Raw genomic sequence first — 453,189 nt, forward strand, 5'->3', positions numbered from 1 at the left:
CTCTCACTGATGTGTGTCGGACTTGGAAGGAGCCCTGCCTCACCTTAGGGGCGAGGCTTTGGTACTGATCTCCTTTCTCACCTTCGCAGCCTCCTGCCGTGAGTTCCCAAAAGTGGTTTCTACCCAGATGAGCTTCAGAGAGCTTTGTCTGATGACGGAGATAAGATCTATGGCCACACTAATGTGTTTTTTATAGTATGTCAATTGTCAAGAGAACAAGGTTCTGTAATATCCCAGGCAGCTTGGTTTTGGTCCTACGGGATTTGAATAAGTGAAAAAGAGTGAGTGCATTGTTGGCAGGAAGCAAAGCTTCATCGAGAGTCAGGGACAGGAATGTGCCTCATGAATTCTTGGACAACGGGTAGACTGGTTTGCTAAAAATACTTATCAAGCACCTTCCATATGCAAGGCACATGGCAGACACAAAGTGAGGGCATCCAGCGCTCTTCCTCTCAGAACGTCCATAGACCAGACCATGAAATGTCCCCAGCACAGCAGAGAAGGCCTGGGAGACATCGAAGCTGGAGGCAAGGACAGGGGCTGTCAGCTTCCCCAGCACAGGACTCAGATGACATAATCTTAGTGAAGCCGCAGATTATGTTTAAAGCAAACATTTACACAGAGGATTGGCGTGAGGAATGTGCAGAGCTTCCATGGCTGCAATAGGCTTGCTAGCACAGTGGAGAGAGGTCAGGGTCAAGCACAAACGCATCTTAGTAACAGGCCTTCCAGCCCAGGCCGACGCTGCTGACGCTGCTGTGCCCATCGTCTTAGTGACCCCGGCAGCCATCTTACAAGCCCAGGGAATCTTCCAGGTTGGTAGATTCTTTGGCTTTTTGAACTTGTCCCAAAACATTGCTTTGGCTTTCCTCTCCCTCATTACAGAGGAATGTCTGTGATCCCTCAAATGAAGTAACAATTAACAGACTCTGTGTGTGTTTTATTTTTTGCATGAAAAAAGTTATTGATGAGACAGATATTTTGGTTCTGTTTTTCTTTACTGAGTATGGCTAAATTCTAGAGGCTTCTCTAAGGGAACTTAATTAGATTTATAGAAAAGCTGGTAAATAATCACTTAAGATGTAAGTTTAAGGCTGGCCAGGCAGGTGGGTGGCACACACCTTTGATCCCAGTACTTGAGAAGCAAAGGCAGAGTCAGGCAGAGGTCAACCTGGTTTCCATAGAGATGTCCAGGCCAGCCCAAGCAACACAGTTAAAAAAAAAAATGGTGTAAAATAAGAACATAAAGTTCCAACAAGGAACATTCATTCAGATATTTTTGTCCTGTGTTCAAATCACTCTCTGCTAGCTGTGATTTATAAGCTTATGAAACCTCTCATACGTCAGTGCTCACTGTTAGAACACTGCACAGTTGAATCAGTCCAGATGCTCTTCTTTTTTTTAAATTTATTTATTTATTTATTTTTTAAATTACACTCATGATATTAATCACATTTGTGGTATTCATAGATTACATTCAAAGTATTCATTCAATTATATATATATACATGTATATATATTTAATTTTAAATGTCGAATGTCATTTCTTGAAGGGGGTAGGAGGTCTTAATTACAGGCTTACAGCACAATGGGAGGACCAGGGAGGGCAGAAGTTGCAGATGCTCTTCTAATAGGAAGGTGGAATGTCCATGTGATGGACAGCTGTTGATGAGGGAACTGATTCTTCAGTAGCTTCTGGTAGACATTTGGCCATAGGCTCCAGCCTCGTTCTCCTGAGGACTTCATGAGGCTATCATGCAGGGATCCGAGCAGACCAAGAGAAGTAGGAGAATGATGTCCAGGGTTTTGTGATGTCCACACAAAATCCAGTGTGGATTCGTCCTGCAAGGGAGTTAGACTGGCTTACCTCTGATGAACTGCACTTCTCTCTACAACAAAGAGGGAAACTCAGTCTGGTTTGACCCAGGCCCTAGTGATTTCACCTGACTAGCCTGCTGAGCATGTTCTCCAGAACTGGTATGGGGGATGCAGGAAACAGGATTTGAGGGCTAGGCACCTGGAGTGGACCTAGTCCTGCGAGGTTCAGGAGGCCCTATGGAGAACTGTCTGTGGGATGTGGGCTTGTCATCCTTCTTGTCCTCCTGTAAGAACCAGGTGCAGCCAGCGGAGGAGGGACTGCCACGGGGCTGCCAGAGCATGGGCTTCCTGAGACTGGACCCAGCTACGGCAAGTTTGCTTCTGAATTGCCAGAAACATAGGGGTCTCCACTGCAGCTGCCCTGCCCCCGCTCCGCCACACACACAGGGGTTTCTACCAGTGTGAATCCTTTGTTACAACACTTCCAGGCCAGCGAGAGCAGAGAGCCTCTTGCCTCTCGCCTCATTCTGGGAGGTGCTGTGATTCGCAGAGAGAGTCAGGTGATCTTTCTACCTCAGTTTCTCCTGCTTATAAAAACAAGAGGATACTTGCCTGTTGCAGATCACAAGGCTGTGGGAAAGTAACTTAATGAGAATAAAGACTATTTACTCTCGAGACTCTGAGCACAGCAGTATTTGGGCCTGAACATGTACTATGGGAGACACCACTCAGCCTGACAAATCTTGCCCAGTGAAACCCAACTAATAGTTTCAGTCAATATCTTGTTTCTTTCTGCTTCTAAATCATTTTCTGTAACAATTGCTTTTATATGGTAATTTATTTTATCTAATACTATTTATTAGCAGCTCTCCTGTGTCACTTTCATTTTATTATTTATGGGCATGAATGTTTTGCCTGTGTGTATGGATGTGCACCACACGCATGCCTGGTGCCTGCCGAGGTCAGAAGAGGACGCTGGATCCCCTGGAAACGAAGTTACAGATGGTAGTAAACCAGTAAGCCACCCCGTGGGAGCTTGGAACTAAGCCTGTGTTCTCTAAGAGCAACAAAAATTCTTAACTGCTGAGCCATCTCTCCAGTCCCTGTCTTGAATTCTTAACTATGTAAGATTGGTTCTCACTTGTGGAAACTGAGGGTCAGGGGTATAGTCAGCCTAATAAGTGAGAGAGTTGGGATTATAAATTGGGTTTACCTGGCTTCAAAATTATCCCTTTCTACTTAGCCCCGTGGGCCCCGGGCTTCACTCCTGAAATCTCTGAGGGCACTGAGGGCAAACAAATGCAGTGCCCTGAGAATGCGGCTTCTAGCAGAAAACACTCCAGCAGAGGTGTGTCTGGACGGACGGCTGCACAAAGCAAGGTGTCCCCTTTCTCTGCCTTGGGCTGAAGCATCATCTGAAACTGAACCCCGTGTCTGTGTAGAAGATGACATGTTTCCAGCCCCAAGGATGACAGCAGAGCTCAGGAAATGAAATGGGCTGTGTGAGACCCACTTGTCCCAACAAGGTCCTTCTCCCCTCTCACACTCCAGGATGCGGCAAGTCCCTCTTACAACCCTGTCTGACCAAAATTTGGAGAGAAAGCAGGGTGGTTTGGTTTCACAGCATGTGGGTTGCATTTCCTCCCAACTGAGTCCAGGAGGCCCTGTAGATGTAACCAACCGTCTTATTAAATAAGAAACACAGAAACAATGTAAAAGAGAAAGCCAAGAAGTCAGAGCTCAGAGCTAAAATCTCACCCTTCCTCCTGCTGTCCCAGCTTCGCGAAAAGAGACCTACTTCCTGTCGGTTCGTATTTTTAAAGTATGTTGTTCTGCCTTCTCATTGGTTGTAAACCCAAACACATGACTGCCTCGTCACTGTCTGAATGTACAGCCCCCTAGGTCTTAAAGGCATATGTCTCCAATGCTGGCTGTATCCCTGAACACACAGAGATCTTATGGGATTAAAGGCGTGTGCCACCACCGCCACACTCTTGCTATGGCTCTAATAGCTCTGACCCTGAACACACAGTTATCTATGGGATTAAAGGCGTGTGCCACCACCGCCACACTCTTGCTATGGCTCTAATAGCTCTGACCCCCAGACAACTTTATTTATTAACATACAATCAAATTAATATTTCAGTACAAATCAAAATAATATTTCAATACAATTAGATTACCACCACATTTCCCCTTTTCTATTTTAATAAAAAGAAAAAAAGCAAAAGGTTATGACTAACAAAAGAAAAACTATATACAAAAGTACAATAACTATATACAATATATACAAGTAATAAATACCTAAACAGGTATTTGACGAATCAGAGAAAATAATTCCATTATCTATCCTATTTTGATAATTCCAAGATGTATCTAATGTACTTTCTATCCTAATTAATTTTCAACTATAACTAACTAATCTTCAACCATAACTAACTAATCTTCAACTCCCTCAGAGACCCAAGAAGGGAATAATATTAGCTAACAAAAATAAAAACAGGAAGTGCATGCAAGCAACTTCCAAAAAAATTTTGTGAGTTGACAGAAACAGCCAGCTGCCTGGGCAGTCACCTGAGGTTTCTCCGCAGTGTTGGGGCATCATCTTCAGCCTATAGGCTTAGTGTATCTGACAGACTCATTTGTGAAGTAGGATGTACACAAGGTCAACAGTTCAACCTCACATTGGGTGAGAGCAGTCCACGTACCAGAAACACCTGAATTCCACTAGTGTCCTGTCATGATTCAGGATTTTAAATTCTGGAAATTGTTGACAGTTTTTTAATTCAGCTGTCCATTCTTCTTGGCTGTGTATATATGGCTTCATCTCAGCATCCCCTTCTTCTCCACATCCCTCTATTAAATGCCAGTCTACTTTTGAGAGGCATGAGCTTTCAGCTGCTGTTCCATTGTACAACAGAATCCATCGGCCCTCTGCCTGTTAAGCTGCCTTCGAAGAAAAGGGCACCGTACCTTTTCCGGATGCGAAGGCCACTTCAGGGATGGGGCCATATTGTCCTGGCCTCAGAAGATGCCTTTTGATAAAGCCATAACCACACTTGTTTTGGCAAGAACCAGTAGTCCCTTGTTTCGTGATCTGTCTGTCCATTTTGTCCTGTTGATTCGAGGATACTTTGTTGTCCAGTGGCTAACTTTTGCCAGAATGAAAGTTGACTCCATATGCAGTTTCTTCAATGCCCATATTTTCTCTAAAGTAGATTGGTACTGCCAGGAGCCGACATGTCTCAAAAAAGAAAAATTTTCTAAGTTATTAAAACATTTTAAATGCCATATTCTGTAGATCTCTGAAGGGTTTGAAGATGACCTGTCTAAAACATCTCTGCTCAATTTTTAAAACATATCTAATATGACTACAAGTTCTATGATAATGTCTAACTACTAGCTTTCATTTCTTTATATCCTAATAGTTGATAATAATAACATTCAAGGATCAGAAATTTGCATTACATTGTTAAATGGATGGAATAAATACAATTAGAAATATACATATAGCATTTTCTAACAATATCAGTTTCAAATTTGTGTACAATATAAAACAATTCAATCCAATGTAAAGTATTTAAAACTAGTAATTGTCTTTTTCTTTTCTTTCTTTCTCTTTTTTTTTTTTTTTTTTTTTTTAAACAAGAACTTTAAATCTAATCTCCTTTGCTTAGCCTTTTTCCTAACCCTTGACAATAACTTGTAACCAACCCCCCTAAATACTGAAAATTATCCCAGACCCAAAACCCATTAAAAAGACCAAAAAACCACCCGCCCCACACCACCTCTTTGGGAATGTGGGCGTCGTATTCTTAAAATTGCTTCCTGCTGGGTATGGGCGAAGTTTTCTTTATCCTGAAAGAAAAATTTTAGGTTAATTGTCAAATTCTAGGAGAGGTAACTATATCCTTCATTATCCAGTCTGTGTATAATGCCAAAGTTGAGGGTTTATCTCAAGTCCTTATTCAAGTAGTCTTTGAGACTGGATCATCTCAGCTAGTCATCTCAAATTTGCTCTGAGCACCTTGTAGTTCAAAGCTGATCTGTGGATGATGTTTGTCAGCTTAATGATATTATTATTGTCCACGTGGAATTGTTGTTGTTGTGGGGCCCCATCTTCTTTCTGGAGACTTCAGTTGATGTTAGGCCAGGCCGTGATTTCCTGCAGAAAACTGATAAGAGACTCGAACACAAAAACATATATATGCAGCTAGCCTTTTTTCTAGAATTAGTTAGTACTCTATGTGACCATTCATATCTTAACAAAGTTTAAAATGTATATATATATATTAATCTTGTAAATTTTGATATAAAATTTATACTTTGAGAACAGTTTAAAGAATCAGAATAGAATCAAAGAGTTGAGATTAGTAATAGAATAGTCCCTTAATTAATTTTGCTTTTGTCCTGTACCATAGCAGAAATGGCTCTTATTCTGGCATGATACAGGGAGTTTGCATTTTCCTTTTAACAATATGCTTGATTTTAAAGAAGGAGAGAGCCATTCTCCAACTCCAAAGTCAGCTTTAAATTTTAATTGAACTGGGACTGTTAGAAGACCAATAGTGTTAAATCTTTAGAGAAAAGCAGAAACAAACATTTAGGAAGACATAAAATTTTTTTAGATAATATATACCCATACACCGTTTCACTCTGTTTCTTGGGATAGATGATTTGTCCCTTTTCTTCAGTTGTCTCATTTGTCCAGTGTTCTTCAGATTCCTTAACCTTCATTCTCCTAAAAGACAAAAACAAAAACCTTTCCCCAAGACTAATTTTGGGGATGTTCCTTTTTGGCAAGTTATTATCTGATGAAATGAAAAGGCATGTTTTATTGATACAAGTTAGTTTAAATTGGATGTTCATGCTGGTTGATGAACTATCACCTCCTCTAATTAAGAGGTCTCTCTTGTTCAAATCGAACCTTTATCAATTTTGATGGTACCCACAGCTTATCTTCTCCTGTAGAAACAAAAGCAAAACCACGTCCCCAATGTAATACATACCCTGGTTTCCATTCTGAGGTCAGCACATCCTTAAAGTATATAGGCTGATTTAATTCTGTAGTTTTTTCTATTATCCAATGTCTCTCTGCAGCTGTTGTTCCTTTCTCATTGGCATTCAGAAAATTCAAAGTTAGAAGAGCATTATGCAGTCTATTTCTGGGGGTTTTTGTTACCCATTTCTGTTTATTTAGCATATCCTTTAGAGTTCTGTTTGATCTTTCTATAACTGCTTGACCTGTAGGATTATGTGGTATGCCTGTAATATGCTTTATATTGTAATAAGCAAAAAACTGTTTCATTTTAACAGAGACATATGATGGAGCATTGTCAGTTTTGATTTGTGCAGGTATACCCATGATGGCCATAACTTCTAGCAAATGAGTGATTACAGAATCAGCTTTTTCAGAACTCAAAGCAGTTGCCCATTGAAATCCTGAATAAGTATCGATAGTGTGGTGTACATATTTCAATTTTCCAAATTCTGCAAAGTGAAACACGTCCATCTGCCAGATTTCATTTCTCTGAGTACCCTTTGGGTTACATCCTGCTGGTAATGGCATCTGATTGTAGAAGGAACAAGTAGGACATTTCTTTATTATTTCTTTGGCTTGTTGCCAGGTTATGGAAAAATCCTTTTTTAAACCTTTACTATTAACGTGATGTTTTTTATGAAATTCTGAGGCCTCCAGCACATTTCCTATCAATAATTTATCAATCTCTTCATTGCCTTGTGCTAGAGGGCCTGGCAGACCAGTATGGGATCGAATGTGAGTTATATATAAAGGATGATTCCTTTTCCTGATTGTATCTTGTAATTGAATAAATAGTGAAGTTAATTCTGAAGCATCAGGGATAAATTCTGCAGTCTCAATATGTAACACCACTCTTTCAGCATACTGAGAGTCAGTTACTATGTTGAGAGGTTCTGAAAAACCCATTAATACCAACAGAATAGCATACAATTCTGATTTTTGCACTGAATTATACGGACTTTGAACCACTTTACTTAAATTTTCTGATTTGTAACCTGCCTTTCCTTCTTTGTTGGCATCTGTATAAAATGTACGAACTCCAGATATGGGTTTTTGCCGTACAATTCGAGGCAAGATCCATTCAGCTCTCTTTATAAGATCAATTCTATTGCTTTTGGGATATTTGCTGTTAATTTCTCCCAAAAAATTACTGCAAGCTCTTTGCCAAGGTTCACTTTCTGTCCATAATTTTTCAATGTCCTCCTTAGTTAATGGTACGACAATTTCTGCTGGGTCTATGCCTGCTAATTGACGAAGTCTCAATTTTCCTTTGTAAATCAAGTCAGAGATTTTTTCCACATAAGTTTTTAATTTTTTATTTGGTTTATTTGGTAAAAATATCCATTCCAATATAATATCTTCCCTCTGCATTAATATTCCAGTAGGAGAACGCCTAGAAGGTAAGATAACCAAAATGCAATCCAGCTTTGGATCAATACGATTCACGTGTCCTTCATGCACTTTCTTTTCTACCAAGGCTAATTCTTTCTCAGCTTCAGGTGATAATTCTCTTGGACTATTTAAGTCCTTGTCACCTTCTAAGGTTTTGAACAAATTAGTCAGTTCATCACTTTTTACCCCAACAATAGTTCGTAGATGAGAAATATCTCCAAATAATCTTTGAAAGTCATTAAGAGTCTGTAGTCTATCTCTCCGAATTTGCACCTTTTGGGGTCTAATTTTTTGTAGCTCTATTTTATATCCTAAATAATTAATAGAATCTCCTCTTTGTATCTTTTCAGGAGCAATTTGTAATCCCCAGCGAGGCAAAATTTTCTTTACTTCTTCAAACATTATTTCTAAAGTATCTGCATTTGAGTCAGCTAGTAAAATATCGTCCATATAATGATAAATTATAGATTTAGGAAATTTTTTACGTATCACTTCCAATGGCTGTTGTACAAAATATTGGCACAGAGTTGGGCTATTCAACATTCCCTGTGGGAGGACCCTCCATTGAAATCTTTTAACCGGTTGAGAATTATTATAAGTAGGCACTGTAAAAGCAAATCTTTCTCTGTCTTTTTCTTGTAAGGGTATTGAAAAGAAACAGTCTTTTAAATCAATAACTATGAGAGGCCATCCTTTTGGTAACAGAGTAGGCAAAGGCATCCCAGATTGTAGAGAACCCATTGGCTGAATTACTTTGTTAATTGCCCTAAGGTCTGTTACCATTCTCCATTTACCAGATTTCTTTTTAATAACAAATATAGGAGAATTCCAAGGGCTGGTTGATTCTTCAATATGCTGAGCATTTAACTGTTCTTCTACCAGCTCTTCTAAAGCCTGGAGTTTCTCTGTTGTTAAAGGCCATTGCTGGACCCATACAGGCTTGTCTGTTAACCATTTTAAAGGTAGAGCTGTTGGTGTCTTTGGAAGATCATCAGTTATTGTGCCCTGTTCTTGTATAATATGGATGGCTGGTGACCACTCATTAGAACAATATCTTCTAATATTTCTCTCAGTAACATGTGCTAGTTTATGATTTGTTTCTGAGATTGGAGGGATGTTAATCTGAGTATTCCATTGTTGCAACAAGTCTCGACCCCACAGGTTCATAGTTATGTTAGCCACATATGGTTTTAATTTTCCTCTCTGTCCTTCTGGACCTATACATTCGAGCCATCTTGCACTCTGTTTCACCTGAGATAATGTCCCAATTCCTAACAGTTGAACGTTTACCTCCTGAAGAGGCCAAGTTGGATGCCAAAATTCTGGTGCAATTATGGTAACGTCCGCACCTGTGTCTACCAGACCAGACAACAAAACACCATTTATTTTTATCGTTAATTTTGGTCTTTGTTCATTAATAGAAGTTTGCCAAAAAATTTTCTTTATGTTTTCTCCTGAATTTTCTATTCTCTCTGTTTCATCATTCTGACCAGCATGATTTATTCCAATAGGCATTTGGTTATTTAATCGCTCTCCAGAGCAGGCATTTCCTCTATGGCTGCCGGAAAGGTTTGAACTGGATTTGCACTGGGGGCCTGCCTGAGGCCCCTCTGGGAGTTTCCCGAAGACTGAGGCAAAGGATTACCCTGTCTGTCCTTTGTTGATCTACATTCGTTGGTCCAGTGTTTTCCCTTACCACACCTTCTGCATACTCCAGAAGGAAGGGGCATTCTGTTGCCATTGTTCCTTGAAGAAACATTGTTTCTGGAAATGACCTGTCTACAGTCCCTTTTCAAATGTCCTTGCTTTCCACATCCAAAACATCTAACACTCCTCAAACCTTTTGAAATTACTTCTCCTACCCATGTATCATCATGCTCATCAGCTTCAACATTAATTGTTTCTCTAATCCAATCTTCCATAGGTGCAGATCTTGCCCTTAATGGCCTGATTATTCTTTTGCATGCTGCATTCGCATTCTCAAAGGCCAAAGATTCAATTATTGCCTTACCAGCTTCTGAATCCGAGACCGTTCTCTTTACTGCTGAAGCCAGTCTTTGTAAAAAATCTGTAAAAGACTCTTTTGGGCCTTGCTTCACCTTTGTAAATGACTCAGATTTTTTTCCTGGTTCCTCAACTTTGTCCCATGCATTCAAGGCTGCCGTTCGACATAAAATTAGGGTTTGGACATCATATAAACATGTGCTTGTGCTGAAGCATATTGGCCTTCGCCCATAAGCTGATCCTGGCAAACTTGTACTCCTTTATCCCTCCATTGTTTTTCTATGTTTTTAGCCTCCTCCTTAAACCAAGTCAGAAATTGAAGTCTCTGGCTGGGTTCCAGAACACCTTGTGCGAGGTCCCGCCAGTCCTGTGGTACTATCCTATTATATGTTGACCAAGTGTTTAACATTTGCTTTACATATGGGGAATGCATGCCATAAGATACTATTGCCTCCTTAAACCTTTTTAAATCCAACATTTCAATTGGAGCCCAAGTATTTTGTGTAGCCATTTGATCAGGCATCTGCTGTACTGTTACAGGATAAATTAAGGGTGACTGTGTGAAAACAGGCTTTCTTTCTGCAACCTTATGATCCCGACTTGAAACAACTTCACTGTTAATTTCTTCTGTCTGAATTTTTACAGGTTTAACAAGTTCTTCTAAAGCTGTTATCCTGGCACTTAAATTGACTATCTTTTTAAATATTAAAATGTGGATTATTATAGTGATGAGGTGCATAATTCCACCAATACTAATATTATATAGTTGTTCCATTGCCAGACTGCCTAAAATTTCGAACAAAAACCAATTTTCTTCCAATGTACACATAAAACCCATTTGTTTTTTAATGTGGAAAAAAATTCTCTTTTAGATAGTTTCCTTTAAAATATCTGATATATTATGACTTACCAAATCTGCGTAGAACAGTAGAAATCCGAGGGGATTTTCAAAGCAGCCACCTAGTGTCCCAGGTGTAACTTAACACTTTAGAAGTGTTATTACTTGCTTAATGTAGCAGCTTGCAAAACAGTTTCCATGGCTCTCAGCATAGCCAGGCCTGCATTGCCCTACATCTGCTCCTGCAAAGGTTTGCCATTCAGAAACGTAAGCATTTGGCTCAGGCAAATGCTAACCCAACAAAATTATCTGGTGTCCCCTATCACTGGCAGGCGATTCTAGATTCTATCAAGTTGGTAATACACACTAAACATCACACTTGCTCGTTGGACTGAAATCATGCATTAAAGCTCCAGAAGAAGTCTCCAGTCACTTAGGCAACACCATTGCCAGGATCAGTACTGATCTGGGTAGTTCTTTAGTTGCCGAGCTGCTGGCAACCCCTTTAGTGGTCATAGCCTCTCTGGGAACTGGAGAGTAACTGCTGGTGTTATTGATGCATGCCAGAATCAGAATGCCCCAGGGCCTATCATTAGCTCTTTAGAAAAAATTTTCTATACAACATCCAAATAGTTGTGAAATTCTGTGTCATGTGATCATCAATAATACTGCCTATGTAAGGACAGCCCCATTCACCTATTTATGGCAATCACCACCCTGGTGGTTGTTTAATATAAACTTGTTTTTAGTGAGAGCAACATTTCATGGTGCATTTCTGATCATCACAGCATCACAGGTTGGCTACTGGCTATCTTAGTCTCTCTGATAAAATACTCTAACAGAAGCAACTTAAGGGAGTAGGGGTTGCTTTGCCTCACAGGTCAGGTGCTGCTGCTGTCCCTCACTGCAGGAAGTCAAGGCCACAGGAGCTTGGAGCAGCTGTTCGTTATGCGGCCACAATTAAGATGCAGACAGGAATGAATGCATGCATGTTCAGCTTGCTTTCTCCGCTTTTTACAGTTCGGGATCCCCTGTTTGGGAATTGGTCTCACCCATAATTACGATGGCCTTCCACATAATTAACAGTCAAGGAAACCCCTCTAGGCATGGCCAGAATGATTCTCCAACTCCCAGGTCTTCTAGATTCTGGCAAGTTGACAATTCACACTAACCATCACACTTGCTCATTGGACTGAAGTCATTAAGATCCAGAAAGACTCTCAGATCAGTCTTGTGATGAAAAATGCAGATTTCGTCACACTAAAACCTTTCTTTGGGTGCAAACATCTGGTTGGAAGTCTATCTCTGCCCAGTGCCTTTTCTTTCAGGATGCTCTGATAAAGCATCCGTGAAGAGTCTTTCACACAGAATCTGATGACTAACTGTTCTCTTAGTGCCATGGGTGTCAGGCCCTTTGCTGACACCAAGGCTGTAGTGAGAAGACACATGGTCCACAGTTTCCCGGAGCTCATAGCCCTTTGTGGAAGACGGGCATTGAATAAGTAATTGTCACAAGGGCTGCCAACAGGTTCTCAGTGTCGAGCAGTCTGAGACGTAACTCTAGGGCAGCCAGTCTCTGCAGTAGTATCGTCTCAGTATCTCTTTCCCACCTAAGATGAAGCAGGTTGTAGCCTAGGTGGGGAGGCAGCAGTGACCCCAGAGGTGAGGTATCCGAAGTGTTTGAGAGTCGTGTAAGATTCAGGGAGGACATAATCAACCACACTGCATGAAGAACCAGGAATCAAAGACTTTCAGGTTTTGCCCTTGTTTTCCCAAACTGATGTGTAGAAACAAGATCAGGTGGGGGGGGCAGATAAAATCAAAGGGCGGTGGCTAAGGAGTCCACACAGGATACATGTAATAATTGAACAAGGGGAGTAAACAGAGTTATGGTATTGAGTAAAGAGAAGATGTCATGGGTGAGCTGAGTATGACATTGACCAACCGCAGTCATTCAAATAGGGAGAGTCATCTTTCTTCCTTGGAAAACCCTTTATGTGATGGATAGTGTCCCCCCTAAAAAGAACTGTTTTATTTCTAGTTATATGCCTATGTGTGTGTATACCACATGCATGAGGGTGCCCAAGGAGGCCAGAGGAGGGCATTGGATACCCAGGAACTAGAGTATCAAGCGGTTGTGAGCTGCTTCACATGGATGCCGTGAAATCAGGTCCTCTGGAACATCATTCCTCCTAACCACTGAGCCACCTCTCCAGCCCTTGGGACTTGTATCTCTCAGTAATGCTGATGAGGACATAAGGACTGGACTTGCTCTTTCATTCTAGTTATATGAAATCTTAGTCCTCAGAGGGCAAGGATGGAGGTAAATGCTGATGGCACTAGATGGTAAACTAGCATGGGTTAAGTGAAAACCAGCTGTCCAAGGCAGATGGTGCCATGACCTCTGCTCAGGACACTCTTTTAGTGACGTAGAATCACTGCGCATCAGCTATGATGGAGGTCATATCAATAAATGTGTACAACTTACCACCTCACCACATGACGATATTCCATCCCAGGGGACAAATTCAGGACAAGAACTCAGGGCCTCTTGCAAAGGCATCAATTCTACAGTACAGCCTAGAGATGGTATTCTCCAGCTAGATTAAGTTAAGACTCTAGAAATTTTATTGAGGGACACATGCCACAGAGAGAAACAAACGGGAGCTGGAGAGATGGCTCGGTGGTTAAGAGCACTGGCTGCTCTTCCGGAGGACCCGGAGTTCAGTTCCCAGTACCCATGATACTTCCAGGCTCTTTTGTCCGAAACAATTTCCTCTTCCCTACCTACCCTGTACCTTCCTGCTCAGTTATTTGACTGAAACATTTGACTGTTTTAAATACTGACATACATGCTTCTGACGAGGGATGTTTTCATGTTTATTGGGAGCAGAGATGATTGCCTCTAGTTATTCACGCGCTCACAAGTCACCCTGATAGAACCCAACAAGACCTGCAGGGTTTCTTCAGGGGACTGTTTACAAACAGCCTCTAATCTGCACCCAGGTTAACTATCATTTGCACAATGTCTCCCTTCCGTGAGCCTCCGAAGCTAAGCCTTGTGATAGGAGGTTCAGTCCAGACCTGGTGGGAATACAGGATATAAACTCCAACACTACTGATGTGAGTAATGACAACCCTGGTAATTATTATCTCTCGCAGTATCTTGCCCTCCAGGCCCAGTGCATCCTGAGGATGAAAAGCACATTCTAATATTTTAAGTTCTGGAAAACTCTGGTAGGTTCATAAACAGTGTATACATTGAATACACAGTGTTCTTCTTAAAAATAATTTTAATTTATTGTTTGATAACTGCATTACATATGTAGTATATTTTGATAACGCCTCCCAATTCTCCTCTTTTATTTCCTCCCCGTTCTTCTGAAACCCTTCCCAACATCTCCTACTCTCATGACTTAAAAACAACAACCTACTCTGTTTAACTACAGCTGTCTGCATGTGCATAGTAGGCATCGGTATTTACTGAGTCCTGTGTAGCTCGCCTGGGCTACACTCCCCCAGCAGCTTCTCAGGCAGGAGTCGGGAATCCTTTGTCCCTCTGCCATCTATGACGGGGTGCTGATGAGCTCACCATTGTGTCAGGTATCACATCGGCTTGTGAGTTCATGAGTGCTCACTATTGTGTCAGGTGTCACAGCAGCTTGTGGGTTCGTGAGTGCTCACCATTGTGTCAGGTGTCACATCAGCTTGTGAGTTCCTGAGTGCTCACCATTGTGTCAGGTATCACATCGGCTTGTGAGTTCCTGAGTGCTCACCATTGTGTCAGGTGTCACATCGGCTTGTGAGTTCGTGAGTGCTCACCATTGTGTCAGGTATCACATCGGCTTGTGAGTTCCTGAGTGCTCACCATTGTGTCAGGTGTCACATCAGCTTGTGGGTTCGTGAGTACAATGGCCATGCTGTGTTCACAAGAGGGTATTTTACAGCACTCCTCCAGGTGTCCGATCTTACTTCATTTCTGCCTCCTCTTCTGAAATAATCTCTGAGCCTCGGGGTGAGGTGTGATGGAGATGACCTGTTTAGGACTGAGCACTCGACACTGGTAAGTGCACAGTGTTCTAATCCCTCCTTCAGAATTCTCTGTGACAAAATGACAGCCTCCATTGCGAGGACTTGAAGGAAATTTGAAGTGAAAATCCTAACCTCACTTGGTCTCTACAGTGGAATGATCAAAACAGTGTCTGTCAATATAAACACATTATCTTCAAGGTGTTACTCAGATCGGTCTGGTGCTATCTGGAGTCAGAAGCCTATGTTGGAGTTCATGTTAGCACTGACTAGTTTTGCAGTTGTGGGGAACCTTGGATTATAATAACAAATAAATAATGATTGTCATCCTTGCTCTTTGAAAAAGCTGTTATGAAGGTCAGTCCTCTTGTAGATGGCAAAGGTTAGCATAAATGTCAATATTATTAATTAATAATTAATTAATGGGACTAGAGAGTGAACCCAGAGTCTTGCCTTAACTAGGAAAGTTCTCCACCATTGAACTATATTCCCAGACCTCTTTTTGACTTTTATTTGGAGCAAAGTCTCCCCATATTGATCTGCAGAGTTGAGCTAGTCTGCATTAGAAACCCAGCCCACAGCATCTCTGACGAATCCCATACTCTTTGGATACATCTAGAGTTACATGAGCTCAGCAGCTCAGCAGCTCATTTGCTGTTAAATTGCTGCATCTGTCTATCAACTTCTGAGCCCAAACCAGCTTCCACTCTCACCGGCAAGCTGCTCTTCTCTCTCAGCCCTTCTCACTTATTCTTAAACTCAAAATATTTATTTTTACTACTTTTATTTTGGTGCATGCGTATGCATGTGGGTATATGCACATGAATCAGGTGCCCTCGGAGGCCAGAGGTGTCAGATCCCCCAGAACCAGAGTTATAGGTGGTTCTGAGTCACCCAACAAGGGTGCTTGGAACTGAACTCAGGTCCTCCTCCGCAACAGTATTTGTCTGTAATCACTAAGTGGTCTCTCTGCCCAAAGGGAAGCTGTAGAAACAGACACTGTCAATATGGGTGCAATAACCAAACTTGTATCGTTTAGAAGAGACCATGTTTAATAGCTAAGCTATCTTTCCAGAACCCCCCTTTCTTTACGTTTATCTCTCCCTCTACTTCCCCTGGTGTGTGTGTGTGTGTGTGTGTGTGTGTGTGTGTGTGTGTGTGTGTGTGTGTGTGCGCGCGCGCGTGTGTCCCACAGTGCGTGTATAAATGTATAAAGGTCAGAGGACAACTTGTAGGGGTCAGTTCTCTCTTCCCACCATGTGCATTCTGGCAATATAGCTTAAGTCATCAGGTTCATGAGCAAGCTAATCCTTTAACTACTAAGGCATCTTGCTGATATGAGATTATCTATAGCCAATGGGAAAATGTCCTTGTAAGAATAAGGCTGGGGGCTGGGCATGGTGGCACATACTTTTAATCCTAGTACCTGGGAGGCAGAGGCAAGCAGACCACTGCGAGTTTGAGGCTAGCTTGGTCTACACAGAGAGTTCCAGGACAGCCAGGGCTACATAGAAAGACCCTGTCTCAAAATTCAAACAAACAAAGAACATGCTTAGTGCAGCTGGAGTTCCCTGCCCGGCCCACAGTCAGGACAAATCTCTGTCACCCGCCAGTCCCACAGCCGCTCAGACCCAACCAAGTAAACACAGAGACTTATATTGCTTACAAACTGTATGGCCGTGGCAGGCTTCTTGCTAACTGTTCTTCTAGCTTAAATTAATCCATTTCCCTAAATCTATACCTTGCCACATGGCTCGTGGCTTACCGGCATCTTCACATGCTGCTTGTCATGGTGGCGGCTGGCAGTGACTCCTTCTGCCTTCCTGTTCTTTTTTTTCTCCTCTCTGTTAGTCCTGCCTATACTTCCTGCCTAGCCACTGGCCAATCAGTGTTTTATTTATTGACCAATCAGAGCAACCCATTTGCCATACAGAACATCCCACAGCAGCTTAGCATATGCCAAGGCCCTAGGTTTCCCATTTATTAATGGGAATTCTCATTAATTGACTTAGCAGTTCTGGCCTCCATCAAGTGTCAGAGAATGAATGGTTCAGTTGTTTTAAACCACCTGGATTGTGGGTAATTTGAGAGGGCAGCTCAGGAACTGATACAGTGCTGACATGAGTGAACTTTGAAAAGACCAGTAGGATCATAGCACATCGACTCACTGCATTATCCCTCTAGAGTGTTGTCTAGTTTGGTACTGCTGGGGCTGGGAGGCTCTGAGGAAAACAGTGCTGGGTCACACGCTCCCAGCTATCAGCCCTGGGATTCCTCTCCCTGAAGCTTGGGAATTGTTCACAGCAGATACCACCTTATTCTTACAAGCAGAGAGAGATGGTAAGACCTCCACACAGCTCAGGGAGCACTGTGCTGGATGCAGAAGGTGAAGCAGAGACCTCCCCATCAGTTTCCTCTCCCTTATCTGCCTTTATGCTTAGCACATAGGCAGAAAAGTAACCATATTCCTGTGTAAACGCCTATGCTCAGTTACTGGGCCTCAAGGAATTAAACATGGCCAGTCAGAGGAGCCACAGCAAGACTGCAGCTGTGACAATTTTATGGAGAGCAGTCAAACTTTTTATACTTTTATCAGAAACAGAATATAGTGGCAGTTGCCAGGATCAATACAGCTGTAGTTGCCAGGAGACAATGATGTTTGCAAATTATACTTGGGATTGCAAGATTACTTGTGTGCTTGGGTACTCAGACCAATTGTCCTGTCAAGCTTCCATGCTACCTTGACTTCCGGGGGAGCATACAGAGAAGCACACAGCAGCCTGGATGCTGCACTGACTAAGGGAGTGTGTCTGTCTCTCAGGAACTGGAAGGCACATTATGCTCTAGGAGCCACCGACACTAACCTGAAAGACCTAGGATGCATGCCTGTCAAGGCAGCTAGGCCAGGCCAACTCCATGGTTCCCCACATTCCTATGTACATCTCAGCCACACATTCACCCACAGAGAGTGCATTCTGTCAGTGACAGGAGCTTCCCCAAAGGAGATGAGCAGCGTCACACTCACACTTATGGAGAGAAAAGAAACCCCTCATTTTTTTTTGTCTTACCCTCTTCTGGCCTCCAACTCTTTCACCTGACAACTGATCAGTATGGCTGCAAGTATAAAGAAGGTGAAAGAGAGGGAGGCCACCAGGCACGTGCAAGTGAGATACTTTGGGGAACCACTGAGAGCCAAGCTAGAGCATGATTTCCTTTAGATCTTTTGGTTTTCATAATTTATGAGTGGCAGAAGCTCACATTGGTGTTTATATGCAAGAATCTCAGTCTGTTCTGTTAATTAAAAAGCTGACTCACTCAGCAATAAAGAGGGGAAGTTTATTTATTTATTTATTTAATTAGCATCCCAACTGAAGTTTTCCCTCCCCTCCTCTCCTTCCCTTCCCCCACCACTCACCACCAAAAGAAATCCATGGAGTCTGCTTCAAGGACAAAGGAATTTATTAGGGAAGGAAAATTCACTGGACAGAACAGAGGAATTGTCTCAGGATCCTGGAAGGATGAGGCACTGTCCCATGCTGTTTTTCCACTTGAGATCATCCCAGCATGCAAGTCCCACAAGGGAGCGCTGAGGGCCATGTATGCGCATCCCAGGTCTTAAGGACCCCGAGTGGCCATGCCCCAGGGGCAGGCACTTCAAGGGCATAGGCAGGTGTAACAGCTACCTGTTACCTCACTAGGGGTGATACTTCAAGGTCATAGCTAGATCAGCTACCCACTACAAAAGGGAAAGTTTTAATGGCCACTAAGTGTTCTATTGCAGTAGTCTCGGTGAAGACCTCTCTGCCAATACGTGTATGTAACTATATATGCGTAGTTACTTTCCTGTGCATCTCCCTGTAGCCATTGAGAAGAGGAGCCAAGGCCTACAATGGAGGCACAGCGCTCATGGGTGGGCAGGGAAGGAGGAGCAGGAATTCCAGACACAGAGAGGAGTAAAGGATGGAAGGAAGACAAGTGTGAGGAGCTGGAATGGTGCCAGCATCCTCATGGCCAGGAAGCAGCTGTGGGGTGCAGGGAGACAATGCTGAGGAGAATCAATAGCTCCTTCAGAGGCAGGCAAAGTGTCTACCCAACAGAATGGTAAAGACAAGCCCTGTGGACTGTGAAGAAAGGTTCCCACCTGGAGCCTGAACATTCAGCAAGAGGTGGGTTTTGAAGAAACCGTGTCTTTCCCGGCTGCCCAGGACAACAGGGCTCCGTAGTTAGGCACCGAATGAGCTGTCGCCTGCAGTGTAGCATGGACGCTGCTTCTCTCATACTCGGTGCCCCTGCACGGCGGCCCGCTGGGCCAGTGGAGCACCGTGTGCACAACAGCGTTTGGGAGCTGGTTCTCGGGCACCGGGCAGCCTGGGTTTGTGGATGTAACCGCTGGGTTGTTAGCCTGGCGCTTCTGCAGAAGGCCTGTTCTCAGCTGATCTGACACACTACATTTGCTTTTTGATTTGCACACACAAAATGAATCTCTCTCACTCCCCTCTCCCCCAGAGCCTCATCAATTAGAACTGCTTTGTTCTCTGCATTCTTTTGTTGAGCAGTTTGGGAATTAGTTAGCAGGGAAAAGAAAGGCAAGTTGTCTTTGTGGGCCGTGGTGCTGGAGGGCTGGCTGCTAATGAAGGCTTCCTGAATGGTGTGATTGTGCTGCTGTTTATATAGTTTTGATTTTAATTTGCACCCGTACCAGGCTCCGATCCCAAGAGCCATTCAGCCGTATTTGGAGCTCACTGGCCTGTAGGAAACTGAGGCGGGTCTCCCCTCCTCCACTTTTATCATGTGCTGTTAATTGTTTATAGCTCATGGGGAGGAAGAAAGACGCACAGAACCAGAGAAAGCTCTCTCCTCACATGGCTGGATCACATGATGGCTGGATCACATGAGATGCAGCTTTTCTGTTGAAAGGCGTTCCAGAGAAAAAGGTCTGTGACTGAGGTTAGGGAAGGGAGACAGTCTCAAAGAGCCCAGGTAAGTGGGTTCCCTGCAGGCGGAAGAGAACTCTGCTCTGTTTTAGTTTCTCCTCCTGTGGGTGCTTATTCCTTATTTTCTGTTTCCCTGAAACATGCCTGCAGACTTGGACTCAAGAACCAATCCCAGCCCACTATTATAAATTAATTTTCTTTATAAATTAATCGCAACTAGTACCTAAGGCCCCACATAATGCAATCATTTGGTTCTTGCTGGTTGCTGGTGGCATTCTCAGGTTCCTGCCCAGTGTTTCCACCACTGTGAGCTAACTGTGCTCCATACTTCTGCTCAATCTAGGACTCCACCTGAAATGACCCCTCCTGCTTGTCCCGCACCCCTCTTGCCTGTCCAATGCTTATCTTCACATCTCAGCCCTCCTGAATGCTCCAGCTCACATTGTCCTCAATACGCACTCCTTCAGAAGGGATTCCACAAACAGTCTGAGATGATTAAGGAGTTAGTGCAATTTTTGTTGTTGTTGTTGTTTTGATTTTTCAAGACAGGGTTTCTCTGTGTAGCCCTGGCTGTCCTGGAACTCTTTGTAGACAAGGCTGGCCTCAGACTGAGAGATCCGCCTGCCTCTGCACTACCTGGTGGAGCTAGTGCAATTTAATCCATGGCATATGCTACCAGAGCCAAAGAAGTCTCCAGAAAGAAGCAAGACAACAACCAAGGAACAAATACAAAGCTTTGTTTTCCTAAGCGAGGTCCAGAGGAGGGAAGCAATGATGTCTGCTGCAAATGAGCCCCAGGCTTGAAACTGAACGTGCAGCTTGCAAAGGAACTGACTGGCAAAGGAGAGTCTCGTAGGCGTGGTGAACGTGGACTTTGCCTCATTCTGGCTGCTTAGATGCTCTGGGAAAGTCTCCTAAACAGACTGCAGATGGTCATGTCAGGAGCGGGAGTCTCCATCTAAGGAAGAAAATGAAGCTGAAGCGGGGGATAAAACAAAAAACAAACCCTAAACTCCAGGAGAGCAGGCAACAGAGCAATCTGAAGAAATAGGAGATTTCTCTAGTGGGTTTTAAAGTTTGCAGCTTATGTGGTGGGAGATAAGATTCCTAATATGTAGTATAACTTACAAAAATATCTCAATAAAATCTCTGAAATAAGAAAAATATTAGAGTCCCAGACTGGAAGCCACATTCAGGAACATAGAAAAATGATAGTATCTTGTACTCAACTCCAGACCTACTGAGTCAAAATTTGCATTTGAATAAAATTTCTGAGTGAGTAGAGTGAAGTGTGGGAAGCCCTGTTCCAGACGCCTCTCCCACTTGTCATTTGATCTCCTCCATCAGTCCACTTCATCCCAGAGTGTGCCCTCACCTGGCTCTAGCTTCACCTAGAGACAAGAAGAGGCCACTTTGCTACTCACTGTGTCTCTCCTCGATGACTAGACAGAGTTCGTGGTGAGGACGCAGCGAATCCTTGGTTAATTTCATGCACATTTGCCTTTTACGTTGCCTTCCTTTGTTGCTCCTTGCAAATGTTTTGATGCCTCTCTGCCTGCTTGTTCTGTCTGAATTATTGATGCGATAAGGGCAGAAATCTCCTGCTATGTTTTTCTTACCGCCGTGTGGCTTTCCCCTCGTGACACAAGTCTTCCTCAGGACTTTCAGAGTCTATCTAGAAAAACCATTTGACCTTCTCACATCATGTGGCCAGAAGTCTTGGAGTGCCTAGGTATTTGCCTTCAGGGCTGTTCATTCATCTACCAGGGCTTCTGCCATCGAATTACTCATCTCTTTGCCTCCACCTCCTGTAATTACAGTTTCCTTGGCTGGAAGGAATTTGTAAAGGGTGATGGTGTCTGTGTCTCAGGGGAAGGAGCCTGTGGGTTCAAGGCCCCAGAGAGAGCTCCCCAAGAAGAAACCTCCAAGCTAGTTCTAGAAGGGAAGAGGTTTTGTGCTTGGTCTAGTTTGAGGAGCGGGACTCAACACACAGGCTGAGAACATGGAGACAGAGGCCCTATGTGCTACAGCATTCCACGTGTGTGCCACAGGGCCAATCAGCAGAGCTGCTGAAGTGTGCTGGGCTGGCAGGTCAGGCTGCAAAGGCCTGCTGTGAGCCCATGTACCAAGGCTCTGTGACCATGTGAGGGAGGTAAGATCTCATTTCAGAGTGGGTGGAGACCCACTTGGGAAACTGACCTAGTATGAGAATTCAAGTCTCCCTGTGCCAACAGTGGAGCAGGTAGTCTGGCCAGTGTAAAGGGAGACCTACCTGGGGATCACTGTAGACAAGAAGAAAGGAAAGAAAGAAAAGCACCCTGCCTAGGAACAGCAGCCCTGACAGCCCAGGGCTCTTTGTTTCTACACCTCCCATCTATTAGTTACCCTTTTCTGCTCATGCAGCTTCTGAAGGCCCCAGTCTGCAGCCCCCATGTCCACACCACTATGGGGTGCCTCCTCGTCGCTCTAGCACTATCCTAGAGTACAGTTGTGATCTCCCTCTCTCCTAGTTCTGCAGGGTCCCGATCTAGAGGATAATGTCCCCTCCTTTAGCATGGTATGTGTACTGGCTTGTTTGATGTCAACAACTAGAGTCATCAGAGAGAAGGGAGCCTTAATTAAGGCTCCCATGTCTCCATGGGATCCAGCTGTAGGGCATTTTCTTGATTAGTGATTAATGTGGGAGAGCCCAGCCCATTGTGGGTGAGGCCACCCCTGGGCTGGTGGTCCTGGGTTCTGTGAGAAAACAGGCTGAGCAAGCCATGACAAGCAAGCCAGTAAACAGCACTAAGGCAGGGCCTCTGCATCAGCCCCTGCCTCCTGGTTCCTGCCCTGTGTGAGTTCCTGTCCTCACTGTTTTGTTGATGAACTGTATCTTAGTTCGGGTCTCTATTGCTGTGAAGAGACACCATGACCACAGCAACTCTTATAAAGGAAAACATTTCATTGGGGTGGCTTAAAGTTTTGGAGGTTTAGTCCATTATCATCATGCTGCGACATGGTGGCATGCAGGCAGACATGGTGCTGGAGAAGTAGTTGAGTGTCCTACATCTTGGCATGTAGGCAACAGGAAGTGATCTGAGACAAGTGGTATCTTGAGCATAGGAGACCTCAAAGCCTGCCTCCATAGTGATACACTTCCTCCAACAAGGCCACACCTACTCCAATAAAGCCACACCTCCTAATAGTGCCATTCTCTTTGGGGGCCATTTTCTTTCAAACCACCACAAACTGTTATATGGAACCATGAGCAAAATAAATCTTTTCCTCCCCACTTGCTTCTGGTCATGGGGTTTCATCACAGCTATAGTAACCCCAGCTGGGACAGTATGGCGTGCCCTTGTTTAGTGAGGCCTCAGGAAACCCCTCTCCAGCCTGTACTACCAGCATTCCATCTCACACCCGCCTCTCTGCAGTTCTGGACTGGAACCTGCTTGCCACAGGGCACCTCTGTGCTTTCTCCAGCTCTTAGAAAGCCCTTCCTCCACTGGCTCAGTGAATTCTCATCCTCCAGCCCCAATACAAGTTACATCTCTGGGAGTGCTTCCTAAGCTCCCCAGACAATAAGTGCTTCTTCCTCTGTCTCTGCAGAGCCCTTTGTGGATCTCTGGCTTCTCTTGAGTTCTAGGGACTGTTTACATAGCTGCCCTACTGCCCGACTACCAGTTGTTACGGCCGTGCCCAGCAAAGGCTGGAGCCTTGGGGCAGAAATGAAGGCTACATTCAGTGTTTTCCCTCTCCGGGCCCTTCACCCCTGTAGCCACAGTGCTCGGTTACGTACTGGGCCCAGGGTCCCAGTGGATTGAATAAAATCATGTTGGCAAGCCACTGGACACAGAAAAGTAGAAGATCTAGATTCTGCTGGCTGATAGAAATGTGAACTGCCTGGGATAGCTCACACCTAGAACCCTGCACTTGGGAGGGTGAGGCAGGAGTGCTCCAAATTCAAGGCCAGCCTGGGCTACAAAGTGAGACTCAGTTTCCAGAAAAAAAGGAATTATTACCACAATATGAGCCACATTTTAGATTTTTCAAGTAGCCACCTTTAAAGTTAGAGGTAAATACATGTTCACACGGATTTACAGTGGTCTCAAACTGGACAAAAATGCCATTGCTCCCTAGGCAGGGAGTACTCACAGAACCCTCAAGGACACAAGAACAGAAGAAGGTAGCAGCCTCCCAGACCTCTGGTCTTTTAAGGGACTAGATGACAGTCGGCTGCTGAGGCCTTACCGGGCAGCAACTCCAGAAAGCAGGGAGGGAGAAGGGAGCCCCGGTGTCCACACCCCTTTCTCGGCTGCCCTTCCTGCAGTGAGAAGGCCTGAGCCCTCTGAAGTCATCGTGTCTTAGAATTATACATCTGGGTCATTTAAAGCTCACAGGACCTGGGGTGACCCAAGGGACTGACGGGCTCTAGGGACAGGTGGCCCCTGCTCTTGTGGAAGTGAGAAGGCTGTTCGGAGCTGGAGGTAAAGCTGAGTGAGAACAAAAGAAACGGGTCAAACAGCCGAAGGGTGGGGCCCAGGAAAGACACCTACAACAGAGTGGCAGCTGGCCTGACCCTCCCTCTGCCTCAGCTGACCAGGCGTCTGGCAGGAAACCGGCAGTTGCATTTGGGAGAGAGCAGACTAAAACGCTGGCAGGTAGTCTTCCCCGTAAGTCTTTGTAAGTCCCCCAGAAGGACTACACCACAATTAGTAGTTATTAATGTGCTCTTTCTATTTTTAATCCACACCATGTCTCAAGAGTAAGGATCAAATTAAACATTGACATCAATAAGTTAAAATGCTCTGGTTGGGTATTCTTTGCTCACTTAAACATTTAAAAATTATTTTATACAGTTACAGGATACAAAAGGTCCTATCATTCTTACTATGACACAGTAACACACTGGTGTCCCCACCACCTAGGTTAAAGAGCATTGTATTACACGTACAAACTGAAGCCCAGCTCCTTCCTAGCTGACTATCCTGCTTCTCCATCCTATTTCCCCCTTTTGCTGTGCTGGAGGTCAAAGCCAGGACTCAGGTATGTCAGGTAGCATCCCACCACTGAGCTATGGTCCCATCTCATCCCACCACTGAGCTATGGTCCTATCTCATCCCACCACTGAGCTATGGTCCCATCTCATCCCACCACTGAGCTATGGTCCCATCTCATCCCACCACTGAGCTATGGTCCCATCTCATCCCACCACTGAGCTATGGTCCCATCTCATCCCACCACTGAGCTATGGTCCCATCCCTTGTTTGAGACAGTGCCTTAGTGTGTATCTCTTAGGCTGTCCCTGAACTTCCTTAAATGCCCAGGCTGCCTCAGCCTACCAAGTGGTAGATCACTGGAGTGTACCACCACATCTGACCTCTTCTTAACTAGTTTTACTATAACTAGTTAGATTATAGTGATACTAGCTTGTATTAAAAACACATATTCAGCTGTGTTAGTACAATGGTGTGGTGGTGTGTGACTTTCTGTGTTCTGGCTGCCTTTTTTATTTCCTTACTAGCCATTTTCCTCCTTGGTGGTTTTAGAACCAGCCAGACAGGGACTGAAGCCTTTCTATATTACTTGGTAACTCTGTGAATTCAAGTAAATTACCCATCGAAATCTGTTTCCTCATCTGTGAAACAAATAATATTTGGAATTAGTACTCACCTCAGAGTGTGAGGTTTGTTTATTTGTGTTAGTGTGCATGTTAACAGATGCATTCACCTGGGTGGGCAAGTGTGGAGGCCGGAAGCTGATGTCACGATGTCTTCTCTCGGTCATTTCTCCACCTGATTCTTTTGGGAGAGGGTCTCTCATTGAATCTGTAGCTTGCCTTGTAGGCTAGCCTGGCTGGCTAGTGGGCCCATGGGACCCTGCTGTTCTACCCCAAAGTTCTTGGGTCACACATGCATACTGCACCTGGCTTGTAAGAACTGGGTCCTGGGGATATAACTCGGCGTCTTTTGATTCTGGATCGTGTACTTTACCCACTAAACTGGCACCCTAGCCCGGGTGTGAGATTTAAAGGAGACAAAGCATGTTAGGGTCCTGAGTCCAGGACCTACCAGACAGTAAGAATTTGATAAAGGGAGGATTTTTGGAGTACTATGCTCTTGGAATTCCTCCTTAACTTTGAAACCTTAAAGCTACCAGATTCTTTTGTCTTTTCTCCCAACCACGAAAATTTAGAATTGCCAAATAGAAATATTAGGTCTAAACAAAATTTGTATTTGTAAGAGTTCTTCAGAAACGAGTGACCAATTGAATCTAGACAGACAGACAGACTAGGAGCTCATTTATAAACCCTACCGCCAATATTTTTCCCGTAAGTTTGAAGTGGGCATGAAGCAAAGGGGAAGTTCCTGCTTTTTCTGCCTCTTTGTATTCAGTGTGGGGTCAGGCAATGCTTGCTGGCACCGAGGAGGCTCGGCTTTACCTGCACTGCTTCAGATGCCGTGTCATCCCAAAACACACCCACAGGCACGCCCAGATGTGGGGCTTCACCTAACATCCTCCAACCCTTAAACTAGATTCTCACTAGCTGACTTTGAGTTTATGGTTCACCTGCCTCAACTGGAGGCTAGTCATGCCTCACTATCACATGCAGGTTTTCTCAGAGTTCCTGGGAGAGTAATTTCTTTGTGAAGGGGAATAGCATAAGAATAAACATTTCTATTCTTGTAACCAGTGGATCATTCTGGGCTCAGTATTCAGGATGATGACAGTCAATAGCCCTCTATGGAATGTGGACCTAATGCAGAGAAGCTAAATGAAACAGAATGACAGGACAGGAATGGAAAGTGCCACTAGGCTTTATTAGACACCTGAGATGTTATCAGCAGCGTAGGCTTGGTCTTCTCATTTCTACCTTTCAAACAATGAACCTGATTTACTGTAATCAGGTTCTTTATGGATAGGCAACTTAAAATGGGATAATTACCTTGGCATTTAAGAACAAAGCATAGCTGCTTGTGGTTAAAACATTTTCCTCCTCAATAACTAAGAATTTCCCTCCATCAAATAGAGCATTGTGAATCCCATAGAGGGAGCTGAGTAGGCAGACCAGGTGGAAGGCCTGCGTCTGGCTGTTTAGGTCCTTGCTTCCCTATTGACTGACTCCCAGGATATACCCAAAAACCTTACAATGTCTTGGACTGTGAACAGAGACCTGACCTCATGCTTGTTCATGATTTCCACTTCTCTACACGTGAACGCTTACCTGTGTCCAGATTCATCTGCACATGGAGTGCTTTCCCCAGCTCCCTTCAGGACCAAAGGCCTTCATTGGCCTGCTGCCACCATGTTGGCAATTAGTGATAGCCACAGCCATGTCTCTCCCAGGATGGTCCCTCAGCAGAAGTCCAGACAGCCAAAGTTACAGCCTTTTCCCAGAGTAAAACGACAGGTCCATGTGGAGGTTCCCAGGACCACATCCTTTCCTTGTCTAGGGGAGTTTCTGAAGGGTCCTTTCAGGTCCAGAGCTCCTGTAGAATTCCCATGGCAGCATCACAGCCCAGCTTCTCTCTCTGCTCAATGTCTTCACAATGGCTAATGTCTGAGAGGCCTCAGAGTCTCATTTTCCTCCGGAAGCCTCACCCGAAGAACATCTATCATTTATTCTTGGAACTTACTAGAAAAATCATGGTGCACCTGTGACCAACTCAGTTACAAGGAGACAAAAGAAAAATGACCCTATTCAAACAAACAGAATCAGGAAATGAGTTTGTTTGTTTGTTTTTTTTTCCAGCAAAACTCCAGACTGAAGGGAGAGATGCACATCTGGGGGAGGAGTTTGTCGTCTTTCTGGCCTGTGCAGTCCCCACCAGCCCAGCTTCTTAGACCACTGAGGAGAACAGCCACAAAGCCCCTTTTCACGTTAAAATTGTATAAATGCCAGCCAATGGCTAAGAGCATTGCTTCTCTTACAGAGGACCCTGATCCTGTTCTTAGTAACTACAAAGCAACTCACAAACTCTGTACCCCAGTTCCAAGGCATCGGATGCCACTTTCTGCCTACCCTGGACAGCAGCAACACATGTGGTACCCATACACATGTGCAGACAGCACATTCATACACGTGAAATAAAATAATTAACATATTTTTATAAAAGCACACACATTTTAAAACTTGACATGCTCTAATTGCCCTCCAAACAAACTCCTAGGTCATGCCAACCCCATGAACAGACAATCTTTAATACTTAATTGTATTTCTCTATTTATAGTGAGATTTTCCTTACTTTTTTCTGTTAGTCATTTATATTTCCATCATTATGGCATTTCCTTAGGTACTCTGCCTCCCATTTCTTATTCTTTCTGCCCCCTTTCTCTGATGTTCCCTGAGCCTTGGAGTGGTGGGGTTGGTACAGATGCCTCATTTAGGGACACAATAGTCACTTAGTACTTAGACTGATGCTGAGTGTAAACTTGACTGTAGTAATGATTGATGCACTAGCATTTCAAAATTTTATTTGTTTTTGAAGTTTGTTTATTGTGTGTTTTATTATTCTGAATTTTGGATTACTATATTGCTTGGTTTTTAGTGTTTTTCTTCATAGCTTCTGGGGCTTTATGCTCTTTTTTCCCTATTTTACTTTATTTTGACTTTTTGAGACAGGATTTCTCTGTGTAACGACTCTGACTGTCCTGGAACTCACTTTGTAGACCAGGAGGACCTCCATATTTTATTTTTTTTTAGAGCAGTTCTAAACTGCTTTGCCATTTCACACATGTATACAATGTACCTTGGTCATTACCTCCAGCTTCTCCCTCCCACTTCCCCAAGCCACCCCAACACTTCCCTCTCTCACACTTACGCCATCATCTACTCCTCTTCCTCCTTCCTTTTCTCTAGTAGCCAACTGAGAACAATTTGTGCAGTCTGCATGCACATGGGTGTGTGGCCATCCACAGAAGCATAAGCGACCTACCATCAGCCATAGTCCATGAAGGACCTAAGCAGCCATTGGCTAATATCTCCTCAGTTAGGATGGAGCCTCACGACCCCGCCCCGATCCACACCGGAGTGCTGACCGACCTGATTGGGTGCCAGTAGCCATAGCTACGAGTCGATGCTGCAATGGCCATGCTATGTCCAGAAGACAGCATTTATAGTGCCCCTCCCCACCTGGTGAGGCTCTTCCATCCTTTCTGCCCCCTCCCTTTTCTTTGATGTGACTGAGCCTTGAAAGGGTGGGGACTGGTGTAGATGTCTCATCTAGGGATGAGCACTCAATTGGCACTTACTCTCAGCCCTTAGACTGATACTTATTGCAAAATGAAGCTTCTCTCACCAAAGCTGAGAGTTCACCCCAACATACCCATTTAGAAAAATAACAGAAGCTGGGCGGTGGTGGCGGCGGCGCACGCCTTTAATCCCAGCACTAAGGAGGCAGAGGCAGGCAGATCTCTGTGAGTTCAAGGCCAGCCTGGGCTACCAAGTGAGTTCCAGGAAAGGTGCAAAGCTACACAAGAGAAACCCTGTCTCGAAAAAAACCAAAAAAAAAAAAAAAAAACCCAAAACAAAAAAAGAAAAATAACAGTAGCAGGTCCACCCCTATATCCGATGACCTCCTGGGCTTTTCAACAGGTTTATAACAGCAGACATGAATTCCCTCCTGTGAAGCAGGCCTCAAGTCCAATCACACAGTAGTTGGTTATGGAAGAGTCATGCCGCTGTTGTACCAGTAGGCACATCTTGCCTGTCAGTGTTGTAGAATGCAAAGTCCACTAGTGGGTAATACCGTTGATAACTTTCCTCCTCCCACAGCTTACGCAGCACCTTCTGGCACTATGAAAGCTTAGGCAACAGTGTCTGAGTGTGTATGGGGGGTTGTTTCCAGGTCAGTTCTAGTGTGCTGGGACCAAAGTGTGCTGTGTCTTCAGTAACAGGGTCTTATTACCTTGATACAGTAAGCACCAAGAGCAATGGCCATAACCTGTGTTTTTGTTGATGATGATGCTTTGGGGGAAGGGTCTGGGGCCTCACTGACCAATCATCCCAAAGGCTGGAATCTGGTTGACCTTTGGATTGAGGAAAGAAGCTTGAGTCTGGTGAAAAATGTCCTGGGGCTTAGGATACCATATTCTCTGAGATTCAGAAGGCAGAAACCACATGCAGAATGGGTGATTCCAGAGTGAATTTCTGCCATTTCAGAGTTGGTGCCCTAAATGGAGGTGAGTAGAATGGACTCACAGGTTTCTGGTTGGGTTCCAACTCTGCCTGTTAGCAGCTGTGGAACTGTCAGTGACCTTTCTGAGCCTTCAGTCTCCTCTGTAAAATGGGAATTATCATGGCTTGATGGGTTATTGTGAGGACAGATGACATAATGGATGGGAAATGAGGCTGTAAGTGCTCAGGTACTATTGTTGTTCTTGGTGTTGGGAGGATGCAGGAAGAAGAGGATTCAGTTTGTGTTCAAGGAGCTCTTGATAACCACACAGAAACAGAAAATGGTACAGGAAACGATCCAGCTGTCAAACTGTATGGTAGGACAAATTGGAGAAGGATTTAGTGGTAGGTGATGTGAATACAATCTATTTGTATTTTTATGAAAGTTGCTAAGGATATGGAATGAAATGAAACTATCTAGTCTTGTTTCTCTGGCCCTGCTTGTTCTGCTTTGTTCTGAAATCAACAGATCTCAACACTTGGGCAGCTTTGGTCCCCTAGCTCCCAGCTCTGACACTGTCTTCCCTTTGATTAATCCTCATATACCTACAGGATTTTTATTCATTGCCAAGATCCTGACAGCTTTGACACATTAGCCCCGAGGCATCAGATCAGGAATCACCACACAGGGTTCAGGTTGTTTGAGTCTCAGTGTGTCCTGTCCTGGGTCCCCTCCTTGAGAATTCAGTCTTTGTCTGTGGTATATCTCCAAGGGAGTGCAGATATGGACAAAGACAGGGTCTAGAGTGATCCTCTCTGCCAAGACTCTGCAGAGTCATCTTAAAGGCAGGCAGCTCCACTGAGGTCATGATGGAGACCCGAGACCAGCCTTCTGTGTTGGTTTTGCCTTTGCTCGGCTGTGGGTGGGTACAGTGAGTATACCAAGTCCATCTCTGAATGAGCCCTTTACTAAGACCAGCTGCCTTGTGGATGCCTGATCTTCTTTGCAAACGGAGCGTGACAGCTGGGCCACCTCTGGAAAACAGTAGAGAGTGAGGCCTAGCTCCGTAATTTGCAGGGCCCAGCACAAAATGAAAATGGGCCATTGTTCAAATATTAGGGAAGAAAATTTCAGCTAAAGGTATCATCTCTACAAAAAAAAATCTTATTTTAAAATGTAATAAGAATAATGTTATATGAGTAGAATATACTTAGAAAAGCAAAAACTTAATCACATAACTTATAAGAATGTGTTATCTTGATTATCAGGCTTTTCTGGCTTGCTTTTTTTAAAAATTCACTTATGTCATAATTTTTATTTTAGCAGCTTTCTTTTCAATTGACATAATTGAAAGTGATATTAGTCACTCCTGACAAAGGCAAGATCTCAAATGACTTTTTTGGCAATTTTTAAGAAGGATCTGTCTGTTGATAGAGCCATGGCTGGAACTGTCAAGTTTCAAGGCTGGGGAGTGTCGTTTGACTGAATTGCTGATAAATTATTTCAAAATAAAAATTTTAGTTCACCTAGAGCTAGTGATTAGGTACATGGAAATCTGAGTTTAATTTTAATTATAAATGTATGAGATGGAGTTTTCATATTTTTTCTGGTATTTCTTATAAGAAATACAGGAGAATGGCTGGCTGTGGTGGCTCACACCTTTAAATTGTGAGTGCAAATCCAGTCTAGGCTACCGAGTGAGACCATGGCATACTGAGTTCATGTATGATGTTTTGCAAAACAGAGAGAAAGAAAGAAAAAAGGATTCATGATTCATATATAATTAAAGATGCCTGCTTATGCACAATTGCTTTATCTTCTGTGACATAAGATTAATTTTAGTTTTATTTTTAGGCAGGGTCTCACTATGTTGTCAGTGTCCGCCTTGAGCTCACGGTTCTTTTTCCTGAGGCTGCCATTGCCCTGGCTTTTAGATATTTCTTGCTAAATTTGCTCATGTTAAGCTTCATATGATAATAATGTTCTTTAACTTCCCTTTCTAAGCCTATGGATATTAGCAATATGATGCTGTACCAGTTGCAGTTTGTTCTGAGACAGGTCTTACTCTGTAGTGCATGCTGGCCTCAAATCTATGATCCTAGGCTAGGATTTCAGTAGTATGTGAGCACTCCCAGCTCTCTGCAGTTAATTTGGCCAGGTCTCCTGTGAGGTTAGGTGGCTGCTTCTAAGTGTGCTGTGGATTGTACTTCTTCCCTACTGCTATTTATGTTTTATTATTTTAGGAAGCCTGGGTACTTTTAAAATTTGAAGCCTTTTGGAGGCACATGGCAGGTGTACAGTGTGTTGGATAGAGGCACTCAGGAAGATGAGTACAGCCCAGAGAAGACAAGGGTTGCGTCAGGCCGCTGCTGTCAGGGATGCAAACACAGCCACGGTCTGTGAGAGAGTGAGGGCGTGGGTGAATGGAGACAGAATGGGACCTATGAGCACTCTGAGGAGAGAGGAGTCACAGTGTGCTGCATGACCGAGTCAATGAGCCACAGTAAGCCAGGAGAGCCTAAAAGCAGAGGGAGTTAGAGAATGAGGAGCTGGCCCTTTGGGACCTTGTGAGCAACTGTGAGAAGCTGTTTGGGTTCGGATAAATAGAGTGGGAACATTGTGATCAGAAGACAATGTCATCAGACCTGCAGTGTGTGGTTGCCACACTGACAGAGAAGCTGGCAGAACTTTTCAACCTTCTATTAATTAAAAAAAAAATTACATTTACCTTCTGGGCATGGTATGCACAACTTTAGTCCCAGTAGGCAGATCTCTGGGAGTTCAAGGCCAACCTGATCTACACAGTGAATTGCAGGGCAGTCAGGGCTGCATAGTGAGACCCTGTTTTAAAAAATAACACTTATTTAGTGTATTTGTGTGCATGTACCATGGTGTCAAGGGAAAGACAAGGTCTCCCTAAGGTTCTCAAACTGGCCCTGAACTTGCAATCTTCCTGCCTCAACTTCCCTAGTATCTGGAATTGCAATCAGGCTTGTGCCAGCAGGCCTAGCCCATCGTTTATTCTACCCAGATGTTGTAGAATGATACCCACTAAGCGTAACAGCCATCACCTGAATAGCTGCAGAAACTGTTATTGGGTCTTGTCTGGGCATCCATCCGTCCCCACCTATACATCCTACCAGCTGAATGCAGTTCTGTCCCATCCACGCTTGTTTTTGGAAGGTGCTAGAGAGCTAAATGAAGATCCCATCTATGCAGCTCTGGAGAAGTAGCCATCCTTGCTGCAGGGAGATTTTTAAGTAGTGTGGGTGCTCTGGGTGGGGTGGGAGGAGGGTAAGTAACCCCTTACCTGTGCTCTGTGAGAGCCAAATAAACTCATTGGTTTCCCAAGCTGAACTTTTGGGAGAAACTGTACTTTGGCACATACATCATCAGTGCCCTTTCTGAGGGGGAAAGACATGTTTGAGTGTCCTCAGGAAAAAGTTTATGGAGTGCTAGGGGTTGAGAGTGCCTAACCAAACCCCTGTTGATATAACTGTCAGAGAGGGCTGGACCTCCGTGAGAAGAGACTCCTGGTGAAGATCATTGTCAAGGGAAGAGTCAAGCTAAGTGTAGACAGCCAAATCGAAATTATAATGGTCTCAGTGCATGAAGGGGTCTACCACACGTCCCAAAGTATTCTGGGTATTTTGATGGGTATTCTCTGATTATAATAATTTTTCCCCGGACTTTTCTGTTCCAGAGACTGAAAGTGAAATAAAACATGAGCCAGAAAGAGCAGTTGTTAAGTAAAGATTTAATTAACTGAAAGGAAAAAGCCATGATGGCCTTAGGCAGACATCTTTTGAGATCCTAATAGCATGAACTCCACAGTATCTCTCAGTGGCAGTTCACTGCCAGGCAGTAAACTCCATTGTTTTAGATTTTTTTGTGTGCATGGCACCTGGAACTTTCCCTAACACTTGTGACATTGCAATTAACTTTTCTGTGAACTCCATGAAAGCTGGGGTCAGGACTGTTTTGGTGGCTGCCTCGTTACCAGCCCCCCGCTAGGGGTTTTCAGGATGTGTTTGGTGAGTGATTAAAGTGTTGGACGTGACGAGCACTCGTGTGGTATTTGCAGCTGGTTCTGGTGCTCAGCTCCATCTGTTGGAGTGGGCATTCTATGCTATGCTGTTATATTGGGAGTGTGAGGTTGTCTGGCCCCCTGGGAAGCTGCCCAGCTGTCGGAGGCCTCCTGTGTTTTTGTGTTGGTTTAGTCATCCCTGGTGAAGACCCTGCTTTGCCGCACCCTCTGAGCAGCAGCCAGTCTGCAGTGAGGCGGGTGTGATCTGGAGGCCCAGCCTGCCTTAATCTCTGATCCCGGCTGCTGACGATAAACAAGCTTCCCTCCCGGCAGCTGTTGACAGTTGCCTCCCACGCGGCCCACCCCAGCCCTGCCCAGAGATGGCATGACTCCCTCTCTGTAGCTCTAATAATAACAACAACACTATATTCTTAGCCATGCTTGAGTGTTTCATGCAGACATTTTCCCCTCGACTTTGGAATGAGAGTCAGAAAGCAGAATTGTACAAAGTTTATTTGGACATTTCTCTAACCATGTCCACATCAATCTGGTCAGGTTCACGTTTCCTAACAGGCCCTGCTGATCTTCTAGAGGACAAGGAGGAGAACCCCGGGCAGGAGGGAGGCTGGCACAGCCAGAGCCTGGGCTCTAGTTTCTAGCGGCAGCCCATAGTTTCTTCCCATTTGTGCACACCTTGGGCTGGGAGAAAGCCTGTTGGGGAAGCAGCTTGGAAGACCTGAGTACAAAGAGCGGGGAGGTTGCTTGTCTTCTGAGAACCACTGCTCTTTCCCTGGGTGAGCTGGGCTGCTCTTTCCCTGGGTACTGCACTCCTCAGGTGCTGCAGGGTGGGGATCTGAACAATCAACGGATCTGGGAATCATTTATCACTCCCATTGCAGGAGCCATAGACTAGTCCAGGAGGCACATGGCCCACACCAAAGCCTAAGTTTGCTTTTAACAGCTACATTCGATGACCGAGAACAAAGACATGCTTTGGGACTCCCATGTGCTCCTTCCTGCATTGGAAGAGTGAGTGGCTGGGAGGAGAAGAATAAGAAGCTGTGGTGGTAATCTAATTGTATTGAAATATTATTTTGATTTGTACTGAAATATTAATTTGATTGTATGTTAATAAATAAAGTTGTCTGGGGGTCAGAGCTATTAGAGCCATAGCAAGAGTGTGGCGGTGGTGGCACACGCCTTTAATCCCATAGATATCTGTGTGCTCAGGGTCAGAGCTATTAGAGCCATAGCAAGAGTGTGGCGGTGGTGGCATACGCCTTTAATCCCATAAGATCTCTGTGTGTTCAGGGATACAGTCAGCATTGGAGACATATGCCTTTAAGACCTAGGGGGCTGTACATTCAGACAGTGACGAGGCAGTCATGTGTTTGGGTTTACAACCAATGAGAAGGCAGAACAACATACTTTAAAAAAACGAACCGACAGGAGGTAGGTCTCTTTTCGCGAAGCTGGGACAGCAGGAGGAAGGGTGAGATTTTAGCTCTGAGCTCTGACCTCTCGGCTTTCTCTTTTACATTGTTTCTGTGTTTCTTATTTAATAAGACGGTTGGTTACATCTACATCTGGCGCCCAACGTGACAAGAATCCATTAAAAACTGCTTGGCTTGGCGGCAGGTCTGCTTTCCCGCAAGGGCGGCAGGCGGCCCGCGGCGGCGGCGGCGGCAGCGGCGGCACACGGCGGCCGGCGGCGATCGGCTTCTTAGTCCGAGCTGCTGGCGTCCTAGTCCGGGTAGCAACTTCTAGCCCGGGCCTAGGTCTGTGAGCAGCTTGCCTAAAGCCGGTGCTACAAACAACTCAGACCTGCCCTGCCGAACAAGGCCCTGCCTGTAAAGCCAACGCACGTGATCGGAGCTTAAGGAAGCCAGACCCAAGCCTTGACTCGGCACAAGAGGGAACACGTGGCTGCATTTAAGCTTTAGCCGGCTACGCTTTCTTGTGCGTTCTCTCTTTCCTCTCTCTCTCTCTCTCTCTCTCTCTCTCTGGATTTACACCTGGGACACTAGGTGGCTGCTTTGAAAATCCCCTCGGATTTCTACTGTTCTACGCAGATTTGGTAAGTCATAATATATCAGATATTTTAAAGGAAACTATCTAAAAGAGAATTTTTTTCCACATTAAAAAACAAATGGGTTTTATGTGTACATTGGAAGAAAATTGGTTTTTGTTTGAAATTTTAGGCAGTCTGGCAATGGAACAACTATATAATATTAGTATTGGTGGAATTATGCACCTCATCACTATAATAATCCACATTTTAATATTTAAAAAGATAGTCAATTTAAGTGCCAGGATAACAGCGTTAGAAGAACTTGTTAAACCTGTAAAAATTCAGACAGAAGAAATTAACAGTGAAGTTGTTTCAAGTCAGGATTATAAGGTTGCAGAAAGAAAGCCTGTTTTCACACAGTCACCCTTAATTTATCCTGTAACAATACAGCAGATGCCTGATCAAATGGCTACACAAAATACTTGGGCTCCAATTGAAATGTTGGATTTAAAAAGGTTTAAGGAGGCAATAGTATCTTATGGCATGCATTCCCCATATGTAAAGCAAATGTTAAACACTTGGTCAACATATAATAGGATAGTACCACAGGACTGGCGGGACCTCGCACAAGGTGTTCTGGAACCCAGCCAGAGACTTCAATTTCTGACTTGGTTTAAGGAGGAGGCTAAAAACATAGAAAAACAATGGAGGGATAAAGGAGTACAAGTTTGCCAGGATCAGCTTATGGGCGAAGGCCAATATGCTTCAGCACAAGCACAATGTTTATATGATGTCCAAACCCTAATTTTATGTCGAACGGCAGCCTTGAATGCATGGGACAAAGTTGAGGAACCAGGAAAAAAATCTGAGTCATTTACAAAGGTGAAGCAAGGCCCAAAAGAGTCTTTTACAGATTTTTTACAAAGACTGGCTTCAGCAGTAAACAGAATGGTCTCAGGATCAGAAGCTAGTAAGGCAATAATTGAAGCTTTGGCCTTTGAGAATGCGAATGCAGCATGCAAAAGAATAATCAGGCCATTAAGGGCAAGATCTGCACCTATGGAAGATTGGATTAGAGAAACAATTAATGTTGAAGCTGATGAGCATGATGATACATGGGTAGGAGAAGTAATTTCAAAAGGTTTGAGGAGTGTTAGATGTTTTGGATGTGGAAAGCAAGGACATTTGAAAAGGGACTGTAGACAGGTCATTTCCAGAAACAATGTTTCTTCAAGGAACAATGGCAACAGAATGCCCCTTCCTTATGGAGTATGCAGAAGGTGTGGTAAGGGAAAACACTGGACCAACGAATGTAGATCAACAAAGGACAGACAGGGTAATCCTTTGCCTCAGTCTTCGGGAAACTCCCAGAGGGGCCTCAGGCAGGCCCCCAGTGCAAATCCAGTTCAAACCTTTCCGGCAGCCATAGAGGAAATGCCTGCTCTGGAGAGCGATTAAATAACCAAATGCCTATTGGAATAAATCATGCTGGTCAGAATGATGAAACAGAGAGAATAGAAAATTCAGGAGAAAACATAAAGAAAATTTTTTGGCAAACTTCTATTAATGAACAAAGACCAAAATTAACGATAAAAATAAATGGTGTTTTGTTGTCTGGTCTGGTAGACACAGGTGCGGACGTTACCATAATTGCACCAGAATTTTGGCATCCAACTTGGCCTCTTCAGGAGGTAAACGTTCAACTGTTAGGAATTGGGACATTATCTCAGGTGAAACAGAGTGCAAGATGGCTCGAATGTATAGGTCCAGAAGGACAGAGAGGAAAATTAAAACCATATGTGGCTAACATAACTATGAACCTGTGGGGTCGAGACTTGTTGCAACAATGGAATACTCAGATTAACATCCCTCCAATCTCAGAAACAAATCATAAACTAGCACATGTTACTGAGAGAAATATTAGAAGATATTGTTCTAATGAGTGGTCACCAGCCATCCATATTATACAAGAACAGGGCACAATAACTGATGATCTTCCAAAGACACCAACAGCTCTACCTTTAAAATGGTTAACAGACAAGCCTGTATGGGTCCAGCAATGGCCTTTAACAACAGAGAAACTCCAGGCTTTAGAAGAGCTGGTAGAAGAACAGTTAAATGCTCAGCATATTGAAGAATCAACCAGCCCTTGGAATTCTCCTGTATTTGTTATTAAAAAGAAATCTGGTAAATGGAGAATGGTAACAGACCTTAGAGCAATTAACAAAGTAATTCAGCCAATGGGCTCTCTACAATCTGGGATGCCTTTGCCTACTCTGTTACCAAAAGGATGGCCTCTCATAGTTATTGATTTAAAAGACTGTTTCTTTTCAATACCCTTACAAGAAAAAGACAAAGAAAGATTTGCTTTTACAGTGCCTACTTATAATAATTCTCAACCGGTTAAAAGATTTCAATGGAGGGTCCTCCCACAGGGAATGTTGAATAGCCCAACTCTGTGCCAATATTTTGTACAACAGCCATTGGAAGTGATACGTAAAAAATTTCCTAAATCTATAATTTATCATTATATGGACGATATTTTACTAGCTGACTCAAATGCAGATACTTTAGAAATAATGTTTGAAGAAGTAAAGAAAATTTTGCCTCGCTGGGGATTACAAATTGCTCCTGAAAAGATACAAAGAGGAGATTCTATTAATTATTTAGGATATAAAATAGAGCTACAAAAAATTAGACCCCAAAAGGTGCAAATTCGGAGAGATAGACTACAGACTCTTAATGACTTTCAAAGATTATTTGGAGATATTTCTCATCTACGAACTATTGTTGGGGTAAAAAATGATGAACTGACTAATTTGTTCAAAACCTTAGAAGGTGACAAGGACTTAAATAGTCCAAGAGAATTATCACCTGAAGCTGAGAAAGAATTAGCCTTGGTAGAAAAGAAAGTGCATGAAGGACACGTGAATCGTATTGATCCAAAGCTGGATTGCATTTTGGTTATCTTACCTTCTAGGCGTTCTCCTACTGGAATATTAATGCAGAGGGAAGATATTATATTGGAATGGATATTTTTACCAAATAAACCAAATAAAAAATTAAAAACTTATGTGGAAAAAATCTCTGACTTGATTTACAAAGGAAAAATGAGACTTCGTCAATTAGCAGGCATAGACCCAGCAGAAATTGTCGTACCATTAACTAAGGAGGACATTGAAAAATTATGGACAGAAAGTGAACCTTGGCAAAGAGCTTGCAGTAATTTTTTGGGAGAAATTAACAGCAAATATCCCAAAAGCAATAGAATTGATCTTATAAAGAGAGCTGAATGGATCTTGCCTCGAATTGTACGGCAAAAACCCATATCTGGAGTTCGTACATTTTATACAGATGCCAACAAAGAAGGAAAGGCAGGTTACAAATCAGAAAATTTAAGTAAAGTGGTTCAAAGTCCGTATAATTCAGTGCAAAAATCAGAATTGTATGCTATTCTGTTGGTATTAATGGATTTTTCAGAACCTCTCAACATAGTAACTGACTCTCAGTATGCTGAAAGAGTGGTGTTACATATTGAGACTGCAGAATTTATCCCTGATGCTTCAGAATTAACTTCACTATTTATTCAATTACAAGATACAATCAGGAAAAGGAATCATCCTTTATATATAACTCACATTCGATCCCATACTGGTCTGCCAGGCCCTCTAGCACAAGGCAATGAAGAGATTGATAAATTATTGATAGGAAATGTGCTGGAGGCCTCAGAATTTCATAAAAAACATCACGTTAATAGTAAAGGTTTAAAAAAGGATTTTTCCATAACCTGGCAACAAGCCAAAGAAATAATAAAGAAATGTCCTACTTGTTCCTTCTACAATCAGACGCCATTACCAGCAGGATGTAACCCAAAGGGTACTCAGAGAAATGAAATCTGGCAGATGGACGTGTTTCACTTTGCAGAATTTGGAAAATTGAAATATGTACACCACACTATCGATACTTATTCAGGATTTCAATGGGCAACTGCTTTGAGTTCTGAAAAAGCTGATTCTGTAATCACTCATTTGCTAGAAGTTATGGCCATCATGGGTATACCTGCACAAATCAAAACTGACAATGCTCCATCATATGTCTCTGTTAAAATGAAACAGTTTTTTGCTTATTACAATATAAAGCATATTACAGGCATACCACATAATCCTACAGGTCAAGCAGTTATAGAAAGATCAAACAGAACTCTAAAGGATATGCTAAATAAACAGAAATGGGTAACAAAAACCCCCAGAAATAGACTGTATAATGCTCTTCTAACTTTGAATTTTCTGAATGCCAATGAGAAAGGAACAACAGCTGCAGAGAGACATTGGATAATAGAAAAAACTACAGAATTAAATCAGCCTATATACTTTAAGGATGTGCTGACCTCAGAATGGAAACCAGGGTATGTATTACATTGGGGACGTGGTTTTGCTTTTGTTTCTACAGGAGAAGATAAGCTGTGGGTACCATCAAAATTGATAAAGGTTCGATTTGAACAAGAGAGACCTCTTAATTAGAGGAGGTGATAGTTCATCAACCAGCATGAACATCCAATTTAAACTAACTTGTATCAATAACACATGCCTTTTCATTTAATCAGATAATAACTTGTCAAAAGGAAACATCCCCAAAATTAGTCTTGGGGAAAGGTTTTTGTTTTTGTCTTTTAGGAGAATGAAGGTTAAGGAATCTGAAGAACACTGGACAAATGAGACAACTGAAGAAAAGGGACAAATCATCTATCCCAAGAAACAGAGTGAAACGGTGTATGGGTATATATTATCTAAAAAAATTTTATGTCTTCCTAAATGTTTGTTTCTGCTTTTCTCTAAAGATTTAACACTATTGGTCTTCTAACAGTCCCAGTTCAATTAAAATTTAAAGCTGACTTTGGAGTTGGAGAATGGCTCTCTCCTTCTTTAAAATCAAGCATGTTGTTAAAAGGAAAATGCAAACTCCCTGTATCATGCCAGAATAAGAGCCATTTCTGCTATGGTACAGGACAAAAGCAAAATTAATTAAGGGACTATTCTATTACTAATCTCAACTCTTTGATTCTATTCTGATTCTTTAAACTGTTCTCAAAGTATAAATTTTATATCAAAATTTACAAGATTAATATATATATATACATTTTAAACTTTGTTAAGATATGAATGGTCACATAGAGTACTAACTAATTCTAGAAAAAAGGCTAGCTGCATATATATGTTTTTGTGTTCGAGTCTCTTATCAGTTTTCTGCAGGAAATCACGGCCAGGCCTAACATCAACTGAAGTCTCCAGAAAGAAGATGGGGCCCCACAACAACAACAATTCCACGTGGACAATAATAATATCATTAAGCTGACAAACATCATCCACAGATCAGCTTTGAACTACAAGGTGCTCAGAGCAAATTTGAGATGACTAGCTGAGATGATCCAGTCTCAAAGACTACTTGAATAAGGACTTGCGATAAACCCTCAACTTTGGCATTATACATAGACTGGATAATGAAGGATATAGTTACCTCTCCTAGAATTTGACAATTAACCTAAAATTTTTCTTTCAGGATAAAGAAAACTTCGCCCATACCCAGCAGGAAGCAATTTTAAGAATACGACGCCCACATTCCCAAAGAGGTGGTGTGGGGCGGGTGGTTTTTTGGTCTTTTTAATGGGTTTTGGGTCTGGGATAATTTTCAGTATTTAGGGGGGTTGGTTACAAGTTATTGTCAAGGGTTAGGAAAAAGGCTAAGCAAAGGAGATTAGATTTAAAGTTCTTGTTTAAAAAAAAAAAAGAAAGAAAGAAAAGAAAAAGACAATTACTAGTTTTAAATACTTTACATTGGATTGAATTGTTTTATATTGTACACAAATTTGAAACTGATATTGTTAGAAAATGCTATATGTATATTTCTAATTGTATTTATTCCATCCATTTAACAATGTAATGCAAATTTCTGATCCTTGAATGTTATTATTATCAACTATTAGGATATAAAGAAATGAAAGCTAGTAGTTAGACATTATCATAGAACTTGTAGTCATATTAGATATGTTTTAAAAATTGAGCAGAGATGTTTTAGACAGGTCATCTTCAAACCCTTCAGAGATCTACAGAATATGGCATTTAAAATGTTTTAATAACTTAGAAAATTTTTCTTTTTTGAGACATGTCGGCTCCTGGCAGTACCAATCTACTTTAGAGAAAATATGGGCATTGAAGAAACTGCATATGGAGTCAACTTTCATTCTGGCAAAAGTTAGCCACTGGACAACAAAGTATCCTCGAATCAACAGGACAAAATGGACAGACAGATCACGAAACAAGGGACTACTGATTCTTGCCAAAACAAGTGTGGTTATGGCTTTATCAAAAGGCATCTTCTGAGGCCAGGACAATATGGCCCCATCCCTGAAGTGGCCTTCGCATCCGGAAAAGGTACGGTGCCCTTTTCTTCGAAGGCAGCTTAACAGGCAGAGGGCCGATGGATTCTGTTGTACAATGGAACAGCAGCTGAAAGCTCATGCCTCTCAAAAGTAGACTGGCATTTAATAGAGGGATGTGGAGAAGAAGGGGATGCTGAGATGAAGCCATATATACACAGCCAAGAAGAATGGACAGCTGAATTAAAAAACTGTCAACAATTTCCAGAATTTAAAATCCTGAATCATGACAGGACACTAGTGGAATTCAGGTGTTTCTGGTACGTGGACTGCTCTCACCCAATGTGAGGTTGAACTGTTGACCTTGTGTACATCCTACTTCACAAATGAGTCTGTCAGATACACTAAGCCTATAGGCTGAAGATGATGCCCCAACACTACGGAGAAACCTCAGGTGACTGCCCAGGCAGCTGGCTGTTTCTGTCAACTCAAAAAATTTTTTGGAAGTTGCTTGCATGCACTTCCTGTTTTTATTTTTGTTAGCTAATATTATTCCCTTCTTGGGTCTCTGAGGGAGTTGAAGATTAGTTAGTTATGGTTGAAGATTAGTTAGTTATAGTTGAACATTAATTAGGATAGAAAGTACATTAGATACATCTTGGAATTACCAAAATAGGATAGATAATGGAATTATTTTCTCTGATTCGTCAAATACCTGTTTAGGTATTTATTACTTGTATATATTGTATATAGTTATTGTACTTTTGTATATAGTTTTCTTTTGTTAGTCATAACCTTTTGCTTTTTTTCTTTTTATTAAAATAGAAAAGGGGAAATGTGGTGGTAATCTAATTGTATTGAAATATTATTTTGATTTGTACTGAAATATTAATTTGATTGTATGTTAATAAATAAAGTTGTCTGGGGGTCAGAGCTATTAGAGCCATAGCAAGAGTGTGGCGGTGGTGGCACACGCCTTTAATCCCATAGATATCTGTGTGCTCAGGGTCAGAGCTATTAGAGCCATAGCAAGAGTGTGGCGGTGGTGGCATACGCCTTTAATCCCATAAGATCTCTGTGTGTTCAGGGATACAGTCAGCATTGGAGACATATGCCTTTAAGACCTAGGGGGCTGTACATTCAGACAGTGACGAGGCAGTCATGTGTTTGGGTTTACAACCAATGAGAAGGCAGAACAACATACTTTAAAAAAACGAACCGACAGGAGGTAGGTCTCTTTTCGCGAAGCTGGGACAGCAGGAGGAAGGGTGAGATTTTAGCTCTGAGCTCTGACCTCTCGGCTTTCTCTTTTACATTGTTTCTGTGTTTCTTATTTAATAAGACGGTTGGTTACATCTACAAGAAGCCTACCAGGGCTGTGAATGTAGAACACTCGTCCAGTGTTCCTAGTCAGTGTCTGTCGCTGTGAAGAGACACCATGACTACAGCTGCTCTTATAAAAGAAAACATTTAATTGGGGCCAGCTTACAGGTTCAGAGGTTTAATCCATTATCATTCTGGCAGGACAAAGTGGCATGCAGGCAAACATGTGCTGAAGAAGGAGCTGGAGTTCTACATCTGGATCTGCAGGCAGCGGAAAGAGTGACACTGGGCCTCGCTTGAGCTTCTGAAACCTCAAAGCCCTGTGACACAATTCCTCCAACAAGGCCACACCTACTCCAACGAGGTCACACCTCCAATAATGGCACTCTGAGTCTAAGAGGCCATTTTTATTCAGACTTCCACACCTAGCATGTTCAAAGTCCTGGATTCAATCTCCACACCACCAGAAAGAAGATGTCAACTGGTCAGGACCTGCATGTCTGTAAATTGTGGTTTGGCCACACAGTCAATCTCACTTTCTCAATAGCCCCTATGACAGGAGGGAGGGAGGGAGGAGGTAGCTGTTAAAACCACATGTGTCCTTGACCTCAGTGACGCTCCGCTCGCTTACCAGCAAGGCTGCCCTGAGAGACAGCTACGTATTTCTCTCAGTAGATTTTCAGTGTTGGTTGCCATTGCCTGTAATACTTGCTCAGCCATAATGAAATGTTTGCATGGTTCCAACTTGCATGGTTCCAACTTGCCCAGAGAGAAAACAAGTTTTGTGAGGAAAATGCCCTATAAATCCCAGGCATTATTACATTTACTCCTTCTATAAGGCTTTACACTCACATCCAGTAAACCTGAAGGATGGGCCAGCCTGCTGTCACGAGCTCCTTGATCTTAAACAGACTCAACACTTTGTCCACAGGTTTCAGATGTATTCATGTAAATCGCAGCTTACCTCCCCTTTGACGGTCCCTGTCAGCCGGCTGTGCAGAGACCAAGACTGACTCTCGAGGCTGAAAACCAAACTCTTCCTTGGATAATTGTAAGAAACTTGACTGCATTTCACAAAGACTGTGCTGTGATGAGTAAGGGCGGGGGGAGCTTTTAAGGAACAAAAACATCACACGGATACCCTGAAAGTATAACACTGGCTAGTCTGCAGCTGCCCGCCGGGCCCTCCTCTTTACATGCTGTTTGGACAGCTCTGAGCCCATCCTTCCTCACCACATTGTCTGCCTTCTCCACACAAGGGAGCCTTGTCAGCACCTTGGTTTTTAATGTTAGCTGCTGTTTTGCATTTTGCGTAGCATCTTGGGAAATACAAATGTAGAATTCAGACTGCAGAGGAGCCAGGCAGTTTTTGGGATCTGTGATTGGTGGGTGAGAGAGAGGTTGATTAACAAGCATCAGAACCATCATGCTCTCAGAGTCCCTGAGCTGGAACCTCTTCGTCCACTTCCCTCTGTGATGATGGCTTCAGAAACCATTAAACTCATCCTGACTTGGCAGAAGTTCAACTTGATACAGATCAGCGGTTTTCAACCTTCTTAACCTGCGAGCCTTTAATATAGTTTCTCATGTTGTGATGACTCCCAACCACAAATTATTTTTGTTGCTACTTCATAACTTGGCTATTGTTGTGAATCATTATGTAAATATTTTTGGAGATAGAGGTTTGCCAAAGGGGTTGGGACCCATTGACTGAGAACCACTGGTATAGATACTTGATAATGTTGAAGTGTGTGTGTGTGTGTGTGTGTGTGTGTGTGTGTGTGTGTGTGTGTAGAGATGGGGAGGACTCCATACATAATCCTGAACTAGGTTCAGTAATCTGTCCAAACTAGAAGTGAGGCAGAAGCCCATAGCCTAAGTCACATGGAATGTCTCCTCAGGAGTCTCTTAAGGCCAGAGCAACACTGTGGGGACTGATTAGATCTGGGCTAGTCCAGGCATGGAAGCTTGTGAGAAACAAAATGATAGTAGCAATACCTTTGTTCTTATGAAATACAACACACGGAAAAGTGCATAGATTGCATAAGAGGAATCTTAAAGACCTGAATGAGTTACAGTGAAAGGGACTGTCTCAGTTGGGGTTTCATTGCTGTGAAGGACACCAGGACCACAGCAGTTCTTGTAAAGGAAACATTTAATTGGGGTTGGCTTACAGTTCAGAGGTTTAGTCCCATGGTGAAGCACGGTGGCGTGCCGGCGGTCATGGTGTAGGAGAAGGAGTCAAGACGCTATATCTGGATCCCCAAGCCTCAGGAGAGAAACCAGTACTGGACCTGGCTTGAGCTTCTGGAACCTTAAGCCCACCCCAGTGACACACTCCCCCAACAAGGCCACACCTCCTAACAGTGCCCCTCCCTGTGAGTCTATGGGGCCATTTTCATTCAAACCAGCACAGGAACCCTGTTCCATTCCCACCTAGGTCAAGGAATCTGGAATATTGCCAGTATCCCAGGAAATCCCTTCCCAGTAGAATTTAACCCTCTTCTTCACCCTAGAAGTAACTGACTTCCATAGTAATCAATTTTTTTTCTTTTCCATTCCATTTTTATTATCTAAAAACACATCCCTACATAGCACTGGGTAGTTTTGCTTGTGCTGTTTAGTTTTTATGTTATCTAAATGAAATTGCCAAGGCTCTATGGTTCCATGCTGGTTTCTTTTTAAAATTTGGATTAAACCTAGGACCTCATGCATGCTAGGATATTTCTGCACCCCCTCACTTTTTGTTTTAATGTAGAGGGTCTGACTAAGCTACTCAGGTCAGCCGTGAACTTCAAGCCTTCTTGCCTTACAGGCCTAGGCCACCAGATGAGCTGTATCTGTTGTTGATTTGGTTTTTGTCAATATTTTGTCTGTGAGGGTTCATTAAGTTTTCGACACAGCAATTCTTGCCTTTTGTAGAGTTGCTACATCCCCTCACTTTCTAGATCTGCAGCTACACCTCAGAGAAGTATAATTTTCTCCTTTAAATTACAGCAAATGGAAGTCAACTTGGTTAGTGAAGACTTTGCAGTGCTCCTTGAGCCAGCCCCTCTCTCTGGATGCTGCTGAGTCAGGCCTGGGGACTGGGGTTACTGCTCCTGGCTCCAGCTGTGTTTCCTGTGCCCTCTTATGAGGCCATGGGTCAGGGGGACCCTTCATAGGTATGTGTGTATGTGCTTGGTTGAAGAAAATGCTCAGAGTCACAAAACTAACGTTCAACTAACATGCCACCTTGGATGAGGCCTGGGAAAAGCCAGGTCTCTTCCAAGGTGTGGGGGTTTAAAAGAAAATGGCCCCCCTAGGAAGCGGCACTATTAGGAGGGGCCTTTGTTGGCATAGATGTGGCCTTGCTGGAGGAAGTGTGTCACTGTGGGGGTGGGCTTTGAGGTCTCCCTATGCTCAAGTCATGCCCAGTGTGATACAGAGTTGCTTCTGCTGCCTGTGGATCAAGATGTAGAATTCCCAGCTCCTTCTCCAGCATCACATCTGCCTGCACACCATCACATCTGCCTGCACACCATCACATCTGCCTGCGCACCATCACATCTGCCTGCGCACCATCATATCTGCCTGCACACCATCACATCTGCCTGCACACCATCACATCTGCCTGCACACTGCCATGCTTCCTGCCATGACCATAGATAATGGACTAAACCTCTGAAACTGTAAACCAGCCCCAATTAAATGTTTCCTTTATAAGAGTTGCTGTGGTCATGGTGTGTCTTCACAGCAATAGAAACCCTAAGACAGAAGGTGACGTATATGTCTCATATTCATTTCATTGGGGTTTTCTGGTGCCTTATTGTATTGTAGTGTCAGATGTTCAGCTTCATGAAGGTCTGTGGAAGAAGCAGGGTCATTCTTAAAATGAATTTTAACTTTTTCAACCTCAGGCGAGTCAGCTTCTGGTGAACTGACTGATTGTAGCTTCGCAAAAGGCTTTTTTATTATACAATTTACACCTTCGCAAGTCAGTTTCCAAATACCGAAACCTCTTATCTGAAGCTCCCCAAAGAGACAAATGCCAAAGCAATTTCCAGTCACAGGACATCTCAATTTCCTGAGTCCTCCCACAACCAAGTTTTGTATAGGCTTTAAACCTTTTAAGAACACTCAGATAAGATTTACATGCTTCAAACAGAAAGTAGCAAACACAGAAAGGAACACTTCACAAAAGGCCTATCAAAGGCCTAGGTGCTAACACTCCAGAATCAGGCCAGCTGCAATGCTCTGCGGGATCTCCAGTTACACTTTATACAAGCAATAGCAACATAGAAAGCAAAGACTAGAAAGTGTACATGAGATGGGACATTTAGACTCAATTATGGTTGTTCTTTTTCCAAGCTGCTTATTCCCTACTGTCTTAGTCAAGGTTTCTATTGCTGCAGTGAAACACCATTGTAAATAGAGGCAGAGATTTTTATCCCAACTGCCTGGTCCCAAATAAACACACAGAAGCTTATATTAATTATAAATGCTTGACCAATGGCTCAGGCTTATTACTAACTAGCTCTTAACATTTAAATGAACCCATTTCTTAATTTATTTATTGCCGCATGGTCATGGCTTTACTGGTCCTCTGGCATCTTGCTTTTATGGTGGCTGGCTCTCATCTTCCCCGACTCTGCCTCTCCTCATCTGAGTCCTCAGTTTGATTGTTCCGCCTAACCTTATCCTGCCTCACCATTGGCCAAACAGCTTTATTATCAACCAATAAGAGCAACACACATTTACAGCATACAGAAGGATCATCCCACAGCACTTCCCCTTTTCTGTTTAATCAAAAAAGAAGGTTTCAATTTTAACATAGTAAAGTTATATATAACAAAACAGTTATCAAGGAAGAATTACAGTTACAATATCTAGTCTATTTGTATTTGACAAAATCAGAGAAAACACTCTATTATCCAACTTATCTTAGTGAATCTAAAGTTTCATATATTATTTACCTTTTATCATAACTAAGGAAAGCTATAACTATCTAGTCTTCAACTCTATCAAAGACCTGAGAAGGAAATAATATTACCTGGGTAAGCAGGAAGTACAGGCAAGTGACTTCCAAAGAATGAAAAATGATAGAAACAGTTGACTGCCTAGAGAGTCACCCAAAGTTTCCCTGTAACACTGGAGCATCCAACTTTGGCTCATAGGCCTAGCATATCTGACAGACTTTCCTGTGAAGCAGGGAATTTTGAAGGACTGTCCTACCTTGTTCAGCAGTTGCTTTTCTTGCATCCTGCTGGTCCAGTTTGGGCAGTAACTGTCAGCAATTGAGACAAGGGCCATTTCTTTGCCCACATGGCTGGTTTTTGCCATAAAGAAAACAAGCTCCATACGGAATTTCTTCCATGCCTATCATATTTTCTGGAGTATATTGGTGCTGCCAGAAGCAGACATGTCTCACTGTCATGAAAAATCTAAGTTATTAAAACATTTTAAATACCATATTCTATAGGTCTTTGAAGTGTTTGAAGATTACCTTTCTGAAATATATCTTTGTATACCTAGAAAACCTAACTAATATGACTATAAGTTTGACTATTATATGTGACTATTAATATGTATTTCTTAATTATACATTATATTTTTAATTGAGCTGCATAAACATAATACCTTAAACAAGAGTGAAAATATACATACAGTTCAACAAAATTAACTTTAAATTTTTATCAATAAATTAAAATCCATATCAATGTAAAAATATGTAAGATTAACAGTTGTTTTTTAGAGTAAAGTAGATTCAATAATCTACCCTTTTTTTCCATTGTTTCTATATCATAATCTCCCTTTCTTCTTTTTTAAAGAGATTGACTATGACCAATAGCAATTTGTAACCAACTGCCCTTAAATGAAAAAAATATTTATAACCATTATTTTGGGAACATGGGTGTAGTTTTATAAACTACTTCCTGCTGATTGGGGGTGCTGGTAATCTTTGAGAGACCATGAGAAAATCAAGATAATTGTTAAGTCTTGACTGGAGTATTCTTTGAGGCTGGACCATCTCAGTCAGCAGTCTTGAAGCTGTTCTGGATGCTGGATTGCCTGGGCCATCTGTTTTCATTGGTGTCTAGTACCCTTGTTCTGAAAATATATAAACTTTTAAAGGAAACATACATATCTGTATTAACAAAAATATAAACTGTATTATATACAAGCCAGCCAAAGATAATTTTTTGTTTTATGTTTGAGCAGGTAAAATATATGTTACATGGCTTGTAGTTACTTTAGGTTTATTTTCCATGTTTGTAGTCAGAATTTCAGGTCTTCCTCAATCAGATCTGATTTTCCTTAACCTGTACTGAATCCATAGCCTCTTATTTCCTGTAGAAACAAAAACATAACCTCTCCCACAAAGTTACATACTGTTTGACTTAAATTTTGGAGTTAAGATATTTTTAAAATATATAGGTTGGTTTGATCTAGCAGCTTTTATAATCAAATGTCTCATAGCAGTCAAAAAATTTAAAGAAACATAGTAATATATGTAATCCAGACTCTCTGTGTATTTTCCATCTTTATGTGGATTATTTTCTTTATATTACTTTACTCCCCATTTTAAGGACTTTATTTTATTATTTTAAATCTATTTTTAATCTAAGATTATATATACTCTTTCTCTTCTCTCTCCCAAGCTTATGCACATTTTTTCAAACACACCGTGACCTGTTTAGAGGCCTTTTTGTCTGAATCTGTTCTTACTGTGTATCTCTGACCCTGTTTGTCTGTATGAGAAAAAAAACCTTAAATCTGCCGCACAGCAAGCTTATACTGCAACTCATGTGAGACTGTGGGAATCCACTGTGCTGCACTCAAGTATGCTGGAAACAACATAGGTGCCCATCAACCAAAGAATGGATAAAGGCAATGTGGTACATTTACACAATGGAGTATTACTCAGCTGTTAAAAACAATGACATCATGAAATTTAAAGGCAGATGGATGGAACTAGAAAAAAAAATCATCCTGGGTGAGGTAACCCAGACCCAGAAAGACAAACTATCCACTCCTAAGTGGATAGTAGCTCTAAAGGATAACCAGGGTACAATCCACAGACCCAGAGGAAGCTAAGTAACCAGGAGGGCTCAAGTGGGGAATGAATGGCTCTCCCTGGGAAGGGGAAATAGACTGGATATCATGGGTGGAGAGGGGGTGAGGTGCCAGGGGTGCATACCACAATAGGAACAGGAGGGATCAGACTGGGGGAGGATGGAGGGTACTAGGAGAGTCAACTGGAATTGGGGGGCATCTCAGGGAGAAGCTGAAAACCTAGTGCAATGGAAACTCCCAGGAATCTACAAGGGTGACTAGTGAAGACTCCTAGTAATGGGAAATATGGAGCCTGAACCAGCCATCTTCTGTAACCAGGAAAGGCTTCCAGTGGTGGAAATGGGACACCAACACAGGCATACATCCTTCAACCTACAATTTGTCCTGCTTGAAAAATGTGCTGGGGTAATGGTGGAGCAGAAATTGTGGGAGTGGCCACCCAATGACTGGTCCAGCTTGAGACTCATACCATGAGAGGGAAACCTACTCCTGACACTGCCTGGAGGGCCAAGAACCAGAGGCTGGATAGCCCAGAGATCTAGGACAGAACCAAACATGACTGGCAAAACAAAAACAAAACAAACAACAATAAAAAGCTCAATGAAATGATTCCTAATGATGTTCTGCTATACTCATAGATTGGTGCCTACCATAGTTGTCTTCAGAGAAACTTTACCCAGCAACTAAAGGGAGGAGATGCAGAGACCCAGAGCCAAACTTCAGGTGGATCTCAGGGAATCCTACTAAAGAGAGGGGAGAAGTATTTTAGGAGCCAGAGAGATCAAGGGCACCACAAGAAAATCCACAAAATCAACTAATCTTGGCTCACAGGAGCTCATAGAACTGAACTGACAACTGGGGAGCCTGTGTCGTACTGATCTAGGCTCTCTGCATCTGTGTGCCAGTTGTGTAGCTTAGTCTACATGTAGAATCCTAATAGAGGGAGCAGGGGCTGCCTCTGACTCTTTTGCTGACTTTTGGAACCCTTTTTGCCTGCTGGTGGCCTTGCCAAGTCTTAGTACATGGGGAGGTACCTAGTCTTACTGCAACTTGATATACCATGTTGGGTTGATAATCATGGAAGGCCTGCCCTTTTCTGAAGAGAAAGGGAAGAGGAATGGATGGGGGAAAGGTGGGGAAAGGGACTGGGGGAGAGAAAGGAGGGGAAACTGTGGTCAGGGGGTAGTGTGTGTGTGTGGGGGGGCGTGCGTGCGTGCGTGCGTGCGTGCGTGTGAAGAATAAATACAATTATTTTTTTAAAAAGAAAGAAATGGAATCTCTAACGCTAGTATTCACCTCCTGGGCTGGGATGACTAAAGAAATGCTTCAAAAATACTTAGCATGGCATCTAATAAGAATCCTAGTTAACAGTGAGCAAAAACTTCCAGTGTGCAAGATGATGGAATTCTCTATGATTTAGTCTATCGCTACCCTCAACCTCATGAGAGGGAACTGTGGCTCAGAGATGCTGAATTGCCCAAGACCTGATGGCTTGTAGTGGCAGAGACAATGAACCTTCCTGACCACTTTGTTGATGTGTTCCTCTAATTTGCTTCTCTAAAATTGTGTGTAGGGTGGGGTTCAGGGGAAAGCTCTATGGAGTCAGTGTTCTCTCTGTCTTGAGCTGGGTCCCAGGGTCAAGCTCAGGCTGCAGGCTGCAGAGCAAGCTCTTCTGTCTGCTGGGCCACCTCGCCAGCCCCTCCTCTTTGCTCCTCCCTCTCATGTAGCTTCTGGTGTAGCCAGGGTCTTAGCAACTATTTGTTTCACCTAATTAGAAATGCAGCTAGTTTCTGGTCGGTGGTGGTGCAAGTCTTTAATCCCAGAACTCAGGAGGCTGAGGCAGGCAATGAGCTCGAGGCCATCTTGGTCTATAGAGTGAGTTCCAGGATAGCCAGAGCTATACAAAGAAACCCTGTCTCAAAAACAAAAAACAAAACAAAACAAAACAAAACAAAAACTCAAAAAGCAAACAAAAAAAAAAGAAAAAAGAAGAAATGAAGCTGACTTGCAGGGTGTGGTGGCCTGTCACCCCACCACATGTGAGGCTGAAGAAGGAGGATTGTTTGGGGTTGAGGCCAACCTGGGTTACATAGGTCTAGGACAGCTCAGGCTTAATTGCAAAACAAAAACAACAACAAAGTTAAAAAACAAAAACAAAATGAGGTCTAGAGGTCAAGGAAAGCCTCGCTTTCTCAAAGTCAAAAAGACAAGTAAATGGACTGCCCACCTGCCACGAGGAGCAGAGCCCTGCTGACATCTTGATTTTAACTTACACCATGTTAGATTTCTAAAAACACATTTCTATTTATTTACTTAATAGGTATGTGTGTGAGTACAGTGCATATCTAGAGATCAGAGGACGAATTTGGGAAGTCCAATTTTCTCCTACTATGTGCCTCTGAGGATCAAACTCAGGTCGTCAAACTTGACGGCCATTACCTTTGCTCACTGAGTCATCTTGCCTGCCCCATGGTATGTGTGTGACAGGTAAAGTCATTGCAATCACAACTCGTGTGTGTGTGTGTGTGTGTGTGTGTGTGTGTGTGTGTGTGTGTGTGTTAAGTGATCAATTTGTAGTTACAAAAGTCATAGAAAACTACTATGCATAGTATAACCAATATGGTAAAAATATAATTGGATGGTTTTTTTTTCTTCTGAAAACCAGATAAGCCATTTTAACTTCAATTTTTACAAAATAAACAAAGCATACTGTGACATAAAATATATCATGTAATTGTTTTAAATTTAAACAAGAATATAATTAGGAAAATCAAATAGACTATGGGGGAATCTTCTTTTCTCTCCCATCCTTGATATCTATATTCCAAGTACATGGAAGTCCATGTGTACATGCTACTGCAGGATAAGGAGTGGGGAAGACATTGGACATCCCTGTCTTTAGCCATCCTTTATGCTAGCTAACAGATGTCACCCTCCCATGTCACTGAGATTGACAGGAGGTGAGTAGGGACTGCTACCCTTCACGCTATGACCATTCCTCAGCCTTTGCACCTAGGGAGGCTTCAGAGGAGACACACAGTAGGGTTGTTTTTCATAGGTAGCCTACATGGGTGTGCTGTCTTCCTGTGGTTCTCTGATTGCCTCTATCGTGGACACCAATTATTCCCTGGACTTGGAGCCTCCTTGTGCCCCTCTAGCTCTAGCCCTGTCTAGAAGAACAATTTTTCTCCACAGACTGACTCACCCCAAGCTGCGAGGTGAAGAAGCTGCACACTAATTTGCAACACAGGCAATGTTCTGTCACCCACAGACTATACCTCCCTCACAGCAAGCCTGGTGCTTCACCAGCTTCCTGGCGTCACTGTGTGGCCAGGGCTTCCCACGTCTGTAAATATCAGACACTACTTCTTCTCCTCTTCCTTTTCTTCTTCTAGTTTTAACTGTGTTATAACTCCAGTTGAGGGTTAGCAGAACAAGTAAAACAGAGAAGCCAGAACTGTAGTGAATTATCTTGCAGAGAACTTGGCTTCTGTTATCTAATGAGAGCTGAGGATTATGTTATTTTCATTATCTTTGCCACTCGACCATTAATTATTTGGTTATAGGAGTGCAGGCCTGAACCATCCGGGTTTATCCATTTGGAAACTTGTTTTCATTAAGGTAACTTAAGCTACAAGACTGAGCCAGGAACATGTGGCAGCCTGGATGCAGGGCATTGCAGAGTCAGTCTTCAGAGGAGCTACTGAGAGTTGCTGCAAATGTAGCTGGGACAACCTGGCTCCAGGTTTGCAGGACGGGCAGTGTCTGGGGAGAGCTGCTCTATATGAAGTGCAAAGATTGCCGGGTGGTGGTGGCACAGGCCTTTAGTCCCAGCACTCGGGAGGCAGAGCCAAGCAGATCCCTGTGAGTTCGAGGCCAGTCTGGGCTACAGAGTGAGATTCAGGACAGGCACCAAAACTACACAGAGAAAACCTGTCTCGAAAAACCAAAAAAAAAAAAAAAAAAAAAAAAAAAGTGCAGAGCTCAGAGCTGTACACCCCTTAGATTCGGAAGAACACCAGCACAGGAAGCACAGCATTCTGTAAAGTTAGGACCCCTCACCCACAGTCTGGACTCACATCTTTTTTTAATCAACACAATTTTTTTTATTGATTCTTTAGGAATTTTACATCATGCACCCCAATCCCGTTCATTTCCCAGTCCTTCTGTGTCCGCCCTCCACCCTTATAGCACACCCTCCACATCTTTGTTAGGGTTTCTATTGCTGAGAAGAGACACCACGACCATGGCAACTCGTATAAAAAAAGTTTTAACTGGGGTGGCTTACAGTTCAGAGGTTTGGTCCATTGTCATCATGGTGGGACACAATGGCATGCAGGTATACCAGTGCTGGAGAAGCAGCTGAGAATTCTGCATCTTTTATCCAAAGGCAATGGGAAGTGAACTGAGACACTGGGTGTGGCTTGAGGATAGGAGACCTCAAAGCCACAGTGACGCCCTTCCTCCAGCAAGGCCACACCTACTTAACAAGGCCACACCTCCTGCTAAGCTCACTATGTGCTTGGGGGGGTGGTGGCGGGGGGGGGGTGGCAGGGAGGAAATTACATTCAAAACAAAAACATTCGCTCCTCCATCTTTCCCACCTCTCCATCACATATATTCATTTGTTGTAGTGGCCTTGGGAACTACAGTTTGTCATGCAATATACCCTCTAGTCCAAACAGCTTTATTTGCAAATGTTCATTGCAATGAGTTATTGGTCTGGTTCAAGAGGCCTCTGGCCTCTGGCACACCATCATCACTGGACCCTCATTGAAACTTTTCTTGGTTATCCTGGTATTGCCTGGAGTCATGGAAATCCCGAGGCTATGGTTCTGCAGGACCAGTCCCTTCACATGCTCCAGCAGGTCATAGGTGGGGTAGATGTTAGGGTGGACCTACTCAAGGATGCAGGCCTGAGTAGTAGCTGAGTTGGTCAGTCTAGGCCTCCACCAGGACTGCCCTCCTCAGGTAAGGGTCAGGGCCAGCTCTCCAGTGAGCATGGTGGGGGTGGGGCCAGCCCTCCCATGCCCCCTCCTGGTAGAAACACAGACCACGGAGGTCCCTGCTATGGGGGACAAAGGGGGAGCACATACCAAGAGCTCAGCACCTGAGGATGGGGTCATAAAACCTTCCTCAGCAGTGTTATTTGCTGTTGTTGCCTTCATTGTCACAGACTGGAAAGTGGACCTGAACTAATTCTAAGCAAACTTACCCAAAAGGGAGAGCCTCTGGGGGTTACAGTGGGACACACCTGAGGTCGCAGGACTTGGAAGGCTGTTTGTTAGGAGGATTGTGACTTCAAGGTTAGCCTGAAGCTCATAGTGAGAACACATCTTCAAAAACAAACTAGTAAGAGCCACTGAGCTCTTCACAAGGCTATGTCCTGCTCTGGTGGGCTCCAGCAGCAGAAGGCTCTGTCCTCCTGGTCACGCCTTTTGAGTGTCAGCACTGCAGCAGGGCCCTGGAGGCTCATTGCAATCAGCTGATTCCAGCGGTCAAGGCAGGTCTCACAGCCCCGCGTGCCCACAGAGCTGGATTCAAGCCTGCTGAGTCATACTGCAGGGTCTGATGGTAGAGCCCTTCACCGGGGCAGGCAGCAGACAGCAGGACCTACAGCCACAAAGTGCAGAATATTTGCTGAAGGCTTCTTGGTGAATACTGCCTCAGTGTGTCGGGGTAAAGGGAAGGAGGGTGATGCTAATGTTTCCTAAGCACCAGCTGACAGCTTTGATTTTGTTGGATCCCACTCACAATTCTCAGAGGTGATTCATTCCCTCACCCTGCTACAGACACCACAGCCCAGTGAGTGAGTCTTTGAAATAGTTTTCTGGCTCTCAGAAAGGTGAGAGGCATCTATGAGAAAGCCTCTCTTGTGCTTCTGGTTAGGGGAATGCTCTTTCCCCACTGCACCCCAAAACACTGTAGGATGAAGTTATGGGATTGCTTGTTTCCTCCAAAGTTGAGTGAGGTGTCACAAAAGGGAGGGTTCACAGAGTATGCCATAGATCTGTTCTCCATATGGGCGTAGGACCTGAGGGTGCCACACCCCAAAGGCTTCATCAGCCATCTCTGGACAGTGCTGTAAGATCTTTGAAGAGTGAGTTCAAGTGAAGAAGTTCCTTATCATGGACATTTTAAAATTCCCTCATAACTTATTGGAAAAGAAGATTTTAGAAAACAGAAAATGAGTTTGGAAAGTCCCCAAGGTCAGCAGGCAAGTGGGTAAAAAGAAAGAAGGTATGTGAACTTCAGGTCTGTCTACACTGATCCAGGTTGCTTTTTGCGTTTTATTTTTGGAGTGAATGGCTTTGGATCTATTTAAAGAATGCTAAACGAATTTCAAACGATCCAGATGGATGAATAGCCTGCTGAGATAAGTTGACATCCATCTACATTATTGATAAGGAGTCAGGAAATGCTGCTTGGGAACACTCGTTCTCATCAGAGATTTTTTTTTGAGTCTTTATTGACTGGTATTTCACAGAGTGTAACCGATGGCTCCGTTTTGAACTTACTGTGACCCTGAGTGAATACCCACCACCGTAGGAACACAGGAAGTGAGAAGGGACACTGCAGTCACCTAGATAAGTCTCTTTTTTTTGTGCAGAAACCATTGTTCTTTGTATTGATGAGATGTGTGGTGGTATTGTGTTCCCCAAAATATTGTGCACCCTAATAAACTTATCTGGGGTCAGAGACAGAACAGCCACTAGATACAGAGGCTAGAAAATGGTGGCACTCACACCTTTAATCCTAGCATTCCAGAGGCAGAAATCCCTCTGGATCCCTGTGAGTTCAAGGCCACATTGGAAACAGCCAGACATGGTGACACATGCCTTTAATCCCAAGAGTGAGCCTTTAATCCTAGGGAGTCAGATAGCAGAAAGGTTTATAAGGCATGAAGACCAGGAACTAGAAGCATTTGGCTGGTTAAGCTTTCAGGCTTTCGAGCAGCACAGTTTAGCTGAGATTCATTCTGGATGAGGACTCAGAGGCTTCCAGTCTGAGGAAACAGGATCAGCTGAGGAATTGACAAGGTGAGGTGGCTGTGGCTTGTTCTGCTTCTCTGATCTTCCAGCATTCACCCCAATAACTGGCCTCAGGTTTGATTTTATTAATAAGACCTTCTAAGATTCCTGCTACAGAGATGTTTGAGATGGAGACCTCAGAAATTTTTCTCTTGTCCCACTGTTTTGTATCTTTCCTTTAACTGAGAGCAGTTAATCAACAATATCCCTCTATGAGCCCAAGACTTCCCACCTCCTCATTTCAGAGCTGTGGGGCTGTGTGGACTCGCGCGCGCGTGCTGCATGTGGAAGGTGGGAAGTGGCTTTGTCACCTTTATCGTGGGCTGCTTTTTTTTTTTTTTTCTGGATGAGCCCCTACAGGGCTGGCACAGTCAAATGCTTTTGCTCCAAAGCACAGCTGCAAACTAACTATCCTGTCCAAGGGCTTCCTTTTCTAGATGTCCAAGTGGAGTGGTTGAGGAATAGCCAGTAAATATTTTTAGTATTTTCAGACGACAGAATTCCAGCAATGAACATTCTCATCAAAACTGAGTTATGCCTTTCCCACTGGAGACCCATGCAGCCCTGGCACTGAACTTGTCTGTCTCTCTCTAGAGTGTGAGGAATGGGAGACATTTGCTTTCTTTGAGCACGGTTCATGCCAGAGGTAGTCAATGCAATAAAACTGCGCTTGAGTCCCCTCAGTAGTTTGCTGTGGGTAGTGACGTTTCCTTAACTTCGCGTCAGTTATGGCTGTGCAGGGCCTTCATGCTCCGCAGGCCTCTGCGTGTTGAGGTGGTTTTCACTGTGGCTAAGACTCTGGATAACTAGAGTATTTAAAAAGGACTCTAATATGCTTTTAATATATAGCTTTTTAATTTTTTTATGGTTTCAGGATCTTATAGTTTATCAATCTTTGAAGATGGTGGTTGGAATATTTGACAAGGGAGTTCATATGTTTAGCGCAGACTTACTTCCTCTAACTCAGAAATCTAACTTGGAGCAATCATCAGCTGAGCCGGTGCTCACTGGCTCTCTGTGGTCCATGGCCCTGAGAAAGCTCCCAGCTGACCTCTTTACCATAGGGCTTTCTTTGGGAACATGTGAGGTAGAGGGCTCGTCAGAGTCTGCAGACCGTCGACTTGTACTAGTTCCTGGGGTTTTAGTCATTGGCATTGGTCTACTGCTTCTCTGTGCCACTTAGGGAGAGAATGAGAAGCAGAAGACAAGTGTTGCCTGGTGAGTATTTCTAACTCCAGTTCCACCAGCTTTGATTGGCTCTTCCCTCTGCCTTTTCCACTGGAGTTGCTCCCAGAGGCTCAACCTTTCAAAACGCTGTTAAAAACTAAACTAAACTAAAAACTCTACTGTGGCTAGCAAGGGATGTCACATCCGACAGTTGGTTCACAATATATTGTTTACCTTTGGTAGAACTCTGGGCATACCCTCCATGATGGAGTCCCTTCCACTCTGCCCCTCCCCTACCTGACAGGAGTCAGGCATCCAGGTTACTAAGGGCTCTCTAACTTAGGAGTTGAGGACTTCACTGAAATATATCAGTTGAAAAATTGCCAATTTATACATAATTGCCATTTTCAGTGCACATAATTCAAATTTTATTAAAGTACAGTTATGTCCATTTGTCTTTGTATAGTCTATGGCTACTTTTGCCCTACAACAACAGTGTTGAGTCATTTTGACAGACTGCACAACCCACAAAGCCAAAAACAGTTTTACTATCTGGCCCCCAGCAAAGGGCAAAGGTCTGCTGACTTCAAGCCTGAAGAACAGTGGGTGTGATATGCTCAGAGAAGCTCAGGTCTACGTGGTCACACTCAGCTGCATTTCACTCTGTATGATGTTGGTCTTCCCCACCTTTCTCCCACATCTTCACCTGTCTCATAAAACTACACATATGATTTGGATTGGATATTAATGATTTTAAAATTCTGGCTTGTTAGCTTTGTAAGTCAGAATAAAAATAGAGGATATTTTTATGACTTTAGAACTCAGATGTCACCTCTACAACTGGAATACCAGTAGGAAACAAGGCTTCATTTGTGTTCATTTTTACTTTAGAGATATCGAGACATATGAGAAAAATTCCTACAGTGAGTGACTTGTGAAATTTGAATATGGGGGTGAAATATATAATCTTTTCAAACATTTATCTCTTATCAAATGAAAAAATCCAGAGGCAGGTGGATCTCTGTGAGTTCAAGGCCAGCCTGATCTAAAGATGAGTTCCAGGATAGCCAGCGCTACACAGTGAAACCCTGTCTCAAAAAAAAAAAAAATTACCTTAGCAATAAAAATTTCAATAGAAGTCTAATTAATTTGCATATAACTTATTCTTGCAACATAATCCTGTAGTAAATTGTTAATGTGCTCCAGAACGTTCTCAGCACTGGTTCATAACATAAGATGGGAACAGAAACCGAGTTTATTCTTTCCGTTGTTGTTGAGCTCGTGCTCCATTCTAAGAACATCACCTGGGACATACAAGGTAGCAAATCTATTTTATCAGATTATAATATTACACAAGTTGCCCAAAAAGCAACCATAAAAAAAACTCTTTAAAATTGTTATTACAATAAGTAATCTGTGTTCTGAACAAGTTATAACAGTAATGATTTCCAAAAAAATTTTGACTGAAAGAGTAATCCACATTCAGAAGAAGTTTAGAGGCCCTAGAAACCCATAGGAAAGTGGCCTATGACAGCTTCTCTCTGAAGATCCTTACTCCTATAGCCCCATAGGCTGTCTGCTGTCACAACTCTCCAGACAGTCTAGCATGCATGACAATTACATGACTAAAATACAATCTTACTCCGCATAATGTTTAGACATTTTTTTCTGTAAAAAACAAGTTTGTCAATGCCCAAAGTCTACTTTGTTATTTTTAGTAATTGAACAGTACCCATTATGAATATCCATTCATTTCTTCTGTTACAAATATTTAGATTACAATTACATTTTAAAGTGCTTTAAATGCCAAGCAATCTTACTGACAAATAGTTACACTGAGTGATGTCAAGAGGGGAAAAGTAAAGAAAAAAGACAGAGAAAGACGAAGCAAGCCGTGTTCTGTTTAGGAACTAAGAGGCCTCTGTGCTTCTGGGAGTTTCTAGCCAGCAAACTGCAGACAACTTGGCGTGGCTGATGCAATGACAGCACAATTATATGTCAGTGAGGCAAGAACGTGCAATTGCCAACAAATGCCTCTGTTACAGAGGCCTGCAGAGCCCCAGGTTTAGAGAAGTGCCTTGGGGCTTTCTTGAGACCTGATGGATCACATGAGCACGCTCCAGCTGGGCTGATAGATTCCTCTCACTGCCGTCACTCTGAGGTACCTTTTAAGTCCTCAAACTTGCAGAAAGAATTGAATGGCAAAGGCTCCAGATTTCATAACATCAAAGGTTTCCAGACAGGACTGGTGGTGGGGTTTGTGGGTCAGGGACATCTGCAGCCCTGCCTGTCTGACTCGAGAGGGAGCAGGATGGCTTGGAGCAGGGGACTCTTGAAGCTCTCTGTGTGTATGTAACCAGGGAAGAAAAAAACAGATGTGGCTTGGCAAAGACTCTAGCTCAATGGGAACCCTAACTTCTCGGTTGGTTCAGTCCCTGCCCAGTTCCTGTCAATTTACCCTTTTCCAGACAAGAATAAAAGGCAAGAAATATCCTGGTACTTGTGACATTCTAAATACTTCCAGTTTTTTAAAGCTTGGATCCCTTCACAGGAAATGCTCTAATATGGGTGTGTGTTGAGTCATCGTAGAGCAACATGTTATTAGGATAGATGCTGTAGATAGAACTCTAGAATAGCTTTATTAAAATAAACCACTGTGTCACTGGGTATGAATAAAATGCATTCTTTGCTGTGTGTCAGATGACCCACAGTATGAGCAAGCACAGTGACAAGGCTGGATGAGGCTACAATGAGAACAGTGATAACTGTCTTACACAGAGCTAAGTGACAGGCCCTGTTCTAAGTTCTTTGTGTTACCTTATTTAAGCCTCACCAGAATCCTGCAGATTCAGCAACAAGTATTCACATTTCACAGATAATGGAAACTGTAGTACAGATAAGTCAATAAACAGACTCGGTGTGATGTACTTAATAGGTGGTAAAAGAAGTGCTTCAGACATGGACATCTGTCCCAGGAGCCTCTGAGGTTAGCCACAAATGAGAAACCCACAACTTCAAAGTCAACATCTGGCCAACACAGAAGCGGTGAGTACCCTTCCACTCCAGGTCAAAGTTTGGAAATGATTATCTTCCATCAAAAGGAGCCACGCTACTCAATGAAGTGGTAATTCACGGTCTGAAGCAGCAAATGGAGAAAAGGAGCCAGGAGTGCCTATCAGGCATGGTGAGGAAGCTATCAGAGATGCTAGGGCCATTTCAAAGGACTCCAGGACCACCTTACAGAGGCCAAAGATGTGATCATTTGACTATTAGTACAACGGTAGAATGGAACACATCAAATATGTTTAAATCTGTGAGTTCGTAGTACTAAAAATAATAGTCATGTTCAGAGGATGATGGATAAGCAATTTATTACTCAGCTGGAAACTGGTGAATAAATGCTACCTTTTTTTGTTGCCTGCCTTGTGTGGACTGAGTCCCTAAGTAACTATTAGTACATGAGATAAGACAGAGTGGGAGTAGCCTGGAGGTGGTGGTGGTGCATGCCTTTAATCCCAGCACTCAGGAGGCAGAGCCAGGCGGATCTCTGTGAGTTCAGGACCAGCCTGGGGTACAGAGCGAGATCCAGGACAGGCACAATGCTACACAGAGAAACCTTGTCTAAAAAAAAAAAAAAAAAAAAAAAAAAAAAAAAAAAGATAGAGTGGGAGTGTAGGCCAAGTATCTCTTGTCTGAAATACTCTGAGATGTTACATGAGTCAGGTGTGGAATTTTCCATTTGCATCATGTTGGTGTTCAGAAAGTTTAAGACTTTAAAGCATCCTGGATTTCTGATTAAGATGCTGAACCTGGATTGTCTTTCTACAAGCACTAAAGGACCAGTGTCTCTAGGCTTTGGAAAGAACTGATTGCTAACACAAGAAAACTACAGACGACCAAGCAGTCTGTGCCTCCTGATGGCCAAAAAAGAACATACCCTCACTCATGAAGAATTGCCTAAAATAAGCAAATAATCTGAATAGCACAAAGCTTTTCATTCCAACTTACAGTTTTAGAAAATTTACAGGAACGAGGAACATCTCATACCATGCTGGTGGCATGCAAACAGAGAACCAAACAGAGAAACGCAGCAAGTGGCCTGATCTCTTCAGTAAAGAACTCCCAGCACAGAAGAAGATATGCAGATCAAACAAGATCTTAAAGACAGACTAACCAACTGCAACATCGAGAACCAAACATGAAATTGTAAATAAAAATGGACTGCTTGAATAGCAATTATGCATTTGATGATATTAAAGACTTGTTAACTTTTTGGGCCTCATAATGTGGTTATTTTAAAAAGTACCTTTAAAAATGTAAGTGTGTGTGTGTGTGTGTGTGTGTGTGTGTGTGTGTGTGTCTGTCTGTCTGTCTGTCTGTCTGTCTGTGTCTGTGTCTGTGTACACTTGCAGAGGCCAGAGGTGTCAGATTCCTTGGAGCTCTAGTTACAAGTGGTTGTGAGCCACCTGACATGGGTGCTGGGAATCAAACTTGGGTCCTCTGCAAGAGCAGTATATGCTCTTAAAATCTGACAAAATGTGGTTTTGAAAGCTTTTAGAAAGCTTTTCCTCTACTGATAAAATTATGTTTCCTAAGATTTGCTTTAGATAAGATGCTGTGTGGTAGGAGGTGGGGATGGACTAGATTGTCCCTGGTTGATCATGACTGATGTTGGGTGACGGTGCACAGAGGTTGTCACTTCTTTTTCCACACTGTCATGTTGGGTTGATAATTGTCATGTACGTTCTTATTAAATGCTGACATTTGTGTTGTACAAAGTATACACTGATCCCGGCCTACAAATTCATGGGTTAATTTGGTCCAAAATACTTAGAAAAAGATTGATTATACTATAATATTTTTTCTTTTCTGACTATTTTTGCATTTTTCAGCAAAGTCTTATTCTGTAGCACTGGATGGCCTGGAACTTGCTATGTAGAATAGACTGGCTTCAAACTTATAGCAATCTTTCTGCCTCTGCCTCTGCTTCCCAAGTATTGAGATCACAGACACTTGCCACCACATCCAGCCTATCGCCTTTTTATATCACCCACTGCATATAGTTATATTCTTTACAGGTATCCAGAGGCATGGTAAAGACAGCTTTGAGCAGCTATTACTAAAATAAACTATTACAATCTTGATTAAAAAATAGGAAGACAAAGCCAGAGTACTATGTCAAGAAATGTCAGCAATAATTTGTAACGAGTCATTAGATATTGTTTGTATAGATTCATTTACACTGGTAAGTACAAATTGGTAAATTCTCCTTAAATATTCACCAGTGTCACAAACATCTACTGAATGTCTACTCTGTGCTAAGTGTTAGGAGCCATACCAGGAGATGTGATACAGGAAATGATGAAGATGGGCTGTGGCTCCATGCTGAGATTAATATGTCTGGGATGGTGCGGCTGGGGGTTGTTCTTTGACAAGATGTGTTGGGGAAAGAGATTAGAGGAAGGGCCTCTCACAAAAGAAGAGGACGAAGCACAAGGTGGGTGAGAGGCAGCACCTCATGCTCCTACTTGTCAGATTGGGCCCATGTTGCTGGGGACTCTCATTTTCATGGTCAAACTTACTGAGAAGGATTCAGAAATTCTGCTCTGGCTGCTACCTGTGTTCCAGAATGCACCCAGATGTTCCTCTGCATTATGGATCATGTCTCAAATTGAGCATGTCAAAAACCGATCTCATTTTCTCTTCTCAAAACCTATTCCTTCTCTCACATTCCCAATGGCCACAGAAATGTCCAAGAGCCAAGTCCTCAAGGCCCTGCTGCTCTGGCCTTGGCTCAACCCTTGTCAAGAGAGAGCAGCAGCAACATGCAGTCTGTTCTTCCCACCTCTAGCTTCTCGCTCCCTATTTTCTCTCTTGCTGTCAGAGTACTGGGCTCTAAAGATCCCCTCAGACATGTCCTCAGTGCTCATCACAAATGCCAAATTTCCTGGGAAATTCTGATTTCTTGAGTCTTGGATGAGATCAGGGAATTTATGTTTTAAGAAGGACCCTGCTTTATTATCTTTGGGAAGTGTGAAAAGCACCGTTTTGAAACGTATCCCTGCTACATGACCTTGCACCACCACCATGTAGCAGTGTGTTGTACAAGTTTACATTGCAAATCCAGGCACACACACTTATGTGTGCATTAAAAGAAACACAATGTCCACAAAACATTTCTGAGCTGGGCAATGGTGGTGCACACCTTTAATCCTAGCACTCAGGAGGCAGAGGCAGGCAGATCTCTGAGTTCAAGGCCAGCCTGATCTACAGATTGAGTTCCTGAACAGTCAGGATTACAAAGAGAAGCCTTGTCTTGATAAACTAAAATAAATAGATAGATAGATAGATAGATAGATAGATAGATAGATAGATAGATAGATAGATGATAGATAGATAGATAGATAGATGATAGATAGATAGATAGATAGATAGATAGATAGATAGATAGATAGATAGATAGATAGATAGATAAACATTTCTGTTTCATTTTAGAACAATCAGAGTTGGAACTCACTGAATTGAGTTCAAGTCCCTCAGGCTGAGAACAACTGTTCTTTGGGTCAAAGTGCAAGCTTTCTTCCTGTTGTCACAGCATGGCTCTTAAACCTCTGTTGAAAATCTTCCATACTGGCTGGGGTTGTAGTTCAATGGTATTTCCTAGCATGTGGAAGGTTCTAGGTTTAATTTTCATAAATGTAAATGAAACAAAACAAAAAAATTCCATGAGCTGGAAAGATGTCTCAACAGTGAAGAGAACCTGAGTTCAGTCCCCAGACCCTACATCACACAGCTCACAGCTCCCTGTGACTCCAGATCCAGGAGACTCATCCCACTTCCATACTTCTCATGTGCATGCACCCACACACAGATACACACACATAAGCACAATTAAAAATAAAATCTTTTAAATTCTCTACACTAACTCGCTTGTAACTGTGCCTAATTCTTTGTGTGCTGTGTCCTCTGCTGCTCAGCAGCCTTTTATCTTTCCTCAAGTGTTTGCTCAGATAACACTTTCTGTCCGTTCCCCCCTAAGTGCTGAGGCCACAATGAGTCCTTGGTTTTAACTTCTCTGCAACTTGTGTAGGCTTGAGCTAATGCTTCATGCCTACCTCACAATCCTGCACTTATCACTCCAACTACACCATACTTGTTAAGAGCACAAAGGAAGCTCTTTCTTAGTCTTTGCATTCTTGTTCTTAGGAAGACAATGAAGGAAAAGCTTGGTAACCACTGACTCATGGTGGAATGAGTGAGGGATGTGAATGGGGAGTGCTACAACATGCTCAGAGTTAAGGGCAGGAGAAGACACTAGAAAAAAGCTTATATTAAGATTGAGAAAAAGATCCAGTAGCAATACAATAAAGCTCCAGCCTTTCCTTCCAACTAAGACAATGGTTCAGTTCCCAAATGGGGCTATTTGGCTAGATAGAGGATATGGTTATAGCTTTATTTTTCAAAAGACAGCCTTCACAGTGTAGTGGGGATACTGAAGGGGATACTGTGAAGAGGAATGGAGCTAGGAAAGAATAAGTGAGACTTGATGTAGAAGGTCATGGACAAGAGAAAATGATGAATGTAATGACTTGGACCCTCTGCCAATGTAACACCAATAATGATAGATTATGTTGTTAGCATATATGATGAGTGTGAGATGTATATGATAAGAGTCACACTTCTGTAGACTCCCATGAACCCACATCTGAAGTTTAGTTATGATTTAGAAAGCATAGAAATTCCAATCAAAGGATGTGCTACAAAAGTCCTAACCCCACTGGTTCAATAATCTCCAAATTGTAAAGGTTAGCAAAAACGGGTAAGTTTTATGAACTCATGTAGCCACAAGAAACCTAAGGAAATATGACTGCAGGCAATGTGGTATCCTGGATGGGACCCTGAAAGAAAAGAAATCTGAATCAAATGTGGTCTTGGGTTAATGCTGTATCAGCATTGGCCCATTAATTATAACAAAGTTACACTAATGTGAGATGTTAATTTTAAAAATGAACACATTAAGCTGGGCAGTGGTGGCACACGCCTTTAATCCCAGCACTCGGGAGGCAGAGGCAGAAGGATCTGTGAGTTCGAAGCCAGCCTGGTTAACAGAGCGAGTTGTTCCAGGACAGGCTCCAAAGCTACACAGAGAAATCCTGTCTTGAAAAATAAACAAACAAACAAACAACAACAACAAATGAACACATTAAATTGCTGATGTGCTTCACTTCATGATGTCACACGGATGTTGCATGATAGTGGGCGGCAGTACAGGGAAGGGCATGGGGAGTCTTGCATGAAGAGTGGTCCCTCTGAAGCCATCATTATCTTACTGTTATCCAGAAGCGACTCTTCTGAATTGTCTTGCTATCCAGCCCTCACATCCATATCTAGAGACTAATAGTCAATCTACGTTGCATTTACTTCATTCTTTGCTGACATAACTCAGCAGTAACTGTTTCACACCTTACATAGGTACAATGTTGACAGCTTACTTCCCAGGCTTGAGATGTTCTCCCTCTAGACTGTCTTCCACTTGCTTTCCTTGCTACTGGACTCACATACTCCCTCTTCAGAGAGCATCCTTCGCTAATGTTTGCTTGATAGCTTGCTTGCTTATGGTCTGTGGCAGATTTCTCCCAACAGAATCAAAATCCTATGAAAATCAAACCTCATCTGGCTTATTGCTGCTTTATCTACAACTGCAGAGAAACGTGTAGAGGGTGGGATGTGCCCGGGAGTACTTGGGTGGCTGATCTGCAGGGTCCCCCAGCTGTGCTGCTGGGATGAGGTGCTGTAGCTTGGGTGACTTCAGTAGACATTTACTCTTCAGTGTTCTGGAGGCTGAACTGCTGGAAGATTCTGTTCCTGGGGAGGGTTCTGCTCCTAGTTGGCAGATGTCCATCCTGCTGTTGTCCTCACATGGTACAGGGAGGGATTCTCTCGTTTCTCCTTATAGGACATTCATCCCATCACATGACCAAATTTAAATCTAATCATCTTCTAGAGGCTCCACTCCCTTTTAAGACATTAGGGGTGAGTCTTCACCATATGAATTATGGGGGAACACATACTTTAGTCCTAAATAAACACCACCATGGTCCTGCTTTGCTGTCACCTTGACACATTAGTTCGGGGGTTAGTGACTGGGAACAAAAGAATGACTTTTATATATCTACCCCCCTCACATTCTTTGTAAAAAGAACAACAGTAAGACCATTTTTCATTGTAATTTTCCTTGGTTCTTTTTCTCTCCTAACTCGAGTGAGGCATTCAGGAGCAGAAGCAAGCCCATCAAAATGCAACCACACTGCCCTTGCCAGACCCTTGCTACAGCCAGGGAAGGGAAGCATCAACCCCATTTACCCCTGTCTCTTCCCTTTCCTCGCCTCTCACTGTCTCCTAATCTGCCTGGCCTGACTAGGGGGAGATCAGTGAGAATGTTTACACTCCAAATTCTCACTAGAACTACAGGCAATGTATGGCTTGGGGCTTAATCCTAGAGAACTCTCCTATAAACGGTGCTGGAAAATCACTTAGAGATTATCATAAGGAACCCCTTCGACATAACACATATCTTTCTGGCCTCTTAGGAACATGTGTGTACAGGGTCATTGTTGCTTACTTATTCAAGATTAGTGCTTTAGAAGAGAGACTACCTCAAGAACTTCTGAATATCTCAGATTTAGGAAATATTTAGCAACAGAAGTGTTGAAGACAGTAGACATTGGTTGACAGTGTTTGCTTAGTTGAAGCAGAGTGTTTCTGTTCTTTAAACACGGCATTTTAAACACATTCAGATGGAGAAACAGCTTTTTCTGCAGTTGACATAGGCAGTTATGCAACTAATATAAGAAAGTGGCAACACTGGCCGGAGTCAGATGTGAGCAGAAAGCTGTAGCAGTGGACAGGCAGAAATTGCATCTTTTTTCTGTTTCTCTAGTCCTGTGCTTTTAGGAATTTCTGCTTTTCAGCAAATCAAAAAAATTTATTTTGCTTCTTCAAGCCTTTTGAAAAATATCTACGAGCTCTCATCTGTGAAAAATATGTACATTGCTAGTGCTACTAAATTCATGGGTGCTAGGTCACAGGCTCTGAAAGAAGGAGGTGGTTTTGAACACTAGACTGCAGTTAGGATCTATCAATCCTAAAGCAGTGATCTTGTTGGGACATGTGGCCCTGCCCTCACTGGGGGAACCTGGCCAGTTCTGCTTTCATCTTTATCACATATGAGCATGACCAAGCTTCCTGTTTTATTTTCTAGAAAATGAGGTATTGGGTTAGATGATTTCTAAGTTAACTTTTGACTTTGATTCCTTATTTTTCCATCCCCTTAGCACGTACTTGAAGGTTTTTGGCATGTTTTCCTCCACACTGTGATAAAATACTATAAAAGAGTGGGTTCTGACATGCTATTAGTCCAAGATGAAAACTGTTTGTCTTGAAGACATGTTATCAAATCACCTAACAGTTAATCCAAAAGGACATATGTGTGACTTGCATTTCAACAAATAAACTTTACTTGTGTTTCTAGATACATAAGAATAGAACAAGAGCACACACACACACACACATGTTAATTCCACCTTCTTTCCCTTCCTGCCCTACATCCTTGAATACTCATTGAGCCCAAATTGGCCTGGGTTCCAGACATGTAAAACTGTTCATAGACTGTGTCTCTTCCAATCCAGAAACCCATGTTCTAGCCGAGGAGACGATAACATAGCTGAGTACACATGAGATAATTTCCCTACCAGTTATTGCAACTACATACAAGGTGCTCTGGCCACATTCCTCTGCAGAGAGGCTCCAGACATTCTTGTGCATGGACAGGCAGGTTCTTGGGTCCTACTAAGATGAAGAACACCAAGATTACAGGACCACAGTTCTATGGAAACAGAGGTGAATCTGTTTTCCTGTTCATACATTCAGGTACTTTGCCAGGTGATGGTGGCCCATGCCTGTAGCTGGAAATTTTCCTGTGTCTCACCCAGCCTGCAGTCAGGACAAATCTCTCTCACTCGTGTCCCAAAGCTGCTTAGTCCCAAGTAAACACACAGAGGCTTATATTAATTACCAATTGCATGGTCTATGGCTCAAGCGTCTTGCTAGCTAGCTCTTATAACTTAACCCATTTCTATTAATCTATGAGTTGCCACATGGCCATGGCATTACCAGTCTCCTGGCATCTTGCTGCTCCTCCCATAGCAGTAGCTGGCATCTCCCCTGTTCTACTTTCTTCTCTCCGTATATCTGCTTAGATTTCCCACCTACCTCTAAGCTGCCTTGCCATAGGCCAATGCAGCTTTATTTATTAACCAATCAGAGTAATACATATTCACAGAATACAGAAAGACATTCCACAACACAGGCCTTTAATCCCAGCACTTAGGAGCCAGAGGCAGGTAAATCTCTATGACTCTGAGGCCAGCCTGGTCTACAGAGTGAGTTCCTCTGAGGACAGCCAGGGCTACACAGAGAAACCCTGTCTTGAAACATACAAAACAAAAAAGAATATTACATACTCATCTGATTGTCATTATGAAAATATAACCATACTAGTTGTTGGCAAGGCTCAGGAGTAATAGACACTGTCAGGATCCACCTTTAGTAAAGTAAGTTAGTACAACCATATCAGAAAGCAATTCTGAGCAGAGTTTGTTGACACACATCTATAATCCCAGATATTCTGGAGGCTGTGGTAATATTTGTATTACTGAGAAATTCTCACACATGAACCAAAGAGTAGCTACATCATTGTCTATAATAATGAAAAAAATCAATTTCACCTCAATGATTAACAATGGGATTCAGATTTCAGACATTGGAATGTTGTGTAGTGGTGAAGGACAAATTAAAACTATATATTTGAACATAAATAAATCTCAAAAAATCTTCAGCATGACAAAATTCCTATGAAGTTTTGAAAGACTTTACATTGTTATAGATTGACTTATGTAAAAGTATAACATTACACAGAGAACATTAATTAGAACTAATACATATGAGTGCAAGAGATCTCATCAATGACTAGAGGTTGTGTAAATTGGTACAGTCATGTTTGGAAGCTTTTTGGCAGTTTCTGGTAAAGCTGAATGTATGCATATGTATGGCCCAGCAGTTCATGTCCGTGTATTCAAGGATGCTCAGAACAGCATTATTCTCAGAACTCCCAAACTGGAAAACACTCAAATTGATGATTGGACAAGCAAATAAATAAATCATGTTTAATTTATACTGTTGGCTGCTACACAACATAAACAACTGAACAAACAAGTGAATTAATCTCATAAATATAATCATCTGCTCAGGATGTCATGTCCAAAATCCCACATGCAGTAGAAATCCATTTTCACAGAGTTGAAGACGAGGCAAGATGGGCCCTAGAGATCTGAGTGGTCTTCAGTTCACTTTATATGAAAGATGGTGACTAGGGTATGGGTGTGGGTGCAGGGGCTTCTGAGATGCCCATCGTGTCCCATCTCTTTGTGTTGATAAGTTACATTGAATAACTCATTCTCTGAGCTATAAACTTATTATGTAAACTGCTTCGAAAAGTCCCAGACACTGTTTGTGGACAGTGATTAATTCTGAACTTGCAAGCATGTGTAGATTGAGAAATAACAAGGTCTCTGCTGTCTTGGGTACCTGGTCCTTCTAGTCCCAGCACATACTTGAGCAATGGGGCTGAGGCAGAAGAGCTAACCCTTCTTGACTATCACAGGTTAACTCTACAGTCTTTAACCTCTGGTCAAATGAGACCTACTAAAATGGCTTGATGTGAAGATTATACAAGATAGACTCAAGAACATATTTTGCAGACCAGAAGAAGCTACAAATCCATCTTTTTTATTTTTTTACCATCAAACAAATGTTCAGTGAGATTATATCCATGTCTTATGAAATCTAGTGTTAAATGGGAGCTGAAGCCCTTAACAATGTGTGTCAAAGGATGAATTGAGCCTGAATGGACTCTGTGTGGGTTGAGGAAGGGTTAATGATAGTTAATTTTGTGTCTGGCAGGCCATGTGCCTGGTTGTTTGGTCAAACATACACAAATAGGGCTGTGAGGTATTTTTTAAGATGTGACTAACATTGAAATCAGTAGATTTGGGGGAGATTGGATTGCCCTTCACTCTGTCAGTGGGCATAAGCATTCAGAGGCCATCTTAATAGAAGAGCATGAGACGCTGTGAGGAGGAAGACATCTTCCAGCTCGAGACTGCAGTATTGGCTCTTCCTCATGTCTACAGATTGCCAAACTACCCTGTAGAGTTCATAATAAAAATGACCCCATGATGTGGTTGGTGTACTGGAGTGCAGGTCACAGGCTCAGCTGAGGCCCCAATGTTACCACTTACCAGTGAGGGAAACAGCTCTACTGATCTCTTTGTCTTTGAGGGAAAAAAAGATGTGTGCTATCTCTAAAAGTTTGTTTGTTTGTTTTTCCGTTCATAACATCTCATAATTTTCAATAGAGAGAATCACTGAATGTCCTTAGAAAGCCGTCGATGTAAGCAGATATGTGAGATTCCCTAAAATTGTGTTTAAGTGATACATAGTGGATCCCTGGAAGAACTGGAACAGCCTTGCAACTTCATATAAGTACAGTATATTAGCGTTTCTGTCATAATTCCAAAAATTATCTCCAAACAACGCTGGGCTGGTCATCACCCAGTCGCATGTGAAACCTGCTTGCTGTCAAAGTCCCTTTGATCTCTCTACTCTGATCCCAATGCACACGGCAGGTTGAACTGCTGCCATTACGGCCAACCAGGGCTGTGCTGCTGGACACCCAGGATTTTATCAGGCTGTTTGTAGACTGCTGTAAATAGTAAGGTAGGATGGGATGCACGGTGAACGATGGAATTAATACTTCTAGTTATTGGATAGGTATGGGAAGAAATAAATAATGGGATTGAGTTAAAGGTTTTGCCCTTCATCTAACAAAAAGGTCATTTGAGTTCATTCATTTAAGAAAAGTTTTAGTTATTTGTGTGTAGGGGAATGGGGGAGACCAGAACATGGGCATGTGTAGGTCAAAAGACAACTTGCAGGAGTTGGTTTTCTTTTTTCCACTATGTGGGTCACAGGGATTGAATTCGGGTCCTCAGACTTGGCAGCAAGTGCCTTTACCTGCTGAACCATTTTGGCAGCCTGAGTTTATTAATAAAATTGGTTTCAGTGAGAAACATAGCTTCTGTATTATTGTTTTACAGTATCTACAATACAGTTTTTTTTGGGGGGGCGGGGCATGGTTTATTTGTTTGGTCAGGTTTTTGGTTTTTTTGAGACAGGGTTTCTCTGTGTAGCCCTGGCTGTCCTGGAACTCGCTCTGTAGACCAGGCTGGCCTGGAACTTAAAGAGATCTGCCTGCCTCTGTTTCTCCCAAGTGCTGGGATTAAAGGCGTGCGCCGCCGCCGCCGCCGCCGCCGCCGCCGCCGCCGCCGCCGCCGCCGCCGCCGCCGCCGCCGCCGCCGCCGCCGCCGCCGCCGCCGCCGCCGCCGCCGCCGCCGCCACCCAGTTTTGTTTTGTTTTTTTACAATACAATTTTTATTTATAATTTACTCTAAAATATTTAAAACATGGGACTGATGAGATGGCTCAGGGAGCCTGATAGCCTGAGTTTGATCTCCCAGACTCACATGTGGAAAGAGAGAACCTAGTTCTTCTGCAGGCTGTCCTCTGACCTCCACACACACACAGAGACACACAAATAAATAAGTAAGTAAGATTAAAAACATTAAGAAGCCTACCTCCTTAATAGAATTGTCTAACAAAGCTGCAGAATGTTAATGGCTGGGAGGAGGGCAGCTGGAAGAGCCTTTGAGTAACAGGAAGAATAAGAACAGAGCCACCGGAAAAGCTTGCTTGGGTGTAAGTTACAGAAAGAGCATTTTAACAACTGCTTTGGTATTACCTAGTACACTCAGCGCATTAAAAGACGCATTGAGCACACAAGGCAAGCCTGAAAGAGAAGACACAGACCCACTGTAATTATGTCCTTCCTATTTAGAGACTCCACAAACTTAAGAACCTATACACATTTCTTCGGGAAATTTCAAAATTAGGATGTGTATCAATTTCCATTAGGTGTATGCTCAAGTGCTAAGTGGTAGAGTTATAAGTAACACACAAGATGTGCATTATAACTAAAGAGAAGCAATTGTTAAAAAAAAATGTCTAAAAAGCTTTAAAATGTAAAGTTCTTGATCAGACTTTACAATCCAGAATATATTGGAATGAAATATTGTTAGTTGTTTCTTTATTGTTACTTACTTGTTTCATTTATTAATTTTATTCTTAACATTTATTTATTATTTGTGTGTGTGTGTGTGTGTGTGTGTTTGTGTGTGCACTTGGCTGCGAGATGCTTATCATGTATGTGTATGTAGAGGCCAGAGGTTGTGTGTGTGTGTGTGTGTGTGTGTGTGTGTGTGTGTGTGTGTGTGTGTGTGTGATATGAGTCCTGGTATGCTCATTCAGCATGCATATGGAGGTCAAAGAACAACTTCTGGAAATCTATCTTCTTTTTCCACTGTGTGTTCCAGGGATCAAACTCATATTGTCAGGCTTGTGTGGTAAGTACTTTTATTTGCTGAGCCATCTTGCATCACTTAAGAAAGAAAGAAAATCTAGAAACAATTTATGTTTCTACCAATAAAATTATTCATAGAAACTGTAGCTAACTTGACTATGATGATCTTAATAAATTGAGTTTTGATGGAAACCATTTAGTACAGGAAGTAGAAAGAGGGAAATTATCAGCATTTTAACTTCCTTATGCTCTGGAAAAATTTCAAGTGATTGACATTTATCTTGGCAATCTTGTAATTTCCCTTTCCACTCTTCTCTCTCATGTCTTGGCATCTCTCTCCATGGGGTCCTAAAATCCTAAAGCTGATTCAGTTATTACAGCATCCATGCTCACACAGTTTGGATTCTTCCGTCCTAGGCTTTTTGTCCACGGAGCCTCTGACAAGGCTCTTGTTAGTTTCTCTTGACACCATCAAAGTCACTGCGGCCGCACGGGCTAAGAAGCGCGTCTGAATGTCTGAAGCCAGTGGCTGCAGGGAGCATCTTTTTAGAGGTCAGATCACATTTGTTCTTTGTTCAGCAATAGCAAATTGCTGGCATTTTTAGTGGAAAGTGATCCCACTCCTATACTAGCAAGATCTGTAGTTAAAAATAAGAGAGCACATGGAACACTTTAAAGTTGTTCATTCATTCTGTGATGTGATGTGCGTGTGCTCATGAGAGGACAGTCCTTCCAGGTGATTGACAGGTCACTCAATCAGGTCACATCCAACTCAAGTCATCAGGCTTGGCAGCAAGCACCTCTGCCCACTGAACCATCTTGACAACTCTGTTAATGTGCTATGGGTATTTTTTTCCTGTTTATTTTTTTTCCCAGACAGTGGTGACTTGTTAGTATTTTGTATGTTGTCTATTAGAACTGTCCTAGCTCTGTTGATCCTGTCCTCACAGGCAAATGTTTATAATGTGGGCGAGGTACAATTGCTCTCACTTGAAAAACAGTGAAACTGAGACACAAGGAGTTAATTGTAGGGTAGTAATAGGACCAAGACGATGGCTCTGAACCCTGTCTTGCAGATCATAGGCAGGATCCCTCACCCCATGTAGCTAGTAAATTATGACTATAGCAGCCAGGCAGACTTTGAAATCGTTCCAAAAACTCAGCCTGGGGTTTTGAAGTTCCATTTAAAAGAAATCAAAGCAGCTGTTTGTCCTTGAAAGGAGTGGAGAATTTTATATGCAAAGATTACTACATCCAGACAGTAGTGTTTAAGTAGGGATAATTTCACTTCCCAACCTGACATCTCAACTCTTGCTCCACGGGAATTTGGTAATGTGTAGAACCAATTGTGGTTGTTAGGAAAGGTAGCAAATACTGCTGCCCTTTGCTAGGCAGTAGCCATGGGTCCTGATAAGGCTCTGACTCATGACGGGCACAGAACTGATGTTAAGAAGCTAGCCTCAGCTGGGCATAGTGGTGCACTCAGTAGGTAGAAGCAGGTGAATCTCTGAGTTCGAAGTCAGCCTGGTCTACAAAGTGAATTTCAGGACAGCCAGGCCTACACAGAGATAAACTGTCTTGAAAACCAAAAGAAAACCAAAACAGAAGAGCCAGCCTCAGACTTCTGTCTGCCTGGAGTAAGGGTGACTGGCCACTCCCCACCTGTCACATGTACATTTCTGCCCTATCCTGGGCCAGAGTCCCAGTGAGAAAGCTGGGATCTGACTGTAGGTCTCCCGATTCAATCATGTCTTTATAATACTACTTTTAAAATAGGTTTAGAAACCGTTAGAAATTAACTAGTTTGTGGATAGTGCAAATATAAGCACATTTTAAGAGTTCATTAAATTATGTTTGGATAAAGGCATTAAACTCAAATACACATTGCATCACATTGGGCTTGAGTTATTCAGTATATGGTGACATATAGGTTATTTCAAATGCTGAATTAGTAATGGGTAAATAAATTTTTAATAACTTTTATCTTAATTTCAACTATCAATATTCTCCCAAATATTGTAAAATGATAATTTCATCTACTGCAGTGCTAAAATACAGAAAATAACAATGAAGCCTTATAAATTAGGTTAAAAATTAGAGTATTAAAAAGTATTATAAACTAAAAAAATAAGAATCCCTGTATAAACCCCAACCCTACACTCTAGTATATCCTTCCAAAAACTGTCCAAGCACATACAACCATCTGTATTATATGTGTATGTGTGTATCATATGTATATATATATATTTTACATAGTGAATCCCAGCTTCTTAAAATCTGAGCTGCTCCTCACATTAAATCATGTAACTGAATGTGGAGGTTGATAAAAATTTGGCAACTGTGAACGGCTTCTGAAGGCACAACCAAACATTAACCAAAGATAAAAGACATATGGATCTGAGATGTCTCTGGCAGTAGTAACTGGGTTTGTTGCATCTCACAGCCTCACACATGACATGTGCACTTTGCTGTCATGGCATGCACCACCAATGAGCTCTGCCTAGAAGCAGCAGCTCAGCAGTGAGGCTCTGTACTGAAGTGCAGTGCTCCCAGTGCCTATGGGAAGCTCTCTGTCCTTGCAGAGTCAGACGGCTGAATTGTGGGAGTGAGAAACTCTTCATACTCTCCTGTTGCCATTCCTCAGCATGGAAGACTCCAATTCGTCTGTCTTTGAATTGTATTGTGTTAGAATGTTTGATTTTGAAAGCTGCTTCTTTGAGTTTCTTTTTAAAAATTGTTCAATGAATTTTATCTTGAGATTAGGATGGAATTTCCAATTTCTGAAAGGTTCTAAACAACACACTTCTGTGTATTCTTATGAAATGGCTTTCTCAGCCTTAATGATTATAAAATCAAAATATTGGCCAATGATGACAGATGTTGAAGATGCTCTGTGTTCTGCAGTAGCAAATACTCTGCTAAAATTCAAGTCTTTATGTAAAAATAAACAAGTATGTTTACCTCGCTGGTATGTAGATTTGATTTCATCTTTAATAAATGGTAAGATAATATGTATATGAAAACATTAAAATAAATTTATGATTGGTATCAGTAAATGCTCCATTTGTATACTTACTTGATATGTCTGTATACCTGCAATGACATAAAAGTTTCTTGGATGAAAAGGGTTATGAGTGGAAAACGTTTAAGAAACCCTCTATGAAAAGTGTATACACACATACACACACACACACACACACACACACACACACACACACACACACCACACGCAGGATCACATTAACACAACTCTATACCATTTTCACTTAATTTATTTGGATGTATTCCATCTTTTACATGAGGAGTCATAAAGAAATATTTTTCACTCTAGATAGAGAGGCTCTGCCACCAAAGAAAGGAATCCATTCAAACCCAGCTTGGTGAACCACTGGATTTACTGGGTTATCTACAAGAGCCTGGGTGACCCAAAGGTAGCTACGTCACTGAGAGGTTCCCCAGACACTCTTTCGGACCCACTTGCTGTACAGACAATTCATGAAAAGTCACCCCACCGAAGAGTCCCCAGGCCAGTTATGCTGCCAAAGAGCACCTGCCCTACTCGGTTGTTTACCTCTGTAAGAATCCTAAGAAGGCTGGCGAGCCCTGTTGGCCCCTTTCTCTCCATGAGGGAATGTGCATAGGCCGAATCTCCAGGGGCTGTGGCCGAGGATCATGTGCAGCCTGGAGGAAGCAGCTGCACAGCCTCATGCAGAACGATTACCCCACAGGTGAATTACTTTGTGTGCTGATTTTTGAATTCCAGTAGAGCATGTTTCTAGCAGGACATTCTGACACTGTCACATTTGTAAACACAAATATGGCTTTGTTTATTTGTTGCTCAAAACCGTCTACATCAGTATACTAATAACAGCATTAAACTAATGTGTTCATGGTTAATAAGAAACGGGCATTCATAAAGTACCAAAATAATTACATATAGATGGACTTTTCCTTAAGTAGAAACAAAGTGGCTTTGCCATGGAGGAGTCAGGTGGTTATTTTACCCATTGCTCAAATAAAATTCTGTCTCGTGATGCCACATCGTATGAAGTTTGGAATACTGATGGTGTAATCTTGCCAAAAATGTTTGATTTGAGTCTAAAATAAGGCCCTTCTCAGTAATTTCCAGCTTTATGCTAACTGCAAAGGAAATATAAACAAACAATGCCTTGAAGGAACAGACAAATTGAAAAAACTGAGACATTCTATACAATTGTTCCTGTATTTCTTTAGTAACACTAGTATTTCTTTAGTAACACTAAAAATAGAACTATTTTTTATATTTTTAATTTATCTTAATTTTTTTGAGAATTTCATATCTAAGTACTCCTTTTACATCATTTCCACACATACCTCCCCAAGAACATAGCAATATGTAGTCCATGGCCCTGAATTGGATCACAGCTTCAACAAAGCTGCTGTAAAGGGTTCATGGGCAATGAGAGTAGTTTCAGCGTGTGGAGCTATATATAACATGATCGCGGAGTTTTTATCAACTGTGAAATTCTTTTGACTAGGTCTTAGGTTTTAAATATGCATATTAAGATTTAGGAGAAAATGCAATAACTGTTATTTAATTAAAATTTTCTAGTATAACACAGGGAATGTACTTCTGAAGAAGACAGCAGATTTAGGGGTCCACAAGAAGTATTTAGTTTGCTGCATGAGAGCAGTTACTGAGAGCACTCTGCTCCCCTCTGGAGCCAGTGCTAACACAGAGCCTCGTATGGAGTAGGGACTCCATGTACATTTGTTGAAGTAATGAATAATGAGGATGGGAAGAAATGTGGAAATTACCCATGATTCTCACTGATATTGAGAGCCCAGCCAGTGTCAATTCATGAGGTCTCAGTACCTAAAAGCAAGTGTACCTGGCACATTGCAACCATGTAATAATTAGGGCTAAAAAGCCAGGAAGGCTCTTAGAGGTGGTGTGTGGCTACAGTGCTTTCCTAGCAGGAAGCAATTGCAAAGACTGGAATTAAAACCAATGTAAACGCTGGATGGGTGTGGTGGCTGATTTGTAATTCCAGCTCTCTAGAGCAAGCTGGCCAGCTAGACTAGCTCAGGGGTCCTTTAGGAGACCTTGCTTTAATGAATAAAGTACAGAGAATTCAAGGAAGATTCCAGTTGTCAAATTTGTGTCTCCACATACATGTGCACACATGTGCACCTACACACACGTGTAATTAGAGGGGAGTTTCTATCCCACCAGCAATTCCCAAATACCCAGCAGCTGCTTCCCGAATTACCACACAGAAGCTTATAGTAATTATAAATGCTCTGCCAGTAGCTCAGGCTTATTACTGACTTGCTCTTACACTTAAATTAATCCATAATTCTTATCTATGTTTAGCCACATGGCTTAGTACCTTTTCTCAGTGCAACATTCTCATCTTGCTTCCTTTATATCTGGCTGGTGACTCCTAACTCTGCCCTGCTTCTTCCCATTGTTCTCAGTTTGGCTTTCCCGCCTACCTTCCTGCCCAGCTACTGGCCAATCAGCATCTTATAAAACCAATTCAAGTGACAAATCTTTACAGTGTACAAGAGGATTAATCCACAGTACACACATGCAAAGCACACACACACACACACACACACACACACACACACACGAAAAGGAAAAACTATGAAATTACAAAAAGTAAAATGCAAAGAAGAAAGCATTGAAATTCTAAAATGATTGGCAGAATAATGTTATTAATTTAATAGTCATTCAAAGTCCCATGTGTTGAAAACAGCTTTCTGTGGCAACAGAAAAATAATCGAATATTAAAAAGCTAAATTCTGGGTGTTTTTCCAGAGGTTGTTTTTTTTTTTTAGTAATATTAGATAACTCTGTTTTCTCCCCTCTCTACCTCCTGTCTTTCTCCTTCGACTGTTTTAGTAAGATAGTAAGACATGTTTGCTGACTTGCTGGCCAGTGTGTAGCTCAGTTGGTACAGTGCTTGCCTAGCACTCAGGGAGCCCTGGGTTCAAATCCCAGTTCTAAATAAACCGGTGTTGTCTACACACGTCTGTAATCCCAGCCTTCAGTAAGTAGAGGCAACGAGATCGGAAGTTCAAGGCCATCCTTGGCTACATGGCAGGTTGAAGGCACAGCTTAGGCTACATGAGACTCTTTCAAAAACAGAGAGAGAGAGAGAGAGAGAGAGAGAGAGAGAGAGAGAGAGAGAGAGAGAGAGAGAGAGAAAGTTTTTTTTTTTTAATTTAGAAGAACTTAAACATCACCTTATTTTTTCTTATATTTGCATTCACAAAGGGCTTTGGGAACAAACTTTCATTTATTCTAGAAATGAGATGTTACTGTAGGATGTAACATGGAAAAGCCCAAGTGTAGTGGGTAGCTGTTCCAGCTTTGACCTCAAAACACTGCCCCTAGAGTGACAGCAGGTAACTACCACACCTGCCTATGACCTGCTCCAGGGGTGTGGCCGAGAGGGAGCCCCTTAAGACTCGAGGTGCATATGTGCTTGCCCCTTCTGGATACCTCGTGGTCATGGAAGCTGAATGGGATACCAAGCCAGAGTTCTTTGCTGAATGGTACCTCATCTCTCCCAGATCCTGTAACCAACCCTCTATGGCTGTAAGTAAGTTATCCTAGAAATAAACTTCTCTTGATTAACAGATAAATTACATGGAATTGCCTCGTTAATTACAGTAATACCCAAGGATATAGATATTTGTGTTAGAGCATGCTTAAGGAACTGAGTTTTACTCCAGCATTGAGAAGATAGACTTTTTAAACTTAAAAAAACAAATACATGCATATAAATGTCTAAGGACAACGTACAGGCGTTAGTTCTCCCCTTCCACCATATGGGTCCTGGGTGTGGAACTCTGGGTGTCAGCTCTGACAGTAAGTGTCTTTACCCACTACGACATCCTGCCAGTCCTGCCCCGCCTTTTTAATAGTGAGTTGGTACATGCCTGTAATCACAGAATCCAGGAGGGTCTGTGGAGCACCAGCATCTGTAGATCATGGGATCACCAAGAGAGAACAAGTCTTCTATCAACTACAAGTCATGCTGAACATAGTAAGAGCATATTTGGGATATGCTACCAAACTTCTACTGGAATCCAATAGTTCAGAAATTATGAAGCGTAGGCCAGGCTGTAAGTGGCTAGTGGCTGGCATATATACCATGGAAATTCCATATGGGTAAAAAAATGGATCTGTGATTTTGTGTGGCATATTTAACATCATTACCACCTACACATTCAGTGTAAAGCTGTTCGTGGCTGAAGAGAAACCCCCTTTTCCCTCCTACATCACATCTCAGTTTAGCTTTGGTGTGATCCGTAGGTGGTTTCCTCTCTACCCAGAATAAATATGTGAGCAGTGCAGTGCTCATAGAATCCATACTAGAGAGTGGCTTAGTAGTATTTAATACATAATAGTGTGATATACTCAACAATATTTATGGTGCCTTCTTGTTTCTTTGCCATCTGTATATCACCAGTCCCCAAAGTCTCTCTTTAGCTCTGTGTGTGTGTGTGTGTGTGTGTGTGTGTGTGTGTGTGTGTGTGTGTGTGTGTTTAGCACATATTTTTGTGAAGATCAGAGGACAACTTGCTAGAGTTGGTTCTCTTCTTATACCATGTGGATCTTGGGGGATTGAACTCAGGTTACAAGGCTTAGTAAACAATATCACTGAGCCCTTTATTACAATTTTTAAAGTAAAATTTTTTATGGCAATGTATAATTTGAAGATCAAAATTGCATAGAAAGATTAAGCAGAGATGCATCATTCTCACTTGAATCCACAGGCAATTATCAACTAAAACTAATTGAGCAAGATGTGGTGGCACATGCCTGCAGAACTTGGGAGGCCAGCCTCAGCCATAGAGTGAGACCTTCAATCAAAACACAAACAAAAAGAACAGTCCAACAACCTAGATATTATATGACACCTGTTGCTTCATTAGTCAAGGTTCTTTTGGGTCAGGTAAAATAAATTTATTTCAAAACAGCATAAACAAAATGAAATTTAATTTTAAAATAATGTTCCAAGGAAGACAGAAAGTACCTGTTTTCACGGAAGATATGAACTAGTACTTGGGAAGGAACTCATCAAGAACATGAACAAAGACCTATTTTCGTCTTCTCTGCTCACTTGCCCACTGGTATTTGTGCCCCACCCACCCACCTCTGCTTTGCAGCTTAGATATGCCAAGGAAATACATGGCTTTGTCCTTGCTGCTGAGTCTACACAAACTCATTTCAAATCCCTAGTAGAATTCTTACATAAAACGAGACTGGCCTGCTGTGGGATGGTCTGTATGTCAAATTGCTCTGATTGGTCAATAAATAAAATACTGATTGGCCAGTGGCTAGGCAGGAAGTATAGGCAGGACTAACAGAGAGGAGAAAAGAAAGAACAGGAAAGCAGAAGGAGTCACTGCCAGCCGCCACCAGGACAAGCACAATGTGAAGATGCTGGTAAGCCACGAGCCACGTGGCAAGGTATAGATTTATGGAAATGGATTAATTTAAGCTATAAGAACAGTTAGCAAGAAGCCTGCCATGGCCATACAGTTTGTAAGCAATATAAGTCTCTGTGTTTACTTGGTTGGGTCTGAGCGGCTGTGGGACTGGCGGGTGACAGATTTGTCCTGACCGTGGGCCAGGCAGGAAAACTCCAGCTATACTGGCCTGACTGAGTTATGTGTACATCCTTGCTTAATCATCTCTGGACTGTGTGCAAGGAATAGTGGGTTCCAGGGCTTTGGTGCTATGTAGAGAAGTTTTTGATGAAAGGGCTGTGGACCAACACAATATCTCCCAAGCTGACTACCTGAGTTGTGCTAACCATATCAACTGGCTGTTTATTTATGGGCCTAACATCATCTTCAGCCCGGACAGGTAGTTGTTGCCAATGAGCCTGCTGGTGGCACAAAGCTAGCAGGACAGCTTTTGTTGACTCTGTATCCCTAAACTTTTTCTATTTTTAAAAATGTGTGTGTGTGTGTGTGTGTGTGTGTATGTGTGTGTGTGTGTGTGTGTGTGTGTGTGTGTGTGTGTGTGTGTGTGCGCGCACCATGTGAGTGGGGTTCTCTGGGAGACCAGAAGAGGGCAGAAGATATTTTGGAACAGTTGTTATAGATGGTTGTGAGCCATCCAGTGTGGGCTATCATGATCCTCTGGAAAAGCAGTAAGTGCTCTTAACCACTGAGCCATTTCTCAAGCCCCCAGTTTTTGTTATTAGCAGAATTTCTCATTTGAATGTTTCTGTCCTCCTAGGTGGTCAGTGCTGGATTGCAGCAGATTTCTAAAATAGAATTGATAACTAAGCTTGGGTGAGGCCTGATGCTGGGCCATAGCTTGAGGGGATTCTGGCTTTGAGGAGGCTTTGATCTGAATAACGGCAATGATTACAGTATCTTTGTAAAGCTCTAAAGAGTTAGTGTAACATGGTAAAGTTGACATCAGGAGAGATGGCCCAACAACGCCATGCTGAAACCAAATTATGACCCTGTAGTGCCTGTTGTAGCTGGAGTTTTCCTGCCTTGCCCACAGTCAGGACAAATCTGTCACCCACCAGTCCCACAGCCGCTCAGACCCAACCAAGTAAACACAAGAGGCTTATATTGCTTACAAACTGTATGGCCGTGGCAGGCTTCTTGCTAACTGTTCTTATATCTTAAATTAATCCATTTCCATAAATCTATACTTTGCCACGTGGCCCATGGCTTACCAGCATCTTCACACGCTGCTTGTCCTGGCGGTAGCTGGCAGTGACTCCTTCTGCCTTCCTGTTCTTTCTTTTCTCCTCTCTGTTAGTCCTGCCTATATCCTGCCTAGTCACTGGCCAATCAGTGTAATTTGACATACAGACCATCCCACAGCACTTCCCCTTTTCTTTTCTTTTCTTTTCTTCTTCTTTTTTTTTTTAAAGAGCAAGGTTTTAACTTTTACATATCTCCAAAGCCAGCTTGGTATATTTGGGAATTTGGGCATAGTTTCTCTTACTATTTCCTGCTGGAGGGGGGCACTGTATCTTATGGGGACACAAAGAAAATTTTAGGATTATGGAGTACTCCGTGAGGATGTATCATCTGCCTTGAAACAGTTCTGGATGTTGGATCATCTGGGCCTTGGTGTCATCGGAGACCTTTCAGGGGGTCTTGGCTGGTCAAACCTGATGTATCTTAATCTGGAACAAATCCATAGCCTCTGGCTTTCTGTGGAAACAAAAGCAGAGCCTCCTTTCCAAAGCAACATATCCTTACATCTAAATTTTGATGTCAAGGTACCTTTAAAATATACATTTTGACATAACTCAACAGCTTTTACAATCAAATGTTTTTCTTCAGTTACAAATATCAAAGAGAACATAATCCAGACTCTCTGTGTGGCAGCCATTTTTACGTGGCTTATTTTTTTTTATATTATCTTGAGCCTATTGCTTTAAACTGCAGCATTCTAAGACTGAAATGGTGCTGGAGCTTTGACTGCTGGCTCCGCCCACTTCAGCTTCCCAACATGGCGATGTTACGTTTTCTGCCAGCTCTGGGAGCCATCAACTCTCAGAAATAGTGGGTCTATGCTTCTGTCAAAGCAGTGTGTAGCCCAGAAACCTCTTTTTGTTTTATATTAGCTAAATCCATGACGCAGCTTAATGTGCCACTTACAGAGGCCTCATTCTCGCCAAACTGCAGGCCAGAAACCTGCCATAGTAGCTCAAACATGCAGGCTGCCACTAACTTGAGAGAAACAACTAGGAACTGTTTTTAGCTCCGTTTTAGAATCTTTTTTCTCAGGTTTTAGGTGGAAACTCTTGCCCCACGTTGGGTGCCAGCCTGTGGTTTACTGAAAGACACCTAATAAAATCATACAACATGGTTGACAGCCAGCATTAATGATGCACTTGAAATTACCAACCAGGAGTAGAAAGCCAGAGCAGGCAGTGCAGTGTGTTTGCAAAGGTCCATTACACTCTTGCCCAATGCCTTCATGTGCATGGTCTTATAAAAGTTTTGCATTTTGGTTTTATTACATAATTCTGAAATGTATTATTGCTATTAGGTTTCTATTTTGGAGACTCAAATAGCTTTATACTGACAAGTGCTGTGACTTGGCTACTTAGAAAGAGTTCTCGGGCAGGTATCCTCTGAGTCCTTACCTTCGAAGTTGGCCATTTGTGTCTCAAAGATGCCTCGCTTCTCCCTTGGGGAAAAAAAAAAACTTTGCCAGGAAACTAGAGAGGATCAGGTAGGGGGAGAGAAGGGGAAATAGAGGGAAAATAATGTAATGTACTATTAAAGTATGTATGATGACGGAGTTTTTCATATCACTTAGGCCTTTGTGGAACTTCTTCATTTTTTTCCATTGATAAAAGTTCTGCAGGAAATATTGCTTATATTTTGATTAATATCTATGATTAAGTCACTAACTTTACTACAGTTTTCATGAAAATATTTTCAAGTCTCCTCAGGTTTTCACAGTGTGCCTCTTGTTTTCCTGCTTTGAAATGTGTAAAAGGAAAATGTCTGCTTCTCAGACGCCTCAGAAGGCACATACAGAAGGGCTTCTGAGTCCTGTGGTAAACCTGCCAACTGCGCTCTAGTTTGGAGGAGTGCTGAAGTTTCTCCAGGGTGAAGTACATTTCTAAGCTGCTTGTCTCTCTTTTTGGTATTAGTAACAAAGAGAAATTAGATGTTAAAAATTGACTGACTAAAATAATCTTGAAGATAAATCCGACCGAGGGTGTTTAACCCCCTGGTATTATGGGTGAAATACAGAAGCCCAGAGGCACTGAAGGTCACTGACAAGGGCATGACAGAGCTCTTCCTCTGGCAATACACATCATCTGTGCTTCCAAATCTCATTAAAAATCTGCACAAATGATCAAGGCTGGCACTGGAGCCCATACTTTAATTGCATGAACTGTGTTATATGTAAATTATATTGCAATAAAGTTGTTTTAAAAGAAGTGTGACAGGATTTCAGAAGTACAGTAATGAAAATACAATAGGCCTAGAACACACTCACCTTAAATAATGGTTAATGTGTATTTTCATGATTAGTTTATGTTTTTGTTGTATAGAGTGTACAGTTCCCTGCAAACAGAATCTTATCCCAGTTTCTAAAGTCTAAATAACTCTTTTTTTATTAAGAATTTTTTTATTCATTTTACATACCAATCACAGATTCCCCTCTTCCCGCCTCCAGCCCCTCCAGCCTTCCCCCTCCACCCATCCCCCATTCCCTCCTACAAGAAGGTAAGGCCTCCCCTGGGGAGTCAGCAGAGCCTGGTACATCCAGTGGAGCCAGGTCCAAGCCCCTCCCCCTACATCAAGGCTGTGTGAGGTGTCCCATAATAGGTAGTGGGCTCCAAAAAGCCAGCTCATGTACCAGGGATGGATCCTGATTCTAGTGCCCTGAGGCCCCCTAAGCAGATCAAGCTACACAACTGTCTCACTTATGTAGAGGGCCTAGTCCAGTCCCATGGAGGCTCCACAGCTGTTGGTCTAAAGTTCATGAGTTCCCCTTACTTTGGTTTGTTTGTCTCTGTAGGTTTCCGCATCATGGTCTTGATGCACTTGCTCATGGAATCCCTCTTCTTTCTCTTCAGCTGGACTCCTGGAGCTCAGCCCGGTGTTGGCTGTGGGTCTCTGCATCTGCTCCCATTGAATACTGGAGAAAGGCTCTATGATGACAGGGTATTCACGGATCTGATTACTGGGGTAGGCCAGTTCAGGCACCCTCTCCACTATTGCTAGTAGTTTAAGCTGGGGTCATTCTTGTGGATTCCTGGGAACTTCCCTAGCCCCTGGTTTCTCCCTACCCCCATGATGTCTCCCTCTATCATGGTGTCTCTTTCATTGCTCTCCCACTCCATCCCTGTTCCATCTTGACCATCCCATTCTCTTACGTTCTCATTCTAAATAACTCTTAGGATAGTCTTATACTTCATTTACAGCACTATCAATTGCAGAGACAGTGGCTGCCATAGAGAAGAAAACTGGTTTAAGAAACAGTCTTTAAACACTTTTAGACACAAAATTTGCATGTGTTTATAAGGCTAAGTTAAAATGTAAGCTCTAGGCTAGTGAATGTGCTGCCATGGACACAGAGAACTGGATTAGCTGGAAACAGAGTTCCTGGTGCTTCCATTCTGAATTTATTGGTTCTGAGGCTTCCTGCCTGGCAATCTTCTGTAGTATACCTCTCTATAAGGCTGCTGTTGTTGTTAAATTGAGTTTATTATGAGAATTGACTCTTGTCCACTAAAATGAGTCATTTTAAGTGCACAGTTCAATGAGTTTGACTGTGTATATAACCATGTAGCCATCACCACAATCAGATACAAATTCCTCTCATTTCTACAAGTTCCCTTCTTGCCGGCCTACACCTTCCACAGGTCTGGCTGTTTTAGAATATCATATAAGCAGGACCATGCATTATCAGTCCTCTGTATCTGACTGCTTTAACATAGTCTATGGGAAAGTTTCTTTGTGGTGCTGTGTGCATTGGTTATCCATTCCTTTTTGCTGCTGCTGAGGATCCCAAAGCTCCAGTGTGTTTATTCATCTACCAGCTGAGGAACTCTAAGATTTCCTCCTGTTTCATTTCTCTTGGATGAATATGTCTGTGGAGAATTTCTGGGGTATATGATTAGAAACTTTTAACTTTATAGGAAACTGCTAAATATTTATACAGAGTGGTGGTATTGATCAGGCATGGTGGTGCATACTTTTAATCTTAGCACTTGGGAGGCAGATATCTGTGAATTCAATGCCAGCCTGGTCTATACCGTGAGTTACAGGCAGCCAGGACTACATAGTGAGACCCTGTCTAAAGAAAGCTGTAAAAACCACAAAGTAGTAGCACCATTTTATACTTACAGTAGTATTATGGTATGTCTCCTTGCATAAATTTCAAGTTTTCCTTAAGAGTGTTACGAATTTGACTATTTGTGGGAGCAGAGTGTGTGTTCATGCGGGGGGGGGGGGGGGGGGGGGGGTTTGCGCGCGCGCGCGCGCGCGCACACACACACACACACACACACACACACACACACACACACACGTGCCAGAGGTTGACTTTGGATATGTCTTTCTCAATCACTCTACATATTATTTTAAGAATAAGGTTTCTCACCAATGCGGTTGGATGACTGGCCGTCATGTCCCAGGGAGCCTCCTGTGTCTTCCTGCCCGTGTGGGGTTACAGACCTTCACAGCTGGCTGGCTTTTACATGGATTCTGGAGGTTGAACTGAGGTCCTTAACTTGCACAGACATCTTCCTAGCCTTGTGCTGTCTTTGTTGACTAGCTTTATCATAAATTTTGAAATCAGTTTCAATCCATCTGTATCCTTTCAGTGATATTTGTAGCTTTAAGTATAATGTATATATGTCATTAAGTGAATTCAATATTTCATCTGATGATGTTGTAGATGTACTTTACCTAAATTTTAAAAAAAGGTTTATTTATTTATTATGTATACAGTGTTCTGCCTGCATGTCAGAAGAGGGCACCAGATCTTATTACAGATGGTTGTGAGCCACCATGTGGGTGCTGGGAATTAAACTCAGGACCTCTGGAAGAGCAGCCAGTGCTCTTAACCTCTGAGCCATCTCTCTAGCCCCCTTAAAACTTGATTTTAAGCCTGGTAGTGGTGCACTCCTTTAATCCCAGCACTTGGGAGGCAGAGGCAGGCAGATCTCTGTGAGTTTGAGGCCAGCTTGGTCTACAGAGCGAGTTCCAGGACAGGCTCCAAAACTACACAGAGAAATTCTTTTTTTTAAACAAACAAACAAAAAACAGAAAACAAAAAACCCTCCAACAACAACAAAAAAACTGATTTAAAAATTTTCTCCGCATTGTGTTACAGCCCTGACAGAAAAGGTATCCTGGCAGTTGAAGCCAAGGAATACCTACAGCTCTGCAGGGAAAGGCATCCCAACAGAAGTGTTACAGTTCTGTTTTGGTGGGGGTGGGTTTCTCCAGCAAACTGTTACAGTCCTTCCTCCAGGAAAGGTTTCCTCGATGCAAGTGTAATAACTCTGCTCCAGCAGGGGTGGATCTCCCCAGTGAGATTGTTACAGCTCTGCTCTGCTCTACTCCTCTCTGCTCCAGAGAAATATTACATCTCTGCTCAGCTTCCCCAGAGTGTACCAATTCTGTTTCAGGAAGGGAAAAAAGTTTTCCTAGCCAAAGTGTTGTATTTCTGCTCTGCTTGGCTCCACTCTGGAAAGAGCTATTACAGCTCTGCTCTGCTCTGGTGTAAGGAAGTCCTTACAACAAATCTCACTCAAGAGATTTATTGGGAGAGAGAAATTCAGGATAGAGGCTACTTTTGCCAGGGTGGGAAAGGGCAGGCCCAAACTGAACAAGTACAGGTCTTATATAGGGTTTCTTAGGGGCAGAGCTTTCCAAGGTGGAAATGTTCAGGGTTGGGATTGGCAGAATCTCAGTTCCTGAGCTTGGGACAAGTTCAAAGATTGGTTGGATTTTGTGCTCACGGATTGGTTGGTTTTCATTCTCTTGGATTGGTTGGATTTCAGTTCCTGAGTTGGTTAAGGGCAGGGTATATTTCGTTGGCTCTGGTCTCAGAGCAGAGAGTGGAGGGGGGTTCTTTCACTGGCCCTTTTTACACTACACCCATTTCCACTTATTATGATATAGCTTTTTGTTCTTTTTTTTTTTTTGGTTTTTCGAGACATGGTTTCTCTGTGTAGCTTTGCGCCTTTCCTGGAACTCACTTGGTAGCCCAAGGCTGGCCTCGAACTCACAGAGATCCGCCTGGCTCTGCCTCCCGAGTGCTGGGATTAAAGGCGTGCGCCACCACCGCCCGGCCTTAGCTTTTTGTTCTTTTAAAGAAAAATACTTGTGGGCAGTGGTGGCGCACACCTTTAATCCCAGCACTCAGTAAGGCAGAGGTAGGTGGATCTCTATGAGTTCAAGACCAGCCTGGCCTACAAAGCAAGTTTCAGGACAGCCAGGACTGTTACACAGAGAAACTCTGCCTAAAAAAAAAAAAAAAAAAAAAAAAAAAAAAAGAAAGAAAGAAAGAAAGAAAAAAGAAAAAAGAAAGGAATAAAGAAAAAAGGAAAAGAAAAAAAAAGAAGAACATCCTTGGAGGTTCTTCAACTTTATCTTCTAATGTATCTATTAATTAAAAACATTGCAGCTAAAAATTTACTGTGGTATACTATACATGATATAAAATTTATCATTTTAGTCAGTACTTTTTTTTTTTCAGTGCTGGAATCAAAACCAGGGCAATGCTAGGCAATGCTCCACCACTGAGGTACATTTCTAGTCCCTGATTTCAACCATTCCTAAGAGTACAGTTCAGGGGCATTGGGTATATTCACATTGTTATATAGCCATCCCCACCATACAGCTCCAAAATTTTTTCATTACCTGTATTGAAACTGTGCTCATTAATAACTCTCCATTTCTCCCTTCCACCAGCCCCTAGTGCTCATTATTCTTCTTAAGTAGCTGTATGGGTAGAATGTGTAATTCCTGTCCTCTTGTGGCTTCTTTCACTTAGCATAGTGTCTCTGAGGTTCATCTGTGTTGTAACATGTACGAGCGTTTCATTCCTTTAAAGACTGGTTACTATTACATTGTACTTATATGCCATATTCTATTTTCCTAGCTATGTACTACTGATGAATATTTGGTGGTGTGAGTCTTTTGTCTATTGAGAAAAGGGTTGCTATGAAAATACAATTGGTTTTATTTTGTGAACTTGTCTCTGACTTTTAACTTTGTATTTGTTGCTTTTTTTGTTTCATGAAAGTAATAATCTCTTTAATTGTAGTTTTCTTTTCTTTTTGTCCATAAACTTCTTTGTCCATTTGTTTTAAATTCTAACTTTCATTTAAAGCTTTTGTCAAATGTCTCATGACATTACTTTTCATTTGTTTCATGTGTCAGTGTGCAAAACTAAAAAAAGAAAAAAGCCTGGCCTCCACGGAGAAAGAAGTAGAATTCGAGACTGAGCTGCGGAGCTAGTCAGCCTCAACCCTCAGGCACCACAGACGCTGCTCAACTAGAAACGCTTTCTGGAGCCAATTTTCTCCACATTGGAGTTATGCAGTTTCCCTGCTGAAGAATGGGTCATAGGGGAGCAGGGAAGCAGAGCTGTGTGACAGGAAGATGTCCAGGCCTCATCCAGGCTTTCTGAGAGCAGAAGGGTGGATGGCGTGGGGGTGGAGGGGAGGACAAGGACTGTCTTTCCTGTCTCTGTTGTTTTCTACACTGTCACTGCGAGAGCTGTTTTGTTTCTAGGTGCTATTGTTCCTTCAGAGATGATTTGAGCTGTGATTTTATCCACTCTGCCAAGTCAGTAATTCTCTTCAGTCCAAAGACTCACTGAACTGTTTATTCACTGTAGCGATTTTTCCTTGTCCTCTTTGTCTTTACACTGCCATCTGTATTGCTTTAATGACGTTTTGACAGTTTGGGCTGCCAAGGATGGAATGCATGATGTGCCATTAGAGTAACTAACATTTGCCATTTATAAGTGATTTGTGTGATTATACATTTCTTTTTTTTTCCTTTTTCCCCTTTTGATTTTTTTTTTTTTTTTGAGACAAAGTTTTTCTGCATTGCCTGGCTGTCCTGGAACTTGCTCTGTAGACCAGGCTGGCCTTGAACTCACAGACATCTGCCTGCCTCTGCCCAAGTGCTGGTATGAAAGGAGTGCACTACAGGTTATGACTTATATTTCTTTTACCACTTGAAAGGAAAAATTTCTACTCAGAATAATGAATAAAGGTCAGATAAAATTGAAATTCTAAATAAAAGCAACTTTTTCTTTTTAAAGATGTAAAAAAAATTATGAATATGAACATTTTGCTCATACCATGTGCTTAGTGTCCAAGGAGGTCAGAAGAGGGCAATGGATTCCCTGGAACTGGAGTTAAGGACAGTTGTCAACTGCCATGTGGGTGCTGGGAATCAAATCTGGGTCCTCTGCAAGAACTATAAGTACTCTTAGCCACTGAAACATCTCTCCAGCCCCACAATAACTTTTTAATAATTAAAGGAAAATGAGTTTGTTTGTTTGTTTGTTTTAAAAAGCCCCAGGTAGATGATACAACATTTCTGTGCCTAGATTTCCTGGGAAAGGTAGAAAACTGGCATTTGGAGAAATGTTAATTTACTGATTAAAAAAAAAATCTGGTGCCGGGCGGTGGTGGCGCACGCCTTTAATCCCAGCACTTGGGAGGCAGAGCCAGGTGGATCTCTGTGAGTTCGAGGCCAGCCTGGTCTACCAAGCGAGCTCCAGGAAAGGCGCAAAGCTACACAGAGAAACCCTGTCTCGAAAAACCAAAAAAAAAAAAAAAAAAAAATCTGGGCTGGAGGGAGGGCTCAATCATTAGGAGCATTGACTGCTCTTCTAGAGAATGAGGGTTTGATTCTCAGCACCCACAGGGTAGCTCACAACTATCCATAACTTCAGTTCCAGAGGATCTGATGTCTTCTTCTCAGTGGGCACCAGGCATGCATGTGGTGTATATATATACAAACAGACAAAACATTTATGCATAAAGTAAATCTAAAGTTTTGAACACCACTTTCCTTCTTCCTTTTTCTTTCTCCAGCCCCTCCCAAGTCTCCCCCCTCCAGTTCTTTCCATGCCTCCCCTCAAAATGATGGACTCTTTTTCCTGATCATTATTGTTACATATATACAATGTATGTATATCTATGCACAAATATGTAAATGCCACCTGCTGAGTCCATTTTTGTTGTTTATGTGTATATAGTTTCAGGGCTTGTCATTCAGTTGACCGACAAATGAGGGGCTCATTTCTGGGTAAGGTTAACTCTCCCTCTCTCAGTAATCATCAGTTGTCTGAAGTTTCTTGCCCAGGTGTGGGAAGGATCCCATGAGACTTTCCCCATTTTGTGTTAGCATATCTATTGATATTGCTATTGTTCAGGTCTGATTTATGGAGCCATTTCTAGGGGAGACTGTTTCACAGCAGACTTCCTGGCATTCTGGCTCTAATAATTTTGAGTCCTCTCTTCCTAGATGAGCCCTGAGCTATGGATGTATCAACTGAGGTTGGGAACCCCATGATCCATTGATCTCTGTATTGTATCCAGTTGTGGTTTTCTCTGATGTCTCCGTTTGCTGTAAAGAGAGGCTTCTTTGATGAGGGATGGAGGCTACTCTTCTCTGTGTGTGTGAGGACACGGTTTAGAATGTAGCAGGACTTGTGCTGGTCTAGAAAGTGACTGCAGTTGATTGTTTTCTAAGATCCATGACCTCACCAGCCTCAGGAAGCTGGCTGAATTTCCTGTATCAGGCATGTTTTCCCTCCTGTTAATCCCAACAGCAAGAATGTTATGATATATGCACGGGGGACCCTCGAGGGTATCCCACGTGTGCAGGGAAACATGCTGGCATGCTGGACAGATGCAGCTGCGGGCTGGTGGGTGACCCACGCCATGTGGGCATGGCAGAGGGGTGGCAGCGGCAGACAGTCATCCATGACACAGACACTGTATCTGTGCGGAAATGGTTTATTATAATAGAGAGACCAAGAGAAGACAGGAAAGAGGGAGAGAAGAGAGAGGAAGAGAGAGAGAGAGGGGTCGAGGGTACACACCTCATGGGAGGAAAAGCAGGAGAGAGAGAGAGAGAGAGAGAGAGAGAGAGAGAGAGAGAGAGAGAGAGAGAGAGAGAGAGAGAAAGGGGAGGGTTTTTTCTTAAAAATGAGGCTTTTATATCAGGACCCAGGGTGGTGCCAAGGAGCAGGCCAGAATACTAACATTGGTTTCCAAGGGGCAGGTCAGAATATTAAAAAAGAATAAGACCACCACCACAATTTGAGCCAAATATGAAGCAAGCTTGATTTTTATTGGGATGCACCCAAAAGCTGGCCAGTGACTGCCTCCTAAGTTGGGTTAAAGAGAGCAGCCCTGAATCCATCTCTCGGTCCTTTTTAAGGAGTAAAATCATGGTAGAATTACAGAAGGAAGACAATGGGGCGATAAGGAAACACAAAAAAACCCTAAAAAAACATCATGTGGTCACTCATCATGTGATTTGGAGGGGTCAGGGAGAGTAAGGGAGGGTCAGGGTCAGGGTGTTCTCAAAAACAAATCAAGGTCATGGGTGGGGAAGGTCAGGTTCCCTGAAACAGAGAGCAACTCAGCTCTCACAGTAATAGAAACTTATTTTTAAAAACACAGCATAATATCTCCTGCCTTCAAAATGGAGTCAGGCAGGTTCCTCACTGTTGAGGGGGCCTTAAATTCAATTAGACATCTGGTGGTTACTACCAGATGTTGAGTGCTTCTTTAAAATGTATATAAAAATATAATGTGTCATTTGTCTAGTTTTAAAATTTAATGGGGGCATTTCTATCATCCATTTCTTTTTGTGGGTGAGACTGCTGTGGTTTGAATGCAGGGCTGCTGTGTTAATTACTTTTCTGTTGCTGTGATAAAACACCATAACCAAAGGCAACTTACAGAAGAAAACAATTATTTGGGCGTACGTTTCCAGAGGGTAAGCCCATAATGGCAGAGAAGGTGTGCCGACAGGCAGCCGGAACAGGATGCTGAGACAGCACATTTTTTTTTTGAGACCGGTTTTCTCTGTGTAACAGTCCTGGCTGTCCTGGAACTCACTTTGTAGACCAGGTTGGCCTTGAACTCACTGAGATCCTCCTGTCTCTACCTTCAAGTGCTGGGGCTAAAGGCGTGCGCCGCCGCCGCCGCCGCCGCCGCCGCCGCCGCCGCCACCACCACCGCCTGTCAAGACAGCATGTCTTTAACCCCAAATATGCAACAGAGTCAGCAAACTGGAAGTCAGGGAAGGCTCAGTGACCTGCCCCAGTAAAGCACTTCCTCAAGCATGGCTGCACCCCACCACAACCTCCCCAAACAGTGCCACCAACTGTGGACCAAGTTCCTGATCCTATGGGGGACATTCTCATTTAAGCCATCACATTCTAATCTATGACCTCCGTAGGCTCATGGATATATTATCATGCAGAATGCATTTACTCCAAATTTAAAAGTCCCAGCCTTTCATAGTCTCATCACTGTTTGAAAGTCTAGAGTCTCTCTTGAGAATCAATCTGTTAACTTTAATCCCCTATAAATTAAAAAACTCAAATTATATTCTTCCAACATACAATGGCACACAGTATACATCCTCGTTCCCAAAGAGAGGAGTCAGAGTCTAGTGAGGAAATACTGAGCCAAAGTGTGACTGAAACCCAGCAGGGTAAATTCCAGATCCTGCAGCTCCATGTCCCGGACCACAGGGCTTGAGGGGCCCCGCCCCTTAAGATTTGCTGCTTACAATGTTGGTTGGTTGGTTTGTTTGTTTAGAGACAGGGTTTCTCTGTGAAGCTTTGAAGCCTGTCCTGGAACTCACTCTGCAGACCAGGCTGGCCTTGAACTCACAGAGATCCTCCTGCCTCTGCCTCCCGAGTGCTAGGATTAAAGGTGTGCGCCATCACCCCCTGGCTTGCTGCCTGCAATTTATAAATTGTGTGCAGCTCTCCTTGGCAGATGTCTTATGGTTCTGGCATCTCCAACATCTTGGCATCTCAGCCACAACCCTAGCTTCATTTTCACAGCTTTATAAATGGCCTCTCAGGGCCTTCTTTTCACACTGACTCTAGTGGTGCCTGGCATCAATAGCTCTCTGAAACTGTGGAGAAAGAATCCAGGAACTTCTCACTCTTGCATCTTCTCATGAGTCCGAACACAGTACCACACCGATGACATGCCAAGTTCAGCTGACAGCTAGGGAAGGGCTTTTGTCCCCTTGGATCTCACAGACAACAGCTTTTGCTTTTTGTTTTGTTTGTAATTGATTTCTTGGAGTTCTCCTTAGGTTCTCTTAGCTGGGAAGGGTCTCGCCCTTGGACGCCTTTCCCCTTGTTCCAGTTCAGAGTAGGAGGCCTCTCCTGAACAACTTTACACTTACCTTCTTAACTACAGCCTCCCTCTCAGCACATACTTTGGCTGTAACATTAACTCCTCCGACTGTGTATTTGTATTTCTCTCTATCCCACTTGCTCTTTTTCACTGTGAATTTGCATAAGCTATTAATAACAACCATACCCCAGGCTTAATATATTGTCTTGAGATTTCCTTTGCCAAAGAAATCAATCCATTTCTTTTTTTATTTAGCCTCAGGCAAGTTCTTAAGACATAAGCAGAAGACAGGCAGATTCTTTGCCAAACTGTCCCAGGGATGGCCTCTAGCCCTGATGCTGTGAAGTCCTCTCTTTGCTCTGAAACCTTGGCCTCCATGCTCTGCATCGCTGTCAGCACTCCAGTCTTACACTAGAACAGCCCTTGGGCTCTGCTTGTGGTATCCAACCACTTCTTCAGTCCAGAGTTCAGAAGCTTTCCACACTCCACCAACAGACAACGTGGTCAGATTCTTCACAGTAACAGCCTACTATTACAGTTTGTTTTTGTTGCTGTGATGAAACACTGGCCAAACCCAACTGTAGCTAGAGTTTTCCTGCCTTGCCCACAGTCAGGACAAATCTTTGTCACCCGCCAGTCCCACAGCCGCTCAGACCCAACCAAGTAAACACAGAGACTTATATTGCTTACAAACTGTATGGCTGTGGCAGGCTTCTTGCTAACTGTTCTTATAGCTTAAATTAATCCATTTCCATAAATCTATACCTTGCCACGTGGCTGGTGGCTTCTTCACACGCTGCTTGTCATGGCGGCGGCTGCAGTGTCTCTCCGCCTCAGCCTTCCGCTTCCCAGAATTCTCCTCTCTCCTTGTCCCACCTACTTCCTGCCTGGCCACTGGCCAACCAGTGTTTTATTTATTGACCAATCAGAGCAATTTGACATATAGACCGTCCCACAGCACCCAACTGGAGGAGAAAAAGGTTGGCTTACACATTCCAACTGTAGTCCATCATCAAGGAAGTTAGGGCAGGATCTCAAACAGGCAGAAACCCAGAAGCAGGAACTAAAACAGAGACCACTGGAAAATGTGACTTACTGGCGTACACACCCAGGATCACCTGCCCAGGCGCGGCATGACCATAGTGAGATGAGCCCTCCACAATGCAGCAATCCAGAAAATGCTCCCGCACATGCCCACGGGCCAGCGTGGTGAAAGCAATTCCTGAACTGAGGGTCACTCTTCGCAGGAGATTTTAGTCTTTGTCAAGTTAGCAAAAACTCACCAGTATAGCTAGGCCATCTCTACTGCTGAGCTCTACCTAGTCCTCTCAGCCATTTCTTTAGCATCTTCATAGTGGATGCTTATAGGAAGAAGCCAAAGTCCAGGTGGTTAACTCTACTTTTTGGCTAAGAAGTTGGAGCTACCACCTTACTGTGAGTTTAAGGGTTATCTGTAGGCTTGTTATTGGTGCTGTCCCTATGCGGTAGAGTGTAGTTACTTTTCTTTTTTTTTTTAACTCTTTGGGGGCCTGCCACCAGACTCCCAAATAAATACAGACTTATTCTTACTTATGAATGCCTGGACTTAGCTTGGCTTGTTTCTAGCCAGCTTTTGTAACTTAAATTATACTGTTTCTCTTTAACTATGTTTTGCCTCTGGGCTTTTTACCTTTCTTTATCCTATATATCTTTCTTTCTTTCTTACTCCATGGTTGGCTGTGTGACTGGGTGGCTGGGTGGCTGTGTGGCTGGCCCCTGATGTCCTCCTCTCCTCCTTTTCTCACTCCTTGATCTAGAATTTTCCTCCTATTTACTCTCTCTGCCTGGCAGCCCCACCTATCCCTCTTCTGTGTGGCTATTGGCCGTTCAGCTCTTCATTAGACCAATCAGTTATTTTAGGTAAATAACACAGCTTTACACATTTAAACAAATACAATATAAAAGAATGTAACACATCTTTGCATCATTAAGCAAATATTCCACAGCATAAACGAATGTAGCACATCTTAAAATATCCCGCAACAGTAGAGTACTTAGTATTAAATATACTGAGCACTTACTGAAATAATATTGCTTAGTTTTGAGTTTTATATTTAAGATAAATAAACTATTTCTTTAAGTACTGAACCTGTGGAAGGGAAACTTTTTTTTTTTTTTTTTTTGGTATATTTTGCTCAGAAAAGTAAAGATTAAAGTAACACTATAAGAATACATCCTGATGTTTTTGATCACTCCATTCTTGTCTGTTTTTCCTACAGGTAACAGAAAGTATCTATTAACCTACTTAGCCATCCTTCCTAAGCCAATATTTGTTTCTAAACTTTGATTCATGAAAACTAATTCACAGATTTAGGTACCTGCTTTCCAGAATAAACCCCTATACTAAATCTGATCTATTTTTAAATTGCTTTCTGGCCCATCCTTTCTCCCTTCTCTCCCCCTTCCCTCTCTTTCTTCTCTTTGGTGTGGATATGTGGTTATGCAGTGTGTGCCTGTGTGCACATTCAGAGCCCCACGGAGCACGTCAGGTGTCCTCCTCTATCACTTTCTCCTTACTCCCTTGAGATCGGACTGTTTGGGGACTAGACTAGAGGTCAGGAAGCTCAAGCAATCCCGCCTTCAGCACTGATTCCAAGGCAGGGCTGGGGTTACCCCTCGCTTTGTTCCCGGGTGCTGGGGATTCTGACTCAGGTCTTCTGCATGCACAGCAAGCACTCTTCCCCACCCAGCCACTGTTCTGCAGTCAACTCAAGTCGACTGCACCTGACGCTTAGAGCTCATTTTCTCTCCAGTGTGGCTCTGGATGCACCACCTCTCCTGACTTCCTATCTGGTCACCCAAGCATGAGTCTTAGAATCATCTATTCTATTAAACCTCCATTCTATTTGTCACAAAGTTCTGTGAATTCATCTTCTTAATTGTTTTTCAAATTCATCTCCTCTCATTTCCTATGTTATTAGGCTAGATTCTTACCAACTTTTGCCTGATGCATAAATGGTAATTATCTTTCACTTAAACCACAGCATCTATATAAAGACACAAGCAGAAGACAGGCAGATTCTTTGCCAAATTGTCACAGGGATGGCCTGTAGCCCCGATGCTGTGAAGTCCTCTCTTTGCTCTGAAACCTTGGCCTCCATGCTCTGCACTGCTGTCAGCACTCCAGTCTTACACTTACACTTATTCCAAGTATCACAACTGCATCTTTAATATCTGCTTCCTTACTCTAGCACCCACAATTCATCCTTTATCAGTGTTACTAAATTACAAACCAGCTCATTTTACCATTTTGCTTAAAGACCTTTGCAGCCCTTTAAAAATAATTCTTTCACTCTGTGTTACGGCATTTGAATCCCTTCTTTGACATCTGTCTCTCTCACCTGTACTAGCGAGCCATCTTCCTGTGCCTTGAAGTTTTGCTATAGTTTTACTCCTTCCTGCCATTGTAACTAATATTCCTTCTTCCTTAGATGTCTGTGTGCCCTTCTCTACCATAAAAGGTAGAGTATCTTTTATGTACCTCTCTTGAAATCCTGTTTTGTACACACACACACACACACACACACACACACACACACACACACACACACAGAGTAAATGATGTATTCTTTAACATTAAGAAAGGTTTTTATTAATTTGTTATAAAACAGAGCCTAGATCATAAATTTAGGTCGTGAGGTGTTAAGATAGATGTCTATGTAGCCCAGGCTGGCCTCTAACTCACTATGTAGTCAAGGATGACCTTGAACTCCTAATTGTCCTGCCTCTGTTGGAATCACAAGTATACAAAAGCACACCTTGCTACCCAACACACTGTTGAATAAATGAATATTTATCCTAAAGATAGTGAGAACTTGGCTCTATTTCTCTAAAACAACTTCAGATGTCAGGTATTAGGTGGCCAGGTTATATTCTTGAGTGAGTTATCTTGTGGATTCCTTCCTGTTTTCCTCCCCAACTTTCTCTTTTTTTGCTTTGTTTTCTGAGACTAATTCTCAACCTTTTTATCCTCCTGCCTCAGCCTCTCCTGTGCTAGGATTACAGCTGTATAACACCACACCCAGCTTTCACTCTTTCTTATGAAGACTCCTTTTTATTTGTCTAAAGTGGTATAGGTATATTTTAGTTTGAATTCATGTTGCTACATGAATTTTTTTGTGGGCTCCAACATAACTTTTTGTTAGATAAAAATACATTTCACAAGAGAAATAATGCATATTGAAACTGCGAGGAGATGCAGTAATAATGCTGAGAGGCCCCATGGAAATTAAGGGAAGAAGGTTATCTTTCTCCTTTCTCCCTTGGCTTTCCTTCTGTTTTCTCTGGTACAGGGTCTCTTGCCATCCAGGCTGGCTCTGAACTTTCTATGTAGCAGAGGATGACCTTCAAGTAATGATTTTCCTGTCTTCATTCTCCATTGCTGGGATTATAGCTGGGTGCCACCACCCCCAGTTCATGGAGTGGGAAGGCTAAAACCCAGGGCTCTGTGCAGGCGAGGAAGTACTCTCCCAACTGAACTATACCCCAGCCCTTAGATTCTGTTTTAATTATGATTTTTACTTGCTTGTTAGGAGCTTTATATTTTTACAGTTTTACAATTTTTTAGGTTAGCATACAAAGTACTAGTTTCACCATGGCATCTCCACACCTTTGTGTCATTATACTATGTTCTTGCTTGTTCCCTGCACCTCCTCCTCCATCCCAAGGAGGCTATCCTTCTTCTCTATTCTTATGTGTGTCCTATTGTCATTGCTTTTCCCACCTTCTTTAAGATCTCTTCCTCCCTTCATAAGTACTTTTATGACCAATAAATGTGCCTCAAACATGAATAGAACTTTGGACTTAGGTTCCATGTTTGAGAGAGAAGACACAATGTTTGTTTTCTAAGTCTGGCTTATTTCACTTAATATAACAATGTCCAGTTCCATCTGTTTCCCTGCAAGTGTCATAATTTCATTTTTCTTTACAGCTACATAAATTCCATTGTGTATATATGTCACATTTCTTTCTTTTTTTACACTGAAACAAAGACATATTTTGTTTATGAACAAATACATTTCCCAGGAATGACAGAAAGCTTTTAAAATGACAACTTCCCGTACAGCTAGTTCCTGTGTGTATGAAGAGGATGAGAGAGAGTTGTAGAGAAGAGGGGGGCCTTAGGGGATAAGAGAAAGAGGGGCAGGGAAGGGGAGGAGAGAAGGGAGAGTGAAAGAGGAAGCCTGGGGAGAAGGACAAATGAGAAACCGAGGAGTAAAGCCGGCGTCAGACCTGCGGGGGGACCATGACACATATCCGTAGGCGTCAACTGGTTCAGCTGAGCCTGCTTCAGAAGCCATGCAGCAAGAAATTGCTTTGCACTTTAAGTTGGTGTCAAGACCCTGCCCAGACAAGACAACAGGACACTGAGGGATCGATCGTCCCACTTTGCCAAATTAAGGTAGGACACTCTCCCCAAATTCCTACCCCACAGGAAAGTCTGTCAGACCTTCTAGGTTTGGCAGCTGGAGATGGTTACTGCCTCTGGGCCTTCTGTCCCCAGTGACCACAGAGAAACCTGCGATATCTGCCCTTGGTAGCTGGAAAGCTGTCGTACTTCTTACTTAGCCTCCTCAGATCCGATGGCATTTGGTGACTAGGGTACTTATAAACTGATAGAGCACTGACTACAGTTTTCAGAAGTTCTTTAATTTCTGTGGATTTTACTGGTCCCAGCTTTTAGAGACAAGTTAGCATTAGAGAAGGTATAGAAGCCTGCAAGCATGTTCAACTCTAACAAAGATTATGAGGGTCCTGCTCCTTGATAGTCCCCTCCCAGGGTCTGGGAAGAACCTACAACCAAGTGATGATAAGAAATGAATCTACGTACATGAAACTCCTTAGTCCATACACTTTATTATTCTGTGTCAGTTCTCTCTCTACACAGCTTCCATTCGGCTCTCATGCCTAACTCCTTTCTTGCCTGATACCTCTCTACAATTATCTGCTTACCCCTTCTATGTTCTATCTTAATTCTCTCATCTTAGTTCTGCCCCATCTGGGTTCTCATCCATCTAGTTCTTTTCCATCTTAGCTCCTCTCCCATCTCCTTCTCTCTCATCTGGGTCTTCCTCATCTTGTTCTTCCCCATCTGGCTCTTCCTCATCTTCCATCTTGTTCCTCTAGTACTCTCTTCTAGCCCTTCAATCTAATTCCTTCCTATCCTAGTTCATTACTTTCCAGTTCTTACCCATCTAGTTCTTCCATTCTCTTTTTTTCTTCTCTGTCTCATCTTCAAGTTCTCCCCCAAATCCTCCTCTATGTCTCCTTATACCTCTCAGCTCCCTCATCTCTCAGGTATTCAGTTATAAAACCAAGCAATAGCAATCCTCTGGCCAAGCAAGGTCACCAGGCTTGAATTCTTCCAGGGTCATAAAGGTAGATAAAGAGTTTTTGTAGTGGGTAGCCATTCCAGCTTGGTTCTGGAAGTTCCAACCCCCATTGAGACTCTGGCAACTGTCACGCCTACGAGGTGGGGCGAGGGGAGGCGCCTGGGGACCCGAGAGCTGGATGGGCCAGCGCTCGCTCTGGGTGCTCTCTCGGTGCCGGAACGCTGACCGGTGCAGATTGACTGTGCAGAGCTCCGGAGAACACCGCTGGACTGCATTACACCTTCCCCAGACCCTGCGACCTACCCATTACTTAATTTGTGAGTTACGCCATTAAATAAATATCCTTTTAACTACGTGGAGTGGCCAAAATAATTTCTCCAATAAGTTTTCCTCAAGGAGTGACCATCAGGCTTTCTTTTACAACCCAAAAAGGGAGTGGTAAAGGAGGAGGTCAACTGAGAGCTAATGATTGGTTGGTATATCAAGAAAAGGGGATTTATGTGCTTAGTCTATATTCCTAGAAGTAGTTAGGTAAGAAGTTAGGAGTCTATAAAGTTAGTAAGGTTGTATAAGAAAGGAGGGTCTCAGCTTAAATTGTACAAGAAATAAAGTTATTGCCTGACCTAAAAGACAGGCCTTGTTTCCATAAGGGTGTTACTTTAGTTCAGGAGATCATTTGGCCTTGGATGCTTGATAGCTATTTTACATAAATACACTGTTAGCAGTTCTTAGAAGCACACACAGTATACAAGAAAATCATTGTAAGAACCGGCTAATATAGATACAAAAGCTAAAATATCACCAAGACTTCTTAAGCCATCACTTGACCTTTTGGAAAAGTCCTTGATTTTTCCAAGTAGTAGCTTTTATGATAGTAGCTGAATTCCTTTACATTTTCCTGCTGCTTGCAGTACAACTCTGTTCCTCCCTCCTCCTCCTTCATTCACTCAACCACTTCCATTCAGTAAATTTCCTCTCAGTATAGACTTAAAGTTCTGTTCCATCAGGTTAAAACCAGGCCCTAGAAAAAATGTTCATGCCTTTTAATGCAAAACCATAGCCTCTTGCTATGACATCAAGATGTAAATCTGTTCCAGCTATTTTACAAACACCTGCAAGTTCCTGGGAAAGAGTTCTGATGGGGGATGTCTTTCTGTATGCTATGAATGTGTGTTGCTCTGATTGGTTGATAAATAAAGTTGCTTGGCCAATGGTGAGGCAGAACAGGGTTAGGTGGGACATTCTGACTGGAGAGAGGAAGTTGAAAGGAGAAGAGAGAGGACACTGCCAGCTGCCACCATGAGAAGCAAGATGTAAAGATTCCAGTAAGCCATGAGCCACATGGCTAAGTATAGATTTATAGAAATGGGTTAATTTAAGATTTAAGATCTAGCTAGCAAGACACCTGAGCCATTAGGCCATACAGTTTTAATTAATATAAGCCTCTGTGTGTTTATTTGGGTCTGAGTGGCTGTGGGCCCTGGCAGGACTGGAGAAAATTCCAGCTACAGAGTTCTACTACTGTATCAAGAAATCTGGATCAGTCCCTAGACAGGTACACCCCTCCTGCCAGACTTGTGCCAAGGCCAACCCTCAGGGAGCCCTCCAGATATGCCATCCCCTGCATTAACTTAGGACACTAACCAGGAGAGTACTGACAGGTTGATTTTACCCACATGCACACTCATGAAAAGTTTCATTATCTCCTGACTCTTGTTGACACTTTTACAGAATGGATAGAGGTATTTCCCACCTCTGGGGAAACAGCAGATGTGATGGGTCATGTACTTCTGAACACATCATTCCCCGATTTGGCATGCCATCCCCCCAAGATCCTGTAACATTAGTGCTGGTACCACCTCTCCAGACTCAAGGGCATATCTCCTCTTTTGTCTGGCTCACTCACTCTTGCCTCTTCTGTACAACCAGGGCACATTACCGTTCCATTCTTTTTCCCACAGCTAGCTCCTTTCATAGGGCCAGTATTAATAATCTATTTTTCTTCTAGCAATCTGCCTTCTCAACAAACAGGTTCCTGAGGTCTTCAGGATGGCAGCTAACCAAATGCTTCTTCATTCACACCTTCTGCTGTGTGTGACCTTATTGACTCCTGACTTCTCCCTCCCCACATCGTCCCTTACCAGCAGGAAGTAGCCAGACTTGAACCTGGGTCCATATATACCCCAAAAGGCTGGGATGTTGAGGGATCTCTCCTGAAGCAGCAGCTCCCTGGAGCTGCCCTCTCCAAACCTCACTGGGAAAGTCCCCCAAGCAGCAGCTCCATCCCTAAAGGGTATTTATGGTCTGGCCCATGGACTTTCCCTTATGGTTTTTGCTCATGGTTTCTCCTCTTCCCCTGGGACTACCCAGGAATGTTCTGCTCAGATTAAATCTGGATTTATTAATTTGACCTGATCCGATTTACTGCACTGGCAGAGAGGCTTAATATTGGGGTATGGAAACTTTTCAGGTGAGCTGTATTCAGGGCCCCCAGAAGGACCACAGAACCAGGAAGGCTTCTGCTCGGATCTGCACATAGCAACATGCCAAGATCAGCTGACTAAACTTCCCAGGATGCATATGGTGGCAGTACGACTAGTGTTGGAATCTTCTTCTCTTACTATCTGTAGACCATCTATAATATAACAAGGACCTGGCCTTCACTATCCAGAGCTGGGAGATCCTCTTTGCTGGACTCATCTGTGTTTCATAGCAACTGACATCCCCATTCTGCATGGCACACAGACCACTCAGACCTTCAGCAGCCGCTGCGGTAGTACTGCCCTGATAGCTGCTGGTGACACTGAAATAGTGGTTCCAGCCCTCAACAACAGCCAGGGCCACTGACAGTACACCACTGGGCACCCTGGTCTGCTGGAGACAGACAAAACAGTCATCCAGTCTGTCCAAAATGGGTCTGAGCGCCATGGGACAGTAGCTGTTTTCCTGGTTATCACACATAACACTGAGCACAGAGAAGTTTGCAAAGTAGCCACCTTCCTTGCTTGTCATAGAAGGTATTCTTCCACATTTTCTATTCATCTGTTGATAGATATGTAAGTTGGTTCCATTTTCTGGCTATTGTGAATGGTGGGATTCTTTTTCATGACTTAAAACTTTATTTTAGGTCCAACACTAATTGTCAGTGTGTGACTAATATGCAGAGTAAATTGAGCTCATGTTTCTGCTTTCATTCTGATTAGTGAATGAATGCAGTTTGAGTCAACAGTAACCAGGATCACAAAATGGCATTTCATAAAACGCTGTATTACATGGAGCCTAAAAACAGTGAAATAGTAGGGCAAACCATGAAGCAAGCTGTTAAAACTAAACTGTCAGTGGTTTTTGTTTTTTGTATTTTTCATTAGAAAGATTGATTGTAACTCAGTAGTATGCTTGAAGACAGGCCAGTCCTTTTTAGTGGGTGAAAGAGCTGGGGTGGAAAGCTCTTGAAACAGGTTTGTCAGGAATCCATCTCACATATTTCTTCTAGTATGGGCAAATCCACTCCAAAGTTCAGATCTTCCAGTATGTAGAGAAGAATATATCCATCAAGATCCATACATGCTACAAGGCAAACTTAGCCCTTCTACATGAGTTTAGGTATCAATTAAGCATTGTGCAACAGTAATTATTATTCTAGAACTGGAATGGCCTATTCCTCTGAGCAGTGACCCTTTAACTGGAAATGTATAAACACATTTTCTATGTGCTGTTTGGTGCTGATAAAGAGTACATACCCAGTGCATACTTCTTGTCTGAATCAATAAAACATAAAATGGAAACACAAAATGGATGTTTCAATTAACTTCTGCTGTGTAATGAATCATCTAAAAAGGCAATGGTTTAAAACAACAGTGACTCATTATTTCTCATTTACATTGGCTGTACACTCTGGGATGAACTTACATTTTGAGAGACCAGCACTATAGCTGGAATATCTCTCTTCTTCCAGAATGAATACTGCCAGATGGTTTTAAAAGAGTTATTTTATGTGCATGAATGTTATGCTGTGTGTATGTTTGTGTACCATGCAGGTGCCTGGCTCTTGAGGAAGTCAAAAGAGGGCTTTGGATATGCTGGAACTGGAGTTATAGACAGTTGGGAATAACCACGTGGGTGTTGAGACTTGAACTCAGGCCTTCTGCAAGAGCAATAAGTGCTCTTAACTAGCCATCTATCCAGCCCCATTAAATTTTTATGTTATCTTTAAAAGATTGTGTGTGTGTGTATGTGTGTGTGTGTGTGATATGTGTACAGGTTCCAGAGAAGGCCGTGAGAGGGTGAAGGAGACCCTGTAACTGAATTTACAGTGATTATGAGCTGCTTGGGTGCTGGGAACAGAACTCAGAACTCAGGTCCCATGAAAGTGTTGAAGGTGTTGCTAGGCCATTTCTCAAGCTCTTCCCCCCCAATTATTTTTCAATAATTAAATCTAGGGCAACATTAATTTGTTGGGACTAAGAATTTGCTTAAAGAACTAACCATTTCCCCATGACAATCACATTTCTTAATCATTAGACTATGCATTTAAGATTTCTACAAGCTGCTTCAAAAAGAATACAAGTGAATTTGATAATATATTGTACTCATCCCTATATATACAAAATATTATTAATGTCAACATAAAACCAATGTGAAGCAGAGATTATAACACTTCTTGTTATGAATTCTGGGGACGCAGTGTGTGTTTTATTCACACAGCATACCTCATTTCAGGCATTTCAGTGCTCAGTACCTAAAGCAGCCAGTCTCTAAAGTACTGGGCAGTGCACATGTAGACAGGAAAATCGGAATACAGGCAATCCTCTCCCCAGACCTCCAGAGTAGGCATGCAGCCACTATTTTTGAAAGGTGCACCAGAAAGTTAAAAGGGCTCTCTGAACCTCTGGGTGCTAATTCTATGTTCTTCAACCGTTTAAAGCGCTGGTTTGGAAGAAAGTGCATGGGGGGTGGGGTGGGGATGGGGCATGCTTTTCCAGCAAGTCAAGCCAGTGAGTGTAGGGCTTCCTAACTCCCGGAAGCCTGACTCATCTGAGATGTTGACTCATCAGCCTAAGGTGAAGGGTAGTCAACCAATTTTGCCTTCCAAGGCATCTATTTCTACGTTCCTCCCTCTGCCCCTTCTGGGTGACTCATTCTACTAGCACTTTAGAGTCCAGCAGCCCTCTTTGGAAGAAGAGCATTCTAACAGTGACTCCCAGAGCCCCAGGGAATCTTCCACAGCTGTTTTGCCTATCTCATTCCAGGCCTGCAGTTTAGAATGGGAGTGAGCTTGAAATTGTCAAAGCAGTGTTTTGTTTTTATCTTTTCCCTTTTGAAATGGCGGTAGTTATGAGTTGGGAGCTTGTCTGAAAATAAGCCTTTAATTTAAAAATCTGTAAGGCCTAATTCGGTCTTGTCAGTACCCTTCTCCACTGTTGTTTTCCTTTTCGGGGAGGAAACTTTCCACTCCTAGGTCCCCAGGATAACGCCCTTCCGCTGGCTGGTTGGAAAACTCTCCGAAGCCCCGGGCTGCAGCCCGCCCCCCTTTCGCAGTGCCCTAGACTGAAATCCAGCTGCAGGCAAGGCCAGGACCCCACCCCACTCCGCATCTACGCGAGGTGGGGGTGGATCCCAGCTCCGAAACCCGCCCTCCGAACGTCGCCCGCAGGAGAGGAAGTGCGGCAGGCCCCGCCCGCACCCGCCGGTCTTATTGGACGAGTCTGCTGTCCATCTTCTCTCCCCCGCAGTCCATTGGCTCTCCGTCTCCCGCGCCAGCCAGCCCTCCTCCCCGCCTGGAGGGTGAGTCACGCCAAACTGGGCGGAGAGTCTGCTGGCCTCTCTCCTTCGCTCGTCTGGGCGGCGGCGGCGGCTGCAACTGGGGACGGGGCGGGTGGCGCATCCCGGGCGCGGAGACAGGAGGAGAAGGCTCATTGTTCGCGGAGCTGTCGCCTCGCAGGTTCCTCGGCTCGGCCCGCCCGGCCCCTGTCAGGCCTGCCCAACCCCCACAACCGCCCGCGGCTCGGAGGCGAAGCGGCCCCGCGGCGGCAGCAGCTGCAGCATCCTCTCCGACCCGCCAGCCATGGAAGACCTAGACCAGTCGCCCCTGGTCTCCTCGTCCGCGGACAGCCCGCCCCGGCCTCCGCCCGCCTTCCAGTACCAGTTCGTGAGGGAGCCCGAGGACGAGGAGGACGAGGACGAGGAGGACGAGGAGGAGGAGGACGACGAGGACCTGGAGGAGCTGGAGGTGCTGGAGAGGAAGCCGGCGGCCGGGCTGTCTGCCGCCCCGGCGCCGCCCGCCGCCGCGCCGCTGCTGGACTTCGGGAGCGACTCGGTGCCCCCCGCGCCCCGCGGGCCGCTGCCGGCCGCGCCCCCCGCCGCCCCTGAGCGGCAGCCGTCCTGGGAGCGGAGCCCCGCGCCGCCCGCGCCGGCCCCTGCCGCAGTCCTGCCCTCCAAGCTCCCCGAGGACGACGAGCCTCCGGCGCGGCCCCCGCCCCCGCCGCCCGCCGGCGCGAGCCCCCTGGCGGAGCCCGCCGCGCCCCCTTCCACGCCGGCCGCGCCCAAGCGCAGGGGCTCGGGCTCAGTGGGTGAGTGTCACCCGCGCGCCGTCCGCGCGCCCCTCCCTCTTTTGTGTGTTGGCCCGGGGGGCGCGGGCAGGGCTGCCCGGGGACCCGAGGGGCTTTGTCTGCGAGCGGCAGGGCGATGGCGCCCCCGCAGGCGGGAGGCAGGCAGAAGGGTGGGGCGGCCACGGAGGCCCGGGTGGGTGCCTTCATTGTCTGTCCGGGTTCCGGGGAGCACGTGCACCCTGGCCAAGCCTCGGGTTCTGCCTTCTGCTCCCTGTTCCATCGCTCTTCCGAAGTTAGGCACAGCCGCTACCAGCTGTTAGGTGTGCATCGAGAACCGGGCTTGTGGATTCCTTGGGCTGGGCTGGCCTCGGCTGCGGGAATGGAAAGGCTGTCGCGCCCAACCCTTTTATTTAAAGGAGGGGCCTTTGCCCGCCACCCTACACAGTTTCTCTGAGGGCCTGCCTTCCTGCCAGGCGTCGGGGGACCCCTTGCACTAATCCCTTCCCCCTCTTACTGGTGGGGAACTGGCTGAGCTGCAGAGGTCTATTCTGTGATCCCACTGCAGTGAGGGAGAGCGCCTCCAGTGGCGTGGTTCCAGGAGAATTGGGTAGCAGAGACTTTTGGTGAAGTTCTGTCACCGCCCAGCTCATTTGTGTGTAATGTGGCGACTCCTCCACCAGACAAACCGAGCCAGGGAAACGAGATCTGGGCATTCGTGTTCCGATGGGGCGCAGCTCGCCAGGGCCTCAGTTGCATGGTAGAAGAAGTTGCCAAATGTTAAGGTGCATCTCTCAGCCTCTAAGTGTATCGCAATCGACTCTTAGAGAAAAGACAAAATGGTTGACCTTAAAAAAGGGGCGGGCGGTGGTGGCGCATGCCTTTAATCCCAGCACTCGGGAGGCAGAGCCAGGCGGCTCTCCGTGAGTTCGAGGCCAGCCTGGACTACAGAGTGAGTTCCAGGAAAAGGCGCAAAGCTACACAGAAAAACCCTGTCTCGAAAACCCAAAACCCAAACCAATTGGTTTTTGAACTTGTGGTAGATGTATCCTGATACATACTGAAATGTTTTGAGACAAATGTTTCATATGTTGGTTAGAAGTGTTAATTTTTGGAAGTATATGATTTAGATTGACAAAATACAGGTCTGTAGTTTCCAAGATACTGTACATTATGTTTTAATTTTTTAAGGAATATTGAACATGGTTTTACTGCCCTTTTGATTTTGGAAAATTACTTTGGTAAGGAAAAATCTCTCTGCTTTGGGACATAGTGTCTTGATAGCAGTAAGACCTTTCTTTGTAAGTTAAGGTAAAAAATTAAAGGCCTTTTAATTTAATTTAATTTATTAAGGTAATAAAATTGTAAGGCCTGCTGGGAAAATTTCACAACATTGCAAGATTTGGGAGGTGGTTCATTTCTAAAAACAACAACAACCCCCCGCCCCCCCCCCCAAAAAAAAAACCATCCTGAGCTCACACTGTCTTTTTTGTTACAATGAACTCTTTCACAATGGGTAAAATGAACCAATAGGGATGTTTCTGGGTAACAATTCATTATGAGCATACTCCAAGGCACTTTTTCCAAAAACAGTTAGTACAGTAAAGAATTTAGAAGGTGAAGGCTACCTTAGCTTTTCATTTTTCTTAACTTTTTTTCTTTTTTTTTTTAGGGAAACTAAAGTTGAAAAAAAAAGTGTTAAAATCTTAAACTGGAAATGTTTGACAAAACCACAATCCACAATTACCTTCTTTTCCTGCATGGAAGCAAGAGAATAGCACTGTCCTTTGAACAGTGGACTTTGAGGGGACTCAGGAAACAACATTTTCTTGAAATCTTGACTGTAAAATACTAAGACAAAGGAGAGAATATTGCCTACTTGGATTTTGTACTGGTTGTATTTATTTGGAAACTTCATTCCTTTTATTGACCAGTGAATGTGGTTCATTGATGAATAATCATTTCAGTGCATCTAGATTTCTTAATGCACTGGAGAGATTGTTCTTTGGCTAGTGCCATTACCGATCCCTATTATTGATTACCTAGGACGCTTTACCTTATTAAGCACTGTTCTAGGCATCTAAGATGTGGTGGTGAGCAAGGCCCTTGCTCCCCTTATGAGAGGAATACACATAATAAGCATATAAAAAAAAACTAAAAATGGTGATGTTATGAGGAGGGGACAACAGCTTTAAGCAATGAGAGTAACTGAAATATGTGAGGTCTTTTTAAATTTGCTTGGTGATAGGAAAAAGAACCTGAGGTTTGAGCTGCAGAGAAAAAAACTTCTAAATGATTCCTGGGGCAAAAAGACCTCTAGGCAGGAATGAGCCTGCCTATCAAGTACCATTAGTGAAGAAAATCTGGCAGAGTGCAGGAATGTGTTACATTCAGGTAATTAGGAGCCTCTCAGGCCATGGTAAAATGTATGCCTTAAAAATTAGTTACTTTAGGACTGTGCATTATGTTTTGATTTTGGAGCAAAAATGTAGTTTTGAAGGCTCAGAGATTAGTGAGAGTAAAGACAGGAGATGAGAAACAAAAATGAAGAGGGCCTACAGATCCCTAGCCCTGTGAGTGTAACTTTGCTATTACATTCATTTTTAATTAGCTCTGATTTCCTTTAATTAGTTGTAATTTTTCTGATTGCTATTGTGCACAGAGTATCTCCATTGTAATGTAACTGATACTGAGACCTGCACCTTTCACTTGGTGACCCTTTTTCTTGGAGAAGTGTGTGACATCCTGTTGGAAGAGTGGCTCATTGTTTCTAAGGAGACTGGCTAGAGACTGATTGAGAGAAGTGCAGACATCAGAAGATGACTAAGCTGATCCTAGACCTAGTGGTCATGTGAGTGCAGAAAGTGCGATAGATTGATTTGAATTCTGAAGGGTATTAAATGCAAATTAAGAGAATCTGGGTTTTATTATATCCTCCTCTAATTCATGTTTTGCCATCCAAAGCTGCTATTATGTCATGAAACTGAAATTGTTCTTCAAAAAAAGAAAGAAAAAGATTAGTGTGCGTGTGTGAGCGCCTGTGTGTGCCAGAGGTGAGAAGAGGGCATCTTTATTGTTGAGTATAGTCTTTTTGATGTTGGTACTCAGCTTGATAATGAGATGTTGTAAGGTGTCTAGTCTGTGCCGTTTAATTTAAGAAAAAGAGATTTGTTAAGCTTCTAGTTAAGGATGCATTGCCATTAGCTTGACTGTGGTAAAATCCTTACGGTAGGTGTTATTACAGTGGTGAGATCCCATACTGGAGGACCACAATTCCATGGTGGGACAGGAAGCAGCCTTTTATGACCATCATCTTGTAAGAACTCAGGTTCCACTAGAACTACTTCCTTCATCCTTCCTGGATGTAGTACTCCAAGTTAGAACCACTTCCCAGTAGGCTGGTCTCTTTGACACAGGTTATTCACTCTATGGCCTCATGTTCAATAATGAAGCCACTACTGAGCCATTCTCCAGCTTCCCCACTTATAATATTAATATAATAAATTAATTTATTGTGTGATTTGGGATCCTCCTGTCCCATCCCTTGAGTAGGTGGAATTTTACCGGGTTGGGCAGACAGGTCTCTAGCCGTGATCCTCACTTTCCTAAAGGTTCCATTATCTACTGACTTAGTCACATGGGAACCAAGCTTTTTACAGTATTTTTCTTTTTTAAAAGCTGTTTTTGGGGGCTGGAGAGATGGCTCAGAGGTTAAGAGTACCGACTGCTCTTCCAGAGGACCTGAGTTCAATTCCCAGCACCCACATGGTGGCTCACAACCATCTGTAATGAGATCTGGCGCCCTCTTCCATAAATCTTTAAAAAAAACAAACTGCCGGGCGGTGGTGGTGCACGCCTTTAATCCCAGCACTCGGGAAGCAGAGCCAGGTGGATCTCTGTGAGTTCGAGGCCAGCCTGGGCTACCAAGTGAGTTCCAGGAAAGGCGCAAAGCTACACAGAGAAACCCTGTCTCGAAAAACCAAAAAAAAAAAAAAAAAAAACCAAAAAAAAAAAAAACACCTGTTTTTGTATGAGTGAAATACGTATTTTTGTGTACACATACAAAATAATTGCAAACAGTACTAAAGTAATGACAAATATCTTTCCCCCAGCTTTTCTTTGCTATTGTTTTCCTCTTTGGAGTTGAGGACTGAACCCAGGGCCTTTCACTTGCTATGAAAAAGCTCTACCACTGAGTAAACCCCCAACCCCTTCACCAGCTTTTTTTAAGTTGAACTCTTGCAGATTGTACCTCTGTTAGAAGTTTCTTGGGTATCTGTCTAGACAATTGAGTTCTTCTATGGAAAAGCATTCATATGTGTGTTATCTTTTTGACTTTACCAAAGCATCTGCAGAGGTTCTGGGCACACGGCTCAGTTGTAGAGAATTGCCTCAAGGATACTAGGGCAGGGGTTTGGTTTCCAGCATTGAAAAAACAAACACCACTCTCCCACATCTCAGTAAAAAAGGCAATAGCTGCAGAGAATCCCATAGATAATACAGCACAGTAGTCCTTTCATCTCTTTTTTCATTTTTCATGAATTTAATTACTTGATGTCAAAAGTAGTAAATGGAAAGAGTCCATTATTTCAGTAATAACTCATGAGTTTTAAATTGTGTATTGATCTGATTAGGGTGATAAAATCTTGTGCCATCCCCTTCCTTCGCCAGGTATATCATTATCCCTTTGCCCAGCATATCTGTGCTGTGTGTGGTATCTCCCAGTTTGTCTCTTAGATGCCTCCTTAACTTAACAGGTAAACTAGTGGTTTCAAATGAGCTTGTGTTCAAATGCATCTTAAGTGAGATTGGCAAAGTTAAAAAATTGCTTCCCTTGATGAAAACATAAAAATTTACCGTAAGTGTATGTAGGGAAAATCAGTTTATTTAGAGTTTATACTGTCCTTTCAAGAGTCCACTGGTTATCTAGGTATATACTTTATGGTTGATGGAGAATTTATAACCCTCACTTCACTTAATAACAGCCCCAAGGTGCAAGAGTAGTGGTACTGGCATTTCTGGAAAGCGTAATTGTGAAAGCATCAAAAGATAATTGGAGAACAGCAGAGGCCACATTCATAGCTGTTACTAGTTATTGTCCATCTCTTTCCTTGCCTGATGTAGGTATAAAGTAAACTTCATCATATGTATAGATGTGGTGTAGGAAAAGAATAGTGTATATAGAGTTGAATACTATTGCACTCTCAGGTCCACTAGCATTAGTAACAGGAATCTTATGACTAAGGGACTGCTGTATTCCATCGCTTCTGTTCTGGTAGTTACGTAAATTAGCAAACAGGGTTGCTGTGAACACCTTTGCATATTATTTCCTCGGAGATAAATGCTGATGTATGCACTGTAGGGTTGTGGAATAAACCCATTCAAGTTAAATTTCCAGTTCAAAGGGGACTGGTACTTACAATGTTGGATGCTGATGAATTGCCCTACAGAGAGGTGTTAGCCTATGTTTCCAGCTGCATTGTGTTAAAGTACCAGTTTTTCCTTTTTTTTAGGTCAACATCTGAGATGTTTATTTGATAATTCCTAATATTGGGAACAAAATCAGATTTGGATTAAGCTTTTGTATGTAGAGGCCAGCCAGCATTTTTTTTTTCAATTTGCTATAGTCTTTTTTTTTTTTTCTTATTAAGAAATTTTCTATTCATTTTACATACTAATCACGGATCCCCCTCTCCTCCCTCCTCCCTCTCCTCCCGCCCCCTCAGCCTTCCTCCCCCAACCCACTCCCCCATTCCCACCTCCTCTAAGGCAAGGCCTCCCATGGGGAGTCAGCAGAGCCTGGAAAGTACCAGTTTTTTAGCTTTTATCAACACAGTACACTGGTAAACTGGTAAATGTTTTACCAAGTTATTAAAGTTTACATTTGTAAGTATTTTGTATAGGCTTAGGGTACCAAAATGTTTTTTTTTCTAACCACCGCCTTTTTTAGTTTGATTTTATGGGTGCAGGATCATTTGAGCTTATCATAGGGTAGCTTAAATTTTTTTACAAGGTTGTTATGTGTGTATTTGTATAACTTGGATATACAGAGGCCAGAAGAGGCTATGGGAGCCCTTGAAATTGGAGTTTAACAGACACTTGTGGGCTGCCATGTGGGTGCTGGGAATCAAATGCCTATATAGTCCTTTGAAAGAGCCACCAGTTAAGAAACTGCTGGGCCATTTCTTCATTTTTAAAAAAAAATATTTTGAGTCATAAAAGTCATTGAACTGTGCTATCTTTAGAAAATTTAGAATTTTTTTTACTGTTAGTGCTTTTATGATTTTATTTTAATATTTTTTAATTGGTTTGCTGCCTAGTGTGTTCTTGAGTGTGAAATAGTGATAGTTTTCATGATTGACCAACTCTATTCTTTGCATTATCTGTCTAAACTACTGTTAATGAAAATATCCTCTGTTCTGCTGTTTTTGCTATAAACAACAAAGTAGTTTTAATTACTGTAACTTTTAAACAAAATAGTCTGTGATAGGGTTTTTCCAGAACTTTTCTTGGATATTTTTGTATGTGTGATTTTTTTTTTTTACTGATTTAAAACATTTATAAATCTGGATGCTTCTGTTGTTAGATTTTTTACTAGGTTATATCATATTTATGTTTTAATCTTAGACAATTGATAATTTAGAATTGGTAATATGTATTTTTCCACAAACAAGGTTTTTATTAATGTGTAGATTTGTAAAATTAACTTTTTGTGATGTATGATTTTACTTTTTAAACTTTTATTCGTGTGTGTGTTTCCACTCTTTATTTTTAGTTTTTTTTTGAGACAGTTTTTTGTTGTTGTTTTTGTTTTTAGAGACAGGGTTTCTCTGTGTAGGTTTAGGTCTGTAGAACAGGCTGGCCTCAAACTCACAGAGATCCTCCTGCCTCTGCCTCTCAAGTGCTGGGATTAAAGGCGTGTGCCACCACTGCCCTGCTGAGACTGGGTTTCCTTGTGTAACCCTGGCTGTCCTTGAACCAGCTCTGTAGACTAGGCTGGGTTGGAACTCAGAGCTCCACTTGAGTGCAGGGATTAAAGGTGTTTGCCACCACAACCAGGCGACTTTCCATTCTTAAAATGTGTGAAATCCCAAGAAACCTGTAGAGAACTATTTCCTGACTGAATTAGTGAACATTGACATGTCAATTACAGGTTAGAAATTTAGTATATCTCTTGTTAGATTTGTGCCTAAGCATTTTAGGTCTCTCTTTTTTTTTAAAATTTTATTTCTTGTGCAATTTAGGGTGAAACCCACCTTTCTTATACATCCTTACTAATAGACCTCTAACTTCTTTTTTTATATAATTTATTTTATTTTATTTGCATTGGTGTTTTGCTGCATGTATGTCTGTGTGAAGATGTCAGATCGAGTTACTGTCAGTTGTGAGCTACCATGTGGGTGCTGGGACTTGAACCTAGGTCCTCTGGAAGAGCATTCAGTGCTCTTAATCACTGAGCCATCTTTCCAGCCCCGCATTTTAGGTCTTTATTGCTGTTATAAAATAGTACTTAATTTTTTCCCCCAAGCCAGGTATAACGGTGCTTTTAATCCTAGTACTCAGGAGGCAGAGACAGGCAGATCTCTGAGTTCAAGGCCAGCCTCGGCTACATCCTGAGTTCCAGGATAGCTAGAACTACATCATGAGACCCTGTCTCAAGTGGTTTTTTTTCCCCCCCTTTTGTGCCTAGAATGTGGAAATGCAGTTTGAATTTTGTGTGTGATCTTTGTATCTGTCTTGAATCCTTGGTAAGTTCACTGTCTTTCTAGAGTGTGTGCCCAGTTCTGAGTTGAGTTGTGTATTTTGTGTTGGAGTTTTCAGCATTGTCTGACCTACACAGTATTCTTTTAGGTGACTGACTCTGGACTACCCCTTGTTGAATTTTGTGCATGGGCAGTGTAGTCTTCACAGTAGTTTAAAGGGAACCCTAGGGCCTTCGCTGTGAAGCTTTTCCTTTGTATGTTAGCCTGCCCTTCTAGTGCAGAGAATCTTTGTGGCCTTCCTAATGGGGCAGGGCTGTGGTGTTCTTGAGTTCCTCCTGGAGTTGTGAGCCAGGGAGTGTTTTATAAGTGTCCCAAGATGGCCTGTTGTCCAGTGTCTTAAGACAGTTGCTTCATATATTTTGCCATATTTTACTTAAGTTATTGTAGTTACTCTCATAACTAGAGGTAGAAGCTATTTTATGATTTAAAATTAGTTTTATAATTAGATAAACTTTTAAAAAATATATCAATTATATTTTTGGCAAATCTTTAAAATGAGCATGTCAAAGGATGCTCAGTATTTGAGTTGTGTGGACATTGGTGAGATTGTAGTGAAACATTTTTAAATTAGATAACAAATTACAGGAATACATTAAACACTGACTTTTTACTTTTCAAAGTAATGGATTTAAAAAGCAAATCTCCTTAGTAGACTTCCATTGTGAAACTGATCTTGTGAGTGCACAGCATTCAGAAGGCACTAAGAAAACGTAAAGTCAAGTGACTGGTGTTTCTCTTTTCCAATTCCGTCTAGGGGTAGAGGGAAGTGAACGCTGATTGGAGTGACAGGTAATTAGGATTTCTGGCTGTGATTCAGGTTTCATGGTGCGACATTCAGATACACTAGGGAGAGTTCAGTTGGGCCAGCACAGGTGATCCTGGAAGAACTGGGGTAAATCAGGACCATTGTTTTGGGGTGTATGTATTACAGAGGATCTTGTCTTATGCAAGGGTTTGGTACACAGTGGACAACTGGAGCTTTTAAATGTTTTTAACCAAGAGAATATGTAACTTTTTTTTAGGAAAATTAATTTGATGGCAGTAGAATGGAAAGATTTACCAGAAAAGTTGTGGTTTTTCTCTTTAGCATATTTTAAAATAACATTTTTCATATGAATATAGTTGTCTTTATGTATAATAATCAGATACATGTATGTTGTGTTCACAGTAGCACAAATGAAATAAATGTTTTGAAATTTAATTTTTTTTAATTTAATTTTTTTGAGGTTAGAGCTTGCTCCTGCTCTCCTGGGATTACAGACTTACACACGAATGGTTAACGTTTGTTTCATTCAGTGAAGTTTGGCACTCTGAATAGTTTTCAAAAAAGGAGCTGTTTGCCCCTTTTTATAAGCTTAATTAGTGTATCTGTAAACTTCCTCAGAAATGCAGAGTGTTACATTTTTTTTTTTTTACTTAACATAGTCTCCCTAATTATAGTCATTCATTTGCAAAAGTGAGGATCTTTTACAGAAAATGACTAAGCTAACAACATCTGTTCCCTTCTACAGGAATTTGAGATAGACACTAATATGTTGTTTTACATGAGAAGGACTGATGAGGAAAGCTGGGAAAGAACCTCCCGGGCCACACATGGACATAGTAGACGTGAGATTTGAACACGTCGTCTCTACCCATAGTCCACCATTGCTTTAGTCGGAAACTGGCAGCCTGTTCTTGAAGACCCAAATGGTACCCCCTCCCTCCCACAAAGCATGTTTAAAAACACAAAACTTATTTTGTGATCAGTCCTGGATGAATTCCCACTTTGGACAATGAGGATTTTGTTTCCTTTTTAAAATTAATGATTTGAAATACCAACTTAAAAACCTTGGTTACTTGGCCAAATGCCAAGTTTTTCTTTGAGAAAGATTCTGGTACTAGATAAAAATAAGATGCATTTTAAGAAACCCTTGAAAAAATTTGGCATGATTTTAAATTAGTTTGTTTTGTCTCTAGTTTTAACAATAGTATATGTTAGCTCACTTTCCGAGTAGAGTAGCTTTTGAATCAGTGACTTTCAACTGTATTGTGTAGAAGGCACCATTTTGTTAAAACATTGTTCTTTTAAATTGTTCCATCTAAATGAATACTTTGGTTCTGTCCTTTGATCCCAAATCTGTTTTTTTAAAAACAGATTTACAAAGTATTGTCTTAGCTGAAAAATGAGAGATTACATAATTAACCTCTTATCACTGTGATGATATCCTTGTCATCTTGACACAACCTAGAGTCACCTGGCAAGAGAGCCTTAAGCAGGGCTCTCTACATTAGGTTGGGTTGTGGGTATGTCTGTACAGGACTGTCTTAGTTAACTGATGTGGGAGGGAGGACCTCTTGTAGGGTGCACTGTTGCCTAGAGTGGCAGAATGGAGCTGAGTGCAAGCAAGCATGTGCACATTCATCTCTTTGCTCTTGACTGGGTGTGGTGTGACTAGCTGTTTGAAATTCCTGCTGTGACTTTCCTACATTATGAACAGAAGAATGGATGAAAAAAATGTGGTACATATACACATTATGAACTACAACCTGGAATTGTAAGAGAAAATAAATCCCTTCTCCCCCAAGTTGCTTTCTCTCAGGGAATTTTATCATCAACAGAAATGAAACTAGGAGAGTCCCACAGCAAGCCAGCTCTGTGAAGTGTGTGCCTGTTGGCACTGCTGTCTTCCTGGTTTGAGTTAGTGTCCTGTGTTACGGGAGACTCTTAATTCACTGGTTTTCATTTGTTGTGACTATACTTTTGTTTGTGACCTGTGTCTAGCTGTTGAAGCTAATCTTGAACTTGTGAAATTAAGATTGTCCCGTGTCAAGGTACCTGAATAGGTGGGGATTGCCATGCCTGGCTTACGGAGACCCCTTTAAACCTATTTCCTCCCCCCCCCCCCACCATCTATTTCATCGAAGAAAACTTTTAAGTATGACATTGTGCCCTGTGGGGATTCAGTCACAATTTATTTGACATTATAAAGTTAGCTATCCCCTGTTTATCAAGGGGACTTGGAAGACAAGTCCGTATTCATGTTAGCTATATACATCTTTCTTACTTTTATCTGTTTTAATCAGCCTTGTCTCTTGTATTTCCTGGTAGAAGTATCTTTCCAAATTTGTTGGTTCCTCTTTACAGAAAAAAAGCTTTCCTGTTATGCCTTGAGTTATTCCAAGTAGTCCTGTGCTAGCTAAAGTCCTTCCTAGTATAAAACAGAAGATCTTCAATTTTCTGAACTTTCAAACCATAGGTACAAACTGGTATCATACATACAAGGTTAACATTCTAATATATAGTGTATTGTCTACTTAGTACAAAATGTAAAATGGGTAGCTTAAACAAGCATTTCTCACAATGCTTGAGACTGAGAAGATTCAGTTCAGTAGATTTTATTGTGAGGCAGCCTTTTTTTACTTGGTAGTTTCTGCCTCCTTGTGTGCATGCTTCTCTGGTATCTGGCAATAATCACATTGGACCAGAGCCTCACTTTTAGGACCTCATCTAACCTCCCCAAAGCTCTATCTGAACATCTAATGTAGGAGTTAAAAATTCAGTACAGGAATGTGGGAAGGGCACAAACATTGCTATATTTCATGTAGGAAACACTGGAGCTAAATTAAGTGTCTTATGCTAGTTATGAATACTTGAGTAAGTTTCTTTTTTGTTTAATTTTAATTTAAAAGGAATCTGTTACCACCATTATGACAATAGGGTTGTAAGTAAAGTGAGTTCTAGGGTATAAAGTACGTAAAACAAATGAGAACGTAACTAATGATAGTAAGAGGGGGGTTGATGAATTCGTTCCCGAGTGTCATTTGGAGAGTGGCTCATGACTGTCTTCAGCACAGTACAGTGACTGTACAGTTACCTTTAAGACTGTAAGAGAAGCCGGGCGGTGGTGGCGCACGCCTTTAATCCCAGCACTCGGGAGGCAGAGCCAGGTGGATCTCTGTGAGTTCGAGGCCAGCCTGGGCTACCAAGTGAGTCCCAGGAAAGGCGCAAAGCTACACAGAGAAACCCTGTCTCGAAAAACCAAAAAAAAAAAAAGACTGTAAGAGAAAATACATAATTTTCAGAAAGTGTTCTCGTAAATGGAACTTAGGCTGGGAACAAAGGATTAAATGAAATAGTTATTAATTTTTATCATACTTAATCTTTTTAACTTTTGATTGGAGTGGGACAAGACAATTTACCTAACTGCAAATGTAAATAAAAACCTTGGATGCAGTATTTTAAGTGATATTACTGTGTGGAAAACAACTTTGGTTAAAATTCAGTATAAACATGCTGTTATTGCCTCTTAAAAAATGGCTAACACTTAGTCATATGTGAGGGTTAGCTACTATTTCTAACTTCTTTTCTACCTTACTTAGCCTTTTCTCTAAAATACGGTTGACTCATCGTGAACTGCCCCTTGCTCAGTCTCTCCCCTCACTCCTCCAGCCTGCTTGTATCTCTGCTGAGGTCGTATTCTGTTTGTTTTTCAGATGAGACCCTCTTTGCTCTTCCTGCTGCATCTGAGCCTGTGATACCCTCCTCTACAGGCAAGTTCTTCCTGCCAGCCTTGGTCTCTTGTATAGCCTGTCACTCTAGTGTTAACAGAGTACTTTGGATTTACTGAAAATTAGCACCGGTCCAAGAACGTCATTTTTACTGAAAAACAAAACAAAATAAAACAAAAAACCCTAAATTTGCATTTTATATGCTACATCCAAGGGAGGCATGGGCAAGGTTTGATTCATAATCGGAATTATTTAAGGAATTCTTGGACCCTTGATTTATATTTACATAATAACGATTCATTTTCTTCAAATAGTTTGCCTTTGTATAGCCACAGGCTTTTATATAAAGGAATGCCTGTCTGTGGCCTTTGATAATCTTGTACCCTGTTGAGTATACAGCTGTTTACTCATTAAATCTTCTCTTTAAACTAGTTAAAAATAGCTTTTTTCAGTTAGTAACACCTGAAGTTTTTTTCAGATTTGATTTATGTCTCTGCATAGTAGGTAACTGCTTCTGAAACTGCATGTCTTTTTTTTTCTTTAGGTACTTTAAATTAATAACTTTATAGGGCACAGTGATTCAGTATACTCACTGTTGCATGGTCAGGTCAAGATGGTTAGTATATCCATCATCTTAGATGTTTTTCATGTTTTTGTAAGGAGAGTATTTAGAGTCCTCACTTGGCTGTTGTGTAATAGACAACATATTAACTGTGTTGTGCAATAGCCATGTACTTTTTAAAATTGACTATAGTTTCGTATTTTCAGTAATGATCCAAGTCTTCATGTATTTATTAACTAAATGCTATTAACATTTTACTTTAATAAATTTTAAATAACATTTTACTTTAGTAAAAGCCTTTACTAACATTTTTATGGCTCTGTCATAAAACTTACATTCTCTCCGAGAACACTGGCATTCTCTAATTTCCTTTTCTATCCATGGCCACAGAAAAAAGCATGGATTTGAAGGATCAGCCAGGTGACACTGTTCCGTCTGCTCAAGAGGATTTCCCATCTGTCCCGCTTGAGTCTGCTGGCTTTCTTCCTTCTCTGTCTCCTTTTTCAACTGTTTCTTTTAAAGAACATGAATACCTTGGTAATTTATCAGCAGTGTCATCTGCAGAAGGAACAATTGAAGAAACTTCAAATGAAGCTTCTAAAGAGTTGCCAGAGAGGGCAACAAATCCATTTGTAGATAGAGATTTAACAGAGTTTTCAGAATTAGAATATTCAGAAATGGGATCATCATTCACTGGCTGTCCGAAAGCAGAGTCACCCATACTAGTAGAAAACACTAAGGAAGAAGTAACCGTGAGGAGTAAAGATAAAGAGGATTTAGTTAGCAATGCAGCCCTTCATAATCCACAGGAGTCACCTATGACCCTTACAAAAGTGGTTAAAGAAGACAGAGTTATGGCTCCAGAAAAGACAAAGGACATTTTTAATGAAATGCAAATGTCAGTGGTAGCACCTCTGAGGGAAGAGTATGCAGACTTTAAGCCATTTGAGCAAGCGTGGGAAGTGAAAGATACCTATGAGGGGACTAGGGATGTGCTGGCTGCTAGAGGTAATTCGGAAAATAGAATGGATAAAAATTACTTTGAAGATAACCTGGAGCAAAAAAGTCATGGAAAAGATAGTGAAAGTAGTAATGATGACGCTTCTTTCCCCAGTACACCAGAGCCTGTGAGGGATGGCTCCAGAGCATACATCACATGTGCTCCCTTTACCTCAGCATCTGATAGCATTGCAGCAAACAGTTTTCCTTTGTTAGAAGATCACACTTCAGAAAATAAAACGGATGAAAAAAAAATAGAAGAAAGGAAGGCCCAAATTATAACAGAGAAGACTAGCCCCAAAACATCAAACCCATTCCTTATAGCAACACAGGACTCTGAGGCCGATTATGTCACAACAGATAATTTATCAAAGGTGACTGAGGTAGAAGTGGCAAACATGGCTGAAGGTCTAACCCCAGATTTAGTACAGGAAGCATGTGAGAGTGAACTGAATGAAGCTACAGGTACGAAGATGGCTTATGAAACAAAAATGGACTTGGTCCAGACATCAGAAGCTATACAAGAATCACTTTACCCCACAGCACAGCTTTGCCCATCCTTTGAAGACTCTGAAGCAACTCCTTCACCAGTTTTGCCTGATATTGTTATGGAAGCACCGTTAAATTCCCTCCTTCCAAATGCTGGTGCTTCTCTAGTGCAGCCCAGCGTGTCCCCACTAGAAGCACCTCCGTCAGTTAGTTATGACAGCATAAAGCTTGAGCCTGAAAATCCTCCACCATATGAAGAAGCCGTGAATGTAGCACTAAAAGCTTCTGGAGCAAAGGAAGAAATGAAAGAGACTGCAAGTATTAATGCAGCTGCTGTTCAGGAAACAGAAGCTCCTTATATATCCATTGCATGTGATTTAATTAAAGAAACAAAGCTCTCCACTGAACCAAGTCCAGATTTCTCTAATTATTCAGAAATAGCAAAATTTGAGAAATTGGTGCCTGACCACTCTGAGCTAGTGGAGGATTCCTCACCTGATTCTGAACCAGTTGACTTATTTAGTGATGATTCAATTCCTGAAGTCCCACAAACACAAGAGGAGGCTGTGATGCTCATGACGGAGAGTCTCACTGAAGTGTCTGAGACAGCAGCACAACACAAACACAAGGAAAGACTTAGTGTTTCACTCCAGGAGGCAGGAAAGCCATATTTAGAGTCTTTTCAGCCCAATTTACATATTACAAAAGATGCTGCACCTAATGAAATTCCAACATTGACCAAAAAGGAGAAAATTCCTTTGCAGATGGAAGAGCTTAATACTTCAATTTATTCAGACGATGACTTGCTTACTTCTAAGGAAGACAAAATAAAAGAAAGTGAAACATTTTCAGATTCATCTCCAATTGAAATAATAGATGAATTTCCCACATTTGTCAGTTCTAAAACCGATTCTTCTTCTAAATTAGCCAAGGAATACACTGACCTAGAAGCATCCAACAAAAGTGAAATTGCTAATGTCCAGAGTGGGGCTGGGTCGTTGCCTTGCTCCGAATTGCTCAGTGACCTTTCTTTCAAGAATATACACCCTGAAGATGAAGTCCATGTTTCAGATGAATTCTCCAAAGATAGGTCCAGTGTGTCTAAGGTGTCCTTATTGTCTTCAGATGCTTCTGCTTTGGGACCTCAAACAGAAATGGGCAGCATAGTTAAACCCAAAGTACTTATAAAAGAAGCAGAGAGAAAACGTCCTTCTGATACAGAGAAAGAGGACAAATCACTGCCGGCTGTGTTTTCATCAGAGCTGAGTAAAACCTCAGGTAATCAATCTGTGCACTGGCTCACTAACTTTTTGGCAGATAACATTTGTGACATAGTGTCTGATATATCATGTTGATTAGAATCTTTTTCACTAATTCAGTTAAAAGTTTACTAGACATATGATGCAGACATACATGCAGGTGAAACACTCATACACATACAACATTAATAAAAATCTAAAAAGGAAAATGATTAAGGAAAGTTTTATTTAATTCTAGCCAAGTATGGTGATATAATACCTATAATCCACACTGTACCCTGAAGGCTAGACAGGAAGATCACTGTGAATTTGTCTCAAAAACAAGAATACAAAGAAGTGTTGAGTACTGTTTTTACTTCTCCTCAGCACTCACCCTTGCTGTTAACATTGCATCATGGAACCAGGAAAAAAAATTAGTAAAATTATCTTACATGATGTAATTTTTTTCTTTAGTATTTCCTGATAACACGACAAGCAAGGGCTATTAAAACAGTCTTTTCATGCTGGGCGGTGGTGGCGCACGCCTTTAATCCCAGCACTCGGGAGGCAGAGGCAGGAGGATCTCTGTGAGTTCGAGGCCAGCCTGGGCTACAGAGTGAGCTCCAGGAAAGGCGCAAAGCTACACAGAGAAACCCGGTCTCGAAAAACAAAACAAAACAAAAAAACCCAGTCTTTTCAGATGTGTTTATTTTTGTCTTAGAAATGATTTAATATCAAATTTGAAGCATGACCATTTCTGTATCGTGCTTTTATATTTAAATAGACATTTTTTTCTAGTGAGAGATATGAGGCTATTTATGATATGAGATATCTTTAATATCTATATTAAATATAGATATTTTTCAGGAAAGTAATTATTGAAGCATGCTCTCATTTTATGAAAAGCTCAGATTATCCACTTACACTTTTTTTTTTTTTTTTTTTTTTGTGGTTTTCAAGACAAGGTTTCTCTGTGTAGCTTTGTGCCTTTCCTGGATCTCGCTCTGTAGACCAGGCTGGCCTCGAACTCACAAAGATCCTCCTGACTCTGCTTCCTGACTGCTGGGATTAAAGGCCTGTGCCACCACCGCCCGGCCCCACTTACACCTTTTATTTTCCCCCCAGAGCTGAGGACCGAACCCAAGACCTTGCACTTGCTAGGCAAGCGCTCTACCACCGAGCTAAATCCCCAACTTCCCCACTTATACTTTTAACACAACATTTACCGTGCTTGTTTTGCACACATTTATTTATTCTTTCATATATTGCATCCCTACCACAGTTTCCCCTCCCTCCTCTCTCCCCACTCCTTCCCCCCTCCGCTAGACCCACCTCTCCTCCCTTTACCTTCTGGAAAAGGCAGGTATCCCAGGAATATCAGCCAAACATGGCATATCAAGTTACAATAAGTCTAGGTGCATCCTCTCATATTAAGGCTGGATGAGGCAACCTGGTGTGAGGAATAGGTTCCCTAAAGCAGGCAAAAGAGTAAGAGACAGCCCCGGCTCCCACTCTTAGAAATCCCACAAGAACACCAAGCTACACAACCATAACATAAGGTCAAATCCATACAGGCTCCCTTATTGTTGGTTCAGTCTCTGTGAGCCCTGGTTAGTTGATTCTGTAGGTTTTCTTGTGGTGTCCTTGACCCCTCTGGCTTCTACAAAACTTCTCCCACTTCAACAGGATTCCCATAGCTCCTCCTAAAGTTTCAGTTGCTAGATGAAGCCTCTCTGAGGACCATTATGCTAGGCTTTGGTCTATGAATATAGAAGAATATCATTAGGAGATGAGCTATGAGTGTGAAATTACATGGATGAATCCCAGCAAAAAAAAAATTTTTTTTAATTGGCATTCTGTTAGCTGTGTTTTCTACTTAAATTTATAGCGATTATGTTGTATTTACTAAATGCACCTACATTTTAGAGATGGCTAGCACTGGCTAGCATCAGACCAGTGTAGAAATTAATTCTCTGTTAGAGGAGATTCTGAATGTTCAGATAATGAATTGAGCAGGGAGATTTTCTGTAGCGGTTATCTAATTATTCTTTATCAATAAAAACTCGGTCAGATATGGGGAAGAACCTGAATGATCAGAGAAGCAGTAGAGAAGCAACCAGGGACCTCCTCTCTCATTCCTCCATCCAAAAAGGCCGAGACTTTAAGCCCCACCCTACTACTTCCTGTGTCTCTATCTCTCTTCAGTCCTCCAAAACCTCTGTGACTAATTTTGGTTGGTTACTAGCTAGCTCCGCCCTCTGATTCAAAGCAAACTTTATTGGCAGTATTGGGAGTGTCAGAATACTAACAAAATATCCCACAACAATTTCCTGTTTGATGGAGAGCAAAGACAATGCCAAGATTCTGGGTTCCTGCTGTGTGTATATGAGTTAACAACATGAAAAATGGAGGTGGGGGACATGAGAAAATAACAAGAGTTTGGGAGAAGATAAATGCAGTTTGAATATGTTAGTGTTGAGGTAAAGAAATTATTGATACCATATATAAAAAGACTTTGAAACAGCTTGGCTGGCTATCATATGTGTATATTTGCCATTAACTTGGAGCTAAAAATTAAAGCCACAGAGAGAAACAAGGGGAAACCAAAAGGCAAATTAAATGGTTAACACACAAGAGTTAAGGATTGAAAAAAGAGGAAAGGTGCCTGATAAGTACAATTGATGTAAGTGGGTGGACCAGGACCCATACAGACTAAACATGGATAACAGATTGGCAACAAGAAGAAAAATGCTAGCCATCAGGGGAATGGAGTTGAAGGGATTCTCCCCATCCCCCTTTTAGGGTTGGAACAGTTGATCATAGATGTTGGGATGGACTCCAGAGTTGAGGTGAAGGGATTGGCTTTGTAGAAGAAGGGATACTGTTGTATGTAGTGAGTAGAAAGGAATGTGTGGATGGGTGTTTATTGCTAGGGTTTTTGTGTCAGAAACTGAAGGACTTGTTTGATAGTAATGGTAAAGCAGTACGTGAGGTATTTGCTGAGAATGAGCTGAAACATACGTGGCAAAGCAAGTATGTTTCATACTTTGCAACTGGAGGATGCAAAGGCAGTGTGTTGCTTAATCATTGATGTGTGGTACATTGACTTTTACTCAGGGCCCTGTACATGCTAGGCAAGTGCTTTATTATTGAGTTATACACTCTGCCTAGCAACTTTCAATGTGCTAAGTAGCCTGGATATGGGATTAGAGAAGGCAAGTGATTGTTTTATTTGAGGTTGTTCTGTTTTGCTACATGGGCCAGTAGAAGGGCAGTGAGCCAAGGGATAAAATAGTTTGCAGTCCTTGAAATAATGGGCTGGCCTCCAGGTTGAAGTGAATAGGAAGTGGATAGAGAGTACTAGATAAAGTGAATTCTAGGTCCAAATTAGGTTTAAGTACCGAAAGTGGTAGGAATGAAAATGTGACTCTTAGAATGTTATGGGGGAAAATAGTGAGATGTATGTGTTGGATATTGAGTTTAAAATTTTAGAGCAAAAGCAGTTCAGGTTGATAAGTGACCGAGATTTGGCCATGAAGAAAGAAAGTTGCTGAGGCCAAGAGGTTGAAATGCATTGCATATGCATTAAAGTCACTTAGGATAGTGACAAATAGAGATTATGGTAAGGGACAGGGACTGGGGAGATGGCTCAGTGGATAAAGCACTTGATATAAGCATGTGGCCAGAGTTCAGATCCCCAGCATCTACATAAAAGTTTTCAGGCACAGTGGCCCACCTGTAATCCCAGTGCACTAGAGACAGAAAGTGGAATCCCCCAGAAAGCCTGACTAGCTAGATTACCTGAGTCAGCAATCTCAAGGTTCAGGGAGAGACCCTGTCTCAGTAAACAATCTGATCTCTGTGTGATGTACTTAAATGAACACTCACGTACCACCAGCCCCCGCCCTCCAAAAAACCCACAACAACAACAACAACAACAACACCCAAGAGTCTTTGGTAAAAGGTACTTGGGGTAACTGACAGGGAAAATCTACAGGGGCAGTAAGATAGAGTGTGACCTGGCCAGACTTCTAAAATGATAGTGTGGATCTGGAAGCAGCAATAGTTAGCAGAGTTCTTGACAAACCCTGTCTCCAGCTGTGCAAAGTACAGGAGAGGAAGCAGCCTTGATTCAGAAGCACCACAGGGAGCCACTGTTCAGGAAGAGCCAGGCCTTAGTGGAAAGGAGGTGAAAGGAGGAATGCTTAGGGAGGAAAAGGGGATCTAGAAGAGGAGGCTCACAGTGCAGTAGGAGGTTTCAAGCAGCACAGTAAAATGGCTTTGGGGGAACAGTAGGCTGACAGTGAAGCACAGAGCAGCATGGTAGAAGAAGGCATGCGAGCAGCATTGGAACACTGTGAGGTCACTTCCTACCTTCATGCTACCTCTCAAAACTTAAGCTAGTTTCCTTCATATGTTTCTTAGGTTGGTTTTGGTAAAACTAAGGATCTGTAGCCCTACTATGGAATTAAAAGGATAAAGAGCATGGGGTGGTGGCAGCAGCGGTGAAGGCCTTTAATCCTAGCACTTGGGAGGCAGAGTCAGGTGAATCTCTGAGTTTGAGGCCAGCCTGGTCTACAAAGTGAGTTCCAGGACAGCCAGGACTACACAGAGAAACTGTCTAAAAAACAAAAACAAAACAAAAAACCCAAATGTATATATTCCATAAAAGTCACAGGAAGTAGATACAGTGTGTGTATAAACAATTTGAATGATATGAGATGTTGGCTTTTTTTTCTATAAAAAGAATGAGAGATTAGGTTTTTCAGCTTGATGATTTTCTTAATTACAATAACTATCTTGAAAGCAGGTACTTATAATTGCTTTGGCATGGTTACTTGAAGTGCTATACGGTATTTATTTGGGGGGGGAGACAAATCCTTTGTTCTCATGTAACTTACTCCCCTGTGTGTGCTTTGTGCGCGCGCGCGCACACAGACACACACACACACACACACACACACACACACACGATTTTGTTAGAATAGCTTACAGGCTGTGTGTGGTCCAAATGTTCCAACCATGGTTATCTCTTGACAGAAAGTCCAAGGATCTGGTATAGCTGTTCAGTCTACATGACCATAAGTCTCAGCCCTCCCAGATAATTCCTTGAGAGCTGCTGGTCTTCATTCTATTTTGGAACCTCATAGAAGTAGGTAGATTCTAACACCAGTTAAAGATTCCTTAGTAGCAGGACAGGTGAACTTGCAGTGAGGTAAGTAGGCAAAAAGCAAAACCTTCTTTCATGTCCTTTGATCTGGGCTGGCTCCACCCTCACTTGATTCAGATTTAAGGTGGATCTTCCCAGCTCAAATGATCATATCAAACTTACCTACAGGTGTGCCCATCTGCTTGGGTTTTATTTAGTTGATTCCAGATGTAGTCAAGTTGACTACTAATATTAGTTGCATAGGTCCACCCCTTGTCAACTTGACACAAAATCACATTCTGCTTAATTTCAAAATCAAAACAATAACCTTTTAGCTACTCTAAATAGAGCTGCAAGGATTTTCAGATTCTCTTTTGATGGATATTACAGTCAGAATGTAAACCTACTTGAGATGGATGTGATAGTTTATCCTGTAATCCCAACACCGAGAGATGGGGGCAGGAGGATCACAATTTCAGGGTCATTTTGGCTGCAATTCCGGTTTAAGATCAGCCTCAAAAAAGTTACCTTTGTGTGTGTGTGTGTGTGTGTGTGTGTGTGTGTCTAGGCTGGTAGCCAGGAAGCTGTAGCAATCCTCTTGTCTCTACCCTTCACTGTTGTGAGGATAAAAGGCACACACAAGACCATATCCAGCTTCTTAGGTGGGTGATGGGATTTGAACCAAAGTTCTTGTAGTTGCTTTGCAAGTGCTCCTAACCACTCAGCCATCTCTCCAGCCCAGTATTAGAATACTTCCTTTATATCACTGTAATCAGGTTGGCTTATGTAGCCAAGAATGACCATTATATGGCTAGTGAGATGGCTTAGTGGTTAAGAGCACTTGCTCTTGAAGAAGACTGGAATTTGGGTTCTAACACCATGTGGTAGCTCACAACCATTTGACAGCCTCTCTGACCCTCTAGGGCACCAGGCATGCATGTAGTACTCATATATATACACAGGGAAAACATACAAATAAAATAATACTAAAAAAGAATGACCACCTACTTCTGACTGTTTCCACCTTGCAAATATTGGGATTGCAGGCACTACCACTTCATGCAGTGCTGGTATTCAAACCAAGGTTTCATTCATACTACATAAGTACTAGCAGCTGAGCTATACTGTACACGATACAGTGTGTTAAATAAGTACTTAAAAATATCTTGTGTGTGAGTATTTTGCCTGTGTGTGTAGGGTGTGGTGTCTGGAGTCCAGAAGAAGGCTTCTGATCCCTGACAATGGAGTTGTAGAAGGTTGGGAGCCGCCATGTGGGTGCTGGGAATGGAAACCTGATCCTTTGCAAGAGCAGCAAGTGCTCCCGATGGTAGAGCTATCTTTCCAGCCCCAAGCAAGTGCATTTCATAGAAATGACCAGACAGACTCCCGCCTTCCTCCTTTACTCTTCCCTTTCTCCCATCACCATCAGTGCCCTTTGTTCCCCTAGAAAGTTTTCACGTCTACTTTCATGTCTCATATACGTACATAATGATATCATGTACAAGAATCACATACAGTCTTTCTGAGGCTGACTTAATTTACCTACCACAATTAACTTCAGTTACATCCATATTTTTGCAAATGACGTAACTTCATTGTTTATGGCTGGAAAAAAATGCCATTGTGTATATGTATTGCATTTTCTTTATCCCTCTCTTGGTTGCGGGACATTAGGTAGGTTCCATGGTGGCTACTGTGAATGGTGCAAGTCTCTGTAATGTGCTGACTTGGAGCCCTCTGGGAAATACATACCCAAGAGTGGTACATCTGGATCATGTGTTAATTTTTTTTAAAGATTTGTTTACTTTTATTGTATTTGTATGAGTGTTTGCCTGCATTTATGTATGTACACTGTATACATGCATGGTGCCTATGGAGGCCAAAAGAGGGTGCCAGATCCCCGTGAACTGGAGATTCAGATGATTGTAAGTCATCATGTGGGTGCTGGGAACTGAGCCTAGGTCCTGCAAGAACACCAGGTGCTTTTAACCACTGACCCACATCTCTGGCCCCTATCATTAGTTTTTTGTTTTGTTGTTTTTTTGAGGAACCTTCGTACTGAATTCCGTCATGGCTGGATTCATTTACACTTCAATCAGCAATGTGTTAAGTCTAAAACCTTCCTAGCATTTGTTGTTAACTGACTTTAAAAAACCCTTTATTACATGTATCTATTATTTTCTGTGTGCATGGTCATGCTTGTGCCTGATGTGGCTTCTGTGTGGAGGTCAGAGCACAACTGTGAGTAATCAGTTCTCTCTTTTCTACCGTGTTGGACCTGGAGGGGTCACACTCAAGCTGTCAGGCTTGGCAGACTAGTGTCTTTACTGGATGAGCCACCTCACTAGCCTGTTATGTTTGCTTAATAACTGCTGTTGTGACTAGTATGGGATGGTCTCTCCATTAGTTCTAATTTGCATTTCTCTGACTACTAGTCAAGTTGAATGGTTTTTCGTGTGTTTATTGGGCATTGTATTTCATCTCTTGAGAACTTCCATTAGTCCATTTTTGAGTTCTTTGTAGATATTAATCTTCTTGTCAGATAGTTTTTTTCTCCCATTCTATAGGCTGTCTACTATGCAGAGCTTAAGTTTTTGAGATCTTGTTTATCATTGTTGCAATTGTTGAGCAATTGAAATCTTGTTGAAAGTTCTTGCCTATGCCTGTTTTGAAGTATTTCTTCTCTAAGAGTTTGAGAGTTTGGGTTATTACATTAAGATCTTTGATCCATTTGTAGTTGACTTTTGTATAGGTAGAGAGATAATCCAGTGTCATACTTTTATATGTGGATACCCAGTTTTCTTAGTATCATTTGCTAAAGATAAAGAGGCTGCCTTTTCTCCAGCATTAGTCAAGCGGCTGTCATTGTGTAGTTTTACCTGGGCCTTTTGGATGTGCGCTTGCTCTTGTGCCAGTACCTTGTTACTTCGTTCTTGCCCAGTAGTACAACTTCATCCAACACAGTAATCTCTCCAGCATTAATTCTTTTTGCTCAGGATAGCTTTGGCTGTCTGAGGTCTTCTGGGTTTCTTTTTGAAACAAAAGCAAAAGATTGTTTTTTCTGTTTCTGTAGAGAATGTCATTAGAATTTTGATGAAGATTGCATTAAATCTGTAGATGGCTTTTGGTTGTATAGTCATTTTTATAATACTTTGCCTAGTCAGGATTGTGGGATATCGTTTTTGACTTCCTTATTTTTTTTTCAGATTTGTTTTATGTGCAGGAGTGTTTTCCTACATGTATGTATGTGCTTGGTGCCCAGGGAGGTCAGAAGAGGGTGGTGAATCTCCTGGAACTGAAGTTAAAGATGTTTGTGAGCTACCATATTCATTTTGAGAATGTTATTATGGTCCAACAAGTGTTAACCATTGAGCTGTCTCTCCAGCCACATCTTCAATTTTATTCTTTAGTGTCTTAAAAGGTTTTCATGGTAGAAGTCTTTAACTTCCTTTGTTAGTTTATTTCAAGGGTTTTACAATTTGAAACAGGTTTCTCTGTGCAGCCTAGAACCTGAAACTCTCCCTATCTATAGACCAGACTGGCCTTGAGCTTAAATGAGTTCCTGCCTCTGCCTCCTGAGTGCTGGGATTAAATGCTCTCCACTTCTCCCCACTTCACATTGTTGTTTGTTTGTTTATTTTTATTTTGAGGCAACTATGAAGAGGGTTTTGTCCCTGCTTTGTTCAATGGTGTGCACTTTGTTGTTAATATAAACAGCTACTGGTGTCTTTTTTAATGTTAATCTTGAATCCTAACCATTTTGTAGAGAGCGTTTATCAGGTTATGAGCCTTGTGGAGTCTTTAGGGTTTCTGATGTATAGAATTGTAACATCTGAAAATAGGATTTTTAAAATTTCTTCCTTTCTTGCGGCTTGCAGCAATTTGCCAAAACTAGGATTTCATATATTGGCCATTTGTGCTTTAGTTTTTATGAATTGTTTGTCCAACCTTTGCTCATTTTAAAGTTTCAATATTCTATTTATGATTTCATGTTCCTTATATGCAGGCTGAAAATTCTTCTGTTACAATATTTGCTCCATTTTCTAGAGATTATTACTTGTCATTTCATTCTTAATTTTTTTTTTTTTTGGTTTTTCGAGACAGGGTTTCTCTGTGTAGTTTTGTGCCTTTCCTGGATCTCGCTCTGTAGACCAGGCTGGCCTCGAACTCACAAAGATCCTCCTGCCTCTAATTCTGATTTATTTATAATTGTCTAGATTCTAGCAGAGTTATTTTCCCCATCATATTCTGATCCAGCTTCCTGGTGCCAGGCAACCATCCTAACTGAAGTGCTGGAAGATTTGAGTGGCCTTTGCTAGATTGCCAGTGGTCCTTTAGGCAATCAAATCCAGACTGGAATGTTGGCGCCACCTAGTGTTGGCAATGGAAAACCAGTCCTATGATTAAATGTCGTTGGTCACACAATTTTAGTGAACTGTAGGTAATCTATTTCACACTTGCTAATGATTTTAAAAACAAGTTTAGCCGGGCGCTGGTGGCACACGCCTTTAATCCTAGCACGCGGGAGGCAGAGCCAGGAGGGTCTCTGAGAGTTCGAGGCCGGCCTGGGCTACCAAGTGAGTCCCAGGAAAGGCGCAAAGCTACGCAGAGAAGAAACCCTGTCTCCAAAAACAAAAACAAACAAACAAACAAACAAAAAAAGCATATAAAAACAAGTTTATAAACAATTTTGACATTTTATACAGAATTAAATGTTTGAGTCATGCTGTTAGAAGCATTTTGAAATGACCTTGAAGATTCCCCTAAAGTGTTTTCATTAAAGTAAAACGTTTACTTAACTTTAAAATTTTAAGTCTAGAAATTAGAAATAAATGTGTGTGTGTTTTCTCATTGAACAACATTTTCATTTTCTCTGGATTTTAATATTCACTTATTGAAATTGCTATGTGAAGTTGTTAAGAGACTTTGAAAATGCTCTTTTTTGCATTTTATTTTATTTTTTTATTAAGAAATTTTCTACTCATTTTGCATATTAACCACAGATTCCCCTCTCCTCCATCTTCCTTCCCCCTACCTTCCCAACCCCCCCCCCCATTCCCACCTCCTCCAAGGCAAGGTCTCCCATGGGGAGTTAGCAGAACCTGGTACATAGAGTTGAGGCAGGTCCAACCCCCCCCCACACACACACACACACACACCAGGGTGTCTCACCATAGGCATTGGGCTCCAAAAAGCTGGTTCATTCACCAGGGATGGATCCCTATCCCACTGCCTGGGGACCCCCCTAAACAGTTTAAACTAAACAACTGTCTCGTCTATCCAGAGGGTCCTAGTCCAGTACCATGGGGGCTCCATAGCTATTGGTCCACAGTTCATGCATTTCCACTAGTTTGGCTGTCTGTCTCTGTATGTTTTCCCATCATGATCTCGATGTCCCTTGCTCATAGAATCCCTCCCTCTTATCAGTTGGACTCCTGGAGCGCAGTCGTGGATCTCTGCATCTGCTTCCATCAGTCACTGGAAGAGGGCTCTATGATGGCAGTTAGGGTATTCACCCATCTGATTACCAGAGTAGGCCAGTTCAGGCACCCTCTTGACTATTGCCAGTAGTCTAAGGTGGGGTCATCCTTGTGGATTCCTGGGAACTTCCCTAGCACTCTGTTTCTCCCTATTCCCATGATGTCTTCATTTATCATGGTATCTCTTTCCTTGCTCTCCCACTCCGTCCCTGTTCCAGCTCAAATCTCCCGTTCCCCTATGTTCTCATTTCCCATCCCTTGCCCTCCATTACCCCCCCTCACTCTCAGTTTGCTCATGTAGATCTCATCTATTTCTCCTTCGCTGGGGAATCCATGCATCCCTCCTAGGGTCCACCCTGCTAGTTAGCCTCCCTGGAGCTGTGGGTTGCAGTCTGGTTATCCTTTGCTTTACATCTAGTATCCACTTATGAGTGAGTCCATACCATGTTTGTCCTTCTGAGTCTGGGTTACCTCACTCAGGATGATCTTTTCTAGTTCCATTCACTTGCCTGAAAATTTCACATGATACCATTGTTTTTAACATAGGAGTAATACTTCTTTGTGTAAATGTACCACATTCATATCCATATCACGAGTCTTTCTCCATTTCTGAAGTTGAGTTCAGCAGTGTTGAAGTACTGACTTTTAGTCCATAGAGGGCATTAGATTACAGGGTGTGGTAGGGTTTGTAATTAATGTCTCTCCATAATAAAACATCTAGTTTTTTACCTTTGTGTTTCTCAGAATTCTGAAATTAGTTTCAAGACTACTGTGTAACTGTCACTGTTTGATACCAGAAAAAGATTCTGGTTTTCCATAGTTAGTAGAAATAAGAATTATAGTTTCCCCAAACAGTATACAAGCAATGTCTTAATCGCATTTTCAAACAAATGACTGTTTGTTTTTTTTCCTTCTTATTTCCTTGTATCTCTGAACATTGTAAAGAAAACAAACAAGCCAAAGGTTTTGCTGGCTTCAAAGGTAGTAGAAAGAATTGGGAAACTTCCCTTGAGAGAGCTGGATGAGGTGGAATGAGTAGACAGCAGTGTGGTCTTACTGCCCTCGGTTCTTTTGTTTCTTTTTTGAAACAAAAACTACATAGCCTTGCTATGGAGTGCTGGCTGCCCCGAGCTCAGAGAGCGCTGCCTGCCTGCCACCCATGCTGGCTGTCACATGAGATGGTCTGAGACGGTCCCTTCTGCTTGACATCCTTCCTAGTAGATACAGGTTTGACCAAAAAAAAAAAAATATGGCTCACACATGCTACTTTGTTTTATTTTTTATGAACACTTTCAGATTTTTTATTAGGAGCTTATTTAATAATATTTTTCTTAGTTAAGTGCGCATAGTAACAAACTTAGTGTTTTGACTGAGCTATGGGAAGAGAGACAGTGTTTTGGAGCAAAGTACTTTTCAGAAATTAGTTGGGGGATCTTTGTAGGTTTTTGCTGTTATTGTTTAGCATTACACATAAAAGCTTGATTTGTGTGTGACTCCTCCTTTGGTATTCTGTACTTTTAAGAGAAAACTAGAGTACTACTCCAAATCATCAAAATATCATTTTGCAAGTTGGGTTTTGTGTCTATTATTTGAGAATTATACTTGAAAGAAATTCATATGAAACTCACCAAGATGAGGTTTGATATGAAAATATGACCCATAAATTACATATTCATAAATTTTGCTTTGTTGGCTTTTCAGATTAAAGTATTTTGCGTAGCTAACTTAAACAACTGCAGTTTTAAGACTGAGAGAGAAGTGTGTAAAAATGTCTTGATACCTGTTAGCTAGCTAATTTTCTCTATACTTAGCAGGAATTGTAATAACTGAAATTAAAGAATTACGTATCATTCTGCAAGATTGAATACTTACTGAACTTAAAAGCTTCCAGTTTGCTTTCTTAAATATAAGTTCACAGTTCTAAAAGTGCATTAATAATTCATATGAGTGTATTATTGCATTCTTGGCACTTTAAACAAGTGAAGTACTACAAATGTGTGAGTTCTATAAATGCCGACTCCTTTTACTTTAGGAACTATGTAACCCAAAGGTAGTGTGCGAATGCTTTACTCTCTTAACTATTTCTTAGTCTTCTGGTTCTTGTTCTGTTGGAGCTCAGGTTAGAACCCCAAACCATGAGCCTGCTAGGCTTATGCTTACCAGTCAACTGCATTCCTTGTCCTTGTTTGTCAGCTTTGGTTTTGTTTTGTTTGTTGAGACAGGGTTTCTCTGTGTAGCCCTGGCTGTCCTGGAACTCACTCTGTAGACCAGGCCTTGAACTCCCAGAGATCCATCACCTCCTGGTAAGGTGAACTGTCTGTCAGTTTTAAAGAGCTCATTTAAAAATGCCATTCTGGGAGTATTTTGTATTTGTTGAATAGTTTTGGATGCTAGACTTAAGTGAAGAGGCCACACATTTTCATCCTTGATGTGGTCTGATGACAGTGTTCCCAAATAATTGCATTATATAATGGCTTAGCAAGTAATGTTAAATATTAGGTTTTTTTTTTTTTTTTTTTTGGTTTTTTCGAGACAGGGTTTCTCTTGTGTAGCTTTGCGCCTTTCCTGGAACTCACTTGGTAGCCCAGGCTGGCCTCGAACTCACAGAGATCCCCCTGGCTCTGCCTCTCGAGTGCTGGGATTAAAGGCGTGCGCCACCACCGCCCAGCTAAATATTAGTTTTTGAACTGAAAATACTTTAAAAATTCTTTTAAAATTGCTTTCTTTTATTTGTAATAGAGCAAGAGAGACAGATAATTGGGGGTTGGGGATTTAGCTCAGTGATAGAGCGCTAAGGCCCTGGGTTCGGTCCTCAACGCTGAAAAAAAATTGAATCATTGGCATTCTGACCATCGAAAGACTTTGCAGTCCACACACTCAGAGCAAGTTTCAGAAAAAATGCCCCATTTCAGTGCAGTAACAGTCCTGAGATACATGGACCTCTATGCATAGATTATATATATTATATTTTGGCATGCCATGTATTTAAAAATATTTCAGCTGGTTGAATTGCCACTCTCATTTCCTTTTTTGCTTATGCAAATGTTAGTATCAGGTAAGCCAGTTGTAGAACATTAAAAAGACATTCTGCACTAGAATGAGTGCAAGTTTAATAAACTTTGAAAAAATTAGAAATACTGTATTCATTTTTATGCTTATTAAATCATGCCATTTTCATAGGAGAAATGATACAATTAGCATATGACTATTTCCCCCAGCCAAGATCTATTAATAGTGTCTGCAGTACTAGGTAGTTATTATTAAAAGATTGAATTGAAGCAGGTGATGATTCAGTATATCTGGTAGAATCTAGATTTCCAAAAACATGAAGAAAAAAAGCTTAGATGGCTAAAATTGAAAATTTCTCCACTGAAGTTATTTATTTAATAAACATAAATAACTAAATTGATTTTTTTCTGATTATACCTTCCAGGATAAGTGCTTTATAAGCCTTAGTAAACCCAGAAGAAAGGGCAATTCCCAACCTTGAAATTGGTTATTAACTCACTTGGATCAGTCCATTTCTATCTTGTGGGTTAACTGTTGATGTTAGAGTTTCAAGTGAAACTTAAGAAAAAAAAAAAAAAGAGGCAACAGAATTGAACTACCCCTCAAAAAGAAAAGAGAAATCACAGTTCTGTGTCCGTCTCGGGTGTGTTTAGTGGTTGGCTCTGTTGGAAGTCTTTCCCCTTTCTCTTGGTAGCTGCCCCTTGCCCTGCAAAGGCAGCTCCATTTGGTATGAGCAGCGAGCAAATGGCTCGGACACTAAACAGATAGAAGGGGAAGCATTAATGTCTGAGTATTAGTAGCCTAGTTACAGATTGTACTGCGTCAGCCTGCTCCACACCCCGAAGACGTCAGGTGACTCCAGTCCTGCAGCAGCTGTGCAGCGGGGAGACTGCAGACTTAGGCTGAGGAAGCAGGGATTTCATGTCTCAGGGAGAATTTCGCAGTTCACAGCTTTTCTGTTGGTATGCATAATTTGTAATTGCTGCTGGAGGGCAGATCGTGACAAGAAATGGACGGTCAGAAGAAACACTGGAAGGACAAGGGTATATCTTTTAATTATTCATTCGTTTTTATGTAACCAGTAAGACTTCCGTGGGTAAGCTTTGCAGTTTAGATAATCTTAGGGCTGAAAGTGAAGGCTGTGAGCATGTAATGCCAAAGATGAAACAAACAGCTGCCTTTTTCTGTGTTTTCACAGTTGATCATAGGCAGGAAAGAAGTCAATATTCTGTTCAGTCCTGTTTGTCAGGTTCCTTTCTAATCTTGCATGTTGAAATTTGTATGGGATTAACATCTCATTTGCTGGTCACTTTGGTGTGGAAAATGTATAATTATTTCTGTAGTCGGTGATGGCATTTCTGTGACGACTTTAAATAAATGCCAGTTGGTGTGCTTGAAATCTATCTGTAGGTTTGTAGATAGCAGAATTGCATTGCAAGAGGCCTTTTTTGAAAATTGAATATGAACCTTTGAAGCTCTTACTTGAATGCTTTTAAATTTTTATGTATCTTGAAATTATTCAGATGTATACATAGTTTTAAATGCATATCTAAATTTAAAGTACTAGCCTTTGTCCTTGTAATAACCAATCATTGATCTTGATCCCCCTCCTCCCCCTTGAAAGCTTAGATCCTTTTGAATCTTAGTGGATCACTGTTTAAGAATTTAAGCCTCCAAAGTGTAAAATGTTGACTATTGAATATTTTAACAGCATTTTATTATGTAGCTTGTCAACTGCTGTTTAATGAGAGAAAGAGAGGGCTGTGTGTCTGAACACTTAGAATAAGTTGTCCTAAAAATTATTAGAACTGTTTTTAATAGGCTAAAAATAAACATTTTACTCAAAGAAGGTTTTTTGTTCTGTTTTCCTGGCTACTTTCACATTTTATAATTCTTTTAAAATGTTATTTCCTTCTAGATTAAGATAGGAATATGTTAAAAGCATTTCTAGAGCTGAGTAACTACTGCTTTAAAAAAAAAAAAACCACCACAAACAAAAACTGCTCAGTAAAAAAAAGTGGGGGAAAGGTGAATTTAACATTGAATTTACATGAGACTCTGTTAAGGGTCTTTTATTCAACATAAAGAGGAGGAAAATAACTGTGAACATTTCACATATGAGCTTAATAAAAAGGATTTCTCCTTATCTTAGCTATAGTGTTGAAAATGAAAAGTGAACCAATACACTAGTTTTTTGACAAGCTAAAATGATACCAATGATACTATAATAGATACTGAAAAGCCACAGTAGGGCCACTTTTGCAACTTTCCTCTGTATGAATGATTTAAATTGTAGACTGCTTAATAAAATGTTAAGCTTTTACTTAAGGTTAAGGTAATGTAAAGATATACAGACAAGAAACTATGATGCAGTAGAATCCATCTTTTATCGAAGATTTGTTTAGTTATTTAAAGGCCCTTAAACATAAACACAGATTCACTCTTGTTTGAGTACCTCTACAGAGGCTTGTCTTATTTATCTGTAAGCCTGATGGCCTGGCGCTTGTTAGTGCCTTTTGTTTTTAGTGCTTGTTTGAGTGAGTCGGACCAACCTAACTATGTTTTTTCCTTATTCAGGGGTTGTTAATTAATGTTTTAGTGTTACAGATCATAGAGTAAAATTTAAATGGGAAATCACTGAGGTATGAGAGAGAAATGAGTTTTGCCTCACAAGTGAGGAACCTAGAAGCAGGAGTCCAGCTGAGGAGTCTAGGTAAACTTAAAATATGTATACTTACATCTGCTCCTCATTCCTGTACTCTTGTACCCCAGATTCCCAAATCTAATAGAAGTAACACATGCTCTGATTTAAGGGTGACTTTTTTTTGTTTGGTTGGTTCTTTGTTTTTAGGGGTTTTTTTTGTTTTGTTTTGTTTTTTGGTGAAGTTTTAAATGTGTTGGCTATTTGGGTGATTTTGTTTTTTCTTATTAGATATTTAATCTTTTAGGCTAAAACCAGCATCATGATTGGAAACCTGAGCGTTCTTTTTCAGATACCTCCACTGAATTATAACTGGGTCCTTGACAACACAACAGGAAAGAATTTCAGGACCAGACAGTAGGAAGAAGAATTGGTGCATTATTAAAAGAAATTCTAATACAAGCACAAAGGTTAAGACGTGCCCCCAGAAGAAAATACATTACCATGAGCACAAAGTGTGGGCTTCTCAAAGAATTGGAATTAGCAGTAGGCATTATGCGTTTTGGTGGCACTCAAGGTACATCTCAAAGGATTACTAAGAAACTTTCTATAAATGAGATGATAGAATATGTCTGATGGTTCCTTGGGTGGGGTCAAAGTCTGATAAGTAAAATCAGGAGCCACTAGGGTTGACACAAGGGAATTAGGACTTTTCTGCCTCCCTCCCACCCCCTTTTTCGTTTGGTAAGTGCAGCTTCTGATGAGATTCCTAGAAAACTGCAAATGTTAATTATATTGGAATTCTTGATTCTTAGTTGGTAAAAGGCTTCACCAGGGTGAGGGGCTCCTTTCCCTTCCCATCCCCATAATTTTTCCTGACTTCCTAACCACACCTGCTTCATAATCACTAAAAAGATATAATCAAGACAGTGACTAGGATTTTCTGGATAGATAGGACAATAGCTGAAAGATAGATTGGGATCAAAGATGATGGAAAGTTAGAAGATCTGGGTCAGATTTCCTCAGACTAATGTCTGGTTCATAAAAAAGATAGCTGTGATTCTAATTGATCAAAGCAAGTCCTACAGGGCCTGGCAATCTGGTATCATTCATTTTATAATTGGGCAGATTTGAAAAAACAGCAATCTAGGATTTCAAGCCTCAGTTTTAGTATATTTTGATTTTGTCAGATAAGAAACTTATTCTAAGATTTTTAAGTTTGTTCTATTGTATGATTTATAGGGGTCCAGTTTTGAAGTTCTTTGTTTTTTTATGGCAAGATGCCCTAGAAGACACTTGGTTTATAAGAAAATAAAGAACTTTTTGGTGTTTTAAAGTAGGGAATAATAAATGATAGCAAGTTCATAAGGTTGGTTTGTGGTGTTGTGTAAGTTGGAGAAGAACCTAAAGGCCTGTGTTTGGGATGACTGTGGCTATGCCCAGATAAAAGACCATCCTGAACCTCATCAGAAATAGGAATGAAAAACAAGTAACAGATTTGTGGAAACTTGGTGACATTTATGATAGATTGTAGGACTACGTGAAGTTGCAACCAGAATGAAACTACTATGTTTAGCAGATACAAGGTTTTGGTTTTTTGTTTTTTGTGTTTTGTTTTGTTTTGTTTTTTTAAACAAAACAAAACACCAAATTGAGTTCCAGACACTTTGAATTTGAAGTGATGGAAATGCCAAGAAATGATAAGGAATGAGAAACAAATGCAGAGTGAAGAAAAGTATCTTTTTGAAAAACTGAAGATAGGGAAGGAAAGCTAATAGCACCTACATTATGGAGCACCTGGAAAAGTTGACTCTCACAGCAGTAGAAGGAGCAGGATAGTGTAGTTGGAAGTTTTCCTGTGTGACCCCAGTAAGCACATAGAGGCTTATATTAATTATGAACTCGATGGCCACTAGCTCAGACTTATTACTGACTAGCTCTTACATTTAAATTAACCCATAATTCTTATTTATGTTTAGCCATGTGGCTTGGTACCTTTTCTCAGCTCTGCCTTGTCATCTGCTTCCTCTGTGGCTGGTGACTCCAGACTCCCCCTTCCTCTTCCCAGAATTCTCCTCTCTGCTTGTGCCGCCTATATTTCCTGCCTGGCTACTGGCCAGTCAGCGTTGTTGTTGTTTTTTTTTTTAATCAACCAATCAGAGCAACACATATTCACAGCATACAAAACGACATTCCACAGCAGGATAGTGTTTTTCACCAACACAGAGGACTAGAGATTTCAAGGAGGACTGGCTGTAGAGAAGCTGTTTACTCTTATGCTTTTTCTTCCAATTTTTATTTTGACCATGTAGTATTTAAGGCCTTATTTTTCCCAGATAGATGTGATTTCAGCCTTCTTTAAACTCATTTTTTGATTGTCAGTTTGTGTCTTCTATTACCATTACGAATGGGCTCTTTTTCCTGTAAATTCCTTGAAAGCAAAAAACTGGTTTCTTCACTGGTCCTCATTGACACTCAGCAACTTTTCTATAAAATGACAGAGCTTTAACAGTTTACTCCTGGCCTTGAGAAAATACTAATTGGTTTTTTTTTTTGGATTGGGGATTTAGGATTCCCCTTTTCCCTTTTCTTAAAGGAGTGATGGAGCAACTAATAAATTAAGAATTTTAGGGGACCAGAGAGATGGCTCAGCAGATATGAGAAATGGCTTCTCTTCTAGAGGACCTGGGTTTGATTCCCAGCACCCACATGGCAGCTCACAACCATCTGTAACTCCAGTTCCATGGGATCTGATGTCCTCTTCTGCCCTCCATGGGTGACAGGGACACACATGTTGCACAGACATAAATGCAGGCAAAATACTCCTACATGCAAAAGTAAATACTTTTTAAAGAGGTGTTTTTGTTTTTTGTTTTTCCAGACAAGGTTTCTCTGTGTTACAGCTCTGTGTAACACTAGAACTCTGTTTGTAGACCAAGCTGGCCTCAAACTCACTGCCTCTGCCTTTCCCCAAATGCTGCGATTAAAGTTGTGGGCCACCACTCCCAAGGAATCTTGTCATTTACATTTATTCTAACCATATAGTTTTGTAGATAGGAAAACCAAAGATACTGAATTATTTGCATAGGACCATAAAGCTGTATCCTGAGGCCTTTATTTTGTAGTTTGTATGTGAACAACAAAAGAGCGATGGGAAAAAAGCTAATGACCATGTGTTGATATTTTACCCATGCATAGTCTCTTTGTGGCAGCTTTTTGTATGTGGTATACCATTTACCATTTTTTTTTATGTGATTGCTCTTCAGTAAGAGAGGAGTAGTCTGTTACGCCAACTGTGGAAAAAGGTAGGTGTGGTTAGTAGGTTAATATTCTTAAAAAGATTAAGTCTACTGAGACCTCCACTGGGCCTGGGATATAATTTCTAAGGACTGGTTTACATATTTGAATGTAGGAAGAACACTTAAGCAGTGAATACAAATTCTCTCCCTCTCTCTTTTTTTTTTTTTTTTAACTTGGTCTCATCTGTTGCTAGGATTTGGGCTTCAGGGTGTTGAATTTTATTTAGCCAGTGTTGTTTGAGAGCTGTGTTCTGAGACCAAACTACTCCACTTTATCATAGCCAAGGTGACTTATACTACTGGGTAAATGCGTGTATGTATGGACGGACATATATTTCATTAATCTATTCAATGATTTTCACATTTACTTCTTATGTATGTGTGAGGTGTTGGCTTTTCTCTATATCACCACCATCTTATTTATTTTGTATAAATACAAACCAACTGAAAGATGAAAAGCCATGAAGTGTTAACAGTCACCTCGCATGTCGGTAGGTGAGAGTTGAACATTGAAATGGATTTGAGGATGTCTCCTTTCAGACTACAGACTTGCAAAATTGTGATTTTCTTTAAGAATGTGAGCAATCAAAGCTATTGTGTATACTCTTTCTATGTATGCAGTCTTTTATAACTAAAAATTATCAAGTTTTGGGCAAGTAAAGAGAGTTAGGTGGGAGTAGATATGATGTGACATATTAACGAGAATATATTTAGTTTTAACTTAAAATGGTATTCAATCTGTGGATTTTCATATGAATGAGAAATTATACCATGGTTTAGAAAAACTAGAAATGTGAAGTTAGGGGTATTTTCTGCTTTGTTTTTGTGTTGATTTCCCCCCCCCCCCCATTTACAATATTACTTATTTGTGTGTATAAGTGTGTGGACACCTCATGCACCAAAGTGGGAGAGGAGAATTTCCCGAGTTAGTTCTCTCCCATGATGGGTCTTGGGCATCAGACTCACCTGAGTCTGAGTCTGGCTTGGCTTTGTGGCAGGTGCCTTTACCCCCTTGGTCATCTTGCCAGCCTTTTTTAAATTGGAAGCTGTATGAAGTAAATCAATAAATCAGTGGTTTTAATTACTAGTGAGTTGAGTGTGGTGATGTGGTCACTATTTTCTGTTTTTTTTTAAAGGCATTTTTAGAAATAGGGCTTTAAAATAGAAACCTGGCTTGAGGCTAACTTTAGTGTGAACTTGATCTAAGGCAAATGGAATAGGATGACTTGTGCATGTACAGCAGTTGGTCTGGCACTATTTTTAGTGATAGCAGATGACACTCTGTGATTACCAAATGTATGCAGCTCTTCTTACTTTGCATTGAGCCATCGAAAGAAAGACTTGAGTTCCTTAGCATTTCAATTTTAGTTAAAGTACATTATACAAAATAATCAAAAGTTTTCTAGTTTTTCAGAAAATTTTGAAAAACAAAAATAAGACTGCAGGGAATAAGTCCTCCCCCCCCCCCAAATTACAGGTATTTATTTAAATTGATTGGCATACATGTTTTCCACAGTTGTGAGGGGGAAATTGCTGTTCAGTTCATCTTGGATCTTTAAAAAGGGTGTTCCATGAATATTTTATGTAAGAGTTAAAAGGTTCTTTATAAAAATAAGTCCTTTATCTGATACTTTTTAAAAATAAAATTTATGCATATGAATGTCTTGCCTGATGTATGTCTGGTATACATGTACCTGGTGCCATAGAGCTTCCCTCCTTCCTAAACTTGTATGCATGTGTAGGAGTGTGTGTGTGTGTGTGTGTGTGTGTGTGTGTGTGTGTGTGTGTGTGTGTGTGATCCTGGTTCTATAAGAAACTAGGCTGAGTAAGCCATGAGGAGCAAGCCAGTAAGCAGCACTCCTCCATGGCCTGTGTATCAACTCCTGCTTCCAGATTCCTGCCCTATTTGAGTTCCTGTCCTTCCTCCCCAATTTTCTTTTGGTCATGGTGTTTCACCATAGCAATAGAAACCCTAACTAGGACAGTATCCCATATCTTTTTAATTTTACGTATTCTCCTTGGCCTTTGTGATTCATTTCACATGCAATGATTCTTTGCCTATATCCTGCCCATTCATCAAGCGTGCAGATGTGCAGCATTTTTTTTTGGCTATACTTAGTTTTATCTTTTCTAAAAAATCTTGTATAAAACAAGTGTCTGTTCAAATATAGGTTACTTTTCAAGGACATGCAGAAAATGCGAAAATAATTAAATTTAGTAGAAAGGAAATGTGAAAACTGCCTGGCAGTGACGGTAACATGATATGAATCACACTGCAACATTTTGAAGAACTTGAATGTGCTGACCTTTCCGTTTGTACCGTGCAGAGTACTTTAACACTCTGTCTCGTTATATCCATGACCTGCCACTTCTAAAGTGTAAGAAAACTTTTTAGAATTTTTTAATTTTTTTCTCATTATTACAATTATGTAGTTTATAATTGCTTGAAAAGTAATAGGATTATGCACTTAATGATTCCATAAAGTTTATGCTTGGCACATAATAAAATGTTTCTAGGAAGGTTCAATTTTAAACCATTTAAGCTTTCTTCTACCCACAGAAACCTAGATCTTAAAAGAAGAGGGAATGTTTTAAAGTTGCATAGGCACAGGCTAGTGGTGATAGTAGAAGTTCATTGATTAGGCCACTAATGGGAACTTGAGTGTAGGACTGATGCATGACTTTGTGCTAGATATGAGTCATGTTAGCTTCTGAAGGGAAAAGAAATGATAGAGGCTGGAGTTTGATCTAAAGTAGACAGTTGCAAACCTAGTACTAGGAGGTGGGCCTCTGAAGCCCTGGCCTTGGCCTTTTCTTTCTGCTACATTCATTAATATATAAAACAGGTTAATTATAACCTTACCTAATCTAATCATTAAAACTCTTTGAATATCTCTGCTGTTACACACACACACACACACACACACACACACACACACACACACACACACTCTGCAAGTCTAGTTGTAATAGTCATTGGATGCTCTTAATAATGAAGCATAGTGAGTACACTTGCATTTACTCCTGCGTTTGGCCATCTTCCCATTAATGATACTAGAGACTAATAAATGCTTTTGAGTGCTTTGAGAACCAGACATTTTTATAAAAGAGCATTTTTATATGAGTTTAAAATGATTTGATATTAAATGAAGGAAAAAAATCTACTGATCTGTTGTCAATTGGCATTATCTTAAAATATTATTGTGTGTATTTGGGCATGTGTGTGTGGAGGTCAGAGGTCAACTTGGAAGTGTGCTCTTCACTTTTACTTGGGTTCTGAGGAATTATCAGCAAGCACCTTACCCATTGAGACATCTAAGTTTTGTTTTTGTTTGCTTGTTTGTTTTTTGAGACCGGGTTTCTTTGTATAACAGTTTTGGCTGCCTTACAGACCAGGCTGGCCTCAACCTCACTGAAATCCGCCTGCCTTTGCCTCCCAAGTGCTGGGATTAAAGGCGTGTGCCACCACTGCCTGGCTGGACATCTAAGTTTTAAAATTCTTTTTTTCTTTTCTGTGTGGTTTACAGTGTGGCATTGTAGTTCAGGTTAATTAACTTAATCATAATGATATAAATTTCTTTTTCTCTTTATGTCTTTACTACTTAAATATGTGGATAATAAAGGTGGTGATTTTTGTGGCAATATTAATATCAACACAAGTATCAATCCTGAGTTTACTAGTTTATTATGCTTAGTTCTGTATAAAGTGTTTTATATTAATCATCTTATTGATGGAAAATCTTGATTCATTTTCCTCATGTAATGAATCACATCTCAGTGAGACAATTCCTATTTTTATACACAGTTTAATGGTGAAGCTCTAAGTGTGGAGGGGTTTAGTGACTTGCCTGGGGTTACATCGCTAGCAATTTAGCACTGCTGATGGAGTCTAGGTCACCCAGCTCTAGAGCCTGGAGTCTGGTCTTACATAAGACACTGTTGTAGGACACAGGGGCGCCTCACAGGAATTGCTCTGCCATTGCTGTCAGTGTCATGTCACTGCCTTCCTTGCGCTCCCAGGAGGGGACAGTGACATTATTAGCTTTTGGAAGATGTTAGGTCCTGCACCTTTATGTTTCCTGGCTTCTTAATGACAGCTGGATTCCTCATTTCAGAGTGTTTTTGAATTTCTTTCAGCTTCTTTGTCCCATTCTTGAGTTCTCTTACAGTGTAATATTTACTTTAAAACTTTGTTGACTTGACTCCATAAGTTGTGTAGCCCTAGGAAAGATAATTGAGCAATTGAAAAGAGCCTTAAAAGTATATTTCTCATTTTCAGGCTTCCTATTCATTTCACTAGGTTGTCTTTCTGTTTTTGAGTTATGACCATGTTATGTATACCTAGCTGGCCTGGCACTTGCTGTTTTTAGTCTGGTTAGCTTCGAACTTACAACCACCGGTGCCTCTGCCTTCCAGGTGCTAGAATGCCACCATCGTGCCTTAGCCTAGATTGAATTTCAGTGTTTGCTCAATGTCAGAAAACTATTGACATTGCTGTGATCTCTTTATTGACTGATATTGTTCATGGTGTCATTTTGACTGCACAGATTGAATGTTTCAAGGTCTGGTCAGTCTTCAAATGCATTTGTAGGAACAAGTTGCATGCATCAGAACTGATGTAGTTATTATAGGTGGAAGGCTTAAAATCGCAGTCTGAAAATAAGCAACAAAAGGGGCTGTGAATATATATGGAATGGAGATCCAGCTCAGGACTATGCACATGCTAGGCATATGCTCTACTGCTAAGCTACACTTCAAGCCTCACTTACTGAATGCTTAAGATACGTACTCAGGGGGATTAAGGGCTTTGTAATAATGCTTAGCTCACATACATATTTTCCCCTACAAAAGTACCTCTGATGATAAATAGAAACCCTGCATATTTAGGAGTTCTGGGGATCAAAACTAAAGCAGCCCCTTAAATTGTGACTTTTAAAAATGTTACCTTCTGAAAATTAGCAAAAATTAAAAATTCTACTTGAGTATTAACACACTTGTTCTACTATAAAATGTATGAAGTATTTGTTTTACTCTTCCTAGTTCACCATCTTGTGGCCTGTCAAAGAGCACTTGGTACACTTCAGAGTTCTACTTGGGTTGAGTACAGTCTGATCTTGAGACAACAAGCCTGTGGGTAGTTGAGCTTGCAACAGCCCTGTTTCCAGTGGCCCAAACCTGACTGCCTCTGTTGGCTTTGTCTGACTCCACACCACGTGTTATGGAATATTATAGTGTGTAGAGTTGAGATGTTTTTTTTTTTTTTTTTTGACCACTACAATATTTCTGACATTTTCTTCCCTTGAAGGAAATTAGTTTTTGAGATGTCTAAATGCTGTTTCCCCTCTGCCTTTTACTGTAGGTAACTTCTGTTAGTGCCAGGCTAAGATACCATTTTAGAATTTTCAAAGAGCTTCTAAAAGCCAACCTGTAAATCTCAGATTTTCAGCTGTTAGTTTCAATTTTTAACATTTTAAAAAATTTAATTGTATATACTTAATTTCAATAGCCTTTTTAGTTGATATTATTTTCTCTGTAATTTAAATATCGTGAATAGTATGAAGAAGAAATGTGTCAAGATGATGACAAGGGACCTCGGCCTGAGACGTTTAAGAGTAATGTGTAGCTAGAATAATTTGGTCACGTTGGTGGGAGGTTGGCACGAAAGAAGGTGTGTGGTAAAAAGTGCAAATGTAGCGTTACACCGACAGGCAGCTTACAATGAGTTTAATGACCTAGGCTTGCGTCCTCTGTATGTAGAGCAAATGCAAATGTGCTGGATCCAACTGGTTAAAATCATATTCTAATTTCAGACTTCTTTGCATTTTTAGTTGTTGACCTCCTCTACTGGAGAGACATTAAGAAGACTGGAGTGGTGTTTGGTGCCAGCTTGTTCCTGCTACTGTCTCTGACAGTGTTCAGCATTGTGAGTGTAACGGCCTACATTGCCTTGGCCCTGCTCTCTGTGACTATCAGCTTTAGAATATATAAGGGTGTGATCCAAGCTATCCAGAAATCAGATGAAGGCCACCCATTCAGGTGAGATGTCTAAAAAACGACAACAGTGTGAACAGGGTTAGTAGAGACTTCAGTCTCCTATCTGTAGAATTATAGGCATGTGCTTTCTTGGTTGCTTAGAGATAATTATATAGGAAGCTCTATCAAGAGCATCTGCCTTTGAGATTTCTTGTGGTAGAAAAGACTGGACTCATTTATTAGTAGATACTGGTTATCATAATGGATTTAGTTCTGTTGTCTTCACTGTTTATATTTGTTTGCTCCCTTGTTGATACCTTAAACACTATCTGATACTATACACCTTTTCCATTGCCCTCCACAGTGTATATTCTTACCTACACTTTACTGCCGTTTTTCAGGGCATTGCATGGAGAGGGGAAGAAACAAGGTTTTAAATGGAGCTTCAAAATATCAAAGTCATGCCACAAACCATGAACAAGTATGATTTCAGAGCAGTTTTAATGAAATGTATGAAAATGTCATAACGATATAACTTCTAAATTATTCACAGTATTAGTTTTATATATCATTTAGTTTAAAGTGTTTTTTTTTTTAAAGACTACAGTTTTTTATTTTTATATTTCTCTTTAAACATACCTTTTTTATAAAGGCATTTTATAGTCTTGTATAAATTCAGCTGACGTGCCAGTTTAAGTTTGTTGAACAGTTTTCCAGTTGCCTAGTAGCACTGGTGCAGGTGAAATTGTAGTTCATTTCCCTGTGTAAGTGGGAACAGTGGTGAGCAGTGTGTTACTCGCTCATATAAATGCCTGCCAGTGGCACTGATGCAGGATGCTGCAGCAGCAGAAGCAACAGCAGTAGTACAAAGAACAGAGTTCTAAAGTTTCTTCAGCCAAATCTGTATTTCTAAGAATTATATGGTAAGACTGCTTGTTGTGAAAACAGGTGGGCCCAAGTTCTGACCTCTAGCACCTACATAAAAACTGGTCACTGCTGTGGATACTTGTAACCCAGTTGTTGGGGGCCAGAAACGAGTGGATCCTGGGAGCTTGCAGGCCAGCCTAGGCAAATAGTGAGCTTCAGATTCTGCCTCAAAGGTTTGAGGAAGACACCAGACACCTCCTCACTGCCACATGTAACCACATACACACATGCACATATACCACATACACTTATTTCATAAATAAATTACTGCTGCCTTAAAAATTGATGGAAAACTTTGAATATTTTAATTTGATATTTATTATTGACAGTGGTATACCACTGTTTTACAGTGTTGTACTAGTAAAGAAATATTCTTGATTCCAAATAGTCTGTTTAAGTAGGGAAAATATGTCTGTATTCAGAGCTGGATATGGTTGATAATAGTAGAAGAAAACATTGTTTTGAGGTATGAAAGAGTGGTAGATTACATTGGGGTATTAGGGACTCATATCTGATATGGCTTCATGTCTGGGTGGAATCTGAGGTGAGGCTAGTTTATGGTACAAGTTGTCACCAGAGACAAGAAATGAACTTTAGGAAAATAGCCTGCTGACTAAGGCATTATGGCTTAAAAAATGTTTTAAAACGACTTGTTTCTGGTTTCAAGATCGGGAACAGTGGGAAGGTTAACAAAAGCAGGTGGGCTCTCTGGTTGAAAAGTTGAAATGGAAGTGATTTGAAAACATCTCTTTATCTAATATATATAGTTGGAAACTTGACCCAGAGAATTTAAATGCTTATTTAGCTAGCATTATTTAGCTAGCAAGTAGCTAATCTTCTAATGCCTTCAACCTAGACTCTTGTTATTTTAGGGCACTTAGGTAAGGCATTGACTAAGAGAATAGATTAATCAGAAACAGGTTTGTATACTGATCGAATATTTCAGTGTGCAAATAACAGGCACTTAACAAGAGGAGACATTTGGGGCATATTGCAAAGGCAGGTAGGAGGCAGGGTTGTCTCAGAGGACACATATGTGGAGACATAGGATTAGTTTGGGTGTTGTGCTTCAGATAGGAGAATAGTTTAGCTAACATGTCATCTTTGAAATATTGACCACTCCCAAATTTATACCTTCTTAAATTTAACGTGTCTACCCACTACAGCATACATGAGGGTATGAAAATAGGAAGTTTTATTGGTGTTGCCACTGTACTTTTAGCAGCTACTTTACAGTTTAGTATTTAACATTTTTGACAGTGAAATAAGTGGGACCTTTGATAGAGGACTTAATAGATAGTGTAATTTCTGAGGGCTTTGGAGCCCCAGCTGTGTTAATAACACTCTACTCATTAAATCCTCATAACCTCCATTTTAAATGAGGAAGCAGGTTTAGAAGATTAAGTTTGCAAAGTTAGGTGACTAAGAAAATGATAACACTTAAAATTTAAACTCAGATCAGCCTGCCTTTAAAACGGGCTTCTATTTCTGTTTCAGTTGACAGTGCATACCATTAAAAGTACCTTGGGAATTTGGATTTTGTTTATTTTGTTTGAGATAGTTTCATTCTGTAGCTCAAGTTGGTCTTGAACTAGCAGCAATTTTCTTGTCTTAGCCTCTCAAGTGCTGGGATTATAAGCATGAGCTACCACAGCCAGTTTACTTGGGTGTTTTTTTTTTTGGTTTTTTTTTTTTTATAGTAGGCCTTTGTAGTAGATTGTTGTAGACTGTTAATCTCTTTTATAGATATGTAATTACTGATTGACATTTGGGGATCAGTGGCAATTATGGTCGGTTTTGTTTTCTTAGGGCATATTTGGAATCTGAAGTTGCTGTATCAGAGGAATTGGTTCAGAAATACAGTAATTCTGCTCTTGGCCATGTGAACAGCACAATAAAAGAACTCAGGCGCCTCTTCTTAGTTGATGATTTAGTTGATTCCCTGAAGGTAAGTTTATTTTACTTTTCACTTTGCTATATATAGAATTTAATATCAGAAAGGCTAGTTATATATAATTCTATTTTTCTATACTCAAATAAATCATGAAGATGGAATGAAATCATGTGAATGTAAATTTAGGTTTTAAAATTCAGTGTCCTGTGTTTAGATTTGTATGAGAACTAGTTTGCCATTTTTCTTAAGAAAAAATGCTTTTAGAAAGAGAAATTGAGAGGAAAAGTGGGTTGGTGACTTCTTCAGATGGAAGTTCATTTAGGGCTCCATAAAATGACGCTGTTTCATCCTGTCAGCACACAGAGTACCCCTGCGTAGCAGGGAGAGAATGGCAGTGTCTTCTTTAAAGGTGATGGATATCAAAGCCGCCGTCATTCAGTCGCACACTCTATAGGGAAGGGTCTTTTTGGGTAAACTGTGTGGTTGATTGGTAAATGGCACTGGTGGTGGCACTGGTTACCGGCGGAAAAGTCGTGAGCCACTCCCAGAGTTACAGAGAGCTTTATTAGAAGGACGGAGGGGAGAGGAGAGAGGAGAGCCAGGCCTGGAGAGAGAGAAAGATGACGGGAACAGAGCAGAGCAGGGAACAGAGAGAGAGAGAGAGAGAGAGAGAGAGAGAGGGTGGGGTCCCCATCAGGCTTTTTTTAAGGCGCAGATTGTGTGACCACACCGCACGCTGTACGGAGTCGCTAGTCGCCAGTGCCCTTGATGACGTAAGACGCAAGACCCTAGCTGCTCATGGACAGGAGTAAGGGCAGGATCCTAACAGTGGTTCTACATGAGAATTTGCTTTCTGCATATTACTGTATATGGGTAGCACAGAGTCCATCGGTTTATTTCCACTGTGTAAGTAAGTATACTTCATCCAGTATACTTCATCCAGTATATTTTTTCTTAGTGAAAAAACTTGATTTAAAAACTAAAAACTTAAGACTCAGGTGGCTATGGGCCAGGCATGGTGACACATGACTTTAATCTCACAATGCAGGAGGTAGAGGCAGGAGACTCTATGAGGTCAAGGACTAGCCTGGTATTCAGAGAGAGTTCTAGGCTGCCCAGGGCTACATAGTAAGTCCCTCCCCCTCCCACCCCCCTCCAAAAAATAAATAAAATTACATTATAGCACTCAAGAGTCTGAGGTAGGAGGATCAAGTTTTAGAGACAGCATTGCCTTTCTAAAGAGAGTTGCTGTGTGTTAGCTTTATGTGTGTGGTCCTGTTTGTCCATTGTAGTTTTTGATTCCATGGAAATGCAAGATTTTCTGCTGGAGTCCAACTCCAGTGGGGTTCAGGTCCCAGAGAGGAGGTGTGGAGTCGGTGAAGGGGAGGAAGAGACTGACAGGATCTGAGGGTGAATCGGGATGCTTGCCACTTTATTGGGGGTGGGGGGACCTACACCTTTATAGTCTATAATTGCACAGTAGTTTAGCCACAAGCAAGATTGAGAGCAGACTCAATGATTCAGGGAAGAAAGCGGCCATCAACTTTATCATGACATTTTTCCTGAGACAAAAGTAAGTTCAGGAAGTATCTAAAAGCCTGTTGTTCTTTAAGGTTTAGTAACTTCCCCTGGCACCCTTTTAATCTTCCTCCTGAGCAGTCTCAGCCTTCTTGGTCAGGAGGTGTCAACCAAAATATCTGCTTTGGGGGTGAAAAGGGAATATTTATTCCAAACTGCCAGGGCTGTCTCTGGGGAAGCAAGGAAGAGCTCTGATGGGGCCTGTGAGCAGGAATTGAAGGAGTCTAGAGGTTAGTATTGACCTTGACAAGTTAATAGGCACCACAGTCATAGTCAATGGAAGGGCCAGAAGTTCCTCCTGCCAGAGATAAGGAGAACGATTGCCTTTTAGCAAGCAGAACTTTCCTCAAGCCCCTGAGGGAGTGGGGGCCCACTACCAAAGCCTGACCTTGGGAAAAGAACCAGACACTCCACTACAAATAAGAGCAATTTCTTTTCTTGAGGGGCTGGGTGCAGTCTTTGCACCATGTAGAATAAATAAGCACTGAGCTGTTGCCTAGTTGCATTCCTTTGTGTCTTAGTCTTACCATATGGGCTTGTTCCCCTCCTACACTCCCAAAGGGAAGGCCTTACTCTCTTTCTATTATACCATACCATTCTGATTCCTCTATATTTATTAACTGAACTCTTGCCCTTAATGGCTTCAGGCTCTGGATCTGGGCCCATTGTTTCTCTGACTGTCAGATGTGCCCAGTTAGTAAATCTTTAACTTCTGTTCTGGGTGTAGTCAGGGGGTTACACTTGGTGTAATGGGGATTTCTGTGTGCAGAGTCATCATGCTGTATGGTTCCACAGTGGCAGGGATTTTTCCCAAAGAAGTATTTTGTTTAAAGAGATTGCCATTGTATACATTTTCATCCTTCATCAAACCCACACAAAATTCCCCAAAGGAAGAAACATAAGGAACTCCTATAACACACAGCGAGAGTCGTTAAAATGAGTGGAGAGTTGTGATTGCAGTGTTGAAGTGCTGGAATTGATCAAGCAGCAGTGCTCGCCATGTGGAAAACTTCCTTCTGAGAATGGACTCCTAAAAAAATTTTTTTTTAATCTCAGCACTCAAGAGGCAGAGGCAGGCAGATCTGAGGCCAGCCTGGTCTACAGGGGGAGTTCCAGGACAGGCTCCAAAGCTACACATAGAAACCCTATCTTGGGGTGTGTGTGTGTGTGTGCGCGTGTGCGTGTGCGTGTGCGCGCGCCCCCCTATCAGTTTTTGATTGGAATTACTTTAATGTTAGTCATTATGCGGGGCTGTGCTATTCATTAAATGATGCTGTTTACCGTGTGAGAAAGCCAGGAGGCACAAACAAAGCCCACTGTAAGAGTTTATTAGGGGAAGAGGAAGAGAGAGGATGTGCTTAGGCCTATGGAAGATTGTGCAGGGAGAGAGGAGGGAGGGGTCTGTGACCCACTTTTTATGGACTCCCCCCCCCCCCCACATGCACATATGGGCCAACATAGCTTCGCCATGCATGTGCATAGATTACGCGGTCATGCAGTACTCAGGATGTAAGGCCCTGGAATGACTAAGCATCTTGCCAGTGCATGCACGGTCATGGGGGGTGGGCAAGGAATTCTATCAGTTAATACAGTAGAAATATTTTAATTTCAAGAAAACAAACTCATTTTATAATAGACAAGCTCTGTAGCTTTGATAGAACAGCTTTTAAAGGAACACTTGAAAATAATTTATCTAATTCCCTGTCTTCATAAGAGTCAGCTGTCTTTGGTGTCCTCAGATGATAGAATGTACACTTTTAGATTCTAGGTCATAATTAATTACTTGTATTTGAAACCTTCCTCCAAAATTGAAAAATTTAGAGCCACTCTTGCAAACACATGACAACACCCCCTCTCCGTTTTCCACTTCCTTTAAATTCCTTTTCTCCCTTTCCTCCAGTTTGAGGGAAGAGTTGATTTCAGCTGTCATCAAAGAAATGATCAAATTCCAGGGCACTGAAGTCAGCACCTGAGATGAACTGGCAACCTAAGTGTGCCTGGTCAACTCTAGGTATTGACTTGGTCAGAAAGAAATAGGGCATGTTGTTACAGATTCCTCTCTTTAACTTCGTGCCTGATTGTTCCATTCATTCTACTCCTGAAATAATAAGCTTTTTAATCCTAGACAATACTTCCAGGTACCCACAAAATGATCAATAATCCAGTTTCAGGTCAAAGAGTATGGGCTAAATCACTGTAGAAATACTTCCTAATCCATTCGTAATGTAGCTCAGACATAAGCATTTTAAGCCTTACTCATTTTTAAACAATGGGTTTTACACTGCTTTAGTGTTGCCCAGGCTAGGCTGCCTCTGAGCTTCTGTTTCTGCTGCTAGAGCCAGAGATGGGTGTTAGAGGTGTGTATCACCTGGTACTGTGACAGTGGTGTTCTTATCCAGTTAAGGGTTAGTTCAATTTTTGTGATTAGGAGCTTTGGGGAGAGCTTTTGTTTTAAAAGTTATATTTTATATAAATTTACCCGGGAAGGTGAAGGAGCTGGAGTTTTCATTCCCTGAAGTTCTGATTAATTTCTCTGGGAACACTGAATGGAGGATGGCTGTTTAGAAAGTTGTGCTATAAAACCCTGTTTGTCCCTACCTCCAGTTTTAAAAGAAAAGTATATCATACCTGCTGGTGTATGTCATCTTTGGCCCCCTAGAGGGAAGCTTGACAAGGTTCCTGTCTTATAAGCCAGGCATGTGCATGTGGGTGTGCATGTGTGCGTGTGTGGTGTGCATGTCTTCGTGTGCCATGTAGTGGTCAAAGGACAATCTGGTGTTGGTTCTTACCTTCTATTGTTAATCCCACCAGTTGAGAATAAGACCACCACCACAGTTAAAAGCCAAGTTTGAAGCAAGCTTTAATCAAATTCTGGCCAGGTCCATGCCTGTGTTCCCAGGAAATGACCCCAAGTCATGTTTTGCAAGGGCTTAAAAAGGAAGAACCCATAATGCACCACATTTCCCATGAGATCCAGTTGGGAGCAATATATCCTGATGTACTTCCTGTTCACATACCTCCCACCCACATGGGATCAAGCACATGCAGATGGGTCAAACGTGTTTAGGGGAGTGAACACATGTGGCTTGTTACCCCCCATAAACAACAGCCTCCAGCATTTCAGGAACTATCTGTCTTTGGGCAAGGGGCTTGCAGATCAAAGGCATTTTTGTTTCATGGGTCTTTTAGGCACAGTAATTAAAACTTAAAATGTAACTTTGGCTTTCACACTACCTCATTTTATTTTATTGCCGTTTGCTGTGTGCACTGAGTTACTGACTCAGAAGCTCTGGGGTTCTGGATCCTGAAAAGGAGGATGAGGTCAGAGAACCACCTGATCTCGAACAAGGGAATCCCTTTGACACACCAAATCCAAGAGATTGTTGTTTAGTAGGGACTAAGAGCGGGCATTTTCAGTGGGCTCTTACATGTGTCTGTAGCATGGCTACAGGGAAAGATGTGGGGGACAGTGATGAATGAAAATAGTTCTGTGGCTCTACTGTAAACTTGCTCAAGTGCACAAGTTATATTTAGTTTCTGGAAGCTATAAAGCTGTGAAAGGGGAAAGATGTGCTAGTAGAGTCATCCTTCAAACCTTTCTACCAGAAGTTCTGCAACCGTGGCTAAAAATGGGAAGAATTTCAAACTTTAATTTCAGTTATGAGTGCCTGACATTTTCTACTTGGAGATTAGAGTGTTGTTCTTTGTAGAATTAATGGTGGTTTTAGGCATTGAAAAGATCTTTTAATCTGTAGTAAGTGTGCTTATGAGAATTTGATTACCACTCCTTTTGTTGAGTGAGTACATGGAAAAAGATATTCTTTAGATCAAGAGTAGGGAACTAGCAGTAAAAGAGGCACGGTGTGGTTTTCAGTTTGCCATGCCTACCAAGAATATATCTGACCCATGGAGGCCCAACCAAGTACTGAGCTATAAGCCTAGGCTAAGCGAGTGTAACCCGATGCTGGAATCTGCTCTGCATGAGGCATAATCTTGAGCACTACAGCCTCGTGTGTAAGCTGAAGTGGTTGGTGTGCTTGGGTTACTGTCTACTGCGCCTTCCTTTGTCGGCTTCTGCCAACTTCTGGAGCTCGGAGGACATTAAGCACATGATGAGTAGCTTCCTGCTCGCAATCTGCAGTGGAGACGTCATTTGCAGAATCCTCTGCCTGTGACTCCCTCATGGTGATGTCACCTAGAGGGCTTGGGTCCTGGACTCCAGCCCACCTTCTCTTGGCCTAACCCTTGGCTGCCTCTATCCTGCCCTCAGCTGTTGTCTTAAATTTGCCTGAATGTGGTCACTGGGCTCCCAGCAGGATGGAGGGAAGCTGGTCCTCTCGATGGGGTTCTGCTTCTGCTTTGACGAAGGGGAGGAAACTGCAGGCTTCCCTTTCACCCCTTCTCCCCGGCCACTGTTAGGCCACTGTTCATGTTTGTAAGTGCAGGTACTCATTTTCTGTTGAAACCAGTTGACAGAAAAATTTTCACTGCCTGGGATCCAAGAGTGGTGGTGTCCATTTTTAAAAAGTTCAAAACAGCAAGCAAAAAACAATATGAGATGGATACCTTATGGGCCCCATAAACCCATTATTATTATGTGGTTCTGTGAAAAGTTGCCAATTCCAGCTTTAGTTCATGGAGGAGCTTACTAACTTTACTCTTTTCATCAATACTGTTGTTACATATACATAAATCGTCACCATAGGGGCTGGAGAGCTGGCTCACTGGCTAAGGGCACTCGCAGAGGACCTAAGTTCAGTTTCCAGCACCCTTATGGCACCTAACAACTGTCTGTAACTCCAGTTACAGGGGGATCTGACATCCTCCATGGGCACCAGAAGGCCTCACATGGACATAACATGAGCAAAACCCTCACACACATAAATTTTTTTTAAAAGTCCCCATAGATGGTGGTATCATGGTAATATGTTTGTCGTCTCCTAAATCAGTCACAACAGCTGCGGGACACAGCAGAAAGCTTTGCATTAGGGAGTGTAACAACTCAGGGGTTTTCCTCTTTATGATGTAAACAAGTGGCCAGGGATGTATTACCTGCAGGAGTTAAAGTGGATGGGAACGTCTGGGCATGCTCCAGAAGTGTGATTTCCCACCATGAAGTGTAAGCCAACAACAGAGGGAAGGATACATCCTTTCTTATATCCTGTATTATTATTAATATATTAATACAGAAATGTATCCCTGAAGGTGCCCACCTTTCTTTGTGGTTACCAAAAGTGATGATCATGAATGCTGAATAAAATTTAGACTAGCTTAGTGCCTGGCTTGAAGAACTGCTTTAAACATGTCAGTGAGCTGTATGATATTGCAAGTTTTAGAAATGAAAGAAAACTTTACAATCTTGTCAAGCCATTCATGAATAAAGTGTGTGTGTGTGTGTGTGTGTGTGTGTGTGTGTGTGTGTGTGTGTAAAATAGTTATCAAAATGAAATTGTGTTTTAGCAGCAAAGCCTTTACAGACGATTTCATTTGCTGTTTTATTTTTTAAATCTCAAATGAGCCAGATTATTTTTAAAAAGTACAGTTTAGTTTATTATAACCTCTGGCCCCTGGAGGAAACAGTGAAACCTATATTGCTGTAGTTGGACACTAGGCAACTTAGTAACCTTTCTGTGCTTCAGTGTCTAAGTGCTGAGGTGATAAACAGATGAAGTTAAGAGGGATAAATGAGTTTGTTGCCAGCACCTTAATGTTTGGTAAGTAAAGGCAGTTAAGGGAATAGTGATCAATTACATTAATTAAATGTTTAAGTCAGTTACATTAGATAGTAGTATAAAAGTTTGAGATGCCCCTTCCCCCTAGGTTAACTGTGGTCCTCAAACACCTGAAACTTAGCACTCCTTGCTCCATTGCTTATCACATGCCTGCTATTTTGGTGTCTGAATTACTTACTTAGTTTGTGTATTTTCTCAAGCATCTTCAGCATGTCAGTCAGTAGTTAATGTTCAGAGTGCTTTGTTGTTGTTCCTATTGAAAAGCTAGACAGTGACTAGAGCTGGAGGGATGAGCAGGGTGTCCCTGTCCCATGGTTTCTGGTGTTGAAGAAAACAGTTCTTCTCTTAGCATGTATTCCAGTCAAATCCAAATTCTGGTCTAATTAGGATTCTGAATTAAGACTGGTAACAACCTAAGTGAATATTTGTATGACTTGGTTTTCAAGGTCTATGCCTTGTTAGATTGGCATTTAGATGGATAATTTTTTGGGGAACGTTTACTTGAATTTTGCTTATCATGGGCTCTTTTGTTTGCTTACAGTTCGCAGTGTTGATGTGGGTGTTTACTTACGTTGGTGCCTTGTTCAATGGTCTGACACTGCTGATTTTAGGTAAGTCTACAAAAAGATTGAAAAGCACTTAGAGATATTTTGGTAGAAATTATCCTTATTGGAAGAAAAAAGAATATAAATTTGAGGTTGTGAGGTCTTTAAGTAGCTGATACTGATTGATACTGTTTTATTGAAATGCTATGTTCCTGAAGACTATTCCAGCTAACAGTGACAGACCCACCTTACCTGATGGTACACTCCTGAGTTTAAATGGGATACATGTATTCTATAAGGTTTGTGAGATGTGATTTGAAGCTAAGCATAGTTCCTCAACTGCGCTCCTGTCCTCCACACCTGCAGGAGAATGTGAACACATACACAGGCCTTAGGAGCACTACCTAATTGTCTTGATTACTGTTGGCTTGATTGTTTGATGTTTACTCCCAGGATGATACCAGTCTTTTTTTTTTAAGTTGTGTATTTGCTTTTTCAGCTCTGATTTCACTCTTCAGTATTCCTGTTATTTATGAACGACATCAGGTAATTTCTTAACTATCACTTGCAGAACATAAAGCTCACCCTTACTATGTAGGACTTACAAAAGAGCTAGTTTCCAAACCTGGTCTTAAGCCTTTAATTTTTTGGTATGTAGTAGTGTTTGATGTTCTATGGCAGTGGTAACTTTGTAATGATTTATTCTCTTTCTTAGGCGCAGATAGATCATTATCTAGGACTTGCAAATAAGAGTGTTAAAGAGGCCATGGCCAAGTAAGTACACCCTGTGACTTCTTTACCAAGGGCGAGGGCAGCATTCTCCTGCACACCTGAGTCAGTTCAGCATTGACAGAATGCTCTTCCTAAGTGCCAGCATTAATTCTACATTTGCCTTTTTTTAAAAAAATACATTGTTGATACCTACATTGTGAGGCAAAGGTGGAAAAATATATTTTGTATTTTGGTAGCTTTAGGATTCTCTAAATAATACACCACATAGCATGTTTTAAATAAGCAGAAAACAAACAAAAATTGACATTTTCCTTTATTTATAGAATCCAAGCAAAAATCCCTGGATTGAAGCGCAAAGCAGAATGAAAACACCCCAGACAGCAGGAGTTCATCTTTCAAGGGACACTCATTTGATGGTGGGCGGGGGAGGGTCAGGGCGAGCCTTGGCGGCGGTGCAGCTTCAGCTCTTTATTTTTAGCAGTGCACTGTTTGAGGAAAAATTACCTGTCTTGACTTCCTGTGTTTATCATCTTAGGTATTGTAAGCTGCTATGTATGGATTTAAATTGTAATCATACTTGTTTTTCCTGTATGAAGCACTGGTGAATAAAGTGGGCTGAGAAGGCGATACATTACGTTTTATTGCAAGTAGTCTTGCTGTATTTGGGAAGTTACAAGAAGGTGAAGCTGAAAAAAAAAAAACTTCACAGTGTACTGTGTTTGGTTGGTGTAAATTGATTTTTCACTGAAATGTTTAGACAAGATCATACTGCTAAAGCAGGAATGAAAACGCTGTCTTTATGGTATGTTCTAGGTGTATTGTGAACTTACTGTTATATTGCCAATATAAGTAAATAGAAACATAATCTATATATAGTGTTTCACAAGCTTAGATCTTTACCTTCCAGCTGCCCCACAGTGCTTGACCTCTGAGTCAGTGATAGTGTAGTCTCAAGCACATAAACTAGGAAGAGAATGTATTTCTAGGAGCACTACCATCTGTTTTCAAGAAAACAACACAGAACTCCAGCATAACATCATTGCAAAGACTTACTGTAGAGTTAATTCTGTCACAGATTCTGATTCTGTGGACTGAATTAATGCTTCCAAATGTTTGCAGTTATCAAACATTGTTATGCAAGAAATCATAAAATGAAGACTTACACCATTGTGGTTTAAGCTGTACTGAATTATCTGTGGAATGCATTGTGAATTGTAAAAGCAAAGTATCAATAAAGCTTATTATAGACTTCATGTGTTTAGTGTTTGGGTTTTATGAATGTGCACCAAGACACAGTGGTAGGCTATTTAGAGTGAATGATATGCTTTTAGAAAGGTTTCAGTTCATGAAACAGTAAAGAACAAAGAACATTTACATAGTGAAATTTATTTGACCCATAACAAAAGGTTTTAAATTCTTTTATACTTTGACTGAAAATAAACTCATGCACCAATATTTTAACAATACAGTGCAAGATTTATGAGTATACATAAAATCACACCACATAAGCTTTACAAATGAGACTTTCAGAAGTCTTTATAACACACACTATTGCTCTTCAAATATAGTCTTCAAATATACATGTACATATATCACTGATGAATCTGGTGTCCATCCACATGGTTATTTAAATGCAAGATCTGGTCAGAATGAAAAGTCAGTAGTGCAAGATAGGCAGACACGGTCATCACTCAGCATCACCAGTTACAGGAAACAGAATTAGGACTGCATAAGGACTCTACTGGGGGCCCAACAACCTACTAGTGGATTACTGTAAGGCATTAATAAATTGGCATGTAAAATAGCTTAATGAGTAGTCTAATCCTTTTAGAATGTTGAAGTGCTTCTGTGGTAAATGTTAATAATCTATTCTTTAACTGAAAATGTTTCATTTCACTCTTGCTCTAAATTGACAACTGCAGATAGCTAGTAACTCAATGTCCAGAATTTTAGAGACTAGAAGAACTCTGTGGCATGTGTACTCAGTGATCTCATCCCATACCAGCCTTTTCCAGTGATTGCCCTCTGTGTAACAGAACTGAGGGACTTGCAGTTAATATTGTCCAAGTCATATTCTGTCCTACAACTGACTGAAGAAATTTAAGTACTCCTTGAAATTGGGAATTTGTTGAAGAGATTTTTTTTTTTAAATCTAGATTTAGTCTGCATTGATTATCTGAAACAAAAGGAGCCAAGCCATCCCTACCCAAGGGTATAAACCAAATGCAGCTCACTCACTTGGACATACTGGAGATCCCCCACTTGCCCTTTTACATCTTGTAGAAGTTGTTTTGTTGGAAGGATATAGGTTAGGTTGTGTATTTGGCACTAACATAAAATCCAGACTACTTCCCACAGAATTGGAGTTCCTCTGCTGCTCACCTTCCTTATAATCACTTTCTCTGAGCAGGTAACTGATGCCTTTAGAAACTCTAGACATATACACAGGACAAGTGACGGAGTCTGCTAATCCCGTAGCCCTCCTCAGTTTTGAAGTTTTAGCACCATGTGTAGACAGGAGACGACGTGGGAGGTGAGGCAGCAGCCCACACAACTGGGAACTTTCAAGGCACTTAATGGATATAAAACTGCAAATGAAACTTTAAAAAAATTTGTTTTTAAACTTGTTTATACATGGCTCATTTGGTTTTGAAAGCTAAATGTGGCAAACAGGCTATCTATTTCTGTACTTAAGTGCTTCCAACTTATACTGTCATGTCCAGTGAACATTCTTGAAATATATAGAAAAAGAATAGCAAAACACCTTTGTAAAAGTCTTAATGCAAATTAAAAGCTACATATTGGTTAGGGTAACTGAGGCTGTAAATTTCATGGGCTACATTATCAGGATTTCTTTGTTAGTGTAGTTACTTAATAAGTATAGGTTTTAGTCTCCAGAACAAAGGCAAACAGTCTTAATATTGTAGGACTTGACTTTCCTTCTTGACATCCCCATCTTGCAAAGTCCAAATTGTGAGACAGTCCTACAACCTCACTGGCATCCAGAGCTTGTGTGTCCCACAGCAGTTGGTATTGAGGAGGCACCTCTGCACGGCCCAGGGAGAAGCAGTGTAGTGCACGAAGTTCTGGCGGTCACAGACATCGCCATACAAATACACTGGAAAGCAGACGAGACATTTTTGTGTGCTGTAATTTTGCCAGGTGTCCAAACACAGTCTTGCCAAGTGCTTGAGATTTCAAACTGTAAGCCAGGGTCTCGCCACCTACCGTAGTCTCCTCCTTCCAGTTACCATGTTTATTTATTTTTTCAGATTTGTTTTGGGGACAGGGTTTCACTCTGTAGTCTGAGGATTAGAGGTGTGAGCACCATGTCTAGCTTACAGCTCTTTTAGAGTTCTCTGATGTATCTGCTTTTGTCCCTTTTGCTGCTGTAAGCATTTGTGCAGAATGAAGTCACTGGGGACTTTGGCAGACTTCACACTATCTGTCCTGTTGATACTGAAGAGGTTTTATCAGTGCCATTTAAATGAAGCCCCTTTTATATGGTATACAAACCTTATGTTTAGTAAACAAGTCACCTTGTATTTCCTGCACTGGGGTGGCCAGCTCATTTAGGTCTTGTAGTCCCAGCTTGTTCTGTTTGGCCAGTATTGTTTTGAATGGGTATTAATAGTCCAAAGGAACTGGTGTCAGTACTATCCCAAGCATTAGGAGTACCTACAATAGCTGTCACAGTGAGCTCGAAATGACTCTGTAGGCCATCACAATGCACTGTGCTCTTATAGTTACCTCTTAATTTAGTGCATGTGCGTGCACATGTGTAAGCACTGCAGCATGAGTGTGGAAGTCAGGACAATTTTCAGGGGTGGATTCTCTGCATCTGGATCACTGAGGTTGAACTCGGGTCATCAGACTATGCAGCAAACACCTTTATCTTGCCAGCCATGTTTTGCTTCTTTATCCCCTCCCCCTGAGCTTTTATTAAAAACCATATTTGTAATAAAGCCTTTCAATATGTCAAAATTGAATTATGATAGGATGACCTGGTCCTGTCCCTCCATATGCCACAAAACTCTATTCTACTTCAGAAACGAGAGGCTCCAGACCCGTGGGTCAGGTTGGAAAGGGTTTCTTCCAAAACAGTAGCTTCCTAGCCATGCTTCATGTAGAATAACCTGCCCGCTTCACCATGAAGTCAAAAGCTGCCTTGGCTGTCCATCCAAACAGCTTGTTGGAGTTGTGCTACTGACTGGGCCTAGACCTAGTCACCTTCCGTTCCTCTGTCAACTGAAGGCCAGCACTTGCCTCAGTTGTTTCTTAGTGTCACTAATATTTTTAATGTCTCTTGGCTATAGTGATACATCTAAAAGGTATTAGCACAGACTAAAGGACACATGGATGAAGGTTGATTTTTAAATTGATTCTCAGTGATTGTTTCTACTGAAGTTAGCCATTCTAGATTTCTTACCTTTTTGGCTCCTTACTCCCAACAGTGTTCAGAATAGTTATCACATGACCTGAGCTCAACAATCCCAGGACAGTACTAATGGGGACACAGGTCTGTCAAAATGTGTTGAGAACCCCAACAACAGCCTATAATAAGGTCTTCTAAGAACTCACAGAATTTCCTTTTTACTGCCCTACATCAGACCCTTCCTATGTCCCTGGCAGAGCCTGACCCATAGGACACCTGAACTAGACAGAGACAATCAGGCCCGAGGAGCCAATCAAATTAATTGGGGTACTACCTGCAGTCGTCTCCTCCAGTGCTGACCACATACTTGTCATCATAAGAGAAACGGATGTTTGTCACATGAGCTGAGTGACCAAAGTAACGTTTATGCTTGGCCTGTGAGAAAAAGCAAATGGAGTGCCTGTTATTTCCAATAACTTGTCAAGTTACAGATCCATCAGGTTCCCTACTCCCAGAAACCCCTGCAGCTCTGTCTGGACAAAGAGTTGATGGGAAGAGTACCTGCTGTGGCCTTGCAGTGTCCCTTCCTCTTAGGGCTACAGATTCTGCTCTTGATACCCAAGCTCAAGAAATTCTAACTGCAACCACAGCACTTCCAGGGTACATCTGCCAGCCAGCCTTTTGCTGATTTCCCTGCCTCATTCTTTCCTTCATGGCCTTTTTGTCCACCCACCATCTATCTAGTTTCTAGGGCTATATCTCCAGAGGGACATTAAAACACCAGCCAAATCTCCACAGGGCTGGATCCATGATAATTCTGATGGCCATTAATATGTTCAGATTCTTTAGACTACAGGGGCTACTCAGGAAGACTCACGAATTTTTCTGTGCATGGAAAATCAAAGAGCTTCACTAGCCCAAAATCGTCTCCTGTGACAATGTTCAAGCCGGCATGGGTCACACAAGCACAGTTGACATCGGCCTTGTCTGCATTTCGTGGCCAGATTCCAATGACTTCATCTCCTAGAACACTGTTCCAAGAGGGAAAGGTGTTAGGAAGATGTGACAGAATTCCCTAGGGTCGTTGTCCCCTCCTAGGGTAAGAAGTAGGAATTCTACACGATTTGGCCGTGTGGCAGCCATGGCTGTCATGAGCAGCCATCCCCAGCCCTGGCGCATTTTCGCCACCTTGCGCTGCTCCTTCTCAGTCCCCATCCCCTACACTCGAGAAAGAAAAGTTTATCCCCATCTTTGATTTTTTTCTTCTTCTTTCTCTATAGTCCTACTGAATATATGTATGCTGGCAAGGGCAGGACTCCTGACTGGACTGTTGTCCCTTGTCCTGAATAGAGCAGGCATTGTTTCTTTGCTCAACAACAGTTCTAGTCCCCAGCCCCTACCCTTGTGCATTCCTTCTCCAGTTACTAGAAGCTTCATTGTTACCAGGCTTGGTCAGAACATTTGAACTTTCTGAGTGGAGCTTGGGGTTGGTATGAATGATTAGACAAGAAGAATTGATGGCAAAGCACCGATCAGATAAAGCCATATCCTAAGCCAGTGTCCATCAGCTCTCATGGTCACCCCCAGCCCCAAGAAAAGACAGTTTCATCTCAGCTCTTCCTATCATGGCCATCACAAAACCAGAGGCAGAGGTAGGACTTCTTCCTCAAGTAGAATTCTCTTCAGTCACCTTGTCCAGGAAGCCCAGGTGATCTTCTCAATGACCATGGCTTCAGTTACCTGCTTCCCCAGGGGAACCTCATGCACCTGGCGCTTATAGGCTCCTGTTGACACCTGCAAGTGGAGAGGGACCACATTCATCTGCTTCCTCAGTCCCACAAGACCCCTTTGGCTGTCTTCCTGAACACTAGTTCAGCCCCAACATTGAAACCCAAACTCCGGGCTACAAAGCCTGGATGCTCACTGCCCATGCTAAAGTTCATAGGGTAAGATATCTTCTACCACCCCCCCACCCCCCACCCCACCCCCGTTTCCCAAAGTCCTGACACATTGGTCCTCCAAATGTGACTGCATATCAGTAACCTGGAAACTTGTTGGAAACACGAATTTTTGGCCCAGCTTGTCAAATCAAATCAAACCCTATGAGGGTGGGCCAAGCAGTTTTTTAACAGCCTCCAGGTGATTCCAACACACACAAAGTCCCTGTTCTTGGAGAATGAAGGCACAAAAGGCAAATTTTATTGTAGGCAGTGTCTGACAGACCTGCCCTAGAGGAAACTGGCCACTGTTTTTCACATTAAAGGACATTTGCCAGCGTCTTTGGCTCCTCTCTTATTTAGAGGATGCCTCTAAATAAGCCACCCAGGTTTTTCTTCTGTTCTCCGAATGAGCCTAAGTCTTTCTCACCTCAGGGTTTCAATGCAGATGGCTTGGAACAGAAATCCCACCCCCTAACTCCCACACAACATACAGACTTGACCTAAGCAGGACCTAACTGACACCTCTTCAGGGGCTGCTGGCACCCTTCACTTGCCTCTTCAGCACAGAAGCATGACATTTATGATTTAATATTTGCCTTCTCTGAGGAAGTGCGAGCTCCAGGAGACGTAATAAACACATTGTATCCATCCCAAAGCCCACCTAGCCTAATGCTTTGTTTGATAAGTTTGAAAAGTGACTGCATTCCTCTCTCCTTTCATAGTGAATATCCAACTCTAGGCCCCCAAATGCTGAATACTGAAGGCACTTTTGTTTTCAGCCAAAAGTTCCAAAGGTAGGACCTCTTGGTCTTGCCTTACTGGTCAGCTGTGCTGGGCTGTCCAGCCCACTCCAGTATGCAGCAGCATAAACAATAACAAGCTCAGTGCAGCCCTAGAGAACTAGAAATTAGAAAGGTTTTTAAAAATTAATATTGTTTATGAATACATGTGTGCATGTGTGTACATGCATGCACATGCCTGCTGTGGTGCATGTATGTAGGTCAGAGGGCAAATTGTGGGAATCAAGTATCTCCTTCCATCACGTGGGACAGGAGAGGGTTTGAGCTTGGTTGTCAGGCTTAGCTGCAGGCATCTACCTAGCCTCAAAAATTAGGAAATTTTGTTCAAGGGCTGGTGAAAGTAGGTTAAAGATGACTAGGGATATGTTCCCTGCTATGCATTTTTTTGTTTTTGTTTCTTACTAAAGAATGGTTACATATATAAGGTACATACATATATATGTATATATGTACACACACACACACACACACAAATTATCCAAGCCTCTGTTTCTACATTTATAAAACAGGGAGAAAGGAACAGCTCTTGGAAATTGCCTGTGATGGATAAATTAGTATGTTGCCCAGCACTCTAATCACAGGAGCACTGTTTTTGTTGCTCTTCTTGGTTGCCCCTGAAACAATTAGCCGGAAGCATACCTGAATGAATTTGCTGTCTGCAGAAAAGTCCATCTGAATAACAAAGCTTGGGATGTCTTTGCAGTAGCCAATGCGGTTCAAACTTGTTCCCTGAGTGAGGTCATAGAAGTCAACTGTGTGCTCAGAAGAGCCCACAGCTAAGAATCTGTTGTCTGGGCTGATTCTAGGGAAAAACAAAAATCAAGAGCATGGTCCATGAGGAGGCTCTTTGGGGCTGCTGAGGCACAAGACAGATCTGGACACACAAAGACGGGGTCAACATTGTCCCAAGCCCAAAGATGAGATGAGCCTCCCAACCCACATGTGGCTGACGTCTCCCCAGGTTCTGTGAAATTACACATTTTCTGAACCTAATCCCACAGGGGGAAAATGGTGGTATGCAGCCTATTGTAAAATGGCAGGTCCTTTTACCATCTTATGTCAAAATGACCCTCGTATAGCTGGCTGTGGAAGCAACCCTTTCAACTCAGTTCAGTGTATCTATGCCCCCCTCACACCACCACCAAAAGGACCCTTCTGGCTCGGACCACTCACGTATATACCTGATATCTTGGATGGCAGATTTCCGGTCTCGTTTTTTCCCCCAAACTTTTAGGCTGTTCACCAGCAAGATGACAAATTCTCCATTCTTCATGCCAATGGCCACCATCTCCCCGTCCGGGCTATAGGCTGCACACCTAGCTGCATGGCCCAGGCTCACCTTGTTTAGCAGTTTCTGCATGGATATAAAGAATCATCTGAGCCCTCAGCACCTGTTACGTCATCATAACTTTACATTGAGCACTGTAGTTCTGTGTTCTAATTACCCAGCTTTGTCATGCCAACTACAGACAGCAGATGATGAGTGGCTTCACCTACTGAAACAGGCCGGACCCAGCCCTTAGGCTTTGTCAGGGAAAGAATGTGAACTTCAGCATGTGAGCTCAGCTCTTGAAATGGGTTCTCACTTTCCAGTTGGGTATGCTTGTGTACATTGCTGCCCATACAGAAGTGACACTGACATCAGTCTTGGAAAAACTTTCTAAGTGTTAACAATAGCATACAGGAAGCATCTAGTAGATAGTAGGTTTTCAGTGAGTGAAAGCTGCTTTTGGTACCTTAAATAGCTTAAAAACTAAATGAGTATAAATGCATGTCTGCTCTTTGACCTTACACTAAAGATGCGACCAAACATTTCTTAGCCATTTTGAAACAGAATTTTGGTGTTCTGGGTTGGATAAACCTCAGTAACCTTTTTCTTGATATTTTACATTTTCACCCCAGATGAACTTGAAAGTTGCTTTCCCAACCTTCCTGGGACCTGATGGGAACATTTGACATTCTCAAATATTTCTCTTCCCTTCTCTCCCTCTCCCTTTTCCTGTCATAAAAAGATAGCAATTCTCAATTCGATTATTCCAGAATATCAACATCTAGGGCTCAGTAGAGTGCTTGCCTAATATCCATGAAACCTTGGTTTGAGCCCCAGAACTGCATCACAGTGCATACCTGCATTCCCAGCACTGGAAAAGTGGAGGCAGGAGAGTCAGGAGGGTCAGTGTCTTCTCTACTACATACTGAGTTCAAGGCCAGCCTGTGCTATGAGACACCATCTCAACACAAGTGTATCTAGACAGATGAACAGCTGAAAGGGCAGATGAGATATGGGGGGGGGGACTTTTATTAGTAGACTTTCTAACAGTGCTGATCCAGCATACCCCTATCTCTGGCTTTGCACAGGCCCTCTCTGCTCTAACCACTATAGACACATGAGCCAGACAGAGTTGTTGTGGAATAATCTTTTTGTACACTGTGAAAATGTGTCTTTGCCAAGGTGCTTTCTTTTTGGTTTAATAAAAAGCTAAATGGCCATTAGCTAGGCAGGAGGTATAGGTGGGACAGCCAGACACAGAGGCACTGGGGAGAAGAAAGGTAGGGTCACCAGGAGACACAGGGAGCAAGACATGCTAGAGGACAGGTAAAGCCATGAGCCATGAGGCAATACATAAATAAACAGAAACAGGTTAATTTAAGTTGTAAGAGCTAGTTAGTAACAAGCCTAAGCTATGGCTGAGCTTTTATAATTAATAAGTCTCCATGCCATTATTGGGGAGCCGATGGTATCAATGAAAAACATCAACTACACAGAGTAGGCAGGCCCCTTACCTTGTCAGCCAGGTCCCAGATCCTTGCTGTGCCATCATTGCTGGCTGAGATGAAGATGTCCTTAGACGGGTGTGTGGCTAGGCCCCAGATCTCCCCCTCCATATGTCCATCAATCAAGATGTTTGAAGCAGCATTTTTTTCACCAACTTCAATTATTTCACCATCTTTGGTTCCTACTAAAATTTTTCCCTGTTATAATAAAATACTATTAGAAAAAGAACTGTATGAGCCCACTCATTTGAGGTACTCAAAATGACCCAATTCACAGGACACAAAGGGGCAGGAGGGAGGGTGAAGGGGTGGTGGTGTTTAATAAAAAATTAAAGAGGTAGGTTTTAATAAGAATATTTGAAGGCAACAGTATAAATGTGTTTAATGTCTATGCATTGTACATAAAATGGTTAAAATGGTAAGTTTTATGTGTTTTGCCACAGTTTAAAAAATAATTAAGCCAGGAGGTGGTGGCCCACACCTTTAATCCCAGCACTTGGGAGGCAGAGGCAGGCAGATCTCTGAGTTTGAGGCCAGCCTGGCCTACAGAGTGAGATCCAGGACAGCCAGGGCTACACAGAGAAACCCTGTCTTGAAAAACCACACACACAAAATGATGATGATGATGATGATGATAAATTCAAAAGCACTGTTAGTGGAACTCTATGTTGGAATTAAAATCGAAAGAGCTGAGAGGTGACTTTTTAAGGACTAACCACCTATTAGCAGTCTCCTCTCCCTTTTCACTTTGCCTTTTCTAGCAGCTACATTGGGTATGAGCTTTAGCAGCGGCCTCTGTTGGCCTCTGTTGGCCTCTGCTAGAACATCCCAAGGGCCATAAGCTCCCTATAGAGTGAGGCAGCCAATACTAGTTCTTAGACAACTCCAACTTTTTTAAAATTTTTTTTTCATATAATATATTTTGGTCATATTCTTTCCCCTTCCCCAACTCCTTCCAGATCCCCATTCCCTACTCACCCAACTTCACTTTTCTCTCTCAAAAAAACCTAACCCAAAACAACACAAAAATACCACAAAACATACACACAGAACCAAAACCAAAGCCAAAATCCCAAACTACAAAATCTGTTGTGTGTTGGCCAACTACTCCTGAGCATGTGACCTGCCCTGGGGTGTGGATGACATACCCAGTGTCTCTTCAGTGAAGAAAGGTTCTCCCAGCGGCTACCAGGGTCAATTTCTTTCTTCCACTGAACAGAGATGTAAGCTGGACAAATATCCTGCCCACACCTCACATCATCGTGCTTCCAAATGATTGTCACTTAGCTCTTAAGAACATGGGGTTTGCAGTTAGGGTTGCCTTTCTTACTGAGAATGTCTTAGAAAGCAGATCCTTAAGCTGAGGAGCAGCTCAGAGATGAACATGGGAAATTAAACAGTGAGGAGGCTCCTTTTCAGGCATCCAGGTGGAATTTTAAATACATTAAAAAGGAAAACACTGGGTGTGGCCACGCCTCCTGACATTCTCATTCTGCAGCTCAACCAAATGAGCTGAGAATTAATGACCTTGAAGCAGATGGTTCAGTGGCCCTGATTCCCTTCCGGTATCAGAACCCTATGCGTGTGATTTGGCATCATTCAGCTTATGAGAATGAATGGTGTTTGTAGTGACTGTGGCTGACTTCCTGTCAGGTGGACAGAAAATACCCTCATCTATGGAACACGAAGCCCTCTCAATCCTCCTGGTGCAGGTTCTGGACACAGGTTCAGAGACACCCCTAGCCTTCCCGGACTCCTGAGCAGAGTATAATTTACACCTTGGGGTTTAAGGCTTGAACAAACACTGGAAGAAGGAAAGCCTGCTGGGAACACCACTCCCACCCCTGTCTTTTCTCAGCTCAGCCTGGAGGTGTCACTCCCACAGGGCCAGCCATACTCACTTTGCCGCGGCACACAGAACGCACACACTCCACCAGCTGCCCTGTCTCCAACTGGAAAGCCCGACAGCGCTTCATCTCCTGGTCCCACAACTTTACAGCTCCTCCTTCTTTAGTCCTAAAAAAGGCATAAAGAGGCATTCACCCATTCCCTCAAGACTTCCCTTCCTGGCCCCCTCAGCACCAGCCACTGATGGCATGGCCACCCAGGCCCAGCAGGATGGACCCTCCATGATCGCCCCCCCCTTAGGCCCTGCAGATGTCCTAAATGGCCGTCAGATGCGGGTCTCTGGAGGAAAGCCAGCCATGTTTTCATTAGCCTACTAACAGTGTCTCGCAGGTCCTGCCCTCTCGCTGCCATCCTCTTCCTCCCTACTATAAGAAGAGCTCCTGTGGTGGCACCAGCAAGAGCAGAGTCACCACAGCTTTCTGAGAAGGACCTCCCAAGCTTTAGCCGCTATTGGCCTTCCCTGCTTCCCTCTGGAAGACCTTGGCTCTCTTGCAGAGATGGCAGTCTGATCTAACACAGAAAAGATAGGACACCACAAAATGACAGATGCTTCTGTCATTTTGCCCCAAGATAGTAGCAAACAAGTCCCCAAGATGGACCTTTACTTACGGCCGTTCTTTTCCGCCTGTCACAATGAGCCCATCCCGGAGGGTGGTGTACATTGTGAAAACAGGGCCTGTGTGAGCCTTGGCCACTAGCCGGATGAGGAAGTGCTCCTTCCACACGTAGACATCTCCATTGATGGCACCAGTGAAAGTGAGGTTGTTCTGTAAAACAAAGGGACACCTTGGGAACCAGGAACATGCTTAAGGGTCCCTTCTCAGCCGCTGGCTCCTTTTTTTGTTTAAAATTATTTTTTATTATTTTTAATTATACGTGTGTGTGTGTGTGTGTGTGTGTGTGTGTGTGTGTGTGTGTGTGTGTCCATGCATATGAGTATAGGTACTCACAGAGGCCAGAGGCATTGGATGCCATAGAGCCAGAGTTATAGGCAGTCATGGGATACTCAAGTCGGGTGCCGGAAATCGAACTCAGGTCCTCTGGAAGAGCAGTGAATGCTCTTAGCCACTGAAGGATCTCTCCAGCTAGACTGGCTCCTTTGCTGAGAGGACTAGCCATGCATTGTCAGTCTGACCTGCATTAAGCTAAACATTTGCAGAGAACCGGAAGAACACGAGAGGTCACCTGGCTTTGCAATTTACTTGCTAACTGGTTTGAACATCTTTGTATTCCTTCTGTGTGCACCTCTGCAGCATCAGCACAAGAGAGGCCACAGTCGGGGAAGGGCCAACCCCAGCCATGGAGGAAACTTGCCTGGGGTTCACCTGGGGAGTGGACACATTGCACTGGAGCTGCCTTACCTGGGCCAGATGAAGTTTGCATTGGCTGGGGGATTTGTGGAGCAGGAGGGCCAGGGAGAAAAAGACTACTCCCTGAGGGTGGAAAGTATTCCCAGCATTCTCAGCGGTTGCTTAAGCAGGGTCTGCTCTGGTGTCACCTGCCCTGGGTAGTAACCTACACCTTGATGGTTAATCACTGTCAGTTTGGATGGATTAAAATTTGTTATGAAAATCTACTTTCCATGTGTCTATTTCTAGAAAGGGCAACTGCAAAGGGAAAGGTTGGATGTGGGTGGCACTATCCCAATTTCTGGGGACCAGCATCGTCTCTGCCTCCTGACCATGGGCGCCATGTAACAGCTGTCTCAGCTCTATCGTGTCGCTGCTGTCATGATGATCTGATCTTAACCCACGAGCCAAAATAAATCCTTGCTTAACTTGCTCTCCTCAGCTATTTTTTCATGGCAATGAGAAAAGTAACTAATACTTTTTGACTCAACATTTGAGAACAAAAAAAATGGGTAAAAATGTAGTCAAATGAGGGACTGAGGAGATAGTTCAGTCAGTAAGCACTTGCCTTGCAAGAATGAGGGCCTGGGTTCAAGCCCCTGAACCTACACTTTAAAAAGCCTGGTGTACCAATCTGTGCTCATAACCTCAGTGTTGGAGACAGGAGACAGGAGACAGGCAGATCCCTGAGGATCACTGGCCACCTGATCTAGCCTAATTAGCATGGTTCAGGTTCAGTGACAGATTGCCTCAAAGGTGGTAACTGGTTCCTAATGAACAACACCCAAGGCTGACCTTTGGTATCCACACATCCACCAGCATACTGACAAACACATGCACACAGTGCAGTCCACCCCTTATGGATGCTAAGGATGGGGACACTGATTACTAAGGAGCCACTTAGTAAGGGACAATGTGGAAGTGGCTTTCTTGTTGACTTGGGCTTCTTGGTCAACCCCCACCCCCCACCCCCCATGCCCTTCAGGGCCCTCTCTGAGAAAGCATCTGCTTGAACTTACAGCACCAAAAGCCACGGACAACATTGTCTGCATCTTGGCAGCTTCCATGGATCCGATGACCCCTTTCTTGTACAGCAGAGCACTTCCAGCCAGGGTCCAGAACTTCATGTGTTTGACCCCAACAGATACAAACTGTGTGTCTGAGTCAGGGCGAAATTCTACCACAAATATCCGCTCTAGGTGACCCCCTCGGCTGGCAACCTTGGTACCTGTGTGGGTGACAGAGTCCAGTGAGGCTTTAGTCTTGAGTCTTTCTGCCATGCATGGGGAGAGCAGGCATGACAGCCTATAGGTCAGCTTTCCATCACTCAGAACGCAGGTCAGAATTCCTTCTTTAACCGCATCCCTCTCAGACACCACCCCAAGAAGGGCATACACGTGTGTCTGGGAATTTTCCAGAGAAAATTAACAGAACCCCCACCCCAAAGTCCATGACAAGAGGAAATGACTGTGGCCCATTATATGGAAGCTTCCAGATTCCAGAAAAATGTAGAATTGATCTACCTTCCTACTATATCTTCCTTCTCCCAAATCAGCACCATTTACCCCCAGGATGCTCTGTCCTCCCAGGGTCACTGGAAGCTGAGATTCTTCAGACACCTTTTATTTTCTTATTTCTATCCATGATTCCTGCATTCATTTTCTTTAACCTCAATATCCTTTTTCAGTTCATGCATTTTATGTTTAAATTTTTACTTTTTATATTTAGTTTCTAGCTTTTCTTATATTCTAAATGCCTCCCGTGTCTCACTTAGCCTTCGTCTTGAGTCTCGATTCCATTTGTAGAGCGTCTTTGAACATCTTCACCTCTGCTCTGCCCTCAGGTTCCTCGCTGTAATCGGTATAACAATCATTATAGCCACGAAGGTGCTTCGAGAAGCCAGAGAATTGGTGCAGGTGGGAAGTGTGTGGCCATACTCCACACTCAGAACTAATTTTGGATCTTTTTAAAACCTTTTGTTTCTATTCCTTCTGCCTACATTTTAAGACTCTTCTTACTCTTTTAAACTTTTTAAGTTTAAATTTTTATTTTAAATTTGTTACTTTTTCTTTAAGGCTCTTCCTACATCCTCTCAGTTTTGGTTCCAGTTTCTTCTCCCCCTTTATTATTTATCCAGATCCTTTTCTTTTCCTCTCTGTGCATTTGCTCATCTGTTTTTCATGTGGCTCTACAGGAGAGTGGTGGTTGTGGTGGTGGTGGGTTTTGAAGGAAGCTGGCCCTGTAGCTCCAGACACTCCACAAGGAAAGCTTTTTCCAGGGAGGCTGCATCAGGAGAGCCCTCTACCCCACATGCTGACCAAACGCTCTGTGCAACCAAACCTTCACAGTAGTAAGGGATCTCATTACCTGGGACTTTAAAACCATGGACACCCAGACCATAAACTACGTCTGACAGCAAAAAACGGGAGGGGAGAAGAGTGTTTGCAACTCTTGCGAGAGTCGGGGTGAGCATTAAATAAAGGCCAATGTATCATCGTAAGCAGACACTCCTGTCTCCAGTCAACAGGTGGACGATAGAAGCAGCAGTGTACGTGACCAACAAGAGATGCAAAGATCAACCTCACCAGCTTTGGAGGAAATGCAAAATTGTAACGAGAGTCATATTCAAGCCACTGGGTTTCTTCTCTTATTTTAATCTCATGGGTATTTTTCCACTGTGGAGACACTGAATTGGCTTCTAGTCTGTTCAGAACAAGTTACATAGTCATATATAGGATCTGAAATATGCATTGTATATAGTAAGTCCCCTTGAAATCCCATCTTATTATTCATATACATGCTCTCCAAAATGATCCACTAACCATACAGGAATGCACAATGTGCTCTTCAGTGATAATACAAATGTATATAAACCTCCCTCAATATGTGCTATTTATATGAAGTCAGGACTTGAAGAAGAAAAAAAGCCCAACACACTAGAGAAAGGAAGAGTCTAGTCAACCATGAAGAGGGCATCTGCTTAGAACCCTCCATGCAGGCTGGTTCCAGCTAACACAAGGAGAGGACACTCCACACTTCTCTCCTCCGGGGAGCTAGTTTAAAGAGGAGACTATTTGGGAGCTAGTGGAAAGCAGTGACTTTCTAGTCCTTGCTGCCTTGGGAGGTCAGAAGAGCAGGCTCTGCCTGGAAGGACAATCGGGGAGGTGAGGAGGGAGCATGAGCTTGAAGACAAGAGACTGGGTAGGAGCCATGGGTTCACTCTTCTCTCAGGACCTGGGACTAGAGTCAACAGCTTGAGAAAAAAGGGCACCCTGGAACACAACTCTGCCCCAGAAAGAGAGAACTCTAGGAAAGAGCTAACAGTCATGGGCTTCTTGGGAAGTGACAGGCTGTGTCCTTGGAGATCTCCATGCAGATGGAAGGAAGCCCGCTGGGAAAGCACTGGAGGACTTCTGTGGGATGGACCTGGATGGCTAGAAGATGTCCCTAGCCCTTCCAATTCTGGGATGCGTTGAGGCTGCAAGGTATGATGTTCCATTTCTCATCTGTACCATCTAGTTGATCCACTGACCACCCGGTATCATAAGCAACTGATTGCATCCCAGAGAGATGGGTTGTGGGGACTTGGACACAGTGAACTGTAAACAATATGACAGTGTGGTTTTCTAGAAACACTGTGGGTCTAGCTGGCTCCCAGTGCAGTGTAAGGAGACTTTGCTCTTAACATTTGTCTTAACATTGGCCACTCTTAACTGGGGCTCAGGAAAGATGGGAACATTTCTCAAAATGTATACACCTCTTTAAAGTTATGCTTCACACCCCTTCCATGAGAAGATGAGGAGACAATGGGACTCTAGAGTCCTAGACTGGAGAACTGCCACTTCTCTAGTTGCCAGCTCAGTGTGTCCCAGATACCAGCTGCAGATAGACCTCATTAATGCCCTTACTAATTGGATCTACTTTTGCCAAGGCTGACCTGAGCATATACTCAGAAAATGGCATATTTTTAATTGTAAGACAATTACAAATTTAGTAGCAGCTGGTGTGCATGTGTGTGTGAGTGCGTGTGTGCATGCATTAGGGGTAGATAAGAAAGAAATTCATTAACTATACTATAAGCCAGTGGTTGTCAACCTTCCTAATGCCTTAACCCTTTAATGCAGTTCCAAATGTTGTGGTGACTCCCAACCATAAAGTTATTTTCATTGCTACTTCGTAACTGTAATTTTGTTACTGTTGTGAATCATAATGTAAGTATCTGTGTTTCCCGGTGGTCTTAGGTGACCCCCGTGAAAGGGCTGAGACCGACAGGTTGAGAACTGCTGCTATAAACAGTGATTAAGGTGACTTCTCATTTCAGAAGCATTAAAGCCCAAAATTACTTTAACAGCTGGAATTTGCTTTCAGTGACCATGGTTCAGTGACCATTAGACTCCAGCTCTAATAACAAGGTGGCCAGATAAAACAGCTGGAGCAGAATCCAGAGGCCAAAAGGAACCATGAAGACAAGGGGGTCTGGGGAGGAAGGTGGTGAAGGCAGAGAGGGGACAGTCCTGTCTCTGTGGCCAGTGTTAGCACTTTCCCAGCATACCCACAGGCCCTACACTAGCTACCATGGTTCCGGAGCAGCCTCCAGCTGGCCATGGCACAGGGAACAGACTGAGATCCGAGAGGGCTTGTCTGGAAGCCACTCCACAGGGCGGCCCTGGAGAAGGAACACGCAGCCCAGCTTGTTACCTTCTTGCCACCGCCAGACAGTGATGGTGTGCTCTGGATCCACGCCCACAGACACCAGGAGCTTCCCGGTTGCGCTGAAGTTGACATAGTTCACCCCCTTGGAGTGGAAGCACCGCAGCATGGAGAGGGTGTGTTTGGTCACGGCGTCCCAGACGTGAACCGAGGGTGTTGTCCCTGAGTGCGGGAGAAAGGACAGAGACGGTGGCGCCTCAGTGTTCAGGGCCTCAGCTACTGGGCATAAGAGACGTCTAGCATGGCCTGGCCAAAGAAAGGCATTAAGAAACTTGCTGCTAAAGGCAGAGCATTCGGACGTTTACATCTGACACACTTGAGGAAGATTTTATTCAAAGGAAACTGGTGAGGATGGATTTGTATCTGCAGCACAACCAGACACAACCAGCAAGTGATACACTGACATGACCTTGCTGTGCAGATCTGAACGATTGGCAGTTGGGACAGCCTCACTTGTGTTTTCCATGGTGTCACCTGCAATAGTGGGCAGTGGCGGTGAGTCATGTTTTTAAGAGTGCCGCACTCAACCCCAGTGAAGCAGACTCCAAATGGACATGCTTTGATGAAAACAAGCAAGGGACTTTGTAAGAAACGCCCCTGACAGTTCCTTGACAAAGTAAGAACAAATATAAGGATAAGTTTTCACAACTGTGGCTGGCGGCTTCTCAGGGAACCGAAGAGCCAGGCACACACGCTGAACCACAGTCTTGCCAAGCACTCATCAGGCTCCAAGACATGGGACTCACTTACACCTGGGGTCCAGTCCACACGGAATAGGATCATCTGTTTATTTAACTATCAGGCCTTGGTCTGCTTTTATGGTCCCTCGGAATCTCTAGTCAATACATGTGTCAACTCAAGTTACACAGACATATTTGAAGACTCAGAAGGAAAAAAAAAACTCCAAACAAAACAAACAATTGAGATATCAGCCAGAAAGGGTCTCAGTCACCCCCTCTCTAGAAAGTGCTAGTGTTGGTAGGCCAGTGCCCTTGTACAGCCGCAAGAGCCAGTGGGGAGCCCTACCTATCTGGCTGGTAGCCACCACATTTCTGTATTTTGGGTGCTGGTTCACTGTGAGGCAGAGGATGTCATCTGTGTGCTCCAGGTAGAAGCTCTGGCTGCCTAGGAGAGAGGAATCATGGAAGGTGAGTAGTGGGATCTAAGGCTTTCCACAGCTATCACAAAGCTGAATAGGGAATCTGGAAATGCCTTAGAAAAGATTATGTTTTTAGAAAACCCAAATTATCATTTTCAGAATTGTCCTTGGGGATGGGGGGACCTTTTTAAAAAGTTCACATGTTCTGATGTGGATCTGGAAGGACAAACCACACCCATCCCTAATAGAACCACAGTCTATCTCAGCCTTTCCCACTGCCTGTGCAGATACAGCACACGGATCAAGCACACGTGCTTTCAGAGACTAAAATGATGAAGTTCAAGTTCCCTCCTCCCCATGGCACAGGAGCAGTGTTTTCTCAGCATCCACCTCTGACCTGAAAGACATGCTGCAAACAATGATGCCGACGGTAATGCTGCAGTGAGCAGTGGCACCAGAGAAAGTGCCCGTGGGGTCGCTGCTAATAGGAACCTGCCCACCTGGGAGCCTGCATGGCACAGCCCAGCTTTATCCCCAAGTCAACATGTTTCACAGGAAGTGGAAGGAGGGGTAGGAAATACTTCACCATCTACTGCAGTAAATGGGTTTCCTGACTTTCCAAAGAGCCTTTTAAAATCCACTCAAATGCCTAGGGACAGATTGGGGAGTGGTAGCGTTGATAAATATGGGAATATAGCATAGTGCTCTTAAAAAGATGGCATGTATCTAAAAAAAATTGAGAAAACACGCAGTCTCAAAGCCAAAGGGAGAAAAATAAAAATAACCCATTGATAGTACTCTCCAAACATGAACTACACGGACCGAACAAGGAACATGCTGTATGAAGCCAGTAAGATACAGTGCGATACATCTGATCTGGTAGTGAGGATATGAATGTGGTCTGTTGCACATTTTCTGTCTGAAATGTTTCCTTTTAAAGCTTTATTTCTTGATTGAATTCACGGCTAGAGAGCACTGAGTAGTATCTCTGCTAATAACACACTCTGTGTGAATATTGCCGAGCCAAGCAAGCTGGACCCTGTGGTGCACACCGCTAATTCTAACACTCAGGACCACCATGATGTGTTTGAGAGCTGGAAAATGGTTCCCTCTGCTTTGCTCTTAATTTTGGTCTCTGCCTTGTTCCTCATTTCTCCGCTTCCACCCCCTCTTCTCCCCAGCCTGTCTTCCCTCTCACCACAGAGGGGCTGACAGAAGCACAGGTAGCTCCCCTCCAGTGCCTACACCATGGTCAAACCAGGCTGAGGCCAGAGAGGCAGGAGGCCTGGACCCAAGAGCTGAGTGAGCACTCTGAGGACTGAAGGACACCAGCCTGGATGGGGGTAGAATGGCTCTAAGGGAAGAGGTTTTGGGGCATCAAACGGGTGGGAAAATAGGCAGACAGGTGTGCACTGTGGCTTCTCCCAAAGCTACCTGTGGAGAGGTTCTGTACAATGCCAGCAGCCGCAGTGTGGAAAATGATGTCGGCACCATCATTAAGGTAATGCAGGTTGTTCCGGCAGTCAAAGCCTCTGTAGCCAAACACATGGTCCAGAGCCAGCTCCTGCATGCACACACACAGAGTAAGTCCACTCTTAGCAGCTAACAGCAGAGGAACAATCCCACACTGCACATTGCATGAATAGCCACACATGTCACAGGAACACTATGTGAGGCAGATGCCATTCACGGAATTCTCTGGACTAGCTGAGGATGGAACACAGCCCTTTATTTAGTCCCCTGAAAGGTTAGGTGACAGTGACTTCCCTAAGTAAACCAAAGCAACTTCTTGGTTCTTCAGGTGAGTCAAAATGTACATGCTGGATGGCCTCCAATGGTCACCTACAAGTGCCACATTTATTCACTGGCAGATATTCACTCCTTAGCTCAGATGAACAGTGGTTCAGAGGCTGCCAGGAAATGGTCCCAGAGGCAGCTGTGACTGGCTGCTGCTGCTGGGTGAGCGGAGGCCATGCCCGATGTGTTGGTTATAATCTGTCCCATGAAGTTCCTGTGCATTTGCATTTTCCCAAGCAACTACACACTACTCTGGATTCACATTTTTATCTTTTGTCTTGTCCTCTATGACAAAGAGCAGTGGCTGATTGAGACCAATTTTTTATTCCATTCAACACACTTGTGCTGGGTTCCTCCACGCTTGGCCTTGTGTTAGTGCATGGGATATAAAGTTTATAGTGTGTGGGTCCCACTTCTCCAGTTTCCCTGATTCTGGTGTTTCTGAAGCTTGCCAATTGCAAACATCAGATTAACTCTCCTAAAATGCCACAGTGTTTCTTTACTGAAAAGCATTCATTGCCTTTCGCCGCCTCTAGGATAAACCCCAAACTCCTTGAGTTGGCACAGCAAGCCTTACACACCCAACCACCCTCTGAGCATCCTGGGCAAGCTGACTGGCACTTAGCCCATTTGCCATAAGCTTTCCGGTGTTACAGCTTTGTTCCCTAACATACCTCTTACCTGGAAGGTCCTTCTCCTTCCAACTAAATGAGTCTCTTCTCATCCCTGATTCCCTCAAAATGTTCCCCAGGAATGCATTTAATATGGGACTGTTGTTTTAACTTTGGCACAGTGGCTGTGCCTTAATTTACTGTTTCAGGCAGCAATTGTGACTCCACAGTTACCAGCTTGCTTCTCTGGCAGTGGCCTAGCCACTCAGGCTGAAGCCTGGCAGGAATTCTGTTGCCGTAGGCACTGGCTCTGCTGCTGCCATTAAAGGTAGCTTTAACTAAATCTATCATTCTATTTATAAATAAAGCTCGAGACTCAAAGGCTGGGGTGAAAACCTGCTAGCTCAGAGAAGTTGAGTAGCACCTAGGTAATTTTCTCTCCTTGCTGGTGTCTCCCAAAAAGCCCATCCTTCTCTCTGTCAAAACAGAAAAAGACATGCCACTCAAAATCCCTCCCTACTACTTCCCGTGCATCTCTCTACCTCTCCCAGATGCCATTTGATGCTCTATGATTACTTTCTGTGAACTAGTTGCTAATTCAGCCTCCTGACCCAAGGTTAGTTTTATTTAATTAATGCAAATGCAAACTCGGGGTTCACAGTGATCAAATATCCCCCAACATGGGGCTTTGCCCTGAATACAGTTGTCAGTTGACCCAAGTGTGGCTAATCAGACAGTCTCCTGGAAATTTAGAGTAGACATTGGTAGGCTCAGTAGTTTAACCACCTGAGGAGCTGTAGACTCAGGGGCTAAGAAGCCCACACTAGCATTGTGTTTAAGACAGTAGTTCAAGAAGTTTTTAAAGAAAAACATTTCAGGCCCCCATGAGCGCTTGCTTGACAGAAGATTGGCACCATTCTGGCTTATGATGGCCCTTCTAGAAGCTGTTGGATCCTGTCTTTCCTGAAACTAAGCTGCATTTCCTGACCTGAGCTATCTTCCAAAATAAATATCTCAAAAACAGTTCCTTTCCAGAAAAAAAAAAAAAAAAAAAGATATTCTGGCACCAGTGTGGGTTTAGAATCTAACAGCAGAGGTAGACAATGTATGAGTGTGTGCTGAGGCCTGAGGACATGGATGTGGTGGAGCTGGGTAGGAGGGGTCAGGATGAGGGACACCATAAATGAAGGTCCTACACAGATATCTGATCCCAGAGAAAGGCCTGGAAGAACTGCAGTGTGGGGAACTGAGGAACTGAAACACAGGACCTCAAAGTCTAAGACCATTTGAGAGGATGAGTTCAGGGTTGGAGATTTGAGTTGCAAGGGAATTGTAAGTCATGAGCTAGGAAGGTCTCTCTGGTTGAGGTTTTTCAGACTGTAACCATGACTCTCACTGGCAATGTGGGAATATTTTTGGGTATTAAAGCCAGCATAAGGTATGAAAGATCTGAGCTTTGAAGAGAGGACTCTGGGGTGGTGGGTCTGTGAAAACAGCAGGTTCACTGAAGCTGATCCTCAAGGTTCAACCTTAAGCCCAGATCTTCCTCCATCACTGGACTGATGACCTTAGGAATAGGTCCTTATTATCCCGGAACCATAGAGGCCTCATTTGCAAATGAAAGTAACAGTCCCCAGCTTACATGTGAGAACTGGATGAAAGGCTCCAGAAGAAAGAAAGTGAGGTGAAAAGCACTATGGCTTACGTGCCGCCCACTTCTTTCTGAAGTCCAGGGAGTCGAGTGTATAGGGCAACAGAGTCATGTTTAAGGGACACATGCATTTTAGAGTAGGTAATGGCTGATAAGGCTTAGTGACAGGGCTGAGGGAGAAGGAATGTGACCTGGTAGGTGTAATGTTGGTCCTGGAGATGGGGCAGGGGGAACAATGCCATACAGAATGGAGATAGGGACACAGGGAGCCAATAGACCAACCCCATCTGGGTTCATTTGATGGGGTCTCTAGGTTGGTCGAAGGAAGGTATGATATCTGCCAGTGTAGAGCATCATTAACTAGGTAAAAACATGATCATGTGACCACCTCACCTCAACCAGCTTTTTCTTTTTAGAGATGTTGTTCTTCTGGAGTTTCTCTGGCTGGGGAGCTGCCCGGCTTACGGGTGGTCTGAAACAGAAGTCAGAGAAAGCACAGAATTGAATAAAAAGCTGCTTGTGCAGCAGCTAGCTAAAGCCAGAGCCAGGGAAGGTCCTCAGAGGACATTCCCCTTGGGGCTGTTGTATCTGGCTTTCCTCTCTCCCATTAGAAGCAGTGACTTGGAATCTGACCTGTTGAACTGCAGGTGTGGGTTGGGCTCACAGGGCAGAGTTGGGTTTCCATATGCTATAGCACCTTCGTAGCATCAGTCCCATTTCCCCAGTTCCCAACAACATCCTGGGGTTTAAGAAGAACCCCTGGCTAGAGAGACGCACTTTAGAACTAAGGATGAGTAAATGCATGAGAAAGAAAAGGTCATGTTTCCTGACTCCACTGGCCATTTCCCAACAGGAATATGCCAGTGTTACTGAGAATCAGGTGGTCAAGAGCCGGGCTGCTGTGCGTCAGGACTCGGAAGCCAAGCTTTGGAACAGGCCCTGAGGCTATGTGCAAAGTACCCAGCTGGTCTGGCCATAGACAAGGGCAAGAAGGAAGAAAGGACTGAGAACTCATGCCTCCCACTCTGCCTCAAAACTCAGGGTCATGATCCAAGTTAAGCTGCTATCACTACACCAAAGTTTGCTTCTCCCTTCTTAACTTTGGGGAGTGACACTCCCAAACTTAGCTAAGAGATTTTACTTGGAGGAAAAAGGACTCCTGTCAGTGGCATTGGGTTCTTTTTGGTCAGACTTCTGTAATCTTAGGGAAATCAGGGATGGCAGGAGGGATCCCACCCCAAGTCCTGCCTCAAGTCCCATACCGCCAGTCAGTGTTCTAAAGAAACACAAAGAGAAAGAATTACCTCGATCCCCTTGGAAGCAGAAAACAAAATAAAAGTGAGAACTCAGTACAGGTTAGAGCAGTGTCAGCAAGCACCTCACTCATGCACAAGCATTTCCCACGTGAACAAACATTCCAGTGTGGCACAAACCATGCTCCTCCAACATGCCAACCAAGAACTAAAACAGAAATGAAAGAGTGCACCAGGCTACACACTCAGAGAGTCATACCCTGGCGTCTCTGGGCAAAGTGCACTAAGTGCCTGGAGGGTGGAGAGAAAGGAGGCTTGTGAAAGCTTCCTGCAGCTCACGGCTCCATGCCTGGACTCTGCTTATTTACAGTGTGTGGGAGAGACGCGTTGTCAGGAAAAACAACGGCAGCCTCTTGAATGTCTTGGGGAGCTGGGCACAATGGATTGCTTTGTTCCCAAATTAATTTTGACTCATAATTTAGCCTAATAATCCTCAGGTTTTCCGTAGGTCAGCTCCGGCTGGGATAGTTAACAGGGAAACAAGGCACCTTTATTTCCTCAGAACTCCTTCCATCCAAACATGTTACGTAATCATGAGTGATAATTGGAACAAATGGAACTAAAGTGGGGAGAGGGCATATTTGCAGATGACACCCCCAGCTGACATTATTTCCATCGAACCGAGCAAAATCTTGGGATAGGGCATGCCAGTTCCCACAACAGACACTTCCTGTACATTCATTATCACTTCCCAGGACATCTGCTCTTTCTTCTGTTTTAGTGGGACTTTCAGATCAAATCTGTGGGTTTCTTCTTTTACCTAAGAATGTTTAAGTGTGTGACCAAGCGAGCCGGGGAGGCTGCAATGGGAGCAAGAGTGTGCTAGAACTGTCGCACGGCATAACTTACGACTCAACACAGAGCTGGGTTCCAGGGTACACACAGGCTGTATAATATACAATGTATTATACAGTATGCATACAAGCGCAGATACTGTTTATATATACATGAGCTTGTATATATACACAGAAAGGCAATCTGATGCTTTTTTCATCCTTATTTTTTTTTCAGCTAAAAAGAAAAAAAAAAGAAGAAGAGAAAAAAGACCCTGAAAACTTGAGCGGTAAAGCAGTCTCAGAGTGTGTCGTTCTTAGTGTACAAGCACAGGCTACAGCTGTCACTTCAGACGGAAGAGAGGAAGGGGCAGCGGGAGAGGCCTGCATGGGCAGAGCAGCCGGCCCCAGCACGGAGCCGCCCCCAGCACGGAGCCGCCCCCAGCACGGAGCCTCTGTGCTCGATGCTGACACTGAGCACCAGGCCTCACTCAACACCAGAGCTTTTCCAGAGTGCTGCACATACTTACTTGACAATTCCCTGCCTCCAAAGGAAAGCAAGTTAAAACACAATACAAGCATTAAAAGCTTCTTTCCAAGCATCTATAAACAGTGTTTGAAATATCAGATGTGGGAGGAACTGCCAAAAACTTAAAGCACAGCTGAATGCTGGCGGGTTAGAATTTTTTCAGCACTTCTAAATCCTTCCAGATTTAGATCCCACTGGAAATGTCACTCTGAGAAACTCTGCTGAGGTGGGAATGAACAGAGGACATGAGAACATTCACTGAAGGTTTGGTCCAATATACTTTTTATCGTTGGTTGTTTCTTTTGGCTCAGGCTGGGAAAGCCGGGAGGGCAGTGAGCACTCCTGGAGTTTGGTAAGGGACCTAACAGATTTAAGGAAACTGCAGAGGTGGGGAGACTGCCAGGATGTGGGGGTAATGTGGGCAGGAGGAACCCAGACACAAGAGAAAGGAGGGCTTCGAAATGGCTCGGAAAGGGAACTTCTATGGCGATATTTCATTTGTGTACCCCAATAAAGTTTATCTGAGGATCAGAGGAAAAAGCCAGCCACTGCACTAAACATAGAGGTCAGGCAGCGGTAGCACACGCCTTTAATCCTATCAGGGATCTGTCTGGATCTCTGTGAGTCCAAGGCCACACTGGGAACAGAGCCAGGTGTGGTGGCACACGCCTTAAATCCCAACACTAGTTAACCATAAAGGTCTGGAGGTCTGTATAGACAGACAGAAAGTGACGGAGCTGGGCAGGAAGAGGAAGTGATATAGCTGGACAGAGAGAGCAAATGAGATAGCAGAACAGAAAGGTATATAGGCATAGGTATACAGGAAGCAGGTCTCGTTGGAAGCTGAGGGTCAGTAAGGTGAGGTTGGCTATGGCTTTTCCTATTCCTCTGATCTCTCAGGTTTTAACCCAATATCTGGCTCCAGGTTTTTTAATTTAATAAGAGCGTTTAGCAATTCGTCTACAAACTTCCATCACAGGAGAGATGCTGAGGAAAGGAGCTGGACAAGAAAGAGGGGTAATCCTGAGAGGATGGCTGACAGGAGACCCTAGTAGAGGCCATGTGACTATTGTGACCTGTTGAGGAATGCAGCAGCCTTATGCTTGGACCCAGTGCTGGGGGAGGGAGACAGGCTGCTGAAGATCTATCTTATACTGTGGTACAACCTGTGAACAGTGACCAGAGGAAGCCAGTGCTGGGGGAGGGAGACAGGCTGCTGAAGATCTATCTTACACTGTGGTACAACCTGTGAACAGTGACCAGAGGAAGCCAGTGCTGGGGCAGGGAGACAGGCTGCTGAAGATCTATCTTACACTGTGGTACAACCTGTGAACAGTGACCACAGGAAGCCAGTGCCCAGCATGTTTTAGCTTTTAGCTGGACAATGTTTAATGTTGAAAGTGTTCTTAGAGGAAACATAAATTGGTTTGGATTCCAAAATGGGCCATAAAATGCTCCAAGAATTTTCAAAACATCTTAGAAAATCCAGCCACGTTTATCACTTGGACCTGAAGTCCATTTTATAACTGATCTCTTACAAGGTCACTCCATGAATAGGATTCTGGGATTCAATAAACCCTAGGCACAAGACAGTATTTATGAATGTGTGTGAAAGGAGGCACATTTCAGAGAGGGGGGTAGAGGGGGGAAGGAGGGAGATAGATAGATAGATAGATAGATAGATAGATAGATAGATAGATAGATAGATAGATAGACAGATAGATAATATTTCTCTACTATACTCTCAATGTTTCAAGATTAACTCAGGTTTAGAGAAAGTCTCCAAAGCTGTGGGAACTATATGTTATTAAAACATTCTATTAGGTCTGTCCCTATGACTTCTAGAACCATCTAGAGCAGTGGTTCTTAACCTTCCTAATGCTGTGACTCTTTAATACAGTTTCTTATGTTGTGGTGATCTCAATCCTAAAATTATTTTTTGTTGCTACTTCATAACTATAATTTTGCTACTGTTATGGATCATAATGTAAATATCTGATATGCAGGATATCCATTGTGCAACCTCTGTGAAAGGGTCATTTGACACAAAGGGGTCATGACCCACAGGTTGAGAACCACTGATCTACAGGGTTGATCAGTGGTGACGTGGAATAAAGGGCAAAGAATCAGGTAGAGAATCATGGGATGTTCTAAAAAAGCCTGACATCTTGAAAATGCTCTTGCCTGAAGCCTAGGACAATGCACCTGCTCCCCAGAGTATCACGGGCTCAGATGAATGGCTGAAGGTCAAAAGGACAGTGAGGAGGCCCAAGTACTAACTAAGGACTAAGTAACACTGGGCAGATTGTCAAGAGGCCTCTGTACTGATGCCAGGATGATGATGAACACCTTGACTGGAGCCGTGACTGAGGAGAAAGAAAAGGTCGAGGTGGAAATAACGGTTCAGCAGGCTTCACTGAGCTCTGGAACTGACTGGCTTTCTGGGATGGAGCAAGAGACATAACCCCAGCAGATTTCTGAGCAGGAGTCCGTCTGTCGGGGGTGATGGCACCACCGATGAAGGGGAGGGCTGTGAGGGGAAATCAACTTCAGAATTGACAAGTTGAGCACTGGACAACTCCCATTGGAGTCAGAGATGTGATGCTGGGAATTCCAGGCAATGGATGAGACCCACAGGATTAACCAGGGAGAAGGTAGAGGGTAGAGACAAGGCAGCCAAAGATGATGGAGAGCTAACAGTAGCTGGGGAATGAAAAGGGAGGGTAAAAAAGGAAAGTCGAGGCCAGCCTGGGCTACCAAGTGAGCTCCAGGAAAGGTGCAAAGCTACACAGAGAAACCCTGTCTCGAAAAACCAAAAAAAAAAAAAAAAAAAAGGAAAGTCATTTAAAAACAAACAAACAAAAAACAAAAGCAAGTGAGAGAGCTATGTCTAAAATCGTCCTGCCTATCATGGTGGCTACTGAGTACTTGAACTGTGACTACACCAAATTAAGATGTGCTATGAGTGTAAAACATACATCAAGACTTTAAGACCTAGCAAAACAGGAACTTTTTTTTTTCTGTTTGTATAGCCAAGCCTAGTTTTGAATTCTAAATCCTTCTGCCTCTGTAGCCCCAATGCAGGGGTTACAGGTGCACATTACCAAGCTCAGATGTAAAATAATTTTTAAAAAATGTAAACTCATTGACACTAATTATGGTTTGAGATAATGTTTTTCATATATGGGTTAAATAATATATATATAAAATAATGTCAACCGGGCAGCAGTGGCGCACGCCTTTAATCCCAGCACTCAGGAGGCAGAGGTAGGCAGATCTCTGTGAGTTTGAGGCCAGCATGGTCTACAGAGCGAGATCCAGGACAGTCACCAAAACTACACAGAGAAACCCTGTCTCGAAAAACCACACACACACACACACACACACACACACACACACACACACACACACATACACACACGTCACCCTTTCAGCACCTTTTACGTGTGAATTCTAGAGAAATCAATCGTATGTGGATCACACATTTCTGTCACCCAAGGCTACTCTGGAAGAAACAAAACAAAGATAGATGTGGAGTTCTAAGGGCCTGGAAAGGATGTCCTCACGTTACAACAGTCAGGAAAGAAGACACATGAGAAGGGACAGAGAGTAAAAGAACGATGATGTGAAACCTGGATGAGAGGGGAAAAGGAGGGAAGAAGAAAAAACTGTAAGAGCAAAGGATCTGCCTTCCTCAGAAGGGAGTTAGACGTGGGCAGAAAAGGCTGGGACATCTTTGTTGGCTGAAAATGTGGCTCCAGCTATGGGACAAAGGGAGAAGAAATGAGGAACATGGATGGACAGGAATTCAGCGCCCAAGCTCCAAATGAAGGTCCAGTTGGAACAGGAAAAGGGACTCACTTCCTCTGAGAAGGAAGGAGGTAAGTGGTTAGGAGGAAGGACAGTCAAGACCGAGCTGTACTCATGGCTCCTGTGCTGTCAGTGACAGAGCAGAGCAAAGCCAAGAAGACTGCAGGGCAGCAGCGGACTGGTGGACGAGGAGAAGCTGGAGAGGGGGCAGCACAGAGAGCCTGAGTGCAGCTGACAATGTGAAGTTTCTGGGTGTGGCACCGCATTGGTAGGAGATTTTCTAGCCAGGAAAGAGGAGAGGTAGGTGTAGGAAAAATATGCGGGGATGGCCAATGGGCCCAGGGTAGGGGCATTTGAGTAGAAGAGTGGGCCAAGAGGGGTGGTAAGATTAGAAAGGAGGTGTGAGGGGGATGTCTAAACACTGGACACGTAGGAAAGGTCAGCTTACTGGTGACATGGTGTCAACAGAAGGGAGCAGGTGAAGCTGCAATGGGAAAAGTTGTAGTTGACGACGCCACCATGGCATGGCAGTGGTACAGTTAGCCGGGTGACCATCGGCCAAACTCCTCAGACACAGGTAGCGTCAGGAGCAGAGGCAGCGCGGTAGGCTGGGAGAAGGGGTGTGTGCAGATGACAGAGTCTGGCACTAACTTGCAAGGAGCGGATGGCACAGAGCAGATCTGCATGCTGTCAGCCCACTCTCGGGAGCATCCTGCTCCCCACGCTGCACGCCCACTCATGATGGCAAAGATCTCCTCAGTCACCACATTTTCACCACAGAGCACACGAGAGAGAACCCGTCCCTGATGTCACCTAATCCCTTCAAATGGAGTCTCTGAGATAGCACAGGAAGACTCGAACCCAACCCCGTCACAGCCTTGGAGAGCTGCTACCCTTTTGACAGAGGAGAGCTTGCTTAGTTTTGATGTTTTTATTTTTCAGTCTCTGAGAGTAAGTTTCTTACAACTAATTAAGAGTAAGTTTCTTTCAACTAATTACATGGGAGGGTTTCCTGGGCACATGTTAAAACCGCACACTAAGGCCGGGCGTTGGTGGCGCACACCTTTAATCCCAGCACTCGGGAGGCAGAGCCAGGCGGATCTCTGTGAGTTCGAGGCCAGCCTGGGCTACCAAGTGAGCTCCAGGAAAGGCGCAAAGCTACACAGAGAAACCCTGTCTCGAAAAACCAAAAAAAAAAAAAAAAACAAAAAACCGCACACTAGCACTTTACCTCAGGGTTTTTACACCTTACCACTCTAGAAAAGGCAGGCTGCTCTAAAATGTGTGGCAGTTTTAAGTTTATAAATTATCAGTTATATATAGAAACCACTGCTTTGCTTCAAACCAACATTTTTTAAAAAAAGCCAAGGGGTTTGCAGAAAGAAAAGCATTTATGAAAATAGCATTACATTCACTTAAAAGTCAACTATTCAGCTTTTTGGTGATTATCTACCTAAACATAGGCCTTGGAAATGATTGATTCTAGCATTTCAGGGCTTAGTAGATACTTTAATTTTAGTTTATTCCATCCACCTTTATAAAAAACAAGAATCTGGCTACATTCTACTTGCTCAGAGTAGTTACGAGGGCAGATTTTTCACAGGATCTGGGGTAGAGTGAGGAAGGAGAACTGAGCCCACAAAGTCTCTGGGAATCGGAGGCCTGCTTACGCCCGGCCACTCTCCCACCAGAAGGGTTGGGCTAGCTCTTATGCAAAGCAAGCAGCCACAGGCCTCCACAGGAGCAAGCTCTTGAATACCCCCTCTTCACCAGTGGTCTGGGAATGCTGGACTAAAGGACCGACCCTCCCAGTGGGGCAGAGCCAGATCTCAGTGCTCAATGGAGGATTTAGCAGTGTTGGGGTCTCATATGGCCTATTCTGCAGCACTTGCTTAAAAAGACTGTCAATTCTTAGCAACCACACAAGATTTCAGAGCAGCCACTGACCAAGCAGGACAAAGGGCTTTTGTGAAGCCTGTGGAGCAGGAGGCTGTTCACTCACAGTTGACAGGATCATGGAGGAAAAGCTTGTCCTGCTTCATCCTGTCTTTGGCAAGCTTGAAATTCCCACACAGCTACTCATTAAAAACAAAGCATTTTATCAAAATTGGGGGCAGGTTCTCCCAGGAGATTTTCTTCTCCAAACATAGCATAAAAGGTTAGGAAAAAAACTGGGATTGCCTATATATGGTAATTTGCTTTAACGCAGGGAAACGTGTCTAACTTTCCTATATTTTTATCACTGCCAATCATGAACATGTTCTGGCATGCTCTTTGTTCCATCACAAATTGGCTGACAGGGCATCTTGGTGTGTAAAGCAGATTGATGGCTACGGTAACACATATATGTTTATTTTCAGTTCCCTTTGCCTTTTGTGACATAGATTTACCTGCTGTGTGCAAGGCGCTGGGCCAGCTACCCACACAGTGGTAGTAGCTCTATGTTCAGTAACCTTCAGGGAGCCAAGAGTCCCACAGCAAAGTCTGCTTCCAATATAACTTAAAATATGTCTCAATGTTACAGACCAACACAATAAGGAATTACAGGAGGCAATTGAGGCTGAAACAAGGAAAAAACCAGGGCCTAAGAGACAGCTCAGTGGTTACTAGTGAGTTCCTCCAGTACAGAGTACGGCTTGATTCCCAGCACCCACATCTGACAGCCCACACTGCCTGAAACTATAACTCCAGAGGGTCCAATACCTCTAGTCACCAAGGGAACCTGCACTCAGGTGTCATACTCATACACAGACACGCATGATCCACCCCCCCAAACCTAACAAACAAAATCCCTATAACATTTCTTTATAGTACACATATTAGACAATTCTTTGAATAGGTTTGCCTTTTCTTATGTCCATAAGCATACTTAAAGTTAAAAATAAAATATTAGATTATATCCATTTAACCATAAGCAGTGTTGGTTGTTTGAAAGAAAATGGCCCCCAAAGGGAGTGGCACTATTAGGTGGTGTGGCTTTGTTGGAGTAGTGTGGCCTTGTTGGAGGAAGTGTGTCACTGTGGGAGTGGGCTTTGAGGTCTCCAATGCTCAAACTATGCTCAGTGTGGTAGACAGTTCACTTCCTGTTGCCTGCAGGTCAAGATGTAGAACTCTCAGCTCCCTCTCTAGAACCATGTCTGCCTGCACTCCGCCATGCACCACCATGACACGATAATAGACTAATCCTCTGAAACTGTAAGATGCCACCACAATTAAACATTTTCCTTTAAAGCGTTGCTGTGAGCCAGTCAGTGGTGGCACACACCTTTAATCCCAGCACTCGGGAGGCCAAGCCAGGCAGATCTCTGTGAGTTGGAGGCCAGCCTGGGCTACAGAATGAGTTCCAGGAAAGGCGCCAAAGCTACACAGGGAAAACCTGTCTCAGGAAAAACAAAAAATAAACAACAACAACAAAGAGTTGCTGTGTTTATGGTGTTTCTTCACAGCAATAGAAACCCTAACTATGACAGGCATGTTTAAAAAAGTTTGGAAAGCATTAATGCCACAGTGGAATTCTGAGGTTGTTTGCAGGTAGCACCTGTCAGTTAGCAGGTAAAGACACTGTCATTATAAAAGCTCACAGCCAGGGCTGGCGAGATGGCTTTCAACTCAACAGCCTGTGTTTGACCTCTGTACTCACACTGTGGACGAAGAGAAGCAGCACATGCCTCACGGTAACCTGCCCACATACATATAAACACACACAAACACATAAATAAATGCAAAAAAAAGTTTTCTGAGCTCAAAATCTGCTCTTTGTCTAGGGTTGGTAAAGGTTCTTGGCTTCCTCAGGAATATATACCATAGATTTAAGAGTGATTATATATCTAAAATATTAATATAAGAGAATACTTACAATTAATTCATTTTTCATAATCCCTGATAAGGACAATTCTTGCCCTGCTACCTCAATGTTGTTGAAATCACTCTTGGGTGAATGCAAGCTGGGCTTAGAAGAAGGATGCTGTTGTCTCTGAGGAGGGACCAAAGAACTAACCTTAAGCCCTAACTGCAATCTGTTTTAGGCTGCCATGACAGCACTCCAGAGAATTCATACTTGAACGAGCAGGCTCAGCCCGTGAGGAGTTTGACTCCTGGAGACTCGGATTTTCTTACACAGACAGTCTCAAGAAGAGACAATTCACACTCTGAAACTTATTCCTTGAAAAGTACTGCTATGTCCACCTTACCACCTGGATGTGAACCCCACACAGGCATTCTACCCAGTGAGACCTCACAGACAGGGCACGGTGACACTTGACACTGTCCACAAGAAGCTGACCCCACGGCAGCAGAGGCCCTCTCTACCGTCTGCCCACTTCAGCCCAAACTCCAAACTTCTGCCTTTTTCTCTTGGTAAATTCCTTCACTGCTCATGTGTCATGGCCTGTCGCTGCTGCTCTGCTGGCAAGTGTCTCCTCCCGGTGGTGCTGAGACCCATGGAGAGGGCAGTTTGTGAAATGACAACTTTTTTTCAGTCCCCACAAAGGAGAAAGGGAAGGAGAGCTCACTTGGAACATCCCCAAGTCTAGGGGTACCTAAACCACACAAAAACAAGGGTCCTGTCTCTTCCGTGAAAACTATCAGCCCCTCCTGTTGCTAGGGCAGGGTAGGGGAGATGGCGGAGCCCAGAGAGGGCACTGCAGAGTGCAGGGAGCAAGGATGACTGTTCAGGACCCCGACTTGGCTGCAGACCCACAGCTGGGGTTACTGACAGGTGAGAAACTGACAGCTGAGATCAACTCAGTGTGGGCAGTGCAAGGGCACTACTGTGGGTACTACCCGTGACAGGGCAGTGCAAGGGCACTACTGTGGGTACTACCCGTGACAGGGCAGTGCAAGGGCGCTACTGTGGGTACTACCCGTGACCCAGGGAAAGGAGCTTGACAGAGAAGAAGACGGTCTGGTCCCCAGGGTCTTCCCAGACACCCACTGTCACATTCCTCAACAACAGGAACAATGGCCAGTGCCACGGAGAGCCGCCTGGAGGCAAGGAGTCCTCCACTCCAAGGCACCTCTTCATTGCTTTAATTGCTAGCATCCCAGGTAAGAGGGACCTTACAGGAGGAACTACTTTTTGTTCTTTACTCTATTGAACTTTGCTCTAACTGGAAAGTTCATCCATTCTGCCAGAGCCACTGCTGATCCCTTTGCTGATAGGAACCTGCTTCTCTGAGCCTCCACCGGGGGCTGGACTTCAGTGACTCTCCAGTAAAGCTCCAGGCCCTCAGCACCAGGCTGTAAGTGTCTCCTCAGTGTGAGACGACCACTGTTGGTCTACTCTTACTGCATTGTGTAAGCCAATCTCCTAAGTTCCTTTTTAAATATATACTCATTCTTCCAGTTCTGTTCCTCTAGGGGACCCTGGCTAATGCAGCTGCTCCTGTCAGGGGCTTGCCAAACCATGAGTAATTAATATAAAATAGTTTAAAAGTCATTTTTAAATACTTGTAGGAAATTAGGAGGTTCTCTCTCTCTCTCTCTCTCTCTCTCTCTCTCTCTCTCTCTCTCTCTCTCTCTCTCTCTCTCTCTCCCCACCCCCACCCCCCACACCAGCTGAATATCTAGACCAAATATATTTACTTAGAGCCAGTGAGATGGCTCAGCAGGAGAGCTGCTGACCCCGAAGACCTGAATCTTAACTTCCAGAACCTACATGACAGAAGGAAAGAACTGCTTTTACAGGCTGCCCCCTGGCCTGCATGGTGGCACAAATGTACTCCCTCCATGCAATTAAATGAATAAATGTAGAAAACTAAATATATCTGATACATTAGTGACTAAAAGAAGCACCATAATTTTACAGTTATTCACAATTAATAAATAAAAGTGCATTAAACTGGTGCTAAGACAATGCAATTTAAAATTAAAAATTCTGCTACATAATTTATTTTTAGAAACCCCTTTTTGGGCAGAAACCAATCGAGAGAGGCCGGCAACAGCTCAAGACATTTCTGAGCAAAGAGTAACTGTGCCTCAGGTCAAGCGAGGTTTTGATTCGTGGCCACAGTTACGCAGCTTCTGGGATAAGAACACAAAGAAAGTTGGGTTGAACTTGTTTTAGTCACAGGTGAAACTGAAGCCCCGGATCCTTTTACTCATCAAAAGCTGAAGCCCCAGTGCTTACTATGGGGTTTGAAAACTGTGCAGGCGTCCAATACAGGTGCACAGAGAAAACTCCAACTTAAGTGAGTGGCTGTCCCTGTGCCAATTTCCATAAAGATAGCCCAGTTTGTGCTCACGCTGTGTCTTTACCTGGAAGGTAGGTTTCTGTCTGAATGTAGGTTCCAAGTGAATATAGTAAATTAAAATCTCTGTTATTACTGTCTTTCACAACAGTCTAGTTTTAAATTTTTATTACCTTTCAGTGTGTATGGGCATTTTGCCTGCGTGTATATAAGTCACTGCAGAGGCTGGAGGAGGGCGTCACATCCCCTGGAGCTGCAGTTACAGATGTTGTGAGCTGTCATGTGGGTGCTGGGAATCAAATCTGGGTCCTCTGCAAGAGTAGCACGTGCTCTTAGTCGCTGAGCATCTCTCCAGTCTCCTCACGCAGACGGTTAAGTTATTAGGAAACACTCATGTTAAACAGCAGGCGCTTGAAAATAAACGGCTGGCTGAGGAGATGGCTCAGTGGGTAAAGAGCTTGCTATGCGAGCACAAGGACCCGAGTTCGAATCTCCAGAACCCACGTGAAAGCTGTCAAGTTTCAGTCAGCAAAAGCAACACAGGGGGATGTAGTCAGCATTGTGTGCCCTTCCCACATCTCCAGCCCTTCTCCTCCTGCCAGCCTTAGAGAAACACCCACAGGTCTGTCCAGCCCTTCAGCTCCTGACTGGCCTCAGCAAACGGGAGGAACCCACAGAGCAGACTGTGGAAGGAGAACAACTGGGCAGGAATCACCCCACTCCTGGTCATGCATCCTGCACGGTTGCTGGGCAGCAGCTTCATCCAAGGTTGGGGCTGCCTGAAGGAGTCCAAGTGAAGGCATGGTAAGCTGAGGCAAAGCTGACACGTGATTGGCATATTTCACGTGTGCTAACTGCAGGCCAGCATTCTCTTCAGAGCAATTATTATTTTTTTCCTCACTTCCCAAAATATTGGAACTGAAGGTCATATGACTTATGAAGAATAAAAAGTCACAATATGTTAGAAGTTGTACAAGAAGGCATGATGTAGTCTCATAGCTATTTTAAAGTCAAGTATTTGAATCTAATTAGAAACAATCCATGGCTGTCTTTGGAATAAAAAATTTCAGTTGCTTCCAAATGATTGATGCAAAATGTCCTGTCCCGCACCCTATCACTCATTCTGATTTTTCCTGCCTGATGCTTCTCTCTTCTGTGCTTAGAACTGCCTCGTCCTATCTCTGAAGTCCAGAGTCCCCTAAAGTCACTGGCCAGGATGGGAGAGGCTGCTTGTCCTTGGCTCAGATTTGGACTTGCTCTCTACCTGCTAACTCGTTGCCCTGGCTAGCATGGGCACACTCTGCTCCCAGCATGCTGTGCAGCTGTCCCTGTGGGTAAAAGCCCTCTACAAACGGGCTGTCAAGCTTTTCTAAGTTATCAAGGAAATCGCTGTCTACAGAAAAGGCCTGATCCTTTCCCTGGACCTTTTACTTTTCTTAAAATGGTTTTCTTTACTATATGTTTTCTTCACTGCATTCAAGGGTAAATTATATTTTAAAGTTACAGTAGACAAATGCTTGCTTATAACTCTACAAAGAATTTTTTCACACTCAATTCAGTGTGCCCTAACATATAACAATTCTTCAATCTGAAAAAATAAAGAAAATAATATGTGTTAACAAGTTTTAATTTTGTTTTTGTTTTTGTTTTTGTTTTTCGAGACAGGGTTTCTCTGCGTAGCTTTGCGCCTTTCCTGGAGCTCACTTGGTAGCCCAGGCTGGCCTCGAACTCACAGAGATCCGCCTGGCTCTGCCTCCCGAGTGCTGGGATTAAAGGCGTGCACCACCATCGCCCGGCAACAAGTTTTAATTTTAAAATGGAAAACTGCTACCCTCCTCATTCCCCATCTCATACTAAATTGGACAGCATGGCTTTTTATAGAGCTGTGCAAAGAGGTAATAAGACAGGAAGTGGTTGTATGATATGTGATTTCACACCTGAAATCAAATGTGGAACCAGGAGTCAGGATGGTGGTATTTTAGTGATGGGTCTCATTTCCATGTGATCCACCACTGAGTGGTGTAGAACCCAGCTTAAACACCCTTCGAATAATGGGCAAGCCAATTCTACTCAGGATGGAATGTGAAGTTGGAGAGGCTGGATACTTTATTTTTTAAAAAGATTTAACTCAGACCAAATGCCTTTTCGGGTAGATCAATTAAGTGGCAGGCCTGTTCCTGCATTTGTGTGTACATGCTTCTTTGTTCAGTTCTTTAACATCATTTTCTCCTTGCAGTTACTTTAAGAAAAAGAAACTATACTTTTAAAATCATTTCAGAAAAATCCATTTTTTATGCAAAGGAAAATTTTCCCTTTGCACTGTAACATGCAATAAGGACTCAAGGGGAGAATTAACTTGTAACATGTAACAAGGACTCAAGAGGAGCATTAGGGTTTTCCTGCCTCATCATCCATCTCACCGATGGTACACCCACCACTCAGCAAGCTTACCCAAAGTCGGTCACTGAACTGAAGTGAGAGGTTGGATCTGAACCCACATCTGAGAGTAAGTGGGGAACATGTTTATCACATGGCTTCACTAGGCAGAAGGCTCTAACAAAAGCAAGACCTCGAATCTCAGCATACAGTGTTGTGTCGAGGTAACCCTGATCATCCAGCCTACCTCAAGGAAAAGAGCTCACGGAGAACTTTCCAGATGTTCATCAGTCTGGGCCAGATCACTGAGATTCTCTTCTGATTCCAGTTTTCAGTAAATATTTATGCTTCCCAATTAGGGACATAGTTAATTATGTAATTACAAGCTTTGCATTTTAAAATCATACAATGTTTGGCAATTTCTCTTGTCAAACTGAAGATCAGAAAGGTACAAGATAGCCCACTGCCTATACACAGCGTTCACAGGGGCAAAACAAATGGGTCATGTCTGGAAATGCAGCCCCTGCACAGAGCTGGGCAGATGAGGGCACAGTAATGGGAAGCACATCAAGTGACAGCGAATCACAGAAAGACTGGTTGGAACAGAAGGATTTCCACCACTCCGCCAACATCCCCCAGCCCACTTCAAAAGCCTGCCCTCCTGTCCTGCCGATCAGCAAGCTAAGACAGCATAAGTTAGTCATGCATTCAAGGGCCTTTGGGGCTCTCTTGCTCTCTCCCCTAGGTGAGCGAAGCCCAGTCCAGCCAAATTTCTTGCCTATCCAAGCCATACACCATAACCAATCTGCATAACTGCGAATGACTCTTGCCTTGTGCTGAGGGCATTGGGCAGTTTCCTCAACTTAAGTCTGTGCATAGGTTAAGACCCCATAGGCAGATAACAAAAGTCTCCCTTTGCTATAAATTCAAGGGCAAAGAAATGTACTCTAGTTCAAATAGGTTTGTTGTTAGGTACAAAAAAAAATGCAAACAGACCTTGCAAACACCATACCTTTCTTCCATGGACACCTCTTTTAGCTGCTGGTGCGGTTTGGTGCCTTCCATTTCCCTGATGCTCACAGCATAGATCTTGGTGGTGTAGTCAATGGCTTTCTCTCTAGCAACGTCACTATCATAGCCTCAAACAACAGAAAGAGATTGGGTTGTGAGCTGGTTTTCAGGTGTTCAAGGGGAGGGAACAGAGAGAAGGGTACCATTATAATGGAAGGGAGGGCCATGGCTGATGGGGACTCACCTCCATCTTCTTCTGCATCTGTATCTGACTCCTCACTATCAACCAGTTTGCTCTCCTGGGTCCCCACAAATTCCCTGGTCCAGATCATCAAGGCTGTGTCAGCACCTCCTACTGTGAGCAACACAGAGTCATTGTGCAGCCACCTCACGTTGGTGACGTGTGCGCTGTGCCCCACATACTTCTTGAATCTTGCATGCTGTCCCTGCAAATAAAGCCAGAAGCTGGCAGTTACCAGGCTCATTATTCCCATGGTTTTTACTGTTATCTGGGATGTAGCAAAACTGCTCAAAGCAGCAATTTTGCTAGTAGCATGAGAATGCATGCTCTGTGCAGGCAGGGCCGGTCTCTCCATAAGACAGTGCTTGGCCCACAATAGATCTCCAACATGTATTTTTGAGATGCATTTGGGAAGTAAGGAAATACAGTTTGTTTCTGTGTCTCTCTAACATCAAACGCATCAGGCCCAGAGGTGTTTAGTGCAAACTCCTGATTGACACTTCCAACCGGTCCCCATGGTGGCTTTTACGTCACAACCCAGGCAAGGACGGAAGGCAGCAAGGGACCTCAAGTAATGTCCAAAACAAATGCCACAGCAGTTTCTTCCATGGACAGTGGAAAGCAGAAACCACTCGAAGAACTGTTATAAAGACAAAGCAAGCTCTTTTCCACTAGACAAATCTAAATAAATAAAACCCAGTTTTCAAGTCATTACTGGAAGCTTTTGGAGTGGGGTACTCAGGCTGCACCACTGTATCAGCAGGTGTTGAGGGGTGGAGGGCGGGGTATGCCTCTGGCTGTCCCCAGGGCTGTCTTGACAAGTGCTAGGAAGCCAGCACTGGCACCAGAAGAGCTTCCATTCTGGGCTCATGAGACAGCCTGGCAGAAAGAGCTCTTGTGAGAGCCACTTAAAGAGGTGGTTTTTCCATCCTCTCAGTGGCTCCCAGGGAATACCTTATGCAATGTGAAGCCACATGAACTCCTGGGTCAGGAGCCAGCCATCGGTGTGCCAGAAGAAAATGTTAGCCCAGGGCTGACAAGAGGCTTCCCAAGGGCTTTGGATTGGCGTACCGGAAAGCCCAAAACAGTAGACACATGGCAGGAAACAGGGGCAAGAGCTTCTCTGGAGCTGCCGAGCCCTCCCTGTCACTTGGAAACTCCCCAGTTCTCAACAAAGCTCATTGAGTGGTAAGACCAGAGAAGCCAACAGGCGGGCAGTATTTCCAAGGCCTCTAGCGCTCTGTGTGCCAAGATCTAACGCCCCCTTCTGGCCTCTGAAGGCACCTACACATGATCATGTACACATACCCATCCACTCATATACATACATACACATATTTTTAAAAGTAGTAAAAATAAATCTTTAAAAAGGAAGAGAAAGAAACTAAAATTTAACAAGAGATCTGAACACACATTTCTGCAAAGAAGGACTGTGACTGTAAAGGTGAATACATGGGCTATGTTTGCCAAGTGAAGACAATGCCTGGAAGATGTACCTAGTAACTGGGGAAAGAGCAGGAGGTAAGGTGACCAAGAGGCCATTTTAAGATATGGTAGCTAACAAATGAAGTTTGCATTTTGGACACAGGAGAGTGTTGTGTGGCAGGAATAAGAACTCCATACATTGTCTCTCTGAAGCAAGGTTCATTCTATAGCCAGCCCAACCGCACACTTAAGGATACGTCCATGCCAGCCGATAGATAAGGTACCAGGATTGTAGACATGCATGGCCACACCTGGTTTTGCTGTGTGGTTATTTATTTATTTTGATTTTTCGAGACAGGGTTTCTCTGTGTAGCCCTGGCTGTCCTGGATCTCACTCTGTAGCCCAGGCTGGCTTCGAACTCACAGATATCCGCCTGCCCTCTGCTGGGATTAAAGGCGTGTGCCACCAGGCCTGGCTCTCATATCTCTTTTTATAACTCACTAACTCTGTTAGACCGGTGTTCCATGCTTATGAAATCACTCAGCTTTACTTCTGTATAGCTCCTCTTTCCACACACACTCACAGTGCAGTGATGTGTTAGGAGGACACACACTCATTCACAGTGCAGCTAGGGCTGTGATGTATTTAGTTAACAGTGAATTTGTTCAACAGACCCAGAGCAACTATACTCATAAGCATAATGTATACTAATTGGGTAAGGGAAGTGAGCTAGAAAAGCTAGATTAAAAACATAGGGAGAACTAAATATGGCTATACAGACCTGCAATGCCAATACTTGGAAGGCAGAAGCAGGAGGAACATAGTAAATTCAAGGCCAGCCTGATACATATGGGCAGTGCGGTGAGGTGGAGAGAAAGAAGGCTTAATAGTTAAGAGTGCCTCCTGCTCCTCCAGTAGACTGGAGTTTTATTCCTAACACCCATGTTAGCGGCTCAAACCACCTTTGACTCCAGTTCCTGGTCATCTAAGGCCCCTTTCTGGCCTCTGAGGGCACTTGTACTCATATACACACATAATTTTTAAAATAATAAAAATAAACCAGACAGACAGACACACACACACACACACACACACACACACAGAGAGAGAGAGAGAGAGAGAGAGAGAGAGAGAGAGAGAGAGAGAGAGAGAGAGAGAGAACAAAGGACCTGAACAGACATTTCTGCAAAAACAAAAACAAAACAAAAAAAACTGACATGGAAATGAGAAATAGGGGTATGAAAAGCCATTCAACTTCACTTATCTGGGGAATGCAAATTGAAACCATAGGAGATATCACCCCATATGTTAGGATAATTGGTACCCAAGAGACAAAAGAACAAGTGTTTGGGAGGGTGTGGAGAAAGGGGACACGGATGTAAACGCTAAGAAAATGTTGGTAAGAATGCAAATTGGTACAGCATTATGGAAACAGCATAAGGTTCCTCAAAAATTCACAAATATAAACCACTGGGTGCTATTTGCTACTTCTCCAGCCCCAATCTTTTTTTAGGTTGTGGAGACTAAATGCTGTACTTGCAAATGTCAGGCAAGCACTGTCCACTGATCCGGCCTTAGACCTGTGTACTGTGGAGCTGGCCGGGTTCCTTCTGTGTTTCAGTTACTAACCTTTATCAGACACTGTGAATGTCCTCTCACTTTGGTGGCTCATTTTTCACTTCTTTGATAATTTCCACTGTTGTGTACAGTGGTTTTAGTTTAGTAGTCTCACTTGCTTATTTCTGCCCTTGTTTGTTTTTGTTTTTGGTGTAATGTCTAAGATCCTGCCCTGGAACTCGGTAAGCCTGAAGGGCAGGCACAGCTTCAGATGACTGCCCCAGGCACCCCACCTGGAGAGCGTGGAGAAATGGATGACAAACCTCCTAGAGCAAGAGTAAGAAACAACAGTACCACAGGGTTTCAGCTAAGTATTTCCCAAACCTTGAGTCAAACCAAGGTATCACATTTTTTAAAAATTGTCCTAAAAGAAGTTTCATTTTAAAATGAAGAAGAGTGGAGGGCTGAAAAGATGGCTCAGTTAATAAATGCCTTCCACTCAAGCATGAGGACTTGAGTTTGTATCCCCAACTCCCATGTAAAAATCTGGGCAGATTCCTGGAGCTTCCTTGTTAGGAATCTAGCCAGTTGTTAAGCTCTAGGCTTAGGGAGTGACTCTGTCTCAAAAAACAAAGTAGAGAGCTGGAGAGATGACTCATCAGTTAAGAGCACTGGCTGCTCTTCCAAAGGACCCAGGTTTGATTCCCAGCACCCACATGGTGCCACAACACCTATAACTCTAATTCCTGGGACTGGATGCCTTCTCTGGCTTCCAAGGGTACAAGCACACTTGTGATGCACAGACATATATGCAGGCAAAACACCCCGGCGTGTAGTTTGTTTTTTTAATTGAAAAATAAGATAGAAAGTAATAGAGGAAGATATCCAACATGCACCTCTGGTCATCATATATAAGCATACACTCACATATGTATAACACACACACATACATATAAAAAAATAAAAGTAGAAGAATCAAGGAAAATGGCTGCTGAGAACTGAACTCTGACCAAATAGGCAAGGTGAGGGGAAGTAATGGATCACTGGGTGAAGGCTAATGAATGTGGGATGAACAGTAATGTCTGCACTGGACATGTCATTAGAAAAGGCTTCTGACAGTGATGGTGTGACCGGGTCTAACAAAAGAGAACAGAACCAAAAAACATCCAAAAGACCTGAGGAAACCTGTGTGCTTCATTTTAAATGTGTCAGCTTTGCAGGAACCAGAAAACCACAGTAAAAAAACAAGAAAAACAGAGGGAAGTTAAGAAGACTTCTTAGGATAGATGTTATAGTAACAGACAGAAAAATTACTTATTTCCTCTGCCAAAGAGAATGTCCTTCAAAAGAGGAAAGCCAGCCCATTTGTACGACTCCACGAACTATCAAATGTGACCACAAACAATGCTGCTACTACCTAGGAATTTAGGAACCGGAAGAGGAGGAACCAGACACAGGAAGGCCGTTCCACCCAACAGTGCAAACAAGCAGGCACTGGGAAACATTGACTCATGAGCCGAAGCAATCTGGGATGAGATGTTAGGTGTTCCACAAGGGATTTGGAGGGCAGGACCCATGATTGTGAACTGATTTTACTTCTTCTGTTGGGTGAGTCCTTAGGAGAAATTGGGGATGACAGAGACACAATAAGCATGACTTTTAGCTGTATGTTTACAATATTTTTTATTGTATGCTTGTTTTGAGACATATAGTCCTGGCTGGTCTCAAACTTGCTATGGTAGTCAATGCTGGCTGGAAGCCCCTTATCCTGTGTCTGTCTTTCAGGTGCTGGAATTATAGCATGTTCTTCCAGCTGGTTCATTTCATCAAGTATTTTAACGATGTCTTGGAGGAGGCTATAGTACTGTACAGTTAGAGAGTTTTAAATATCTGTTATCAGCTACAGTATTGAAATTAAATGTAGATTGATACATGGAATGGACACTGATGGGGGCATCTGGCACCGGTGTTTGACTGTTATCTCTTTCCATGATTTAGAAATAAGAATGTAAAACCAAGATGGCACGATGCTAGAACAGAGTGAGCAGTCCTGAAAGCATTTGAAAGATGTGGCTAGAATAGACAAGACAAGCAAGATAAAAGCTCTCTTGGTATAGACACAAAGCACTATAACCAGAGTTCAGAAACTCAATTCTGCAAGTACAGGGTAGGAACACGAACACTTCTGAGAAATGACAGCTACACATATAGTTCAGCTACGATCTCAACTCAACTGCTGACGTTTTAATTTTATTCAATGAAACTGTAAAGTCAAAACCAAGAAGCTAATAGTCTGGCTGTGCTGTGAGCTAGTCAGGTTCTATCTGAAGCACTGGTTCAGCTCCAGGCAGCTGGAAAAGGGACTGATGATGTCAGCATAGAGGGAGAGGCAGCTAGAACTCATGCCACATGGGAAATGGCCGGAGGAAGCTGAGAGCCCGGACAGGAGGATGTGAGCCTGCAGGGTACAATGCTCCTACATATAAAGGCTATGAGAGGGCTGGAAAGATGTCTCTGATCCAGAGGCAAGTGCAGGCCTCAAACAGGAGCTCAGCTCGGGGTCAAGTAATGCCTGTTAACAGCAGAAGCTGCTTAAAGACAATTGTGCTGCTTTCCGTGACAGCAAGTTCCCGGTCTCTGGAACTGGGCTAGAAAGGCGGAGTGTGAGATGTAAAGACGAGCCCACAGTTCATACCAGTAGGGTTGCAGGACCTCTGTGTCATGAGAATCTCACATAAGTCATTCACTTAAACATAGCACGAGGGAGGTTTCTACACAGCATTACAAAAGTAATAAATATTATTTCTCACTGCCCATGCATTTAAATAAAAAATATCCACTCAGGTGCAACAGATAGATTTAGGTCAACTAATGAAATAGATCAAATCTATAATAAGCATGCAATATTACCTTGACAGGATATGAAAAAAGCTTAACGAAACCAAAATCATCCCCAGTGGCTAAGAGGGAGCCATCTTTAGTAAGACTGGCAGCATTGACATCAGTCACGTCGCTGTGTGCTGGCCAGATTCCTTCACAGGTGGGCCCCAGGACACAGGTCCATGTGTCCCATTCTATCTTCTCAATCTGCAGGAGGATGAAAGAGTGTGATCATTTTGTATAGCCTTATTTCTTTTTGTTTTATTTAAGAGAAACGACTTTTCAAATGAGTAGTTGTAGATGACAAACTTTGGCTGTGGAGCCCCAATTCTTAACTGCCATTGTTATTGTTGTTCTTTTTTATGAGACAGGGTCTTAGTCTGTAGCCTATGCTGGCCTTGAACTCTCAGAAATCCTCCTGTCTCAGCCTCCCAAGTATTAACATTACTGGGCACAAGCATTGTATCCAGCAACTGAGTTGCATATTTAAAGTAGTATTGCCATTTCTCAATAAACCAATACTAAAATCAAATATACTCAAATATTTTTTCTAGATCAAAAGCATACTTTGGAATTTTGGAACTCTGACCACAATAAAGGTTTGTAAGGTTTTAACTAGATTTTTAATCACTGTATAATCCATGAACTAGATCAGCTATTTTCAGCCCCGGCACTGACACCTTATTCCAGATCATTCTTTGTTGTGTTATAATGGTCTATGCAGGTAGCCATGTTGAACAGCATGCCTGGCCTTCACCCCTTGGATGCCAGTATCACCCTTCAAATGTTCCTGGGGACAAATTACTCTGGCTAAGAATTATTGAGATAGTAGATTAAAACAAATCTTTCTTTAAAACTATTTCATGTGAGTCAGGGGTACTCATGCTACGTGTATATGGGGAGTCGGTACTCTCCTTCCACTTTCTGATTTCTTAGGATTGAACTTAGATTACCAGCATTAGCAGCAAGTACCAGACTATAAGTTTTTCACAGGCTTGATCTCAATTATTAAAAAATTACATGTGGAGCAAAGGGCATAGGGAAAACCCGGGGAAAAGAAAACAGTTTCTGTTTCAGAAAGTATTCCCATTATCATTAGGGATAATATTATTTATTACTACAAATAAACACAGAGAAAATATCTAGAAAATTACATTCATAGAAAGCATTGCACAAAATGGCATGAGGCATGGAAAAGGTAACGTGCCATTCAGTCCGTTAGCATGCTCATTGTCCTCAGGAAACAGTACTGAGCAGAATGCCATCACAATGTCAGCGACATAGTCATCCCTTGTCCTCAGAAATTAGGAAAACAGATTAATGGTTTAGATTTAAGAAATTAAAAAGTCTAAAGGTAGGCAACAACCTGTGTTCATAATTAAGATTGATAGGCTTGATTAGAATGCATATTTTCCAACAAAGGCAAAATACCTTTTTTAAAATATATAACTTATTTTTTTTTTATGTGCACTGGTGTTTTGCCTGCATGTATGTCTGTGTGACGGTGTCAGAAGGCTTGGAACTGGAGTTACAGACAGTTGTGAGCTGCCATGTGGGTGCTGGGAACTGAACCCAGGGCCTTTGGAAGAGCAGCCTGTACTCTGAACTGCTGAGCCATTTCTCCAGCCCCCAAATATCTTTTAAAATCTTTATGTAGGACTGTTACCTCTGAGGGCCTTATTATATGTCTTCTGCCTCTTGGAGCTTCAAAGAAAAGTTGTTCTTTGGCACCTGAATTAACTTGCAGCAATTTCCCTGTTATGTTAGAAATAAGAGAGTGAATTAAACTGTGCATTTACTATTTTGTTATAAAATGCAAAGCATGGCTGCCAGAATTTTATTCATTTTAATTTGTCTTATAAATTGAGTTAAGTGTATGTTATATTATTTCAAAAAGCACATAAATATCAACACACTACATGGATAATGCCCAAAGCTCTAATTTAACAAAATATGGCCCTTATAAATTTGACCTGAAGTGTCTGTCAGATAGCACAAGAACCCAGGCTGGTCTTTTGTTTGGCGGCACTGGAATGAGCTGGGATTTCCCAGCCCTGACAAAGTGGAACTTTCGCTCCTTCTCCCCACTGCTCCCTGACGTGTAGATGAAGAAAGGCAAACTGTTCTGGCATCGAACGTGAGGTTCTTGTGAGAATTACATTTGCTTCGTTCTAAATTCAAAATCTGCCTTTAAAGTAGAGATAAGAAAGACAAACAACGACCCCCTAACCTTGCCTTAGGGAAGACTTCAAAAGGAGAAAGAGGGGATCCTCAAACAAAACGCGGAGCGCTGAGCGAATGGCTTCTCAGCTACCCAGATTTGCAACTATGGTCTCATTCACTGTGACTGATGTTGAAAAAGATTCAACTTCTAAATTCTCCTCCTCCAAGGGCAGCAATCCTTCATGAATGGAAAGTGTCATGTGTTGGAGTATGGTATCTACTATTTTTTTGCAATGGTTTAGTTATGGAAAATTTCAGTCAGGCTTGGACATGAGAATAATTTGAGAACCATGAATGTCTAGCTTCCACAGCTAGGAACTCACTTGACTTAGGACCCTCTGTTGACTGCCTCTGCCCAGACAGCATGCATTTGATCTGTAAACAATTTACATAAAGTGCTGTTTCCCACCCTCCCCCCACCCCCCAACTCTTAGGAAAAATAATACCCAAAGATTCCTCTGTGCTTCGCATGCTATCTATAACATTTATTATTTGGTCTGAAACCTAAAGAAGGTTTCCAAGTGATGAACTAAGAAATGAGGCTCTCCAGACTCTTTACTGCTGATCTGATCTAATAGTTTCTAATTTGGTAAGGTATCACGTGACTGGGGGTGGGGCGGCCTAGACTCTGAGGATTAAAGGGATCTGAAAGGGGGCGCCTCTGAGATAGACATAATTTGTAGATTTTATGGCTAAACATGAGAAAATGGACAAAGAGAAAGAAAGAAATGAGGGGGATTTAATAAGTGAGTGCTCACTGTTCTGAAGAAGGACGAGAGCAATCATTGCTTTTCTAATGAACTAAATACATCTGCAAAGAAAGTATGTTATTAGGACTTTCAAAAGTGATTGTAAAATATGTGGGAAACAAATCTAAAAGTTTCAGGTAAGACATTTTCTGAATGCAGCCATTCCTTGATGACTCCTGAATTATAAGATATTAGAAAACTCAGGATTCTAAGTCCTACATCATCACAACTCTCTTTACTAACTACAGTTTTAAAGATCATACTTCACAATTAAACCTCCAAATACTGAGCTATCAAGGTGAGGAACAGACTGTAAGAGTGTTAGAGACTCAAGGCAGACACACACAAGAAGTGCCACACAATGCCAGACACCTGTGGGCATTCACCTGACCTTCCCTTCCTTGAGAACCATCTCAACTGAAGCAAGTTTAACTCTGGTGACAGACAATAAAAATTGTCTCTCCCCAAGAGTTGGCATTGAGTGGGGGTCCTGCGGGGAGGTGTGGGTTCTAGAGCCGAGAGTGACATTTGGGAGCAACTGAGACTGGACAGTGTGCAACTGAGTCAGGGAAGGTTTGTGTGTACAACAGGGGCAAAGTTACACAGGGGAGCCAGAGGAGCAGCGGGTGTGATCAGCTGCCCCGAGCAGGTTTATTTCTCAGAAGTTTCCATCTCATTCTTTTTGTTTGTTTGTTTGTTTTGTTTTTTCAAGACAGAATTTATCTATGTAGCCCTGGCTGTCCTGGAACTCACTTTGTAGACCAGGCTGGCCTCAAACTCAGAGATCCAACTGCCTCTGCCTCCTGAGTGCTGGGATTAAAGGCGTGCGCCACCATGGCTGGCTTACAGTTCATTCTTAAAGCAGTTCCTTAGGTATTGCTTCCTGCTCCTGGAGGCTATGGAGCACTCTACATCTTTCCAATAAACTCATTTCAGCTAGTTTGAGTGGGTTTCTGTTCCTTGAAAGACAGACTATGAATTAAAAACAACTACTTTCATGTTTAAGAAAGTCATAATTATGGGCATGTGTTTTCTCCCTTCTTTTAATAATTACATGGTAGAAATAGTTAGGTCACCATCTTTCCTCTCCCTCTGCCCACTGTGAACTCTCTTTCTTTGTTTTCTCTTCTTATCCCTGCCCCTAAGTGTGTGTGCTTGTGTGCGCGTGCACACATACACACACATACACACACACACACACACACACACACACACACAGAGAGAGAGAGAGAGAGAGAGAGAGAGAGAGAGAGAGAGAGAGAGAGAGAGAGAGAGAGAGAGATCCGAGGACAAGGAGCAGAAGCAAACACAAAAAAGTCTGTACCATCTATATATTATTGTCCCCAAATAATAGAAACTGAATTCTTTCAGAACTCACATTTTCATCATTAGAAAAGTCTTCTCATACAGAATAATAGGACAGAAAAAAAAATAAAACAAACAAACAAACAAAAACCTGTCCTCACAGATAAGGAGAGATAGCCAATCACACAGAGCAAAGCCACATGCATTAGCCCTGTTGCCACATATCTTACAAGTCAGGATAATTCCAGAACTGTACTACACAGATCAAACTTGCCAGGCCATTTGAAGTGAAAATAGAAAGAAAATGTCTTATGAAGATTCCAACTGTTGATTGGCTAAAGATCATACAGTCCTACTGTTTTCAGAAATGAACTTTTACTATCTACAGTACATTCTGTGCTTTGCCTCTCCCCATGTATTCTTTTCTCTAGTATTCCATGCATGAGCCTTCATTTGGGGAACTGATGTTCCTGCAAAAACAAATGAGCCTGCTGTTGCCATGGTCACGAAGGCTGCTGAGGCTGAGGCTGTGCCTGAGCCTGCACCTACGCCATCTCCACCCCTGCTGAGCCAGCTGGCTCTAGCAGATGCTTTCACTATTTCTGACAAACAAACCCCTGCATCTAAATTTTCGCTCTTTACCTTCCATGTTCAAGGCCTCTGCTATGAAAAGCATGGCACATTCCTGAGATGCAGCACTTTGGAACCCGGGATATCTGGATGACAGATAGTTGACAGCTGGTGGGGCTTAGTTAAACTACGCAAGCGGCCTGGGTGCACCTGCTCCCGTTCTCAAGATGGTTTAGACTCTAAAAACACAACTATTCTACTGTGCTCTCAAGCCATGGGGACCACTGGGTCTGACATCTTCTCCTTACTGAAGACCCTCTTGGAAAGGGTCTTCACACTCTGGCCTCTCCCTCCTCTCGCTCTGAGTGCCTCCCCAGTCCTAGGGTAAAATAGAGGACAGTAAGGTATTTCCCATCTCCCTCACCAAGTGATGGCTCCACTCTGAGTCACTTTACACAGACTCAACACCCTCACTACCCCTAGCAACAACCCGGTCATGGCTACAAAGATCTTGGTTTTTCCGTCCCAGCTTTTTCTTCTTCAGTCTCCAGCATGCGATATAAGGCCTACACACGTGCAAGAACAAAATCAACCCAATTCTCCAAATGTAAACCCAAACCACAGTATGGGATCAACTTGTGTCTGTTAAGAGACTTACTAGCCAAACAGAGAACATTCAAGTGTTAAGAAAGGTGTGAGTGACTGGAACCCTTGTTGCTGTTGCTGGCGAGAATGAAAAGGGGTACAGCTTCTGTGAAGAACAGCGCAAAGATTTCTCAGGAAATTGCCAACAGACCTAACTACCTCCATCACTGGGTATATACCCCAGGCATTGATAACAGGGGCTTGAAAGACACTTGAGCACCCAGGTTCACGACAACCTAGGTGTGCATCAACAGATAAGCACAAAAGCAGAAGGTGGAGTAGACACACAGTCAGCTATCACCTGCCTTAGGAAGGGAACTCTGGTACAGGCTGCAACATGGCGGTGTCCCTGAGGACACCACGTGGAGGGAGATGAGCGAGTAACAAAAAGACTGCTGTGGGGTTGTTACTAAGATGAGGTGAATCGAGAAGTCAATGTCAAAAGACAGGAAAGGAAGTTTCTAGGGACTGACGGGAGAGCTGTCGTTTGCTGGGTAAACAGTTCTGGTCCTACAAGATGAGTGAGTTCTGGAGGTGGATGATAATAATGGCCACACAACAGTGAGAGTATACTCCATGCTTGAGCTGGTATATTTAATAATGGTAAAATGTTTATGTATTTTCCATCTTCATGTATCCCATTTTTCTGTTGGTCCTTCACTTCCACAATAAAACTACTGGTGGGTTTTATTCCCTAACAGTGACGGCAGAAGGGAGATTTCACACCTCGTGTCAGGTGCTGTAGCTCTGTGTGTGGTCACTCTGAACAGTCATCTTATCCTAGCACACACAGGGAAGAAGGAACAGGGGCGACCATCGCCTTCTTGAGTTGTTAAAGCAATAGAACAGAGAATAGAAAAGAAGCAGGCAGTGAGAGGCGTTGTCCCACTTGCTCCTCGGCCTTCCCAGCTCTAGGGGACTCAAGTGGCCATGCACCTGCCTGACCACAAGCTCCACCCACGCCCTTGCCTCTCTGCCTGTCTGGCGTGGCCCTGACCTGAAAGCCAGAGCCTTTATCTGATTTCCATCTGCTCTCGTTGGGGCTGGCACCTCTTACAATAAGTCACATGTTTTCCTCTTGCAGGCCATAGAGCTCAAAGAAAGTTCAAATTCCAGTGCAGCAAATCCAGACACAGCTAAACAACTTCCTGGCTCAGTCCATGACTATCTACAAAAATACTTGAAATAAGGCATCCCAGAGTCTCTGCAGGAGCCTCTGCTCAGACCCTTGCCAGCTTTCTCTGGCTTTTATTAGTTGCTTTTGGGAATGCCCCACTCAAAATAACCTGGAGCTCCCCAATGCCCCCAGAATAGAATTCCCCATGAACTAGCATGGTGGAAAGGTCCCGTTGGCTCTGTCCAGGTCGGACTGGTCAGACTCCTTTCCTCCACTGCTCAGCCAAGTGTTACTCACCACTTCTTACCCAGCCCTGGCTCTCCCACCTTCTCAGCTCGGGACACCATGTTCCTTTGCTATCTGGTATGTTGGATTTCCCTTGGCACTCAGAACACACACCAGACTTTTCTACCACAGCAGGCTATGACTTCTTTGCAGATGAGGATCCTGCCCACACCTACATGCTTACTCCAGGCTAACATCAATCAGCTCTCCAGGATCCCACAGTAAAGCCCTGCATAGCACTTACAGTCCACCCCAATACTGACATGGCCCATCCCAAGTCTCCTCACTACTTCCTCTAGGACTCTCAGCTTCTCACTCCATGTCTGTATCGTCATACATCTATATTCTTTCAGAAAAAGCCCATCTCCCTTCCTAAATTATAACGTTCACAGAGACTAGATCTACATTGTCTGTCTTAAGACTTCACAAATGAGGCCAGGCAGTGGTGGCGCACGCCTTTAATCCCAGCACTTGGGAGGCAGAGGCAGGCAGATCTCTGTGAGTTTGAGGCCAAGCCTGGTCTACAGAGTGAGATCCAGGACAGGCTCCAAAACTACACAGAGAAACCCTGTCTCGAAAAACTAAAAAGAAAAGGAATACATAAGACTTCACAAATGGTAGATGCTAGATGTGTTACATAGACAAGTCTTCATGGTTTTGTGGAAGTAACTTGGAGGAGGCAAAGGGAGAATCTGGGAGTTTTGGAGAGCAAAGGTAAATTCTGATGAGTTGAACATAGGTTTCTGTCTCCACTGACAGATGAAAATTGCTTGAGACTTCAGGGACCAAACTCCTGGAGACAGAGTCTTGGCCAGGAAGGCTGAGTAGAAAGGCAAGGACAGATCACATGCAACCCAAGGCATGTATGGCAACTCAGGGCATCACATGTGTTCTTGGTCTTAAGCCCCAATGGATTCAATTAATGGCACCTTCACAGAACAGAAAAACATGTTAACAGCAGCTGCTCCTGGGCCATCAGGTTAGCCTCATATGCTGCCGTGGGCCTTTCTCTTCCTGTTTTCCTCTAAAACTCAACTGCCAATCTCTCTGGAAATGATGCATGAACAGACGTGGAATTTAAGTTTCATCTTAAAACCACAAACTGCTTTACCTCTAGAGTCCCAGTCAATGTGCGTGATGTAGCTAGAAGCTCCTTTACAGATGCCAACCCTCTTGCTCGTAAGTACGTTGTAAATATCCACAAAGTTATCATGGGATGCCACTGCAAGGTATTTTCCTGTATCTATAGAGACAAGTACACAGTAAACAGCAACACATATGATGTAGGAATTCACCTCCAGGACCTTAAGATTTTGAAGTGGGAGAAAGGTCAAAGAAACTTTTAGAACAGTCCATTCTTACAAAAAAAATTTGTCTCGAGATTGCTGTTTTTAAAAGTATCTACTGCCATCTTCACCTTTTGATTTTTTTTTTTTTTGAGACAGGGTTTCTCTGTGTAGCCCTGGCTATCCTGGAAATCATTCTGTAGACCAGGCTGGCCTCAAACTCACAGAGATCCGCCTGCCTCTGCCCCTGAGTGCTGGAATCAAAAGCATGTCCCACCACCGCCTGGCTCACCTTTTGAAAATTTAATGTCAGAGATCATTTCTTTTCTGTGATGGAAGGAGACCATGTCTTCCACAGTGTCAGCATTTACCACCAAGAAACTTCCATCATTCAAGCCAACTGCTAAGGCTTTCCCATCAGGGGAGAAGGCACAGCATCTTCCTCCTGCAAAAGGATCAGAGAAAATCATAATCCTGAGCACTTTGCTGTTGATCAAAGCAGATGGAGACATGGGAGAAAGCAGATATGTGCATCACACGCTTATGTGTGACTGGGCCTTTAACACTACCCAGGTGGGAATTCAAATTTCATCATTTGGGGACTAGTGAGACAGTTCTGTGGGTAAAACACTTTTTATACAAGCCTGACAACCTGAGTTTGAACCTGAGAACCCATGGCAGAAGGAGAGGACAAACTCCCAAGAGTTGTATCTAGTCTTCATGTATGTGTGTGCATATATAACATAATAAATACCCATTTTTAAATCTGTGAAAATTATCATATTTAAATACGTCTTCATCCCACACACTATCAAAACCACATTGTAAGAGCCCTCATTGCTCCTGCAGAGGCCTCCATTTGGTTCCCAGCACCCACACCAATTGACTTCAGGAGTCGGACACTTTCTCACGTGAGTGTCTGCGTGCACACACCTCCACACCCGTGCACAGATAACATAAGTAAAAAAGGTCAATCTTAAAAATAAACTTTAATTTCCATAAAGTTTATTCATTCATTTCCTTATCTTGGAGTATCTGGGCCTTTTAAGGTAGGTAGGCTGAGGGGCTGCAAGAGAGGGCTGGTGGATGACATCCTCTGAGAAAAGAGGAAATAGTCAAGAACATGAGTTCTCTAACAAAATGTCTAGAAACCATTTTTGAGATATCATGACTGGCATACACTTTTGTTTTATTTAGAAAACCCCTTATAATTTTAGCTTCTCTGCTTTGTGGATCATAAGGCACAATCAAGAGGTGGAAAATTCTGGTTGCCACAGTCCTAGCCATGTGGCCGTGTGCTGAGGCAGCTGAGTCTAGCTTCTGTGGGGACCCACGCCTCTGCTGACAAACGCTGGGAGCTGTGTTCATTCTGGTAACTTTGAATCGGTTTATGTAAGCGATATTCCCATTCATTTGTCCACTTACGCTTATTCCCTCCCGTGAGTCAGTCATGCTGCTGGAGCAACAATACAAAGACTAGCCAGCCCTGGGAGCATCATCAGGGTGGGGGAACCATAGTTACTGCACAAACTGGGCCATGTTTTAGGGCGAAAGGAGAGATGTTAACAATTACATCAGGGTAGCAGGGGAAGCCAGGCTGAACTATCATCTAAGGGCAATAGTGGCTCTCTTGACTAGTTTTTAACCCAGGGATTGAAGTCCATTGACTAGGGATTAAAGTCCATTGACTAGGGATTGAAGTCCATTGACTAGGGATTGAAGTCCATTGACTAGGGATTGAAGTCCATTGACTAGCTTCCACAACAAGGTCCCAGTTTCATCTCACCAATGCAAGTTAGTGGACGAGACAATTTGATTGTTCAAAGCATGGCTTGGACTTGGTCGAATCCTTGCTCCACCATGTAGGCATCCAGGGAAAAGTGAGGCAATGTGGGGAGAGGGTGACAACCAGGGCAAACAGGCTGCTCTGTGAGGCCACCATGCTGCAGTGTGCGTTCGGTTTCACTATTTATTAGTTAGATGACCTTGGACAAACTGCTGTAGAAACCTGTCTTCATTTCCTAATCTGTAAGCGATGAGAATGACGGCCTTGTTCACTGGGTCTCTGCATGTTAGGATACATTGCTGGCTGGTTAGTGGTCGCAGTCTGCCATGGCCTGGCAGCTTATCTCAAGAGCTCGGCAACATGGAGCTCCCTCCCCAACAAAGCTTCCTGCTCTCCACCTGCCCTTATCTGGAGAATGTCCCTGGGCCTGGAGGACTGATCTTATCTGAAAGCTGTCCCTAAAACCAGATGCCTGATTCATCTTTAGCTTGACCCTTGGCACAGATCCCTGCTGAGAAGACTTGCTCTAGGAGCTCTGCTATGGGACCCTACTGCACACACTAAGCCTTGTGGTAAGAGCGGGCGGGCCACTTAATGAAAATCAGGGTTTGTCCCCGGGCTCCCCAGGCCTATATATTCCTTATTCTCTGGATTAAAATCGAGCTGATTCACCGAAACCATCTCCTGGAGGGCTGTCGCCTTTGTGCTCAGGAGCTGCATTCAAAGCTTCTGTCGCCCTTCTGCCTCCTCCCCCTCTCGACCTGGTGGCCAACAGGCTGAGAGGGAAAGAGGACCCCCACGTTTACAGAGTAAGAGTCATGTGCTAGCAGGGTCTCTGACTCACAACTACCAGTTCTATGCTTTCATTTTGCATGGTTCCTTTAGATGCTCCCACGTCTGCAGAATGACTCAGCACAAATACTCAAGGGCCAGGACCCAAGCTCAGCCTTTCCTGCCTTAAGAATTTTTGTGACCACAAGACTCAGCTTCCCTGTTTCCTCCTCAGAAAGCAGTCCAGCTGGCCGGTCTGGGCTGAGCTTCCATGGCCCCTATTCCTACAGGATAGCCATTCTACCTCTCACCCATCTCTGCCTGTCTGTCTGCCTGAAGCTGGCCTGAGTGCACTGTGTCAGGAGCTCCCTGGCCTCTTGGTGCCTGGGTAGGTTTGATCAAGATGAAGCATGGCAAGACCGGAAAGTGGAGACTGGGAGGTCAGAGCCTTTGCTCCTCCAAAGCCACCATCTCATACATTTCGACTCCCCATTCCACCAACCATCCTTTTGTCTTTTCAAGCCCAGGCCTGGCAATGGCACCTGTGGCACTGGTGGCATAGCCTGGTCATTTCACCCCTACCCACCCCTTTACAAAGAGTCCTATTTTGGACTTCTCTCAGATTACCTGCTGCTGCTGGGACTCCTTTCAAATCTCATGGTCTCTGTGGGATCCTCAGGGCTTGACACATAGAGCCGCTCAAGAAGCATTTGCTGAACTGGCCCTCCTGGTGACCCGACTGTGTGCAGATGTCCAATATACATTTATGACATCAATTATTTTTTCCTATCAAACTGACCTTTTATTTTCCATGAATTCTGGGGACTGATACTCATAGAGATAGATAATGGTTTTCGTCATTTGTTTTATTTTACAAGCTGATGCATTTCAGCTCTCAAAGAGGAAGGACGCAGCCCCAGGCAGCCAGCGCCTGTATAGTACAGGCAGAGTGAATGGTGCAGAGGCGTCATGACCAACCTCTGGAAGGGCTCCATGTGCTCTTAGTTTAACTGCACGGTGGACTCTGAATTCCCTTGCTTAGGATATTTTGGGGTGTGTAACAGGCGCTCTCAGGCCACAGTAGTTGAGGAATGAAGGAATCAACACAGGAGATGCCGTGTACCTTTTCTCAGTTTCCGCACTGCCAGCATGCGGTGCTGGGAGGACAATTCCCAGATCCGAAGGGTTTTGTCATCGCTTACTGTTGCACAGATGGGCAGGAGAGGGTGTGCTGCCAGTCCCCACACTTCCCCTTCCATGTGTCCCTGTGGGAGAGGAAACGGGACCAAGTGAACCCAGGCTTTCCGGCTAGTCCTTCCCAGCTTGTGCTGCATTTCAGGCTGAGAGTACCTCTGAGGTTAAGACATGAAGAAACAGTCTCCATGAACCAAGATGACTGCATTAAGTTCTTTCTTTCTTTCTTTCTTTTTTTTCATTTTGTTTGGTATGATCTTTCTTTCTTTTCTCCATTTTTCCTTATTAAGAAATTTTCTACTCACTCTACATACCACCTACAGATCCCACCTCCTCCCTCTAGCATTAAGTCATTTCTTAAGTATGATTTTTAAGCTGGCTGTTTATGATACAAACCAGGTTTGTTTACAGCATGGAAGACATCTGCCCATATGGCAACAAATGTCCAGGTGAATTGTAAAATTCCCACCTCTCCCCCTTGTTACGTGTGTATGTGTGTGTGTGCATGATTACATAGTGTGTCTGTACTTTGTGTGTGGGGACCAGAGGTTAACATTGGGTGTGTTCTTTAATTGCTCTCCACTCTAACTTTTGAAAAGGGTCTCTCGGTGATTTAGCCAGGCTGGCTGCCCAGCCTCTGCCCAGCCCCAGCTCCAGCCCTGGAGTTACAGATGCATAGCACACTATACCCAGCTTCTTAATCGGTTACTGGGGATCCCCACTGAGGTCCTCATCCTTGCATAACAAGCACTTTACTGACGAGCATCTCCCTAGATCCTCATCCTGTTTTAACTGCAGAAACACACCATGTCAACACACTGTGGAGGAACAACTTGACCACACTGACACTGGTGACTGCCTTTGGTGGAACCAGACTACTCTAAGGTGTAGATGTCACTCATCTTTGTCACGGAACTGGCCAGCAACGTTCTTGTTTATACAGCTGTAGTCCTTCACATGTATTGGACTTGGCTCTCCTGCCCTCATACTTGGATTGAACCTAGGGCCTCATACATGCTACTTAAAGCATTCTGCCACTGAGCTATAGGATGCATTTGTCTGGCTGAAAAGAAGTAAATCTAAATTTTGACTTCAGAGTCATAGGTGCAGCTCAGATTTAATGTTTGTTCATAAACTGGTTTGCCCATGTGCCAACAGTAATCACCAGCAAGCTGAAAGGTGCTTGATAATACACACAGAGGCAATTCCATATGCCCTTATCTTATCACAAATAAACACTCTAACTAGCTTAGAAACAGTAACTGAGATAAAACAGGATTTTAAATATCAACACTTAGCTGGGTGATGGTGGCACATTCCTTTAATCCCAACACTCGGGACACAGAAGCAGGTGAATCTTTGTAAGTTTGAGGCTAGTCTGGTCTACATAGTGAGTTCCAGGAACTATACAGAGAAACCACGTCTCAAAACAAAACAAAATAATAACAACAACAACCACAAAAATCCAGTATTTTAAGTATAAACACTTAACATGAAGAAAACAGTAATTTATTTCTCAATGGAGCAGCATAGAGAAGAATTCCTGACATGCAGCAATAAGCAGACCATTAACTGAGCTGTCCAGATGCCCTGTTTAGAGCGGTAAGCAGGCAGGCCACACGCCCCAGGGCGGCTTGTAGTTGGAACGTTCTGGGGGAACAGCAGCTTCCAAAGAGAAATTGGATGATAGTTTATCCGGGAAGCTGTCTGAGCAAAACAGTGACTGGGCAGAAGTCCCTGGATAGTCATGTCTATGGGGGAAAGGTGGGCTGGGTGACAGGCTCCCTTCTTCATCCCTCAGGACCATGGTGCACTGCATTTGTATCCTCGGTGCTGGTCTCTTTAAAAGTCTTTTGCCTCAGAGGCACAAGCGATGGGTGACAGGGCATCTCCACTCTCTCTCGACTAACTGGTTCTGCCGAGCGCTTTCTGTGACTGAGTCTCTTTGCACATCAGGTTCTACATTCTTTGAAATCACTGTTTCAAATGGATTTCAAAACTGTTATTTTTCTCAAGCTGATCACTTTAAATCTCACATGTACAGGGACAGTGAGGAAGGCCAGAAGGACCCTGAATGACACAAGAATTGAGCCAAGTTCTGACTTTCCTCATCACTTAGGAAGCTGACCACAGCAGTGTAATGGACAGCTGGGTTATATTCCAAGTGTGCACAGTAGGGTTTTCAAACCCTGCTACATGCTGCTGGCTCCCCCAGCTCCCAAACCAGCTGCCCTTCTCTAAAACAACACCCCTTCTTCCAAGTGCATCAAACTGGAACAGAAGCTCTGGAACCTGCCCAGAGTAGGATAGAGGATGGTGGCTCCTGAACATTCTCCCAGCATGTTTTCCCTCAAAACATGACTATGGGTCCCGAGGGAGCAGCCAGCCCTTGTTCCTCCACAAAGCATAGGGAAGATCTCAGGAACTCCAAGGACTAACTGAGCACAAACCCTGAGTTTACCCAGGAAGGAACAACAAGTGAGCGGGGAGCAGCGCTGAGAAGGAAGGGTGCAGGAGCCACCAGGTCCTCATGCTCACAGATAAGCCCTGGAGAACGCAGGGATGTTCAGCTCACAGGCTTGTCTCTTCAACAGAAGGGTTTACACCTGCATTCCACCCAGAAGGCTACGAGTGGATGGAGCTAATAACCTGGTAATCTTTTGCTTTTCTATAAAGCCAGGCTTTGCCTCAATTTCCCAGACTCCTGAGCACTGTGTCTCAGTCAACAGAACCCACTTTTTATGAAAGAAGTCTCATGTACTTTGCAAAAAAGTCTACTATTATGCTCATTACAAATCCTTCTCCCTAGAACCCATCCTTACAGAAGAAATCACAGGTACTTTGCAAAGGAGTTTTGATGTAGTCATGCCTTAAGCTTTGTGTGATAACTGTCACAAGGAAACTTTTCCCAAAGTTGCACTGTGCTCAAATAAACTGCTAGTGGTCAGACTCTAGAAATTTGAACTAGCCCAGCTTACTAAGTGTTGAACCAGATTTCCTTCTTGCCTCTCACAGATCAGTTTCTGTCAGCCATAGCATTTGCAGGGACAGACTGGCTTCCACGGGAGGTGAGAGGATGGAGGAGGCTGACAGCCTGGGCTCAGGTGGAGCCCCAGTCAGGGGGTTGAACCTTCCTCACCTTCCTGCTGTAGCTGTCGGACAAGGGGGGCAGCCTAGAGTAGTGAAAATGGGGGTGGGTTGAGCTGCAGTTCTGGGGTTCTTAGCATATGGCTGTGGGAAATGTCGATGGCTTCAGTTCTTCACCTACTAAACGACTTTCCTAAATCTGTCCTGAAGATAAATGTTGTCCAATAACACTGCCTGACACACAGTAGGTACTCAACAGGCCACAGTAGAGATCATGTTCATTGTTAGAGCAATAGTAACAAACAGAAGAGAAGAGAAGGGTAAAAGCCAAAAGGTGAAAAGCCCCTATTATCATGTTCATAGCAGATTTAAGTAAAGTTGCCTCAACTATAACATTTTATAAAATTAGAAGTTTACACTGTAGGTTAAATTATAGCATAAAATTTTCAAAAACGCTTAGAAATCTAGCATTTATGGGAAAAATTTAATTTTGAAACATTTTCAAACTTTTGGGGGTTAAAATATGCTTTTTCATAATATTAAATAAGTTATGACCAGAAAAAGAGAAATTAGTTTAGAAGGGACCAAGAGAAGCAAAGACGACATCCAAGGGACTGGCTCCAGCATGGCTCCTGTGGGCCGCACCGTCAGATGTGGGGGTTTCAGGTGTGTTTTACCAGATTTTAAAAGAGGCTTTATTCTATCTGTCTGTCATCTATCTATCTATCTATCTATCTATCTATCTATCTATCTATCTATCTATCTATCTATCTATCTATCTCTACCTACCTATCATCTGTCTTTCTCGTTAGTTTTAATACACATACATCATTTTAAAACAGCCTTTGTTGATCTCCTTCCCTATCTCCTCTCCTTCTTTTGATTCCCCTTTGAACTTTTCACTTCCATTCAATTCCCCTCCTAGATCCATTTCCCTCCCATTCAATTCCCCTCCTAGATCCATTTCCCTCCCCTCCCCCGCTAGTGATCGCCTTACGTGTTTCATAGGTTACAGCCAGTTTCCATGCACACACACATACATGTGTGCTAGGATCTGTATGTGACAGTGAATATACATTTTTTGTGTTTCTGAGTCCAGGTTACTTCATTCAATATCCTTTCCAGTTTCATTCATTTTCCTGCAAACTTCATTATTAGAAATTTACAGCTGAATAAAATTTTGAGTAAATAACATTTTCTTTAACCACTCATCCACTAAAGAATGTCTAAGCAGATTCCATTCTTTGCTATCGTGAAAAAGGGCAGGATGAAACACACATGTGCAGGTGTCTCTGTTGGAAGGATACAGTTCTTGGGTGTATAGCTGGGTTATACAGAAGTTCTACTTTTAAGTTTTTTTTTTTTTTGGTTTTTCGAGACAGGGTTTCTCTGTGTAGCTTTGCGCCTTTCCTGGAACTCACTTGGTAGTCCAGGCTGGCCTCGAACTCACAGAGATCCGCCTGCCTCTGCCTCCCGAGTGCTGGGATTAAAGGCGTGCGCCACCACCGCCCAGCTACTTTTAAGTTTTTGAGAACCCTTTATATGTCTTTCCTAAATGACTGAACTGCTTTATACTGCCAGCAGCAGGGAATAAGGGTCCCTCCTCTTCCCCATATCTATGGGTTTCGGAATATTTGTTTAACTATGCAAGGATGTGTTGCATTTCTTTAACTATGTAAAGATGTGTTGCTGTTTTACCTTGCCTGCCTAAGGCATCTGATTGGTCTAATAAAAAGCTGAATGGCCAATACTAAGGGAGGAAGTATAGGTAGAACTTCCAGGCAGGGAAAGTAAGTAAGAGGAATTTAGGCTTGGAAAAGAAAGAAAAGGAGATGACAGGGAGATGCTAGGGGTCAGCCATCTAGACACAGAGGAAGCAAGAAAGTAGGACACACAGAATAAAAGAAATGTAAAAAGCCCCAAGGCAAAATGTAAATGAATAGAAACAGGTTAAATTAAATTAAAAGAGCTAGTGGGACAAGCCAAAGCTAAGGCTGAGCATTCATAATTAATAATAAATCTCTGTCATTATTTGGGAGCTGGTTGATGGGACAGGGAAAGACTCGTTTACACTCCTGCTAGCAGTTTTTTTATGGTAGCCATTTGAGATGGAATCTCAAAGTAGTTTAATTTGTATTTTCCTGATAAGTAATGGTGTTCAACACCTTTAAAAATACTTATTGTCTATTTATGTTTCTTCTTTTGAAAGCTATCTGTTCATTAACACATTTGTTGACTGACAAGGTTTCTCTTCATGTTTAACTTGCATTTAACATCAACAGTAACCCCGGTGAAGCAGTCCATCTCTTCACTACAGCTTCTGAACACATGGCTCACCACGCCTCTTCACCTGCAAGGGCAGTGTGTTGCCAGACCAGGCAGGACTCCTGCCCATTGAACATTTCTGTGCTGTTTGAATCTGATTCTACATAAGTTTGTATCCTGAGAGAAGCAGGGTTGGGAGAGCACAATTGTGGCTGTGTGAAGCAAGGCCTAAAGACGTGTGTGTGGGAACAGCGAAATTATCATCAGTTTTATGGACCAACAGATCACAGGAAGAAGAGATATCTAAGGTGTGCCACCCACACTTGGTTTGATTTGGATGATAAGATTCTGAACTTTGAGCATGTATTAGTAAGGGATAAGGCTCTTGGAGACTATAGAAACTGGTTTCACATGCGGCTGGGATAGCTGTAACTGGTGGACAGGGGTGGAATATGATAGGCAGGCTCCAAAGCCCTATGACCTCCCTGGCATAATCATTTCCTCTTGAGTGTAGCATGACCTGTGACTTGATTCTAACCAGTAGAATGTGACAAAGGTGACAGAAAGTTCCAGGGAATGTATGATATAACTAAGTTGCATAAGATCCTAGTGTCTTATTATTATTTGTTTTTTCTTGCTCTGACAAAAGTAAGTGTATGAGAGATCCTGTGTACCCCAATGAACTCTAGTGGATAGGTGACTGACAGGGTAGCCTCTGGGCAACAGTTAGCAAGAAAATAATGCCAGTCCTACAGCTGCTGGAAATAGGTCCTCCTAGCAGCCTACGAGCCCAAAGAGGCCTCCCCCCCGCCCCCCAGCCCCGGCCTTGAATAACACAATGGAGGAACCAGTTCAGCTGGGCTCAGACTCCCGGGCCACAGAGGTGGTGAGGTTGGAAGGAGCGTGGTTGCTGGTCTGTGAACACCGTGCTGGAGCACCCCAGGAAGCTCTGTGTAATCAATGCCCTTTGCCTCCTTTGCCCCACCGCATTCTCAGCCTTGACATGGTTTGCAACATGTACAAACGAGGTACCTGAACAAGCAGTGTCATTGGGCCACTCTTATCAATTTCTAGAATCTCTCCGTTTTTTGTCCCCACAAGAATGTGTCCATGCCCGAGGGTGATGGCACGAATGGAAGGGTTATCCTCCAAAAGCAGGCCTGAGGGGGAGAACGTTGAATTTAGTAAGCACCGGGAAGGTGGGTTAACATAGTGTCTTCTATTTCCAAAGTGCTAGATGCTAGGTGATCATCCTTGACATGCTTGCCAAGGACTGAGAGTTCTGATGGGAAGAAAGAAATCTGATTGGCTAAGAACCACTACTACAAGAATTTGCACCATTGCCCCATTCTTGTGAAGAGAATGCTTTCAATTGCATACTAAGGGTGGTACCTTTAGAGCTAGTTGACAGTGCAGCCCTTTTGATGGCATAGGTCTTCAAGCATCTTTCAAACATGTCATCCCAGAGTTCCACAATCCCATCTTTTCCACCTGTTACAAAGCCCTGTGAAGGTAAAAGATTATATATACACACTAAAAGCCCCGTGAAGGTAAAGGTTTTACACACACACACACACACACACACACACACACACACACACACACACACACATCAAAATGACTAATCTCTTTTCTAGCCGCATCAGGAGTTCTCTTAGGTCAGGCAGCTCCAGGTATATCTTCTAAATGAAAAAAAATTCAGTGATAGCGGTCTTTAAAAATTTTTTCATTATTGTATGTGTATGAGATTTTGCCTGCATGTGTATCTGTGCACCATGAGTGTGAAGTATCTGTGGAGGCCAGGAAAGGTATTGGGTCCCCAAGAACTGAAATTATAGATGATTATGAGCTACCATATGAGTGCTAGGAGTCAAACCTGGATCCTCCTAACTATTGAGCCAATTCTCCAGCCCATCAAAATTTTAATTTAGTACAGCTCAATTAATCTCACAAGGAGATTGTATTTTGAAGCTCATTATAGGAAATGCCCTTCTTTTTATTGTAGCTGCTCTCTGCATCTTTGGATTCTGCATTCACAGATGACAATATAAGGGGAGCACAGCACTGCATCTGTGGTGAACATTCGCAGGCATTTTTCTTAACATTAGTTTCCCAGTGCAGAACTACAGTGGCTCGTATAGCATTTATGTTGCACTAGCTGTTATAAGTAATCTACACAGGATTCAAAGTACACAGAGGAGTGTGCATAATTCTAAGTACATGGCGTGTGTGTGTGTGTGTGTGTGTGTGTGTGTGTGTGTGTGTGTGTATACACACGTGCGCATGTGCCTAGGATATAGGCAAATACTGTTTCATTTTTTATATGAGGAACCTGAGGACCTTTGGTTCTCGGTATTCCCTTAGGGTTCTAGAGACAATTTCAGTGGATACTGAGAACAGCTGGCTAGAACTGTAGCCAGGAGAGGCGCTCCTCAAATTAAATATAAACAGAGTATATTATATTGAACTATTCTTGCGTTTCATGGTGATTTTGCCGCTTAATTTCCTAAATAATAAAATCATTTGACTCAGTTATACCACACTGACTTTCAGGACTCCACACATTTTGCATTATGTTTTAATTTTTCCCCAATGTTTACAATTTAGTCAAAATCAAATTTGCCAGCAAAGAACAGCTCAACTACAAAAAGTATCATTACAACTGCACTTCCAACAAAGACCTACTTTCATTGTGGGCTCAACATATTTATTGATGTATTTTAAAACGTGATGTATTTTTTTAAATGTGTTGAGTAGTCAGAGAGCAGAGATGAACTGGCACTACCAGCCAATCAGAGCCGAATGAGAAGGTTGTCATTTCAGGCATTTTAACTGAAAGAACAAGCTCTCAACACACTGTTAAATGGTGTCTTTGTAAAGAACACCGTGAGGCAGACGGGTAGCCTGACGGATGAGGACAGTGACCTGCAGTGGGAACGCAGCCCATGCGCACACTTCACTTCTCCTGCTGACCACTCAGGAGCAAACCTGCTATGAACATAACCTGTGGTCACGACAAGCCAGCGTGGGGGCAATGAAGTCACCATTTGGTACTTCCAGGTCTTTGCATCCTGTGTCCTGAGACACCCCACGTGCAGTCTTCTGCTGTTGTGCGTCCATGTCTACCCCAGACTCCGGAAGAGACTCCTAGAGTGACAGCTGGAAGTCCAGGTGTGAGGAAATGGAGAAATAGTACATGGACAGCTACTAACAAAAGAAATTATAAAAATTGTGTGTTCTCTTCCTTTTTATCCTTTGGTTAGTCCTTTCTGACAACTACTTTCTAATTCAGATAGCACTATTTTAGATTCAGGCATCTCAGTGGTTCTTCTAAAGCTAATAAGGAAAAAGAACCTGACACACAGACCTACCTTGTCCAGCGCATACATAGCAAACACGGGCCCGTCATGAGCTTTCACTGTCTTCAGTAGCAGAACATCCTTCCAGATAAAAATATCTCCAGTGGCTGCCCCTGAGAACACTAGATCTTCCACTCGCCCATAAGAAACACACAGCATTGTTTCCAATTTCCCAGCACTTCCAAAAATTCCTCTTTTGGAGGTGAAGCCCCCACCTAGAGCAGAGCAACAGTACATATTACCCTAGAAAGTTGGAACTTCCTCAGAGCACATGGAAAGATGATCTTCAGTGAAAAAACTGCCTACATTATGGGTCAAAGTAATAAAAACAACAAGGGTATCATGATGCTCATGCCAGTATCTACAGTATTCTTATTTTCTGTCAGCCATGGTGCTCGATGCTAGCATATAATGTAAGGACAGAGCCCCTGCTTTAAGGAACCCAAATCTGATCAGATGGAGGACTTAATGTGCTACTAATCCAAGGCATACACACAACCTAAGTGTCAGCCTTCCTTCCTGCACCTGCTGAAGGAGAGAGTGGTTCAGGGAACAAGGAAGTCTCAAACTGAAGAAAAAAACACAGCCAGAATGGACGGCGTGTGTAAAATGTAAATGTTATACATGCTCTGTCTGCCTCAATCTTTTTCATGGTGATTCTGTGGTAAGATGGAACTGTTATATAGGAGATATAATATACAGGAACAAATCATCAGATTTGTGCCCTAGGTGTTTCCATTTTCTATACTCGCTGACCATCACTGATAACCCAGCTCCATTCAACACTTAATCCCGCTGGCTTCCTCATACAGAGGGTGCTACTCCTGTCCTTTAAAAGCAAGGAGGCATCAGAGCAGCAGCCCACACATGCTCATTGTGCTATTGGGCTCAGTACTGAAAATTCAGATATAATTGTAACAATCCTGCAAGTGAGAAAAGTCAGCTGCTTCCCATGTTTATTTATTCCTCTGTGGTGGTATTGTGTTCCCCAAAATATTGTGTACCCTAATAAACTTATCTGGGGTCAGAGAACAGAAAAGCCACTAGATACAGAGGATAGGCAGTGGTAGCACACGCCTTTAATCCTAGCATTCCAGAGCAGAAATCCATGTGTTCAAGGGATACAGCCAAGCATGGTGACACACGCCTTTAATCCCAGAAAGTGAGCCTTTAATCCCAGGGAGTGATGGTAGAAAGCAGAAAGATATATAAGGCATGAGGACCAGGAACTAGAAGCATTTGGCTGGTTAAGCATTTGGCTGGTTAAGCTTTTAGGTTTTGAGCAGCACAGTTCAGCTGAGAGCCATTCGGATATGAAGACACAGAGGCTTCCAGTCTGAGGAAACAAGACCAGCTGAGAAGTTGGCCAGGTGAGGTTAGCTGTGGCTTGTTCTGTCTCTCTGATCTTCCAGTGTTCACCCCAATACTTGGCTCAGGTTTGATTTTATTAATAAGACCTTCTATGATTCTAAGATTCATCTACATTCCTCACTCTTGTCAACATATAATCTAACAAATACTTATTTTGACCCCCTTCTATGTACAGAGTCAGGGTTTAATTCATCTGCCAAATTTGGCGATGTACTAATAAAAGAATCCTCAAAATATTGAAAACATTATTCACTCAACCAAAGTAATTACTTCCTACTCAGCACTACAGCATAATTACTGCTTTCAGTTCAGATGACTAAATATAAAAATCATTATTTTCACAGCAGAGTATTTTCAAAAGCTTTCTAGACACTGATGAATATGCATAGCATCATATAGGGGTTTTTAAGCTTCGCATTTTATGCAATAAATAGTCTAATGCAAAATTGGGAAAGAGTATTTATCAAGGAATTTGTAATTTCAGTTTGCAGAGAGACTGGCCACATAATGGCAATAGGACCCCTCATCCCAAGGCAAGGGTACAGCTCTTAGCTACATAAATGAGAAACCCAAATAACAATGTAACAGTACCTGCTTGTTGCCAGAATTTGATATGCTTAATCCCAACTGTAACCAGCTTGTCAACATGGTGTGGATTACACTTTACCACAAATATTTTATCTTTATGTCCTCTGTAAGAGACAAACAGGAAAAAATAGCCTCTAGTTTAGATGAATGTATTGATAGAGCTATATTAAAAACATGTATTTGGTTTAGTTTTCATTAAGTGTATCTAATAGGATAAACAAGCAACCAAGAAAATATTTAAAACACACAGGAGTCTACTATAAAGTAATAGTATTGGAGAGGGGGTACATGTTTGGGCCTGTTCTCTTATCCTAATGTCCCTATTTTATCTACATAGTTATGAATTAAAAGCATTTTAAATGTATCCAGATGTTTCTGTAAGATAAAATTAGTGACACCACCATAGGATTGCATGTAACTCTGAGATAGTGAGATCTTGGGCAAGAGAAGTAGAAGGAATGCCATTATTAATGAAAAGCTTCAAATGCACATTCTGTAGAAGGCACTAACTATATCAGCTTAAGATGATTTTTGGCTAGAAATGTATTCACTATAAATTGAGGCCCCTGACCCACAGCCATTGAGAGAGAAAGAATGTCACCTACTGATTCAGAACCCTTTAGGATGCTACACAATGCAAAATTTAGGTTTACTTCCAGGCAAGATGTGTATACCACTGGTATAACAGCAGCGTGGCGGTTATGGAGGTAACCAGTCACTTTCTCCTGTATGTGAGAATGACTCCATAGGAGGGAATGCGTGCCTTGTGCTGTAAACCCGGTCAAAGGCCTGTGGCTGGGGAGGGCATAGGCCACAATGGGGAAGCTACTGCTGTTTTGCTAAATGGACATGTTGTCTCTTGTTAAACTGTTTTTGAATGTTTTGTTTATGCTTATAGTTTAGTGCTATTGTCAGCCTGGGTTAGAGAAACTTCTGTAGTTGGTGGAAGTTATTGCAGAGGCTCATGACTGGTCAAAATGCAGAGAATAAGTGACTGTTGAGTACTCAGCCCTGTATAGGACATCTGTGTCACCCTTCTGAGCGAGGCTCAGGAAACATTGAAAGAAAAGGGTAGGAAACAGTGAAGAGCTGCCGGAAGGGTGTTGTATCCTCGATAACTGTGATTACATGCATAAGGCCGACCAAGAATGGGCCATCAACATTCCGTCCTGGAGGTGGGGGCAGGTCAGAGGCCTTGACCCTTTGTCATTTATAGGTGCTAATGATTGCTGGGGGAGGGAGAGACATCTTCAGCGGGCAGTCACCAGGAAATTCCCCACGCTCCTGTAAATAAGCCCTCACCTATACTTTCTCTCTCTCTCTCTCTCTCTCTCTCTCTCTCTCTCTCTCTCTCTCACACACACACACACACACACACACACACACACACCCCATGAAAACAGAAGTTGACTAGTTGGGAACAAGTGGGAGGGAAACAAGACAGGATAATGGGGAGTGAATAGAATCAAAATACATTATCTACATGTATGAAAACATTATAATGAAACCCATTATTATGTAAAATTAATGTGCTACTACAAAGCTTAAAAATAAAGTAGGTATACCAACAATTTCTTTTAAAAATTGAAAGAAATTTAGTTTTGTAACCATATCTAAAAATATATTTAGATAAACATATATCTAAAAATTCCACTGTAAATAGGTAGCTGAAATCATTCATGAAATTAGCAATGGTACAAATACATCCAAACAGAGGGTCTCAAATCTCAATGGAGACCTTACAAGACCCCATTTGGCAATTCTGAATGTGTCTATTTTCCTGAGCTGATAATGAGCAGATTCACGTAACACACCTTCATAAATGAAGGGCAATCCCAAGAGTGCAGTGTGGTGCAGATGGTACATGTGGACTCTGGGTATCTCACTACCCACTGTGTGCCCCATCCCTAAGGGGTCATTCTCATCCCAGGTAACCACGTGTTGTGGGGTAATTGTCATGCCAGAACAGGATAGCGGTCAGGCTTTGTTCAAAGCAAGGCTGGCAATGACTGAGACTCCTCAGGGCGAAGCTAGGGGTGGCACGTAGCCCCTCTGCAGCAATTACTCAGAAGCTAAGAGGGTTCTGCAAGCCAGGATGGGGCCACTCCATACAGCATGATTTCTCTGTCACCTGGTTTTAGATTTTTACCTATTACAGTGCATCATTCAAGGCCATACTACATTCTTTTTTATTTAACTAGTTGGTTATTTATATATTTGTGCAAATAGCATTAATACTATGTAAATATTTATATTCATTTAGTAATTAAAAAATCTAGTATTCTCCCACAGAGTTTTACTGGTCCCTAACCTTCTACTTGGGAAAAAGTACTCATTAGTGCCATCATTACAAAAAAAAAAAAAAATACTTTTAGAGGGCAATCCTTTTTGCAGGTTTCCTGTGTTTGGAATGGGACTTAATCCTGGGGAACAATTTGGAATAAAAACTGTGTTACTAACATGACAACATTAGCTTGCTTTGTGCTAATTAAACAGAAGTAAAATATCCTTTTTAATACTAAGATGTACTCCTTCTATTCCTCATAGTGTCTCCGACATGCAACCGTGAGTCACCCACAGCTGCAGAGGAGATCTTGAGTTTTCAATGTTGACACAGAGTTTTCTGGAGATAATGTGCATGCAGAGAGTACCTTATCAGGAATACTAAACTAAAATTCAGTTTTCAGTCTGGAAGGGAAACAGAGCCTAGAGGGGAGTGGGGCTAGAGTGAGGGACACCAGGAAGTAAGAAGAGAAGAGAGAGCACACTCAGGTAGAGCTATGAGTGTCACTGCTGCCAAGAATTCCATTTCGACAACCATCTCAGAGCAACTCTTAAGGTCAGACGCAGTCCTCAGGGCTCCAGCTCTGCTCTGTCTCCAGCAATTTGCAGATCTTCATTCAATACAAACAACTTTTGTTCCCATGTAACACAGTAGTAGACAGTATTAACTTAAAAAGCAAACATTACAGTTCAAGTCCATTAACTTTGATATTGTGACACAGGATGTTGGTAATGTAGGTCACAACTAACTGAGAGGGTATGAGCCTGTGCCTGGGCAACAAGCTGCCTTCCTGGACTGTGGCTGCCAAGTCTTGACCTCTGACCGGGCCATGCACATGGCTGAGCTAGATGAGAGTAGACAGGCATGTTCGGACTTAGTGCTGATGAGGCAGAAAGGGAAGCTGGGGTAAGGGAGGACAGGTGGGCTATAAACAGCAGTCGGTCTGGAGAGTCTATTTATAGGGTGTGGAGATTAGGGAAACAATTTGCCTGCTCTGAAAGCAAGCGGCAGATGCACTCGATAGGACCTCCTTCCCAACAGGCCATGGCCTCATGACAAATCGTGCTTCTGACTCCAGTGACATTGACAGTCCTTCCCAGCCTCTAAGACAGGAAAAACAAGAAGCGAAGCACACATTTTTCTGCTGCTGGAAAAAAGCTTTCTAGATATAATGGAAGTATTACGGAAGGGGTGTGATGAAGAGTGGTCTGGGGAACATTCTAAATTTTCTTCCTTCCTTCCTTTCTTTCTTTCTTTTTTTTTTTTTTAAACAGGGTTTCTCTGTGCTGTCCTGGATCTCACTCTGTAAACCAGGCTGGCCTCAAACTCACAGAGATCCTCCTGGCTCTGCCTCCTGAGTGTTGGGATCAAAGGCGTGCTCCACCACTGCCCATCACATTCTAGAATTTTCTAATTTCTCATCAGACATTACTGCTGAACATCAGGCTTGGCACCATGAAAGGAAGTGATATGTGTTCACATAGGTGTTAAGTTTCCACTTGAATTTCATCTGAGTTTGAAGATAAGCACTAAACAAAAGGTGGAGACGGCTGAGCTTCACTGAGGTGAGCTAGCGGCAGTGTGTCCTGAGTGCTCTGTGCATCCTTACCTGGTTGTGGCTATCTTTTCTCCCTTTTTCCAGTCCCAAAACACAACACTGTGAAAATCGTCTAAACCAACCGACACCAGACATTTTCCATCAGCTGTATGAAAACAACACAAATGTCAAACAAGCCATTTCTTCGGTGAGAAGCTGAAACAGTTTATATACTGCAAAGAGGAACAGGAAATTCAACAGTACTCTTTAGACTCAAATACATTTGAAACAGTAAAATGTGTGACCACAATAGTCCAGTTTCTGAATGCACACCCTTGGCTAGTGAGCTCAGTCAGCCACTGACCACACTTCCAACCCAAGACAGAGTCAGTAGGGCCTCTCAAGGAAGCGACATGAGCCTTGTTCATTCTGTGACAGATAACTCTTCAGAACTTTACTGGGAGTAATTTGGTTCTGTGACTCTGGAGCTATTTTCAACTCTAGAAATATCTAAAAAGCCTAACCTTGGTTTAACTGTCAAGTTAAGAACATTATAGAAATAAAATGTAGCTTCAAACATTCTTACAAAAGATGACCTTCCAAATAAAAGTTCTTGATTTCTTATTTTTCCAGTTCAAATGAAATGTGCTCATTATAGACATTTAGAAAATATGTGTGAAGAAAGTTTTAAGCTGGGGAAGTGGCTCATTAGTGCAGAGCTTGCCTGACAGACACGTGGCCCTGTGTTTGAGCCCAAGGATCACACACATAAAAAAATTACATAATTGTACACACACACACACACACACACACACACACACACACACACACACACACACACTTGTTTTTCCAAATTTCTTGTAGTCTTACCCTTGATGTAAGCCTACTTGTCTTTTTCTCCACATAAATCTGTAGTTGGCATTTTCTTTGGACTGCCAACCAGCTCCCAAATAAAAACACAGAGGAAGCAGGAAAGCAGGATGAACAGTACGTAGATGAGGTAAATGTGCTTCAGGGAAGCATATAGATTAATAGAAATGGGTTAATTTAAGTTAAAAAAAAGCTAGCTAGAAACAAGCCTAAGTAAGGCCGAGCATTTTTAATTAATAATAAGTCTCCATGTCATGATTTGGGGCTGGTGGTTCAAGAAAGCCTGCTACATAAATCACTTTGAGAAACAAAAGCAAGGTCACCTTGACCAAGCTGTCAGCTAATCTTTTCTCACCTATTGTAATACATTATTGTTAATAATACTATTGTAATAACTTTATTATTAAATGTTTATACCATTATCAACTATTGGTACAATTTTTGATATTTAGGCTTTTTTTAAAGTTCTAAGTGTAATGAATATACAATTAAATTTGAAATAAATATAGTTAATGTGCATTTTCCCTGTAAGATGAAAGAGGAGGCACAAACAATAAGCATTTCCTTTGTGCCTCCTTACAAGGCTGGGTTCAAAGCATCAATGCCACAGGGCCAGGACCCCTTCCTCCCACCCTGCAGCTGCTAGGAGATTCTGCATCACCTTATCAGGGCTCCTCTCCTTCACACAGGACCGCCATTAAGGTAAAGACATACAAGGATATGAAAAGCTGTTTCCTTAGGTTGACTCATCCATTCAAGCTATCAACTCTTACTTTCAAATGCAGGCCAGAAATAGACCCCAAACTAGGGTAAAGTAGAGAACACCTTATATCAAACTGGAATTTCAGAGAAGCAATGAAAAATGTCTTCTATGTCTCATGCAGTATCTGAATTGGTGCTGCATATTTATATTTATATTACATGGAACTTACTTATGTCAAATAAATTCTTATTAGAAATTCAAATCTACTTGAGCCTCCTGAAAGGCCTCAGTTTACAAAAAAGTGCTGCTCAATTGAATAAGAGAATATAAATTCACTTTTTGCCAATGTTTAATGAAGTATCTTTGTTTCCTTTATAACAGTGGCGAAAATAGATTAATTTGTCCCCATTGTATAACTGTTTATGTGTTGCCTTGTTTTCACCCTGGCCTGCTTTATATGTCCAAGACAGCTTATTTTTCTAATAAAATACAAAGTACTACTGGCTGGTCCCCATGAGACCCCCACAAGGAGCTGAACCAGGTGACTGTTCTGAGGCACATAGCTGGGCCACCAACTACATAACTCTGGAGCATTACGTGAGCATTACAGCTGTGTGAACTGAGCCGCTTTCTTTCCAGAAGACACCATTACCTTTTTCCTATCCGGGTTAATATGTCATTCAGAGCAAGGTTCTCTGCTTGCAGGAGCCTGTTCCACGTGGTGGCCTTTTGGCACCACTTGCCCCTTCCCATTTGAACCTGAGGATGGGAGGAGCAGCTGAAGTTGCTGGGAGCTTCAGGGAGGAGGAGTAAGCAAGCATGCAGGGTGCTTCAGGGGACCCCAGCAGAGTCGCTGCGCCCGCCAAAATCAGGGACAGGCAACCATTTGTGGTAATGAATCACTCACAACAGATCTTAGAGAAAGTTCCTGAATGGCTCTCAGGTGCTTTCTCAAACCACCAACTACACTCCTTTCTAGCCACTTATACACCGACACTATACTTAACCCCAAAGACAAAATGCAGTTTCCCAGGGATCTTCATCAGCTATTGTTATCTGGGAAATGGGGACTATATTGTTAAAACTAAAATGCTTTTCACAAGCAGAAGTACTTCACACCCAAGAACTCATAAAACAAGTTGTCTTGGAAATACAAAGCAGGCTGGTGTGAAAACAAGAAAACACATACAGTTATAATAAAAGGGCTAAATTCATCTATTCTTGCCACTGTTCTAAAGGAAGCAAAGACATTTCTTTAAATATGGGCAGGGGATGAAGATCATTGACAGAATCATTTTCCCTAGCTACTCCTAGAGCATCTGGTTTCCTTACCCCATAATGGTACTTGAATGATTATTAAATTCTAGTTGTATTACTGTTTTATTTTATTATGCTAATGCACATTACATATTTTCACAGAAAATTGGTGATAGTTTATTTTTTTTGTTCAGCTTGAGAGATACTAATAGTTCACATGATTGATATTTTAAAGTACATTTTTTAATTAAATATGGCAAAATTGCTTGTTACAATTATTGAATCAATTTTCAATGTTACCAAAACCATAGATATATTGGAATCTCATAATCCTAAAAAATTCTAGGTTTTATTGTTTCACTATTGTAATAAGTGTCTTCCTAACCTTCCAGAGCATAGTTATTTATGTTTCCTCCATGGAAATCAGTGTGGATATTTCTGAAAAAGGAAAGCTAGAAGTAGATCTACTAGCTATGGCTCTCCTTTGTCTGTACCCAAAGGACTCGAAGCCCAACTGAGGTGTCCACAAGCAGAGGGATAGATAAGAAAACTTGTGGTGGTATTTTGTGTACGAGTTAATAAATAAAGCTGGTCTGAAGATCAGAGTGTGGAGCTAAGCCACTAGAGGCCAGGCCAGACACCTTTAAATGCCAGCACTCAAGAGAGGCAGATGGATCTCAGTGAGTTCAAGGCCACCCTGGGCTACACAAGATTGATCCAGTCTAAAAGAGAAACAGAGCCAGGCAGTGGTGGCACACACCTTTGATCCCAGCCCTTGGAGGCTCACACCAAAAAATCTCAGCACTAGGGAGGTGGAGACAGGAAGTGATATGGCTGGGCAGAGAGAGGAGTATAAGGTGGGAGGAGACAGGAGCTCAGCTCTCTTTTGGCTGAGGACTTCGTAGAGGTAAGAACTAGTGGCTGGCTGCTCTGCTTCTCTAATCTTTCAGCTTTCACCCTGATATCTGACTCTGGGTTTTTATTTTTAAGACCAATTAGAAATCATGCTACAAAAACTATAGTTTATAAATATCATGGAATTGTCTTCAGCAATAATGAAGAATGAAGTTATGTCTTCAGGAAAATGGATGCAACTGTAGATGATAATATTTAGAAAATTAAGCCAATCTCTAAAAGACAAATATCTTGTTTTCTCTCCTTTGTGGTTCTTAGAGTTTATAGAGATATTCATGTATTTATCTATTGTAATATATAATATATAAATACCCATGTGTGTATATATTAAGTGAAAACTGAAGTAAAATTATTTAGGTGAACAAAGAGGATAATGGGGAGGGACCTATGAGGGGAGGATGCAGAATGGGGCAGTGTTGTAGAATATTATTTTAACGTGTGTTACTTTTGTTTATGTTGAAGTTGTTTAACTCTGTGAAGCTGTGAAGTAGATGGGGCTGGCAGGCAGAGAGAATATAGAGGAGAAATCTGAGAAAAAGAGATGGAAGAAGGAGCTAGAGAAGGAGGAGGACGCGAGGGGCCAGCCACCCAGCTACACAGCCAGCAACAGAGTAAAAGGGAAAGATACAGAAATAGAAACAGGTAAAAGCCCAGAGCCAAAAGAAAGATGGGCTAATTTAAGTTAAGGAAAGCTGGCTAGAAACAAGCCAAGACAAGGCTGGGCATTTATAATTAAGACTAAGCCTGCATGTGTGATATTTGGGAGCTGGGTGGCAGGTCCCCAAAGAGCAAAAACAACAGGGCAGGGAGAATATGTTCAACATATAATATATGTACTACGTGTATATTTATATATATAACATATATATAATATATATGTGTAAGAAAAATTTTAAATAAAGTCTCTTAAAATTATTATAAAACAATGTCAATATATGCTTATGTGTAGCTGGATAAATCTTTCCCGTCTACTGGTGCCTAAATAAACAGTCAGAGGCTTAATAATAATTACAAACTGTCTGGTCAATGGCTCAGGCTTCTTGCTAGCTAGCTCTTTCAAATTAACTCACTTCTATCAATCTGTGTATATCAGGTGGCCGTGGCATTACTGGTCTGCTGGAATGTTGCTCCTTAGCTAGCAGGTTGGCATCTCCCTGACTCGCCCTCTTCTCCCTGTATCTCTCTTGGATTTCCTGCCTGGCTTTTATCCTGCCTTACCATAGGCCAAAAACAGCTTCTTTATTAACTAATAGTAGCAACACATATTCACAGCGTACAGAAAGACTTTTCCACAGCATTTATGTATCTGTAGGTAAAGTCAATTTTGAGATAAAGGCAGTTCAACTTTTGAGTAGTAGGCTATGGGTTAAAAAGAAAATAATGAGGAAATTCACTGGAGCCTTGGGATAGAGTCATACAGGAACTAACATTCTATTTATTTTAGATCTTGCAACTTTGTCAAGGACTTATGGCACACATTGTAAAACTGCACTACAATAAACTTCCTGATGCCTAAGATTTGCATGCACTGCATATTGCGATGGAATCTTAGCGTACAATGTGCAGGTGGGCTGCTGGGAACTCTCTCCCTCAGTATGAATGCCTCTTCCTGCCACACAGGCCTACTAGCTTAAGAATAAACTGTCGACCCTCGTTTCTACTAATTCAACAACCACAGGAGCTTGTGGAAAACTCTTAGTAATGCCATAGCAACTCATATTTGTGTAGTTTACAGTATGTGAGAATCTGAAAGTTTAATAAAGGAAAACACTGCCTTATATTGCAATTGCTAAGAAAATAGACATTTTTTCCCAAATGAGGAAGGATAAAAGCTCATTAAGCAAAACTTCATGTGTTTATTAATTCATAACATTCTTTAAAGTAAATTCTCTGTCCACAGCACAACATGTATTATGGGGGCAGCGAGATGGGCACTCCTGAACACCCTAGTTCACTGTTTGTACAGAACACAGCAACACAAGGCCCCTGACAGGTTCCACGGAAGCTTTCAACAGTGAGCTGCAGGAGGCCGAAGGGGCAGGTTATTTCTGCCTGATAGGATGGAGGGAAAAAGTCAATTTTGCTCCTTAAGACTTGGGAACCCCGAACAAAGCACGTGAGCAGAAAGACAGTGAAGCACACTGCAGTTAGAGGCGAGGAAGCAAGAAGGGGCTAGTGGGTAAAAAGCTGCCAAGAAAAGATGACGTCATCAACTTCCATCCAAGAAAACTAAGTCAGCCAGCCAAGTGAATCCATGGTGGAGATGACTGTCTTCCAGGAGTAAGTAGGATGGAATGAGATCAGCATTAACACATTTCCCCCTTTACAAAAAAGCCCAGCAACCGCTGACTGTCTAATGCAAGTTTATCATTTCCATTCTCTCCCTCTCCTCTCCCTCCCCCTCTTTCCTCCTTCATCTCCCATTTTGTGTTCTCTATTCACTGTAGTGCTGACGCTGGCCAAGCGCTCTGTCAGTGGGGTACAGCCCCAGCAGACGCTGGCCAAGCGCTCTGTCAGTGGGGTACAGCCCCAGCAGACGCTGGCCAAGCGCTCTATCCGTGGGGTACTTTAATGCCCCAGCAGCATTAAAGCAGCATGACCAGGTGAGAGGGTATGGATGAGAGGAGAGGACCAGGGACAACGGGAAGAGATTGCAGAGTCTTAGCACTTAGTTACTCTATTGTAGATTCAAAACACCTGATGCTATTCAGAAAAGGGAAATTACACAATCAAATTTATTTTGAAAGGTTAGGATTTGTTTTTCTATTGACCCAATTTCTACAATGAAATGTTTAAAATTATCTAGTAACATCTGTAACAGACTTCTTTAAAAAATATTTCTTTATTGTATGTGTCTGGGTCTTTTGCCTCTATGTATTTATGCACACCATGTGCATATCTGGCACCTGGAAGGCCAGAAAAGGGAGTTGGATTCCCTGGAACTAGAGTTTTAGACAGTTGTGAGCTATCATGTGGGTGCTGGGAACTGAACTCAGGTCCTCCAAAAATAACAGCCAGTGTTCTTAACTACTGAGCCATCTCTCCAGCCCTGTAATAGATTTCCACTATGGGATTCTAGCTTCAAGCAAACTTACTCTAAAGACAGAAGCATCTACAAATAGGATTTTTATGGTGCTGAGTTCGTAATTTAATTTGGAAATTCTTCTTTCCAAATATGAAATTTGTTTCCAAAATCCTAATGAAGCAGCCATCTGTTGGTCTGTAGCTCTCTCTCTCTAGCTCTTTATATTCTAAGTCAGAAGCAATGTGCTACTATTTATTTGGAGAAGAAACTGTAGAATTGATCTTTTGTTTTCTGAGACATGGTCACATGCTGTATTCTGGGCTGTCCTGGAACTCCCTATATAATGCACACTTGCCTCCAACTCATGGCAATCCTTTCCTGCCTCGGCCTCACAATGGTTGTGATTACAGGGGAAAGTCCACATGTCTGGTTTAAATTTGATGGTCTTCATCACCACTAGACATTTGCAGCTAAGAGTTTCTACAGCAACAGCTGTTCTTGATTTCAATCATTCGAGCAGATTCAAATCTCAGTGTGAACTCCAGGTGCTGACTGATAGGAATTGAAAGGGGCATGGGAAGGCTGTGTAATCGAAAAGCCACATTCTCTCGGTGAGGTCCTCACATATGGCTTCCAGCCTCAGGCTGGGAGGTGACATGCAAAGAGCTTACCTCACTACAATCAGAACTCAATCAGGTAGGAGGATGTTTTTAAAAAATTGGCCACAGACCCATATTCTGTGATGCTAGTGAGAGCTTACCTGAAAAATCCAGAGCACACACTCCTCTCTGATGGTGCCCTTTCAATAATGACAAACATTTTAGAGTTTGTGTGTCCCACACATGAATTGCAGCATCTCTTCCAACCTGTAGTAATAGGATGTGTGTTGTTAACTAGACATTCATGGCAATGATGATAGCATGGCTTCTTAGGGTCAAACAGAGCTCAGAAATAAAGCAACATAGATTTATAAACTAGAAAGACAACTGGAAACAATCTGGTCTGGCCTAGTATTTTCCAGATGAAGAAACAGGCTTGAAGGTCTAAGAAGCTCACTGTAGACTGACGTTGGGTTTTCACACATTCTTGCCCAGGTCATGGCTTTCTGTTAAGGGAGTTTTGGGGGCACCACTGTAAATGTCAACCTTGCTGTCTTTCTGTCTTAACTTTTTCCCCTGTGTCCCACCTCTGCCTCCCCAATGTTCTCAGAACCTTCAGCTTCATGCCTTATATTTATTCCCATTTCTTTCTATTCTAGGTAAACTGGATTAGAAATTAACTGCCTTTTCTCTTTTGCTAGGCTCTAGTCACACACCTGTCCAGTGGCCACGTAGTCCTTCACTGGATGGATGGTCAGGCTGAGAATGTCATCATCATGCCCCAGGTACAACCTCTGAGTGTGCTGTTGTCTGTTGTATACCACAGCAACTGCAGCAATGTGGTACACCACTTCTCCAGCTTGTGTGTAGAATAGATTGTTCCTGCAGTCGTAGCCCCTGTAACTGAAGCACAGTGGAAGAAAGGACAGCACACGGATGAATGCAGCAGGACTGCTGAGGCAAAGCAATGGCGTTGATGTGAGCTGTGCAAGTGGAGGCATATGGAGACTGATTTTTCCACAGAATCTGCTTCTAGACCTACAACCACTACTCATGTTCTTTGCTAAAAGCAATTCTTGTGCCTTCAGTACCAGCACTTGGGAGGCAGATGTAGAAAAAGCAGAAGGTCATCCTCAGCTACATAGCAAGTTTAAGGCTAGCCTGGGCTACATGAGACTGTTCCAAACAAACCAACAAATCAACAAAGAAATCTAAGCCTCCTTCTGACAGGTCTAGAATGAGGCTCAGGCTTCCTTTTCTATCTTCCATCTATCTAGTCCTTTGGGGTATGGTACCTTTGGGGTGCCAAAGCAAGACAATTCCAAATACAACAGAATAACTTTAAAATTTTTTTGATACAGAGTCTCACTGTGTAGATTTGTATATCTTGACTCACTATATAGACCAGGCTGGCCTCAAATTTACAGAGATCTGCCTGCCTCTGCCTCCCAAGTAAGTGCTGCAGTGAAAGGTATGCACTACCACATCTGGTGAACAGCTCTTAATTATTGGCTAATGCATCCTTTTATAAAGCAAGTGCTAATTATTTAACAAAATAAAAAAGATACCTTATTGAACAATATAGATGAATTAGCATTTTTATAATTTCAAAATCAAAATGTTATTTTTAGTTTATAATACAGGAAGAGTTTAGAGAATTGAAAAACATTAGTATTGTGGTCTTTCCTATTTATTTCTGAGAATTAACTCAATGCCTTCATCTTAAAAAAAAAGGCTGAAAAGTGAGCATAGACTCAGTGCTAAATAAACTCTGCCACATCCTATCCATAAACAACGTATACACAGCTATCTGAAGTGAAAGCCTCACTATGGGCGGGGGAGAGAGCTCAGTCGATGTTTGCTATTTAAGCATATATCCCTCATATTGGATTCCCAGCAGCCATAGAGAAGTGATGTGCCGTGGTCAGTGGTCACTGCTTGAACCCCAGCCATGGGTGACAGACAAGCAGATTCCTGGAGACCACTGCCAGACAGACTAGCCAGGAGGTAACCTTCAGTTTCAGGAAGAGACTCTGCCTTGAAAAATAACGCGTGCTGTGTTCTTAACCTGTGGGGTTTGACCATTTTGGCAAACCTCTATCTCCAAAAATATTTACATTACAATTCATAACTAGCAAAATTACAGTTATGAAGCAACATGAAATAATCTTATGACTGGGGTCCCCACAACATGGGGAACTGTAGTAAAGGGTTGTAGCATTAGGAAGGGTGAGAACTGCTGATGTGGAGGGTGGCTAGGGAAGACAACTGATCTTCAACCCTCCCCAATGCATGTGCACATGCACAGACCCATGACAGCACGCGTGCACACGCGCGCGCGCGCGCACACACACACCACAACACACCATCTTATTAAAACAGTGTCCAAAAAAGTTTTCTGTGCTTAAGAATTAAATACATTAGGGGCTGGAGAGATGGCTCAGAGGTTAAGAGCACCCACTGCTCTTGCAGAGGTCCTGAGTTCAATTCCCAGCACCCACATGGTGGCTCACAACCTTCTGTAATGAGATCTGGTGCCTTCTTCTGTATATATAATAAATAAATAAATCTTTAAAAAAAAAAAAAAAAAAAAAAAAAAAAAAAAAAAAGAATTAAATACATTAATATGTAGTATTAATATTGATTTGGTCAGTTTTTCCAGTAACAACTGAATTTTAAAAATTAACAGTACTACTGTCTAACAAAAACACGTGAGCCAAATAGGTAACAGCATTTTCTTATTACACCTCCGCTCCCTCTGCACGAGCCGGGAAACCCCATCTGCCCTACTTCCCCAACCCTGCCCACTCTGGGAAAACTCTGAACAAAGGAATGGCGCCAAAAGCCCAGTTCCGCCTTTCTGGCCGCTGATGCAACCCACCTTTCTGACATGACCAGCTCAGCTAAGTGCCTGCCCAGGGGCTGAGCTTTTGACCATACTTGGCAACAGTCCCGGCTCCTGGCTGGCACATCATCACCTCCCTGCCTTAGCCTGGGCAGGTGACTTCCTTGGCCCTGTTCTTTGGGACTGGTGAACCGGCCCAGGAACAACACCCAACAAATCTGCATTTATGTTTTAATCTGGTCTGATCAGAAGAATATGACATAGCACCGAGGAAGCTAAGACAGAATTCTTTAAGTTTGAGGCTAGCCTGGGCTACAAAGTGAGCTTTTATCTCTAAGAATAAAATCAACCTATTTCATGAACTTTTAACTCAACACATTTAAATCATCATATCAACATATAAAAGCATTTTAATGAGATAGTTGATGCTTTTTCTGCTATTTTTTTACAACTGAAGTTTATTTTACACACTCAACACATCTCATTTCAGACAAGCCATGCAGTCTTAGAATTATTTTTATTCTACATTTTACTTAGTATTTGCATGCATATGTGTGCACACATTTGCCTGAGTGTACTGTGCATGTATGTGTTCTACAGTGCACTGGTTTCCATGCTTACACTGCATTTCCTTGTAGATGGTATGATACAGTGTCCAAAACCCTCGAATATATACAAAGACAATTTTGTGGCAGAATTATAATGGATATAAAAATTTATATACAATGTGAATGATAGAAAATATTATGATAGAAGTAGTTATTTCTGTATTTTAAAAGTTGACAATAGCAGGAATGAAACATGACATTTGGGTTCTATGGGCTACATTTAAATGGCTGAGGTATTTAAAATATACCAGATATGTTCATATTCTTCTCAACTGTTTAAGCTGACAATGAAAATACCTAGGTGTCAATATGAGATATATATCTATATATACACACACACATATATCATATACATATATACACATATACATATACATATATACTATATATATAAATTTTACAAAAGAGATCTTGGGCATATGGGAAAAATTATCTGGATCTCGGGGAAAGAGCCCAGGCCTGGAGGGTGGAGGATGGAGACAGCAGTGGCGGCTACAGCGTGGAACTACATGAAGCATGCCACGTCCAGAGCCTACCGCATTGCGAGGGCCACAGCACCAACCAGGGAACTGCACTGAGTCACAATAAGGAAGGAACTCAGGGTCCCCAGGGCAGGCCACCTACCCATGTATGAACTGGAGTTTCAGGCTGTCCTCAGGAGCCTTCTCCCGCTTCAGGAAGAGCACTGCATGGTTTTTCTCTTTACTTTGTTGCTTTAGCTGAGGTAGATCTTCTTTGTAAACCTTCAAGCACAACAGAAAAGTTTAGCCGACGCCCCTGCTCAGGCTTCTGAACAGTGTCCTGGCATTGAAGGGAGTCCACCTACCCCTTCAATACAGTGTGGGTTTTATGCAGCATAGGCTCAGTATTACTGTCCCTAAAGGAACCAAACTACCAAGAAATCTTTCAAATACCTGAGATTTAAAATAATTTCCTCTCCTCCCTTGATTTGTTATTGCTTTCTTAGGTAATTTTATCCAGAAAATAAATGAAGTTGATGTTCTAGTAAATAAGAAAGAAAAGGAATTATTAATTAAATATATTTCACTTCCACAGGCAAGCAATCCCTGATGGTATGTAAGACAGGAGCTCTCTGGGGCCTCCTTCCTTCCTGGCCTCATGGATTTTGACAGATCTGAGTCTGAAATTCTATTGATCCAATCCAAAACTCAAAGTCTGCTGCTAGAAGAACATTTGCTAAAGTTTAAATGTACATAAAAATTAATCTGTTATTTACCTCTCTTAGGTTTTATTCTCAAAAACTACTTTAACACACTTGAAAAAAAAACACAATCTGTTAGTAATTTCTCATATTCAGGAAATTTTCATTTTGAAGTAGAATAAGATAAAAAGACTAATTATTAGATAATGATTTATTTATGCACTGCCTATTTGCCAAGCATGACTTTACCTGCTACCTGGAACAGAACGACCTGGGGGAATAGCTGGAACAATGGGTCATTGCCTTGAACAGCCTGCTGACAGCCACGTAAGTTTCTGTAAAATCTCACTTGCTTGCTCAAACCACCGTGTGGTTTTAGGGTAAAAAAGAGAACACAAATTGGACTCATCACCGAAGCCTTTCAGGGGCTGTCGTGGCTTGACCCACTGGTGACACCACCTCTCTTCCCTGTCATGAATGAATGTCGGTGTGCTTATTCCAGAAAGATTCCCACAACAGTCTGACCAACTATATTACTAAAAAAAAATCAGGAAATAAGCTATAATAAAGTTTCCTTTTAGGACCTGGCTAAGGTATCAAAAAAAAAAAGTTTGTTTTGTCTGTTTTAGATAAAATGAACCATACTTCTCAATCTAAAAATAATTATTCATCTGAGCCCACATTCTTTTTTTTTTTTTTTTAACCAGTCAATGACTATTCCAGAGCTCTGAATTCTGGGACATTTCTACTGCTTAGATGGTCATATGTTATAGCATCATGGGCCTCAATTTCCTATCTGTAGAACAGAATAAAGGGCTCTACTCAGGAATAACTTGGGAATATTGTAAACCAACATATGAAGAGGCACTGAAAAATAAATCACAGATAATAAGCAAGTCCAAGACCTGGATTTCAACGGGCATACCTTGCCACTGCTTCCTAGCACCATTAAATAAAAAGCTGCCAACTAAACAGAATGGCAGCTGCTCCCAGATCTTATGTCTGTTTGCTTATTATCCCTGGGTGCATTGCTTAGCGTTTGTGTAATACTCTCACTGTTATAGTTTCCTTCCAAACCCGTGTAGTGCTTGTGCTGCATAATACCTTTATCAATACACAGTCCAGGTGATCTGCACGTGGACGGAAGGGAACGGCTGCCTGCACCGTCTTTGCACTAAGTTAAGAAGAAATGATACGGGAAGAAGAGCAGTCAATTCTGTGCTTCAATGGAGTTACATCAGAAGCACACGGAGAAGTCTAGGTCAGCATGATCTTAAGCAGCAGCCATGTGGAAGGGGACAAGCCACTTAGCCAAATGAAGACAGCTGGCGTGTGGTAGCGGCCACAGGCCTACCTGGTATGTTTCCCTGGACAACACTGACAGTTACGTGTCTGGAACCTCATGTCCTATTCACTCCGAGTTCACGTGTAGAATCTGTTTCACATACCTATAAACCGTTACTTCTACAAATGACAGGGGAGGAAATCGGACCTCTGCAGCTGTTGCCATGACATGGTGTGGTGAGTCCTTTGAAGCACTGCTTTAACAGCCCCCGCTTTCTGCTAAAATGATGATAACCTTTGTGGGGGAAAACTGGATAGGATTTGCCAACTTTTGTGCTAGAAGTAGGTTCTTACTGGAGAGAGAATACACATTGGAACTGGGCTTACTTTAAATAAACAGGTAATGTCTGTCTAAGTTGAGCAAGAAAAAAGGATAACAGCTCACACACAGGCTACCATTCTTGGAGGGTACCCATGCAAAAAACAATGTACACTTTTATGATTTGCTAAGGAAATGAGAAAACTGGTACTTTATATGCATCTTTCTTTGCAAAATAATAATTATGTAAGCATGTATATAATAAAGCTTTATATGACAATAAAAAACCTTAAATGTTCAGAATTGATCTTGAAAACTTAAACAACTCCCTTCCACTTAATTAAAAACATTAATTTAGTGTGTAAAAGTGTTTTGTCAGCATGCATGTGTCTGCGCCACTTGCATGCCTGGCACCTGCAGAGGCCAGGAGAGGACAGTAGAACTGGAGTTACAGATGGCTGTGAGTCACCATGTGGTGCTGGGAATTGAGCCCAGGTCCTGTGGAAGAGCAGCCCGAGATCTAACCACTGAACATCTTCACTCACTATTTAACGGTAATCAATGCTTTATTGTTAACCTGCATTCAAAAGCAAGATGTGGACATTTTTCTTCTGCCTAAGCTCCATCCATTTCTGAGCAATGTTGAAACTGAACTGACTACAGGCTTTTGTGCTGTCTTTACTGACCTGGCGATCATAATTGATCTGAGCTTCCTGCTCGATATCAGAGTCCAGTTCTGGTACATCGGATAAGTCTGAATCAGATTCTTCACTGTAGGAATCAGTACCACCTTCTGCAGAGACAGAACCCATTAGAGGCAAGGAAAAAGCTGAGATGCTGATGATCAAAAGGACATTTCAAGTAGCCCCAGGGATGACCTTGAACTCCAGAGGCTAGCCCTACTTTCTGGTGCTGGCATTGTAGGCATGTGCCATCACACCTGGTTCCCTTTTTTCTTCTTTTTTAATTAGATAGTAGGATTTCTAGGTTTTAAATTATATTTTATAAAATTAAAAAGTATAGGATTTACCAAACAGGAAAGTGGGTCTAAAGAAAACTCTAAGCACTTACTACCATCAAGATTCTCTTTAGTTTTTCAACATATTCACCAAGCATTAGAAACTGCCATGGTCAAGTCCCTACAGAGTCATATTATTAAACACATTGACTTGCATCACTATTCTATCGCCTGCTTATCCCTATGGACACCTCAAACAGATGTAAATAAAAAGACTATACACCCCTGACGTGGGTCATCTAGGCCTCCATTGTAGACCACTGTCTCAGTGCCTTCTTTGCACCCTGAAGTTGCCTATCACCTCACACACCGAGCAGGTCCTCTGCTCCAGTCTCCCCAAGGGGCTGACATGCATGCTTCCATCTTATCCTCAAAGGTCACTTTTTCAGTGTGAACCTCCAGTCACAGCCTGAGCTTTGCATAAGCGAAACCCTTCAAAGAAGATCACTGAACCATCCTATACAAAACTCCAAAGCTTTTTCCTTTTTCTTTACATTTATTTTATGTGTTTGAGTGTTTTGCCTGCATGTATGCATGTGTACCACACACATGTCTGGTGCCCTCAGAGATCAGAAGAGGGTGCTGGATCCCCTGGAACTGGAGATAGGGATGGTTGTGAGCCACCACGTGGGTGCTGGGAACTGAAACCTGGTCCTCTGCAAGAGCAGCAAGTGGTCTTCCCCACTGAGCCAACTTTCCGGCCCTCAGAAGTTTTTCCTTATGTAAAAAAAATATTATATAAATGGAATTTTGAAAACCACCTTAGCTGTTTAGCTCCAGAATAGATATTAGGAATATTCTTTAGAATGATAAGTAAAAAATAAAGAAATGGAAAAGTTATGACTGTTATTTACCCTGGGGTGTGGTTTCCAGCAAGCCATTGCTGACAGCTTCTGGAATAAACCTCCACTGAAAAACTGAGTGATCCGCTCCTCCTGTGCTTAACACCCACTGGAAATCATGGGACCAACGGACGTTCGTGACGTGTGCAGAGTGGCCCACATACTTTCTAAATTTGGCTCCTGAAATAGTATTTTGAGATTAATTATTTTTTTTAAAAACATTTGTTAAAAAGCAATCACATCCTATCCACATCAAATAAAAAAATTTAATATATCAGAAACATATTTTTAGTCTTACATATTACAATAATCAAATGCCCCCAAGAGATCTCAATTATTCCATTATGCACTAATCTGAAGATATGTCTTTCAAATTCAAGCTTTACAGCTAAAGGCTTAGTTAAATCTGCTCCAACTAATGTTACTGCTTCAGGGCTTCTAAAAACAAATGCAAGAATTAACATCTTACCCATTCTTAGTTTAAATGCAAGATAAAGCAGGCAGTCTCTATAAATAAACAAAATATCCCTCCTACATCTCTGTAGATCCTAAAATGTGGAGCTAGCCTTTTCCCTCCACAGAGATCACTTAACCTATCTCTTCAGTGGGTAATGAAGATGGCCAAGAATAAATAAATATAAATAAAAGTTAATAGTCTTCACCAGGCAGTGGTGGCAGATGCCTTTAATCCCAGCATTTGGGAGGCAGAAGCAGGTGGATCTCTATGAATTCAGTGCCAGCCTGGTCTACAGAGTGAGATCCAGGAAGGCCAAGGCCACACAGAGGAACTGTCTCAAAAAACAAAACAAAAAACCTGAAACAAAACAAACAAACATTAGTAGAATTCAGATACAAGCAGTAAAAGTGAAAGTATGTGACATCAGAGAAGAGGCAGAAGCCATTGCAGACTTCTCCTTGGTATCTTTCTTGGGCCATGCCATATCCTAAGGACACTTAAGCAGTCTGTGGAGGGTCTTCAGCTGAAAGTCACATCTGCGAGTCTTGTCCTAGCCTCCAGGTGACTATAACACACAATATTAATCCCCGACACTTCTTTCTACTCAAACCTCATCCTCCACTGCCACAAAAGCCCGTGAGATCGTTTCTCATACAAGCTTTTAGATTTGGGGGTAAGGCTCCTGTGCAGGATTGGTACAGATGCGCCTTCAGGAGGCTGGAACCAGGCCACTGACACGGAGCCCTTTCTGCTTTGACCCCACTTTCCACCCTTCCCCCCGCCACTCTGTTCCAGACACACTGGCTCCTTGGCAGTTCCTTGAACATGCCAAAGTGTTCTCTGCCTCCAAGTCTGTATTTGCTGTTCTTTCTTCATAATGCTCTTTCCCAGGATATCTGAATGCCTGGTTCTCTCATTCTGCAGGTGTCTGGCCATAAAGCCCCAACAGTGAGCCCTCCCTTGGTCACATTAGTAGAAACAATAACAGTATGATGCTCTGCCCAGCATTGTCTCCGATCATCTCCTGTTTTCTTGACAGCATTTCTTACCATCAGACATGTTTGCTGTAGCTTTGGCACCTTTCCTGGAACTCACTCTGCAGTTTCGTATCCACTGTGTCTACTCAGTAGAACAAAAGCTCCATGGCAGCAGGGACTTGGGCTGATATAGTGAAGCATTTTCATACCTTAGCATAGCACTTGACAAATATTTGTCCAGTAAGCAGAGGCACATCCTCTCCCAAAACTTTCCTTGGGACAAGCAGTGACTATGAGATTTCCCTCTGGATGTTTGTCCAAGGGGGGTTTGGGTATAGCCCTCATCTCTTCTCCACTGACCTCGTCCATAGATAGCTTAAAAATCTTTCCATGCCCATGAGCACCAATTGTTCATTGCTAACCTGGAGTGCTCCCTGGAGGAACAAGAGTCATGTCTGTTTGGGTGTCTAACAGGCACCTACAAACTTGGATGTGACAGACTGAGGGGCTCCCCTGACACTCTCACACTCTTCCCTTACACAAGCAGCTTTTCCTCCTCTCATTTCCCATATCTTAGAACACTGCCTCCTTCGACATCACTGTACAAGCCTGAAACTCAGGAGACATTCTCAGTGGCTCTTTTTTTGGCTCCCTCCATTCCCACATCCAGTCTAGCAACAAAGCCTTCAGCTTTATTTAAACCAATCATCCATCTCTTTTGACACCTATCCTCGCCACACCATCTACCAGACAAATGCTTAAAAACCTATCTTGCACAGAATCAAAGTAATCTTTCAGAGACTTTGGTCATGCCACTTCCCAATCTATAGCAGTTGGTCACTGCATACAACATGAGACCCAAGCGTGGGTAGTCACACACAGATGTGATCTACATGGCATCAGGACAAATTGTCATTACTGATTCTAAAGGATTGAAAATTATTGAAATGAGAAACAAATTATTCAGGCTGTGTAAAAATATCAATTCAGTACTTGTCATTAACTGTAGGGCACTTACATATAATTTCTGCACAACAGAATATATATACATATGTGTAATTCCCAATGTGTCAAATTAACTTGGTTGTGAGGTCTGTTTGCTTTATATAGAAAACTATAAAGCCTGTTCAGTCTCCCACATTTGCTCACAGTCATCAGTCTGTGCTCATGTGTTTTTTGTTTTTGTTTTTGTTTTTTTGTTGTTGTTGTTTTCCGAGACAGGGTTTCTCTGTGTAGCCCAGGCTGTCCTGGATCTCGCTCTGTAGACCAGGCTGGCCTCGAACTCACAGAGATCCACCTGGCTCTGCCTCCTGAGTGCTGGAATTAAAGGCATGTGCCACTGCCATCCATGTCTGTGCTCATGTTTATTTTTCTACAGCCTTAACACTTAGAATCATTTGATAATAGTTCCCTGCTTCATAAAGAGTAAAGTTTTATCAATTCTTATTCCTGCCAAGATTCCCACATACTTTTATTAACTTTTTCCCAGTAATTTTGGCACAAAAGCCTGAAGGTCACAGGCAAAATTGCAAGATTTATAAACTGTGTGTTATGCAAGGTAGAATTCGGTTTTCTCTGAGGGCCTTGATCTTCAGCAAATGGCTGAGGAGGGCTCACTCTCCCATCACATGTCACCCTGCTGTCCACCTGTCCTCTTTCGTTTGATTACCTTCTGTGTGCCTCCCTACAGGATTATTTTTAATCCATGGGTGTCTAATTTTATAGCACTATTCATACCACCACCATGGCTCTAGTAATGGGTCCTTACACCCATCCATTTCTAAGACTGGAGTCCATTCATAAAGTTTGAAGATACATAGAGGACACCAACTCTGAGTTCATGTTGTTCTTGGGTCCTGACACTGGAGGCCAGTAGGTTACTTCTGATCTCGTCTTTGATTTCCCTGAATTCTGAATTCCTAGATACTTTCTAACATAACCAACTTACTCTTAAATGCACATTAGTTTAAACAAGTTATGCCCTGTTACCCACAAGGTACATTAAGCAGGTGGAGTGGACTTGAATTTGGCACATTGCAACCTTTTTGTGCTGTAAGCACTTTGAGCTGATGACCACTCTGTCCAGTGCAAGTCATTGTGGTTTCTCTATGCATTTTTTCTCTATGCATTTTTCTCTATGCATTTTATGTTCCATTTTGTACTGTAATTGTCACTGTTTCAAAGCTGCCAGCTAACTGAAAATTACTTTTTGATTACATTTTTCATCCCTCCTTAATTTAAAAAAATCATCAAGTGAAAGTTTGCAGGCAGCAACATATCCGATTACTCTCCTAAGATCCAGCTTTCAGGGCACAGCGGAGACGGGGGAGAGTCGGTGGAGGGCTTTCTCTAAGTGTGCAGAGTAAGCACTGGATCATTACAAGGTGACTCCATCAGTCTTCTAAGCTTAAAATGCAAAACCCGAGTACAGGGAATGTTGTTTTCAGTCTGATTTCTCTCTAAAAAAGTCTTGCAAAATTAGTCCTTTTTGGTGACAAGGGGTCCTCACCAGTAGAACTGTCACTTTTATTTAATCATGTTTAAGAAGACTTGCTTTTCTTTTCCTGTATAAGTGCAATTAGGTGGACACATAAAAAGTTAAATTATAGTCAAGTGGTGGTGGCACACACCTTTAATCCCAGCAACTCAGAAGGCAAGTGGCAGCGGATCTCTGTGGGTTCGAGGCCAGCCTGGTCTACAGAGCGAGATCCAGGACAGCCAGGGCTACACAGAGAAACCCTGTCTCGAAAGACAAACAAATATAACAACAACAAACGAACAAAAAGTTAAGTTATAATATGTTAAAGGAATTAAAAAAACAGTATAAATCATGAATATTTGTTCCCATAAACATAAGATATGATTGTTTGGAAATGTAAAACATGGGCTTGGAAGTCACATGATATTAACTCTTTACAAATTCTGACTTAAATTTGCAAAATCACATAGGACAACAAAAGCAGAAGATCTCAACAGCACATTCTATATAAAATAAGTGAAGCCGGGCGGTGATGGGGCACGTCTTTAATCCCAGCACTCGGGAGGCAGAGGCAGGTGAACCTCTGTGAGTCAGAGGCCAGCCTGGTCTACAGAGTGAGTTCCAGGACAGTCAGAGCTACACAGAGAAACCCTGTCTCAAAACAAACAAACAAACAAACAAACTAACTAACTAACTAACTAACTAACTAACTAACTAACAAGTGAAGAATAAATGTAGACAAGAGAAAATGAAGTGTCTGGTGAACAGGTAAGGAAACCGCCTAACTATATGGTGTCTAGAATCCAGAGAAGATCATTACCCCGCGAAGCATCTCCTTGGCCTTACCTTTTTTCAGACAAGGAAATTTGAAGAGTTTGACCAGTCCAAAGTCATCTCCAGACACCAGCACTGAGCTACTGTAGTTGGCATCCACCGAGTTGATGTCAATGGCCTCGGTGTACTTGGGCCAAATCCCACTCACTTCGGGACCTTTCACACAGGTCCAGGAGGCCCAGTGAATCCCTTTGATTTCTTCCTTACTTGTTAAAGGCTTCCCCGCTGAAACAGCCAATATGAAGTTATATTTACATGTGAAACATATTCTAACATATTTTATTCATTTTTCTTTTCTTACAGTGTCTAAAACTATCATTAAATATATAAATCAGAGGAATTGTAAGAATTATAATCTGTTCACTCTGTTAGTTACTTTTTCAGTAGGGGAGGGAAGGATTTAAAGAAAACATCAGCTCAAAGTTTGGAAGTAAAGAGAATAGGAAATGACTATTGTGCTAAATGTAATGTCTCAGATTACTCATACCTCTTTGATCTTAATGACAGCGGATTTATATTTGTATGACATTTTTAAGTTATAGGTGTCAACACTGAGTCACCAACATTTTGCTAGGCTTTGAAAACCTTGACTAAGTTTGTCTTGAACTTTATTTTTTATAGTACAAGCATCATTACATGTAATCTTTTAAATTTATTTATTTTCTTAGTTATTGGCATGCGTGTAATGTGAATGCACTCAGGACAGAGTGCATTGCAAGGACTTGGTTCTCTCTTTCCCCCACCTGGGGTCCAGGGACAGAATTCAGGTCACGGGTTCTCAGCAGCAAGTGCCACCTTGCCAGCCTACAAATGATGTTTGAAATTTTTAATTTTTTAAATTTAAATTATATGCACAATGTATATCTGTTAATGGGTATTTTCACATAAATGCAAGTGCCCACAGGAGCCAGAGATACTAGATCCAGCAGAGCTGGATAAGGCTGTCAACTACCTGACTGACCATGCTGGGAACCAAGCATTCTACCAGCTCAGTAAGCACTCTTCACCACTGACCCACCTCTTCAGCACCCACAAGTGATTTCTGTTTTAAACAAAATTCAGGCTCTATGAATTTTTAAATGATTTTATTATTCAAGTCCTAATCTCTGAATCCACAGAACTATGGTAAACTAGGTGTAATTGGTTGTGGGAAATGGTCCTAACAGCTGCTGTGGGTCTGCTCCCAGACACAGGATTCAGTTCCCATTTCTGCCAGCAGATTAATGAGGTCCACAGATGGCACACACACACACACACACACACACACACACACACACACACACAAAAAAAAAAAAAAAAACAAACAAACAAACAAAAAAAACAGCAAGCCACAAAAGCAAATGTGTGGGAAATATTCAACAGATACCACTTTTTTTAAGCATATATCCCTATTAAAATAAGCATATATTTTCCAATAAAGAACTGAGGAGCAGATACTTTTTCAAAGTAGCACTCCAAAATTCTAAACTGTATAACTATTCTAAAAGAATGCATTTAAGTGACCATAGTCTCAGAGAGGGTGTAGTTGGAGCATTGTCTGTGATCTGCTTGCTCCAGGGAATACATCCCCCAAATGACTCAGAACAGAAAGCAATCTCACTGTGGCAGTAGCCTTTGGAGCTGCACCACCTGGGCCAGTCAATACACTGAACAAGCCAGGTGCTCATAACAGAATGATAAAGTGAGCTATAGAACGATAAACTAAGCAGGATGTTATTTTATTCCCAATGACAAATGTGTTCCAGATGTTTCCATACATGGAAAACCTAAGTATGAAGTAATAACCCTCACACATTCTAGGCAAGAGCTCTATCAGTAACCCACACTTTATCCCTTTGAACACTTTGTTTTGTGACAGCCTCAGGAGACTCCGCCAAAACAGACCCCACCCACACCTTGACTTCTGCCTCAGTCTCCCAAGTAAGTAAGTTTTCAATAAAAATTTCAAGGCAATATATAATTGTTGGAGGTTAAGATTTATGTTATGTTTTTCTTCACTCATTTCTTTTAAAAATCATTAAAAATTATAATTTGGACATCATTGTGTGCGACATTTTAGTCTTACAAACTAAATGTCACTAAATTGCTATTACATAAGACGGGTGAATCTCTTATATAAAAGCTGCAAGGTGGACATAAATTTTAAAAAATGTACTTTTAAAAAGCTACATTTCTCCAGATCATATGATTATGATGACTAGACCATAGGACACGCAATTCTTCGAGGCCTCAGCCCTAGTGTAAAGGCAGGCTCTAAAGTGACCTAAGAGATAGTCTCTAATTCTCTATGGCTGTCCTTTCTAAAGGCTCAACAGACTATCCTGTTCCTTTGGATCTTGGCAGAAATTTGTTTGCCTAATGATCACATACCCAAAGTATGTGACAGGAAGAGAGAAACCCTTAGGAATGAAAAGTTAAGATTTATAGCCAGTTTGCAAACATTAAAATAAACACGAGTTGTGGATCCGCATGAACACTTGTCCAGTGGGTCTTCATCAGGTAAGACCCATGGAGGTGGTCTCTTACTCAGCAAGGGACCCCTGGGCTTCGGGACAGTGCAGAATATTACTATGACCTCACAGCATCCACACTCTCTTCTCTCTCATAATGTTGTTGATTCTCTTAGTCATTTTGGTTTTACTTTGTCAGTCACACATGGGTCAATGTGATCGTTCCCAGAAATACCATTTTTTTTTTCTCAAATACTTTCCCCTAAAATTCTTTGGTAACTGATGTTTCTCATGTTTTATCTGGGAATACCAGCTATTACTCTAGACCCTGGGAACTCTTCTGATCCAGCTGACAGGATCAGAGGAAATAAAAGTTGGTGGGCAGCTAAAGAAATATAAGCTAATTGTATGCAAGCAGTTTGTGGCAAATCACCCCTATTTGTGTAAACATGTTTTGTTAAGTTTTGAATGACATTGTTCTTGAGAATGTATGCCTATGTAAGGACAGGACATGCCTGGCTCGAGGATTAGCCAAGCTAGCAAAATGCTAAGTGTTGTTTTTGGTTTAAAAGTTGTTTTGATGTAAAAGTTGGGAAAAAAACATATTTGACATATTTGTTTTTACTGGAAGTTAATACTGGAGGGTGGGGAAAACATGCTTGATTTTTGAAGTATAAATAAAGATGGCTTGAGCTATTTAGGGCTGACCACTTGTATGAAATTCATCTGGTGGTCAGACAATTCTTCCGCCAATGCCCCTTCCCCATCTCAGGACATGAACCCAGGCTACTGCAGGACCTTGGCAAAAGGTGAATACAAAATCTTCACCATGAACACCCCTTGGTATTCATCTCACCGTTCCTGCCTAGCAGACGGAACTCACAGGGCACACACACAACTCACATCCCCTCATCTCTATTTGCGGCAGAGATGCATGTGTTATACACTAAGAAATAGCGTGACCATTTGCAGACTGACTCTTCAGTCATTCGCCTTTTGAGAAATGTGTCAATCACAATGCAAGTGGTAAAGCAGGAACTGGATGGAAGCAAAAGGAGCTCATAAATCACAAGGCCTGGACATGAAACTAAGCATCTGTGTACTCCACATTCTTGGAAGCTCACGGAACAACTATTTCAGGTCATGTTTCTAAAAGTGATGAAATATTTCAATTATATAGAAGATTACAGACTACTATAGGGAGCAAATGTTTGTAGCACTGAGTTTCAATGAATATTATTGGTGTTTTTCATAGAATTAAAAATCATTTGTTGCTATAATTGTGGTGTGTGTGTGTGTGTGTGTGTGTATGTGTGTGAGTATTTGTGTGTGTGTATGTGTGTGAGTATGTGTGTGTGTGTGTGTGTATGTGTGTGTGTGTGTGTGTGTGTGTGTGTAGGTCAGAGGACAACTTGATGGAGTCACTTCTTTCCCTCCACTCTGTGGATTTCAAGGATTGAACTCAGGTCACCAGGCTTGCATGGCAAGAGCCTTTACCTGCTAAGTTACCTCACCAGTTTCTTTAAAACAGAATTGTAAGAACTTATTATAGTAATTTAAAATCCACTGGGTACTCATCCCCAATATCATTTCTTTTTCTTTCCTTAGAAATAACCAATACCCTGAATTGAATGCTAAGCATTCCTGTACATCTAAAGACCATATTTTATGTATGTAAGTGGTTGTAACATATGAACTTATTTTAATATCTTAACATTTTTATATAAACATATACTGTACACACCATTTTGCATTTATTTGCTCAGCAGTATACTTTTGAGATCTATCCATATTGATACAAGCTGGACTAGCCAGTTCTTCACAGAATTTCCTCTTGTGGCTGCACTTGAGCTCTGCTCCACCGATGGCCACTCAGGAGTTCCCACATCGCTCTGTCTCCCACCATCACCAGCACAGCAGACGCTCCTGTGCATGCTTGTTTCCCTCTCCCACCACTAACACTGACAGGCTTTGGCCAGTCTAATTAAAGTGGACCTCCAGTGCTGCTCTGGACATACTGCACCCACTGGAATAATACAGGTGTTTATGCCCACTGCATGCTTCATCTTGAAATTTACATATGTTTTCCTAATGTTTTAAAATTTTTAATGTGACCCAACTCATTAACCTTTTTTCCCCCGAGGGCCCATGGCTTAGAGGATCTTGTCTGAGAAAACAATCCTTACCCTGAGGTCACAGGACATTCTCCAACATTCCTCCATGAGGTTCCAAGTTTGCTTTCCACAAGCATCTACCATATAAGCATAATCATCTACCTAGACTCACATGGCATTTTGTAGAACAGTCTCTCCCCAGCACCATCATTGGTTTGCAAGTATTTACTATCCAGAGACCAGTCGATGTGTGTGATGAAACTCAGGGACTTGTTGCATTCTCCTATTTTTTTATACCGCTGGGCAACGGCATAGACATCCACAGGGCCATCATTGGATCCTACCGCCAGGTAAGAGCCATCTGGGGAGAATTTCATCTCATGAATGACTTCTTTCCTATCTTTGATATGGACCACTTCTGTCATATCTCTGTAGGAATAAAATACAAAGTGATAATCAGAAAATTGAGAAATAGAAAACCCAAGTCTTGTTTTGAAAGGTGTGTGTCACAAAAGAGAAAAATCCTGTAGGGACTAAAAGGTTTATTTTCATAAAAAGATATGACGGATTTATAATTTATATTCTACTTATATAATTAAGACAAACATTTAAAAATAATATTTTGTACCCTCAGGGCAAAACAAAAACCTTCAACATGAAGAATATTTGCTTTCATGTTCGACTATATATTATTGAAAATTTTATCTAAAAGTTAGAGTTAAGAGTCACTTTAAAATATGCAATGGAGAAAGGCAAAACATAAAAAATTAGTGTAAAAATGAGCCATCTGCTCATGTCTTAACCATGAACGAGAGCAGGTATGGTGGCGCACGCCTTTAACCCCAGCCTTGGAAGCAAAGGAAGGCGGATCTCTGAGAGTTGGAGGCCAGTTCATCTACATACCACGTTTCAGGCCAGACAGGGCTAGAGAGTGAGATCCTGTCTCAAAAGAAGAAAGAAAAAGATAAACCAACAACTATGTTTATTATTATTTAAAAGGAATGAGTCTAAAAGAAGAAAATCACTACCTCTTAATGTCAAAATGTTATAAATCACTTCATTCTCACCATGAAAGGTCATAATGAATATGCTGATTTTGTATCTTTTTTGGTCAAATTCTTTTTTAAATTGAATTCTTTGAGAATTTTGTACAACGTACTTTGAACATATTCACCCTCTTCTCCCAACTCCTCCCAAATACAGACCCACCTCCTGACTTTGTCTCATCTTTTTTCAAAACCCACCAAGTGAACTTGTGCTGCCATATATTCTTGGATGTGTGATCATCCACTAGAGCATGGAATTAGCCAAATTCTGCTAAGATTAATTTCTGCTTGTGTCTGAAAGCTCATTGGGGTTGCTTTTCCCCTCTAACTAGGAGACAGGATTATGACTCAGGACCCCTGAGCCAGTGAAGATGGCTTCATCGACTCTAAAACAAACTAAATGCACACAACAGCAGCAGGGATTTGCTTCCACATAAGCACCCCACACCTGCTATCATTACCACAGCCCACACTGTACTGTAACAACATAAAATAACCGTGGTTCTCTTTTGTTTGCACTTGAGAACTCTATCCAATAGGAAATTTGGTAATTAATGACCTTATTGTCAATCAATCAGCAGTGAATGGGGACATTGCCCACTAATTTGGTAATAAGTTATGTGTGAGTGGTAACGAGAATTCAGAGTAATAAATTGTGCTAAGAGTACTCAACACTGTTCAGAATTTTCTCCACATAAATCATCCAGCATTCATTTACAGCTGTATTTTTTGCTATACTTACAAAACAGGTGAGCCAAGAGAACAACTAATGCATTCAGAGGGATTCTATAACTGACAGGCAGTTTTTGTCCAGTATAAACAGTTCAGGATGTCAGCAAGCAGGGAGTACTCCATTTGTACCAATTATATGCATGAAATCTTTGATTAAAATTTATTTATAAGAACGTAGTGTTGTTGGGTGCTGCTTTATTATTTCTTCTTTTCCTGGCTTAACTACAGAGCTCACAACTTCAGTCTCAAGCCCCTGGGATCAGATGTCCTCAGGATCTCACTTGGATCTTACAAAGGTCCATATGGAATATGCTAAGGAACTTCTAAATGTACTGGCTGGGATAGCTTCCTCTATGAAATACGGTATTTATTTGCAGCAAATCATACAACATATTATTTCTATGAAGAGACTGAAGACCATAAACAAACTCACATCAGGTCACTGGGTTAGGTTCTATGTCCAAACAGTTTACCAAAGACATCTGGGTTTTCAGTGTTCTGGATTTCAGAATCACAGGTAAGGGATTTCCTAACAGTATGACATATTTTATGAGCAAGATACTACTTAATTTTTAACAAAGGAACATCTCAGAGTACCATTTTCAGTACTGAATGTACCTGACTCGGAGAACAATGAAAGAGCCATCCTTCATGCCCAGGGCTAACTGAGATCCATCAGGGCTGAAGGAGACACTACGGACCGCTTCCTCCATGTTGCAGCGGGCAATCAAGGCATGGTCGGCTAGACTCCACAGCCTAAGGACCAAGAACAGAGTAGAATAAAGACCAATCCAACCTCTCAGCCATCTGCTAACCCAGGGTAGACAACCTGCTCTTCATACTAAAAACAATAAAGTGCATAGTAACTTCATACCCACATCCTTCACCACGGCTTGTCAGAAAAATCTGTGAAAGTGTTTTATCTACCTTTGGGCCACTTTCACCATTCAAAAAACCCGGCAAGAAATATAAGGTGAAATTACATTTGCAAAGATTTTGAGATCCACAGACTAGAAAATATAAACACCACTTTGCAAAGTGTCTTTGGAAATTAGAAATCCTTTATTTATGCTAACGGCTGTTAAGTATGGTGAAATTTTATTTTGTACTAAAATGTTATTTGTATGCTAATAAATAAAGTTGCCCAGGGGTCAGAGCTATTAGCAAGCCATAGGAAAGCTGGGTGGTGGTGGTGGTGGTGGTGGTGGTGGTGGTGGTGGTGGTGGTGCACGCCTTTAATCCCAGCACTTAGTAGGCAAGCTAGGTAGATCTCTGTGTGTTCAGGGATACAGCCAGCATTGGAGACACACGCCTTTAATCTCAATACCAACCATAGAAGACCTGGAGGTCTGTACAGACAGGCAGTGACCAGGCGGTCATGTGGTTGGGTTTACAACCAATGAGAAGGCAGAACCGAAAATCTTTATAAAGACTTTAACACAGGAAGTAGCTCTCTTTCGGAGAGGTAGGACCACCACAGGAGGAAGGGTAAGGTTTTAGCTCTTAGCTCTGTCCTCTTGGCTTTCTTCTTTGCATTGGTTCTGCGTTTCTTATTTAATAAGACGGTTGGTTACATCTACAGTTAACCATGCTCCAAGGGTAGGAATTGCTAGCACTGTGTCTTAGTGTTACTATTGCTGTGATGAAACACCATGACCAAACAAACTTGGGGAGGAAAGGGTTTATTTGTCTTACACTTCCACAACACTGTTCATCAGTAAAGTCAGGTTCATCAGAAGTCAGAGCAGGAACTCAAACAGGGCAAGGTCCTGGAGGCAGGAGCTGATGCAAAGGCCATGGAAAGATTCTTTACTAGCTTGCTTCTATGGCTTTGCTTAGCCTGCTTTCTTGTAGAAGTCAGGACCACTAGTCAGGAATAGTATCACCTACCGTAGGCTGGACCCCTGCCCATCAATCAATAACTAAGAAAATGCCTTACAGCTGGATCTTATGGAGGCATTTTCTCAGTTGAGGTTCCTTTCTTTTCCAGATGACTCTAGCTTATGTCAAGTTGACAATACAATTAGCCAGGGCATGCTGTTATTGTTGGTTTCACAACAAACATTCGTGAGCACTTTTCAAGTAGTTGGTACTTAAGCATATGTATATGGAAACACACATCACATTTGCTGGCTTCCCTGGGGGTGTGTATGTGGGCATCAGAGATAACGAATGAATGACGTCCCTTCTGTAGGTCAGCTCTAGAATTTATTCATGGTTATCAATCAGCAGGTCTTTGCTGTTGGCCCACTACTGGTAGGGCCATGTTTCATGGTGCCAGTAGGCAAAAAGCACAGCTTCTGGTCGAGAAATAGGGACCAGGAGGCAAGCACAGCTCACAGAGCTTTTGGCAAAACTAACTATAGGGTTTCTAGTTCCAGAGCACTTAATCCAGGTACCCCAAACTGAGTGAACCCAGAGAAAATATTTATAACATGCAATAAGACTTTATGTGTTGAATTGGTGGCATTTGATCTCCATAAGGAATTTCCTGATGATGACGATGATGATGCATGATTGAGTACATGTGTGGGAGTTGGTTCTCTCCTTCTACCATGTGAGGTCCAAGGACTAGGCAGCAGATGTCTTCAATCTGCTGAGTTATCAGGCTGACTCTGCGAAGGCTTTCTTAAGATGGTCTTCTCTTCACATGCAATACATGTCTTTGAGAAGGACCAAGAACTTTCAGCTCTGAAACAAACGCAAGTCCCACAAAGCAGTTTCCTTAAGCGCACCCGGCCATTGGGAGGGGTGAGCAGCTGCACAGTGAACACCTGGCTGGTCCTTAGGTAGCCTCTCAATACGCCATCGATTCCTTATGACCCTCGTCTTCAGCCTTGTGCTATTCTTAAGCAATGTGAGTTTTACTTTAGCAGAATGAGGACACCACCCCTCCTTGGTCAGTTGTGCCACCCCTAAGGCTGCTAAGCAGATCTCAAGAAAGCACAGCTTCTACCCTTCTTACTTTAAAGTTCTGCAAAAATACACTCACATGTCTAGCCAATGGTTGAGCAGGGAATACAACAGGTTCTGCCAGCCAGAGCTACCCAGCCATGTTTACAGCTGTGAGACTCAACTCTAAAAATATAAAAGTCAAGGATTTTCGTGAGCTCTTTCCTTCGATGGATAAGAACCAGGTCACAGCATTTGGTTAGCTTTTGGGGTCATGGTATTTGATTAACTTTTGGGGTCACAGGCATTTAGTTAACTTTTGGGGTCATAGGCATTTGGTTAACTTTTGGGGTCACAGGCATTTGGTTAACTTTTGGTCACTGTTTTGGCTGCTTTGACTGCTCTGAGTAGAGTAAAGAAAAAACAAAGTCAAGAGGCGCATATGGCAAAATAAATATTTATGTTGCCTAGGAAGACACTATAACTGCTTCTACAAAGTCTGAAATTAATGAGGTTTACACATTTGGTAGAAACTAGAAAACAAAATTGAGCAGATTATGCTTTGAGAGCTATATAAATCCATACAGTAAGTGGAAAAAAGAAGTGACCTTTAGTATAGTTTACAAGGTTCTATTTTAGCTTCTAAAGCGCAGAAGCAATAATAAATCGATAGATTAGTTGATCACTCTTAACTCCCCATAGCCTTTCTGCTGCTGAGCACTTTAAGCTTTTCAAACACACGCCACTCTGAATGAGTTTAACAGTTGTCAGAATGCTGGACGCGTGCTCATTTTGATCATTGTATCCAATTTTGTGCTCTTAAAGAACAAATGAAGCCGGGTGTGGTGGTACATGCCTTTAATCCAGCACTGGGGAGGCAGAGGCAGCCGGATCGCTGAGATGGAGGCCAGCCTGGGCTACACAGAAAGTTCCAGAACAGCTAGGACTATACAGAGAAACCCTGTCTTGAAAAAAAAAAACAACAACAAAGAACCATGCAAGCACTGACAAAGTTAAACACTGTCTCAGAAATCATCATTCTCTCTTATTTGATGACAGTATTTAAATTTCCATTTCAGAATTCACAACAACAACAATAATAATAAGTTGCTCATGTCCTGAAGATAACCTTAAAATCAGAGCTGAAGGTCTTATGAGGAATGAGGGCCTCTAATTAAATCCTAAAACTGCTGAGCAATCCCTCTGCAGAGGGGCAAGCACATGAATGGGAAATCTTGTCTCAACAAAGAGAAGTGTGTTTAGCTCTTCTCTTGAACTGGAAACACAACTGGAAGACAGCCTAAGTGGTAGTCACACATTTTCACTTCTAAAAAGATTTTCAGGATTTAAGATGGAGCCAAAAAAAAAAAAAAAAAAAAAAAAAACCAACGACAACATGCTAAGAAGCCAAATGCAGCGAGCTAAACAGCCTCACTTCCATTCAGAAATCGTGTTTCTACATTGTGGTTTAGCCTTAGATAACAAACATATTTGGGCAAAAGAAATCTGTTATCCCAAGGAAGTCCATAAGGGTATGGTGGCTCTGGAGCCTCACCTGACAGAGCGGTCGTCACTGCCTGTCACGGCCAGAGGCTTCTTGGGGTGCAAGGCCAGAGCCCAGAGCTCGCCCTCGCAGTGGCCCTGAAGGATGAGCACTGGTTTATCCCGCTCTCGAACGATCACTTCAAATATCTCACTGTCCTGGGTTCCAGCTAGAAGGCGGTCTGCTTTCCAGCACACACTCCGGATAGAGAGGCCTGGCAGAAGAAAAGACATAAAACCAACACTGGAAGTGAGAATTCCACCAAGCTAGCTTCTGACGGCATCCATGTTTAAGTCCCGAAGGTGGAGCATCCGTTGCCCTCGCACGCTGTGACCTTGCTTGCTATAGAGTGTGATCACTCTGCCTGAATCAGGAGACCCATGTGCTTTTACAGAAGACATACTTAAGTACTACATTTTAAATCGCAGAGAAACCAGACTTTATGAAACCTCCATGACCTCTACCTTCTTTGGCCCACTCAAGTCCTTATTGAGTTTGTTATCTATTGACTTGTGCAGGGATTTGTCTCGCAGCAGAGTTAGAAACACACAGCAATTCCATTTTCCTAACTCTCCTGAGTCAGGGCTGTGAGAGGCTCTGGAGCCTGAGCTGCCTTGCTGTCTGGTGTGCAGAGATCCAGAAGCTGCAGATGCCACAGTCACTCCCACTTTATTCTGGATTAGTCAGATCCCCGGGCCAATATTTTACTCTCTGGGGATCAGAGGTATAGACTATAATTATGAAGACCTTGTAATTTATCATCCAAATTTGAACCCCTTTGAAAGTAAAAGGAAAATGTAAAACAATTAAGTTTTCATATTTAAAAAATATATATTGACCAAAAATATAATCTTAATATGCTGAAAGTCCTAATAAATAATTACATCAAAAGTTTCACAAAAATTTGTCACTAAATTCTACTAACACTATTATGAAATGGAAATTTTAAGACAAGGATCATTAAATTGTTTTGTATATATTAGTATGCATTTGTCAAAACCCATGGACTACACATCACCAAGAGAGATCGCTCACGTGAACCATGGACTCAAGCAAACATGCCTGTTGCTGTGGGTGGGATGCTGATGGGTGGGATGTGAGGAGAGGTGCACTGGAGCTCTGCGCTTCCCTAAGTGTCCTAAACCAGCTCCTCAGTGATGCCCCTTCCTCCAGCAGCGCTCACCCAGCTCCTCAGTGATGCCCCTTCCTCCAGCAGCGCTCACCCAGCTCCTCAGTGATGCCCCTTCCTCCAGCAGTGCTCACCCAGCTCCTCAGTGATGCCCCTTCCTCCAGCAGCGCTCAGCAGCGCTCACCCTTCACTCTCACCCATGTCTACGCTTACGATCCTTAGCAATCTGGTGATTTGATTGATAAATAAAAAGTTAAAGGGATTTTTTTGAACACCATGAATACTATGTCAGTTACATTTTTGTAGAGAATAAAATAAACTCTTGGTCAATGATTTTTTTTAAATCTGTTTTTAAAAACCTTAAGTAATGCTAAGTCAGATGGGATACTAAGGGAACAGATTGGTGATTTAGGATTTCTAGAAACCTTGGCTGCAATCCAGATCTGTGGTCTTCAAAGGTGCACGAGATACTTCATTTATCTGTTTTCTGATCCCTTCCCTCCCCCCCCCACCCCCCCCACCCCCCCCCCACCTCCCTCTCTCCCTCCCTCTCTCCTGCCTTCCTTCCTTTGACACAAAGCTATTTGTTAGTGAGATAAGTCTCTTTGCCTGACATTTGGCATTTTATCTGGTACAGTGTGCAAACGTGTTCTTCCTCCACCTCTGTAACCTTTTGCGGGGGGAGTGAAGGAGTTCAGAAAAGTACTAAGTGTTAGAATTCCTAGCCACTCCCCCAGCTACATGACCACCTGTGCTGGCAAGATGCTTAGTCATCCCAGGGCCTTACCCTAAATAATCCCTGCGCTGTGATCACATAATCTATGCACGTGTGGTATAGCTACACTTATGCGCATGTGGGGGGCCCCACTTATCTTCCTTATCTTTCTTCCTGCACAGGCATTCCATCGGCCTATGCACACCCCTTCTGTTCCCTTCCCTTCATAAACTCTTATAGTGGGTTTTGTTGTGCCTCGTGGCTTTTCTTGCATGGTAAACAGTGCTGCTTAATAAATAACACACACACACACACACACACACACACACACACACACACACACACCAGCCCGGCATCATACACATACACATGTACACACATGAACACACACACACACACACACCAGCCCAGCATCATACACATACACATGTACACACATGAACACACACACACACACACCAGCCCAGCATCATACACATACATATGTACACACATGAACACACACACACACACACCAGCCCAGCATCATACACATACACATGTACACACATGAACACACACACACACACACACACACCAGCCCTGTGTCATACACATACACATGTACACACATGAACACACACACACACACACACACACACACACACACATACACACACATACAAACAAACATACTCAGAAACCAAGATGAATTTTCCAGCTCTGCCAAGTTACACCGCACACAGTACTTCCAGATTGCATCCAGGGAATTCCTAGGAGGGCCTGCTCCAGGGGTCTGGCTGGGAAAGGAATTCAGAATGTAAATTAAGACACAGGAAGCAGAGGCTCCTACCTGCTTTCCAGTCTGTATCTCACAATCTGGGTTTTTATAGAGCCCCTTGGAATAAAAAAATAAAAGCTTCCAGTGAACTAACCAGTTTAGCAGGGAAACTCAACACTTAGCAAGAGCAAGAGGCTGAACTGACAAGGCAGTGGACTTGGTGGGAAAAGTGGGGAGGAAATAGAAAACAGGAGGGGGAAGAGGAGAGACAGAGGGGGGCAAGAGAGAAAAGGGGCAGTACACGTCGTCGGTCACTTGTAACAAGCCTGTGAGCTGTGAGCGTTTCCTCTCAGAGGCCACCTCAGGGTCTCTGTCTGTTCTTCAGACAGATAGGTTATCTTTCGTCCTGTCAGAGCAGCCTACTCCAAGGGCCCTTAATGACACCAGGTAGCTTTCTTTTTCTGAGATAACCATTTTAAATAGAAATTACTTCCCAAGGACACATCAGTGGGAGAGCTGGATTCAAGACTGAGTCACACCCGCTTGCTTCATAATTGCCCCTCTGCAAAGAGCCTTGCAGTCTCCCTCAGGCCCTTCAGAGAGGCCCTGCAGAGTGACATCCTGAGAAGGCTGCAGGACTTCATTCTCCTGTCTGTCCAGGCTTTGATTTTCACTTCCCTGACACAAGTACAGAGAAAAGGACTGTAATCACAGTCCTCACTGGCTGGCCAAGGCAGCCATTGCGTCCATAAGTAATTAAGCTGTCTGCTTCTTTATCTTCTGCTTTGGGAGTCAAGAAATAAGCTACTGTTTAGGTTAAAGGTTAAAGGTTAAAAACCCGCTGGTAGGGAATGAAAAGCAGGAAGGATTGCTTTCATTATTGAAAGCCACAGAAATGCTCTTCTTCTTTAAGACGCAAGCGATGGGTGTTTTTGACAGCGTGGTAAGGTGTCTATATTGGATTTCATGCACTAGGCTGAGAAAGGTACTGGATAAAATGCCAAATGTCAGGCAAAGAGACTTACCTCACTAACAAATAGCTTTGTGTCAAAGGAAGGAAGGCAGGAGAGAGGGAGGGAGAGAGGGAGGGAGAGAGGGAGGTGTGGGAGTGGGGGGAGGGAAGGGATCAGAAAACAGATAAATGAAGTATCTCGTGCACCTTTGAAGACCACAGATCTGGATTGCAGCCAGGTTTCTAGAAATCCTAAATCACCAATCTGTTCTCCTAGTATCCCATCTGACTTAGCATTATTTAAGGTAGAGCCTGACCTTGGTACATGTGGACAGCAGATGGCAGTAGAGAGCAAACTACCCATTCAAACCTGAAACCTAAGGCAGAAACCAAATTCTTAAAACCTTTGCCCTGGTTTCCTATTCCTTTAGAAGACAGGGAACAACGTCCTCCCAGTGCTTTCTGTCACAGTTGCCAGGCTGGCTTGAGGAGAGCTGGCCTGCCAGCCTCAACACAGGCCTCACTGTTAAAGGGCAACGCTTATGTTCACTAGTTAGCTGCATGTATGGATTTACACTCCAGCCCTCCTAGGGACAGCACGAACTATTTATCCTTCCAAACCCTCAGTTTTCACTGCTCTAAGTGAAGGTGACATCTGCACTCCCATTCACAGCACTGTGTGATTTCAATACCAATGCTGGACCTAGTTAGAGCCTAACATCTGAGGAATTAATTGATCAACGTATGTTATTATTCTAACCAGCAGGTCTTTGTGCATTGTGGGGGTCTTTTTTTAAAGATCATGTCTCAATCTAGAACAATTTTCTGTGTGGAGGTCTTGTATAATATTAGAGGAACCAGCCTTAATATTACACATCCCAGGGGCTCAGGAGAGAGAACTACTGACGGCGAGGACTGTTTTCAGGAAACAGAATCTCAGCACACCGAGCTCTATAGTCCACTTGTTTTAATTCCTCTGGCATAACATCCTTTATACACAGCTTCAGTTCTGTTCTCATGTCTAGCTCCTTTCTTGCCTGATTTCTCTATATATATCCACTGTCCCTTCTAGGTTCTATCTTAATTCCTTCATCTAGTTCTGCCCCTTCTAGGTTCTCATCCATCTTGTTCCTTCCCATATCATCTCCTCTCCTGTCTCCTCTCTCCTCTTCTCGTTCTACCTCATCTTGTTCTTCCTCATCTTCCATCTCGTTCCTCTTGTCCTCTCTTCTAGCCCTTCAATCTAGTTCTTCCCCATCTCAGTTCGTTCCTCTCAAGTTCTTACCCATCTAGTTCTTCCATTCTCTTCTCTCTTCTCTGTCCTCTCGTGCCCTGGGAGTCCTGGTATATATACACTTACAAGCAGTATTCCCTTAGCAGTGCAAAACCAGGCTTCCAGGGTCAAATGGAGGGGTGATAAGAATCACACAGGGAGGCAATAACCGTTAATTATCACTTGCAACCCCAAAGGGAAGTGACCAATGGGGAAATGAATTAACTAAAGGCTAAATTCAGGTAATATCTAAGAAGAGGGTTCTTATGTGCTCAACTATAATCTTTTTTTTTTTTTTTTTTTGGTTTTTCGAGACAGGGTTTCTCTGTGTAGCTTTGCGCCTTTCCTGGAACTCACTTGGTAGCCCAGGCTGGCCTTGAACTCACAAAGATCCACCTGCCTCTGCCTCCCGAGTGCTGGGATTAAAGGCGTGCGCCACCACCGCCCGGCTACTCAACTATAATCTTAAACGTGGTTGGTAGAAAGTGTTAAGAATCTATAAGTTGCTAGGTCAATGGGAGAAATAAAACTGTCTTCTTTTTTCCTGTAGCTCCTGACTGTCCAAGCTATCTGCCATTTTTCTGCAGGGTGGGGGAAAGTGTGCTCAGTCGCTAGGCAACCTGTGTACAGCTAGATGCCTCTGGTGATAGTTAAAGGGAGATCTGGAACTGGTGGTAAGGTTTGGGAAAAGAGGAAGTAAGGCTTAATTGGCACATCCGCCAGGCCTTCTCAAACAGGTAGCCTGGATGCTTAAGTCTGTTCTTAGAGAGTACAGAGGTATCTCTGATAAGGTACTTTCCTCCATCCGGTGATGGACCTGGCCGGATGCTATCAATAATGATAATTACAGGGAGGCTTGAACTGGGAGTTCTGGCTGAGCATAGCTGTTAGCACAGAAGTTTATCTAAATATTCCTAGAAGTGGTTAGGTAAGTAGTTAGAGGTCTATAAAGTTAGTAAGGCTGTAAGAAAGGAGGGGTCTGAGCTAAATTGTGTAAAGCTATTACTTAATGTCTACCTGACCTAGGCGGTGTCCCCTTGTGGAATTTACCTTAAGTCAGGAGACTCGCCTGTGGGTTGTTATCACTGTTAATCCTCGGAAATTGGGTGACCACCTGGGTGATGTCTCCTTTAGTCCTTGAAAGTGGCTAGGGGAGAAATCTGATTCCAGAGAAAGCCTTTCCTGAGACTGTTCTCCAAATGCCTGGAATGTGTATGTCTAGAGAGTGATCAGTCCACATTGTTAGCCCTTCTTAGGGAAAAATCAATTGGGGAAACTATGAAGGAACACATGATTTTCATAACAGAATACAGCTGATATATAACAAGCCAAGTAACACCAAAAACTCCTTGGGATTTGGCTTCCTCTGGAGGAATTCCCTGATTCCTCCAGGTAGTGACTTTGCCATAACCAGCTGAGTTCTTATGATATTCCTGAGGCCTGCAGCATGGAGGTCTGTTGTAGAATATTATTTTAAGATGTATTACATTTGTTTATGCTGTGGAACATTTGTTTAATGATGTAAAGATGTGTTGCATTCTTTTATGCTGTATTTGTTTAACTCTGTGAAGCTGTGTTACTTTGCCTGTCTAAAACACCTGATGGTCTAATAAAGAGATGAATGGCCAATAGCAAGGCAGGAGAAGGATAGGTGGGGCTGGCAGGCAGAGAGAATAAACAGAAGAAGAAAGAAGAAAGAGCAAGAGAACAAGGAGAGGAGGAACCCAGGGGCCAGCCACCCAGCCACCCAGCCAGCCATAGAGTAACAGTGAAAGATTTATAGAAGTAACAGAAAGGTAAAAGGCCAGAGGCAAAAGGTAGATGAAACAATTTGTTAAGAAAAGCTGGCAAGAAACAAGCCAAGCTAAGGCTGGGCATTTACAATTAAGAATGAGCCTCCATGTGTGATTTATTTGAGAGCTGGGTGGCAGGCCCCCCAAAAGAGCAAAACAAGTAAGAGAAAAACCAACAACTACAGAGGTCAGACTCTGGTCCCATGAGAAGTCACCCAGGAACTCTGAGGAAGCTATTGTCTGCTACTCCCCTTCAGAGGGTCTTGCTGTTCAGCTGATCCTTTTGCTATTCTAAAGTGCTGGTGCTGCAAATCCTCAGAAGGCGGATGGTGGTCTAACAGAGAAAATTATCCATGGACTGAAATGGCCTTTCTCCGAGAAAGGCCAACTGACAGTAGGGAGGAGCGAGATTTAAACCCGCTGTCAGAGGCCCGGAGATACACAGAGAGCACAGGGCAACCTCTCCAGCAACTCCCAGGCATCAGCATCTTCATGAACTATCTAAAACAAGCCTGGACCCCACTCGGATTTCCTCTTGGTTGGTGTGGATTGGAGTGGTATGGGTGGGATTGGGTGGGTCTGGCATAGTGTAGCTGACCCAAGGCTGAAAATATTGCCTCCCATGCCCAGTTAGAGTGCTATCCAGGTGATTGTAAATAATGGTTCTTCAGCCGAGGTTGAAAACTCCAACCCAGTACGTTAGAAAAGCTAAGGCCTAGTGATTCAAGGCAAAAGCCTACAAATATGGTGGTATTCTATTTGTACTGAAATGTGATTTTTAATTGTATGTTAATAAATAAAGTTGCCCGGGGGTCAGAGCTATTAGAGCCATAGAAAGAGCATGGCGGTGGTGGCGCACACCTTTAATCCCATAGATCTCTGTGTGTTCAGGGATACAGCCAGCATTGGAGACATACGCCTTTAAGACCTAGAGGGCTGTACTTACAGGCAGTGACGAGGCAGTCATGTGTTTGGGTTTACAACCAATGAGAAGGCAGAACAGAAAGACTATTTAAAGACATACACACAGGAAATAGATCTCTTTCGGAGAGCTAGGACCACTGCAGGAGGAAGGGTAAGATTTTAGCTCTGAGCTCTGACCTCTTGGCTTTCTTTTTTACATGGATTCTGTGTTTCTTATGTAATAAGATGGTTGGTTACATCTACATACATAGCTTTTTGAAAAAATCCAACAAGCAAGTACTGCAGGTGGGAAGTGAGGATCTCCACTGACAGCCCTGAGCCCACAGACAATGGTGATTTAGGAGGAGATATTATCAACTTTGTGGACCATGATGGGCTCCAGAAAATCATCTGAGAACCCTGAGAAAATCACACAGAAACTTCACATTTACACCAGGCTGGGAATGGCTCAGTGAATCAAAATTCTTTGCTGTGCAAGAACACCCAAGTTCAGATTCCCAGCCTCTACACGGGCATGGAGGCACACACCTACAATCACAACATGGGAGACAGGGTCAGGAGAATCCCAGGGCTCACTGACCAGCCAGGCTAGCTAATAGGTGACCTTCAGTCTCAAACAATGAGGTGGAGAGTCATTGAACATGAAGTAATTGAATGTTCAACTAGAAGCATCACCCCTATTGACTAGCATTCATGGTGTTGGAAAGCACTCTGCATACTGCTGGAGGTGTAAAGTCATCATCAACATCACCCAACTACAAACCCTTGACCTGCCTGCAAGATAGACTGATGCAGTAGTGGCACACAATCACGGGAGTAACCAACCACATTTTGTTTATATTTAAGGACCACTTCATGATACAGAACCCATACCTGACATTGCTAAAGTGGCGAAGAGCCTGAGATGAGATGGGTCATGGGCCTCGGGGAAACCTAATGTCAAATTCTGCTAAGGGAACGTAGCAATAAAGTGATTCCTAATGACATACAGCTATACCCATAGATTAGTGCATCCACAGGGCAGATTCTTCTAGCAGTGTGGTGGTATTGTGTTCCCCAAAACATTGTGCACACTAATAAACTTATCTGGGGTCAGAGAACAGAACAGCCACTAGATACAGAGGCTAGAAAATGGTGGCACACACACCTTTAATCCTAGCATTTCAGAGGCAGTAATCTACCTGGATCTCTGTGTGTTCAAGGATACAGCCAAGTATGGTGATACACGCCTTGAATCTCAATACCAACCATAGAAGACCTGGAGGTCTGTACAGACAGGCAGTGACGAGGAGGTCATGTGGTTGGGTTTACAACCAATGAGAAGGCAGAACAGAAAGTCAATAAAAAGACAGATACACAGGAAGTAGGTTTCTTTCTGAGGGGAAGGACAACAGCGGGAGTGAAGGGTAAGAAGTTTTTTTAGTATCAGCTCTTCACTACTGCTCTGACCTCTTGGGCTTTTAGCTCTGAAAAAAAGGGGGGGGGGCGTTGGGGATTTAGCTCAGTGGTAGAGCACTTGCTTAGCAAGCACAAGGCCCTGGGTTCAATCCTCAGCTCAAAAAGGGGGGGGGCCTGGAGAGATGGCTCATAGGTGAAGAGCACTGACTGCTCTTCCAGAGGTCCTGAGTTCAATTCCCAGCACCCACATGGTGGCTCACAACAACCATCTGTAATGACATCTGGAGCCCAGCGTTTGTGGTACAAATTCACGAAAAAGCTACTTGCCTGTGGCCTTGCAGGCCCCCCGCTCAGGCCCGAGCTACACTTGGCCAGTTGTGGTGGTGTACACCGACAGTATTTGCTGAAAGAGGCAGAGGCAGGAGGATCCCGAATTTGAGGCCAGCCTGGGAGGCTTTCTAAGGAGAAGCTGTGGCCAGGGCCTAGCCACAAACTGTGGCGGCAGGAGGACCATGAAGGTAGTGGCTGCTGTTTCGAGTTGCTGGCTGCTTCTCATCGTGTTGGTGACTGCGTTGATGCTGTTATCTAGGACAAAAAGTTTACTGCTGCTGGTTCAGAGAAGAATTGCCAGGACCATCGTGTTACAAGAAAGCGTTGGCAAAGATCAGTTTGGAAAAGTTTGGTAAGACAAATGGTGGGGAGAAACTGCTGTGAAGATTTTCTCTTCTTTGGAAGAACGTTCATGGTTCTGAGAGATAGACATTTATCAGACTGTGATTGCTCCAAACCACAGAGGAGGCAAAAAAAAAAAAAAAAAAAAGTCTTCAGGGAACCACGACCACACCTAATAGTGACTTTGAAATCTTCAAAAAGATGACAGGAGCCCACAACAATGATTCCACATGGACTATGGTAAAACCATTAAGCTGATTGACACCATGGAAAGATCGACTTTGGACTACAAACTGCTTAGGACAATTTCGAGATGGCTAGCTGAGATGATCCAGATTCACAGACAACTTGAGCAAGGACTTGAGACAAGTCCTACATTTTCCCATTATGCAGAAGCTGGACAAATGATACAACTAACTCTCTCAGGACTTGAAAATTAACCCCAAAATTTTCTTTTCAGGATTCCCTAAATATGTCTTGACCCCCAGAAAGCAGGAAGTAATTTTAAGAAAATGTCACCCACATCCCCAAGACGTGGGATGGGAGGTTTTGGTTGTTTAATGAGTTATGGATATTGTCATTGTTTATGATGGTTGGTTACAAGTTGTTAATTGTTAGTGGTCAGGAAAAAAGCTGAACATGGAAATTAGATTCAGAGGTTTTGTTTAAAAAAAAGGAAAAAGAAAGAAGAGAATATAGATATGAGGTAGATCATATCTGAGTTCAATTCCCAGCACCCACTCTACTCTGAGAAAAAAGATAAAGAAATAATAAATGAGTATATCACTGAATCTACTCTAAAAAGAAAAAGGGGGAGATATAAAAATGACAAAAGGTAGATTACTGAATCTATTATGAAAAGAAAAAAGAGAATATAGATATAATACGATAAAAGGGAGATTATTGAATCTACTTTTAAAAAGGAACTACTTGTTTTAAATAGGATAAGTAATGAAATTTTTTTGTCTGAGTTTATCAAATGTTACTGGACTGGACATTGTTAATATATATAATGGAGTTTTTTTATCTGAACCTGTCAAATGTTAATGGACTAGACATTGTTAATGTAATTCTTGACTGTATATACTGTACATATTTATTGGATAGTTTTTCTTGTATTAGTTATAAGCTTTTTTAAATTTTAGACAAAAAGGGGAAATGTGGTGGTATTGTGTTCCCCAAAATATTGTGCACCCTAATAAACTTATCTGGGGTCAGAGAACAGAACAGCCACTAGATACAGAGGCTAGAAAAGGTGGCACTCACGCCTTTAATCCTACCTGGATCTCTGTGTGTTCAAGGATACAGCCAAGCATAGTGACTCGCCTTTAACCCCAGGGAGTGATGGCAGAAAGCGGAAAGGTATATAAGGCGTGAAGACCAGAAACTAGAAGCCGTTAGCTGGTTAAGCTTTTAGGCTTTTGAGCAGCAGTTCAGCTGAGATCCATTTGGATAAGGACTTAGAGGCTTCCAGTCTGAGGAAACAGGATCAGCTGAGGAATTGGCAAGGTGAGGTGGCTGTGGTTTGTTCTGCTTTTCTGATGTTCCAGCATTCACCCCAATACCTGGCTTCAGGTTTGTTTTTACTAATACGACCTGTTACGATTCGTGCTCCATAGCAGTGGGTGGCAATTAACTGGGCAATGTGCAGAAAGTGAGAGACTTCAGAGTCCTCACTCCCAGATAGGAGGTTGTCATCAAACCCCACCCCGAGGCTCAGGAATCTGTGTCAAAGGTGAGGCAGGATTGTAGGAGCCAGAGGTAGTGGCTGACGCCAAGGAGACAGCTCTAGACATGAGAGGGCGGATGCACATACGTGATGGTGTCTCAGAGACTGACAGCATGCACTGCACAGGCACACACTAGACAAAAATCCCAGCACTGAGAGGGGAAGTGAACACCAGCCCCCTCCCCCCCCCAACTAGGAAGCTGTTTGCAAATGATACCTGCTGGGAAAGGTAAGATCATTTTCTCCACTGCAGTATCATTCGGTATATAAATCACACTTTAGGGCAGTTGTTTTTTTTTTAATGTTTTATAAAATCTTTATTGACAAATAAGTCACATAGTATACAATTTGTCTGTTTGTACAATTTGATAGACTTTCATCCAGCATCCTCATATTGTTTTGTTATTTTTTTGTCTTACTTTTTTTGTTTGTTTTGATTTTCATTTTGGGGAGAGAAAGTAAGAGGATGAACGTGAAGTTGGATAGGTAGGAAAGTGCGTAGGATCTGAGAAGAGTTGGGGACATGAAAATATTATCACAGTATATAAATATCAAAATAAATATATGGTATCAAAATTTAAATGGTAATAATTTTCAAAAAAAAAGAAGGGGGAGAGCAATAACTGAAGCTCTGGCATTGACTGCTGCTCTTCACATGTGTGTACACACACACATCCCTGCATACACACATACACCACGCATATGCATGTGTGAACGAACACACATAGGTTATATGATTTGCCAAATCATACATCAAGAAATGGAAATAAAAGGTGGATTCAGGCAGCTAAGAGCTTCCCATAAAAAGTGTATTTCCTATCTCTGTCATGTACCCAGGACAGGGACGCAAGGGCTGTTTAAGACAGAGTGACTGCCATCTCCTAGAAACCTGGCCTTGCTGAGGATACAATTCCAAGGACTGCCTAGGAGTGAAAAAAGGAAAAGCAGTAAAAAGAGAATGAGATTTCACTCAGAAGGAACAGGGAGGTTAGCAGGGCTTTCTGTTCACAGAAACAGATCACCTAGGGAGTCCCCAAAGCTCCTGGCACAGACAGGTTTTCTGATGCCTTAAAGGCAACCCTGAGGACAAAACTGACAACTCTGGGAAACAACAGGGAGGAAGGTCAGCATCCCCTGGGGACTGCTGAGCACAGACAACCAGGGACAAAACTGGCCTCATGATTCTGGGGACCCAATATAAAACGGGAGTGTTGGGTTCCTTAATTATATAATTATAAAAATATAATTAAGAAATACTAAGTAGCCAGCCTGTTGGGAGCCATGTGGTCTAGTTTTGGATCCGCATGAACACTTGTCTGATGGGTCTCCATGAGACGACACCTGTGGAGATGGTCTTTGGCTTGGCGAGGACCAGTGGGCTCAGGACAGTGTGGAAGGCTGCTGAGCCCGAGCAGCCTGCACGCTTTCTTATTTCTCATAATGAGGACTCTCCGGGCAGTTTTTAGTTTCACTTTGTCACCCACACATGGGGCAGGTGCCATCATTCCCAGTGATCCCATTTTTTTTTTTTTCTTAAGTATTTTTCCCTAAAATTCTTTGGGAACTGATACTTCTCGGGTTTCTTATCTGGAAATACCAGCTGTCACTCCAGACCCTGGGAACTCTTCTGATTCAGTGATGACAGAATCCGAGGTGATAAAAGTTAATGGGTACATATAAGGAAGCAAAATAGGGCCATCAACTACGTCTCCTAATTCTGGGAAAAAAACATTAAGATGCAAAAAGAGTGCCTTATCAGAGTTTGCCCCTTACAGAGAGGCATAGGCAAACAGGGCCCTTCTGTAGGATAAGGGAGCAGCTGCAAGCTAACTGTATGCAAGCAGCTTACAGCAAGTCACCCCTGTTTCTGTAAATATGCTTTGTTAAAGTTTGAACAATATCGTTGTTCTTGAGAATGGGTTCCCTTGTTTATCACCTTTTAGTTTTGTAAGGATAGGATGTGCCTGGCTGGATAGTTAGCCAAGCTAACAAAATGCTCAGCATTGTTTTTGGTTTAAACGTTGTTTTGATGTAAATGTTAATGCTGGAAGGTAGGAAAATCATGTTTGTTCTGAAGTATAAGTAAAGATGGGTCCAGCTATTCAGGGAGCCGTTCACACAGCTTGTGGTTGTATTTCCTTCTTACGATTACGCGCCCCTTTGCCATCTCAGACCCAAACCCGGCTGTGGGGGAGCTGTCAATTGTTTACGCCTGTAATCCCAGCACTAACTAAGGAGGCTGAAGCAAGGGGATCACCAGGAGTTCAAAGCTAGCTTGGGCAGATTCTGTCTCAAAGCAATAGAAACAGAAGGAATAAAGTAAGGAAAGGAGGTGGAAAGAAGAAAGGAAAAAAGAAAAAGCTGAATAGAAGTGTCCTGTGGCAGTGTGAAAGAAAGTGGCCTCCACAGGCTTAGTCACCAGTTAGTGGAACTGTTTGGGAGGGTTTAGGAAGGATGGCCTTGCTGGAGTGGGTGTGGCCTTGTTGGTGGCCTTGTATCACTGGGGGTGGGCTTTGAGGTTTCACAAACCCACGCCAGGCCCTGTCTCTGTCTGTGCCTGCTGTCTGATATAAACCCTCAGTGTCATGCCTGTCTGACCAAAGCCCCAATTAAACGTTTCCTCTATAAGAGTTGGCATGGTCATGGTGTCTCTTCACAGCTATAGAACACTGACTAAGGCAAGCAGTTACAGTTCTTCACAAATAAGAACTAAAGTAACAGCGCATAGTGATATTTCTGGGAGGATGTGGGTAAACTGGGACTCAGTAAGAGAAAGACAGTAACAATAAGATTCAGAAGCCTGGGATGACAGCATAAACTAACCACCCAGCATCCACCAGCCAGGACAGGAGAGACTCTTTTTTGCAGGGAGAGATGTGGCTGACTGTCAGTGCAGATGCCAGAGACCCTAACTGTAGGAGATTATGAGTTCTTGATGGCTTGTGTCACACTGAGAGAAGTAGCCTGCTCTCTGCACAGTAGTCCTGCTTTAGAAGAACTCACACCCAGAGAATTCCCAGTGCTACCGTCAGAGGCTGTCTTTAAAAAGGAGCCATGGGTTGAAATTGGGACTCCATAGACCTTCTGTTACATTGGCTTCAGGGGAAGCTGCCTTACTAACCAACTTAACCCAGTATAGCAGCTGTAGGACACAGGTATCTTGCCACAGAGAAAATTAAAGGATAAAACCCTTCAGAACCAGGTGCTCAGGGGCATGCCTTCTGAGACCAAAGGCGGCCAGTGTGTGTGGACTGCTGCCAGGGCCAGGACTGAAGGCATGGGTGCAGTTTCTGCCACATCTTAACCTTACCCTGTGATGCAGTGTCCTGTGGCTCACAGGTAAACAGGGATGCTGGTGGTCCCCACTGCTGCCTCACCCTCACGTTTATGGAAGCTTGAGCTCCAACCACAAGTCTCTCTAAGCCAGAACATTTCATTAAATGGCAATGGGGAATACTGAGTCCCCTGCTAACACCAGCCTACATGGTTCCTGCCATTGCCTTACACCTCTGAGCACTATTGTCAGGACAGAATGCATACACCATCGACGGCGTGCTGCAGCTTCTATCACCACCTCTTCCTCTTTCCCCAGTGCCAAAGCCTTTGCAATAATCAGAGCTAACCGCTAAGGCCTGAGAGGGCTGAGAGGGCCACGCAAATATCATGACAGGCTCCAAATCACTCAATTAAGGATTAGGCCTCAATTCCTGCTTCTTGAAACTGAGCAGGCAGTTTCTAAGGAAGCCACGAACAGAGGACAATCAACCACTGGTGCCCCTGACAGCAGGCTGAGGAGAACTGCACGTACCAGGCCTGAGCCAGCCCCCCAGAATGTACTAGACCTTAGCCAGCCCCCCATAGCAGCTCAAGGTAATAACCAAATAAGGACAAAGCCTGTCCCCAAATGGAAAAGCTATAGCCTTAGCCAGCCCCTGCTAGCCCTAGCCAGTTAGAAAGGGTGAATGCACTTACCTAGCATGTGCCAGAACCTGGGCTCAATGCCCAGACACAAAACAGTTTTAAGGAAGTATCAGGGAGCAAGGAGAGGAAGGAAGAGATGGTAGTGATGACATTGGAGGAAGAGAAGAAAGAGAAAAAAAATAGTGTCCCTGGTAACATTATTAAGTAAACTAATCTCTGCATTTGTGAGTACTCAAAGTGAGTGGAGAAAGCCCTAACTGAAGTTCTCAGAGAATATGCATGGTTGAAAAGGGTACAACCATGTTGAAGACTCCAAGGCCTTAGACCATGGGACAGCAGGAAAAGCCATTACCCATATGACCCAGGCTCAAGAGAAATGACAAAGCTTTCCCCAGAGTCTGAGCATTTGAATGTGAGTGTTTATGGAGGATTGGCCAATGCGTGCAAAGACTAGCAACTGCAACTGCTCCTCCCAGATGTTCCCAGCCTGAGACCACTGTGCACAGTGACAGGCTAGTCCTTCACCCGGTACTGTATTTAATAAGGGTGCTGAGGCTCCCTGTTGCTGTGGTAGCAGTAGCAAAACCCCACCACATCCTGGCTTTACTGTTTTGTGTGTGTGTTGTTCATTCCCTTGTCAAGGTTCCAGTACCCAAGCCCAGCTAGATGCAGCAATAAGCAGGAAAGAAGAGTAAGTAAACAAAGCCATAAATGATAAAGTAGACACTGTAACATATTTTTATTAGAGAATTCGGGGTTCCTTTGTGGGGTTCTTAGACTCTTTAGTGAAAGGTTTAGAAACAGACTCATAATTTTATTAGAGAGCACAGTGACAGAGCAGGCCAGCTAATCCCCAGCAGCTGCTGGGAGGGAGGAGATGAAAAGAGAAACAGAATCAGGCATTTTGAATGAGGGTCCAAGAAAGGAAGGAGGTTCAGCAGTGGAGGTCGGCATGCATTGCACGGCCAGGGGTGGGTATCTTCATACAAGGAGTGAGAAATCCCCGAGTGTCCAGGGATAAGCACACTTAGGATTTTGGCCAGTATGCAAAAGAAAAAGAGAAGGAAAAGAAAAAGTTACGCGGGCTGGAGAGATGGCTCAGAGGTTAAGAGCACTGACTGCTCTTCCAGAGGTCCTGAGTTCAATTCCCAGCAACCACATGGTGGCTCACAACCATCTGTAATGAGATCTGGCGCCCTCTTCTGTATACATAATAAATAAATAAATCTTAAAAAAAATATATATATATATATATATATATATATATATATATATATATATATAAAAGAAAAAGTTACGCGTTTCTGAGTTAGAATTCAGAAGTCCATGGACAAGCCACAGGGTGGAGGCTCTGTATGTGTTTACATGGAAGAACGTTTTTGGGGAAGAATACATTATCTTATTAAGGGAATACTTATTCCTCCCATCTGCTTAGCATGGCTTTGGGTGATCAGATTTCCTATGAGGTAGATTTCTATACCTGACTGATAGTTCCAGGTGACTTGACTCTTAAGAAAAAAGGCAGCAGTGTGTAATGTTCTAATCTTTGGAGCAAACGAGAAGATCATGTCTCTAGCCAGGCCAGAAGCAGTCCATTCTTTTGAAAAGGAACAAAGAGAACACAGCATAAAGCATCATGCTATCTGATTTCAAGTCAGACTGGAAAGCCACCACAGGGAAGCATTTGCATGAAAACTAGCATAGTCAACTGATTCTCAAAACAGGTTCCAACATTGCCTGGAGAAAGGACGATCTCTTCCACAGTGGTCTTGGAAAACTGAATATTCAACGGCTGAGACTTGATTACTATCACTCCAAAACAAAAATCAACTCAAAATGGGTCAAAGATCTAAATATCAGACCTGAAACTACAAAAGCAAAGAAAACTCACAAACAAGGTTACATAACACTGAAACACCCTGTACAGCTAAGGAAACGACCAACTGAGCAGAGAGAAAGCAACAAAAATGTGGAAATCTTTGCCAACTGTTTATCTGACAGAAGGTTAATATCCAGAATACATAAGGAGCAATAACAACAACAACAAAACCCAAAAGACTCAAGTAATCTACTTTTAAAGTGGGGAAATGATCTGAACATTTCTTTTCAAAAAGAAAATGCAATGGCCAACAAATGTATAAAAAGTGTTCAATATAATTAGATACTAGGGAAATGATACTACAATGAAAAGCCATCTTAGGACAGCTATTACAGAATGCAAATGACAAACGTCCACGAGAAAAAGGAACTGTCATTCACTATTGCCAGCAATGCAGATTAATACAGCCATTATGGAAAACACTGAGGAGGTTTTTAAAAAAAACTAAAAGTAGATCTATCATGTGGTCCAGCTATCTGACTTCTAGAATATTCAAAAGTCATAAAAACCAACATGCCACCAGAGATATTGCATACCTATGTTTAATTCAGCACTATTTACAATTGCTAACATATGAAATTGGCCAGAGAATGATGGAAGCCAAGGGGAGAGGAGGAGGAGAATGATGCCCCTCCCCCGAGACCTGGAGAACGGGATGTGCTGGTTACATTTCTTCTATAAACAGAGGTTCTCAGACTTGAGAGCTGGTCTTTGAACATCTTACTTGGACTGCTGCACTGCAACACCTGGAGCCAGTTAATTCTTCGTCGTGAGCACTGTCACGGCCAGTATAGTACATTTGGTAGCATCCCTGACCTCTACCCACAACTGTCCATAAAATTTGTGAAGTTTTTACAATCAAAAATGTCTTTAGACAATGCCAAATACCTTCTAGGAAGTGAAATCAGTCCAATTTGAGAAAAGGTGTGCTATATGAACCCTAGGGCACTCTGAGGAATAGCAACAGTCAACCCTGAACAGCAGTGAAGAAGAGTCCAGACCCCTCCTCCTCCTCCTATCACTGCCCACTCCCTGCCTTGGGTGTAGAAAGTGATCCAGGTGGGTGTGTTGTTTGGGATCACATGTTCCCCATAGTCTTGGGCATTTGAGCACTTGGTCTGCAGTTGGTGGCACTGGTTGGGGAGCTGGGGAGGTGTGGCCTTCCTGGAGGAAGTGTGGCACTGGGGGATGTCTTTGAGAGCTCATGAAGTTCACACTATTTCCAGTTTGCACTCTGTTTTGTGGTTAGGATGTGAGCACTCAGCTTCCTACTTCTGCCTCCAAGCCTTTGCTCTGCCATCATGGCTCTAACCATCAGGAACATAAGCTACAGAAACCCTCTCTTCTCTAAGCTGCCCTGGTCGTGGTGTTTTATCACAGCAATAGAGAAGTAACCATGCAGCGGACAGCTGAGGGAGACAGATAAGAGGACCACAATGGACAGGTGTTACGTCCTCTTAAAATCTTCTAAAGTCGCTACTAGTGATCAGTTCTTCACATTCTTTCTGTAATCTGTCTGATGTTCACTTTCCTGGAAACAAGAAAAGACACCAGGGAAATTTCACTTGCTGACAGCTATTGGACTCTTCCAGTACCCTGCCTGTCTTAATCAAAGGACAGCTGGTCTACCCATTGTCTACAGCACCAGCCACCTGAGACATAGTGTAGATGCTTGAGAAACTACACAGCCATCACAGCTGGTTGCACAGGCTTCTGAAGATGCAGCTGTAGCCAATGATGTTGAACAATATCAGACTGGCAAGGCTGTGACTCATCCAGACACAAACCTCTATGGCTATAAGCAGTGCTGAAGAGGCAAGACTGTGATTGGCCCAAACACTCCTACTTTGGCTAGAAAAGCAGACTGCTCCGGCTCATTTAATGAATTAGCTGGGTGGCACTCTCCTGTGCTTTCAACTCTGGTGTTCCAGCATTAGAGTCAATAAAGATTCCTGCCACGAGGTCTTTTCTTACTTCAGTGTTTGAGCTGAACTGTGACACAAGGAAGGAGCAGTAAAGACAGCAGAAAGGTGCCGGCCACAGAGGCTGCGGAGCATTCAGCAGGCTGAGCTGCAGAAGTGTCAAGCAGAGAGCTGAAGACAAAGGAACTCCGAGCTGCCAGGGAAAGATGACGAAGGGTGGTGGGAGCAGAGAGACAGCAAGAGATGGTGGAGACTGAAGAAAACGAAAAGGCTGTAAGGACCAGAGAAGACAAAGTATGGGCTCTGGTTGCTGGGAGAGTTCAGGAAGCTGTCAAGTCTGTAGAGCCAAGGATCTCAGACACCCAGGGCTTGCACAAGGACTATAACACCAGAAGTTACTACTTGCTGTCCCCACCGGCCTTTGGCCAGCACTGACTGTGGCCAAACAGCACAAGAAACAAAAGCTGCCGAAGACCAACAACAATCTTGGCCTAGTGGCAGATTCTACCTAGATAGAGCACCCTGGCAACTAGTAACAAAAGCACAGTACTCATTTCCCTAACTCCATGCTAGAACCTTCTATCCAAGCCCTTGGGGGCCAAGAATAAACTCCGCGGGTTGACATGAAGGAACCTAGCTACATGTTTTTCCTTAAGCTGGGTTGGCATTTGGTTCCCCTGTAGGGCCTTCCAGTTAGAATGTGACCTTCACTCATCTGAGCTCTTTCCAGGTCTCCAGCGCATGGCGGGCACTATCGTAAGCCCTCTGGAAGCATCAGGGAACAAGAAAGTCTCAGCCCAGTTGACAATGAACATTTCACAGAGGTAAGCTATGCTGTATGTTACAAGGTGGAACACATCAGCACATCTGGAAGGAGGGATCAGGAATGCCCAGGGGCTGGAAGCAGAATGTCAATCACATCAGGGTTCACTGGAGTGGAGGCTCAAGCTGAGGAGGAACTTTGCAGACAGGCAGCAGTCCACGTGAACACAGAGGAAGAGGTGTGAGACAGCCTGGGCAAAGCAGAGGAAGAAGCAGGGCCGTGAGGCCACCATAAGGATTTGGGTGTTTGAGTAAAGTGGAGAATTATTGGAGGGTTTTGAAAAAGAAGGAATGTGTTTGTATAAACATGAAGCAATTCTTAAAGCTGCTGCGCAGAGGACAATCAACCCAGGGACACAAGTGATAAAGCAGCTCTGTGATCAATGGTGGTGCAGACCAGGAAGGGGACAAGCAACACAGTACCAAGCCCAGGAAAGGAAATCCTGTGTCCTGTAGACCACAGCCACAGCCCCCATTGCCTGCTCAATGATTTTCCTGATGCAGATCTCTTTGGATTCACAGTTCATAGCTCCTTAGACACAACTATTTAATATGTGTGTTTGTAATTTAAAATATAGTTCTCCCCTGAAAAACATAATAATGACTCAAGCAGGCTTTTCAGAACTGCTTATTTAGCTCTTTGGCACACATCTCAGCAGATGCATAATACACATTTATTGAATGTATAAATAATACATCTTGTATTGGGTGAATAATTACTGTGTTCCCTTTACACTCTATAGCATTTAGGTCAAAATATTTTATCACAATGAAGTAATTCACTTTGGTTGGCATACTTTAAGAATTATTTTTACCTTTTCTTGCCAACCATAATAGTAATTTTAAGCTTCATTGTTTCACCCATATCATCAATTTACTTTAAAAAAATCAGGTGCAATGTGTGTTTGTTACACTTGGTGTGAGATGAGTTAGGGCCCTAAGTCTGTGCTCATCTTACTGTCACCAAGCCCGTGCTTCTGCCTCCTTGTCCATAGATGACAGAGTTGCTCTCACTAATATCCAATCTCTCTCCCATCTTAAAAACTCCAGAATTTATATTCCCTGAAATACTTTCTAGCTCTGAAGCACACATCTCTGAAAGGTTTAGTATTTAGGGTTCATGTGTCCAGTGGGATCTGAAGCAGAAATACCTTGAATAAAGTATTTCATTTTGCCCCTTTTTCTTAAGATAAGGTCCTGACAGGGAACCCTGTCTGGCTTCAAAATCACAAAATCCTCCCTCTATCCCCCAAGTGATAAGATTACAGATGTATAACACCATGACCAGCTGGATAGAACATTCTGTGCATGATTATTTACATTATAAGGACAGCAAATAGCTTTATTCCAGTTCATATCAGGTTTTGTTGCCAAACTAGTTATAAAAGCAATCTTTTAGTTTTAATCTATTTGGCTTTCTAAACTACAAATTAAAGATCTCGTATGAATTCAGCTGCAGATTTATATAATCATGTAACACTGTTGCTAAAGAAAAGCTGTGAACGCCCTGTCAGTAAAAATCTGTTCACGAACAAAAAGCATGGGAATTATGGGTGTAACTGCTGTTCCCTTGACTGTGGATGGTGTTGCTCAGGGTGTGAGGTTTATCTTCTTTCACTTAACTGTGGGGAGGGCAGAGCCCTAGAAATCTGTCTTGGCCTTGATGATTCTCACTGATGTGAGTGTGACCCATCTGGCAAGCTGATTCATACTTAATTTAAAGTAGAGTTTCTGCTTTTACTGGAAGTTAAAGTTTTAATTAGCTCAGAGCTGACTACACAAATGTAAGAGGATTGATTAGTGGTATATCTCTATAACAAAGTTGTATCATTTTCTTAAATGTAGTTTTTAACCTTAGTTCACTTTAAAACTCTTTCTTCACATCTGACAACTGAGTTATTAGAAGAGGAGCGTGTATGAAAACTTTGCCTTACAACATTTGGAAATTGCTGAATTCATTTCTCAGACCTAGAAGTCTACAGGAGGGGTAAAAGAAATCTTCACAGGTTGCACACTAAGTGGGATCTTGGGATAAGGTTTACAAATGCTAATAAGTGGTAGTTCCTTAATTTTAACTAGTTTTTAAAATTACATTTATTTATTTAGTTGTGTGTGTGCACACATGTGCACATGCAAACATGTGCCTATGCCACAGCATACATGTGAAGGTCAGAAGATAACTTATAGGAGTCAGTTTTTTCTTCCTATCATGTGAGTTCCAGGGATTGAACTCAAGTCATCAGGACTGGCATCAAGTGTCTTTGAGTTATCTCACTACCCCTAATTAATATTTTCAAACTTTAGAAACAAAGTAGCAAGTATTGTGTCATGGAATTGGAACATGACCATGAAAATGCTTTTGCTGAATGTTTAGAAAGTCATTTTAGTAAAATAAAAAACAAAGCAAAACAAAACTCCACAAAACATGGTTTCCATAGAAATGAAGTCAACAGTCACTGTTACCAACAGCAGAAAGATGGGGGAAATTCACTCATATCAAAAGTCCTTCTGAAGATAAATCCACCATGTAGTTTTACATCCACACCAAGAGCGAGAAAGTCTCTGTGCTGTTTTGCTTGAATCTGCTCCTCTCAAATGTACTTTACTTCCATTTTGGGGGCAAGGAATAGGCAGAGCAGAAAGTTAAGATTTCTTTGAAGTGGGACAAGTGTACCTCTGTCTTCTTCTGTCTGTTCTGCTCCTTCCCCATCCTCTTTCCATCCTTGCTTCCCCCATACTTGGTGTCTTACTTAGAGTTTCTACTGTTGTGAAGAGACACCATGACCATAGAATCTTCTAAGGGAAAACACTTAATTGTGGTGGCTCCCTTACAGTTCTGAGCTTTAGTCCATTATCATTATGGCAGGGAGCCTGGCGGCATGCAGGCAGACATGGTGCTGGAAAAGGAGCTGTGGGTTCTTTCATCTTAACTCACAGGCAGCAGCAAGTGGTCTGAGACATTGGGTGTGGCTTGAGCATATATGAGACCTCAAGGCCTGCCTCCACAGTGACACACTTCCTCCAACAAGGTCACACCCACTCCAAGAAAGCCACACCTCCTAATGGTGCCCCCTTTGGGGGCCATTTTCTTTAAACCAGCACACTCTGCAGATTCTCATGGGACAGAGTCTGATATGATTTGGCTGAAGGGTTTTGCTCTTTCTATGTGGCTTTTGGAAAACTAACTTGCTTCTATATATCTGATTTTTTTCTGGATAAAGTTGCTCAAAACCTCATTCTATTGTTGAGAATTTAAGACCTTGACCCTGTCCTAACTAATGGACTGAAGTGGAAACCAAATTCTACAAGTTCCCAAGAGGTCTGGTGTTAGCAAGGTTAGCAAAGCTCCCATAAGAAGGTACCAGTCCAATCCAGGAGAGCTGTGCTACACATTTTATAGTGAATGGCAAAAGAAAGAAGGTAGCCTATGGTACAAGATGAGTCACAACATGCAGTTCACTTCTCAACTGCTAATTTTAAAAATAAAGTGTGATTGAAAATAACACTGCTGCCAGGCAGTGGTGGCATACACCTTCAATCCTAGCACTTGGGAGGCAGAGGCAGGCAGGTCTCTGTGAGACCAGGTCTCTTTGAGGCCAGCCTGGTCTACAGAGCGAGATCCAGGACAGCCAAGGCTGTTACACGGAGAAACCCTATCTTGAAAAACCAAAAGAAAAAAGAAAAGAAAAAAAAGAAAGGAAGAAAAGAAAATAACACTGCGTAAGGAAGGCAGTGTGGACACAGTCTCTGTTTTCTTCTCTCTGTTCTGTGACATCTATCCAGCCAGCAAAGTGCTGCACATGGTCACAGAGTTGTTTGAAGATGCTGGACATCCTCACATCTGGGAAAACAGTATCTTTACTGCAGTGTTCTCTGCCTTTGCTACAGGACCACTGAAGCTTTGTGCCAAGCAGAAGAAAAGATATCTACTCATTTTCACCATTGGACATTGTATACATATATGTCTTCAGAGAATAAGGCAAATACAAACAGGTGGACTATAAAGTTCACATTATATTTAATTCTTTTAAAAACTTATTTATATGGGTGATATGCCTGCATGCATATATCTGCACCGTGAGTATGCCTAATACCCACAGAATCCAGCAGAGGGCGTAAGATCCCTGGAACTGGAATTACAGACAGTTGTAAGCCCCTATGTGGGTGGTATGACCTGTACCCAGGTTTTCTGCAAGAGCAATAAATACTCTTAACAGCTGAGGCACCCTTCTAGCCCCTACATTTAATTCTCTTAAACAAAAAATACCAAACTTGACATTGTATGTAACATTCAGAGTATATGGTTCTCATGCATGTTACCTTTATATCCTTGTTCCGTCTCCCTGAGATCAATTTTGGTTATTGGTTTGAAATCGGTGTCCCATAACCGTATACAGCCATCTCGCCCACCAGTAGCAAAGCCTTCTTCACAAGCATACATGCTAAAGATTCCAGCCTGTCAATTAGAAGAGGCACACTCAATCCTGCAATGGTTATAAATGCCACCACTGCTGAATCTTGATGATTAAAAACGGCAGAGCAAAACAAAACAAAAACAGATGCTGTGTTTTCTGTTGAAATCTGACAGCAGATCAACACACTTCATCTCAACAAGATCACTGTAATTATAGCCACCACCAGGAGGCAAAGAAATTCTGCCAACACATCTAATTTGATAAGAGTGTTACCCCCACTGCCCAAAATGTTATTTATGAATAACAGATTACCGAATCAAATTCCTGTATATGACAACCAAGGCTTTTAAAACAAAGACATCACAAGGTACCTCACTTAAGTTCTAAACTAATCCAGTAAAGACACAGACTCGGGCATGAGTGCTACAGCTTTCACAAGTGCAGAGGTGCCTGAGGCGCCATCTCAACTGCTCAGGAAGGCGACTCTGACAAACTGAACAGCACAAATAGCATTGTGTCAGCATATTGTGTACTGTGGGATGATTCCCTTTTCACTTCTAAAATACTTTGAATCTTTAAGTTTGGGAACTATTTTACTTGATTTATTCAAAACTGTTCCTATTGCATTATGCTGACAAAAGATCCAGTGTAAAGAGAAATTGATTACTCAGGTAGCTCATTTAGTGAATGAAAATAAATTCTGACCTCTTAATTGTTTTAAGAGTTGTTCGGCAGTGAAGCCAAGAAAAATGGTTTCACCTTAGAAGAGAAGGAAGGCTCTAAAGTATCCAAACTATTTCCCTGAGTTGTCTAAAGTTTTCTTCATGCTTCAGTCATGAGGTCTGGAGATGCAGACTAATGGCAGAAGACTTGCCCAGTGTGTAAGGCTCTGGGTTCAACCCCAGCACTAAAAAAATGAAGTTAATAGGGAATCAATTTGGTCGTATTAAGAGAAGGCATTCTTTATCCTATTTCTGTTGGGCCATGTGGGTGCTAGGAACTGTACCCAACCAAGTCTTGTGTGAAAGCAGTAAGTGCTCTTAACCCCTGAGCCATCTCTCTAGTCCTTATGTGTAATCATCTTAAACAAAAATACAAAACTTGCCATTGTATGCAACGCTCTCAGAGTATATGGTAAATATTGCTATCAGCCCTTTTCTCTGATATTTCATTCTGTATTTCCATTGTGTCATCTGTTAGACATTATTTTCCTCTGTGTCAAAAGATAGTGAAGAGCTAAGAAGCGAAGTCTGCCCTTCTCTCTGGAGAGAAAAGTTATTAGTGGCTTCTATTTCTTTGAGGACTAACAACACTGACAGAGTTGATGTTCCAGCACTTCCAGCAGAGCGAGGACACTCTGCCTCACCACCCAGCACAAAAACAACAGCCATTCACACCCTATCTAGTCCAGCTACCCACCACAAAGTGGAGGCAACAGTGAGAATCAGCCTGGATCTAGTGAAGCAGGCTGTGAGGTTATCAAGATGCCAGGATACTAGCAGGCAGGCTGTAATTTAAAAAGTGATGACATGTTCTAGGCTTGTATCAAACTCCTACTGAAGAACAGCACTAATCAGCCAATTAATAGTTAAGGTGAAGGCTGACTTAGTATGTTTTCCTTTCAGGTAACAACAGTAACTTGAGAAATCTTCATGATTGTTTACAATTGTTTGGTGAAGTCTTCTAACTGTAAAGCAAAGGGCAGAAACATGGAGAAGTGTGGCCTTAACTTACCCAGTGCACCCCCCCAGAGTCCCACATGGCAGTACTCACACTGTGTGCTCCTTGAATCGTTCGGACCAAGGTGAGTCCTTTCCAGACGTAGATGTCACCGTTTAAAGCACCAGAGTATGTGATGTCTTCTTTGGCACATGCAAGGCAAAGGATAGTCTGAAGATCTCCCGTTTTCCCAAAAATCCCTCGTTTTGCAGTCAGGGCATTTCCACATAGTGTCCAAAACTAGGTAGTAATAAAAAACATATCCCTAAATAGAGTACAATATCCACCATTGGTATTTTTCAGTAATGTCACAGAATATACTTTATCTGCACTAAGCATAAATCAGTTGTTTCTCAGTGACAGTGGACAGCCACAAAGCATTTCTGCATACCTCTAGAAGCATGAGAAAAACCCATAACGGTACTTCTAAAGTTTAAAAGCTCCAAAATTTCAAAACTTGAGTGTTTAGTGACATTACAGAAGATGACTCCAGTGTTCACAGAATGGAATTGGGAGAGTCACACTTTCATTTAATCTTTTGTCAAACAAGTATAGATTTATTATAGAAAGGTTCAGAAATGTAGATAGGTATAGAAAGGAAGTCAAGTGTGGCAGCACATACCTGCAATCTCAACACAGGGGAGGCAGAAACAGGAGGAGCACTGCATGATGGAGGCTAGCCCAGTCTACATAGCAACTTTCACGCTAGCCAGGGCTATATAACAAGACCTTGAATAAAAAATGTAATGTGTGTGTGCGCACGCGCACATGTGTGCACACGTGAATTAATGAAAAATTAGAATTAGGAATAACTTCATGTTACCAAAACAATATATCATCTAGTCATTTTTTCTGGTTTTTCAAGACAGGGTTTCTCTGTGTAGCATTGGCTGTCCCAGAACTCACTCTGTAGACCAGGCTGGCCTCAAACTCACAAAGATCTGACTGCCTCTGCCTCCAGATTGCTGGGGTTAAAGGCATTCCCAGCATTCATCTAGCCATTTTAATATGTATATGTCTATTTTAAAAATTGCTTTCTAGGCTGGTTGGTAGAGTTGGTTAGAGCATGGTGCCAATAAAAATAATTGCTTTCTAACCAAGGTGTTACATTTTTTTTACTATAAAATTGTTCATAAATGTTTCTAAATACAAGTGACATTTCCATTAAGTCAAATAACCATCCAAGCTTCTCCATTTTATTTGCATAGATCGTATGGAAGATGGCAAGCATAACGCTTGAACAATTTATAGATAACAGCAGGGACATGCCCATGGTTATACAGAAATCCAGTATTTTTCCTTGATGCAGTTTCTAGTGTATGAATTGGTATAACTTTGGTGCCACTACATAGCCCTCACAGTCTCTAATTGTTTTCTCCATCTGCTGTTTAATCTCATAATATGCTTGAGCATAGGTTAAGACAGATTCTGCTGCTGTTTCCATATGGAAGTGATGAAAAGCAGGCAGAAGTTAGGTTTCTACATGAGAACTCACTGAAACCCTGATCAATGCTTTGAGAACTCCACACTAAGAGAAACAACAAACAAGGATTTTGTGACAGTATATTCAGATTATACTCAAGAGGCAGGGCCAATGTGAAGCTACAAGGAACCAAGTTACATTACATGGAATGAACAAGAATAGGATTTGGGTTCATGGTAGGCAAGAAATTGCATCTCACCCAGGAGAGCAAGATTAGATGACTCTAAGGGCCAGTAATGTATGAAAGAAAAAAAATCAGTGTCTACCCTAATATTTTGTGCCTACAAGAGAGGAAAAATGGTTGCCCTCTCAGAGTACAGTAGCTAGGTAGTGGTGGATAAAGTTCTGGGTTGATTGTATCAACATGATGGCGGTGGGAAGGAACTTGGGTAGAAAGATTATGGCAAAGATGAGAGTATGTATTCAACTATTTGAAATGCTCTTGTGTGAGCAAAATGTGACATTTCTTTGGGCAGTATTTTTGTGAAAAGGTATTGAAATAAGTACAAATGGAATGACGAAATTCAGAAAAAAGCTAATTAGGTGCAAGATTTGGGAGACACTAACATCTTAAATGTGAACTTGGACAAATGGTCATTGGATGTACAAATATGCCAAAGAACCTGCAGCCATGGTGACACTCGGGCAGACATCCCCTTCTCACTGTGTTTTCTCACGTGTGAAGATTGAATGGAGAGTATTCTGTCTTTTGACTTGAGACGTATCTCTGGCATGAGTTAAATATTTCTACATGACAACCACCAAAAATACAGATCATTATCCTGAATCTGTGTGACAAAAATCACCCAATCAGAAGGTTCTAACACCTACATGAAACATTTCACGCCATCAAATGATTCTCTTTAAAGGCATATATAAATGCCAGAAAAAGTAAGAGATTTTCTGAAAAAAAAAAAAAAGGAGAATACTTAATATATTTTCTTTTCTTGAGAACCATTTCATCTAGCAAACAGCAGTATTTTGGACTAACCATGCACCATTAAGTGTCAAGACATTGTTTATCTTCTCCTATTTCTGATGGCAGATTGTAATACAAACCTGGTTAGAACAGGCAGGTACTCTGGAGTTTATCTGGCCCTAGACAGTCTCCCAGGCCCTTTCATTCTATGATGAGAGACTGCAGAAGACCTAACATTATCCACAGATTTGTAGGCTTATTAGCTGTGTAACCAATGAAGCAGACACTGCTCAGCTGTTGCTCTTTATGAGCATTCATTTCAGATGACTGTATTTGCCAACATGTCAACCAATGAAACTTACAAAACCAGGCATGATTTTACCCTGGCTACAGAAATTTCACACCAAAGGTTTTCTTGAAATGCAGCCTTTTACTCTCAACTTCTTTTTAATTTTTTTTATTAATTAATCAATTATTTTTTCCCAGCCTGATCACAGTTTCCCCTCCCTCCCTCCTTTCTTCCCTGTCCCTATCCCCAACCACTCCTCTTCCCTGCCCATGCATTCCTCTTTCTCTTCAGAACAGGGCAGGCCTAATGGATATCAGCCAGCCTTGGCATATCAAGTTGCAGTAAGACTAGGAACCTCCTCTCCTATTAAGGCTGGACAAGGCAACCTGGTAGGAGGAAAGGGTCTCAAAAGCAGGCAACAGTCATAGATGGCCCCTTCTCCCACTGTTAGGAGTCCTACAAGAAGACCAAGCTACACAACTGTAACATATGTGCAGAGGACCTAGTCCCATCCAAGCTCTCTGGTTGGTGATTCCATCTCTGTGAACCCCTATAGTTGATTCTGTGGGTTTTCTTGTGGTGTTCTTAGCTCCTTTGGCTCCCATAATCATTCCTCCCCCTTCCACAGGATTCCATGAGGTCCTCCTAATATTTGGCTATGAGTCTCTGCATCTGTTTCCATCAGTTGCTAGGTGAAGCCTCTCTGATGACAATTGGGCAAGAACTCAATAAACTAGACATCAACAAACCAAATAATCCAATTAAAAATGGGGTACAGATCTAAACAGAGAATTCTCAACAGAGGAATCTCAAATGTCTGAGAAGCACTTAAAGAAATGTTCAACATCCTTAGCCACCAGGAAAATGCAAATCAAAATGACTCTGAGATTCCATCTTACACCTGTCAGAAAAGCTAAGATCAATAACACAAGTGACAGTTCATGCTGGTGAGGATGTGGAACAAGGGGAACACTCCTCCATTGTTGGTGGGAGAGCAAACAGCCACTATAGAAATCAATATGGTGGTTCTTCAGAAAAGTGGGAATCCACCTACCTTAGACCCATTTATACCACTCCTGGGTATATACCTAAAGGATGTTCTACCATACCATAAGGACACTTGCTCAACTGTTCACAGCAGCTTTATGAGTAATAGCAAAAAACTGGAAACAATCTAGGTGTCACTCAACTGAAGAATGGATAAAGAAAATGTGGTACATTTACACAGGATCAGGTAGAGGGAGGATGGAGGGAGAGAGTACTGGGAAAAACAACTGGAATCAGGGGGTATCTCTGGGATGAGCTAGAAATCTAGTACAATGGAAACTCCCAGGAGTCTATGAGGGTGATCCTAGCTAAGACTCCTGGCAATGGGAGATACAGAGCCTGAACCGACCACCTCCTGTACCCAGGCAAGACTTCCAGTGGTGGGAATAGGATCCCAAGTCAGCTACATAACCTTTGATCTACAATTTGCCCTGCCTACAAGATGTGCTGGGGTAAAGATGGCACAGAAATTATGGAGTGGCCACCCAATGACTGGTCCAGCCTGAGACCCATGCCATGAGACGGAGCCCACACCTGACACTGCCGGGGGGCCAGGACCCAGAGGCTGGACAGCCCAGAACCAAACACAACTGGCAAAGAAAAAGTCAAGGAAAGGATTCCTAGTGATGCTCTGTTATACTCTTAGATTGTTGCCTGCTCTTCTCACTGGAACCATTCTTCTTTAACTCAGGGTTTAGGCAGAATCAAAAGTAAGAATGATTTATTAAAACCAATTTTGGCTGAAGAGATGGCTCAGAAGGTAAGAGCATGTTATACTCATGCAGAAGACATGAGTTTGGTTCCTGGCATCCACATACACCAGTGCGTCACAACCACCTGAAACTCCAGTTCCAGGGATGCAGTGCCTCTGTAGGCACCTGCACTGACATACAAAGACACATAAATACACATAATTAAAAGTAAGAAAGTCTTTATTTAAAAACCTTATTTGATTTGTTGTAGACTTATCTCTAAGCAGAATTAATAAGGGATGGCTGTGAAAACGTGCAGGTTCTTCTGCTTAGGTACAGATGTGTTTTTGCTTAGGGAGAAAATGCCTAAAACCACTAAACACGTTTAACAGGGTAAGGAGCGCTTCATGTTTACCATTGCAGCTCTAGGATTTTATCTGTCTGTTCATGGAACTGACTGAAAGTTACACAAGCATGGAAGGAAACAGGATTCTGCTTTCATTAAGTAGGTCATCTAGTTAGAATCCAGTAAATGTGGGTTTGGGAGAAAAGTTAAGCCATAAGATAGATCATGATGGAGGTGACTTCTTAACAGGTGGGCTACACAGGAAGCCAGAGGCTGTGTTTGAATCAATCCTATGCCCGCCAGCATTTTGGTCGTTTTAGAAAATGAAGAAAGAAGTAAACGTTATTGTGGCTTTACTGGTTCCATATACCATTCAGTGCAACCTTTGATGAATTTTGGAAGAAGGAGCCTACATAGTTTGCAGGCAAGAAGAAGAATGTTAGCCTTGAGGAGATTGTGCACCCACGCATTAGAACATGTATACATACAAAAAAGGGGAAAAAAGAAGCAATATTTGTTATCTCAAAATAACTTACAGATAAAATATAAAAGGGAAAAGTTTGCAATCATCTATTAACTCTACACAGAGACAGTAATTTACCATTTGGTGATATTTCCAGATATTTCCTAAACAAAAATATATTTAAGGAATCAGGGACAAGGTGGGAGAGCCAGGAACCTTTCCAGAGTTGGTGATAGATGTGACTGGTCATGATCCAACATGCAGACATGATTAAAGGTGGCAAAGCCTATGGGTCCATGGACGCAAGCATGGCCCCAGGTTTCTGCATCTTCACTCCAGGAGTCATGTTTAAACCGGAGAATAAGCAAGACTAGATGACACACGAAGAGAGGCTCACAAGCTCTCTATTGCTACTGCTAAAGGTAAGGACGCCTGTTTAATAATATCTGTCTTTGCGGGCGGGGACGGCAGGCAGCCCATTCAGTTTAAGAGCTGGGGTGGGAGGTGCATTCCAAACTCAGAAAGACAAACTCCATATTTCCTCTCATACATGTAACCTAGATTTAAAATTTTATATATGTATATGTGTACTGACGGGTTATGAAACTAGAAAGGGGGTCCTGAGAGAGGGTGGGTAAAATAGTGTGATGGGATACGTGTAACATGAAAGCAGGAAAGGAAATTTGGAGAGGAAGAACACCAGCAGGGCCAGCAGGAGGGATGGTTGGGGAAGGCTTTGTGGGAGGGAATGAGTTAGAACAAAGCATACTGACATATGGAAACACCACAGTGAAACCCATTCCTCTATAGACAAAAAAATCAGAGCCAGAGGTAGACTAGACTTCCCCCATGGAAAACACATTTCGAATATTTCCCATCTAAACCATGATTCACAATGATTATACGTAGCATCATAAGAATGTAGCATGTTTTATTTAACCACTGGGGGTAGCTGGTAGTTTCAGGTTTTCACCTTGGCTTTGCTATTGGAAAATTACTCAGCAATGAGTCAGTTCTTGGTTCAAATTCCTCATAATTCACTTAGGAGAAACTCCAAGTTATGAAATTACTGGACTAGAGGGTATCAACATCTTTAGAGCTATCAACAAATACTGCCAAATTTCTGGTCAGAAAGACTAAACTTATCCCTCCACAGTCAGGCTTAGGAGGGGACCCTCACTGAATCCTTCTCAATACCAGATACAAAGTAATCATGATTTTAACACATTCAGTTGTTTTTGTTTGTATTCTCTAAGAGTTAGCACTTTCATGAATCTATTGGCCAACACTGTTCCTATTTTTGTTGGTTATCTAGTCTATGGATTTGTCAGAAGTCTGTGTTTCATGAATACACTAATATCTACTGTGTTTGTCCTTTATATTTGCTAGTGTGTGGTTTTCCTCAGGAGAGATGAAATACAGAGTATATTTAAATATTTACATATCTCTGTCTACCAATGTTATCAGTATAGTTTCTTTCTTCACTTACACATAGAAGAGGACCTTTGCACAGTCAGCAGCTACACACTTACCTAAGTGTTTCTTGTAGGGAAACGAGTCCTCTAAGCCCTAACAAAGTAACACTGTCTTATAGAAGGTGACTATATAGGTGTTCTTTGCACTGAGGCTGTGTGCCACACTTCGGCAATCCAAAAACATCTTTCCAGCTTTCAGACTGTTTTGCTGATACCTTTAAATTTTGTAGTTAAGGACAAAGATGGAAAGTGCTCAGATATGTAGCTGTTCTTTTGGTCTGGTTTGCTTCTGCCCCCTGGTGGGCTCTGCACACATTGTAACTCTATAAAATAGGAACTTGGTGGGTGGGTGTGTCTGTGTGGAAAGGAGGCATTGAAAGCCTGCAGCTGCCCGAGTCCATCAGCATTCCCTGGGTAACCCTCTCATAAGCTCCTCCTTGTCAAACGACACTTGTTCAAGCTGTTCTCTGGTCTATGCCCTCCTGAGTTGGAAGAAGTCATTTCTTTTCCATCATGCAGAAAAACATCATGCTCCTCTAGTTACTAGTATGGCCTTCTTAAATATTTCACACTTTAATTTTCTTAGAGTTTACTTTTGTGTATAGTATGAAGTGATATTAAATCCTCATTCAAATATTTTAGTACCCAGTGGTTAGAGACACTACTATATCCAAAACTGCCATATAATTGTTTATTTCACTGCTTTAAATTTGTAATGTATATCATTTTAATTATAACTTCCAATATGCCTTATTAAATAGTGCACATTATTCCTCATTATTAATTTTTAAATAGTTTATTTAATCCTGGAGTTATTAGTTATTTTCATTGTCTTATTTATCCAAATTAATTTAGATAGGACTGTGCTTCAGAATCACAAAACAATGACAGTCAAATGAAGTGCTCAGCAGGCAGCTGGACAGGAAGTTGCCTAATACTTCTAAGATTCCATGTTTTAAAACACCTGCATTGCTACACATGGTGGCACACACCTTTACTCCCAGCACTCAGGAGGCAGAGGCAGGTGGATCTCTGTGAGTTCAAGGCCAGCCTGGGCTACAGCATGAGTTCCAGGGCACCCAGGACTATTACATAGAGAAACCCTGTCTCAAAAATAAACAAACAAACAAACAAACAAATAAACAGGGGCTGAAGAGATGGCTCAACAGCTAAGAGCACTGCTTGTTCTTCCAGAGTTTGAGGGTCTAATTCCCAGCACCCACATGGCAACTCACAACTGTCTGTTCCAGGGGATCTGACATTTCACACAGACATATATGCAGACAAAATACCAATGCACATGCATATAAACAAAAGTTACCTCTATCAACATCTAAAATCTTTTTCATTCACGATACCAAACTTAAACACACAAATGAAAAAGCTACTGTACCTTTATATGCTTTACTCCACAGCTAACCATTCTATTAGGCTGATATGGATCCCAAGAAATATCAAAAATCTGTCAAGAAATGAAATATTCTTCAGAGATGAGTGCAGTCACCAAGACTCTCACAAGTGTCACCGTGGGCTGGGCAGGATGAAAGCGGAGGGCGTCTGCCCTCAAGGTCACTTACCTTTAGCCCTTGCAGACACGTTATTAGCCTTAGTCACTGAATGCAACTGCTGTCATAGATTAGATTTGTTTCCATTTGTGGAAAATAACTTTTGACAATTAGGGTAATTTTTAAATCAAATTTCCTGGAACTCTTCACAATGCTGACAAAACACTTTGGAGATAGCTTTTCCACAAAAATTAGAAGAATTACAAAACAGTACATTTTACTTAGGAAAGTGTTTCATGGTCAGCTATAATTCAATGTGGGCAACTGCCCCAGTCATAGCAGAAGGTGAGAAAGAAGTCATTTTCCTGGCACTAAATTATCCTAGTCCTTTAAACCATTCAATGTACTCTTAAGAACTCTTATGTTTTCAATTCTCAAAAAAACTAAAAACATACCAGTTAGCACTATTTTTCATTCTCTATGAAGAACTTTGGAGATAGTTTGCATGGAATTTTATTCCCATTTATAAGACAGAAAACACTCTTTGCCACTTTGAAAGCTGCTGCCTATCACGAGTGTTGAAAATATGCACATCCAAGGCCCATACAAGCTGCAGGCATAGAATGAGTGCAGTTACTGGCATTTAAACACAGGCTCCAGGATGTTCTGATGCAGGTGGCCTATAGGTCACTGTCTGTAAAGTGCTGATAGGAAGGAACGGGAAGCGAGTGCATTGTATAAAATTCCCAAATAGTTAATAAAAACATTGTGTTGGGGGGAAGAAAATATCACTCACATAAAGCAACAGAATAAACACATGAACAATGAAAAAAGAAAGAAGGAAGGAAGGAGGGGAGGGAGGAAGGGGGGAGGGAGGGAGGGAGGGAGGGAGGGAGGGAGGGAGGGAGGGAGGGAGGGAGGGAGGGAGGGAGGAAAGACCAATTGTCAGAGCCAAAAGCTAGCCCAGAGAAAGAGCCCAGGCCATCAGTTTCCCATGGCTCAGGAAGAAGTGATGAGGGACTCCAGAGAGAGGTCTGAAGAGCAAGGATCCGTGTCCATTTCAGCATGAGTTCAGCCAGGTTTCAGTGTCTCCAGCCTTTATCTCATCTTCTCTAAAACTGGCAGCACAGACTTAGTTTTGTTGTGAAGTCAATTAAGATAATGTGGGTGAAATAATTTTGAGGATTATAAAGCACTAGTAAACACATGTAAATAAGTATTTCAGCCACTAAAATAATCTCTTGAAGTTAACCAAAAGCAACCCATTATTCCTGCTGGTACCAAGGCATCAGTAGTAAAGAATAAAGATATGTGATACAGATTTAAGGGGCTTGGGTGAACAATACATTCTGTCAGAATATTCTAGACTTATATTGTAATTGAGTCCTAAGAATTAGGATACATTTTTGAAGATTGTCTTTTTCACCTCCAGATCCCTACAGAAATATCAGGTAGGAGTGAAGACAGCCACCCACAAGCCCTGGCCCCTGACATAAGCAAAGACTTATCTCCCAGCCCTGTGACGTGCAGAATTCCAGGCTTCAGGTCTGAGTTCTCCATAGTTGCAACAGTGTTATGGTGAAAGGTGGGGGTATATTGAGAATTTTGCCCTCCTGTTTTGGGCAAAACTATAAATAAATTCCTTTTTACATATACACATACACTTACACATATCTATATCTATCATCTATCTATCTATCTATCTATCTATCTATCTATCTATCTATCTATCTATCTACCTATCTATCTATCTATCTATCTATCTATCTATCTATCTATCTATCTATCTACATGCATGCATATAGCCATTCTCTTTTAATTTTAATTTGGCGAGTGTTTGGACCTGGAGCAAGGCTTTATGGCTAGGTCTCCATTAACTAATTCTCACTAAACTAACAATCTGCTTCTAACTATTAAATGTGACAGAGCAAAGGGGCACAGTCACTGAAATCAGACAAGTACACCATGTGATATTCAGTAGTGATTAAAGAGAAAGTTAGACAAATTAAACTGAGCAGCATTTAATTTGGCAGAGAACAGTTTTGCAAAGTGGACAGTCCCCAGAAGCAGCAGCTCTCTACTGCATGCACAGGCAGGATGTACAGACCAGCAAGGACTGAGGTCCAAACACTGCTCAGTGCTAGAGCTTGACATGTGCCTTCTTTAGGCATGGATCTCTGCCTGTGATTGGCTACTGGTTACAAAGTATGCTCTAAAATTAAACTTTTGGTTTGTTTACCCTACAAAGTATAATTCCTTCTATATTCAGGGACTCAAAGTATAGAGGCAGGCTTAGTCAAATTTAGTTTAATAGGAATTCCACAACCTGACAAAACACTTTATACATGAGCCAGGGTGTTGTTGTTTCTAAGTAGGTACCACCAATGAAGAATATTTTCAACTTTAATCTTCTATTTTCCCCCAAGGTAGCAGGTTAACAAGCCTGACGTATAACATGTTATCAGGTTAGACCAGAAACAGAAGTAGTTAATTACACAATGATTTGGATGAAATACTGCCCTCTCAACAGAGCTGAATGTGGCATCACAATTTTGTATACTGGGTCTCAAGTCTACCTTTGTGATCACTGGAAACTCATGTACCAATCCAAAGCAGCTCACCTTGCTTTACAGGATAGGGCGATGGGACCACAGAATGAGCAACAAAAGGCAACATCTAGACCTTGTAACCTAAGCATTTCACTAAGTACAGTTACAACTTGGGCACAAAGTACTCTCAAAAGGCTCATGTATTGAGTACTTGGTCCTCAGCAGGTATCACTATTGAAAAGTGGCTGGCTCATGGGTGTGTGTGTGTGTGTGTGTGTGTGTGTATGTGCGCACGCGCACACATGCACTAATCTTATTATCTATTGATGAGTTCACTGGAGCAGAGTTCACCAGAAGAGAGAGCCGGGTTGGAGGAAGTGGGTTAGTGGGGGAATGGTGCCTTTGAAGAGCATGTGACTTCCAGGTTTTTTGTCCTGTCTGTTTCGATTGCTACGAGACAAGAGGCTTTTATCCACCAAGCCCTTCTGCTGAAAATGTACTGCCTTACTACAGCCCCAAAATGCTGCAGCTGCATAAGCCTGGACCAATATCACTAAAACTATGATTCTTCCCCTTTTATTTTCTTAGGTATTTTATCTCACAGCAATAGAAAAATTGACTAACATAGTAGTATGCCTACACAATCCCTATCTTGCCAGCTAGTATTTCTGACCACACTAAATTCAGTATAAAAGACAAGCAGACAATAGTTTATATTCAGTATTAAGGAACCACAAATAAAATACAAACTCTTATAATAATAATTTTGTGAATGTTTTCTAACAACCATTCATGAGTCAATGAATATACCTAAACTACTGTAATTTCAGATTCTTTTCTATTTTGAGTTTATAAGAAGCCAAATGCCAGCACTGAAAATCTGCTTTGCTTATGAAAAGCAATAACAATAGTTATCTGCTCATCATAAGTAAATCATGTTTGTATGTTGAACATATAGGAGAAAAATCTATATACAGCAGATTTATTTTTAAAGACATAAAATGACAACTACTTCACAGTTCTGAAATTTGTGTTGTTTGATACCACAAAGGTCTTACCCGGTCAGAATGGCCAGTAGCTGAGGCCAGAAGTTTTCCCTTTCTCCAGTCCCAAATGCATACTGTGTTTTTGGCATCCAATCCCACCGAGGCTAAACGCTTAAGGAAAGAAAAGAAAAGAAAAAAAGAATAATTTAATACATGAAAGAATTGGGAAAATTTCCTACTATTCACACCTACTTTCAACAAATAGTTACTGATTATCTATGAGTGACTAGGCATTGAACCAAAACTCATCCTAATCCCAAACTAAAGGTATCACTGTAGATGCCTTCCAATAGATTACTGTAAACAGAAGCTTCTCTGATGAGAGGCTAGAGATGTGGTAATGTATGGGTACAATGATAAAATGCTTTGGAAAAAGTTAAGTAGCCTCCATAAATCTTATTTTTCTCATTTGTGAAATGAATACCAAAATACTTTTTACTTTGTCAAATTGTATGAGTTAAGTGAAATAACAGAAATCAAATGATTTTGAATGGTAATACAGAAGTGTGTGGGCTCACACATCCAGAGTGTATTCATTACTTGTCCTGTTGCTGTGATGATATACCTGATTAAAGCAACTTCAGGAAGGGAGGGTTTGTTTCCGCTCACAGTTGCCAGGGACACAGTCCATCATGGCGGGCAAGACAGATGGCAGAGGGTCCCAGTGCATCCAAAGTCAGGAAGCAGAAAGCATACATGTTCACTCTCAGCTCTTTCTCCTTCCTAGTCAGTCCCGGGCACCAGCCCATGGGATGGTACTACCCACAGATAAGGAGAGTTGTTCCAGCTCAGTTAACCTAATCTAGATCATCTCTCACAGGCACACCCAGTGGCTCATCTCTTAGGTGATTCAAAATTGTGTCTAGTTGACAATACTAACCATTACTACTCTACCCCTCATTAATTTATACCCAAACAAACCACTTTTAAGCCATAATCATCTCCCCATAGGCTCATGGCCTTCTATACAAAAGGTATTCAGTTCAACATAAAAAATCCCCACTATAGTCTTTTACAGTTTCAACACCATTAAAAGGTATAAAGGCTGAATTTCCCAGAGAGTCAAGTAATCTTTTTTTTTTTTTTTTTTTTTTTTTGGTTTTTCGAGACAGGGTTTCTCTGTGTAGCTTTGCGCCTTGGTAGTCCGGGCTGGCCTCGAACTCACAGAGATCCGCCTGCCTCTGCCTCCCGAGTGCTGGGATTAAAGGCGTGCGCCACCACCGCGAGAGTCAAGTAATCTTTTAACAGGGAACCCCTGTACAATTTTTTCTTGCATACTTCTCACATGCAAAGGCACTGTGTAAACATTCCCCTTCCAAAGGGAAGGAACAGAGCACAGCAAAGAAAGACTGAACCAAAGAAGACTGACACCCAGCATGGAAAAGACCATCTCCAGAAGTTCCATGTCTGGCATCTTTGGCTTGTGCTGAAACTGAGCTCCAAAAGGCTTGGGTAGCTCTATGCTCTAGCTCTGTAGCCTGCAGTACACATATTCACTCTTTTGGGCTGGCTCCACTCTGTGTCTGAGGTTGTTCCCAACAGATGTCCCATGGTTGTGACATCTCCAATATCCTGGGGTCTCCATGGCAACTGATGCCTCAGCTTCACACAGTGGCCTTTTGAGGGCCTCCGTGCAGGAACGCATGGCACGACCCTAAACTCAGTGTTTCTCTCTTGAAGACTTCATGACTGGCTCAAACTTGCATTTTTCATGCTTGACAAAACAGTACCACACACACAACATTGCGTAAATTCTGTGCCGTCCAGAGTTGGGTCCTGGCTTCCTTGTACCATAGTTGTAGCATCTCTGTAGTCTGACTTTTGAACAACACTCTCCTGGGCATTGGCTTTCAAAGAACAGGAAACCCCTGCAGATGTCCTCAAGGCGCAGGCTTTACTACTTCAAATGAATTTGCTTTTTCACGGTTGGAGGCTTTAATGGGTGGAGTCTTGCAGGGCAGGTGTGTGTGTGTGTGTGTGTGTGTGTGTGTGTGTGTGTGTGTGTGTGTGTGTGTGTGTGTCACATTCTTATTGTCTCAGTGCAGAGCAGGGGGGGGTGTCACATTCTTATGTCTCAGTGCAGAGCAGGGCAGGCAGTGGGGATCACATTCTTATGTCTCAGTGCAGAGCAGGGCGCTCTTGCTAACAGTTTTGACCTCTTTTTCAGCACACATCTTGGTAGCGACTTTAAACTTGCTTAAGGTCTTTTTCTCATCAAACTGCACCTTTTTTTTATTCTCTCTATTCTGTTTATTCCTCTTTTTCGTTGACCTGGATAAAGGTGATGAGCAACAATCACACCACAGCTCGGATGCTCTCCTGCCTTGAAATCTGCTGCACTAAACAAATTACTCTTTACTCCAGTGTTTAGCTTCATTCAAAGTTAGGACACAGGCGGGTGCAGCCAGATTCACTACTAGAGTGTCATACAAATGGCCTCTAATCCAGTTCCCAATAGAATTCTTGTTCCTGGCCAGGTGGTGGTGGCACACACCTTTATTCCCAGCATTCAGGAGGCAGAGGCAGGCGGATCTCTGAGTTCGAGTCCAGCCTGGTTGACAAAGAGGGTTCTGGGACAGCCAGGGCTACACAGAGAAACCCTGTCTTTAAAACGCTAAAAACAAACCCGAACAAAACAAAAACAGAAAGGACTCTTGTTCCTGTCTGAAGCGCCATGAGTCGAAGTGCATGCTTCTCTCAGCAGTCTCATGTCCAAGCTCCAACCATAAGGACACACTAAGCTCTGCTTACAATACTCTGTGGCTTTCTAGTACCAAGTTCCAAACTCTTCTATATTCCTTCCACAAATCAGTTCCAAGGACCCCAAACCACTTGGTCAGGTTCATCACAGCAATCGCCTCACTTGTCAGCACCAGTTTTCAGTCTTAGCTACTCATCTCTCCGCCTTGACGAACCACTTGACAAAAGCCACTTAGAGAAGGGGAGTGCACCAGGGGAGACCGTCCTTTGGGCAGAGAAGGACTCAACTCATTTTCTCCTTTTTTCTATGGAATGGTGCTGCCCTTGTTAAAGAGGTCTTCCCATCTCAATTAATGTAATCTAGATAACCTCTCACAGATGTGCCCCAAGGCTGATTCTAGATCCTGCCAAGATGACAGTATTAACCACTTTAGAAAGAATGTGCATGCCTAAGTATATACTCATATGGTGTGTAGGGAAGGACAGAGGGTCTCACATGGGTAAATGTACATGTGTTGCTATAACAGGGTGTGTTCAGGTATCTTCACTAAAAATGGTTTCCATCAGGAATATTTTTTATAAAAAGAATAGTTGGAGGTTCTAGAATGCTTCCTTAAATAAAGATCTTTGCCATTTTTTCATCAAGGGTTGTAACAATAGAAATTATAAGACAGGGCTGGAGAGATGGCTTGGTGGTTAAAAGTACTAGATGCTTTTCCAGAGGACCCAGGTTCAATTCCCAGCTGCTTACAACTGTCTGTAACTCCAGCTCCAGGGGGTCCAATACCCTCACACAGACATACATGCAGGCGAAACAACAATGTTCATAAAATAAAAATAAGTTAATTAAAAAAGAAATTATAAAACATAATTTAAGAAATACAACATATTTTTATCAATATAAGAAAATTAGAATGGGTAAACTTTATTCAGCTTATTTTAATGGAAAAATCAGTTAACAAACACTAGCAGAGACACTCATTTTTCCTGAGTTTAAAAAAAAGCCAAAAGAAATCTATTTTATTCATTTACACTGACAGGCCCCACACCTACCTAGAAAATAATTTCTATTGCTTTTGTCAATTATGAGGTAATGAGGAATTTGTCATTTTATCTGTATTATTGGATTGTGGTGAACTCTGACCAGAGAACACAGCAGACCTGAAGGAATAACCAAGCCATGAAATCCATCATGGCAAAGAGGTTACTTTTCTCAATTGACAGTTGAGAAAATAAAAACCACACAGTCCACCCAGCTCCCCTCCTGTCGAAATAGTACCTCAAGAGAAATAGCCAGGACTCCAAAAAGAAATGGGTGAATAAAATGAAAAAAGGTAAATAAAATGGACAACGAACTCATAGATAAGCTGGGTTTCCCTCTATCGCATAGCATTTTTGTGATACTTCAAAACAAAATTTGGTATAGATATTTGCACAAATAGGGAAAAAATGAAAGACTATGCATATTGAATGTACACATCAGCCTACATCAATGCTTATACAGCCATATGCATTCTAACTCACTTAATTTAGTCGTTCATATCCACTCTAGTTCTAGGAAGAAAAATGAGTAATGACCAGTGCTCTCTCACAGCAGTGGAAGATACCACATGCTAATTACTTTTAAATGATCCAAATCAGGTGAACTTATCTTCATCTAGTGAATTTCTTCCACTCTTAGTTTGGTTTAATGTCTTCAAGTGATTTCATTGATGTTTCCATGACACTAACTTACAAAATTAACACTGAAACTAGCCAAACATTTATTGACTCAATTAATTGCTATACCAAGGGTGAAAGAGGCAGCAGAAGGGATGGCATGTAGAGACGCGGTGAAGGCTGGAGAGAGAAGCTGCAAGTTTGGGAATGAGCCCTTTGTGCTGCCATTCACTTTTTAAAGATACATTAGCCTTTTTCTGTCAAGTGTTGTTGTATGTACAAGAAAGGAGAGATAACTTGTGGGTGCTGGTTTCATACCCTTGTGATGTCGTCAAAGAACTAGTCTCTTCAAGGGGACAAACCAGCAGTGAGTGTCAGATGAGGATTGGAGCATGACACAGGACATTTCAAAGGTACAGTATTTGGCTGACACATTTTGCCAGCCTGTCTAACCTGACGACATGGGGGAGTGTGGATAGAAGTGTTGGTTAACAGAGAATGCTCACCTACAATGTTTGGGCTTCGTTCGATGCCAACTTTAAACTTTGTTGGCTTTAGGATACTTTGACATTTTCAGTTGCTGAAATGAATTACTAAGAAACTGTGTAGATGAAGCAGGATAGATATCTCAGTGGCTTAGAGCACTTGTGCTCTTGCAGAGAACCTAGGTTTGTTTCCCAGCACCCATGTGTGGTTCACACCATTTGTAACTCTACTTCCAGGTATTTGATACCCTCTTCTGAACTCCACACATGAATGTGATATACTTACATACATGCAGAAAAAACAGTAATATATGTCAAATAAATAAATAAGAATTATGAAAATACTAGTTAAGACAATGTTTAAATTACATTATACATGGTTCTATTTTGAAATTTAAAGGGCTGTGCCTGAAAATAGAGGAGGGACAGAACACGTGTTGGAGTTGTTATAAAGAAAAGTATAAACATAGGAATTGATGACTGCTTGAAATACAAGGGGCTGAGGGGTGGGAAGAAGGAAGGAGAAGTGACCTTATGGTAGAATCAAAAAGCATCCTTCAAATGGATCATTAGGAGGTGATGTGAAAACCTGAGGGCAAAAGGCACAGTGTTCGCGCAGGGTTTGAGCTCTGTGTAAATGGCTTGGCCCAACCCTTATCCCAGATAGGATGCTAATAATGGGACAAAATAGGGTTGCTGAACCCTAGTGGACCCAACCTTATGAGTTCCTTTATGGAGCCTTTTAAGGAAGACCAAACCTGGAGCCTGTTGAGAAGGGTACATCAATATCACTAGCTTGAAAAGGGGCCAACCAGTGAGGGAGCCTAGGATGCTGCCCAGGGAGAACAGCAAAGGTGGTAGCCATTTGTATTATAATTTCAGGTAAATTTAAGGATTCATTAAGAAAACATAAATTGAGAAAGATACGCACCTGTCCATCCGAGTCAAAAGCCAGGCATGCAACTCCATGCGTATGGACATCTTTGAGAATAGACACAGTCTGGACATTATAGGAATCCCATACGCATATATATGGCTCCTTCCCAACTTGGCCAGTTGCAATCAGAGTTTTATCTGGGTGTAAGGCAAGGCTGAAAAAGAAAAAGGCCTCTTTTCATATTTTCTAACGGAACAAAATTAATATATACTGATCATTCTTTACCCCAATTTGTTTCTTATTTTAAATCATTAAACCAGATGATGTCAGAAGAGTTTATCAGTTCCCAAAGTAACCAGTTGCCTGTCTATTATAAATTAAAATGCTCAGCTTTGGCAAAGATAAAAGTAGTAAAACATGATAGGAATTTTATCTAAATTTACCTACTTAGTTACCTTTAAAATGAATATTAACCATGGTCATAATTCTCTAATAACATATTGTATATGGTTCTATCATTGGATTAAGTAATATTTACTTACTGATTTTCAAAATATCATTAAGCGTTCAACCTAGCTTTTGACTTTAATTTAAAAATGCTGTTGCTAAGAGAAAGTTCACTTTTCCATTCATTAGCAGGCTTGCAGATGCACAAGACAGATCCTGCTCTCATTAGGATTCAGAGGCACACAAAAGTCCCAAGGTCAATGCTGTTTATGTGTCTGTTGTCATAGAGTATGCATTTGAAGTGAAATCTTCTCTTTTACATAAGCCACAGTGACACCAAGGGAACTGCAGATCACTAAGCCTGTGGCTTTTCTCCTCTGTAATTCTAGCAAAATAAAATTTCATCAAATACCAAGTCCCATTTCAAGGCATTTGCAGCAGTCAATAGAGTCAAGATGGAGAAGTCACCCTGTTCAACACAACGAGTAAGGTGTGTACCTTCCCACAGACAGGCGTTGGAAGTCTAAAAAAACGACAAAACCAAAACATGCCACTTTACCAATCTGGAAAACTAGCCTGTTCAGCCAGCACTGACAGCTGGAGGCAGGCAGGTTCCAGGGCCTTGCTGGCCACACATTTTAGGCAAAATAGCAAGCTTAAAGACAAGGTGGAAGAGGGTTTGAGGAAGACATTCCGCCACAGCTGCTCTCCACCCAGTCCCCGATGGGTGGGTACACAGATTCTCACATACACAAAATAAGAAAACCTGACTTAAAAGTGAATTTGACATACAACAAATACTTTCTTTAAAACATATCTTCGGGGGCTGGTAAGACAGCTTTGAGGGTAAAGGTGCTTCCTCCAATGCTGAAAACCTGCGTTCAATATTAGAAGCCACCACACAGTGAAAGGTGTAGCACGAATCTTAAAAGGTCTTATTAATAAAAACAAACCTGAAGCCAGGTATTGGGGTGAACGCCGGAAGAGCAGAGAAACAGAACAAGCCAAAGCCACCTCACCTTGCCAATTCCTCAGCTGATCTCATTTCCTCAAACTGGAAGCCTCTGAGTCCTCATCCGAATAGATCTCAGCTGAACTGCTGCTCTAAAGCCTAAAAGGTTAAGAGATTGTAGTTCCTGGTCCTCACGCCTTATATACCTTTCTGCTTCCTGCCATCACTTCCTGGGATTAAAGGCGTGTGTCACCATGCCTGGCTGTTTCCAGTGTGGCTTCAGAGAGATCCAGATGGATCTCTGCCTCCAGAATACTAGGATTAAAGGCATGTGTGCCACCATTTTCTGGCTTCTATGTCTATCTAGTGGCTGTTCTATACTCTGACCCCAGGTAAGTTTATTAATGTGCACAACATATTGGGAAACACAATATCACTACAGAAAGGAGGTAAGTGATTCCTACAAATTGTCCTCAGACCTCCACACATGGCACATATGTACCCACATAATACAAAAGTGAATGAATGAATGAATGAATGAATGAAGAATAAATATGGATATAAATATGGTAGATATAAATAATGTTATTTTAAAATATATATCCTCAAGAATCTTTATAATGAATTAATAAAAAGACAACTTGTGTGAAATGGAACATGTGAGTGTTTGGCCCTTGAAACCCTTCTAAGGTTATAGAACACTTTAGCTTTCCAAGTTAGTTGAGAGATGATTTTGATCAGTATAAAGGGAATCTTCCAATCACAGTTTTGTTAGAATATATCTGATATTTAATAGTATGTACATGTGTTCATTGGCTTTCTGATACCATAAATAACTAAGATCATCAAATTATAAAACAATATGATATATTTGGCCTCAGATTTATTACTTACAGGTTTTGGTCAGTTGGCCCTGCATCATGGTGGGAAAAAAATAGCTCATGTCACAGCTGGGAAGGGGAAGAAAAGGAAGGAGGCAGGGTCTCCTTAGCTCCACCAAGGCCATTTGTCCCAGTGGCCTCAAGACCTCCCTCCAGATTCCACTTGTTAAAAGCTCTACCAGGCACACACCTTAGAGAGCAGGCCTTCACCTCACAGACCTTCAGAGACACTGAAGACCCAAGCTGTAGTGATACATTCCCTAGAAAACTGCCAAAAGATTATGCAGTCTCACATTTGTTCCATTAATAAAGTGAATGGAAGCAGTGTGTGAAACTCCCGTCTATGACACAGTGGCGTATATTAAGTAATTCAGTCACTAAAGCTTTAGGGATGTGATATATCAAGTACAGGGCGACAGACACACAAGGAAGGAAGGAAGGAAGGAAGGAAGGAAGGAAGGAAGGAAGGAAGGAAGGAAGGAAGGAAGGAAGGAAGGAAGGAAGGAAGGGACAAAAAACAGTGCTGTGTTTCAAGGAGCCCCTAAAGAGGAGAAGTGAGAGCCAGTATATACAGTGACAGAAGATGGAGAATGAGTACCCATCCTTGCAAGACACTGGCTTCATATAAAATGTAAGGTGTAAGTGGGTATTTGTTGTGAAAAGACCATTTTCAAAGTCTGACTGACAAGGGCAAGAAATGATATGGATCCAGCAGGCAGAGGCAGCTCAGAAAAGACGGTGATGAGGCCAGGAGGTTAGATTATAGCAGGGCATGGCACGAGTGCTTTCACAGTGATGGGGCAGGAGGGGGGCTGAGAAGAGGAGAGAAATGGTTTCTATAGTGGGCAACTCCCCAGGTTAGCAGCATGATGGAGGCCCACCAGTTATGAAGAAAATGATTTGGCCAGATGGTTAATGAGGAGGTTTTCTTCATTCTTCTCAACAGTTTCTGGGCTATCATTGGGCAGAGCAAGCATTATAAAAATGTGTGCTGGAGAGGCTGATTGATGATGCCAACAATTCTCCTGCCACAATGTCTCTCCTCTCTCCCATGGTCAACATGTTCTACTTAGAGACTAGTAAAGAAAGAAGAAGGGCACACGGCCCATGGATGGCCAGAGACACCCCAAGAGACATGACTCACTTGCTGTGGCCATTGGCTCTGTTTTAAATGACTGAGACAGCTAGCAGATTCTTAGGAATTTAAAATACCTGGGATGGGGCAGGATCCTTGCATTTTCTCAGACGGCTGTTTGAATGAGGAGGGTTATTGGAAGAAAAGTATGAACAAACCTTTAAAGAGGCTATTATGGTTTAGATGTGAATATTCCCAGAGGCTTGTGTGTTGAAGGACTGGTTCCCAATATAGCAGGCTTTTGGTAGGTGCATTGTGAGGGCTTTGACTTAATCAATGGATGAAACCATTGATGAGTTCAGAGTTAGACAGCATTAGTGGGAATGGTTCCAGGAAGCCGGGAGTATGGGCGACTGGAGGAAGTAGGTTACTGGAGGCATGTCTTCTCTGTTGTCTTTCCCTCTGCTTCCTGGGCACCACAAAATGTGTGGCTTTACTCCACAATACCCTTTTGCCCTAACAACCTCCCTCACCACAAGCCTAGACTGCTGGGACCTAGTCACCTTGGACTGAAATCTTTAAAACTGTAAGTCAAAATAAATCTTTCTCCTTTTGTTTCCTCAGCTGGTTTATTATAGTGACAAACAAAGCAAAACAGAAAATGGAATAGAGGTTTTTCATAAGAATTTATTAGTCTAAACTATGCAGTACCACTACCAAACACCCCCATTTGAATGTATAGTACCTTTACTCCCAGGGTTCACTGCCGTAGACGATTCGGCTATACCCACACATTTACTACATTGACTTAAAAGCTCTCATTGGAATTACTTTTCTTATCAAAGTTCTTTTATGGTTTTCCTGAAACTAAGTCTTCCCAGCCTATGATACTCATTTCTCCAGGCTCCTTCTTTACCACTAGAATGCAACGGCAAAGTTAGCTATTTCTCCTTTTGTAAACCCCTAGTCTCTGGCTTCCTTCCCCAGCTCACATGCAACATGCTCCTCTTAGGCTTAGAATAGGGACTGGGGTTGTAGCTCAGTGGTACAGTGATTGCCTAGCATGCACTAGTCCCAGGGTTCAATCCCCAGCACTAAAAACAAACAAACAAACAAACAAACAAACAGAATAGAGAGGGCACATCTCTGTGGTAGAGCATTTGCCTAGCATGCTATGAGAACCTAGATCCAATTCCCCAGCACCAAAGGAAAAAGTGGGCAACAGAACAATAGGGGACAACCTACATTTACTTCATTATTTGGTACTTCCTCAACCGCTTCCCTAAATCTTTACTCCTCTTACCTGGGTAACAAATCAACAACATCCATGCATCCCTAGGGCACAAACAAGTTGTATTTACATTTATCTTAAATTTGTCAGTATTTATTCAATAGCACTTTGAAATCTTTGTAAGGTTTAAAAAAAAAATCATGAATTTCAACAACTAGATTGTCAAAAACATAATCTGTAACATCAGCATGCTGTTTAATGAGGTTTAAGCTACCACAGGTGTCTAGTCCCCCTTTCCTCAAACCTCTGCATTTATGAATTCAAGAACACCAGGAACCATTTTCAATGACCCAATGGACACACCTGCAACACAACTCTTGCACTCAGAGAACATCCCAGAAGAGGGGACTGAGGACAGAAGAACCAGAGGACCAGGAAGTCTGCTGTGACACTGTGTCTCCTAGAAATAGCTGCCTAAACAAGACCTAGACAATAGAAATATCAATAGATAGACTAAGGCATAAGGAGGAAAATGTCACAGGGTCCAACTCCTCAATAAAGAACAGCAGCTAACTAATGACTGATGAGGGAGAATTAGTCCTCCAAGAATGAGCTCCCCAATTGCTTATCTACACAAAAAGTCAACCCAAAATCATACACATAAATTACAAAAAAGGATTCAGCTGGTTATATTTATATGTATTTATGTGTGTGTGTTTCTATGTCTGTGTGAATAGAACAATAATAATTAAAGGGGAAAAGTCCACCAATTTCAGAGGAATTTGGATGCAGAATGTGAGAGAGGCTGGACAGAGGGGAAATAGGAGGGATTAGATACAGGAAAGGAAACAGGGAAAGTGATGTAATATAATTTAATTAAAATATATATTTTAAAACATACCTTTTTAAATATAAACATATATTTTAAAATAAATAACAAACAAAATAGTTTTAAAAGAATCATTTTCAACAGAATCTTCTTTCCTAATCCCAAAGTATCTTCACTTCAGTCCAGAAGCAATTTAAACGAGGGGTGTATTTCTATGATTGGATTTTCTCATATAAAATCAAAACTGTCTGTTTAGACATCGTAATGGCTCTTTGCTCCTTCTTTAGTGCACTCCATGCCTAAGCAGCAACCCCATAATAATGCCTAAAAACCAACCAGCAGATTAAGGAACAGCTCTCCACATCCAGTGTAACGACTGACTGTCATGGAAGGTATTGCCTGCTGTGCTTCTTCAGGTGGGATAAGACTTCACATGGTAAAGCCACATTCTGTGTCTTCCATGAGGAAAGTGTTCCAAGCCAGGGCTTGTCTTCTCACTTGCTGCTGGGTCCATCCTGTGATGGGAAGCACTCCTGCTTTTACCTACCTTTCAAGGCTGTCTGACAGCTGAGTCCATAAATCTAACTCTTTGCTGTCCTAAGAAAACTTGGGACCTCTTCACCAATCTTGCAAAATGTAACAACAGCCATGTCATAATATTAGAATATTTTAAATTGACTCCTGTCATCAGAAGTGTTTATCAAATAGAAGTATTATTCCACACCCACACAAGACAGTCTGGTTCTTCTGCTTCTCCTTCCCTGCTTGCTTTATTGTTTCTTGCAATAACAAATGGATCGAGCTTTGAGAGACTGATTTTCTCTGCTTGTATATCAATTGAGCTCCCCTGGGAAATCCCATCTTCTGTTACCATAGCAACAGAAAGCACTGCAGAGCAGGACTTCCACAAACCCATCTGGGAGCAGAAATTGATTTGTTTTTGTAGCAAGCCAAGAGGGCAGAAGCCTATCTTCATGATACCAGGTAGCCTCATAATGAGTTCCAAACATGTTGAAGAGGAAAGTGAGAGTTAACAGGGTCATGGAAAGAGAAGCCTTGCTTAGGAGATTGCACAAAGCCCCTGAATTAGCACTAACCATTCTTGATCCTTTTTACACATTGGTGTAAAAATGTGACATTTATTTAAAAACAAATAGTTTGAGTACTTGTTATAAATGCAGCAATTAAAAATGTTCTTGATTCTAACATACTTTTGAAACCTCATTTTGCTGTTACCCAGGCTGCTTGGTGCTTTTCTCAGTGATACCTCAACGTTGGTTTGTTTCCTAATGGTCTCACCAGAAAAGCATGACGGCCCTCTTCCTCCCATCCCTGAACATCATCCTGAGCAAGGCTTTCCCACGAGCAGGCAGGCAGATCAGGGTCCCTGGGCTGGAACAAGGACAGAGAGGAGACTGCGGCTGTGTGTGCTCAATGGGGAGTCACCCAGTGGAGGTGCATCTCCAAGACGGCAAACACAAAGGCAGCTTGACGTGAACACCATGCTCAAAACCAGTGGAGCCTTACACAGGGAAGGGCGTGCTCTAATTTCAGTCTCTGGACAATGATCTCTTACACCATGAAGAGGGGCTCACCTTCCAGGTGGGCCTAGATGGGCAAATGGGAGTGACAATCACTCAGACAGACTATGAGAATCCATTCCATTTTTCCCGACCTGCTCCACATGTATGATAAGTGCTACATCTAATGAGAATACATTAAAAATAAATATATTGCCGGGCGGTGGTGGCGCACGCCTTTAATCCCAGCACTCGGGAGGCAGAGCCAGGCGGATCTCTGTGAGTTCGAGGCCAGCCTGGGCTACCAAGTGAGCACCAGGAAAGGCGCAAAGCTACGCAGAGAAACCCTGTCTCGAAAAAAACCAAAAAAAAAAAAATAAATAAATAAATATAACACACACTGAGTATTGCCGTACCTGTATCTATACCCATAGTGCCATGGAGCTATAATCCAGGAACACCATCATACTATAATAAGGACCAGTTAAGACCATGGTGGTTTGGTGGCCTGGGATGAGAGCATCCAGGGGCTTAGCTGAAGCTAGATGAGACAGGCTAGCACACTGGTTCTCAACTGTGCGTTGTGATCTATGGCGGGTCAAACAACCCTTTCACAGGGATCGCCCAAGACCATCAGAAAACACAGATGTTTACATTACAATTAATTGCATCATAACAGTAACAAAATTACAGTTATGAAGTAAAATTGAAAATAATTTGATGGTTGGGGGTCACCACAACATGAGGAACTGTATTAAAGGGACACAGCAGTAGGAAGGTTGAAAAACCACTGGGCTAGCAGGAAATGACAGTTAAGTTTTAACAACTTTGTGAACCAGCTATTAAACACCCACTGTTAAAAAGTCCTATAAACAAAATTACATAAACCATATTAAAACAAAGGTAATATGCTAAAAACTCAATGCCTCAGGTCACTAGCTGCTGTCCTGACTGGATGGCAGAAATACGACAGAATGTTGTTTTTTTTGTTTGTTTGTTTTTTTGTTTTTTTCGAGACAGGGTTTCTCTGTGTAGCTTTGCGCCTTTCCTGGAACTCACTCAGTAGTCCAGGCTTGCCTCGAACTCACAATGATCCACCTGGCTCTGCCTCCCGAGTGCTGGGATTAAAGACATGCGCCACCACCGCCCGGCTACGACAGAATGTTGTATGGCTGCACATCTCTTCCCAGATCCACTTCACCATAACATTGCTAGCTTACAGTCAGAAACAGCAGAAGGGTTTGCATTGTAGAAATAAACACTGTAAATCATGCCTTGTAATCAAATCGTGTATTGTTTTGGTAATTGTCTGTACTTAAGAAATTAAAACAATGAAGACTGTGGAAGCACTGCTATAGTCCACCAAGAAGACAGCTTATGTCATCAGCAAATGACCACTGTTCCCAAATACATCTTGTTTCATCAACAATAAGTGGATTACAAACAACATTCATATTAGAACTACATTTACCAACAATATGAGTGTGTGTGTGTGTGTGTGTGTAACTAGGATAGAACCCAGGACTTTGCACATTGCTGAGCAAGCATATGACCACTGAATTACAAGTCCAGTCCAAGACTTTTCTGAATCATACAGTAATAAAGTATCAATTCCTTCTCTAATTTTGATTAAACCACGGTTCAATGGCAACCATGGGTTGACCACAATGACACAAGTTCAGCAGCAATCAATGAGAACTTTCTATGAGAACTGATTTGCTATACTAAATTTATAATAGACTGTTATATACTTTATTACTTATAATGTGTGTGTCACACATCATGGACATATGCATCAGTAGAGCTTGGGTGGACTCCTAACGATGTGAGCAGGCTTACTTCCTCAGAGTTCTGGTGTCCAACAGTAGCCACTGCACACAGCATACTCCTATGCACTTAGGTAATTACTTTTCCATGTACAACCTTAGACTTTTCTTCAAGAGGATCTCCTGAACATGAAGGTGCACAGAAATTTGATTTCTAGTCAAACTGATGACAAAGATAAAGCTCGAAAGTGGTGTATGAAGTCAACATCCTCTGTCTTCTCTGTAAAGTCAGCACAGCCTCTGTCTTACAGTTTTTGAGTAAAAGTAACTTTAGTAAATATTATGTTCATGCGGATCTCAGCAGGCTCTGCTGCAAGGTCTCTGTTTTTTTTTTTTTTTGGTTGCTTATTTTTTAAATTAAATGTTTCAAGCTTTGGATATGCCCAGCTTTAGAAAGAGAATCTTATTTTCAATTATATCAGTTTTTTTATATAACCTAAGTTATGGATGATTTAAAGAAAAAGACAGTAAGCAGTGCATTGCTGAGGCATGATCTGATCCCTGTACTTATGGGGAAATGGTTCTTCATAAGTCATCTGTGAATTACTCCACTCTGTGCCTCGTTTCCTTTCTATAACATGGGGATAACAGTATTTACTTCAAAGAAGGAATTACAAGTCCTAAAGCAGTGAGAAGAGCAGTGCCTAAAACAACACAACAGATGTGTTGTTATTAACCAGCCACCATGCAACTTATCATCACCCCCCAGGAACTGACATTCTAAGCCAGGGAAACATGTACATGGGAAGCTACAGTGAACTGGCCTCACAAATCTAATAACACCACCATCTTCTCAGAATTAAACTGGTAAAAAAAATAGAAAAAGAAACATACAGGATATAAGGATGCCACTCTAAGGAGAAAGCATCCAAATCAAAAGATAGGGAAAGACAGGGCTTAGTAATACCATCCAAGCACAAATATCCCAACTACTGAAATCAATAAAGCTACTAACCAACAATAAAGTATCAATAAAGTATTGATTAACATAAAAGTTAGGCTGAAAGACTTCTCAGGAGTCAGAATTAGCCGAGTGTTAGTGTAAGGATGGACAACGGAATTTAATCTAGAGCTACATCCATGCTGGCGCTACACTGCCAATGTATTTCCAACACATTGAGGGGCAAGGGGCAGTTTTCAAACAACAGTACTGAAACTAAACAGTATACATCAGACATGCTGCAGTGAAGCAGACAGGTGCAATGGATCCCATCCTTGGGGAGGAAAGGAGACTCTGGGTGTGGTGGGACATGCCTGTAGGTCCAGTCCAGCACTCTAGAAGCTATGACAGGATACCTGTCACCTGCACCTGCCACCAAGCCTAATGACCTGGATTTTATCCCCAGGGCCCATGTGGTGGAAGGAGAAAACTGACTCCCCAGATTATCCTCTAACCTCAACATGTACACTATGGCATGTACACACACACACACACACACACACACACACACACACACTAATAATAAATGTAATAAAAATTTTAACTACATGTTATCCCTGTTTATATGCACATTTTATGCTTTGTGTACTTGCTAGTAATTAAAAGATAAACAAATCATGTTTCAACAATTGAATATTTGTAAAAGAACCCAGAAACCTCAATCTCAACTCAGCTCTCACTATACACAATAGTAAGAGGTACAATATTCATATTAAAACATAAAGAAAAAAATTAAAGAGAAATGCTGTGCAACCTTTGAAAGATACTGGTTTCTAACAAGAAATAAGCATGAATCATAAGGAAAAAAATTAAAAAACTGTACTTCAAAATAAAACTTCTGCTGATTGACATGCAGGATTATAAAAAAGTCACAAACCTGGAGAAAAAAAATCATGAAAAACTGGTACCCAGAACATATAAAGAATATCTACAAATCAATAGTATGAAAGCAAGCCAATTTAAAATACGGCTGGCCATGTGACTTGAACATTGTCAAGAACAATTAAAATTACAAAGCCTGTGAGGATGAGAGGCAACTGGAACGTGTTTACATTGCTAATGGGAAGATATTGTGACAAATCATTTTGGAGGCAGTTTGGCAGTTTGTTACAAACATACTCCCACATATGTAAGATCAAGTCCACTCTCAAGTATTTAGACAAAAGAAATAAAAGGTATTGACTAAATAAATAATTGTTTAAATAATTGTTTTATTGATAATAGCTAGAAATTGGAAATGAATACCCATCAACAGTTGAATAAATAATCAAATTATTATATATTAACACAATGGACTTGTTCTTCACAATAAAAGGAAATGAACTATGGACATACACAACATGGATTAATCTTGAAGAAATCATACTGATCAAAAGACTACCAACCATTCCAGAGGATTCTCAAGTCATTGCTATATAAACTGGGATGCTAATAGACAGTGTCTCTAGTTGATAACTCTCAAAATAAAGGTTTAAAAAAGTAAGAGACTTTTAGATAAAATTGCCTACAAGAAGCTGCCTCTGTGTGCTCCACATGGCCCAGTAAAGGAGAAGGAACAATACTGTTAAAATGGCTTTCTTACCACAAACTAACACACATGTAATGCAATCCCCATCGATATCCCAGTGGCATTCTTCACAGAAGTAGGAAAAGCTATCCAAGCTCATACAGAAGGACGGGACTCCAAAAGCCAAAGCAGCCCCCAGCAGAAGGACTGGATCTCAAGCTTTGCTACAGAGTCCCAGGACAAAAGACAGCATGCTACTGTCACCAAGGCAGCCATGTAAACCCATGGAACAGAACAGAGAAGTAAGCCCACACAGCCACAGCTACCTACCTTTGATAAAGTGTCAAAATGCACACTAGAGGTACATTTTCATGCCTTCAGCCAAAGATGCAGGGATGACTGGACACCCACATTTGAAGAATGAAACTTAGCCAGTGTCTTTTATTCTGCACACACACACAGAAATCGATTCAAGATGGGACAAAACCCTTGAAACTCTGAAACTGACAGACAAAGTCATAGGTAGAAGCACTTCAAGACACAGGCATAGGCAAGGACTCAGGAGAAGGAATCCAGCTGCACAGGATTAATCTCAAACTCTACAAGTGGGGTTGCATAAAATTAAAAAGGAAACCATTATCACAGTAAAGAAATGGCCTGCAGAAGGGGAAACTCTTGGCCAACTATCCATCTTATAGAGGATTACTATCTAACATCCATAAAGAACAAAAAATAAAACAGCACACACATAAGAAATCCTCCAAATCCAAATTATTCAATCAATAAATAGGCTAATGATTCGAATAGACAGCTCTCATATAATGGAAATACAAATGGCCAACCAATACCTAAAAGCCATTCAGCATCCTTGGGGACATGCAGATCAAAGCAGCTTGAGATTCGCACACAGCTCTGAATGGATATCGCTGAGAAAGTGACAGCAAACACTGGTGGGGATAAGGGGAAGGGCAGCCCATGTGCACTGCTGGTGGGCACAAAGTGTGCGGTCACTGTGGGAGTCAGCTTGGAGGTAGAACACCTGTGTGCTCACTAGCACTCCTGGGGATGCACACCACAGTGATACATGCACAAATGCTTTCATCGCCGCACTATTCACAATAGTCCATGTATGGAACCAGCCTAGGTCTCCATCAACGGATGAATGCGAAGAGAAAACGTGGTGCACACACATAATGAAGCCCATCTATTTCTATGATAACCAGGAAAGAAAGCAGAAGAAGATGGAACTTAAAACTATAAAAGAGAATGTTGATAATTTTAAAATGCTTTCTCTGGAGAACAGAAAGAAAGGAAACAGAAACAGCACCCATAAGCAACATCCTCAAGTACATTGACAAGAAGCTGGGAGTGGCCTGGGCGGTAAGAAGCTACACTAAGCAGATGGTTTGGAGGGAAGCACTAGCGAGAACAATCAAAAAGCAGTTTCTCTAGAATGGTGGGTTGGCGGTGGGAAAGGGTGGCATGGGGTTTCTCTAACATTTCAGTTTTGCATCTATAATACTTTGATACAAATAAGCATTAAATAACTAAAAACGAGGAATAAAAACCAATGTACATATGTCAAAGGAAGGCCATCTGGTAGTTTAGAAGTCGTCCACAGAGGCAGGAAGTAGGAAGGAGTTCTGATGAACAATCCCCAGATGTTCTCATCAGTATAATTGTTACTGATAAAATAAATGTGATCAACATGGCTAGTCTGACAGTGCACTCTCTGAGAAAGGGGGAATACTGCCAAAGACTGCAACACACAATTTACTAATGAGACGTTTCATAGTGAGGGGTCTATGCAAACCCCAGCTTTCTGTGCTATTCATCCTTTCTCCCCTCCTTAAGCACAAGCATGACTCAAGCGCTGAGGGGTATATCTGGCAGAATTCCTGTTAACTTAGGATAATTAAATATGCCAGTCATGTTTTTCAGTAAGGTCTGATTAAATACTTCAGAGAAGTCATTAGTGAATCCATCTGGACCAGCAGCTTTGCCAGATGGCAGAATGTTATACCTCTATTTGTTCTGTTCTGGAATATTCTACCTCTCTGGTAGTACAGCATGCTGTTATTTTCAGGGTAAGGCTTATTTTTTACTTGTTTACAGGGTAAAGGGGTTGGAAAGTAGAAGGCAAGATGAGCAACTGCATTCTCCACACTGACTGAGCCACTAGATCATGAATGGCCTGTCAGTCCAATGATCCAAAGAGATCTCATCATTTCTGTCTCTGAGAGCCCTTCTGCCAGATGTCAGTACCACAGGGAGAGACAACCACTGATAGCACACACACACACACACACACACACACACACACACACACGAGTGTGAGACTCCTAGATGAGGAGAGGCCTGGAAGAATTTTCCTCCTGAAAGGTAGTCACTTAAATGCAACAGTGGAAGGTTTGATTTTTTTATAATCACACAGTAACGTAGCCTTGTGGAGGTGCATAAAAAAATGGCGATCACATTTGTTTCCGCTAACCTTTGACTTACTACCTAATCAGCTAGTAAAAATGCAGGGTACTCTCCAAAGCGAGGACACTGGTGACATTAACACGACTGTCTCATCTGGTGGTACCCGAGTTAAATGCTGACATAGAGGGGATGACTGTGGAGCTCCTGGAGTCTAGGGTGGCTATACCACGGTATGTGACAGAAATGATGCTTTGGCAAGACTCGGCATCATATTGCTCCAGTCCTTGAACTATACTGAATTTTCCAGCTAAGAATAAGGTTAAGTTGCAGCCCAACTCTTTTCTAGTCAGGCTAGGTTTAACTAGCTAACTGCTGGTCTCACTTGACTGTAATCAGACAATTCACAGGCAGGGAGCTGGCTTCTAGGAGCACTCCTTGCCCAGGGAACTAAGAATGCCCTGTCGAAGCCATCTGCACCTCAGCTTTGTGGTTTTCACTCAGTTTTTGTTTTTTGTTTTTTTTTTTTCTTTACTACCAGCAGACCAGCATCTTCCTCTCTCTCCTGGTTTCCTTCTCCTTCACACTTCTCTTCTTTTATATCCAGCAGTTCCATGAGTCTGGAGAAGAGGAGAGAGTGTGTGAAGATGTGTCTATATCACCTCACTCCCAGGTTTCCACCCGGAAGTCCATGCTTGGCCCATCTACTGCTCAACAGACTGAGTTCAGCCACAGCTGATCTATCACTGTGAACTTGGCATATGCAACTATGAAAATATAAAATTCCCTATGTGTAAGATGGCATGTGTTCTACTGTAGAAAGAAGCAGTTGCAGTTTTCTGTGATACAGGGTCCTAGGCAGAGGGTAAATATTAGCTACATAAGACCCTTCATCAAAACAACTGAAATTATTTATTGACAAGTGAAAAGAATTCAAAAGTTTAGAAGTAGCAAACGAGGTGCCTATTATTTCTAAACATGGAAAATGAAATCTGTAACATCTCCTACCCACCTTTATCCTAATGGGGGCATTCACTCTAACTCTGCCTCTATCAATAGGTCTTTAAATGCTGGAGGATAGAATTTTAGTCTTTCATTACACCTGGAACAATACAGTGCCGGACATAAATAAATGCTCCTAAAATACATGTCGAATGAGTAAACAAGCAAAATGCACAGCGCTCTGGATTCTGAATGAGAAAAACAAGTGAAATCATAATGAATAATTCAAGCCTCATCATGTACAGAATTTCTGTCAGGAATTCTGCAGGCAAGAAAGATTTTTGAAAAATACCATTTGTGCTTGGTATTAATAATTCCCTGAAATATCTAAAATTATCCAGAAGATCGAAATCTAATTTTTAAAGGGTTGTTCAGAGAAGTAACAGCATAACATTTTAATTCATGGTGCCTCATACTTTGCTAACTAAATTAGATCCAAAACAAGGAATAACTAGGTTTGAAATATTAGATTTGAAAACTTGAATATTAGATTCCTTATAATGATTTGTTTGAAAAAAAAATGTTATGAGGGAGACATCATGGGGATAGAGAAAAATGGGGTGCTAGGGAAGTTCCAAGGAATCCACAAGGATGGCCCCAGCCTAGACTACTAGCAATAGTGGAGAGGGTGCCTGAACAGGTCTACCCCAGTAATCAGATCAGTGAGTACTCTAACTGTCATCATAGAGCCTTTCTCCAGTATTCAATGGGAGCAGATGCAGAGATCCACAGCCAACACCAGGATGAGCTCCAGGAGTCCAGTTGAAGAGAGAAAAGAGGGATTCTGTGAGCAAGTGCATCAAGTTCATGATGGGGAAACCTACAGAGACAACCAAACCAAAGTAATGGGAACTCATGAACTTTAGACAAACAGCTATGGAGCCTCCATGGGACTGGACTAGGTCCACTGCATAAGCCAGACAGTTGTGTAGCTTGATCTGCTTAAGGGCCCCCCTGGCAGGGGGATCAGGATCCATCCCTGGTACATGAGCAGGCTTTTTGGAGCCCAATACTACCTATTGTGGGACACTTCACACAGCCTTGATGCAAGGGGAGGGGCTTGGACCTGCCTCTACTGAATGTACCAGGCTCTGCTGACTCCCCAGGGGAGGCCTTACCTTCTTGTAGGAGGGAATAGGGGGGTTTGGGGGGTAGAAGGGCATGAAGAGGGAAGAGGGGGATCTGTGATTGGTATGTAAAATAAATTACAATTTTTCTTAATAAAAAAAGAAAAAATGTTACATGTAAATGACTGTTTGAAAGCCAAACACATCACAAATGAGAATAATTCAAGGTCACTGATTTTGTTTTGAATTTGGTTCAGCACAAGGTTTCTTTAGGAAACAGAAACTTGTTATTTAAAGAGAAGCATGCCAGCTTCAGAGCTGGGGCATACAGGGAGGCCCTCTTCAGTCCCTGATGTCCAAAAAGGCAAGGGCAGCAAGAGGCGTCTAACAGACAAATCCAGGTGTTTGGTTTGATCATTTTGAGTCACCCTGTCTATATCAAATTTTAAGACCAATCCTTATAAAGCACAGCTGTCACTAGGAATATGAGTAAACCTAGGCCCAGATAACAGCACAAGGAAGGAGTTGACTTCAGCTGAAACCATGTACTGGCTTCACATAAGCAATGTGTGATTCAGTCTGTGTATACTTTTGATTAGTTGTTTTTGAGGTGGGGTCTCACATAGCTCAAGTTGTCCTCAAAATCCCTATGTGGCCAAGGATGATCGTGAATTCCTGTTCTTCTGCCTCCACCTCCCATGAGGTAGGATAACAATCCTATACCACCATGCCCAGCTTTTAAATTTCTCTTTTTATCCATTCAACAAATGTTTGCTGAATGCCACTGTGGTAGATGCTTGATGTATTGTAATGATTAGTGATAGAGTGATAATATTTATTATAGTGATAATACCCAGAGAGTTCAAATATTCTTGAGGAGACAGATAATGAATTTTGAAATTTCTGTAACAAGCAAGAGACACAAGAGCATAAAATCAAGAGAAGGAATACTGAGAATGTTCCAAGGAGCTACAGGGAAGCCACTGAATTAAGTCAGTGAGAGTCTGAGAGAGTCACAGAGACAAGAAGGAAACAAACCACAAATATGAAATCGGCCAACGGACAGACTAACAGGAACTCTGTAGATGGAGGAGGGGAATGACTCTCAGTGGAGCTGAATATGGACTGTTTTAGTCAGAGTTTCTATTGCTGTGAAGAGACACTACGACCATGGCAACTCTTATAAAAATTGATTGGGATTGGCTTACAGTTCAGAAGTTTAGTCCATTATCATCACAGCAGGAATCAGGGTAACACACAGCAGAGATGGTGCTGTACATCTGGATCTGGGGTTCTACATCTGGATCTGCAGGCAGCGGAAAGAGTGACACTGGGCCTGGCTTGAGCTTCTGACACCTCAAAGCTCAGTGACACAGTTCCTCCAACAAGGCCACACCTCCTCCAAGGCCACACCTCCCAATAGTGGCACTCCCTGTGAGCCTGTGGGGGCCATTGTCATTCAAACCACCACAAACTGGAAGTTCCTAAAGGCAGCGACCTTGCCTCTCATGTGTAGAGGAAGACACACAGTCAGATGAGTGAGAATTTTGTAGCATTCAGGGTATGTTGAGTTTGGGGCAACCTCAGGTGGACAATAAGGGGCTTGGAAATGTCAGCCTGTGATCTGGAAGTGAGGTCTGAAGACAGGTTTGAAGTTACACAAGGAAGGCCACATGAGTATATGGCAGTCAAAGGCTCCATCCTTATTCTCATCTGCTTGTCTTCTTGGCTTTGAAAACTGCTGTAGAGTCTGAATTCCTGGGCTTCTTTTTACCCCTCATGGTCATCTCCTAAAATATTAAGTTATTCCGTCTCAAATGTTCTTCCCCACTTTCAGATTTCCCAGGGCACTGGTCTCTCAGCCCACACACACTGAGGCGCTGGTCTCTCAGCTCACACAGTCACACTGAGGCGCTGGTCTCTGTGGTGTGTTCCTCCTTAATCCAGGAAGGTGATGCTGTTTCAAATGACATTATGTTTTTTACTTCAACAAATGTCATGCATGGATTGACCAAGTCTCACCTGTTAATTCAGTATTAGCTGAATGTTACAAGCTTGTGCTTGCTGAATGGTGGCTTTGAAAAGACTAGCACATTAAGTGCTAAGACTTGGACGATATTTTAACAAAAACTCTGTAAAGTAACTTTTATGAAAAAGCACAAATTCCTGAGAGAGTTCTAGCTGCCATATTTAAAAACTAAATTTATTCAGTATCTCTGCTAGGTACAGGTACTTATACCCATAAATATATTCAGATTTAATTCAAATATGCATGGGAAGATTACATAGAATCAGTATAATACTTTTAAATATTGACATATTGTAATTCCAAGAGTACTGTTAAATTTCAAAATCCTAAAGTTAAACCAACAGTTTGGAATAATTGTTTCTCAGAATGAGGCTAAGCACTGGCATTCACCTGAAGAAAGGCTGCAGGAAAGTGTGGGGCAGCCCAGAGCTGGACAGACAGCCTGGAGCTGGGCAGACCCTGCAGGGGCTCACAGCGGGCACCAGGTAAGCTAGAGCTCAGGTCCTCTGCGAACTGCCATCTGGCGGCTGGGGAACTGGTACACAATGGTCAGGGATGCGGCCCAGATCAAGGCTGAAGAGAAGAAAGAAACTGCTCTTTGCAAGCCCCAGGCACCAGGTGACCCCAGGAGCAAAAGCCTGTGGCAGACAGTGGCTGAACAGAACATGGGGAAGCCCCAGTTATCTAGAGACATCAGGAACCCTTAAGGAACTGTGGGGGCCACAGAGGCTCCCCAGTAAGGCCTTACTCAAGGTCAGAGAGTCTGAGCTTGCCTTACCCAGCAGAGCTGCATAAGAGGATGATTTGGCCAGGGGTGTGGTTACCAGGTGTTTTGAAGGGTCTACACTTGGTTGTACATTGTGCTTTGATCTTGAAAGGGGGAGGTCTTTTGTCTCCCCGCTTGGTAGTGTATAAAAAGCCCATTAGAATAAAACTTGAGGCAGCTGGGTATTGACCCAGGCCCTCCCAAAGCTATCCTGTGTCTCTGTCTTATGTGTCGCCCCATCTATATTTCTATCTAATACTTCCTCATTCCTCTCTCCTCCCCTCAAGAACCCTTTTATAGGTTAGAGGTGGTCTCCCACATATGGCACCCAAATGTGGAACTTAGATATGGAGGATAAAGAGAAGGAACACCCACCTCAGGTTAAGTGGGCATGCTTGGATAATTAATTGAGGTATGGTGATTTTCTTTTTCTTTTTTTTTCATTTTTTTAAATTTATTTTACAATACTATTCAGTTCTACATAATAGCCACAGATTCCCTTGTTCTCTCCCTTCCTGCCCCCCTCCCCTTCCCCCCAGCACACCCCCAATTCCCACCTCCTCCAGATCAAGGTCTCCCCCGAGGACTGGGATCGACCTGATAGACTCAGTCCAGGCAGGTCCAGTCCCCTCCTCCCAGATTGAGCCAAGTGTCCCTGCATAAGCCCCAGGTTTCAAACAACTAACTCATGCAACGAGCCCAGGACCTGGCACCACTGCCTAGATGCCTCCCAAACTGATCAAGCCAATCAACTGTCTCACCCATTCAGAGGGCCTGATCCAGTTGGGGGCCCCTCAGCCTTTGGTTCATAGTTCATGTGTTTCCATTCATTTGGCTATTTGTCCCTGTGCTTTATCCAACCTTGGTTTCAACAATTCTCGCTCATATAAACCCTCCTCTTTCTCACTAATTAGACTCCCAGTGCTCTACCAGGGGCCTAGCCATGGATCTCTGCATCCAGATTCCTCAGTCCTTGGATGGTGTTTGTGGCACAACTATTAGGGTGTTTGGCCATCCCATCACCAGAGTAGGTCAGTCCCGGCTGTCTCTCGACCATTGCCAGCAGTCTTTTGTGGGAGTATCTTTGTGGATTTCTGTGGGCCTCTTTAGCACTTTGTTTCTTCCTTTTCTCATGTGGTCTTCATTTACCATGGTCTCCTATTCCTTGTTCTCCCTCTCTTTTTTTGATCCAGCTAGGATCTCCCGCTCTCTTTCCCTCGACCCTCGCCCTTCATTGCTCCCACTCATGTCCAGGCTGTTCATGTAGATCTCATCCATTTCTCCGTGTCTTTCTTGGGGTCCCGTTTTCCAGGTAGCCTCACTGGTGATGTGAGTAGCAGTCCAGTCATCCTTGTTCCACATCTAGCATCTTCCTATGAGTGAGTACATACCATATTTGTCTTTCTGAGTCTGGGTTACCTCATTCAGGATGATTTTTTCTAGATCCATCCATTTGTCTGCAAACCTCATGATGTCATTGTTTTTCTCTGCTGAGTAGTATTCCATTGTGTATATGTGCCACAATTTATGTATCCATTCTTCAGTTGAAGGGCATCTAGGTTGTTTCCAGGTTTTGGCTATTACAAACAATGCTGATATGAACATAGCTGAGCAAGTGCTCTTGTGGTATGATTGAGCATTTCTTGGGTATATGCCCAGGAGTGATATAGCTGGATCTTGGGGGATATTGATTCCCAATTTTCTAAGAAAACGCCATATTGATTTCCAAAGTGGTTGTACAAGCTTGCATTCCCAATAGCAGTGGAGGAGAGTTCCCCTAGTTCCACATCCTCTCCAGCATAAAGTGTCTTCAGTGTTTTTGATCTTAGCCATTCTGACAGGCGTAGGGTGGTATCTCAGAGTTGTTTTGATTTGCATTTCCCTGGTGATTAGGGATGTTGAGCAATTCCTTAAATGTCTTTCAGCCATTTGAATTTCCTCTGTTGAGAATTCTCTGTTTAGTTCTAAAGCCCATTTCTCAATTGGACTGTCGGGCATTTTGATGTCTAATTTCTTGAGTTCCTTATATATTCTGGATATCAGTCCTCTGTCAGATGTGGGGTTGGTGAAGATCTTTTCCCATTCTGTAGGCTGTCGCTTTGCCTTGTTGACCATATCCTTTGCTCTACAAAAGCTTCTCAGTTTCAAGAGGTCCTATTGATTGATTGTTTCTCTTAGTGTCTGTGCTACTGGTGTTATATTTAGGAAGTGATCTCCTATGCCAATGCATTCAAGACTACTTCCTACTTTCTCTTCTAGCAGGTTCAGAGTAGCTGGATTTATGTTGAGGTCCTTGATCCACTTGGACTTAAGTTTTGTGCATGGTGACAGATATGGATCTATTTGCAGCCTTCTACACGTTGATATCCAGTTATGCCAGCACCATTTGTTGAAGATGCTTTCTTTTTTCCATTGTACACTTTTGGCTTCTTTGTCAAAAATTATATGTTCATAGGTGTGTGAGTTAATGTCAGGGTCTTCAATTCGATTCCATTGGTCCACATGTCGGTTTTTATGCCAATACCAAGCTGTTTTTATTACTGTAGCTCTATAGTAGAGCTTGAAGTCAGGGATTGTGATGCCTCCAGAGGTTGTTTTATTGTACAGGATTCTTTTGGCTATCCTGGGTTTTTTGTTTTTCCATATGAAGTTGAGTATTATTCTTTCCAGGTCTGTGAAGAATTGTGTTGGTATTTTGATGGGGATTGCATTGAATCTGTAGATTGCTTTTGGTAAGATTGCCATTTTTACTATGTTAACCCTGCCTATCCATGAGCATGGGAGATCTTTCCATTTTCTGACATCTTCTTCAATTTCTTTTTTCAGGGACTTAAAGTTCTTGTCATATAGGTCCTTCACTTGCTTGGTTAGTATTACCCCAAGGTATTTTATGTCATTTGTGGCTATTGTAAATGGTGATGTATCTCTAATTGCCTTCTCAGCTTCTTTGTCCATTGTATATAGGAGGGTTACTGATTTTTTTGAGTTTATCTTGTATCCTGCTATGTTGCTGAAGATGTTTTTAAGCTTTATCCTGGATGGAATCTTTGGGGTCACTCAAGTATACTATCATGTCATCTGCAAATAGGGAAAGCTTGACTTCTTCCTTTCCAATTTGTATCCCCTTAATCTCCTTATGTTGTCTTATTGCTCTGGCTAGAGAGGTGTGGTGATTTTCTTTTGGGGAAGTAAAATTGTAAATGTGAACAAGGTAATACACAACTGTTTAAAAAATAGCCAGTGGAGCAAAAGTTAGGCTCTAGTAAGTCTCTCTCTCTCTCTCTCTCTCTCTCTCTCTCTCTCTCTCTCTCTCTCTCTCTCTCTCTCCCCCTTCTTCATCTCAGAAGACCCACTTAATGGCAGCTCTTCCCCCAGAGATGCTCAAGACCACTCCTACAGGGTATTTAAACTGCCCCCCCCCAACAGAGAAGGGACCTGTGGTTTTTCGGTCTCTTCTCCCCATCTCCTTTCTGGGTACCAAAAAATCATCCAGGAGCATTTTACTCATTAAACTTGGACTTTCTTAATTTGGCTTGATTTGGATTACTGTGTCAGCAAAAAGGCTCAATATCAGGGTACGGAAACTTCTCAAGATAGTCTTTAAAATCCCATTATAGTAGTTCTGTTTATTCATGATTTCACTTTCCACAGTCTGTTACCTGTAGTCAGTTTTGATTCAAAAACAGTTAAGTGTAAAGTTCCAGGGATAAGCAATGCCTAAGTTTTATACTGTGTGGAATTCTGAGCAGTGTTAGGAAATCTCAATCTGGTACACAGTTGATAGTCCTGAAGCTCAGGGTATCCACACAGTGCTACCTCCCTGTTAGTCACTCAGCAGCCTCACACGGTCCTCTCCAAGGTTCACTGTAAACTTTCACTCATGGTGCTATAGTATTCAATAGACGAGATTTTTCTTCTAAGTAGGAGCTGGAGTGAACCACAGTTTACAAAACCTTTAATAGAAGCCTCATCTACTAAAGCCTATGCAAGTCTTTTGACACGGAGCCAATGACTGCTGTTGAAATGTGTGCACAAGCAGGCACAGCGGCATACAGATGTGATCCCAGGAGACTGAGGCAAGAGGATCACAAGTTCAAGGTCAACCTTGGCTGTACAGAATACCATGTTTCGGGCCAGCCTGAGCTTCAGAGTAAGATCCTGTGTTGACAAAACAAAATAAAACAAACAAGAAAGACAACCAAGGGCATGAGTGCATAATACGTCCAATTTTTATTATTATACAAAATCTCTTAAAATATTGAATTCTCCAAATATATTTAGCATAGTTAAATTTACCAAAATCATCCAACAGAACAAAACAAACCCCTCCATTCACTCAGTGTTCTTCAAAAAGACATAAATCACATAAATATGCAGTTTCCTTTAAGAAATAGGTCTTTAAAGAATTAGGCCATTTTGCTCCATTATGTCTCTTCTGTGTTATTTTGGGTGTGATGAGTAAAGATTGAACAGAATAGGGGAATGCAAAAGAACACTTCTCATCAGCCAGTTTTAGAAACTATTAACTAGATTGATTCCCTGAGTGATTTCTTCTGGTTAAAATTAGAAATGTAGACAGGAAACTGTCATACATGGCTATGATAGCCCAGGGTTTTGTTTATATAGTAGAAAGTTTTAAATCATCCTTGCCTTTCATTTCCTTTTGAAATCCTTTGAAATCTTTGTCTCATATATTCTCATATAGAATGATTATAGTTCACTTACATAGTTTTATCTAGTACCCAATGTTTTTAATAAATGTGGGTTTACTATAATCCTGGTAAGCATACTCATGAGCTCACGCACACTCCACAGGAACAGCCTCTTCTAAAGCTAGATGAGAATCAGTCACCTAAATTCCCAAGGCATACCTGTCCAAGATATACCTCTACATGCATCACTGCACCAAGGTTCTGACAGTCATAGACACTCAACTATCAAGTGGTAAATGTCAGGAAGCAGCATCCAGAGCAGCATAGCACACCAGGGACTAGATTCTAAATTCACGTATAGTCAGGTTCTCAGCTCACCCTCAAGCACAGCATGGTGCATATGGTTCATACATGAGTCTGGATAGAGCTAAGGTTCATTGAGGGGACCAGACATTCCCCTGAAACATACACTCTGAGGGAATGGAAGAATGCATAACCATGCTCTTTAAATTGGTCATGCTCTGCCTCTTTCTTAGATTCATGAGGTAGAGGTATGTTTAACGGCACTCCATATACTTCTTTTGTACCTCGAGAAGTTTATACTCTGTTCAAGAAAGAAAACAAACCTTGGGGAAATAACTGACAGTCCTACTTCTTAGTAGAATATGTCGTGGTGTGTGAGAAAGAGAGGGGTCAGTGTCAGCTAGTACAGTTGGAGGAGAACTTGCCAATGACTTCTGACAAAATGATGAAGCCCAGTCTTGGCTCCTCAATACACTGAAGCTACGAGTCTCCACTTCTCACTCTAGCTCCTTCAGGCATTTACAAAACATGGCAATTACACCTGTCATATAAGAATGCTTAGAGTTATTTTACTATTAAAACCAATCCCTGCACTCACTGCAAATTTACAAGTGACCTAGAGGAAAGGGGGCATTTTTCAGGAGCTGCTAGATGCAGCTGGATTTTTTTAAAATAAGGAAATCATGAATTAAGCAGACAAGATCCTACGGGAAGTGTCTGAGCCAGAGTTTCGGGGACTTACAGGGTACATAGTGGGAGGGTCCGAGTCAAGGGGTCTTAGGTCAGTCTTGCCCTCTTCCTCCACATGCAAATATTCAACAGACTTCAGTATTTATGTGTTCCCCATCCACGCACTTAATCAACCAAGGAAATAATTGGGGGAAATGGTGTCTATACTGAGCATTATTCACCACACAAAATGATGTAGCTACATGACATGCACATTATATTTGGCAAGACAAATGACATAGAAATAGTTTAAAGTACTTAGAAAGATATAAAAAGTGCAAGTATTGTCACTGTGTGTAAGGAACTTGAACATCTGCAGATTTTTGTAACCTTAGGGGGGTCCAACCAATCCTCTGTTGTATGCTGAGGGTGACTGAACACACCCAGATGTTTCCGCCACAAGAACACTGAAAACTTACATTTTAATAATGAAATTGCATGGTCAAAAAGTCAAATTAAGCCATGTACTATGAAAAATGTGGGATAGTGGAAAGTAATATCCAAGAATAGATTAAATGGTAATGGCTAGAAGTCCATGATGCTGAATTCAGAATCTCCAAACAATTTGTAGCAACCACCGCTTCGGACGGGAACAAACGGGCAGCATAAATCAATGGTAAAATCCCAAACCAAAAGGCTTCACTTAGCTTCTTTGTGTGACTCGGCAGCCTGGCCAGCTACCTGATCTCTCCTAGCCTGGTCATACCTTTATCTGTCAAGTGTGGATAAAAGTGGACTCCACAAAGACACCAGGTATCTATCAGAGCACAGGAAGTATTCAGTAAGGTGTCTATGAGGGTATGGGAAGTATTTAGCAAGGTGTCTATGAGGACATAAGAAGTACTTAGTGAGGTGTCTGTGAGGGTACAGGAAGTACTTAGTGAGGTGTCTATGAGGTCACAGGAAGTATTTAGTGAGGAGTCTATGAGGGTATGGGAAGTACCTGTTGTGAAGGCAATACAGATTCCATCTTAGGAAAGGGCCACCATCTTAGACCACCTGCTGTACTCAGTTCCAGGAAGGACCTCAGGAATGTGCCATGACAATTTGAACAGATACAGAGCAGTATGCTCCTGCAGACATCCTGTCTGAGATTTACGGCCCTTGAAGATATCTAGATAATCCTGCTGAGCAGTCCAGATAATCCTGTTCAGCAAGTTGTGATTCGCTGCCAAAAGTCCAACTCAATAGTTTCAAATGTTGTTTCACACTGAAAGTCTAGACCAATAGTTAAAAAAAAAAATAACCTTGCCCCATATCCCTTCTACTCAATCTCAAGATGCCAAAGCATGTAATTCCCAGCTTGTGGTTTTTCCCTATAAAAATTCTCTACCCCTGGGCCCATGGCCACTGCCGCTGCTGCACTTCCCTCCATCTGCCTGGCAGTGGCCCAGGTTCAAACCCGACAATAAAAGGACCCTTATGTGCTTGCATCGGAAACCAGCTCCTTGGTGGGCTCTGGGGGTTTTGCAAAATGGGTACAACATAGTGAAGTGTCTATGAGGGTACAGGAATTACTTAGTGAGCTGTCTATGAGGGCATGGGAAATACTTAGTGAACTGTCTATGAAGGCATGGGAAGTACTTAGTGAGCTGTCTATGAGGTACAGGAAGTACTTAGTGAGGTGTCTATGAAGGCATGGGAAGTACTTAGTGAGGTGTCTATGAGGGGTAAGCATTGCTGGAAAAGTGAAATGTTCAGAAGAGGTCAAATTCCATGTTTACTGGACAAGATAAATCAAGGGCCTAATCACAGCACCATTTCAAGGAAACCAGAAATCTACTCTTAGTGATCACAGAAATGTCTCCACGCTACCGAGGAGGAGGTAAAGAGAAAAGGCCCTAGGCTGGAGCTGCAGATTCATGGCTGCATTCCCAGTACAAGGCAGGTGAGGGACACCACCACCACCACCACGTCAGATGAGCCGGCTGTCTTCAATACTACGAGTGACCCCATCTACTCTGAAGATGGTGGAAACGAATGGGAGTCTGTTACTAAGGGAGAGAAGAATTTAGTGTGTGTCTGAAATGTGTTTGCCTCCAGCCCTTGGAACGGTAATTCTCAGTGTGGGGGGTGTGGGGAAATTTACCTGGGTTTAATGAGCACAAAAATCATTTGCCTTCTTTGAAGTGCACAGAAGAATCAGATACATATATAGGCTTGCATAGGGTGTATGGTTTTTGAGATGGGGATTGTCAAAAATAGCTACATAATAGGACAGAAAATCAACTCATAAATATTTACCGCGTATCTCCTCAGGAAAACAAGATTGTGTTAGCACTTAGCTTTCCTCCCCTCTTCTGCCCCACATGTTGGAAGATTTTATAAACATATATGCACAGGCAGATTGAGTATGGATCAAACCTGGAACCTCACACATAACAGATGAGCGAGCACCCTACCACTGAGAAATACACGCAGACCCCAAAACAGTATTTTTTTGTATACCAGTGTCTTAGGGCTACTTTTGCTGTGATGAAACACCATGACTGACCAAAAGTAAATTGGGGAGAAAGGGTTAATTTGGCTTACACTTCCACTTCATAGTTTATCATTAAAGGAAGTCAGGACAGTAATTCAAATAGAGCAGGAACCTAGAGGCAGGAGCTGATGCAGAGGCAGTGGAGGGTGCTGCTTACTGGCTTGCTCCTAGTGGCTTGCTCAGCCTGCCTTCTTATAGAACCAGGATCACCAGCCTAGGTGTGGCCCCACCCACAATGGTCTGGGCCCTCCCATATTGAACACCAATCAAGAAAACCCCCATAGTCTTTCCTGTAGCCCCATCTTATGGAGGCATTTTCTCAGTTGGGTTCCCTCCTCTCTTATGACTACAGTTTGTGTCAAGCTGACATAAAACTATCCAGCACACCCAGATCTATAACAAATGACACATATGGACCTTTCACAGACATTTAAGATGCAAACTATAGCATAACAAATGTTTTTGTTTTTAGAAGTAATGCCATTACTGTAACTACCCAGTTTTACGAATTTTGACAAACACCTATAATCATGTGACTACAACTATAATCCTCCTCAAAAAATTCCTCCATGCCCTTAGTAGTTATCAGTTACAAACGCAGCTGCTATAAGATTTGTGTAGAAGTGTCTGTGTGAATGTACATTTCTAATTCACTGGGGTGAGTATCTGAGAGTGTGACTGCTAGGTCCCCAGATGCTTATTCACAGCTCCAATCAAGAGTTAGTTTAGCTATCAAGTTTTTATTAAGCATCTTGGCAATCATCCCAAAGATCTTCATAATGACTTTCTAAAAGGAGAAATCAGCACCAATACTACAGGAGGCGCCCAAGTGGCACTAACAAAGTAGGCTAAAACTGAAAACAAAAATACCAAGATCCATCCCTCATTCTGCTAACATGAAGGAAAACAGGAAATGGGTATTCAAAAGGCATAAAGAGGGGAGAGAGGGTAGGCAGAGCAGTGGGAGTAAACAAGAGCAATGAAGTGATTTAGTTACACAAGAATGCCATTAATTTTATAAGCTAAAAATAATAAAAAATAAATAAGGGACGAGGAACTATAGCTTTCTGATGAATGTATGGATGTTTTCTACTTCCTGCTGTAACTTCTACCCCCTTCTACTCCTACACATCGCACTTCTGAAGTTTTAAGGATCGCTCTGTCGAACAGTGGGGACTTTAGAGGTTCTTTAGAGTCTAGTGTCTGAATATACAAAAGCTTCAAAGGAAAATGGCTGCAACAAACGCTCCAAGAAACTTTAAAAGATCTGGTGGGATGTTTTGAGTCAAATGAAACATGTTACTCCTTCACTGAAATCAACGCAAAGGAATCTCTAATGTAATTTCATCTGACACTCTCAGCTTACAGATTTAAAGAAAACCAAAACCAGAGACAAAAAATAAGAGGTCAAAAGGCAAAAGCTACTGTGTGGCATGTTCAGGGCAAGACCCTGGAAGTTTAAATAGAAAGGTGGACATGACTACATTTTCAGTAGAGGTCTCCTGTGTAAAGCTTCAGCTCTCAATGGCCACAGCACACATGCTAATGACTCAAATAGAATACTAGCCAGAGATGTGGAGGGAACAGCAGAAGCTCTGTATCACTTTGTTTAATGCCAAGAAGTTTGTTGTTGTTTTCTATATCATGGTACCTCATTAATTCTCCCTTCTAATTATGGAATGTGTCCACTGAAATCTGCAGGGTTTGTACTGTTGAGCTCCCACCAATTACAAAATATCCACCACAAGTATGGGAGGGAGGGGAGCACTAACAGATGTGTTTTCTTTGAGGTATGGGAGGCAAGGGAGCACTAACAGATGCGTTTTCTTTGAGGAGGTATAAAGTTGCAGCAGAAATTAGGATTCATTCTCATCATGGCTCTCATCTCTCCAGTACATTACCTTAAAGAGGGGTAAAACAGTGACCTACCTGCATTGAGCATACCGAGTGGACTTCTCTTTGATGTTATCCTGATAAGTATGTATTCCTTGTACCAGCTGTGCTCCCAGACATGACTCAGGGGAGGCGGGAATCACACATGCCCTAGTGTCAATTCACCTCTAGACCTACGTTGCTTTTTTAATTTTCTCCTTTTATTGAAAATAGTTTTTTTTCTCAAATAATATGTCCTGCTTGTGGTTTCTCCTCCTTTTATTCTCAATTCCCCCTCCCCCAATCCGGATCCACACCATTTCTGTCTCTCATCAGAAAAGAGACTTCTTGAAAAAAAGAAAAAAGAAAACAGACTTATCATAAAATATAATAAGATACAACAAAAATTAACACATTGGAATTGGACAAAACAAACAAACAGAAATAAAAGAAAAGAGCCCAAGAGAAGGTACAAGATTCAGAGATCCATTTGTCGCACACTCAGGAGACTCATCAAAATTGGAAGACATAATATTAGTGCAGAGAACCTGAGCATGCCACTCCAGTCTCTGTGAGTTCATAGGAATTTGGATCATGTTGATTTAGGGGTCTTTTTTCCATGGTGTCCTCCATCCTCTCTGGCTCTTAAACTCTTTCTGCCTCCTCCTCCTTGGGGTTCCCTGAGCCCTGAGGGGAGGGATTCAATGGAGCCCATTTAGGCCTGAGTGTTCCAAGGTCACACTCTCTGCATAATGTCAGGCTGTGGGTCTCTGTGTTTGTTCTCATCTGCTGCAGGAGGAAGCTTCTCTGATAATGGCTGAGTAAGGCACTGAGCTATGAGTATGTCAGAACGTTGTTAGCAGACATTTTTGGCTACTTTTTTTTTTTTTAATGTTTAGTTTTTATCCTAGGTCCCTGGGCTATCTAGTGTCAGGTTCTTGGTAACCCAAGCAGTATTGGGTATGGGTTCCATCGCTTGTACTCCTAAATTTTTCATTCCCAGATTTCCCTCAGTTTGGGTTTTCTTTATAAATTCTATTTCCAATTTCAGGTCTTGAACTGTTTTATTCATTTTATTCCACTGTTTGTGTTTTTATGGATTTTTATGGAAAGGATTTATTCATTTCCTCCTTAAGGATCTCTATTATGTTAAGAAAGTCTACCAAGGACTTTTTCTTGTCCTTCAGAAGTCTACTATGGTCTCATGGTCTACTATGGTAGGGTTGCTGGACCTAGTGGAGACATATTGTCCTGGCTGTTACTGGGTTTTTACACTGGCGTCTGGGCATCTGGGTTTGGGAAGATTGTTAATTCTAGGTGCTGATATCTGGTCTGGTCTTTGTTGGGTGAATGTGTTTGTTCCCTGGTTGTTGCCCTCTCTAGTTCTTAGGAGAGTGTGGTGGCTGTGATGCCTGATGGGAAATTCTTCTGGGGGTCCTCATAGGTGTGGCCACTGGGGGTTCCAGGGAAAATGTGTTTCTAGGTATTAGGAACTGACTCTTAGGAATGAATGGGGATGGGCTAGGAGGAAGAGGCTGGGGGGGTCCCCAGGAGGGAGGGGGGCAGGGAGTGAGGAAAGACCATGGCAGAAAGTCTCCAGAGCTGGGGATGAGAATGGGGGATTGGACTTGGAGGAATGGAGTGAGAGGCGAAGATCTTCAGTTAGCCTACCTGCTTCCCTGGATGACATGGTCTATGGATTCCCAGGCAGTGCCTGTCGGAGTTGGGGCTAGGATAAAACAGTGAGTGGGGGGAAGGAGGTTTGGAGGGAAGATCTGTGGGCGTTGGGTTGCAGCAGGTGGTTTGCTACAGAGCTGGGGATGAGACTGGAGGATTGGTTTTGGAGGAGATGAAGGAGGGGTGAAGATCTACAGTTAGCCTACTGGGCTGAAGTCTGTTTTGTAATTTTTATTCACAGGAAATATGGGTGACAATGCAACCATTTAGACCTAGAGAGAATGTTTGTCCAAGTTTAGAAATTAAGTCACAAATGTGAATTTTTACTTTATGAAGCTCTGATATTAACATGGAAGTGACATCACCACTGTAAAACAAACAAACAAAAAACTGTTGCTCAGTTTTAAAAATACAACCAGTTTTTTGGCTTCCAAGACTTATGCCATTACCCAAGTGTTCCTATCTGAATATCGTGAGACAATAAGACTTGAGGCCTTGACGTATGTTGTGACAATAAGGAGCATGTGTGGGCACATTCCCAGATTCAGAACATACGGAAGATTACTTTAACTAGGCAAAAATTTGTTTGTGCTGCATTTGTTCAATGATGTAAAGATGTGTTTCTTTGCCTGCCTAAAAGCTCCTGGTTGGTCTAATAAAGAGAGATGGGTAGGGCTGGTGGACAGACAGAATAAGCAGGAGAAGGAATCTAGACTTGGGAGAGAAGGGGGGAGAACAGAACAAGAGAGAAAGAGAGGGAGATTCCTGGTGCCAGCCAGACACAGAGCAGGACATACAGAATCAAAGAAAGGTAAAAAGCCCTGATGCAAAACATAGATGAAGAGAAACAGGATAGTTTAGGTTATAAGAGCTAGTGGGACAAGCCTAAGACAAGGCCGAGCATTCATAACTAATAATAAGTCTCCATGTCATGATTTGGGAGCTGGTTGGAAGCCAAAGAGAAAGTCTGTTACAAGAACATATGCCACACAACACTCCTGTGTTTCCTCATTTATCCTACGATTCAGAGTACAGTTCACAATGAAGATGCTTCCTTACTTCCCCAACACAAATCAACTCCCGGAAAGACTACCTGCTTAGCCTATTCTTAATGAGCTTAGTAATACATCACTGAAATGTGTTGCACTTGGGAAACAAGAAGAGATTAAATATGAAAAGTAGATAAATTGCCATTGTGCCCACAAAAAATTACGTATTTTATTTTCAATTAGCTCATAGTTAACTACCCATTATTTAATCTTTATTAGTAGTTAATGATATTTAAGGTATATCAATTAAATCATCTATAAATTAATATGTAAGTTAATATCTATTAAATATCTAGAATCTATAAATATCATTTTGCTATCTTGAGAAGATACTATTTGAACACACATTTACTGAATATTATTCTTAGGAATCCCTTTCAGATCAGACATTACAATGGACAAGTTACTTTTACATTTTTCAGCATTTAAAAATTCAAATGTGGACCAGTGAGAAAGAGGTGCTGGCTGTGCAGGCTGTGCAGGCCTGGTGACCTGAGTTCAATCCCGAATTCCCACATAGAAGTAGAAAAAAAGAATCAGCTCCACAAAGTTGTCCTCTGAACTTTACACACAGAGTTGTGTCACATGCACACGCATACCACATATAGTAATAGCAATAATAATTATAGTAATAGTGATAATAATAATTTTTATTTAAATACAAGTGTATATAAAACTTTGCAAAAAAAAATCAGATGGGGTTCCCGCCCGGGCGGAAGCCCTGGGAGCGCGTCTCAGGCGAGCGCGGGTCCCGGGTGTTCCCTGGCGGAGCCTGCTCTGCACTGAGCCATAGGAGGCGAGTCTGGAGCTCCCTGATCCCGCAGTGGCTCCCGGAGGCTCCCTGGCCTTAGCTCGGCTGCCAGAGCAGCAGGACCTTGTGGTAGAGCTGTCTACTAGCCTGCTTTCTCCTTGCCGCCCTCTTTGGCTGCCCCCTAGGAAGTAGGGCTAGGCAGAAGGGAACTGAGCCGCAGCGCTAGGATGGGAAACAGTGCCCTCCGCGCTCATGTGGAAACAGCGCAGAAAACTGGTGTCTTTCAGCTTAAAGACCGTGGTCTGACCGAGTTCCCCTCAGAGTTGCAGAAGCTGACAAGCAACCTTAGGACCATCGATTTGTCCAACAACAAGATCGACAGCCTACCGCCCCTGCTAATAGGAAAGTTCAGTCTGCTGAAGAGCCTCTCCCTCAACAACAACAAACTGACTTTTCTACCCGATGAATTATGTAACCTGAAAAAACTAGAGACTCTAAGTCTAAACAACAATCACCTGAGAGAGCTACCGTCTACCTTTGGGCAGCTTTCTGCCCTGAAGACCCTGAGCCTCTCTGGGAACCAGCTGGGAGCACTACCACCTCAACTCTGTAGCCTGCGACATCTGGATGTGGTAGATCTCTCTAAAAACCAGATTCGGAGCATACCTGACACCGTGGGGGAGCTGCAGGCCTTCGAACTCAACCTCAACCAAAACCAGATATCTCAGATCTCAGTGAAGATATCCTGCTGTCCTCGCCTCAAAGTGCTCCGACTGGAGGAGAATTGTCTGGAGCTCAGCATGCTTCCCCAGAGCATCCTCAGCGACTCCCAGATTTGCCTGCTCGCTGTGGAAGGCAATCTCTTTGAAATAAAGAAACTTCGAGAACTAGAGGGTTATGAAAAGTACATGGAGAGGTTCACAGCCACCAAGAAGAAATTTGTATGATGTTCTCCAGGACAATTAAGGAACTTTAAGGACACTGACTTGGAACCTCTGTTGGAATTTGGCCGAGTTAAAGCCTCCTGATGTTGGAGACACTCCAGATTACATTTCATTTAATGACTTTTTTCCTTTTAAGGACTATCTCAGATAAGCTAAAGGAAAAAGACTTAGGAGACAGGAAGAGCCCTTCATTTTGAGCCAATGGACAGGGCGATGGCCAATGTTGATCTTCAAAACCATCATTGTTAGTTGGGCTCTAAGAACCAGTAGGTTGTTGCTATTCATGCAGTGAGGAATTGCTGCCTGGTAACAGAATGACTCCACACCACAGCTAGAGGTTTTGTTGAGTTACGTCGTGCCAGCTTTCATAAAGTCAGTTACCACATCTCTGTGTTAACACTTCATGTTTTTATGAAATTCTAATTTGTGGGAAACTTGTATGGCTAAGGACGTATGCTTTTGTTCCAACCCATCAATTCAATAGGAGTGTTTCCACTTGGAAGTTGGGAGGTACATAAATATGTAGCTATCTTAAAGCACGCTTTGTCAAGAGGAACATCAGCACAACAGCCATCAAGGAATGTTCCCGAAGGCTGCAGCAGCAAATTTTCTACTATTGCAGGTGCCTTACTGGCAGAAGGCTCCGAAGAGCTAAAAGTATATGCAAAAATTGTATAGTTTTTGGTTTTTAGATAGGTGTTTGCTATGTAGCCCAGGCTGGCCTCAGACTTACAATCTCCCCATGTCTACTCCTTTAAGTACTGGATTACAGGCATGCGCCAGACTCAGCCTACTTGTAAGATTTTAAATAAATTTTAATAAGATTTTCCTGAAGCTTTGTTAAAAATCATGTGTTATTTCTGGTAATTTCTCCCCCTTTTGTATTTATAACTGTACTAATCAAATTACCTTCAAGAAAACCATTGCTATAATATTTTAAAGTAACCTATGTTTATCATGGTTATTCTCTGAATGAGAGGATATACTAAATAAAATATTTTTAATGAAAAAAAAATCAGATGGACACACACATCATAAAGCTTGTCTAATAACCAGAAAAGTAAGTTAGTACTCGTAGATATTTGATGTTCCAAAATTCTTCTTTCTTATGAAAAAAAATCTAAGTAGAAGAAAGTACTGGTAGGGAAAATAGTGTGTGCGTGCTAGAGTTAGAGCTGAGTCCCCCCTTTACTGCTTGGTTATAGGATGATGCTTCCGAGCTGCCAAGCTCCTGGGTGTCAGTGCTGGTACCATCTCTCCAGGCTCAAGCGGGCACCTATTCAGGATAAATGGTCTGTCAAGTACCTGAGACCCTCTACCCTCCACTTTTCCAAGATGTCCCAATGAAGGGCCTATCTGCTCTTCTGCCCTGTGCATTCATCTCTGCAGTACAAGTAGGACAGATGTTAATAATCTATTTTTTCCTAGAAACTTGCCTTCTTTGCTTCCTCAAGAAACAGATGCCTGAGGTCTTCAGGATGACAATTAACCAGATGCTCCTCCATTCATACCTCCTGCTGAATGTGAGCCTACCAACTCCTGACTCTCCCACTTCCCCACATTGCCCCATGCCTGCAGGAAGTAGCCAGACTTGAATCAGCATCCCTCTATCCAAAGAGTCTGGAATGTTCTGGTAGAAGATCCCCCTCAACTCCCCTCCCCCATCTCTTTCCCCAAACCCACCCCTTCAAAGCCCACCAAATATTGTTCCTCCCCCAGAGACGCTCAAGACCATTCCCACAGGGTATTTAAGCTGCATCATAGAAAAGAGACATGTGGTTTTCAGGTCTCTCATCCCTGTCTCCTCCCTGGGGGGCTGGAGAATTACCTGGGAACACTTTACCCATTAAACCAGGGCTTTTTCTGATTTGGTCTGATTTGGATTGCTGTGTCTGTGGAGAGGCTTATCAGGGTGCAAAAACCTTTCAATAGGGTTGAATCTAAGTTACATATACAGTATATTCTAAAGAGCTAAATTACACACATACACAAACACACACACACATATACCCATGTATAGAGAATTTTAATTATAAGCCTTTTGTTCTATATTTAAAGCCAGATTTTTGTTATAGATTTTAAACCATACCCCATGAACTTAGAAATCCTGAGATAGAGCATGTCTGTCTTAAGAGATTTTTTGAGAGGAGAGCACAAATAAATTATAGAGATAAAATATTTTTAAGAATGGAAAGTAGAGGAAGTGTAGAGCAGAGAAAGTTTAGATACAAGATATTTGGGGATCATTTGCCTGTGCGGTAGCAGTTGTTATGATCTGTGATAATTTGGAAATTGGGTTTGCCAGTATTTTGGTCATTGATCTGTACTGAGGCCAGGCTGTTGTTATAAAATCTGAGTCCATGGAGGAAGAGAGAGAGGGCCACAAAGCAGAGCATCACACATGGAGAAGGGAGTGTTCCTATAAGCTCCGTGAGGAAGATGGGACCTGTGGGCCTGCAGACTGGAGCCAGAGACAGGCAAGAGAGTGCGGGGGGGGGGGGGGGGGGGGGGAAGGAGCCAGTGAGTACCTTTCCTAGAGAGACCCAAAGGAGCACAGCAGGCCAGAGCCAAGAGAGAACACTGCCCAAGGGAACAGAAGCAGGCTGCAGGACCCAGAGACACTTATAGCGAGGACAAGGGGAGGAACAGTTAAGGGACAAGTAGACACAACCAGGAACTTCACCTTAGGAAGGGTTCCAATATTGTAGAAGTCAGGAGGGTGAGGAGAACCTGCAGAACTTAGCAGGCAGCTCCTGGGGGAGGCGAGGAAATCCACAAAGTATCGGCCCAGGAGGGCACAAGGAGAATCAGACCAGGTAGCACCGAGTGGGAGGAAGCAAAGCAAAGTCCCAGGTGCCACAGGCAGGACTGCAGCTCCTAGGAAAGGTGAGAGAGGGGAGCAGGAGAGGAGGGAAATATCCACAGGGTGTAGCAGGCCAGAGGTGCAGCAGGCTAGGCTGGAACTCGGAAGGCACAGCTGGCCAGACAAGAGTAGCAACTAGAAAGCAGGTAGAGGGAAGCAGCTGAAGAAATGGACTCTAGAATTTGGAATCAAATCTTGTGGGTGGCAGAAGCCAGCAGAAATAAATGAACCATACACACCTTAGGAGAGTCAAATCAGCAGCTTGGGGCAGGCACTGAGGGGAGAACAGATGTGTACTTGATATGTGCACCTGCAGCTGGCCTACTCCTTTACTCCCCCCCACCCCACCCCCGGGACACTTTGCAACAAACTTACAGATCCATCAGTGGTAACTTAAAGATAGGACATTTACAGAGGTGGGGGTGGAAGACTACCGGTTCTGACCGGTTCTGACCAGACAAAAACAAATGTCTTGGAGCAGATAAAAGAGAAATAGGGAACGGGAAGTGAGAAATTTCCACTCCCCTTGATCACTTTCAGTATTTGTAAAGGTCCTGGATAATATTGGGATCTAGGGTGCCACTAGTCAGCCACATTTGGATTGGTTATCTAAAGGACTATTGATGTCAGATTTTATTACAAAAGTGAATAAATTTGGAGCCCTTCAGGGCAGGTGTCAGGTGAAGAGGCTGGAGGTTTTCTATGGATAACACCATTCCCATGGGTGAGGAAGAGGGTAAGGTCCTAGGCCTTTAGTCCAAGGTGTCCCTAGGACCCAGGGAAGGCTGAACTGGAAGACACAAGCTGTTCAGTGGATCATCATCTCACCGAATGGTTGGGGATCAAGGGCCAAAATCCAGAGGACACTGGGCGCCTTGGTACCAGGGCTTTTGAAAGCAAAAGATGAAAAAACGAGCTTGAAAATGAAGCCTCAGCTTAAGGGAAAGGGTCAGAGGTGGGGTTGGTGGAGAGGGTCCACCCTAGCCTTAAAGACCATGCCTGGAGGTACCTCAGCCTCCAAGAATACCAAATGCTCAACAGTCACTCCCTTGAATCCAGGGAAGCGTTTACACCCACCAAAGGGAAACTTAGCAATTACTGCTGTTGAATGGGGTGCTCAGTGATAGGTGAGGTAGAGGGTGAGTCTGTGAGTCTGCTGTGGGTGGATGTAAGGAACAGGGTCCTTGTGCAGCTTCGACCCCCGAGGGGGAGTGCACAGGCACCAGGGTACCCTACAGAGTCTCAGCACCAACTGAGGGTTTTGAGGCAGAAGAGTATCTTGATGGATTGGGGCCAAGGAATGCCACAGAGATCACACTATGCAACAATTCACATACAAGAGATTTATTTTGGAGTGGGGGAGGGCACTTCTGATCAAGGATAGGAGAGAGGGGGAAAGGGGGGCGTGATGGTGGGGGCTTTATAAACAGTATGTGACTTGTGGTAACAATGGAATGCTTGGTGGCTGGTGAAGATAAGGCTGCTGGTACTGAGTCAGTCACTGAAGGCAGGCTGAGGGGTGCACCTGGAATATGGGCAGTTCCTAACAATACTGGTATGTCAACCACAGTTCCCATAGGTATATTTTTTTGGTTTTGTTTTGGTATGAAATAATGAATGTTAACTGGCTTTTAATAGCCAGGTGTCAAACTTTTTGAAATATATACTTAAGAATTTGAAGAAAAATTGACATGACTATATTTTGCTAACTATCATTTAAAATAAATGTTACATTCTTTGCAGGAAAGTAGTTTCTGATTGGCTAGAGTGTCACAGGTACAGTGTTGGATGCAAATAGTTACAGAACACCTATATGTATGTGTATGTGTGTACATAACTTCAACTCTGTGTGTATGTGTATGTGTGTACATAACTTCAACTTTGTGTGTATGTATATGGAACTTGGATTCAACTCTCATTAAGAAAAATAGCTCAGCCGGGCAGTGGTGGCGCACGCCTTTAATCCCAGCACTTGGGAGGCAGAGGCAGGCGGATCTCTGTGAGTTCGAGGCCAGCCTGGGCTACCAAGTGAGTTCCAGGAAAGGCGCAAAGCTACACAAGAGAAACCCTGTCTCGAAAAACCAAAAAAAAAAAAAAGAAAAAGAAAAATAGCTCACCAGGCGCTGGTGGCACACACCTTTAATCCCAGCACTCGGGAGGCAGAGCCAGGCAGATCTCTGTGAGTTCGAGGCCAGCCTGGGCTACCAAGTGAGTGCCAGGAAAGGTGCAAAGCTACACAGAGAAACACTGTCTCTAAAAACCAAAAAACCAAAAAAAAAAAAAAAAAAAAAAAAAAGTTCTACTAAGAAAACAGATGTTTTTAAATAGCAACCATGTGGCTCTTCTCCATCTTGGTTGATGACCTCATCAAGATGTAAGCAGCCACATGGCTGGCAGCCATCTTCACTAGGGTTAAAGAGTGTTCTGGTGGAAGGTCCACCTCAACTTCCCTCTCCCATCTCTTTCCCCAAACCTAACCCTTCAAAGCCCACCAAACACTGTTCCTCCCCAGACATGCTCAAGACCACTCCCACAGGGTATTTAAGGTGCATCTCAGAAAACAGACACATGGTTTTCCGGTCTCTCATCCCCGTCTCCTTTCTGAGGGGGTGGAGAATCACCTGGGAACACTTTACCCATTGAACCAGGGCTTTTTCCAATTCAGTCTAATTTGGTTTGATTTGGATTGCTGTGTTGGCAGAGAGGCTTATTCGGGGGCAAAAACCTTCCAAAGAGTACTTTAGCCACCATTTCCAAATTACCATGTGGCATAGAACAACAACTGTAAAACTTCTTAGTCCTGATGTCCTCTGTTTACTATTGTATCTCCCTTTTAGACCAAGGAAGCACAAGTCTCCAAAATATTTTGGATTGGAATGGATTTTTATTGATGATAAAAATTTAAGGTTATATTTGCTACAAGATACTTTTTACTATTTCCTTTAGTTACAATAATTAACTTTACAATGACTGCTCTCAGTAATCAACCATCTGTGTCTCATGGTAAATGATTGGCTAAAAAATGTATATATATATATATATATATATATATATATATATTATATAAAAGTTTATATAAGGTCTGAGGATATGGAAACTTAAGTTGTAAAGTCTAAAAAGTGTTTAAAGAATGTAAATGCAGGTTATAAAGATCTAAGAAAGGGTCTTAAGGTATGTAAGTGCAATTTGTAAAGGTATAAGAAAGGGATTTAAGACATGTAAAAATGAAAAGTACTTAATATTTCTTTTGTTATGCTATTGTTATATTAAGACTTCAAAAGTTCATTAATCAGTGGAGCTCTGAAAAGCTAGTAATCTAGCTCTGGTGAGCACTGACTACTGTTATCATAGTCAAGCTCAAGATTTTAAATTTCCTTTGAGTGTCTTCTAAGTATAACTTAAAAGTGCCTCTCATTGTGCTAAAAACATCTGTCTAATCTATACATACCCAATCTTCTGGACAGAGGAAAGAGTGTTCATGCTTTTAACCCAGAATCATTTTGGGCTCCCAAGCTTCTACCATGACTCAAAGGTCTACTGCCTTTTCTACAATGTAGATTTCAGTATAGATTATAAACAATGGTAATGCTAACATACCTAAAATGTATCTCTTTTTGTAAACTTAAAAAAAATTCTTGTAAGCCTCTCATGGGTCAAACTTAAAAACTACTTGTAACCTCTCATGGGTCAAATGGAGTCAAGATAAGTACTGTCAATCAACAGCCTGTTTCCCCATCTGCCTAGTCCATTTATTCCTGAGGGTGGGAATCCCTCCCACCCCCCACCTTTCCCTGGTCTTGGGACTCCCCTCCCCCAACTACCAGGGCCTAAAAGTTTCAAATATACAAATAATTTCCCCTTAATTCCTTAACTTTACTTTCTCTTCCTAATATATATCTGTTCCAGCAACCCACCAGCTCCCAGTGTTCCCTCAAAAGCTGCACCCCAGACAACTTCAAAGCTGCTAGCCCCAGGTTGTCCAGACTCATAGTCCCTGCCTGCACATCCCTAGCCCCAGAAGGTCATACAGAGCCTGGTCAATGAGTGAAACAGCCCGCACTTCTGTACTTGGCCAGTGTCCCAGCTTTCTTGGATCCCCAAAGATGTCGATGCCCTAGATGACAGGAAGCAGTCTAAAATCCACAGTGCCCATCCCTGCCTCACCAGCACTCTTCCTACTTCTCTGCCTTCTACAATAAACAAAAGAAGGAATGTTAGGGAATGTCTACAGGTGCTCCCCACAGCCCACGTCAGCTGTTCAGTGCCAGCAGCTGCCAGCGGCCAAATGTGACATATTTCCATTCTCTCCATGAGTTGCCTACCCTTTATAAAGCCTCCCATCATCATGTCATGTTCTGTTTCTTTCTCTTTTCCCCACTCAGGGTGGGGCCTGTCACACCCCCTGCCCAATAAATCTCTGGCGTGGTCTGTTGAGTGGTCTAGTCTCTGCGGCATTCCTCGGCCTGATCCACCAGGTCCTCTTCCACCTCAAACCCCTAACAAGGATGCTGTGCTGACGGACAGTAGAAACTAGCCAAATAACCTGTTTTAATGAAAATTATGGTTGATTATTTCATTAAGCATTCACGCTGTTGTGTTTTCTGTTGCACTCTATCTGGGCAGTTGCCATCAATTCCAGCCCTTCCCTGCCTGGTCTCAAGAGGTAGACAAGGTTGTTCACCTGTGCCTTTCACAGGATACTTCTTTATCCTAGTAGAAAGCCTAGTGCCTCAAGATCTGACGTATGACCAGGAGACCCTCCAAGAAAACAGGTAAATGCCTTCTAACTTCAGCCTGGGTTCAGCTTTCACTGAGAGAGATACTAAATCCAAGTATGTGGGTTAGGAGAGACATGGTTGAAAGTCACACAGTAACATTAAACAGAAAACACATGCTGCTTACAGATCTCACAGAAGAGAAGGCAACATACCTCACAGAGCTCCAGTGGGAAGGGGAGCCTGGGCCATTCACCTCCAGCCATCAGCAGGGAATGAAAAGGAGGCTGGGAGCCTGAGCCTTTGTTAAGGCCACTGATGAAGAGGCCCTGGGCTTTCCTGTGACACTGTGGGTTGGCTGGTTTGAGCACAACACATATAAGGGAAGAGTCTTAATGTATTTGACTCTGGTGTTGACCATTGAGTTCACCATGGCCAACAGATATGCTGTGTGTTGAATTCGGTAGGGATAAGAAAGAAGTAGGCTATCACATGCACAAGCCACCACACAGGTGTTGGGAAGTTTGAGTCCAGCCAAGGGAATGTGGCACAAATAACTTCTGTCAGTCCTAAAAAAATGAGCATGTAAGAAGCCATTACATGTACCAAACTCCAACCAAGCAACAATTTAATACATCCATCTACACTCAGTCCATCTACACTCAGGCATGATAGTTAAATGGCACTGGGGGCGGTGCTGGTTACCGTGTGGAAAGGTCACAGTCACCACAGAACCCAATAGTACTTTTAGAGCTTTATTAGGAAGGAAAGGCGTGGGGGGGGAGCCTGGTGGGGAAGAGAATCAGAGAGCAGAGCAGAGAGCAGAGAGAGAGAACACAGAGAAGAGGGTGGGGGTCCAGGCCTGGCTTTTAAAGGCAGGGACATAGTCACCAGCTCCTGATGACGTAAGACTCAAGACACAAGACCCCCAAGCTGCACATGTACAAGATCCTAACAGGGCAACCTTGGGTAAAGCAAATCTTCTATAAAGTCTGATTTGAGAGACCTAAAGAAAACCCCCAGGGCCAGAAAGTGTCTTCATACACATGACTTTCCATTAGTAAGCCACTCACTTATTAAACTCCATAAACATTCATTAATGCTTGCATGACTGTCATCTTCTACTTATAGATGGATTGCTATGTGCTACTTTACACATTATCTCAATTCTCAAGGGCAATCAACTGGGATAGACAAACTTCTCATGACAGGAAAGGATGCTGAGGCTCAGAGAGGCTAAGAGCTGTGAAAGCCACAAAGCCAGGATTCAGATACAAGTGTATAACTCCATAGTCTTATCACAATTCTACCTTCCTCTGGTCTCTTTTCAAATATACTTATAACCAAAGCTTCATTATTTACCCCATCCCCAGTGACTCCTACCTTCAGCGCCTGAGAGAGCCAAGCCTTTACAGGAAAATTAAGATACAGACTGGAAAGTGAAAGCATTTGGTCATCTGAACATTCAGCCATGGAAACACCTCAACAACAACTCCTCCCTCGATTCCATACACATTGTTTCACTCCTTGGAACCCAGCAGAGGGTGTGTGGAATCCACCTCCTTGGAGGTGTGGTGGGCCCACCTAAGGTTCATCTGTAAAGGGTAGGCTAAGCCTCCTGCCCAACTTCACATACTCCTTTCTGTCCAGATCACAGCTGAACTAGGGCTCAAGTAATTGGGTCAGAGAAAAAAAGAATGGGATTATTTTGCAAATTTATAGAGAGCCAACTTTAACAAGTTTCACTTGGTCAGTGTAAATTTGGAAGGGATCCAAAGGGAGGGAAGGATGGGATTTTAACCTGGGTTTTAAAGAATGGCAATCTTAAGGGGTCTGGGTTCGAAGCAGACACTCGAGGACTGGAAAGAATTCCGGTCATTTCTTCATTGAAATTTGAACCCAGTGGTATCCTACAGCAATTGCACAAAACTCCTTAGTGTGATGGAAAGGGGTGTGTGTGTGTATGTGCACGCACATGGCTGTGTGTGTTCTATCATGTGTGAACCATTCACCTACCTTCTGACCATGCTTCCTAAGAAAGGTACAACTACTTTCCCCACCACAGCACACTGGGAAGGGGTAGGGAGAAAGCACACATGGCAACGCCTGAGGCTGGTCTAGAGTCTAGTGTGTCTGGTCTCTGACTCTCCTGCAGATCTGCTAACGCCCCACTGTCCTTTAACAATGACTTTCATGTTTATGATGCCCAAAACAAACTGTGGCCAAAAACTCTGAGACCTCAGTCCAAGACTTCCCCAGCTACCCTAGGGTGCTAAAGATAAGAGTAGCTGTGAAAGGCTAGGACCAGAGTCTAAAGAAGGAATGATTCTCTCTGATGATGGAGCAGAGAGAAATCTAAGGAATGGAGTCTCTCTGGGAGTAACAAAGATTACAAAGTCCAGCCATTTTGTCATTCTCTGCAGGGCCGTAATTCAACCCCCAAACCTATTAAAGCCAAGAAGTTAGGAGGCTCTGCACAAATCTCAGCTAACTCCTTAAGCACGACAACATTCTAGAAGGCCATTTCACCTCATGCTTGCCATAACCATACCCTAAGTGGCAGGAAAATAACTGATACAGGGGCTGGGGCAGCTCGCTTTGTAAAACACTTGCCGCACAAGCCTGACAACTTGAGTTGGATTACCATGGAAATGTGAGAAAAGAGAATCAAATCCACAAAGCCGTTCTCTGCCATCCACACATGCCATTTCACCGCTGGTATGACAGTAAAATATTCTAGCACTTAGAAAATATGGTAGTACACAGAAAGAGCTGTGTTTGTAGTTACACTGCTTTTAACACGATAATTTTACTCACACATTTATCCCAATTCAACAAAAGAGTTAAGTGCAATAAAGTTTGAGTTTGGTAACTGATTTAAAAATTCACAGCTTCATAAAGATTTAACTTTATAGATAGGTTTGATTGGTTGTGGAATATGAAAATGATACCACTGTTTCAAATATTTAAAATAAGTATGCTGTTATATAGCTTTTCTTTACTAATATTATATACAATAGCAACCAAAATAGCATGTGTAATCTTAACACAGTCATATTGTAGCATATCCCTCTACATGCTGTCTTGGTCAAAAGGAGGGTCAACTTTTAGGTTTGCAAAACATGAGTTATTTTAATCTCATTTTTAGAAGTCTTATTTTTTAAATTAAGCACCCCCAAAGTTGAAGGGTTTTGCCTGGTTTGGTTGGTTGGTTTAAGACAGAGTCTCACTGTATAGCCTAGTGTCTTAGTTAGGGTTTCTATTGCTGTGAAGAGACACCATGACCATGGCAACTCTTATAAAGGAAGACATTTAATTGTGGTGGCATACAACTTCAGAGGTTTATCATCATGGTGGGACATGGCAGCATGCAGGCAAATATGGTGCTGGAGAAGGAGCTGAGAGTTCTATATCTTGATCCACAGGCAAGAGGAAGTGAACTGAGTCACTTTAAGCATAGCTTGAGCATAGGAGACCTCAAAGCCCACTCCCATAGTGACACACTTCCTCCAACAAGGCCACACCTACTCCAACAAAGTCACACGTCTTAATAGTGCTACTCCCTTTTGGGAGCCATTTTCTTTCAAACCACCACATCTAGGATGGCTCTTAATGTATTATGATCCCTCTCCCTCCAAATCTTAAGCATGGAGATTACAGGCTTCCAGCCATGGCTGACCTCAACATTTTTCAGTGGACATAGATGTCACAGTTAAGTCACACTAGCCTTTAATTAAGTATAAGGTGGAGCTGTCTGTATATGTGGATATGTTTCTTTCTGTGCAACACAGCTATCCATACTTGACTATTACATTTTAAAACTTAAAAAAAAACCTATAGCCTCTTTTTACCTCCTTATCCAGTTAGATGAGCTCCTAAAACTATGTTTGTTCAGATGTGCAAAGGCTTTAAAGACTATACAAATTGATTATATAGTAGTACTATTTGTAATGCTATGAGAATTATTTAAACATTAACTAAAGGGGAATTTTTTTTAATGTAAAATAAAAATCTATACTTAAGCTTGATTTTTGCTTGCAATAATATGGGATTTTATTGCATACTTAGATGGCATCTGTAACAATAGAACAGAAATAAACATGTACCACAGTTGCCATGGGATATGTTTCATTTATAAGATGTGTGCCAGTGAGGGGCATTTCCAAGATATTGTAATAAAGCTTTTTCCAAGTGACACAGTATGGTGTGACTTTTATTCGTTATTATTTACTAGTTGACATAATGCATGCTCACATACATTAACCTTCCTACCATGCAGTAACTACAGTGACAAATCTAACGATCACTGACAGCAATAAAGAGCTCTAATTCACTGGGCTCTTGCTATGCTCTGGGCAGGATACTAAGCCCTTTACACAGATTGTTTCATTAAATTTAATCATCTCAACAGGCCTAATTGAGATGTCACACTCATCAACTGTTCACTAATGAGACACCTGAAGCTTCCCATAAGTTGTGTGATGGACAGTTGTATAGGTCTAAAACCCAACACTCTTATTAGTGGGGGTTTTGGTCTTTGTCAAGAATCGAGAGAGTTACAAATGGATAAGCAGTCAATAAGGGGTAGGGATACTGAAGCATCTTAGGGAACAAGGAAGATAGAACTCAGCAAAAAGGAAAACCTCTAGCTGATCCTGGAGAGCTCTTTACAACCCCTAAGTTTCCCTAGATTATGTATCCACACTGTCTAGACACCAGTCATATTTATAATGTATCCTCACTGTCTGAGGGCAATCGTATTTATAATATATCCATACTGTCCGGGTACCCATTGTATTTACAATGTAGTCATACTGCCTCAGTACCAATCACATTTTAAAGTTCCCAGTCACAAAAAGGGGATACCATAATTTGGGTATTTCAGGACAAATTATGTATAAGTACAATGGTATATTTAAGTATAGTGGTGGTATTTTATGCTTCAAGCTGCAGGAAAATGTAATGGAATTCAGCTACTATCACAAAAGCTACTACTTGGAAAAATCAAGGACTTCTCCAAAGGTCAAGCCACAGCTTAAGAAGTCTTGGTGATATTTTAGCTTTTGTATATATATTAGCTGGTTCCTATAGTGATTTTCTTGTAATGCTATGCATGCTTCTTAGAACTCCTAAGAGTGTATTTGAAGAGCCAAAGCACCCCATTTCAAGCAAGTCCCTCACCCCAGCTTGAAACAGGCCTGAGTTTCAAAATTCTCAGAGCTGCTGATATAGGTCCCAGGACAAAGTCAGGATACTTGAAGAGCCATCTGGTAGCAACTGATTAACCACAGAATGCCCCAGTGCTGGAGATGGTCAAAGTACAAAGTCAGGATGTTTGAAGGACTATCTGGTAACAATTGATTAACTACAGAATGCCCCAATGCCGGAGGTAATCTATAAAGTTCAACAAACAACCGGTTAAAACTACCAAGTAAGATAACACAAACATTCTGGAAAGCCCCTAAAACTTGAGCCAATCAGAATCGTACCGTACTAGCACCCCTAAATGATGTAACCTTATGGTTTTTGCCTTTAAAAACCTGAGCTTGCAGAGGGGCAGGCACCTCCTCTGCCCTCCGCTGTGTTGCGGTGCTTGACCGAGGTCCCTGTCGGCAGTGCAGCTTGAACTGCTTCAATAAACCTTGCTTTTGCATTTCAGTGAGTTCGTGTCTCTGGTGGTCTCTTCAGGGGTCTTGCTCCCAGGGCACAACATATTTATCTAAAATACCTATCAAGCATCCAAAACCAAATGAAACAACACCTGTCTTCTAGGTCAGGAGGATAGCTTTATTTCTTGTGCAATTTAGGGTGAGACCCTCCTTCATTACAGCCTTACTTAATAGACTCCTAATTTCCTGCCTAACCACCTCTAGGAATGTAGATTGAGCACATAAATTCTCTTCTTGATATACTAACTGATCATTAGCTCTCTATTGACCTCCTCCTTTACCACTCCCCTTTTGGGTTGTAAAAGAAAACCTGGTGGTCACTGCCTGAGGAAAATTCTTACCTGTCTTTATGACCTTGTAAGAACTCAAGCCTGGTGACCTTGCTTTGGGAGAGGATTACTATTGCTTGAATTTATAACTGGATTCCTGAGAGACTTATAACCGAGAGAATAAGGAGACAGAGAGGAGTAGAGAGAGAGGAAAAAAGAGAATGGAAGAACTAGGTGGGTAAGAACTGGAGAGGAATGGACTATATGGGAAGAACTAGATTGAAGGCCTAAAAGAGAGTACTAGAGGAACAAGAAGGAAGATAAGGAAGAGCCAGATGGGGAAGAACAAGATGAGAAAGAAGGAGATGGGAGAGGAGCTAAGATGGGAAGGAATCAGATGGATGAGAACCTAGATGGGCAGGACTAAGATGAGAGAATTAAGATAGATCTTAGAGGGGACAGCAGATAAAAGTAGAGAGAATTAAACAGAAAGGAGCTAGGCACAAGAACAGAACTGAAGCTGTGTAGATAGGATTTTATCCCAGAGGAATAAAGTAGACGGACAAAGAGCATGGTGTATTTAGATTCACTTCCCGAAAATAGTTCTCGCTGTTCATAGTCTCTCTTTTGAGTCCCTGGGAAGTATATTATTAAGGCTGGTCCTTTTAATATTATACAAGAATTTTATTCCTATGTGAGTCGATTATCTGCAAATGGAAATATTCCCTGTGCCACAGAAATAAAGTTCTTACTTAAAATACTTTTTTTTTTTTTAACAAAATATGCTTTTTGGGCCACACAAGGGTCTAAAGGAGACTGAGAATGACTGGCTGGCTCAGTGTAAATCTATCACCATTGCCGAATAAATCCCACTACATCTGTATCAGCCTTGCTACTCATTAGCTACATTCATTGTAGGACCCTTCCTTTTCGTCATGCCTAAAGTGTATGGTTGGATATGGTTTGAGCATGTTTCCAAAAGATTTATGTGTTGAAAATTAATCATCATTTTGAGTTTTAAGAGAGTAGACAAGGATAGAAAGGGGATTTAACTATAGTGTTTAGAGGTGATTAAAGTCAGTAATCAGGGTCAAGATGCCAAGACTGAATTAAGAGAGGCTTTATAAGAAGAGGGAGAGAGTACAAGGTACACACAGGCACACATTGGGTAGTTCCTGCCTCTTGCCATATGGTGCCTTATGCCATACCAGCATTTTTCCAGCAAGAAAGTCACCAGCAGATGTGTCCCCTCTACCATAGACCTCCAGAATCACAAGTCAAAATAAAGCCCTTTTCTTAAGTAGTCTCCAGTATTTCATTATAATATCACAAAATGCATTAATGCAGTGGGAATGATAATGGGGCCATCGGTTGGGATGTTGGGGTTGTTCGTGTTTGGGCTTTTCCAGCAGTGCAGGCACAGCAAGCATGGAGAGACACGGTGTTCTGTTGTTCCGTGGTGCACTTTTGTGTGTGGGAAGTCACACACTAGAATCACCCTTTAAACTTTACATACACAACCATGCTGCCAGAGTTAACAACCCCTTCCTGCTGTCCACATCTCAGAAGGAATTGAGATCTGCCCAATGTGATGATATTTGAGTGATGTAATCACTGTGTACTTATTTTTAACCTTGACTGCCCTTCCTTAATTGCTGGGGAAAACAAACAGAGAATAGAGGAAGAAATAGAGACTCTATAAGCACTCGCCCTGCAGTCCTCTTTAGAAAGCACAAGACAGAAGATCTCCCGACAGAAGGCCAGTTATTCTCCTGGATCTCATCTATCCACGAAAGTCTCAAGTGACCAAGGCCATCTTACCAGTGCATTCTAAAGCCAAGGCATAGGAATTTGCATTGATTTTCAACTTTGGTTTTGGTCTGTTATTTGATACAGTGTCTTGCTATATAACTTCAGCCTAAAACTTGATGTGTAGACCTGACTGGCCATGAACTTATGGTCATCCTCCTGCCTTTGTTCTCTGGGTGCTGGCACTATACCTGGTTGCTGTTTTTACTTTTAACTACCATAAACCAACAATTTTTTTCAAGCTTATGTATAAGTACAAACTGACAATAATTTTAACCATTTTTAGTTATCCATTTTAAATTATATTTAAAAATAAAAATAGTGAATCATATTGTAACATATTACACTATTTGTGTAAAGGGGCATTTAGTTGTATCATTATTTTTAACAATGAAATATTACAAACTACTAAATTAAATGCTTACATGTCAGCACTAATGCAGATTAGTGTTTGTAAAGATAACACCAAACTATGAATAGTATCGAGCTCTGGAAAGTAGAACTAGTTAGGTGGGGGGGGGGGGCTCATCCTACATTGTACATTCCTGTATTATTTAAACTTTTTCAACCACCTTGCTCTACCTCTTAAACTTCTGTAAAGATTCACTCTCCCTTCTCCATCCCTCCAAAAGAAAAAACTTGTACACTGTCATATTAAGGTAAAACATTAAGATGTCAAAAATCTTATGTTTTTTTTGTCATTTCTACTCCCAAATAATTTTATGATATTTTTCATCATTTCTACTCCCAAATAATTTCTTGGAGTTCATTAATACATATTTAAAGAATTCCCATACACACGCATACACAGATAAATAAATATAATTTGGGGGTGATTCACTGGTTAAGAGCATGTGATGTTTTCCTAGAGCACCCAAGTCCAGTTTCCAGCACTCAGGTCAGACGGCTCACACTGCTGAAACTCCAGCCCCAGGGGGTACAGCACCCTCTTTTGGTCTCCATTGATGCCCCCTTACACATAGCATATACACAGACAGACACACAGACACAGATAGTCTCTCTCTTTCCCACACACATACACACACTGTGTTCTCCCCAGTGCCTGAAACCCTCCCCCCAAGATGCACCATGGAGGTTACTGTGTAAAATAAACCAACAAATACACAAATCTATTCCCTTTTACCTAATTACTTGGGCCCAGCTATCCTGTTTAGAACAGCAGAAAATAGACTAAAGACCCAAGAAAGAAGGAGGAGGAGGAGGAGAAGGGAGAGGAGGAGGAGAAGAAAAAGAAGAGGAAGAGGAAGATGGAGGAGGAGAGAAGAATAACGAGAGAAGAAGAGAAGGAGAAGAAAAAGAAGAAGAGGAGGAAGAAGAAAGTCTACCAAGTTGATGTTTCTACCCTTTGAATGTTTAGGGGGTGTGAAGCTTTGGACCCAGAACATCCTCCAAGGGCTTGTCTGTTGAAGGTTGAGTCTCCACTGGTGTCTATATAGGGAGATGGTGGAACTTCAGGACAAAGAATGTAGCTGGAAGTAGGTCATAGGCAGCAGGGCCTTACTGGGACCCTGGCCCCTCCCTCTATGTCTTCTGCTTTCTGGCCATGAGGAGGCAAACAGCTTTCACTACCCACGCTTCTGGTACCCTGAGCTCTCGCCTCGACACAGTCCTAGGAACAGTGGATGCTGCCACAGATCAAAACCTCTGAAGAGAGCCAAAATAAACATTTCCTCCCATTGAAGTGTTTTCCTCAGTATTTTTGTCATGATGACATATTGACTCACACAGCTGATAAGCACCTAGGTCATGTTATAAGTTAAACATCCTTATTTATCTTCTTTTCTTGAGATGCTTAGATCTGAAGATAGAACTATTGGAATTTGTTCACATGTAAACATTTCCCAGTGTTTTTATTAAATTCATTTTGTAAAGTCTACCGAAACATGCTTTAAATAAATTGTATTTTAAGATAGTTTACTTCTTCAATCTTAGGATAGTGTATTTACCAAAGAAAATGTGTACTTTCAAGTAAACTCTCATTAATGCTGTAATCAATGCCAATTTGAACTACCTAAACATGGAAAAGGCTCTCCCTACTCAGTGATCACAGAGATAAAGGCAGATGGTCACTCTGGATCAGGACAATGTTCCAGTCTGGACAGAACACATATCTCCCAAATGGCCCACTACAATGTTTGGTAGCTAACTGAGGCCCAACAAGGACATACAGGGGCAATAATGAGCCTTCTGGTTTCTGAGCTTTTCCCACATTATCAAGATGCTATGGTCTTTCTTTACTAAAAATCAAACACTGAGAAATGGTGTTAAGGACAGATCCCAAATTTTAAAAGCTGTCTCCAAGACAGAAAGGAAAGTTTTTAAATTTATCTGAAACTTAAAGCAAAAATCCTACAAGAAAATATGAGCCCCATAATGGCTGGGAAGACGGCTCAGTGGGTCAAATGTTAGCGGCAGGCGTAAGGACTTGAGTTTTCCCCCAGTACCCACATAAAAGCCAGGTGAAGTGGTACAGCCTATAACCCAGCACCGGTGCAGGGGCAGATACATGGGGAATCACTGGCCGGCCAATATAGCCAAAATAATGAGTTCCAGATTCACTGAAGGGACCCTGGCTCACGTGATTAAGTAGATGAAGACAGCGTCAGGCATCAACTTCTGGCCTCCACTGTATATCACAAGTGAGTAACACACACACACACACACACACGCACACGCACACACACACACGCACGCACGCACGCACACACACACACACACACGCATATCTATATACCCCAATACATAATACATACACAAATATTTAAATGAGTCCACAATCCAAGCTCAGGAATCTGGGAATAGTGGTGCACACCAATATTCCTAGCGGTGGAGGGACAGCAAGTGAGCTACACAGTGAGGCCGAAATTGGATGGGGCAGGAGTTAAGTCATCAGGATCCTCAATTAAATGGCTTCCTCGAGAAGAGCTGGACCACTTATTGGTACCTCTCCATCACCCCATCGCCCTTCCATAACTACCCCACAGAAAACTGCATGTGAGCATGTGCAGCAACCTTCTAATCTGCACCAAATGACAAATTCAGAGCTGGGAAATGTCCCATCTCTAAGATGATGGGAACTTTTCTGAAGTGCTGGATTGAACATGCTGAGTTACATTCCCAATCCCTGTGCTATTTTCAACTACAGAATATTCAAAGAGCAACTTGTGCAACTTTGACTGGCAGTACTGTTGGAATGGGGCTCGTAAACTACCGATTCCATGAGAATCCCATGCATGACTGTCTTTGTGATCACTGTATTCCCAGAAGTTAGTACACTCTATCCTTCACTCACAGGAGGTTGGGGAGTGCCTGTCCCTTGCTGGGTTCACTTTAAGTATACAACAGTCATTACAAAGTGCTCACACCATCAGATTCTATGGGGCTAAGACATGGAACATGAACAATAAACAAGGAAAAAACAGTTTCAGGGAGCAATAAGGGCTGTGCACAAAGAGAAATTGAGCTGTGAGCGGCAAGTGGAGACATTATAGACAGAAGGTCAGAGACAGCCTGTGATGAAATAACAGGCCACAGTAACCTCCATGATGCATCTTATGGGGAGTGCCTCAGGCACTGGGGAGAATAAATGCAGAAGTCCTCACTCAGACACTCACTGGTTGGCCTGAGAAACTGTCAAGGGCCAGAGCAGCTAGAGCAATGAGGTCAGAGGGTAGCAAGGGGCCAGAGCATGCAGGGACTGGCAGGGCACCAGGACTGCAGATGCGCCGTAAACACACCGAGCACTGCTGGAGGCGTGAGAGGAGAGGGAACAGCATTAAACATCTCAAAGGCTCATTCTGGCTGCAGAGTGCTCAGAAGTGAAACCCAGAGCATCAGTGAGAGACTGCACAGGCCGCAAAGGCTGGCTGTCATTAATGTCAGAAATGTCTGTAGAGTGGGTGTTCATTAACTATTTGTTTGATGAATGCATTTTTCATTATACTATCTTATTTCAGGAAACTTCCATGTGACCCTTTTTTTAATAGAAGTACTGAATATCATACAAATTCTTTTCTTTGTCCATAATTAAAACTTTATTGAAAGACTGACACCAAAATAGGAGATCACTGTTATATACTTTATAAAATAAAACACAGTTACATTGTCTTGGTAGAGTCACTGAACTTGATAAGGCTTTCTGTGAAAAACACAAACTCAGGAACTTGTATAGATGATTAGTGTTGCTTTCTTCTAAAGGAACAGGCTTCTGTGAGCCTCGCTTTTCCTCCTGTGGGCTGGCACAACACTGTAGAGCAACCTACGCAGTGAGCGTGACTGAAAACTGTAGTAATCTTGTAGCAACCTGGACATTTCACATCCCTGAAGTAAGAATTTGGGCTCTGAACCAGCCGATTCTTCTTATGTTTTTTCTTTGCCTCTTCCAAGGAAGGATGTAATAGATCTCTAGCCAGAGGCATGGTGACAGCTTGGCCAGCACAGGCACTCCAGATGTCTACAAATTCTATGTATAGAAGGCTCTTTCATATTTCCACCTCATAGAAAGGCTCAAGCAATGTCATCTCTCTTTTCTAATATAAATTATTAGCACTTTTAATTATATGTTGACTCATGTACATAAAAATTTAAGATTTTATAGTACCATATTTCCCAAATTTGATCATTAGACCAAAGTGGCTAAATCTTCTAGTCCCTGTTCTGGAAGAGAAATATCCTTCAAAAAAACTACATTTGGTAAGTTCTGATGCTATAGTCAAGACTGACTGTGTGCTTGCCACGGCCAGGTCCTTTTGCAAAGCCCTCCATGTTTGAGCCTCATGACCAGCTAGTATGGGGAGACACTAGCTCACTCACTCTGCCTACGATGTCTGCTAAGATGCACCACCTAGAACCCACTTCCATCAGGTATTTGCCAGCTCAGCTGCCCATAGTGCTGAGGGTACATGACCCTAGCTATCAGAATCTACAAATTTCAAGGGCTGCCTAGTCATGTTCCTTCCCAGACCATGTTCTTTCTACATCCAATGATGGACTAACTTACGGAGGTGAGGTGTGGTCATCTTAGAAACCCTGGTGTGGGACACTGAGGCTGTTGTGGGGCCTGCATCATAGCTCAACTGTTCTTCCATCACAGATTCAATATTCTACAGGCTGAGCTCTGTCTCAGGGACTGTCTCTGGGAACCAAAACTAGGATAAATATTCTTCTTTCTCTTAACTGGAACATCCCAGTGGCACAGGAATAAATGTCAATAACTAGGACTAGATTTGCTTTTCCTGGAGACCATGGATGTGGCATTCAAGCTCTGGTCCATGGAATGAAAGTGGAAATCATGTAGGCAACTTCCACAAAGAGGAAAAGTGCTCCTCTCTGTGTCCCACTTCTTCTTCCAGCAGCTGAAATGCAGACAAGAAGTCTAGAGTGGCAGCAGCCACCTCGCCCACTATTGACAAAGAGAAGAAGGAGGTGTTGTGCAATCATTGGCAGAGGCGCTTCACACGTGAGCCAATGCAGCAGCCCAAGCTGTAGTAGATTCGAACTGACTCAAAGTTGATGTGTTCTAAGTCACACTGATAGGCGAGGGCAGAACTAGATCCAGACTTGACTGCCAAGTCCACGCTCTCATAATACCACAAGTGGCCTCTGGGAGGAAAATTCAGTGGTAATTTTGTTTGAAGAAGTACACATTGTGATTCTCCTTTGTGAGCCTAGAATGAGGGAGATGGATATTCAAATAAAGAGTTGTAGGCTTTGGATTACCTGCAAGAAATAAGTTTCCATATGTAAAAGCCATGGGAAGTAAAGGAGAGAAGGTGGAGATGTGGCTCTTTCCATGGAGATTTGAGCAATGAGAAAATGTAAATTACTATAGAAATAATTATCCAGTGACACTTTGCAGGAGATACAGATGTCAGCACTGATAAGATCATAAATCATATAGACTCACAGTTCCTCTCTAGATATAAGCAAAGCCTTTCTCTTTCTAGGGTGATGAGAGGTGGAAGCAGGCATACCCTTCAGGCATGATCTACTGGAACAAGAGAGGAAGCAGTCATCTCCAGATATAAGCAGGTGGTCCAGGAGAGGAGGGCTAGCCTCAGCTAAGAGTCTGAGAAAAACAATGTGACAGTCTCCAGGTGGAGCCCACTTGAAGCCTTGCGTGTCCAATCCTCCCAGCTTTGGGTCCACTGCACCTCACTGCTAAGGACTGCATTGTTTTGTTTGTTTTTTGTTTTTTGTTTTTCAAGACAGGGTTTCTCTGTGCAGCTTTGGCACCTTTCCTGGAACTTACTCTGTAGCCCAGGCTGGCCTTGAACTCACAGAGATCTGCCTGCCTTTGCTTCCCAAGTGCTGGGATTAAAGGCCTGAGCCACCACTTCCTGGCTTAAGCACAGTCTTTTAAGCCTCAAGGACTAAGGTCACTTACTGCAACCCTGTTTTCCCCAAAAAGAATATTTCTCCTCATGCATCTAGGGTCCCTGAGCATTAGTACATCAGGGAGAGAGTCACAGCCCCTAGGTAACTAGCTCATCTGAATCACCACAGATTAACCACTGCTGGGGTAGGTCGTTTGGGAATCAAGAGACTCACTGCTCTCTGGATCATTGTGGGCCCTACCCTCCAAGATTCAATTGCCCTCTAGCACTGAATAGCAGCACATGCCAGTGTTGTCCTGTCTCAGACCTAACCAGAACTAAGCTCTCAAATCACAGAGCCAGTGGGGAAAATATCTAGCTCCAAGACTTGTCCAAACCTCATCTGGTTAAATTAATAGAGAATGGAATAGCATACATGGACTCTGCCCAATGTCATCACCTTGTCACATTGCGGTCACCATCTAAAGAGCCCTGGATGGAAGTGCCTGCACTCTGTGTGGGGAAATCCATGGCCTATGAAATCAAACAGACATTAGATGTAAAGCCCAGCTCTGCCATTTGCCAGTTACATAGGTATGTGTGGAGGTCTTGACTTCGATCACCTAAGTCCTATGGGTACTAACCACACTGTGGAGCATCTCTTGAGAGCTGGAGGACAGGCACCCAGAACACAGGAACTGTCCCATAAATGTCTGCCATTCTTACAGACAAAAAGCTAGACTCAAGCCGGGCGGTGGTGGCGCACGCCTTTAATCCCAGCACTCGGGAGGCAGAGCCAGGCGGATCTCTGTGAGTTCGAGGCCAGCCTGGGCTACCAAGTGAGTTCCAGGAAAGGCGCAAAGCTACACAGAGAAACCCTGTCTCGAAAAAACCAAAAAAAAAAAAAAAAAAAAAAAAAAGCTAGACTCAGCTTGATAGAAACTTGATCTTGGAATGAAATTATCAAATCCCCTCAAAAGCAAACCACAGTGAAAAGGGAATTTGTTCTGGAGTATTTAACTTTACATGAAATGTTTTCTAATTTCCATGGCCCTGAATGAGTGCCCCTCCCCCAGAAAATCTTACCAAAGTCCTCTCTTCATGTTTCCTGCATCCTAATAATACACACCAGCTAGATGGTATGGTGGCCTCTAAATCCATACTTCCATAGCCTGGAGGATACTGTTGTTTCATTGGTTTTGTTTGAGACAGGGTAGCTCATACTGGCCTCAAATTTGCTAGTAACCAAGGCTGACCTTGAACTTTTGATTCTCCAGCCTCCACCTTCCATGCACTGTAATTTCAGGCCTATACCACCATACTCAGTTTCCATAGTGTGAGGACCAAACCCAGGGTTTCATGAGTGGTCAACAAGCATTCTACCAACTAACTTAAGTTCTTGGCTCTTACACAGATCTATTCTCATGTCCACAGCCAAGTCATTAAGCTGAGCTTCATGGATAGCTACTTCCCTCACCAGGTCAAAAGCTGCTGGATAACAATATTCATGCTATTCTTTCCTCATCCTAAACACTTAGTGCACACCTGGCATACGGTAGATGCTCTGGAGATACCTGGTAAAATTAAATCCATTTAATAAGCACGGTGACACTGTAACTCCTCCCATGAGTTTCATGAAAACTGCTCTCAGTTCCATGAATCTGATGGTAGAGTGGCTCCTAGGACATAAAGAATTCAGAGGCAGTGCCAATATATCTGAGAGACTGTCAATTTAGTCCATATAGTCCACAGGGTCCTAGTTAACACTGAGTTAGACTGATATAATTGTTATTACAAATCTGAAATTAATTCAATTTTAGGTTTTGCTTGCTTTATCAATTGAACTGAAGAGGGGACATATACAAAAGTATCAGAGGAAAAGAATAACCTGTAGTTTTGATGTCCAGTGGATAGTTATTTTATGACCCAAAGATACTTGAAGCACCTGGGGAAAACTCAAGTCCAAGTGGATCAAAGACCTCAACATACACTAAACTTAATAGAAGAGAAAGTAGGAAGTACACTTGAACGAATTGGCACCAGAGATGACTTCCTAAATATAACACCAGCAGCACAGACACTGAGCACAACAATTAATAAATGGGGCCTCTTGAAACTGAGACGCTTCTGTAGGGCAAAAGACACGGTCAATACGACAAAAAGACAACCTACAGAATGGAAAAAGACCTTTACCAACCCCACATCTGACAGAGGACTGATCTCCAAAATATATAAAGAACTCAAGAAACTAGACATCAAAATACTGAACAATCCAATTTTAAAAAATAGGCTAAAGAGCTAAACAGAGAATTCTCAAAAGAAGAATCACAAATGGCTGAAAGACATTTAAAGAAATGCTCAACATCCTTAATCATCAGAGAAATGCAAATCAAAACAGCTCTGAGATACCACCTTACACCTGTCAGAGTGGCGATGATCAAAAACACTAATGACAGTCAATGTTGGAGAGGATGTGGAGCAAAGGGAACACTCCTCCACTGTTGGTGGGAATGCAAACTTGTACAATCACTGTGGAAATTAGTATGGCGGTTTCTCAGAAAACTGGGAATTGAACTACCTCAAGACCCTGCCATACCACTCTTGGGCCTATACCCAAGGAATGCTCAATCATACCACAAAGATACATGCTCAACTATGTTCATAGCAGCACTATTTGTAATAGCCAGAACCTGGAAACAACCTAGATGCCCATCAACTGAAGAATGGATTTAAAAAATGTGGTACATATACTCAGCAGAGAAAAACAATGATAGCATGAAATTTGCAGACAAAAGGATGGAATTAGAAAAAATCATCCTGAGTGAGGTAACCCAAACCCAGAAGGACAAGCATGGTATGTACTCACTCATAAGTGGATTCTAGATATAAAGGAAAGAACAATCCGACTGCAACCCATAGAACTAGGGAGGCTACATAGCAGTGGGGACCCTAGGATGACTGTGGCTTATAATAAGTTTTGGTTTTACTCAATTACTGGGCAAGCCTCAATCAAACATTTCATTATTAGGGTAAGAATTTATACTGTATCAAGCTTATAATAGAAAAATAAATAAATTGATTAATAACAAAAAAAGATACTCTAACAACTCTATGTCAACCAACAGACAAATGAACAACTGTCAGAAACAGCTGTACACACAGACTCACACATGCACACACATGAGAGAGAACTTTGGTGAAAGTACTTGCAGTATACATTCTGAAAATGACATCAGCAGAACGAAATCTTTGCAGATGGCATCCCATATCCAGAATGTCCCACCTCTGCCTAATTTATGCAATTAACAGAAACGCACCCGGCAACAGTGGATAAAAATCAGTTGTGACATGAAAGCCATATAATTTTAACTCTGGATTTTGGATAACTCCAAACATGGCATATGATACATGCATAAATCTATCCTGGTATGAGTGAGGGCCAGTTGCCTGGGGCATTACAGGTGACATGGTGGCTCAGTGAATGAATACAAGAAAGTGTTGTTACTCGGAATACCAAGTGACATAATCTATTTAGTCCAGTTAAAGAATTTAGTATTAAGACTACACTAAACATCACAGCAAAAATATGTAGCATGCATAAAATTAACTACACATAATTTACATGGGTTGGATAACAGAACTTTTTTAAAAGAAAATTTATTCATTCATTCTACATACCAACCAAAGATCTACCTCCTCCCTCATCAAACCTCCCCAGGTTCCCCCTTCCAACCCACCCTCCCCTCCCCCCAACAAGAAGGCAAGGCCTCCCATGGGGAGGCACATCCAGTAGAGGCAAGTCCAAGCCCTTCCCCCTGCCCGAAGGCTGCATGAGGTGTCCCATCATAGGTAGTGGGCTCCAAAAAGCCTGCTCATGCATCCGGGATGGACTCTGATCCCACCGCCAGGGGCCCCCCAAGCAGATCAAGCTACACAGTTGTCTCGCCATGCAGAGGGCCTAGTCCAGTCCCATGCAGGCTCCACAGCCATTGATCCAACCTCCATGAGTTCCCACTAGTTTGGCCTGGTTGTCTCTGCAGGTTTCCCCATCATGATCCTGATGCACCAGCTCACAGAATCCCCCATCTCTCTCCCCAACCAGACTCCCAGAGCTCTGCTGGGTGCCTGGCCATGGATCTCCACATCTGCCCCCACCAGCCCCCACCAGAGAAAAGCTCTGTGATGACAGTTAGGGCATTCACCAATCCAATCACTGGGGTGAGCCAGCTCAGTTCAGGCACCCTCTCCACTATTTCTAGCAGTCTAAGCCAGGCTCATCCCTGAGGACACCTGGCAGCTCCCCCAGTACCAGGCCTCCTCCCCCCATCCCTACCACCATGGTATCTTCCCCCATCTCCCACCACCATGGTATCTCCCTCACTGCTCTCCCATTCCATCCTTGTTCCAGCTCGACCATCCCATTCCCCCATGTTCTCATCCCCCAACCCCTACCCTCCACTGCCCACCCCTCATCCCCAGTCCACCCATGGAGATCTCATCTATCACCTCGGTGACCCACCTGTCCCTCTTTGGGTGTCCCGTCCTCCCCACCCCCCACCCCCGCCCCCTGTCAGCCAGCCTCTCCAGAGTTGTGGGTTGTTGTCTGCTTACCCTTTGCTTTACATGTAGTATCCACTTATGAGTGAGTACATACCATGTTTGTCCTTCTGAGTCTGGGTTACCTCACTCAGGATGATGTTTTCTAGTTCCATCCATTTGCCTGCAAATTTCATGCTTTCATTGTTTTTCTCTGCTGAGTAGTACTCCATTGTGTATATGTAACACATTTTCTTAATCCATTCTTTAGTTCAGGGGCATCTAGGTTGTTTCCAGGTTCTGACTATTATGAATAACGCTGCTATGAACATAGTTGAGCATGTGTCCCTGTGGTACGATTAAGCATTTCTTGGGTATATGCCCAAGAGCGGTGGTATAGCTGGGTCTTGAGGAAGATTGGTTCCCAATTTTCTGAGAAACCGCCACACTGATTTCCAAAGTGGCTGTACAAGTTTGCACTCCCACTAACAGTGAGTGTTCCCCTTGCTCCACATCCTCTCCAACATAAGCTGTCTGCAGTGCTTTTGATCTTAGTCATTCTGAGAGGTGTAAGATGGTATCTCAGAGTTGTTTTGATTTGCATCTCCCTGATGACTAAGGATGCTGAGCAATTCCTTAAACATCTTTCAGCCATTTGAAAATCTTTCTTCAAGAATTATCTGTTTAGCTCTATAGCCCATTTTTTAATTGGACTGTTCATTATTTTGATGTCTAGTTTCTTAAGTTCTTTATATATTTCGGAGATCAGTCCTCTGCAGAATGTGAGGTTGGTGAAGATCTTTTTCCACTCTGTAGGCTGTTGTTTGTCTTATTTACTGTGTTCTTTGCCTTACAGAAGCTTCTCAGTTTCAGGAGGTCCCATTTATTAATTGTTGCTCTCAGTGTCTGTGCTACTGGTGTTATGTTTAGGAAGTGGTCTCCTGTGCCAATGTGTTCAAGACTAGTTCCTACTTTCTCTTCTATCAGGTTCAGTGTAACTGGTTTTATATTGAGGTCTTTGATCCACTTTGACTTGAGTTTTGTGCATGACAATATATATGGATCTATTTGTAATCTTCTACATGTTGACATCCAGTTATGCCAGCACCATTTACTGAAGATGCTTCCTTTTTTCCATTGTACATTTTTGGCTTCTTTGTCAAAAATCAGGAGTTCATAGGTGTGTGGATTAAGGGTCTTCAGTTAGATTCCATTGATTCAAGTGTCTGTTTTTATGCCAATACCAAGCTGTTTTTACTACTATAGCTCTATAGTAGAGCTTGAGGTCAGGGAGGGTGAAGCCTCCAGAGGTTACTTTATTGTACAGGATTCTTTTAGCTATCTTGGGTTTACTGTTTTTCCAAATGAACTTGAATATTGGTCTTTCCATGTTTGTGAAGAATTGCATTGGGATTTTGATGGGGATTGCATTGAATGCTTTTGGTAAGATTGCCATTTTTACTATGTTAATCCTACCTATCCATGAGCATGGGAGATCTTTCCATTTTCTGATATCTTCTTCAATTTCTTTCTTTAGAGACTTAAAGTTCTTGTCATACAGATCTTTCACTTGCTTAGTTAGAGTTACCCCAGGGTATTTTATATTATTTGTGGCTATTGTAAAGGGTGATGTTTCTCTAATTTCTTTCTCAGCCCATTTATCATTTGTATATAAGAGGGCTACTGATTTTTTGAGTTCATCTTATCTCCTGCCACATTACTAAAGGTGTTTATCAGCTGTAGGAGTTCCTTGGTAACATTTTTGGGGTCACTTATGTATACTATCATATCATCTGCAAATAGTAAAAGTTTGACTTCTTCCTTTCCAATTTCTATGTCCTTGATCTCTTTTTGCTCTAGCTAGAATTTCAAGTAGTATATTGAATAAATATAGGGAGAGCAGACATCCCTGTCTTGTTCCTGATTTTAGTGGAATAACTTGGAATTTCTGTCCATTTAATTTGATGTTGGCTTTTGGCCTGTTGTAAATTGCCTTTATTATGTTTAGGTATGCTCCTTGTATTCCTGAACCTCAGTTCAAGCCTCCCTGTTATTATCTTCATGGGCAGCATCCAGCCAGGTCCATCCCCAGATGGAGAAAAGTACCTTATCAGAGATACCTCTGTACTCTCTAAGAACAGACTAAAGTGTCCAGGCTACCTGTTTGAGAAGGCCTGGCAGATGTGCCAATTAAGCTTTACTTCCTCCTTTCACAAACCTTACCTCTAGTTCCAGATCTCCCTTTAACTATCACTATAGGCATCTAGCTGTACACAGGTTGCCTAGTGACTGAGCACACTTTCCCCTACCCTGCAGAAAAAGGGCATACAGCTTGAACAGATAAGAGCCACAGGAAAAAAGAAGGCAGTTTTATTTTCTCCCATTGACCTAGCATTTTCTACCAATCACATTTAAGGTTATAGTTGAGTACATAAGATCCCTCTTCTTAGATATTACCTGAATTTAGCCTTTAGTTTACAATTATTACCCCTCTATGTGATTCTTATCACCCCTCTGACCCTGGAAGCCTGGTTTTGCACTGCCAAGGGATTACTGCTTGTAAGTGTATATATACTAGGACTCCCAGAGCATGGGAAGAACAAAGAAGAAGATTTGGAAGAATAAATGACTGAACTAAGAGTTTGGAGTGCTGAGATTCTATTTCCTGAAAAAAGTTCTTGCTGTTCTCTCTCCTGAGCCCCTGGGATATATAATATCAGGTCTGGCCCCTCTAATATTATACAAGAGGTAACATTCCTTCTATTTCTATTGTATGAAACAATTTGAAGAGTATTGATATTAAGTCTTCTTTGAAAATCCAGTAGAATTCTACATTGAAACCATTGGGTCCTGGGCTTTTTTTTGTTTGGGAGACTTTTAATGACTATTTCTATTTCCTTAGGGGTTATTGGTCTATTTAAATTATTTATCTGGTCTTGATTTAACTTTGGTATGTGGTACCTATTCAGAAAATTGTCCATTTCTTTTAGATTTTCCAATTTTGTGGAGTACAGGTGTTTGAAGTATGATGATTCTCTGGATTTCCTTGTCTGTTTTTATGTCTCCCTTTTCCTTTCTGATTTTGTTAATTTGGATGCTCTCTCTCTCTCTCTGTCTTTTGGTTAGTTTGGATAATGGCTTGTTTATCTTGTTGATTTTCTCAAAGAACCAACTCTTTGTTTCATTGATTCTTTGTATTGTTCTCTTTGTTTTTATTTTATTGATTTCAATTCTCAATTTGATTATTTCCTGGTGTCTATTCCTCTTGGGTAACTTTGCTTCTTTTTGTTCTAGAGCTTTTAGGTGTACTGTTGAGTCACTAGTGTGAGATTTCTCCAACTTCTTTATGTGGGCATTTAGTGCTATGAATTTTCCTCTTAGCACTGCTTTCATAGTGTCCCATTAATTTTGGATATGTAGTACATTCATTTTCATTGAATTCTAGGAAGTCTTTTCTTCCTTCCTTCCTTCCTTCCTTCCTTCCTTCCTTCCTTCCTTCCTTCCTTCCTTCCTTCCTTCCTTTCTTTCTTTCTTTCTTTCTTTCTTTCTTTCTTTCTTTCTTTCTTTCTTTCTTTCTTCCTTGACCCATTAGAGATTCAGTTGGTCATTATTCAGTTTCCATGAGATTGTAGGCTTTCTGTAATTTTTGCTGTTGTTGAAATGTAATTTTAAGCCATGGTGGTCTGATAAAACACAGGAGGTTATTTCAATTTTTTTGTGTCTGTTGAGATTTGCTTTGTGACCAAATATGTGGTTGATTTTAGAGAAGGTTCCATGGGGTGCTGAAAAGAATGTATATTCTTTTTTGTTATGGTGGAATGTTCTGTAGATATCGATTAAGTCTATTTGAGTCATAACATCTGTTAGATCCCTTATTTCTCTGTTAAGTTTCAGTCTGGCAGATCTGTCCAGTGGTGAGAATGGGGTGTTGAAGTCTCTCACTATTAATGTGTTGGATTTGATGTGTGATTTAAGTATTAGTAATGTTTCTTTTATATATGTGGGTGTGTTTGTATTTTGGGGAATAAATGTTCAGAATTGAGACTTCATCTTGGTGGATCTTTCCTGTAATGAGTATGTAATGTCCTTCTTGATCTCTTTTGATTGACTTTAGTTTGAAGTGTATTTTGTTAGATATTAGGATAGCTACACCAGCTTGCGTCTTAAGTCCATTTGATTGGAAAGTCTTTTCCTAGCCTTTTACTCTGAGGTAGTGTCTGTCTGTCTTTGAAGTTGAGGTGTGTTTCTTTTATGCAGCATAAAGATGGGTCCTGTTTTTGTTTCCATTCTGTTAGCCCCTGTGTCTTTTTATAAGTGAATTAAGTCCATTGATATTAAGGGATATTAATGACCAGTGATTGTTAATTCCTGTTATCTTTTGGTGATAGCGTGTAGTGGGTAGCCATTCCAGCTTTGACCTGGAAGTACCACCCCCTTTGAGGCTTTGGTAACTGTTATGCCTATAAGGTGGAGCCGAGAGAGGACCTCTGAAGACCTGAGAGCCTATGGGCCAGCTCTCCTGGTTCCTGGATGCTGGAGGTAGACCGAGCAGAGTTCTCCAGAAAACACCACTGGACTGTGCTACACCTTTCCCAGACCCTGTAACCTATCCCTTCAGTTGTAAGTTACCCTACAAAATAAACCTCCCTTTTAACTATGTGGAGTTGCCTTAATAATTAAACCAATATCTGGCACTCAAGTGGGGCAAATTCCAAAGGTCTGCGTGGCTCCCATCCTCAGCCTCCTCCCCAGCTGGTGGGTACCTAAACCTGCCTGCAGAGTTCCATATAACCAGGGAACGCCTACACGATTCCATTCCTGAAAAAGGGGAACAGCTAAGTCCTGTCTCAGAGGCAGTCGCCATCTTCCCTGAGTGCCGGCTCCCTGCCATCTTGGCTTCTGCCTTCAGTTGCCGCCAGCCAAGGACCTGCTTTGGAGCTGTACCAGTGCCTCCTTCTGGCTGAAAAGCACTACTACACCCCCCCAAAACCACTGAGAGGTAAGATAGGCAAACCAGCATTTTATTTCAAGTAAAAGTACTTGATAATTTTATACCTTAAAACTGACTAACAAATTTTGAGTAATTCTTGTAATATGACTGACAACATTACCTCACAAGAATTTAAAACCTTTTTAGCCTGTATGATGAATGACATTTTTCCTGGAAATATGACCTTCCTAAAGCATATCTGGCTTGTACCATTTTGGCATTCATTGTAATAATCACACAGTGTTTAAATACTGGTTTAATAATAATAACAAAGATGAGTCATTATTGGGACTGATACAGGCTTTGAAAGATAGCAATGAAGGCTTACATAAAAAGATTCTTTCTCTGGAATGTGCTAACCAGGATTTACAAAACAGGCTTGTGCCCAAAATTGATTTTATTGATAATAAATATGAATATTTAATGAATAGAACAGTAACTCTCCAAAGTGAAGTTGTGGGTACTCAGACACTATATAAGAAAGAAAGATTATCAGTAATTGATAAGATAAGGTCCATGGAATCATATGTTTCAGAATATAAATTCCTCTCCAGAACAACTGAATAAACCAATGCCTAATGTAAAAACCGATACTGCAAAGGATGATAAAACAGCTCTGATAGATGAATCACAATTTCCAAAGAACACAATAAAACAAATATTTTGGCAGACTTCCATAAATGAACAAAGACCAAAGCTCAGAATTCGAATTAATGGTGTGGTTGTGGAGGGCCTGGTAGGCACAGGTGCGGATGTGACTATAATTACACCAAAATCATGGCATCTAAATTGGCCTCTTCAAAAGGTAGATGTCCAACTTTTAGGGATTGGCACTCTATCTCAGATAAAACAGAGTTCGAGATGGGTTGAATGCATAGGGCCAGAAGGACAGAGAGGAAGGCTGAAGCCATAGGTGGCCACTGTAGCAGTGAATCTTTGGGGAAGGGATCTGTTACAAGAGTGGAATACCCAGATTAAAATTCCTACACTCTCAGAAAAGAAATACAGATCAATGTATGTTTATAGGAATAATATCATAACATGCTATAAAAAACAGTCACCAACCATTCAGGCTGTATACAAACAGAGCACAACTGCTGCTGAACTCTCAAAAGTACCAACTGTCTTACCTTTAAAATGGCTAACTAATAAACCTGTCTGGGTTGGACAATGGACTTTGACAAAACAGAAGCTACAAGCTTTAGAACAGCTGGTTCAAGAGCAGTTAAATGCTCAACACATTGAAGAATCTACCAGCCCTTGGAATTCTCCTGTATTTGTTCTTTTAAAAAAAGTCTGGTTGCCGGGCGGTGGTGGCGCACGCCTTTAATCCCAGTACTCGGGGGAGGCAGAGCCAGGCAGATCTCTGTGAGTTTGAGGCCAGCCTGGGCTACCAAGTGAGTTCCAGGAAAGGCGCAAAGCTACACAGAGAAACCCTGTCTTGAAAAACAAACAAACAAACAAAAAAAGTCTGGTAATTGGAGAATGCTCACAGATCTGAGAGCTATTAATAAAGTAATTCAGCCGATGGGCTCCCTACAGACTGGGATGCCCTTGCCCTCTCTGCTACCCAAAGAATGGCCTATAATAGTTATTGGCTTAAAAGGTTGTTTCTTTACCATACCCTTACAAGAAAATGATAGAGAAAAATTTGCCTTCACAGTACCTAATTATAACAATTTCCAGCCAGTCAAGAGATATCAATGGAAGGTCCTCCCACAGGGAATGTTAAACAGCCCTACCTTGTGCCAATACTTTGTACAAAAACCATTGGAGATAATTCATGCAAAGTTTCCACAATCCATAACTTATCACTATATGGATGATATCCTATTAGCTGATCCAAAGTTAGACACATTAGAAAGCATGTTTGAAGAAGTAAAAAAAAGTTTTGGGGACTGCAAATTGCTCCTGAAAAAATACAAAGAGGAGATTCTATTAATTATTTAGGATATAAGATAGAGCTACAAAAAATTAGACCCCAAAAGGTACAACTAAGGACAAATCAATTGAAGACTCTTAATGATTTTCAAAAGTTGTTAGGAAGCATTTCCAACTTATTGGGTATCATGGGAATACCCAAAGATGGACTACAAAATTTGGCTAATACTCTAGAAGGGTAAAAAGAACTAAACAGTCCAAGAGAATTATCAGCCGAAGCTGAGAAGGAATTGGCTCTAGTAGAAAAGACAATTAGAGAAGCACACGTGGATCATGTGGATCCAGAACTTAAATGCATTCTTGTCATATTCCCCTCCAGACATTCCCCCACAGGTATTTTGATGCAGAGGGAAGATATTATATTGGAATGTATATTCCTACCATGTAAACCAAATAAGAAGTTAAAGACTTATATAGAAAAGATCTCTGATTTGATTCAAAAAGGTAAATTAAGACTTCGCCAGCTGACAGGAATGGACCCAGCAGAAATTGTAGTACCTTTAACTAATGAGGAAATTTCATCACTATGGAAAGATAATGAATACTGGCAGAGAGCCTGCAGTAACTTTTTAGAAGAGATTAATAACCATTATCCCAAAAGCAAGAGAATAGAATTCATAAAGAAGACTGAAGGAGTCCTTCCTCACATTGTATGACAAAAGCCAATTTCTGGATTCCTCACATTCTATACTGATGCAAATAAATCAGGGAAAGCAGGATACAAATTAGGAGGCTTAAGTAAAGTGGTACAAAGTCCATACAACTCTGTAAAAAAGGCAGAACTGTATGCTATTCTTACAGTACTGATGGACTTCACAGAACACCATAATATAGTCACTGACTCTCAATATACAGAGAGTTGTTTTACATATTGAAACTGCTGAATTTATTCCTGATAATACAGAATTAACTTCATTATTTATACAATTGCAAGAAATCATCAGAAAAAGGGAACAGCATATATATATATATATATATATATATATATATATATATATATATGATCCCATACAGGTCTGCCAGGACCTCCAGCATAAGGTAATGATGAGATTGATCAGTTACTAATAGGTAATGTGCTAGAAGCCTCAGAATGTCATAAGAAACACCAAGTAAATAGCAAAGGGTTGAAGAAGGATTTCTCCATCACTTGGCAACAGGCTAAGGATATTGTGAAAAAATGTCTTACTTGTTCCTTCTATAACCAAACTCCATTACCTGCAGGGAACAATGCAAAAGGTATACAAAGAAATGAAATTTGGCAGATGGATGTGTTTCATTTTGCAGAATTTGGAAGATTAAAGTACGTACACCATACCATTGACACCTATTCAGGATTTCAGTGGGCAACTCCTATGAGTTCTGAAAAGGCTGATTCTGTGATTACACACCTATTAGAAGTTATGGCCATCATGGGCATACCTGTACAAATTAAGATAGACAATGCCCCAGCATATGTCTCCAATAAAATGAAACAGTTCTTTGCTTATTACAATATAAAGCATGTTACAGGTATACCTCATAATTCCACAGGCCAAGCAGTCATAGAAAGATCCAATCAAACTTTAAAGGATATGCTAAATAAACAGCAACAATGACTCCTAGAAATAGATTGCGTAGTGCTTTATTAGCCTTGAATTTTCTCAATGATGTTGAGAAAGGAACAACAGCTGTAGAGAGACGTTGGACGACAGACAAAACTCCTGAGCTAAACCAACCAGTTTATTTCAAAGATGTGTTGACCTCAGAATGAAAACCTGGATATGTCCTATGTTGGGGAAGGGGTTTTGCTTTTGTTTCTGCAGGAGAAGAAAAGCTATGGGTACCAACAAAATTAATAAAAATTCGATTCAAACAGGAGAAACCCCTTGATGAAGAGAAGTAAAAGATCATCCACCAATGTGACATCTCTACAAGTTGTAAGAAAAATTTAACAATCAAAGGTTGGGGTAGGGTTCTGTTTTTGTCTTTCCAGGATAATGGAAATACCCATCTTCCAGAAATCATAAGGCCTTGGATATCCAGATGTCTACAGCAGAAAGAAAGAATCTATTGGTACCAGTCTACACAGGGTAAAATCTCACTGCCTAACATCTATATCTCTTTCAACCTAAAAAAGTTGTTCCAATTCAATTACAAAACAAGCTGACTTTGGAGATGGAATTGGCTCACTCCTTCTCTAAACCCAAGCATATTGCTAAAAGAAAAGGTTGAGAGATTCTTCAGTCCCATATCAGAAGAGCCCTCTGGTGTGGGACAGAAGGAAACCAATAAAAAGGGACCATTGTCTTCAGGATTCTAATTCTCTCCATGCTTACTCTTGATTTCTTGGAATCCTTTCTTACATGTCATGTCATCTTTAAATCCAAACTTTCCATTTTGATATATTAATAAAGTTCAAGTTTTTCATGGTAAAAAATAAGTTTTTCCAATAGCAATCTCTGAAGTCTTCAGAAGGAAGACAAAAACAACAACTCTACCCAGTCCAGAATGATGCCATGGTACTCATCATCATACTACACTTCTTGCCAGAATTTCAGACAATCTTACCCATTACTCTGAGACTGGCTGCAGAATCTACAGATAGTCTAACTGAGACTTAACTATCTGAGCTTTCTTACAGGGCCCCACAGAGATACCATCACCCCTTAAACAGCAGAAAGTAATTCAAAGAAATCGACGCCCTTTCTCCCAAAGGTTTCATGTTTCTCAGGGTTATGGATGATGGTTATAGGGTTGGGGTGGAAGAAAATATTAGATTCAATATTCTCCTTAAGAAAAGAAAAAGTGGGGGGCTGGAGAGATGGCTCAGAGGTTAAGAGCACTGCTTGTTCTTCCAAAGGTCCTGAGTTCAATTCCCAGCAACCACATGGTGGCTCACAACCATCTGTAGTGAGATCTGGTGCCCTCTTCTGGCCTGCAGGGGTGTGTGCAGACAGAACACTGTATACATAATAAATAAATAAATCTTTAAAAAAGAAAAGAAAAGAAAAAGTGTCTCAAAAAAAAAGAAAGGAAAAGTGGAATGGATAAGTATAAGATATTATGGTAGATTATTATATATACTAGCCAACAAATTTAGTAAAATAGCAGCCTTAGATAATTTGCACTGTTATGGATTCTTATATGTTGATACAAATGTAAACTATTTTTATATTCCTGCTTAAGATAATTTGTATATTGATACAAATACAGAACTATATTTGTTATAATGTACATATATTTCTACTCTTATTTGAAATATTTGTATATTGATACAAATCTAAATTTATATCTGTTATACTGTATGTATGTCCTACTTCTGTTTAGGATATTTTATATATTGATATATATTTAGGATTATTGTTATATTGCATATTGCACTATACATTTCTACCTCTGTTAAAGATATTTTGTGTATTGTCACAATTTTGAAGTCATCGTCCTTTTATCATACATTTGCTTACAGACTGTTTGCCTTGTTTACATTAAGTCTTAGTTCTTAGGTTATTTAGGTAGATAAGACTTACAGATTTATAGTCACCTATGCTTGTCATCTCTATAGGTATGTTAGTTAGGTTATCCAGATTTAGAGATACATAGGTCGGATGGACAGGTAATCTTCAAACACTTCATGGACCTAGAGAATATGGCATTTAAATAACTTAGAATTCTGTTGACGTGAGTGCCTGGTTGCTCCTGGCAGCACCAATTTGATCCTGAGAGAATGTTGGGCTTCTAGACATTTCCATTTGGAAGTTTGTTTTCTTGGCACAAAATGGTCTATTGGGCAAAGAACTGCCCTTGCCTTGACTGCTGACAATATGAATGCTGTCCTTCTGGACAAGCGGGACACAAGGAAAAGTGACTTCTGAACTCTGCCAAGACAGGGTAAGATGGTCTGTCAGAATTCCTGCTTCTGAAAATGGTCTGTCAGATACTCTAGGCCTGTAGCCAATTTGAATGCACCAACAATGCTGAGAAACATTAGGTGACTGTCTAGGCTGCCAGCTGTCTCTGTCTACTCTTGCAAGACTCCTGAAAGTTGCTTGCATCCATCTACCATTTCTCAGGTATCATTATATTCCTTCTCAGGTCTTTGATGGGATTGAAGACTAACAGTTATAGTTACAACTTAGTATATATACATACATATATATTATCTTAGATAGAACTTTTTAAGTATTAGATTTAGGTTCTTTAGGACAGGACAACTTTTGGAATGATCTTTGTAACATGCCATTTACCTATGCTCCAGACTTCTCTGGATTTTAGTATGTGTCTCTTATTTGATATTGTTCACATTGATTATAGTTCCATCTTGTCTAGGTCCTTATCCCTTATTACTCCTGGACAATATTTGATAACCATTCCTTTGTATATAGTCATTTATTAGGTTAGAACCTTCTTATTTAGACAAAAGGGGGAGATGCAGTGGGTAACTGTTCCAGCTTTGACCTGGAAGTTCCAACCCCCTTTGAGGCTTTGGTAACTGTCACGCCTATAAGGCAGAGCTGAGAGAGGACCCCTGAAGACCTGAGAGCCAGATGGGCCAGCTCTCCTGGTTCCTGGATCCTGGACGCTGGAGGTGGACTGAGCAGAGTTCTCCAGAGAACACCACTGGACTGCGATACACCTTTCCCAGACCCTGTAACCTCTCCCTTCACTTGTAAGTTACCCCACAAAATAAACCTCCCTTTCAACTATGTGGATTTGCCTTAATAATTAAACCAATAATAGTGTGTGTGTATTTCTCTTCTTTGGGATTTACTGCTGTGGGGTTATCTATTGCCTGTGTTTTTGTGGTTGTCTCTAACTTCCTTAGGTTGGAATTTTCCTTCTAGTGCCTTCTGTATGGCTGGATTTGTGGATAGGTATTGTTTAAATCTGGTTTTGTCTTGTTCACTCCATCTACGGTGGTTGAAAGTTTTGCTGGGTATATTAGTCTAGGCTGGCAGCCATGGTTTCTTAGTATCTGCATTACATCTGTCCAGGACCTTCTGGCTTTCAAAGTCTCCATTGAGAAGTTGTGTGTCATTCTGATGGGTCTGCCTTTATAAGTCACATGGCCTTTTTCCTTTGCTGCTTTTTTTTTTTTTTTTTGGTTTTTTGGAAACAGGGTTTCTCTGTGTAGTTTTGGTGCCTGTCTTGGATCTCACTCTGTAGACCAGGCTGGCCTCAAACTCAGAAATATTCCTGGCTCTTCCTCCCAAGTGCTGGGATTAAAGGCGTGTGCCATCACCGCCCAGCTCCTTTGCTCCTCTTAATATTCTCTCTTTATTCTATATGTTTAGTGGTTTAATTATTATGTGGCAAGGGGACATTTGGGGGGGTCTAGTCTATTTGGTGTTCTACAAGCTTCTTGTGTCTTCATAGGTATTTCCTTCTTTAAGTTGGGAAAGTTTTCTTCCATGATTTTGTTGAATATATTTTCTGTGCCTTTGAGTTGGGATTCTTCTCCTTCTTCTATCCCTATTATTCTTAGATTTGGCCTTTTCATGGTGTCCCAGATTTCCTGGACATTTTGTGTTATGACTTTCTTGGCTTTGGTGTTTTCTTTAACTGATGAATCTATTGCTTCTATTGTATCCTCTACACCAGAGATTCTCTCTTCTATCTCTTGTATTCTGTTGGTTATGCTTGTACCTGTGTTTCCTATTCATTTACTCAGACTTTCTTTTTCTAGCATTCCCTCAGTTTGTGTCTTTCTCATTCTTTCTATTTCACTTTTCAGATCTTGAACTGTTTCCTTCACATGTTTAATTGCTTTTTTATGGCTTTCTTGGCTTTCTTATAGGGATTTATTGATTTCTTCCAATTTTTTTGTTTGTCTTTCCCTCAATTTCTTTAAGGGATTTTTTCATTTCCTCTTTAAAGACCTCTAGCATCTTCATGAAGTTATTTTTAAGGTCACTTTCTTCTGCTTCCTCTACCTTACGATGTTCGGGTCTTGCTGTTGTAGAAGGGCTAGGTTCTGGTGATGCCATATTGCTCTTTATGTTGTTGTATGTATTTTTGCACTGGTATCTTCCCATCTCTTCCTCCAAGAGGTGCAAGAGGTGCCTGTGTCTGAGCAAGCTGCTATTGGTCAAATCTATGCTTGCTGTGTCTGTGTCTCAGGGGCCCCCTCTGGGTCCAATCTTAGCTCTTGGTTTAATTGGAGCTGGAAGAATCTGTATCTCAGGGAGCTGCTCTTCGTCCAATCCAAGCTAGCTGATTCTGTGGCTCAGGGAGCCACTGGTGTCACAGGGCAATGGGTATTGGGGTAGAGCATGGGTCTTGTAGATTGCTTGATCCAGTGGGGGTAGGGGTTGGTCGAAGAGTTGCACATGGGAATCTTCCCTGCTGGCTGGCAACTCTTGGTCCAATGAGAGCTGGCAGATTCCATGTCTCAGAAGTTACTGGGGTCACGGGCAGATGGGTATTGGGGTAGGGCATGGGTCTTGTAGATTACAGGGTCCAATGGGGGGTTTTTCTAGGGGAGCCTGCCTGCAGGAGGTTTCCCTGCTGGCTGGCAACTGGGGCAGAGTTGAGTGGGGGTTCCCAGGGACTGGCTGTGTCCTAGGGCCTGGTTTCTAGAAGCAGGACTCTCTGGGTGGGACAAGAGTCACTCACCTCTTGGTCTAATGAGAGCTGGCAGATTCCATGTCTCAGGAAGTTACTGGAGTCACAGGCGAATGGGTATCGGGGTAAGGTGTGGATCTTATAGATTTCAGGGTCTGATGGGGGGTTTTGGTGGGAGAGCCTGCCCACAGGACTTTTCCCTGCTGGTCGCAACTGGGCAGAGTTGGGTGGGGGTTCCTAGGGACTGGCTGTGTCCCAGGGCCTAGGTCCTAGAGGCAGGACTCTCTGGGTGGGTGCAACAGAACTTTTCAGTCCTAATATGTAGCATGCATGAAAATTAACTACACAGCAGTTACATGGGTTGGATGGCAGGACTTTTCAGTCCTAATTCTTCCTCGGAGCCCAGACACATACATCTAAGTACTCACTTGACATCTTCATTTGTGGACATAACATACATCTTAAACTCAATGTAACCCAAACTGATCCTTTACTTTTCCCCATTTGCAATTTAGTTTTTATAAAATTACTACCTTTGTTTGTGATGGGGGCATATTGCCATAGTGCACATGTGAAGGTCAGCGGGCAATTCTGCAGGAGCTGGTTCTTTCCTTCCACCATGTGAGTCTCAGAGATCAAACTTATGTCATCATGCTTGGCCTCAGGCACCTTTACCTACTGAACTATCTAGCCAGCCCTGCATCCTTTCCAGTCTTTCTATCTCAGTGCAGAGTACCACCACTTGCCAAGAGAAGGCTATGGGTTAAGATAAAATTCAACACTGAAAGGCCAGGCAGAGAAGTATCCAGTGAAGGCCACTAAAAGGCACCACTGGAAGGAGATTTTGGTTGTGTAGGGAGTCACAGAAATAAGTGAAAGACTGTGTTCTAAAAGAGGCAAAATTATCAATTGTATACAGAAAGAACAGTGATGCTGTTAATTCTGGATTTGTAAACATGGAGTTCATTAAAAAGTAGAGGTCTGGTAGAGTGGTGTCAGGAGGAGCCCAGCTGAAGATGGATGAACAGAGAACAGGGGAAGTGAGCACAGAGAAAGACATGGTAGAAACGAGGGGCCTAATACCAAGTCCCCCTAAGAATCATAACTTAATAGAGAAACCAAAGGGTGAGGAAACCACCAGCCATGAGTTAACTGAGAGCCAATGTCCATGTCATCACAAGGAACCAGGAGCCCTGAAGCAGAACAGGAGGACAAGTGGTCCCAAGTGGACTGATGTCAGCCTTTGGAGGGGCCACTGATCCACACAAGCCCAAGCTTATGCCAGAACAATTACTAAGGACTTTTGAGGTGTCCCACTGGATGATGAGCATATAATCACCCTCTTTATGGTTCACCACCTTCTATCCAACACTAGATAAGTACTGTATCATTCTGGGGAATCCAAGACCACTATATTTAAACTAGAAAACTGCCAAGACCAGTCCAAGGCAGGTACATAAGTATCAAGAGCCCTTCAATTTACATAGAAAATATTTAGGGCTTTTACTGTATCGTTCCACAGAACACAAAACTATTTCTATTCTGCCAAATATTGAATGATAAATTATATTACCATATTAACATTAAACCATAGTACATCAAACACAGTGTTATAAGGCCAACAAAATGAAGTCAATGGCATTTTTGGAGGTTTCTTGTCTCATAATGCCTTCTGGGCCTTATTTTCATTGCTTTCTTTTCTTACAGGTGTTTCGCATGTTATGGTTTCTAGAGTTGTGGTGTTTTTTATTTCTGGGTATGTGAATGTTTGTGCCTCTGTATCTATATGTGTTTCTTGTGCTTTTTGGGGGGCTCTTTTCCTCCTGGTACTTCTTTGCTTTGTCCAATTCTGGTTTGTTTGTTTGTATCTTATTTTATCTTATATTGTTTTCTTTTTTAGATGCCTGTTTGTATTCTAATGAGAGAGAAAAGAAAGAGTATAAATTTGGGTGGGTGGGTGAATTGAGAAGGATCTGGGAAGAGTTAGGTGGGAGGAAACTGTAATCGGTATATATTGTATGAAAAAAAATCTATTTAAAAAAATCAGTGCTGAGCCAGGCGGTGGTGATGCACGCTTTAATCCCAGCACTCGGGAGGCAGAGACAGGCAGATCTCTGTGATCCAGCCTGGTCTACAAAGCGAGTTCCAGGAAAGGTGCAAAGCTACACACACACACACACAAAAAAAAAAAAAAAAAAATCCAGTGCTATAGTACTATAGTTGGGTGAGGGAAGACTAGAAAGATCTATATTGAACTGTTTATACCAGCTTTCCAATATTTGGGGGAAGATGAAACAGGGAGGAATCATGTCAAAGAATATAAAGTTTCAGTTATTCAAGATGAGCAAATTCTTCTAGGAATGAGCAGTCATATGACCAGACTGCATCGTAAGCATGGCACAACAGCATTTATGTTTCAGGGTAGAGACAGGTGGATCCTGGGGAGTCACTGGCTAGACTGCTAACCAAACCAGTGAGCCCCAGGTTCAGTAAGGGACCTTGCCTAAAAAAGTAATAAGGTGAAAAGTGACAGAGGAAGACACACACCATCAGTAATCTGTGGCCTCCACATGTGTATATATGTGTGTGCAGGCACATACACACACTTTTAAAAACTAGATTGTATACTTAGTAATTCACTAAGAGGGAATAATTTATGTTGTGTTTGTCTTATTCCATCATTTGCTGCTATAACACAGTATCACATAGTGGAGGGAGAGAACCAGCTCCTTCAAGTTGTCTTCTGACCAAACACAGCCTGGTATGTGCATGCCTACACACATGGCAACAGTGGATGATATGGTTCACAAGGAGGCTGGAAGGCCCAAGAGCACGGACCAGGCTTCTATTAGTCCCTTCTTGCTGTGACACAGCCTGGCAAGAAGACAAGTTGAGACAATGAAGCGGCATATTTTTTCATTCAGGAACCTACCCAATTACTAATTCAAGCCATGATAACTGCCTTAGTCCACTCATAACATTGCCACCTAATCACTTCTTCAAAGTTCCCCTGTAATATTGCTACAACAGAAACTAAATATCCACATATCCACATGTACTTTGGAGGGGACATTCAGACTACAGCAGTATTACCATAGTGATAAATTTGAAAAGCAAGAAGAAACTTTGGAGGTGTCGTGTTTGTGACACCGATTTGGTGATAAGTATGTTTGCTTGTGAAACCTATTTATAAATTCATCAAATTATTTACTTTAAATATGTACAGGTTTTGTGTGTCAGCCATATTTCGACAAAGTGCTATGAAAATATGCTTAGAGTCTGTGAGATGTCTGAGTGGGTAAAGTACTTGGTGCCTGAGTTCCCCGATAGGATCCACATCGTGGAAGGAGAGAATCAACTCTTGCAAGTTATCTCCTGATTTCTATATGTGCACTGCTGTGCTCTCAATCTGTCAATCAGTCAGAACGTGTTTGCAGTAGCTTTCCTTGGAGAGTGAGTGTTTGGGTGAATGGGGTAAGAACTGTTAGTTTTTATACTGAATACACTTTTTCAATGAATTTAGAGTTGTCATGTATTAACTTTGTACTATAATTTTAAAATATTTTAAATATTTTATATTTAAATATATAATAGTAAATATATTTAAAATAGTTTTTTAAAATTTTAATTCTTACCCACTTTTCAAAAGCAAGAATTCATCGTTAAAATCATTTCTCCAGTAGCAGAAACACTGTACTACCTTATGTTGTGGGGTCTGACGGAGAAATTAAAGTGAAGCCAGCTGTTCTCTGCCACACTCCTCTTGTGCTATTCAAGAATTATGGGAAAGTCTTCTGACATCACTAACTCATCAAAGCCGCCCGACAACCCAGCAGGTGAGAGCTGCTGCCGTATGCTCACGTGACTCTTTGCTGCTTTAATGAAAAGTCCATTAGACTCTTATCTGGCCAAGCTTTCCTGTACACTGCATTTTGATTTAATTAAAGTAAGTCATTTTCTAGCTTCTTAGATAGCATTGTCTTAATCATCCTGTTTTCAAGTGAAAGCTGAAACCCATAGTTAAAATCTTTTCTTTTAAGACAAATTTCCTTTTTTTTCAAATGATTTACTTTATTTTAAGTGCATTGGTGTTTTGCCTGCATGTATATCTGTGTAAGGGTATTGTATCCCCTGGAACTGGGGTTACAGACAGTTGTGAGCTGCCATGTGGGTGCTGGGAATTGAGCCAGGTTCCTCTGGAAGAGCAGCCAGTGCTCTTAACCACTGCAAATCTTCAATATCTACATTACTATTACATAGATAGCTATGGGCATGAGGCCTTTAAAGTGAAACCAATAAACCACATATTTCTGTATTTTTAAAAATTCCATTTATTTTCCAATAATGATAATTATTAGTAGAACCAGACTCTCTCTGTGTGTGTGTGTGTGTGTGTGTGTGTGTGTGAGAGAGAGAGAGAGAGAGAGAGAGAGAGAGAGAGAGAGAGAGAGAGAGAGAGAGAGAGAGAGAGGTGGGGGGAGAGGGAGAGAAAGACAGAGGGAGAGAGACAGAGAGAGACAGAGAGGAAGACAGAGACAGAGACAGAGACAGAGACTTCAGGCTGTAAGGATCCCTGGTCTAATCTATTATTTTCACAAAGCGGATGAAGCAGAGGAGAGAGCGGCTAGCCCAAGGCTGTGCAGACGTTGCCAGCACATCTTGGACTGGAGTCTGGGCCCTGACCATCAGCATCCCCATTGTGCTGCAGCCACCACAGCAAGTTCTCCTGACATTCTACAGAGGCAGATGTGTAAACTGAGTATTCAGTGATAAACCACAGCCTATGGAGTACAAACTGTTTATAACTCTTAGCAACCCTGAAAAATGTCCCAGGAGCCAATTCAAGCCCTCGCTTCTGACTCTGGGACTAAAATGTGGGAACAATCTGGGAAGCCCTTGCAGGCAGCCCTTGAGACCCCGTCTGCCTGCAGGTTCCGGCACCACTGAGTCTGTCTAGTTCTTCGGCAGCTGCTGAGCCCTCTTAATGAAGAAATAGACACAGAAATGAGCAGCATTTCTGAGGTCAGCTAAGGCTGAAACAAAATGTTTACCATGTTCTTAAAGATCAATAAATCATAAAAAGGGGAGATTTCTGACCTGTTTCTAATAATGATGAGAACTAAAACAAAACTGTCAACTACACACTGACCTTGTGGCCTCACCCACACTGCTACATTTCTGAGAGTGCACACTAATACCAGTGCAAAAGTTTGCATGTAGGTAGTAATGGCACAAAACTCAAGATCCATCACTCAGAATTCAGTTCCATGCAGACATTGGCAAGTAAAATTTCACATTAAATTAAAGGTATTTCCAACAGCATTTTTCAAAAGTTAAAGCTACTGTAGTCACATTTCAAATGTAATGCACATGCACACACACACATATATATACATATATGTATATGTGTGTGTGTGTGTGTGTGTATAGAGAGAGAAAATAGAATAGTTTACACATTACCTAATTACAAGCCCCAGCTGCCTACTCAATTTATGTGTTAAACAGAACTGAATTGAAATAGACCTAGCAGAAATAAAGTAATGACCCTGTGAAATATCTTTCAGGGTTGGAGAATAAATGAAATCTTGGATCTCTGTGTTGGTTCATGACTCCAGATTTTTTTTTTTTTTTTTTTTTAGCTGAGGACCGAACTCACGGCCTTCCCTTGCTAGGCAAGTGCTCTACCACTGAGCTAAATCCCCAACCCCGAGTCCAGATTTCTTCGTGCTGCAGTTTCTTCTCCATTGATATAGCATTCTCAGCAGATTAAGGACTGCCAAACTGTCATGCTAATACTGAACTGAACTGCATTCATGCTGTATCAGTTAATACTCTGTCATAACAATGGTGTAAAAGGAGTATTCAAGATGCTTCAATGAAACAGAGATGGAAAGTGGATGCTATACAAAACCTACTTAGATCACCTCATTCAATGGGAATAACTTTGATAAGAAAGTACTATTATTAACAGGTGTTATGGGATTTCCCCTAGAATGACGTTTAAGTGGGCTATTCTACCAGTGATAATATATTTAGTGCTAATTTCCATTTCAACAGCAAATAAATAGCAGCAAATGATCCTATCATAAAAGTATTAATAAAGTTATTTGTGAGAAATAAATGCTGTTTATTGCACAAATGGAATAAAAAATATGCTGACTAAAAACATGGAGAGAATTCTAAAGCCATATAAAGAGCATTCAAAAAATTTAAAAATCTAATTAGACATTCTCATAGTCTATATAAAGTCATGAGACATCAGTTGATTCTAACACTCATAAGAAGTATACACCCACATTCTCAAAGCATCTTTCTTCAGATACTCAACAAGTTACTATGGAAAAAACAGTAACTTTACAAGACTGAAGACTGGCACGCACCTAACAGGACGAATTTACATCATGTGCCTCTTGACACATTCTGAGAAGGAAACACTGCTTCTGTGACATTCCTGCCAAAACTCTGTAATACAAACCATGAACAAACCTGAGACTAAATGAAACTGAGAGTCATTCTACCAAATGACTTCAAAACTGTCAAGGTCATGAAAGATAAGAATAAAGAATTCTAGATAAAATAAGCATAAGGATATATGATAAATAAATCTAACATGTGATCTGAGATTTTCTTTTGCTCTAGAGGACATTATTGGGACAACTGTTGAAATGTGTCAGATCTTTAGACCAAATAACAACAATGTTTAAATATCAATTTATTGATTTTGAGAAGTATACCATGGTTATGCAAACGAACAATCTTGTTTAAGGAACTTTACATCAAAGTACTTAGGAGAGGGAGTCATTAGGCATCAGACTTACTATCAAGAGATTCATTAAAAATACATACCTTTGTGCATGTACATGCAGATGGTTACATGGATATATAGTTATTTGGGTTGGTGAGTGGATGGCTGAATAGATAGTAGGACAGACAGAAAGATGAAGGAAGGACAAAGAAAGGGAAGGAGAAAAAGACGAACAGAGAAAAGTAGGAAAAGGGTAAAGAGTAAGAAAACATTAATGTAAATATGCAAATGCAAATATGCAGATGTAAATATGCAGATAAAAACTTGTGAGTGTTGGCGGTCATTCTTATTCTAAGCAGAAGGGAAGCTGGCAAAGCTGCCTTGGCTTTTGGTACAGCACCTCTCCAAGAGGGCTTGTTTCTGCTCTGGGTGGGACAGTAGCGAATTAGTCACTGAGCTGACAAGACAGGTAATACCCTTAAAGCACACATTTACAACCCACCAGTCCTTGCATACTTACTGAGGAAGGTACAATTTAATTTCTCCACTCTAAAGTTAACACTGCAAGCCAGAAGAGGGCACCAGATCTAATTACAGATGGTTGTGAGCCACCATGTGGTTGCTGGGAATTGAACTCAGGACCCCTGAAGGAGCAGTCAGTGCTCTTAACCTCTGAGCCATCTCTCCAGCCCTGCTAGAAGAGAAAGTAGAAAGTAGTCTTGAACGAATTGGCATAGGAGATCACTTCCTAAATATAACACCAGTAGCGCAGACACTGAGAGAAACAATCATTCAATGGGACCTCTTGAAACTGAGAAGCTTTTGTGGAGCAACGGATACGGTCAACAAGGCAAAGCGACAGCCTACAGAATGGGAAAAGATCTTCACCAACCCCACATCTGACAGAGGACTGATATCCAGAATATATAAGGAACTCAAGAAATTAGACATCAAAACGACCAACAGTCCAATTAAGAAATGGGCTATAGAACTAAACAGAGAATTCTCTACAGAGGAAACTCAAATGGCTGAAAGACATTTAAGGAATTGCTCAACATCCCTAATCATCAGGGAAATGCAAACCAAAACAACTCTGAGATACCACCTTATGCCTATCAGAATGGCTAAGATCAAAAACACTGAAGACACTTTATGCTGGAGAGGATGTGGAACTAGGGGAACTCTCCTCCACTGCTGGTGGGAATGCAAGCTTGTACAACCACTTTGGAAATCAATATGGTGCTTTCTTAGAAAATTGGGAATCAATCTCCCCCAAGATCCAGCTATACCACTCTTGGGCATATACCCAAGAAATGCTCAATCATACCACAAGAGAACTTGCTCAGCTATGTTCATATCAGCATTGTTTGTAATAGCCAAAACCTGGAAACAACTTAGATGCCCTTCAACTGAAGAATGGATAAATAAATTGTGGCACATATACACAATGGAATACTACTCAGCAGAGAAAAACAATGACATCATGAGGTTTGCAGGCAAATGGTTGAATCTAGAAAAAAATCATCCTGAGTGAGGTAACCCAGACTCAGAAAGACAAATATGGTATGTACTCACTCATAGGAGGATACTAGATGTGGAACAAGGATGACTGGACTGCTACTCACATCACCAGTGAGGCTACCTGGAAAACAGGACCCCAAGAAAGACACGAGGATCGCCCAATGATGGAGAAATGGCTGATATCTACATGAACAACCTGGACATGAGTGGGAGCAATGAAGGGCAAGGGTCGAGGGAAAGAGAGCGGGAGATCCCAGCTGGATCAAGAACAGAGAGGGAGAACAAGGAATAGGAGACCATGGTAAATGAAGACCACATGAGAAAAGGAAGAAACAAAGTGCTAAAGAGGCCCACAGAAATCCACAAAGATACCCCCACAAAAGACTGCTGGCAATGGCCAAAAGACAGCCAGGACTGACCTACTCTGGTGATGGGATGGCCAAACACCCTAATAGTTGTGCCACAAACCCCATCCAAGGACTGAGGAATCTGGATGCAGAGATCCATGGCTAGGCCCCGGGTGGAGTGCCGGGAGTCTAATTAGCAAGAAAGAGGAGGGTTTATATGAGCGAGAATTGTTGAAACCAAGGTTGGATAAAGCACAGGGACAAATAGCCAAACGAATGGAAACACATGAACTATGAACCAAAGGCTGAGGGGCCCCCATCTGGATCAGGCCCTCTGAATAGGAGAGAGAGTTGATTGGCTTGATCTCTTTGGGAAGCATCTAGGCAGTGGTACCAGGTCCTGGGCTCACTGCATGAGTTAGGTGTTTGGAACCTGGGGCTTATGCAGGGAGACTTGGCTCAATCTGGGAGGAGGGGACTGGACCTGCCTGGACTGAGTCTATCAGGTTGATCTCAGTCCTCGGGGGAGGCTTTGCTCTGGAGGAGGTGGGAATGGGGAATGGGCTGGGGGGAAGGGGAGGGGGCCAGGAAGGGGGAGAATAAGGGAATCTGTGGCTGTTATGTAGAACTGAATAGTATTGTAAAATAAAATAAAAAAAAGTTAACACTGGAGGATTGCACTGTAGCCACTGAATAAGCAATATGAATAAGCCAAGAAAAGGCAGACAGATACAATTTAAAGTTAATTTACCTCAAATTCTTTACACCAGTGGAGTACCCCCAAGGTTTTGTGAGCAACAGGGATAATGAATTTATTTATGATGACTTTGGGGAATCAGATATATTAATTATCACTTCAGCTTTTTCCTTTATCCTAATCTCATTAATTTCATATTTATTTTAAATGGCTCTCATTTGGGGTTCTCTGATTTCATAATGTGTGGCTAATCATACTCCTACCCTCTACTTTAGGCCAATTTGTTTTGTATTCAGAAATTGCTAGCATTTGATCTTCTCCTACAAGCATACACATTTGCTTATTATAATTCTAAAGTAAAATATGAAAATAATTAGCAGGGTGGATTAAGTGAATTACAACCTTGGAAAGATTATTTAACTCTGAGCCATTCTTGACCTAAACAAAGAAAAATGTTGGCTAGGAAGCAAGGAGACAAAAATCAAATGGAGAGAACACCATAGCCTCTCTCAATGTCCACACCACTCCTGCCTGGAAACCCTAAGTGATGGGACAGAGCACCAAAATAGATTTGGGGAGTCCTTTAGGACTGGGGGTCATGAACCTCACCTCCCACCCTCAGCCTGGCCGAAACAGGGCTACACACCCTCTGAGCCAGCACACTCCTAGAGTCACAGGGACAATGCCATGACTTTTCCAAGCACGTGGCTCTTGGGCCTGCTGAAGCTTTTTCTAATTAAATTACAGTTCTATTCAACCTGCACCTTTAACAGTTTGAACTACATTTACCCTTGTGCTCCTGGTAGAGGAGTAAAGATTATTTAATTTTTCATTTGTTGTATTTTCTATATATTGGTTAGAGGACAATATTCTCTAACCACCCGCCCATCCAACAAAGAGGTGTCTAGCTATATGCTATGTTTGATTTTTAATTTTTAGTGTTCTTGAAAGCAGACTACCTCCCAGTATGACGGTATGTGCCTGCAATCTTCCTGCTATGATGATGCGTACCTGCAATCTTCCTGGTATGACGATGTGTGCCTGCCATCTTCCTGGTATGACGGTGTGTGCCTGCAATCCCCTTGTCAGGCTGAAGTAGAACTCTGAGTTCAAAGTTAGCCTGGGCTACACAATGAAACAGTCTCAACAAAAACAATTCATTAACTTTTAAAAATAATACTTTCATAGTTTAAGTAGCTGTCATTTCTCTTTTCATAGCCTTGAATATCTGAACTATGTTACTGTTCTACACACATTCAAAATTAACAAGCCTGAAAAATGTCTGAGTGGGCAAAGGCACTTGACACCAAGCATGTAGCCTGAGTTCCATCCTCAGAACCACTTGGAAGGAGAACTGATATCTGCAAGTCACCCTCTGACCTCCACAAGCTCACTGTGGTGTGCATACACCCTAAATAAATAGGATAAATCAACCAGGATGAGGAAGACTCTACAGCAGAATTCACACCTTGGGTGTCTTTCTCAATTGTTTCTCTGCCACGTTTCTTGAGACAGACTAGACTAGTTAGTTAACAAGCCCCAAAAACCATCTTGTCCCGGCCTCCCCAGCCCTGGGATTACATGCACTTATGTGGGTGTGAGGCACCTAAATTTAGGTTCTCAGGCTTGCACGGAAAGGCATGTATCCAACTAAACAACTTCCTATACACTAACTGTTTAGGGGATGGGGTTAAACCAAAAACCTGTACACATGCAGTATAGACACAATTTTTCCCATATTTTCAGTCCAGAGCAGGTTGAATTCATGGCTACTGAACCTGTGGATACAAAAGGCCTACTGTATCTATATCCCTCAGCTCAGTCAGCTGCAAACATCAAGAATCAATAATATTATTTAGAGCAAATATCAGAGTTGTTTGTCCTTTGAGACAGGGTCTCATAATTTAGCCCAGGCTGACCTGGAACTTACCGTGAAGCCCAGATTGACTTCAAACTCTCCGTCCACATACCTTATTCTCACAAGTGCTAAGATTACAAAGCAGAGTCACCATTTCTAGCAAAAAAAAAAAAGTATGTTGTTTTAAGGTTTTTTTTTTTTTTTACATTTTTTTATTTTATAATTTAATTTAATTTTATATATCAGCCACGGACTCCCCTGTCCTCCCTACTGTCCCCCACCACCACCAGGGCAAAGACTCCCCTGGGGATTCAGTTCAGCCTGGTAGACTCAGTCCAGGCAGGTCCAGTCCCCTCCTCCCTTCACCCAGGCTGAGCAAAGTGTCCCAGCATAGGCCCAGGCACCAAAAAGCCAGCTCATGCACTAAGGACAGGTACCGGTCCCACTGCCTGGGGGCCTCCCAAACAGTTCAAGCTAATAGACTGTCTCACTTATCCAGAGGGCCTGGTCCAGTTGGGGGCTCCTCAGCTATTGGTTCATAGTTCATGTGTTTCTACTAGTTTGGCTATTTGTCACTGTGCTTTTTCCAATCATGGTCTCAACAATTCTCACTCATACAATCCGTCCTTTCTCACCAATTGGACTCCCGGAGCTCCACCTGGGGCCTGGCCGTGGATCTCTGCATCTGCTTCCATCAGTCATTGGATGGGGTTTCTACCACGACAGTTAGGGTGTTTGGCCATCCTATCACCAGAGTAGGAGAGTTCAGACTTTCTCTCGACCATTGCCAGTAGTCTATTGTGGAGGTACCTTTGTGGATTTCTGGGGGACCTCTCTAGCACTTTGCTTCTTCCTATTCTCATGTGGTCTTCATTTACCATGGTCTCCTATTCCTTGTTCTCTTTCTCTCTGTTCTTGACCCAGCTGGGATCTCCCGCTCCCCTAAGCTCTCTTTCCCTCGACCCTTGCCCTTCATTACTGCCCCCCCATGTCCAGTTTGCTCATGTAGATCTCATCTATTTCTCTGTCATTGGGTGATCCCTGTGTCTTTCTTAGGGTCCTGTTTTCTAGGTAGCCTCCCTGGAGTTGTGAGTAGCAGTCTAGTCATCTTTGTTTTACATTTAGTACCCTCCTATGAGTGAGTACATACCATGTTTGTCTTTCTGAGTCTGGGTTATCTCACTCAGGATGGTTTTTTCTAGATCCATCCATTTGCCTGCAAACCTCATGATGTCATTGTTTTTCTCTGCTGAATAGTATTCCATTGTGTATATGTACCACATTTTATTTATTCATTCTTCAGTTGAAGGGCATCTAGGTTGTTTCCATGTTCTGGTTATTACAAATAATGCTGCTATGAACATAGCTGAGCATGTGCCCTTGTGGTATGATTGAGCATTCCTTGAGAATATGCCCAAGAATAGTATAGCTGGGTCTTATATGAGTATTCACCTGCATGTATATGTTTTCCATGTATGAGGCTGTGCCCATGGAGGCCAGAAGGCATCATATCTCCTGGAACCAGAGTTACTGACAGCAATGAGCTGCCATGTGGGTGCTGGGAACTGAACTTGGGTCCTCTAGAAGAGCAACCAGCATTCTTAACTGCTCAAGTGCCTCTCCAGCCTTTAGGAAATATTTTTAAATAGTAGTTCTAGTTAAAGAACCAGGCCTCCTTGGAGAAATGAATAATTCCTGTGCTGGAGAATGGTAGGTACAAGACAGCCCTGGAACCACTAATGATGTCAAAAAGTAATAAAATGCTAAAAACATTATCTAGCTCCATCAAACAGACAGAAAATAAATTTATAATTGACATCAAAATGAATGATAGCAGGAAGTACCTCATTATAGCTGAATGCCAATTAATCCATATGGAAAGAGTGCAAACAACCCATTAAGTTATCAATTCATTTTAAATTAACAACACATACTAAATCTGGGGGTTGAACAAGCTTGATGAGAAATAAGATACATATATAGTCTTAAAGCATTTCCTCACAAGCTACTTATTATTTATAAAAAGGAAAATACTAACTATATAAAAAGAATCATAAGTCATGAACGACTTAGTTTAACATAATCAGATTTAACATCATGAAGACAGAGCAGACATCTAAACACGGTCAGATCTGAGGCTACAAGGAAGAGGCGACAGCATGCCAGAGGTGTTCCAGGTTAAAGCATAAACTCTGAATCTAAGCCTCAGAACCACCAGACAAATGCCACTGGACATTCTACAAAACAACTGCCCTTCAGACTTTCAATGACTTAAAGATAAAGAAAAGTCAGAAGCATTTCCTACATGGAAGGAGCTGACCCTACATTGTATTTCAAGATTATCAAAAAATCAGGACACATATTTGGGGTGGGGGAACTGATTTCTCATTATAGAAAAACCGAGATGCAAATAGGAAAGAAGGAAAAACGAGGGACAATCTAGAGGTCGGGAGCCAGCTGGAATTGACAAGAGGGTACACTGTGTGCTCTAGGTGAAGCCCATACCGAAAACAAGCACCTGCAGGTGACTCTCGGTACTGTGGCTAATTAGAGCACAACAGACAGTATTATGTTAAGACTAAACTTCCAATTCGGCATACTGTAATTATTGGGGAGAATATTCTTCTTGTGCTTTAGATTTAAGAGCTATGGGAATAATGTTTGCAACCTGTTTTCAAATGATTCAGGACAAAGTCATAGTAAATGTGTACCTGTAAAGAATAAAGCAAAAGTATCCAAATACTAAAATGATTGAAATATGTGGGCTATTTTTCTTTGTTAGAAATTATTCTAAAAATGAAAGCAACTCCAATTACATTTTTAATTTAAAATACAAGTACCAAGAACTAAATTGTGTTTACTTTCTTTTTATTAAAATTCTTAGAAACTTCATACAATGTATTTTGATCATATTGACACTTCCATTCTTTCCCAGATTCACTCCCTTTCCCCACCCACTCAACTCTGTAACCACATTTTCTTTAAATCTATGGAATCCAATTTGTGCTGCCCATATACTCTTGAGTGGGTAGCCATTCACTGGAGCATGGTTGACCTAATGGTAGGTGGCCTTTAAGTACAACAGACTCCCCTCTCCCAGCAGCTACCAATTGACAATGGCTCCTCCCGTAGGGATGGAACCCAGGGCTCCCCTCTGCTCTCCATGCTGGGGTTTGGTCTGGCTTGAGCTTGCACAGGTACAATGTATGTTGTCAATACACTGTGCAGCTGTCCTGCTTTGTTGGGGAAAATTTCCTTGTCATTGCCATCTGGCTCCTACAACATTTCCTTCCACCCAGTCTTCTACAATTTTGTTGTTGGTCAGTGTGTTTTTTTCCCTTTGCTTTTTTTCGTTTTAAAAGTTTTTATACTATAATCGAGGCAAGTTAAAGTAGGCTAACATCCACAGAGTTAATGATTTGTGTTAGTGAAAGAAGTACTTTCAGTCAGATTCATTGTGATTCATAAATGCCTACTTTTATACCTTTGTGATTAAAAATGATATTTGATACTTTTAGTCAATACACTCATATATTAAACCATACTTTGGATTAAACTAGTAACTATTTTGAAAACGAGTAGCTTAACTTTTTAATTTTCTTATAAACATGAACACAGCAAGACTTATTTAATCTCTGATACATCCCTAAATTATTAAAACCAGGCATTTACCTTCATTTATATATTTTTCAATCAAGCATTCATTAAAAAATGAAGTATATGGGCTAGGAAGATGTCTCAATGGTAGCAAAGATGCCACTAAGCATGACAACCCAGGTTTGATCACTGCCAGGACCCAATGGTAGAAGAGGACTAACTCCCACAAGTTGTCCTCTGACCTCCACACATGTGCCCTGGCACTTGAGTGTCCATGTATGTACACACATATAACAAATAGATGAAAAAATTAACAAAAACCTACAAAGTATACTATGCACTATTCAACTTTTCAGTTTGCAAAATTCAAGTTTATAATATTGAACAAGTCTATTGCACAAACTTGGAAAACTATCACATTCAGAATCCATTTAAACTGATATCCTCAAATGAAGTAACCATACTGGAAGTAATTTATCATCAATGATCAGCCTGGGTCTTCAGCTCCACTAAGACTAATGCAGGAATTAAATCATAAAGCACAAAATCTAAAATCTACTTTCTAAAATGCCTCGGGATTAACTTCACTGGCATGAACCTCAAATATGCTGGTTATCAGACTCAGTGTTTCTGAGATTAATAAAAGCACCACTGGTTGCTAGGCCCCATCTTAAGCCTCATCCTCTGTACTCAGGAAGTTTGTATTTCCCAGATGAGGAGGGGAATCTCCATGCATTTCATTTGTCCCAAATTCTTTTTCTCATGAAAATATGCTCCCTTCATTTCATAGCAGAGGGGAGAGGAAGGATCTCACAAATAACCCCACCACCTTTGAAATCTTCTAGGTCACAGGGCAACAGCAGCAGTTACCTGAGAAAGTGTTGCTCATGTGGGGGAAAGGACATAATACTCACAGCCTTACTTTCCTGTGTAAGGACAGAAACCCACAGAGAACTGCGTTTGGCAGAAATGATGAAATGCAGAAGCATTGTAGACTAGCAAGGGTGTGGTGAAGTGAGAGGTCTTCAGGCTGCTGCCTCTTGGTAGTGCAGTTCTAAGTATCTATTAAAGCTGGAAAGGACCCTTTCAAGCACCTCCCTGAAAAACAAGGCTCCCTCTCCCAACCCTGCCCCACAAACAGTATCTACCAAAGCACTATTTGGAAAGCAAGTACAGAAAGCATGTAGATACTAAACAGGGATTATGTTTAAGAATATAACACATTGTTAATATCAAGATCTCAAGGAATATTTGCCAAACATATGTAGCAGCTATGGTTAGCCTCCACAGACTGGAGAAGGAATCAAGGAGTTGGGGGACCACAAAGATTTATGTGGGACTCTTTCAAGTTTAGAACCCATTTTCTTTATATGTCTCTAACATAATTTTGCTGTGGGATACGGGAATATATCATAAAAACTCAGCTGGTTATGGCAAAGTCACTACCTGGAGGGATCAAGGATTTCCTCCAGAGGAAGCCAAATTCCAAGGAGCTTTAGGTGTTATTTGGCTTGTTATATATCAGCTGTCTTCTGTTATGAAAATCATGTGTGCCTTCATAGTTTTCCCAATTGACTTTTCCCTAAGAAGGGCTAACAGTGTGGGCTGATCACTCTCTGGACATACACATTCCGGGTATTTGGAAAACAGCCTCAGGAAAGGCTTTCTCTAGAATCAGATATCTCCCTTAGCCACTTTCAAGGACTAGCAGTAAAAACAGTCCAAATGCGAGTCTCCTGATTTAAGATAAATTCCACAAGGAGACACCACCTAGGTTAGGTGGATGTTAAGTAATAGCTTTACACAACTTAGCTCAGACCCTCCTTTCTTAAAGCCTTACTAAGTTTATAGCCCTCTAACTCCTTACCTAACCACTTCTAGGAATATTTAGATAACCTTCTGCGCTGACAGCTATGCTCAGCCAGAACCCCAGTTCAAGCCTCCCTGTGATTATCATCATTGGCAGCATCCAGCCAGGTCCATCCCCAGATGGAGGAAAGTACCTTATCAGAGATACCTCTGTACTCTCTAAGAACAGACTTAAGCATCCAGGCTACCTGTTTGAGAAGGCCTGGCTGATGTGCCAATTAAGCTTTACTTCCTCCTTTCCTAAACCTTACCTCTAGTTCCAGATCTCCCTTTAACTATCACCAGAGGCATCTAGCTGTACACAGGTTGCCTAGCGACTGAGCACACTTTCCCCCACCCTACAGAAAAAAATGGCAGATAGCTTGGACAGATAGGAGCCACAGGAAAAAGAAGACAGTTTTATTTTCTCCCATTGACCTAGCAACTTACAGATTCTTAACATTTTCTACCAATCACATTTAAGATTATAGTTGAGCACGTAAGAGCCCTCTTCTTAGATATTATCTGAATATAGCCTTTAGTTAATTCAATTCCCCGTTAGTCACTTCCCTTTTGGGTTGCAAATGATCATTAACAATTACTGCCTCTATGTGATTCTTTTCACCCCTCTGTTTGACCCTGGAAGCCTGGCTTTGCATTGCCAAGGGATTACTGCTTGTAAGTGTATATATACCAGGACTCCCAGGGCACAAGGGGACGGAGAAGAGAAAAGAGAATGGAAGAACTAGATGGGTAAGAACTTGAGAGGAACAAACTGAGATGGGGAAGAACTAGATTGAAGGGCTAGAAGAGAGTACTAGAGGAACGAGATGGAAGATGAGGAAGAGCCAGATGGGGAAGTACTAGCTGGGCAAGAACAAGGTGAAAAGGATCTAGATGAATTAAGATTCATCTAGAAAGGCAGAATTAAGACGAGAGAATTAAGATAGAACTTAAGAGGGAGTAGTAGATAAGTATAGAGAGAAATCAGGCAAGAAAGAAGCTAGGCAAGAGAACAGAACTGAAGCTGTGTATATAGGATATTATGCCAGAGGAATTAAAGCAAGTGGACTATAGAGCTTGGTGTGCTGAGATTCTATTTCCCGAAAACAGTCCTCGCCATTAGTAGTTCTCTCTCCTGAGCCCCTGGGATGTACAATATTAAGGCTGGTCCCTCTAATATTATACAAGATAATTTTATACTAATTTTCAAAGATGAAAAAGAACTAGATTAAATTAAACACTAGGTAAAACTATCATAGGGTGGTGGCCTAACACACATGAGTCCTGGGTTTAATTCCCAGCATTACATAAAATGGACATGGGGTACATGCCTGTAATCTCCTGTGGAGCCCACAGAGGCTATCTAGTGAGAACTTACTCAGGGTCAGAGAATCTGGGCTTGCTTTACCCAGCAGGGCTGCATAATGGGATGATTTGGCTAGGGGCTATTTATCAGGTGTTTGGAAGGGTCTACACTTGGCTGTACAGTGTGCTTTGATCTTGCAAGAGGGAGGTCTTTTGCCTCTCCCCTTGGCACATTATAAAAAGCCCTTTTGAGTAAACCTCTGGGTGGCTGGGTATTGACCCAGGGCCCTCCCGAAGCCATCCTGTGTCTCTATCTTTCTTATTGTCTCTTTCTATCTTTCTACCTAATATTTCCTCATTCCTCTCTCCTCCACAAAAGAACCCTTTGAGAGGTCAGAGCTGGACTCTAGTAGACTCCCACAATCCCCAACACTCAGGAGGTGGAAGCAAAAGGATCAGAAGTTCAAGGTTACCTTTGACTATCTAGAAAATATGAGGATAGCCTAGGCTACTTGACAACCCCCCCAAAAACAAACTATGAAAGGCCAATTTTATTGTAAATTAGTAGAAAGTGAGAATCAGTGGATAATTAGGCTATATTTGAATTACTAACGTTTTTCAATCCATCAGATTAAAGGCTGGGAGTCAGGGCATGAGGCTTGACCCTGTCTCCACAAGGAGCCTTCCTGATTCCTGCAGAGAGAACACTGCTTTCTTCATAAATACTTTAAGGAAGGAAGGGGTTAGTGAGATGTCTCAGCAGGTAAGATGTTTGCTTTGCACCCCAGACAACTTGTTTGCTTCCCAGAACCCACATAAAAGTGGAAGGAGAGAAAAGGCTTCACAAAGCTGCCCTTTGACCTCCACATGCACACCGTGACACAAACACCACATACAGACATCATGGATGCACACAGATAATAATGATGATGATGATGATATTTCATCAAAAGTAAGTTTCCCTGGGTCTTATGGCTAATTTTGTTTGTCTGACTTGAATCTTTGATCTTAGATTATGTACATATTTTTAGAGATGGAGAGAAAAGTAGCCATAGGGAAAATCTTGGATTTCTGAGAACACAGAACAGAGAAGGGGAAAAAAAAAACACACTCCCCCGAGCACACCAGATTCTAGACATAGAAAAAAGTCTTTCTCATAGGGTATGGAAACAATTCAAATGTAGTGGAATACACTTAGGACATGTAGAAAGTTAGCAAGAAGGAATGCATTTCCTTTTAATAATGTCAGAAAACAAATACATTAATTTGCCTCTTGCTCAGAGCCTAACAAATAAAGCAAGGAAGGCAGCATTCCTTCACTGATGTATATACCAATTCCTTAAATGCAACAGTGGCACTAAGCATGCACAAGAGAATTAGCTCTGTTGACAAAGTTTATGTTTTCTACAAAGGATGAGAGGCTTATTATTCCGTTTATTTTATAAATTGGTGTGTAAATTCTTGTGACAGTGAGTGAAGTAACCCAGACTCAGAAAGACAAACATGGTATGTACTCACTCATAGGTGGATACTAGATGTAAAACAAAGATGACTGGACTGCTACTCACAACTCCATGGAGGCTACCTAGAAAACAGGACCCTAAGAAAGACACAGGGATCGCCCAATGGCAGAGAAATGGATGAGATCTACATGAACAACATGGACGTGCGTGGGAGTAATGAAGGGCAAGGGTCGAGGGAAAGAGAGGTTAGGGGAGCAGGAGATCCCAGCTGGGTCAAGAACAGAGAGGGAGAACAAGGAATAAAAGGCCATGATAAATGAAGACCCCCATAAGAACAGGAAGAAGCAAAGTGCTAGAGAGGCCCACAGAAATCCACAAAGATACCTCCACAATAGGCAATGGTCGAGAGACAGTCCGAACTGTCCTATTCTGGTGATGGGATGGCCAAACACCCTAATAGTCGTGCTAGAAACCCCATCCAATGACTGGGGGAACCAGATGCAGAGATCCACAGCCAGGCCCCAGGTGGAGCTCCAGGAGTCCAACTGGCGATAAAGAGGAGGGTTTATATGAGCAAGAATTGTTGAGACCAAGGTTGGATAAAGCACAGGGACAAATAGCCAAACGAATGGAAACACATGAACTATGAACCAATAGCTGAGGAGCCCCCAACTGGATCAGGCCCTCTGGATAAGTGAGACATTTGATTGGCTTGATCTGTTTGGGAGGCATCCAGGCAGTGGGACCGGGTCCTGTGCTCAGTGCATGAGTTGGCCGCTTGAAACCTGGGGCTTATTATACAGGGACACTTGGCTCAGCCTGGGAGGAGGGGACTGGACCTGCCTGGACTGTCTACTAGGTTGAACTCAATCCTCAGGGGAGTCTTTGCCCTGGAGGAGATGGGAATGGGGGATGGGCTGGGGGGAAGGCGGGGGGGGGGGGGGGGGGGGCAGTGTGGGAGGCAGGAGAACAAGGGAATCCGTGGCTGATATTGAAAATTAAATTATAAATTAATTTTATTAATTTATTAAATATTAAATTATAAAATTTAAAAAATTTAAAAAGAAAAATTAAAAAAAATTCTTATGCCAGTCATTCAACATATATCATTGACCTTGTATTAGCTTAATATCAATTCACATTTTTGCCCTCTTAGAAAGAGCTTACATTTTAATTCATTTGGTTCCTTAAGCCCTTTGAATTAGAAGGCTATTATTATTATCACATATTTTAAATTTGCACCTTTAAGCTTACCATGATGTAACATTGATTAACATAGTTGATGCTCATTGACCCACATGTTTAGCACCTCGTCCTACAGCTTTGATTCCTTCTGCTGCAGGGAAACCCTAAAACACTGGCAGGAAATCCTCTGAGGTCTTTTCAGTATTTCTCCCTCTGCCTTTCCCCTGTTCCCACTGAGAAGTCAGCTATGGAACTGCCCTCTGTGAAAATAACCTGTCTTCCATGGGTTTCTCTGGTAGATTTTTCCCCTAGCTTCTCTTTTTCTCTGGTTATCTGTCTAGATGTGAATTTCTTGTTATCTATCCTGGTTGGAATTCTCTGAGCTTCTCAAATATGAGGGTCAATGTTTTCCATCAATTCTGAAAAGTTTTCTTCATCCTTCCTCTTCTGGATCACTGAAAGATCATGCACACATCTCTGTTGATTTTCATCACTTTTATTTTGTCTATTCACATGCCTACCCGTCTCTGGTCATAACTGGACATCACATTTGAGAAGGTTTTGTAGAAATACTTGAAATGGGTATGCTATTATTATTCTCTACAAAGGATTTTTGTTTGGTTCTCCTAGGCTCCTGACACCCTAAAACACCCTATCCAAGTTCCACACATATGGTCCCCTGGGCCTAATTTTACAGCTTCACTGGGCCATTGGACACCCAGATAACAAGATAAGCATTATGTCTGGGGTACTTGAAGGTATCTGCAGAGGGATCAGCATTTGAGTGAGTGAACTGAGTCAAGCAGATGTCTTCCCCAGTATGGGTGGACATCACTCAACCCCTTGAGGGCCTGATTAGAACAAAGTGAGAAGTTTGAGCTGGATCCCCCTGGTCTCCTCTCCTCCACTCTCCTCATCCTCTTCCTTGAGATACAGGACTATAATTGATGCCACGAGCACTCCGGCTCTCATCACTTTTTTGCTTGCTTTTCTAGTTCACCAGATGTAGATTATAAAGTTTACCGCCTTTCATACCACATGGGTCACCAATACTTTCTATTAAACCCCTAGCTAGATATAGATAATAAAGATATGTAACCTAGACATTAACACATAAACAGAAGTCTTTTTGAAGCTTTTAAATTTGTTTACATTTAATTCAGTCTTTTTGTCTTTTCTTCATTGGAAGAACTGCCTTGAATTGCCTAATCTGTCTTGGATAGGAATTGCCAGAACTGAACAGTAAATTTACTCAAAAACAAAGAATCATGACAACAGTCTTACAACAACATGTTATGTGGATAAATTTTAATTATATAACATTTTGAATCAACTCCAAACTTTCCTGAGTGCCATGTAATACTTAAGACAATTTACTAATATTAAGTCAACATTTCTTTAGATTTAAGTGAGTTGTATGTAGAATATTTCTAGAAAAATGGCTAGCATGTAGTAAACAATGAATAAGCATCAGCAAGTATTTCTAAATTGAATGCAATGAATGAAGCATAATATTTCCTCATCATTTTATAGTAGTTAATGCTGCTCCTTTTCCTTCCTTTCCTCCTGAAAACTGGAGTTACTTATTAACTTAGCTATTAAAAACTTTAATTTTGCTACTATTATTAATAACATAATCCTCTCAATAACAGTATCTTTTCAACAATAGTTTGAAGGTAGCTATAAGAAAACTAGTCAAAGGCACTGCAGATAGTAAGCTAATTATTTGATATGCAGTTATTACACTCCCAATATAACTTATCATTTCTTATCACCTCCATGGAGACACATCAGACACACCAGCAGATTGTCACACACTCTTTCACAACAATGCCTCACGGAACGGAGGCATTTCCATGATGGAAGCTGTCTTACTCAAACAGTAAACCCCAGCAAGAAAGCACCATGTGTGGGATGCCAGTCCCACCATGATGTTACAGCTGCAGTCGAGTGATCCATTTATGAGTCATATAAGTAAATGTGGAAAAGGTTTGGGGGGGGGGGACCTTAATCAGGTTCCACTTCAGAGTTTCCTGAAGGACAGGTCACTGCTTGGATGGCTTCTGCAAAGAACTCCAGGAGACAGGGCCAAACCAGAATGGAGTCACTCATGCTTGACGTAATCAAATGGAATTTTTTTTAAATTAATTAATTAATTAATTTTTTATTATTATTTTACAACACCATTCAGTTCAACATAATAGCCACAGATTCCCCTGTTCTCCCCCTCTCGCCCCCCCTCCCCCCAGCCCACCCCCCATTCCCACCTCCTCCAGATCAAGGTCTCCCCCGAGGACCGGGGTCGAACTGGTAGACTCAGTCCAGGCAGGTCCATTCCCCCCTCCCAGTGAGGCTACCTGGAAAACAGGACCCCAAAAAAAGACACGGAGAAATGGACGAGATCTACATGAACAGCCTGGTCATGAGTGGGAACAATGAAGGGCGACGGTCGAGGGAAAGAGAGTGGGAGATCCTAGCTGGATCAAGAAAAGAGAGGGAGAACAAGGAATAGGAGACCATGGTAAATGAAGACCACATGAGAAGGTGAGAAGGGGAGGAAGCAGAGAGCTAGGGAGGCCCACGGAGATCCACAAAGATACCCCTGCAAAAGACTGCTGGCAATGGTCGTGAGACGGCAGGAATTGACCTACTCTGATGATGGGATGGCCAGACACCCTGATAGTTGTGCCATAAACCCCTTCCAAAGACTGAGGAATCTGAATGCAGACATCCACGGCTGGGCCCCTGGTGGAGCACTGGGAGTCTAATTAGTGAGAAAGAAGAGGGTTTATATGAGCGAGAATTGTTGAAGCCAAGGTTGGATAAAGCACAGGGACAAATAACCAAATGAATGGAAGCACAGGATCTATGAACCAAAAGCTGAGGGGCCCCCAACTGGATCAGGCCCCCTGAATGCGTGAGACAGTCATTTGGCTTGATCTGTTTGGTAGGCAGCTGAGCATTGGTGCCGGGTCCTGGGCTCGTTGCATGAGTTGGCTGTTTGAATCAAATGGAATTTTTAAACAGATTAAAACTTTTTTAAAAAATCTGTGGAATTTCAGCCGACCAATGTCAGCATTGTAAGGGAGCCCCTTCTATTTTAATCCTACCTTATTTGTTGTTGTTGTTTTTGTGATGCTGAGGAAGAACCCGGGTTCTTGCACATGATGGAGAGAAGCTTTACCACTGAACTACATCCTTACCCCAGGGGAGTCATTTTGAGATTACCAGTAGATCCACTTTTTCCATCTTTATGGTAAACTGGTCTGCTTAGCTCTTCAGAGCCACTGTTCCCTGTCACAGAACAAGGTGTTGCTCTACTCTAAAGTCACAAATAAAAGCGAGTTACTTCAGATCTTAACATTTGTAATTCAGCCTTGACAGTCCTAAAGGGAACCCGGGAACCATCTGTACCATCACAATTTACGTTTGCAGAACATCCTGCCTTGCTGATCTATGAAGGAAGCCCTAGAATGAGGCTAGACTAAACAAAACAAAAGTTCTCCAATCAATTTGCAATCCATCTGCACAAAGCTTATGAGATACAATGTGAGATCTGTTAGAAAATGTTTACCAACACCTACTTTGGTAGGTATTTAACAGTGAACAAGGCATCAGGATTTAGTCTTCATACTAAGAGAGGCAACTGAGCAAATGACTATGCTAAAGGATAGTAGACAATACAATGGAAGAAGCATGAGGGAGGGCACAAGTTATACAGAGAATAGAGATCGTAGAAATGGAAAGCCACTTCTCAATAGAGATCTGAGAGATACATAGAAGATAGCCAAACAATTATGAGAAATAACACATTCCAGAAACTACACATCCAGAAGTCCAGAAATAAGACAGACTATAGGGAAAGACACATCCTGGCCAAGCAGAAGCAAAAACAAAATCCACTCATGGTGATGTCTCTACCTCGGCTCTACTCTCACTGACAACGGTACTGCACAGGATGAAGGAAGTCAAACGCTAGAATGCAGCCAGGAGGCGCACGACATAGGAGAACTCAGCAGCCCCTGGCCTTCCACCCACTGCAAGAGTTAGGAAGCATACAGTGATTTGAAAGATTATAAGTATATTTAAATCACTAGAAAGATAAAAAGGTGCCAATACCACATGATAAAAATAATATAGACCACAGAACAAAGAACACTGGAATTAAAAACAAAATCTATGATATTAAAAACTCAATGTAAACCTTTTTGTTTTAAAGTCTTCACTTATACTTCTTGCTAAAACTAAACCAAAAAGAGTTAAAACATACAAATCCACAAAGACCAAGGACACAAAAAAGAGGAAGGATAAAAACTTGGAAAGATGATAAAAGGAGCCAGAGACAAATGATTAGTGGTGACTGGTTTTAGAGCTCCAAGAAATTGAAGCCAACTGGGGTGAGGGTGGAATGGGGTGGCAGAAGCAGGTGAGTCAGCCGACAACTTGAAAAGATGAGTGAGACCACTGAAAGCTTACATAAGGACTGGTTAGTTCAGCACACGGGTTCTCCTCCAGAAGCCATGCGGAAGTCTGGAGGTTTCCTCTTTGGGAACATCAGCCTGCGGAGGACCACACTGGAGTTGGAGTCTGCCTTCTGAACCACAGCTACTAGAACTGACGACAAGGCTGCCTCATGCCCATGAAGGACTGGGAAGAAGAGGTCCTTTCCAAGGAAGGTGGCCGCATGAGAAGATGTCTGCCAAAAAGCTATGCACAAGGCTGGAGAGACTGCGGGACGGTTAAAAGCACTGGCTGCTTCCAGAAGATCTGGATCAAGTCTCAGGACCCACATGGCAGTGTACAACCATCTGTAACTCCAGTCTCAGGGGAAATGATGCCCTCTTCTGGCCTCCATGGGCACTGCATGTACATGGTGCATATACACACATCTGGCAAACACACATATACATATAAAGTAAAAATAAATAAAATCTAAAATTTTTAAAAAGTTGGTACATGACCTTAACCCCCACAACAAAGTTCATGGCCAGGCCTTGACCACTCACATGAGTCTTTAATAACCTTTTTAAAAACTTTAATTTTTTTTATTTTGTCCTATTTCATTTTCTGTGTATGAGTGTTTTGCCTACATGTGTATCTGTGCACCATATGAATGTCTAGTGCCCAGAGGCAAGAAATTGGTGTTAGAGCTCCTGGAACTGGAGTTACAGACAGTTGTGAGGTCCCAAGTGGGTACTAGAAACTGACTCTGGATCCTCTGTAAGAGCAGCCAGTGTTCTTAACTGTGGAGCCATCTCCAGTGATTACCTTTTGAGAGTCCAGCTCTTAAAGAAAAAAAAAGACAACCAAAGTCTACCAAACACTGGATGAAAGTTATGAACCTAAAAAAGATCAATGCAAATATTTAGGAGAAGAAAGGAATGTGAAGAAAAAAGAATTAGGAAGAAAGATGATGGAAAAAAATAATAAATATCTTCAGATGAATGAGAGATGATACTGTAATATGTAGACATGGCTACAAGGGGGAGACATTCTATGCCTTTTACAGAACTTTTCAAAATTTGCTAATAGAAATAAAAATTCAATAGATTTGGATGATAAAAATGAAAAATATGTAAGAAAATAGATAATGATGATACATAAAACAAAATTTTAATTACTGATCCAGGAAGTCCCAAAAAGACTTTCAAACAGAGAGAACAGAAAGAAAGACCTTAGCACTGCAACAATGCAAGAGAACCTTCCAGAACTGAAGCTCATGGTTGTATAGGCTGAAAGATCTAGAACAACGGATGGGGAAAGACCTAAGCAAAGACATACTGCTGTTAAATCTTAGCATGTAAAGAGTAAAGAGAAGTTCCTAAAAACTTTACAGAAAGCAACAACAAAAACAAATTAGACATTCTGCTTCTTTAATACCCTCAAATTCAGAAAAGGTTTTCATTCAAAACTGCTTTTGAGGCTGGGGAGATAACTCTGGTGGTGAAATGTTTGCTGTGTGTCTTAGTTAGGGTTTCTATTGCTATGAAGAGACATCATGACCACAGCAACTCTTATAAAGGAAAACATTTCACTGAGGTGGCTTATAACGTCCAAGGTATAGCCCACTATCATCATGGCGGGACACGGTGGTGTGCAGGCAAACATGGTGTCAGAGAAAGAGTTGAGAATTCTACATTTTGATGCACAGGCAACAGGAACTATGTCACTGGGCATGGCTTGAGCATAAGAGACCTCAAAGCCCACCCTTACAGTGACACACTTCCTCCAACAAAGACAAACATACCCCCAACAAGGGCACACCTCATAACAGTGCTACTCCCAATGAGGACCATTTTCTTTCAAATCACCACATTCCACTCCCTGGCCCCATAGGCTGAAGCCACATCATAATGCAAAAATGCATTCAGTCCAACTTCAGAAGTCCCCACAGTCTATAACAATCTCAAACCTATTTAAAAGTCTAAAGTTCAAAGTCTCTTCTGAGAATCATGCAATCTCTTAACTGTAATCCCCTGTACAATCAAAATAAAAAGTCAGGTCACATACTTCCAACACATAATGGCAAAAGATATACATTACCATTCCAAAATGGAAGAAAAGGAAGACAGTGAGGAAATACTGGACCAAAGCAAAACCGAAAAACAGCTGGGCAAACTCCAAACTCTGCATCTCCATGTCTGATGTCAAAACACTCTTCAGATCTCCAACTCTGTTCAGCTCTGTTGCCTACAACACACTTTTCTTTTTTATTATCTTGGGTTGGTTCCAGTCCCTGTTAGCAGCTCTCCTCAGCAGGTATCCCATGACTCTGGCATCTCTAACATCTTGTGATCTCCAAGGCAATCCAGGCTTCAACTTCACAGCTTCACAAAATGGCCTCTCTAGGCCTCCATTCAGGGACACCCTGACACATGCCTGGCTTCTGTGCCTTTCCTTGGGCATGGGGGCAAATTCCACAACCTGTTTCTTCTATCCTTAACTCTAAAGTCAGAATCATGTGGCCAAAGCTGCCAAATTCTATTGCTTGCTGGGGCTGGAACGTGGCCCCTCATTCAATTACATCTTTACCAGCTTTCTGTTTTTGACCTTCATTACCTAAGTTTGGATGTCCTGAAACTGGATCTGTAGACCAAGCTGGCCTCAAACTCGGAGATCTGCCAGCCTCTGCCTCTGCCTTCCCAGTGCTGGGATTAAAGGCATGCACCACCACACCTGGCTCTAAACTTTTCTTTAATTCCTTTTCACAAGCTGGAAATTCAGCTGGGTGGGATCTTCCCTGAGGTCACCACTCTCTTGATTCCATTTCTTCATCTGTTTATCTCCTTGAACAGAGGATTTAGCTTCATTTTACCTCCTGGTGCTCTTTTTCTCCCCAAATTGTACACTTGTATTTTTCCTTTCTCAGCTTCTTCCTTTTCATTATATATCTTCACTAGAGTTAACTAACACTAGTAACCACACAACAGAGTCTATATTAGGCTGATTTGAGATTTCCTCTGCTAATGGAATTAATCCAAATCTCTTCACTTTAGCCTCAGGCAGCCTCTTCAGACAAGAGCAAAAAGCAGCCACATTGTTCACCAAAATATCACAAGAACAATCTCTAGGCAACATACTAAAATTCTTCTCCTCTGAAAACTCTTGATCCAGGCCCTCACAGTTCAAATCTTCCATGCCCCTCCTTGGAAGGCATAACTTAATGCATTCCACTATTTTCCTAACCTAAAGTACCAAAGTCCAAATTTCTCCAAACAAAAACATGGCTAGGCCTTTCACAGCAATACCCAAGTCCCTGGTACCAAATTCTGTCTTAGTTAGGGTTTCTGTTTCTGTGAAGAGACACCATGAGCATTGCAACTCTTAAAAAGAAAAACATTTAACTGGGCTAGCTTACAATTTCAGAGGTTTAGTCCATTGTCATCATGACAGGACATGGTGGTGTACAGGCAGACATGGTACTAGAGAAGGAGTTGAGTGTCCTGCATCTTGATCCACAGGCAACGAGAAGGGAACTATGTCACTAGGTATAGCTTGAGCATAGGAGACTTCAAAGCCCACTCCCACAGTGACACAATTCCTCCAACAAGACCACACATACTCCAACAAATCCACACCTCCTAACAGTGCCACTCTCTATGGAGGCCATTTTCTTTCAAACCACCACACAGTGCAGGCATGAAGACCTGAGTTCAGATCCTTAGCACCCATGTATAAGCCAAACCTTGTTTCATGCACTGCAGCCCTGAAAAGAGAGAGGAGAGACAGGCAGAATCTGGAAGATTGCTGGCCAGCTAGCCTAACCCAAATGCCAAGCTCTGGATTCAATGAGATCATGTCTCAAAAGTTTAGGTGGAGAATAGCAGAAGAAGAGACCTCTGACCTCTGACCCCCACCAGTGTATGCATAAACTAGGGATATAGTTGAGTTTTTAGAGCACTGGCCTATCATACACAAGTCCCTGTGTTTGATGCCCAGCACTTTCATACACAGGGCATGGTGGTGTGCACACCTTAGTCCCAGACCTTAGGAGTTAGAGGCAAGAAGATCAGAAGTTCATGGTCATCTTTAGATACTGCCTTAGTTACTATTCTATTGCTGAGAAGAGATACTATGACCATGGCAACTTATGAAAGAAAGCATTTAATAAGGGGCTGCTTGCAGTTTCAGAGGTGAGTCCAAAGATATCACGGTGGGGAGCATGGTGACAGGAGAGCACAGCAGGACAGTGGCACAATGGTGCTGCTGCAGTGTGGAAAGCTCACATCTGATTCACAAGCAGGAGGCAGAGGGAGACAGAGACAGAGACAGAGATAGAGAGAGAGACAGAGACAGAGAGAGACAGAGAGAGAGAGCGAGAGTGAGAGAGTGAGTGAGAGAGACAGAGAGAGAGCCAGCGAGAGAGCGAGCAAGAGAGAGAAAGAGAGACAGAGAGAGAGAGACAGAGAGAGAGAGAGACAGAGAGAGAGTGAGTGAGAGAGAGAGAGAGAGCCAGCGAGAGAGCGAGCAAGAGAGAGAAAGAGAGACAGAGAGAGAGAGAGAGAGAGAGAGAGAGAGAGAGAGAGAGAGAGAGAGAGAGAACGAGCAAGCTAACTGGAAAAGGCATGGGCTTTTGAACCTCAAAGACCACCCCTGAAGACACACCTTCTCCAAAAAGGCCACACCTGTCAATCCTTCCTAAGCAATCCACCAACTGGAAACCAAACATTCAAATACATAAATGTATGAGCCTGTGGAGGCCATTCTCATTTAAACCAACACAGCTACTTACTTAGTAAATTCCAGGCAAGCCTGGGATACATGAGACCCTTGTGAAAAATTTTAAATTTAGCTTGTACTAAGCATATATCAAGTGACCAGCAATGAAATATGGCCAGTGAGATACCACACTAAAGAATGAAGAGACAGGACATTTCCATGCCACAGACAGCTCTCTCAAACAGCACTGTTTTAAAAATCAACACAGCATGGAAAATACTAATTATAAAGTAAGAGTCATAAATCTGTCTTCATTAAATAAAGAATATCTAATAATCAAAAGGCATCACTAAGAGTGGAGACATGAGCCATTAGTAAAGTATTTGCCTAACAGCATTTGGGTCAAAGACAGACTGCAAATAGAAGAGTATGGCTTCAGTGTGCAGTAGACTAACTCTCTAGGTTTGTGTAACAAGAAGAATCACGTAAGCATGTGTCTCAGAATATGTTAACCAACTCCTGCTAACCAATACATTATGATAATCAATAAGAAAAGGACAGACAACATAGTATTGCAGGGATCAGAGGCCATCTAGGATGCACCCCTCCCTCATGATCTATTTTAGACCCCAGGTCCCATTTCCCTGCTAAGATGGGAAAGGCAAACATCACAAGTGCCCCCTCTTTAGGATTTAAAACACTATTAAAACATGTAGTTACCACGGCTGTGCTGAGACCCATTAAGAGAAAGTTACTTCCTCCCGGTCAAAAAAATGAAATCTGAGCCGGGCGGTGGTGGCACACGCCTTTAATCCCAGCACTCGGGAGGCAGAGCCAGGCGGATCTCTGTGAGTTCGAGGCCAGCCTGGGCTACCAAGTGAGTCCCAGGAAAGGCGCAAAGCTACATAGAGAAACCCTGTCTCGAAAAAACCAAAAAAAAAGAAATGAAATCTGAGTTCAGGTGCTGGCCCAGGGTGGAGACATGACATTCTGATCTGCTCCAAAGTTTAGGATGTTACATCCAGCTGGGCCTGTCAATCACCTGGTCAATCTTCTGGAAAGTCAGTTCACATGAAGCCATTCTGAGCAGACAGAGGTCCTCACAACAGCACCATGAGCCTGCCTGCTTCAGCTCAAAACATTGCACGTTTTCCTTTTCATTCTATGTCTTTCTTCAAATACTGGCCAAAGGCTTAGGCATGTTTCCCTGACACACTGAGGTTTTCTACTCACTCTCTGACCCCTCCCACCCTGCCACACAGCCACATGCAGCCTGCAGAGCTGAACACGGCAGCTTTTTCTTCTTCCCCAGCCCTTCCTCCGGGCAGCTGCCAGGATTCCCACCTTTCCTGCCCTGTGGTTTTCTCACAAACTCTTCAACTGTCTTCAGGTTTCCTTCCAAGTCTGTTTCTAAATTCAACTAAGAATCCATAAAGGGAACCCCAATTCCTGCGGTAAGGTTTCAACGGGGTTCCCCTCCAACAAAACAGCATATGCTGTGTGATTCGATCTAGGTGAAGTCTAACAACAGGCAGAACTTCAGAGGAGCCAGAACAGTGGAGATTGACAAGGGGAATTAATGACACAGGAGGACAGAGTTCTGAGACAGCAGTGCTGTACTTCTTGATGGAGATGGTAGTATAAGGATATATTAAATATTCACTTTGCTCAATCTCATCAAGGTGAACACTAATAATTTGTGTGCTTATTATGCGTACGTTATACTTCAGTCGAAAAGTCTACAAAATTTTAAACAGATATTTGGGTATCAGTTATGTATATTTTTCCTTTCATGTCTTATTTTCAAATTTTGGTTTAATGAAAAAGCATAGGTATGATAATGGGAGGAAAGAAGCAATCTGAAAAACTGTGAGGTTCCTGACAAACCTGAGTAGAGTGTGTAATTTAAGCACAGTATAATGAAAAACACTGGGTTGCTAGACACACTGAAAACAATGACCTAGAATGAACTCATCTTTAAGACTGAGAAGAAAGAAGACAGTTTTGGAAGTTACAAACTGAGGATGATAAAGTGTACCTTCAGAATAGTCACACATGTCAAGTGCGAGCCTTTAAAACATTCTAGGAATTATCACACAGCCCAAGAACCCACTGTCCTCATTTCTTTGGGGCTAGACTCCCAAATCTCATCCTGTTCCTACCATTTTTTTTTTTCAGAAACTCCACTGTTTTGTGGGGTATTCAACAGAGAAGACTACTTGGACATGAGTTTAAGCCAATAGAAAATCTTCATTAGGCAGCCTTCGACTTCACTGAGTGTTCGGGATCCCAATGTACCTGGGTTAACATACATTAGTCAGCAAGAACAGTTAGTCAGAAGCAGAAGTACAGAAGCCACAAAGCAAGGTGAGTACAGTTACAGACTTTCCCTGAACTGTGGACTTCGATGGGTCAGGCCTTTGTTTTTGTCTTGGCAAGTGGTGTTGTCTAGGGGCTGAGTTTTATGGCCTGAACAGTACTTTCACCATGGAGTTGTGGTATCACCATTGTGATAAGATCTGAGGGCCTACTAAGGTCTGAGGCCTGTTACAATCTTAGTTAGGGTTACTATTGCTGTGATAAAACACCATGACCAAAGCAACTGGGGAGAAAAGGGTTTACTCATAGTTCCACATAAAATAGTTCATCATCAATAACAGTGAGAGCAGGAACTCAGGCAGGCAAGAACCTGGCTGGAGCTCATGCAGAGGCCATGGAGGGTGCTGCTTAATGGCTTGCTCCTGTGGTGTAATCAGTCTGCCCTTTTACAGATCCCAGGACCACCTGCCAGGAATGGTCCCACCCACAATGGCCTGCACTCTCCCACATCTATTACTAACTAAGAAAATGCTCCACAGGCTTGTCCATAGCCCAGTTTTATACAGGAATTTTCTCAATTAAATCTTCCTCCTCTCTAGTGACTCTAGCCTGTATGATGCTGACATAAACTAGCCAGCACATCCATGTAGGGCACTCAGCAAAGAGAAAGATAATAAAGGGTGCCAGGTATTTTGAAAAGCAGACTTTGCACCATCAACAAGAAGAGTCTTTGGCAATTGTAAGCTAACACAGAATAACATATTCTGTCTTAACAGAGAACTTCTATGGGTTTTAAGAATGAGTCCAGTGTTCGGCAAGGGCATGAGGCTGCAAAGAGGGAATATTACTATTGATGTGTTAGTCACTCCTTCTTTTAGACATAGTAATTCTTTTTCCTGGAAATAGATGCTCTGATTTCATCATCTCTGTCCCCTTGTGTAAAATAACTGTAACTTGTGACCATTCTACAGGACAGTCAAGGGGCTCACCTGCTCTGAATCTTGTGCTAATCAATGCTGTCATTAGAGACTTCAGGGTAAGACTAAGCACCAAAGCAGCAACCTTCATGTTTCACATAGGACACATGCTGTACCATTCTGCCCTTTGCTCAAGCAAATCATTTTCATCACTGTAATGTAGCCCAAGGAGCATTCTTGCCATTAAGAAATAATAATTTTGAAGAAATAACCTTTTTAACCCATTTGAATATTTAATCTGACTTGAATGTTTTATATATATATATATATATATATATATATATATATATATCACTTCATAAATATGTAATTGTACATTTTTATATATCAGTTTAATATAACTTTTCAGAAAGACATTGGCAACAGGCTAGGGAGATGGCATGGTTGGTAAAGGTTTGCTGCACAAGCATAAGAACTGAGTTAAACCCCAGTGCCCATGTAAAAAGCCAGGCAGGGCTGCTGTAACCCAGGTACAGGCAGGCAGGCAGGCAGAGATGGGTGGATACCAGGGATCTCTGGCAAGCCAGTCCAGCCAAAACATCAAGCTCTGGGTTCCATGAGACACCCTATGTCAAAACAAATATGGTAGAGAAGCAAAGGAGGATGACATCCGGATCACCATGACATCACAGGTGCCAGAATGAGCAAGAGCACCCACATACACCACACACACAAATAAATGAGTTACTTGATTAACAAAGAGTGTCAGAGAAGGTGATCATCCCTGTCATAAGAATAATAACCCGAGTTTGTTGTTTCCTGAACTTATCTATTCTATAAATGACACTTCAAGCTCCTACTATCATTTCCCAGGCTTTCTATAAACAACCACTTTGAAATAAATACATGTTGCTTTAAAACTCACATCTCTTCCCCCTTCTGGTAATACCTCTTTTCCCTCTTTTAGGAACACTCTACCATCACATGGCTTGAGAGAACCTTCTGCCATAGTTTCTTGAAGAACCGTCACAGAGTCCACACAGCTTTAATCAGAGCTTCCTTTCTATAAGCTGGTGCTGGGGAAAACAAACAAAAAACAAAAAGTTCCAAGTTCTCATGAGACTTCCAGTTGAGAGGCCAGGAACCAAGAGCCATCCATGTACGGCACTACTATCTTGCCCACCCCACCCCCCGACAGTCTGAAAGGAATCTGCTGCCAGGAGAAGGAAGCCAGAAGGCAACAGACGAGAGGGATGGAAGAGGCAATCTGAGTCCTGCTGACACTGTACCCTCAGAGACAATGGTATGAGCACTAATCTGGACTTTCCCAAAGGCATAAACCACTCAGTTCCTTTCCTTTCTCAGGGTTCTCTAACTGTCCTAGCTCAGTTTCTACTGTGAATAAACACCATGACCAAAAGCACCTTGGGAAGGAAAGGTTTGATTGGATTGCAGTCCATCGAGGAAAGCCAAGGCACAAATTTGGAGTCAGGAACTGAAGCAAGCAATGGAGGAACACTGTTTACTGGCTTGTTTCCAAACTCAAGCTTGGCTCTCTGAATATAGCCCAGGACACATGCTTAGGGATGGTACTGCCCACAGTAGACTGAGTCCTCCTACATCATTTAGTAATCAAGAAAAGGCCCACAGATATACCCACAGGCCAATTTGATGGTGGCAATTCCTCAATTCCTTCTCCTCAGATAAGTCAAATTGACAACCAACATTAGCTATCCCAGTTACCCTGAACCAAAAGTCTTAAAACACCAAAAGAATTGCAGTAATGATAATACCATCAGGCAGGTCTTGATGCTGCTATGGCAAGACTGTGTTCTGCACTGAAGTACACAATGTTTCTTCCATAACTTATGTCTTTTCCATGTAAAGTAACATCTTCTTGCTCAAGAAATAGTAGATAAGTGGGGGATTTGGCTCAGGGATAGAGCTCTAGGCTAGCATGGACAAAGCCTTGGGTTGATACTCAAAACTGGGTGAAGAAGTGTGATAGGGACTGTTGCCTTTGCTTTCAGCAAACACAACATGGAAAAACGTTGATCAGTATTTACCACCAAGCACAATTTCTTAGAACATACCTAGTTTCTTTTTTTTTTCCATTGGGAGACCCACACAGGGATATATTGTCTTGATGAGTGTTCATGTTAGACTATAATAACTTTTCTTTGTGGAGTACCCCTGATTCTCACCATCAGATGACAATATGTGTGATAAAAATAGAGTAGGCAGTCAAGTAAACTAGGTAAAAATGGGGTCTAGGGTAAAAGGGAGCAAGTTTGAAATCACAGCTTGGCAATTTTAAGCCAGTTATCTTGGAGAAAGACATTCCTTAGGCTTTGGTTTCTACCTTAGTAAAAGGGGATCTATGATAAAGCCATTTTGTGAAGACTAAATTAGATAACACACAAAATGCTCAGCAAACTGCTTAGCAAATAATAATATTAATAAAATAGACTTACAAAATGTTGATTTTTATCTTCTTTGTGTGTCAACATTATATATTAGTGGAACTAATACATATAAAATTTCATGAAACAAATCCTTGTTGATATTGTGATAGCAATTACTGATTGGTGATGTCACTCTATATGCTGTGAATGTGTTGCTCTGATTGGTTGATAAATAAAATACTGATTGGCCAGTAACCAGGCAGGAAGTATAGGCAGGATAAGCAGACAAGGAGAATTCTGGGAAGAAGGCTGAGTCAGGAGTCACCAACCAGACACAGAGAAAGCAAGATGTGAAGGCAGAACTGAGAAAAGGTACCAAACCACATGGCTAAACATAAATAAGAATTATGGGTTAATTTAAGTGTAAGAGCTAGTCAGTAATAAGCTTGAGCTAATGGCCATACAGTTCGTAAATAACATAAGCCTCTGTGTGTTTACTTGGGTCTGAGTAGCTGCGGGACTGGCGGGTGAGAGAGATTTGTCCTGACAGCGGACCAGGCAGGACACAGGAAAACTTTAGCTACAAATGACATCATCATGTATGTAATCATCAAACCATTCTTCCAATTTAATACTTGAACAGAACTATTTCTGTGAGTGTTCACATGCACAAGGAATTACACAGAAGAAATTCTATTCACTTTCCTGATAAACACCTTACTTTCCCAAATCCTTAAACATCTGCATTCCTGGAGGACCGTCGCTCTCATCTACACACACATCTCCTTCAGAAGGCCAGCTGTCAGCACCTATACAGGACGTGTTCAAAGTACACACATTCTTCGTTCTACTACTAGCTGTTCTACTTTCAAAACTACCTGCTCGCCGGGCGGTGGTGGCACATGCCTTTAATCCCAGCATTCGGGAGGCAGAGGCAGGCGGATCTCTGTGAGTTCGAGGCCAGCCTGGGCTACCAAGTGAGTTCCAGGAAAAGGCGCAAAGCTACACAGAGAAACCCTGTCTCGAAAAACCAAAAAAAAAAAAAAAAAAAAAAAAACTACCTGCTACAGAAATACAGAAGTATCCTAAAAAACATGCAATGAGATGTAATACGGTATTGTCTTTAACAGCCAATAATTAGAATGTCCATCAACAGGAACACTTAGACACAAAACAGATATTGAACTGACTGACAACAGATATTGAGCTGCACGTCCAGGCAATATAGGTGTAAAATGACCTCTGACCCAGTGCAAGACAACAAAAATGTGTTGTGTGCCTTCCCTATACCAAATTCCCAGTGATGCCTAAGAGAGGCTCAGGCCTTAGCCAGACGGAAAACCAGAACCACTTCCCTATTCTCCCAGTCCAGGTAGGTTCTTGCAAGATTCCCTTCAATAACCCCCATGACTTAGAGCTTATGACTTTAACTAAGACTCTTGCAGAATCCATGATCACCACAAGCACTGAGCATGTGCAAAGGGAATGAGGCTTTATTGAATCTTTCTGACATCATACAATCATAGTTTTGATAAATCTCTATGTTTTCTTATTGCTTATTTCTTCTGAGTTTTCTGTCAGATAGCTATAATTTCTTTTTGGTGGAATGCTAAAAAAAAAATCAATGAATGATTTTACCCTTTGTAATTTTTGCAATAAGCTACACTGAAAGAACTCATTCTCTCCAAAATGCCTAGAACACCTTGTACATGTTAAGATGAACATTTACAAACCTGTGAGTTATTTTAAAAAATATAACAAGGAAAAAATTAACAAAGAACAGGATCAAGTTAGATGACAACTCAATTCTGTGATCTAGGTATTAATACAAATCAGTGATACTAGCTATATTCCTATATGAAAAATGAAACTGCTCACACCCATCTCAGGGTTTTGTTTTTCATAATTTCCCGTATCCTAAAGGATAAATAACATGCCATAAAATCAACTATGTTGGTTAATAGTAATTTTTGCTTATGGTTCAAACAAAATAAGTCCTGAAATAAGTTGACTTATTTAATGTTCTAACTCCCCTTACTCCAGCACCATTTCCATTGTCCCGTTGTAGTGGTGAGAATGGAGCTCAGGCATGTATATAGGCTTCAGACACAAGCACTACTGTCTTGAGCCCACTCAGAAGTGAGGCTGCAGCAGAACTCGCAGATGTGGTGATTTGACTGAATCGGGGGTTTTGGAGTCCTCAGACATCCCATACAAAAAAAATCCTCCAAAATAGTTCCAGGACCTTGTTACTGGCTTCTGACATTCTGGATTTCTGAGATCTTCTTCTATCCCAATGTGTCTGACTCCTGTTGTCATCATGGAAATGTCTGTGTTAAGACACTAGTTATCTTACTATGCAGAAATCACAGATGGCATGAAGAGAAAGATCTGCTTTCTCTGTGGTTGAAAAGACTAAGGTCCTGCTCTGAAACCACAAAGACCATGGACTGTAAAGCCACAGTCAAGGTGATTCTTACAAAAGCAAGTGAAGCATTCTACCCACCAGCCCAATGGCCACACTGAAATCCTTTGTTTAGCTATTATACTTTATACATACTTGCCAAAATGCTAAGCATCCCCCTGATATTTAATAAAGATCAATTTTTTGAGCCCTTAGATAAAGTTCCTATGAACTTTTAAGAGAAAAGATCAAATGAAGATTTGTGCTCACTTCTCACTTTTAATTAGTCCAGGCACAGAAAACCATTGCACCCAGACTCTTGGTGGGTACTGCATGCAGCTGGGGAGGGCAGCCTGGATGCCCCATAATGGAAAGCCAGTAACACTTCATGATGTTGCCAAGTGACTGCTTCCTTCATGTGACACCTCCAGGTGACCACTTGTGTCATGATGATTGATACCCAATATTTTCATTGCCTTATAGAAAGTTGATTTCCTCTTTTTTATGTAACCCCCCACATATACACACACACACACACACACACACACACACACACACACACACACACACAAAGAGCTCAGTTAGCAGACGAAAGTAGGACATGGATGGAATTAAATATCCTATAAACAGATCAATCGTTTTCTATTTAGAAAACAAAAAAGCATCACAAAGAAAACAGCTTCTCATACTCAGAGGAAAAAAAAAATGAAGCCATGAATTCTGAAATTGGAACCAAAAATCCAGTCTCTGTAGTGTGACAAACTAACTTTAAAAACCTGTTTTCTTCTTCACTTTGTTTTGCTAAACCATTTAAATAGTGTATGTATTGAAATATGAGTATAAAACCAGACAAAATCACAAGCCCGTACCCTAAGAAAACAATAAACAGACATGTAAATCTCTGCTTCACTGATCCATTGAAGCAGATTTACCCTCTGGCTAAGATCATTTAGGGAAGACAACAAACTCTTGATGGTTGACCTGCACACACCTCATTCAGGACTCACCAGCAAAACAGATGGCATCCGAGGTCGCTGAACTCCCCAGAATAGGTACTTATGAGCAAGAAGATTCTTAAATCTTCCAGGAAACACCTGGCCCCATACATGGGAATGCAGCCTTAATAAGGCTTCACACTCCTCTTGCCTCCACATTTCACTTGCTTATTGTTCTAGCAATCTGCACTCTGGGCTACCCTGCCAGGATGGGGTCACTCTTCCCTTGACGTCTTTCCAGTTCAAATCCTGAGTTATCTTTTTGCTGAGCTCCACAGTTGTCCCTCTACCACCAGCATCTCAAAAAAGCACAGCAGACATAACTGCTCCTTCCTTGGCTTCCAAGCCCTGAATGCCCCCAATGCCTCCTTTCTCCACTCCTCAAGCCCCCTGGGGCTCCTTTTCCTCTCTATGTTCTTTAAAATAAGGGTATTTCCCTGTGTTCTAGCTTAAGCCTTCATTCCATTTCACCTCATGTGCTCTCTTTTTTTTTTTCCTTTTATTTTATTTTATAATACCATTCAGTTCTACATATCAGCCATGGATTCCCTTGTTCTCCCCACTCCTGCCCCTCTCCCCTTCCCCCCCAGCTCACCCCCCTTTCCTATCTCCTCCAGGGCAAAGCCTACCCCGAGGACTGAGATCAACCTGGTAGACTCAGTCCAGGCAGGTCCAGTCCCCTCCTCCCAGACTGAGCCAAGTGTCCCTGCATAAGCCCCAGGTTTCAAACAGCCAACTCATGCAATGAGCACAGGACCCGGTCCCACTGCCTAGATGCCTCCCAAACAGATCAAGCCAATCAACTGTCTTACCCATTCAGAGGGCCTGATCCAGTTGGGGGGCCCTCAGCCATTGGTTCATAGTTCATGTGTTTCCTTTCGTTTGGCTATTTGTCCCTGTGCTTTATCCAACCTTGGTTTCAACAATTCTCACTCATATAAACCCTCCTCTTTCTCACTAATTAGACTCCTGGAGCTCCACCCAGGGCCTAGCCATGGATCTCTGCATCCAGATCCCTCAGTCGTTGGATGGGGTTTCTGGCACGACTTTTAGGGTGTTTGGCCATCCCATCACCAGAGTAGGTCAGTTCCGGCTGTCTCTCGACCATTGCCAGCCGTCTATTGTGGGGGTATCTTTGTGGATTTCTGTGGGCCTCTCTAGCACTTTGTTTCTTCCTTTTCTCATGTGGTCTTCATTTACCATGGTCTCCTATTCCTTGTTCTCCCTCTCTGTTCTTGATCCAGCTGGGATCTCCCGCTCCCACAGGCTCTCTTTCCCTCGACCCTCGCCCTTCATTACTTCCACTCATGTCCAGGTTGTTCATGTAGATCTCAGCATGTGCTCTCTTTTAAACTGACATATTTGGGGCCAACAGGAAGAGTGTCTCTGGGCCGGCATTCACTTCATGTCTGTGAGATGACTCACCCGCACTCATCTGGCCCCTGCTCCGACAGCAACTGTTCTCCTGACTCTCACCACTACCTTCTAGAGAAGACGCTGAGACTGGAGAACAATACATAAGTAGTGAATCAGATTCTAACCTAAGTCTGACTGACCTAGGGCCATAGCTTTTGTCTCCACAAGAAGTTCTTCAGGGACACAGAGGATCGGTGGTCTGATGGCTGGAGTGAGGAGACACAGAGTGAAGCTATAGCATAATGTGAAAAGTATTCTAAGAGAAAGTCAAAGACAAGGCTGTGTGCATAGAGAGGAAAGAGACACTGACTCTGCTCCAATAAATCTGATGGGACTTCACAGAGATGGTGGCATTGGAGTTGTGTCTTGGACTCCATGAATCTGCCCCACAGAAAGACCTGGGAAAACATTCAAAGCAGCAGGGATGTAGCTGGTTACATGGGGAAGGGGACCTATTTGCATTGAAAGAGTAAAGTATGATGGGATTAAATGTTGAGGAGGAGACAAGAAGAGCCCCCAAGGAGATGGTGAGAAACAGTAGGGTGGGGCCCAGTCTGGAAGCCCTGGAGCCAGCCAAGAAGAGTCTTCCAACAAGGCAAGGACAGGTTAGACCTAATCTTTGGAACAGTAATTCCAGGGCTATCACAGTACAGGGATTCTAGAACCTAAAGCCATTTGGGGAAACTTTTTTAATGAGTTGGTTTTCCCCACTATTGTGAATTGAATTTGGTTAAGATGGTGTCTGCCAGGTATCTGGCTTCCTGCTCCAGAAAGTGTCTCCTTTACAGGGTTATTTAGATCACTATAGATGAACAGACTTTAATGGATTATAAGCTATGCTTTAATTATCTCAGATGTGGCCAGTGGTCAACCATTCAAGCAGATTATTGTGGCATTTTAATGTCCTTCTTTTCCTTGAATTATACTTTCTAGCACGTGAAGGTGTTCTGATCGATCTTGTGCATTCCTTGCCCCAGGTTCAGAATCAGCTTTCTCTAGTATTTCAGTCTTCTTATGAAGAATGGTATTTAGTAAGTTCTGCATGTTGGGTATGTCACTGCTACCAACTTGTCTTTGTTTTTGATCCTCTTAATGGACAGAAGTTAAGTACCTGTGCATGATTAAGTATGAACATATATTTGTATATATCTTTGTATTTCTATGGAGATTTCTTTTAAAGTATACATTTCTGAGTACTACAGCTCTCTTTAATGAGGATCTTTATGAGGAGGTAATAAATTTGTGTTTTTTAATTAATCTAGGTTTTGAGCAGGGACTAAGAGTGAAAGGAAGGAAACATCGTAAGGTTACTGTGAAGACACAGACAAAAGCAGTGTTTGAACAAACGAAGTATTTGAACTAGGGCATAAGCTGTAGGGCAGGACAAGATTGTAGTAGAATATTATTTTAAAGTATGTCACTTTTGTTCATGTTGCATTTGTTTAACTCTGTGAAGCTGTGTTACTGTGCCTGTGTAAAACACCTGATGGTCTAATAAAGAACTGGCCAATAGCAAGGCAGGAGAAAGGAGAGGCGGGGCTGGCAGGCAGAGAGTAGATATAGAAGGAGAACTCTGCGAAGAAAAAGAGATGAAGAAGGAGCCAGAGAGCTACACAACCAGCAAGTCACAGAGTAAGATTAAGATTTGCAGAAGTAAGAAAAAAGGAAAAGCCCAGAGGCAAAAGGTAGATGGGATAAGTTAAGTTAAGGAAAGCTGGCAAGAAACTAAGCCAAGCTAAGGCCGGGCATTGATAATTAAGAATAAGCCTCCATGTGTGATTTATTTGGGAGCTGGGTGGCAGGCCCCCCAAAAGAGCCAAAAGACAATCAACAACACCAGATTGTCTACACTGAGGGCTAGCTGGACAAGGGGAGCAAAACAGGGGGTGGAGAAACCAGCACCCACGTGTTTTCCACTGGGAACCGCCACTGCTGTAGCTCACACATCGTCATTCACACTAAAAGCACCAAACACGTGTTTAACTGAATTATCTTCTCACTTGTCTCCTACAGATTATATAATTTATAGAAAATAATTATAGGGCCTAGAGAGATGGCTCAACAATTATGAGCACTTGCTATTCTTCCAGAAGACCCAAGTTCATCTCCCTGTACCCACATTGTAACTACACTTGTAACTCCAGGGACAAGGGACCCAACACTCTCTTCTGGCTTCCACAGGTACCACACACATGTGGCATACTCATTTAAACACACATATACACATAAATAAAAATAAGAAACTTAAGTAATTATATTAAAACATTCTAGAATTTATGTCTTCCATGATATTTTTATTATATGTGGGCTACAGACAAACTTTCAATTTAAGCAAGGAAGACTTAGGAATTCATTGTGAGCAGGCCAAGTTCTCACATAAACATAGCCCAGCTAGAGCGACGTATTCAACCACTCAGCACAACAGACCTGCAAGTCTTTTCACCAAGAAGCAACATCTGCCACAGCATCTCTTATTTTCCAGAGAAGAGCAAGTTTGCTGGGGATACAAGTCATTAAGCCCAGATCCTGCTCATCACCGCTGCAGCATGGTGCCTTTCCTGGAACTCGATTTGTAGACCAGGCTGGCCTCGAACTCACAGAGATCTGCCTGCCTCTGCCTCCTGAATGCTGGGATTAAAATCATGTGCCACCACCGCCCAGCTAAGTTGATCTTTCTTGAAGTCCTGGCTCTGGCCTCCTCTCTTCTCCCTATACTCCTATACACGCTGCAACTGCTCCCTCATCTGTAGGATACATCACAGACACCTGGATGTGAATGTAGTCATGCTTCACCCTAGTGGGACATATTCTGAGAACTACACTGTCATGCAATTTCATCAATGTGTGGCCACCAGAGTGTACAGACTGGGAGGGTCTAGGTCAATGCCTCAACATAGCCTCTTAATGCAATAAGAGATGAAGTAAACATGTGGTGGGAGCTGCTGCTGGCATAACACAGCATGCTGCTTCATGGTAAGCACTTTAAAATATAATTCTATTCTAAAATAAGAGTCTATGTAGTAATATGTAAGTCAATAACAGCCATTTATTTATTAAGTAGCTATGTACTATACATAGGTGTATGTTCTATACTTTACACTGGCTGCATAGGAGGTTCGTTTGCAGCATCTCCACAATCACAAGCATTGTTTTACACTACAACATCAAGAGTTCCATTGCAGAGACTGCTATGACATCAGCAAGTAAGAGGTATTTTTCAAACCCTATATAATCTTAATGGGATCATCAACCTATATAATCTATTACCAAATATCACTATACACAGCATGACCATATGTTCATAGCTGAACTCATATTTCCCTGACCTTGAACCTCTCCTTGTTCTATTTTAATGAATGATAACTATATCCAACCAGGGCTATGTCAGAATCTTTCTTCACTCTGTCCTTCCCACCCACTCTGGCTACACCAAGTCACCAGAGATTGGGGATCTCCAGGGTATATTCATTGTTATCCTTTCAGACCACCATAATTATCTTTTGTTGTTTTGAGACAGGGTTTCTCTGTGTAGCTTTGCGCCTGTCCAGGATCTCGCTCTGTAGACCAGGCTGGCCTTGAACTCACAAAGATCTGTCTGCTTCTGCCTCCCAAGTGCTGGGATTAAAGGTGTGCGCCACCACCGCCCATCGACCACCGTAATTATCTTATACCAGCACTATTTTAAGTGCTTCCGGACTTTTTTATCCAGACACTGCAGCCAGAATGACTACCTTGGAACCTAAATCAAATGATGCTTTCTCCAGAGAGTCTTCTCGGGCCACTTTCCTCTCTCTTGAATAGGTTAGATACACATTCTGAGGCTCCTGCAGACCTTTGGCCACAGTGTAGACACCCAGCTGTTCATATATGCTCAATATTGTTGAGATATTGCTCAGTTTTGTATCCTTAGCACATCATGGAGTATATAGAACATGGTAAACATTCAGGAAATCTTTATTGTAAGGCATTTTCATTCCACTAAACCAAGGCTTTTGAATTTTTTTTAAACATTTATTGGGGGTGGGACGTGCACATAGCTTGACGTGCATGCGGCTGTCAGAGGGCAGCTCACGGAGACGGTCTCCTTCCACCATGTGGGCTCCAGGGAGCAAACTCAGGTCGTCAGGTTTGGGGGCAAGTGCACTTATCCACTGAGCCATTTGGATGCCCCTCCTTTTTAAGCAGGAACCTCTCTCTACCCCAAGCCAAGATCATACCTTGCATTTAATAGACTACATCCTTTGTAAATCTGAACATTGAACTTGTTTTTGTCTTTTTGGAAAATGAAATTCTTTTTCCAAGTACAGATCAGATGTGTTATAAAATGTTCCTTAATTTCCCTTGGTCTATTTCCTCATGGTTAGCTGAGGCCATGAAGTTTCAGCAGGAAAATCTGATAAACAATATCGGGGAGCCCTTGTATGGAGGAATATGCCAATGGATGACAGACAGGGGCAGCCAGCAGGTCTTAATGTAAGTGGAGAAAAGAGGCAATGTGCTGGGCAGAGGTGCTGATCACTCCACTGAACATTACAGAGTTAAACAGGCTCTGACCCCCCTCAGCACTGGGCAGCCCTGGAGCAATTCCAAAGTGATTCCTGTGGCTGAAGGAATTAGAAACCCATTCAGTAGGTTGAAGAATAAATGAGAGACAAGAAAATGGAGTTGTAAGTGGTGACAAGCAAGGATCTCAGCATCTTCATCAGAAGGGATTTTAGAAGTCAGCCTCTTCATCATTAGATGAGACCCCGAGAGATCACATGCTTGATGACAGACGGAGCTAGTGCAGAAGTCAGTGTGTGTGCACCAATCCCCATGGACAATGCCATGCTCGCTCGCTCTCTCTCTCTCTCTCTCTCTCTCTCTCTCTCTCTCTCTCTCTCTCAGGAATTTTAATGTCAGAGGAATAAGTAATAAGACAAAAATCCTTTAGAAAAGGTCAACAAAGTCAAAATTCTTCAACGATCTTCCTAAAATGTAAACTGGCAAACTGGCCTCACCTGTGCTGTAAGTCTCGCTGATTGCGGGCCCTTACAGAATGAGCCGTGAATCCCTCGTGATTCCCCAGTCCTCTTCCTCAGCTTCATCTCCCCACATCACACCTCTTGCTCTCATCCTGCACCGTAGCAATACTGACCAACTCCTCCAGGGCCCTGCTCTTGTAAGTTCAGGTCCTCTGCACAAGTTCTTCTCTGTTGTCCCTCTGTATCCTGCTTGTCAATCAGCCCTTCATCCTTCGAAGGTCACTCTCTTCAACCATTTCAACCAGTGCTTCTCAACCTTCCCAACGCTGTGACCCTTTAATACAGTTCATGCTGTGCTGACCCCCAGCCATAAAATTATTTTTGTTGCTACTTCATAACTGTAATTTTGCTACTGTTATGAATTGTAATGTAAAATATGTTTTCTGATGGTCTTAGGCAACCCCTGTGAAAGGGTCATTTGACCCCCAAAGAGGTTTCAGGCCACAGGTTGAGAACTGCTTTCTTAAACAGAACTTCCAACTTTAAGCCACTACTTCTGCATCTTTGGGTCAAACTCTCCTGGGCCAGGGAAACCAACTTCAGTTTATTTAAAGCTGGCAGGTACTACCTGACAATCTATGCACACATCTGGACTTCATTTCCCTCTTGTAAACATTCGATCATATTCTCAAAAATTACTTCAAAGACTATGTGTTTCCTAGGTCAGAAGGATGCAAATCAAAATTTTCCTTATAATCCAGTCAAAAAAGGAAGGAAGGAAGGAAGGAAGGAAGGAAGGGAGGGAGGGAGGGAGGGAGGAAGGAAGGAAGGAAGGAAGGAAGGAAACTTCAGCACAAGTCATCCAAAAGAATAATAATTCATTCATTGTGTATTGGTAACTTTTTTTGTTGCTGTGACTAAACACTTAACAAGAAGTATCACAAGAGAAAAGGTTTGTTTCAGCTAATGGAAAAGCTCCTGTCCACGTGGTGGGGGGCTTCATGCGTACATCTTGGCAAATGAGAAAGCAAAGAAAAGATCCTGGAATTCAGCTGGCATTCTTCTTCCTTTCCCTTTTACTCCATCCAGGATGCCAGCTCATGGAACAGTGCCACCTGCTTTCAGAGCAGTTTGCTCCCCAGTTAACCCTCTTCAGACATGCTCACAGGCACACCAAGGTGTGCTTCACTAGTAAGCCTCCAGCGACTTCCTACATGGAACTTAATTCAGTCAAGTTTCAAAAATTAATCAGTGCACATTGTAAGGTCCAAGCCTATATTTTAGTAGAAAGTGTTATGTTTTTAATGGCTACATTTTCCACCCAGGCCAACAGAGCAGTAGAGGAAGATGAGAAATGAAATTTTGTTTCAGATTTTAAAGTACCGTAACAATTGATCATTGTTATTATTGAAATTTTTCTTTTCTTTTTTAAGTCAGGGCCTCCCTATATGGCCCAGGCTGACCCCTAACGGATGATCCCCCTGCTTCTGCTTCTAATAAATATTGGTATTGCAGATGAATGCTCCACACTCAGCACATACACAAAAAATTACTTTGAATTCTTCCTATCAATCCCAAGTGAGAATATTTTCAAGATTTTTCTCCTCATGATATATATAAAAAATGATTTTGATGGAAATCTTACTTACCCTATATCATCCCTCATTAATGCCAACTAAATTGGAGAGGAAATCAAAGAGCAAATAAAATATATTAGACATTTACTGTGCCCTAGCGAAGCTGCTAGGCATGAGGACACACATGGAACTCAAGTCAGGTGGCGAGAGAGGTCAATGAAAGCAACATGATAATGCAGCACGACACGATGGTTCTATAAGGAAAGCATATGCACTGTGGTCTGAGCTCGTGGAGAAAGGGAGATTTAAAATAGTCTGGAGCTGTCGGCAAAGCGTCAGGGAGAGATGAAACTCGCCGTGAGACTGAAAGAAGGAAAGGCTGTGTGAGCAGAGAAGACAGGGGCACGTCAAAGGGCACGTCAAAGGGCACGTCAAAGGGCACGTCAAAGGGCACTTGGTCAAGCAGCTGAAACGGACCGTTCAGGGATGAGCCAGGGCTCCAGAGGCACTGTGGCCTGCCCGCTTATGGGAACTGAAAATTCCATGAAACATCATTCATACTTTGAACTTAGATTCTGTTTATGTTTCTGTCTCTACCTTTTCTGGTCCCTGACTCAATATTTCTCATCACTTAGTTCTTCTTTTCTATGTATCAAGAAATTGCCCACCTGTCTGTTCCCCAGTGGAGCGCCTGTCCATTCTTCTTCAGTGCTGTCTCCTTTATTAGATGATCTTGGTTAAAACGAAGGCCCCTGGAAACATAGTTTCATTCTAGAATACAGCTTGTTGTACTAGGTCAATCTCAACCCATATTAAGTCAGTTAGATTCTCTTGCCTGGGAATTTGGAATTAAGACTCAAAAAAAAAAAAAAAAAGGCTCAGTTGCTTTTGTAAGACCAAGCTGAATGATCATGTGTACTCAGGGACTGACTGAGACAGAGTAGGAGACAGCCATATACAAAACAAATCACTAAGTTAAACAGTCATTCTAGAGCCAGGAAAATTAAAAAAGAAGCAAAGATGTGAATCCCAGTGGTGTATGGGAAGACTTACAAGAAAAAGAAATAGGAAAAGCATGGCTACCTGGCATCTGTACAGTGCCTGAGAGGCAACCACATGCCCTGCAATAAGGTCCAAAAGATTTCCTTGTCATGTGATATCCCCTCCTTAATGGTTCTCACGTTATTTTTAAGTCTTGTTTTAGTCTTACCTATAAAATTAACTAACAATGAGCATAGAATAATGCTTTAATGACTTCATCCAATAGCAATTAAGCCCCCCCACCCCAAAGAGAAAGCTTCTGTCTTAAAATAAATAACTGCATGATAGAGCACTTGTCTGTCATGTAAAGCCCAGGGCTCCAACCAGATTACAAACAAATCAGATCAAGTCTATGTGTGTACTGTGAGAGAGAGCGCCTTTCAGCTCTAGGAAGTGGTCCTGGGCTGCTCCCTCCTCAGTGGTGATGAGAAAAGGGGTGGCAGAGAACCAGGGGCAAATCCCAGAATCCTTCGGTTTCTAGGTTGAGAGCAGCCTGCCTCCCTTTGAGGGAAGAAAGGAAAGAACTAAAAAAGAAATAGAGGAGCTGGGTGTGATAGCACACACCTGCAATCCCAGCACTTGGGATACAGATAAAATCAGGAGTTTATAGTCGTCTTCAAGTACATGGTGAGGGGAGGCTAGTCTAGACTACATGAGACAGTGTCTTAAAAAAAGAAAGAATGTAGGGAAGAATGGGTAAGACAAAAAGGCATCTTCTTTATAACTCCCTCTCTTTCATAACACACACCACTTTACAGACTCAGTAGACTCATTTCCAGCAACAGGGCTAGAGTCTGAAAATTCATGTTTTAAAAAACAATTTTGGGAGTAAATAAATCTATTGTCTTGACTGCATCTTGCTCTAAACTGGTTTCTCCAAATGTAAATGGCTCTGTTCTACAAATGCATAAGATCTTCAAATTCTTTAGAATATGGTGTCTTGAACCAATACAAAACAGCAGACAAAGCCACTGACTTCTATCCCTTATAGGTTAATCTTTTTAAAGATTTATTTATTTTTAAGTGTGTGTGTGTGTGTGTGTGTGTGTGTGTGTGTGTGTGTGTCTTTATGTAGGTACGTGCATGGGTGTGCAAGTGTCTGTAGAGGCCAGAAGTCTTGGATCCCATAGGAGCTGGAGTTACAAGTGGTGTGAGCCACCTGATGTGGGTGCTGTGAATAGAAATCAGGTCCCCTGCTCTCTCCACATGCTATGCCTTTCTCCAGCTCATAGGCTAAACTTTTTAATAGTTATTTCTGTCCCCCACCCCACCCCCAATTCAGTATCTTCTATGGAAGGAATGGGCCCCTGGAAGGATTCAGTGACTATGGAAATCCAGTGTAATTTCACAAGAAAAATTTAATCTCAACATATAGAATGAGCACAACTGGATGCCTACATGTAGAACCCTGAAACTGGACTCCTACCTCACACTGCGTAGTAACCTAAAATGAGCCCTCAAACTAATCTAAGAGTTGGATACTAAAACCACAAAACTATTAGAATAAATTTTTATGATCTTGTATTGGATGATGGTTTCTTGAACAGAATATCAAAAGTACAAGAAAACAAAAAAGTAAATTAACTGAATATCATCAAATTTTAAAGCTTTCATACACCAAGGGGCACCATCAAAAAAGTGCAGACAACTCAATGAAAGGGATCAATATTTGTAAATACTATATTGAAGACCTACATTCATAATATAGAGAGAACTCTTATAACTCATTAATACAAAGATAAATATGACTGGGGAAAGATTTGAATAGATGCTTTCTCCAAAGAAGATACAATCAGTATATGGAAATGTGAGTGATATTAGTCATTAGGGAAATACAAATGAGACACCATTTCACACTGAGTATGATGGCTAAAATCAAGAGAGTCTTAGCAAGCATATGGAGGAATTGGGATTCTTATACACTGCTCCTACAGACCTGCAAAAGAGTGGCTACTTTGGAAAACAGCTTGGCAGTGCTTCAAATAATTAAACAAAGAAGCTGGGCATGGTGACCATGACTTCAATCCCAGCACTCCTGGGAAGAGAAGCAGGTGGATTCCTTTGAGTTTGAGGCCAGCCTAGTCTGCCTAGTGAAACCCTATCTCAAAAAAACAAAACAAAACAACAACAAAATAAACCAAACTAGAAAAAAGAAAGTTAAACATATACTTACCATATGACCCAGCCATTCTACTCCTGTTAAATTAAATCATATATAAATGAAATGTATATTTACCATGATTACAATTCTGCTAGCTTTCTGGTTGAAAAACACTTGTGTGTTAAATTCTGAAGCATACCAGTAAATTCCTTCAAAGCTTACTTCTGAAGTGCAGTCTGTGGTCAAACAGTACCAGCATCAGCTAGGAGCTGGTAGGAACTCAGCATACAGCCTTCATAGACCTACTGGCATGATCTTGATTTTACCAAGTGACCCCCATGTACAATATCTGAAAACTGTTTGCTCTCAAAACTTTAATTATACTTAAAACTAATCCACACTTGACAAACTCAAATAAACCTACAAATGAAGCCCGACTATTGAAGGTGTGTGGTCCGTGGACTAAAGAATAGCTTCTCAAACAGCACCATTCTCTTAGGAGCTGACCAGAGAAGGGGATAGCAAGTCAGCCTTCCTGCGGCTTCCCTTCCATTGAGACCAAGTCACGACCATCACAGGGATGTTCAGATCCTTGGGGAAAGAAGAATCCCCTAGCACAGCCCACTTACAGAACCTATCAAGAACAGGTTTTGCTTTGCCATAGTAAACTCTGCCTGTGTGACCATTAGTGATGGTTGGTTGATTTCACTCTGTAGATGACAGGAAAGTTCGGCACAGTGTTTGCAAGGAATTAGCAGATAGTAATCACATTTTAAAGTAAAAATATGTTCATATTTATGAATTTAAAACAGACACCAATAGCTAATAAGAAAAACTGTATTCATGACAATAATGGAATGACTGTCCTGGGAAATCTAGGACATATGGTACCAAAACCCATGAGGCATTAGTGACCTGGTTGAGAACTGGGATGTCCTTGGTATTTCTCTGGGTCTCTAACACCAGAATTCTGGGCACCAACTTCTTTCCCACTCTGATATATTTGCACATCCTCTCCTCTGCCACCACATTTGCACTATCCCTTCAGATCCCAGCTTTAAATGCCATAGATATGCTGGAAACATTCTCTAAAGTTACTCCCATATCCCCACTCAATCTAGCTTCTCTTTGTTTGCTTCTTAGCACTTATAACCATTCATCTCCACAATGTTATCTGCATGTCAGCCTCCATACCAGAAGCACCCAGTGATTCTCTGGCATACTCTTGCACCATGCATATTACTACATACATTATGAGTTTCTGATGAATAAACAAATGAAAAATAATTAGAATTAAAGAATAAGTAAATCCTAGTAAAAATCATCAAATAGTCTATAACTCATTAATAACTACAACAATAAAGCACTTATCAACAGCCCATAAGTCTTTGAGGCTGGTGTAGGAGCATATACCTGCAGTCATAGCATTCAGAAGACCGTGGCAGGAGGATCTCAAGGTGAAGGCAGTTTGAGCTAGATAGCAAGTTCCAGGCCAGACTGAACTATAAAGAAAGACAATGTCTAAAATAAACAAATAAGCCTTTTGTTTCATGATCTTGCTAATACACAAAATCGCGGGATCCAAACTAAATAATTTAAATCTATGTCCCTCCCAGAGACAATCTGTAAACTGAAGTTACCACCCAGAATGTAATGGCATATATATAAATTGCCTCATACAGTGGCAAAGAGCACTTACTTCAGCCAGATATAGGTTTAATTCATATTCTCCCCACCCCCAGCCTCCCTCTCTGCCCCTCTCTCTTCTCCCACTCCCATCTCCCTTTTGTGGTCTAAGGACTTAATCCAGGGCCTTGTACACACTAGTGCTTATACACTTGTACACACCACTGAGCTTCATCCACATCCCAGGATTTAATTCTTTATATGTATCTCTAGGTTTCCCTTACTCAAAGTATAAAGTTATATATCCAGGCCTTCATGAGAACCCACTTACCAGACAGTCTAGGCTCAGCCATGGCCATTAAGCTGCTCACCTCAAATGCAACAACTTCAGTTATAGTTGCAGCATTATATTACTTTATCCTGCCACAGTTTAGACTTCTAAACTTGTTAATTTTTTTTTTTTTTTGGTTTTTTGAGACAGGGTTTCTCTGTGTAGCTTTGCGCCTTTCCTGGAACTTGTTTTGGAGACCAGGCTAGCCTCAAACTCACAGAGATCCGCCTGCCTCTGCCTCCCGAGTCCTGGGATTAAAGGCGTGCGCCACCACTACCCGTTTTAAATTAAACATCTTCACCAGATGATCATTTCCAATCATTGTTTCAAGGCTGCAGTGCTTCTCTGTCTAGACTGAAATCTAAAAATCTGTGTCAAGGGCTCTTGAATATAAGCCCAGGATTTATAGGCCAACGGATGATGAGTGGAGCTATGGAGAGAAAAGTCTTCTGGGCCCCTATTAACAACCAACGCAATGGCAGAACTACAGCTACTAAGAACAAGAGTCTGGAAACAGTGAAGCAATAGCCTTGGTCTTTGGAATCAGACCAACTTCAATTCCAGTTCCCATTCTAGAGACAGCCTGCTGCTAGCCATGCACAAAAGCCTTAATGCCTCTGTGCCTCATCTGCCCTGCCAGTAAGTGGGGACAGCAAGCATGTCTCCCCAAAAGGTAGAATGAAAGGATGGATGAGATAAATCTGGATACACATTAACTCTGGGTCTTGAACTCTCAGGAAATGTTAACTGTGCCTATGTTAAGGTTCATTCTCAGCATCAAGGAACTATTTCCTCTACAAGTGGAGATATTTGGAATAAGAGGATGGCACTAAATATCCCTGCAAAACCTGAGGAGTAGTTGGTATTCTTTGCCTGAGTGTGAGAAAGATCTCATGGTAGAGGTTACATGGAAGCAGTTGGAGCTGCCCAGGGTGTGGATACAAACAGTCCCTGAGATGAGCACTTACCCTTTGTCACATACTGTGGGTGCCTTGTATGCATCTCAACAGCACTATAAATACCTATAAATCCCATTTATAAGTCAAAAGCTATTTTACTGACGACACTGATGCCCAAATTGTAGCTGATCTAGTCTTCACAAAAGGAGAGGAGAAGATAAATCATTCCAGTATAAAGCAGGAAGAACAGGGTACCTGCATTAGATAACAAGCAAGAAGCAAACAACTTATGGCTTTCACTGGAAAAAAGGACAGAATTTAAGTTGGGGTACAAGAGAATGGAAAGATATGGAGTCTAAACATTCATCTGTGTATGATGACGAGATGTTTTGGTATGTATGTGTTTAATTGAGCACAACAATAAACACTGACTGAACACTCCTAATGATTTGCATACATTATTTCTAATCATCCCAAAAATGCTGCAACTGGGTGTTGACAGCTCCATTTCACAAATAATGCCTCATTGGATGCGCCTAGTAAACTGCAGTGGGGTTCTTCTCACTTGTTCTGATGTCAAAAAGTCAGTGCCCTTCCGCCTAAGACAGCACTGCAACTAAACCTACCCTGCAACGGGAAGTCAAATAAAGAAAGAAAGAAGAAGAAAACGGAGAAAAGAAATTATCTAGAAGTAATGTAGGGATCCAGAGTGTGGAGACAAACGTCACTGTCAACATGAAAAGGAAGGTAATGGAGGATGAATGTGCAGGTGACTTTTTCTTCCATCTATTCACTTTCCATCTCAAGTTTTCTGCCAGATCAGGAAAGCAAAGCAGTAATTATCCCAGTCAGCATCACTTACCATGTTGCCTTCAAGCCCAACTTGAGTCTTCTCAGCCCAACAGCAAATACCAGTTTAGGTGTTTACTTGTTCGTCACAATGTTATCAAGACTAAAAGATGGCATCATTCTCTCATCTATTATCAGCATTGAAAGGTAATCACTCAAGAGAATGAAAGCAAGCCTCCTTATTCAACAAATCACATTATGCCTCACATAGCAACACTTCTAAAAATCTGCCTTTAAATACACATCCTGTCAAAGCAAAAGGACACACGCTGAGCCCTAATGAGCGCTGTCAAACCCTACGTCATCATCAAATCCCACATCGTGATCCAGACAGCATACAGTTTTATAAAGTGGAGTATGTTATCAATATATGCTAGGCTGCTTTGTAGCTAATATTCCAGGTAAAGCTGATTTTTTTAAGTATCACATTTATAATTATGGATATTTCCTTCAAAAGCCAGGGACTAAATGTATGGATATTTCCTTCAAAAGCCAGTAACTGCACTACCTGATTTGCTGAAATCAAGAGTCTTAATATTTGTGTAATGATTCAAAAAGACAAATTTTTTTGTACTAAACCCTTAGCTACTACATCCAACCCCATTCAGTGACAAACTTCAATATTTCAAATGGAAAAACAGTGGTATACTAGGGTAGGCAGAGATGAACTGGAACGAGTAAAAACTGCACGTATGGGTTATGCACTGCCTTCCTCAGAAAAAGAGACATTTACATGTGTAAGGTAAAGCAAAATGACAGCATATACATTTCAATTCACACCTCTAATCACATAAAGATCTGTGGTTTTTGTTTTTCAATCCACTGGACTTCATTTTACTCCAAATGCAAAGATATATGTCAATGTTAGAACTCTTTGCTCGCCTGCACATACACAGACCCAGTCAAATATCATGGAAAATTTAAAGGCTTTTCTCTGAAGTCACACTTGCTGCTAAACCAGTGTTCAGCCTAAGAGATAACCACCTCAAGAAATGGAGCAGAAAATAAACTACCCCTTCTGCCTTCTCATCAACTAAGTCTATCTGTAATGCAGCTATCACTTCACTTGTCTCTTCTTCAAACCTAAATGTTTCTTTAACCACCTGGCCAGATGTCCTCATAGCCCCTCCAGTCCAACTGTTCATCATCACAATGGTTTACTGCAACTCCACCCTTTTCCCACCTTCAGTTTCAACAGTGCATTTAAAATTTTCCCTTTAAGAGAAAGACTGTGTTTTAAGAATCCACACACCCCCCCAAGTAGTTCAGTGAACGGTCATGTTAATATCATTGAACCCCAGGGAATCTTCTGTTTAATTGCTACTCTTTCCCTTCCCCCAGAGGACCATTTCTTATTTGATGTTGCAATGGAAAACACTGCATGAAGACAGACAGAGCAAACACACAATGGGTTTAAATTTTTAAACATCCAACCTTTTCATGAGTCACTGTTAATCATTTGCACCTGTGCCTTTAATAATCAGCCACACAATTAGTGAAGCAAAATCTGCGGGATGGAACTCAGTAAGGACACCCTAATCACAACTGCTCCCAAATCAAGGAAGAAAGGAAAGGGGGCTTTTGTCTTAGGTGACAAGAAGAAAGTTTTACATGCCAGTTCCACCAAATCTAGCGGGCATTCAGAGCTCCCAGTAATGAAAATCTTGTAACAGTAGAGATCAAAGCCGGGTGTGGTGGCTTCCCTTGGAACCTCAGCCCTCTGAGGTAGGATCACCATGAGTTTGTGGCCAGCCTGGACTCCATGAGTGAGCTGCAGGCTAACCTGGGTTCAAGTGTGAGATCCTATCTTAAAAAAACAAGGGGCAGAGAAGACACAGAATGGGGGGGGGGGGACACAGAGTCAAAATCTCTAATGTGCATATTCGTGTGTGCATATGCGTGTATATGTCCTCCTATATTTCCAAGTATTAAGTTTTTGCCTTCTATAACCATTTTCAACTAAAAAAAATCATTCTGGAATATAAGTACAACACTAATTGAGGGAGTAAATCTTGTTACTGTCCCCACTAAGAAGGTAGGGCCATTGACATTACACTACTTCATCACTTGTGAAAGGCAAATTTAGAGCAACAGGAATAATATCCTGAAAAGGCAGATGCTGCTCTGCACATCTGGAAGGTACAAATAAGGCCTCTGTTCCTTGCAGCCTATCTTCAGCAATTATAGTCTCTGTGAGTGTAGGTGTCCTCAACTGCCTTGGGCAGAAAGGGATTCCCTTTGAACAGCATCTGGACCACACCTTATTTGGCCAAAGGCGATGCTGACAAAGGCTAGGGAGAAATATGTCTAGTCCAGATGAGGGGATAGCTCAAAGAATCAAATATGCCCCTCTCTAATTAAACAAACGAGGCCCTAAAAATGACCATTTTGTGCAATGGAGTTCTCCTAGACCATCCACTTCCAAATGCTGCTCATTCTATGGAATGGATGGTTGAGATTTTACGGTGCAGTAGCTGCTGCCGCTCTTTCAAAAACCCTAAAAATGTTGTGGAAAGCATCCATTTAGTGTGTAAATATGCTTTGGGCACTAAAACACTGCTGAAATATCGGAAAACACTCCCCACCCACTACAGAAATGTTCCCAGTCCAACGCTTAGGGGATGAAGATTCCAAACTGCCTGTACCAAAATTTCTTTTCATTTTTTAGATCCACTTGCTTGCTGGGGAACCTACTGAGGAGCCCTCCAAAAATGCTACCCACAGTTCGTCTTTTGGTTCTACTGTTTACCTAGTCTAGGAAGGGTGAGGAGTGTTTGGTAGTTATCCAGTCCTTCCACTTGTAGCAGGAATTAACCAAATAGCAGCACAACACTTAACTCAGTAGAGCTTTAAAAGCCTCCTGAAGGGACAGAGGCGTCTCTCTCCCATCTACACCTTCCTCCCTCTTTCTTCCCTATCCCTGGCATCTGCAGCCCTTCTCTAGCGGCTCCTGGAAGAATCTTTTATTTCATAGGGCTCTCGGACATGACCTAGGTTATTCCCACCCTTTCATCCTCCATATCCAACCCTTTCCCACTGCCCCAGTCCGCCCCCTTACCTGATAATGTCGTCGTTGTGTCCCAGGAAGAATTTTTGGCTGTGCTCTCTGGTGTTGTACACCACCCCTACCCCAGCTACAAAGTAAACCACCTCCTTGCCGGCGGTGTAGTACAGGTTGTTGCGGCACTGGTGACCCCGGTACCCGTACACCCACTCCAGCCGAAGCTGGCAACTGGGAGCTGTCCGATCCGCCATGATAAGCCGACCCCGCGCGACCCCCGGTGCCCCGCGCGCCGGCTCTGTCCTCTTCGAGGCTTGGGCTGCAGCGGACCTGCAAGGGCTCAGGGTACAGCGCCGGGCGCCGATTTCCGCGGCGACGCACAGGCACAGCCCAGCACGCCGGCCGCCACCATCATCCGCTGCTGCGGGAGACGAGCTGCGGCAGCCGCCGGTGTGCAGCCCCAAGACCCCGCTGGGCGCCCCGACTCCTTCCCTCGGGGCCAGGCGGCTTTAGGGGCGCCCGCACCGGCGCGCACGCCTCACTGCACCTGGGGGCTTCGGCCCGCGGGAGTGGTTCTCCCCTGGGTCACCCCGCCTTTAAAATCAGAGATCTGCATATCCAGACACGGATTACCCAGTTCGCCAAGTTTGAGGTGCGCGGGGGCTTCGCAGCAGGCGGCGGGATTTATTCTGTGACAGGTCTGATCTGACAAGCAGCCGGAGTAAGCTTTGCCATCACCGTCCTTGGATCCGAAATTGACAGTCTACATCTAGGATGCGAGAGCGAGGAAGAGAAAGAAATTTTGCATTCACCTCGTACAAGAAAATGATCACCAAACTAAAACCAAGTTGTGGGTTGTGTTTGGGGGTTTTGTTTTTTTTAAATGTCCACCTTTCTCCATCCATATCCACCTCCTTAATTATAGGAAATACGCCCTAAACGCTACTAGCTGGCAGTTGCTGATCTAATTTGAAATAACACTTGCTGTTTCCTCCATAAAGCCAGGGCGAATATAAAATGGTCATTTTTTAGATGCTCCAATTAGCTGTCATGCATGTGATTAAAACCCATAACCTCCATGAGCCTTCTCTTCACAGAGAAAACCATAAAGAACTTAGCTGCTCTCCCTAATCAGCAACTCCAATTGCAAGCCTCATTAAAATAATAATAATAATAATAATAATAATAATAATAATAATAATTCTGAATTGGAGGAGACCAGGCAATAGGGCAACTAAAGAAGAGCACTATCTACAAATGCTCCCGGTCCAGGAAAAAAATAAATAAATAAAAAGAAATAAATTAACAAGTGGCAAAATAATAATAAAAACAATATAATAATAATAATAACAATAATAACATAATCGTGCCCCTGTCTTCAAGATCTGAGTTAGCTTCGAGACCCTGCGGGTTCCAGGATCCTGCTTATAGCTTGGCGGGGGGGAAGGGGGGGTGAAGGGGGGCGAGGTCTCCCGTGGGGCCCCGAGGACAGCAACATCCCATGCACATCCAGGCGCCTGCCACCGCGGTCCCGAGGGATGCCAGCCCCAGGGATACCCTGGCTTGAGCTCCACGGTCCCAGCAGGTTCCTACACTCCCACCTGGACCAGCCTTTCTCGGAGCATCCTTGCTCTCTTCGCCTCTAACCTCGGCTGCCCGCCGTGCGTCCGGGATTCCGCACCAGCCAGCAAAATCCTCTGCCTGCCCTCCCTCCCTGGCCTGAGCACCCGGGGATAGGCTTCGTCACCGGGGCACCCAGGGACCAGCTCTTCCTCCAGCCCGGGCTCCGGAGGCGGGGCCAGCGCGGGGACGGGTTACTAGGCGAAATCGCGGCGCTAGGAAACGCAGACGCCCGCGAGGGCTGAAGCCGCCCCTCCCTCTGCCAGCTTCTTCCATATGCATCCTGGGAATCGTAGTCCTCTGTAACCAGCTTGTGAGAAGAACGCTTGGAGTGCACTACAAGTCCCAGGATTCAATGCGACCACAGGGCCACAGATGCGGGTGCCACCAGAACCTGCGTTTCGGCTACAGGAGCTGGCAGCTCACCAAGACTAGCATTGGTGTTTTGTAGTGACCCAGGCCAGCGGCCTGCGCGTCTGTGCCGAGAGCAGAGAAGATGGAGTGGAGAAAATTCGGGAGCTTTCCTCAGGACTTTCTCAGCGTTAGTCCCTGAGGATTGCTGTAGCCCAGGTCTGCCCAGTATTGCAGTACTTGACTTACGCTGTTTCCTACTTCAATTTCCCCTGTCATTCCAAAGGATTCTAATTTATTTAAGTGCAGTGTTACGGAGTTTAAGAAAAATGCAGGGCATGTGGTCAGTCTGTCATGAGTAGGGGAGTAAGTGCCTTCCTATGACCCGCCTTGTGCCCATGCATTGAACAACTAGTTTTGGCCTTCAGACACAGAAGCCGGTGGCGTAAACTAATCCGTTAGTTCTGATTTTCTGGTTATAGTCATAGCCAACATTTGGGGAAAGATTTTTAAATCTAGTTGACTAAGACACTACCAAAGGTTGATAGTTTTGATTCTTTTATAGATATGTTTCTTTATCTATGCGGAGCTACAACAGAATGCTCTGCCCTGGTAGGAAAGGTGATGCTGTAGGTTAGAGGTGCCAACGTTTGGATGAGCAGTTACCTGTAATGATAAAGAGAACGTGAATTCACTTCATATTTTCTAAGAAAACAGAATCTACAAATAGAATTGTTTGTTGTTGCTGTCGGAGCAGGGGCCAGATGAGTGCAGGTGAGTCATCTCACAGACATCAAGTGAATGCCGGCCCGGAGACACTCTTCCTGTTGGCCCCAAATATGTCAGTTTAAAAGAGAGCACATGCTGAGATCTACATGAACAACCTAGACATGAGTGGAAGTAATGAAGGGCGAGGGTCGAGGGAAAGAGAGCGGGAGATCCCAGCTGGATCAAGAACAGAGAGGGAGAACAAGGAATAGGAGACCATGGTAAATGAAGACCACATGAGAAAAGGAAGAAACAAAGTGCTAGAGAGGTCCCCAGAAATCCACAAAGATACCCCCACAAAAGTACCTTTTTTTTTTTTTTTTTAGAGGATTGGATGATTTCTTTGACCCTACCTTTGGCAGCACATACATAGCCTGTCTGTTTTATTTTATTATGGCTGGTGCTTCCGGTGATCATCACCTGATACTGGCAATTTTAAAACTGCTAAGGTCCACCACTGTATCCAGACTTTTTCTGGATTTGTAAACCTCAGCTGTTTCCTATGATCCTTTTATGTCTTTAAAATTATTATCATTTTATATGGGTAAATCTTAAATTACAAAGTTTAGCTGTCAGAGCAAGGTATATTTCTATGTAAAAGCATTGATGTGTAGCTTTATATTTATCAAATATCTTATTTGTTAAACATATGTTGTTATCTAAAAGTTTTTTAAAAATTTGCCGTTGAACATTTGGTAAAGACATAAGTACTTAGGTGTTACATATATATTTTTTAAAAGCAATAATTACTTGCACACATACATACAGTTGGAACCAAGTTACATACATACATACATACAGTTGAAGCTTGCTTGCATTTTTAAGTCACATACCTGTTCGTATACACACATAAGCAGTTTGCAGAATCATTAGCCATTTTTAAGATGAAAACCAACCAGAATTAACTCTCAAATTCAGTATTTGCAGGTATAAGAAACCATAACAGTTCACTGACCTTTTATAACCTTTTGTACGAAAGTCTTTCTTGTGATTTCCCTCAGTAATCACAGACAAGAAACTGTCAGTTAGCCTCACATAGGGAGTGACATTTTATTCTTGGAGCCAGACCCTGATCAGGTTTTAGCTCCCGCCAGCTCTGCCCCTTGTCCATATGGGAGCCCAGCCAGAACCTGCCGGCTGTGCTCACAGCCCGCCCTAGCACACGGCAAAGCCTAGCTCCCATGCAGCCAAGCCTCTACTCCACAGCTTTCTGAGTGAGCTGGGCCCCGAACCTGCTGCACCCAGGAACCTGCTGCACCCAGGCGCAGTGATGCTCACAGGCTGCCCAGCCCTCTCAGCGGTGCCCTGGTTCCCCGGAGCAGCCGCTGCCTGCGCTCTGGTCAGAGAGAGGGCAAGGAAGCAATGGGGGAGTTCGGTTAGTCCGTGCCAGTACTGGGTTTGGCCACCCACCTAGCGGAGGCAGCTGCTTGGGGGAGGGGAGGGAGTGGGAAATGGTCGGAGGGCAGACTCCAAAAACACAAAGAGGACAAGGACAGACACAGTCCGCGTGGTAGTTGATCCAGCTACAAAACCAAAAGTACAAATTACAAATTCAAATTCAAATGGGAGTGGCTGCTGTGAAAAGCCTTGCTCCCCCAGGGAAGGAGAGACTCATCTCTTTTTTTCAGATCACTCGGGAGGAGACCTCTAGAATGGGGACCCGGGGACGTCTGAGCATGTCTGCTCCCCTCACAGGTCCCAGATACAGGTCCTGCGTGCACCTCATACACAGGTACAGAATGCAGATGCCAAATCAACCAGACAAAGGACAAGGACACAATAACATAAAACATAGATCGAGCTCATTTTTACCTCCAACTGGTAGAGTGGGGGGTCTGGGGGTACCCCAAAAACCTCGGTGGGACCTCCAATGTTGGACCCCAAAGGTTTAGGGTCTCGAGTGGGCGCCCCAAGAACTCAGACTCCAGTCCAGTTGATGCAACAGCACAAGGTTTTTATTGAAGAGACTGTACAGAAGGGCAAACTCTGCTCCTAAGAGCAAAGAGCCGCATCTTACTGCAGCCCCATGGGGGCTTTTAAAGAAAAAACCCACAAAAGCCATAAGATTACAATTCCCATACAATTTTGTTTCACAAAATCATGGTCTGATCACAGAGTGGGTACAGTCATGTCCACATGTACATTCTTCCTGAAACCTCAAGGTGGGTATCAGGGCGGGAGTGGAGTTTACACAAAGGTCACAGTGGTCCTTCCTGGAACACCTGCAACTATCCCAGTCACAGTTGAGCACGTCTCTTAACAGAAATCTTTTTACATTGTTACATTGTTACAGGGGTGATTGAGTAGTGGCTGAGTCAGGTGGCCCTTGGAACTAGTTTTCTTTTTAGTTCCTTATTCTCCTGGGGCTTGGGGGGTGTAAGCCTGAAGGGTTAGGGTCTTTCATTCCCCCATTTTCTTTCTGGCAAATTTTAATCTTAAAATTATGGTATTACACTTAGTAACTCATGGCCTGTAATGGCCATGCATAGTCCATGTATAGTTAGCCATCTTGTCCTTATCCCAGGGAGTTTTCTTTTGACACAGCATTTCAGCCTTTCCTGAACAGGGAATATGGGTCAACGTATTTTCTTCTGGAACTGCTTCGAGCTGGCATTGGGGCACCATTGTCAGCCCCTCTCCCCCAAAGGCTGAAAAGCTAGTCAAGGACTGGGCAAGGGGGCATTTGTCAGTAGCATGTAGCTGCCTGACACCCTAGGGACAGAAAGGAATCATGCTAGCTGGGCTGGTCTACGTTAGCCTTTAGCAAGTCCAGAGCCCACAGTCGTCTGGAGCAGTGGAGTCAGCAACTGACACTTGAAAGTGTCTGCCAGCCAAGTAGAAATCTGTTGAGACAAATTTAAACTAGGAACAGAAGTTAAAATTTATGAACTTATTTGGAACCCTTAGGTCCATACCCTTAGTAATGGGAAAAGCAGTAGTCCCAAGACCAGGAGAGAGGAAAAATATTATCTTTAGGAATACTCATCTGGGGTGCTTTCGACCTCTGTGAAGTGGGTCTAGGTTTTTATGACTCTTTTGATCCTTTGAGACCTATTTATAAAATGACATAAAAGTTTTAGATACATTAGTATTACCAATCTGTACTGAAATTTATATTGTAGACAAAGCAGGTAATGGGTATCTGTAAAACAGCAGAAGTGGACTCATACCTTTGAGTACCAACAAGAACTACAGATTTGGGCATTTTTCTTCTGTCCAGAAAGCCTAGTATAAGTTGGACAGAGATTTTTGGCCTGGTGAGAAGCATTTTTAGGCATGTGATTGTGTTTAGCCTAATAAAAATTAAAAACTATTTATCAAATATTTTAACCCCCTAAATTTTTGTATCACTAAAAAAATCTCAATTTAGAGATTTTTCCTATTAGAAAAAATAATCTCCATAAAAGTGAAATATTTGCTTCTACTGACAGAAAGTGAACAATCTGAAAAGAGTGGAACAGAAGTATAAGTTCAGGGGTATGTGAAATTAAAACAAGACTTGGGACCATGGTTTTGTTTGGAGCTCTTTTATTTGTTTTGATTTTGAGGCAGGGTTTCTCTGTGTAATAGCCCTGGCTGTCCTGGAACTCTATTTATAGACCAGGCTTGCCACTAACTTACAGAGATCCACCTGCCTCTGCTTCCTGAGTGCTGGGATTAAAGGAGTGTGCCACCACTGCCAGCTCCACATTGGTTTTAAACAAGACTATGGCTTTAGATTCAATTTATTCAACTGTAAAATGGAGAAGTACATATATAGCCGATTGTTCTAGCTTGCTCTCTGTTGCTGTGATAAAATAGTGACCAAAACCAGCTTGGGGGAGGGGTGGAGGCAGGCTTGGTTCAGCTTACACCTCACAGCCATCATTAAAAGAAGTCAAGTCAGAAGTTGAAGGCAGAAACCTTGGAGAGCAAGAAGATAGTATGCATAGCTGGTATAACAACAATTATATCATGCTGAGGGTCATCACACAGGGTTCTCACTCTTTTAAATTCTTAACTACAGTTCTAAGCCCCAAGGCTGCTCACCTGTGTGATGTATCTTAGCCAAAGGTCAGGTCTAGTCTCTCACAATAGTCTTCAGTTCAAGAGTCAGGATCCCAGGTGAGACTCTGCAGCCACAGGGCAGGTCAAGGTGGCATCTCTCCAGTAGTCCTGAAGATGTGAAGAATACTGCATTGCTCTCGGTCTCTGCTTATATACTGTCCAGTGGGCATTGTGGAGTTCTAGACCTGTATCTGGTTGTCTTCAGTGAGTGATGTCACTAGGTTCTGGTTATCAGGTATACCCTTGAGTACAGTGGGGTTCCTGACTAAGCTATTTTCACATGTCTAAAAGACATTTTTCACTATGTCCATTACATTCCATCCCTTGTTCCTTTCATTGTATACAGTGCTGATGAGAACCATAAATAAAAATTCTTTTTTTAAAGAATTCTTAACATCATAGTTTCACAGCAAGTTACAATTAGGGCCACAACAGAAAAAGGAGAAAGCATTCAATAAATATTCCGATCATTGATAGACAAGTAAATGCAAGAAGATAAATCTCAGGCAATGAAGCATCGGTTGTTGAGTAAAATAATCAGAACAGAGTGGAGTGAGTGTCTGGCGGTGCATAACAGGAGATTTCCATGATCTTATGGCACATGCATATATTCCCAAATTTGTACTTCCTCCATATTTGGTATGGGCCAAGCTGAAAATCACATTCAGAAATAAGGCAATGTAATCAGGTTCAAATGAGAATGTGGTAGAGTAAATGAAGGGCACAGCAGGGTTGGGGCTGTAAGACTCCGAGCTGAGCCAGCTGCAGTAGAGTGGCATTCTACTTGACCAAGGTCAAATAGGAGCATGTGGGTCATGGCCCTCAGCTAAGTATTTCTACTTTTATTAATGAAAAGAGCAACTAAGAGTACAATGAGCTTCATAATTAGCTTCCAATGTTGTTTTCAGTTTTGTGTAGGTGAATATAGTAAAGCAGGTGGTGGATAGAGAGCATCAAGGAGTCTTCTAAGTCTCTGGAGGTGTCTGTCCACCATGAGTCTAAGACTAATGAATCAGACCATTCCTTCAGACAGAAATGGCATTTTCTCGGAAGAGTAGAACAAAGAATTGGGAATACAATTCTCCTGGCTTTCAGTGTCACTATGGAGATGAAGCATCTCCTGAAGAAGGTTCTCCAATCACAGTTTGTACAGATGTGTCTGCCAGAATCATACATAGCTAGCATGTTCTTTCTGGTGCAATAGTAGTCTCTGGGCCTCTGTGTCATAGTTCTTCCTGAAATGAAGTTTGTTAAACAAGGCCAAAATGATCATAAGGAGTTTGCATGCCAAAAGGGCCAATGTGATGTATACAAAAAGTCAAAAGTTCTCCTTTATCCAGTATAATGAGTTCCATGTAGGGAAGCAAGTATAGTCAAATATAAACATTCTATCACATATAATCACATCAAATTCAAAGCATTTCTTAATGTTGCCAACTTTATGGGTTTAGGCAATAGTGTCAGCTGTGAGTACTCTGTCATCTGTCCTTCCAGGGTCTCAATATCCATAGGAATCTCATAATCCATTGACTGTAATTATGGCATGTTAAAGGACAGAGGAGCAGAAATGCCATTAATGGCATTCCTAGCCTTTTCTAGTGAGCTCATTTATTATATAGGGTACCTGAATCAAAAGCATGGGTAGAGATCCTGCACATGTTTACCTAAGAAATGAGATACAGCTCTAGTAGCATTGTATATAGCCACACAACCAGGTTCTGCAGAATAAAAAGTGGAGTCCAAGGTGTCCATGGTTATGTTATAAATGTCAACTGTGAGGATGAAGACTTACATAGAACATGAAGTACAGAGTCAACTGCCAAGGTCTGTGAGTTGGTTTGCAAAGACTGAAAGGGTCAGTTCTGATATTTGGAGCTCATTTGACAGAAGGTGGGTGGTCACAAAGGTGTCGGCCTCCAAGTCAGATGACATGCTCCTCTGGGTAGTGGACATTCTCTGAATTAATCCAAATAGTCCATATGAAATAATCAGTGGGTATAACAAATCCATCCCCAAGTTTCCTAGGCAATGGAAGTATGTGGTAAGCTGATACCACATTTTCCATATAAACGGAGAGTAAATGTATTTTGCAGAATCCATGCTCACACCAAGAGGTTTGCCTTGTATTCAGTTAGAGTCTTGTAGACTGACATTTCTGTTTCAAATCCTGTAGAAAAGAGCTGAGACAGGTCTGTCTCCACTCTTTGAAAAGGGAGTCTTTTGGACCCATTCTTTTCTTTGTTCCTCTGAATAAGTTGTAGCAGATAATTTTGAATGGTCTGGTTGGCTACAGTTAGTCTCTTCAAATTTTTAGCTGCATATTTGTTATTATCTGCCAATGATTGCTTTAATACATTTAGTTCCAGGTAAAGGCATGTAATCAGTTTGTGGGTGGTAGCTAGTCTGTCAGACAAGAAATTAATAACCAGCATTCGTTGTTCAGTAAGATTTCTGATGTCTGCTTTATCTGCATTGATGTCTAAAAGAACAGAAGATGCTATGGCAGCTCCGTGTAAGGAGCCAAGCAACATAGCTCCAGCAAGTGTCAATTGTAAAGGTTTTCTTGCAGCAAACCTATTTCCTGAGGAGTAGGAGAAGACTGGTATTCTCCTAAATTCAGGCTCAGGGCAGAGTTCTTCAGGTGGGAGCCATGATTTGAGGTTGGAGGTAAGTGAGATCTGGATCCTAGGTGTAATTATGTCTTGCTGGCAGGCTAAAGTCAAGCATCATCATGGGCACTCTGTAACCATTGGTGAGGAAGTAGGGGGATTGACAAATGCTGCCTTCTAGTGGGCTGTGAAGACCTCATTGTTCTCATGCCATCCTCCTCTATCAATAATGCATGTGTTCGGCTTCTTTCTTTGATTACACAAGATTTCCACATTATGAGGAAGGCATATACCTCACCAAATTAGGTTCCTTTATGCAGAGTTCCTGTATGTGCTATATTGAGTATGGTCTTCTGGGCCACAAAGTCTCCAATGCCCCATTCTTAGAGCTGTGGTAGTGGAAGAATCATGTAGGAATAATAGGGAAGCCCTGGGTGTGTATGTTTCTAGGGTTCTAGTTTGGAAAGATCCATACCTGCAGTTTTCCACCAATGTAAGCTTTTGTGGTCTGCCTTTTTTATGTGTTACCTTGGCACAAAGGAGTCATAGGATCTAGGCCATCTTCTGGTTGCAAATTGCACCATATCCACTCTTTGGTTGTTGTAATCAACTTGGTAGCTGATATAAATCCAAGCTGGAATTTCAACAGACTGAGAAACAATGTTCTGAAATTTGGGGGGAAACGTGGGGGGGGGAGGGCATTCCTGGCATGTATATTGAGAAGTGTTGAGAAGTCTACTGTTTTATTATCATTTAATATATGAATGGTATTGCAGATCCAAAAAGTCTTCCTCATTTGGCAAGCAAAATTTTTGGGTTTTAGTGTATCATTGATAATCAGGGGGTCCACTGTTCCTTTGATTTAATAATTTTCCATAGAGATGTAAATCTTTTGAGAGTGGTGCGTTTAAAAGACAGGTAGGTCAGTTAGGTTACTCCATTGTCTCTCCCACCAGTTAGACTTGCATTTTGTTAGCGGCATATTAGACCTCGTATGGCAGTGTTCCAGTTATAATTGGAGTAATTGATGAACTATGAGGCAGTTTGGATGGTTTTATCCTCACATGTCCAGATGAATTGGATGATTGCATTGAGAAGTCATCCCACATGTACAATGTGACATTAGTCAGTGCATTAGTCTAATTAGCATCAGTTGGTACCCATTACAGAGATTCTATTATGGGGACTGAGGCCTTTTGTATCAATAATTGTAGATGTACACAGGCTGTATCTGTACAAAATATGGTTGGCTATGCTAAGGTATAATCTGAGGTTTGTAGAATACCATGCAGACACAGAGTGTTTGATGTCTGCATTGGTTCTCCTCAAGTGGTGGGGCTTCAAGTCATAAGATTTGAAGGGTTGCAGTATTGGGTCAGTCAAGACCAATGGAAATCTGCAATGTTGTGTCCCCAGTGCTGCAATTTCCAGCCAGTCATTGATAGATGGAAATGAATCATTTTCTGATTTTCATATTCTATACGTCAATAGTTAGGGTAGGTTCAAAAATCAACCACACATGATACAGTCACATTTGTCCTATTCATATATGGGGGTTATAAAAAAATGAATCCCCAAATTTGGGGGTTAATTTGGGGATTCATTTTTTGGTGGTATTATGTTCCAAGAGAGGAAATTCTTCCATGGTGGTCTATCAGTGTCTGAGTCAAAGGTACAGTTCTCCCAAATCATGGGCTTACATGAGTTCACTGTGTTCAAGTAATCTGATTCCTTTTCTTCTTCCAAGGTTGGTTCTGTGGCCATCCCTGTGGATTTGTTGTTGTAGAAGACATAGACTGGGTTCATCTGCCATACATATGGGGTAAAGAATGCTGAGAGAAATTTCATGTTTGCTGCTATTTCACAGTCAAACATGGCGTCTTCCCTTTCTGGCATCTAAAATCTTACTCTTTACTTGTTCTTCACTGTAAGGTGGAAGGATGATTTAAGAGAAATTTCTCTCCAGTGGAAGTTGTAGATGGCTAATGATGCTGTGATATTTCTCCAAATCTGTGCTAAATGACATTTCAGTGGGTTTATTCCTTTAAAATTGGTGTTTTCTGCTTCCTTTTGGTCATTGGTGACTATGGCTATCAAAATTGGTGAAAAGTGGGTACTAGCCTTCTTCCATTCACCACAATAGCTATACCAAATTGTATTCCCAATAGCTTCACAATGAGCATGTTGAGTATAGAATGCATTCCTGGCATATGTGAGGTTTAGGACCAAGTGTCCCAGTATTCCAATAGGAATCCAACCAAGGTGTAATAGGGTAAATCACTAATATCATACTTGACTCTTAGTTTGTTATTGTAGCTGTTGGTTGGGCGGTCACCTCCACTGTCATTTCATTCATTGTCCCTGTTGCTGTAGACATGGTTGTTGATGAAGGTGATGATGTCTCTGCTTATAGCAAGCTTAAATGGTGTTGGTGATGGTGATAGGATAATGGTATTGTCAAAGAGCCTGAGCTTGACTTGTTGGGTAATGTTAAGCTTATAGCATTCAACAGGAGGATTCCCAGGAGCAATGTCCTGGGTGTCATGGCCCAGTAGATCAATATAATTCTATCTTGTGTTCTCTTTTATTTTCTTATTAAAGTTTCTATGAGGCATAAGGTATAATTTTTTATGGCCTTGCCTTGTCATGTGCTATTCCTCTTTCTGTCTGGTAAGAGGGTATAATGCCCAGTTAGTACCAGTGCTGAGTAAGTTAATCCTAAAACCATTACTATCCTTATGAAAGTGCAAATCCAATGTATTAGATTAGGTCCTAGACACATTATGCTTGTAGATCATTTAATTTTTCCAAGGTTCACATTTCCCTTCTCATCTATGGTCCATGGTGTATTGCCTGTTCTAGGTGCCATGACTTCTGTCTACTTTAAGTCTCAAGTATTTCTGTCCCTGTAAACAAATTTATGGGGAATTATTCTGCATGGTCTGGAAGTACCTTGCAATTGTTCTAATTCTAAGTCTGATTTAATAGCTTCCTCTAATGGAGAAGCTCTGCTCAACAGTGGTCTAGTATTTAACTCATAACATGTGATAACTTGTTTTTGAGCAGTCCAGACCATCTTTCTATATTTTCAGCTGCAGTTGGGTTATATACTAGATGGAAGTCCCATTGTATGTTCATAGTCTGGGATCACTTCTGGACTTTAGATCCTGTAAAGTATGTTTCTTGATCTGTTTCAATGATTATTGGGCAGCCATATCTGGGATCTAACATCAGAGTGTGTATAAGGTTGCCAACTGGTCTGGTCCATGACTTTCTTTGGTCAGCCAAGTTCTATACTTACATTTACAAGAGTGTAGGCATATAGGTGTTGTCGAATATTATTTTAAGGTATGCTACTTTTGTTTATGCTCTGGAACATTTGTTTAATGATGCAAAGATGTGTTACATTTGTTTGATTAAATAGAATTCACCTGCAGTCAGGAGGCTGAGTCAGCAACTAGCTGACAGGAAGTGGTAGGGAGGAGCCAGGTGGAGAGGGGCTTTTAAGTAGGGGTGAGGAGAAGCAAGGAGGGGAGGTGGGTGACTTGCTATTCAGCCTCCCTGAGGTGCAGGATTCCACCGCAACTTTTGAGAATTGAGTTCTTTAGAGGGACAGAGATTTAGATAAGTTCTTTGTAGCTTTGAAGGAGTCAGTGCCTAAGGGAATCGAACCCCCTCCAGCTACGGCCCTTGCAGCCAAACCACTGCTGGTAGTTGAGGAGTTGCAGTTGCTGATTAGGACAGCCATGGGTGAAAAGGCAGCAATAGTTTCAAAAGAGGTCCCTATGAGTATTCATGGATCCAATGGAATCTATTTGTAGTTTATAATTAAATTGTTTAGATGTTACTCCATGTCTGAATCTAGTTTGAAGATCTGGACAAAGGTGTTACAGATGTTACTCCATGTCTGAATCTAGTTTGAAGATCTGGACAAAGGTGGCAGTCTCCAATGGCCTGTATACAGGCCTCCCAGGATACCTTGAGGTTCCTTTTATCAAACCACTGAAACAAAACATGTTTGCCTATATGTCCCAATGTTTTATGACTTCTAGGATTTCTTTGTTACTAATTATGCTAACATTCTTAAGTTTCTTAATTTCCAGTCTTTGTTCTTTTTATAGTTATTCTCATAGAGTTGTCCTGATTTAATTTGGTTCTCCATTTCTCCTCATTTTTCAGTATTAAAGGTAAGTTTTCATAATCTATCATCCTTGCTGATTTGTTCTGAATTTGTTCCCTAGCAAATTTCTAGTCTTAATTGAACACGATGCCAGTTTATCCACTGTTTCATATTTTGTCTTATCTGTCTTGCTTGTGTGGGTGTCTACATGGGCTACATAAATCTTGACACCTTTGCTGAGTTCTGCCATTTCCTTGCATCCTCCATTGACTGGACATCTTTGCCATTTATCTGCCATCAGTGGTTTTCATTTTGATGACCACATAGCTGCACCATTGTGCACACCGTGAATAGGAAAAGACAGATTTTCCTTTTGCCTTCCTCAGATGTTTGTCTTGTAGGAAATAGTGCTGCTATTACTTCAGCATGTTGTGCTGATTTGGTGGTTCCTTCCTCAGTAATAGTCCATCTCCTGGACTACAGGCTTTCCATTTAGTTTTGGTTCCATCAGTGGTTGATGAGCTATCAGTGAACCATGACAAATGTGACCATTCCATTGGTCCCCACAATCAATAGATGCCTCTTATGGGAGAGGAGTGAATAGCTTATGGGTGAGGGATTATGAGCAGCTGAGCGATTTCCTCAGTACAGGGAGGCACAGACCCTTTTACTACCACATCCTGGTCATGAAGGAATTCAGATAGGTACCATTTCTGCTGTAACCATTCTGCTATAATAGCTAGGCCTGCGAAGGACTCTGCCTTTGAGAGGATCCAAACCATCATTAGAATGAACACCCTTATGAACATAGGGGTGGTTGGTGATGACTGAGTTAGGGTTCTACATGGTTCATGCAAAATGTCCAGATTTGTTTCTCAAAGAGAGAGTATTCTCCTCATATGGGAAGCACTTATAATAGAAGCCAACAGGCAATGTTGGTGGACTCACTTTCACTTTATAAAGAGTTGCCATTATTCACAAATAAATATGATACCCATAATTAAGGTATCAGTTGGTTCAATATTGGCCAGGGTTGCACATTCAGAGATGAGCTTACAGACTGCCTCAAATGTTTCTCTTTGTTCCTGTCCCCATTGGAAAGCAGCTGCCTGTCTAGTAACCCCATAGAGGGGTTTCATAATAATCTGGAAATATGGCATGTGGTTTCTTCAGTATGCAATCATACCAATTAGGCGTTGCACCTGAGTTTTGTCCCTGGGTGACGGGTTATTTAAAACGTTGTACAGTATGCCACCCAGGACCTTGGGTCCCTCATATGTCCATAATACACCTAGAAATGCTGCTGAGGTAACAGGTCCCTTTACTTTGTCTTTATTAATGGTCCAGCCACAATGTACCTGAGTATCAGTTACTGTCTCCATATAGTTTTGAATAGTATACTTATTGTATCCTGCAATCAAAACATCATCTACATAGCTTAAAGGTGGGCAATCTGATTTAGGTAGCTTTTTCAGTGATCATGTTAGTGTCTTATGGGCAATGATCAGCCTATTCTTATAGCCCTGAGGCACTCGTTTGAATTTGTATTGTTTATTATTTCAGGTAAAAGTAGTAATGTCCCTAGAATCACATGGAATGATAGACTTAAGAACATGTCTGATAACTCTATGATGCCAAAGAATTTTGAGTTGTAATTCCTAATCTTCAGGAATATATCTTCTACATTGGTAAATTTCCTGGCATTTATGGAGAAAGCTGATTAACGTTACTATAGTTTAGTCTACTGTGAATCTCTATTGGCTGTTTGGCCTCTTTACTGGCCAGACAAGACTATTGAAGCTGAAGGATTGTGTGGGTTCAATATTTGCCTTCAATAGTTTATCTACAGTGTCAATGATGGTTTATCACTTCCCTTGATAGGATATTGCTTGGTAAATGATCCCTTAATTTAGGGGAGTTCTATAGGAAGGATTTGGACTTGGGTGATATTACAGTGTAAGTGATTAAGGTTTTTTTGTTTTGTTTTGTTGTGGGGTTTTTTTTTTTTTTTTTTTTTTTTTTTTTTTTTTTTTTTTTTTTTTTTTTTGAGAAAGGGTTTCTCTGTGTAGCTCTGAATATCCTAGAATACTCTCTGTAGACCAGGCTGGCCTCGAACTCACAGAGATCTGCCTACCTCTGCCTCTCAAGTACTGGGATTAAAGGTGTGAGCCACCACTGCCTGGCCAGGGTTCAAATTTTTAATGTAATGCCATCGGGGAAATAATTTGGGTAAGACATCCATCCTCAACACACAATTAGGTGTTGATGTAAATACTATGGGAATATTTAGAGATGAGTTATAGACTAATACTATATTTTCTATTTCTGCTTTAAATGCTTTTCCTGTTACTCCTTTAATAGTTACATAATTTTAAATTTTCTAGGTTTAATAGATATATTTTAGATAGATGGTCTTCAAATACTTCAAAGACCTATAG

The 453,189-nt window shown here is 42.2% G+C and overlaps 3 protein-coding genes and 1 pseudogene across 9 annotated transcripts; 2 read left to right on the top strand and 2 right to left on the bottom strand.

The window, feature by feature from the left end:
- The first annotated feature begins 108,784 nt into the window (after positions 1-108,784).
- Positions 108,785-163,227, top strand: Rtn4 (reticulon 4). Of its 4 annotated transcripts, none has more exons than XM_015986704.2 (9): positions 108,785-109,497; positions 121,713-121,769; positions 122,680-125,055; positions 150,422-150,629; positions 153,303-153,441; positions 161,239-161,308; positions 161,742-161,788; positions 161,958-162,016; positions 162,298-163,227. In XM_015986704.2, the coding sequence occupies exons 1-9, from the start codon at positions 108,993-108,995 to the stop codon at positions 162,338-162,340; spliced, it is 3,504 nt and encodes a 1,167-aa protein (XP_015842190.2). In that variant the 5' UTR covers positions 108,785-108,992; the 3' UTR covers positions 162,341-163,227. The 4 variants fall into 4 exon arrangements, with proteins under 4 accessions (XP_015842190.2, XP_076402273.1, XP_076402272.1 ...); XM_076546157.1 differs by lacking the exon at positions 108,785-109,497 and adding an exon at positions 109,567-109,796; XM_076546158.1 differs by lacking the exons at positions 121,713-121,769; positions 122,680-125,055 and having other exon boundaries at positions 108,850-109,497.
- Positions 144,377-439,120, bottom strand: Eml6 (EMAP like 6). 4 transcript variants are annotated; one of them, XM_076546155.1, is made up of 42 exons: positions 438,838-439,120; positions 437,294-438,005; positions 308,099-308,258; positions 302,336-302,434; positions 298,617-298,685; positions 290,564-290,749; positions 288,696-288,831; positions 264,499-264,700; positions 260,670-260,807; positions 258,446-258,702; positions 253,722-253,934; positions 248,975-249,142; positions 247,789-247,895; positions 244,962-245,080; positions 241,601-241,787; positions 241,046-241,151; positions 233,588-233,681; positions 229,698-229,798; positions 227,748-227,950; positions 225,769-225,880; positions 225,409-225,536; positions 218,954-219,095; positions 215,566-215,718; positions 215,099-215,230; positions 208,760-208,848; positions 207,124-207,300; positions 201,234-201,435; positions 200,991-201,117; positions 185,383-185,461; positions 182,365-182,494; positions 180,858-180,956; positions 179,820-179,993; positions 176,141-176,349; positions 174,382-174,539; positions 173,766-173,880; positions 171,874-172,062; positions 170,271-170,443; positions 169,729-169,891; positions 168,040-168,143; positions 167,227-167,380; positions 166,684-166,784; positions 144,377-144,587 (listed from the first exon to the last, which is right to left on the bottom strand). In XM_076546155.1, the coding sequence occupies exons 2-42, from the start codon at positions 437,488-437,490 to the stop codon at positions 144,557-144,559; spliced, it is 5,883 nt and encodes a 1,960-aa protein (XP_076402270.1). In that variant the 5' UTR covers positions 437,491-438,005; positions 438,838-439,120; the 3' UTR covers positions 144,377-144,556. The 4 variants fall into 4 exon arrangements, 2 of the variants coding, with proteins under 2 accessions (XP_076402270.1, XP_042141449.1); XR_013042863.1 differs by lacking the exon at positions 144,377-144,587 and adding an exon at positions 163,341-165,092 and having other exon boundaries at positions 168,090-168,143; XM_042285515.2 differs by lacking the exon at positions 144,377-144,587 and adding an exon at positions 164,890-165,092.
- On the top strand, positions 336,808-341,381 carry LOC102927275 (leucine-rich repeat-containing protein 57). Its single transcript, XM_076546154.1, has one exon. The coding sequence runs from the start codon at positions 340,280-340,282 to the stop codon at positions 340,997-340,999; it is 720 nt and encodes a 239-aa protein (XP_076402269.1). The 5' UTR covers positions 336,808-340,279; the 3' UTR covers positions 341,000-341,381.
- LOC102926974 (small ribosomal subunit protein eS27-like pseudogene) lies at positions 360,350-360,852 on the bottom strand (annotated as a pseudogene).
- Positions 439,121-453,189: the final 14,069 nt, after the last annotated feature.

The sequence above is a fragment of the Peromyscus maniculatus genome, chromosome 10 (genome assembly GCF_049852395.1).
Source record: "Peromyscus maniculatus bairdii isolate BWxNUB_F1_BW_parent chromosome 10, HU_Pman_BW_mat_3.1, whole genome shotgun sequence".
Lineage (NCBI taxonomy): Eukaryota > Metazoa > Chordata > Mammalia > Rodentia > Cricetidae > Peromyscus > Peromyscus maniculatus.

What these genes read in the sequence shown, in the direction of transcription:
- LOC102927275 (XM_076546154.1), top strand. Translation starts at nt 340,280, where the DNA reads ATGGGAAACAGTGCCCTCCGCGCTCATGTGGAAACAGCGCAGAAAACT.
- Eml6 (XM_076546155.1), bottom strand. Translation starts at nt 437,490, where the DNA reads ATGGCGGATCGGACAGCTCCCAGTTGCCAGCTTCGGCTGGAGTGGGTG. An exon ending in AGTGACGACCGCTCTGTCAG is followed by an intron (nt 260,808 to 264,498) that starts GTGAGGCTCCAG and finishes CTTGGTCCTTAG; the next exon opens with GCTGTGGAGTCTAGCCGACC. An exon ending in ATTTCCTTGTCTGAAAAAAG is followed by an intron (nt 249,143 to 253,721) that starts GTAAGGCCAAGG and finishes ATACTATTTCAG; the next exon opens with GAGCCAAATTTAGAAAGTAT.
- Rtn4 (XM_015986704.2), top strand. Translation starts at nt 108,993, where the DNA reads ATGGAAGACCTAGACCAGTCGCCCCTGGTCTCCTCGTCCGCGGACAGC. An exon ending in GATGAAGGCCACCCATTCAG is followed by an intron (nt 150,630 to 153,302) that starts GTGAGATGTCTA and finishes TTGTTTTCTTAG; the next exon opens with GGCATATTTGGAATCTGAAG. An exon ending in GTTAAAGAGGCCATGGCCAA is followed by an intron (nt 162,017 to 162,297) that starts GTAAGTACACCC and finishes CTTTATTTATAG; the next exon opens with AATCCAAGCAAAAATCCCTG.